At 44.1% G+C, this 454,504-nt stretch overlaps 3 protein-coding genes and 2 non-coding genes across 7 annotated transcripts; 1 reads left to right on the top strand and 4 right to left on the bottom strand.

Moving 5' to 3' along the window:
* Positions 1-14,974: 14,974 nt before the first annotated feature.
* SNX9 (sorting nexin 9) lies at positions 14,975-109,086 on the bottom strand. 2 transcript variants are annotated; one of them, XM_072966103.1, is made up of 19 exons: positions 108,716-109,086; positions 98,854-99,005; positions 69,962-70,048; positions 67,415-67,489; positions 66,096-66,221; positions 49,111-49,276; positions 47,392-47,542; positions 44,940-45,024; positions 42,734-42,859; positions 42,497-42,614; positions 34,686-34,816; positions 31,536-31,639; positions 30,200-30,303; positions 27,332-27,409; positions 22,869-22,945; positions 21,725-21,814; positions 19,786-19,900; positions 17,701-17,792; positions 14,975-16,481 (listed from the first exon to the last, which is right to left on the bottom strand). In XM_072966103.1, the coding sequence occupies exons 2-19, from the start codon at positions 98,890-98,892 to the stop codon at positions 16,434-16,436; spliced, it is 1,812 nt and encodes a 603-aa protein (XP_072822204.1). In that variant the 5' UTR covers positions 98,893-99,005; positions 108,716-109,086; the 3' UTR covers positions 14,975-16,433. The 2 variants fall into 2 exon arrangements, with proteins under 2 accessions (XP_072822204.1, XP_072822205.1); XM_072966104.1 differs by lacking the exon at positions 98,854-99,005 and having other exon boundaries at positions 108,716-109,084.
* Positions 109,087-124,995: 15,909 nt separating this feature from the next.
* TRNAA-GGC (transfer RNA alanine (anticodon GGC)) lies at positions 124,996-125,069 on the bottom strand. The gene has a single exon. It is a non-coding gene; the product is annotated as a tRNA-Ala (tRNA).
* Positions 125,070-203,810: 78,741 nt separating this feature from the next.
* Positions 203,811-449,202, bottom strand: ZDHHC14 (zDHHC palmitoyltransferase 14). Of its 2 annotated transcripts, none has more exons than XM_006197701.3 (9): positions 448,034-449,202; positions 307,144-307,304; positions 267,116-267,274; positions 235,311-235,448; positions 232,031-232,079; positions 223,065-223,167; positions 221,873-221,982; positions 216,994-217,096; positions 203,811-205,080 (listed from the first exon to the last, which is right to left on the bottom strand). In XM_006197701.3, exons 1-9 carry the CDS (start codon positions 448,279-448,281, stop codon positions 204,682-204,684), a joined length of 1,470 nt encoding a protein of 489 aa, XP_006197763.2. In that variant the 5' UTR covers positions 448,282-449,202; the 3' UTR covers positions 203,811-204,681. The 2 variants fall into 2 exon arrangements, with proteins under 2 accessions (XP_006197763.2, XP_006197764.2); XM_006197702.4 differs by having other exon boundaries at positions 203,811-205,035; positions 448,034-449,201.
* Positions 254,856-254,929, bottom strand: TRNAT-AGU (transfer RNA threonine (anticodon AGU)). Its single transcript has one exon. It is a non-coding gene; the product is annotated as a tRNA-Thr (tRNA).
* A 527-nt stretch (positions 449,203-449,729) lies between the features above and the next one.
* Positions 449,730-450,547, top strand: LOC102528046 (uncharacterized). The gene is given in 4 exon segments (XM_072965940.1): positions 449,730-449,893; positions 449,983-450,236; positions 450,239-450,363; positions 450,365-450,547. Coding segments are annotated over 4 exon segments (726 nt in total).
* Positions 450,548-454,504: the final 3,957 nt, after the last annotated feature.

Here is a 454,504-nt window from a genome sequence, read left to right as displayed (position 1 = left end):
GTGAGTCACATCACCCCTCGTCACAGCTTCTGATAGCACTTGCGTGGGGTCCCCCCCGAGTGAGGTCCCCCCCTTGCCCCTGCTGTCCTCCCATCCTCTCCTCCCCTCCCCCCTGAGTTCCAGGCACGCTGCCTTCGCTTGGTCCCCGGACTCCAGACGCCGGTGTGAACCACTATACTCTTGCTGCATCCTTCTCAGCCTCCTTTCTTCAGCCTCCACATGGCCCCTCTGAGGGCTCCCACCACACTATTTCCCTACCACACGTCCCTGTTCTTTCCCCCGCTGGCAGTTCACTCTGAAACCTTCACACAGCTGTGCTCTGTGTGGTCACCCTCATTCAGACAGAATCGTGTAGGAGTTGAACGCAGCGTGTTGACCTGGGCTTCAATCCTGGATCCACACTTTCCACACTGCACCATCTTGAGCAATTTACCTAACTTGTTGGTGCCTCAGACTCCTCACCTTGTATGTGTGAGAATTAAGAACACTGTGAGCATTAAGATACAGTAAAGGGCGTGGAACCGTGCCTGGCAAGTAGGGGCACCCGCTGGGGTTAGTCATCACTGCGCGTGTCCCAACTGTCCTGCAGGCTTCAGGGCCACGTCTGGATAGTTGCTGTTGGACACCCAGCACCTGGCGTCAATGAGTCCCTGTTGAGTGAAGGAATGAAGGATGCATGAGCACCTGCATGGAGCTGGCTAGGAAACTGAGCCTCTTACATAGACACTGGGCCAAGGGCAGCTCAGATGATGCGGGCCTCCATCTTTTGTGCCCAGAGTCTAGAATTGAAATGCCTATGCACAGGGCATGGATAACGCAAGAGGAGGATTGAGTAGCCACGGTCATCGGAGAAGTGGGAGGCTGGTCTGTGTTCTCCATCGCAGGCAGCCCACAGCCCAGGAGAACAGGGCTGCCCTGGAGACCAAGCTGACTTCACCAGCTGTGAGGAAGGTGAGTTCCTTTTTAGTTCTCTGGTGTCGCCATTCCAGAAACAACTGTTTGTCTTGGCCTCCGTCCGCCCTGCCGGGGTTGGGAAGCTGCGCAGAGCAGGTGAGGCCTGAGGGCACCTGGCTCAGCTCCCTGGGAAAGCCTGCCCGGCTCTGCGGGCCTGGACTGTGGGGCGGGCGTTGGGCACTGTTGATAGGAGCGGTTGCTTGCTTGCAAGTTCATTTTATTAAGTTACTTTTGTAAACAAGGAGCATGAGGCATTTATCTCTCTATATCCACACACACGCATGCACACACACACACAAAACTGGACTTAGGACCTCAGGTGGAGATAACTGGGTGTAGGCTGTCATTGGTTTTCCTCATGCACCTCAACCCAAGACCACGACTTCTCAGAGGGCTGCACCTGAGCCTCCCAGATGCCAACTGAACCCCGACCAGAGTGTGCCAGGCAGCTCGGCTATCCGCAGACATGGGGTGCTCTGCAGCTCCAGAAGCCGGGGTGATACAGGACCCCTCGAGGGCTTCTGTGGCCGCCGGCCCCTCCTCCCGGTCTCCTGCTGAAAACTGGTGATCCCCAAGGTCAGATGGGCCACGCAGAGATGGGTTTGTGGGGATGCCTGTCAGCCCTGGGGACCGGGAGAGCTCTACTCTTTTCTGTGGCCAAGACCCAGCTCCACACACAGGTGTACCAGCTGCCAGTTGGGCCTTGGGCCCCACCCAGCATCACAACTGGAAAAACAACCCAAGACACACCTGTCACAGGTGGGGGGCGAGGCCTCTCCCAGGCCAAGAACAGCTAGGGCCTGCCTGTCCATTGTTCAGTCCAATTCCACACTCGGGGGGCACTTCCAGGGGTGGGCGTTGTTCAGACTGTAACCTGGCTCTATAGTCAGCTGAAGGAGCTCTGACAAGTTCTGTGCCCCGCAGCCCCCGTGGCCCTGCACAAGAGCTGGGCAGACAGACAGGCGGTGGGGGGAGGATGGCATAAGGACAAAATTAAAGTAATTTATAACTGTTTCTAGGCAGCATTAAGCCTTATGCTAAAATAAGAAGGCTCTCAGGTGCCAAGCCCCTCCTCCCCAGCGTTGCCTGCACGCGAGGGAGAGCGGGCCTCCCAAATGTGCTCTCCTTTCAGGATGGGGAGGCCTGTTTCCTTTCTATCCCTTAAAACTTCACCAGGAATGTCCCCTTTCTGAGTGGGATACAAGACCCACAGATGAAGAAAAATGCCATGAAGTGTTTAATATAAATGTATGTACATTGTCACTCCAGAGAGCAAGAAGAAAGTTACAGAGGAGTGAGTTTTGATTCAACATTTCAACATTCACAAGTCCTTTTTAGCAATTAGATGTGTGTTACTGTTACATAAATTAAAAAAAGCTGCCTGTAGACACTCCCCATCCCTGCAGGGATGCAGACAGATGCTGGATACTAACCCCATCCTGTGGGTATGTGAGAAAGGAGAAACTTTCTTTATGTTTCTATTTTTCTGTACATTTGAAAGCTTTCAAAATATAAACTTTTAATAGAATTAAAAATAAAATATAATAAAATAAATTTTAAGTAAAATATAAATTTTACAAATAAAATATGCATCTAAAATAAACTATGCTGTTCTACTTTTCTGTAAACTTAAAAATTATCAAAATATAAAATTTTAAAAATTTTCTCTTAAATTTTGCTTCATCATATAGTTTTCCCAAAAGTAAAGTGAAATTGCAGATTGCTACATGATGATTCCTTTTTGAATAAAATTAACTTAGTTCAATCTTCCAGTAATAACATATTATAGCAGTGCATCAGAGGTACTTAGGAATGCTTTGGGTAGAAGTAACAGGAAACTCAACTGCAGAAGTCTTAAATAAACAAGAAGTCTCAAGGTAGGTCATCTAGGGCTGGGGCAGCAGCTCAACAATGTCATCAAGGATCAAGGCAAGGTCCTTCTTTCTCTGCCATCAGTCTTAACACATTGGCCTGTTGTTTCATGATCACAAAAAGGCTGCTTCAGCTCCAGGCATCACACAGATATTCAAAGTAGAAAGGAGAGGAATCTAGGTCAGCTATATCTGGCCCTTTTATAAGAAAAAGGCAAAAGCTTCTCCAGAAGCCCCTAACAAATTTCCACGTAAGACTCATTCATCAGAACTGTGTCATGTGACTCCCATTAGCTACAATAGATAATTTTCCAGTCTTTTCAGTTGAAGTGAACAAGAGACAAAGGGGTTGGGAATGAGTGGGCTTTGGGTTGGATGACCAACAATGCCTGCCATGTCTAGCACAGCCAGCATCTGGTCACCTTGTTATTTTGGTGTAAGTCTTAATGCTGCCAAGAACAGTTATAAATTATTTTAACTTTTTCCTTATGTCATTTACTTCCTCCCAAGGCAATAATGATGAAGTAGAAAGGGCAGGAAGGATTTCTGTTTTGCTCACGAGAACACTGAAGCCCTGATAGGATTTGCTACTAGACACTAGGTCTCCAAACTTCCCACCTGGTGTTTTCTTCTGTTGGCCTCTGACTCTCTGATTTCATATTTTACCTTTTGAGAGAACTTGTTTTTCCACTGGCTGGCTGACAAATTGAGCAGGCTTAGGTGGTTTTCCCCATCTGCTGACTAACGCCTAGATCACTGGTATGTTCATCGTAGCTCTGAAAACAGGAGGCCAACTTGTCACTGTCCTGTGGACGTATATCCAAGGGAGCGAGGAGGAAACGGTGGATCAGATAACAAAAAGCTGACAGCAACCGAGAAAACATTACAGTGTTTTTGCTGACCAAGCTCTGTGACTATTTTAACCACAAAAATGAACAGAAGCCCGTGGAAGACATAGCAAAGATGATAACCAAGAAAGGATCTGCCGCAGTTTCATGAGCACAATAAAAAGCGCCCGGGAGCGGCTACCTCCGGTCACTTGGCTCACTACCGTCTTATCTTCTGAGTCCTCCCTTCTGTGGCTTCCTGTTCAATTGAAATTCTTCTGTGAGGAGCCAACCAGCCTTGGTCCTCTCCTTTTGCATGAGGTTAACTTTGCATTTTTTTTTTTTTTTTTTTTTTTAGTGCTGGAGGAAATGCCTCGGTGGTTAAGATTTATTTCCCAACTGTCTCCCCAGTTTGATTGAGGTATAATTGACGTATAATGTTGGATGAGTTTAAAGTCAGAAGACATATTCTGGTGGGTTTTTGTTTGTTTTTTAATGGAGGTACTGGGGATTGAACCCAGGACGTCGTGCGTGCTAAGCACGCGCTCTACCACTGAGCTACACCCTCCCCCTGTCCTGTTTGATTCTCCATGAGGACATGGCTTTTATTACTACGACAATGTCCCATAGTTTGTGTTTTAAGCGCACTTGTGATGTGTGAGCGGAAAGCTGCACACCAGGCCCGGTTCCCCCTAAGCTACCTCCAGGGGGCAGGGGGGCTTCAGCCACAGCGGCTGCTTTCAAGCTTACTTGCTTCCTGCCTCCCAGGGCCCAGGGAACCCCCGGGGGCCTGCACAGATTTCTGGAGATAATAATATTGACTAAATAGCCAGACTTTTTTTTCACTCTCTTCATATCTAGAAGGTTTGCTCACAATTAGTTAAATAAACTTTCTCTGCCTCTCAGTGCCAGGAAACAGTGAGGATACACTTTTAACTTTCTCTGCCCTTCCTTTTCATTCCCTCTGCCACAACGCTTCCCACTCCACCCTGGATCCAAAAATCTAAAGCTGCACACGGAGCCGAACAGGGCCGTCAGCCGTGAGAGGCAGGGCTCCTTCTCGGAGGAAGGACCTTCTCTGCTTTCCCCTCCAGCCTGGCTGCTTTCCGTTTCTCCCCTCCTTTGGCCGAAGGGTGAGAGTAGGCATGGGCTCTGCCCAGTCACTCACCGCAGTGGTTCTGAGCACGAAATGCCAAGCACCACTGGATACTTTGCACAAGGATGGCCTGGATTAAATCCCTGTGTCCTGCTGACCTGGGGAACCAGCCAGAACCTCGAGGGCCATGTGGAAACTGCCTCTTGTTCACTTGTGAGATGACTCAGCCTCCCTCTTCAGGACGGTCCTTCAGTTTCTGTATTAGAAGAAAAAGGAGAGAGAAGGAGGAACAATTACAAGAAAAAGAACAGGACTCGGCTGATGAAATGTGAGACTAAAAGTTAGGTGAGGAAACTGACTTTGTCTTTAAAGTGAGTCACCCACACCTCTAAGAATCTGATGGTTTTTCGCCAGGAAAAATGTACAACAGGCACATAATTTGCTTACAATCACGTGTGACTCATTGATGCACACACCCCAGTAATATATGGACTGAAGGTTAAGAATTCCTCTTTGGGAAGCAAGTTAGAGGAAGCTGCTCTGAAAAGTACGTCTTAAAAGTTCTCATCACGAGAAAAATTTGTAATATGTGAGGTGATGGATGTTAACTAAACTTACTGTGGTCATCATTTCACAGTATGTGCATACAGCAAGGCATTCTGCTGTACACTCTAAACTCACACGGTGTTATATGTCAGTTATAGCTCAGTAAAGCTGGGGGGAGAATGCCTGTACAGGTGGTTGGGAAATAAACGTTAACCACAGAGGCATTTCCTCCGGCACCGAATAATGCACAGCTGACCTCAGGTAAGGGAAGAGGACCATGGCCAGGTGGTGCCTCAGAAAAATTCCCATTCACCGGGGTCAGGTCTCCTGTCGTGGACACATACCTACCGTTCCTGCTAGTCCATTTTCCATTCTGTGTAGGTTTGCGGCAAGGGAAGTATAAACCCTTCTGGAGTACAACAGATTGATCCAGCCGGACGTGACTTAAATACATCAACCAAAGAAATGAGTCTCAAAAAAATGGTTTGTTTCTGTCAATGTTTGTTTGGTGTCACTTCTTCCTGCTCTTCGTTTTATGGCGATTACACATTTTCAAAAATTCCTGCTTCGTTCAGCCAACACATTTGTGGACACCTGTCTGGGGTCGGGATGAACTCGTACTGTGGGTCAGTAAAGAGGGAAGATGCTGGCAGGATAGGCGGCTGTAGCTCCTGCTGCATAAGAAGTCACTCCAAACCCCAGCGGCTCAGCGAGGCAGGAGTTTGCTTCCTGCTCATGCAAATCCCGCTGTGGGTCCCAGCAACCCTCCTGGTGGTCTCTCCTCTGAGAGTTTCAGCTGTTCAGCCCCACCACGTCCACAATGACCCTCACGGTCACCACGTGACAGAAGAGAGAGGCTGGAGAGATGTGCGGCCACGTGCGTCCCCTGGAAGTGTACGTAGTGCTCCGGACTACATTTCTTCAGTCAAAGCAGGTCACATGGTGATACCTAATTCCACAGAGGTGGGGACGCGTGATCCACGGGTGGGCACAGAGAAAGCTGAGGACCAGATGATGAAGTTCTAACGTCTGCTGCAGAACATGTGCCAAGATGTTCCCTGCAGATGGGGAACAATCCTCACATCAGATTTTACAAATAAATGAGAGGCTTTCCACTTCCATCCCTGATGGAGTAAGAGAGGACAGGTGACCCCTCCCTAAATAAAGAGAAAAACAGAATCTATGAAAAATGGGTTCAGACATTAGACAACAGGCATCCCTTTGACTTTAGACAACAGGACTTTGATCACTGAGAGATGAGAACTGGGGAGCCCCGTGATGGCCCCAGTTTCCTGGCCCAGGACAGGGAGGGGAGTTTTGTGGTCTCACTAAGTTGAAGAGACAGATCAGAGTTCAGGGAGATGCGGGTGGTGAGGATTAGAAGAGAGGAGGGCAGGACAGGAGGGGCTGCAGACAGAGATGGAGACAGAGAGAGACACAGAGAGTGAGAGACAGAGGGACAGAGATGGAGACAAGAGACAGAGACAGAGAGACAGACACAGAGACAAACAGAGACAGAGATAAATAAAGACAGAGACAAATAGAGACAGAAACAGAGAGAGACTGTGTGTTCTGGAGAGTTCCCTAGAGACAAGACTGTGACTGAATATTGCTCCAGGCCTCCCAGTGAGGACACTGTGTGAAGACAGGGATACAGCCAGCAGGAAGCAATAGGCCGAACAATTCCCAGGACTTCCCCAGGACTGGGACTACGTCATGGAGTTGCCAGCCAGAGTGGGAAGACATCCTGACACAAGCATCGGTCTGGATCCTCAGAAAGGCTTCCCCTCATAGGGGCTCAGGCATGTCCTCCATAACTGTCATTCTCCTGTCTGTCCAAGAGGGAGCGTCAAACCCGCAAGGCCGGTCAGAGCAGGTGACTCCAGGAGCAAGGCGGGGATGGTCATCCCAGAGCCCAGCCACGTGTCGGTGCTCCGGCTCATGGCCTTTCAGTTCTTGGTGACCAGCCTCATGGCCTTTCTGCTCACTGTCCCTTGGGCTGACTGAGGTCTTCTGTGGCTATGACACCGCAGTCCTTGAGGTCCAGGTGAATCAGTCATCACAAGAGCCAGCAGTATTAATGAAGGAGTGAACTGGATTAGCCCGACGCTGCTTCCTTACCTGCGCGGGAAGAACCGGGCGCAGGATAACCTGGACAGAGGGAAGCCCACTGTGACCCAGCTTCACCCCCAAATCTAATCTTTCCATTATTACCACTGCTCCTCCCTTCACCTGGGAACTAGTCACCTCTGATGGCTAAGAAACAAAATAGGAAACCACTATTAATATCCGACTGCCAAAAATACACGGGTGCCACTCAGAGAACAGAATCAGTTTAAAGAAGGATGTAAATTAGGCAGCAGGAGCTCAGCCCAGAGTGGGGGCCCTGCCCCCGGAACCCAGGCTCAATTTATTCTGGGCCCCTGGCCTCACTCTGAGCCTGTTACGTGAGTCAGGTTAGCTTTCCAGCCAAAGTGCATCACAGGGTATTGGATTTAATGTTCAAATTCTAAGCACACAGGGTCTCGGCAATTTCTGACTTCTCTGAAACGGTGCTGTGCTGAGGAGGAGGCTGCCTGCCAGGGTGCTGGCCATATCTTGAAGAGCCTCGGCGGGGACCATTCTCCACTCCTGTAGCCCCACTAACATCCAAGAGGGGAGGCAGAGAGATGACAGGACTCCCTCGTTATTTTAGAGGCCCATCATTTGGGGAAGGGTCAGAGCTGATCAAGGCAAAGGACGCACAAGTGTGTGCCAACTGGTGATCCGAGCCCGGAAGGTGCTTGGTAGGTGTGGGGCAGAGGAGCTCCTCCTGCATGCCAATGTCCCCGTTGTGACAACAGTGACTATGACCATTGCAGAAGAGAAAGTAGGCATCTGCATCTCACCTCCCCAATGGCCTTGGAGTTGATTTACGCTTGCTAAACACGGTGAAATTGAGAAGGTCTGTAAGGAAAAGTTGTCCCGACGTTCACCCTGGATCAGGGCTGCTTATAAGCTCACCTTTACCGCCTGCCCAGTGAGATGTGCCCTGAGGAGCAGGTGTAACTTGGGGGCCTCTGATGAGTGATGAAAGCAGAAAGCTGGGACACACCCTGCCCTGCCCTTAAACTCACTGGGACCATGTCCCCTAGGGGCACTTGGGAGGCAGCCCAGGGGTGGCTATATCAAAGGGGAGCTGCCCCCAGCTGCAGCCACCCTGCTCTTATGTGAGCAACTCAGGGAGGACCCAGGCTGGGACGGGCTCTGGGACACATCTGTTCTCATCCTGGCTGCTCTATGGTTGAGGGGACTGAGGTCCCGACAGCTCACACGACTTCTTCAAGGTGACAGATGTTGGTGTCAGACTTGGGACCAGAGCCCAGGGCTCCAATTCGCAGTTCAGTTCTCTTTACGTTACCAAGGGCTTCTTCACCAGAAGGAAGATTTTCAAACTTTTGATGAGTCCCGCGTCACAGGGTTGAACTAGTGATGAACTAACCTCTGCACGTGTGGAGGGAATCAGCCCGGTGCATGGTCGGCGTTGAGGACGCCCAGGAAACAGATGATTTGGGAAACTAGATTGTTCCAGTAGCTAAAAAAAAATATTTTTTAGTAAATGTCAAGTACATTTTTATTGATTTTTCCAGTTTTATTGAAAAATAAGTGCCATACATCACTGTGTAAGTTCAAAGTGTACAGCATAACGGCTTTACACTTATTATGAAATGATTGTCAAAGGTTCAGCTAACATCCACCACCTCATGTGGATACGATAAAAAGAACAGAAGAAAAAAAGGGAAAAGGAAGTTCTCCTTGTGACGAGAGCTCTCAGGATTTTACTCTTAATTTTCCTGTATGTCGTACAGCAATGGTAGCTACAGTTGTCAGGTTGTACATTACAGACAATTTCTTGAATTATAATACAAGTTCATTGTTAAAAATTCAGAAAAATATAAGTTTATATAAAGACCACTCATCATCATCCTCCTCCTAAAGAACCACTGGAGAGACTCAGCCCACATCCTGCTGCCTGGCCCCAAGGGCTGCTTCTCAGCCTTGGAACTTCTCGGGGCTCCTTCTGTTCCAGCACTTCCCTGGGCACTTCTAGATTTATTGATAATAGCTTTTTATCCTCATCCACATACATTTACTGAGTGTCTTCTGTCTGATCCTGAAAACACCTGCTGATCCCCATGCAAATCGCAATGTGTTTGCTTGAAAGCCGGGCTTCTCAGTTCGGGAGCTATTGACACTTTGGGCAGATAACTTTTCGTGGGGGCGGTTCTTTCGTGGGGACATCGGAAGATGTTCAATAGCTTCTCTGGCTTCTACTGACCGGATGACAGTAAACTGTCAGTGAACATCTCCAGATATTGCCAGTGTCTCCAGAGGGCATGGTGACCTCGGGCAGAGAACTGATGGTCTCAGGACAAGTGATGGGGCTGTACATTCCCTTTGGGCCCTGGCATCTGACGGTGGGCAGCCACCTCGCCCATGCTCACCGTGTCATACCCAGAGGAGAAGAGCTTGACCCTGGCTTCTGGTAAACCAACATCATTTTCAGTTATGTTGGTGGCTTTTCGTTGGAATTGATGACTCACCACCAACCTCACCCCCTGGGACTCCCCTGCTGTGCACCAGACACCCCCTCTGCAGGGCAGTTCCCTGAGATGAATTAGTTGAGAAGCCCTCAGCATTAAAAAAAAAAACAAACCCACCAGTGCTTCAAAACTTAAAAGCAGTTGGCCTTGCATAGTTCAGGTTCCTGGCTCATGATACACACCTCTCTCTCTCTCTCCCCCTAGAGTTCTGCAGATTCTACAAACTGATTGCTTTTCTTTCTTTCTTTCTTTTTTTCTTTTGGTGGGAGAGAGGTAATTCAGTTTACATATTTATGTATGTTTTTTTGATGGAGGTACTGGGGATTGATCCCAGGACCTTGTGCATGCTAAGCATGTGCTCTACCACTGAGCTACACCCTCCCTCCTGACTGCTTAATTGAACTTAACAATTTTTTTTTGGCTTAAGATAAGTACATGTTTTCCCACCTAAAGACTTGTTGAACTTACTCTTGACTCAGAAGCTAAACAATCTTCTCCACAGAGGTTTAATGGCCTTCAGACAGCTCCGCCCATTGTTGGCCTTTGAATTGTCAACAGCATTCAAACAGCCTCCTGTACAGCATGGGGACCAGCGCTAACAACACTGTGTTATAAATCTGAAAGCTGCTAAGAGAATAGATCTTAAAACTTCTCACCACGTACGCACAAAATTATAACTCTGTGAGGTAATGGAGGTGTTCACTAACTTTACTGTGGTAATCATTTACAGATATACACACATCAAATCATCACATTGTACATTTTAATCTCACAATAGTTATATTGTCAATTATAGCTCAGTAAAGCTGGGGGGAAAAAATCTCCTTTCTGATTTCCTAAAACTTCCATTTGTTCCGCTGGTTCTTTTATATTGCTTGCTGGTCTATGCTAATTATCATTTTGGGTGGCTTTACTCATTTTCTTATTGTTTTTAAAAGTGTTTTCTTTCAGAAGTAACTGCTGGGTCTGGGATTTGATTGTGCTCTTTTTACAGGCAAGTAAGTGAGTCTGTTACTGTTTCATGGATGCCAGCAGGAGAGGGAGGTTCCTGAGTCAGAGACAGCAGGTAACTCACCCGGGGCACAGCTGGCCACGGGAGCTTCTCACAGGCTCTGCTCCCCCACCACACCCCCGCCCCCGCCTTGCAAGTCCCTCGGGGGCAACTAGTGGACCCAGAGGGACACCTGCTCAGGCAGTCGGTTGTATTACAGGTAAGAAACCTGGAGCTGGGAAACTCGCATTTTATAGAAAGCAGTAAGCACGCCTGCTCTTCCTCCCAGAACTTACCTCCTCCATCAAGGATGTTGGCTGCCAATAGTCCTGAGAAGTGGCCTGGGTAAAAAGCGGTGAGGACTCTGCAATCTTGGCACAGCCGGGAAAGCCAGGTGGCGTGCAAGAGACCCTTGGGAAAGGAATTCAAATTCTTCTTACTTTCTTGGAGAAAAGGAGTTTACATCAAACAGGTTGAAGAAGTTAAGAAACACACATAGAAAAAAAGTGATTTCCTCCCTCATTATTGCTATTAGTTCCACTCAGCAATTACTCAACCATAAAACAGTTACTTGAGTGCTTTTACTACTTTAAACAGTAGACATTGTTAGTTTGGATTCCCAGCCTTTTGACAGGATCTGGTGGGTCCCCCCACTGAGGATGTGGCCCAGGAGTGTGGGGAAAGGCAGTCTCGTGGGCACTGTCTTTCCACCCCTGCACGACCACGAAGAGTGGTCTCAAGCCAGGGACATCTCTACATGGAGATATAGAGCCCTCACGGCCTGGGGAGGCCTCTCCCTTTATCTGGGAATATCTTCCCTGCTCCGGGCTTGATGTGTACGTCTTTGCTGGCCAGTCCCACTGCCATACCTGCCCCCAGTGAGGAGGGGTCGGGGTCTGTCACCGGCTGCATGAGAGGGGCGGGGGTGGACCATCTCCCACTGGCCGTGGGGGACCGACACTCACCGTTGAAGCTGATTGCGCTCTGTCTCTTCTTCACGTCCCATCCAGTGCCCATGTGAGTTGTGTCTTTCTTGGTGACCCCAACCCCTGCAAACCCTGTAGGGGGTTGACATCATGGACCTGCTCTTTCTGGTGACAAGCAACTGGTGTCACATGCTTGACAAGTAGACTGACCTTTTCCTCCACCAGGCCTTTACCTCTCCTCTCCAGGTACTTATCTACTGTTTTTACGTTGTCAAGATTTAAAAAAATTATGTTCTATAATTAAAGCTCTTCTGTAATACCTAAAGGTTGATACAATAAAAATCAAAATATCAACATATTTAAGAACCACCTGATGTGTCTGAACTCATAGAGAATGAAATATACACGAGGTCACTAAAATTTTGCCACTTGATGAGAATCTTTCAAATATCAACATCCAACAGATAAATCTTCACTTTCTGTCAAACTCCCCTTACTTTTCCAGGCTCACTGTCAGCTGACATTGTTTTGAGTATCCCAAGTCATCTCCTTTTCTTAGAATCCTTTTCCATTTTCCTGGCCCCATCCTCAGACCAGACCAATTAAATCAGGATATATGGGAGGTGGATACCATATGTGGTGGATTTTATGTGTCAACTTGCCTAGGCTGGGGGCCCAGATATTTTGAGTGAGGCCCAAACAAGAGAAGGCAACTCACAGGTCAGGCTGCCGCAGGAGCTGCTCCGCCGCTCAGGTCACATGGTCCAGCAGATCCAGTGGTGCCTGAAGCATCAATGGCAGAAAGGGGTGCTGCCTGACCCCACAGGTGGATCTCAGGGCAGGCCCTTAGGGTTTGGAGCAAAGCCTGCCGCCCTCCACAGACAACTACTCTCCTTTCGAGAAACAGCTCTTGGCCTGCTACCAGGCCTCGGGAGAGGCTGAACGCGTACCCATGACCAACAAGTCACCCCGTGATCTGAGCTGCCGTCATGAACTGGGTGACCCATCAGCCACCAAGTGAGGCATGCAGAGCAGCGCTCTGTCATCACGTGGAAGCGGTACATATGTGATCCGGCTGGAGCAGGCCCTGAAGGCTCACGTTACACGAGGAAGTGGCCCAAATGTCAGGTCCCCACTCCTGCTCCACTGCCTTCTCGTCCCAGCCTGCACCCGTGGCCTCACGGGGAGCTCCCCACGGTAAGCTGGCAGAGGAAGAGCAGACTGGGCCTGGGTTACAGATGGCTCTGCACGATATGCAGACACCGCCCCCAAGTGGACAGCTGCAGCACTACAGCCCTTCCCGGGACACCCCTCCAGGACATGGCGGAGGGACATCCTCCCAGTGGGCAGAACTTTGAGCAGTGCACCTACCGTTCGCTTTGATTAAAGGGAGAAATGGCCGGAAGTGCGATTATTTACCAGTTCTTGGGCTGTGGTCAGTGGTTAGCTTGATGGTCAGTTACTTAGAAGGAACATGATTGGAAAATTGGTGACAAAGAAATCTGGGGAAGAGGTACATGGACCGACCTCTATGAATGGGCAAAACAGTGAAGCTGTTTGTGTCCCATGTGAACACTCACCACAGAGCGACGTCAGCAGCAGAGGATCTTAATCATCAAGTGGAGAGAATGACCTATTCTGTGGGCACCAGTCAACCTCTTTCCCCAGCCACCCATCACCGCCCAATGGTTCATGAACGAAGGGGAAATGGTGGCGGGGTGGAGGTGATACGTGGAGTGGACAACATGGACCTCACTAAGCAGGGCCGACCTGGCTACGACCACCGCTGAGCTGCCCAACCTGCCAGCAGCAGAGACCAACACTGAGCCCCACGTTGCACCATACCCTAGGGCCATCAGCCAGCTACCTGGTGGCAGGCTGATGACACGGGACCACTTCCATCGTGAAGGGGGCAGCATTTTGTCCTGACTGCAATAGACACTTACTCTGGGTATGGATTTGCTTTCCCTGCACCCAATGCTCTTGTCAAAACTACCATCCATGGATTTACCGAACACCGTATCTACAGTCAAGCTATTCCACACATTGCTCCTGATCAAGGAACTCACTTCACAGCAGAAGAGCTGTGGCAATGGGCCCACAGTCATGAAATTCACTGCTCTTACCACGTTCCCCACCATCCTGAGCAGCTGGTTTGATGGAATGGTGGAATGGCCTTTAGAAGACTCAGTGACAGCGCCAGCTAAGTGGTGATACCTTGCAGGCTGGGGCGGGGCTCCCTGGATGCTGCATATGCTCCAAGTTAGCGTCTAATATGTGGTGTTGATTCTCCCAGAGCCGGACCCTCAGGTCCAGGAGTCAAGAGGGGGAAGTGGGCATGGTGCCCCTCACTATTACCCACAGTGACTAGCAAAATACCGACTCCTGTCCCTGTGATCTTGTGCTCTGCTGGCCTAGAGGTCTTAGTTCCACAGGGAGGAAGGCTTCCACCCCGAGACACAGCAATGATCTCACGGAACTGGAAGTTAACACTGCCACTCTGCCACCCCGCCACTTTGGGCTCCTTGTGCCTCAGAATCAACAGGCAAAGAAGGGGGTTCCTGTGCTGGCTGGGGTGGCTGACCCTGACCACCACGGGGAACTGGACTCTACTCCACGCTGGGGTAGGGAGGAGTACACCTAAGGAGGTCCCTTAGGGCATCTCTCAGTATTACCAGGCCCTGGGATTAAGGTCAGTGGAAAACAACAACCCAGGTCTGGGCAGGAACACCAACAGCCCAGGCTCCTCAGGGGTGCAGGTTCGAGTCATCCCACTAGGTGAAGAACCACGACCACCTGAGGTGCCTGCTGAAGTGTAAGATTTTGACACCACAGAAGTAAGTTATGGGAAAGCAGGAGGTATAAACGTCACTTAAGGAATGAACACCCGCCCCCATCCCTGACCTCCGCAGGTTGATTCTCTAGAGAGCCCTACCGCACTGGCATCAGCATTACTGTTTGTTTCTTACAGCCGTCCAGGTGATCATAACACGCTTCCAGGATGGATTACTCTAATTTAAGGGATCAGAATCATTATCTCATGTCACGAGAAATAAGTTTTGGGGAAAAACTCATTACCTGAACTCTTTCAGCAGCTGGCAATAAGAAACAATTACCCATTAAAAAAAAACACACAAAAACACTAAAAAATGTTTTGAAAAAGTGCTTGAGAATTTACTGTACATTTTTAAAAACAATTTATTTATATGTTGGCTTCTACATGCTCTTACATTTGTGTAAAACATTTATACATATTCTTTACAATTTGTACATATATTAAATGGCTGTATCATAAACACTGTTCTATGAGATTTTATAAAAGAAAAATCAAGTAGGGAAAATTACTTATAAAACATTAACAAAAACCCGTGATATTGAAGAACAAGAAGTTCTCATATTCATTTGATTTCCTCTTCTACTTATTTTTTGGTTTCACTTTATTTGTGCTGGCCCAAAATTTCCATTTTCTAAAACTACTAGGTCAGGAAAATGAAAGCAGTGGGAGGTGATGGATGCAGTAAGGCAGCTGTGGAGGCCGGCGTGTTGTCTGCGGAATAAGACCGTGTCTGAGTCTCAGATTTAAAGCTGACGGTTTTGCAAAGATCCTGTTCACCTTATGCTGTTAAGTGAAGTACCAGTGATGAAAAAAATTCTGGCTGAAGTTTAGGATGCAGTCGGGAGGAACAGCACCCTACACTTTTCCTCAAACATACGGCTCGGGGATTACCCCACATTCTGCAGCTGCCACCCTTACTGTCCCTAAACTTCTCCATTTGGTGGGGACGGGAGAGGTTTGCTAACCTGTGCTTTGTCTTTCCAGACAATACCCACTGGCCCGCGACTCTGCAATCCCAATCAAGTGGCAAATCACACTTTCCCCGGCGTTTCTCATTATGTCTGAACCGCTCAAGACTTAAAAGCGAGTGGAGAGCTTGGGAGGAGTGTGTGTCCTCAGAGCGCTCAGGCCTTCTCCCGGGAAGGGGGAGAGGCGCGGGGCAAGGGGGTCCGACCATGGGCTTCTGCAAGCCTGTCCTCTGAAGGCACACGTGCCGCCCATGCACAGGCACATGAGGTGACGCAGCCCGGGGGCCCCGCTCTGCTCCTGCTCTCCTGAAAACGTAAGTACTTGTGTCATAAATACATCAGTGAAAGGCATTGAGATTTTCTCCTAAATAGGCAGGAACCCCAAAGGGCTGAAAAAAGTTATAAAAATATACAAACATATATATTTTTTATTCTGGCCTATTTCTTATTTTTAAGAAAGCAATTAGCAATTATCTGACGTTGGGCAGGAACTGGAAGACTGTGCGTGACTCATAAATGACAATTTTATGTAAAGTATCAGTGGGGAAAATCCAGAATTTTCCATTCAAAATTCTGTTATCTTTAAGTACTTTCCAAAAATAGACAACTTCCACTGGTTTAAATAATGGATGTGGAAATGAACAAAAGACTAGCTCTAAATAATCAATGCGTTTAGGCTGGTTAATTAAGGAAATGCAGTTTTTTCCCATTCTACTTCTTTTTGGTTTTCTTTCTTTCACTCTTTCTTTTTTTAGTTGATGGGGGAGAAAAATAAAGTTGCGCTGCCGCAAGTCAGAGAGAAGCACTTCGGAGTTTTCTTCACGTTCCATTCTTTCTACATCACCGGGAAGCGGCCGAGGGCCTGCCTCAGCTTTTCGGCAATCTGGTGAAAGAACGAAACAACTGTGAGACGTCACTCCCACCACGACTTCATAGCACTCTGTTATTTCCGTCTCCTGTGAGTTAAGCATTACAAAACATCAAATACTTTAACCGGTCTATGCCTCTAGTCTCTCCCAGCACAACCCCAGCTTCCATGCAGCTGGAGAGACCTACCTCCCCAAGCCCCGGGAGGGGCTGCAGGAAGCCCTGCTTCTTCCCATGCCCGGCGGCTGCCTCTCCGTGTAGCAGCACCTCAAGGCCATGCACCTGTCCTCCAGTCTGCCGGGGGGGCCGGGTCTCTGTGCTTGCCTGGAATCTCCTGCTTTCCCAGACAATTGTGAACTCCAGAACCCGCTACTGCCACACAGTGAGGAAACAGGATGCACCTTCAACCCGGCCCCGAAACCAGCTGTTTCTGACACACGACTGACAATATGCACCGAGCCCATCAGTCACAGCTCTTCCAAGAACTGACTGCTGGACAGGCACCTGCTGCAGGTCCACCCAAAGGGACACGGGCGTGGATGTCAGTCTGGGGCTCGCCTATCCTCATCCCTGAATGTACATGAGGTGACACCGTGGAAACAGTGGGAAACTAGTAAGAAACATGGCAGCCAACACATGGTCAATTATAAAGTGACAGAACTTGTCTTCAGATGTCTCAGTTTCCATTTACATGCTAGATCTTTATTTTCCATACACTCTGGTAAACAACAAAATTGCTCAGCAGAGGTACCAAACTGAACTGACTGAAAATAGTAAGGTTTTTCTCTCCCTCTCCTTTCCGTTTCCTCCTTTGCTACACTGCAAAAACCTCATCACGAACAAAGCCGGCCTGTGCTGTCCGGGCAGTGCCAGGCTCCCTCCCCGGCCGAGAGCCTGCAGGGACGGGGTGACCTCATCTCATTCACAGTGTTCCCGGTGCACGGAGGGGCTGGAGGGAGGGGAAGGGACCACACAATGAGGGCTTCTTGGGGCCTCACAACTGGCATCCAACACTCCTTAAAAAAACACCAACCCCTTTTTAACCCACAGTTATTCAAAAGGAAAAGGCAGATATGATTAAAAGAGGTTAAAACAACAAAAAAAAAAAACCCCAAAACCTTACTCAACATTTAGCTTCCTTTGGTTTATTAGCTAAGATTAAAAACTACAAGCAGATCAACTTCACACGGACTCCTGCTCTCCCGGAGGCGGGGAGGCCTGGCAGCGGGACTCACCGTCTCGTAGAACCGCGCCTGCTGCTCCAGGTACAGGCGGATGACGCTGTTGTAGTCATAGATCCGGTTACTATGAAAGTGATTCATCTCAGCTACAACCAAACCAAGACATCCGTCAGTTCCCCCAAGACTTCACACGGCAGCACCTGGTCTCTGCTCGGTTATGATTAATCACCAACCAGATTTGATCTGGTTGGCCTGTGCCAGTTTCTGACAAAATGTTATCAAGAGGCTAGAAAAACCACGTGAACAGTTAAAGGCTGACAGCATTTCCGGTGGATGGATGAGCACTGCTGATTTGCACGCTATACACTACAAAGCCCAACGCCGTCACCCGAACGGGCCCGCTGAAAGGGCCCGCTGTTTGAGCAGGAAACCGACTTGGCCCGTTCCCTACCGGGGACTGCAGTTCAGAATGTCAAGCCTGTTTACGGTGGACCTAGCCAGGTGCCCACTGGGCCCTGCCCGTCCCCTCCTGCACAGGGACTGCCCAGGCAGGTTTCTTGAGGCCCCTTTGAAAGGCTGGGTGGAGGACGGAAGCCCTTCTTTTCTTAGGAGGGGGACAACTAGGTTTTTGTTTATTTGCTTATTTAATGGAGGTACTGGGGCTCGAACCCAAGACCTCAGGACCTCACGCATGTAAAGCGCGTGCTCTACCTCTGAGCTATATCCTCCCCGCCGGAAGGCCTTCTTCTGAGTGAAGCTTCGTGCCGCTGAGAACCAGGGCTGCCAGAACTCAGCCTCTTGGCAGGCAGAGGGTCAGACGCCCATCCTTCATGTTTGCTGAATATACTGACTCAGCAAATAAACCTCCTCAAAATTCTCTCAGTACCCCCTCCACCTGTGACCAACTCTGGAGAGGCCATCCTCACCGGGGTTCCTTATCACCTCGCCACCTGTCTGTCCCCCATACTCCGCACTACAAAGCCAACTGCGGGCATAAATTCCTACAAAAAGCTCGTTGTTCTGAGTTTTATGTTGTTATCAGAAGTCATACAAAGCTTCTATCTACCTGAATAACCTCAAACACAAGTTTAAAACCAGCTTCCCCTTGTGAAACCCTTCAAAGCCCAAAGCTTCAATCAAGGCTTCCCTGTTTCTGCTCCGAGTTGCCCTAGTTCTGGAAATGGTTCACACATTTTCTCTTTCCCCCACTACTTCCCGGGTCCTGATGGCTGGTCCATGGAAAAGCCCGCAAACATGTTTTGTTCTCTCCCTGGCACTCCATCTTCTCTGAGGCCTTAGAATCTCAGACGACAGGAGCCACGTGTCCGGCTGGGCTGTCTGACTAACACTGGCCCGTAACGTGCCCCCTGCCCCCCGCCCTCCCCCTGTCACTAGCAAACCCTCTCCCTCAAGCAATGTTTTTTTGTTTGTTTTGTTTTTTCCCTCAAAACTTTTTAATGGCTTCTTAATGCCCACGGCAAGTTTAGACTCTTCTGCTGGCTTCTGAGGGCCTCCACAATCACCAAACTTTTCCCCCAATAACCTGCAAGTGTGTTTTATTCCCAGAGGCCAGTGACATCATCTGGTATCACGCTCTGTGCACTTCTGTTCACACTAGAACAGCCTTCTGCTCCCCACTCTGCCCATGTCTGTCTTTTCCATCCACCAAAACAGGAAAAATCCATTCACTGCTTCTATCTGCTGGAAAACACTCAAAAAAATACTATCTTCTCTTTACTAACAGGCTAACTATGCCAAAAATGCTATGTACAAGCTCCCTTCACATTCTGTGGTCTCAGGGCCCGGAGGTTACATACCGTTAAAAGCTGAACTCTGGAATGTAACAGAGGGTTGCGTTAGGGGCTGATATTAAAGATTATAAAAGGAACCCTCAAGGTCTCTAAGAAATAATAAAACGTACAGCTTTAATCAAGGTGCTATGTCAGGTAAATGTGTGGAAAAGTAAGTACAGCTTCTCATTAACACTGGGATCTTGTAAACAAGAGGCTTATGAAAATATTTTAAATCGGGTCTAAGTAATTTAACTGCTGTTCACATTTGAATTTCTCTTCAGCAAGGAAAACGGAAAATTTGCTGAGGGAAATACCTCCACTAGGTACACACGAACCTTTGTCTTACCTTGTAACGCGTAAGACATGGTGCCAACGCGTTTCACCATGTTCTGTTTGTCCTGGGGGGTGATCTTACTAGTTGCGACCAGTTTATCACTCTCTTTCACTTTTTCTATTGCTCCCTGTGAAATATAAAATGCAGGGGTATTAACGAAACAAATCTAAAAGGATTAGCCATTAGTTTAAAATATAACGAAGCTAACATATCGCATCATTGACTTGCTACTGAATAGGAAAATGTCCCCTCAAAAAAAGGACATAAGGGCAGCATCTAAATGTAACTTCCTGTAAGTCACTGGGAAACAAAAAGGTTGCTATTCTTGCAAAACATAACTAAGCTAAAATCTACAGGCCGCAACAAAGCAGAAGACTAAACGGCGCTCTATTTCTGTGCTATTTATAAGCCACTGGCAGGATAAGAGCAGGACATGACAGGAACACAGGCACTAGGGTTAGGAAGTCATCCGATCAGGGACAGCCGAGCACGTGGCACAGGTGCTGTGTCCCCTGCTGTAGAGGGTTCCATCAGCTGGTGCCTAAGTGTGCTGATCATAAGCTTCACTATAATTTCTGTAAGAAGCACTGAGTTAATCTTGAATTAATACTTAGATGGAAACAGCTGTAAAAGTTGTAACCATGTCCCACACCAGTATCATCACACCGCTCACTGGAGCTGTCTGGAAAGAAAAATCCTATATTCATGTATAAATCATGCTCCACACCTAGAACTCTAACTGCAGGCATAAACTCCTACAACAAGTTAACTGTTCTGAGGTTTCTTCCGAAATTTTAATTTTAATTTTATTTATTTTCTCCCCCAGTTTTCCTGAGATATAACTGACAAAAACATTATATTAGTTCAAGGTATACAACAGAATGAATTTGACATGTGCACATATTACAAAATGATTACTATGGTTAAGTTTTTTAACATCCATCACCTCATAGAGTAACAAACTTTTTTTTTTCTTGTGATGAGAATTTGTAAGATCTACTCTCCCAGCAATTCCACTGCTGGGTACACACCCAAAGAAGACAAAATCACTGTCTCAAAGCGCCACCTGCACTCCCACGGTCACTGCGGCACTATTCACAACAGCCAAGACCTAGAAACAACCCAAGTGTCCATGAACAAATGAGTGGGTAAAGATGATGTGCTGAGTTCCACACTAAGTTATCTGAAGCTGCACAAAGCTTGGTTACCTGTGCTACCCGTTTGTGATACTCCAGTTATAAAGCCAAATGCTAAAATGCCCACCCGCCGGGACTGTTAGGAGCACAGATCAGCTCTCTGTAGAGATTCTCTTAATAAATCCAAGTACATCACCATATCCCACAGTACTGCAGTTGATAAAAATACCCACGGTTCTGAGGTAACACACAGATTTTGAAAGAGAGAGAAAAATTAACCTGAATCAAAATGTGAGGACACCCCAAACTAATCTTTTATTTAGTTTAAAAAAACCCTTTATGATGGGAATTATATGGTTTTCTTTTTATTAACATAAACACATAAAACCGATATTGACCATTTTAACTTTAATTCGGAACACCCCCCCCCCCCCGTCAGGCTCAGGGACAGAACATCTTATTTCTCTGAGGACCCGCCCAAGCAGGGCGCAGGGTCTCGCTGACGCTGTCTCGATACCAAACGCCGTTATTACCACGTCTGATGCCTGACCTGAGGATACCCATGAAGGAATAATTTTCATACTTTCAGTTCTCTCAAAATAATCTTTCTATAGAATAAAAGAAACTAAAAAACTACCCATATATCTCAACATGGCGCGATGGGACCTCACTACTGAAACACCCCAAGCAGTTCCAGCTGATCCCAGAAAGCAGCTCCTGATGGGGGCGGGGAGGGGTGCACTGAAACGTGAGGCTCGTGCACCTGGGTCCCGATTCACCCTGATGTCTTCTGTGAACTTCCACGATCAAGTTACCTTGTGAGCGCCAATAATGTCAGGGAAGCAGCCAAGGAAACCTTTATATTCATGATTACATTCCATCAGGAAGTGGAGATCTTTCTTTGGCTGTAATAAGACACAGACTGGTTACCACTGGCAGAGGAATTCAGACAACCAAGGAGGAGAAGACTTCTATCTGAGGATCGTATCAGCCAACTCCACCGGGCGCTACATTAAGTCACTGAGAGTCAAGCCTAGTCTTCCTGGAAGAGAACAATCTCCAGGACTATTCTCATCGTAGGTTTTGAAGAAAATGATAAAACAGGTAATTTTTAGGTTGGTTGGTAAAATCACCTATTTTGAGGTGGCCCAAAATATAACACTTAGAAAAAAAGCTAGTTAATACTGCATGTTTACATACAAGCAAGATAAATTTAATGTCTAAATTTTAGCAGAGAATAAAAAACATTAAAAATCTACTAATCATTGTAAGTGGCAACTTAAAATTTTTCCATTTGTCTGGACTGTAATTTTTAATGGTTATGGTGTGCACAATTCTAAAAATTAATTTTTCACAAGTGTCAGGAGAGTAATAACCACATGAAAGTACATGCACACACATATTTCAAGAATCACATGAAACAAGATTATTTAATTTTAGGGATTTGAAATAACTTAGATGGTTAGTCCCCTTAAGGAAATTTATCTGTTATCTGTGAAAATAATCGAAATCGGGCCATTAAAGACGCCAGTAAAAGCCACGTAGCTGTAACGAGGACTGCTCCATGCTGGGAACTGACCAGCTGCTTTCTCTTCTTTAGCTGTGGGAATCTGAGATCCTTACAAAGGTGCTGCCATCACCATTTACCAGACCAGGAAACCAAGGGTCGGACAGGCTAAGAGTCCAAAGGAGGACTTGAGCAAAGCTCTTTCCTCTAAGTTCTCATCCCCCGATGGCTAAGAATGGGCCATCGACACTGGAAGGTATTTAAATGTCTTGATGAGGAATTTATCCATCACTTTAGCTTAACCTAAGAAACACTATTACCAAGTATAACTAACAAAGATAGGTAAGAAGAGAATATCCACTTGGAAAGTGTGTCTTAAAACAGGTTTTAAATTGAGTATGTGGATTAGGTAGCATAAACTCTTAACTGGAACTGTGTGGTTCTGTTAATACCTGTTCTGCCACAAGACTGGCAATTTCTTCGTAAGTCTTTCCTGCTTCGGTTATTGCATCATTGAGATCTGTTTCACCTGAAAATCATTACAGTTACAAAAGTGGTTGTAAGTTCCTTTTCATTTATTTTAAAGTTTAATTATAGAAAATTTCCAACTTTAAAAACTACAGAACAGTGCAGAGTCCCCATCTACCGTCCATCACCTGACTGCCCAATGACAGCTCGTGACCAGCCCCTTTTCACCTATGCCGCCGGCTCCCTACTGCTCCCTTCACCACTCACTTAACATTTCACCCATACATTTTACCTAAAAGATATGGACTCTTTAAAAACTAAAAATACCAATCTCACACCTAAGAAAAGAGTCATTCCTGATACAAATGAGCCAGCCAGTGTGCAGCTGTCTGTTGTCTCCAATCACGCTGGCTGCTTGAATCAGAATGTGAAGACCGTCCACATGGCGTGGAGCCGGTTTGTTTCCTGCATCCGTAAGTTCTCTCTTCTCTATTCTGTTTTTCTTGCGAATTTCTTTTTGTGGGTGTGGAAGAAACCAGGTCGTTTGCCTTGGTACCAGTCTGGGTTTTGCTGACGAAGCCTCTGCGGGGGTCACACAGCCCCATTCCCTGCACTGCCTGGATCTTTTACTTTTAGTACAGGTTTGCCAAATGGTGCTACTCGCCTGCTCTCACTTCTTTACTAGCCGAAGTGCTTCTATAAAGAGAAACTTTCCTTTATCAACTTTTTGGTTACCTTGAGGTACAGGAACAGGAAAAGCAGGTTAACTGCATCTTTCGCTTTAATTTTCAGAATAATGAGTTGATCCTCTACCATCCTCCAAAGGCAACAGAGAGTAACTTTTTAAAAAAGTATCACCGCAACTCTGGATTTAAATGTATCTGATATACTTCATAGCACGGCAACTGCTACTTTCACTAATGCTCAAATTTTCTCTTCACTGGCCAGCAGAAGGCTCTTCACGTCGGCACCTGAGTTCTCTGGCTGGGCGCTCTGGTTCATCTCAGTGGAACATAATGTCTAAAAACTGCCAGGTGGGCAGTGTGAGGGGTGCTTCTTGCTACTGGCTTGGATAATTGTTTCTAGCCTTTTCAGTGAACAGAGCAAGGCAAACTGTATTTTTTTAGAAAGAGAAAAAAGCATAATGAACTCAACTTGATATTTTCAATTCAAATTTAGGATTTTAGTGCTTTTCTTAATATATTTTAAGACTTCTGATTTTTATGCTTATCCCTCTTATTTAAAAAAAACCTTGGTTCCTAATAACAGTAGCATAATTACTTATTTGCTTTACTCTACAATATGTGAAACAGTTTTAGAATTACATTCTAAACATTGCACGTTGCTAACTATATGGTTACTGAAGACAACTTTAAAAATTTTTAAGTTCTTCTGACCTTAAGGCATCTGCTCCTAGCGACAGTCAAAATACTGTTGATTTGAAGTAATTCCTCTCTGTATGGTTATGCCTTCATCTTGATCTCAGTCATTTGTTTTATTTTGCTTTTACTTTCTAGAGATACTTGTTTTACACTGTGATTTAACTGGTTTTCAAATAATTACATGAAACATTCACATGGTTCTAAAGTCAAATCTATAAATCAAGATATTATCAGAAGTCTAGTTTCTATATCTGCTCCTATCCTTCCCTACAGGTAAATACTTGAATATTTTTATCAATTATATTTCCACGGTAATCTGTAAGAATAAGGAAAGCGTCTTGGATTTGTGCAGGGGCCATGCTAATCATAATCATCTCAGTAGTGTTGGAGCGTTGGTGTATGTGCTATCAGAGGGAGCATGGCAAGTCATATTTAATAAAGCTGAATGTCCTTAGGAATTGAAATCATCTGCAGTATTGCAAGACTGAAGAGTACAGCGCTGCCCAAGATACCAGCATGTCTGAGCAAGGGAAGACGTGGAGACACAGCGCTCAGTGCAGCTGACCTTCATTTCCTTGAAATGGGGGAAGCTAGTTGATGGGGGTCTTGAATGGTTCTTTTTTTTAAAAAAAATCTTATTTATTTTTGGGGGGGTTACTTAGGTTTATTTATTTTAATGGAGGCGCTGGGGATTGAACCCAGGACCTCATGCATGCTAAGCGTGTGCTCTACCACTGAGCTATAGCCTCCCCTTGAATGTTTCTTAAAAACAAGATCTTTAGTAAGATGAATGATATTCAACACAAAACATGTGTTAGACTGAGTCCTTTTAATCCCTGAAAAGGTGCTATTTGCAATATGAATATTTGATAATGTATTGACTAATCATTATATGCACAGAAAATACTGAGGAAGCAATAGGTGGCAATTTGCTTCTCTGAGGCGTGGTTCTGAGGGGGTTAAATGGACGGGCAGTTTGCAGATGACACAGCATCTTAAGGGCCATCTCCTACTGCCACCTTCCATCCAGGATGCCTGTTACACTGCAGGGCTTCATGCCCACTGCTGCCTGCATCACTTTCTGTTCCTCCTTTCTCCACATCATTACCTTTCCTTTCTTCTATGTTGCTTTAGGCTAAACGTTTATAGACGATGAAACTCTGGGGAGGACCTGACCATTTTGAAGGTAAGTGGATTCTACTAAAATTTAAAGAATGAGTAATATATGAGAAGATTTATTTACAGTATAAAGTCACCAAAGAACTTCTTTAGGATTCATTTCCCAGATTACCAAGTGTCTTCTCTTCCCCCCTTTCCAAGATGTGTGGTTCAACTACCTGTAGCCTCCATTAAGAATGCTGTATTTAGGGACTAGTGTGTAATACCTTTGTCTCATTGACCAGAAGAACAAGTGGATTGCTATTTAAAAATTCTATGATCTAGCTCTGAATACTTCCTAGGTTTTATATATGACTTCAGGTGACAAGAGACCTCAAATCTGGGTACATGTATTATAATCTAGGGACAAACTCTGAATTGCTGGAAGGATCATTGTTAGGCTTAAACACCTAATCTTGGAGAGGTTCCATGTCTGGTTAGGATGTGGATGACTGCAAGAGACTGTCACTCTCACCAAAATAAGAAAACACCAAATCAACTAAAAAGTCATACTTGTCCTTAAAGTCATGAGGCACTGCAGGGAAGAAGACATCCAAGTGAACTACATCCAGAGAGGGGTGAGCCCTGCACCCAAGATAAGCTGCTGAGTTTCGGGACGCTGGGTGGGTGGACGAGGGAGCCTCCCACAGACAGAGGAACTTTGCTGGGACAAGGGGGACCCCACTAAGCACCTCCTGGACACGCTGGTGTGAGGAACCGGAACCTGGGGGAGCCGAATGCAGAGCTGGTTCCCCACCTGCGGACTAAGGGGTGATGGTGGGAAGTGAGGGCAGGGCTGGAGAACAGGGGCCTCAGGTGAGGTTTAGGGGAAGGCGTGGATTCAGGGGAGTTCTGACTTGTAAGGACACAACTGGAACCAACTAGGTGTTTTTCCAGCGTCTCCAGAACACAAGCTCATCCTGTCAAGTGCCACAGAACCACACAGATGAAAGGGCTCCTAGACACCAGTACCGAAGCGATGGCTGTGGTTCCCATCTTGGTTGGCTCCTCCGGCAACCACTTATCTTTCCAGGCCTTGGTCCCTCACCTCGAAAATGAGGGGGCCAAACTAATGAATCCTTAAAGCTCCTGCCCAGACCAAACGTTCTGATTCTAGGACACAATTCAGCCTGGCCAACAAGAAATACTCATAGATGGGAGCCCCAAATCTTCTATTTTGGTAAGAGACTAATTTCTTGTTCCTGAAAACACTCATTGACACATTGACATCCAAAGACCTACCTTCCTGGGTACCAGGATAAACACCACGGGGAAAGTGCCAACTCTGTCATTTCTGTAAGTGACAGGACACCCTCAAATTTAATAGATGCCACTCACCTGAAAAAATACTTTTACTTCCTACTGTTCCATAGGCCACATTAAGAAAACAGAACCCAAAATATGAAAGAAAACAGCTAACTTGTTCCTACAAGTGTTGTCAATGTATATGCACATGAACTCAAAATACCACAAGAAAGATACACAATGTGGGATAAACTGAGAACAATTATCAGTCATGCAGAGACGTAAGGCAGCAGGAGCTTGCTACTCATGACCTTGGTAAGATCTGGCTTTGGCAGTCGGACTTGACTTCAGAGTTTGGCAGAGAGATGAAAGCGAGGTCAGAGTGTCACATACCACAGCCGCTTGTTTTACTAAATCACAAGAGCCATATCTGAGCACAACAAAGGCAAAGAAGTTGGCAAGAAAATACAAATTATAATAACCCTCCACTTTTCTCAGAAGTAGTAACGTGAGGCTGCAGAAGTCCTGAGTGGAGCAGTGGAACCAGTTTAAGCATCACTGATAAGGGCACTTAACCACAGTGACTGTTTGTAAGAGCCTGGGGAGGCCAGTTGGTGTGGATTAGACACTTGAGGCCCAGGAATAAATAAATAAAGATGTACCTTGATAACCACTAGAACTGAAGACTGTTGCTAAACTCTGCAAGGCCTTTCCTATCTTCTGATATTCCTTGGGTAATGCTGGAAGAGAAAAAGGAATAAATTATTAACTAGTCGGGTAAGCAAAATGAAACGATTCAACTGTTTTCTAAAACTGATTACTTTTATAATAAAAAAATTTAAAGTGATTCAAAATAGTCTATATTATTTAATAAAATAATGATGCAAAATTATTGTTTTTAAAAACTGTTTCAATTATTTAAAAAAATTTTAACTAATCAGTTGTTTAGTTAATGGTGATGCTGTTACCATGAAGACCACCATAACCACCTCCCACATTCTCATTCACTGAATGGAATTAGAGGGTCACATAGCTAATAAATGGTATATTTGGCACTTGTGATTCCTAATACTTTGCTTTTCCCAGTCTGCTATGTATGAATGAATGATTATTTGCAAAACAAAATCAAAAGCAATGAGGTGTGGAGAAAAACATGACAGTGGGACCTCACAGGACCAGGGATGAGGGATTTTAGCTTTCTCATCTATAAAAATAAGATTAATTAAATCACCTCTAAGGCTCCTTCTAGTGCTAAAATTCTAGGCTTCCAGGATCGCTCTGGAGAACTTCCTATAGAAGTCTCTGGATCTTAGGCTACTATCTTTGCACCTGTATATAATCCCCTTAAAAACATCTGTTGTCTTTCCAAAGAAACCATTACTTATTAGCATCTGATGATAGTGCAGTATTAAAAAAGAAAAATGATTCAAATGTTTCTTAAAAAAAATTGAGGCCAGAGAAATTTGACATGTAGTCTGTAAGCTGCAGTAATCAGGAAACACGAATTCAAACTATATTAGCTTACTTAATTTTAATGAATTGTTTACCCTTTTGTAAGTCAGTTTTTGCCTCTATACCGGGGGTTAAAAACACTTGCCGTGTGCTTCACCATGCGGACTGTGTACTAGATGTATCACTTCACAGATTAGGAATTTAAAAAAACTCTTTTATGGGAGAAAAGAAATTATGCCTGAATCAAATTCTAAAGAAAGCACTTCAACCTCCTTTCCTGGCAAAAGACAGCAGCCTAAAGCTATTACTATTTCATAAATTTGGCTTATGAATTATACAGGTCATGGAGTTAACCAGATGTTTAGACATAAGGGATTTAATGTTTTAAAAGAAACCAAAATCTGAGATTTTTATGATATCCTTAGATTTTACTGTAAGATTTGCATTCATTTAAAATTTTCTTAAAAAAAAGGAAACAGATGAGTTTACAGTTAAAATTAATTTTAAAAATTAAATTACTTCATTTATTTCTTAGAGAGGTGTCACCCCCTTTTTTGCCTATGTGTTATTCTCTGTGTCCAAAGACTTGAAACAGATTTTGCCTTCTGATGCTGTATGTATGTATGTTATTTTTTCAGACTCAGTTCTATTTTTGGTATTTCTTTGCCATGGAAAAGGAGCAACTATCACTACTCCTGGTGTCTGCCCCTCAAGCATGAACAGCTGGTACACTACAAATAGTTCTGTTGATATAAAAACATCATGTGAATGGTGGAGGGCCATTCAGTGTAAGGCCTGCCTTTTTCCCACAAATGGCCAGATAGTAATTATTTTAGGCTTTGTCAGGTGGCAGGTGTGGGCTGAAAGTACTCAACTCAGCCACTGTTAACTAACATGACAGTAGCCAAGACAATACATAAGTAAGTGGGCATGGCTGTGTTCCGATAAAACTGTATTTACAAAAACAAGCAGCAGGCCAGAGCTGGCTCTAGACTGTAGTCTGCCACTCCTGACATAAGGCCGAGATCTTAGGTCTGGATTCAGCAGATCTGAGTGTTACTGTTAACTTCACTGTGCTATTTCTATAGTTCATCCATAAGTCACTTCACTTATGTGTCTTGTTCACTAAAATTATTTTTTGATGTCAAATTCTGATTTCTTCCATTTATTTAGAAGAAAAAAATCAACTTTAAAAAATTCTTTACAGAAATAGATAATAAAGCTCTTTCCTATGCTGAGTACCAAAGTATTGATATAATTTAAAAGTGGATATGTGTTATTTTTATAATTCAAAGTAGAAGCCATTTTTTTTTAATAGCTGAATGCAACCAGTGTGCTCTTAGGGCTTATGAGTGGAAGGCCAGACAGTTCTTAGTGACAGACTAGACCTCTTTTCCCAGAGATTAACACAGGTGACCCAGGGCTGGAGCTCAGTTTTCTCTTTGGGACTCGGAAGGCTGTGCTGGCAGGAAGGGCGGGGTAAGCGCAGGTGACAAAGGCTGGGTCCCCTCGGGCAGAGTGACCGACTGCAGGTGGGCCAGCCTCCGCTGTGTCCTGAGCCTTAGCGAGTGACAGGGCAGCTGGACATCTGACTGAACTTCTCTCCTGGGTCATGTGACAACCGAGCAGCGTGGGTTTGAGGACACAGGGAATTAGTTCAGCAGAATGACAGCCTGCACCACAAGGAAGGGAGGGGGACAGGGAAGAGCAGGCAGAAGGCAAGGGTGACAGCGCCACCTCCTCCTCAGCAGTGCGCCAGGTCCGGCCCCTGTTCCGTGCTTTCCACCACCGCCTACGCTGGTTTTTCCTCCTAATGAGAGCTCCAGCCAAGTATACAACATCCTACCAAATGATGACTATTAAAATGTAAAACTAAAGATAAAAAATATTTAGTGCACATGGTGTTTTTTATGAGCGTTCCTGAATTGGCTCTGTTAGAGCCAATTTTCTACTGTTTGGCGGGGGTTGAGAAGGCAGGTTCATCAAAGGCCGTGGGGAAGACATCCCCTGGGTTCCACGAGCACTTCTGTTTGAGGTGGCGGGGTCCCCCCGGGCGGGCGGCCGAGGCCGGCACTCACGTCCGGTGCACCGCTTCCAGTGCTCCTGCCCCACCGTCAGCAGCTCCTTCACGCCGTCATCCATGGCTTTGGTGAATTTACTAACAGCATCGCACTTCTGTTCTCTGTGGGGCAAAAACACAAGAAGGCGTGTCCTTGACTCCATTAGCACATGTCCAAACAGTGTGAGGCGCGAGAGGAGAGAAACCACGTGGGCAGGGGAGCGCACACCCGACATAACCACAGGCACCTGATTCTTCCACTGTAACGGCTGCCCTTTAGCTGAATCAGTCCTAAAACAGACTTGATTCAGGTTTTTAAAGAACTACTTCGAAACCTGCGGCTTGTGTTTTAACTCTGCTTCCTTTCCCCTCAACTCTTTGTGAATTTTAAGTAAGATTATTGTAAAGTAAATAAAATCTTCATTTCTTGAATATCTTACTTATTGACATCTGATCACTGGAGGTACCACTGAATCTATAAAAATGTAGTATGGGTTGCTAGTGGTCGTTGTTCATTCATTCCAGCAAGTACTTTAATGAATCAGAGAAAATAACCCAGATACACAGCACGTGATACTGAACGTTATCAGCTCCTTAAGGACTGTAAAGTTCTCACCAACCTGAAAAGATCGTCACAATATATTTTTAAATAAAAAAAAGAGAATGCACTGTGTGAGGTCGTTTTTGTTTAAATGATCAATTTTTCCTTCAGATACATATGTATACGAGGGTTGGAAGACCACAGACCTAGATCGGTATATTAGCATTGATTTTTCTCTCTGGGTCGTTGGAAGACTGTCTATATTTCTGGTAGTACACAAGCAATGAAGATTTTATGCTAAGAAAAAAAGCTTCTTAAAATTAACCACCCCTCTTTCTTATTGGTCTTTATGTAGAAAAGGAACTCCTCCAGATTTTCAAGCAAGCCTACATTGAAAAGAAGATCGCATGATTAATAACAACAGATTAAAAAAACACAGATAAGGCAGGTTTGGGATTGCTTCCTTCAAGGCAACATTCAAAGAGATTTCTGCCCTGTAGAGTATTCTGTGGGTGTTAGCTGGCCCTGTGCCACCATTTCATCATACTTCACTAGAAATAACCACTAACCACTATGTCAACTTTGAAATCACTGACTTCAAGGTAGAAAGGAAGCAGACTTCAACTGCAGTTATGGTGAGAAAGACAGTGCGTCATGTACATAAGATGCTTTCCCTGTCATCGACTACAAACCCCGCTCATTTTACACACTCTGGTCTGACAACGTGAATTCCAGCTGCGGTCGTACTGGGTAGGATTTGTAAGCAAAGGAGGCGAACACAGTGTGAGAAGGATAGTCTGGCCGTGTCTCTTACACTTCTAGCAGGTCCAGGTCTGGTGCCTCTGGTTCCATGGTGGAAAATATCATAACTCCCACTAGCTCATCTTTCTCGGCCTTCCTCTTCCCAGTCTTCCATTCCTGTAAACAGGAACATTACGTCAAAGTGGAGCAGAGTCAAACCGGTCTTTCACAATCCCCTGACAGAGTTGGCTCACTGATCATCTTTATCTTCCTAATTTTGGGGAAGCAGCTCCTATACTACCTCCACACACAGAGAAGTGCCCCAAACAAAAACACACAGTGCGATGAATTCTCACAGAGTGAATTCCTGTGTAACTACCACCAAGGCCAAGAGAGAGAAAAGAGCCAGCATTCCGAAGCCCCCTCCCCAATCACTACCCCTTCCCTCCCCGACAAAGGTGACCATTATCTTCTCTTTCATGGTTACCATTTCTTCAAGTTGGAGTTTTACCACCTGAGTCCCTACACCATGGTTTTGCTGGTTTTTTGAAACAGCTAAGAACCCTACACTACATATCCTTTTGTGCCTGGCTTCTTTTGTTCAACCTAGGCTGAAGAGCTACATTCCCACTGTTGTGATTGCTGTAGTCCACTCGTTTCACTGCTGTACTATACATTGCATCATATGACTATTCCCCAATTTAATTACCCCTTCAACTACTGACAGCAAACCCAGACTTGGCCACCTGACAAATAAAGCTGCCATGCACACGTCTCCTGGTGCACATGTGCATGCGTTTCTGTAAGTGTATATTCAGGCAGGGAAGGTTGTTCAAATAGATAATGTCAAACTGTTCCAAACTGGTCTCACCAATTTTCACACCCACCAGCAGTGTATGAGCATCCCAGAAACTCATCTCACCAAGACAACACTAGTAGTCAGTCTTTCTAATTTTAGCCATTCTGGTAAGTGGTACTGGTATTCACTGTGGTTTTAATTTGCATTTCTTATTATTAATGAGATTAAGTACTTGTCTATACATCTACTGATGACTCAGCTATTTTCTTTTGTGAAGTACATTACCACATCTCCTGTTTTGCTACTGGTTTACCTTTCTTATCTGTTTGTACGAGTTTTCCCATATTCTAAACTGCAGCTCTTGGTTTGGTTATATATGTTCGTATCTTTGACTTGTTTTTCCTTTTTTAACGGCTTCTTCTGATAAACAGAATTTCTTCATTTTAATGTCATCTAATTTGTCAGTCTCTTCCCGTCTGGTTAGTTGGTTTTGTGTCTTATTTCAGAAATCCTGCCCGACTCTAGGGGTACGAAGACTTTCTCCTCCATGACCTAGAGGCTTTATCGTGTTGTCTTTCAGATTCAGACTTGTGAACCATCAGAATTTTTTTTTTAACTTAATACAGTGGAAATTTTCACACATACAAAAGTAGAAAGAAAAGTGCTTTAATAAAGCCCTCTAGACCAGCTTCAACAATGGTCAGCTTTTTACCAGTCTTTTTTTATCTCCTCTCCTCCATCCTACTTTCTTTCTTGCATAATTACTTCATGGAAATCTCAGATATAGTATCACTTCACCTGTGAATAGTTCATCATGTATCTTTAACAGATAAGGCCATGTCTTAAAAACATAACCACAGTATCAATATCAAACCTAACAAAATCAGCAGACCGTTGTGAGGGAATGGCCAAATTTCATTTTTCCAAGCGATGTATCCCACTGACGGAGCATCATTTGCTGAAAAGCCTGTCCTTCCCCCACTTACTCAGGAACGTCTTTGGCATAAATCAAGTGTTCATTCTACTCTGTTCCGCTGATCTGCTTTCAAAATTGTTCTAGCTTTATGATGAGTCTTAATATCCAACAAAGTCCTCTTCCCACTTCATTCCTTTTTGCGAGGAACTTGGCAACTCTGCGAGCTCTGGTTTTCTACTTACGACATCTTTCCAGTTCTTCGATCCATGAAACACAGTATCAGAACACTCATTTAGGTCTTCTTTTGTTTCTCTCAACGTTTCCTAGTGTTTTTATATAGATCTTTTTCATACATTTTCCTGTAGATTCTTTGGGACTTTCTACATCTGTTCATCTCTGAGTTACGACTGCCCAGAGAATCACAATTTTTAGTGACTTTCTAGCTTTATACTGTCATTTAGCAGGTGAGGAAATTGTGGCCCAAAGAAATTAAATGTTTTGGGTTCATGGTCACAGGTAGTTAGAAGCAGAGCCAGCATTAAAACCAAGCACCCCAACCCCAAGTTCGTTCTTTCTTACCTCAAAAACATTAAAAAAGAAAAAAGATACAGATTTATTATTTTTAATAATAATATTCTGCATAAAATACAATGCTTAGAAGTGCTTTCTAAATTGAATCCTTGACAAATCAATCAAATAAACCCTTGTTAAAGTCCTGTGGTGGTGACCGGTAAGGCACAAACTTGGAGGGGGTTCCAGGTAATTTTTATAGCTACAAAACATTGTCACATGTGTCATCCACCAGGAAATGCAAAAAGGCTACCAATGTTTGAGCGGAATGATTTCTAACCTATAAATTACACCAGGTGCAGACAAATGACTGCACACAATGGAAGGTCAAAGTGACACACTATCTCCAAAGCAGACAGTAACAGTGAGATGACAACAGTCAACTTCTTTTCGATTTAAAAAAACAGCAGACGACCACTGGCAGAAGACTGCCGGGGCGGGCAGAGGCAGACCAGTATTTACTTTGGACGCACAACAACAGTTCTGGAAAAGCAACCTGGCTGTGAGAAAGCTGGTTCAACTGTGAATCTACTTTTCCCTTCATGATGCTCCACACTGTAAGGTCAAAATGTCATCATAAGAAATCATTCACGCTATTTCCCTACTTTCACGCGGATAATGTCCTGCGTAGTTTGGGGCTATTCTGTTTTTAAACGCATCTAGGGGAAATTGCACATGCTATCACCCTCTTCACCCCTGCCCACACTGGGCCAGTCCACCGGGCCCTGGCTCATGGGAAACCATTCTGGCAGCATCTCTCTCACATGCTAAGACTAATTTCCCGTGGTTGGGATTTAGGTTTCTGTCCCCTCATTGCCTATGGAGGAAGTGAGAAATAACCGACTAACCAACATGATTTAACTCCTTTCAGACATAAAATTGGTGTGAATGTGACAGTTCTCACTATCCTCTAAGATTATCACAATAAAACGTCCTACCTTTTCATCCCGGAAATTCAGAAACTGCTGGAAAACCTCACTTTCTGAGATGACTGGATGGCGACACATCCTGGTCATCCAGGCCTGAAGTCTCTCCATGCGCATTTTGATAAATTCTTCTTCAAAGCGACCTGCAAGGGACATGCCGAGAGCGATGTGCAACTTTGTCGAAGATGAATTACTGTTACCATAACTGAAAAGCCACTGGCTACTTGGTGGAGAGCTACTTAGTAAAAGGCAGACCATGGTCACTTTTCACCTAAAACAAGCAGCACAGTGAATGCTCAAAGACCCACGGGAAAGGTACTCAACAAATTTGAAAGCAGATTTTATCTCAATATGAAAAACTTTTTCTTTTTTATAAACTAACATGCCAGTCCCTGTGTGGCCATATGAAGTCCGACAGGCAAGAAAAGAGTGATAAAATGGAAATCAATAAGTAATTCCTACAAAGTACATGATATTTCTATATTTATAAAAATGTGTCTAAATGCAATATAATCTCAAATATACAAATTTAAATTCAGTATTTACGAAAAATAACTGAGGATGTAGTTTTTTTCTGTTTTGATTTTTAAACTCCGTAAATGGAAAAGAGAAAAAGCAATTTTTCCATGAATGCAGTAATGAAAGCTGCCATCCCAGAACTTACAACCACCCTAAAACAGAGCTTAATGAGTGGTATTTCTATTTTAAAAGTAGAAAATGAGCTTAACAAACCTGATGATACCAAACATCAAGTGAACATTGAGAAGTTTTATAAGCCTAACGAACAAAATCACTATCAGTTAAAAGGCTTCTGAAGATGGAAATTTCGGCTACAGCCAAGTGCGACAAACACTCAGCTCATCCTAGCCCCCAAAAGCAACTATAAAGCTGGACAAACCCCACCAAAATATAAGTGCTCTGGAAATCAACCAAAGGCAGACAGCCACGTGAGAAGTGTTCATGCTCGCAAAACTGCTGAACTTCTGGCAAGAAGTGGAAACCTGTGGTGCTCCGGCCTGGGTCCGCTCCCATCTCCCTCTGCTGCCTCTGCACCTCTCCACCCACACTTGGTGGAAGTGGTTCTGCCAGGGCGGAGCAGGCTGTGAAGACTGGCGGCTTCAGCTTCCCTGGTGAGGTGCACTCGATCTGGAGCAATGGGAGATGCCATGACTCGGTGCTGGTGGCAGTGACAACCCAGAGGCTGGTGAACAGGGAGGGCCAACAGCTAACTAGGTAAGGCTGCACGGCTGAGCCAAGCATGATCCTGGTGGAGGCCGTGTGCAGAAACAGCGGAGATTAGCTCAGGTCCAAGACAGCCACACCCTCCCCTGGCCAACTCTGAGTCTGCACACATATGCAAGAGAGACACAAAAGGACCTACAAGAAAGTAAAAGGGTGGCTGACCTGAAATAATCTGAGCTTTGAATGTGCTCCCTACCCACACACAGATCCGTCAGCAAAGGACAGAAGGCTTACTGGCTTAAGGTAGGCTTACCATCAATCTATAGACACGAAGTGAACCCTAGGAAGCCAAACTTAAAAGAAATAACAAAAATAACTGACTTAGGGAAAACAGATTTCAGAGACTTAGCCTAGGCAAGTTATTTACCAAGCAACCAACCAAACGCAAAGCAGAAACAACAATGACCTTCAGAGAAGAGAAAAACAGAATTCAGAGCTGTTAGAATATATTCTCTAGAATGTCCAATTTTCAACAAAAAATTAAGAAATACGCTTGGAAACAGCAAAGTATGGCTTATACTGAGAAAACAAGAAGCAGTCAATAGAAACTGTCTCTGTGTCCCCAGATGCTGAAAAAAGACAAAACTAAGTGGCAAACAAAGTAGCTTCTATAAATATGTTTGAAGAATTAAGGGAAGCCATGTTTTAAAAATTAAAGAAAGCTAGGACAAGGAATCAACAAGCAGAGATTCTCAAGAGGGAGACAGAATTTTTTAAAAAATTATCAAATGGAAATTTTGGAATTGAAAATAACTGAAATTAAAAATTCACTATAGGGGCTCAAGAGCAGATTCAAGATGACAAAAGAATCAGTGAATCGGAAGATAGATCAATAGAAGTTATCAAATCTGAGAAACAGAAAAAACTGACGTGAAATGAACAGAGCCTCACAAAGCATCAAGCTCACCAACATACCTGTAAAGGGAGCCCCCAAAGGAGAAGCAAGAAAGAAGAAGAAAATATTTGAAGACACCATGGGGGAAAGTTTCCCAAATTTGACAGAAAACTTTCATCTACACTTTCAGGAAGCTCAGCAAACCTCAGTAGGATAAACATAAAGATACTCACAATAAGATACAGCAGAATCAAACCACTGGAAGAAAAAACAAAAAGAAAATTCAGAAAGCAGCGGAAAAAGACTCATCATGGGTAGGACTTACGGCAGGGACCAGCAGGCTTGTTCCGTCGTGTGTCAGACAGTAAATATTTTAGAGGCTTTGCAGCCACTCCGCTCTGCACTGTAGTGCAAAAGCACCTGCGGACAAGGCGGAAACCAAGGAGTAGGCCTGTGCTCCAGTAAGACATTGTTTAGGATTGAAATTTGAATTGAAATAATTTTCGTATCTCACCAAACCTGCCTTTAATTTTCCCAACTACTAAAAAAAAATTAAAAAATAAAAACATTCTTTAAAAAAAAGACTCATCATGCATGGTGGGGTGTGCATGTATGTGATCAACAGAACAGATGCACAAAAAGCATCTGAGAGAATTCAGCATCCATTCATGAAGAAAACTACCAGCAAACTAGGGATAAAAGGGAAGTCCCTTAACTTGATAAACAGGCATCTACAAAAACCTTACAGCTAACGTTATATTTAATGGTGAAAGGCAATGGTTTATTCCTAAGACTGGGGACAAGGCAGAGATGTCTGCTCTCACCGTTTCTACTCAACATTATACTGGAAGTCCTAATCAGCTCAATAAGGCAGGAATAGAAACAAAAGGCACACAGACTGGAAAGGATGAAATACACTGCCTTTGTTTCGAGACTGTCTACGTTAAAAAAAATCCCAGAGAATTCACAAAAGAACCTCTGGAGCTAGTGAGTTTGAGCAAAGCTGCAGATACACGGTCAATACACAAATGTCAACTGCATCTCCAGAGGCGACAAACACCTGGAAAACAAATTAAAAAACAAAGTGCCATTTACAATAGAACCCTCCCCATGAAATTCTTACATATTAATCTATGAAACTACGTACAGAATCTGTGTGCTGAAAACTACAAAACCCTGTACGGAAAGCAAACATGATACAGGCAAGGTCTTAGATTAGAAGACATTTCATTCTCCCAAAACTGATCTAAAGAATCAATGAAATTCCAATAAAAACCCCAGCATGATTATTTATAGCTATCTGACTATAAACAGTCATGCTGACTCTTAAATTTACGAGGAAAGGCAAAAAGACAAAGAATAGCCAAAAGCAATTTTGAAAGAGAACCAAGTTGGAGGATTTACAGTACCTGATTTAAAGACTTACTGTGCTATAAAGCTACACTGATCATGGTAGTACGATATTGGCGAAAGGGATGGACTCATAAATCAAAGGAACAGAACAGAGTCCAGAAATAAACCCACATAAATATGTTCAATTGACTTTTGGACAAAGGTGCAAAGGAAATTCAACAGAGAAAGGACACTCTCTTCAACATACAGTGAAAGAACCACTAGATGCCCAGATGTATAATATAAACCTCTACCACCTTAGCACATCTCACATCTTTTACAAACCTTTACTCAAAATGTATCACAGACCTAAACGTAAAACCTAAAACTATGAAACTTTTAGAGGAAAATATCAGTGTAAACTTGTGTTAGACAAAGAGGTCCTAGTCATGACACCTAAAGCACAGACCAGAGAAGCAACAACTGACACACTGGACTTCGTTAAAGTTAAAAGGTGTTGTTATGCAAAAGACGCTGTTAAGAGAAAGACTGGTCACACCTCGAATAAACTATTCGCAAATCACATTATTTGACAGAGGACATGTTTCCAGAATATACAAAGAATCCTGTCTCAAAATTCAGTAATAAGAAAACAATCTAATAAAAAATGGGCAAAAGATCTGAACAGACACTTCACGAAAGAAAATATATGGAAGGGAAATAAGCACATGAAAAGATGCTCAGCACCACTAGTCATTAGGGAAACACAAATTAAAACCATGAGGAGACACCACTACACAGACGATTAGACTTGTTAAAATAAAGAAAAAACGACACTATCAGAAGTGTATGTAAGGATGTGGAGACCCTGACACTCCCATCCACTGCTAGCAGGGATTCCAAAATGGTACAGCCGCCTTGGAAAACAAGCTGGCAATTTCTTAAACATAAAATATATACCTACCATATGACCCAATCATTCCAGTCCTAGGTATTTACCCAAGAGAAATGAAAACTTGCATTTGTACAAAAACTTGTATGCAGCTTTATCTATAAATGTCAAGAACCGGAAACCCAAACATCCTTCAGTGAGTGGGTGGATAAACAGACTATGGTATATGCAATACAGTGAAACACTGCTCACCAAGAAGAAACAAACCACTGACACTCACCGGACAGCATCTGAGATTGATCTCAGTAAAAGAAACCAGACTCAAAAGATTCAAAAGCCAGACTACACACACACTGTATGCTTCCATTTATAAGGATATTCCAGAAAAGGAAACTACAAAGAACAGATCAGTGTTCCTGTGGGTTAGGATAAGGGGGAGGGGCTGACTATAAAGGGCCAGCACAAGAAAATCTGGGGAGGTGATGGAACTTTCTGTATCTTGAATGTCCTGATGGTTACAAGACTGTGGTGGTAGCTGTCAAAACTCTTAGTACTTACTGTACACCAAAAGGAATGGATTTACTGTATATAAGTTAAAAGAAATTACAAGTACAAATAAGCACAAGTTTCTTTTGATGAGAAGAGCACTATGAACCCATGTATCAAAACCTCCTAAAAAGTGGCCCCCTTGAACAGCATGATGGGTCTGGACACCTCCTGTACATTAAAACACTTCAAATTTTGCACTTACCAGGAGTAGAGATTAAGTAACACATAAGCTTAAGCTCTGCAGAAGATGACCCACCTCATAAATTAAAAAGACCCCACACATCAGCATGGAGCTAAGGGTTATACTGAATTCTCTATTATGAATGAGTGAACTGTACCAAGAGTTTCTAACTTACTCATTGGCTGAAATTAATTAGTTAATTTAATGATCCTTACTCCTCCTGAAAAGGTTTCTGACATAGCAGGTTTACTCCCAGACTGTGACTTCAGATGTTATCTTGCGCTTGTTAGGATTTTCATATCAGGTTCCAGAGAATTTAAAAAAAAGGGGGGGAGGAGGGATTTCCATTTTCCCATTTTCTACGACCCTTACTTAGGTTTTCATTAAGTATGTGAATATACCAGTCTGGCACCCAGAAATAAAACCAGATTCATTCAATATTATTCCACAAAGAACAAAATCTATTAACACAAATTAAAAAAAATCTTAGCTGTAAGCTTTCCGTGGATTGATTATTAAGTCCACAGAAATGTCATGACATCATCTACTTGGCATCCTCTTTGCCCCAGGATTTAAGCGAGAGGGCAGTTTATATAATGATGATCCTGTGGGCATCAAAGGCAGGAGGCAGACAAGAGAAGGGAGAAATAAAGTGGCTTCTGTGCTTTTCAGTCTCCTCGGCACATGTCCCAGCCAGGGAATCAAAGCTCAGCTTTCTTCAGACTGAGGGGCCGCTGCTTTCTTGCTTTTCTATGACATCCCCTTAGCTTCAGGCCTGAACTTTTTTTAAAAAAAAACAACAAATCTTACTATGGGACAACTGTGACTACGATGCTTTAAGATGGCACTGAATTATTTGATTTCAAATAAACAGTGTTAAAACCTAAGAGACAGGAGAAATCCTCATGACCCTGACAGCTCATTCATCCATTTATTTAAACATCACAGAGCACATATTATGTGCTAATCAAGTTAATAAAGGAGAGGAGATTCAGGAAACAGACTGAAACTTGAAAATATGGAGAAAGGCAGAAGTTAAGTTTTCATGGAAAGAGATCTAAATTTTTAAAAAGCTGTGATTTAAAACAGTAAGGATGACTGAAAAGAGGGTTAGTGAGCATCTGAACTGGGCACAGAACTGGGGGTGCAATGACATGTCTACGCCAACCTGGCCACCCCAACAGGGCTGTCACTCAGCTGCCCCAGCTCCATGAGGAGCTGCCTGAGGTCACCCGACACGAGGGCTCGGACGTGCCTGTCAGCCTGGCAGTGCAGCCCCACTCTCCGTTCTGCTATGACACTTCGAAATTTTTGAGAAGTTTTCCCCCCAAAATCAAAATCAAAACGTGTTTAAAAACCAAGTTTCCATCTTTTCAAAAATTTCAGAGAAACATAAACATAACACAAAGTAAAGTACAAAGTCAAGTTTTAAGGAGAATAACTTTCTTATCCTAAGGTTCTAATTCTAAGATGAGCTAGGCCATATCTCATAATGTGAACAGAGCAAGCTCTGGAACCACCCTCAAGTCCCCTTTCTCGCAGCACTGAGTGGGGCCTGTGGCGTGTCCCTGAGGTGAGGGCACGTGTGTGAAGTGCCCGGGCACGTGGGACGCCTGGCACGTAGGGACAGACTTCACTGCATCGCTGACCACGTCTGAGCTGGCTCTGCCATCTGGCTAGTTAAGATTCTCAGTCCCTCTCTAAACGATCTGTCTCAATTTTTGCCAGTGAGGATTAACCTGTCTCGGTCTCCCTGACCTCTGGGGGACCCGCTCCTCCTCTCTCTACTGGCTTAGGCGAGCATCTCCATGACCTCACCTCTCTGAGAGCCTTTCTAGCTATGACCTGTTAAGTCTCACTCTCATCTCTGATCCTCTCCTTTCTACACTTACAGTTTCATTCATCTAAACATTTTCGAGCTACATATGGAAACCCTTTCTAATCTCTATGTAAAGCTCAGTTTCTTTACAAACTTTTGTTCTAAAAGAAATAAACTGACTCCTGAGTAACTACATTCCAGTTTCTGTTATTAGGTTGGAGATTAAAAAAAGTCAATGACAGTTCTCAAAACAGACAGGAACAAATACTCTCCAACTGCATATTTACAAGGGGCTCTGGTAGCACGGTGAGTTATTTACTAGATTATTTGGGGTGGGGGGAGTGGGGGAAACATGACACTAAACAAATAAGAAAAGGGAGAGGGTAATAATCAACAACAAACAGAAATATTTAAATATACAAATAACTGAGGAGAAAACTTACTAACCTCTTTCACTAATACCTTGACAGTCTATGGCTTCTACAGCTGAGGTTTACTGACTTCTAATGAAACGACACAGCTGGACTGTGTAATGTGTTTACGTCATTTGGGACATACATTTTTATTTCCATTTTAGGCTATTTGGATCCTTTCTATTTTCTCAGGTGTCATTTTCACATTTAAAAAATGCATATACCTCTTTTATAGGAGAGGGTTAGCAATAAAGACACAATGACTTGGAAAAGATGAAGCAGTAAAGACACAGTGACTTTGCCAGAATTCAAGCTACATATGTATACAGGAGCTCTGATAGAAAATTTTATGAAACCTTCTTGTTAGGTGTTCAGGTAACTTCTATGTATGTGTGTGTGTGTGTGTGTATGTATATATATGGTTTTATTTAGTCACTGTTTCCAAACTCCTACATCTTGCTCCACTTGAGGATGGAAAACGCCATTGCTGGTTTACATTAGGATACTCTAACTGGAGTCTTTTTATTTGTCACGCCGAGTTCAGTGTCACACACACTCACCTGTGACTTGCTTATCTGGAAGAGAGGGGATTGGAATGGCTGACCCAAACTTAACCAGGAGGCGCTCATATAACCAGTCAAAGTGCTTATACCTGTGATTTACAGATCGATTAGTGTTCTACAAAATAAGGGAAAGAAAGAAAGAAGTTACTAATGCCACCTACAGAAAATGAAGAAAAAAGCAAACTGTTACTAGCGATGCAAGCACGATTCTGTTTTGGTAACTCAGATACTTACAGTCGGTGTTAACTGATATTCGATGTAGCTCTTCAGACCATACATCTTGGAGCCCTTCCTGGGATCTGCTACCACACAGTCAAATGTAGAGGTAGGGTAAACCCACATTGGGCCATAATCTCCAACCTACACAACATTGCAGGGAGAGTTAATTCTGTTACATGGAGAAATGATAAATACAATTGATGTAAGTCATCAAATGATTCTTCTTAGGACTAGAAGTCCTTAGAGGGTGATTCTCGCTCTTCTTTGAGAAGTTACATAAATGCTCTCTGTTCCTGTTAAGGTTACATTTAAAGAACACACTTAACGGGACAAGCCCTTCTGCTCCCATGTGGGCATCTCAGGCCATGGAGACAGCCTTGCCTCTAGAAGAGTGCTAGATGGAACACAGTTTTTCTCTCTCTTGTCCAGCTGTCTTAGTTGTATGTAATTAAGGGCTGTTTTTAAAAATTTCAAGTCTATTGCAGACCAATAGCTCTGTGAAATGTAAAATGACACACTAGGATGTCTCAACAATGTCAAATCCCAGCAAACTTTCTCAACACTTACTCTCACTTGCTGTAAACTCAGTCCCAATTATTTTTAAACGTGAAAGAAGGAAAAAGTGAGGCCGGGCAGGAAAGCTCAGAGGCTATTAGGTCAGGATAGTGGGTGGGACCCAGAGAATTTTAATAAAGGACTGAAGGTCTCTGACAACAAGTTACAATGACTCTCCAAGAGGAAGCCCAGGTCCAGAAAACACTCTTAAATGCAGAGCAGGAATCTTTAAGAGGAACCTTTTGGGAACTTCTCTCAGTAACTGGGACCAAGAGAGGCAATTCTTATCAACCGGGGCCCAGTACCCACAGGGTCACACTTTACTAGTGGGTGCGGTTACTGGGCCTTAAAAGCAAAGAACCAGGTCTCTGCTTTCTCTTGGTTTTCTGAAGACTCTATGGCTTTCTTCAGCTTCCTTTTCCACACAAGAAGCCCACAAAGGCAGGCAGGCCGGCCTACAGGGTACGCGGGCCAGATTCAACCTAAAATGTGTGGGACAACGCAGATGCCGGGGTCCTTTAGCTCTGATCCGACACTATCATACTTGTGACAAAGTCCCCTCTGAGCATCTGAGGGGCAGGGCCACAGCCTCCTAATTCTGTGGAGCTTTAAATTTAATGAAAAGAACAAGGATACATATTCAGTATTATAAGAAAGTCTAAAGAAATATGAAAACAAATCTAAAATAATCTTTCACTTAACCACTCAGAAGATAATTACTCAAGTTTGTTTTGAGGGAAGAAGGAGAAAAGGGCTCCTGGCCACAGCCCTTCTCTCTGGAGGTTTCTAGGATTTCAAGCTTTTCTAAGAAGTAGGAATAAGGAATATAAAAAATCCAGTATCATTCTTGCAATTTTATCAAGTTTCCCAGGACCCCAAGATTACAGAATAGGATCAGATGTTTCCTCCTTGTTTGAGTCCATGGTGATTACATTTTAGGGCCCCTGCCCTCCCGCCCTGCCCCTAACTTACAGTTACAGGATTAAATCAACAGGGTCAGAAGGCAGCTATGGTCCTCTCTTCCAGAATTTCATCTGGAAATATGCAGCTAGCTAGCTAGAAAATCTACCAGCAATTAACACTGGATGAAACCACAGCGCCTGTGTCATGTCATGTAATGAGCTACTCGGAGGCAGATATTCTTAATGGTGTACACACTCCTGGCATTGTATTTGGTAGCTCCATATCATGACGTGCTAGCTGGTTTATTGAAAGAAAGATTATTAACAACACTGTGGAAAAGGCAACTTATTCTGATAACATGCAAGTACTTTGCCAGGGTAGAAACCTAAATATCTGAATTGGGTTTATTAGCTAAATATATAGGGCTGGTAGAAAAACAGCCTATCCAAGCAAGATACTTCAGGATACTCTAGAGAAAGAAAAATTATTAAAAAAATACATTCTATGGGTGTTGTTGGTTCAATTACTAATAGTCTGAAAGGTAAAAAATAAGAATACCTAAACAATATAATGATGGGCATTAATTTATGCTAATGATCTTTCCTGCTCTTTAAACAGTAACACACATTGTCAGTTACTTACTTGGAGCATTAAATGTGTTTAAAAATACTTTCCAAATGACTAATAACCCTCTCAGCTTTAAGGTATTACAAAAGAGATTACTTACAAACAAAGCAAAAAAAAAAAAAAAAGACAAACTTACAATGATGGGAATTTTCTCTTTGGGTTTTGCTAGCTGCTTGGCCAGCAGATACTGTTCCATTCCAGGCTTTGCAAATCCAGGAAATCTAATCATGAAGACAAGTGCTCGTGAGTCTTATGCTCTTCCTTGTAAGCATTCTACAACTCTAGTCCACATTTACTTAATACAACAGTTTGAACTTGTCCTGTCTTTCAGATGTACTGGACCTAGGAAACTGGTAAATGAAACCTAATGTAATCAGATTGTTCGACGGCAAAATAGTCATTTAATTAAGCTTTATCTGGTAAGAGAACAGTCTGACTCCAGAAAGTGTGATATTTATGGGTACTCTGTTTGCTTAACTGGATCCGAGACACTATCGCCACACGAAGAGTGAAGGGCAGACTAGAAAATGTCCCCTGGGCCACAGGGGCAGAAAATAATGAGCGTATCAATTTGAGTGGATGACTCGGGGTGAAGGCCACATGGCAGCATTTTTACATCTACGTTAAAGCTGCCTTTCAACAGTCTTCCTCCGGAGGCCATGATCACCCCAAAGAAGCTGCCCCTGTTCATAAATTTTTGTGCCATTTTCTTTTGAAACTGCTTTCAGGACCAGTTTATGAGACACACAGAAAAGAACTAGTCTCCTTAGTAAAGAGACCCAAAACAAAATAAAGTTGGCTATTTCAGAAATGAGATCTATATCCAAAGCAAAGTTCTAAAATTGAAGAAAAGTTGGAATAAATGCACAGCTATCCAATATGCTAGTTCTAAAGAAGACAAGATTAATTTGGGTTTTAGAATTTAGGAAGGGAAAAAAAAAACCTAGAAAGCAAAATACGTAAAATAGGAAACAAAAATCTTATTTCTACAAAAACCCAGCTACGTTACTTCTAGTTTCATTCATACATCAAGTTAACAGCCAATGTGATGCTCTCAGAGGCCCGTATCTTTTCCTCATTCTCTGTTGACCGCCCTCCATTCTCTCTTCCCCGGACATTCTTTAAAACACAGCTATTCAAGCGAGTGAAGAGTTGTCTAGGAGCTGGATGGGGTTTGTGCCTTTACAGCTTCAGTCTCCTTATGTGATGAATGGGACCAATATGACCCACACCCTTTAAGGTGATAAAGGAATTAAATGAAAAGATTTATATAAAGGCCCTAGTATATTCTCGTACACTAAAATCATTTCTAATTATTCCATCATCTCTTTGGAAGAATCTCCTACAGCCCCAGGTTGTGCTTTCTCTGCGCCTCTTTCACATCCTGAGCTTTCTTTTTCTATACCATCACGGCGTGTAACTGCCATTACCTATCTGCACATCACAGCAAACTACAAGTACCTGGAGAAAGTGTATTTCATGGACCTAGAGGAATTATGGAAATATACTAAATGCTTCACGAGTTAATGGGCTAACCTGGAACACTTTTATTAAAGAAACTACAATTTTGCTAGAAAACGCTAATGGAAAAATTTGGGATTACACCTGGCGACAATGCCTTGATGAGACTATAAGCTTCTGAGTGCAGGGATCACATTTCACGCTCCTTTTGGCATTCTTATGGACCACAAACAAACTCTAGGGCTGACTATGCACTCATTTATCACTTACTGAACAGCAATGCAATCTATTAATTCTCTGAGTACCATCAAGATGTATTCTTGTAATGTCCAAATATACTTAAATTTCTGATCTCCTTTTCTAGTATAAGGTTTATGTTCCATAACTGGAATCATAGCTGTCATATAAAATGGACTAACTGCTGAAAAGTGTTAATATCAAAAAAAAAGTTTATAACTGTTATAAATGAGTCATTTATACATTAGTCTAGTTAAATAAAAACACATAAGATTTTAAATGGCTCCGAGCACCACAGACAGAGGGGGATGCCTCAGAGGTGGGGCAGATCAGGACTCCTTCCATTGGTTTCAACCTGGACTGAAACTAAAGGCAATCCCTTCACTTTAGAGATGCAGAAACTGAGTTTGGAACAGGGCACCCAACTTCCCCACGATCGTACAGCAAATCAGAGGGCAAGCGTGCAGCGGTGGAGAGCACGGGAGGGGTGGTCAGAGGCCTGGCACGAGGCAGAACCTCACGTACCAGCTACGAGAACTCAAACTCGGCCAGTCATTTATCTCAGTCTCTGCGTCTTCGTTTTCAACAGGAGGCTGAGAGATACATTATACTGAAATGGGTTTTAAATATACTTTGTACTTAGGTTTAGAGCAAAGAAACCTTAATATTTCAGGAGTTGATAAAGGTAGAAACAGTATTTGGCAGATGATTAAATGGAACAAATATTTCACTTTGAAATGAAAAAAAAAATTTTTAAATAAGCTTCCAAGCTAAGAGTCAAATAAATATGATCAAATCACTCCCCAAACTCTGCAGTCACTCAAAAGAGAAAAAGCCTTTCTGATCTTCTGTTTCTACAGAGTCAAGCTCCCCAAGTTCCTGAAGCCTACTTGTTAAGTGGCAGCTTCATGGAAGAGGAGGCTGCACGGCTGTTTCCTCGCTGAGCGCCCCCTGCTTCGGCCGACTCTGGGTCCTTGAAGTAGGCGGCAGACGATTTGGGCTCATCCCAGTCCTCATCCCAGTCGTCATCATCACCTGTTGCTGGAGGTGGGCGCGCAAGATCGTCAGTAAAGAAAAAACAAAATAGAAGTGAGAGGACTTAATTTTCTGATGACAACTATCAACTGGGTTAATCAATTTTTTAAAAAAGGAGAGAAGGGTGAGGGGTAGAGGATTATAATAAACATGTGAAGAGTACACACTCTGCGGCCAGATGGTTTCGAGGCTTGAACTGTAGATTCTGCCTTTCAGTGTGAAAGACAAGTCAGAAACAACCTGAAGAGGGCTGTCGGTCCGAGTCACCTCAGATAAACGCCGACTATTAGAACGCCCCGTGGTACATAGGGCAGGCCTTTGTACATCAATAAATTTAGCTTTATAAACTTGCAAACAAGCAGACCAGAGACCCTTTAAGCCAAGACGACTGGGGAGGACAAAAGGGATGATCGAGTTTTGGAAAGAAATTGTTTAACCTTAATAATAACACAGGTGAGAGAAGGATGAGGGGGTGGAAGAGAAATGAGAGACAAGTAGTAATTAACCAGCATCGGGAGTCTGAGATTCTGACAATAATCTCTGTGTCAGACAAGGTGCTGACAGCTTCCCGCCCCCTTCCCTCCTCTTCCACTGTTCTGGGCCTCTGTCTCCCACTGCTGACGGCCCTTTACCACCAGACAGGAAACTGCCCTGGGACCTCTGCCTTCTAAGAGTGCTACCGCGAGAGGCCGAGAGACAAATGCCAAAACAAAAAAGAGAACAGACAGTATTAGAAGGATCCAGGCCAAGATTCCCGGAGCCATGCCAAGTTACTGCAGAAGCAGATGTCAGCAGTCTCGTCTGGATGTTTCTGCCCAGCCCACGCCTCCTGGTCCTGCCAGCAGCCAGCTCCTGTCTCGGAACCAGCACCTGTGCTCTTTACAGCTCCTGCAGATGAGTCTCTTGCCATTTAGCACATTCAATTCTTGGCACAATGTGCTCACACAGGGATCATTCAAAAACAGTGGGAGGCTCTCTTATTGTTTTGTTTAATTTCAGAGCAGACATAAATAGCCCTTTTAAATTCCTGAATTGTTTCTCCTTTTAGAAATTCCTCTTTTGCCTCGGTATTTTCATTAATAACCTAGGAGTCAAACAGGTAGTTAAGGAAAGTCAGCGGTCAAACCGGAAGATACTCAACCTCTGTGCACATTTTTTTGGCCCAGGATTTAAAAAAAATATATGTTGGTTGCTAAGATCTTAAAGTGGGAAGATACAATCAAGATTTCCAGTCTCTCTGGAACTGTGGTGGTCCAGGACCACTAGCTTAGCTCTCCCGAGATGGCATCAACCTGCTGGCTGGAGCAGGACTGCCTATCTCCGCCTTCTGCAGCCCCACAGCATTGCGCTGTGGTTTTGCTTTAGGAACCTGGCCCCTGCAAGCGTTTGCACGTGTGACTCCTTGCAGGTAACTGAGATTGGACTACAGATCATAATTAAGGACTATCTACATTTGCATCGAAAAACAGGTTTGCTATGAATCAGAGCGCCTGAGAACAGTTCCTTTGATTAAATCTAAGTAACTCGGATGTCCTGTAAGGTGGGCTCCCTCACCAGCGGAGCCCCTTCCTCACCTGGTCCTTGGTAGGCCTGGGGATGACCAAAGGCAGTGTCCCAGTTGTTGGAAGTGTTTCTTTGGGCTGCAGCCCCCTCTGGTTTGGCGCCCCAGCCATCCGAGTTTTCCCAGTTTCCAGATTTGGAAGCATTCCAGGCTGACCAGGGGTCACTGCCACCGCTAACCTGTTGTTAGGGGGAAAAGGGAAAGGATTTGTGACTTCCAGGAGGCATTACTCAATTCAGCAGGAATCACACAACAATTGAATAGGGTTGCTGAAAAAAAGGACCTGACAGAATTTTAAAATAACTTAAAATTTAAATAAAAAATTTAAAACATGTAGGAAAGCACAAAAAGCAGCTGGATTTTACTGATGTTAAGAATTTGCTACATTTGCTCGGAACTTTACAACCAGTAACAAAGAAACTCCCTTTCTCTTCCTTCCCCCCAGGTAACTACTTTTCCTACTTTTTCATTCCTGTGCATGTTCTCATACTCCTGTTGTATGTAATGGAATGTGTAACACATTTACGAATAACAATCATTTTCTATTTTTAAAACTGATCTGAACAACGCTGTACTCTATGTATCTCTTTGTAAACTTTTTTTCACTTAACAGTATGTTTTTGAGATTATACATGCTGATAAGAATCTGTTTTATTCACTTTAACTGATTTATAGTAGTCAGTTGTATTTTTAATTTCTAATTTTTATTTGAGAAGGTAGTATGTTCTCAGTAAAATAAATTCAAATAGTATAAAAGAATATGAAATTAAAAAAATATTCCTATCACCTTAAGATGCCAGTCATCCTTTCAGAGATAATAGCTCCTAATACCTCACATATACTTACTCAAACATGCCATGCAGAGATCCTTTCTGTTTTTAAACATACTGTAAGTGAGCCCAAATTATACTTTCTGCTCTGCTCTTTTCTTTTTCCATGTAATAGCCTGAAATATTCTCCTAGGTGCATTAGCATGTCTCCTAGGATGACATACATCATTCTTTCACACTGCTCCACTAAGTTCCACTGTATTTATTTCCCATAATTTAAACAGCATATGCTGATGCTCATGTATCTTGTTTTCAGTATTTTGCTACTGTGAATGATGCTGCAAGGCCCATCTTTGTACATCTTTTCCCAAGGTTCCAAGAGATCTATGTGAAACTCCCAGAAGAAAAACTGTTCGGCTAAGGAAAGTGTGCACCTAGAATTGATAGGTTTTTTTCAAATTGATTTCCTAAGAGATTATGAAGTTATAGCTCTACACTCCTACTGATATGCCAAGGGTCTTGTCTTGCATAAACCGGTTACCATTCTCCAAAATAATTTAAGAAATATTTTCTCCCAAAATTCCTAGCGTAATTTTATAGTTTAATTATTAATATTATAAACAAAATGTAGAAACAGGTAATAATTGGCACCCAATTTCAAAAATTTCAGTAAGAGGACCTATAACCCACCTCTCACCCCTGACGCAACCACAGTTTTTGTTTTTGTTTCCTTAATTTTTTAATTTAAGATTTCCAACCTATATGGCATTTACTTCAGTAAATAATAAAGGAATCCAACTTAACGTTTTCCTGTAGTCAGTCTGTTGCCCTAATACCATCTAATGAATAATCCATCTTTCCCTCACTGATGTGAAGTATCACACACTGGACTTGGGCCTACTTCTGGACTCGCTACTGTATCCTACTCATGCATTCATACTAGTATCAAGCTACTGCAGAGCCCACTAGATAGAATGCCATTAGAACAAGTTTTTAAAAAGGCATTTATTTTCATTTGAATCACCTTAAATTTACAGATAAATTCAGGGGAAACAAATAATGCCTTTAAAAAAAATCCAATATTGAATCTGTTCACTCAAGAACATGGAATAGCAAATTTTCCCCTTTACCTGAGTCCTCTTTCTCACATGAAAAAAATCTGGTGTTGGTAAAAAAAAAAAAAAAAGAAGGAAAAAAAAAGAAAGAAAGATGGAAAGATAGATAAGAGAGAGAGATTTACAAGAAAATTACCCAAACTGCCTCATGTGTTTTAGAATGCTATGGTGGTGGGTCTTTTTTTCACTCTTTACCAGCTGACACATGGGGTGGGTAAGTGCCTGCCACCTACTGAAAGCATCAAAAACAGTATACATTTTACATGAGAAAGTATGACTTCATTCTAACATCTTTTATATCTTTAAGAAACAAAAGTGACTAGTGATTTTGCTCAAAGTCAGCTATTAATAGCAGAAAGACAGTTTCATCCTTATGACTGAATTTCTTGAATATATGATTCACAAGGAGCTATTCTCAAGCCACTCCAGTGGATACTGGAAAGGAAGGCGGTCATGTTGGGGGCCTGACAATCACACTTCATTTATGAGCATCCCTTCCTTTCACAGTTTTCTTTAAGGAAGAGAGTTTTATTGAGCAGTATTCTACTCTGTGCTCCAAACTATGAGGTTTTGTTTTTAGAATAAAAACTTCAAAAGGTACAGAAATTTTGGATAGTTTGATGACAATAAGGGCAGACATTCATCTGTCTAGCATTTCTATAAACTGCTGAGGAAAAGGAATGGAAGGGTTATAAACTAGAACGTTAGGAAGAGGGAAAGTTCAGCGCCTGCGTGCCGGCGACCTCAGATAAAGGCTTTCACCAATACTGAGGAAGAAATGGGATGTGAACCACTCATAGCAAGTATCCCAGAAGAAGGTACAACTTACCAGGACAGAAACACATGGCATGATAGTTCTTTCAGAAGTTTCTTTTTTTTTTATAAACCGCTTGTAATAATTGCTATACTATTTGGTGATGGGTATGATCTTAGCTCTCTACCTCATTTATGAAATCCTTGTTGGTAAATCTAGTAATTGCTTCTCTGTTTTTTTTTTCTCTCTTGAACATTCTACCTTGTTTCAACTTGACTCCTACTCATAAATCTTTCAAAATCTAGCCAACTAGAAAAGAATCTCTCCAGTTTCCATCATTGACTTTTTCACTCGCGCTCTCTCTCAGGTGACCGTTACTGGCTTCTAGGCCCCCCTCTAATATCAATAACTAACAATCAGCCACGCGGCCCAACACGGTCTGTCTCTCTGAACCCACCCTTCCCGCACTTTGGCCTCTGGCTCCTTTGCTTTCCGCTCCCAATAACCCTCTGTCCCTTAACTGCAGGCATCCAGTCATCCACACCTCTTCTCTCTTGTCTTCTAGCTTTCCTTCCATGTCTTCATCCTCTTCTCTTCCCTCCCTTCCTGGTAACAAACCCCTTCTGACTGTATCAATCACATTAATTAAAAACCATTCATTTAGACCTAATGGACGACAGAAGAGATTCCAAGCTCCTTAATCCACTGACCAAGACCCTAACTCTTCCTCGTACCCTCATTACTCACCAGTAGCCCTCACTCTGTGCTTCAACCTGCAGTTTCCCAGACTTCCCTACATCCCTGCCTTTGCTCAGGCTATACTCTATCTGCATGCAAAATCTTCTTCCTCATTTTCCTAAATTCTGTCACAGTCCTACCCACTGAGGGCGCTGGCCTCAGTCTGCTGGCGGACACGCAGTCACATCCTTCCACTTTCTCCCAAAGTTTGTCTTCTGTTAGAGTTATCTGCATATCAGCTGGTCATTCCACTAGGAAGTCCTGGGCAAACACTTCTCCCAAAAGATTCTCAAAATGCCTTAAATAAAGTGGCAAGGACTCAAATATTTTTACTTAAAGTAGACAAATATGATGTTCTTGATCATGTGTGTGAAATACATATTATTCTTTGTCCAACATCTGACCTTTGTAACATTACCATTATTTCACAAAGATGGAAATCAGATTTTCCTCATGTATACAGACTTGAGCCTTTTCTAGGAAAATACCTTACTGTGGTCAACCACAGAATAAGTGATTTTCAGCACTACCATCCTCTTAAGAGAACAAAGCCTTCCAAGTTATCAGCAGCGCATCAGCGCACTACAGACAAGTTGGAGGATACTGACAGGTATCGATGGTCAGACAGACGGACATGTGTGTGATAAAGCAAGAACAGTAAAATGCTAATGGTAAAATCTAAGAGGCAAGTATACAATCATTCATTATGAAGTTCATTTAACTTTTCTACGCTCGAAGTTTCGGCAAATGTTGGAAAATTCAACCAACAAAACTTACGCTACAAACATTCTGTCTTCTGAATTGCAGGAGGATACATGCAAGGGACAAGAGAAGATCTGTGCCCATCAGGGTCACCAGTGGTGATGTCCTACCGTCTATGAACGTGGGGCCTGCACCTAGTGTTCCGTAAATTAAGTATCTGTTAAATTAAAACAGTCCCAAAGCATGTTTGTCTGGATCTCTAGTATAAATGTATTTTAATCTGTCTGGCACTAGAACTGGCCAATTATCTGACTCTCCCCCTAACTCCCAGTCCAACTAAAGTAAATGCTCCTTAAGGCCCAAAGCAATGTATTCAACACATTTGCTGATTTGGCACTCTAAATTTTAAAGTTATCCTATCCTCATAAGGCAAAGAAATGCATTTACATTGGCTTTACATCATGTGACTTATTTTAATGTATCCACCGAAAGGAGACTGGCTTGTCTCTGACTGTAGAGCAGAAAGACAGAGAACAGAGTCAGAATGGCCACGATGGCATGGGCGGGGATAGGTATTCCCGAGATGATAACCACAGGGAAGGTGCATCTTACAAATGCGTAACATGGGTTAAAAGGGGGCAAGGATAAGAACACTGGTCCGCTGGTTGAATTTTAAATCCACTTGTGAGACTGTGGGAATTTGACTCAAGTAAATTTCACATGGGTGCAGCAGTTAAGAACTTAAGCTCTAGAGCTGTCCGCCTGGGTTTGAATCCCAGCTTCACCTTACTGGCCGTACGAACTTGGGCAATTCACTCTACCTCTCTTAGTTTCCACACTTACAGAATGGGTATCATAACATTAACTTGCTCCTAGAAGTTTTGTAAGGATTAAATGACATAATGCATATAAAGCACGTAACATAATATCTGGCACATGGTACATGTTCAGTAGAGGTTATTCTACTACACGAGGGCTCATCTAGAATGTAAAGAAAAGAACGAGGACTGGTAAGTCCCCATTAGTTTATGCTTTAGAGGAAATGATCAGTTACATTTCCAAATGGTTCAATGCCAGGTCACATTAATAGAGAAACTTTTGATTAAACAGGTGATTATAAACACTTAAGATATTTTCTATTTTAGCCAAAGATCCGTTTAGTTCAGATACATAAAAGAAAGAGGAAGACAGAAACGTTTTGCCATAAAATTCAAAAGCAACTCTAAGTTCTTGGGGTTCTTGGCACATCCTCTGTGTGCTAAATGCTGAGATCCTTTCTTCAAAGCCTAACCCCTACTGCAACAAACTGGGCTACAACGATCTGGTTTAATGACTCTTTGGCCCCTGACTTCTTTGCTCTCAATTTCAATAACCCCTTTTGTCCCTCATCTGCAGACATTTGGTTGCACAATAATGCATTCTGCTCCTGTACTAAGGTTTCAAACTCTGAGGTACCTCTCCAATCCTATTCTGCCAGCTCTCCCTCCTCTCTCCTTTCTACTGAGCAACGTCACCATTCTCTCCTTTCCCCACCCTGTACGGTACCAATCCCATCTGGGCTCTGTCACCTATGTGATTAAAAACTCCATTGGACCTTGTGCATGGAATAAATTTATCAATCAAGTCTCACTGAAAGTGTGAGCTAAAAGGCCTTCAAGGTATAAATCTCCATTACCCTTCCAATTCGTGTATGTTCCACATTCTGTGCTGCCATGTCCCCAAGAAGAGCTTTAGTAAAACAGCTTACCTGAAACAATCACCTCACTTGGAGAAAAAAGGATTACTTCTAGGGAGTTTAAGTGTTTATTTCCTCCTGCATCCAAGTTTGAATTTTACCTTATTTATGGAAGAAGAAGGAGAAGGAGAAGATGAAGAAGGTGGTGATTGGCTGAGACTCTCAATACAACCAATCTGAGCCAAAATATCCACCTTGAAATAAAAAAAGGTGCTCAGTAAATGAAGAAGTAAATGGGGAAAAAGAGAACACCAAAGCTAAAAACAGCAAATGCACAGCCAGGCTAAGTTCGCCAGAAAGTTCCAGCATGCCACTCATGCACAGACATTCCATGCAAAAAGCAAAGTCCCTATTGCGTATCGTGGCTTCTCTTCAATGCGTTAGTATGTATTCTAAAGACTGTTGTTGTCACAACACAGTATCACTGAAGCACTAAAAACAATCATAAACAGCACAAAAGGAATGGAGCAAATATCATGCAAGTCATACAATTGATGAAAAACACTTCAGAGGAAAAACACAGCCAACCTTTAAAAACTATTAGGATGTTGAACCAGTGCTTTCAAAGCCATCAAACACGTGAGATGAGCAAAGTGCCTGGACGATCCAAAGGAACCACAGAGCCAAGGAGGACCTACCAAGCCCCGCTGAGAGCACAGGAGAGCCCGCCAGCCCCGTGGGTGCTCCCGAGCCGCTGACTGGCTCGGTGTGCGGCACCGATGTGAGAACAGGTAACTGACACCCCCATGGAGCGAGTCAATGGCCAAACCAGCACCGCTGTTGAGAGGACAACCCTGGAGCCAGATTTCCAGGCTTCGAATCCCAGCTCCACAGCTATCTAGTAGAGAAGGCATTACTATCCACATTTACACAGCGTTAGGAGGATGCACTTTTCGAGTATAACCCTCTTGCGAAGTAAGTGGTGGTATTACTTCCATTTTGTAGACATAAATAAATTTGACTTTGGAAATCAACTGATACACAAAGTAGACAAACAAGATGGAGTATCAGGGAGCCAATTTACACTTCCATTTAAAACTAAAAAAAAAAAAAAAAAAAAAAAACAAAAAAGGTATGAAATTGCTTTCGAATCACTGGAGATCAGGCAACAAAGGACCTGACCCCAGCCCGGAAAGACTTTCCAAGCCACAGGTCAGGGACGGGGAACCACACAGACCACAGTGAATTGAGAAGACAGAGCTGGGGGCCCGAGGCAGGGAGTACTGAGGAGAGAGCTGCACAGAGAGCTCCGGGGGACCCAGGACTTAGGCTGAGCACCGATCAGCGTCTGCACTGAGGAAGCTACCATATGAAAGGACGAAGGATCAGTCCCTCAGGTGGGGCGGTTCCTACCCGCCAGAATGGAAGACCTCATTCACAGGGGTGGTGTCAGGTACAGCACTAAACAGATCAGCGAAAAACAGCCCTAGGTTGAACGTTGCTCTGGCCCCACTTTAAAAAGCTTAAACTGATAAAGAATTAAACTGTTTCTAAGTAACTTAACTACATGCCAGAACAGGACTCAAAAATATTTATGGGAATACAAAAATATCCAGCACATAACAGGGGAAAATCACAGTACCTGGCATCCAACAAAAAATCATCAGGCATGAAAAGCAGCAGGAAAACACGACCCACAACAAGACAAAAATACATCGGTTGAAGCTGACCCAGTAATGACACAGACGACAGAATCAGCAATACTTAAGAGCAGGAAAACTTTCAAATACTGATGAGACAGAAGAAACACTTGAATGGGCTTCCATGAAGTGTCAAATTTAAGCATAAAGGAAAAAAAAACCACGCTAGTGGACTGAAACACATTGCATCAATGTCAGTCCATGGGTCTATGATAATGCTTAAAAGAGAGAGAGAGGAAAATTCATTTGTCACTGTTTGCGGTGGCTATTAAAATAACTTTCTACTCTGAAAACTGGCAATTAAAGGGAAAGAACTAGGCATCTATACTGAATTCCAATAGAAACCGTTTTTCAAGGCAGCTAAGTAGCTCCAGGTAATGAAGGAAAGTGCTACTTTACACAGAAGAAAGCCAACTCAGTCAGCGTGGAAGGAACAACATTACTGATTCAGGCAAGGATTATCATCTGGTAGCAAACCATTAGGTGTATGGTTAATAGCACTAAATTAAGACAGATAATCTTCTGGTCATAAGGAGAAAACATAACTTGACAATGGAGGCACAAGACTGTCATTAACTTAACGAAAGGTCATTCTGATCATTAATGGTGGGGTGACCAGATATTATGCCTTCTGAGGTGATGTAGCATGAATACACATATCACCTATTCTTGCCCAAAATGTTCAATTTGAATCCTTTGAGCCTTTAGGTACAACTTCCAATTTACAAGGAATACAGAGGATAGAGGAACAACTTAAACTTATCAAAAGGAACAACCAGACAAGTCTAGAAGATAGGAGTTCTATAGGACAACTGGTGAGTCAGAATTTAATAAGTAGGAACTGTGCTAAAAAAAAAAAAAAGAAAAAAAGAAAGACTGACAAGGACTAAGGGACACCAGCAGATATAAAGCTTGGTCCTAGATTGGACACCATTTCATAAACAAGCTGTAAAGGACATTCTGGGGTCAGCTGGGAAAATTAAAACTGGTCTGGTGATTATGTGAGATGAAAACTTACTGAGAAGGAAAAGAAAGGATCATCCATTTTTAAAAGGTTACAAAGAGTAAATACTCTCACGCATGTCTCACAGGCATGCATGCGTTTACCCACGTTCACACAGAGAAAATGAGACACGCACCAAGGTGTAAACAGCAGTGGATGGTGGGAAGCTGATGCTCGTCTCTTTGCCAGTCTGACTTTCTAATTCTCTACAGTGTGTATGTACTGCTTCTGTAACAACAGAAGTTTATTTTAAAACATTCTAAAGAAAAAAACCCCACTGGTCTGTAACTGCTGACCACAAAAGCGACAGGTTCTGGTTTTGTTATATTTTGCTACTTTACTGTTCTCTGCTTCGGATATGACATCGTTGGGAGACAAGGAAGAGTAAGAATCAAATTCTTACTTCTGACACTGGCAACAATGCAAATGCAGTAAGACCTGGGCAAGGGCCTCTCTGGATAACAATGGTGAAGTCAACTCAGTTCACTGGTTTCCCAGTTGTTCTTCAAGGCATGGTCTAAGAAGAACAACTTTCCCTGCACGGATCATGAGGCTGGGAGAAGACGGGCCACAGGTGTGCACTTGAACTAGGTCAGACTTCAAGTGTGATCGGGGTCTGAGAATTAATGAAAAAGATAACTTACATTTCGTTACGGTTGCTTTCTGTTTGGCTTACTACCAAACCAGCCAACTGGAGTACAAAGAATATTTGGAGGTTCAAAAGATACTGATCAGTGGGCACAGCTCCCGCTGGCCACCTGGCTCCTTACAGAGGATGCCCAAAGCTCAATATAGGTTAATACAGATCATTCAGTTTGATATGTCTACCAGGTAAGAAGGGTCGCTAATCATGGGTGCACTGCCTTGTATATTGTCATCTTGGGGGAAAGGATCTGGAAGCATTTGAGGGCCCACCTTATTGCCATATAGGGACATTCCTGCTGTGCCTCAGTCACACACATACATGTTCTGTTTGTTATGCTGCCTGTCACACTACCACACCCTAATATATGCTCTCCCGCTCGAAGGAAAGAAGGAAGAAAGGACTTCAGGGCAAGACTTTGACCAGTGGGGCGGAGGCACAGCTCAGTGGTAGAGCACGTGCATGCGTGAGGTCCTGGGCCCAATCCCCAGTGTCCCCATTAAGGGGAGAAAGATCCTAAAACAAATAAATCAAAGAAAAAAAAAGACTTTGTCCAGTGGTATAGAACAAAAATGAATGGAAAGCTACTTGTTTTGTGAAGACTGAGGTAATTATGTTTTTGTTTGTTTGTTGCAACTCACCTGCATGACCGACATATCCGAAGTCTTAGATATATCTGACATTTCTCACTCATCAAACATCTAATAACCACATGCCAACTATGTTAGGATGTGGGAACAGAAAGCAAATAATGTGATTTCTATAGCCCATGAACATTTTAATCAGCTTTTGACAAACGTTAAAGTCTTTTTTTCAAAAAGGCCTATGGAAGGTATAAAATTCTCTCATATAAAAAGCCTAGCCATTTCAGCCCAAAACACAGAAGAATTTGCAAAATTTCCTATTTTGTTCTTATATATCTTCTGTCCAAAGGACATCACCTAATTCTATAGATGAACTTCTACTTACTTCAGAAAAACCACTAACAGAAATATAAAACTCGTACACTCTTTTTAAAGTCCATTTGTAGCCAATCACATCACTACTACTGACTGGAAGTTACCCCCAAAAAAGTTTAAATGGCTTAGCAGGTCCTTTATTAACTCACATTCTGAAGCTACAGATGTCAATTCCAGGTATTTATTTTTTAAATAGTGAAAGTTAAAGGGATAAAATTTGCCTTAAAAAATAGAAAATATTTGCTAAGAGGATTAACTTATTTTTTTCGCACAAAGTCTTAAGACAGGTAGCTTTATGTGCCAGACGGGATAGTGCTACAAGGAGCAAGGCCACCTGCCTCCAGATGGACTGCGTAATAAATGTCCACGTGAAACGGGCTTTTATGGGCAGTCCTCTGTGACGGCTGTGGTGCAACATGCTGACCAGCCCCTCACCACAGCAGTTTTAAGGTTAAAAACAAAACCAAACCACCTTTTGCCTTTGTCATTTCTCTCTTGTTAGATGAAACCAAACAGCAAAACAGCCTAAACAATAAAATTCAGCAGTGTGTATTTCTGAATGGGTCTCAGATGCAAAGAGCTGTCTGACATAAGGAAGGCATCTGTGATCAACAAGGCACAGAAGGCTGGCACTGCCTAATGCGGCTCTGGGGAAAAAGTCAACAAATCCTCTGAACAGATGTGTACAACCCTCCCTTAAAAAAGCCCTGCAACACAGTAAAAGGGATTCCTATGGGGCTGGGGAGGGGTGGGGAAACAGAACCACTGCGGTAAGGATTGTGTAAAGAGAAAAGTCCACCGTGCGACAGACCTTACCTTGAGATAATGAAGTAATAAGTCTTTGTGAAGTTTTCTCCTGCTGATTTGTTTTTAAATGGGCTATAAAATGGTCTTAAAATGGCCTACAAATGGACTTTTTTTGAGAAATGAGAAAGCAAAATGTAGTTTCAACATAAAATTACTAGTACCTTTCTCATTCCTTAATGAATTAAAATTCCGTCATAACAAACACCATTACATTGAAAATTTCTACATAATAAAAAGATGTTATATCCTTAAGTACCCACTTAACTTTGGGCGTTTAATATCCAAACTGTTAGAAATAATTAACAATCCCAGAGGATTTTCTGTAAGAGAATTTGCCTATTTTTAACTGGGTGACCCAGCAGATGGTAGAATGGCGGGCTTGCAACAATTCCTAGTCAGTCCTACAGCCAAAGTTGAGAACACAAACCTCCTTTAGACAGAGACTCAGGATGAAATCTGTAAATAACATTTTCCATTCAAATTACTTTTTCATGTATTTATGATTGAACAACAAAAAAATTATTCCAACATATGCAGAATACTCTACTATGGCGCAAAATCTCCTACTGGTTATGGGAATAGAAAAAGTAAGACAAAACCTCTGCTTCTCACCAAGCTTACAAGTTTACAAATAATATAACTTGTGACTAGAGTCATAAATGGTACTAACAGAATTGAGACCAAGAAAAGGAAAAAACAAAAAACGCTTCATGAAGGACATGATATTTGAGCTGAACCTGGAGGGATGGGCAGAGGCCGTCATTTTATCATTCTTGGAAAAGACGGCACAAGACACAAAGAAAGACATATTTGGAGAAGAGCCAGTTTGGCTGGGATTTAATACAAAAGTACAAGGATAAGGTAAGGATGGGGCCATGTTAAGGAATCACAGAAATATAACTGAGATTGGAAAGGTATCTGTTCCCATCTCAAGTTCAGAGGAATTTCTTACACAGTTTTCCTACCACGCGTTGTTCAGTGTCTGCTTGATATTCAGACTGAGAGGACAGTGACCGTCTCCCCAGCAGCTCTTTCTCCTGACGTGCAGAAACGGTTACCTGTTTCAGGAAGCAATGCGGGAGTCCCTAAAGTTTACAATGTCTTATTTTAGAGGCAGTGGTGTATAAGGTAACTACAATGAACAATTACTAAACCCCTACTAAGTACCAACTGTTCTAAACACTAGAACCATTTTTCCATTCACTCTTTCCAACAATTCTGTGAGGTCTTACAGATGAGGAAGCTGGGTACCTCACCCTGAGTCAAAAAGAAAGTATGAGATTTGGGGATAAAACCCAGGCAAGGTCTGGGATTGAAATCAAATGTTTTTCTGCTTTGCACATCTCCAGGGTGCAGACCACTCCGGTCCATAACAGTGGCTCACAATGAAGCTTAGTTAGGGTTTTAATGTGCAATGAAAAAGAGAGCACAGAAATAAGCAACATTTCAGAGAAACAGAAATGGGAAAGTCAGGAAGAGAAACTAGTTTTGTGGGGAATTAATAAGTGATTCTGTTCATGTGGAGTCCGAGATACAGAGAGGTAGGCAGAGATGTTCAACAAAAAGCTGGACGTTGAGCAAACCGAAGAGAAAATTCAAGGCTGGAGAGATGTTTATAAGGGAATCGTCTGCGTGGTTAGAGAGGGCAGAAGAAGGAGAGAGGTTGGAACAAAAAAGGTCAGAGGAACAAAATCGGGATCGTTCCTCGGAGGGAAGAGGTGAGAAAAGAAGGAAATACTTATTAAATGTCTTCCGTGTGTCCGATGCCACTTTATACAAGTGGCCTAGTCCTCCAGCAATTCAGGAAGCAGGTATTATCCCAAAGCCATGACTTCTGCCTAGGGAAGCCAGACTCAAACTGAGCTCTGACGCCAAACCCTGCACCATGCTTCCCACCACGCCAACCCGCCCTGGCCAGGAGGAAGGATGGATGAGAAATGTGAAACAGAAAAACAGACACATTCGGGGAACTGGGATACAGTATGATAAAAAAGCATCAAGAATTTTAACAAAAGGAGAAGCAGTTTATTCCAAGTATGTATATCTTTCTAGTGTTTAAAAAAGAAAAATAAATCCCTCAAGTCAAAAACCTCAGATAAAACATCTAGGTTTGTATGACTTTCAATTAATGTTTAGTCCCCATTGTTCTTTAAAAAGTACAAACAAAAACTTCTCACTAATTTCTCAAAAGTACGTTCTGCAGAGTCAGTGATCTAAGAGTTTTTTTTAAAGACATATACTGAGAACATTTTTAGAATCAAGGCAATGATATAATTTTAACACTGGGTGAAAAATAAGACAAGGACAACTGTGAACATATATCTTGTAATGACATCTGAGGTTCACTCCCATCAGCGGGTTAATTCATTCTAGTGGCACAGCCACTAATAGGAAATACTCTTGAACTGTAAAATACCAGAAAAATGACTTGACTAATAATGAAACCAATATTAACCACTAAAAACTATTCTTCATATCTAAAGGTACTGCAATAGCAGTCCTAATCCAACTTAAAATCTGTAATAAAAGAAGAAAACAATAAGAATCTGATTCATTTCTTGGTTATCCTTCAATAAGTCTTCTACCCAATTTTCCTCTGTGATGTGTATATATTTAAATACAAGAACGATAACATTACACATACTGATATGACTTTTAAAAAGCCCATTCACCCTTATCTGTACATCTAAAGCTACCCTCACTCTTTTTGGGAGGGAGGAGTATTTAGGTTTGTTTATTTAATGGAGGCATTGGGGATTGAACCCAGGACCTCATGCATGCTAAGCACACACTCTCCCACTAAGCTACACCCTCCCCACTACAGCTACCCTCATTCTGTCCTGTCATCTGTCTGGCCAGCCCCCCACTGATGACATGCACATTCCAGGCTTTGCCGTCACAGCAGAGCTGCAGGAAACCTCTTCTCCTGCCCAGATGGCCGTGTTCTGAGAGTAGAGCTGTCAGATAAACTCAGAAGGGCTGGGTTAGAGTATATGCACTTTAAATGTTAATATGTATTATCAAACTATCCTCCAAAAAGCTTCATCAATTTATCCTTTACCAAATTCATACCAGAATGCCTATTTGAACACGCCTTTCCTCACACTAGGTATTAAAACATTTTAATTCTCTAATTTGATAGAAGAATTTTAAAATGAGCACTTTCATATGTTTACTGGCTGTTTGTATTTCTTTCCCAATGAAAATCTGTTCACATCCTTTGTCCATTTCTTCTCCTGAGTTGTTTATCTTTTCCTATAGATTTATAAAAGTTCTTTGCATTTTAACAGAATTAGCTGATATCTCTGGCATGTTAGAACTTACTTTCCTAGTCTAATATTACTTTTTGACTTAAATGTATCAATTCTTTTCTTAATGGCTGCTAGAAATTCTGTTGTGCTTAGGAAGGCCTTCTATATTCCAAGGTTATTTTTAAATGTCTATGTTTTCTCCAAGCACTTAAAAAGAAGCTTTATCGTTTTCCAAATTAAATTGTTCCAACACATTTAAAGAATAATGCATTATATTTCTCTAACATTACAATTCCAGTCTATACCATAGCCAAGTGCCTGCACTATATTTTACAGATACAGGGTTCCCTCACATACTAGTTAAGGAAGAAAAAGACCGAACGGGTTGAGTGCATCAGCATCATCTGCCACTAACGGTTCCTGCACTCACCTCTGTGCCTGCTCAGTAAGAAGCTAGAACCAGAAGGTACCCAAGCAACCTGAAATTAGGAGTTTTAAGAAAAATAAAAGGAAGTGCTATTTTACACATTAAGTTGTAAATGTATGAACTCTGAAATGCAGTACAGCTTAAAAATACAAAGTCAAGGAAGGCTCAGATAAATTAAAAAATAGCAGGCTCAAAGTAAGTTATTCAGGAAAATCTGCAGATGGACATATAACCTTTTAGAGAGATCTTTCTAAAAAGATATGATTTAAAAGAAAGATACAACAGTCAGAAAGTTGGATAATGAGCAGCTGAATGTGGGGCTTTACCCTGCCTGTGTGGGAAGAAAGCCAAACTTCACACAAGAGGTGTTGAGAAGACGAAACCAGTGCTAGGGGGGGAGTCTGCGGGTACCAAGCTGGGGGTGGTGCGCCCTGTGAGAGGCCCGGCTCCTCCAACACACTCGTCCCCCAAATAAAACAGTCCTCTGGGAGAGAACTCAACGCCAGAATAACTAGAAAATCCCAAGAGACACATCCTGGTTGTCCACAAAGACAGCACTTTCTTACTGGCACTCAGAGAATCAAAGAGTGGGCAAACCTGTTAGCAATATTTTTAAAAGCTACTGATTAATAATGGTTGTCTGGTTTCCTGTTCATGACATCTTTCATAGTATCTAAGAAACATGCCAATTTTGGCCCATTTAAATTGTTCTCGTATCTTGGATAACTGATAGCATAGATGGCTACTGAAAATATTTTTACTTGATTTAAATTAAATTCAAATGCTCAAAATTAATTCACTATGGTCATGTTTCTGCCTTTTGTTACTCCTAGTTTCACTTCATTCTTTCTTTGTTTTCAAAGGATCTGACTAGATTTAATGTCCGACTGGAATAGTTAAATCCAACTTTAAAAAGCCAGTTATATTTTCTTCTAAATAACCTGGAAGAAAACTATTTAGACTCATGCTGACCAGTTTATATTACTACCTTTAAATACCGAGGAATCTTCTTCATGACCGAAAAAGATTTAAGCCTGACTTTCAATCTGCGTATGAACTAAAGTGCTTCATTCAGTCTATGCTGAGATAATGGTTGAAACGGGTTGCTGAGTTAAAATAAGATGAGTATTTCCATCTTTTGTTTCCTTCACTTATTCTATGATCATCTCAGTTTAGTTCCCCTTTATTGAAATGTTGTCTTTTACTTAATGCAAACCCTCTTACTGATGTTCTGTGTAACTCAGTGAATCTCAGCTGGGTTGACTTTGCCCGCTTGGCAATGTCTGGAGACAATTTTGATGACTGCCCCCCAGAGGGGTGTTACTGGCCAGAGATGCTGATAATCATCACAGGGAGGAGGAATCAGGCCCCAAATGTTAACAGTGCTCAGGCTGAGAGTCACCTGGCAAAAACGCCAAGTAAGGTTTAACTACTATTTCTTCACATTTTATCTCGAGTGAACTTTAACCAACCAGTGTTCTCAGGCGTTATACATTAACAAAATATAGGACAATGCTCAACTGTGGTGATAACTTTGCCTCTGAATTTTAAATATCTGGGCCAGACTAATTTGTAATTCAGGATGTTCACAAAAGCTATTTTAAAATGTATACAATCTGCAGTTAACACATGGTAATAATACTTTGCCAAGTCTCGTAAAAGGTTAAGATATAAATATCCTGTAAGCAAATAATTATAAGTGATATGATTATTAGGCTCCACATAATTTAAAACCTTTTATGTAGTTAAAAATATTGAGAAATAACATCCCCTAAAACCTATTCATTTCTAAAGATGCAGGAAGCAATAACATTTTCATATCCATCTTCTGAATTTTCTTGTTGACACTTGCTCTAGATAATCGTTTAGCAATAACTAAACTAGGCAGAGTCAACTAAACTGGTCAAATTCATCAAAGTTAATGTAAAATTTCAATATATTTTTCTCAAATTGTCCCACTAGAAGTAGCACAGTAACAGTACTGACTGCTGGATCTGCAGCCACTTCTCCAGGCACTGCAGCTGCAGGAGAGGGGGCTCGAGCTGAGAGCACGAGTAACACGTAAGGCCACAGAGACTTTGCCCTGGTCCAGCCAGAGCTCTGACACTGACCGCCGCCCCTCAGCAGAGGACCCTCTTCTTTCCACACCCTCACTTGAGAGGGTATTTCCAACTTATGGGGTCTGTGTTCATATCATGCCAGACTTTTAAAAGCAACTCTCAATGAACACCTGGCCTTGTCTTTTACAATCAACTCTAAAAACAGTCTTCAGCAGGTTTAATAGGCAAGTTCTTTGTTAAAACCCAGCAAGGAATGCCACACCAACATCTATCAGCTATTTTGTTCACGCTTTCAGGGAATGGCAACGGCGATGATGCATCTCAAGCTTTCACAAATGCGCTTTGCTCTCAGTGAAGCCAGCCGTACCCAGCAGGGTGAGGTGCGAAGACTTACCTGGTTACTACTGTTGGCAGCTGATGAATTGGCTTGAGCTGTACTTGCTGAGAGGGAGTCGAGGAAGGCTTGGTCAGCCACTGAATTTCCACAAGAAAACTGATCTTTCCCATCACTGGGCAAAATCTGAACATTAGAAAGAACCACAGTGATTTTTCACAGATTAGAGTCATTTCGGAGTTAGAGTCCCTGAGAGCAAGCAAGAATTGTCGTCTATTATGGAAAAGGGGTTTCAGCTCTTAAAAGGCAAGCAAGCCCAAGCACATTCGTCATAACGATTCCTCTCCACAAGTATGCAGAATTCTGGAAAATGCAACGAATGCCTGAATCAACTTAAATTCCCATTTTTTTTTATTGTTGTCAGTTTTTAGGACCCTGAATGCACAGTGCACAGAAGTAAGCTGTCTGGCAAGGCTGGGGTGCCTGCATATACACGTCCTTCTGAGATTTCATCAGATTCTCGAGAGGGTTCAAAGCTCCCCCCTAACTCTGTCAGGCACAAGACTGACGGCCTCCCATTCTGCAGGCAGCACCCGTACACATCCGCCCAGGCTCTATTCCTCGCCATGGAAGGGGGGGCTGAAGGCACCTTTATTCTTGATCTCGCTCCACTTTCACTCACAGGGAACCAGGCAACCCTAGTTTCTTTCTGTCACCTGGGATGAGAGGGACGCTCACCAAGTACCCAGGATTCAGTTTTGAGTGATCTACAGACACCCAGCAGGGGGCGCCAGGAGGTTGGCTCAGGAGAGAGTCTGACAGCTGCGTGGGTGTGTCCCTGGCAGGGACAGCTCCTTCAGGGAGTGTGACACTACCCTTGGCATCTATCACAACAGAGCTTAAACCAGACAACAGCTCACAGCAGCTCATTCGAGACCCCTCTGACTTTGGGGACCAGAGAAGAAACTGAGAGATATGTCCTAAATTAGTACAGGGAGAAGAAAGCTACTTTAAAAAACTTAAACTTTGTGAACCAATTCTACAATAAACAATACTGTAGGCAGCAGTTATTATACGATATTAGCAAAGGAAATATAAGGAGTTTTATTTAAAATAATTAAAAGTCGCTAACCTTGGAAGAAATTTAATCTAAATACTTGGAGTCACTCTTTGGAACTTAAGTCTGTAGGTAATACTTCCTCTTACTTGTACTTTAATGTATTTTCCACATTTTATATAATCAGCATGTATTACTTTCACAATGGAACTTTTTCAGTAAAGATAAAGTTATTTTCCAGTCTTGTCCTTTAAGCTGATAATTCATCAAAAGATGTTTGACCAAGACCAGGTTTAATTAACAAATGACAGTAAGTTCTTACCTCTACATAGTCTGTGGGAACAAGCCCTCGTTCTCCTTTGCTGTTTCTTCCTTCCAGCCACCCTCCACCAACATCCTTAAAAAGGTAAAGAACGAAAAAGATTATAGTTGGAATTTCCTGCAGAAATTTTGCTCTGGGCATTGTTATGCATAAGAAAGTAACGAACATTAACCTTTTCATTCCTACAGAACTAACACTGTTCAAAAATTTAAATTCTTAAGCCCTCTCTTTACGTCAGAAACTGATATAATCTAAAAATAAGAAAAATCAACTAATAATTGATCAAAGATTGAAAAAGTCTATTAATAGAATGCCATCATTTTGCAATTCCTTTCTATTTACTGGTCTGCGGCAGATTACAAAAATGGTGTGCGGCTCTGACTGTCAGAGGCAGAGTGCACACGCCCGCTTCAAGACTCTGTGCTGCGCTCGTGACCTCTTTGGCCAACAGGCTGCGGTGCGGATGACGTGGCTGAGCTGACAGCCTGGCCTCAAGAGGCTTCAAGTGAGGCTTCCGCTCACTCTTTTTTCTAAAAGAGCTGCTGTGAGAATAACTGTGGGTTACCAGCTGATGACAGAGACAAGGCCTAGTCTCCCCCTGCTGCCCCATCCAAAGCCAGGTAGCCCCCAGCAGAACCCAGACAGAGAGGCCCTGCCGGACAGCTCTGCCCCGGCGCCACGCTGGGTGACTGCAGACCCTCGGATGAGCCCAGGGCAGCAGAACCGGCCAGCGGACAGGAGGGGTCCCGATCCATGGTTGTTTAGGAAAAACGGATCCGTGGTTCCTCAGCTCTTCCGGGCAAGTTGTATTAATAAACTAAATAAGTACGCTATCCCAAGATTTCCATTTTTCAATGCTACCTCAGGAAAGTCCTACTTTTCCCCCTTAAAATAGTAAAGGTTGTCTTAAATTCATAAATCATACCCTCATTAGTTAATAATTTCCTGAATCTAGATAACACATTCTTTTTAAGTCATTTTAAGCCACAACTTTGTTCATTTTTGACCACAACAACAACTTAAAGACAATACTATTTTACCAAGAAATGAAGATACATTTTCATTAAAAAAAGAATATTCAATGGTAGATAAAAGAATCTTTAATCTCTTAATGGATTAAAAATAGAACCTATTTACTTATACACACTTTGAATAGTATCTAAAACTACATATACTTTTTCTAACCAGTAACTTTTTTTTTTAATCTAAGGCATAAAATAGGTCTAAAAATACTATCAATATTAAGAAACAGCCATCTTCTTGGTCATCCCTTGCTCTCCTTCCTTGATCTCTCTGTTGCCATGGTTCCCCCTCCCTCCCACCTGGTGGAACGGGTGCATCTCTCCTTCCTCCTCAAGTCTCCTTGGCCTTCCTGGCACCTCTCTTCACATGCTTACTCTCACAGATGTCCAGAGAGCTGGCCGGTCTCCAGGCATCATTTCTAGCTCTGCACCTCTACTTCTAAACTGATGCAAAGCTCATAGGGCAGGGCTGATTATTTATTAGTCTTTAAATTCAACATCAAAAAAAATAAACTCATTTAATCTTCCAGAGAAGTTCTTCTTCCTGACTTTCATGCTTTAATAAATCCATTTGCACCTTTCTTTCAGGTGCAAAGGCCAAAAATCCCAAGGACCCTTGACTATTACTCACCAATAGTATCTAATCAGCCACCAAGTCCTCCCGGCCTGACTCTCAGGAGCCTCCTGCACCCTTCTTCTCTCTGCTCCTATTGCTATGACCCGAAGCCAGGCTCCTACACTCCAGCCGCACCAGTTCACCCGGTACACCTCTGCAAGATTATTTCCTTGACGTGCAGGTCTCATCATGTCACCTCCTTACAACAGGATCAACAATGAAACCAGGCTAAACTCTTAAATGAATCCACTGCTTCCCAAATGAAATCCCAGTCTGTAGCCTGGCCCACAGGTCCTGTCTGATCTGGCTCTACGAGCCAGTTTTCTTAGCCTGTCTCCTACTGGCGTACGTACATCTGTGCTCCGGGGACACTTGTTTACATGCAGTGTCCCCAGCAGAGAAGAAGAACAGGGCTTAGATGCTGACAGATATGGTTCTGAATCCCTGTTTTGCCACTGACAAGCAGAAGGGTCTTGGGCACGTTACTTGACCTAAGGCTCACTACCCTCAACTGTAAAAAGAGATTAAAAACACCTACCTCAGACCCACAGGGACAATACCTCAAAGAACCTATGCACAGTCCTCAGCCGGGCGCCTGCCTTGTCAGCCGTCAACAAATGGCAGCTGCGGCTGCCGAATAACCCTGATTACTTTCTAATCTTGACACCTTTGTGTCCAGCTGGGATCTGTCTGGGATGTCGCTCCGTTTCTGCCTGCTACAACCCTATCCAGCTACTGCCAGGGGGTCCTAACTGTCCTTAATGTTTATATAACAGATTATTACTTCACTGTCAATACTTCATAAGTAACAGGAAAAAATTCATGTGGGTCTGAATGATCAACCTGCTAAAAAAATAAAAATTTAAAAATAAGTCCTTAAGGGGCAGATTTAAACGTGACAGTTCTTACCGGATTTGTAATTGTGATGATTTCTCCTTCACTAACTGTCAGTTCATTATTTCCAGGTTCAGCAGCAAAATCGTACATAACCCGAGCCTACAGGGAGCGGAGAGAAAAAGAGGAAGTCACAGATGTAAACTTGACAGTAAAAGAAAGAACCAGCTACATTGCTCACTTTGCAAACGTGCTGGTGTGAACAACACTTCATGACGGTGGCTACGGTTGTTTTGGAAGAAAGGAAGACACAGTACCAAAATGATTCACCAGCCCTCTTGGGAGGAAGAATGACACCAACAGTGAGAGACCCGCTCTGCTTTGGAAACAGGGAAGGTTTCTGGTAGCCGCCCACGCTGCATTTAGAGATCAGCCCCCCCCCAAGTACTCAAAATGCACCCAATTCACCAGGGGGAAAAGGCACGGCCTTCCTTTCAGGGGGTAAGAAGTGGGAATACGGATATTGTTCATTCTGGGAACACTCACTCTCAGGGCCTGAAACGACATCTATACAGACGTGTAAATATGTACCACATGTCAGATTCATCACCTTTAGCTTAATCCCTTACAAGAAAACTCTCACAATTCTTTACCTAGGATAAATTCTGAGGGTGCGGCATCCCTAGCCAGCTAAACTCAGAAATTTAAGAGGCGGGCGGCAAGGTGCATTCCTACTCCTCTGCTGTAATACTCCTGCTGCACGACTTACACGGGGCTGGGGTGTACGGGCAGGTAACAGGAGCAGCTGTGATTCTCAAACCTTTTCTTGCAGTAGAATCTTAATTTCATAGAAAACAGACTAAAGGGAAGCTGTTCTGGTTGATATGAGGTGGGGCTGCCCTTTCGGCCTCTTCCTCAAGAGGATCCTTGAGGCACCAACCCAGAAATGTGGACTCCTTGGAATAACTGCCATGCACATATTTCAAGAGAGAGAACCACTGCTGTAAAATATATATATATATATATATATATATATATATATATATATATATACACTTTTATAATATATATACTTTTTTATAATATAAAAAATTTTTAATCCATTTCAAATTCTAAATCATTGTCTTTCAGGGACTATCTTACAAAAGGAAGTCTATCTTATAAACTGCAGATCACACATACTGAGGAAAAATTTTTTTGTAATTTAATTTTGGTGGGGGCAGGTGATTAGGTTTACTTATTTATTTATTTTTTGGAGGAGGTACTGGGGTTTGAACCTGGGACCTCGTGCATGCTAAGCATATGCTCTACCACTTGAGCTATACCCTCCCACCCATATGGTTTGTTTTAAACATCACTTTGTCCTAACAGGCAAAGTGAAGCTGGCCTCAAACAGGACAAATGGAATTGCATTCATTTAACAAACAGTTGCTGTACACCTACCATACGGGAAGAACTGTGCTAGACCCTTCCGCTCACCAAGGCTCATTCTTCACACGTGCTTAGTGATGCGTGAAATCCTTCTAACCAAGATCAAGGATTCACATCCAGTGATAAAAGAGTGGGGGGGGCCCCAAAACCTAATTTATTTTGAAATACATCAAAAATAATAAGATGAACTGATGGAGGATTATGTGATAAAGCAGATACAGTAAGTAAAATGCTATCTATAGAATCTAGATAGTGAGTTTAGGGTGTTCAATGGAAAATGATTTCAACTTTTCTACATGTTTGATTCATAACAAAATGTTAGAAAGAAACAAACAGTAACACGCAGTCTGTCAGTCAAGAAATAGCATCAGATCCTTTACTCCTGTACACGGGCGGCAGGGAGGGACTGAAAGCCGGACTGCAGGCGGAGCGAGAATTCTGTAAGCATCACAGCTTTCCTTCGCTCACTATAAAGGACAAGGACACGAGGCCGAGGTGTTTTTCTCCAACAGCTGCAATAGCAGGTAGAATTCTGCTTGTTATGTTGGGGACTATTAAGAAACAAGTCAACCGACCTCAACTCCTTGTGCAATGAGGGCAGATAGTAGACACAGGCATGAGGAAGGAGAGGAGGAGGGTCCTGGCCGTGAGGAAGGAAGGTCCCCAAGCCAGGAACAGCCCCCACCCCCAGGACAGGGCAGAGGCCTGGTGGGCTGACAAAAGCTAGATGAGGAACTTGCTGTTTTGTTCCTGTTTCTTAAGAATCCTGATTAACACATTTTTTGATTCAATTAAATCCAAGTAACCCGCAGATATAGAATAGAAAAACCTCTTGTTTACTAAACTTACAACTTGGTGAAACAGAATGTGAAACAAGTCAAAAATAAAAAATGGAAACTCCCTTACACAGCTAAATATTACTTACTGTACATTTACCCACGGAAAAATGTCTGCAAACGCTGTAGGTTTATTTAAAACATTGATTTAGGACTTTTTTAAAAAAACCTTTTTAGAAATGTTTCTTAAAAATTAGAACTGAGACTAATTTTGGAGACCCAAAAGATTTTAAATGCATATCTTCAAATAAGCATAACATGTCAACAGAAAAAACAAAACCACTCAGCCTAGAGGAGCAACTCTTCTGACAAAGTTCAGGCAAGACTGGAAACCTCGAGGCACCATCTCCCACCACCTGCTCCCTCTCTCCTGACCCTCCCGCCCTTCCAGTGTCTTCTCCCTTCCCCCTTCCCCACCACTAGTCTCCATACAGATAAAGCTGCTGACCTCGACCTCAATCGTCAATCAGTCCAACTATTTCTGATGTGGTTTTTGAAAGAAAAGGTCTGTTTTTGTACACCGCCTTTTCCAATGTTAGCTGTGCTTTAAGAAATGACTCCTCAAGTATTTTCAAGAGCTAAATTTCCACAATTCCTGGTCGATATATAACTTCACCCTGTATACTGAATACATACTGTGAACCATGACTAATTTCTTCAATAGCAATTTCAAAAAGTATTACAGAAGAAGTGAATGGCCGGAAGACAGAAATCTTATACGTAAGTTTCATTACCTAGATACAGTAAAATAAACAGTGGATTCAAAGCTTCAAACTAAATGCTCCAGGCACCAGAATACTAAGTGTGCCCCACATACCTGCCTGATGTGCGCATAACCCGTCATCCTGAACACACATCTTCTTTTGGGAGGAGAGAGTATAAAAATATTCCTCCTTTTTGACAGATGTTGTAAACATCTGTTATTCTGTCTGCTTCACATCCCTTCCTTCTGGAAACTTCCTGCCTGACTCCAAGTGATTGGTGAGCATGTAACCCAGAAAGGGAAAGTCAGAATTCGATAGGGAGGCTGGAGGGAGTGGGACCTTTTCTCTGAAAGCGTGGCCAGCGGCTAACTAGCTGAGGTATGGGGAAGTCTGAAGAAGGAGGTGGGGGAATGTGGAGTGGAACGAGGGAGAGAAACAGCACCCAGAGGAGAGCGCCTGAAGGACAAGCCACTTCTCGCCTGGCACAGGAGCCAGTGCATCTCCTGCGCCGGAGCTACTGTGAGTTCAGGTGGTCACTTGCAACCAAGAGAGTCCAAGCTGATACAAACCGATAATCCCAAACCAGAACCTTTATTACGAAAACATTCTAAATAAAGAAAAACATTGCATATATGAAGTTCACTGCTAAATTTCCTATTTTGCAAAACGACCCCCCAAAACAACCTAAAATGTACAATGATAGAGAATTAAACAGTTCAAAATAGCAACAACAACAACAACAAAACAAAAACCAAACCAACAAACAAAAAAACTGGCAGCAAGAAAGTCACATGGGGGTTAGAATGCAGAAGACAAGCCCCCATTTCACACATCTGCTTCTTTAGTTTCACATACTTCACTATTAAATTTTGGAAACAAGCAGTAAATATTCAGCTGTGTAGCTCTCCAATCTTTAAAAGAGACACCCAATCAAAAAAACAAGCAAAATATATAAACCTTCAGAAATGTGGGGACTGAAGAATTCCTTACTAACTTGATGCTCTTGAGAACTAAGTTTTGCTTCTAGGTGGTATTTCTATATAACTAGTTATTCTTTTTAAATGGTTTAAATCTTTTTAAATGTTAGCTTGTTAAGCACACTCGTTTGACTTTTCATAAAGTCTTACATATTTAATGCCTTCCTGTATCTTGTCTCTAACCTACAGCATCTTCAAAGAAACAGAACTTACTCCAGTAGACTCTGAGAGCATTATTATACCACTGATACACATAGATGTATTTGTCCTTTCTCTAGGTGGTTAAGGCTTAAATGCTTTCTGGTTTACATTAATCTGTAATTTCCACAGCCTCTGTTAAATCCTGGCCTGTGCTTGTTCAGTTGTGCTTTTTAAATCAAATACAGAATCTTAAATTATCCCTGGAAAATTTCATCTTCTTAGATTCAGCCCATTGCTCCACCCTAGGAAGACTTCTCTGAATTCCAAAGCAATGATCCTTTTATCCCTTATCCTCTTTTGCTGAATGTCACCAGAAAGCCTGATGGGCGTGTGTGCCATAGTTTTAACCTGTGCCATCAGTAAAATTATTAAAATATGGCAGGGTCATGGTCCAAGATAGCTGCACATGATAAACTCTTTCCAAGAAGACATGGATCAATCAATTATGTTTTGGTCATGTTGCTCTTAAAATTTCCAAGTAAGGAAATAAAGTTAGTTTCTTTCCTTAAATGTTCACAAGCAAAGTGTCTGATAATCTATTCAAGACTATAGTCAAGATGATAGAGTTCTGTTCAGGTTTTTACTTTAACACTTACTCAAGTAAAAGATCTTTTTTCCAGTAAAGGAAATTTCTACAAAGAACTGGTAGCAGCCATTGAGAATGGCTGCAAATTTATTTTCTTACGCAAAATTTTCAAGAATAAACTACCAGTAAAATTGATATGTTCTTTTAAAAATGTTTTTTCCTAAAATGGGTTTATATCTGTTATCCTGAAATATGATGAACAAGAGGAATTTTTTAACTGGTCAACTAGACAGTATGGGAATTTCCAAGACACATTTAGAATAATCTTAAATCTGAGTGTGACAAAGGGCAATTACACAATCACAAAGGGGAAGAAACCCTTCTGAATACTTACAATAAATCAATCAGATTGTACCACCCCCTTCCATGTTCCTCCTCCCTCCTTCCATCCCACTCATGCACAACAGTTCTGAAGGGCACTTGGACCAAGGGAATCCTCTGAATTGAAGCCATGTTATAACCAAACTGGAGGTTGAGATGACCTCAAGAGACTTTCTACCCTAACTCACCCAGATCAAAGCTTCTTTATGTAGAGTATACAACAACAATCAGACCAAAGCATTTTAATCGTTATTTGATGTGGTGGCATCACATCAAAAACTGGCCGTATCACACAAAACTCACTACTACCGGAAATCACTAATACATAAAATAAGAGCTATAAAGGAAAGAATCTTTGCAATCCATATCACAAAGGGTTACTCTTAAAAAGCAAGAACTCAAGAAAAAGATCAGTAACCCAATAGAAAAATGGGCAGAAGAACACACAGTTCAAAACAGTGAAATATAAATGGTCCTTAAACGTAGGGGGAAAATGCTAAATTTCACACATAAAGGAAGACTAATTAATTAAAAGGTGTTACCAAATTTCCCTCCACTGGGGACTGTACCATTTAAAGCTCTGCCAGCAATATATATGAAAGTAATGATTCTCCACAGCTTCACAAACAGAATGACTTATTCAAATTTTGCATTTTTGCCCATCTGATAAGTGAAAAATTCTACTTCAGAATAGTTTTCAAGATATACTTACCTTTATATTCAAAAATTTTACTCTGAGAATCCATTCTCTACATGTACCTGTGCATGCGTGTACAAGGTTGTTTACTGCAGCACTACGGGCAATATGAAAAGACTATAGACTACTCCAGTGTCCACTAAAAGGTAATTAGCTAGATAAACCATGGTATATCATAGCAATGAAATATGCAGCAATGAAAGAATGAAGACAATCTCTGCGTACGGACACAGAATGAATGTATCATTAAGTAAGGAAAGCAAACTGCAGAATAGGGCATATAGTTACTTTTCTTATAGGCAGAAGAATATTTATATTTAAATTTGCCAGTACTTTCATAAAGAAGCACAAGATAAATAAAATAAATTATTTTAAAACTGGTTACCTATAGAGATGAGAGAGAAAAATAAGTGGATAAGAACAGGAGTCGGAGTGAGATTTCTCAGTATGTTTCTTTTTGTATCATTTTAATTTTAACTGTATACATATATTACCTGCCCAAGAGTTCTAAATTATAATTGTGGGGGAGAGACACCATTTATAGTAGCAGCAAAAGACAAAAGGTAAAATATCTAGGTGTAAAATAAGGAGATGTTTCAGGAACTTTAAATGCTCCTGAAAGACACAGAAAACTGGAAAAACTAAGGACTGTGGTAGATCGTTTGTAAAAATGGCCACAATAAATCTTTCCATCCCTATATGAACACCCCTTTGCAAGGTGACTTTGCCACTTCTCCCATTAAGAAGTGAAGGCTATTTTTCCACCTCTTGACTCTGGACTTGTTCATACGCTTGCTTTGGCCAACAGAGTAACAGCAAATGAGATACAGGCAAAGGCACGAAAAGCACCTGCCCACTGGAGTCTGCCCTCTCCTGGACCAGGATCTCCTCTGTGACCAGTGAACCAGCCTGGGTTAGCCTCTGCAGAAGAGACCACCGTCCTACCCTAGCCACCCTGGCTGCACAAGGTGAGACTCCAACATGTGGGTGAGGCCACCCACCCAAAGCCATCAACTTCAGCCAGACTTTCCAGACCAACAGAACTACCCACAGGCAACCTGAAGAAATGTAAGAAATAATATGTTGTTCTAAGTCACTAAGGTTGGGGGTAGTGTGTTACACAACAGAAGCTAATTCATACAAAGAACCTCCTCATGTTTTCAGATGGGAAGCCCTAATTATCACCAAAACAGCAACTCTCTCTTCAATAATTCTAATAAACATACAAACAGATTTTTTTTTGAAATAGGAAAAACTGACCCTAAAATTAATTTGGATATATAAATAAAAAATAGCCAAAATTTTTTTCACCAAAAACCCCCAAAGTAGAAAATCTGTAACTAGTCCCAAAGACACAGAAATCTAATAGTATGATAAAGGCAGCATTATATTATTTAGAATAAACGAGTGGCTATCTGGAAAAAAACTAAAATGAATCCCTACCTCACGACTTAGATACCAAAATAAATTCCAAAATAGATAAAAGATTTACACCTTAAAAAAAAAAAACCCACTTACCTAGTGCCTATACTGACCCTCCTATTAGCATTTTTGATTAAAAGAAAACAGACTTAGAGAAATGGCTGATTCCAAGTTTCTGGGAAGAAAACAAGAACAAAACCCATACACAACGTGATAAGACGGCCCAGAACATCCTTTCCTACCAGATATCAAAGACGCTAGCAACAACTACTACGGTTGTATCAAAAGGACACAGGTTCCAACTTGCAGAGGAGTTTGCTGTCCAAATAAGAGACAATCAGGATAAAAACTGCAACAGACTGAAATATCAAACTTCTTTAAATCCATGAGTTCATACTGATAAAATTAACTGGTCACCATTATAGGATATTAGGTAACCAATTCATTTTGAAAACTGGTAAATAAAGGTGAAAAACAGAGCAGGCATTTATCCTGCCTCTCCTTTACAAACTGTACCACTAACTAATCAAGTAGTAGGTAAGAAGTTTCTCTTTATAAAAACATTACAGCTAATGCAAAATGGTGCAGATCTCAAAGAAATACTGCCACTTCTATGTTCACTGCAGCACTATTCCTAATAGCCAGGATGTGGAAATAACCTAACTGTCCTTTGACAGATGGATGGATCTGTCAGATGGATAAAGAAAATGTGGTATATACACACAATGGCATATTATTCAGCTTTAAAAAAGGAAATCCTGCAATATGTAAAAATATGGATGAATCTTGAGGATAGTAAATGACATAAGGAACAACAGAATTAGAGTATCACTTTTCAATCCTTAATAATTTAATGCATCTAAGTCCAGTGCATCCAAAAGACGACCAGACATTACTTGCCTTCTGATGGAATACAATGCCAGCTATATGCGTAAAAAAAGAACTTGCATCTTACTGACCCTCTAGATCCTAGAACCAATTTACAGGAAATACAAAGGAATGAGGGTCCAATAAGAAAATCCAAACGTAGGAAATTACACAAGTCATTTTCTCTAACAAACAAATCCCAAAGACAAAAATAAGCCCAAGTATGGGAAGAAGGAGGCAGGGAAGTGGGGAACCTATAAATTAAGAGGCTCAGAAGATTGATCATGACTGCAATATACAGACTTTATTTGGATGCTAAATCCAACAAAATGCAAAAAAGTTTACAATATTTGAGACAATTAGAAATCTGAATACTTAAGGGCTGTGTGATATTTAAAAGAATTCAATTTTCAAGTATCAAAATGGTATTGTGGTTTAATACATATATTGGCATTTTTAAATTGAAGTATAGTCAGTTTACAATGTTGTGTCAATTTCTGATGTACAGCATCATGTTTCAGTCATACATATACATACATATTTGTTTTCATATTCTTTTTCATTATAGGTTCATTATGGTTATATTTTTAAAGGACTTCCCATCTTTAGAGATATACACTAAAATATTTACAGATGAAATCATAAAATATCTGGTATTTCTTCAAAAATAATGCAAGCTGTTGGCGTCCAGACAAAACAAGATGACTGGACAGTTGCTGAAGCTGGGTGATGGGTACAGAGGCTTCACTGTACTATCCTATTTTAGAGCATGTTTGACTTTTCCCACAATAGAAAGGTCTATTAAGAAAACTATGAAAAGTACCAAAGGAAATCTTAGGAGAACTGTTAAAATATTCTTGCAGTGGAGGAAGATTTCAAACAAAATCCTGAAATTATGAAACAAAATCCTTACGTTCTTAAAAAGGTGAGAGGGAGAAATTTCTCTTCTCCCAAAATAACACATACCTACCTTGCCTGGCAAAAGCCAATATGAACAAGATAAAAAATAAATGACAAACTGGGAAGAATATCTGCAATTCTTATCACAGACAGAGGTTGGTTCTTCTACCCTACAAAGGGTAACTACAAATCAATAAGAAATAAAAGTCTCTTTAAAAATGTAAAACCTCAGTTATAAAACTAAACAAGTATTATTTTTCATCTATCAATTGGCAAAAAAAAAAAAACCAACCAAACAACTCTGATCACAAGTCATGTCAGTATGGGTGTAGGTTCCAGTGTGGGTGTAGGTTTGTTTGGTTATTTTCAGTTGAAGTATAGTCTGCTTACAAAGTCGTGTCAATTTCAGGAACTCTTACATAGCGCCGATGGCCATGAGAGGCAACCTGGTGACCTATCTAAGTTACAAACACGCATACTTTCTCACTAAGAGATTCCACTTCTAGGAGCTCTTCCTCTAGAAACACTCACATTTGAAGGTTAGCAGTCACTGCAGCACTGTTTACAAGAGCAAAGGAGCAGACACAGCCCGAAAGGCAGGGACTGATTCCTCAAGCAGGCACCTCCATGAAGTGGTATACCGTGTACTCCAGCAAAAAAGAACAAGGTTTCTTTCACCCTGTTCTTCACATGTGGAATTCTCTCTTACTGTATACGTATTAAATGAGAAAATAAAGCAAGGTACAAAAAAAAAAAAAAAGGAAAATACATCTGCTTGTGTATGTATAGAATGTCTGAAAGGATACAGAAGAAATTAAAAGCACTGCCTCTGAGGAGAGAAGTCGGCTGGCTGAGAGAAGGGAGAACAGGAGAGAAATTTCCAGTATTATCCCTTTTATAACTTTTTAGTGGTTTTTTTTTTAAACATGAACCTTATTGCCATTTCAAAAAAAAATTAAAAATTAAAAGCACTCTACCCAGGAAGTTCAGAATCTTGTTGAAAAAACCACAGTCTATTTGAGAATGCTTCCCCTGTGACAACAAAACACAAAATCCTCCAGAGTTTAATTCAAAAAATGATTGGAAGGCAATCAGAATCTGTATTAAAGTCTACACATTCCTGGAGTTCTCACTCAGTGCTGTTATTCTCACTGTATATATACCTACACATAAAGGCACTTTTACAACAACAATAAAAATAATACAATGAAATTAAAAAAGGAAAAATTAGAAAATACTATTCTCGCCAAAAGGCACAAGTGGTAACAGATTTGCAAGTGCCTTTCAAAATGTGATGCATTTGACACATGCATTTGCACACACACACACAAACACACCCCCGACTAGAACCATATTAGACATATTCCTTTACATTTCATGTTTTATTCAATCGTAGGGCTCTTCCTATCAGCCCATCTACCGTGTTCTCTATCACAGCTGCAAGGTACTCAATCAATTACTCAACCTCTAGGGCAAAGCACAGGAAAACTTAACTTAGCTGTGGTTGAGAAAGCGGCCTGACCCCACTCCAAGTTAAAATAGCTTTACTGTCCTTCCTGATTATAAAATTGCATATGCATTGCAGAAAAAAAGATAAAAGTTTAAAAGCAAACAGTACCCCAAGTCCCAAACCTCAGAGACAACAGGTAGAAAATGTGTGTGCTCCCAGCAACAGTGTCTGTCCACACCACGCTCACCACACTGTGTTCAATACTCAATGTGTTTTTCATTCCCCCATCCCCCCAAAAGGGGAATGAAATGTAATCATTGGCAACACAGCGATCACCAGTTGGCTCTGAAGCCAGACCATGTGGGTTCAACTCCCCATCCTACCATTTCACCAGCCTTGTAAACTTAGCTGGATTCCTTAAAGTCTGTCTCAAATTCCTCAAGAATATGATAAGGCTAAAAGCATGTGCCTCGTGACACAAATGATAAATGAAGTAAAAAATATAAAGTGCTTAGAACAGTGACTAGCACAAAGGGCCCAATAAATGTTAGCTACCATGACCTTTGGTCTTTCTGAACATTACATCTACATCCTGCATGTGCTCAAAATTGTTGCCTAACTATGTCTTCTTTCCAGCCCACCAAGAGCTCTAGAACAGCCTGAGGGTTCAAGGAAAGAGCTGAGCACTGGGTTGCTTATTCCCACAAAAGGTGTTTCTGGAGCCTGCTACCTCACTAGGCTGTACCAGAACCAGACTCCCTGGCGGTCGGGGTAGGGGGTCAACCAGAAACACCCCCACCCCACAATGTGTAGCATGTGTTATGTGGGTAGGGCTGATCCAGCAATGCTGACGGTGGTCCACAGGGGTCCCTCAACCCCAAACATCTGAAAAAATATTAGAATAATAAAATTTAACCAGGAGACCAATTTTGAAATAAACTGGCAAAAATCAATAGTTTCTCTGTAAAGAAAAAAGTCACACACATACATAAAATTGGGAGTTATTCCAAACAGCAACAACAACAACAAAAAATTACAATGCAGAAGCGATGATCAAAAGCATGAAGAAACTTATTGAAGGCCATCTTATTAATACATCACACCATGTTCCTCAGAACAAAGGTAAAACACCATAAAGATTTCTATTTATAAATATAGTGCAGTTTCATCCAAAATCCCAAAGGGATTTTTGGGGGAGAAATTGTGAATGAACTTGTCCCAAATATACTCTGCTCACTTAAAGAAAGGCACCTGAAACACATCATGATTTGAAAAACAAAGAATGACAAAACTTTATTTTTAGCACTTTAAGGCCACAAACAAAAATTGACAGCCAGAGACCATATGTTAAGGATTTTTACCATTTTCATCCAGCTCTTTAAGACAAACTTAGCATAGTTTCCAAAGTGGCACAAAGTACCTTAAAATATTTATTTCCCTTATTAGGTTGAAAGATTAAACTGTTCCATAAAACAAATTCCTGCTTTAGCTATTAGTCCCTTTTACTGGAAAGTACAATTTAGCTCTTTACCACACTGCGACTTTGTAGGGAGTACTCCAACAATTCCATTTAGGAAAAAACACATTAGCTCATGAAAGTTAAGAGAATCCTCACAAAGGAATCTATCAAAATATTCTATTATACTCAGTGCTTTAAGTTCCTTACTCGGACTGAACTCTCCCCGAAATCCATATTTCTCAAACAATTCAAAGAATCTCAGAAAGTTCACTTGTGTGCTGGGGAAAGGTACAGAAAAGGGGATCCAACCTATAGTTCAGTCTTTATTGCTTTTTGGAGAACTTGTGGATAAACTGAAACACTGAATATATGTGAAATGGCAAAAAATAAACTTGTGCCCTCAAACTTCACCATTTTCCTGGTGTAGCCTGAATCAACTGAGGGCCTCGTAAAATAAAACCATTAAAAGGTGGAACCAAAAAAGACTATATAAGCGGCACTATTTACAATAGCCAAGACATGGAAACAGCCTAAATGTCCATCAACAGATGACCGGACAGAGAAGCTGTGGTACATTTATACAATGGAATACTACTCAGCCATAAAAACCGACAACATAAAGCCATTTGCAACCACTTGGATGTTCCTGGAGAATGTCATTCTAAGTGAAGTAAGCCAGAAAGAGAAAGAAAAATACCATATGAGATCGCTCATACGTGGAATCTAAAAAAAGAACATAAATACAAAACAGAAACAGACTCATAGACATAGAATACAAACTTGTGGTTGCCAAGGGGGAGGAGGGTAGGAAGGGACAGACTGGGAGTTCAAAATTTGTAGATACTGACAGGCATATGTAGAATAGATAAAAAAGATTATACTGTATAGCACAGGGAAATATATACAAGATCTTGTGGTAGCTCACAACAAAAAAAAAATGTGATAATGAATATATGTATGTTCATATATAACTGAAAAATTGTGCTCTACACTGGAATTTGACACAACATTGCAAAATGACTATAACTCAATTAAAAAAAGTTAAAAATAAATAAATAAAATTAAGTAAAAATAAATAAATAAATAAAAAGGCTATATATAGTACAGATCAAATAAAATGAGAAGAGAAAGACTAGAACATTAAATGAATAAGCGATACATCAAAATCTAGTAGTTAAAATAGCTAAATTAATCAACAACAAACAGCAGAAAGCCACAATGGAGTAACTGGTATTGACATGCTGTTACCACAGAGTTAGAAAATTGGGCAAAATACATAAAACAACAGTTTACAGGTACTGGGCAGAAGGACAGCACAGGAGAGTGAAATCAAAGAAAGGGAACAGAAGATGAGCCCTGGGATGGCCCCAGCTTTCTGCCTGGTGGTACTTTCTGACCCAAATGCCAGGAGAAGCAGCCAAGCAGAGCCCCAAGCATAAAGCGCAGATCCTGCTGAGCTGAAGAGACAGAGACCAGAATTCTAGGAGCTGAAGGCGGCTGAAATCTGAGGACAAACAACCAATGGAGCTACTCAGAGAAAAAGCTCGAGAAACCTGTGCAGAGGTCTCCTTTGAGTCTGTTGATAAATACTAAACTGCACATAATCAGGTAAACCGCTTTAAGGCCAAGCAAAGAATTCCAGGAGAGCTACAGGCTGAAAAAAATTCTCAGAGGTCAGGCAGAGCTGGAAGACATTAGAGTTCTGACTAGCCAGAGTGGGGAAACTCCACTAAATACACCCAAAGCATTCATATGTACAGACCCCATGAGGGTTGGGCTAGGGCTGAATGCACCTCAGGATAAGGCTACTGGACCCACCTTAACAAAACTTACAAATTAGCCTTGAAAGAATTAAACTGATTCCTAAGTAGCTTAACTGCCTACCAAAACACATTAAACACCTTTTAAAGGGAGACAACAAAATCCAGACACTCAACAACATGCCAACACAATGTCTAGTATCAATAGAAAATTAATAGACAAGCCAAGAAACAAAAAAAAAATATAACCCAGGACAAAAATATAAGTCAATAGAAACAAACCAAGAAAAGACAGACACAATAAAATTGGCAGACACTTAAGAATAACTATTATAAATATGTTCAGGGACTTAAAGGAACACATGATCATAACAAAGAGAAAAATGGATGTTAAAAAAAGAACCGAGTAGAATGACTAGAGCTGTAAAATATAATTTCTCAAATGAAAAGAATTTACTGCATGGGCTTAACAGATGATTAAGACAGTCCAGAAGAAATGATCAGTGACTTGAAGATATAGCAACAGAAACTATTAGCAAAAAGAAAATGGTCTGAAAACACGGGTAGAGCCTTAGTGACCTGGGAGACAGTGACAAGCAGCCTAACATACATGCAGCTGCAATCCCAGAAGCACAGGGAGACAGAACAGAAAAAAGAACGGCAGAATGTTTCCAGTTTCATGAAAATCATAACCCACAGATCCAAGAAGCAGAATAAATTTCACAAAAGAAAAACACGAAACAACTACAGAGGTAACTGTAATGAAACTGCAGAACATGGGTGATAACAAGAAGTATCTTAAAAGCAGCCAGAACAGAGTGGGGAGGGACTAGATACATGTAATTTGGGATAAAGAATGACTTTAGACTTCTCATCAGAAACAATACAAGTCAAAATCCATCTTTAAAGCTCTGAAAAATAACAAACACTGTCAACCTAGAATTCTATGTCCAGCAAAAACAGCCTTCAAAAATAATGGTGATATAAAGACATTTTCAGATAAACAAAAGCTGAATTTGTCACCAGCAAACTGACACTATAAGAAATGTTAAAGAAGCTCTTTAACCAGAAGGAAATACTAGGCAAAAACCTGAATCTACACAAAAGAAAGAAGAGCATCAGAAATGATATGTGGGCCATATAAAAAAAAATCCTCATTGTTTAATTTCCCTAAGCAATAACTGACTTTAAAAAGATAATTAGGGGGAAAAGTGTAGCTCAATGGTAGAGTGTGTGCCTAGCATGCACGAAGTCCTGAGTTCAGTTCCCAGTATCTCCGTTAAAAAATAAAATCTATTTACCTCCCCCACAAACAGAAGAGACAAGTAAAGAAATAATAAATAAAAATTTTAAAAATGACTATGTGAATTGTATCTCAATAAAGCTGTTTTTTAAAAAAGATAACTGTCTCTTGAAACAAGAAAAACAGTGTATTGTGGGTTTTATAATACTGAGAAATAAAATGTACAACAAAAAACAGCACAAAGGACAGGAGGGAAATATAGAAGTATACCATTACAGAGTTCTTATATGTGAAGTGCTGTCATATTATTTGAGGTTAGAATGTGTTAAGATACCAATGCATGCTGTAAACCTGAGGGCAATCACAGAAAGAAGAAGAAAAAAAAGAAACACCTATGCATGTATATAGAATAAGCCAGTGGTAATGATAAAAAGGAACACTATTAAATAATCTAAAAGAAGGCAGGAAAAGGAAAAAATGGCACATAGGATAGATGCAGCAAATAAAAAACAAACAGCAGGAAGGTACACTTGAACCAAATCAAATCAATTACTATATTAAATGTAAACAGTCTAAACATGCCAATTAAAAGACAGATTGTTGACTTGATAAAAAACAAGACCGTGACTATATGCTATCGATAAAAAATGCACTTTAAGTATAAAGAGAAAGAAGACTTGAAAGTAAGAAGGTATGGCAGTACTGCTGCTGGGGCTCCAGCTCACGTCGATTCAGGAGAGGCAGTCAGGAAAGAGGTTGATGCAGACTCCTCACCAGGACTGAATCGCTCTGCCAGCCGGCTGGGTGATTGCATCAAATATCCACCTAACAGAACCAAGATTCAGGATCTCTGAACGTCTGCACGAGTTGACTGGATGTGTGTGGAAGAAGCAGGCAGGGAGATGTCACTATAAAACTACCTTCCAAGAGACAGGAAAGGGTGAGCAGTGAAGAGGGCAGGAGGATACCGGGGCCCTTTTTTCTGACGATAACTGGTACCGGAAAGAGGCCAACTTAACAAAATATACTTTAGAAAGTAGACAAAAAGTTCATAATAAATAGTGGGCAAACTTCAACTTGAGAAAAACAGTACACCAGGTACTGGATTTACTCTCCAACTTTCAGCAACTCAAACACTGACCAAAACCTATGAAATAACAGTTTTCAGGCAGCAGGACACTAATTCTTGAGAGAGGGGGAAAACGAGGGGAGCCCAGGAACTGCCCTACAGGGAGGGGAGCCCCGGGCAAAGGCTGTCAGTCTCGCACTGTGGAGCCCCGATGGGAACTGGGAGGGGCCTGAGAGGTGAGTGCTCACAGGGCAGAGTGTGGGAGACAGAAGAGCTACAGAGACTATTCTGAACCCTCCCTCTGAGTCTCCCACTGAGAACTGATCAGGACAAAAACACAATAAAGCTGCCCAAGGGCGCAGGAAGGACCAGCAGAACGAGCAGGAGGGACGATCTGAAAGCTCACCTGGAGCTGCTGTTCCCACCAGCCTCGGTGGAACACACGGGCCAGAGGGGATCATTCACACAGGCACCCCCCTGGGCAGTGTGGAGAAAACAGCCCTACCTAAAGGCTGATCTGACCTCACCTTACAAAACTCAAAAGCAAGCCTCAAAAGGATCACACTGTTTCTGAGAAGTCTTAACTGCATCCCAGAAACAGCTCAAGTAAACAGTGATACAGCAATTAAGAACAAAGTAGGCCTACGGGGAGGCACTAAGAACTCTAAGATACACACCCTGGGACGCTCACGGCCAGCTCCGCTTTCTAACTGGTCTGTGATTTTTAACTTCTCTGCTCTCTCCTTCTCATCAGCCTTTAAACTACTCACGTCCGTCACATCTTTAAAAATAAAAAAAATCCTCCCTCAACGCCAAACACTCCTTTGACCAATGCCTTCTCTTAGTATCTCTAAGAAATTTAAATTTTAAGAAAAGCTGTCCACAGTGTCACTGTATTCACATGGTGTTATTTTTGCTTGTTTACCTGTGGTGTGTTCTCTACTCGGTCTTGTTCAGCACAGTCTCTGACACAGTAAACATCACATGCGTATTTGTTAAATGAATGAATGATTAATCCATTTACCACAAAGCATTCCTCTTATCGACAGACGTGTAACAGGCAGTTACTCCTGCCAGGCCCCGTTCCAGGTGGACCCAGTGCTGAAACGCATCAGGGGGCCTACCTTCCCTCCCAAGTGTTTGTTTCAGGAGGAGGAGGCAGCTACTCAACACACAAGGTAACTGCAGGCGGCGGCCGGCGCCGTTCAAGAGCCTGGTTAGGGGCTGTGACAGTGGCGGAGGGCTACTGTTGGGTAGTCGGGGAAGGTCACTTTGAGGAGGTGTCCTCTGAGCTGAGACCTGTGAATGAGGGACCTAGCTTGTGGGGGAGGACGCAAGGCCAGGTATGCAGGAGAGAGCAGCCAGTGCAAAGGCCCGCGTAAAGTGCGGTGTAAAGCTGAGTGTGAAAACACAAGTCAGGGGTCAAACAAACACAAAGGCAAATTTAAACAGCAGATTTAATGAATATGTGTATGTATATGCATGACTGGGACATTGCGCTGTACGCTAGAAATGGACACATTATAACCAACTGTACTTCAATTTAAAAAAAATAATGAAAAGAGAAAGATTTAAAAATTAACACCTTGTTTTTAGCAGGGCTTCTCTCTTATATCTATGCAAATAAACTAGCATTCAGTAGAAATCAGGGGATATTATTTATATAGCCTATGAATAAAATATACTGAAAGTAAGCTAGAGGAATTAAGCACTGCTAAAACCAGAACAGAAGCTGTGGAATGTATTATCCCGGGCCCACGGCAGGAAGGACTAATCTATCAGTGCAGTTTGCACATGGCCTCAGTCCTTCCAGACCCCTCCTGCTCGCCATCTCTGTTCTAAAAGTACAATAACCAACATGGATAAAATTTAAAACATTCTATTAAGTTAGAAAACTCCTGAAGAATATATACTTCACAGTTCTTCTTTTATAAGCATGACACATTTTCCTGGTTTTAAGAAGACTACCCTGAAAGTATAATTCATGACGAAAAGTCTTTTCTTACTGACTCAGGGTCTCCATCATACCATGTATTTACTGGACAAGGTAAAAGACATTGGACACTTGAATAGGTCTCACTTTTCACACATGAAAAGTGACAAGATGACCTCCAAGTCCCTTGGGCCTATTTAAAGAATTTAAGTTAAAATAAACTACTCAAAATGATGTTTCTCCTCAATGTCACCTACATAAATACCCATACAACTGGGTTACATGAGGAATATGGGTGTCTGCTTCAAACTGACACCTGGATGGAAGCCAGCACTCTTAACTATGTTTTATTTTTATCAGTGGTTCCTCTTTAGAGCAATTTCTCTAAAACTCACCACAGAACTACAGCTGGTTTTTATCTTATCACATGTGTAAAGTTAAAAAGATATAGTAAATAAAGTAAGACTGCCAGAGAGAGTTAAGTTAATGAAATACAATATAATTTGAAGAGCTAACAATGTTTATTACACCAAAAATGGAAGAATGAATCATGCTTAATTAAATGAAGAGATTCAGACTAAACAGTGACAGAGACGGGAAAAATTCAGAAGCGGGAGTCACCACGTGCAAAGATGGAGAAGCTAGAAAAGCCCCTTAGTGGGTCCAAACCAGACACCTTCTATGACGCAGGAAATATGCCTCTGACCAGGTTTGGTTGTGCAGCATCCTCTTCTCTCTTTCTAGTTGGTCCTTCCTGCAAACGAAAAACCACTACAAAAAGAGAAAAAACCAAGCGGATGAGAAAAAGTGAAGTGGGACTAGCTATGAGTTTCTAGGCAGGAGGCACTTCACGGATGTCCTTTCTTAATTTTCAAAACAACACTCAATGATGGTATTACTCAGTTTTCCAGGAGGAACAGCAGCTCGTATCAGTTACATACATCAAGTAACCTGTCTTGAGGCAGGATGCCCATCAAATGGAAGAACTTGAGTTTAAACCCAGTTCTCTGCTTTACATCTTCTGGGAAGTCAGTTATCCTGTTGCTCTCTTGATAAAAGAGGCATCAAGTCCTGTATCAAAACATCCTAATGACTCCCTGTTCCCTAGGATCAAGTTCAGATTCATTTCCCTGGACTTCGAGATGCTCCATAATCTGACTCCATCCTAAAAATCTAACCCCGCCTCCGACTCCACAATACTAACCCCCGTACCAGATCAACTCCCTGCTCTCACGCCGTCAGACACCACTGGCAACAACGCTGTGGCATACTCACAGCTTTCATGCTCTTTACTGGGTACAACTCCCCCCAGCTCTTCCTTCAGGTTTTCATCTCTCCCTCTTGTGAGTCAGGTAAGGTACCCCATGCCCAGCTCTCAGGACTATCCAGGCCTGATTAGGCCAGTGTTTCTCAGCAGTGGTGTAATTAGTGTTTGGGCAGAGGAGGACAAGCCTTTCCACTGGGACTAGCCTGGACACGCTCCGGCATATGAGCGGCCACAGCCCAGGGTGTTAATGCGCCCACGGTCACGGAGCGCAGGGTAGTGAGCTGGGGCTGCAACCCAGGACTGTCCTTTCCAGTCCACCCAGACGGCTCCGCTCTTACTCAAAAACTCACCTACTGAACACCCCACAAGGATATGACCACAAGGAAGAGCCACTGCCCTCCAAGGTCCGTGGGAGAGAACGCTAGTTACCCCAGAACTTGGTGCAGTAAAGGGGGCGCACAAGTATTAGAGCAGCACCTGCTCTGTGGGCTGGGAGGGGGCAGATCAGAGAGAGGCACGGGGAGGGTGCTCTGAACCTTAATGATTTGACCAGTATCTTTTATTTTCCCATTGAATGTGGTCTTTATAGTTTTTTTTTTAAGTACTAAAACCATGAGAGACCCAAGAACAGAAGCTATGATTACTTCTTTTATATCCTCTCTAGTAAACCTAGCTACTTAAGCTGCAAATTATAAATAGCACTGAACATAGGCTAAATTGAAATAGCAAGAAAGATGAGATGATGTCCCATCACCACCAGCAGAATGTATTCTTTCCAAAGTCTTCCCTTACTTCTAGGGTAAAAGTAAAGATTAATGCAGACACTATAACTATTAAGTTCCCCATACTTGTAAGATCCTCTAAATTTAAAAAGCTAAGATACCATTTTCTTCTGTAAAATAGAAAATGATAAGTTACTTCTGTAAACTACATTTTGTTATTTTTTTAGGTAATTGTCCAACATTCATTTTCACTGAAACTGTTACAAAAGCACTTCTGATAATTGTTTAAATCATGATACAGCACTAGGATACTGATAACGGCAGCTGATCAAGTTAAAATAGTAAGGCACAAATGGAAATTCATCACACACCATCAGTTCTCCTCAAAGCCTGATGGGGCCACAAGAACCATACCCTAACCTAAGCAGTCCCAGGTAATCAGCTACAGATCTCAACAATATGACTCACTAACAAGAGTGAATCATGCAGCCTATATTCCATGATCAGTTTACCAGATTTACTGACATGCTCTGTGTTCTATATAAAACATACGGCACACTGAACAAACCCTTGCATTTAGCAGGCTATTCCCTAACATACAGGGGAAGTTCTGACCCCAGGAGATGAGGCTATAGTTACTGTTGTAGCTAAGCAATTGAATTATTACATAAACTAATGAAACAGGAGTGTGAAAAAAACAAGACATAGAAAACAAACATATGGTTACCAGTGGGGGAAGGGGGTGGGAAGGGATAAATTGGGAGTTCTAGATTCGCAGATACTAACTAATATACATAAAATAGATAAACAACAAGTTTATACTGTACAGCACAGGGAACTATATTCACTATCTTGTAGTAACCTATGGTGAAAAAGAATATGAAAACGAATACATGTATGTTCCTATGTGACTGAAGTATTATGCTGTACACCAGAAATTGACACAACATTGTAAACTGACTATACTTCAATAAAAATATTAAAAGAGTATGAAAAAAGAGTAATTATTTCTAAGAAAATTAAGTTGAATATTTTGAGAAGCCTTGATAAAAAATAAGTTGCTAAAAAGCTTACTTTCAAAGTAAGCATAGTCAACAGTTAAGACAAATGGGAAATAATTTTTTTAAATCTAAGATTTTGTATTCACAATACTTTGAAATTATTTTTAAATTATTTAAGCTCTTTAAAAGACATTAACAGTGGAAACCATATGCAATGCATTATATTATACAAGATGGATCACTTAGCACCACAGAGGTACATTCTCAAAGAACAGACCTTGGCTTTCTATCAAAGGATTGGTAAATACACATATATTTGTGTATTTTAAGTTAAAATAAGATGGTTAGCATTTCTTTTTCAATCTTCATTTTCATCAGCTTTTAAACCAACTGCAGGTACAACCTGGAGGCTAGCGGCCAGGCCAGGCCTCTCCCACCTCTGATAAATACACACTGAATCCTGCTCTCAGCTCCGGTTGTCAGCATCCTCCTATTGCCGGCACCACCTAAACTGCACAGAAAGGCCTTGTCTCTGAGGATTTTGTTAAGTGTGGAGTTGACAAGAGGAAAGTAACAAACACACATTCTAAAACCTTTGTGTATGTTAACTGTAGTCACACTACCTACGGCAAAATTCGTTTTAAATTAACACTGGCAGATTTATACAAATGCCAAGTAATAATCGTTTTAAACAGCGTCACCTAAGCATCTAGCTCAACTAGATGGCACTGTCCTTACCTTAAGGCACATCAAGCCACAGAAATATATCGAACTACTAATTTACGAATATGTTTACACTGCATATGATCAGACTGAATATTTCAAGATATTAAGGATTTATTTTTAAAGTATGGTAACAGGGATTGTTAAGTGTTTTTAAAAAGTCTTATTTCGTGAGGTATATACTGAAATATTTCGTGAAATAAAATGTCTGGAATTTGCTCCAAAATAGTGAAGAAACACGAAAATGCAAGAGGAAGGCTAGAGGAAACAAAAGTGGCCAGCAGCTAGTAACTGTTGAGGCTGGGGACATGCTGGGTACACAGTGGGTTTATTGTCCTATTCTTTTGCCTATGTTTGGAATTTTTATAAATAAAAGTTAAAATAAAAAATATTGACTTATGCCAAATGCTTTAGATAATATCTTAAAACTCAGACATAGAGTTTTTAAGCACAAATAATATGAAATTTCAATGTATTTCATACCCAAATAAACCCCACCCCACTTAATGGAACCAGGAAAAGAATAAAGATTCACTGAATCTCAAAATCCTAAGCCAGGATGAACCATTTCTTCTAAGCCCATGAGAACATTCTGACCCAATTCTCAGTGTCCCAGCTGCTTTCTTACACTGCTGTTCTCAAAACCGCTGAGACTTCAGAAAGTTTACATAAGAAACTGCTTTAGCAAGCAGTGATTCCAATTAGGAAAGGAATGCAGTCGGTTGTAATTGGTTATAAATATTTTTATATCTGCTTAAAACCTGCCAGTCTGGAACTATTTTACTTCCTGTCCAAGGGAACACCAGTCAAGTCAATAGGACGATGACACCCAAACCAAACACGGTCTGGCTGGTGTATGTATTTACCTTCAGTATATCCAGGAGACATGATGTGAAATTTTCTATCAGATAGAATCTGAAGTTCAGTATGCTGGAGATGCTTTAAATTTCATTTAAAAATTATTTTCAAATGACTGGATTGGGATATTCCACATACATATATAAAAGGATAATCTACTGATCCTTTTGTGCACTGATTGGCTTAAGTACTTGGATTTTCCTAGGATGACTTTAATTAGATAAAATCAATTTAGTTTCAAGAAGGGATAAAATAAGACCTAAATCCAATATAAAAGTGAATGGAGCATTAACTCCCTGCAGTTAGCTTTGGCCAAAAAGAAGGAAAGAAAGAAAGGAAAAAAGGAAGAAACTAAAGAAAAAAGAAGTCAATTGTTCTAGGTCTGTGGAAAACTCTCCAGTGGCTCCATACCTCCCTAGAAAAAATGCCATTGCCCTTACCATCACCACACCCTCTGTGACCTGAGGGACTCAGGGCTCCCTCCAGAGCCTTTCCTCTGGTCTGGACTTGAGGGTCACCTTCCCAGCGGCTTCCCTGGCCACCTCACCTAACACTGTGTGTGCTCGCACACACCCCTTAACAAGTTCTCCTTTCCCTGCTGTGTTTTTCTCCTTACTGACCATATTTATTGCCATCTCTTCCACTAGAATGCAAGGTCCATGAGCAGGGACTTGTGTCTGAGAGCAAAGATTTAAAATGATTTTCTTTAATGCTGTATTCCTTGTGGAGCCCACTGGCACCGTCTGGAGTCATAAAACCCCCACTCCTGGGTTCTCTGTGTGCCTGGAGCCACTGACACCTTAATCCCCACTCCCCACTGTAGGACCCTCCGCATACCTGCATTTCTGCAAGACATAAAACGTCTTCCCTAGATGTATATTTACCCTAACACAGCTAAACCGCCCCAAGATACAGCCTCAAAATACCCTAGGCGGACAGGCCTCACATCCTGCACTTATCAAAGTTGTAAAATCTATTGTTCAGAGAGGTCCCTAACAGATCTTACAACCAATCAGGTACCTGTGCACAAATTGATCACGCAGCCCCCATTCCCTGTGTGCACAGCCTCCTCCCCCAAGGAAAAGACCCTGCATGCAGAGCCATCGGGACTTATGTAGGCACCTCTGGCTGGTGTGGCCCGCTGGTGCCTCTAGCAGCGTCCCTATTAAAACTTTTCTCGTCTCTGGTAATTCTTTTACCAACCCATGTCACCAGTCTCCCCACCCCCACTGACCCCACCCCCGTGTGTGTCCCACAACATTCCTGATGCTCCAACAGGTTCCAGTCCATAGGAGGTGCTCAACAATTTACTGAAGGAACAAAATAATAATGATTTACCACATGAAGACCCAATGAGACTTGCTATGGGTGACCGCAGTAAACAGATCTGCTAAACGCGTAGTGGTATCATATCACAGACTTTCTGGAAACGCCAATGTGCTTTTAATCTCATTCATACTTGTGGCCTCTATGCTGCTAACATTCTGCCTTGTTTTTATCTTGTTTTGATGAATGAAAGGTAATTTACCAGAATAAGCAAGGCACACTGAGGCAATGGCAAAGAGAATCAAACTCAAATTGCCAGATACCGAGATTTGGGAAACTAGATTAACAAAGTTTGGGAACAAATAAGAAGCAGATAGAAAGTTCATCACCTCCACAAGAGTAACTTGAAATCAGAAAAATTTGTTGCACCTCCCTGAATACAGTTAAGGTAGACCCTAGATCTTGAGGTCTAACAGATTCCAGTTCATAGTTTATTTTTATGATTAGTATGAATAACACTACCCAACTGCAACTACTAGCCCTTGCTGCAAGTCAGACACTTTGGTAAGCCCTTTAAATAAGTTTTTACTTAATCCTTGAGATAATTTGGTAGAGATAACATTTTTGAAATGCTGTTTTTTCATTTTTAGGGGTTTTTTCCCCCTTATCTTTTCTCCCATCTCCTCAACCCAAACCAGCAGTGCCCACTGTGTCCACCGTCCAGGGAGAAGACATCACAAGGTAGAGAACACAGTGACAGTCTCCATGGCCGTGAGTTCCAAAGGAGAACTGGAGAATGGAGAGAACGCTAGCCCTGCAACAGAGAGACAAGGCGAGGCCCCTGTTTCTCCCACCTCACCTCCGCTCTCAAAGCCTAGACAAGAGGATCTAGGCTGGGGAAAGACAGTGGGGAAGTACAGAGCCCAGAGGCACTGGTGAGACCTGGACAGAGACCTACCACAGGTGCCAGAACCCGAGAAAACAACAAATCGATGGGAGGGGGAAAGAGCGATTTACTGCATGAGGTCAGAAAGGGCCTGGGTCCAGCAGGGCTGTGTGTCCACTAGAGAGAGGCAACAGCAGAATGGCTCCGTTCCCTCAGGCACGGCACGGGAGGGGTGACACAATGACCACACCTAAGCGCAGCCTACTGGAGGGCAAGACAGGAGCCCCCCTCCCCAGGCATTATGTAAATATCCCCACCTTCAAATTTTACCTAGCCCTGGGCAAGCAGAGGAGGTCGGGTTACAGCTGACTTCACCAAGGAGGATGTGGACATAATTTGTTGTAAATTACTACAGAAAAATGAAGTTGCTTTTCCCCCCTGTCTGGACTGTGCAATGGCATTCACAACCAAGTTCATGTTATTACTTGAATTTTACAGATGAGGAAGCTGAAGCAGTAATTTCCAAATTAACGTAGCTGGATCTGATTGGGATTTGAACCCAGACTCCTAATCTCTATGCTACATCACCACTCCTGCACTGAAATACATAAATTTCATAATCACAGAGAACTGGTATTATTCACTCTTTGCATCTCTAACAGAACACGCGACAATATTTCTCTTCTAGACATAAAATTCAAAGCAAATAAACAGAAACAAGGGAGATGGGCTTTCATCTAAGAGCTGACCTGAATCTTAAAGGAATGCCAACCACCCCAAAGTCAGCTCATTGCAGACAGACATCACTGTACAAACAACAGTGAATACAGAAAAGTACAATTCACTGAGAAATGATGCCAAAGAGGTATTGTAAAGGCATCAGCATTTTCAAATGGATCCATATTTCATTACTAACATAATCTACATATTTTTTTAAAAGTACTGCAAATTTGAAGACACACAGTCTATAACAGTGTTTGCTCATTTAGACTGAAAGATCCCTTGAAAACTCATCAGCTGGGCATCCCCAATCTAGAATAAACTCTGGGTGTTGCAAACCAGGCAACGAAACACTCCAAATATTTTAACTGAACTGCTAACATGGAAATCAAAGGAGCAGGCCTGTTTTAACCATTCCAAGACACTGCGTCCAAGGCCACAGGGATTTAGAACCAGCCGTGCCACAGAATCAGAATACCTGCATGACACGTGTTGTTCACTGGTTCCCAAAAGTGCCTCGGTGTGACTAGTCCTAGACAAAATTTTAGATCACAACTAGGGAGACAGGAAATGTATGCCTTCTCTGAAGTGTACTTTCTGTCCTGCAAGGGCAGTCACTGTGAACTGTTTGTAAGACCTGAGACTAAATGCGTCCTCACTTACGTCACACTATTCCCTCACCACCTCACCCAGAGAGCTGAGCTTCTACACTGACTGATGTGTGTCAGAGTGAGGCAGGAGAGCAGGGGGCAGGGCACAGCCACTCAAGGAATGACAGCAATTTAACACCAAAATGGTGGAAGATTCACCTCCTAGTTGGCCTTGAAGATTAAGAGGTTTGACTTCTAATAGACCTTGAGCTTCATTATATGCTCATTGTAACAGCATGATCAAATAAGATGCCTGCAGGCGCCATGACAGCCCCAAGGCTAACTGCAAAAGGCCAAAGAATGGGCCGTGGCCCAATCCCTGGGAACCCCAGCCCCTTCCCCATGGCAGTTGATTGAACCCACCTGTAGGTGTGTGAAGCTAGTTGATTGAACCCACCTGTAGGTGTGTGAAGCTACTGAGACCATAAAAAGTGACAACACCAAGCCTAGTGGCCCTTTTCGCTCCCTCCCCTTTGGAGATGGCCCGCACTCTGTCCATGGAATGTGTACCTGCTTTTACTTTAACGTGAGCACCCGGTTCCCACACCTCTTTCCTTGCCTTTCTCTTGCCTTACACTCTATGCAGTGTGTATCTCTCTAAATAAATCTACCTTTACTCAATGGTGGCTCGCACTTGAATCCTTTTCTGCGCGAAGCCAAGGACCCACACTTGGTGGGGCACGTCCCAGGGGCTCAACCGAGACCTGGTACACGGCCCTCCTGACACCCCACATCCGTTTTCCTGCTTCAAGAATAGTTAACCAGTTTTTATTTTTACATAAAAATTTTGAACTGTGACCTCTTTATTGACATAAACTCATTTTTATTCTTAAGTTTCCAATCACAGTGAATACAGGAAGACAGACCAAAGGGTCTCCTGACTCTAGATTCCGTGCCATTGCTGGACACTGCAGAACTTCCACCACAGCAAAGAGAACTCCTAACTAAGAGATTAAAGTACCTGTTTCCCCCATTGGACTGTACATTCTTTGGGAGTACGGAAATGTGCACACATTGTTCACTTACAGTATTTATAAGTTCTGGAGAGAGGCTGTTGAATGAAAAAAACATGTTTTTGATTTGGGGAAGCACACTTCACATTTCCTGTAAATATCCCTTGATATTCACAGACTGTGAAAATTAAATGTATTCCTTCCATAACTAACAGTGTATACTGCTTATGGACCAGCAAAAAGACTTTGAATGGTGTAAATGCCAACAAGGATTTCACAATATTTTTCTGCACTATTCTGAAATAGACACAAGTTAATTCTTTTTAAAAATTTTTTATTAATATTTTTACCTCTTTTTGTGATTTTTAAAAATTGAATTATAGTCAGTTTACAATGTTGTGTCAATTTCTGGTGTACAGCACAATTTTTCAGTCGTACATGAATATACATATATTCATTTTCATATTCTTTTTCAACATGAGCTACTACAAGATCTTGAATTTATTTCCCTAAGCTATACAGTATAAACTTGTTTATCCACTATATATACCTGTCGGTGTCTACCACACGTCAATTCTTACTGACAGCACCTAGGCAGGTTACATGAACACGGACAGCCTCTCAATCACAGGCCATTTTCTAAAGCACAGCCTTGCCTGCACACATATGAGTCCTAGACCAACTTAGTCATTCAAAGGTAGGTTTTTCTTGTTAACGGACTACACTCATTCTTTTCTCTGGCTTTAAAAAAATTTGTTATTTTATTTCTTTGAGGCGTCTAAGTAGGCAAACAGGAAGGTTGAATCTGGTGAAATTTAAATTCATCAAAATTAAGTACAGGTGCGTACCACACAGGTAAGATAAAAAACTGGATTTATACAAATATCACAGATGACCATAATAATCAAAAGACAGGATTCTTTTACATGGTAATCCCTCCTAGTGAATTAAAAATTGTTCTCATTATACAATCACTTTAGGAATATGTAATACAAAGCAAATAAAGTGACTGAGTGCTGTAAAACATAGTGATATTCAAAATTGTACGACATGTTTTCTGGCTAACCAAAAGGCAACAGGAAAAGTAACAACCAGCTATGGTCACCTCACTACCATAAAAATCAGAGACCCTAACAGATTGTGTCATTTTGCATATAATACAATCAAATAACCAATCAATAAAATACTGAAAAGTTATTGAAAACCACAATCTGATGAGAAACTAAACAGTTTTTGAGAATACTAAATTTTTAGTTTTTAGCATCACTTGAACTCAGAAGAATACTTAAGCAAGAAACAAGTATTCACTGCACAGTCTGCTAGAGCCCACACATTTTATAGTCCACAGATTCTAGAGATGAATCAAGGACAGAACCCAGGTCCTTTCTTCCTCTCTCCATCTTTTACAACATTGGTTCTCAAACTGTGGTCCCCAGACCAGCAGCATCAGCATCACCTTGGAATGGGTAGAAATGCATGTTCTGGCCCCACCTCCTGAATTAGACGCTCAGAAATCACACAAGCAGCTTGTGATTTAACAAGCTCTCCAGGTGGGGGACTGTGATGCAGCCAGGGAGGGTACCACAGCTCGACCTTTAGTGCCCAAAACTCGGGGAACATGATCACCACTATAAAATATTTCTGCACTTCACTAAGAGTTCGATTTCTCTCTTAGATGGAAGCTTATTACCACTGCCATAATCTTCTTTATAGCAGGCATTCCTAACGGGTCAGAGAAGAGGGGAGTTTTGGGGAAAATATTTAATACTTGCATTTTAGAAAACCACATTTCACTTTTGTAATACAAAGCACAGGAAGAGCATGGGATATTTTTACTTACCAAAAAGGAGAGTGGGTTTTTAACTACTGTAGATATAATAGTAAAGGCTAGAGCCAGAAGTAGCTTTAAATATTACAATTTAAAAAAACAATCCCCAGATTTTTTGGTATCATTTTGACTTTAAATGATTAAGACAGATCAATCTGATGTAACTACAGATCTCAGGAGTCTAGAGTCTACTGATTTTCTAGGTTTTTTGGTTACAAGAAATAGAATATACTTTACTTTTCGGTAGAAGCAATCACGAGACAAAGTCTGACACATCAACAAAGAGGCTGTGAAATCTGAAAATTCAGTTCTTGACTCTGAAATCTGATGAAGGTGGGGAGAGTAGAGGTGATGGTCTGCTGCTGACTCTCACAGGAGTCCTCAAGCTCCTGAGGGAAGAGCACAGTCCGGTCAAATACACAAAGAGCAACTTGTACGTCAGGTTCAGTGCTAGTTGTTCAGAAAGTTTTCAGTTATTTTTAAAAGTAAAAAAAATTAAAAAAACATACTTTTTCTTCTTTGGAAGAAGTAAATACGGTGCTTAAGGAAGTAAAATAAATTTTAAGTTTCTATTTGTAGTACTGAATGCATCAGCATTTTTCTATTGAAGTGCCATTTACTATGTATAAGCATTAATTTAAACTTTTTTTTTTATCTTAGCATAATTCAAAACAAATTAACAGAAGGTGGATAAATCTGGGAATCTGCTTTAGAGGCCTGGTTAATGACAATAAGCTTTCAAGTTTTAAAAAAAATTAACTTGTTTTCTTCCTTATTACAAAAGCAATATTCACTACTCAAAAGCTTGAGAACACAAAACAGGCTGAAAGATGAAAACAAAGTTCCTATGTGTGAGATAAATAACTACTATTAGCACACATATCTATATTTTTAAGCCCTCTTCTATGAATTTGCATTAGAAATACATTGAAACTGGCATTTTAACTGGTACATTTTAAATAGTTCATCAATTTTTGAATGTCTACTCTCCTAGGCAAGGATCCAAAGCTTATCCTTGCTTCCAGCATAAGAGGGCACATAGTAGACACTGAAATGTCTGTTTAACTGATTATCGGGGATCCTATGCAACAAAGTCTGGACTTGCAGACTGTCAAGACGTACTACGTAAGTACTTGTTAAATGACTGATGTGACAGAATAAGAGTTAAAGTTCACTCAATAAATTAAAGAAAAAAATAGACATTTCAGGACTCAGCTCCTTGGAAAGCCTTGCTGGCTTGCGAAACTGGGGCAGGAGCAACCCTGTGCCCTGCAGGAAGCCCGCCCTCCTCTAGGACATTTCAGCTTTGGGCCAAGGACAAGGCCTTTCAGACTGACACCGCAACAGGAGCAGAGGATCCGGCACTGAGCTCAACTGAAGTCCAAATGAAGGAGTCAGTGACTCATGATGGAGGACAGTTCCCAGAACAAAGTGCATTTTTCACCTCTTTAACTTATATCTAAAGTTATCTGTCTCTGACTTAATGAGCAAACACAAACAGGTGACTTCTGAATCCTGCCTCTGCAGGTAATATTACTTACTATATGACTCCGTTTGCAGAGACTAAAAATAGCTTAGAAGAACTGAGTCATACTGAATAACATCCGCAAGCACTGTACTTACGACACCTAAAAATGAATAAGATGGGCTAAATCTATCATGTGTCTTTGATAATCGAGGGGAGGAAAAAGAAAAGAACTGGAAAGTGAACTGCCCACAGTCTGTTACTTTTATGGCTTAGGGTTTAGTTTCAACAAAAATGCTTAACAACTGTGCTTTTTCACCTTTTTCCCTCCAAAGAACAGATCACACTTTGTGTAGATAGCCCATCCCTTCACTTTACTAACTATTATAAAGATGCTCTGGGGAGGGGTAGGGTATAGCTCAGTGGTAGAGCGCATGCTTAGCACGCATGAAGTCCTAGGTTCAATTCTCAGTACCTCCATTAAAAAAAAAAAGAAACTTAAATAAGTAAACTTAATTACCTCCCCCTAAAAGAAGGAAAGAAGAAAAAAACATGCTCTGACTTGGATCTTGTTTTGGCACGCATGACTGGCTGATATCACGAGTTACCAGCAGACTGAAACTCTAGTGCTGAATAAAACACTAAATGCAAAAGACATGTGTGCACACACAATTAAACACCTTTTAAAACACACTGCTGAGTCAGCACAAAAGGAAAGGACCTAGAGAAACTAAGAAACCCTGGGAGAAAAATGTTCTGAGATAGGATTCCTCCCTAGGAGTCTCCTCCAAGCCTGGAGAGCTTGAGTCTGGGTCTGTACTCTGCAGCCTGTGCTGGGGAGGCAGGAGGTGAGAGATGAAGACTTTAGTACTAAGCTCAAAGCTGGGATCCCCAAAAGGAGCTCAACAAAGGAAAAAGAACCTGCTGTGCAAAAGGGAATAGCAAAGAAACTTGTCCTATTATTGACCCAGAATAGAGGAATAAGGGAGATTTCACCTGAGATCCGAGGTCCTACTAATGCCACAGAGATTGGCTGGAAAAACGTTAAGCCAGGAATTAAAGTGACCCCAAGAGTACAGTGTACCCAAGAGACTGGCATAAGCAAACACAAATTCTCTCTGGAAGAATATAACTTTGATTTAGGTATCAAAACCCTCAGTTGAAGTCCCCAGGAAAATGAGCAACTCAGAGAAGGAAAGAAAATAAAATCACAAAACACACAAGAAAACAAGGAACCATGAGTGAGAATGAGCAAAAACAGAGAGCTGAATTGAACTGCAGATACTAGAATTAACAGACACAAACAATAAATGTTTAATATACTTAAGAAAAGCTTAAAAATATAAGCAATGAGAGACTATAAACAATGATCAAGCAGATTTGAAACAACCAAATAATATAATTTCTAAAAATAGAATATAATGGAAAATTAAATTGGTAAGAGAGCAGATTACGTCCAACTAAAGAATAGTAAACTGCAGGTAAGAGACAAAGAAATTATCTAGAATGCAGCACAAAGAAAACATGATAGATTGAGAGTTAGGAAATTAGATGTGTGTTGGATCTTTTCATGCTAATTAGGGTTCCAGAAAGAGAGAATGGGGAAAAAGCAATATTTATGAAATACAAACACTGGGAATTTTCTACAACTGCACTTCTTACTATGACAGCCATTAACAACATGTGACTATTTAAAACTTAAAACACAGTTCCTCAGTCACATTAACCACACTTCAAGTTCTCGTTAGCCACGTGTGGCAGCTGGCTACCACATGGGACTGCACAAACGTAGAACATTTCTATCATCACAGAAAGTTGTAATGAACTGCATAGTTCTAGCACTACTGAAACACCCATTCTCAGATCCAAGCTTCCCTATAAATCCCAGACTATATAAATAAAATCCACACATGAACTTAACTAAGGTGAAACTGCAAAATACTAAAGACACAGAGAAGGTCTTAAAAACAGGCACAGGGAAGAGTCAGATCATTGTCAGACAACTGACTTCTTAGCAATAACTTTGAAAGCTGGTAGGAAACAGAACAAATAACAGAACTCTGTACCTAGAAAACCATCTTTCAAGCATAGGGCAAAACACATTTTCACATATAAAAGATTTACCGTCAACAAACCCTCCCTAATGGAAATTCCAAAGGATTCATTACAGGCAAAAGGAAAATTATTTCAGAAAGAACTGAAAAGTAAAGAAGAACAGTAACAAAGAAATGGTAAAAGTTAATTAAATCTAAATACCATATGATCCTTCAATCTCACTCTGCATGTATCTGAAGAAAACTCCAATTCAAAAAGATACATGCACCCCAATACTCACAGCAACACTGTTTACAATAGCCAAGACGTGGAAGCAACCTAAATGTCCACCAACAGATGAATAAAGACGTGGTATATTTATACAATGGAATATTACTCAGCCATTAAAAAGTGAAACAATGCCATTTGCAGCAACATAGATGGACCTAGAGATTATCATAGCTAAGTCAGACAGAGAAAGACAAATATATGATATCACTTATATGTGGAATCTAAAAAAATGGTACAAATTAATTTATTTACAAAACAGAAATAGACTCACCTCACAGACATAAAAAACAAACTTACGGTTACCAAAGTGGGAAATGGGGGGGGGATACCTTAGGAGTTTGGGATTAATATATGTATATACTACTATACAAAATAGATGAACGACAGGGGCCTATTGTATGACACTGAGAATTTTATTTAATCTTGTAATAACCTATAATGGAAAAGAATCTGAAAAAGAATAGATATATAGATGTATAACTGAATGACTTTGTTGTGATTGTACACCTGAAACTAACATATTATTGTAAATTAACTATACCTTAATTTAAAAAGTGGTTAAAAAATCTAAATAAATATTAACTGTATAAAAAACCAAAAATAATGTTAAATTTGTGGTAGAAAAGACAATTAAAATACTGGTCAGTAACTATGTTGGGAGAAATGACTGCAGTTAAGTATCTTAAGGTCTCAGGAGGAGGGTAATGATATTGAGTAATTTTAGAAACAGTAACATTTACGCTTCTGATGACCACCGAAAAAAGTGACAAACAGGCATACCTCCTTTTATTTGCTTTGCATTATTGTACTTCACGGACACTGATTTTTACGAATTGAAGGTGTATGCAATCTTGAGTGGAGCGAGTCAACCACAGACACCATTTTTCCAATAGCATTTGCTCACTTCATGTCTCTGTTACATTTTGGTAATTCTACCAATATTTCAAACTGTTTCATTATATGTATTACGGTGATCTGTGATCAGCAATCTTTGATGTTACTACAACACTTTTTAGCAATAAAGTATTTTTTAATTAAGGTATATACCTTTTTTTTTACACATGCTATTATTGCACATTTATAGACCACAGTATAGTATGGACATAACTTTCAAATGCACTGGGAAACCAAGAAATTCATGCAACTTGCTTTATTGCAATATTCACTTTATTTACAGTGGGCTGAAATCAAAGCCACAACATCTCTGAAGTCTGCCCGAATAAGAACTAACCTTCTGAAAAGCTGAGGGGGAAAAAGTGGAATAAGAGGTAAAAATCCTTAGTCAGACTGTAAGATGGTGGCCAGAAATCCAAACACATCAATAAACACAAATAAAAGCAGACAAAACCCTCTAGCCACAAAGACTACCAGGTGAGATGAAAAGGTAATATACAGCCACAGACTTTTATAGACCAGGCAAATATTTACCAAAAGAAAGCTAATGAAACCACATTAACGTTTACACAAAATCATCTTTAAGAAAAAATGCACTATAAAAGGGGTCGCTTCATTATGATAAAATGTTCATTTCACCTAGAAGATAATACTAATCCTAAACTTTGAGAAATTTTTTAAATCCACCATTTTAACATCTCTGTCAAGTGGACAAAAGATGTTAGATACAACAGATCAAGTAGAATTAGTAAGGATACAGATGGGAACAGCATAGTTAATAGGTTTGTATGGACCTATACAAAATACACATACATACACTGATTAGGGACTACACACATTCTGTTCATGCACAGGTGGAACATTTATAAAAACTGATTATATGCTATGTATAAAGTTAGCCTCAACAAATTTTCAGGTATGGTATTAGTATCAATCAGATTCCCTGACCATGATGAAATTAAGTCTGGAATCACTAACAAAAAGATACAAAGAAAAACCTACACTTCTGGAAATTAAACACATCTCTAACAATTCATGGGTTAGAGAGAACTCTTTTAAAGTTTCAGAAGTATGAGGTTTCTTCCAATTACCTTAAAACATAAGAACAAATTTCTCATGTAATCATTAGTTAAATCAAAATTTTTTTAAAAAAACATTGCTAATACCTAAGCTGTAGATACGTATTTTCCATTTTACATGTGTACTTAAAAATAAATGTTTACTAAAATGCACACTTGAAAGAAAACTTACAGTTGGAGATAAATAGTTTTAGCAGTCACTTATCTCACTAGAACATCTTTTTGCTCTTTCAAACTGGAAAGGGAGGAACCAAGGCAAGAAAATTCAACATTCATTCGCAGCATGACAGTTTATCAAGATCCTCATCTGTACCTGCCACAGAAGATACAAAGATGAGCAAACGCATTCAATTCCAGCCTCTTAGGGCGGACAACATCCTAAAGGAGACCGCACTGGTCCTAGACACCCAGGTAAAACGGCAGTCTGGGGCAGTCTGGACATTTGATGTGACCCTGTAACAGGGGAAGGGAAGAAAGAAAGCTTTCTGTAGGAATTAACGCTCTAGGGGAAGAAGCTAGAGAACAGCTTTCCAAAAAAGAAAGGAACAGCATATGCAAAGTTTAAAGTTTCTGGTGAGCAATCAGAGTAAAACTGTAATTAAATTTTTAGATGGTCAATATAAAAGCAGGGCACAGTAGAAACGTTTGCAAAATTGTTATGCTTTCTCATCTATCCCTTCTTTAATAAGAAATTGGCTGGCCTTCCTATTGTCATAGAATTTTTCTGTGACTGTACAAATACTGTCTAGATATTCTATTTATGAAAACACTTTAAATTGAACAGTTAGCATTTTCCATACTGTGGGGAAAAAACCTATCAAAAACAACTAAACTACTGAATCTTTCTTTCTTTTTTTTTTTTAACTATTTTTTAATTGAAGTATAGTCAGTTTACAACGCTGTGTTAATTTCTGGTGTACAGCACAATACTTCAGTCGTAAGTGAACATACATATATTCGTTTTCATATTCTTTTTCACCATAAGCTACTACAAGATATCAAATATAGTTCTCTGAGCTATACAGTATAAACTTGTTTATCTGTTTTATACATACCAGTCAGTATCTGCAAACCTCGAACTCCCAGTTTATCCCTTCTCACCTCTTTCCCCCCTGGTAACCGTAAGTTTGTTTTCTATGTCTGTAAGTCTAAAAAACAACTTAATCTTTAAAGCCCTCCAGAAAGATATTTCTATTCTTTTCTTCAATAAGCCTTTTCAATAAAGAGGTTTGTGCTCAGGAGAGACTACAAAGTATGCTTCTAAACCCTTCTCAGTAATGTATATCATGGAACAGACCTGAGTAACTCACTCGTTTCCTACCAGTAATTTCATTCCACATTCACTTAATTCAACCAATGACTATAACACAAGTGTATAACTTTAGATACTGGGGTTGGAAAGAAAAGTTTAAAAGAAAAAAAAGCATCCTAGAATCTTGTTCTAATGATTACTCCTTAAAGTGACCGTGTGAACACAAAAGGATACACATTAGCTACCAAAGGTTAACAGTGACATGGAAATTACAGGGAAATTACATAGCTATGGATTAACTTCCAGTGACTATTCTCTTCATGTTCCTTTTGATATATCTGGGGGGGGGGGAGAATTCCTTTCCCAAGACTTAATAAGTGAAACTTGATTTACTCCTAAATTCACCATATGACTGTGTCAAAACATAACTTTATGAGGTTTCTAGTGGAAGTCAGTACTCTACACACTAGCCTTTTGTTGTATTTAGTAAGTGAGATAAGATTGGGACTGAGTGATGCATGCACTCACAAGTGAATTCAGCATTCTCCTGAGTAATGACTGGAAGAAAAGAACAGATAATTTCTTTAAACTGTGTAGTTAGATTAATTTTCTTTGACAGTAAAGAACTGCTGAATCCAAGTTTTTCTTCTAGAATTTCCTTCTATTGTGAATATACCAGTGTAGTTTTTTTTTTAAAGACAGTTCAAAGATAACTCCATCTTCAAGAAATTATGTAAGAACAATACATAAGAAAATTATATCTGAAGAGAACTGAAGCCATCCTCCGGTAAATTCAAAGGGAAACCCAACATGACCTAAAACATCCAGATACTGTATTTATTTCTCATTGCTTAATGCTTGTCGCAAGCAGGAGCCTGAGTGTTATATGAACCTTCAATTTTATAAAAAGTTAGATGTTATCACGTACTAAAAGTATATTCCCTCTTGCTGGAAGTACCTACTCAAATAATGAAGCAGGAGAAAAAACCCCAAACTACTCAGACGTTGGTAAGGGCAGGCAGGGTGAGAGGAACAGAGACAAATATACCCTCTGGGAACAATTAAAACAGAAGACCTTGGCTTGATACAAGAATCAACAGGAAGTAGGAAAACCAAAGAACCGAGGAAGGGTCCTTTTTTAATAAGTGCCTCTCTGCTCTTCCTTTTTTAAAAACTGGAAGTGGTCTGTCACAATGTAAACATGGAAAGGAGAACCATGTGAAATAGTGATTAGAGAGGTGAAAGAAACCAAGACTCAGAATTACTGCAATCTGCCTTCAGAGGAATGCAGATGATAAAGCAGGAAGTGCTTACATACGCTTTAAGGGCTTGTGCTTAGTGAGAACATATGCAATTCCTGTTTAGTACGAGAACCACATTCTTCTTTTTAATTTTATGGAAAAACTAAGTTCACGTTTAAGTACTAAATAGAATTTTTATTATGTATACTAGCACTACTTGCTAAGTTGGCCCCACTTAAAAGACAGTATATGTGAAATGTGTCAAGAGATCAGGGTACAAAACAACACTGATCTCACTGCATAGGTATCTACCACAACAGCTTTTAAGGCTGAAAGGTGAGTGTAAAATAGGACGTATAATAGGTAATTTCTGGAACGTTTGGCAACAAACCTCAAAATCAAATTTCCTTAGAAATCCTTTCGCTCAAGTTTTGTTTTCACAAATTTCAATACAAAATGATATATGTTTAAAAAGGTAGCAAAGTTCTAGCCCATCTAATAAAACCAAGGAACAGTGGAGCCAATAATACATTAACAAGAAGGTAATTATTTAAGTAACAGCGGACAACAGGTTCCCTGGACAAGAATCTCCATCGGTTTTTTTAAATAAACACTGCACCTAGAACAGATACAGAGCACAAAATTCAACAGACTGAAATGATTGCGACGTGACCTTTCAAAGGTATTTGAAATTTCTTATCAGTTTTCTAAGTTCTTTCTCTACCCAAAACCCAACAACAGAAACATTTTAAGGTTTTCACCAACCCAAGAGAAGCTTTGAGCTTTCAAATACATATATTATGGAATAATGGGCTGATATTTATAAAAAGGATATTATAAAAACTATTCGCAAAAGTCAATCAAATTAAAAAGTCAACTCAAACCGTATCACTGGCTCCTGGGGGGTGGGGGCTTGTGTCGGGTGGTTTCCCCTATCTCTAGTCCCCATTCTGCGGGCCTGGCTTTCTCATTACTAGTTTACATCAAGAACTAAAGAAAACTCCCCAGCAAAGGGAGCGGGGGAGGGTGGCTCCCGCAGACTCAGGTAGCAGAGGGTGACCGCTAATTCCACCAGCAATACTGCGAAATAAGCAAACCACCACTGCTGGCCAATTACCAAGCGCGAGTCAAAGTTCCACCACGTAATTCGGGCCTGGACCTTTTTTCAAGAAAACACGTAACTGAAAGCCTAGTCATTTCCCTCTCTGTATTTTATTTATGCTGGAAATAACATTCAAACTGAAAAGGCAGCAAAACAAAAGGAAAAAACCCAGAAAACTGAAAGAAGTGGAAGCGCGGGGCGTCCAACTGGCGTCTTCCATCCCTCGCTCACCGGCCTGGATTTCAAATTCCCAACCCTCTCCAGCGGGGGTCGGGCCCCCGACAGCGGCCCGCGGCGCTGGGGTCCCACCCTCTGGCGGAGGGAGGGGACGCTGCTCCCCGCGGCGGCCGCACGCGCGGGGCTGCGGGGAGTGGACGCCACTCGGGACAGTCGGGGCTCCCGGCGGTCCGGCGGCTCCTCGGAGCGGGCGCCGGGGCTGCGGGAACTTTCCCTCCCTCCGGCCCGGCCGCGGCCCACGCTCAGGCGCAAACTTTGCAGACGGCGCCGCTGGCGGCCGGGGTCCCGCCCCAAGACCCTCCCGCACCTCCAGCCGAGCCCCGAGCGCCCGAGCCCCCGGCCGCCCACCCTCTTCGCGTGACCCAGCCGGGCGGGGGCTGGATGGGCCCCGGCGCGACCCCTCGGCCTCCCCAGCGGCGCAGCCGCCCGCACCCCCGGCCCAGACCCTCCCCGCGCCGCCGCAGGGCCGAGCGGCCGGCCGGGCCTGCGCCGCGCACCCCTCACCTTGGTGGCCATGGCTGCCGGTCCCCCGGCCCGGGACGGCGGGCTCCTCTCCCGCGCCGCGGCTGTCGGCCCGAGGCGTCCGGGTGAGGGCGAGGGCGGTGGTGGCTACGGCTGGGCCCCGGCGCGGCGGCGGCGGCGGCGGCGGCGACTGCGGCTCCGCCTCGGCCCGAATCTCGGCTCTGGCCGACTCCAGCCGCCGCCCGCTCCTCCAGTTCCTGAAACTCCCCGGCTGCGCGGCCCCCGCCCCTGCCGGCCGAGCCTCCCATTTACCGCGGCGTGCGCGGCGCGGCCGGCGGAAGCGCGCCCGGTGCCCTCGGCCGGCCCGGCCTCCTCTCCCACTTTCCGCCCCCGCCCGGAGCCTCCGCCCCGGGCCCCGCCGCCGCCGCCGCAGCCGCTGGGCGCCCTTTGTTCCACCGCTCGGGGCTGCGTCCCCGAGTGGCGGCCGGGGCCCGGGTCGCCGCCGGGTCAGGGACCTCGCCCACGGGCGACGGTGGAGGGGAGAGGGGACACTCTTTGGGGGGCGCGCCTGCCCGGAGAGCCGAGTCCTGTCCGCCCCCCGGCCGTCCACCGCGGCTAAAGTTTCGGTGCGAGATGCCGCGGGGTGCGACCAGAAGTCTGCGTCTCCCGGCGGGGCACGGGGCACCGACGGGATCTGTGTCCCGCCTCGGGACTGCTGTGGGGCCCGCGGTGCTCGGGGCTGAGTGGAATGAGTGTTCAGTAAACAGCCAGCACGGAGCGGAGCAATGGCTTCCAGGTCCGACTGGCCCTTCAAGGAAGTTGTGCTTCCAGCCTGGAGTGTCACCACAGGCGGTGATCCTGGCTGGAGCTTCTGGGCCCAGACGCTTGGGGATTTCGTTCTGAGGCGTCCCATTAACCTCCTTCTGGACTCTTGATCAATTTAAAAACGTCTCAAGACCCCAGGGGTTTGAGGGAGACACAGTAGGTTTCCTGAAGAGGATATGTGAAGTCTAAAATTTTACATTTTCTTGTCAAAAGATGTTTCTTCAGAGTTGGATGCATGGGCTTTATTGATTAATGAATGACTTAAATTGAGCAGCAAGATTTTCACTCAAGTACAAAAGACATGACTGGTAGACATATATTGATGGATATATTTAATATAATACATTTTGTTTTTATCATCAGGTATATATATGTATGTTAAAAGAGGCAGCTATCAAAAATCAACATTGGCCCAAGAAAGCGGTTATTTAATGTCAAATTGTGTCCCCTCGAAAATGTTCTATTTGACCTCCAGAGATTTCACTGGTTCCATCAACAATGGGGTTTAGAATGCATATGGTACTACAGAGTTCTCTGTGAATTTTTATCTTTGCTGAGCTCATGGCTAAAGCTATAGTCATCATAATATTCTTAACTAGTTGTCTAAGTAAAAGTAAAGTTGGAGGCTAACATTCATTGACAGCCTGCTTGCTATGTAGTAGGCTTTTACATGCCTTAATCTCATTTAATCCTTATAAGAAATCTTTGAGAAAGTCATTGTTGTCCACTATTTATAGACGTGAAGAAATCAAGGCTCATTTACATAACTTGGCTGATTTGGTAATAGTTACCAAAATTAGAAATGACCATAACCTTGAACCTAGCAGCTCTACTTCTAAGAATATATTCTGCTATCAGACCTGTAGAAGTGAGCAAAAAAAAAAAAGTAAAGCATTGTTCTGTAATAACCCTGAACAGAAAGTAATCTATTTCCTTGCGAATATGACTGTTTCAATAAATATGGTATATCCATACAAATGAAATACTAGGAAGCCCATAAAAATCATAGTTTTTAAAGAAATATTAATAAAGGTAAAAAGAACATTATGTATAATATAGTCCATTTTTGTTAAAAATAGGAAAATAAGTTGTATATCCTAGGAAATCGCTGAAGAGATTTACCAGAGGCTATTGTCAGAATTTTTGAATATGCATATGTATTTATTTATTTACATAAACTCAACTTCTCTTAATTTTGTGATTTTCATTGTTTGCATGCTCTTTGTTCATCCTATCAATTTTATTTATTTTTATTTTGGTTTGGTTTTATATTACTTTATTTTAAAAACAAGTTTACATTTTAACAAACAACTAAACAAATATCTTGACTAAGAGTGCACACTGGTATATGGGAAAGCCAGGATTTGAACTTGGGTGATACTATAAATAATAAATTTTCCTTATTCTTTTAAATTTAAAAGCTGGATACAGCTCCCCGCAGCAGTTCAACCATGCATGTTTCCATAGGAGGGTACAAGTTCAGGGTCGCTCCTATGACCTCCATGGGAACATGCTTATTTGGCAAAGTTCTAGGGAACCAATCATCCTGGGCACTTGGCACCAAGAAAGCAGGAAGACCAGAGTCCAAGCTTTTCCAACGTGAACAATTTCCGTAGCCCTGGTTTCATTTTTAGATTAATCTAGGTGACACCAAACTCAGGATGACCAATGCAAATTAATATAAGTGTGTAAATAAAAGTGAAATCACTACCTATGTTACTGAGGTGGTAACAACATCGTGGGCATTGTTTTTTAGAGCCTGGAGGCGTAGTCACTGACACAGTCCTCACAGGAACCTGACCTCCAGCTTCACCTCACACCACTGACCCGGGGCTCTGCTCCAACCACACTGACCTCTCACTTCCTCCTGACTCCTGAGCATCACACTCTCTTCCATGGGGAGGACCAGGACTGGCTTTGGGGCATGTGACCTGTGCAGTCTTGCAGGGTCCCAGCCTCATTTTAATGCTCTGCTCTCACTGTCTTGAAATTCTTAATAGTTTTGAAGAAGGGGCCTCACATTTTCATTTTGCTCTGGGACTCTCAAATGTTCCTGAGATTGTTTGTCTGAAATACTTGCCACCCACCAACCATCCACTCCCCTCCAGCACTCCCACACGCCAGCTAACCTCCTACTCTTCCTTCACAGCTCCTCAGAACTGTCACAGCAGTTAAAATTCTTCAGGAACATCTTCCCTGTCCCCAGTCTAAAAGTTTTCACAGTACTGGTTTCCTTGCCATTGGAAACATGTCAGTCTGTAATTCATTAGAGTGACCATTTACCTGCCTCTCCTATCAGACTAAGTTAAGGAGAGGAGGCCCTATGCCTGCGTCTTGCACCTGCGTTTCACACCACACCAAGCTCAGAGTAAGCACCGCTAATACTTTGTGAAATGAATGAATAATAAATGGATGAGAGGAGTTGCAAATCAAAAATCTGCAGTCCAGCTTTTGCCTGAGTTTACTTTCAAGCAAGTCAGAGAATTCTGTGGAACACATTTGAAAACCATGGTCTATCATTACCTAAGTTTATGTGAAACATTGTACAATACAAGTTTTCTGCAAGTCTTATTATTCAATAATGTGTTTTTTTAAAAATACTCTGCAGAAGTGTTATTCCTCTAATGACATTTTATGAGGTAATGTTGATTTTGATTGGTACATTTGAAAATGAAACTGCTAAATTTAGCAATAGTTACTGGAGATATAGTGCCCAATTCATTATTAAAAATGCAATAAATAAAGATTTAATTATGTTCAAGGTAATACTCTTCAGTGTTACTTATCATTGAAGTGCACATCTCCTATATACTTTCTAGTTATTGGCTGGCATTTGCTTGTCTTGGAAGTAATTACGAAGTACATGGAATGATAAAATGGCAATCGTCTCATTTATAGGTGTAGAAACAAGACCAGGGTAGTTAAATGACTTACCCATGGCCACAAATTAAGCCAGAGCAGGGACGAGAGCCCATTCCCTTATCACCAGGTCTTCAAAACATATCATTTTCAAATTTAAAATATTTTAGATAAGAGGTTTGAAGGGAGTTTTGTGACAATCAGGACAAATGGGACCTAATTAAACTTAAAAGCTTTGCACTGCAAAGGAAACCAACAACAAAACAAAAAGACAACCTACAGAATGGAGAAAATATTTGCAAATGACATGGCCAATAAGGGATTAAAACGCAACATATATAAACAGCTCATACAACTCAACATTAAAAAAAACAAACAACTCAATTTAAAAATGGATAGAAGAACTGAATAGACCTTTCCAAAGAGGAAACACAGACGATCAACAGGCACAGGTAAAGATGCTCAACATTGCTAATCATCAGGGAAATGAAATCAAAACCACAACGAGATATCACCTCACACCTGTCAGAATGGCTGTCATCAAAAAGACTACAATTAACAAATGTTGGGAAAGATACGGAGAAAAGGGAACCCTCTTATACTGTTTGTGGGAATGTAAACTGGTGCAACTGCTGTGGAAAATGGTATGGAAATTTCTCAAAAAACTAGAAATAGAGCTACCATATGATCCAGCAATTCCACTCCTGGGTATATAGTGGAAAAAAACAAAAACAGTAATTGAAAAAGATACATGCACCCCAATGTTAACAGTAGCATTATTTCCAACTGCCGAGATATGGAAACAACCTAAATGTCCATCAACAGGTGAATGGATAAAGAAGATGTAGTATGTATACACAATGGAATACTACTCAGCCATAAAAAGAATGAAATTTTGCCATTTGCAGCAACACAGATGGACTTGGAGGGCATTATACTAAGTGAAGTAAGTCAGACAAAGACAAATACTGTATAATATCACTTATATGTGGAGTCTAAAAAATACAACAAACTAGTGAATGTAACAAAAAAGAAGCAGACTCATAGATACAGAGAACAAACTGGTGGTTACCAGTGGTGGGGGGGGCAATATAGGGGTGCGGGAGTGGGAGGTACAAACTGTTAGGTGTAAGACAGGCTCACGGATGTGTTGTACAGCATGAGGAATGCAGCCAACATTTTGTAATAACTGTAAATGGAAAGTAACCTTTCAAAATTGAATATGAAAAAAAAAATCACTGCTAAGAACTCCTGTCCTGAACTGTACTAGGAGCCACCCACCCACACCAGAAGGACAGAGAAAGCATGACATTCTTTCCTCTCATCTCACAAAGTCCAGCCACCCCGTGGAACAGGGGCTTCTCCCAAACTAGAAAGTGACTTCACTCAGGATCATCACGAATAGCCCCGGGCAAAGTTGGGAAGCAGGTCGTTTATCTTTTGCTTCCATTGATCACCCATTCATACCTCTTTCTTCCCTCCCATCCCCCTCCTTCCTTGACAGGCTTCCACAGAGGTGGCAACTTACATCTCCGCCCTCAGATGCCAGAGCCCTCATGTTGAGCCTGGCACATGCCAAGTTCAATTATTTCCTCTACTCCCATTGATGAGAACACAATTGATTGGTAAAGAAATTTGATTTGCATCTGCAGACCTCTGTTGGTTATTAGCAGATTGCAGTTTAAAAAGAAAAAAGAGCTGTAGCCAGAGCAACAGAGCCTCTCCGTTTGGGCTTTGCACTCTTTTTATTAAGCGGAGGGAAACGGGGAGATAAGGATTCCTAGGAAGCCTGTGCTAGTGACACAGCTGGCAGCGGGGGGGGGGGGGGGGGGGGGGGAATGGCCGTTAGCTCTTGCCCTGGGTTTGTTCAGCAACGCTTAAACCTCATGACTATACACTTCTGAACTGAAAGCCTTTTTAACTGCAGAAATTAACATTAACTTCCTTATTGCAACTGAGAAAGTCTCCGGCCCCAAACTCATTTTTTCACACTGAAATGATAGTTTTTAAAAATCCGTCTTTTACAAACTTGAAAATTCTTAGATACAACTATGATGGTTCAGCAAAACACAGGTACGGTCCTCATCCCGTTTCCTTTCTCTCTGTTTTCCTCCTTTCTTCCTTAGGAGCAGACTTCCCCTTTTGACAGATCCAGCTTCTGTTAATTACAAACTGTGTGACCTTAGGTTCATTACTTCTCTCATCCTCAGTTTCCTGAACTGCAAAATGGGGATAATAGTAGTACTTACTACATGGGTTTGTTGTGTGAGTTAAACTAAATAATAAGCTCATAGACTTAGCAGAATAAGCACTCAATAAATATTAGTTATAAGTCTTCTTGTTTCTTTCTTTGGTCAAAATTAGATTGTCCTTATGTTCCAATAGTTGAGAGCCCAACTGAGTGCTAGGTCACGTGGAAAGGGAATGTTGCCTGTCATTCCAGGAAACAAAGAATGTTACCGCTATCAAGCCATCAGCCACTGCAGCTGCCCCAGCCCCCTTGAAGGTGCGCCCTGGGAGGAATTAAGGATGGAGAAAAGTGGGAAACATTCTATGGAGTAATTTCAATGAGTCCAGACTCTTGCATCTTCCCATACACAGAAAAGCACTAAAATCATTAACTTGAGATGTCTGGTTTTTGTGATTAGCAGTAATCTTTTGATGTTTAACTACATTTTTTTTTTTTCCCAGCAAAAACTCCTATACATCCTGGGTCTTCCCTTACCTCTTTGGAGCAGTTCCTCAGAGCTATCAGAGGGGCTCTCTCCCAGGCTGTGGTTCTCAGTAAGGTCCTCAAATCAAACTTAACTTGCAACTTCCAGGTTGTGTGTTTTTCTTCAGTTGACAGTCAACTAATGTGAAACTAATGTGGGACTATGAAACTATGAAAAGTAATGTGAACAGGATGAAAATGTGATGGTCACCCATTGTACGTGGTGGGGGATGGGAAGAGGGGGAATAGTACGTACCCCTGAGGCAGCCTGGGTTCAGCACAAAGGTATTTTTTCATACACTTTATGAGTTAAGTGAACCTCAGGGGTGGCCTTGAACATAAACAGCAGAAACGGGTGCAGCAGGTGCCTTTCCAACCACAATGAATCTATTAAGTCCTCACCGTGTCCCTGGCACTGTTACAGGTGTCCGAGATAAAAGTCCCTGCTCCCTTAGAACTTGCAATCTGCAGAGGGTGGGGGAAGACAATAAACTACAAATAAGCATCCAACATGTCCGGTGCTTTAGCAAGTTCTTTGAAGAAAAACAAGCCAAACAAGCGTATAAAGAGAAGTGGGAGAGGTTCTTTTATAGAAGAAGGCTTCCCTTTGGTGTTATGATAGCCAATGATATGTCTTTAAATGTTTGGTTTTTTTAACTTATTTTTGCTGGTTGGCTAATTTGTTGGTTTAATCTTTGTTTCGTTTTGACTCAGTCACTTCTCTCTCTCCAATGCCTGGGAGACACAATCTATGTATAATAATGGGACATAGAGTTCATAACTGACGATTTAGTGGGAGTTGGATTGCTAGGATCTGAGCAGGCAGGAAGGGGCGGGAGGCAATGGTGGAGAGAGGCTGGGGGTTGGTGAGGCTGCACAGATGGCCGGGATGGCACAGGCAGCCAGGGTTGGGCTGCAGCAGGGACTGTTTGCTCCGGGTTCCATAAAAGACTGTTTGCTCAGTTTGGGTGGTCCTGATTCCCAGAAGGAAGGCTGGGATAGGAGATTGAAATCAGGGTAGGAAAGGCAAGATTGGCTAACCAATTGGCTTCCAAAATGAGCTCCCAGCCTCCAGGATCACTGACGTCCCCTAAAACTTTACCCTAGGATTTTGCTTTGATTCTCTGACCTGTTATGGACAGACTCTGGTGTGAGTTCTCAGAAACAGATTTACACTCAGTGTCTGGGCACAAAGTGAACAGTGGTGGGAGTAGGAATAGTGGCAAAGGACTTCTTGCTAGCTTATGTGTCACTGCTCAAGTCACAGGCTGTGGAGAGTTACTTTTAAAGCTGAAGTCCCACTGACCATGCCAGCTACACAAACACAGGTTCCTATATTCCTTCTTTGGGAAAGGCAATTCTGGAGACAGTGGTTGTGAAACACAAGTGCAGGACATTCGCCACTACCGCCCTGACTTACAGTTGGAAACTGTGATTTATAACCTCTGTCCCTTGGGGTCCTATTCTCCCTGAAGCCTTTGGTCAGAAAAGCCACCCACTGCTGAGTGCTGAATGTGAGCAGGTGGCCCTGGACTTGAAGTCCTCGGCTTGACACTCATTTCTGCTGCTTACTCTCTGTGTGAATTCGAGCAGGTTATTTAATCTTTTTTTTTTCTGTTCTCTTTTTTTTAGCATTTTTTTATTGATTTATAATCATTTTACAATGTTGTGTCAAATTCCAGTGTTCAGCACAATTTTTCAGTCATTCATGGACATAAACACACACTCATTGTCACGCAGGTTATTTAATCTTGATCCTCAATTTTCTTTTATACTGATGCTGCCCTGAGGCTTACTTAGAAGATTCAGGGAAACAGTTATCAATAACTATATGCTTGGTGGGCTTCACTCCTCGGTGCCAATTTCTTATTGTGGTTCTCAGATCTGTAACAAATTTCCTAGGAAGCTGACCCATGTGATGTGAGTGATTGTTTTATCACTCACATCCAGTATCTGTCTCTGTTCACTCCTATGGCATTTCTGTCTTCTTTTCCTTCCCAGTCATTCTTCTCTGTCTTCAGTGTTCTTTCTTCATCCTCATTGTATTTCATTTCAGTCACTTGGTATATTTAATCTCTCAGTGTGTCTCACATCTGTACTCTGGTTTCTCATAATTTTTACAGCACCTCAGCCATTCTTCTGCTTCTTAAGATCATTAAACCTTTGCTTAAGTCAGGAAATGTCAAAATGCAAAATATTCTTTTAAGCAAATAAATGCATAGAAACTCACAATTCTTACAAACGCAAGCTCTGCATTAGTTTCAAAATATGTAACCAGTTTAATGTTATGCTTTGTAGAAATGGAGATATTCCAAGCTTGATTTTTTTTAAGTATTAAATAAGTAACTGTTCACATGTGATCCTTATAAACAGTCACTATCTCCCAGTTATCTGTCCATGACAACGTTTGTAGAATAACAGTGTGGTTTTCAGTTGGCAATTGTTAGGTTGTTGACTGGATTTATGTACACAAAAGGCCCAGCCCAGTGCTTGGCACACACTAGGTGTTCAAAAACAAGTGGCTCTTTTTCGAGCTAGTTCGGTCTATTGGCTGCATTTATTTCACTCACAAAACATTTATTGAGAGCTGTGTGCAAAGAGCTATGGTAGATAAGCTCAAAGTCATGAAAAATGCATTTTGTGCTCCCTTAGAATTTGAAATATCACAAGTGGTGTCACACTCAGAGGCCCTGTGACAGTCCTGGCTGTCTGTTCACTCTCACTAAATACATGTCCTCTGCTCCTTCCTAGAAACCAAAGTCTCATGCTATCGCCATGAGAACCACTGGGAAAAATGCTTGTGTTTTAGAGAACTTGTGGTTTCAGAAGTAAGAAGAGGGGAAAAGCTGTGAAAAGCAGAACAGTTTAGGGGAGTCAGTCAAACCACACCGCTCTGATATCAAACTCCAACACGCTCCCCCTGGGGCTGCTGTGCTTTCCAATCCATCCCCTGCCTCAGGTGTCTCCCACTGAAATGGGACAATGAGGGACTAATTTAGCATGTTCTCTTAAAAATGTAATTTTTTTTTTTAGAGGATTAAGGAAATATTGGTACCTTATACAAAGCCAAGGTTAACAAATTCCAGTAGACGGAATTCATTTAAATGAAGAAGTGAATGATTTTGTAACATGGTTACTTAACTCTGTTAGAAATCAGATACCTGCGCTCTGAGCAGGGCAGGGTCAGCTAAAACAGAGATCCAAGTTCTTTCTCAGTGGGCTTGTCTACGTAAGTTTCAGTTCCCAGATCAAAATGAAAATGTTAAAAAATGATTAAGAATTTCGAAAGAAAGAAATTAGATCCTTATTTTACAGCATAAACAAAAATTAACTCAAAATGGAGTAAAGACTTATATGTGAGACCTGAAACCGTAAAACTTCTAGAAGAAAACAAAGGGAGAAATCTCCTTGACAATGGTCTTGGCAGTGGTTTTTTGGATACGACACCGAAAGCATAGGCAACAAAAGCAAAAATAAAGAACAGGGACTATATCAAACTGAAAAGCTCCGGACAGCAAAGGAAAGCATCAACAAAATAAAAAGGCAACCTGTGGAACTAGAGAAAATATTTGCAAACCATATATATTTGATAAGGGGCTAGTATCCAAAATATATAAGGAACCCATATGACTCAATAGCAAAAACCCAAATAATCTGATTTAAAAATGGGCAATGTATCTAAATATACATTTTTCTAAAGAAGACATACAAGTGGCCAACAGGGTCATGAAAGTCTGTTCAACATTGCTAATCATCAAGGAAATTCAAATCAAAATCACAATGAGACATCATCCCACAACTGTTTAGGATGGCTGCTATCAAAAAGATATCAATTCACAGATTAAGGTAATCCAGCATTCTCTAAGCAAAGTAAATACACAGGAAACAGTAATGAGCTACACTATGGTCCAAAAAACCAAAGATAATGAGAAAGACTTCAGAGACTTCAGAGGCCAAATAAGCAAGAAAAAGGATGACAGCTAAGGTCTCAACATAAATAAGACATATCAGTGAAGCACCAATTTTAAAGTGGTAAAGAAATCTCCTGTTAAAACAGAATTCTGTATCCAGCAGCAATACTGCTCCAGAATAAAGATTTCTTAAGAAAAGCTTAAGCTAAAACATTTTGTTAGAGATTTAAGTTAGAAAAAATAACAGAGTGACTTCTTAAGTCCAAAGGAAAATAATCCCAGATTGAAAACTGAAAATGCAGGAAGGAATGAACAAAATGGATAAATAGATAAATATAAATGAATATCTTTTTATCAAACAATACTAGAACTGTCTCATGGAGATTAAAACATATGTAGAATTAAAATACATGACAAGACACAGGGAACTATTTTCAATATCTTGTACTAATGAAAAAGAACATGAAAATAAATATATGTATGTATATGTATGACTGGGACATGCGCTGTATACTAGAAATTGACACAACATTGTAAACTGACTATACTTCAATTAAAACAAATTAAATTAAATAAAAAAATACACAAGAGTAATACGAAAGTCAGTACAGGTAACAATAGAATTAATAGTGTCCTAAGATGTTAGTATTTGGGGGGATGTGGTAAAAGTAATTTTCAAAATTAGACTATATTAAGTATTCATGATTTAATCATCATGTAACTATGCAAAGATTTGTGTATAACTAACAAGCTTATGAAGGATCCATGAAATAATAAAATATGTAATTCAAAGTAATTCAAGTAAAGAGATTAACCAGTTAGGTTAAAGCCTGGGGGAGAAGATGGTTGACATAACCTCAAACTTACCAGCAATTACATGAAATGTAAATGAACAAAATATTTATTTTAAAAAAATGGCTGTGTGATACATTCCACAGAATTGTTAACAGATGTTTTGGGCATTCTTTTATCAAAAAAAAAAAAAGAATTTCAAGACAGCAACAGGAGAGCATTAAACCAAGTGTAGGGCCCTTTTAAGCGTGAATTCTGTGCCTTTCACCCAGAATGACCTCCTGGACAATTATTATGTTTCTTCACAATTGGGAATTGTCACCTATGATTAGTATAATCAAGAAGCTTCAAAAGAAGGTGGAATTTGAGCTGTATCTTGAAAGACAGTTAAAATTTCAATTTTTCAAGGTAGAAGGAATGGTGTGAACAAGGACACAGCAATGAGACAGTTCAGGCTACATTCCCCTGATGTTGGCTAATTCAAGTTTACTGGGGCAGAAGTTGTCATGTGGGAAATAGAGCTTGGAAGACAGGTAGCGGGCAGATTATGACTGTGGGAGGCCATGGGAAATGGTTAAGAAGTATCTTGATGTTTCTGGAAAATGAATCTGGCAACGGTGTGTAGGAGGTACTGGAATAGCCACCCGAGACGGCAGGAGCGAGATGAGAAGGTCCCTCTGCAGTGCAGATGTTCCTACAGTAGTGACAGCCGCACTGTTTTGAAACGTCCCACTCCCTTCTTTGCCCTGGGAACTTGGGCTATGACAAGCCATGCGTCCATTAGATTCTTAAAGATCTAGACAAAATTAATAAGAAGGGAAATACCCAAAGGCACATTAAGGAGATAAAATGTCTCCTTGGCATGTGGAAATTCAACAACAATTAGATTAGAGGTATTAACATATTTGAAGCAAGGAAGTGCCTTTCAGTAGGAGGGGTCTGAAAGACTTGGAAACAAAGAAAAGGAGCACCCAACAGCCAAGGCACCTCGTGGGCACCTACCCTTCCCTGGGGCTTCCTGGGCTGGCCTTGTGCAGAAGGAGCAGCTACCTGGCCTCCTGCAGGTAAACATGTGCAGAGCGCGATTAACACCTGTGCTCTGATTCCAAGCTTAGCTGCCTAGAAGGAGAGAAGCTGCTGGCAAAAGGATTCAAGTGTCCCACACCTACGGTAGTTACAGCCTCCATTATAGGAGAGTAAATTGGCATCCCCAAAGTAGACGTCACTCTCCCGAGCCTGGTTCACGCGAGGCTGCCCTGCTGATGCGAAGCTACCATGAAGGTGGTGACAATTCAGCTTCTGAGCCTAGAAGGTGGGCAGCCTTTCTAGGACCCAGGCAGATGCACTGAGGGAACTTGGTCCACTGTGGTCCTCGTGGGACAGGCCAGCCTTCCCCAGGGAACATGCCCCTCAGCATTGCTGGCCATCAGGCACCTTCTTACTTCTTTAAGTGTCTATACAGTTGACACTTGAACATCAGCAGGGGTTGGAGTGCTAACCATCTGGCAGTTGAAAATTCATGTAGAACTTATCAACAGTCCTCAGTATACATGGTTCCTCTGAATTAGCAGATTCAATCCCTCGCAGATGGTGTAATGTTGTTCAAGGGTCAGCTGTATAATGGGATAGAATGGAAAGAAACACCAAGAGAGATATATTTGTTGTTGTTATTTCAATTTCTATTACAGAGAATTTCAAACATTCAAAAGGAGATAGAACGGTAAAATGAACATCAATGTAACCCTTAACCAGTTTCAGTAACCATCAACCCATGGCCAGTCTTCTCTAACACTCATCCAGTATTAGCCTTCCATATTACATTGAATAAAATCCTAGATATTGTATCATTTCCCTGGTAGGTATTTCAGTAAATAGATATAAGAGACATTGCAAATGAAGAGTATGCAGGACTTAGTGATCAATTATATGCATGCGGAAGGGGAAAAATTAAGTAACTATGGTTCTAATGCTGCGTGATGGTAATTGCTAGCATTTTCCCAGCACACAGGTACAGTTCTTGGCGCATTAACTATGACCTCTTCTAGAGAAGGACGAAGACATTAATAGCAACGAGGTGCGAGGGAGGAGCCGGCTCAGACTTCCTTCCTCTGCAGCTGGACTCCTGCAACTCTGGGACTAACAGGATCTTTGAAAAGAGAAATTTTAGTGACTATGGCCCAACACCCCTTAAGGCAGAGTCTCAGAAGTGGGGGCGGCAAGGGGGTGAGGGGCAGTGTCAGCAAAAGTGTAAACTTTTTATTATCAGAGGGTATATGGACTAGACTTCCAGACCCTTTCCTCAAGCCCTTCCTGCCTTGATGCCACATGTTTGCTTGGACTGCTGTTGTCTAAGTGTTATCCTTCCCACCATATGTTAGCAGGGTTTCTCCGGGTGGGTAGCCCCATCCATCTTATCTCAGGCATCCTCCACCCTGAAGAGGAGTCTGATTCTAAGCTCCAGGTCCCCCCTCCAGCCCACATTGGCCAGGCTGAGCCTGGCTGAGACTCAGAGGTTGCTATCTGGATGGAAATACTCAAGCAATATTTGGCAAGGGGAACAGGGCTCAGGAGAGAGGTTAGACCTGAAGATGAAGATTTAGAGATAACAGAACAGTGAAAAGATATGAGCTATCAGAGGAATAAACCGTGGAGGACCAAAGCCCTAGCTCTGTGTAGTATAGACACTAACACAGGAATTCCTAGTAGGTCAGGAATGATGGGGAGAAAGAACCAACTCTTCCTTCTGTTGTATGATACGGGAACAAGAACAGTGAATTAAAAACTCAGAATTTTTCCCTTTTTGATGCCATGGGGAAACCCTTTTTTTAATTATAAATTTTTAATTGAAATAAATAACTACGTAAGAGTCTTTTATAGACCTAAAGTCACTTAGATTAGTGACAGAATAAGCATTTAATTTAAATATAAATGACTGTATTTAACATAATAAAACCAAAGAAAATTTAATAACCCAATAAAAAGGTTTAAAAACTTAAACATTATTTTAGGTTTTTTTCCCCAAGCCATAACTCCTTAAAATCAGATAAAAACTTGAGAAAAGTTGTTAACGTAAACATATGTTAAGGAATTGGCTCATACAAATGTGGAAGCTTGGCGATTCCAAAATCTGATAGGCTGTCAGGATGGAGACTTAGGGAAGAGTGGCAGTTTGGGTTCAAAGGCTGTCTGCAGGCAGGATTTCTTCTTGCTGGAGGATGTCAATCTTTGTTCTAGTCAGGCCTCAACTAATTGGATGGGGCCCAACCACATTACAGAGAGTAATCTGCTTTACTCAAAGTTCAACAATTTAAATGTTAATCTCATCCAAAAAACACCTTCACAAAAATATACAAAAATAATGTTTGACTTAATATCTAGGCACTGTGTCCCAATGAAGTTGATTCATAAAATTAACCATCACACCTAACTTCTGGTGGTTTAGCGGAAATCACTGTTGTTCTTGGTTTATAGATACACCGCCGTGATCTCTGTCTTTATGTTCACATGATGTTCTCCCTGTCTGCCTCTTTGCTTCCAAAATTTCCCCTTACTAATAATGATACTGGTCACATGAGAAGCCAACCCTACTCCTAGGTGATATATGACCTCATCTTCGCTAATTACATCTACAAAGACACTATTTTCACATAAAGTCATATTCTGAGTTACCAGGATTAGGACTTCAATTTATGACTTTTGCAGAGGGCATAATTCAACTCATCACAGAGGGTGACCTCCTTGAAGGCCTTCTTCTACCTGCCCCCTCTCCCTGCGTGGGGTACATGGACCAGCTGCTCCTTTCTTGGCCCAGGTCACCTGGTTCTCTTTTCAACATTCTCCACCTATCTCTTGGACTATTTCTCTTTTAAAAATATCCTATCATTTTTAAGCTACAAAAATAATATGTAAGATACAAAAGTACATTGTAAAAGGTTTGAATAAATGGTGAGAAAAAATTAATAACTGTTAGTACTTTGGCATATGTCCTTCAGATTTCTTAATTTTTCTTTTTCCTCTGCACCATCTATATAATTCCTTAAAATATTGATACTTGATTTTGTACACCTGACAGGTATAATACAGTGTATCGCTGTGCTTTTAATTTTTTCCTAATTACAAGTCAGGGTAAGCATGCTTTTCTTTGTTTATAGGCCATTCATGTTTTCTGTTCTGTGAAACTCTTGTTTTTATTTTGGTCCATTTTTCTGTGAAGATATTTGCTTTTTTCTTACTGATTCATAGGAGAGCTTTTCATTCTGGGAATCATCTCTTTGCCAGTCACATGGGTTACAGATATCTTCCCAAGGCGGGCTTGTTTCTCACTGTATAATATCTATGGATGAATTAAGTTTAATTTTAATATGCTCCAATTATGTGTTTTTTTTCACTTATAATTTATGATTTTTATACCTTGTTTGAAAAATTCTTCCTTACTCTGAGGTCATAATTTATATTTCCTCCTAAGTCTTAAAATTTTGCCTCTCACATTTATATTTGTCAGGGTAGCCTATGTTCCATTTAATAACAAATGTAAGCCCCAATATTTTAGACATGTTCTGCAATAAAAGTTCATTTATTGCTCACCCAGAGCAGCTCTCCCAGGCATGTCTGCTCAAAGTGTGACTCAGGGATCCAGGCTGCTTTCATATTGGAGTTTCTCCATCCTGTCACTTCGAGCTCACTCAGCTGTCATCCATCTAACCGATGGGGAGAGCAAATGTTGAGGATGCCCACCAAATACTCAATCATCTCAAGTTGGGAGTGACGTATTATTTCTGTTTATGTTCCTTCGGCCAGAAATAATCATATGACCAATCTAACTGCAAGGAAGACTTGAAAAAGTAGGTGAGCATACAGATCACTGTGATCCCTAACAAACAGTAGCTGGCTTAACACTTAAGTCATTGCAGGTTTGCTTTTGTGCATGGTGGCAGGAATCCATTTTCAGTTTCTTAAATATAGTTAATCACCATTCATTGACCAGGCCGTCATTTCCCCTCTGATCTGCAGTGCCAGCTCCATCATACTGCATGTATGGGTGTGTTTCTGGCTTCTCCATTCTGTTCTATTGGGGTACTTTCTATCTCTATTTCAATGCCACATTGTCTTAACTACTCTATTTTCACAATATTTTCTTCTTCTTCTTCTTCTTCTTCTTCTTCTTCTTCTTTTTTTTGCAGGGGGGAAGGTAATTAGGTTTATTTATTTATTTACTTTTTCAGTGGAGGTACTGGGGATTGAACCCAGGACCTCATGCATGCCAGGCATGCACTCTACCATTTGAGCTATATCTTCCCCCAATATCTTCTTATCTATTGTAGCAAATAACTCCCAAATTTCAGTGGCTTAACACAGTTTACTTTCCCTACTCACCAAGATATGGGTTAGTTGGGAGGCTGGGGCACATTTTGCTCTGCATAGTCCTTCAGGGACTCAGGCTCTTCCATTTAGTGGCTTTGCCATCCCCACTGGGGCCTCTGCATCTGCCTGCCATGTAGGGGAAGAGGGAAAACATTTAGACCCACAGTAAGCTGGCCAGATTCAAGCATGTGGCCTCATTTAATTTCAAGCAAGGCTGGAAATGCAGTCTAGCTGTGTGCCCTGGAGAAAAAGGAAATGACTTGCTTAAACTTATAGTCTCTGTCATAAGAGACTAAAATAGAACATACCAAAATTGAAATGTAATACATCTTACAAAATTTTCTCTCAATCTTACTCCCCTTTCTCTATTTCCTAACTTGTTCATTCATTGAATACGTATTCATGGAAAATCCACTAGATTTTTATAATAGGCAGCCTCTAACATAGCCTCCAATGATCCCCTTCTCCTTGTATTCATTACCCATATAATCCCCTCCCATTTAATGTGGGCTGGATTTATTGAGTTGCTTTTACTGAATAGAATAGGGCCAAAGGGATGGATGACACCACCAAGTTTGTGTTATAAAAAGTCTATGGTTTCCATTTTGGATACTCTATGGCTCTCTCTTTTGGATCCCAGATGCTATGTCATAAGAATATTCATTTCTGTTGTTCCCTCTTGTGGTTTATAATTTTTGTTTGTGAGCTCATTTCTTTTAAGATTTTTTCTCAGGATATCACTTGCACTTTCAACTAAGAAAGTATCCTTGGAGAGTAATTTGTATTTCTTTTTCTAGGCAACTAGAGATTTAACCCAGTCTGAGACTAATTTTCACACTAAAAATTTAGTCTGGAAATTCCTACACCAGTGGAGGTACTGTAAATTTCAACTCCATGACCCTGTACAGTGCAGCTTTGGAACTTCAATAGTTCATGGGAGATGTTTTTACTCCCAGGACCCTGGGCAGAGTACACTTGATTGTTGCCTACTTGAGAAAGTAGGGAGAGACTTTTAGGGCTTTTATTAATGTACAGTCAGCTTATGTGGGGTCTTAGTTTGTTTAAAAGTTTTAATTCCAGCTCCTTGCCTCTTGTGGGCTCAAGACTGTATCTCCTGCCCCTGTTTGAGGGTTAAAATCTCACCCTAGTCTTCCAGGCTTGTATCCAGATCAATTCCTGCCTTCACTGTGTAGTAAGATCTCAAGTTAAAAGTTTCCTACTCACTTTGACACCTGGAGCTTGTGTGCTCAGCTATGTATTTTAAATGCTTTGTATTATATTTGCCTTAATGTTTCTATGTGTTTGTGGAAATGTGGTAAAGTGGGAGTGGGGTCTGCATCAGCTCATTTTGCCATGTTTCTGGAAACTGAGTTTTAGATCTTTTATCCTTTTAGAATTTACAAGTAAACATTTAAAGCAGGAGAGGGCCATGATCAAATTTATTTTACAATGATAACTCTGGTAGAGCTAAGAATGAATTTTAGAAGAAAGTGATTTATAATACAGGATCAGTTAGAATGCTACTGCAAGAGTCAAGATTTAATGATGATGAGGTAGTAAAGGGTCTCCCTTCCTCCTACCACACTCAAGGAGAGTCCTTGTCTTTTAATTGAGAAGGGAAGACTGTTGACTTGCACAGTCAAGGAAGGCTTCAAGGAGGAGGTGACAACTGCTCCCATCTTTGAAGTATGGAGAGGAGTTATTTAGATGGTGAGAAAAGGAAAGAGTCTTCCTCTAGAACAGACAGAGGATGAGGCCAAGAAAGGAAAGCAGGGTAAATACACAAGGCTTAGGGAGGTGCTCCAGAGGAGGACCACGTGGTCAGGGTGAAGAGGGCAGCAGGGAGCAGGGGCACGTAGTTGGAGCCACCATAAGGGATACTGATTGGGGAGGCTGCTTTAATTCCCTATTGATACTCACTGTTGGTGATGATTAACAGCATTTTAGCAAACACTGTACCGGGCTTTGCCAGTGCAGAAGCCAAAAAGGATGTTTTGTTCATATTGACATATGAAGGCAATTGGGTCCAAAAATGTAGTCGTCCCAATTTTCAGATCATCCAAAATGTCCAGTTGCCATGACAATCTGAGTTTAAATTTCAGAAAGAAAATAAATGTTTGGCAACTGATTCAAATTATCCATTTCTGACTACTTCAAAACAAACAAAGTCTTGGTTTGGTTGCTACCAGCTGCCATTTTTCACTTGATTTTAAGATGATGTAGTAGACATGGATGTTTGGTTTGCTCTGTACTTTAAAAAATGAGATTGGTGGGTGTTTAGCCAGAAACTGTAGGATATTTTCTTATTTTTCCCACTAAAAGTCGCAGAGCCAAAATTATACCCATGGAATAATGTTTCACAAATGTGCTTCTCTGTACAATTATCAAATATTTTGGAGAGTTTGAGTAACTGCTACATCTGTTGAAGACAAGTGACTCAGTAACCTAGGGCATATGCAGAGATGGAGAAATGGAAATAAGGAGAAAGAAAAGGCCTAGATGATAGATTTACCACACGGAGCCGAAAATGAAGCCAACAGAAAGAGATGTGTTTTGTTTTTTCTTTTCAAAATGATGAATAGAGTTATGCAGTAGCTCAATTTTAGGCCAACACTATTTTGACTGTTTATCTGTCCTAATAGGCTAATGAAAGAGATAAACATGCTTTTATTCATTTGTGTTTGGAGTTCTGATAAAATGTTCAAACCACAGATTTCAGCTCACAGCCTAGCAGTGGGATGGGCGTCTGAAACCGTGGCAGACACTTAATTGTCTCACCCCAACCCCAGGCCCAGGGCCAGGAAGAACTTATGCACGTGCTAAGCTATCACAGAGCTCTCCTTACACATCTGGGGACAGCAGTGCCCGCTGCGGTGCCTGATGGCGGGCAGACCCTCTGTGAAGCTTTGCTGAATGACTGAATGTATAAAAAGTTAGGCTGGGGTCCCAGGCACGTATATTTAGATAATAGGGTGTACATCAGGGGCTGTAAATTGAGTCAGCAAATTTTTATCCAGAAAAACACTTTGAGGCAAGTGGAGTGAATCTAAGCTTTAGTTTACCTCCTCAAATAGAAAACCAGATTTATTTAAAATTTTGTAGTTGCCAACTTTTATTGGTGTCATGTGTTCGTCGTCATTTGCGGTGGGATAAAGCACACCTGAATCCATCATAAAACGTGAGAAAATTGTACTAAGAGTCCTGCACGCCCGGCAGGTTGGAGGAGGTGCTATCGGTCTCCACGCTGTGGGAACCCACATGAAGACAGGTGAGAGGCGCAAGGCTCAGAACAGCAGGCTATGCGTTGTGTTTCAGAAAGTCAACTCTGAAGGTGCAGTGAAGATGGTTAGAGATGGTAGAGAAGGAAACAGGGGAGACAAGAGCAACCGGAAGGTCAGGTGATAATGCAGGTAAGAGAAACCTGGTCTAGACGGCAGCCACAGGGACAGAGAGGAGGAATATTTGAGACGACAGAACTTAGTGACTGACTGGATATGGGGGGAGGGATGGAAGGAGGGTCACGGATGAAGTCGGATGCCTGGTGGGAGTGATTGGGGGGGTTACCCAATACAGAAGAGGCAGGAAGTGAAAAGCATCGCAGCGCACAGAGCTCCTGGCTTACTGAGTACAGTCACAAGGCTATGCTAATATGATTCATGGTCTCTAAATCTCACTGAGGACTTGCTGCTGAACTTGCAGTCTGTTCATAGGGGAAAAATGTGGGGTTTTTTGTTATGTGTTGAATATAACTGTGCCAGATATTTGTCTTTTTTTTTTTTTAAGGCTGTGCAGCACATAGTTCCCCTGTTTCTGTCCTGTTTCTGGGGCACCACCTCCCATGGGTAGTTTTGATGAGGCATAGAGCACTGCTTCTCACTGTAAAAGTGAACCCGAGTGCCCCCCTCCCACTACGTTCTGGATGCCAGGACTCGGGCACAGATGCTGGGTTCAACCAATTGGCTGCCATGATGGTTAACTGTACATGTCAACTTAGCAAGACCACAGTGCCCAGGTATTTGGTCAAACACTAGTCTAGATGTTGCTGTGAAAGTATGTTTAGATGAGATTAACATTTAAATCAGTAGATTTTGAGTAAAGCAGATCATCCTCCATAATGTTGGTGGGCCTCATACAATCAGTTGACAGCCTTAATAGAAGAGAGGCTTATGTCCCCCTGAAGCAGAGGGAATTCTGTCAGCTGCAAGGTCAGTTCTTCTCTGGGTCTCCAGCCTGCCCTCCTGCCCTGCAAACTGAAGATAGCGAGTCAGTTTCTGTTGCTTGCAATTATGAGCCTTGCCTTATACAATAATGCATGTTCATTGCTGACAAACTACAAACACTAGAAAAGGAAAAAAGAAATGGAAGAAATTCACATATACCCTGATACAAGCAATTTAAACATTTTCTCACTTTCCTTCCAGATTCTTCTACACATCTTAACACAACTGCATTCTATGTGCATGGCGTTTTACCGTTTGTTCGTTCAGCATTCTGTTATAGAACATTCTGATGTGTCATTTACTATTATTAATCTTACTGATACTCTTGGTGCACAGTCCTCTTGGTGCACAGTCCTCTTGGTGTATGCTTTCTGTTCCTTATGTGCCCTTCTTATTTTCTTTGTTTCCATCCCTTGTCACCTGGGACCTAGGCTGTATTTTACTTGCTTTCATCTGCTAAAGTGATCAGGAAATAGACATCCTGTTCAAGTATATTTGAGGTTATAGGTTTAAGAGTCACATACTTAAAGTCAATTTCTCTATTTATTAAACTTAAGAACATCTTCCCTATGTGCAGATCTTTCCCCAAACTCTCCCCCTAGTTTTTGTAACATACGCTACGTATTTGCTCCTAAAAATATTTTTTAAAGAATTTTTTTTTGCTTAGTCAATTTTGCAACCATATCCCCCAAATTATGTATATATTCAATTGGTTTCAAAATTTATTGCATGGCATTCCTATTCTTTGAATGATGTTCTCAGGAAGGTATAAAATGGTATGTTTTTTGAGCCCTCGCCTCTTTGAGACCACCTTTGTTACTTTCACACATGAATGACAAGCTGGCTTGCTCGGAGATGTGTTCTCAAGCTATTAATAGGAGCTCCTAATGGAGGTGAGTCAGAGCCTCCCTCCCTTTTTTCCAGCCATCTGTTACTGTGCTGGTTCAGAGGACAGGGAGGTACGATTCAAAGGGGTAATTTTCAACCCAACCTCATCCACTTCGAAGTTAGTGGAAATTCCCCTACATTCTGGCCCATGATTTTCTCCCTTCTCTTATGCCCAAAGGTGTTGCCAGTTTACATATTTTTGGGGTACATTTACGAATATTCTCGTGGGACATTCATAGAGGGTCTCACAAGGAAGCATTGGGATCTGCCACCATATTGCCCCCAAATGCTGGCACTGTGTTAATCAGCCCTTCTTAATTTCTTAGATTTTCTTCATCTGTATCAGTCAAGCTTCTTTGGTTGCAGCTAACTGAAACTAACCTGACTTAGCATAAACAAAACAAGGAACTATCATAGAATACAGGAAAGTTTCATGGAACCCCAGAGTAAAAAGGTAACTGGGTTTAACAGGGCCGTGGACAGTTCTTAGGGCTCTCCATTTCTTATTTCCATTTCTCTATGTAGTGATTCATAAAGATAAGCAGAAGTCGCTGACGTCTACTGATTACTTAGTCTGTGCCACAAGAGCCCGTGGAGAAAGGTTTTTTTTTTTTATCATCCATTACACCTGTGAGGAAACCAAGGCACAGAAATTAAGTTGTCTTATTGTCACCCTGTTTGGAGGTTGCAGGCACAAAACTTGGACCTCAGTGGCCTGAATCCAGAGCTGATGCCCCTAACCTGTACCATACTCAGTGGGTCCAGATTAGGACGATGTCTTAGAGGTCACCTCCTCTACAGCATCGGGCGTCCATCTGAACATCTTCAGTGGTGGCTGCAGTGGAAAAGATGAGCCCATTTGGGGCAAAACTAACTAAGCAAATCATTCCCTATATTGGGTTCAAATCTGCCTCTGGCTGTTTTCCCACTAGTTGGGTTTCTGTTCCCCGTGGCCACCCTGAGCCTTTCTAAACCCTAGTCAGCATGACTGCCTTTGAGGTATTTAAGGACCGAGTGTTGTGGCTGCTTTGGACTAGGCATCCTCAGTTCTCTCAACCGTCCTCCCAGTTTTTAAGTATCCCCATCATCCTGCTTCCTATCTTTACAATGTGCTTCAGATTGTGTCTTTGATGTGACAGTCATTTCTTTATGGTAGCGCACAAAATCTCAGCTTTATCAGACTCAATACCCACCTCCTCACCACAAATATTTTGTAATATCTCCCCTACTATCAAGAAATAAAGTTCATATATATATAAAATATACATAATATACACACATACACACATAGACGAATATATATGCAACTACCTACACACGTAATTAAAACAAATGTAATGTCCTAATTATAAAATTAAGGAGGAATATAAGGAAAGTAATTCATGAAAAAGTGATATGTAAATTCTCAGCCACAGCTACTTTACAAGACACAATGAAATGTGTATTTACACCTGCTTATAATAAATGCTTGCATTCATAAGAAGTGAAAAATTAGAAGACCGTCTGCAGAAGCAGAGAAAATGAAAAAGGAAAGGTACAAGAATGAACTAGACAAATAAGGGCCAAAATTATTTATATCTGATGAAAGAAAGAGGAAACAACCTTGCTTAAAGTCACATGTGCCATAACAAATTATACACAGTGAAAACAAGAAAGTATATTAGAACTGTGGATTCACCTCTAAATGTACTATCAAAATAATCTCCTGCCTTTTGACATGGGACAGTGAATAGCCAAAAATATATCTCCTATTCTGAACTCCTTAAATTCACTCTGTAGTAACTGAGCCTTGGAGAACTCGGGCTTCAACAGAGGACAGTGGAGAGGGCTGGAAACACAGGCGTAGAACCGGGCTCGGGGTGGGAGATGGTAGGGGTGGAGGGGGATTGGGGAGGAGGCTCCAAGCTAGACCTCCGGGGACAGTGGGAGAGGAAGACTGAAAATAATGAGCAGCTAAGGACTAGATAATCTCCATATGTGATTTCACAGTGTATTTCTTGTCATTGAGTGACAAAATCAATATACATATGTTAATAATTATGTGAAATATTTTAAAATAATCCTTTTGAAGAAATTAAACAAGATCTGATATTCATGTCTCTCCACGAATTTAATAATTTTGGGGGTTATAAGGCAGTTAAAAGGAGAGTCAAACAGCTCAGTGACATAGTTGCCCCGGGAAATCGCAAGAGCAGAGGGAGGAAGATGTGTGTCTTGGCTCCTCCAATACCGCTGGCAGGCAGCTTGCTACAGGTGACCTCATTTTTCCCAAATAGCAGTTTCTTGGTAAAGTTTCAAACAAAACAAAGAACAGTCTTCTCTCAACTTACATGGTAGTTACATTCCTGGAAAATTCAGAGAGTGTGGAAACTGCGGGAAAAGAATGCTTTGCATATACGTGTGAAATGGAATTCCAGGCTCAGATATTTATAGAGCTTTTTTCACCTCATGAACATATGGTAGGACACTTGAGATTCATGTAGACATGGTGAAATTCTTTATCTCCGGGTGCTGCCCACATACGGCACAAAGTCTAGCATCTGCAGCCCTTGCCTATTAAATTCTAGGGGTGCACCCCTCCCTTCCCCAATGAGAGTGACAATAGAAAAATGTTCCCACAAAATTTCAAACAGCCCTCAAGGGTGATGCTGCCTCAAGGACACTCATTGTGTAGGGTAGTCAGTTTAATTCCCTTCTGTAGGACACAGGTAAGCACCAGTGTGAACAAATCCTTCCACACACACACATGCAGTTTTGGGGTGGAGGACAAACTAGTTCCCAATGTGTGTCCTGAGCAACCATTTCATTCTTTATTTTTCATACACCATTTTCCTAGCTTTAATTTATTCTTTATTTTTAAAATTTTGCTGAGGTGTGGGAGGTAATTAGGTTTACTTATTTTTTTAACTGACCTACTGGAGATTGAACCCAGGATCTCGTGCATGCTAGGCATGTGCTCTACCGCTGAGCTATACCCTACTCCCACCTTTTAAATTTATTTTTTATTTTTAAAAATTTTGTTGCAGCAGGAACCATTTTCCTAGCTTTAAAAAAAGTGTGGCAAAATGCATACACCATAGTTCAGTGGTATTAAGGACACTCACATTGTTGTGCAACCATCCCCACTGTTCATCTCTAGCTTCTTTATATTTGAAATTTATTTAAATTTAGAAGAAAACTGTAAAAAAAAAATAGGACAAAGAACTTTTTCTCCTGCGCCATTTAAGAGTAAGTTGCTGCTATAATATCCTACCACCCCTGAATACTTTGGTGTGAAATTCCTAAGAACAAGGACAATCTCCTAAATAATCGCAGGACAGCCATCAAAATCAGGAAATTGACATTGATAATGTACCATCGTCTGGTCCTTGGATCCCATACAAGTTTCACCAATGGTTCCAATAATGTCCTTTATAGAAAAGGATCCAGTCTGGGATGAGACACTGTGTTTAATCGTGGCAGGGAGAGTACGAGATGGACCTGGAACGTCTTGTGCCAGAAAGCAGGGACAGCCTACTTTCTCATCTGTCTTTAGTCTTGGTCAGTCAGTTTCTCAGTTCATCCTTAACTTTCAGGACCTTGACATTTTCACAGATTACAAGCCAGTTATTTTCTAAACGTCCCTCAATTTGTTTGTCTGGCATTTCCTCACAATTAGATTCAGGCTATGCTTTTTGGCAGGAATATCACAGAAGTCATGGTGAATTTTTCTCATTGTAGCCTCCCACATGGTGCACGATTTCAATCTGTTTCATTACAGATGGCATTAATTTTGACCATTTGACTAAAATGTTGTCTTCCAGGTTTCTCCACAGTAGGGCTATTCTTTTGTCTTTTGTAATCAATAAGACTTTTGTGAGGAGATATTCTGAGACTACAACAATATTCCATTCCTTGTCAAATTTTTACCCACTGGTTTTAGTATCCATTATAGTTTACTGGCTGCATTAATAATCACTCTGTTGTCAAATAATCATTTTCTAATTCCTTCATTCCTTGCACATTTATTAGTTTGCAGTTTACTGTAAGGAAATGCTTTTCTTCCTCCCATTTATTAGGTCGTTTTGTTTTGTCAGTATAGACTCATGGATTCCTATTTGTTCAAGGGGCTATCATCTCTTACCATAATTACTTATTCTGATGCCAGATTGTTTATTTCATCCTGGCTTTGTCCAGTGCGAGGCCCACTGAGCTGGTTCCTCTGTCCTTTTAAAATATCCCTGTCATTCACTGAGCCCTTCCTGACTCTGCAGCACAAGATGGTCTAGGACTAGCCTGTACTTTCCCCCCCTAATCCTGGAATCAGCCATTTCTCCAAGAAGGCCTGATTCCTTTTAATAGAGACTGGTGTTTAGAAACCAGGATATAGATTCTAGGGGTGCACATTGTTACTGGGGTGTCACTGTGTTCAGACAGAGCTAGGGCTCTATTTCTAGCCTATATTTCTTTATCTATAATCTATTAGACTTTGCTAAATTAAGGGTTTTGATTTTAATATAGCAGGTTTTGGAAAGCACTGTTGTGTTAGAGACCAGTGGTTCCCCCTACCTGTTGCTCCTCCTTAGTAACAGAACTCCCGAGGGAAACCCAGAGTAAGGACCAAGTCTCCCAGCACCCCTGGCAGCTCCCTGGGGGCATGTGACTCAGTCCTGGCCAATGCGGAATAATCCACCCAGGGCATGCACAACTTCAGGAACTATCTCCAAAGGGAGAGCGCATCCCTTTCTCCCTGCCTTCCTCCTTCCCACTGCCGGCAATGTGGAATATGGGCGAACTTGAGCACCAGCTGGGACCTGGATGCTGAGGATGGTGAAGCAACAAGAGGAAGGAGCCTGGGTCCCTGCCGACTGTGGAGCTTCCCCGGGGACCTCTGACTTAATTGACCTGAGGGCCAAATAAAGTCTCTCTCATTCAAGCCTTTGTTATTTGGGGTTTTCTGTTACTGAGACCTAATCCTAACTGATAAAAGCAGTGTAACTGGCTTTAAGTTAAAATAACAACTAACATTATTTGAGTACTTAGTCTGTTCTAGGCAGGGTTTTAAGAGTTTTAGGTGTATTAACTCATTGAATACAAGCCTTTGAAGAAGTATTATTATTATCCTCACTATTTTTTTTAATTATTTTATTTAAAATTTTTTTTGGTGGGGGGAGATTTATTTAATTAGGTTTATTTAATTTTGAAGGAGGTAATGGGGGTTGAACCCAGGACCTTGTGTATGCTAAGCTCTACCATTTGAGCTATACCCTCCCCCCAATCCTCACTTTATGGATGAGGGAACACAGTGATGCTAAGTCACTTGTTCAAGGTCACACAGCTGGTAAAGGGCAGTCAGAACTTGAACCTAGGCAGACTCGCAAGCATGTGCAGTCTTATCTTCTACAACAGAGGTGGGCTGAACTGCAGCCAGTGGTCAAATCCAGCCTTATGCCTCTCATTGTAAATATATGTATTGGGACACAGACACACAGACAGACAGATAGACAGACAGACAGGCAGACAGACAGACACACACACACACACTCTTTGTGCTTCTCTTGATAAATGTATCTATACCTCAAACCAGTAAGGCTGATGTTTTCTACCTGTAAGAGGTAGTTCAGGAAGTCCCTGAGCTGGGGGTTCAGGAAGTTTCCTCAAAGAAAAAAAAATCTGTAAACTTCCAAATCTCACCCAGTGCAGTTTCCCTCTTTCAAGGGTAAACTCCACTCCAGTCTCTACATGCTTTTAGTCACTCTCCACTGATTTCAAATATGAGTCTCACCAAGCTACTTTATCATTAAAAGGACCTAATCTCCACAGTCAACATTTTCCAGAGAATTTTGTAGGAAATGAAAGCCCTCTATTAAAACCAATTAGCAGACACTCCCTACTTGGGGGAGATGCATAAGCTTAGGCTGAGACCTCGTCTTCTGGGCCTGAATGCGACAAGCAGATACCCTCGCAGGGAAGAGACCACGTGGTCGTACAGAAGCGAATCTCAACTGGGCAGCTGAGGAGTCTCTGGCTCCTGACAGCAGACCCCCTCTAAACCCTGGATGGTTTCTTGATTGGTAGTCTGTATGGTTCACTGAACCATGTGAAATGGCCACTGTTGGCTGTTTTTATGACCTTGAAAAACATGCGTGTTGAAGTTCAACCAAATGGTCTCTTACAGAATGTGGGTTTCAACCCTTCTTGAATCCCGTTCAGCGTTGCCAAAGAGGACAGAATTCTAGCCCTGGAAGGCCACACTCAGAGAGAAATGGGCCTCCAGTTGGGTGTTCATGATCCTATTCCTGAGAGGACGAAGCCCACCCAGCTGGGAGGCCAAGTTCACCAGCCACCCGCAGAGTCACCAGCTGGACGCTTGTAAAGAAAATCCTCCTTTGGAGAGCTCCTACAAAAATACTATTTAGCTTTATCAGGAGCTTTATATGTGAGTGCACTCTATAATCACTCATTTGTTAATTGCCACAACATCCTGTTGAGGTTGGTAAATATTTCTGCTATCCATGTTTTGCAATGAAGTAAACAGGGACAGAGGAGGAGGCTGACTCACGGGCAGCCCAGCCGGTCGGGAGAGGCCGGTAGGAGAGCCCAGGTGGGGCCTCGCGTCCGGTGCTGCAGGTCAGCAGCCAGGCTTGCCCAGAGCCGGCCCTAGCAGCGTGAAAGCCCAAATTAAAATCAGGGAAGAAGAAGAAAGAAGATGCTCTAAAACCTGTGAAAACTCCACATTCCAAACAGCCCCAGTGTTGTTAAATAAAATAGATCAGAACAAAAAGAGGTAGAAAGAGAATTGTTGAAGGCAGATTTTGTTTCTCCCTAGAGGAGGGAGGAACTAGCCCCACCCTTTGTTTCTCTCCAAGCAGCAGGGAATTTTCTTGTCAGTAGCTGGAAAAGGAAAATAATAAGAGAAGCAAAATTGTCCCACCGGTAATAACCATGGGCATTGGTCGGGTATGTCCTGTAACAGGCAGTTTACATATTTGAAGTTTAACCTGAGCTGTTAAGCGGAGGAGGTGAGATTCAAGTCCAGGCCTTGCCCGACTTGAGCGTATGGACCATTTTCTGCAGAGACCTTTCCATCCACATACAAAGAAAAAAATCAGCACACCCAAGTCTAATTAAATTATCTGTCTTTTCTAATACTATTTAATTTAACCTTTTGTCTGTTTTGTCTCATTCATGAATTCTAAAGTAATCTCAGGGCAAGGGCCGTGCACAGCCACCCAGAGAGTCCTGCCAGGGCTCCTAGCTCTGCAATAATGTTCCCCCAAAACATCATCCTGGAGGTCTCCCAATGAAACCATCAAGCAGGTGTCATTATCTTCCTTTGGGAGACAAGAAGCTGATTTGCAGAAAAATTAAGAGATTTGCCTAAGGTCACAAGAGCCAGAGATGGGGCCAGAACGCATCTTTCCACTCTTGTTATGTGCTTGTCAAAAAGTTGAGGAAAGTACAGTAATCTTCCCCAATCCGCAGTGTGAGTAGTCCACATTGTTTCTTCACGTGTTTTCTACCGATGACCGGCAGCTGGAGATGAGACTCCCTGCTAATTCACTTTCAGGGGCTCCCTTGTTCTAGCAACTCCTGGTATGACATGGGAGCCCTCCAGCGCTCTCCTCTGACCCACCCAGCCAGCCTCATTCCCTCCCTTCCCCACCCCTCTGATTCAGGCCAGACGGGTGGTTTGCATACTCTAAGACCTGCCCACACAGCGCACCTCCATGCTTTCATTCCCTGGTTCTTCCTAGGTGCCTGTACAGTGCACTGGACCAGGTTTGAAGTCAAATTGCTTTTGCAACAGTTAGACTTGGGTTCTAACTCTCTTTACTACCGCCCAACTGCGTGACTTTGGAAAAGACATATCTGGAGAATACATTTTCTAATAGAGTATAGACAATGGAGGATTGGAGGCCATGAATTCAAACCACCCAGCATAGCATCTGGTGCAGAGCAGGTGATCAATAACAGGTTTTATTATTATGTCCCCATCCTTATTTCTATTTCATTTCTAACCATTATTTAAGATCCCCTACTCCTTCAGCCAGCTCAAGGTAATTTCCCCTTTATCCAGATTTAGAATGAATTTTACTCCTAGGGCACCCAGTTCTTGCTTCCTTGTATTCTTTTCATAAATACAGGAAATATTCACTAGCGAGTACTGTGGGTCAAATTGTGTTCCCACCAAAGGATATGTTCAAGTCTAACCCTTGGTACTCGTAAACAAGAACTTATTTGGAAATAGGGTCTTTGAAAGATGTAATCGAGTTAAGATGAGGTCATTCTGGAATAGATCCTAAGTGGGTCCAGTGACTGGAGTCCTTATAAGAAGAGGAAATTTGGACACAAACCCACAGATAGGTAGGTAGAACACCACGTGATGACAGAGGAAGAGATGGGAGGGCCATATTTTCAAGCCAAGGAATGCCGAGGACTGCTGACAACCGCCAGAAGCTGGGGTGAGAGAACATGGCCCTAATGACATGCTGACTCTGGACTTCTGACCCCCAGAACTGTGCGGGAGTAAATGTCTGTTGTTTTAAGCCACCGGAGTTTGTGGTGGTGTGTTACGACAGTGCAAGGAAACTAACACAGGGAGACATTTCCTTTACCTCTGCAGCCGGACAGAGGGCTCCTTGGCCTGGGCAGGCACCGGCCTCCTCCCTGTGGGCGGGGCTCAGCACGCTCTGAACTCAGGTGAAATGGGACAGTGACCCCGACTGCTGGGTCCCGAGGACCTCTTCAGCTCTTCTCACCACCCTCGAGGCTGTCCTGGGAGCCCGTCTCACTTCAGGGGGAGACAGGGTGTTGGCTGCTGGTGTACAGACTTGGAGGGAGAGGGGCTGAAGCCTCACGAGACCGGCTGGCCTGGACAAGAAAGATCGGAGCCAGGGAAAGCCTGCTTGGGTCCTGCTTTTCAAAAAATTTCAAGTGTTGTGTGAAGTCATGGAGAGAGACTTGCACACGGGGAGAAGGCCGTGTGACGGCAGAGGCAGACCAGGGAGGGATGCAGCTGCGAGCCGAGGAACCATGGAGCCCGGGAGAGCCACGTGGGACCGACTCGCCTTCAGAGCCTCGGGGAGCCAGCTCTGCCGACTCCTTGTTTCAGATTCTGGACCCCAGAACTGTGGAGGGATTAATTTCTGTTGTTTTGCGCCCCCTAGCCCCCTAGTTTGTGGTGCTTTGTTGCGGAAGCCCCAGCCGTACAAGTAGGATCACTTTATCTGTAGGATACAGTTAGGGAAACACTGGCTCATATTAAAGAAATGCAAACCATCTTGGTCCTGAGAAGCCCAATGCAGCCTGCTTCCCTGGATGTGTCCCTGGCTGCCTCCCTCCACGTGAGCTCACTGACCCCTCTCTCCCTTACCATCCCCACCTCTGCTCTTCTGAGGGGCAAACACCAATTCCTTCACCTCTTTGTCTTAAGCTAAGCAATGTGGCCAGTTCTTAGCTTCGCCCCCTGCCGTCAGAGTCACTTGAGTGACCTATCAAAGGAATAAAGGCTATTTTAAAGGAAATACACAGAGGTTCATGCAGATAACTGCACTGAATCATCTTTTGGCAGCTATTTGAAAAAAAAATACAAGTTATTGAATGATTGCAACATGCACATTGCAAACAGAATGTAAGGATAACCTTCATTACACATGGGGAAACTGAGGCTCAGGCGGGTTAAGCAACTTGCCCGAGATGGATCCGAGGTCTGAACCTAAGGGATCTCACTTCAGAGCCCTTTCTTTTAAGCAAATTACCAAATCAACTTCAAAAGATGTAGCCTTGTACGTATTTGGAAGGGCTTGCCAAATTTCCCATATTCTTCCTATAATTTTAACATTTTATAGACATTTGCTGCTGTAAGTAGATATGACACCTAAAGAAATACAGAATGGTGATTCAGAGCTCAGTGATTCTGTACAGTTTATTTTCTTATTTAATAGTGAAATTAATAATGAATATTTTGGCCGCAGCCTGCAAGCCTGCATAGCAATTCCACTTGTAGGTAGTTTCTTGAATAATAAGTTCATTGTGTTATGCCTCAAGCTTTGGTAAAGGACGGTCTCTCTCTCTCTTATTTTTTTCCCTGAAGTTCAAGCACAGGAATATTCATACATTTTGTTTTAAACTCTTACAATAATCATTCTCTTTCAAGTGCAAATGTTGTGGAGCATGAGATTCTTAGCCAAATAAAATAATAAATCACTCACTTAAAAAAGTCTTTTCTGCCAAACGGCATACCCAGTTAGCTTTGGCTTGAACAGACAGAACTTTATAGCTTGAGTTACTAAACTAAATGAAACTTGGGTGAGGGAAATTCCTGTTTTACCCAAGCAGCCAACTTGGAGTTCACATTATTAAAATGCCCTGAGTCTCCTGACTGTCTCCAGGGCTCGGACACAGTGAGCTTCTGTCTTCCTCTTGCTCCCGTGAACTTTAAACACAGACATTCCTTGATGTGCTCTTGCAGACACAAACTGCACTGAACGGGGTCCACCGAGCCGTCTTTAGACTCGTGTCTTGTCTGACAGGATAAATCAACAGTTGCAAGGCCTTGGATGGAGTCCAAGGCCCACTAGCTAAGTGAAGATTCTGCATAAACATGTAGGAGACAGTCAGCCCTCTGCAGGACTGGTGATGTAATTTGCAGGCCTAGTGCAAAATGAAAATGCAGGGCCCCTTGCTCAAAAATGGTTAAGTATTTCAAGACAGTGACAGCAGAGCCTTTAACCAAGTGCTGGTGAGGCCGGAAGCCCCATAAAAAGACCCGCGGGACCCCCAGGCAGGGCCACTACTCTCCTGCCAGCACCATCTGGTTCCCTGACCCAGAGGCTCTATCGCACTTTTTGCCTCTGAAACAGCTTGCTTACCCCTAAAATTCTATTGGTTCCCTGAGCTCACTCCTGATTGGTTATTTCTCTCCCTCCTGATTGGTCTGTTTCTACAAAGCTTGTTCCTAGTTAGTCAACTTTTGTTATACTTTATTTGCATATGATGTTGCAAAGTGTAAACTGGCAGCCTATAAAGGCCTGTGTAAACCTACAGACGGGGTCCAGAGCTTGGAGTATTAACTCTTTTGGGCCTGCTGGCGTAATAAACCTGAGTTCTCCAACTCTCCAAGTGCTGCTTGGTCTCTCGCCCGGATCCAGGTTGCTGTCACAACTGAGCTGTAACACTGAGCTGTAACATATTTTTCTGCAACACTGGGGCCTTCCGAGCACAGGCTTGGGCCACTGTGCAGGCCACATGCCCATGAAGCCCTCCTTCCAGCTGCCAGACCCCTTCTGCTCCCTACCATCCTGGCCCCTTTGGCACCATATTGCATCAATCACCGCGTTCTGCTGATTCTGTCACCTGGATACTTTGCACACACACCCATCTCCCCTTCTCCCTCTCCAGCCGTCTCTCCCCTCCACACCAGACCCTACTTTCTGCAGCCTTCTCTGCTCACGGCAAAGGTCCACCCCGCACCCATGGACAAGGCTTGGGTGGCTTCTTGCTGCTCTTGGTGGAAGCCCCCAGACCAGAACATGGACTTCCAGACCCTCGCCCTTGCTGTCCCCCTTCCATCCCCAGCATCTTTGGCTCATGCCCCACTCTCCCTGGCCCTGGGTGTTTTAGTCACCTGGACTTCTCCCATACTGCCCCTCAAAGAGAATGCTCCCACCTCTGAGCCTGCTCACAGGCTGCTCTGTTGGCCCATGTCATTCCTTCTGTCTTCACCTGGCTCACTCGTAGCCAGCCACCAGGTCCTGGCTTGTGTAAAATGTCCTTAGGAAGCTTTCCCCGTATCTCAGACAAGGGTAGCTCCCCTGGCTACCCACTTGCCCAGCTCTCTCTCTGCCAGTTGGCATAACTCGTTACACTTGCCCAGTGTATTTTCTGTCCACGAAGGCAGGGTTCTACCTTGCCTTGTTCCCAGGGTACCGGCACTGTTGTAGAAATTTGTAAGTATTTGTTGGTGGATGGGTTGCTTGGTTCAAGGGTCTCACAGACTCAGGATCCTGGAGGAAGAGAGCCATGCACTGTCATGTAGTAACGAGGGACATGCACTTGCTGTCACTGCTCCTGTGTAAAGGGGGCAGTAGAGTGATGAAAAGTCTGGGCAGCTAGTGACTCTGCCGAATGACCGTGTGCCCCATCTGAACAAGCCCTGCTCACTGAGGAAGCCCACTGCTCCTGTTCCTCTTCAGTGCTCTAAAAAGTAACATTCTGGGATTATGTGTAATTGTTCAGTATTCCTTCTCTATTTTTCTAGTTTGTGACAAAACACATGTATTACTTTGATAATCATGACGAACCACCCCTCCCCAGCAAATTTTGCTTAAAAAAAAAAAAGTACCAGTCAAGAGGAATTTCCTACTGGGGTTCATTTTCTTTGCAAATATATTTCCTCTGGCTGGAAAGGGGAAACATCTTTCCTCCTCTGCTCCACACATCACAGAGAAAGGGTACAAAGAGGAACTTAAGTCTAGTGTCAGTGCTGCCAATTAACATTCTTTCCACAAATTTATATAAAAGTTAGAAAGCAAACACAGCCATAAAGCTAGGCCCTGAGTGCTTCTGATCACCAGGGACAGTGTTTACTGCCTCTGAGGTCCTGAGCCATGAGAAAATTGAGGGCAATTCCTTTTTACTCCAAGGTCACGGCTGGACAAGCAAAGGTTAATAGCCTCACTGATGATCTGTCTTCAAACACTTTTGCCCTCCTGTTACATCTGTCTTCTGCTAAATAGGTTAAAAAAAAAGGGGGGGCCAAATTTAAGAAAAGTCTGTGGAATAGACTAGACAGAGATCAGAATGTCTAGTAAGGCTAAAGCGTTAGGTGGACATGATGCAATTCACACCAGCACCTGATGGGTTGACCAAATGTCCTGGTTGACTCAGGACTGAGGTGCTCCCTGGTTTCTTGACTTAAAACTGAGATGGTCCCAGACAAAGCAGGATGAGTTGATCACCTTACTATGTGATGGCCTATGAGACAGAAAGCAGATGTGGTTCCAGCAGTGCATCTCCCAGGCCCGGCCCCTAAGAGCCCCCAGTGTAATGCCGTGTGGCTTTTAGCATCTCTCCCAAAACTCCACCCAAGGACCTCATAGCACTGCCATTTTCCAGGGCGGTTTTGAGAATCAACTCTGGCCTGAAACTAGGAGCTCAGACCATAATTTTATCTTTAGCATGTAACATTTGTTTTTTATTTTATAGAATGAACTCCTTTAACTCTAATGATTTAAAATGATTTGTGATTAGAGAGAAAACAGGATCCTGGTCTGACCTGAGACTTTGACACAACTTGAACTGTTAAAATTTTTCACTTTAAGTTGCACTGAATGCAAATTTCAGTTCCTAAAAAATCCAAATAATGCAACACATGTTAAGGGAAGGAGGTTTGATTTATCTCTTTTTCCTAAAATGATGACCTAGTAGGAAAATTGCTGAAAAACACATTGTAGGTTCATGCTAACACAGAGCCACACTGCAAAGCTGTAGGAAGGATTTTTTTCTCTTTCTGCTGCAGTAGGTGGAAGACAGGAACATTAGGGTAAGTTCTATGTCAGGGCTGTCATAAAAACAATTTGTGTTGAACACCGCTTTATACACACTGCCTCCAAGTTTCCGGATCCCATGGAGTGGATGACACCGTCATCCTGGTTCCACACAGAAAAAACTCAGAGTTAAGTGTCCTGAGCCCAGGCATCCAGGTCTGGTTGTGCCCAGAGTCAGCAGTATTCCCACTACTTCCAGGTGCTTCTCATCTTCAAAGAGGGGAAGTCTATTTTTTCCCCTGTCTTCTAGCTCTTGTGCTAGATCAACCAATGGAAGGTATATTGACAGAGAGCTACACACCTCCAGCTGAGTAAGAGAGATGCCAGAAGCTGCTTTTAATTTTTTAAGAAAGATTCTCTAAGTACCCCCTTTCTTTAGGGAATTGTTCTTTATACATTAGGGAGAACTTTCACGTCCATTAGGAAAAGAAAGAGGAGCAGTAGCCGTAATAACAAAAGTGCCTGTTAGGTAGGACTTGCCACATGGAAGAAGCATTTACCTATATTTTTTCTAATTTTTAAACAATCCAGTGAGGACCCCGAGGCTCTGAGAGGTAACAGAGCTGGGACTTTGACCCGGGGCTAACCTCAAAGTTCAAGTGCTTTTTACATTATCAATTTGTACTTAGTTTTGCTCATTTTACAATTGAGGAAACTAAGATGCATTGAGGCTAAGAGACTTGCTGAGTTCACATCCTTAGCATTAACAGGATTACAGCTCACACCTAAGTAGACAACCCAGAGCCAGAGCCTGTGAGACACTGCAAGGCTTTAAATGCAAACCAGCCTGAAGCATAAAGCCCCACGGAATGATGTGATTCCGAGGCAGGAATTTCTACCAGTTAGGAATCCCTTGGTTGTAAGTGACAGAAATCAGCCAGAGCTAAACAAGCAGAGAAAATGTAAGTTTTTCAGGAGTGTCAAACAGAACCAGGAATAAGCCTGTAGCTGGGTCTCGGGAAGAAATCAGGGCTTTCTTTCTGGTTTCTGTAGATCAGCTGCCCCTGCTCAGTGCAAGGGGTGGGACTCAGGTCACTGGCTGCACCCAAGTTTATACATTTTAAGTACAGCTAATGGGAAAGATTTCTTTGTTCCATTTCATTTTCCAGGAGAAGGGCCAATGATTGGTTAAAGCCATTTAGGGTGGGCACCTCTAGTCCACAAGTCCAGCTCAACTCCTTGGAAGACAGGAATGGGGGTTACCAGAGAACTGGGCATCATTGTGACTTGGACGGATGATCCAGTACGTATCCAGGTGTCAGAATTCAAAACGAGTTAGGGTGAAGCATTATAATAATGTCTAGACAAATACAATGGCGTAGTCAAACAGAGCCTGAACTAGTGAGAGGATACCTAGCCAACTATTATCTCTTTCAAATCTCCTGGAAAATTGTATGTACTATAAACATTGCCTTTACTGTTGCAATGAACTGTATTTAAAGTTCAAAATTTGGGGGGAAGGGTAATAATTTAGTGGAGAAATGTTCTAAAGGAACTCCCAGTCAACTACAATGTTGGGCCCAAGACCTTTTGTAAGTTCCCTGGTACAAAGGAGTCTGCTGCGATAGCTTTCTGGGTAACATCCGACCTGATTCCAGAGCTCCCTTGTGAATAAATATTATGGTCTTTTTGCAAGAGAGTCAGGATGGAAGATTAGCAGGTGTGCAATTTTTAGCTTTTGATGGTGGACGATGCCCAGTCTACCCCAGATCCTTTCTCTCCAGGAAATTACCAAAATACATTCAAATGATAAATGTATTTTAAAAAATGAACACCTCAAATCCCCCGTGGTTGTAGCTGTGCCCCTCAGTTCATCTTGGCAGTTGGTGGACTGGGAATATGGGCATAAATACTTCCCTGAAGGATTTCAGATCTAATCTTTCGTGGAGAGTGGGGTCAGAGTTGGAGGATCAGCTGTCTCTGAGGGTAAGGTCTGTCACTGAATGGAGCAATCTCCTTCTGATCCTAAAGGCTTATTATCTCTTGGCCTGACTCCTGGTCCCTTTTCAGAGAATCTGTGTCACAGGCTTACACTCAGCCTTTGTTACTATTTTAAATTGATTTGGATTATGTCCATGCAAATGCTCAAAGCATTGGTATCTGTAATTATGTTTTGCAAGAGGTATTAGCTGCTGCCAGCACTTTTTACAGTTTAGTGTTGCAAGGAGGAGCTGTAACTTTTGGACACATGGTTATTTAATTCCATACAGTACAGAGAAAGAGGCCGAATCACGATTGGCCTCCACAAGGAGGTGCCAGGGCCACTCCACTCCAGCAATGTTACTGCCCCACCAGGCACATCTATTCACACTTTGGATCTGTCATGTGATGGCCCCACTGATGTCAACAAATGATTCATTGTCAGCTTGAAGGGAAAAACAGACTGTGTAGGAAGGTGCCATATATATGGCAATAGATCGGGGGTTTTTTCTGCCATCTGCTGGGGAACCCTGACCTTATTCTCACACATTCGAGGTGGAAATGTGACGCGATTAAACTGATTTACAAAAGCCACGAACAGAAACCAGTGTATTTTTTTTAGCCTTAGTGTGGCTAAGGTTTACTTCCTCTGCACATGTATAGCAAAGGTTTGCAGACATGGCTGGGGGAGAGAGCCAGCTTCTGATAGAAGGTCTGTTTTCTGGTTACTGCTTCTATAATTTATACTTGTCCCTCGGTATTGCCAAAGAAAAGGACTTCTTAGATTCAATTAAACGTGAAGGTGGTGTTTCTCTGCCTCCACTGGCCATTCCAGTGTTGAAGGCCAATGAGCATGAGCAGAATAGTGGTTCGGAAATAGATTCAGAGAGGGCACAAGGATGGGAAACGCCACAGAAGATTATTTTAGATCCAGAATGTCAGGGTTAACACTATCTTGATTCAGGGCAGTGACTGGCTCAAAAATAGAGCTGAAAATGCCTATACAAAGCAAGCACCAATTTGCATTATATGTACTTGGAGCTTTAAAAGGCAGCCTGCACATCTCTGTGTGTCAATTTTCAGAAAGGGACCAAGGTAAGATTAATGACCCTTGACACCTGCTTTGCTTTCTTCCTCTGCTGTAAAAATCCCACCTGGGGAGACTCTGGCACGCCGCAGAGATACTCTACTTGGAGAACAAGAAGCAGCGTGGTTTGTGTAACACACTAGAGATGTGTGACTCTAGCTTTGTTAGTAATTAATTGGGATACTTGGTCATGTTTCTTAACCTGCAGAGTTTTCCAGGATAAAATTTCACACGACCTCACCTCGGTGTTTTGAGGAATTGCCAGTAAGAAAGATTATCCGGCCCATGGGAAATGGAAGCTATTAATTGGCATGGCGGGTGGGGCCCGGAATCAGGCAGGTGTGTAGAGGGGGTGACTCACGGAGAAGGCGGGGCTCCACACTGGAGGGAAGCTGACCCGGTGTCTCTCCAGGTAAGAAAAATGAGTCACTAGTGTTGGGGAGGGGGCAGTTTCCCCCCCTACCCATCTTGAGTCCTTGTGGCTGGACTAATAATAAAATTGACACCACATATATTAGCAGGAGAAAAAGAAAAACACTTAAAATCCTGCTCAAGAAGGTCACATAGAAATGGGACCTAAGAAGCAGCCAGACCAGGCAGCTTTTATATTTTTTAGACACAGAAATGATAAATTTACGGGGACTTAACAGGACAAAGAAACTTAGGTTCGGGTGCTCAATTATTAGTCAAGAATCTGAACAGAGTCTGGGCTTAGGATATGAGTTAAAGAAGTAACAGGTTGTTTACATGGAATTCCTGGCCTGATTCCCTCTCTTTGGTGATGAGTGCTCTACCTCCATGCGCAGGGAGCACACCTGCCACACAAGAGATTTATTTCCTGCTTTCAGGGAGGCAAAAAGGAAGGTCAGAGTGTCCCTCTTGCAGTGGCTGTTTCTTAAGAAACTTTAATTCAAAATAATCGATATGCCATTGAGGCATATTTCAGGGAGGCCTGCCCTGGGCCCCAACACTGGATTCATGGCGCCCTGCCTGACCCACTCCTTGGCCAACCATCAAACCCCAGGACCATCTCAAAGGCTTGTTTCTTCAAATCTGATTTGTCCTGTTCCCTTCTCAGCCTCACCCTTTTATAAAGCACTAGTTAGAAAGGGGAGAAGGCCCTTTTCCATGGTACCTGTCTCTGCCTTCAGTTCTTTAAGTTCCATGGAGAAGGCTTAGAGCTCTAAGTGGAAAAGGTCTTTCATGGTGGGAGGGTCTGAGCTGGAAGCTCAGGGCAGCTTCCCTGGCCCTCCTCCCTCCCTACCCTATGGCAGAAGAGCCCCTGGCCCTACTCAGAGTCAAAGAAGGCGGATGGGCCATGCCTGGAGGGATGACAGTACATGACCCATTATCACCATGCCAACACCAAAACCTACTGGAAGAAACTTTCCATCCATTCTCAGGTAGTCAAGGAAATGCCCATATTTTACATTGCAGCGTATAATCTGTGTAGAGTGAGCTGAAAAGAGGCTGGAGGGCGTTTTTGTTTGATTCTCCATTTGATTTGGGAGATTTGATGGGATTCATAGGATTTCTACCATCCTCCTTTTCAGAAGAAACATCCACACTTCAAAAATGCAGCAAAGCCAGTGAAAAGAGAAGAGGCTTCTGGTTCAGATCGAATCTGCTGGTTGGTAAGAGATGCTGGGGATTCCAGACCTGACTTTTCCTTCCCGACCAGACGTCGTGGCTCTGAGCTGGTGGGAAGAGCTGACCTACCACGTGATCCCGGCTCCCTCCGATCATCTTTTTCACTCTGCTTCCTGGGGTGTGTCCCTGAGCCAGGTCCTTTTCCCACTGAGCTGTTTTCCCAGTTTCCAGGTTCCAGTTTTCACTTTGCTCTCCCTAGACATTTCTGAGCACACTGTATCTGCAGTGGACATTGAAGTTCCAGATTAAATCTCACCGAACCTCCTCAGACAGGCTGTCTCTGGGCTCCACGCTCCACCTTCCTGGATCCTGAGGACAGAGCAGCACCAGGTTTTATCATGTGCATCACCACTTCCTATACCTGTTTCACTGGACCCAGGAAGTAGCTAGTCAGATACTGTTAGCCCCATTCTACAAATGGGGAAACCGAGGCTCAGGGCAATTCAGTAGAATACTTCTAAGGTCACATAGTTGAAATGCAACAGAACTTGCTTCTAGGTCAGTCCTTCCAAAACCTGTGCACTTAGGTCTTTTTAAAAAGCCCTTTTTGGATAAATTAGGAGTTTGGGATGAACAGATACATATGACTATATATAAAATAGATAAACAACAAGGACTTACTGTATAGCACAGGGAACTATATTCAATTTCTTGTAATAAGCTGTAATGGAAAAGAATTTGAAAAAAAAATGTATGCTTATGTATAATTGAATTGCTTTGCTGTACACCTGAAACTCACATTGTAAATTGACTATACTTGAATAAAAAATAAAATTAAAATAAATAAATAAAAAGCCCCCTTTATGCTGAAAACCTCTTTCTGCTCTGCAGGGCACAATGCTAGAATAATAGGAGAGTGGTGACTCATAACCAGCTTCTGACTTTTTATTGCACACACAAAACAAGGCTCTACTGATTCTTCCCAAGAACGTATTACATCTTCAAGAATGAGCTTAAACTCCAAGCGTAACTGACAGCACCTCAGGGACCCTTGATATGTGTTGGTGTCTGAATGGAAAAAGGAGACATGCCTCGAACACTCTAAAAATAAGTGATTCTATGAAACTAATACCACAAAAAGGAACTAAAGAAGTATGTGTCAGCTGTTCTGATACAATCAACCGATTACCTAGAGCATCGTCAGAAACACGTGTGTGGAGGGGGGCAGTGGTGTAGTCTGCCCCAGAGGAGACGTGTTCTATCACTGCCATTGCTTAGAATGGCCACATCTGGCGATAATAAAAAGCAGGCCAATTAGTTGCTTTTCCTCTTATTAATTTTCTACAGACAGTACACCCCAGCTCCCCTGGCTCCCACCTCCACAGTTTCCACCTCCCACTCAGTACACCACCAAGTGTAACCAGTGATTCATGTTACCCATCAGATCAGATTTTTTTTCAGAAATATTTTAATTGGCCTTTTTTTCCTTAAATAAATAAACCTCACTTCCCTCTGCTTGGTTACCAGATCCCGCCTCCCCAAGTCTGATTCCCCCCAGCTGCCTACAGGCTCCCACCAGCCAGGCCTGAGGCAATGAAAACGGAAAAGCCCCTCCCCATTAGGGAGCCGGGGCTGGGGTCTGCCTGCTGCTGCCCCACCCCTACCTGAGCACAGGGCCGGTGACCAGTTTACCAGACTGGCCTCAGCCCCAATCCTGGTTTCTTCTGACCCTGAAGTCCAGCCCTGAGTGTCAGGTCAGGCAATCCCTGCCACCTGTTTCCTCCCTGTCCCCAAATCCTCTGAATCTGCACTGGCTGGCCCCTACATCAACCTGAACAGAACCCTCTAGAACTGTGACCGTGGCATCCCCTGAAGCTAAGAAGTACCCTTGTCTAAACCCTCTGCTGGCAGCCTCTTTCCTGCATCAGCCTCACAGAGGATTGGATGAACATCACTCCCTGAGGGCAAAGCACGGAGGGAGGTGGGGGTGGAGAGGCACCCGCTGCCCTGGTTCCAGCGGTGTGCTGGCAAACATTAACAACCAGCTCTCTGGAAGAAAAGCGCTGGGAACAGCAGCATTTGCTACCTGGCAGGAATCCTCCCACCACGGCCCATCTCAAGCTATCCCCATGGCGTCACAGACTGCGGGGTTGGGAACAGATGTACGTCGTTATACAGTATTTCTGCCTTAAGGACGTAATAGATGTAAAATAACCCTGACCGCAGAGGAAGCGGTAAAATGTAAGTAATTAGGAAGTGATGAGTGTTAGGTGTTTATAACTTTTGTTTTTGGTATATTTTATTCAGTTTTCAGGTTCTACATAATTTAATTTTTAATAATGGCTATGTTTAACACCAGCTTAAGAATTGGTTCACTTGAGCCTGTCCGGGCCCTCCCGCACATCACTGCCCAGGGTGTCTCTCAGGCCCCACCTCCCATGGCTTCAGCCCTACTTCATCTTACCCGGCCAGCGGGCTCCAGGGTCTCAGTGTTCCTATCAGCCAGGGCCGTGTGACTTCTGTTCTTCTGGTTGCTAAATTCAGTGCTTAAATTCCAGCCTTTATTCTACTTGGCCTTCCAGAGGCCCATGACATCCCCTCCATCTTGAAACTCTACAACACCTTTCTGTCTCGCCATCACTTTTAAACCTCTTCTGAGGGCTCCTGTTCCTCTGCTCGCCCCTTAACTGTTGATGTTTCCCAGGATGTGACTGTGATTTCTTTTGGTCTTTCATTCCCTTTATTCTGAATGTGAACGTGGATGTTTCCCAAATCCATACCTTTGGCCCAGATCTCTCTTTTGAACTCCAGTCTCATAGATGCAGCCATGTGCAGCACCTCTGTGTCTGACCATCTTACAAGCATCTCATAAGCAACATGGACCATCATTCCAGCCTCCCTCCCTACTTGTCCTTTCTTTATATTCCTCACTCAGGCATTCATGCCGTCACTCATTCCAAAAATATTTATAAGGCACCTAATACATGTTAGTCACTCTGCCAAGTGCTGAATAAGCCACAGTCCTCGTGGAACTTAGTCACAGGAAGTGGTGTCACCATCCACCCAGTGACCGAGGCCAGAACCCTGGAGTCGTCTTTGAGTCCTGCCTCCCCCAAGTTACTTATTTACAATTATTTGGTCAGTAAATCTGATCTCTTCTCCTTCCTAAGAAAGTTGGAATCCTCCTTCTTCTTCTACCCCCTCCATGAATGTCTTTCCTCAGATCCTTATAATTTCTCTCCCGGGTTATGTAGGAAGCCCCACGCTGATCTTTCCATCCAAAGACATGCTGCCCTTGAATTCTTTCTCCATATTGCCGGTGTAATGATACTTCTGAAACCACACTTACAGTATTGTCATTTCCCTGCATAAAACTCTCCCAAACATCTTCTTAGCCTTCAGAACAAAACCTATGCTCCTTCGCATGACTGTGACCTGGTCCCTGTCTACCTCTTGGTCTGTGTGTCCCCACTCCTCTTGGGACTTGTGCTCCAGCCACAGGGACCTTTCTCTGCCTGGAATCCCTCCACCTTCCCAGGCCACTCCATCCCCATTCCCTTCTTTGACTGCCTGCTCCTGCTCCTCATCCTTCAGAACTTGTCCTGATGCAAATTTGCCACCATGGAGGCCACCATTTGAGTCTATGGTGGTTGTAGATTTTCTGGCTCCTGGAGGTAGAGTGAACAGTGCCATTAGGGCCATCCACAGGCCTGCTCCTGTCACCTCCTCCTGGAGGTGTTCTCAGGCCCTCCCAGGCTGTGTTTGGTGACTCTTCTCTCTGTCAAGGCCATAGCAGACCACGCACTAATCATCTGTTACTCAGTCCCCACGCTTCTTTGGAAAAGGAGCTCAGCTCTCACAGGAAGAGACTGTGTCTTCTGTCTCTGAATCCCTGACCACAAGGGGTGTGCAGGGCCCCAGTGAGCAGTCAGTAAACTCTCGTTGCAGGAATGAATGTGTCAGTGGTAACCTTGTGAGGTGGCCCAGGTCATGGACCCCAAGTGAACCCTGGTGCTGCCTCTCATACGTAGAGGGACTGGGGCACGTCACTCCACAAAGCAGCCTCGTTAGATGATGGGTATGAGGTGAGCGTGAGGCTTAGGAGAGACGAGGCTGTCAAGCACGTGGCACATGGGGGACAGACAGCAACTACTGTGATCACTGAAGAGTTTTCGGCACAGAAGTCGCTTCGATGTGTCAGAGTTCACTTTCCTGGACTCCCTTCTTCAGTGTGTTATTATCATCTTACTCTTCCTGATTTTTACTAAAGAAATGGACTAGTCCTGATGTTGCAGGTATTTTTTTGACTGCTGGCTCTCAGGGCGGGGATGGGGTTGGGGTCTGGGTGTGTGTTGGAGGGGGTCAGGTGTAAAAGATCCATTGCTGTTCCAAGATTTAGTGGTGATGGATGTGGGAGGTAAAGTAGCGCGCGCGCGCGCACACACACACACACACACACACACACACACACACACACACACACGACAGCTAAGGTCCCAGGGAAAAGCTGTCTAAACCACCTGAACTATCCAGTACATCCCAAGCTTTAGGGCTTGCAGCCTGGCCTCATTTGCATATTGGCACCACTTCCTTCCTTGCTGGACCGCTGGGCTTCACTGCCAGCGCCCTCTGCTGGCTGCAGCCAGATCTTCCCGATGTGTTTGACTATGTTGCCCCCTATGGATCAGGCCCAAGTTTCAGTAAGTATTTCCTTGCTAGCTGGAGCATCTCCTACTCGTGGCTGTTAGAACCTTCAGGGGTACCAAAGCGATTCCTAGCCTCAAGGTAGGCTGTCCATGTCCGCAGCGCTAGACATTTTGACCATCTTGGAAAAGCATAAATCAGGACCGAAAACCAGAGGAACTCAAGGCATATACAATGACGTCGGAGTTACTGTGTTTAGACAGGTTGCCATGGATCACACACAGAACTGTATTTACCTACACTATTGCAATTTACAGAGAACTGCAGCAGCTATGGATGGTGTTGATAAAATAAAAGATACCAATGTGCCAGCATCAGATGTGACTTGTCAGTCACCTGATTTTATGTCTCATCGCAAAGGTCACACAAGAAACAAAGTCTAGTTTCAGAGGAAAAAAGCCACACGACTCACCACATTATCTTTCCGTAGCACCTGAGTGTTCTGCTTCTGCTTCACTGATAACATCTCAGAAAATCAAAGCGTGAGGTAGACAGATGCGATTACCAGAGAGGCTTCTTGTGGGTAATTCTCAAATTCTGTCTTGCAGCCAAGATCCTAGAAATTATGAAAGGGCATTTTCAGGATTAAAAGCATTTAGCTTTGTTTCTTCCTAAGAATGGTAAATCAAAATCATTCTGAACTGTTTTTTTTAAGATACAAAACAACTTCTTTCAAGCAAGTGCTTTTAAATTCCTCACATTCAAGCTTAAATTACAGTGTCATTTGTCACATTATGATCTATTTGAGTGAGTTAAGTAGAATATTGAGAAAGAGTCCTTTTCTTCCTTCAATCTTGGAGAAAAAACAGGCAAACTCCAAAATTACGCCAAGCAGTCTATCAGCAGTCTCTATTGCTCCACACAGTCAAAGAGAAATGTCCACAGACTCTGAGCTGGTGTTTTTCTACCCCAGATGCATTCTCTTCCCTACCAGGAATGACTAACACTCAGGACTACGGTGCCAAGAGAAGCCACTAGGAAAGAGAGACAACTGAGGGAGAGAATTGCTCCCTGGAGATGGTGAAATACTCTTTTTCAGGAGGGAAGCACCTTTCCCACAAGCCCTCAGTGTCCCTGTCCCTCTTGGTGGCCAGGGCTGGGGCTTATGTCTATCTCATGTCTATTGCTAACCACCCAGTGCTAAACCGTGAGTGATTTGGATGATTCCTTTGGGGCAGAATGGACATTGGGGAGTTCAGCACCATTTTGGATACTGTGTCTGGAAACGCTGGTGATCAAACAAAAGCAAAAAAAAAAAAAGAGACATGATTACATTTGTATTCTAAATTTAAAGAGTAGGACAAACCTATTATGTACATGTGGACAATTTATAGTCTCCTGGGGAAAATCTTCAATTCCAGGAGCCTTTTTTGACAACACGCAGGAGAGGGAACACTTGCTGGGTCTCTCTCCATGACAGTGGAAAGATTCTCTCAGGGTATCTGGGCAGCCCCTGGGGGTAATAATGATATTGCCTGAATAACTTCAACCCAGATTTCAATCTACTTTTAGCCAAAATGAAAGTCCGTTGTCATGGGGTCAGAAGAACATTATAAGTAAAATGAATTTTTTGACATTACTTTCCAAGAGGCAGCCCCTGAATGCAGGACAATTAGAGTTTGTTTTCTCCAGGATCCATCTGCCTTTAGAGACCAGCAGGATCCCTGCAGTTCAGAAGAATCAGGCAAAAGGCAGCATTTCCTTTCCCTGAGATTGTTGCTGTTTCTGGAAATGCCTTCGCCTCCTGAAATAGCTTCCCGGAAGTTGTAACTGGAGAACAGTCAGACCAGCGGAGATGGTTAACGTTGGGTAAAAGTGAGGCTCGTGGGGAGCCCAGTTGGGAGATGGGGAAGAAATCCCCTGGGTCTTGTCCCTGGGTCCTTTTAGTGCTGGTGGTCTTGGGTTTCAATCTGTCAAGGGACAGGCCTTTAAAGCAGGTCCCTAGCAGGATGTCCACCTTCTTGGAAGGCTGCATAGCCCCTTTCTCCTTGTATACTTGTTCTGACTCCAGCATCTGAAGCGTTGACATTCCGATAGCTGCATGGTTATGAGGGAGTTTCTTACTCAGAGATTTTGCTACAGAAATTCAAAGACATAGGGCAGAGTTATGATGTGTTAATGTCTACGTCCGTGCATGCCCATTTCATACAATGCTACGTATGTACAGCTCTGGTTTCAAGAAAGCACTTTTATGTTTCAAATCATAGTAGCCATCTGCTAGGTGCAAATATTGTTAGTAAAGTAGTGCACCGAACTGCCAATCTGACCTCTTCCTTGTTAACAGAACCTGATCTGTGTCTTGTGTTTCCCATTTGCAGCCCTAGAAACAGAACCTTGATGACTCTGGGACAACTATAGCGACCCCAGTGACTGGTTTAGAATGACTACATGACCAGCTCTGGCCCTCGAGACACGGGGAGTAAACTGGAGGCTTCTGGGAAAGGTTTTTCTTTTCTTTTCTTTTTTTGAAATTTTTTGTATAGTTTGTATTTTCTGGTTTTTTTAAAAAACATTTTTTAAAATTGAGTTATAGTCATTTTACAATGTTGTGTCAAATTCCAGAGTAGAGCACAATTTTTGGGAAAGGTTTTTTTGTTTCTGAAAAAGTAGACATAGAATGAGGTAGCCTCTCATCCTCGTCTGGACGGTATCACCCAGACTTTGTGATCCTAGGATGCGGCAGTCATCTAATCACCTTATGAGGGCAAAAGGCAGCAGCCCAAGGACAAGACTGACCTACTGAATACGGTAGGCTGAAGAAATGCAAATTACTTGGATCCTTGAGAATTTTGAGTTGCTGAATTAATCAACCAGATCTGAACGTCTTCTTCTATGAGATTAAATCTTGAGACCATACTGAGTTACGTGTGGAAGCATCATAAATAATGATCCATAACTAGCTATCGTCTCTATTCACAGGCTGCTTTATCCTTCTGCCCCCGTATCAGTTCTCCTACCTTCCATCTCAGCGGGGGTTTTCCTAAGATGTAGGGGGTCTCGATGCCACTTAGAAGAACAGAAATAGACGCCAGCACAGTTGTCACTACTGACGGTGACTACTCCCGGTTCTTCAGCATCTCCTTGGTGTGAGGCCAGTGCTAAACCCTTTGCATACTCTATACTATCTTAATTATCAAAAGGACTCCATGAGGTAGGGGCTGCAACTATTCCCATTTGACAGATGGGGAAATTGAGGGCCACAAAAGTTAAATAATTTTCCCAAGGTCTCAAAGCTATTAAGTAATAGAGCCAAGGGTCAAACCAGACTGGCCACGCCCTTGTCCATCACCTTGAACCCTCCCCCACTCACTAATTGTGGGAACAGCAGACATGCGTGGGGCAGAGACCTCTTTACCCGATGGTTTCTCAGAACCAGTACACAAGTTCCCTGGGAGATGTGAAACCTAATTAGACCTAAAGGTAATTGAGTATGTAAGTGTCACTGTTTGATATGAACCCTCTTTTGCATCTTGTTTAAACTCTCTGTACCTTAGAGCCTCTATTTGTGAGGTTGTGACAAAGAGACTTTCCACTGCCTACTTCCTCAGGACATGAGAAGATAACTGTGACAAAATTTATCTAAAAGCATTTTGTAACACTGAGAGGAAAAGTATTACAGAAAGCCAGGACATTGTTAATGTGATTTTTAATAGCTCCTCCCAGCTCTTAGGATGTTGAGACTGTAATGGAACATCTTAATTTGTTGAAAATTCTCCATACTCCTCTTTAAACTCTCAGGAGAAAAGGCTCTGTGAAAATGAGAATAAGAAAGCAGATGAATTTTCAGCTACTGGTTAAATATTCTTTAAGGTGCAGGATTTTGCACTGGACAGAAGACACGGTTGTGAGAAGTAAGGGGCCACTGTTCTTACTGTACAGTGGCATTTGTAAAACATACAAAGGATGGACCCTTTTTTAAAGGAAACATTTCTAACAGATATCCTATGTCAACCTAAATTATTCTTTATTATATTCCTTCAGTATGAACAAACGAAATCTAGGTATAGAGTCCTTATACTGGTAGATCTAATATAATTATAAAACCAAGATAAATTTATAAGTTTGATAAAAACAAAATGACAAAACCAATAAAATTCAGACCAACAACACTAATTGAATATGATGGATGACGTTGTTTTGTTGGAATAAGTTGGATTTGACAGAGCAAAACTCTTGTTCGGTTCTAGACATTTCAGGGTTCCGGTTCTGGACGCAGACTGGGTTAAAATCACATCTCTGCTTCTTACCAGCTATGTGACTGTTGGCAAGTGACTTAATCTCTCTGAGACTCCATTTTTTAACAGGAAATTGGAGATACTAACAGCACTCAAATGAGAAAGTTCTAGCGAAGATTAAAGACAGTAATGTTGGGGAAGGGGTATTTCCCTCTCTGCCCCTCTTGAGTTCTGCGGCTAGACTAAAAATAAAATAGACGTTAAGACAGATTAAAAGGAGAAAAAGAAATTTTAATTCATGCGCAGAGAGGACTCTTAGAAATGGGACCTAGGAAGTGGCTAAAGCAGGCAGCTTTAATACTTTTAGACAAAGAAAGAATAAATTTGAGAAAAATCAACAGGACAAAGAGATTAAGGTTTGAGTGCTTAATTGGTCGAGAATGTAAACAGAGTTTGGGCTTGGGTGGTATATTAGTAAAGAAGCAACAAGGTTTGTTCGTGCAGCCTTCTCAGCCCTGAATTCCCTGTCTCTGGTGATAAGGATGTCTTTCTACCTCCCAGTACAGGGAGCGCACGTTTCCCAAGGGGGCTGCCTGTCCTGGGCCCTAAAAATAAAATATGTCCGTTACTTAGAACAGTGCCTAGTATATAACAGGGGCTCAGTAAAGGTTAGCTCTTATCACTAATGTTTTCTCTTTTACTTACATTGACACAGAGGAGTTCTATTTTCCGTAAGTGTGCTTTGCAGAGGATTAACACTTTCGAAACTTTGTTTTCAAATTCAAGATGATCAACCCTGATACTTAAGCAAACTGTGTTTGCAAGCAGTCCTCGACTGCAAATGTTGAGGAGGCGTCACTTAACAAAGTATAAAACAGCCTTGTCATTTGAAGAGAAGCTAAATTTGCAGCAGTATTAAATTTGCCCTACTTGAGAGCTAATAGAATTATTGCTGGAGTTAATGAAAGAATAACTTTTCATTACATGTTAATTCTTGCTCTTAGTGCGAACTGTTATAAAGGAGATGGAACAAACCCTCCCCTCTTCCCCCCACTTCTTTCAAGGTCAGGGGCACTGTCCACTGCATCCTACCCTAGGCTTGTGAAGGCTCAATTTGTTGATCACTTTTTTAAAGGTGTGAACTATTGCTATAAGGCATTATTTTGTCAGGTATGGCCAAGAAATAGACTCTGTTTTTGTTCAGTAAAAATGTCATATGTGTGTGTGTGTGTGTGTGAGCTTGTGTAAGCATATGCGTGCACACGTGCACACACACACACACACATGTTTTGTTCAGCTCCCTCTGGACCCTCATCTGTTCTGTGCTGGGACATTACTTTCTTGTAGGTCAAGTTTATAGTGTGTTTTGGAGAATATATTTTCTCGGAGTTCAGATTTCAAATAACAGTCTTTATTAGCCTAATCACCAAGGAGTCTTTGGTTTCCTCCAAAAAGCCGTGTCGAATTGTCTGCCTCTGTTCCGGATCCACCTGGAAAGGCTCCCTCCTCTCTCCCTTGCCAGCCTCTGTCTTGCTGGGTCTCGCCTGGGCTGAGGAAGGGAGGGTGCTCAGCTGCTCTTCCTTTGGCAGGAAGAGTAACATCCTGGAAACAGATTACCCCAATGGGCAGAAAGTCAGTCCCTTGATACTCAATATTTGAGGATAATATGGAGCGTTCTGCCTGGCACCAGAAGCCCAGGAGGATGATTGCTAACTGCCCTACACCAGCATCCTATACTGCAAATCATCTGTTTTTATATTTGTATTTTTAATGGTTTTTTTTTTTTTTGAAGAAAGAGAAACAGCTTGTGCTATAAACATGTACCTACTCAGTCTTTGACCACTTGAACTTTCAGGTGGAATGCTCCTCACAGGTTTCAGAGGATTACCTTACAAAAAGATAATTCACTGCAAATTAAAAAGTAGCTTCCAGTACATTGGATTCCCGGCTTCCATTTGTCAATTCCAACATTAGGTGCATTTCTGTTGACTCCTGTTTTGGATTCTGTATGTCTTTTTGCGCTCATACATACAGGAGAACCAAAATTCCAGGGTTAGTGGGTTTCAATGAAGAATAACAAAGTAGTTACGTAACCTTATATTTAAGCAACAAGACTTAGGAGTCTTTAAATTGATTTCTGTTTCTGTGCTTTTAAATGCATAGCTGGAGAAGGAAAAGGGGTTAGCAGTCATCCCCCTTGGCTTCTGGTGCTCTTTCAATGACTCGTCCTTCCTCAGCGCAGGCAAGTAAAACTTCAGGCTCAAATCACTGCAGGCAGAATGGAAGTGCCAAGCCTGCAGGTTTACTTTTCCAGAGTTGAAATCAAGGGGCTGTGCAGGGTCTAGTCCTCTTTACTTGGATCCACAGATCATAGCGGGAGCAGCATCAGTGGCACTTAATGGGAAAGGGTTCTGTGCCTGCGGAGTTAATTAGGTTTGGATAAGAGAGAAGGAAGAAAAGTTCCTGAAGTCAAAAACAAAAATCCAGGACTTTCAGGCTGGCCAAAAATGGCCTCTTTATCTGAGTGCTGCAGCCTTCACTGACACCTGGCTGCTGCTATAATAATTGATGCTATTAATGGAGCACCTGCTGTACGCCAGGCTCTGGACATACATAATTTCTGCTCCTCAAAGTAACCTAGCAAAAAAGGTAATTTTATGCCCACTTTGTAGATGAGGGAGACAGTGGCTTAGAGAGTTTTGAAACTTGTTCAAATCACATACCCAGAAAATAATGAAACTGGGTTTTGACCTTAGCTCTACTTGACTCAAAGCTTATTCTCTTCCTATTTACCACTTGGCTTATTTGCTTTGCTTACTGTAGAGGCCCTCATCCTCCTTGGAGTTACAGAGAGAGACAGAGTCTAGCCGGAGCCAGGAAAGTGCCGTTGTTAGCTCCTTGGAACCCATCAAGGGATGAGGTGCTGGCGCGGGCAGTTCTGGGCCGTTCTTGGCCCCAAGTAGTGGGGAGATGCCCCTCTGTAGTGCCGTGCATCTTCTGTGGGGTGGGAGGACTCAGGGAGGGGTCCGGGTGTCCTGAGTGGTTCCAGGGGCAGTCGAATGCATTTGAGTGAATACCGGAAGCAGGAGAAAACAAATGTGCTTTCTGGGGATTGTCATCTCTACTTATTTACATGTGATCACTAGAGTTAAATTTTTGTACACATTTACTACTAAGTGGGGATAAAATTATCTTTTTTGTTACGTTATTGTGAGGAGTAGAAATTATATATGTCATGAGCTATGTCTTAAAACTGTACTGAATATTACACCTGGAGATTGTGCTGATAGACTTAAGATGCTACCAGAGCCTCTCAGACATATAGACCTGTTGCAGTGAGGTGGGAGAGGCAGGGTGGTGTGTGCCCAGAGGCACTGGGTTGGTGGGGGTGGTCTGGTCCCCGCTCTGCCGCCCAACTGCTCAGGACCAGCCAGTAGTAACCATGACAATGTAAAAAGAATAGCTGCTGTTTTCAATATCGAGCATTTACCATATTGAAGCCATTGGATTCATCGTTTTATGTACAACACATCATTTAATTTTCATGATTCCTCCTCCAATTCACTCTTAAAAGAAAAAGATTTATTTATGATTAAAGTAGGTAATTTCAAGAAACACTAGGAATGGCAGGGTAATGACCTCTGAAAATCCAATCTCCATAAAAGCAGCAAGAACACTGTCAAACATAGTCAAAATCACTTTCTCAGAACTCCGGGAATTAAGGTTTGTAACAGCATCAGCAGCGTTTGCTCCAGGAAAATGGCTGCGTCTTGGTAAGAACAGTGAGATTCGTGGAGTTTTAACTGGCCCTATTCCAAGCCTCCTAAACCCCTTCCAGCTCCTCAGTAGCCTTGAAAAGCAGTAGACCTACAACTACAGTAGCCGTGAAAAGTCAGTATATCCACACAACGGCATAGGATGCTACCATGAAATGGAATGAAGTAGGGACCCATGCAACAACGTGGGTGAACCTTGAACACATTATGCCAAGTGAAGGAAGCCAGACACAAAAGGCCACATAACGTGTGATTCCATTCATGAGAAATGTTCAGAACAGGCAAGTCTATTGAGACAGAAAGTAGATGACTGGTTTTGGGCGGGTGAAGGGTGAGGTGTAACGGGAGTGATTGCCAGTGGGTAAAGGGTTACTTCTGGGGATGATGAAAATGTTCTGAAATTAGATAGTGGTGATGGTTGCAAACTCTGTGAATATACTGTGAATAAAGACCACTGAATTGTGTGTATTTTTTAAAAAACGTAATTAACTGTATGTCAATTATATTTTCATAAAGTTGCTATAAAATAAGGTGAATAAAATAAAACAGTTTCTGTTTACAGTAAAAAAGAAATCAAACAGCACAAAAGCACAGAGAATAAATATTGTTTCCTTCCCACAGTCCCAGGCATCTCTCCCAGGTTTTATCGTGAGTCCTTTCGGAGACTTAATGCACAACCAGACATGGCGGAACATGTCTACGCACATTTGTGTGTAAATGTAAAAATACTGTACCTCCTTTCAGGACCTTGCTTTTTCATTTAAACATTAATGCTTAGCAATCATTACACATTAGTACACATGGATCTTCATTAAAAAAAATTTTCTCTAAAGTTTTTGTGTAGGTATACCATAATCTGTTTATCCAGCCTCATAATGACAGATACTTAAGTTGTTCCCAATCTTTTATTATTAAAAATATACAGGATCAATGGATATATGTGTTTTCAATTTTGATAGATATTGCCAATTGCTAAGCTACTGCAATCACTTCTATCCTGTTGGCTAGATCTCAATCCTAAAGCAACATTTAGCTGTAACAGAAGCTTGGAAAATGCAGTCTTTATTCCAGGTGGCAACGTACCATGTTAGAAATTTAATTGCAATGGAAGAAAAGAGAATAGATATTAAAGATAAGAAAAAAATCCTCCTTGAAATGTTAACTTCTTTGGCATTAAAAAACACCCTGTCCTTGTCCGCTTCTTATTCTCTGAGCAAGGCTTTTGAGCCTCCTTTGAGGAGGGGTCCTCTGCCTCCATCCTCTCCTGCTGAGATGCTGGTGTTCACAGGGCTTGGTCTTCTCATGGTACATGCTCTCTCTGGGCAGTCCCTGCCTCCCTACTGAGTTAACTGCCATCTGTGTGCTGATGACGCTTTAATCTGTACCTCTTCCCTGAGCCTGGGCAATGCTGTCCCAGTTCTCTACTATCTGGCATCTCCTTAGCCATGAACAGAACCATCCTGGGCCCTTTCAGTCTCCTTCTGAAATCAAGGTTTTGTTAGAAGTCAGAGCTGGGATTCACAGGATTTAGGTGAAACCCTTATTCCTCAAATCTCAGGTGACCCAGATCCCTCTTAAGACTTTTCAAAGGTTCATGAGTTGGTGCTTATCAGGGTCCTTGATGGATACAGCTCTTAGGGAAACACCTCCAAACTGGTGATGAAATTCTCATTTGCAGGTTTGCCCTGAGAGAGGCTCCTCCCACTTATTACGGGGTGGGTTGTGGGTGGGTGATGGTGAATGTGCCTGGAGAGAATTGTGAAAGATGTTTCCAAGAGGGGGGTGATGAACATGTGTCAATATCAGTCAGATTTCTCCTTGAAGCTTAGCCTGGGACTTTACATCTCCTGCTCCCATGGTGCTAACAGGTTCCAGGTGGTAAATAAATTCTCTAAGAGGATAAGCTAGAATGCCATGTTCTCAGTGACACCACTCAGAAGAGCACAGAGTCCGTGACCCTGGAGGTAAGACCTCAGCACTAATAACCTGCTATCTTCTGGACATCTCTACAAGGCTGTCTCTTGGGACCTGGGAAGGTGACCTATCCAGAGTTCATGCTGCCCCTGCCTCGCTGCCTGGGGGCGCCCCCTTCCCCGCGAGGGCTCAGCTCAGGTAGAGTCTGAAGCCTCTCCGGACAACCTCATGGAGAATTTGACCCATTCTCCTTCATGCTCTCACCATCCAGGGTCCTCCCATCCGCATCCCATCCTCATCCAAGAAAGAAAACATGTAACTCTCAAGTTATGTTTTCTTCTTTCTTGCTTTTCATTTTACTTTATTTCATTTTGGTTTTACATAGTAACATTTCCATTTCTAACAAACTATCAGTTGTGTATACCAATAATTGTGGACCAAGTGAAATCAACTCCTATTGTGAACAACGTATGTTGTGCTGTGAAAATATAATGAATCAATTGATACTGGCCAAAAGCACTTGATCAGTGAGATCTGAGTTCATCTGTCATTGTCTTCCCTGAGTCTTGACTTCTCTCAATTTTTAAGCCTACCTTTTTGCCCTGGCCTTAGACCTCTGGCACCAGCTCCCACGAGCCTTGTACAATGTCTGAAAATAACAGCTGTCTAAGGGGGTGAGTATGCTCAGAAGCCATCCAGTATATCCTCTGTTGCCAGTGGGAAGAGTGTGGCATTTGGAACTAGAAGACCTAGCTTTCTGTCCTGCCTCTACCTCTTAGTAGCTGTGAGATTACAGAGAAATCACTTTATGTGGTTTATCTCATCTCTAAAGTAGTATTATCTCACAGAGCTTTCGTTGGCTAAATGTTTGTTCCATTAGACACAACCAGCACAATGCCCAGGATGTGTCTAGAGGCCCACCAAAGTGATGGAGACCTGAAATAGATATTTAAATCCTAATTACACAAATAAAGCTTCAAAGTCAAAATTAATAAGAATATTATGCCTGAAAAATATGTGAATGAAAAATATTGCCAGGCATATCAGTAAATAAAGGATGCTGTGGCCATCAAGTCATCAGTCGCTACTGCCACCCCTGACAGTGAGCAGAGGGAACTCAGGATGCCGACAAGCAGGCAGCCACCCCCAACGGTGCCCCCTGAGGGAACTTAGGTTGGGAAAGAACAGGAGACCAGCCCTAGACAGCTAGGTGCAGATCAAAGGAATGATTTTAGTCAGCCCAGACCACTGCACCTTCCCATATGTAAAAAAGTGCTAAACTCCTTAACTTGAGATATCTGTTTTTTTTAAAATTAACAGTAATCTTTTGATGTTCTGACTACCTGGTCTTTGTTGCAAAAACTCCTATATATCCTGGCTTCTCCCTTGCCTGGGTGGAAGGGAGTGATCCAAGAGGCTGTGTCCTGGGCTCGAGTCCTCAGGAAGTCCACCGAATAAAACATAGCTCTCAACTTTTAGGTTGTGCATCTTATATTTGTTCTGACAAATATAACATTAGATCCACTCCTTTAGTAGTTAGGTTAAAGTTTTTGAAACTCTTAGTACATTAGAAAATTAATTGTGGTTAAATTTTTTTTTTTACTTTGCAAAAATTCTTGAGTATCTAGATGATCTTGAAAAAATGATTGCCAACCCTAAATTAATAAGTAACTTGAGCAAAACAAAAAATTTCCAAGTAATAATGATAAAATTCTATTTAAAGTGGGATGTGGGTACACTTCAGTATGTTTGTTGTGATGTGGGAAGCTCCAAAAGTCAGTCTGAGGACCCAGGGTGATTTTAAAATGGCCCAGGGCTGTGAGGATTAAGGGTTTTACACATGATGATTAGTGAATTATAGAAAAATGCATTAACTACTTGGAAAAATCTACAGAAGAAATGCCAGTGACCCAAAAGGCCACCAGCCAGAAATCTCTGGAATCCACTAAAGCAGTGGTTCCCAAATCTACCCGATCATTCAGATAGCTGGGTAAGGGTGTAGGTAGGGGTGGTACCTGGGAGTGGGTATTTTAAGCAGCACTCCAAATGAGTCTAGCAGACCAGATTTGAGAACCACTGGCTCCTCCCTTCTCATTTCATTTCATTTTGTCCTTGGTTTGTTTTGCCCTTTTGGAAAAAGACAGCTGATCACTCTCATCTAGACCACATTTCTTCATGAACTTGACTGCTGCCAAGTCTTTCTCTGCCAGGCGGGAAGAGCCCAATGCTGTTCATAACAGGGTCAGACATGGCTTTGTCTCCAGCCCTTCCCTTTTTAAACTCGCCCAGCTCCTAAGAACTTACTTCCCAGTACACCCTTCCGCCACCAAATATCCTTTGCACTGTCCTTAAATTTCCTCCTCAACTCTCGGAGGCGGGCTGGAACATCTCTTCTCTTCCCTGCTCTTTCGTTCCAAGTCACAGCTTCTGCAATATGCTTTCTATTCTAGTTTTGCAATAACAGGCAGTGACAGGGATTTCAGGGTAAGAGTGCTATCCTTGCTGGAGGTCAAGAGACCAGAAACAGGGAATAAGCAGTGTTACATCCTGAGACCAGCAGCAGAGCCAAAGTTGGGGGCGGGGGGAAGGGAAGAGGGGGAGGGGGAAGTTCACCTTTGCTCTTCCAGACACTTCACCTTTCCTGGGGAAAGGAGTCAACTGGACGGATAGAATTATAGAGCCCGGTGGGGCCTCACTCTTTACTAATCCAGACCGGAGGTTGGAAGGAGGTTGTCTACTGGAAATGTGATGCTTGGTAATTAAATAAGAGTCTTATTTTGGCTGCAAAGGTAGAGGTGGCTGCCTTCCTTCCCTGGGGGAGGCCTTCCGCCCTAGAGGTCCTTGTGCTTGGTTGATTTGTGCAAGGAGAATGCTTCCAGAATTATTCAGCTTTTACCGACAGGCCCATGGCATACCTCAAAACAGCAGATTTAATTACTTTTAATAGAATGCAGCTAATTATAGACAGATAATTAAAATTAAGATGAATTTTCTCATTGCATGAGATACTGTGCATGCTCAGATTTTTGCCTTATAACTGCACAATAACACCACATCAGTAACGTGTTGTGTGCCAGTGATTCATTTATATCAGAACCCCCTGGGGGTGTCTGCTGAAAATGCAGATTACTGGGTTTGCGTGCATGTAGCCGGAATGTCTGGGGTGTGAAGCTCAGGAATCTGCATGCTTAGCTAGACCTTCAGGTGACTCAAGAATTCCAAAGTTTAAGAGTCATTGCTTGGGGGGAAGGGTATAGCCCAGTGGCAGAGTGTATGTCTAGCATGCATGAGGCCCTAGGTTCAATCCCCAGTATCTCTATTAAAAAAAAAACTATATCTATAAAGAAATAAACCTAATTACCTCCCCTTCCAAAAAATAAAAAAAACAAAAAAATTTTTAAAAAGAAGTCATTGATTGAATGAGTACCGATTAAGTGCTACAGATATTACCTTATTAGAAAAAAAATTTTACCACAACCTTATGAAGTAGATATTATCATCTGCACTCTTAAACTAAAGCTTAGAGAAGTTCGATAACATTTCTAAGAACAGGATTAAAATTCAGGTCCAATAATCTAAAGCTTGTGCCCTTTTCAAATCGCCCCCACATTGCTGCAGAGGCCCCACCTCGGCCAGGTCATTGAAGCGGCCTGTGACATTTGTGGACAGTGTGGAATGGGTGTGGGAGACCCCCTTCTAACTTCGTGGGAAACCGATGGCAGTTGTAACCTCTCTTCTCTGACAATCGCTCTGTTTATTCTCCTTTTAACTGTGACAGGCTCCACCTCCCAGGAGTCTGTGCTGCCTACCGGACAGGGTGTCAGCCCACCCAGGACTCTTTTAGGAAACTTTTAGGGAACTCTGGTGAATAGAAGCCAAGTGTGGTCGATGCTATTGGGAACCCCTCCACCCCTCATTTGCTTGTCTCCCTGTGTTGGGTGACTGTGCTTCAGGGCGGGACTGAGTCCTACCATCGCCCTGGCGTGGGATTCCTGATTAGCTTAATTATACTGGGAATCCCATTCTGCTTGCCTGTGATTCAGCAATGGGCAAGTGACCCGAGTCTTGTCCATGAGATTTGAGAGGAAGTCTGCTGGGAGTTTTCTGGGAGGGATTCCTCCCTTGTCAAGAATCATCCAAGCTGCTCCATAGGGGGAGGCTGGGCTACATGTTGCACAACACTAGGGGGCTCCAGCACACGGGATTCTCTGTGGACAGAGCCCCTTGGAATTGCACAAGGGATACTGCCCTGGCAGAAAGCAACGAGAGGGGCGCTTCCTGGAGTTGGGCAACTTGGCTGTGCAGAGAGAGGGGGTTTCACCTTCACCCACTGAAACTTGAGCCCCCAGGCATTTCTAATCCCATCTTTACACGTTAACATCAACTGAATAAGGATTTTCAAACACAGAACTGCGTAGGCCCAGTGGGCTTGCTGGTTAAACGGTGTTGCTCTGTATTTAACAAAAGCCAGATTCTAGAGTCTGCTGAAGTTAGTTTACCCTGAAGCTCTCATGAGAGGATAAACATCTTTGGTTTGGAATCTGTGGGATGATCAGGCGGGATCTTGGCTGCCCCGGACCGAGCAGTTCCAGGCCACAGAGGCCCCAAAGGGAGCGGCTGGGCCCTGGCTGACCAAGCCTCTGTGGGCAGTGAGCTCGGTGTTCGCCTCGGACATGCAAAGCCTCAGCCCTCAGCTTTCCTCACTTCCCCTCGGCCTTTGTCAGCTTCCTCAGGATGCTCATCTTGAGAAGCCAGCTTCCTTGTCAGGACGGAAGATCTGCGAATCTCCATTCCTCCTGATTTCCCTGCAAGAAACTTCCCTGACCGCGCTGACCCTCAGCTTCCTGGCAGGCCCCCGTCAAACTGCGGTGGTTTCTCGGCCTGAATCCAGGTTGGAAATTCTTCTCAAAGATGCTGATTGTTTTCCTTGGACATAGTACAATGCAGGGAAGAATTTTTAAAAATGGTTTTTTAAAGTACAAATTTCCTCCCCAATGAGTGCCATTATACACGCTCAGAACAGAGCAAGCAGACTAAGAGCTCACATGAGAAAGCAAATCCCAAACCAAAGTCATCCTGACACCCAGAGGGAACTACTGCTGAGAAGTTATTTATTTTCCGTCTCCTTGGTTTGATATTTTCTCACCATTAACATTCTTACTGCTGATGTCATGACAATCTCATGACTCTTTTTGTTGCTACTCACCATTATTTTTATTATTGTGCTAAAACTCATGATACCAAACTTAGATTTAATACCTCACCTGAATGCAGTTTTGACCTTCACCAGAAATGCAATCTTAATCAAAGGGTCTGGAATTTTCCGTTGGGCACCAATGAGGTCATCTGCCAGGTGGGCCCTATTTCCCCCCGCCCCTCAGAGGAAGAAGAGGAATCTGCGTGATGAAACTTGCTGTCCCCCCCCCTCACGTCCCCCCCCCTCCCCCGCAAAAGACAGTGCCTTGGCCTAAAAAAAAAAAAATCCTTTCTTTTCTTTTGCTAATAGCTCCCTTGCTCCCGCACCTCCCCACTTCTTCCTATAAAAACCTTCCAGTTTTTACAGCACCTCAGAGCATCCTTCTGTTTGCTAGCTGGGATGCTGCCTGCTTCAGGAATCGTCTAATAAAGCCAATTAGATCTTCAAATTTTCTCGGTTGAATTTTGTTTGTTTGTTTAAACAGAATATGCAGGCCTACAAGCCAAAGTGAGGTCCTCCTGGGACAAATCTTTCCAACACAAAATTTCTAAGTCAACTCGGGGCCTAGGAACTACTCCTGCAGGCTTGGACGGGTTGTGAATGGTGCTCTTGGCCCTCCTGAGAGTCTATATTTTTTCCAAATAAGCTTGGGGGCAAAAGAACAGCTCCTTGTTACCTGGAATAAGGAATATGGCCCTCCACTAGGGCCTCCAAAATTTCTTCTAAGTCAGTTTAGGAGCTTGGGAGCCGCCATTGCCCACAACCATGCACAGAGGGAGTTCTGGCACTGCCTGAGCCTTGGGAAACTTTCTAAGTCCCCTCAGGTGGCCACAGAGGGCTGGGACTTTACTGCAAGGCACAGAGAGGGCCATTGCCCACCTAACCAACCTCAGAATTTTAAAAGTCCTACAAGGAGAAGCTGGAATAGCCGATGGTCAGGAAACACTAAGAATGACGCCCTCCAGCAGCCCTGGGTGGACACAGGGGAACCAAGACACCCCCACCACGAGAGGCCCAGGAAGACTAGATGGCAGCAAGATTTTATTTTAAAAAAGATTTGTTTTAGAACAGAAGAGCAGTTTCTTATGCCCTCTGTAGTGATAAAAGAAATGTTCACATATTGAGGTATAGGGAGTCCACTTGAATTTTACGCTAACTAGAACAGCCCATGTGTGGCCTAGCAAACATACCTTGTACATCTGCTTTACTTATTAAAGAAAAGGGCACATTGACCAGAAATAAAGAATGTCCATGTTAAAAATAAAGATTAAATGCCCGCCTTTCCAGGGAAACCAATGCTGATCCTTCTTCGATGATAAGACTCCTTCCCCAGCTGCCAAGGCCATACTAACCCGCTGTGTACATGCTGGGCTGGTTTTTTTGTTGTTGTTGTTGTTTTTTCTTGAAACCTTGAAGAAGGTATCCCTGACTTGTTTGATGTTCTTTGTTCTGACAAGACAAAAAACTGCTGAGAACTATGTTTCCCCGGAGCAGCCCCTCAGAGTTATCTGAGAGGCTGCCTTCCGGGCTATAGTCCTCAGTTTGGCTCAAATAAAACTCTTTTTTATTCCTATTATAGATTGTTTATTGATAATTTTTGTTGACAATAGTGAACACTTTTTTTGGTTTAACCATCAATGATTGCCCCTTCTTATGGAAAGGACCCCTGAGTTCCTTTTGGGCAGAAAGGCCCTGACCCGCTCGGAACTAGGAGCCTCAGACAGGCTTTACTCCATCTGCTGGGCTGAGCAGGTGGCCCAGGCCTCGGCTACTGAGGGTACTGTAAACACAGTACAGCATAGACCCTCGGAAGGTGCTGAGCGCTGTAAGAACTGCTTTATGAAGTCCGATACTGCTGGTGAAAGGAACTGGTGACTTCCAGCTGTTGAATATACAATGTTTTCCTAGCAATGTGCAATCTGACCTCAGTGCTGGAACTTTGGGTGGCCTCCCTCCATCCCTGCTCTCGGCTCACCTGACACCAATCCATCTCTCTACCCGGTAGTCAAGGTGATCTTTTCAAAAATAAACAGATGTCTCTGCTTGAAACCCTTCAGCGGGGCCCTTCTAGCCAGGTTGACGATGAAGTCCAAATGTTCACCTTGGCACTGGTGGTGTTTGGTGATTGGGTTCCTGCCTCCCTAACCTGCACTGCCTTCACCTTCCCTACACTGTGAGCTCCTCAAGGACAGGGATCACAACTGATTAGATTTCCATCCATAGGACTGAGATTTCCTTTGAAACATAGCTGGACTCCTAGCTGGAAGGACCCAGTTAAACACAGGACACAGGAAGCACATCTCTATGAGTGAAAGGATATCTTTTCTAGAACTTAATAATCTAACACGTAGAAGAGGCTTAAATATAATCCAAGGGATCTGAATGGAACAGGGATCATCCCAAAGTCTCTTCACTTAATCTGACCATCAGGCTCCCCCTCCTCTAGCACCCCACCCCACTCCCACCAAGGTCTCACTTGTATTTCTCATGAGTAGTAACTTATTCTGAGCAAAGTTAATCCTACAACATCTTGTAAGTATAACACAGAGATCAATCTAGTCTCACATAAGAACCATCTCCTTCACATGGTTAAAGAAACATGTTCTTCCACATAATGAGCAGGTTGTCCTCAGAACCAATGAGCAGACTCAGATCATGGATTCCATTTCTTGCTTCTTAGGAAAGAAACCACCTTCCCTCCTTCCGTCCCTCCCTCCCTTCCTTTTTCTTTCCTTCCTTCCAAGTAATACCTTTTTATTACAGAAAAAAGTTGAAAATACTAATAAGTAAAAGGAAAATGAGAATCATCCATTAGTCCTTCAACCAGAGGTAACCATGATTGGTAATCTGGTTTACATCCTTCTATTTAAAAAAAGGTTTATTGAGATATAATTCACATACTATGCAGTTGACATTTAAAATGTACAATTCAAATTCTTTTAGTATATTCACAGAGTTACGCACCCAGCACCACAATCAAATTCAGAATATTTTCATTACTGCAAAAAGAAACCCTGTAACTCTTAGCCATCATCTCCCAACTCCCGACCCCTACACCAGTTCTAGGCAACCACTAATCTACTTTCTGCCTCTACAGACTTGCCTGTTCTGGATATTTCACGTAAATGGAGTCACGTGTGACGTGCTCCTCGTGACTGCCTTCTTTCACTTAGCCTAACGTGTCTGCAGTTCATCCATACAGTGGCATGGTGGGGTGGTACTTAGGTTATGCCTAGAAACACCTTCCTCATTCTCAGTTTATTAAGGATCTATTACATTTTCCTCTTATCCTTTCAAGGCTTAATTTTCAGTATTTAAACCTTAGTTTTGGATTTTATTTTGACGTAAGTATGAAGTGACTTACAAATGCAACTTTGTTTTGTTCCAAGTCACCACCAATTTTCCAAGCACCTTTGAATCTTGACTGATGGGAATTCTATCCTCATCATAGGCTAAATTCCAGAACATATATCAACACTCTACACTATCTTTTTAAGACAGTTTCCAATTTAAAATTAGAAAAGCAAAGCAGGGAAGGATTTTGCAACGTGTATTCGATGCTGGGATTTGAATGTATATCCTGCTTAAGCCCGATGGTGGTGGGAGCACAGCTGCCCTTGACTTTGAATGTATATTGCTCAAGGCTCAGTGAACATTGGAGTAACTGAATATTTTAACCTCAGGCTTCTAATAGAGCATTTTAGAGAAATCACCTTTGGAAAAGGTGTGAAGATTAGTAGGCGAGAGGAAATAGCTTCAGCACGCTTCATCTTCACCAGGAAAAATAACCAAGGGCACAGTTGAAAATTTGTTCCTAGGATCACTGGTTAACAGGCAGGAAGATCTTTAAAACCTTCCTGAAGCTCAGTATCAGCTGTGCCTTCCTTAGAACATTGAGGGGCCATGGGGAAGACAATGGGGGTCCCTTTTAGAAGAAATCATTCTGCTTTCTGTAGATAGCAATGCAACATTCTAAACAAATCTCAGCAAACCAAAAGACTTGAACTAGAGTAAGGAATCACAGGTACAATTTAACCTTGAGGGGGAAAAGATAATATTGCTTCCAGGCTATGCCATGATGTTATATTTGCTGTGCAGAACAGGTTAACGTTATGGATGTATACACTGCAAATGCTAAAAAACCAATTATTTTCAGGGTAGATGCAAAGGCAGAACTGTAGTTCAGATGCAGACCAAGGCAGCTAAACCATGTCATACGGATAGACTCTCTCCTCTGACCACTCGTTGATGCCACTAATTTGAGAATTAATTGTGTTTAACCCACAGGTCAACTGGAGATGAGCTGGTGCTTTAGGTTTTGAATGAGATTGACTTGTCCCTCCATCCTGTGTGTCCTTGGAGATCTAGTGTGCCTTTCAGGCTCTTTGGGCAATTTATAGGGTGAGAGGACTGTTAGTATGACATTTCCCCTGGTCACCTCCCCTCTGAAATCCCAATTCCATCAAATCAATTCAGTTTATGAAACATCTCTTTATCCCAACTTGAGCCTCTCTGTCCGAACTGGCCATGATTTTGGTAATTTTGTTTTCCAAAATGCCATCGACCAAGGCTGTGTACGTAGCTGACTTTTGCTGACAGTTTGAGGCCAAGGAGAGATTGACATCACAGCATCTAAATCTAAAGCTGAAGTTAAATCTGAATTAAATCTGAAACTGAATATCGAACATCCCAGTGTTGGTATTTTGTCCGTTTCATCAAGGCTTGCTGTCTCACTGCCCATATCTCTCCCTCCTTCTGAGCCATCTCGTCTGCTCTTGCCCTTGCCCTGACCTGCTCCCCTGCTCAATTCCTTCTCTCCACTAGGCCCAAATTTCTCCCAACCTCTTACGCAGAGCATGCTGGCTCTCTTTTTCCTACTGTCTCTTCCAGGCAAACAATTGAAGCCTCACTTCCCAACTAGAGTAACCTATCAAGGTATTTTTGGAAATGAAGGCAATTCTTTTCCTGAGTGGAACTCTAGTGTTGGCTGATAAATGATATTTCATTGGATTCAGGTACAGTTCCTGGTGAAAGCAACCTTAGGATAGTTCTGAATTTTATTTAACTCCTGTGTTATGAAAAAAAAAATTTTCTTTTTTCAGTTAAACAGTGAGGTAGGGCCAGGCATAGGTCCTGTTCCTCTAACGCGGCCTGGAAAACTTCATGAGTCACTGGACATGGGGTGGAGTACCCTGCAGGGTCTTGTCTCAATAGTGGGGAGTAACGAGCCCTGGATTAAACATGACCCTAGTCCACCGAACAAACTTTAAAAGCAAGACTGAAAGAGTCAAGAGGTTTCCAAGTACCTTAACTTGTCTAAGAACAAATTCAAAAATATTTATAGGAACACAAAAATATCCAGTATTCAACAAGGGAAAATTCCTAATGCCTGTCATCCAATAAAAAATTACCAGGCATGCAAAGAAGCATAAGTTTACTATTTATAATGAGGAGAAAAATGAATCAATCACAACCGACCCAGCACTGACACAGATGTTAGGATTAGCGGGTCGGGAGAGCAGAACGATTACACCACACATACTCCATATGTGCAAAAACTGGAGAGACTGGGAAGAGGTAAAAAGGACCCATTTGGATATGAAAGTGACACTGTCTGAGATGGAAAATACACTGGATAGGATGCACAACCAGAGGAGAGGTTACAGGAGAAAAATCAGTAAACTTCAAGACAGTAATAGAAACTATATAAAAGAGAACACACAGAGAAAGAATTAAAAAATTAACAGCCCACCAGGGAGCTGTGAGACAACTTCAGTCAGCTTGATCTAAAGTAGCTGGAGTCCATGATGGGGAGGAGAGAAAGGATGAAAAAAATATTTTAAGAAACAATGGTTGAAAATTTTCCAACTTTGTTGTAAATATCGATCCATAGAACTAAGAATTTCAACAAACCTCAGGCACAAATAAAATGAAGAAAACAGCAAGACACCTCTTGATCAAATTGCTCAAACCTGTGATCAGTTTAATACGATGATTATCCTTCTTTTACAGCAAAGAGTCACAGGTTAAATAACTTGCCCAAGACCACACAGCTAGTAAATGAAGGAGAGGATTTAACCCGGGCAACCGGCTCCAGAGTCTGTGTTTATAATGATTATGCTGAACAAGGGGGTGAGTGCATGTGAAGCCTGGGGAATGTCAACCCAGGCCACTTAGAAGAGGAGACCTGGGATGACCTGGAACCCTGAATATGGGGAAGTTGTATCAAAGATGCTTATCTCTTACTGAGTCAGTGTGTGTCAGCCTGTATTTGCACCAGGAAATCTATCAACAGTGGTATCATTTATAGATATAAAAAATTTAAAAAGAGATACACACTAAAAATTTGATTTTACCATGGAAAAGCAATACCAATCATAGTGATACATGAGAACCAACGACTATTTCCATTCATCACCATGATCACTTTTCTAGCAAATGCATATTAAGCACGTACTGTTTGCAAGATGCCACGCGTGTTGCTGTGAGTGGTAAAGAGATGGATCTCGACTTCACGAAGCTTACAGTCCAGTAGGACCAGACGCATAATAATGACTACACGTCTCCAGACTGGGTCGTTAATGTAAAGTTTCGACTATAACGAACTCTGGTTGCGTGTGCTTCAACTTCTTTTGCTCCTGTCGCTCGATTTTCCAGTTACTACTAAAGAAAATTCGAGGCAACACCATTGAGAATTGATGGGAAGTAATGAGTATGACATCTATGACCAACTGGAGACTGTCAGCACCCTGGAAGGCCTCCTCCACTGGGCTCTGATTGGTGGGGGAGGGGACCTGGACCTTGTCGAACGGGCACGTGTCTGTGATGCGGTTTGAGCCTCCTGGAGGCTACAGCTGTCCTTGCTGTTGGGTGGTATCGGAAGTTAAATCTCCTTCCTCCTTTGGCTCTGAGTTCTTGGGCTCAGCACCTGGAGGGTACTCAGTTTTGTATAAGATATTCATTCAGACCAAAACAGGAAAAGCCTGCTAGGCTCTCAGCAGCCTCTGGGAGGCTGGTTTGCGTGGAGCCTGGAGGAAACCTCCAGGGCTGTGCCTGAATGTTCGGTCTGGCAGAGGAGGTGCAAATCCAGAGTCTGTGGAAATGAAATGACAAGAAATCGAGTTTGCTGCATAGCAGACCTGAAGTTATTAGTTCGCAGTGAGAGTTTAGCTTTCCTAGGGATTTTTTAAAAATGTGATTCTGAATGACTTTCTTGAGAAAATGTGGTTTCGTAAGATTAAGGAAACTTTTAATATTAGGGAAAAGAATTTTTATCATTTACGCCCCATCTACTTTAAAAAGAGTTTTTGAGGTGGCTTAAAATATTAGAGCACGTGTAAAGTAGGACAGTGAAACAGAGATAAGCAGCAGCTCAGAAGCCAGGGGCTGAGGGCGAGGCAGATCCATTCACTGCTCATTCTAGAAGTTACTAATTCAGGACATAAAGGTGGTCGTGACAGATTGTGCAGTTCACGTAGCCTATTAGAGAAGAACATCTAGAGAGATGAATATTTTCCAGGTACTGAATCTTACGAGGGTTTTTTTTTTTTTTTTTTGGTGTGTGAATCCTCATATGAGGAGCACTGGAGAGTAGCTTGAATAATGTCTTTTGCAGTGATTTGGTGAAAAGTATAGAAACTTAACAAAGGAATAGACTAAGAAAAATTGAGCATGCCTTTGTGATCACTTGCAGGACGACAGAGTCTTGCCTTCTCTGAGATTTTATTCATTCACCCCCGTCAATCTTGCGAGGTAACTAAAAGCAAAGCGAAAGCCTTTGCTAAAATTGCTGTTTGAGAGCCAAAAACAGCTGCAGGACAAGATGCTGGTAATCACTGGAGTTAAGAGAACATGGAGAGAAAAGTGAATTTGCAACAAAAGTAATTATACGGTGTAAAGCCCTATACGGGTTTAAGAAGGCGTGAGACCACAGACTAAGACTTCAAAGTCTGTTGTCTAGAGCACTTACATTGATTTCTCTAAGGGGATCCTGGTTAGGAGCTCATTAGCCAACAGAGATACCAAAGGAAATACTTCTACCTTCACGTACACCAGCCACAGAAAGAAGGTAATTATTGGAGAAACAGATTCGACCTTTGGCTAATTGAAAGTATAAGAAAAAATTGCCCCTTTGCAGCTTAGGTTACAGGAAGAAAACATCACAACACTTACCTTTTGAGCTCCAGCCATAAGTATCAGATTCGATGGTTATAGAGGAATTCCGCCAGGGCCCTGTTCCCTGCAGGTGAGCTTTTGAAACTGTGCTTGCAGGTCTGCCTCTTGGGAGACAGGCTGCAAACCTCAGCGCCCAGAGTCACAGATGTAGCTGGGGAGAGCTGGTCTGTCCTTCTGGAGAACTTGGAAAGGCGCCACTGAACAGGGCAGGGACCACTTTGAGCTCTGAAGACGGGTCTTCCAGGACTTCTGGCGCTGCCTCAGCCTGCATTCCCAGGACTGGTTAATTCAATCAACACATGTGTTTCGAGTATGTCTACGTGGCCAGGCTTCGTGCAAGGGGCTCACACCTTAAACAACAAGAGCACATTCCCTGCTCATTGTAAACACAAGAGCCAAGAGAAGCACTAGGAAAGGCAAGAATGGGGTCTTCCAGGTTCTACAACAAAGGACCCTGAACTGGCCTGGGTCGGGGTGGGGGCTGGAGGGTGGATGGGTGCATTGCCCTCGGCGTGAGGCGCTGGAGCAGGAGGGTAGCTGTAAGTCAAGGGGAGGGGAGGGAGGGAGCGAGGGATGGCGGTCCCTGCAGAATGTTCGCAAAGCCCACAGGGAGGATGGAGAGGGCAGAGGCCCCGCAAAGGCTCTAAGGCTTCGTCCGGAGAGTAATGGGCACCATTGTGGTGGTGTGAGCGGGGGAGGGTATGATCAGATCTGGAGGTTGAGAAGATGACTTTGGACAACATTTAGAGAATGAATTAGAGGAGGACCTGAATCAGGTTACTCCATTCCTTTGAGTACTTCTGACTGGAGCTCTTCACGCTGAGGTGATTTACGTGGATGATGCTGCGGTCTCATCATTTACAATGAGTGAGCCTGCCTCCTGGTTTGCCTGGAGCCGTCCCCGTGTGTATCTGTGGTCCTGGTCGGATTATGGATACTGCCCCCTTTCACTCTCAGAAGTGGCTGAGTTTGGGCCAAGAATTACATGCTCACTCTTGTTAAACTGTTTTTAATCACTGTTACACCAAACAGACGGGTAAGAGTGCTTTCTGGCTCTCCTTCCGAGAGAGGCCAGAGCTGGGCAGCCTCAGGGTTGGCTGGTTACCTGGCTCCGTGGTGTCTTCACGACCCTTGTCCCTCTACTCTGACGTCGAGAGGGTCAGCATCCTCCCTGGCCCGGCCTCCCTCCTGTGACCTCACTGTGTCAGCTGTCCCAGAGCTTGCATCCACACAGCACGCCGTCTGGAGACGGGGAGAAAGAGAGACTCTTCCAGCAGATCCGTGCCCGCACCTCGGTAGCCCATACTGGGTCACAGGCCATTGCTGACCTAATGCCATAATTGTTTGAATGCTACGCTGTACCTGAGCCCATGACTCTAGGGTGTGAAATAAAATTACCCCCATTCTCTGTCTTAGACTAATCAGGGCCCTCCCGATTTGGGGGTCCACCTCTCCCAAAGTCCACAGGCTGCATGAGATAGGGGATACAACTCGAATGAAAATCTGACTTCCCTTAGGAGAGCAAAAGTGGGGGACAGATCCCTGATGCAATCGACAAAGGCAGACAACACAGGACACTAGGACAGGAGGGTCCCCTGATGTTGAGGAGTTTGGGGGAGCTTGTGTAGAGATTCTAGCATCTTCCCTGGACAGAAGACTGGTCCCCTTCTTTCGGGGAAGACTGACTTTTTTGACGGAGCGCTTGGCTTCAGGAGGCAAGCACGTGGAGCAGTGGGGGAGGGTGGGGACACCTGCAAGCCAGCCGGATCAGCCGGGTGAACTGAATCCACCCTGGTGACCAATGGGGTGACAAATATCTCAGCCAGCACGCACCTATATCCACTGCAGTAATTTGGAAGGAGAGAGCTCTTTCTTGTTAAAGGACAACAAAATTCCTCATGATATATCTCAATTCCAAAATAAAGTGTAGGTGCTTTAGGATTGACCATTATTTTGTATTTTCTGCCTTTTGGCTCTTGTCCATTAACACAATAGCAAATCTCATAATTTTTAGGAAAGAATTAGACCATTTTACCCTGTGCTTGGAAAAGGTGAAGGCAAGGCTTTTTCTTGATCCTGGAGCCACTTCTGGGAAACCTTGTCTTACCATGGTTTCGGCCATGCCCACCCAGAATGAGTGGCCGTAGGAGAGGTCAGCAGCCGAGTCGCTGCTGTCCTGATCATAGGTGAGCATTTCCGTTGGGTCAAGGGACACCCGGGAGGCAGTCAGTCCTGAGCCTTTTCTGTTGCCCCAGAAGCAGGAGGCTGCGGGATATGCCCAGGGGGCCAGGCCTGGGGGTGGGGTCCGAGTGGGCCAAGCCAAGGGAGCTGTGGGTGAGGAAGCACCTGCCACCCAGGGCACTGACAACAAAGGTGGGGAGCTATGATGGCCCGGCCGAGTAGACCTGACCCCCTCTGCCTCCTTCTCTTCACAGCACGCTGGAAGAAGATGGGCAGGGCGGGGGGTGGGTGGTATGAGGGAGCCAGCACTGCCGTCCTCAGTCCGACTCTCTGAAGCAAGGGCCTCCTCACTGCTGGCAAGAAGGAGGTGCAGATGTGAAGCGGAAGTGGGTTAACATGGGTTAGACGAGAGCTGTGTTATTTATTTTGTTTTTGTTTTTGGGGGTAATTAAGTTTATTTATTTCCTAATTTATTTTAATGGTGGTGCTGGGGATTGAACCCAGGACCTGGTGCACGCTAAGTACGTGCTCTACCACTGAGCTAGACCCTCCTCCCACCAAGAGCTGTGTTTTTTAAAATAACCCTGTTTTAAAATAACTCTGTGTCATTAGAGAAATAAGGAATCAGAACAGGGTAATTAAAGGACTGGAAATGTACGAGACGAAGAAAGCAATTTCATGTTGGGTGCATGTTCAATACTGAGTTAAGCTTGGTCAGTGAAACAGTTAGCTGCACACACATGGTTTGAGTGATGCCAAACCAATCTAGCTTTTAGAAGAGACAGACGATTTGAGTTCAAAGAGGCCCGTGACAAACTCAAGAGGCGTCTCTTTAGCTAAGGTTTATGGCTTCTTCCTTAAATGGGCCCGCCCAGCTTCGTTACTTGCTGACCTGTTGTTTCAACAAACATTTATGGAGCACCTACTGTATGCAGGGGTTTGCATCATGGGCTGGAGAGGCAGGGGGTTCACTGCAAACTTGCTGCCTTCTGGATGTTCCCCATCTAGGGAGTGCCTGGCAGTAAATAGAATGACAATGCAAGGATGAGTGACCACTGAGATCTGCCAGTGGGGGGAGACCTGGATGGGGAGAGAAGAGTGTTTGTCCCTCCCCAGGCTGGTGAGGGAGAGAAAGCAGAGCTGGCATGTGGACCCAAGGAAGGCCTGTCCTGCAGAGTACAAGCTGCTTTCGCCAAATGAGCAGGAATGATAGAGTAACTCCAGCTCACCCCTGTTTAACCCCAGCAGCTCTCCTCTCGTGAACTCAAAAAAGTGTGCGTTAGTGGATGGACCCTGGCTAGAGCCCTGACTGTACACCAGACACTCTTACTGTTCCATCAATAAAATGCAGAGATGGACCACAGGAGTGTTGAGCAAGATTCACAGAGATATTGGACATTGAATTCACTTTGTGTTGATTTTTTTTCCCTCCTTCCAAAAAGAGGCACTCATGGAAGCCTGGCATAAATCACTTACTGGCAAAATGAGACAAATTTTGAAAACGGGCCGCAGCATGCAACCAATTTCACATGGAAAGCCTGCTCCTTCTGAATGCTGAAAAGCTAGAAATCAACAAGCCTGATGGATTCTGTCCCGTCTACTCAGTATCTTCCAGGGCGTTGAATTTAGAATGTAATGCACCAGCGGGGGTGGGGGGATCCCTCCAGCAGAGTGCACAAGCTTGAACGGTTTGGAAGTAAAATCCTCCAGGCTGAAAGCTCTCCTTCCTCCTTGTTATGAGGCCTGGGCCTCTTGTCTGCTGGCTGGTCTCCGTCACAGACTCAGAGCTCACCTCTGGGTACAGCAGAGAGGCCGCTGCTGCCTGGCTCTGTCACTCGGGCTGTGGGGTATTGGGCCAATAACAGCAGTCTTTGAGCTGCAGTTTTCTCACCTATCTGATGGACCTACAGAGGGCGATTGTGGTTATAAATGAGAAAAGGTTACAAAGGACTTAGAACAGCTCTTGCCTGAAAACATGGCAGTCCTCATGATGGCTGTTTGGAATTTGGGTCCCCGACTCCCTTACCCACTGCTTCCTCTTACCTGGCTGAGAGGACGGGGCAGCATCATTGCCTCATTCTCACCTTGCCTCTCCTCCTTTCTATGAGTGGGACAGAATCCCAAAGCAATGCCTCTGTTTCATTAAATAACAAAACACATGATGACTTCTGTCATTCAAGGAGAGATTCCCAGTGGGTGGGGTCCACCCAGCTCTGGTTTCACTTAAGCTTTGGACAGGGAAGGGGTTCCCAGCATCCCTGTCTCCTTTTTGGGAATGGCTGCCCATTCCCCCGGCTGGGTGGGGCTATTTTCCAGGCTGAAACAACAGAGGTCCACCCTGGCTGCTCGGAGCCCAAGATTCTCCCCGCAGCGCCTGGACCAGTTCAGCCAGGATTCTGGGGCCTGCCAGTTTGGTCATGAGGGTTGTTCTAAGTCACTGTTTGGGAAATTCAACTCTGGAAAACAAAACTGTGTTGCAAGATTTCTTCATTCCTTGGTCGCACACCATCCAGTTAGTCATAAATTTAATGTAATTGGAGTTTTTCTCACAGATGAGCCACATGGCAAGAACACAAAAGAGTGAAACAAAACCAGCCAAGATGCTTATTTTTCAGACTTTATCTTGATTTTTTTTCATGTTTATAGGTCATTTATCCCGTAATCTTGACAAGAGAGAATAATAAAAACAGATACAGACAGGTTTTGTTTTTTAATGGCAGTAGTACCCTAGGGCTTAGAAAGAGGCTTAATTGAGAAAAGCATTCTTTTTTTAAAAATTGAAGTGTAGTTGATTTGCAATGTTGTGTTAATTTCTGGTGAACAGCAAAGTGAGTCAGTTGTACACATATTTCTTTTTCCTATTCTTTTTTTATTATAGGCTCTTACAAGGTATTGAATATAGTTCCCTGTGCTCTACGGGAGGACCTTGTTTATCTAATATATATATAGTAGGTAGTGTCTGCAAATCCTGAACTCCCAATTTATCTCTCCCCTACCTTTCCCCATAAGTCTGTCAGAAAAGCATTCTTGATTCAGACATTGGGCACGAGAAAATCCTAAGGTGGAGGGAACATATCTTCACTGTCATAGTTCCTTCAGCCTGGGCAAAGGTTGATTCAGTGGAAGCCTCCATCCAGCTGGGATGCAGGCACCTGTTTCCTTTACACTGGAATGTACAGCAGCAGGTTAGATGAGGCGCATCGGTTCATGGTATATGCTTTGCTCATGGAAGACATCACGAAGGGCACCCAGCACTTCTGGTGCAGCCTCAGAATCCTTCTCAACCCAATACTCCGGAGAGTCCCAGCAATCCTTCAGTGCAGACATCAGGGATGAATTTTAGTTGCCATCCTGAAGGTCTGATTATCATGAGAGCCTAGATTTATGAGATGTTATCAGCTACTTTGGGGTAGAGAATAACCTGTTCTCTCCTAAAACATAAACCATCAGCTGCTTCTCGCATAGTAGTTGACCCAGAAAACTGTTCTAGAGAAACGAGTGGACAAAACTGTTTTCTGAAGTCATGCATTCCCAGTTAGGCCACTGTAATTCCAGAGATAATGCAGGTCAATCACAGCGAAGCTCATTCAGGCAGGAAGCAGGCGTCCGCGCTCATTTGGGGTGATTGCTGTTTAGGCCCCACCAGGGGGCTCCTCTGTCCCCTGGCACCTTTTTTAGATTGAGGATGAGCTGATGGAGAACCTAGCAGGCAGAACTTCTCTTCCAGGGCTGAGCTTTCATACACAATCGGAGGTGAAGGGAAGGGCGAGAGGGTGGACTAGAGGATGAGCAGCAGGGACGGGTGAGCAGGGCCAGGGCACGGCTGACTCCCCGCCCCTCCTGGCACAGCAGGCCTTTTTTACACAGCCCAGCAGCCATGGGTGATGACCATGGGCTTAGTCCCCCGAGCCGGCCAGATCCCTCCCCAGCCTTGATGTTGCACTCCCCTCCATGTGCATATAACCTGGACCTGTCTGCATGTCTCCTGGGTACAGACCATCCCTGCACTATGGGTCTGTTCTGGCCATCACAAGCTCCTGCCCAATAGCAGGTGACTCCCTTCAGCTTTGAGGCAGCTTCCATGATTGGATGGCGGACACTGTAGGTATAGCCATGCTCCCTCCCACCTCCCTAACAGAATCCAGTTTCAGAGCAGGATTCCAATCAGTTTAAGCAATCATAGTAACCCCACGTTACTTGCGATTGGTTCATCAATCCAGGCTAAGCCAATCAGGGTATACCATCCAGTCAGATACTCCTCTAGTGGGGGAATGCTTGGGGTAAGCCATTCTGAGCAAGGTTTCCCCACCATGCTTCCTACTTGGGCTCTATTACTCTGGGTCTTTTCAGCTGTAGTCCAGTGGTTCCTAAGCACATATTCCTCAACTCGAGGGAATCACTGAGATAGGTCCACGGGAGTTCGTGGCTTATTTTCAGCATGTCACAAAGCTGGAGGGAAGTCACCCATTTGCCCGCAGCGATGCCACACATGCTAACACATCATGCTCTTTTGCTTTGGGCTAGAATTGAACAAACTCACCAGGGAAATACTGCTTAACTCTGGATGACCAGAAGCCAAGATCAAGAGATATTCATGTCCTTGATTTGTAAGAAAATGGGAACATAAAATAATTACTATCTCATCAGGGACCCCACAGGATCCATGGAGAAAAAAATAAAGCAAAGGAATCTTAGTAGGTGAAAAGGTGAGGAAGCCTTGCTGAAATTACGGCAGTAGTTTTGGGTATTTGTCCCCCGGAAATTTTATAGCAATGTTGTGCGGTTGGATTGAGGGCATGATTGCTCTTTAATCATTACATATGGCTTAAATATATAATACTACGCTGCTCAGATTCCCCTAAACCCAGGGCATGTCAAGACCTGTGGAGCCTCGAACGCAGCCCTCGCCCCACCGTCATGCCTTCACACCCGGGCACAAGGCCTGGTGTGGACGTCACCCCGCACATTCCAGGTGCTGACTCTGCCCTCACTCGGGGCGGGAGCGCCTGCAGTGACGTGTTGCTGCATTGCTGGAGAGCAGGATGGAGTCCTCCAATGGGGTGTCCTGATTAACTAGCTTTGACACATTTAATGGCCTCAGGAAAGGATCTGTTCCAGGTGCCCGAATTGCTTCATGTCACCAATACAAAAGCAGCTGCTTCTGATGTAAATGTAGCCCAGAGCAAGTAGTCCAGGGACTCCTGCCCGCAGGGCCACAGAATACAGGAGCTGTGTGGTCCTATGACCAGGTCTTTCTGATGCTTTCATACCTGGGGGCTGGCTGACCCTGAGACACTGCCCTCCCCAGGGCTGGGTGATTCCTAGAGATAGTGGACAACTTGCCCAGAGGGAGCCTTCATATGCAAATGTGTCAATCCAGAGGCCACACCCCCAATCTCCTCCTCTCTGGGGCTGCCACCCTCTGGGCTACTATCCACCTGCCCTAATCAGTCCATGCCCAGGTACCAGACATCAGGGACAGACCCTACACCCCAGAGCCCACTGAAATTATCCAAACTCTCCAGTCCTAAGCCCCCCAACCCCGCCTTACCCATTCCTTCCCTCAGAAACTACAGTACAGCCTCTTTCCTGAGTTTTCCTCCCCAGCCCGGGCTCCGGACAGACCCTGGTGCTTCCCCGGTTGGCCCTGCATGGTGGGCTCCTCCTGCTTCAAGGACATGTCCCTTCATGACAGTCATTCCACTCTGGGTCTTACCATATCTGAGTAAAACAAATCCTGGGGTGCCCTTAAGACGGGCCCCCAGGAGACCAAGATCAGCTCAGACATGCCAGCCCTTGGCCAGCTCCGAAAGGTTCCACACAACCTCTGCTTGCAAGTTCAAGGCCGGAGCAGGAGCTCCACAGGGAGCAGTAGTGTCTGGGAAGAGTGTGAGGTTCCCAGCCCACCCGAGGGGTGCCCACCTGAGGGGGGCTCACCTGGGGGATGTGCAGGAGCTGCGCTCATGTGGCTTGCATGTCCAGGCTTGCAGACAAGCATGCATTCAAGAGCCCTCAATGGAAGCTGTGGATGAGGATAGAAGCATACTTTAAGACTTGCCCCTTTGGTTTGCACCTAGACTCAGCTAAGGCCTCGTAAGAACAAGAATGTGTTTTGTATCCTTGCACTTTCCCTCATACATGCATTCAGCCACCCATTTATGTCCTTTTTGAGCATCTATTAGGTGCCAGGCACTTCACTAGGCACTAGAGCTCCAAAAACCAATGAGAGAATCATAGGCTAGTTAGCGCAGGAGGCCACTACAAAAACAAAGTAAAAAGAAACTAAGGATAGAAACTCTACTAGAGGGATGTGCCAGAGGGAGGGTAGAAGAAGGGGCTGGGGGAATGCAAGGGAGTGGGTAGGCAGGGCTGCAAATGGTGTGAAGGTTTCAGCTGGGTCTTGAGGGATGAATAGACATTTGTCAGGCACATCAGGAGGAGATGTCCAGGGGAAGTGAATGGAGAGCTGAGAAAGCTAGGATGTGTGGATGGAGCAGAGTGTTTGGAAGGCAAGAGAGTAGATGAGGCTGGAGAAGCAGGACTTAAATGTTGCCTCAGTTTCCTGCATAATGAACTGTCCCAAAACTTAGTGGCATAAAATAACTCTGATTCACTGTCTCTCATAATTCTGTGGGTTGGCTGGGCTCATAGGGCAGGTTCTTCTGCTCCATGGGGTGTTGACTGCCTTTAGCGAAAACCTCAGTTGGAACTAAAACACTTGAGATGGTCTGACTCATGCATCTGGCACCTTGGCTGGGGCTGCTGGGGGCCCTGAGCCTCCTTGTCAGCCTCCTATGTGGTGGTTCAGGCTCCAAAAGAACAAAGGCCGAGCTGCCAAGCCTCCAAAGGTTGAGGTCTGGAATGGGCCCACATCCCTTCTGCTGCTTTGTGCTTGTTAAAGCCGCAGGGTTAGCTTAGACTCACGGGGAGGCGAAGGAGACCATGCCTCTTGTTGGGGGAGCTGCTCATGTCAGCAGAGGTGAGAGGAAGTTCGTAGATGATCCTCCATGAATGTCATCCTAAGGGATTTGGAATTTGCGCTGTTGATGACATGGGGAGGCAGTGAAGCATTTTAGAAGGGGAGGAACACAGTCAGATTTGTATTTTAGGAGACCCGTTCTGCCTGTAGTTTGAAGACTAGATTGCAGAGAATAAGATTATGATTAAAAAGGGCTATCAGGATGGTTTAAGCTGGAGATGATGTTGTGCGTTGAAATGTGTCCCGAAAGATATTTTGAAGTTCTAACCTTGGGTATATTTTGAAGTCCTAACCCTGGATACCTGTTCATATGACCTTATTTGGAAGTAGAGTCTTTGCAGACAGTTAGAATGAGGTCTTTGGGATGGGCCCGAATCCATCCTGACTGATGCCCTTATAAAAAGAGGAAGACGCCATGTGAAGACACAGGCACACAGGGGAACATCATGTGACAACAGAGGCAGAGACTGGAGTGAAGCAGCTGCAAGCCAAGGAGAACCAAGGACTCCCAGCCACCAGCAGCAGCTGGGAAAAGCCAAGGAAGCATCCTGCCCAGCGTCTCAGGGAGACATGGCCCTGCTGACACCTTGTCTCCAGAACTGAGGGCAACAAATCGCTGTTGTCTTAAGCCTCTCGGTTTGGGGTCCTCAGTGACAGCAGCCCTAGGAAACGGGCACGGGTGATGATGGGCTGATCTGAAAGTGGTGGGAGGAACGGAGAAGGGAGGACAGACAGCAGGGTTGTTCCCGGGGCCGGAAGAGCTCAGTGGCTGACCAGATGTGAGAGTCAGGGAGGTGATGACGCCAGATGTGGGACTTGGCAGCTGCTCTGTGGCTTCTGTTCTTTGCTCAGCTGCAGAGCCGGTCCTTGCTTGACTGACTTGATAGGGTGGCTAAGCTGTGGCCACTGAAGTTTTCTACTCACTGGTGTCACGGCTGCACACAGGGAACACAGGGGACCATTGTTCCTTTGTCCATCCCACGCAGTGTGCCTTGATTTTCCTTTGCTGAACCCCCTGAGAGATGGAAAGAGAGTGAGAGGTGGAGAAATCAAGTCTTTATGACCCATACTGGGCCCTGGTATCAAGCTTGGTCTGATGCTAGATTATCTCTGTGAAGCAGTAAATCCTCTTATTTTGCTTAAGCTACTTTGACTTGGGTATCTGTCACTTGCAACCGAATGAGTCTTTCTTACGTCCTAATGTGCTTACCTTGCTGGGGAACAGTGCTGCTAACCGGAGGCAGGAATTGTAAATCCCGGGGACCGCAGGGCTCCGTGCTGCTCTTTTGGGTCCTTTTCCATCCCTCTGGTTGTCTTCTGCAGAGCCTTGGGGAGGGAAGGGTTCACCCAGAGGAACCTGCTAGACTCACAGTTCACCTTCTGAGGGCCTCGTTTCTTCATCACAATTTTTCTGCTACTCTTTACAACCATTTTATGTTCTTTTGAAGTCAGAGATGCTGAATTGAAAATTGAGGCATACAGAATGAACGTCCCTTGACACTCACCGGGCGGTGGTGATTGTTGGGTCAGAACCCTGGTGCTTGAGCCCGGCTTGGAGCGCAGTCTTTCACTCTGTCGTGGCCTCTGCGGATCGGGGACTTTTCAGGACATGATGGGGAAAACAGGGCACCATGGGAAGTCTTACTCCCTTGCTAGGGATTTAGGAAAATCCAGTTTGTAGCAGAGAATGTAATTCGGTAACTACAGAGGTTCTAGATAAACTGTTCTAAGGAGGCATATGTAGCAAAGAGGCAGGAAGGTCCACATTTCCTCGCAGCCCTCGGAGGTAACTGCACACGGAGGCCTGAAGCCTCGGCTACTTACTTCTTCCTCTTGCAGGAGTAGAATCATTATGTTTTCAGACACGTCTCCTCTTAAGGTGTCCTGAAGTCCTTTTGGATCAGGCAGCTGGGTGTATTCAAGCCTAAATAGGGCTTTTACTCTGCAGAGGAAACCAAGCGACTGATATGAACCTGAAATAGTCTCAACCCAGGAAATCCTGAGCCGATTTTCCAGCCGACCAGCTTACACTGTGAGCATTCCCGCTCCCCAGAGAGACAAAAGGGCTTTGACATCCCATCTCAACATCCGGCCTTCAGACAGGAACCTGGCACCAGCCAGAGGGGTTTAGTCCATGGGAAACAGAGCCTGTTGGTGCTGCCTAGGACCAGACGCAGGGCTGAGGCCATCTGATGGGACATTTGTGCCTGCTGTGACTTCGCATGGGAGAAACCCTTGAGAAATGTCCTCTGTTGGCTTCATGATTTATCCACTATGTATATATTTGCTTTGGTCATTCATATCCTATCATTACTTTCTTGAAGATGCGGCCAGTGTTTGTCTTTTTGTTTGTTTGTTTTTGAATTGCTAGACTTTGATTTTTACAGCAGTTTTCAATTCATGGCAAAATTGAGCAGGAAGTACAGAGAGTTCCCATACCCCTCTGCCCCCACCTCCCCCCGCCTCCTCCACTGTCAACATCGGGCAACACGTGGAACATTTGTTACAACAGATGAACCTACACTGACACATCATTATCATCCAAAGCCCACAGTCTACCTTAGGGTTCACTCTTCCTCTGGTATATTCTATGGGTTTGGGCAGATGTATAATGTCATGTGTCCATTGTTATAATATCATACAGAGTAGCTTCACTGCCCTAAAAATTCTCTGTGCTCTACCTATTTGTGCCTCCCTCCCCCCAACCCCTTGGCAACCACTGATCCTTTTACTGTTGCCATGGTTTTGCCTTTTCCAGAATGGCATATAGTTGAAACCATACTGTACGTAGCCTTTTCAGGTTGGCTTCCTTCACTTAGTAATGTGCACTTAAGTTTCCTCTATGTCTTTTCATGGCTTGAGAGCTCATTTCTTTTTAGTGCCAAATATTTTGGCAATTGTGGATGAAGTGTACAGATTTTTCAGTGGACATAAGTTTTAAATTCATTTGGGTAAATACCAAGGAGCATGATTGCTGGATCCTATGGTAAGAGTAATTTTAGTCTGGTTTTTTTTTTGGTTTTGTTTTGTTTGTGGGGGGTAATTAGATTTATTTTTTAATGGAGGTACTGGGGATTGAACCCAGGATCTTGTGCATGCTTAGCACGCACTCTTCCACCGAGCTAAACCCCCAACACCCAAGGAATTTTAGTTTGGTAAGAAATCACCAAAGTGGCTGTCCCATTTTGCCTTCCTACCAGCAGTGAATGAGAGCTCTTGATCCAGATCCTCTCCAGTCTAACAGCTGTGTAGCGGCTAGTGTTTCTTCTTAATTACATTTTGGGCAATATTTGGATGCTGTAGTTGGATTATCTTGAGTGAAAGTGTAATTCATCATTCATTTACAACTCAAAATTTTTGAGTGGCCTGGCACTGGGGATTCTCAGATAAAAGATGCTCTCTATATCCTCAAGGAGCTTACAGCCCAGCGGGGGAGAATGACCAGAATGGAGTGACAGTTAGCACCTAAGGGGTATGTGGCAGGAGAGAGCTCTGCTCCTGGAGGGAAGCCTCATAAGAGGGCTGTCATCCAGAGAAGGCGGGGGACAGGGCAGGCCTGGGAAGACTCAGCCCAGGAGCCTCTGACAGAGATTAGAGGCTGGAAGCTAGAGATTTCAGTTTCAGGGCTGTTGAAGTTTCTGGTTTGAGGATGAGGAAGTGGAGATTCCAAACAGGGAAGGGACATGGCTGGGTGTGCTTTTCCAGAGCAAGCAGGCAGGGAATTGCAGGTGTGGAGGGTGGAATCTGCAGATCCACTGGCCCAGTGTTCCTTGTCCAAGTGCTGACGAAGCACTGTCTGGGAGGGCCTCTGGTCTAATAGCAGATTATCCAAAATCTGGCTTTAGGGACAACTTTGACCTCTTCTCTTTACTCCTTAGAGCTGGGCCCTGAACTGCCAACAAGCTAATTCTAAGAGGCTGGGTGCAGATTACTCCCTCTCCTTGACTCAAGCTCTGGAGGAGGGTCAATGAGTCATGAAATGGCCATAAGCAGACGTCAGGAGGGGCCCACACGTGTTGTCACTGCCCTTGAGTTCCTGACAGATGGCCGTTGTCACTCCCCTCCCGGTACCCACAGAGTCCGCTCAGCACCCCTGTGCCCGTCTGTGCACAGGTCACTGGTTGGGAGGTGGTGATGATGGGTGAGCTTCATCCTGCTTTAAAAAGGGACATGCCTATTTCTTTCTATTCCCCTCCCCCTGCCTCCTTGTTTTTGTTTTTTAAACTCCAGCTGGCAGCATTTACACACCATTAAGGCCAGCAATGATGACGACTGTGCTAAAAAAAAAAAATCCATAAATGAGAGAAATGGAAAATCTCTTCTGCAAACATAGGATATTGGTATTTCTTGAATTCGCCTGAAGTCAGTAGGGAAATTACATTGATGGGCTTCTAAGCTGGAGCCAGGACAGCAGGATGAATACAACAAGTGCAGCTTCTGAAGGGCAGCCCCGGAGCAGGGGGTAGGGCTGGGGGAGCTCCTGTGGCTGTGACACATTGGTCCCTCTGTGTGAAGACCTTCCATCCATTCAAGAAACACTGAGCGCCTACCATGTGCTAGGTATTGCTCTGGGCACCGAATACAGCAGCGGGCAAGACAGAGGCCCTGTTTTTATGGAACTTATGTCCTACTGGGGGAAACAGGCTGAGAACAACTTCAATATCATATATAGCATAATGGAGGGAAGCACAAAACTGCTGTGAAGAATTTAAATAGCAAGGTAAGGGGCCGGAGATCTACAGAGAGGGCTTTGTTTCAGAGACCCTGGTTTGAGCTGAGGGTGAGGGTCTTGAGGCTGAGGAACAAGCGGAGGAGGCTGTGGGAGGAGGAGAGGCTGGTGTCACCTGAACAAGGCAGGATGTGGGGGTGGGGGCAGGGAGCCTGCACGGAGGCAGACTTCACGTGGCAGGTACCAGTGCCTCAGTCACAAACCGCCATGCCAAAAAGCTAATTTCCAACTTTGAGCCCCCACAGCTATAAAACTAAAAGCGCTGGGGGCTTCTCTAGAATCTGCCTGGTGTTAAGTGTGGTGTCCTTTGAGAACAAGCCCCGGGTTCTGGATCTCGTCTCTGCAGAGATGTGATGCCCCCTTCCCACCCGCAAGGCATCATCGGCGTCTCCATCAGCAGCAGTGAGGCTGTGGCTCCTGACGTCTGGCTGCACCTGCTCGCAGCCACCCCTTCTGACCACAGGGAGGGCCACTGCCACCCTAGGGTGCTGTTCACACTGTAAACATCACAGATCTGTGTGTTTGCTCAGAAAATTCTGCAGCATATGGGGTAAAGTGCTGTCTGCTTACAAAACCCAGTCTATGACTAATTTTCCTGACAGATGGAAGTAATGGGTATTGAGGGCCCTTTTCCTCACTTGTGCGCAGGTGCCCCACTTGGCTGGGGACACAGGACACACCCAGCTGCTCCTCTCTGCAGGGTTGGGCCTTGGAGTGAGGGGGTGGGGCTCTCTGTCTCTGCTTTTACGGACCTACTGCGACTTCCACGAGCTGCTCTTACGGCGCTGAGAGAGACCAGCTGTCTCCTGGGATTTGATCTAAGAAGTGAGGTCCCAGGCCCCTCTGCCCTCAGATTCCCCCAAGAGCCATGGTGCCAGGGGCAGCTTCCCTCGCTGAGACCCCCCCACCAAGAGTTGCCCTCCACGGCTCCAAAATCTTCCCTCAGTCTGGACAGAATTCTCTTTTCCTTGCGGTGGGAAAAACTGGCCGGTTGGTATCCTCCCAAATCTCTGTTTATACTTGGACTCAATAGGTTTTTTTCTCTTCAAGTTATCGTCTCCATCTGACCTTACAAAATCTGTGTAGAAGCTCCAGGGTAAGAATGGACTCCTTCCTTCCGGGTTGCACCCGAAGCCCCTGGAGGGGCCGCAGAGTCCACGAGCGGAGGGCAGAGGCACAGCAAAGAACTGAGAGGGAAGCGCCTTGTTTCCCACCCTGCAGGGCATCTTTGATCCTGCTGTGAACTCTTCCAGGAATGAATGGGGCCCAGACAGGACTTGGAAGTCCCGCTCACCCAGCGCTTGCTGAGGGCCTGGTTCACCATGACGCAATCTCAGCGAAGTGGCCGGTGCCCGGGTGGAAGCCACATTGGGGGTGGCTGTGAGGGGCCTGGGAGTCCATCCCCTCTCTCATGGACTCTTCATCACTAACTCTTGGCATTTCTCTCCCCTTTCTCAGAAACAGACCAACCAGCCAGACTCTAGAGCAGCGGTTCTCAGCGTGGTCCTGAGCCAGGCATCAACATCACCTGGAAATGCACTAGAAATGCCATTCCTCAGGCACCACACCAGACCCACGGAGTCAGAAGCTCTGCAGGTGGGCCCAGCCCTCGGTGTGTCCCTGGTTCCTATTGTTGGCATGGGACCCTCACAACAGAAGTTTTCAGTTCCCAAAGGAGACCCACAGAATTAGAAGCAGTTCCTTACATAGGCAGGTCCATAGGTGTGACATACAGGTCTGCCCGGCAAGTTTCGGAGGCGTCCCCCGCTGAGTGTGGACAAGCCATCAGTTCGCAGCCAAGCAAGCTGCTGTGTTTCAGAGCAACGGGAAGAAGATGGGTATGGCTCTCAGAAGGCAGCATCAATGGAAAGGACGTGCGGCCCTTGGGCTCGGCGCCGCGGGGCTGCCTCCCTCTGCCCAGGCTCCGGGTCTGCCCACACTTCTTCCTCTCAGGTGACATCTTAAAACGCCATGGCCTACAACACCTCTTGACATTTTTCAGCAACAATTTATTTCTTTAAAGGTTTTATCATTTTCCCTAGAAAACTGGGAGGAAAAAACCCCAACAACCGCCTTTACTCTCCCTGACCTTTTATATTTCTAGATATGTTAAACTTGATAAAGCAAGGGGTGTGCAGCGTTTTCACGCATTTTTTTAAGCAAATTAGTCCGAGTCTGTTAGGTAGTTTAGATAGAAATGAGCACTGGGCAGGGGGAGAGGAAGGGGAAAGGAACCACCCAGAACACAACGAACCTGAGCTGTCAGTTAACCAGAGCACAAGGAAACTGAGCTGTCAATCAACCAGAGCGCAGAGAACCTGAGCTGTCAATCAATCAATCAATCATGAAACCAGGATATAAAAACAGGAAAAACAAAGGAACAGCGCCATTTCTCCTCTCTTGGATTGGCCTGCTCCCAGTCCTCCAGAGTGTACTCTTTCACTATTTTTTTTCACTTCACTAATAAAAGTCTTGCTTATATTATGCTTTTTGTCTCTTGTCAAAAATTCTTTTCTTCCAGGTGACTAAGAACTGAGGTAATTCTTATTTCCCTTTCCCCGGTAACAGGTGTATGAAGGCTTTTGGGATCAGCATTTATGTTTGTTCACATTTTCTGCAGATTTATTTTTTAAACGCTTTTCTTCTCAAAGCTCCCACATTCCTAAAATCTTATACCTCCAAACAGTTTGTCCTGCCAGGTCCTCCTCATTTTCCCACTGAAGCCTACTTGCCCTCAGTGTCTTCCTCTTTGCTGGTTAATTAAAAAAAATTGTTTGCCAAAATACTTGCAACTCCTATCAGGTAACATATTTGCTCCGCGAAAGACGCCGTCAGTGTCTGCAACACAGAATTTTGGGTGCTACAGCCTGTGGGTGGGAAATACAGCATGTCTGTGGAGTCATTATGGGGCCCAGAGTAAGAAAATACTTACATCAACATACAGGTCCAGTACATTGCTTATTCTTGTTACAGGCAAAGCAGTTTGACACTTCCTAGTCTAAAATTTCTAGTTTCTTCCATCCCATCTAAAGAGAACGTGAGTCTGGATCCGTTACTGAACCAGGTTCGTTTTGCCTGATGCACAAGCCCGACCGCCGAGATGCCGAAGTTTGCAGCAAACAGAGGATTTATTCTCAAGGCAGCCAAGTGCAGAGACAAGGAACAGGCCTCAGATGCACCTCCCTGAAGGCAAAGGGCTCGGGGTATTTATGGGAAGAAGGATAAAGAAGCAGGGCAGAGGTGGGGGAGCGTGGGGAAAGGTGACTGGAAAAAGGTGTGTCATCCTCGTTCTGAGCAGGTGTAGCAAAGCCACAGGCCGCTGCACGTGCAAGAGGTCACAAGCAGACAGCCGCGCATGCCCAGTTGGAGGGTTGGCGGTCCTGTCCGGTCTTAACCAGCTCAGCTTCAACTACGCACAGCTGACTCCAAGTTCCTGGAAAACAACTCAGGCAAATGTTTGGGTCACATGCCGCTTGGAGGACATGCAAGTCTTCTACAGCAGCGATTACAGTGACCTCGATTAGTGAAGGCAGGTTACAGGTGAAACGGATTCAGCTAATGATTACCCACGGTTTCAGATCCACTAAACTGACTCTGTCACCTGTTCGTGGTACCCAGCCTGAAGTGGGAAACACTGCATTAGTAGGTGGCCTTTAAAGTGACTTCCTGCCACACAGGGCCCTTGCACGAGACTACACCATGTCTAAGCCTGGGGCCAGGTGAGCCCGGAAACGGGAAGCGACTTCCGCGGGCTGCTGGGCGAACTCTGTGGACCCCTAAGGTGCTCAGGGCCAATTACAAGCTCTCTGTGACCACGTTACATGGGAGTCATTGCCCTTTATGTTTCAGAACAAGAATTTAAAAGCTCAAGATATTCATGTGAGACCTTCACTACTTACCAGCATTGCACGCGTCCCCGAGACGTCCCAGGTTTGTGAATTGAGAGGAACTATCAGCATTTGATTCTTTCCAGGTGTGTTTCTGAGGCTCAGAAAAGTATCTTCAACTTGGGGTGACTTGAGGGCACAGGCCTTGCTTTGTGGATAACCTAGTCCTCTCAAGTGCTTTTTCTTCCTCTCTCACCACTGCAAACCATCTCAGAACCAAGCCTACAGCCAAATAAGTTTCTGATGTCTTCTTGTGGATTATCTGTATGCTCAATGGCTTTTCTATAAAACACTGAGAATTAAATGCAGTTCATCTGATTATTGTGGGTTGCAAAAACAGAAGTACATAGATTCTGTTTGAAAAAAAAAAGTTTGTAAAAGAGAAAAAGATCTGTTCTCCTCTTAGAAAAAGCACTGGTCTCCTACCCAGCTCAAAGCGGCTGAGTCTCCCCGGCAGGTGAAGGGTGCTGAGAAAAGGGTTTAAGGATTTTTTCTCAGCAACAGATACCGATGTTGAACTGACAAGGGGTTGTTTGGCAGACACATATGCCAGCCCCTTCCTCTGATAAAATAGAATTTAAAAACAGATCAGCCACAGCATCTAGAAGCCCACACATGAATTCCAGAAAATACATAGAAGTCCATTGGTCACAAGGAGGTGCCAAGCCCAGGGAAGCCAACGTGTCCAGAGGTGACCAGGTTTGTTTTACGAGGTCCCTGGTTTATATCCTGTACATGACAGAAGCGAGGGGCTGTCCTTGTGAAGAGAAGAGGCACGCAGAGAGCTTTAAACCAGTGTAACAAATGAAGCTGAGGTGGCCACAGGTTTCATAAAAGAGCCCCTCGGAATCACATTGCCAGTTACTTTCCACCGTGTTCTAGATTAGGTTTTATTGCAGGAAGTTAATTTTCACCTAGATCTTAGGAAGAGGACTGCAAGACACCCCAGGATTCCAGTGAGATAACAGCATCAGGTGATAGGACTTTGCTATGGCCTCAACACAGCTGATCTGAGACTATTACTTAGGGACATAGAGAACCCCTTCAGTATTTCCATAAGGACAAACACTTGGAAAATTCCTTGGCCTCTGAATCCATCTGTTCTCATTATCCCCAGAAATTGTTTTCTAGTACAACTTCCAGACTGACCTAACAAATTAATTACATTTCATCCTCAGACTAGATTTCAATCAGAAACTACAGATGCTGCCAACAGATACTTTTTCTGGCCAGACTTTTCCAAAAAAGACATTAAGAAGAACTTTTGCATCTCCTTTGTACCTTTCCAAAGTATGCTGATTCGGTCCAGGAAACCCGTTTAAAAGGCTTTACAAAATAATCAGTATTTTTTCAACATGATGTTCAACGTCAGCTAGACATGCCTCGAAGCACATGGCATGTTTTGATTCAGCATATTAGCAGCAAAATAAATTCTCAATCCCCGGTGAGTTGTCCATGTTTGGTCAAGCTGGATCTAGCTGAGGGGTCATCTAGAATTTCTGCCAGAAAATCATCTCAGGTGAAATTCCTGCAGGCACTAACGAAAAAGAAAAAGCTCATTTAAAAGAGATAACTTACTATATAGCACAGGGAAATGTATACAAGATCTTGTGGTAGCTCACGGTGAAAAAGTATGTGACAATGAATATATGTATGTTTATGTACAAATGAAAAACTGTGTTTTACACTGGAAATTGACACAACATTGTAAACTGACTATAACTCAATAAAATAAAATAAAAAAGAGATATCTTAATGCATTGCAAAAGAGAATTTAATTCTTTTGAATCTTTGTAAACAGAAAACTTAAGGATTTCGTCCACTTTTTTTGTTTGTTTCTAGTAGTGATTTTAAAGAAACCTGATGTGTTCCATGTGTTTCTTAAGATGGATTTGAACCTGTGTGGTAATGAGGTAGATGGAGCAGCAGCTGGGAATCCATTCTCCAGAGGGGTCAGGGATCTCTGGGTTGTAGAATCAGGTTCAGGGGGCAGAACTTAGAGAAGTTTGAGGTTCATGAATATGTAGGGGTGATTAGATCTTAGGACAGTCGTTTGTGCTATTTTAGGTAAATTATGAAATATTTTGTGGACTGACCTAGGATCAAAATATGCTTTATAAATTTTGCTTCCATGAAAAAATATATTCCAAGTTCCAAGCCAATATATGGAATATAATCTATTGGCTAAAGTGTATACATAATATATATTATTATATGAAAATGAGTATATACTCATATATAGTGATATATTATGGTATAGAAAGTGGTGAACATTATTCAGTGACTTACACTGTGTCATGTGTCCAACAAGTGTTTGTTCATGAAACTGGTTAATAGATTTTTTATAAAATTTTTTTAAGTATGCAACTCCCAAATAATCCAAATTATCTTACTATTGATCACAGATTTTATATTTTTTAAGTTTTATAACTTTCTCCCTATTGGAATTATGTGAGGTAACTGACTTAAGACCCCAACTTTATCCCAGATTAGAACAAATGCCTTGCCACAAGAAGCGAAGGGGCGGCTCAGGTGGGCCTGTGGAGGTGAGCCAGCCATCTCGTGACTCCAGGTGGGACTTGCTCCTAGTTCAAGTTGATCTCTGCACAAGGACTTGCATCCTGGCAACTTTGTTTCCTTACAATTAGATCACATGAGGGGGTAAAAGGGAAGGTGGCTTTTCTCTGAGGCTCTTATATCTTAGGATGTGGGGTCCCTGGAGAGTGTTTGGGTCTTTGTTTCTTGAACTGTTGTCATGTATCTTCATCACCTCCACCTCCGCCCTCCTGAGCCTTCAGCGTCACCTGTGGGTGAGCTATTCTGCCGGGCTTGCTCCCGTGTTTTACTGGGAGAGGGGATATTCACATGAAAATACGTACCGGGGGTCTGGAAAGCACATCAAATGTGGGATGGAAATGTGGAATTAGACAATGGTGATGGTGGCAGATATACTTGCAGATGTATATACTAAAACCCACTGAATTGTACATTTTAAATGGATGCATTTATGGTATGTGAACTGGATCTTAATTTGAGAAAATACGTGACAGACCAAGTAGTTGAGGAACACAGAGGAATTTAGGAATACAGGGAGTCCCTCCAGCTGTCAGGGATCTCATGGAGGTATTGGTCCTTGAGCACGGCCTTGGAAGCTAGGAAGGAGTGAGGGAAGAGGGGAGAATCAGGGAGCGCAGAGGGAGGGTGGGGGCGATGGAGGCACATGGGTCCTGTTAGAAGAGGAGGAGGCCAGGTGGTTGGAGAGGGGTGCACAGGAAGAAGGGGAGGCAGGATGGGACACCAGCTGGGGGTCAGATTACAGTCTTTGATGTAGGTCCCAGCAGCATCTGGACAAGAAAAAGCCTTTGATAGTTTTACACCTGGGATCTGACATGTGCCTCACAATGGCTTGGGAAGATTAATTTGCCTGGGTCATATGGGATGGACAAGCATAGGAAAAGGTTTGAGATGAGAAGACCTCTTGGCAGCCACCATAACATTCTAGGGTGAATAGTGAAGGTAGCAAAATGGGGCGGGGGGGAGGTAGATTTGATGGCTATTGTAAAGGAAGAGCTAACAGGACTTGCTGTCTGATTGGATACAGAGAAGAAGGAAGAGTCACAGGCCACTCCAGTTTTTAGCCTGGGACCCTGCTAGGGAAGCAGAAACTAAATTAAGGGCTGGTTTGGGGCAAAGATACTGAATTCAGTTTTAGGTAGTCTGGGTTTGGGGTGATGATGGGACATCTAACTGGACATCGAGCCAGTAATAGCATGGCGATCCCAGAAGCAGCGTATTTACAGGACTGAAAACTAGACTCAGAGGCTCCACCCCTTGCCCAAGCTTACAGACCTAGCTGTAGGCAAGCTGGAGCCAGTCACGTCTGAAACCCTTTCTCCTACCAGGCAGCTGGCTCAGGTGTGGGGCTAGTGCTCGGTGGGAGGGGAGAGGGAGAGGGAGAGGGAGAGTTTGGGATCCACAGCAGAGGTGAGAGTGGAAAGCATGGGAGTGGTGAAGCCTCTCCAGGGGATGGAGCTAGGAGGGCAAAGGCAGAAGGCAAGGACCAAGCGTGGCCGTGTGTCCTCATTTAGAGGCCGTGAGAAGAAAGCAGACAGCAAGGAGATGCCTGCTGGGATAAAGACAGTCCTGTCCCCAAGCCAAAGGCCAGGAACACCGTGGAGAAGCACAGGGAGCTTGTGTGAGAAGGAACCCAGAGACCCCTCACCACTGCCTGCCTGCCTTCCTCCTCCAGCACACCCCACTGCTGCAGCCCCTCAAGCCACAGACCTTGGAGGTGTTAGAGAACATAGCCCACGGCCACTGGATTTGGCCACTGGGGACCTTGGACAGCCCATCTCAGACGTGCTGTGAAGGGAAGCTGGGGATGGGGGACAAAGAAGAGGTTCTTTTTTTTTTTAATAGATGATTTCGTGGGGGTAGAAAAAGCAACTAATGGAAAGAGAGAAATTGAAGAGGCAAGAGAGAAGGGCCTGGATCCTAGAGGTCATGGAAGAGAAGGGATCAAGTCTACTTGAGCAAGGAGAACTCTCTCTGAAGGGAGAAAAAAGCAGATGAAGACAGATTTTTGGTGCAGAAGAGAAGGGTTGAGAGAGCTCAAGCTGGAGGGCCTCATTTGTTCAATAAGGGGGAGGAGAGGCTATCTATTAAATACTCATTTCCCTCTATTCTTCCTTATTAACAGAAGCCCAATATTATTTGGGGTAGCTGTGTGCCCAGCTAAAACATCACGTTTCCCAGCCTCTTTTGCAGCCAGGGGTGGTCATGTGACTCAATTTGGCCATGGAGAAATCAGAGTGGGGTTTCTACTAAGGTTCTTTAAAGGGAGCCATCTAAAGTCTCACGTGCCCATTTTGTTCCTTCCCCTTTCTCCTTCTTTCCTGCCTGGAATATGGCTTTGATGGCTGGAGCTACAGCAGAAATTCTGTGACCATGAGGTCACACTGCTGAGAGTTGCAGGATGAAAGCCAGCACTGAGAATGTCAGGGCAGAAAGAGAAAAACCATTGATGACCTTGTGGAGCCATCACACTGACCCTGCATTGCCTACCCCTGGACTTATTTTGCATGACAGAAAGATATCTTTTTGTCTAAGCCACTGTTATTTGGGGGATTTTGTTACTAGTAGCCAAATATAATTCCTACCTGGTGATGTTGGAGGTTGGTGTGTGTCTCTGTGTTAGAAGGTGGAACATGGAACAAGTGGATTTGGGGGTTGAAGTTCTGCATCATTATAAAGTCATTTGTGAATATAAAAAGTTGAGAATCACAGCAGGAGGAAACCAATTTGGAGACCTGTGATCAGAAAATCCCATTATTATCCAGATGGGTGTCTACACAGTGCAAATTCATTAGTGAAAGTAGATCCTATTCTCCAGTACATCTGGTTGAATTAGACAACGTCTATCTTATAAACACTGAGGTTTACATTTGATGCCATTAACAGTTTTTTATTGAAGGAGGAAAATACTTTCTTAATTCATTTCAGGTTTAAGATCAATCCTGCAAACATTGATTAAAACATGAAAGGCATTTAAATAAGCATAATTATCTCTGAAAACACAAAATGTTATGTGTTCATTGTTGTTCAGAGTTAAGGTTTTGAATACTCTAGAGTTTAAAATGCTTTTTTTTTTCTTTCACGCCAAAATGTTTGACTATTGTGAAATACTAACCCAGGATGTTCTGAGCAAACAGTTAGCAAGGTTTCAAACTTTTCTTTTTTTTTTTTAAATGCAGGCTAAAACCCTCTCCATTCTTACAGAATCCAGGAAACAGGTCTCTTTGGATATGCCATACAGTCTCTTGGTTTAACTATCCATCTTAAAATATCAAGGGCAATTAAGAGAGTTTTTCATATATATCTTCATAAGCAACACCAAGTTTCTTTTAAAAAGTCAGCAACTGATGGAAGAAAAGTCTTTGCAGTAGCACAAGGTGCTCACTTTGCAACCCATTCTGTATGTAATTCCTGGGATTTGTGAGACTGAAAAAATAAAATAATTCCAGTAGAGGCCATTTACCTAGTTTTGTGGCAACTTCAAATTCATTTGATCCAGAAACAATTTTATCTCCAACCTCCCAATTATTGTTAATGGCTAGATTAACGTACTAACCACTGGTATTTGAAAACCCATCTTGGCTGAATTATCAGGACCATGCACAACAGGCAAACAGACAGGATTTACTGATTTATCAAACCGTTAGCATCTTCGACATTTATTTGAAAGAAAATGACGCTTCAGCTTATTTAATATTTCAATGATAACTTATTCTTAAAAGACAGAGAGAGAGAGAGACACACACACACATTTCAAGGGAACAAATGAGAGGCAGTTTTTCTGTGCGATAACATGGAAAACAGCATACAAGCCATACACACATCTCCAGGGCAGGTCATAGGGGGAAGGGGGAAACAAGAGGATTGAGAATTCATTTGAAAGGCTCTCTCCTTTGGACAAGAATATGCTAGACTCCCGCAACTCATAGGTACCTAATAAAAAATGTAAACATCGATTTGATTTAGGCTCAGCTTCAAAACAGGTGTAAGGCATTAATCAGACAAGCATATTTAACATTTGTTCCCTTTCTTCTCTTTGCTTACCCGATCAGGAACTGAATGGGCTGAACAGTGTGAATAAATGAAAGGCAACTAACTTTGGAAATATTCCTTATACTATTAGCTCAAACCCCTGATCCTTTTAGCTAGGTCCAAACCCATAAGCCAAGATGGAGAAGCACTGGGTTCCTGAAGAAGAGGATGGCTTGTGGGCTGAGCTCTGGAGGGAGCAGTTAAGTTACAGAGAAGCGTTTGTTGGGGTGGGGGAGCTGGGACGCTCTGAGACCCACAGAGGAGCCCGTCACCCACCTCTGCACCCACCAAAGGGCTGCGCCAGGGACTCCAAACAGCTCAGGTTCCAGCATTTCCCTGGAGATGCCATCACAAGCCCTGGCACCAGGGACACCACTGTCAAATTTGGCAAACCCATTTTTCTTCCTGTTGAATCAGAAGGCCCAGGCCCAGGCCCAGGCCCTGAAGTGCTAAGGGGCTTTCAAAGCCAAAGAAGGGGCCTGACCCACTCAGGTCTCAGTAGGAATGCGGCTCATGGGGTTTGCTTCTCGTTTTCAACCCCAGTCCGCATGCTAAACACAACAGGTGAAGATCACAGTGCACTTAGCGGTGTCAGGAAGAGCTCCAAAAAGACCCTTCCTTTGTGTTATTCTGGACCAGAACAAGTATTTGGCATTTTGCTGGCGCAGGGTGGGAATGTTCCATCATTCTCACAGGCTGAAATAATTAAATTCGAAAGCTGGAATGAACATTTTTCTTTTTTGGGGGGTGGGGTTGGGGAACTTAGAGTTTAAAAAATTTACTTATGTTTTTAAAAATGGAGGTACTGGGGATTGAACCCAGGACCTCATGCATGCTAAGCATGCGCTCTACCACTGAGCTCTATCTCCCCCCGGAATGAGCATTTTTCAGGTAGGCACAGCACAAATGCTGGGCTGACTCTCCCCGGACCCAGGCCCAGAGTGACCTGTCATCACGCCCTTTCAGATGCAGGCTCTCAGCTGCGCTGATGCCCCATTCAACATCCTTCCTAGAGACCAGGGCATTCAGACTCGAGTGAGCCTTCAAGTGCCTGGGAAGCCTGCAGTCCCTGAGCATTCCTTGGAGAGTGAAAACAGATGAATTTTTAAACAACAAAATAAGTGTATATGTGTATGTTTGATAATGGTCCAAGTTTTAATAGCATGGTAAAATATTTATCTTATTTTTTATAGCTAGCATGCAATCAATCTGTAATACACTCACAGAATTTATAAAGATCAAGGTCTATTCAGTCACAACTAGATGGAACCAGTCAATATTTAAATATAAATATGTATAATATATATTTATAAAATCAGTTAATGGGAAATGCAGATCCATCACCAAGCAAGTCACTCCAACACCAGGCAAGTCACTCTCCTAAGATCAACCCTACACCCAACAGGAAGAGGGGAGCTCCTCGGAGCACAACTGTTCAGCCCACAAATTCTCCATTTTTTTTTCAAGCCACAGAGTAAAGGGCTGTGGGTATCTTTCTGGTTTGGGGGTTTAAGAGGTTAATTGGCTTAGCAAATTGGTCCATTCAAGTTAATTTTCCTCTTGGACCCTGAATAACCTCAACAGGTTTCACCAAAATCCCCAGTCCCCTCTTTGATAAATGATGTCAAGTGTGTACAGGGGACAGAGTTGAAGGTGGAAGACTGGCAATAAATAGTAAGTAAGTAAGTATTCATTACGTAAAGACAAATGAATAATAATCCTTGCTTCTTGGATTTTGTTCGCACTGAGGTGGGAAGAGGGCTGGTCATGGGAAGTCGCAAACATTGAATTAGAGGATGCTGGAAAAGGAAAGACTATTGTCTTTGTCCTCCAGGTGAAGAAGCCAGGAATACACCTGGCCACAAAGGTAACTGTGAGAACTGAGCCATCTTTCTCTTCTCACCAGGCCCGACACTTGCCCTGGGTCTCCGGGGAGCAGAAGGAAGGAGGCAAAGAGCAGAGAGATTTGGGGAGGTCAGGGAAGGCACATGGTGGGGCCATCACTTTTTGCTCACAGGCAGTAGGTGCATGAAAAATCCCTGTGTGTTGGTGAGTGAGTGTGGTTGTGTGAGGAGGGGTTCTGTCCCTTTTATTATAAATTCCAAGCAGATACAAGTACTTAGGTTCAGAAAATAAAAAACGGCTGCGCATAATTTACCTTTCCATTTTCTATTGATATATACAATATGAAGCACAAAGATGGTTCAAAGATACCACGATGCAAGACTCCTGCAATTATTTTCAGCACAAACTATTTCTTTTACCTATGAAGACCTGGCCTTTTTCCAAGTAAGACTTGAAATTATGCTTTTCCATTTCTTTTCTTTCTGTTTCTTTTATATAAAATGGCAACTCTTTCTCGGGAGAAACAGCCTTTTTCCGTACATATAAATGGCCCAGGGCTTCCGGTATCACTGATCCATGCATCCTGCCTCTCAGATGGTTGTGAGGACCAAGAGCATGATTTTAAACTTGAGTAGTTTGGGTTTTTGGGTTTATCATCTGGAAGGAAAGACGGAAGCCGGCTGGGTCCCGGCAGCTGCCTCCAAAGAGACTTACTCCGTAGGGACAGAACCAGTGAGTTCCCTTCTGGATGATACATGAACAGGAATGAAGTGGTAATTTTCTTAATTCCATTCTGGTCAGTGTCTGGGTAAGAATGACAATCTATGTGATCTCTGCTTAAAATAAGCCAGTTTCTCCTCTTTTATGGATTGCTTCTACCAGGACCTCAAATTGCCCTCCTGAGCTTCCTCAATCCATGAGCACGACCCAGAGCAGAGCAGACAGCCCCACAGCCCACTTCCTCCTGAGCTCTCTTCCCAACCTGCCAGGTACCAATCTGTAAACAGGGAGCAAATGCCACTAAGACCGTGTCGAAAGAGATAAAGAAAAGGAAAAAAAAAAAACCAAACAACAACAACAAATGATGGAAAGCTGCTCTCTTATCTAAGATATCATCCCATAAATACCTGACAATTCAAAAGTGTGATGTTTTTTGGCTGTTTTGGGACCATTCCTTGCCAGGGATGCTTCAATAAAACTGAATTCTCTGCAGGCCATCTGGATGATTGTGGTATCACTTCAGCTGTTAAGGAGAACTGCACACAGATCCAGAATAACAGAGGACGTCATTTTATTGGCTGTCCACGGGAATGCGGTCACACAAGGAGGTGAAGACTGCGGCGGGTGTGGTACAACACAGCACCTCGTCTACCTACTAAACAGAAGGATAACTGGTACTTGATATGGTAACACCCCAGCAGCCTCCGCAGGCCGGGAGCCACCTACCCATGTCGGATTAAGCTTAAGAAGCTGGTGAGGGGGTGGCACTGTCCATGGGTCTCGGTTTGTTGCACTGTCTTCCCTTCAAGCAGCACTGGAGAATTCACAAAATTAAAAAAGAAAGGAAAAGAAAGCCGCAGTTCCTTTTCAATACCAACACCACTGTGAACAGACTGCAGCGTGGCATGCAAATCCACATCTGGTCGTTTTTTTTTTTTTCCCTTTAGGTTTTTTTTTTTAATTAACAAATGGAATGGCATGTCTATTTCAAATATTAGTAGCATAACACGTAAGTGCAATTTCAGTCCGGCCACAAGTGTCATAAACCTTCTGTGTGTCTGTCCCAGAGAGGCAAGCGGAACCTCCAGGCATCCTCCTCTTCTGCCAGACTCTGATTGAGCCCCTCAAGGCTCCTCTCTCCCCACGCCCACCCTTCATATTCCAAACACCTGAAAATAGCTCTTTCTCTATTTTCACTGTTATCAAAGCGGTCAGGGTGGAGAAGAAAAGTCAATAAAACCAAGGTGTAAGTCTTTGGGTCCTGCCCGCCTCCGCCCTCAGCAGAGATCCATTTCCTCTCCCAGTGGTCTTTGTGCTCCAGGACCCGAAGGTGTCCCGGCCACCACCGCACAGGGTCACAGGAAGTCTTTCCCGTCTGCCGTCTGCCTGTCCCCCTGTCTGCAGCCCCTGGCTGAGGCCACGCGGTCACACGGAGCTGAGCTTCACCAGGCCTCGCACGGAGTCTTCGTGCAGAGAGTCCTGGCTGGCCAGGCCCAGGACGTGCATGGTGCGGCTGTGGGCCAGGGGGCTGCCCGCCAGCATCCTGGGCGGCGAGGGCGCTTCCTCCGGGGTCAGGAACTGGTGGCCCACGTGCTCCTCTTTCAGGGGCAGTATGTCTGTGAGCGCGGCCTCGGCGGCGAGGTTGGGCATGGAGGAGGGCGGCGTGGGCTGCCCCAGCGTCAGGCTGGCACAGGGCGTGCCCAGGCCCGGCTTCCCGGGCAGGTGCAGCTCGTCGCTGGTGAGGCTGGGCTCGCTCTGCAGCAGGGGCGTGGCTGCGGCCTGCAAAACGAATTTGGTGCTCTGAATGCACTGGTCTTGGTCGCACTGGAGAGCAGGAGGGAGCCAGCAAATAGGAGGAGAGAGGAGATGGCAGGAGGTGGGGAGGGAAGGGGGCATGGGGGGCAAGAGAGGGCGGGATGCGAGAGAGAGAGAGAGACCCGTTAGTGACACCTCGGTCAGACAGGGCAGAGAGCATGCGCAGTAGCCCAGTTCTGTTTGGCGCCACCCAGCACGTGGTAAATACCAACACCTGGTACCTAAATAGCTACTCAAACTAATAGTCACCCACAGGCACCCCGGGAGTACCACACAGCCACAGGCTTGATGTTCTGGGTCCCTGTTCACAGACAGGACCTAATTTAAAAACAATCCGTGGACAGAGGCACAGGGTTTGCCACCTGCATTGGTCCAAGACTGGTGTTGCTTCTATGCTGAAAACCATTTACCATGTTGTTTTAAAAATATAGGGGCCTGTACACCCATGTTCCCGGCAGCACTATTCACAATGCCTAAAGGTGGAAGCAAGCGTTTATTGACAGATGAACAGGTAAATAGGATGTAGTCTATACAGACAGTGGAGCATTGAGTTGTCAGAAGGAAGGACATTTTGACATGTGATGCAACATGGAAGAACCTTAAAGACATCATGCTCAGTGAAATAAGCCAGGCATAAAAAGGCAAAAACTACATGATTCCTAGAGGTACCTAGAGGAGGTATATGAGATACCTGGAAAAGGTGTTTTTTTTTCATTTTTGTCATTTTAACATTCAGACCATGACACCTGGTAACAACAGTAAAGCAAAACAAACAAACAGAAGATCAATATTTAACTTTCCCATTCACCCAAGTCTCACACTAGAATTCTCTCCTCATCTCTCCCATAAAGGAGGTATATATATATATATATATATATACACACACACACACATATAAAAGGACTCATATATTATATGAGGTACCTAGAGAAGTCAAGCTCCTAGAGACAGAAAGCAGAATGGTGGTTGCCAGGGAAGGGAGATGGGGAGTTACGATTTAATTTAATGTATGGAGTTTCACTTTGTAGGAAGAGTTCTGGAGATGTCAATGGTAGTGAGGGTTGGATTAGAATGTGAATGTACTTAATGCCACTGAACTCTATGCTTAAAAATAGTTAAAACAGTAAATTTTATGTTATGTATACTGTGCCACAAAAAAGAAAGGAAGAAAAGGAAGGAAGGAAGGAAGAAAGGAAGGAAGAAAAATACAGGGGCAACCGAAGCCCAAGGGTCTGATGAGACTGTAAAATCTCTAGAATTCCTCACTGCTAAATTTTTGTCAGCCTCAAGAACCATTAATTGAGCTTCTGTGGTTTTTTAATCTGTAAAAGAGAATGCCAACATTTTATAAAAGATTTCCTTTTCTTCTAAGTATTCTTAAATCTTAACTCTTGTGTCCTTTGTTTCACTTTTTTCCACAAAGGAAATAGTGGGAACACTTTTCTAGCCGGGGGAGTTTGAAACCCTTCCCTTGAGCTGTGGGCAAGGTTCAGAACAGCCAGAAGAGACTTCTTGTATGCAGAGATCTTGAACTTGAGTCTGTGGTGACTTAGTTTTGGGAGCAAGTGTGGATATTAGGCAAGCTATCCTGTCTATATTCAAGCAATAAGCTAGTGCTCCACTCTGTTTCTGCAGAAGTTCTTAGAACAAACACGTGTTCCCTCTACAAATGCAGACCTGAGGATCAGATGGGTTGGCTTAAGACCTGATGGAAAAAAGACCTTATGGAAAAAAATCCAGGAGAAAAAATCCGGGATTTGGGACTGGGAGTGTCTGACTGCAAATCCCTTTTTCCCCCTCACATTTGTCACCTAGTAGGTGCTTAGTAAATGCTCGTGTTATCTCCACTCTGATTTTTTTGAACTCCAGAGTTACTGTTGAACCATGTTCTCATAGTTTTAGGATGGAGGGGCTTTGCTGTCTTTCCGTCCAGAGGCATGCCTAGAACTGCTGTCACTCACCCACCGCCCGGCACAGAAACAACCTAAACCATGCAACATGCAGGCTTCAGGGGAAAAAAGAGAGTTTACCCGAAGTCACAGTTCCTTAGGCTTTTACTTCTTTGGCGCCAGTGTGTGTCCTTCCTAACCAAATGGGTTTCTTTCTAAAATCACAAATGGTGGACTAGCCTGCCCCCAAGCCTGCATGAAGAGGTAGAAGAGGCACAGTCTCCAAGGAATTCACAGGTTTTAGACATTCAAAGGCATTGGTTCCAGGCAAGAGTAAGGGGCATAATGGAGTTTAAAGAGGGAAAGAAAGTCTCAAGGAAGATCTTGGCTTTTCTATCATGGCTTCATCTCAGCCAAGGATGGAACTTCAAAACGCTGAGAAGGGGAAGGGTGGGAAAGGGCCGAGGAGTGGGTGGAGGGCTACTTGGATGAGACAAAAATGCCATTAAAAAGTGCTTGAAAGGGGCTGTCAGGCACTGACGGTCATTTAATACCCACATTTTCCCAATCATCTCCTGAACAGCAGTACTTATCCAAAGGGCAACTGCGTAGGTTTCGCTGCTCTTGCAGGGAATCTCAGCTCAGGGCAGGACCCTTTCTGGTGGGGGATGCTGAGCAGCGCGGCTGTCAGGGCTACAGACAGCTCTGGTCGGCTCACGCTCTCCAGCCCCATCAGTTCCGTTCAGCACATCGGCTGAGTCTTGACAGGGCAGAGGCGGAGAAGAGCAACCTTCCTGATTAAACATTCATCTTTTGGAAACTATCCCAGGGCTCTGGATATATTGTACTTTGCAAAGAACATTTTATGAAAATCACCCTTTAGTGTCCTGGCTGATGGCGACAGCACAGCCTCTGAGCCGGCCGCCCCCCCTGCCCGTGGCCCCCGGGCTGAGAAGCCGCCCCAGAGAGCTCCAGCTCTCAAATTAGGGCCCTTCCTGGATGATGGGATCTTGTTCTTCACTTTCCCTTCTGGAACCCTCACTTGTCTTAGTACCTTCTGTCCAGACAATACCCCCAGCTCCGGGGAAAGATGAAACTGCAAATTAGATTTGCTTGTCTCTGTTGACCTGAAGAAGGCGGGTTTTTTTATTGAAAACTGATTGGCAAATTCTATTTGCCAAGCACTTCTGACCGGCTCTTACAGACTCTCAGAAAAATACATTAGAGGTCAGGGCTGGAGGAGATTTCCAACGTCAGGTAGCACAAACATGAGGAGAGAGGCGAGCTTCCCCTCGCTTTGTCTTTCTCTCTCCATCTCCAGGCAAGCGCCCTTTCCCCGTCCCTGATCACGCCTCTCCAGCTGTGCCCTGCAGCAGAGCTCATGGGCACCCACCAGAACCTTCTGGGATATAAGGGCTGCCAACAGTGGTCTGTTAAGTTCCTTAGAGCTCATGTTCACTGGGAGGTTGATGTGGAATTTGGGGGCCTTTTGAGATTCTATGCTAAAGCATCCTTGTGCTGACTTGAACGGACCTGTGAAAACTGGTTTTGCCTTTTTACATAGGATGTTGATTAATCAAACCTTGAGTTACCTTACCGAGACAGCACTACGCATGTGCAAGACAGGAACTTCTGTCTCCAGGATGACTCCAGACCAAGAATCTTCAGTTCACAGAACTCAAAGAATAGAAATGTTGCCACTGGAGCCCTTTAGGAAGCAAGGAGTCCTTCAATAAGGAAAACCTGGCTTCCAGCAGCACAAGTAGCTTTTACGGACTAACTGAAGACTAACTAGGTTGCAAGTTTGAAATTCCTCTAACCTCTTAAATTTTGCCCTAAAACCTGGATGGAGGAGGCAGATTTGAGCCCCACCTCCCGTCTCCTTGCTACTCAACTTTCCAATAAAGCTCTTTCTTTCCTTAAAAGCTGGGGCCATCGTATTGGCTTCTATGCACACTGGGCGGTGAGCTGTTGCTAGGCAACACCTGGAGGTGGGTTTACTCTGAAGCTACAAGCTTAAGTTCAAGGCCTCTTGCTTGCTTGCTTTCCAAGGCCTTGCTTGTTGTTTTGTTTTGCATATTGTTTCCTTTTCTTAAAGAGGACTCCAAGTTACATGACTCAGGCTCCTCCAAACCTGGGTCCACTCCTGCGCACACCTGTTGGCACTTTCTTGTTGCCAAATTGACAACATTAAAACTGTAGCAAATCCGTGCTCGGCCTCACAGCCAGGACCCTGTTAGAAATGCTCTCCGGTTTCCCAGAGGGAAAGCTGAAGGATCTAAATATGTGAAAGAAAACATTTAGCCTAAACCATTTAATTAAAAAAATTGAAATGTCACTCAAAATGAATATTTTGATGTTAAAATAACGCCATTTGCAGCAACATGGATGGTCCTGGAGAATGTCATTCTAAGTGAAGTAAGCCAGAAAGGGAAAGAAAAATAGCATATGATATCACTCATATGTGGAATGTGAAAAAAAAAAGGACAAATGAACTTATATACAAAACAGAAACAGACTCACAGACATAGAATACAGACTTGTGGTTGCCAGGAGGAGGGATGGGAAGGGATAAACTGGGAGTTTGAGATTTGCAGATACTGAATGTTATATACAAAGCAGATAAACAAGTTTATACTGTATGGCACAGGGAAATATATTCAATATCTTGTAGTAGCTTATGGTGAAAAAGAATATGAAAATGAATATATGTATATTCATGTATGACTGAAGCATTGTGCTGTACACCAGAAATTGACACAATGTTGTAAACTGACTATACCTCAATAAAAAAAAAGAATAAGAATTATACAGTGAAAAAAATGACTGTTTTGAAACTTGACTTGCATTACCTGACTTTAAACACTTCTTCTACAGGTATTTGTTTAAATATCTTAAAAGATGACTGTTTCTGTGAGTATAGTTATGGATATTTTTCTCGGTTGTTTATAGGAATTGCTTTCCTATTAACAATGAATGTACTGTCTGCCCCGTGTCCCCTCCCCTAGTTCACCTTGTGGTGTGATGTGTATCAGTGAGCGCATCTCTGTGACCACAAACCTAAGTGTCTAAACCCTGCTGTAACCCATACCTTTGAAAACCGTGTGCCACATTTCAACTGATTTCTGTTTAGAAGACCAATCTCATTTGAGGGGGCCTAGGGAGCAGGGTTTCTTCCACAGGATGTTGTTTGTAAAAATTTCCTATTAGCTCATAACAGGACACTGGAATGGGTTCCAACCAAGGCGAGGGCAATGACACTACCCAGTGGAAGGTATAATTCTCATACGATTAACTTTGCTTGCTTTGAAAATCTTCTTAAAAGAAACTCAATGACTAGGGAAGATCTGGTTTAAAAAAGTCAGGTCTTCTCCTCATTTTGCCAAATTCCAAGCAGGATGGGCTGATGAACCTTCATGGTTGCAATTCCCATCTGAGAACTTCAAGGGAGAAACTGGCCAGTATTTTCAGGGTTACTGTCAAGATGACCCATGAAAAAAAGGTCCTCGCACCTCTGCCCTTTACCTCTGCTTCTAATTCTTATTTGCCAGTTCGTGTTGACTTTTCTACTTGATTTTCTTTCTCACTGGCCTCACCGATTCTCTCTTCCCTGCCCCATCTTTCCCTCAGTTGACTTCCCTCCCACTTCTTCATTTCTCCTCTTTTCTCTTTCTCCTTCCTCTTCTCCTTTGCTTCCCCACTGTGACCTTTACGCCACCAGCCCGCCTTCCTGGCTGCTCATGTGAGGACTCTTGTCTTCAACCAGTAGAGGGAGACATCACTGCTCACTTTTTTCTCTCTCAATTTGGTAGCAGGGCTTCTATTCCAGCACCAGGTCCAGAAGCCATGAGGTATATTTCAGTGTATCTAACCAGTTACATAATCCTAAGGAAAAACAACCAAGCATCCAGATATTGGACAGTGACAGTCCATCACTATGAAGAGGAAATTGAGAAACTCCCGTCTTGACTCCAAAAAAACACTTTAAAGTTTCATATTTATCGAATATTAGGTTGACTTCTATGACACTGCCATTTTTTTAGGCCCAAAATAATCCAAATGCTGTTTACTAATAGAAAAGAAACCTGACTGCTTGTAAGAATGTCTACGGACAGACCCTTCTGTTGGCAGCATCAAACTAACACTACTGTCTGGAGTGCTGGAGCATTTGCTGTGGTTGCAGTAAGTCACTGACAGCTGGTTGATTCACTGCCCAGATGAAGCACTGGCATTCAACTTGCAAAGAAGTTTATGGTTTCAGATGTTTGGATGTCACACGCATTGTCACTTAATGTTACAATTTAAAAATACTGTAGGGATAAGTTATTTTTGTTTCTGCAGATTTTCAGATAAACTTGCTCATGTTGGAATACATTTTATTTTATTCTAGCTGATTTCTTGTCTGAGATAAACCTAGTGTACAGATTAAACTCTGCTAAAACCAAAGCTAGGAGTTTTCTAGATGGTCTTGTATACAAATTAAGAATGAATGAAATGAGTTACTTCTTTTGCTCCAATTCTGTCAAAAGTATTAGCATTGGGCATCGTTTATTTCTGCTTGGCTGTGAAGCTGTGTTCTGAGGTCTTATGAATGCTCACTTACTGTAATAAATATACCACACATTTCTAAAATCCACCTAAAATGTAGGTTAGGAGGAGTGTTTGCTTTTTATTCTTTTATTCAACATTATTATTTAGTTTTGCTCAACTTTTTTTCTATTATACTTGATTTTTCAGACTATGCATGGAGAATGTTGCAATACTAGTTACAACTAGTTACAACTACTAGGTGTAATCTTGTTTTGATATTGGATTAAGGGGATTTAAAAACGAGGTTAAGTAAATATAGCAAGTGATTTTCAAAAAAAAATCCAACAATTATGTACTATGTTACTATCTTTGTGTTTAGCATGTGATCCCAAAGGATCTGGCAGTGCCAGATTTAAACCTAAGCCATGACCCTGATCCTATACAGAACTTCAATTATTTGACCATCAAATGAGATATGCATAGTAAAACTGAACCATAACTGGATGTCATGACTGTGCATACACGTATTGTCATGGAAAGAACTTCAATATAAGGTCATAATAAAAGCCAATGAAGAGGAAAACAGGGCTAACAAAAAGATGGTCTTCAGTTGGCACTGGGGTTATGGGCATGTAATTCCGGTGTGGCTCCTCAGAATTTCTTAGGTGTTCAGGTTATGCAGGGGTTACAAGCACCATTTTAATATTTTAATATCACTCTATTACTTCTCTAACATTTTCTTCCTTGGGAACTCATAGCAGAGGGAAAATCACTTAGGTGCTAAATAACCATCCCCATCTTCAAATTAGGTGAGATGGTAAGATAATAGTGAATTTTCCCATTTTTTGAGATAGTAAGACCTCAGTGGGTATTTTGATGCCAACTATTTATCAATATTTACCTAATTTTTCTGTCCTACAACATCAGTATGTTTATCTAAGACTTTAAAATCTATATCTCTAATTTCTAAAATAATGCAATTTCCTTAGGAGCACTTTTCCTACCATTTAGGAAATGCCCTTCTGATCTAGACTTTAAAATAAAATAATAGGTGAAAATCTGGCCCAAGATACCTAGGATCTCTTTCCCTCCAACCTTTCCTTCCCCTGCAAATGAACATGCCAAGTCTGGTGCTAAATATAAAGTCTCCAAATGCTCCTCCTTCGAGGTGAGTACTAGAAACACTTTTAGGTCAGAGGAATCATGTTCCATGGCTAATTCAGTATTCACTGCTGGTAGAGTGGATAACAAAAATGTGTGTCTGGGAATACGGCAATGTTGGCTGCAAAGTGTCTTCTAATCACAGAGACAGGGCTTCTATTCCCAGGAATTGTGGATAACTTATACTGGACTAATATTACCTCTCTGTACAAGGAAGTAGACAAAACTGGCCAGAATATGTGAGGCAAACAGTTTCTAATAGTACACAACAGACAATGCAAGTTTGCAATCCCTGAGAGAAGGGAAACTCACAGGGTGAGCCCTGTAGTCAACCAGCCCTTTCCCTGGGAAGAATTTCCCAACCATGGTATAGGCTGTAAGCTGAGCAGAGCAAAGAAGTTCTGCTGAGTGGAGAAAGCAGAGATCAGAGGGTGAGGAAGCTTAAGTAGCTGGATCTGTAGGGCAGGGCATTGCAGAAAAGGATGCTGTGAAGACAGAGGAGCCAGAAATGCTAGTGGAGGTCTCCCACAAGTCTGTAGCCAACAGCTGTGCTGTGCTTGTGCAGGAAAAGTACCCCCACACCCTCTCCCCCCGAAAAGCTAATGAGACAGCAGCCATAATGGGGCTGAGAGAGGCACAGAGATACTAGAAGTTAAGCAAAGGGTGCTGGGTGACATTAATCTCATTAACACCCTCAATATCTTGTTAACATGCCTGGAATTCAGCTAAGGCATTAGGGAGGATGTGTCTTAGGAGTAAGAGTCATGCCCTAAAGTGAGATCCTGGACTACTCCTAACACAGCCTAAATCAAACCCTAATGAGATCTTCAGGGGAGACAGAATTTGGAGTTTGAACTCCTTCAGACTAGAGGGGCCTGAGAAAATCTTGAACTTTCCATAGAACTGTACTAATAAAGTCTAATACAAGCCTATACAAGTTCAAGATGATGAGTCACTAACTGAATATTACCCAAAATGTTCAATATTCAATAAAACACCCATAGACATACAAATGAAAAGAAAAATGTAACCTAGAGTCAAGAAGAAAAGTGAACAGCCACCAAACTCAAGACAGCCCAGATATACTTAGTAGATAAAGATTTTAAGCAATATAATAATTATGTTCAAATAATTATAGAAAAATATGGCTTCAATGAGTAAACAGATAGGGAATCTCAGTAAAGAAATACAACTCAGCAGAGAAATTAAGAGTCAAATGAAAATTCTGGAACTAAAAATTCTTACAATCGAAGTGAAGAGTTCTCTGGATGAGCTTAACAGACTGGAGAGGGCAGAAGAAAGAATCAGTGAACATGAAGACAGATCAAAATAAAGTATTCCATTTGAAGAACTGAGAGAGGAAGTTTGAAGAAAAATGCAGGGAGCCTCAGGACCTATCCTCTGGGGTAGTATCAAATGGTTAACATATGAGTAATTGGAGTCACAGGAGGAGAGAAAATGAGATAAGGCAAAATTTTTAAAAAATAAAATAAAAAATAAAGACACTGGAGCACAATCTGCCTCCTGGATCCACCTTCTGTTCCTGGTTCTGGCCTGTGGGGCCACAAAGAATGTATCTCATCTTAGTCCTTCAAAGAGCTTTCAGATACTGCCTCTCCTGAAGACATTATGATGTACTAGGGGCATGCCCAGCAGTGGGTAGGAGCCTTGGGGCCAAAAAAATTTCTCCCAGCTTTAAGCTCAGTGGAAACCTGGGTTTCTCACAACAAAGGCAGCATGGTGAGATAGGAAGTGCAGGGGTCTCCAAGGCAGTTAACTTTTAAATTTATCTGTCTACGAGAAATCACTTTATAATTGGTAATGATTTCTCTGTAATCACACGTGTGCTTGGGAATTCTTATGAAGTGAGAAAAACCCTACCTACAAACCATTTCTAAAATGTAATAATAAAATTTTAATGAAAGCTAAATTTAGCCACTAATGAAGTTGACATATTCATGTGTCTCATAGACGTTAAATGTTCATTTTGATTTTGCTGTTTTCTTTCCATGTATCACAGCTTATAATTTTTTTTCAGGTCTTAAAATTTTTCTATTGGCAAGCCACCCTCCATGTGCCACATTGCCTCCTGAGCCTCCTCCAGTACTTCTGGCCTCATTCACCCCAAAGGAAATCTGATGGTATTACTCGAACTGAGCCTTTGCAATGGCTCCCTGCCATGTACAGAGCACAATCCATGCTGTTTATAAGGCACCCAAAGCCCTTCATGAACTTCCTCTCCCTCCCTAGCTTCCTCCAATGCCTGCTTTGCAATCGACACCCCAGTGAGCCAGTCTTCCCTGTTCCTGCACACACAGCAGATTTTGCCCCCACCGCCGTGGTTGGAATGTCTATTACAGGCAGCCTAAGGAGGTCAAGGGAAAGAAATACTACAAAGAATTAGTTTTGTTGTCAGATTTGAAATATTTTAGCCTATTTCCCCATATTTTGACAATTCTTGGAAACTGCCTGGTATGTGTATTTCTCTTGGCCTTAACTTTCTCAGAAGGGGAGAGAACAAAGCAAATAATACAGGACCTGCAACCCAGGCCCTCACCCGCCTCCGTACTGGCAAGCCTCATGCCCGGCTCCTGCATTTGCTTTGCTTGGAACATCCCTCCCACTAATGGCTAATTCACTGTAACTCATCTTTTGATGTTTAGCTCAGATGTCATTTCCTCCAGAAAGCTTTGCCTGAAACCTGAGCACACTTTTTTGGAGTTCCTGCCGCCACCAGCCTTGCAGGTCCTGGCGCATTCGGTTGATATTCCTTCTTACACCTGTCTCTCTGAATAGACCATGTCTTAGTTGAGCCAAACTGACCTAAGATTTGTCTCAAGATAAAAGATTTCTTTGTGTTAAAGCAAAATACGGCTCAAAAGTCATTCCTTTTAATCCATAATTTTGGAGAGGGCACAAGAAATTGGAGACTATGGTAATAGTTGTCAAAGCTGGATTCCGATTAGAATCAAGTCAAAGCCCCACCCAGGGACTCAGACTTTACTGAGCTCAGTGCATTGCTGTCATGGTTCTCACAGGCATCCAAGGCTGAGGCCCGCTGGGCGGTAGTCAACTCAGCTCCCAGATGTCAGGGCAGGCTCTGAAGAGGTTCGGCTGACACGAACTGGAGGGTTTTTACACTTGAAATATGGCATGTGGTGGAAAGTACCCAGGCTTTAAATCCCTAATTGTGTGACTTTGAGCAAGTCACTCATTATTTTAAAGCCTCAACTGACCCCAGAACGAAATAGAAAATCTGAACAGACAAAGCAAAGCAAAACACAAATGAGACACCACGGCCAACAAATAAACAGCAGCCAGCTTCCCCTGCGGCTGGAGCCCAGGTTCCATGCTCTGAACACGGCCCAGGGTCACTGGGATTAATCTGTCTCCCTCTGTCCCGAGCGAACGACGAGGCAGCTTTGGGACTGCCGGCTCTCACTCTGTGGTTCTTTACTCTCAGGCTGACAGTCCACCCGGTTACCCTAAAGGGCAGGTCTGACCTGTTTATCATGGAAACTCTGCGGTGGGAGATTCAGGCCCACAGAGAGCAAACGGTGCTGGGGGCCACGGGACTGGGTCTCTATCAGAAACGCTTTCTGAGGGAAGTTTGTTCCAGATAAAAAGAGGCTGTTGCCTTATAGACACCAGAGGACTTTTAAGGCCCTGATGGTCAGGACCAGGCCAGGCTGTGATTTCGGGTGCCCATGGAAAGACTCCCGCCCTGCCCCAAGTCTCCCATCAGCAGAGTGAAAACAAAACGTCTCTTCCACACCGCCACAGAAGCGTGACCTGGGAAACTCTCTGGAGAGGCACGCAGTCAGGTTTTGCTGTCAATCAACGAACTTTGATCATTTGCACTAGGGTGTGCATGGCTGCCTAGGATTCTAGGGGAATGCGGGGGGAACTGGCAGCACTGTCCACTGCACTCTCAAAGAGGGGCTGGGGCAGCAGGTACAGACTGAGGCAAAGGGACAGCATGGGACATGGGGACTCTCCGGACAGCCAGCCCCACTTGGGGCAGCAGTACTTGCCCCCACAGAGCACCCTGGTTCTGTGTAAGGGGGCTTCCCAGCATAGGGTGCCACAAGCTCTTTCTGGAAGAGATGTTGCACATGTGCTTCCCCTACACATTCCCGAGCAGAACGACCACCAGGGGGCCATAACCCTTCCTTAGGGATACTGCCTTAATTTAACGCTTCCTTTCCCTCCCGAAGCCTTCTGGTCAATGGGTGTCCCGGGAAGCTTTCTCGGCTTGCTTGATTGTTACTAGGTTAGTGAACACAGAAGCGGGAGAGAAGCCTTTGCGGGGAGCTGCGGCCCCGCTGCAGGCGGCCCCTACCATGTCGCTCTGTGACTGAGTGGCCCCGTACGCGGCCATTCCGTTGGAGGGTGCGGCTGGCTGTGGGGTGTCAGGCTGGATGTACCCTCTTCTGTCAATTAGGCTACAAGAGAAAACAGAACAACGCAGGAGACAGTGAATAAAAAGCTAAAGACATCATCAACACTTTTAATTTCCACCTCGGTGGGGGGTCTTCCTTTCTGTGATGGACCCTCCAGGCACCTTGGAATACACCTCCGCTCACCTTCACGTGTGGTCAGGCTCCAAAGTGCATCACTTTTGCCCTTCAAGACGCTTATAGCATCTGTTCCCTCCCTGCCACCTGTTGCAGGCCCCCATGTTGTCCTCAGGCCTCACCTCCACCAGTCCCTGCCCTCCGGTCCCGTCCTCGGCTGTAGGGCCGGTGTTCTTCCTGACGCCATCCTGATCACATTACCCCTCCTGCCAGCATAGCCTCCATCAACTACCAGCGGAGGCCAGACCTCTGTGCTTGGCCTTCAGGCCTCACACAACCCATCCCCAACCTTCCTCTCCAGCCTCAGATCCACATTGTATCACACACATGGCATTCGCAGCATAGTTTCTTCAAATAGCATGTCTGAGCACCTGCTGTGTGCTCTTGGGGAACAGAGGTAACTGCCCGCTGCGCACTCTCGACTTTGCATCTCTGTTACTTTTGCTCAGGCTCTGGCTTTTCATTGCCAAAACCCCTCCACTGTCTGTTCTTTGTGCTCTTGGCCGTATGTCTGCTTTCCTCCCTCATCTGGCTTCTCTAAGCCCTGCCTATGATCCCCGATTGCACAGACCACCGCTCACCTGGTGTCATGGTGACCAGATGAGTGTCTCTGCTGAGCAGCCAGCAAGCTCCTGAGGGCCGCCTTTATCTTATCTCCCCGATGGCACCTGCCTCAGGGGGATTCGGTCCCTATGTCGAGCCCTCGGGGCGCCTTGGGCACCCGTATCACATCGTGCTGGCACGTCCATGTCCACGTGCATCTGTCACGGGGTGTAAGCTCCACCAGGGCAGGAGGGGTCTTGTGATCATCATACAGCTACAGATGACTCCCAGCAGGTGCTGAGCAAATGCTTGCTGATTGGATGAATGAAAATGGGTCCCCAGTCTCCCACAGACAAGTTTTCTGAATAACGCTTCTTGTCTTTACTCCATGGCCTTGCTGCCCAGGTAGAAAGTGGGGGCAAAGCTTTACTTTGCCACCAGAAGAGCTGCCTTTTTTCCTCCCTGGGTGAAGACTCCGTGTTGATGGGTTTAAGGGCAGAACTGTGGAGGGGAACAGGAGGTTCCCCCCATATGCCGGCCTCCCACAGTGGCCTCCCATGGTTTGGGGCTGGGCCACACTCCCAGCAGCCTCTGTGGGATGCCCTGAGCACATCCACATGCCCACGTGCTCCCCCTCCTGCTCCACGCATCAGCTCTGCTTTTAGAAGATCAGGGTTATCATCCCAGCTACCACCTTCAGGTCTTCAAGTGACAGGCTAACAAGCCATTAAAAAAGACTTGTGACAGGATCTGGAAGTGGGACTCTCTCTGCTTCTGCTTTGAAAAAACAAGAGGCCACAAGAACCTCCATCTTCCAAAGGGGAGGTGCTGGACCCCCCACGCGGGACCGTCAGAGAGGTTCTCAGACCAAGTCTGCAGCCGCCTTCAAGGGTACAAAAGATTGAAGGTAAAAGAGCAAAGGATGCCTTGGGGAGAGGGGTCACCTGCTCCTGCCGGGTGATGAGAGCGAGGCGGGGGGCTGGTGAGGTGAGGGCGGGGGCTGGGCGCAGTCCTGGGGAGAGAGCCGGTGTGGAGCTGGCTGGAAGGGGCATGTCGGGGGTCAAATCGTATCCCCCCAAAACGTACGTTGAAATCCCAGCAGGGGTGTTACCTTTCAGTGAACTTTGAAGTTATGATTCACTGAAATGACACTATTTTACAGGAAATGAAAGTGCCCTGAGTCCTTTTTTTCCCCCGCAACTGACAGGAGAAATTAAGGGACTTGCAGAGGATTTTATCCAGGAGCAGAAAAAGAACCAGGTCACGAAGAGTCTGAAGGGACAGCAGGGATTATACAGAAATTTCTCGGCCTGCTTCCTATGCGTTCAGCCTGTTGAGAAGTACCAGCCATGCACCAAGACTGTGACACTCTGTCTCAAGTCCCCTCCTGGCTCTCATGATGGCCCCCCTGAGCTCATCTCAGTTTCTTGCTTCGCCCCTCAAGATCCCCCTCACTCCCGCCCACAAACTCCCCCAGTTCCTCCTCTGACAAGCCAGGCTCCCCCCTCACCTCTGGGTCTTCGCACATGCTGGTCCCTGTTCTCCCACAATTCCTTTCCTCCAACTCCTCCTGATCCTTTGGAAGAGATCACACCTTACACCCCTCCTCTGGGAAGCCCTCCCAGGTGTCCCAGAGAACCTGCACCCCGACCCCATCACAGCCCCTCCGGCCGAGCAGGCTTGCTATTGATGGGTTGATGGGCCTGTGTTGTTGACGTTTTCTCTCGTGCGTCCTCAGCCCCCCAGCACACAGCATGTGCTCATTAACAGCGGCCAAGAGGATTCTTTCAACTGGTCAACCCACAGCTCCAGTCCATAGGCCCTTACCCTGACCACATCTTAGGACTTTTTGTCTTTCCAATCTTCCATTCCTCCTACCTGCCCTGTTAGGAGGGCCCCCTTCCCCAAACCTGGCTGTCCCCACTCTGCTGCCCCACACCTCTGGGGACATTGTGCAGGGAAACGACTGTGGGTCTTCACCCTCATGGTCTGGACCTCTCCTGGGAGAACACAAAGACACACTCATCCTTCCTCACGAGCACATGGTTACATGGCTTAAGAGTATTTTAGAGACAACTCAGGCACACGATGCTGGACACATGGGTGGTCCTCAGCCCCTGTCTGAAGTGAGGGATGCTGGTCACTTGACAGGTTCGTCTGGGACGCACAAAGACAGCCCTGGCCCTCTCAAGGGCACGGAGGGTGGGTGAAGCAGGGCAGAGAGAGGAGAGGGCAAAGCAGGGAGCAGCAAAGACAAGCACTGTCCCCTCCTCACCTCTGCCGGGAACAGCTCTGGGGAGCGGAGCCTGAAGGCAAGCAGGAGGACAGCGTCCCATCTTCCCTGCACAAAGCTCTGAGTGGTTGAGCTGTTCCAAGGGCAGGGCCATCCCTGAGAAATGCCCCATCCAGAGGGACTTGGATTTGGGGAAGAATACAGCCCCGGCTCAGCCAACACAGCAAATTCAATCCAGTTGTGGAAAAAATCATTTCGGCTATGACAAGATTTGATCTATAAACAATACAGAGCAGTGCCAAGTGCAAATCAAAGACTTGGGAACAAGAAGAGAGATTTGGACAGAATGTGAGAATTTAAATTCCTTTCCTAGGTTCAGATGTCTATTTCAGAGACGGGGAAAGACACTTTTGCCTCTTTGACCCTGTGTTTCATGGCCTGCTCCCACCATCCACAAAGCAACACACACCAGTAGGAAACACAAGCTAAATTTGAAAAACCAAGCATTTCCAGAGGTTTTTTCTGGTCTAAAGAGCCCCCAGAGGGACTCCTGGGTGAGTCTGACCAGAGTCCTTGGCTGCCCCTCTGGCCAGGCCCTCCTCAGAGGCCTCGGAGGGACAGGCGGGGCCCCCAAATTCAGGACGAGAGCAGCCCACGGGGCTCCCAACTTTCTAGACCCAAACTGGAAAACAATTTCCAATTACCCAATAGCACCAGTGACTATACCCCAGTACCAATTAACAAATGGCCTTGGAATATATGCTTGATTATTTTTGTGGGGTGGTGGGCATCACTCTTCCTTCCCTAATGAAGTTTCACTGAGGCTGGTGATCAGATTCAGTTTGCATTCCATGAGCACAAACCAGTGATGTCTGGCCATGTAGCTCTCAGGAAGCAGTGGGACTGCTGTGGAGAAAGCCCAGTGGCTTTTGTGGTTTCTCTTCATTTACACAGTTAGAAGCCAAGAGGGAGGAAGGCTTGGAAACACATTCTAGCGACCTGGAATACTTACTCACTACAAAATTTTGATGATTGTTTGGCTAATCCGTTGGAAATATTCTACATGGGTGTAACTCACAAATAATCAAGAATTGACTGTATTTGGCATAATTCTGACTCGGAGGCAGCATTGTACCATCAACACACACACTGGTTCTGATGTCCAAAGCCTGGGTTTGAGTCCTGACTTGGCAACATTTACTAGCTGTGTGATCTTGGGCATGTTATTTAACCTCTCTGTGCCTCAGTTTCCACATCCATACAATGGGATTAATAGTACCGATCTCATAGGTACAGAGTGAGGTTTTAAAAGTTAATCCATGTAAAGCACTTACAGCACAGCCTAATGCTATTCAGTAAATTTCAGCCACTGCGACTGTTAACGTTACTGCTGCCTTACCACCACCATCTCAACTGCTCCCACCCACAAGGATGGCTCCCTCTGAACTATTACAGCATTTATATTCTGTACAGCTCAGCTCTTAGCACTTCTTCCTACAGTTTCCTAATTGCCTCCTACGTCGTGTCCTGGGTTCCTTAACAGAACTCCCTGCTTATCACGGACGTTCAACATCATCCAGTCATTCCTGGGTCACGTGCCTCAGTCTCCCTATTTTGATCCTGAGGAGACTTTCCCCAAACTTGATTCCAATTCAGTGGAATGTTAGCCCAAGCATCACACAACAAGCAGAGCACAAGCCGGATCTCTACTGTGTTAAGGCCGTGTCTCCACAGCAGGAAGCAGAGCGCTGGCCTGGCTGGCGGTCACGCGGTGGCCGGGTCCCTGCCGCCTGAGGCCGGTGCCAGCACAACCAGGCTGTGTGCTTTCCCCAGATCCGTTAAAGAAGGTCGCACTGTCTGAATCTTACCTTGGAGAGATGGGCCCACAGAGGGCAACACAGCAATTTGTAAAGATATTTCCGTAGCTGTAGGGGTTGTAATTTTCTTTACCTCTTTTATTTGACCAAGATCCTTTAATCTGAAAGAAAAAGACAGTCAGTGACACACTATCCCTCACACCAATGCCGCAGTTCAGGTGAGTCGGACCGTGAGAAGCCCACAGAGAGTGCAATGGTCTTTCCTCGTTTCTTCAGCAGGAGAAACTGAGGTACTTTTCTCAAGGAAAACTGGCATTTACCTCAAATTTGGAAATACCCCAAAACAAAAGGTCAGACTGGGGAGAAAGGAACATTCTGTGAGGACAGTAATCTCTTATTTCTATTACATAGTATTTAAAGGCCAGCTCACAGAAGTCAGTGGAGAGTTTTTCATATCACATTTAGTTGTTAAATAGTAATGAAATGAATGGTGACAGAAAGGGGTAACATGCCCCCTCATTGGCCATTTGTAGCCTAAATTCAGCCTTGTTCTATTGCCAAGATAACTTTGCAGAATATTTCTAATGTTCACAGTTACCAAGTACTAGTAACTGTCTTAATATTCTCTTAATTCATATACCTCATCGGCACTGATTTTCCAAGCCTTTAAGGCAACCTGACTAATTCTGAGACATTTAATTCCTGTACTGACAGAGACTTCTGCCAGAATTTAAATATTCAGGGCAGAGAGGACCAGGGTCATGAAGACACATTTCTAACATTGGGTTTTCCGGTTTTATGCCTGTTCTCTGTCTGCAGTAAATACAGGTAGATAATCCTGGACAAAAAGTTAAACTCTGGGCAGGGACAATCTCCTTCCAGAATGAAATGGAGCCGCTCACTGTGAAAGGTAGATTCCAGCCTACATGGTTGGTCTCTCTCCAGCAGGGCAGGGGTGACTCCCAGAACTGTACTGTAAAGGAGTAGAACAGATCCCTCCCCCCGCCTTGGAACTGGTGTCACTTGGCCAATCTTAGTATCTACATGATGTGGTCAGAGAGCAAGACAATTTAGGGATTTGCAATAATCAGGAGACTGATGTTGGAAAATGTTTCCACTGTGCGCTCTTTGCTCCCAGGGGCTCATGTCTGGATGGGGAATAAGGAAGACCTGGGCCTCCACCTTTTCTTTCTATTTTCCCCACAAAAGCACACGCCCGCGCCCCACCCCACCAGGAACTTACGTCTTCGTTCGTAGTCTGGTTAGAGCTGATCAGATAGGTGTGGAAACCCGAGAGCCCCACGATGGACCAGACAGAGAAGAAGCACACCACAGCCTCCAGCACGGTGACCTGGAGTCAAGGAGGCGAACTGGCAGGGCGGTGACGTGCGCAGGGCCCCCGGGAGCCGGAGGACTGGGATTTGGACAGGAAACACCCACAGGCCCTCACTCGGTCCCCTTGTGTCCTCCCAGCCAGGGGAGACCCTCCGGGGCAGCCCAAGGCCACGTTCTCCTTCCCGTCACAGCCCTTGCTCTCAGTAAGGGATTGGGGAGGGGTCCTCTGAACTTCTCGCAGCTGACAGCGCCTCTGACTGTCCTCCCCACCTGACCTTCGCCCTTTCCCTGTGACTCACCATTGTAGCCAACGGTGGTGGCATCAAAACCAGGGAGCACGCTGGCTGGTGCTGGCAGCAGCCCAGGCCGTCGCCATAAGGACACATTATTGAAGATCACTTCAGTCACAGACTCTAATTTTGGCTTCTGAAAGCTGAGGACTGTAGCACTAACAGGTTTCTCCCCAACCTGAACTGAGGCTATGACAGTCACCAGCAGGGCGGCTGCGGGCGGCTGTGCCCCGGGCAGGGCTGATCCCCTGCGCTGCCTCTCTCCGGATGGCCCTCCTACCCACGGGCTGCCCGCCCCCACCGTGGATGGACTTCTGACCTGACGGGGCATTTCTCAGTGTGGTATCAGGTACTCTTCCTTGGGGGACCTTTTCCCAGCCCCTCAGCCAACCCCGACACATAAGGCTGTCCTCAGCTGTTCAACAGGCAACTGGGAACTGGAAGCACCCCAGACATGGAGTGATGGGGAGTCTTGAGTTCCACAAGATGTGCTATAACTGAAGGAGAAAAAGCCTGGCTCTCTTCAACAGATGAGATAAATCAACCAAGTGTGGCCATTTGAAAAGATCAGAGAATTTCTCTGTCCCACATATGTTTGTAAAATTCTATTTTCAAGATACGATGTTTCTCAGGACAGAAAAAAAATCACCTTAGGTCTGGGAGTTTAAATATACATCATGCATCCCCCATCGATAAATTTCAGACCAGAGAAGGTAAATACTCATTGCAAGGAGGGAAGCCACGGATCATGCTGTAATGCCTCACGATTGACAATTTTTTCAGGATTGGATATAAGTCATCTTCAGACCAGAGAAATGAATACATTATCAAGTGAAGGGCCATCATCTGCCACGTCATGATTAACAAACGCCACTGTCCGGGCATGGGAGGCTGCCCAGAAAACAGGACGAATGACTCGGCTCCTCCTGTGACGGCCTTTCAACATCAGGATTAACTACTAGGTCTGATCTTGGAAAAGCAGAAAAACGCTCTACTTTCCTAAGGCTTAAATTTCTAGAAACTGCAAGGTCTCAGAAAAGCCCCAGCCTGAAATTAAAAGGACATCTCAAAGGAAGGATGCCCCGGGGTCAGCTGGCCAAGGTGAAACCGGCCCAGAGCAGCTGGGCCCCTTAGAGTTCTCTGACACACGGAGTTCCTGGGGGCCCCCCACCGCCCAGTCCTCATGGAGGAAGGGGGTGAGCAGGAGGGAGGAGGCACTGTACCTTCCAGGAAGAGGAAAACTAAGGTGGAGTCTGGAAAAGTGGATAAGTACAGAGGAGTGAGGAAGACCAGTGGGAGAAAAGAGTGATGCAGAGACCCCTCCCCAGGGCTGTCACCAGCCCGGGCAACCCCTTCATTTCTCCCAGGGTCTCCCAGGTGGGTGAAAGGTGAACATGAGGACACAGGGATGGTGGCCCAGGTAGCAAAGATGGTCTCGTTCTTAACCGCCTCCCAAAGGGTCAGGGCTCCCCACTCCTACCCCCTCCTCCCGCCCTCATCCTCCCACCCAAGAGGGTGCAGACTGGGAGGCAGCCACGTGGGCGTCATGCCCCACGCTGGCTCGGAAGCAGAGGCGACATGGAGCCCGGGAAAAGCGGTGAGGAAGCAGTGGGAAGACTGAGTCAGGAGAACCAGGCTGCATAAAGGGAGGTGACACTGGCAGTGACTCCGCACAGGCTGGAAAAGACAGGAGGTGGCGGGATCAAGGAGGAGGTGACAGAGGAAACGGAAACTGGGGTAGAAAAGGGAGAACGAAGAACAAGCCAGAAGATGTCTTTACTGAATGATTCACGGAAGGCCGACTTTGGTCTCAGACGTGCTTAGGTGTCACCAGCAGTTTACAACCCAGGTAGAATGATGGTCCTGTCAGACATACAAGACATCCACACGTGTGAACCAGACAGAAGCTGGCGTGTGACAGCGGAGGACTGTAGCACTGAAAGTGGCTACTGCTCCTTCTCCGGCTGCTGTTTCTTGCACTGTTACCAGTGGGTGTGGGGTATTAAAGGTTTATGGCACCCCCACCCCCCACCCCCCACCAAAATGCAGTTTTCTATATTAATATCTCATGTGCTTTGGGAACAGTTTATAAACAGCAGAATGAAGTTTCACAGTTAGCTCACAGCTGTGTCGAAATGACACGAACTCACAGTAGGACGCAAGATGTCGCCATTCTGCCTCTCTCGCTCACAGCTGATACTTGGCCCACCGGACGGGCGCTGAGGGAATCATCATCATCACTTGTAACAATGGCCGGCATCACTGGTGATGTGTCTGTTCCAAAGGCTTCACGTGGATTAACTCACTTAATCCTGAGGGCAACCCAGTGAGAAGTGTGATTCCCTTAACCAACTGGGAAACTGAGGCACAAAGCAGTTAAGTAAGTTCTCTAAGAAACAGTAGAGCAAGGATTTGAAACTTGGGAAGTGTGGTGCTGCCAGTATGGCAGAAAAGCTGTTTCCTTTCCTAATTCTTGCTGAGGGACACGTGGCTCTAGGCTGATCCCAACCTCTGCTGGAGCAGATCGGGACCCGCCTTGTCAGGGATTCCTGAACCCGTGGCATCTTAAGGCATCCATTCCCGTCAGATCCACTCTCAGATGAAGGCATGGATATCTGAACAACACATCTTCTCCCTGACCTGATAGCTCGATGTTGAAAATATCTATGCCATAATAAGATTAAGAAACATACATTTCTCTTTAATGTATCAAAACCCATTTACTGATTTCTTTTAAAAAAGAGAGACATGAGAGGAAACAGGCCAACTCCAGTAGGAGCCAATTTAATAAGCAGCTGGACATTTATTGCATAAGAGATGGGTTCCAAATTACAGCAGTTACTACTGCCAGCCTCCATCTGTCTCTCTCCAGCCCCCAATAAGACAGTGAGCCCACTTTGTGGCCAGGAATATGGCTTTAAATTCCCCGCAGTCCCTACTTCAAAATGCTGCACACTGAGGTACTCACTAGATGAATGAAGAACTGAAGACTGGAAAATGCTGATGGGCAGACCCCTCCCTCGGGTTTCTGCACAAGCCCGAAGTGCTGCTCTGTGCCTCTCTGTGCACCTGGCTCTGCACTCAGGACAGGAGAGGGTGGGGCAGGGTAAGCTCCCCGCCCTAGGGGACAGGGGTCTGTGTGCCCGTGGGAAGGTAAGCAAGGGGACACGGCCTTGCAGAGACATGGAAACTGTGTTGGGTAGAATGGCGAAGGCACCTCAGGATTTGGAGAATCATAAAACAGTTTTTTCTTATAACTTCAGGAGGCTTAAAAACTCCTCTGATGCCTCTCCATGGACACACAAGGACCCCAAGTTAAGATGTCCTGATTTATTCCATTCCCTTCATTTTACAAATAGGTTTAAATCTTTGCTCTGCTGTTTCTTAAGCAAATTACTTAACTACTTTCTGCCTCAGTTTCCCGACTGGTTAAGTGGGGATCACACTTCTCACTGGGTTGCTCTGAGGATTAACTGAGTTAATTAATCCATTTTACCTACAAATAGGTAAAATGAAGGGCTACGGCCCAGAGCAGTCAAGCCACTTACAAAAACTTACACAGCAGTTCCTGGCAGAACAGAACCAGTACATGGTCTCTAGGCTTCTAGGAGAGACAGAACCCTTCCCAAGGCCCCCAGCTATGCAGTGTCACACGACAGGCCCTAACTTTGGAGCCCCAGGGCTCACAACAGCAGGGCTAAAACTGCCTGTGACGCTGAACCTCGTTTATCAGTCCCACGGCCTCAGAGCCACCCCTGGGTGAAGAACTTGTCTCTGTTAATATGTCATCGCCCATCTCTTCACATTCCAGCAATCAGGCTGGCGACAGGATTTTTTGCCGTGTGCCAAATCCATACAACAGTTTATTTTAAAAAGTCTGTATTTCACATGGGTTTCCTCATTGACCAAAATCCCCAAATTCCAGAATGGCCAGGGAATGCTGAAGTCCAAGGCTCTGCCCCGGGCCCTTTCCTCTCTGGGCACTGGGCATCTGCACCCTGGGGGGCTGCGCTGGGCTCGGGGGTCCCTCTCTGTGGGCACCAGTCACACACCCCTGGGTCCTCATGCATCTTATTCTGCTTCCGGTCTCTGTCTTGGGTTATGAGGTTTAAAATATAAGAAACAGACATTGGTAATCATTTCCTTTTTTCTTCCTTTTTCCTAAAAATTATAGTGAAATAGGCAACACTCACTTACAGGAAGAGCTTTGATGGAAAAGCAGATATCAGCGATACACCCCTGTTTATCTAGACTGAGTGTCTACAGCAGCATTGAATGCTTTTAGATATTAGGTTCAGGAATTTTCCTCATCAATTAGGTGCCCCTATAAGCCTTAGACAGAGATAATAAACTGCAGCTTGTGCCCCTGTCCCCTGAATGCCCACCCCTGTGTCTGGAGTGGGGGCTCCTGACTTCCTGACGATTTACACAACAGACACTTTGAAAATCGAAGTCACTGAGACCCTTCAGACTGGGTCATGGGACCATTATCTTTCAGCCTCTCAACTCCTTTTTTCCTACGTGCTTATATGCCAGGCAATGGAGGTATATGATTGTCCCAAATTAATCCATGAAGTCTATAACTCCGATCAAAATTCCCACTGGAAGTTTTAAAGTGGTATTCAACAAACCAAGTCTAAAATTCATCAGGAAGAGAAAATGGACAAGAACAGGTAAGAAATTTTGCAAAATAGCATCACAGGGGTGGGAGCCAGAGAAGACTTTTCTAGTAAAGCAGACAGACGAGGTGAGAACAGTCTAAACAGGCTCACGGGCACACGGGGTGAAGGGGCTTTTCCAACTAGAGGGGCAAGAACAGACCGCTGTTTCTCAAAGTGTGGCTTGCAGACCCTTAGGGCCCCCAAGATCCTTTTAGGGGATCCTCCAGGTCAAAACTATTTTCCCATCAACATCAACATCAAAACATTATTCCCCAGCTTCACTCTCATTCATGCGATGGCTGCTTCTGGAGGTTGCGTGATGCAAGACGATGCCCTTACTCACTCCTGTGCTAACAGAATGAGTGTGTGTGCATTCCTGTGGTTTAAAATATTCTCAGTTTTTCCATTTTGAAAAGATACAGGCACCCCAATGTTCATAGCAGCACTATTTACAAGAGCCAAGGCATGGAAACACCTGAATGTACAGCAACAGATGACTGGATAAAGTTGTGGTATATTTATATACAATGGGATACTACTCAGCCATTGAAAAGAATAAAATAATGCCATTTGCAGCAACATGGATGGACCTAGAGATTATCATACTAAGTGAAATAAATCAGAAAAAGAAAAATATCATATGATACCACATATGTGGAATCTTTAAAAAAAAGACACAAATGAACTCATTTACAAAACTGAAACTGACTCACAGATGTAGAAAATAAATTTATGGTTACTAGTGGGGAACGGGAGGAAGGATAAATTAGGAGTTTAGGATTAGCAGATACAAACACAGTTTCGGATTAGCAGACACTATCTACAGAATAGATAAACAACAAGGTCTTACTGTATAGCACAGAGAACCATATTAAATAACTTATAATAACCTATAATGAAAAAGAATATGAAAAAGTATATATGTATAACTGAATCACTATGCTGTACACCAGAAACTAACACAACATTGTAAATCAACTGTACTTCAATTAAAAATTTTCTCAGTTTTCATTTCAAACACAATATATAGAAATAGATATAATCTACATGAACAGAAGCTCTCTGGGGTCTTTAATGATTTTTAAGAGTGTAAAAGAGTCCTGAGACCAAGAAGTTTGAGAGCTGCCAGAATAGAATAGTAAGTGATATTGGGACATTTCACTAAACATTCGGGAAAAAATGAAGATAGAACTTTAGCTCATAGCACATACACAAAATTATATTACAGACAAATTACTGTCCAAACTTAAGAAACAAAATATAAAAGTATTAGAAGAAAATTAAGGAAATATTGGTATCATTTTGGGGTGAGGATATAAGGCACAAAACCTAGGAGCCATGGAGTATGAGATTCATAGGCTGAATTTGTTAATAAATCATCCTTTTTTTGTATGAAAAAGTAAAGTTAAAAGGTAAGTGACAGATTGGGAGAAAAGTACTGGAAAAATAATTTATAAGATTATTACTGAGACTATATAAAGAACATGTTACTAGGAAAAGAACAAACTACCCAATTAAAAAATGGACAAAGAGTTAGAACTAGAACATTGAGAAGGGGAAAAAAATGGTTAACAATCATGAACATATGTGCAAGTTGATTATTATCCAGAAAATGAAACTAAAACCTCTACCTGAGAATGAAATTTCAAGGGAAAATAAGCTAAAATTTGCTCCAAACCAAATAAGAGCATCTCTCTCCTACCTCCCCTTTCCACGCGAACCACTCCTCTAGCAAAGTTAGCACGTCACTCAAATACACCGTCACTAGTGGCAGCAGCAGCATCTGTCTACTCCCCTTTCTGGGGAACACAATGCTTGTGATTATGCAGACCGCGAGCACAGCCAGACCAGGAGAATGAGCAGGTGTGCGTGGTCTCAAAGAACGTTCTGGCGGAGCCTGCCCAGTGCAAATGTTGCCTCCAAAAGAATCCTCTTTGAAACCACTCCTGCCATGCATGTAAGCAATGCTTTGGCATCGAGGCTTCTCACTTACATTCCATGTAATTGATTTTGTCAGCACAGCATTGTCAAGTACTGAATAGTTGACTGTAACAGGTCAAAACATTGAGACACAAAAGAGCTAAAAGAAATGGCCCCTAACCTTATAGGTTAATTGTGGTAGAGCAGGGATTAAAAGCCTTTTATCCCAGGGTAGGTGGTCCTTGTGATTGTCATAGGATAAGACCATGAGTTGGGAGGTCTGGGGCAGACACCAGGAAGACTCAAACCCAACCACACCCACCCGGCTCCTCTCTGCTCCAGGGGGAGTGCGGGGCCAGAAGGTGGAGGGAGGAGTCCAGGTCCTCGATGGCTCCATTGTCTGAAAGGCCCCGCGGGCATCCCACACAGGCACAGGTCTCAGGAAAGGCACAGGGGCTGGGGACAGAGGAGGGGAAGTGACTGAGGCTGCCACACTCTTGAGGCTTCAGAAAGCATTCCAATTGGCAGCCCAGACCTCAATTTCAGTTCTGCGTTGCATTTATAAAGCTTCACAAGATCAGCGTGTTTTCATGATGTAACTGATTTCCTGAAAGACCTAGACAAGCCTCTTCTTCAGGGAAGAAAAGACAGGCATGGCGGTAAGAAATGACAAAGGAACATGCCTTGAAAATCGAAGAATAAGGAGAGGAGACGATGGTGGAGGGTGGTCACCCTTGGCAAGGTGGGAAGGGAAACCAAGGATGGCATTTCCCACGGGACCTGTTCTCAGCAGCCACCGATGTCAAGAATTTCATCCCCAGGACAACCTTTCCTTCTGGCCAACTTCTAGCTAAATCTAGCTTCTCAGATCATTACGAGAAGACAAGAAATACCTGTCAAATGTATTGTCCAAGACCCTGTGTATATCCTCATATGGCCTTGTCCCCTTTTCAGGAGATTAGCGCAACCAACATTCTGTGCTGCCCATTAACACAGAGGCCCAAAAAGGAGACACTTTATATTATGAAAAAAAAAATATGTGACCACATTTGCTTTTAGATCTACCTAAATTACACACACACACACACACACACACCCCAGCTTCCAGGGACACAGACTGGTTTACTTTAACAGCTAAATGATGTACACGATATGTATGTCTTAGCAAAGTTCTTCACTCTTTAAGAACTCTCTACCACAAGACGAAGCTTACTCCTGGGAGTAACAAGGAGTTCAAGTTCAGTCCGGTCGGTCACGGGAAGAAGAAAGACAGCTGGATCCTGGACACAGCCGGGTCAGCGGGTCCAGCTGTCCGACTTTACACCACCTAGTGTCAAACCCAGGGGACCGGGAGGGAGAGGGGGCTCATTCAAGCTCTTAATGGGTGAGCGTTTTAAGAAGTTCACAGTACTGTGCTACATGTCCACATGTACTGTTTGGGAGGGTGGGATTGAGACTTGAGATTTACCTTCTTTAGTCCATTCAGGGCTATGAAAAGGTGTTCTGTTCCTAAAAATAAGTACAGGGTTATCCTTACTGCCCAGAGGAACGCCAAGCTGTGTCTCCAGACAGAACCCACAGAGGGTCAGAGGCTCCCCATGTGGTGACCACACCAAGAAGGGACCCACACGGGGGCAGCCGCAAACATTCTGTAGGGACCACCCGCTGATGAAAATGAAGTCAGCTGGAACTCGCAGCCTGACTCCTCCCCACACCAACCTGATTTAATGCAAATCAGTGTGGGTTCCTGGGGGTGGGCAAGAACTCACACTTAGTTCTCTAGCTAAAGAGCACGTCAACCCAAACAAGACTAAATGAGTCACTTCAAAGCCATTACTCACGCAAGTGAAGATTAAGGAGTTCTTTGGATGCTTTGCAGAAGGAAAAGGAACGTGATTTATGAGAAGGAAAGACAACGCACAAGATGAAGAGGTAACTGGGCAGAAGGCCAGTCCAATCCTTAACACGTCGGCATCGTTAAAAACCACCACCAGAAAGGATATCTTGCAGGGCTGTCTTTAAGAGCGTTTAGGAATCCTGCTTGCTGTGAACCTGTGGGAGCGAAACCAAAATTTAGTATTCAAACATTCACCTCCAGAAAACAACCTTCATGCCAAAAGCTCTCTCATCTACATAAAAATAATAGGTGTCCACAGATCAATTAAATAATTCCTTTTTGTAGCGCTACAGCACCCAGTATATGGATCAGAGACTGAAAATCCACTGAAGTTATTCAGCAAGAAAATGGCAGATTTATACGTAGACCTAACATCTGCAGGGTGGATGTCTGCATACCTCCCCCATAAATTATAGTTCTGATTACTCCTTTGTCTTCCTCATTTTAACGGGAAAACAGAATACTGTAGGCAATTTTTTTCCCTCTTCTTTTATGAAAGATTGTTTTCCCAAAGTTTGTTAACTTTTGACCCTGGGCGTCCTGTAGACTAGTCTACGTATAAAAGACGTCTTTCTCTGCACCCAGAGTAAACAAACTCATAAAGCTGAAGTTTATTACTGACTCCTTTTGGGTTTGAGACATTTTAACGTGAACTGTCTACGCAAGAAAACATTTCTTTAGGGGCTTGAGTAAAGATGCATCTGACAAGGAGCGATTTTTTATTTTCTGAGTTTGCATTATGCTTTTTAAAAAGACAAGCCCATCTGGAGGAACTCTTGCTGCTCCCACGTGGGCGTGGCAACACTGGGTCCCTGCTGTGCTGCAGAAGCCGTGTGTTTTGGGGATGTAATCTGGCCCTGGGGCAGCAGTGAGACGACCAGGGAGAATGGAGGCCAGAGGACTGGTTCTAGTGCATCTCTGTGGTGTTGTCAGCTGGCGTGGCTGCAACGTGGGAGTTAGAGGCAGGGTCCTGGGCCCCTCTGTGTAACTGGGAACCGTGCCTGGCTACTGGGATGCTAAGAGTGGGATGGTTCCAATTCTTCCTCAAGTTCCCATCACCTCTGTGCCATCTCCCCCTCCACTCTGTGCCCACTGGTCACCATGGAGACACAAGGATGTGCCGTGTGCTAGGATGCCAACTGGTGGGAGAACTAATAAGGAAAACTTAAGGTCTCCCTTTCTACCCCTGTTAGATCAGGAGGACCAAACCAGTAAGTGGACCTGCTGCTGATCTCAGAGCAAACGCAATCTTGATGCAAAATGAGGGACTAAAAGAAATGATTTTTCTTTCCCCACTGAACCCAAATTCTACTGCTTTCCCCAACTCTCCCTCTTTTTTAAGGAAATTCAGATGTCACCTTCCCAGGAATCTCTAAGATAACAGGATTCTCTCCTGGTCGCCCCTCCCTGTCATGTGTCCCATCTCAGAGCCCACTTTCTTGCAAAGAGGACTCAGCGGACAGTCCTCCAGCTGCTCTCAAACAGCTCTCTGCCTTTGCCAAGGCTTCCAGAATCTTAGGGGGATCACGGAACCATGTAAAACCTCTGCCCTTCCTGAAAACAAACGGTGGGTCGAGGTGGGGTTTTTCAGTGCGGTTATTATGGGGGTGCAGAACCGGGGAGGGGAAAAATCTTTATTTGCCAAAATATTTGGGTATCTTGCAGGCAGATAAATTCTGAATGCTTTTGGTGGGGGGAGATTGGATTAACAATGTGTCAGCATAAACTACAGCAAACTCCATTTTGCCGAAACCAGAGTGAGTAAACGTTTAGAGGAGATGGAAGTGAAATGTACATCACACTCTAACTGTGGTGGCAGGTGGCCAGCTTCCCTGTGTGTGTGTGTGTGTGTGTGTGTGTGTGTGTGTCTGTGTTCTCAGAGTTTATGGGCAAAGCCATAATTACAATGTTATTATATATGTATATACATAAATACAAAAGCATTTTGAAGTTGCTAAAGATAATGTAAGAGATAATGTTTAAAGACTGTTTTTTAGTGTCATAAATGTGCTGGACTACTGGCACTTCTTTCTTCTCTAGTTGTGTTACAATTGCTTCTACTGTCTACTAACACACAGCCAGGACCCAAGCTACACTTTTGCCATTTTGAGTCCCTGAAAATGGACCAGGTGCCTCTGCAAAGCCAGGGGCGCATCCTTCCCAGGGGTGTGGAAGAAGTCTCTAACCAGTGTTCCTCTTCTTGCCACCCCACCAAGTTATGGCTCTCAGGCATAGATTACAAATTTGTGTCACATTCATATTTCAGTCTGAAAGAATGGGAACTAGGATTTAAAATGCTTATGAAAATTTGGGATAGTCCATTCATGTCCAAAATTGACAAATATTTAAAAAGAACGAACATGAAACTTTCCACACCACCTGCTTCCCCAGCCCCCGGACCGTACACCCCACAGAGAGAGCAGGGGAGGCGCACACGGTGGATTTCGCACTGCTGCAGGGGAAGGAAGTGAGGCCTGTGTCCAGATGCTTCTGCAAACATCCCAGAAAGAGGCTCTGTACTTGCTAATGGGCGGTGGTGCTTCAGGAATGTGGACAAAGGCAATGCTGGTCGTTAATGTTGCTAATGGCACCAGACCGGAAATTTAAAGTCTCACATTCATAGGTCAAAGCCAAGTAGCGTCTTCTCATCCCTCCTTATTGTGGGAAAGTGAATAGCCCAGAGACAGAAGAAATTCAAAGTTATGCCCTTCAGAAAGGGAACGAAAAATGCCATTTGCTTAGACAAATAAAGTCACTGACATCCAAATTTCATTTTTAATGAAGTTGCTTCCTTCATATGCCAGGGGCAATTTGCCAGTGTTCTAGCGGATAATTAAACATCTTATCAAATGTATATCTTTAACATTCGTAGGTTTGTGTGTAAGAAAGCTCAGGCTTTATCCCCAGACTTTCTTTTCTTTAAGGAGGGTGACTATCCCTGCTTAAGTAGATATCATGTTAAGGAAAAAAAAAAAGCTCTGTTGTTTAATGGTTATCATTACAGCATATTATCCTTTGTGCAAATGTGGGGTGATTCTTTCCAGGGATCCCTTAACAGAAGAGAAAGTGAAGTCACAAGTTTGAGTTGAGGACCAATGTATCAAGGAGAAAGTCCCGTAAGTAGAAGGGCCTGGTCCAGGGGTGCCCCTGGCAACTGCTGTGGGAAGGATGTGGATGGGGGTGGGAGGGAGGAGGAGGGGTGCCAAGGGATGGAGGGCGGGGAGAAATGAAAAGGAGGCAGGCAGGAAGGGAGGAGGGGGCAGGGAGAAGGGGAAAGAGAAGAAAGAGAGAGCCCAGAATGACCAAAATATTAAATTAAAATTAAATCAGAAACCCAAATCAGGCAAATGGTTACATATGTAATCTGATTTTGCCAGCATACTTACGAAGAATGACGTGGGTGATAACGAATGCAAATATAAAGACTGTCAGAAAAGACAGAGATAAAATAAACATATAAAAAAATCTGTAGTTTCTTTTCCCCACACAGTTGCCTACCCAGGGACAGTGGTGATCAAACCGTTCTGAAATGAGAAGCAGAAAAAAAAGAAAGGAAATCAATTAATAAAACGTCTTTTTACTTGAGGGAGTCCCCCCCAGTACTGCAATAATATAACAAAATGATATCACTCGATGGACGTATTTTCCAGTTCACCACTCAGAGAAATGCGTTAACATTAAGACATCTCAAGAACATAATTATTCTTTCAACAGAGCTTGGCTGTTTTGAAAAAAATGAAGAGTGTGCATTCTGTTCTCATTACAGTAGAAAAGTAAAGATTTCCCTCTTTTGCACAAGGAAGCTTTTTGGTTCACAGAACAATCTTCCCTAAAGACGGTACCAACACTTTTTTTTTTTCTTGAAAATGGAAATCTTCCCAAAAGTACCAAGACAGGTGTCTGGCTAGACTAGGCAGGTGTCTGGCTAGACTAGGCAAGTCCTGGTTTGGCCTCCGCTGGCCACTGTTACCTGTCCTCTCTTCCTGGGCTGGGCTGGGAAGGTCTGGGGCTCTCATATCTCACCGCACATCAGAATCTCTTCTGCCCACAGTGAGAAGCCAGACTTCAGGGTCCAGATTCTCCTTGGACTTCACAATCCAGTCACATTGGACTAGCCTGAGCTAGCCCCACCCCCTCATCTATCCCAGTCCATCCCTTGCTGTGTGCTTTTTCTTTATTGAGTTATAGTCAGTTTACAATGTTGTGTCAATTTCCAGTGTAGAGCACAATTTTTCAGTTATACGTCCAACATACATATATTCATTGTCACATTCTTTTTCGCTGTGAGCTACCACAAGATCTTGTATATATTTCCCTGTGCTATACCGTATAATCTTGTGTATCTATTCCACATATGCCTGTCAGTATATATAAATTTTGAACTCCCAGTCTGTCCCTTCCTACCCCTCTCCCCCTTGGCAACCACAAGTTTGTATTCTATGTCTATGAGTCTGTTTCTGTTCTGTATTTATGTTCTGTTTTTTTTTAGATTCCGCATATGTGCGATCTCATATGGCAGTTTTTGTTCTCTTTTTGGCTTACTTAGAACGACATTCTCCAGGAACATCCATGTTGCTGCAAATGGCATTATGTTGTCGGTTTTTATGGCTGAATAGTATTCCATTGTATAAATGTACCACAGCTTCTTTATCCAGTCATCTGTTGATGGACATTTAGGCTGTTTCCATGTCTTGGGTATTGTAAACAGTGCTGCTATGAGCATTGGGGTGCAGGTTTCTTTTTGAAGTAGGCTTCCTTCTGGATATATGCCCAGGAGTGGGATTCCTGGGTCATTTGATAAGTCTATTCCTAGTCTTTTGAGGAATCTCTATACTGTTTTCCACAGTGGCTGCACCAAATTGCATTCCCACCAGCAGTGTAGAAGGGTTCCCTTTTCTCCACAGCCTCTCCAGCATTTGTCATTTGTGGACTTTTGAATGGTGGCCATTCTGACTGGTGTGAGGTGATATCTCATTGTAGTTTTGATTTGCATTTCTCTGATAATTAGAGATATTGAGCATTTTTGCATGTGCTTATTGATCATTTGTATGTCTTCCTTGGAGAATTGCTTGTTTATGTCTTCTGCCCATTTTTGGATTGGGTTGTTTGTTTATTTCTTATTAAGTCATATGAGCTGCTTATATATTCTGGAGATTAAGCCTTTGTCAGTTTCATCTTTTGCAAAAATTTTCTCCTATTCTGTAGGTTGTTGTTTTGTTTTGTTTATGTTTTCTTTGCTGTGCAGAAGCTTGTAAGTTTAGGTCCCATTTGTTTATTCTTGCTTTTATTTCTATTGCTTGGGTAGACTGTCCTAGGAGAATATTTCTGAAATACATGTGAGACAATGTTTTGCCTATGTTTTCTTCTAGGAGGTTTATTGTATCTTGTCTTATGTTAAATCTTTGATCCATTTTCCAACAATTCTGATGGTAAGTGCTGGGCCAGGCTGAGGCTCAGCCTTTCACGGGTGTGTGGCATTGAGCGACCATCTCTCATGGTAAGTGGCCAAAGACAGAGGTCATTAGGGGCCTGGGACAGGATAGAGGGACAACCTCTTGTTCTCCCGACCCAGTTACAGCTGTTTTCTAGCAAGTGTCTCTGCTATTTCAATAGTCATAGGAGAATTGGTATCATTTTTTAAAAGTGATCTATGATCTTCAAATAATGTAATACATCTGATCCACAATTCTCAGCTTCCTTACCTGTTAAACAAGAATACTGTGTAGAGTCTAATGGGGTTAAATACTGTCTGGGAAAGCATTAAAAAAATAGTATGCAATGCTTTCTAGTTTGTCAGGAGATGTCACATAGATCAATGTGTTTGGCACTGCAACATTCCTATGAGCAAAATGATGCTGCTGCCCTATTTTACAGAAGAGCAAACTGAGGCTCAGAAGGGAGACTGCTTGCCCAGGGCCGTACAGCTCAGAAGCAGTGGAACTAGAACCGAGACCAGGTCTTTCTCGAGGCAGATCTTGCCTTCCCCATGCACATGCAGCCTCGAGCACTTCAGAAATGTCAGGGTGCTGTTATTTCAAACCCAAGACTTCTCACCTTGGGAATTTTACACAAAGTCTGTAAGGAATTTGTGATTTGTTCTCCCCCTTGTAAGTAATGGCAAAGTGCTTCTCTACTCTTCAGCTGGTCTTCTATTCAGAAGGCCTGTGCAGAGGGCCGCTCTGACACACCCACTCACATCAGACCGCCGGCCGCCGGCCGCAGGACGTGGAGGGAGGAAAATGCTAGGCACTGACTAAGCTGTTCACTTGTGCTCTTATCCAAGTTTAGCTTCTACCCAGTTTTCACATCTTGTCTGTCTGTATGTGCTTTGAAAACATACAGAGAGGGCTGTGTGAGTTGTGACGATATAAATAAAACATCATAAAGTTACGCAAGGCAGTGTTTCATTTGTTTCTGGTCACCCATCATAAATCACCCATCTCATGTTTTATATCTAGTGCGAGCTCATCTCTTGTAAAGGGCACGAGAACGCCTGGAGACAGTGGTGGCAGAGGAACCGTAAGATTCACCATTGTCTGCAAGTGACACCAACAAGCAGCAGCCAGTCTGAGCAGAGGGCACCCAAAAAGAAATTTCAAAGCTCACTAGCCTGGTGACAACCAGATGGGCTCTAAGATGCTGACATTCAAAGGAAACCAATTCCTATTGGTGTGTCCATGCGAGTTACACGTTAAAACATTGCCAACCCCACATAGCTGGAAAAGTTAATCCCTGCGTAAAAAAAAAACCCTCATTTCCCCCAGTCACTGATTCACACTGGCTGTGCAGTGGAGAGGTCTATATGAAGACATGCAAAAAGAGAAAAGAAATTGGAAGCAGCCACATTTTCCTAAGACTCCAAGGCTGTCATTTGGGGATACTCTTGTCTTCTCAATACGGATGAGGATGAGAAGTGGAGGCTGGGGGCACGGAAGCACAGGTTAGGTTGGCACCTCTGGTTCCAGCTGTGAAATCTGATCTCCAAACGCCAGATACATAGTGGACTGAGCCTCCTCAGTGAAGTGAAAGTTGCCTACCAGCAGGGGAGATCAGGCTTGGGAGGCAGAATTAACCCTGTGGGCCGCCCCCCCACCAGCTAATGCCAAGTACCAAAGTCTTTTTGGCTCACGGTAATCATTTCTATGGGGGCAGGTGGCAGTTTACTATCAGCTAAGCTGGGACACTGTGCTTTCCTGAGGGAGGCAGAGCTACTACGGGATGAAAGCAACAGATAATGTACAGGAGACTCTTGGGCATGGGGTCTGGGAGGCTCCCTGGGAAGCCAGTGATGCCTCAGGAATGGGTGTGAATGCCTGGCTCTCTGGCAGCCCTGAGCTGAAAGCAGTTTCTGGTTGGAAAATTGATTTATTTAAATTTTTTCTTGGCTGATGAAAATCCCACTAACAATGTAGACTCGCTGAGAAATGCTTCCATTTAATGTTTTTCACGTCCTCCTTTGTGTTGGTGAATACGTGGTGGTAAATGAACCTGTGAGATGGGTGGGCATCTCTGGAATAAGGAAGCTCAGAGCCCAGGGCTGTCTGGCTCATGGCTGCCTCCCATTCTCTCTGGCTCCCCAACCCTGGTACCCTCCACCCTCCTCCCTGACTTCCAGGGCAGTGTGCACCCCTGGGCCGTGTCCGTACCTCTTCCCTTCTCTGTGGGCCCTCTCTCATCGGGTAAACTCTCTTTTTACCCAAGGGTTCACATGCCAACTCTATGCTATGATGTCCAAATGGCCACTGTCACCTTCAACCACCTTATCTAAAATTCATTTATTTATTCTTACTTGCTTTTATCTGCCAATTCTACTCTAAGCCTTTAATAAATATTTGTCAAAGGACTGAATAGAGCCTCGTACTACCACGAGGACACCCCAGGGAGCAAGCCCGTTGTCCCAGGTCACAGTTAGCAGCATCCCAGGGGCAGGGCTGGCCGCCTCTCCCTCCAGAACTCTCACCCACGAATCGCCAGGCTGCCCGCGATGAGCACTTCCCGTGAGCCCGGCACCTTATCGGAGCACTGGGACCAAGAAGAGAAACAACAGCGTAACACTCCATGGCTTCCAGGAGTTCCTTGTCTCATTCGGTGAGGCCACTATGTTCACAATCCAGAACTATCCTCAGACCCAAAGAATGAAGCTCTAATGGAAGAAAACTTAATTTAGCAAGTAATCCAGTCTGCTCTCACGATGCTGGCAGCACACAGCACCCTCCCTGACGGGTCAAGGCTGAAAACCGGGCAAGGGGTCACCCTACCCTCACTGGCTCTGCTTGGGAGCTGCCTGGGGCTATTTTGAACAGGGAGGCCCATGTTCCTGTTTCCAGGGCAGAAGAGCAGACAAGAGATGGAACAAGCTGACACACGGACAGGGTGGCTCCCAGGGACTGAGTGAGGCTGCAACTGCCCGGAGGGAGAACATCTGGAGGAGGGGGGCCCACAGCCGGTGACGACGTTGCGTGCATCTGAGCAGTTTCAAACAACTATTATTAGAGGGCAATCTGTGTATTTTCCGTGTGGAAAAACTGAATGTGTGTCCGATGTGCTGGGGTGAGGCGAGGGTGCTTGTGATGGGAGGTTCTTTAGAAAGCTGCTTTGGATTTGCTGCTAAATCCCTTGACTCTGAAGTCTGGATCCTGCCAGAAGGGAGGGGTCTCTACACTGGAACATCTCCAGAGGGTTCCTTTAAAAAGAATGAGGCGCCATTCCCTAACCGAGGCTGCTGGGCTCTGCGCTCAGCTGTGCAGCATGGAGGGACAGAGCCTGGGGGGACGGGAGTGGAACATGGGGCGTGGGGCGGGAGGGAGGGCAATCAACCTAGAAGTTTCTTTAAATAATGTGAGGTCCAAGTTAGCCAACTGAGTGCCCTGGCCGCACCTCAGTTAGCATCGTGCTGGGCTGCCATGATTTGTGGACCTGCTTCCCTCTTCTTCCCCAGTGCTGCCTTGAGGTGAGGCTAGCATCCTAAGAGCCCAGGCACCTCTCTAAGTGCCTGGTGTGCAGCACACACTCGACAAACCTCCACTAAGCCACAGAAGAAATGCCTTTAATTGCCTTTGGTAATTTTCTGTAATCTCTGCTCCTGATCACCGAGGGAGAAACTAGAAAATGCTGATGAAAGATGAGATTTGGGGCATGCCAACCACAGAAAGGGCAGGGGTCTGTGAAATTTAAATATGCCCAGAGAAGGCTGAGGGTTGGGAGACGCTGACAGAGGCTGAAAGAGCTGATGGGAGAGTTGTTAGTGTGAATCAGCTCACGGAGAGAAGCGACCTCTGGCCTGTCTTGCTGGGGTGGGAAGTAGAGATGGTTTTATTAAAAGCTCCATCGGGAGACCTGGAGGCTTCAGGGGGAATTCAAGGCAACTTTGAAGTCACCAGATCCTAAGTGGGGAAAGAAGTTTCTATTAAAATGTCAGTGGAAACCTAGTTTAGACAAAGGACTTATGGTCCTATTTTGTTCACCCCAAACTCTAAATACTGATAAAAAGAGTATTACCAATGACGATTAAAGCTGCCATCCTCTGAGTGCCTGTTCCGTTATTTCATTTATCCTTGACGATGGCCCCACGAGGTAGGTGCCATCCCCACCTTTCAGAGGACGGAGCCACTGAGCAAGGTGAGGAAATGGGGGTGCGGGTGTTGAGCTGAGGGACAAGGCCACTCCTCTGATCAAAGGAAGACTGATTTCTGGGAGAGATGGAGTATGAAAAAGAGGCCTTAAAATAAGGAGAAATGGAAACATATTAAAATTAGACAGGGACAGGAAAATCCACTGAAATATTATGGGAAACATATTTGCAAAAGTTGTGTTTGAAGGTTGCCAGAAAAAGGAATCAAAATGTTTGAAAATGTTGAGAACTTGAAATCTCCCAGAAATCAAGCCCTCAAAAGATAAATAAAATCAGGCCTCAGGCCAAGCAATTCTGAGTTTTCCGCACAGTGGTCCTGGGCTCAGGGGGACTGCATCTCAGTTTGGAGAAGGAGAGTAATAGTCTCAAATTCTTTCTCCAGGAGTGTCGAGAATCACGTGAAAACTGAAGTGTAAAACTTCTCATTTAAATGTAATTGTATTTAACTGAAGTTAAATGTTCTTAGAGGTATGAAGTGGAAAATTACTTTTTCTTTAAACCCAGGACTTTTAAATCTCCAAAACTGGAAAAAAATTTGCCTCATGAGGTATCTTTTGCTTCTTTGGAATGATGAATTTTGAGAGACAATGGTATGTATTGTTACCTGGTCTTTATGGTTCTCCTGTAATTCAAAAAATCATGGAATAGGAACATTTAAATATGAAATTAGCTAAAGTATTAGAGGACCATATTCTTAGACACTAAATAATTCATGCTGTTCTAAACCTTTTGGTAAAATCTAACTAATAATAGCTTTGCTACTGCGTCCAGTGACTGGGGAGATTTCTGGAAAGCAACCTCACCTGCTTACTCTACCTCCTCCTCTCACTTTTATCCAAACTCTACTGAGTCCTTGCCATGTGCCAGGCACTGTGCTGAGTATTTCATGTGAATTGTGCCATATAATTCTCACAAAATCTGGTGAGGTCGATGCCATTATGCCCATTTTACAGATGAGGAATGTGCAGATGGAGGAGTTGGCACTGGAACCCAATGCCACTCTTCACCACCACCTGTTCCTGCCTCCTGTACCAGTTCTCTGCTGGTCGCTGGGCCAGCTGGGCCCTGAGGACCCAGACCCTCCCTCCTGGAGACACACGCTTGGGACCTTGCAGCTCCAGGCACAGCGCATCAGCAGGAACGGGGATGAGAATGGACCACGGCCATGCCAGGACCAGCAGTTGTGTCGGTGGCCCCTTGGGCTTCTGCTTCAGGGCATCTACCTTCTGTGGGGTGCAGAAAAGACCTCGCTCATGTTTGGGGTGCCTCCCCTCAGTCAGGAAGTACTCTAACATGGGAAAAGATAGCCTCATTCTCAGCAAAGTGAACGTCAGAAGAAGTGAAAACTTCTTAAGGAGACATACAGATTTGAGGAACCTGCTTGACAAACACTGTTTATTGAAACGTGGGGCTTAGGAGCTATCTGGGGCAAAGGGAAAGTTTTTAATCTCTCCCCCTACCTCCCGGCTGCTTCTCAGCTCCTTTTCTGAAAATGAGTTCTATCTGTTTAATTTTATGGAGAAACAAAATCAAGAAATCACATTAACTACCTCTGTGGCCTGAAAGTAGTAATACAACTCTTCTATGTGGGGACTTCGTTTCTTTACATATAAGAAGTTGGATTAAGTAAGCTCCGAGACCCCTTTGAACTATAAACTTAAATGTACAGTGACTCTGAGTTTTACTAGTACTTGTATGGATTTTTTCTGGTCTTGAGTCCTTGCCCATGTCCTATAAACTAAGATTCTGCAGATTTTAGCTCCATTTGTTTAAAAAACAAACAAATAAACAAATAATGTAAAACTTTTCAGTGTAAAACCAATTAGTAAATGTAGAATTTTTGTAACCTTTACCCTACAATTCAACATAACCTTGGGCAAGGCCCCCCACCCCTACGGTCTCATTTGCCTCCCGCCCTGGCTTTGCCACTACCTGGCACAGACTGTCTCTTTGAGCACCAAGTGTGGGAACTTGACTAATGGAGAGCTAAGGTCCCCTCAGCTCCTCAGTAGGGCAACTTCATATATTTCTATTTCTTCAAACTTCCTAGGTTTGTTTAATGCTTGTTTTTAACTCCTGTTTCTAATGTTGGGGACATTCTGTGCTTCCAGGAGGAGAGATGAGCATGCACGGGAGATGCAAACACACTGAAGCAACTCATACCATGAGGTAGATCCGCTGATTGGAAACAAAGATGAAACTGTTGAGACAAGCAAAAAAGATCTTTACAGAGAAGCAAAGAGAAATAGTTGCTATTTCTAAGAGAGAGGTAGAAGGTGGAAAAGATTTAGTGTGCAACAAATAGTTTTTGAAACAAGATATCAAAACGTGAATACAAATGAGATGACTTTAAAAAGTGAATCAGCCTGTTCTCATGCAGAAGGAAATCCTACAATCCCCAAATTGTGGATCCAGGCGGGTCATCATATGAAGAGTAAACTCTAACGAGGCCGAAGAATTACGTTCCCTTCTCTCCCCGAGTCCTCCAGTGTTCTCTGCCTTTATGGGACTCAGAACAGGAGCCCCGCTGTTGAGGTCTTTGAGCTCCCTGCAATTTAGCTGCTGGATTAGGGCTCTGTGTCATTATAATAAAATCAATAACATAAGTTCTAATTTGTATGTCCTCAAGAAAACAGGTCCTCAGTAGTTCTCCAGATGTCACCTGCTAAATTGTGAAACTCTGAAATAGACTCCACTCTAAGCAAAGTGCTTGAATGCTCAGTGAGTCTACTTCCGGGGCTGCCGCTCCTTGACCCCACCAGGCGCCTCTCCCCGGGTACCAGCCCATGTCAGCCTCATCCTGTCTCCGGACCTGCAAGGCCAGAAACTGTGCCTGGGAGTTCTCCTTAATTCTCCATAGAATAAAACAATTCTCTTCCGTATATGAAAAAATAAGCTTATGCTATCAACCCCTTGGGAATGTCTCCAGTTCTCTCCAGAATTTCCAGGGCTTGAAATCAGTATCAACACCATCTTACATCAGGATGGCTTAAACATCTGTAGGGCTTTCTGGTTTTCAGTATCAGCCCACATTCTTTAATTCGCTTGCCCCATATGGAACCTGTGATGTGGGCAGCAGAGATTCCCATGTACAGGTGGAGAAAGTGAGTCTCAGAGCCAGACAGAACTGCCACAGTCCCAGGGCTGCATGTGGGGTGTCTGGGCTGAGAACTGTGTCTGACGTCTAGTCCCTGCTGTTCTCACCTCCCCCATACTCTTGAGACACGTTCTTTCACAGCCAGTTACTATGTTTTTTGGAGCCTGTCAATTTAACCTCAAAATGAAGATTTCAGAGCTGAGTTATCTCACAGGTACATTACACCCGCAAAAAGCAAGCAATTCTAAGACCCTTCAAAACCTTTTAATTTGACCACAATACACAACTGAAAAATTATATTCCTGACAGGTGTGCTTTTCCAAAGTAAGCATGCCTCTGTGATCTTGTAGCAAAGAATCGACATCATCCAAGGGGCAGGGGGCTGTGTCCATGAGCAGGACACACCGGCTCAGTGAAATAGATGACCATTCCCTTAAAAAGCAAACTGTGGCCTGTCAAAGTAGTACTCTTTAAAAAAATTTATCCAGAATGAGACTTTTCTGCAAAACTTCTGAGGCATTTCATTTTTCTTAAGTTGAAACTGTAGACTCAACTTCATTATGAGTAGTTTTAAAATATAAGGTTTGGCGATCTGTTGCAAACACCCAGGCTTGGGAGAGTGCTGTGGGAGTGGAGAACCCCAGTCATTCCTCTCGGGCACAAGGGCACTGTCTGCAGTGAGTCTGGGTGCCACTGACCTCCAAGCACCACACTTGGGCCTTTACTCTCCTCGCGGATGTATTTCCCTCGGGTGAGTTCATGCCATCTTTCCAACTGCCTGCTAGACGTTTCCACCTCACTGTCCCATAGACACCTCCCATGCAGCGGGTCCTACGCTGTATTTCTTATGCTCCCTGGGACTCGCTCCTCACTAAGCCACGTTTTCTTAGCACGTGGCGCCCCCACGCATCGCGCTGCCCAAGGTAGAGAAGGCACTCGTCTGTGCCCTTGGCCCTCACCCCTCCCACCCAGCTGATCGACAGGACTGCTCACTGTATCATCTCTGCGCTCTCTTCTGTGCTTCTGCTCCCTGTCTCTGAAGGCCACTGCAGTCGTGGGCCCTGTCACCTCTTTCACGAACCACTGGGAAACCTTCCTGGGTCGCCCCGTCAGGCTGTCCTCCACACGGCCAGAGGGACCACCAAAGTGAACAAGACCAACGCAGCCCTCTGCTTATATCCCCTGGGCCAAAGCACAGCCATGGTGTCTGCAGAACTAATGTATTTCCAGATGGAGCTCCCTGGGAGCTGGGAGGCCCCTCCCCAACATCGCTCACCTTTTCTTCCCCTTCAACTAGAGCACACAGAACTGTATCTGCTTTATATATTGGTTTCCTCATTATATTCCATTTTCTAAAAACGGCCCCCTGCTTACAACCACCAAAACAAACAAACAAAACTTACAATCACTAGCAAATGTTTGTTGTAATTGTTCTCATTGGTCCCAAGTTAAGTTCCTAGCATGTGTAATATTGCACTGTGGGCAGTGTGCTGTTGAAGGGACGTTGGGTTCTTAAGTTAGAGGACCTGAAATTCTAATCCTAAATGCCTATTTAGTGATGTGACCTAGGCAGGTTTCTGGGCCTCAGCAGTTGGCTAGGCTATTAAAGGTTCTTTCCTACTCAAACATTAGGACTGTGTGGCTAAATAAATCTTTTCAAGAATTGAAGTCAATTGTGTCCGCCCTACACAAAGTCAGGAGGTGCTGGCAGGCCTCAGGAGTAGAAACTCTATAAATAATTTATCAGAATTAGTTCTCTTGTAGACCCAGGTTAGGCCCAGAACTAACTGGTGGCTCTCAAGCCCTCGGAGACTACCAAGTACTACATAAATACTTCCCCAGCCAGGATCGAGTCGGCAGATTTCTAAGACACTAAATACAGTGTTTTGTTTTCTTGTTTGTTGCTGTTGTTTATACAAAGCATGCCAGCACTTCACTGAGTCACTATGGTCTAATCAGTGGATCGTTCATTACTTTTCTAAACACAGGCACTTAAAAGGTCAAAGGTGGGGAGGTTATAGCTCAGTGGTAGAGTGTGTGCTTAACATGCACAAGGTCCTGTTGAATCCTCACTACCTCCACTGAAATAAATAAATAAACCTAATTACCCCCACCCCCAAAAGAAACACACACACACACACACACACACACACAAACACACACACACACAAACAAAACAAAAGAACAGGTTGAAGTTTCTATATAATTCCATGCTCTTGGATTGGAAGAATATTGTTAAAATGGTCATACTACCCAAAGCAATCTAATGCAATCACTATCAAACTACCCAGGACATTTTCCACAGAACTAGAACAAATAATCCTAAAATTTATTTGGAATCACAAAAGCCCCAGAATTGCCAAAGCAATCCTGAAGAAAAAGAACAAAGTTGGAGAACTAACCCTCCTAGACTTCAGACAATACTACAGAGCTACAGTAATCAAAACAGTGTGGTACTGGCACAAAAGCAGTCATACGAATCAATGGATCAGAATAGAGAGCCCAGAAATAAACCCACATACCTATGGTCAATCTTCAACAAAGGAGGCAAGAATATACAGCAGAGAAAAGACAGCCTCTTCAGCAAGTGACATTGGGAAAGTTGGATAGCTGCATGTAAATCAATGAAGTTAGAACACTCCCTCACTCCATACACAAAAATAAGATCAAAATGGCTTAAAGACTTAAACATAAGACAAGACACTATAAAGCTCCTAGTAGAAAACATAGGCAAAACATTCTCTGACATAAATCTTAGCAATGTTCTCTTAGGGCACTCTACCAAGGTAATAGAAATAAAAACAAAAAATAAACAAAAAGGACCTAATTAAGCTTATAAACTTATGCACAGCAAAGGAAACTATAAACAAAAGGAAAAGACAACCTATAGAATGGGAAAAAATATTGCAAATGATACAACTGACAAGGGTTTAATTTCCAGAATTTACAAACAACTTATACCAACTCAGTAATAAAAATAAACAACCCCATCAAAAAAAATGGGCAGAAGACCTAAACAAACATTTCTCCAATGAAGACTTACAAATGGCCAATAGGCACATGAAAAAATGCTCAATATTGCTAATTGTCCAAGAAATGCAAATCAAAACTACAATGAGGTATCATCTCACACTAGTCAGAATGGCCATCATTAAAGTCCACAAACGATAAATGTTGGAGAGGATGTGGAGAAAAGGGAACCCTCTTACACTGTTGGTGGGAATGCAGTTTGGTGCAGCCACTGTGGAAAACAGTATGGAGATTCCTCAAAAAAAAACCCAAAAATAGACTTACCATATGATCCAGCAATCCCACTCCTGGGTATATATCTGGAGGAAACTCTAACTCAAAAAGATAGATGCACCCAAGTGTTCATAGCTGCACTATTTATAATAGCCAAGACATGGAAGCAGCCTAAATGTCCATCAACAGATGACTGGATAAAGAAGCTGTGGTATATTTATAAAATGGCATATTACTCAGCTATAAAAATAACCAAAAAAGAATAAAAGAATGCCACTTGCAGCAACCTGGATGGACCTGGAGATCATCACTCTAAGTAAAGTAAGCCAGAAAGATAAAGAAAAATACCATATGATATCACTCATATGTGGAATCTTAAAAAATGAGACAAATGAACTTATTTACAAAATAGAAACAGACTCACAGACATAGGAAACAAACTTGTGGTTACGGAGGAGGAAGAAGTAGGGGGTGGAGGGATAAATTGGAAGTTCCGGATTTGCAGATACAAACTACTATATATAAAATAGATAAACAGCAAGGTCCTACTGTATAGTACAGGGAACTATATTCAATACTTTGTAATATTGTATTATGAAAAAGAATACAAAGAGGAATATATATATATATATTATTTATATATATATATCTGAATCACTATGCCGTACACCAGAAATTTACACAACATTGTAAACCAACTATACTTAAATTAAAAAAAAAAAAAAAGCTCTAGCTAATGGTCAGTACTGGCCGTGCAATATGTGAAGCCCACTACAAAATAAAACTATAGGGCATCCTATTAAAATTATTCAGAATTTCAAGACAGCAAGAGCAGAACATTAAATCAGCCTTGGGTCCTCCGTACCCGCGAAGCCACCCTGTTAGCTGTTAATGGCCTGGGAATGTGGTTTTCTAACTTCGTGGCAGATTAATTTCTAGAGATTCCATTGCGTTGTCTGAAAGGGCTGACAGAGGGCATCTAAGAGCAAAGTGCAGTGAGGAAGTTGTGATTCACCAGGAGTTCACATTAATAGGAGGCTAACATCCCATTCAGTACAGAGAGCCTTGGAGCAGGTAGCAAAACCCTCCTGGCCGTACTTGCTAGAGCTCCGGAGCTCAGATCCCGCTGCGGGGTGGGGCGGGGCGGGGGCTGAGCACCGCGGGCCTGCGTGCGTGCGGCCGGGAAGAGGTTAGTGAAGGCAGACTGGGACGGAGGGCACCCAGGCAGAGGCAGCAAATGCTAAACTCTCCACCCTCTCATCTACTGTCTCCCACGAATATCAGAGGCTCTGTTTTTTAACCTCTAGAGCGCTGATCCGTAACCCTTTTTTATTCCCTAATGCTTTGAAAATCTGATGAAAACGACGGTCCCCCCCACCCTCATACACTCACACACAGCAGTTTACATGCAACTTCCCTCGGAAGTTCTTCGTTAAGTAGGATTGACCTATTGGTTTAAGTTTGCTGAACCTGAAGTAACTGATTTTCAAGTTGAGTTGTTCTAAGAAGGCAGGCAGGCAGGCAGGAAGGTGCCCACCTACTGACCGGCCTGCTAAATATGCCATCCTCGGGTTGGAAGGGACACACCCCAAACCCCAGCCCAGCCTGAGGCTGGTGCTCTGTGCTCACCTGGCGTAACTGCCAGGCATCGGCCCCCCAGGATGGGAGCTGCTTTACACACGGGAAGGGCCTAGGTTTTATTCAGAGTTTTCCAAACTAAAGGGCTGTGATCAAGTAAGGGGTCATAAAGTTAATTCAGTTGATCATGACCTGCATTAAAAAATAAAAAAGCATAAACTAGAAAACATCAAGGCATCTCATCCAATCAAGCACTGCTTCCTAAAACTGAGTATTTGTGTACACTGAATCCCAGTGTAAAACGCATCTTGTATTGTGAGTTGCAGAGGCAAGAACACTTGAAAGCGACTATTTTATTCAGATTTGTAGCTGGCACAAGATAGGCCTCACATATTTGTCAAGGGAATAAATCTATGTGTAAATTATGGCTGTAATGGGCCTAAATACATTACAAGTCATTTTTAATTGCTATTTCAATCCTCCTAGAACTGTATCACAGTTACTAGTTCCTGATCAAACTGAATTAAAAAATTGTATCACTTCTCTTGGAGTCTGAAAATTTTCATTTGTGCTGCTAGGAGGTTTGAGGGTGTGAGCTGTGAGTTTTGTTTAGTTTTTTTAAAAAATTCTTGTTTTTTATTGAAGTGTAGTCAATCTACAATGTTAGTTTCGGGTGTACAGCAAAGCACTTCAGTTTGTTTTGTTTAGTTTAGATTCGGGGAAGGAAACTTTTTTGTTCCAGTTAAGAACACTAACCTAGTCACTGAGCTAAAAAAGTAATACACTTTTTTTTTTTAAAGAGAGAAAAGTAAAAGAGAGATGAGGGCAGATACAGGCAAAAGAATGTCCAATTCTTCTTTCTTCTCCATCTCTCCCCTTTCATCTTTCCCTCCCTCCTTCAGCAAATGTTCACTGAGCACTTAGGGCAGGCAAGGTGCGGGTTGCTGGGAATGCGAGGTGAGGAACAGAGAAGGCTGCCCTCTGGGAGCTGACGAGTCCCCGGGGGCAGAGACCTTCACCAGCTAAGCCAGCAGGGTGGCGAATCTGTCAGAGCTTGAAGGCTGAGTACAGAAAGCCACATGGGAGGAGTGTGCTTCCCTAGGAACCACCCCAGATCCCCCCGCCAGCCCCTCTGCTCAGAGGTGAGTGGGAGTTAACAGAGAGGACCATGGCTTTTTCCAGGAAGGGAGAGGGGGCCCTTGGAGCTGGAGAGATAGGTGGGGCACGATCTGTAGGCCAGGTTAAGGATTCTGGCCCCCTTCCAATTAGCCACCAGCAGGAAATCACTTTTAAGGAGAGAGGCGGTGTGAGCAGATTCTGTTTGGGATGGTAGAGGGTGGACTGGGTAGGGAGAGGAGTGGAGAGTGGGAGTCCACTAGGTGACCCCTGCCAAGGCAAGGTGAGAGACGACGGTAGCTTGCAGCTGGCCGGGCCAAAGCAAAGGGAGGGAAATGCACCCACCAAGTAAGAAAACAGAGCCCGGGGATGGGTTCAGGGAGGAATGGGAGAGGAGGGAGCCAAATGTAACCATCAGGTATTTGCCTTGTGCAACCATGGAAGGTGCTGGCACTCTGCGTGGTGGGGGTCCTATGCATCTGCAAGCCTGGAGCGCTGACCAGATGCCTAAGCTGGAGACATAAACTCTAGAGAGAGAGAGACAGTCTTCAGGAAGGCAAAAGGCAGCAAGACTGGAAATGAGCTCACGCTCTCCAGAGACAAAGCCAGGAGCCACACACAAATCAAGGGAGACAGAGCAAGCCACAGAGGTACAGGTGTGAGGAGAGGGAGGCAAACAGAAACAGACTTTCATGAAGTAACTGCTTGAGGCTTTTCTGGGTTTTGAAGAAAACTGTTTTCAAAGCAGAGTTGCAGTTTGACAATTATGGGCAGAAATGAGGTGAGCACTTCTTGGTCAGATAAAAATAAAACCATGGCCAAAGATCACTCTCCTCCGGAGTACGTCCAATTTACTTTTACAGTAGGAGGACGCCTGTGTGCAGCGCACTGACCCTGGGGTTGAATTTCATGGCAGTAATCCAGGACAGGCTGGAAATATGCCCTGGACACCCCACAAATTCTGTTGTCGAGACTTTCCTGTTGGTGAAGGATGCATTTTTCCAAAATATCGCATGAGACATAGTCTCTTTCTTTTGTTGACAACAATTTTTAAATACATAAATAAAGGACATGTTTTTAAATTGACTTTAGGTGCATTATTTTAAATTGTCAGTCTTCTAACAAAGTATTTTTGTAAAGTGCACATTCAAATGGCTCCCAGTCTTACGTGAGAGTATCTGACCCAAGTGTCCAGAAAGGCCCCCCAGGGCTGGCCACGCGGGTTCTCTTCTCTTGATGGTTATATTTCTCATTCTACATTTATAAATCGTCCTTCTGATTATGAATTGGCTGCCCAAGTGGTTTGACCACAGGCAGAGGAAGGGCTGGCTGTGCACAGTGGGAGGATTCTGCCCCCGGAGAGTGAGTCATAGAGTCATTTACTGAAGATGAACAGTTCAGCATCCTGGCTTCGCACGTTCAGTGTGAGAGCTCTGTCCCAAAGGGTGGCTCTGTACAGCCTAGCAAAACCAGGACCCCAATCCTGTGAAGAGTCGGGCTGCTCTGAGAGGGCTCTGGGGTAGCCCCCTGCTTCCCAGGGTGTGAGCCAACCCTGCCTACTGTTTCTCATTTGTGTGGATGAACAGCCCTCCACCCCTGCCTCCTGGGGCTGTGTGAGGCTCCCATGGCGATGGACGTGAACAAAACAAGGCTCACTGAACCTTCACGGGGGCGGACGGTTTTCTTGATTGTTCCCACGCTAGGTCGAGCTTCTTGACTCGGGCAGGATCTCCCCCATTAGCTGCCTGCAGATAATGATATATGAGGGGGTGGGGCCACTCCTCTATGATGCCAGCGAAGGACTCTATTGGGATGTCCCCTCTGGGATGAGCATTAGAAGGACTCGCCCTACAAAGTTATGGGTAAAAGTTTCACAAATGCACGTTATGATGTTACCTCCCAGTTTTTCTCTCCAAGGAACCGCTGATGACTTTTAGTCAGCAAGACGAGGAGACTGGACCTATTCCAGCCTGGTTGCATCTATGGGGTCCCCTTGCTTGTTCCCTGACATCCTGAGGCTAGGCTCTCCTTCCTCTACTTTCGCTAAAGCACTCGCTCAGAGTCCAGTGTTTGTCCATGGACAGTCCCTTGCTATCTGTGGATTCTTGAAGGATTTGCTTCCTCCTCTCAGCACTGTCTTCACCGCCTCTGTTGTCTATCCCGAAGCCCCAGGAGAGGGGGAAACTTTCTGCTTCTAGCAGGGTTGAAAACGGATTCATTAAAACGATTTCTGTCAAAAGACTATTAAAGAGTCCACCTCTCTCTCCACAAAGCTCTCAGTGCTCTTCAGGACCTCCCCTTGTAAACTGTAAAGAGCTGGACAGAAGGGAGGAGAGGTCATGCTGGCCGTGGGGAACGTTCTGGCCGAGGGAGCTGAGTCACTGGGGTTCTGCCCCGGTGGCAGGGCTGGCACCCTGAGCAGCTGGGGGGCGGCCCACATTAGGTGAGCGGCTCTCTCAGGTCACAGCTCCGCCCTGCAGGGCTCGGATCCCGCACCTGTGTTACCGCATCCATTTCACTACCTCTCACTTCCTCTCCGCGTCTGCCTTTCTTGCTCCCTCCCTTCTGCATTTCTTTTCCTACTATTTTCTAACACTCCTTTTCTCCTCTCCCGTTTTCTTCCTTCTGTGTGTTTGACTGCAGACTCCAGCCAACCATTCAGAGCTGGACATATGCGAGGCTCAGGTTCGGTGCCCGGAAGCTGACTTCACTGTCTCTGGATCCTCGCGTTTAAGCTGCTGCAGATTAAGCTCTGGACCAAGAGCCAGAGGGCTCCAGGTGGTTAAACTGAGTCATGTTCTTTACAGACTCAGGTCATTGTGTCACGATTCACCTAAAATATGTGAACTCTACTTTTCTTTAAAGCATTAGTTCTCTAACATGGGAAAATAATCACGTGCTCAGAAGACAGAAGGATCAAACTGTGTTCTTTGCCCCAACTCCATGAATTTAATGAAGCACTGAGTGCTGTGGCTTCTTCCTCCAGAGTATTCCTGGGATCTGCCCACGGCATCTTTCCATCTCCGTGGCTACGACCTGAGCCTGGGTTGCTGTAACCTGCCCATGCCCTGGGGCAGCAGCCCTCTCGCCCATCTCCTTGGACCCATCTTATCACCATACAGTTCACTCTCTGCAATGCTGACAGAGGGCTCTTTCTGAAGTACACAGTTGATAAGGCCACTCCATCGCTCTTGCCCTTAGGATAAGGTTGAAATTCCATAGCATGGTTTGGAAGGTGTCTGCTCACGCCCTGCCTCTTGCTTCGGTCCTCTCTGCCTGCAGTCTCCACATCTCCTGGAGGGCAGCCACTTCCTCCAGGCCCTCGATCTGCCGGCCTCCTGCTGCCCTGGGCCTCTGCACACGTCTTCCTCCTAGTCGCCTGCCTCCCTTTGCCTGACGACTGGCATTCATCCTTTAGTTTCAGATGGGATGCTCCTTCCTCTGGGTTAGGAGTCTCTCCTGTACACGCCCACGTGACCCTGTCCCACAGGTGTTCGTTAATCTACCTGTGCTCCTCCGTAGCAAAGCTCTACAGACAGGGCTGTGCTGTTCAAGTTCACCATCGTCTCCCCAGTGCCCACCGAGCAATGAGCCAGGCACACAATCGACAGTAGATTAATTCAGTCATTCTTACACTGGTATGTATACATGGCCATGTGTGTAGCCCTAAAGGATTCTTAGCCTAGAAGCACCACATCTCTGAGCACAGCATTATAAGAATCCCAGGCATACATGCTGATGATTTTCTGTCCTGCAGCAAATATTCAGTATGATCAAAGATGGAAAAAATTCATTTTTGGTTCAATTCATTGAAGTGAAAAACAAACCCATAAATCAGTTAGTACTAAGCAAATGGTTTTTCAGGCACAAACAGCTTGGTAGACAACTGGCTACTTCTGTCACACGATAAATAGCACACCATTCGACTGTGATACGGCTGTGAGTTTAATGTGTAAGATCCAAGCGTCTTCTCTGTAACACCATCTTATTTTTGCTAACTTTCAATGAAAAGGTATGCGACACATACCATTATAAAACCTGATTGGGGCTTGGAAATAATCCTAGCTTCAACTTTAACACAATTATTGTATTATCTTTTGTGGGAAAATTTAGATTTCTTTAACTGCACCAAAGGTTCTTTCCTTCCCAAGATTTCTAAGCAGCATAAAGGAACTGATACATGAACAGTGGGAAACAGTGAATTCTTAATTTTTTTTTAAGTTTTTTTGGGGGTGAGGGTAATTAGGTTTATTTATTTATTTTTAGAGGAGGTACTGGGGATTGAACCCAGGACCTCATGCATACTAAGCATGCACTCTACCATTTGAGCTATACCCTCCCCACTTCTTAACAATTTTTAAGAAGGTTCTGTTTACCCAGGAACACAGAAGTGGGGAGGGAGAGTCTGGGAAGGGCCAGGGACACAGACCCCAACCTGCCAGTGAGCTCTCTGTTTTCTGCTTTGCAATGAAAAGGTGACACAGATGCTCCCAGAAAACCACCAGGAGTCTGGAGCAGGCTGGACACAAGGTTTGACAGGCACCCAGGTGGGCGGCCCAGGCCCGCCCGCCCCCCGCAGGAAGCTCTGTGTGTGCGTGTGCGTGCCGCGCACTGCACACCTGTGTTTGGGTTGAGAAAGAGGAAGGAAGAATGAGCCCAGTATAGTTTTTCTTTTCTTAAAAAAGAAACGTTTAAAAATGGAATTCTTGAAATAACTGTTACTATTACTTGAAAAAAATCAACAGAAGGGGGGTGGGAGCAATGCTACCTGTCATCTTAAGCAGCCTGTTCTCAAATAACTGCAGGCTCTAAACGAGACTTCACTGGGGTTCTTAACCTAGTTTGTGTGCCAGGACCCTGTTCGCAGTCTCGTGAAGCCATGGACCCCTTCCCAGAATGTTGTTAAATACATAGCCTCCGTGGGGTGAAGAAAGAAACCAGAAATAAATCTCATTTTCAGAACAGTTTAAAAGTTGTGACATAGTAAAATACATGCTTATTTATTCATATGCCAAATAGCAAGAGCTAAGTTTTATCAAGCACTGCAGTTTCTAAGTGGTAGCAAGTGTCAGTGAGCTTCTGATTTACCTGCGATGTCTGTAACGTCATATGAAAATGTCTGTGGTTTCTAGTGACTAACACAACTAGTGGGGTGCCTCTGTTATCACTGAAGGACATATTACATTTCATTTGGAGGCGAGTGAGAATAGAGATGTCATGGTTTTTCCCATCCAAGCTCGTGGATCCCTTGAGTCCCATTCACGGTGCCCAGGTGAGGTATCCCTGCTCTAAGCAAACCCTAGAGGCAAGGGTCTCGGCCCCTAGTCAGGCATGTCCTTGGAGGGGTTGGGCCCAGGGAGTGAGCTGCATGTCTGCAGTAGGGCCCCTGTCCTGGTCTGTCTGTCTTGGGCGATTATCAAGAGATCGTTGAACTCTTTCTAATGTTTAGGGTTCACTACTTTCGCTCAGGTGGCTGAAACCTATCAGCTTACTGGTTCCTGCAGACCCATTAAACTCTTGCCTAGGATCTTAAAGACTAACAGGAACCCTGAGGAGGAAGAGGTCCAATCCAAGGTACAGAGAGCCTTTGTGACACTGAAAACAAGAATGTTCAGGCAGTATAATTTCCAGAGGGTAAAATCATCTTCATATGCCATCTATGAAAGATTTTTAAAAATTAAATTACTTATACTATATCTTGTCTTGTTAACGTGTTAATCTTGGGAATAACTTAACATGTTGAGCATCCTTATAACTCTGCATGAGCCCCACTAGGTCGTGCCAGACGCTAACCTCCCCAGCTCCTCCTCAGCTTTTACAAGCTCTTAAAGGCTGGTGACATGTGTGATTCGTCTTGTTACTCTCCCCCTGCACACTGCACCCCAGCCTCGTACCAGGCACAGGGCCCCACTCACGGTGGACACGAACTGTTGGATGATCTGTGTTTCTCCCAGACTGGCATAGAAATGGTTACCTTTCCTCACCTGTAACGGTTTTACTTGTCCACCTGCTGCTGACTTGCAGGCCCGGCTGAGTTTTTCTCTGCTCTAAGTCTGTGGTTTACACACCTTCACACAGAGGCTGGGAGGTTTCCCTCTAGTTCTAGCTGCCAGTGTCTTGCTGTGTGGGCCTGGACAGCCCCTGCCCTCTCTGAATTTGAGTTCTGTAGCAAATGTGGATGGTTCTCTCTGCCCTGCTAATGCTCAGGCTGGTTGTGAGCAGCAAATGAGGTAACGTATATAGAACTATCTCCAAAGGGAAAAAAACATACATAAATACGTGATGGCATCATAAAAATGAAAGTTATTTTAGTACAAACTACTTCTATGTATTCATTTCACTTTAATCAAGAAAATATAATAATTATATTTTCATAGGTACATTACTAGATTCTTAAATAAATTATCCTTCTTCCTTTTTCCAATATGGTCTATGGTCTTTCCAGTTCAATTAATCCTTTATTTAAAATACTTCTCAACCTTCTAAAAATAAGATGAAATCTTAATCTGTTCCAAGAAACCAAATAATTTTCATAGCTTTCAAAAAACAAAGTACATACGTTTATTAAGCTTTCAAAGCTAAAGCACACAGGTTATTTTTTTACTATCCAAGTTTCCAACCTTTAACAGCTCAGTCCTGCCCAACTCCTACAAACAGTGGGTGGAATTCAGTGAAAGATTTATTGTTTAATACCCAACAGAGAGCAGCTGGATGGGCTGATACAGCCACAAATATCTTGGGAGAAGAAATTTGGAGGCTGGTGAGGTATGTTTCATCCTTAGCCTCCCTAATTCCCAAATCCATTGCTAGAGGCCAATTTCAATTCCAGGCAAGTCAAGTAAACAACAGGGCATCTACTGTAAGGCACCATCTGCTTTAAAAAGGTGAATAAGACATACAGCTGCTTCTCAGAAAGTAACTGATCTTTGGCTTTTCAGTCTCTCTGCATGTGACAGACTGGATTATTTCAGCAAGTATGCACTGCTCCCCTCCTCAAAGTGGAGTATCCTTCCCTGCCCCACTGACAGGACACGGTCAAGGTCATGGTCATGGCTAATGGAGTCTTAGCAGATGTGCCGTAAGCGACACTGCATATTTTAGCCCCATCAACATGTGGTCCATGACCCCACCATGAAGAGAACATGCCTGGCAGCTGCTATCCTTTCCGTGTGGGTCCCAGAATCAAATCTGAGAAGACTGAACCTGAGCAATGCCCGGAGCCACACCCAGAGCTGTCCCAGGTGACCCACAGGCACATAAGAAAAAGGAATGCTTTTTTCAAAAGGCACTGAGACTCTGGAGGGTGTTTGTTATACGGCATCACTGGTCAAGAGCTAACTAATACATCTCATCAATTCACTTTACACTTGTGTCTGAGATAGACCATCTCAATTTCCTGCATAAGCACCATGCACTAGGGGCCGAGTCTAGTCTTTCTTTCTCAACAGGCATCCAAGGGCCAGTGTGGCTGCCACTGAATTTTTCCAGCCTTTCCTCCCATTTCTCCCCTTTATGGGAATTGGTCTGAGATAAACCTCCTAAGGTCAGAGTAGATATTCTGAGTGCTACAACCCTGTCAAATATTTCTTTAGGATGATAGTTCACTTGCTTTACAAAGCTCTCTACAGATTTGGCCTCTTCTTGACTCTCAACATCCACCCCGGGCCCTGGTCTGGCCATGCAGCTTGCTGGACTTCTACGCAGGTGGTCAAACCATGTCAATGTCCACCTCAAACACCCAGGACTGTGGCCTGAAGGTGAATTAGAGAAGAAATACAACTTACTGATAAATTTTCATCTATAAAATTATAATGCATGGTTTCCAACAAGCCTCAAAAGATGGTAGTGATTTACTAATATTAATTTTTCAATGTTGCAACTCACCATAGCAGTGCTTTTCTGGAAGTAGCTACCTTCTATAGGAGGCCTCACTGCTGGCTGCTGCTCTCCAGAGAGAGATATGAGCAATTTCCAACACATCCAGCTGGCCTGACCTCAATGGTAGAACTTAGAGAGGGTCTGAGAAAGTCTGTTCCCATGACTCTCAATGTTGATTGTGCATAAGATCCTCTCTACTTTTAATTTTCTAAAATGCAGGCTTCCCAGCCCAGGTACTCCATTTTGAAGAACTTACATCTACTTATACCTACTCACGTCTGTAACAAACATGTTACGAAGGAAATTCTTCTGAAATATGAAGATTTTGTAGAATTTTATTTTATTTTGGTCACTGCCTCAAAAGCACCTCTAGACTGACTCAGTTTTAATTTTAAGGGGAAGAAACTCTTGGTGGCAGAACACAAGAGCTCTTACTGTGGGGCAGGCATGTTGAGAAAGATGTTGCCAGAGAAGGGACCAGGAGCTTATCTGGCTGAAACAAAAGGGTGTCTCCAGCCACAGCAGAAAGAATCTGTGGAGGATGAAAGGAAGCCAGGAGTGGAGCTGGGGGAGAGCCAGGAAGAGGCTACAGAAGGACCAATGGAAGAACAATTGGCTCCCAGGAGCTGGGAACCAATAGTGAAGTATAAAAAATGAGAGCTGGCAGGAAAGAGAAAAAACAGCGTCTGACAACCAGGAACCGTTTTAACTTGGCATAAAAGGAGGTGAAAAGTCTTCCAGGAAAGAATGTCATCTGATGGTCAAATGAGTCAGGAAGGTTACTTGGAATTCTGCATCTGTCACTCGAACTAATAACAATGAGTCATTGATGATGAGTGACAATGAAAATTCCCATCCATTTCTGAAAAGGACCTGAGTTGCTTATCAGAAAACCAGGAATAAGTTAGTGTCAAATATACACACCCAAAGTCTTATTTACATTGTTTAGAGGTGAGCACATTTGACTCTGAGTTTTTTCTCTCAATGAATAAAACCCTTTATGAACAAATGGCAGTCTCCGGCACAGCCGTGAAATGAATTCTGGCTCTCCCCATGATCTTGTAAAGTATGAGTTACATCACAATGATGGTCATGTTCCCTGAAGCTATCTGTCATTTTGCAAGTCTCCTTAAACCCTCAGTGCACTACAGTAGATTATCTGCAAAAAGAAAAACCTCCAAGTTTGTTTCAGCTAAAAGATCTCATGTCTGTATTTATTCACCTCAAGTTAGAGGAGGGGGACACAGTTACTGGTGGATCTGAGGTGCGCAGAAACTCCCCAGAGAGGTCAAAGAATGGGAGAGGATGAAGATGTGATCAATGGCTTGAATCCAAAAGCATTAATTAGATTGTTTGGTATATTTAAAAATTTAGTTATAAGATCTATTGCTTAAACCAGAAAGAAAGGATGAAATTCCATACATTAAGAAAAAAAAAAAACTAAAAGGTTAACACAAAGGGGCTGGAAGCCTTCAGGAGCAGAAAAACACAGCCACACAGAAAGCTGACGGCAGCCCCCACATGAACAGTAAAGATTAAAGAGCTTCCAATAATCTCAGCAGTTTGACCTTTTTGACTTTTCAAAAATCCCTGCTGGGCTAAATGCCTCGCTCTTCCCTGCAAGTCTCTGAGCCTCTGTTCTATGTTCTCTCTGCTGAGATGTCTAAATTCTGGGCCTCCTGCTCTTCTGCAATCCAGTAACTCCTACTTACACTGTCAGACTTGGTACAGGGACAAACCGTGCACTGAAACCTGGGCTCTCAAAGACCCTTACCCACAGCTGCACTTAGTGTGTTGTTGTGTTTACTTACACTGCTTTGCCTTCCCCTGCAGACTACAAGACCCAGACCCAGACACCTTAGCAGAACTGTGCATCTAATGATCGCTTTGGGGATTTGGAAAGTATAGAAATGGACACTGAAGAAATCCCTCACACCTGTACATGTATACCCATGTGCCTGTGCCTCGGCCCTTGGGCCGCTTTCTGTCACTGGTCTGTGGGTTGGTAATATGCTTCGGACTTCATAATATCTAATGATGCATGTCTACCTGTACTGTTTCGTGTTCCAAAACGGTTTTGGTAACTGAACTGCACATTTTTCATCTGGTCCTCTGCCTCCAACTGCATTACATTATAAGCAAGTTTGTGGGGGAGAATGTCTCATTTGAATCTGTTATTTCCACTTCGTTATTTTCTCTCTTTCAGTCTTACCAGAAGATTATCTTTTTGTTATTTATTTGCCAAAGAACTAGATCTGGTATCATATTTATTTTTCTGTTTTCTAGGTTATTAATTGTTTTCTTCCTGTTTTTCTTGAGTTTATTTTGCTATTCTTTTTCTGTCTTCTTGAGATGGCTGCTATGTTCGTTTATTTGCTTCTAAATTTGAGGTGGGGGGTTTGTACTAGACTTTTTAAAACTGTTAATTTCATTGGCCATCCACCATCTACGTAAACTTCCTGTTTGTGGAGGATCTCAAAATAGGTGGGAAGTAGGCCCCACCCTGCCACCCCCATTATAGAAGCTAAGAGTGGGGCAGCTACCTCTCCTGCCTCGCTGGCTGCCTGGGTGTGGAGACCAGACCAGACCTCTGAGCCCAGAGCCCATGGTCCTTGCAGACAGACAGAGTCACAGTTCTAAGCTGATGGCAGCTGCAGAATTAGAACTCAGTTGTGGTACCATAAACATCTTTCTTGTGGTGCCTGCGCCTCTTGCCATATCCTACTGCAGGAGTGACTGACTGTGCTCAGCCACCCACCTGCCCCAGCTTCTCCTGGTCTGTGAGTCTGGGTCTCCAGCTTTCTCCTTCATTTCTATCAGCTACCTGAGAGCTTCCAAATAACTCCTTTTCTGCTGAGGTTAACTATTTTTTGTGCTTAAAATTTAGAATTCTGACTGGTAGTTAAAAAATTTTTTTTTAATTGAAGTATAGTCAGTTACAATGTGTCAGTTTCTGGTATACAGCACAATGACCCCTGACTAGCAGCATTTTATTTTGCATTGTTCTTATTGTCATTTTCTGACTATTCTACAGTGACAATTTTGAAGTCTCTGTCACCCAAGAATTGATGAAAAGATTTTGTTAAAATATTACAGTTAGATTAGACTTGTGTATTTATATTTTTGTGATGGATTTCTAATTTTATTGTTGTGTCATTAGATGACACAGTCTGTGCAATATCTGCTTTTAGGAAGTTTAGCTAGTATGGTTAATTTTGCTAGTGTTCCACAATCAGTTAAAAAAACTAAGTAAACTTTGTAGGAACAAAGTTCAGCAGATGTTTGTTAATTATATATTAATATATGTTAGAATTATAAAATTAAAATTTTATTTTCTTACCTGAGCCGACAAAACCAGAGGTATGTTATTATTTCTCACTAGCATTATGCTTATACCAAATTGTCCTTGTGTTTTCTGACAATTTTTGCTTTCTGTATTTTGATGCAATGTTATTTGATGCATAAGTGTTGTGACTGAATTTTTAATTGATTTCTTTACCAATGTAAAATTACTCTTTTTGACCACATAATATGATATATATAATGCTTTCTGCCTTGAATTCTCTTTGGTCTGTTCTTAATAATGATTCTTGGGGACTGTACTTTATTTTGATGCATCTAGATACCAGTACAGTGCCTGACACATAGGTGCTCATTAAACATCAATGAAAAGCAAGGATATTGGAAACCGGGGTGGCAGGGGTGGCACACAGTAAATTCCTGGGTTTTTTGGTTCCTGGGAGGATACAAATGCCAGCTTGTTCCATTCCCTTCAAACGACTCGCTTTCCTATGGAAAACTAATACCTTTCTCACCATACCCAAATAGTTAAAAGGAAATCCTAGAGTGCAGGAGGTAGCTGCAATTTTAAATCTCAGATATTCCAGACCTCTTAATATTTGATACAACTATGAAGCAGTAACTGGGCTCTAATGGGCAGCAGCAGCAGCACACAGCAGACTGCACACAGCAGACAAGACATCCGTAGTCTGAGCTCAGAAACCCACATCACAGAGGAAGCAGCTAGATCGATGGGAAGGAGACACTGTGGGGCAGAAGGAAGAGTGTGTAGTAAAGTGCCCAGGAGAGACAGTGCAGGCATTTAAAGATGACGGTTAAGCTCTTCCCAGAACAAGGGTAACTGGACACTGAGTCCCTGCAGAGTTCTTGGTGCCATCTACACCACAACTGACAGAAGGGGACAGAAGAAAATGGGACCAGGCCTGTGTGAGGGAAAAGGCTGGTCCTGCCAAGAGCTCCGCAGGGGCTGACACTACTTGAGGGCTTCGTGCACCACCTCCTTTGTGCTCACAGCAGGTCCAGATGTGGCATCGTAGACACAGAGAGGCTTCCCTTTGCCCAGACAGGTCAGCAGGTCTGGGATCCAGGTGCTGGCGCCTCCAGCTGCCTCCTGACTGCTCAACGTTACACACATTCTCGTGCAGCAGGCTTGCAAATGCTTACAGTGCCCTATCTCAGTGCTGAGCAAACTGAATTTCATTCACAATGTGTGAATACATCACTTTCCAGTAAATCCCTTTTTATGATAGGTTTAGGTTGTATGAAAAATACCCAATTCTAGAGTAAGCTGCTGGCTCTTCTGACACTGGACCAGAGGCCCCCAAAGGCAAGACTTCTCTAAAAGTGTCCGCCCTGGTCGGGGAAATGTGGAGGGGACTCCTTTGGGGCTGGAGAGTACGTAGTGGGTTGGAGAAGACCTCACAAGTGCGTGTTTGCTTTCCAGCTCCTTTCGTTCACTCTTTCACTTTCATGATCTGAGGGACCCCCAAGGGTCTGAGTGAGCAGAGGTTGCTCCCCGGCCCCATCTGACAGCTGTTTAAAAATATTTTACAATGTCAAAAATGGCCTGGATGAACAAACAACCCCAAATAGTCTGTTTCAAAAGTGCAGAAGCAATTTGATGGCAACACCGAGAGAGAACAAGAGAGAGAGACCGAAACAGATGAACAGAAGCAGAGAGGGAGAATATATTCATCCCTGCGGCAGCAGATCATCAAAACCCTCCCAGATTACGGAAAACAATTGACTCCGGCTGCTCTGTGAAGGGAATCTCCTTCTCTGTGGTTCCCTGAGAGCACCGAGACAGCACTCCTCCCGCTACACAAAATAACAACACTACCGGCCAGCCCTTTCTAAGCCCTGCACCTCCCTGGGTCTGTACTGGGTGCTTGCCGGTCACTATCTTGCTTCATCCTTAAAGAAACCTGTGGGGCAGTACTAGGATCACCTCACTTTGCAGGTGTGGAAACAACTGGGGGTGGTCAGATAATCTGCCCAGGTTCCAATACTATCCAAGGACAAGACCAGGATTCAGCCCTGGGTCTCTGAATGTCCCAACCACCTGGCTGGGCTAACTGGTCCTATATCAGCAGCAGAGTTTGCTCCCTAAGAAAGCTTTTCCCTCAGTCCTCAACTCAAAGTACAGAGCCCCTGTGACTTTGCTCTCATTTCAGACTTATTTAAAAAAGAAAAATCCTCTTCTGAACTGCCCGGGAAGCTGCATTTTACCCTCTCCTCTCCCAGTGCAAAGCGACATTTGTGTGCGTACCTAGGAGCTGCCAATCCAAGCCAAACCCCTTCATTACAAGGGAAGGGAAGCCACGTGTGCTAACCCTGGCTTGCAGCACATCGTCGTATTTTCCTCCCCTGGCTGCAAAAAGTAGAATTCTTTCAATACAAATTTCTATCTAAAAATAAAATAGTGGCAAATTCTGCAAATACGCTTCTCAGTTGGAGACATCTGATTTCCACTCTCCTTTCCTGAATGCATAAGGTCCAATTCGTTGGTCAGATAATGGGTCACACCAAAGGCCCAAATGTAGTGTAATGAACTGGGAAGCCAAAGCGACGTAGGTTTGAATCACTGTGTGGTTGTTCTGTGACTGCTGTGAGCAGCTTTATTTTAAATCAACTGTACAATATTTGTCTCACCTGTCCTCCCCAATGGGGGTTTGCCAACCTCCAGCCCTGGGACCATCAAGTGACGTTTAGAGGCAGCAATGTGTTCTCTGTCCAGTTTCCTCCTCTTGAGCCCACCCCAATCTTTCCCCCTTCCTCTCCTTTCTCTTTGCTGTTCTGCATCTTCTCATGATAGGGCAACATCATGTTTGCTTGTGGGAGTTTAGATTAGCATGGTGACTTGGATTTATCAGAAAGGTTGCTCAGAAACTATCAGAAGGGCTCCTAACTATTATAGACTGATGGCTCTTATTTTCTCAGCTGGTAGTTTCTATAAAAAAGGGTACTTAAATAGTTATACTATGTGAGAAGTACACCATTAACTTGATATATGATTTTGGTAAGAGGATTTTATATCTAATTCATCAGAGTTCTTTAAGGAACATGTAAACCTATGGGTGATGGGGGGAACAAATGAAGGAATTATATGAACTTTTCGGTAGTGTTTCACAATATAATCTGAAGAGAATTTTAAACCGCTACAAGATAGGGAGAAAGTTTTATCATGATTAGGAATCTAGGCTACAGACAGAAAACAGAAGATTGAGACCAACTGACACAAATGAATGAATAGAAACAGTCAAGGGTCCAGTAATGGGTGAACATTTTTATAAATGATACGAAAAGGAGGTGCCCAGTAACCTCTTTAGGTCTGTAGGTAATAACCCCCTTCCTATAAATACTGTCTGGAGCAAGTCATTAGCCCTCCAGGAGAAGAAATGCAAAATAACATAAAATTTTATGTGAAGAAGTATAAATTACATACTATTCCATCACGCAATAATATCAAAGTCACAACCCAAGAAAGGGTCCTGTGAATCCCTACAGATCATTTCCCTAAAGATATTTAAGCCGCTATGCGGCTTTGGCTCAAAAGTGTCCTCAAGGTGGGCTGGCCACTGGGGCTGGAGTCACCAGGGAGAGTATTAGAACACAAAAGCTGTCATGTGTCCTTGTAGAAACCCTGCTTGTGTCCTCAGATAGAGGACCAGGTAGAGTCTTGGTCATCACACCTGTGGAGGGCCACAGTGGATCAAGAAATTGGCCAGAGAAAGGCAACTGAAATGTCAAGGGAACAGTAGTAATAACAGAACAGGAGCTAACAATTACAGAGCATCTGCCAAAAGCCAGGCACCGTTCTAAGTGCTTTGGATGCATTAACTCGTTTACACTGTCAACCATCCCATGAGGTGCTTCTATTGACATCACTGTAGAGGTGAGAAAACCAAGGCAGAGGGGGATGAGGTAGCCTGTCTGAGTCACGAAGCTAGTATTTGTACCCAGGCCATTGGGCGCCAGATTCCAGGCTCTTAACTGATTCTTACTACACAGGAAAGACTGAACAAAATTCCATGCTCTTTCACTGGGGAACCAAAGGCTAAAAGTAATCTACCCAAGTTAATAAAACCAAGACAAGGCCTGATAGGGAAAACATGGACTTTCTACCAAACTGTAGATTATTAAAGTTAGGATAAAGTACATTTCAGACAAATAAAAGGAAAACTGCTTTGCACAGCAGGAAATACATTCTATAACATTATATTTTTCTCAAGAAGAATTGAGACTGCAAATTCTAATCAGCTCAAAAAGTGCTGCCAATTGATAATGTGTTACTAAGGGAAACCAGGTTTATTCTGAAGTGTTCTATTTTTTTTAGGTATGAGGTTAACAGGATTTTCATGCCCATTTGCCCAGGAAAATCCTTGGTTATTTCTACTAGAGGCAGGCTGTGTGGCTGAAGACATGTGGGTTGTCCCCAGTGGAGCAAAGCTTTGGTCCGTTTCTCACTACCCTTCTTGTAACTTGGGGCTTCAGCTGTCTCCTTGCCAACCGCATCTCGGAGAAGCTCCATCCCGGAAGAGAAGATGGTCTGTGGATGCGGGTAGCAGCTCTTAGTCTCAAGTGACAGGAAGTTTTTGCTAAATAATTCCAAGGGGATAACACCCATATCAGTTGTAGAAATCCTGTGCAGGGGTGCTGGTGGCCTAACAACAGGGCCGAGTCTGACAACTAAGGACCTCTTGCCCCACTGTGTTCCCTCTGCCTGTTTCCTAGTCTGTCCTGGAGAAAACAAGTTGACAGAGAAGGTAGGTCTTGGTGGTCTCTGGGAAGAGTGATGATGCTAACTGCGGGCCTGGAAGTCTCTTGGCCTCTCTGTCTCTTTTCCTCTCCCTGGCCTTCAAATGCCTCCACCTCCCCAGGCAAAATGCCACTCTGAGGAGTTGGGAGACTTGCACAAATCACATCTGGGTATATACAGAGGCAGCTCCTTGGGCAATGAAGGGATCTCGGGGTGAAATGGTTTTATTTCAAGTGCCTGCCCATCTGGCAGCTCCCAGGAACAAAGAACTCCCACTCTGTTGTGCATACCCCGAGGAGGAGAAGGTCTAGGGCACTGTGCTGTCCTAGAGGTGTTGCGGGATGTAAAAAGAAAAACTCAAAAAGGTTTGGTAACGCTAGGCTTGGTGAACGAGATCAGTGGCAGGAGGCAATAGGGTTGAAACGTTAACTATTATTTAGTTGTTTGGTTTTGAAAGATTAAAGAGACACACATGTTGACTTTCTTTAGCACAAGGTCTAAATCAGAGGGAATCAGCTACTCCATCAGCTACAGACATTTGAGCACAAGCGTTAGAAGCGGAACAGAGGCAATTTCTGCTTCTACTCACCTACGCAGTTATCGCAAAGGCTACAATGAGAGGCACGAGGGGGCCGGAAAATCTTGCAGGTGAAACAATATTTAAGTTTCACAGTCTGGCCATTGATGATGACTTCTTTGGTTCTGGGAGGTGGGCGGTACCCCCCTGAACTGGTGCCGTTTGCGATATCTGTGGAGAAAAGAACAAAAGAGCACAGGCGCTTAACACGGCACTTCAGCTCTGCAGGCTCTCGCGCCCGCACCCAGGCGGCCTGGAGTTTGCATTTCCAAGTGCAGGGCCCACACCCGGCCTCGGCGCACCTGTGCCTTTCTGGGAGGCATCTGATCCCAGACACAAATGCTGTAGGTCAGAGAGACATCTTCACGGCTTGGGGCTGGGCGTTTACCACTCCACACAGGCGGGAGTGGCCACGTGACTGAGCTCTGGCCAATGGGGTGTGAGCACGCATGGCCCCGCCCAGCCGGTGGGGGCCTCCCCTAAGCCTCCCTGAGCCCCACCCACTCTTCCACGCCCCCCTCCCAAGGCCACCTTGGAGACACAAACTGGGGGCCCTGAATGACTACGCACAGGAGGGCCGCCCCTGTGACCTCCTCCCTGGGTGTGCGCCAAAATCCCACAGTGCTACACCAGTTAGCATTGCCCTAATTACTACAATGAGTGATAATCACATCAGGAACAATTTCCTTCTCCAGTGGTGTACTCCAAATCCGGCTCAAGAACCTCCCCACTTTGCCCACTGGCCTCCTCAAAAATACCAGATACTGGATGGGGGGAAATACAGATTTAAATATATATTTAAAGAAATCATTAAATGTATATTTAGAAAACAATTTCCATATTTTATGGTCTGAACAGCATCTTTTATTTTCTAGAACCAGTTTTTAGGATGTTGAAGAAAATACAAATACGTATTTTTTTTAAAGTTTCTTATAACCTGGCTCTCATCCCTGAGTTCACATTAGAATCACCCAGGAAGATTTTAAAGCTCTCCTGGTGCAGGGACCCTGTACCAGACCCATTAACTCAGAATCAGTCGCCCAGGGTGATTCAAATATGCGTCAGGGCTGAGAACCCCCTGCTCTACAGGAAGATAAAACATCCCATTTTATTCTCATCTAGACCCCCTCACAGCCAGAAAGAGCTGAGAGCAGCTGGCTGTGCAGCAGGAACAGAAGCCCTCGGGTAAATGGAGAGGAGCAAGAGTATCTGACGGGCTCCGGCTGAGGCTCCGCCGTGGATAAACAGGGTGGAGAAGCCTTGGCGGCTGGAGGAAATCTTGGGAAGCTTCTTGGTGTTCTCTTAAAACACAGCTGGCAACACCAAAGGTAGCTGTTTCGTTTTAATTCGTATACACTTAAAGGGCACACTATCTGACGGCAACAGCGGCAACAAACCTTTGATAAATTTCCAAAATGATAGGAATCCGCTCAGCACTTCCCACCCAGCCCCACCACGAATGCAGCCTGAGTGGGAATTGCAGGGAGAGCTTCCAAAACTTCTGATACTACTGTCCTGCCCTCGGAGATTCTGATTTCAACTGTGGGGTACAACCTGGCATCAGAGGTTTTAAAAGCTCCCCACGTATGGGGATCTGCAGCCCCAAAGTTGAGAAGCACTGTTGCAGGGCCATGTCACAGTGGTCCACGCAGGATCCGCGTCATCTGCAAGCTTGCCAGAGAAGCACATTCTCTCTGGGTCCTGCCCTGGAACTAGTGAATCAAAATCTGCATTTACAGAGATCCCTCTCCAGGGTTCATGCACTTTAAAGTTTGAGAACCCGGCTGTCGGGTGCAGGTAGACATCGCGCATCCACACATCATATGTGCCTCTTAACTCTCACGTTCCTCTTTGCCATGTACCCAGATACACTCCCGTGTATGACAGAGAGCTACACTTGGAGAACACAGAAACCTAAAGAAACTTCGCTCACCGGCAGGGGCTGGTTCCCAAATCACACACCACGTGGAGAACCTGGTGATTTGGAATAGCCAATAGCACCTGCAGAGCTGCACCCTCAGTCCCCTCAGCCCCTAACCAGGGCTGCTCTCACTCACAAAAGTCACAGCTCACAAGTCATGATTCTGGGGGGTGCCTCCTTTTCCCTCTTCTTCTTTAAAAGCCTCTTGGAGGCCTGAAACCTGCCCTGAGCCCTTTAGCCCAAGGCTTTGGTATTTGTGAAAATACCAAGCCCAATGGCAGGACAAGCACCCTGAGGCGCTGCCGGCGATCTGCTATTCCCAGAGAATAAAGTTCCACAAGCAGGTTGCGGAAGGAGAAGGAAGGAGAGGGATGTTCAGAACATCCAAGAGGGAGAAGGCGGCATGGTGCAGGGAGACGGAAGAATGAGGAGAGCCCTCCTGCTTCACCTCTTCGCTGCGGACGGTCATTCCACTTAGAATAACTGAACAGCCGTGGCACCCTCCCAAGGACTCTGGGTGGCCTTGTCAAGCAGGACACCCTTTCCTGGCATGTCCCCCACTTCCTGGCACCCCAGGTGGCTGCCCTATGAAGCGGTGCTGAGTTCAGTAGGCATCTGGAGAGGCAGCGAGCTTCCAAAGCCTGCACACCGGGAAGCGAGAGCAGCCCAACTGGCTCTGTGATAAGGGAACAAAGAGCCCTTCCTGAACTCCCAGCAAGGCTGCGTCCTTCTTGAAGCATCAGGGCAAAAATAACTGGCTTTAAACACATCAAAGACAAGGTCAGAGCTCTACCGGTGCCCACCGGATGCCAGTGAGGCCTAAATAAATTATGACTTGGTGCCTCACTAGCCTGATGTCAGCTGTGAAATCTACTGTGTCTCCTCCGTTCTTGAAAACATGGGAAGGAAAACTAGAAAGTCAAATATAGATTTAAAAATAACAGTAGTCCCATTTTGTGTTACTCTAACCAGAAAAGTTTAAAAACTGATTTGTCAAGAAACGTGTTTTGAGAAGCAGGGATGACAAACTTATCTATACCAGCATGATTCCCAAAAAACCCTGGTTGTAAGTAGCAATGACTTTAAATATGTGAATATTTACCAAGCCCCCTTAAGACAAACTCAAGTGATCTTAGATTTCTAAAGTCCATTTTTGAAAGATTAAATCTCTGATAAAAAGTGAGCCGAAGGCTGGAATTGAACAGACACAGTAAACTGAAGCTTAGGAATTAATCTAAAACCAAAACTTTTTGACCAAATATTTAGAGAGCTCTTTATGTGAAAGAAACGGAAGAATTAGAGCACCCAGCTATGCCATGAAGGGACTGAAGGACCACAGAACTTAAAAAAAAAAAATCAGCCAATATTTATGAATTGTTTCTTATACGCAAAGTGCTGCCCCAGAGGCCTGGAGGACCCAAATGAGCCAACAGAGATGTCTCATGGGGAGTGGTTCGCGAGGGGTCCCACTGGGCTGTTTGGTGAGCCCTGAGTCCCCCAGCCACCCCTGATCTGCTCTCTTCATGGCCTTCAGAGCCCCCTCTCCCAAGTGCGAGTTTGAAAAAGATGCTCCCAACCTCTCACGGGGTGCCCAAGATCTTTCAAGCACCCGGCCTTTCTCTTTCTGCTATGCAATCTTATCCAGCCGGCCTCACTATCCAGCAGAGGGACTCGCACACAGTAGGTCCTCAGGAATGGCCTGCCAAATAGAAGGCCAGCTGTCCTGGCAGGTAGGGAGGAATGATGCTGGGAAGCACAGGATGTGTCCCCACTCCTCCATGCCCACCAGTCAGTCACACTGCCCAGTGACCAGTCCCTCCCGGTGAACTCCTCTCACAAGGTCTCTCTGAGGCTGTTGCTCCTCTTTCTGTGTCCACAGCCTTGGCTGGTCCAGAGATCCATCTCACATAGCTATTCAGTGCCCCCTGGGAGGGGCTGGGCAATACAGGTAGTTGTCTATTTCAGGGTACCCCTAAACTGTTGTTTCTTTCACATAATAAATTCAATAGTTGCCCCAGACCAACAGCTTTTGGCATGCCTGCATCCATGGCGGATGTGAATAATGGAGCCCCTAAACCTACGGCTTCCAACAGCCACATGAGGACAAAAGAAGTGTCTCCTTAACGTTCAGACTGACACCAATGGCAGATCAGGAAATGCTTCTCATCCCTGAGGATGACAAGTGCCCGTGGTCTGCATCCCAGGGCACAGAAGGTGGTTCCCTGTCTAACCTTCAGTTGCTCTGTGGTTTTGGTTTTGGTTTTGGTTTTGGTCGTTGGCAACAGTTGTGCCTCTGCTTCTTAGGACTGCTCTCTGAGGTCTAAAATACAGTTGTGGAAAAAGAAGAATTGAAGTCTGCCATAGCGAATGGGTAAAGAACACTAGAGTTTGGGGGGAGGGAAGCCTCTAACAGTTCTGCAAGTTTATACGAGTCACTATTTTTCAAGGATATTTTTATACACAGGTGTTTCAAAAGAAAACGTAAAGCTTGAAGCGGTCTTCTCCTTGATAAACTCCCCGCCTGCCCACCCCTCCAAATTGCTGGGAGCTGTTGGCACAGAGGCAGAAACAGTCAGAGTCTCTGTCTGGTATTAACCTCACAGTCAGCCTACAGGTGAAGAATTAGGAGGGCGGGGGACAGAGGAAGGGGGGCTGTTCAGTGCAATTTCAGGGACACAAAACTGCCTGCTTACTAAGTTTTTCACTCAAAGAGAAGTCCTGGGCTTGCCAGAGGTCTTAAGTAAGTTGTTAATACATGCCAATTTCAAAGCCACTCTCCAAAAAATAAGTCATCTTTTCTCTGGAGGAATAACAGAGTGCTAACATTCTGAGAGACCCCATGTGTCTGCCATCTTATTCAATCCTGCCCCAAATTCAGGGACAAAACTGACGAACTTTTAAAATTGCTGAAATTCACCATATAAAGGAACACAGCTCTGATTTTTTAAAATGCAAAGGGGAAAAAAAATCCCAACTTACAAAAGACGTAGATTAAGATTCTTTTCCTTCACCAAAAAGATGCAGAAGGGTGTCATTCCCTGGTGCACTGACGTTTCATGGACCATTCGCCGGCTGAACGCGCAGCCGCCAGAGCAGGAGAAACCTCTGCTAGTAGGCGCCGAGCCAGAATGAGGATAAAGCGTCTCTGCTTTAGGAGATCAGTCACAGGGAAAGCGTGGTTTGCTCTGTCCTCAAGCCTTCATGACTGCATCGACTGCATGTGCTGGAGGACAGCTGTAGCCTCTACTGAATCTGAAATTTTCACAAGGCTCATTTCAGGGATGCTCTGAGGCATCTAGGACACAAACAACCCAACCTTGTGCTGGTCGGTTTACCCTGAAGGAAGATTTAACACAAGATCTTAACTTACAGTTTGTAAACTTCCAAGTTTACAGGAAAATATTAACAATGACTAGTTGTTAGACAAGTCAACTTCTGTTATTTTAAGTGTTAGGGAAAAGGTAGCACAAATTCTGCTCTGTCTAGATTTTGGTTAGGTTTCCACTCAAGAGAGTAAAAATGTGAAGATTTTCTCACGAAGACATTGGGCAGCAGCTGCTTTGCCTCCACAAATGCTTGTCTACAAAGATGCACGTGAGGGCTCATGGAGGGGTGACAGTTCCCAGTCCTCTTTTCTCCAGTTAAAAGCTTCACTAAGTCACTTTGTCTGGAATATTTGTCTTCAAGGACTGAAACCGATGCTTCAGATGAGGCTCCAGTAGGTGGACTGAACCACATGGTGGGCAGACGGGTTGGGGGCTCCTCTGCTTAGGGGAGCTCATCTTAAGGAGAAGCAGAGGGTGTCCACAAAGCAGAGCAGGAGAACTAGGGAAGCTGATGTGGGGGAGCCAGATGCAAGGGCAGGCCCTACGTCAGCTGGAATGGGTCCTACAAGGAACAGAGGACACATGACATTCAAGGACCAGTTATTCTTTCCAAATTGTTCACTCACTCAGCACCTATGAGTGCTGGAGGCACCCTGGTGGGCAACATAGACCTTCAAGGAGACCTGGTCCCTGCCTTTAAGGAGTTTACAGCCTAGTGGAGGTGACAGATAATAAATGATCACACAACAAAACACATCATTATGCACAGAGTTATTTTGAGTCACAGAAGCAGGGAAGGTTGGCTGGTGTGGGCACTCTTCACAGAAGAGGCAGCATTTGGACCAGGATCTGAAGGACGATTGGGTAGGGCTTCCCTGGTCAACACGTATGGGGGTGCACCTGCTTATGTGTGTGCAAGAGGGTGTGTGCACACATGCTGGGGGTTGGGAGGAGGACATTTCAGGCAGAGTGAGCAACTTGTGTACTGGTCCTCGGACGAGAGGAAGATGGTATATACAAGAATGGAAGGGAGGCCAGTATGATCAGGAGTGAACAGGAGACAGTCAGAGAGGCAGAGGGAAAGGGGCTGGATTGCACAGAGCCTTGTAGTCATGCTTGGGATGGTGGCCTTCATCCTAAGTGCAAAAGGAACCTTAATTGTTAGTTTCATCTCAGCTTGGCTAAGCCATGACCAAATGTTAGGCAAACACCAGTCTAGATGTTGCTTCAAAGGTATTTCTAGATGAGAGCAACATTGAAATCAGTTGACTTTCAGTAAAGCCGATTACCCTCCCTCATGTGGGTAGGCCTCATCCAATCAGTTGCAGGCCTTAAGAGCAAAGACTGAAGTTCCCCAAAGTAGAAGACATTCTCCTCAAGACTGCAGTGTAAGAAACCCTTTCTGGGCTTCCAGCCTGCTGCCCTGTGTAATGTGGACTCAAGACAGCCACATCAACTCTTGCCTGACTGTCCAGCCTACCCAACAAATTTCAAACTCTCCAGTCTCCACAATTGCATGAGCCAATTCCTTAAAAATAAGTCAATATAGCTCCTGTTGGCTTTTTCTCCAGAGAACCCTAGTACAGAAGCCAAGAGTTCTATGCTGTGTAGTAATGCGATCAGTTAGGAATGAAAAATTATTGCATTGACTGCAGTCTCAAAGATGGACAGGGGGAGGGGAGGCAAGGTGGATTCAGGGCCAGTTAGGAGGGGTTGGAAGTACAGTCCAGAGATGATGTTAGCCTGAAACAGACTGGTGGCTGTGACAACGGAGAGAAGTAGATATATTCCAGAAACATGCAAATGGTGACTCCCATTATTAATGGATAAATGAGAGGCAAGTGGGTGAGCAGGATGGGCCTCAGGCTCTGGCTGGTGGCCAGGGAGCACAGTGGCAGATGGTGGCATCATCCCTTGAGGCAGGGAGCATTGCCTGTCTTGGGGAAGGTGCCGCGGGGCAGGAGGAGATCACCTTCTGGTGTTGAGTGTGAGGAAGCATCGCACGGGCAGGTGCAGAGAGAGAACAGGGTCGCAGAGGGAGGGAGGGGCTGGAGTGACACGAGGAGAGAGGGTAATTTCAGAAGGTGCCGGAAGGAGGGCCCAGATTTGCTGAGTCACTTCGTGTGTGTCAAGCACATCGGGGAAACCCCAATACTGGATTCCCTCTCGGGGACTGATGGAGCATCAGCACGACAAACGGGGCTTCCCCATCATACGTGACTCCTGCCATCCAATGACCCTCCCATCCTGTGAGACAAGGAGCATTGTGTGGCATGCCCGTGTGGGAAGTGCTGATGTCAGAGGTGAGAGCTGGTGGGGACAGCAGGGTTTCCTCAGGACAAATGGGGTGATGCTGTGACGGACGGGTGGATGCTGAGGTAGAGCAGGAAGGAACTGCACTCCCTGTGGGCTGGACTGAGAACGCTGGAAACAAAGCCAGCATTGGCAGCAGGCGAGAGGGATTAACCCATCATGCCCAGAATGCCTGGACCACGGGCACAGAGATGGCAAGAGCATGGGGCCAGCCACCATGAGACACGACAGGCTTGCCCTCCAGTAGGCAGAGTAATCTAAGGATGCACAGACGAGAGGGATCCTCATTCAGGGATGAGGGGGTGGGGGTGGGGGAACTACTACAGATTTCTGGGGGTGGGGATGAGCAAGGGGCCTGGCTTATTCCATATGAAGGGCCTGGCCTGTCTGCCCCTGCTGGCGGCCTGGGTGGTGGTGGTGCTGGGTACCAAATTCTTCCACTGAGGCTCACACCTGCTATGGTGGTGCCGCTTTCATGAGCAAAGCAGGGTGAGCAAGGCCTGCTACGGGGTCTGTGGCTGCCTCCGAAGTCCTCAGTGAGAGGAACCAAATGGAGTAGGCGCAATGGGAGTGACGCCAAGAGGTGAACGGTGCTGAGGGCATCCTGACTCGTACGTGTGCCCCCAAGCCCCTCACCAGCATATTAAGAACTCAGAGTTGGTGGAAATGTGTAAAGGGCAGTGGGCGCTCAGGCTTGACCTTGCCTCCTGTGACTGTGAAGCCAGTTTGAGTTGTAGGAGATAATTTCACTTAGAAACCACAGGGGGTTGGAGCTTATTGTAGACTTGGTCATCAAAGGGCTTGTGCGATGGACCTCCTTTCAGAGAGAACTTTGTCAAGAAAAGAGCATTTGTCAGATGAGGACTTTAATCAGCACTGGCTCACCTCACGAGAACCTGGCTGACTACTCAGGGCTTTAAGAAGGAATTGAGAAAAACACAATGAAAATATTTGTAGAGAATTGGGCAAAACACCCTTTTTCTCTCTACTAATAGAAAACAGAAAAGGTAGCCACAAAGAACGAGCTTCAGGTGTTACTCAGTGCTGGTTTAATTCATTCATTCATTTGAATATTTATGAGGAACCTACTATGTGCGAAACAGTCTTCCAGGTGCTGCCGATACAGTGATGAGCAAGATCAGTCTTCTGTCCTGTCATGGCTTATACTCTAGGGAGGGCGGATAAACCCAGAGTATGGGTTTTTAATCATTATGTGTGCAAACAAATCACTTTTAAGAACAGCTCTTAAACTTGGCTGATGATCAAGATCAACCGAAGGCAGTGATTCTCAACCAGAGGGGATGTCGCCCCAGGAAAAATCTGACCACAGACAAAAATGTCTGGAGGCGTCTTTGGTGTCACCAGTGGGAGGGAATGCTACTGGCATTTAGCGGGTAAAGCCCAGGGGTGCTGCTTAAACACCCTACAATGCACAAGACAGAACCCACAGCAGAATTATCTAGCCCCAAATGGCAACAGTTCTGAGTTCTGAGAAACCTTGATCTAGAACCTTGTGACTCAAACTCTGGTCCATGGATAAGCAGTGTCAGCATCACAGGAAGTTTGGAAGAAATGAACAATCCCAGGTGATAAGGGTGCACATGAAATTCGAGAAGCATTACCGTAGATGTAAACACTTTGTGAGGCCAGCAGAACAAAAGCCTGGTGAGGTCCACTCTCATCCTCGGAGATGCTCTCACAAGATAGTATGTGAAGACTGCTTACCCAGGAGCATTTAAAAATACGTAGAGTCCTCACTCCTGAGGATTCTTCTCTGCGGTAGGGACTAAGATTCCGCATTTTTAGAAAAGCTCCCCGTGTACATCAGATGAAGACAGGTTTGGGATCCAGGGCAAACACTGTGCATGTAAGAGGTAAACCCTTAGGCAGAGTTTCAGTATCGCTAGCTGGAGAAACGAAGTGGCTGGCTAAGAATGGAAGCACCAGAAAAAAAGATGTGTGCCATTTACAAAGATGCTAACATTACTGAGAGAGTTGATATTGTCTAGTTAATTATGGAAAGTCTGCCTAATGAAACAGCCAGGCCAGGTTTTCTAACTCTTCGTTCTTGTTTTATTTATAGTAGTGTAACATTTTGTTCAAAGGAAATCTTACAAAGAACTTTCATATCCAAAACAGGCAAGAGTAAAGCAGCATTGGTTTACACCCACAGTCCAACTCATCATGTGCTGTGGTTCTAGGGGGAAACAGACAGAAAAATACCATGACAGACCACAGCTACAGTGTGGAGTGAAGCCAAGTTTAGGTAAGAGAGGCCTATTACATTAAACTTCGTTAAAGGAGAGAGCTTGTCCTCATTTGTGTGCCCTCACAGAGTTAAGGAGATGGCTATGAGCATGAATTTTAACTGTGACTGTGGAGTGGGAAGCATCTATCTTCATTCTGCTGCAAAAATAATTCCATGAATAAACAAGTTGATATTGTACAACACAGGGAACTATAGTCAATATCTTGTAGTAACCTATAATGAAAAAGAATATGAAAAGGAATATATGTATGTATATGTATGACTGAAACATGCTGAACACCAGAAATTGATGCGACATTGTAAACTGACTACACTTTCACTAAAAAAATGAAAATAATTAAATAAAAAAAATAATTCCACGAGTTTAAACTCAAATATTCTTAAAAATAGTTCTGAAAATATACATTTCAGAAAATAGGGACATAGATGGCATTGATGAAGGGAGTGATTTTTTTTTTTTGATCCAGTGGAGAAAATAGGTCTCAGTTTCTCCACATTTAAACTATGACGATTTCGGTGCCTGTAATTCAGAGGCACTGTAATTCATAGACATTCATGAACTATCAGATGCTATGATGTTGACAACTATCAAAATTTCTTTTTTGGGGGGCCTGTCCAGATCCTGTAGGGCAAAATATCTATCTATCTATCTATCTATCTATCTATCTATCTATCTATCTAGCACTAATTAATGCAATTAAAGATAGAAGAAAAAGAAAGTGCTTAGTAGCTATGGCCTTTTAAATTTAATTATGTTAATCCCAAACATGCTCATAGCAAAATGAAAATTAATGACAATCTGATTTTTTGCCATACTATTTTTTTTGCACATGGATGCCAAAGTCTTGCCCTCAAACATAAACAAAATGAAAGTGGCTTTGTCCTTGCAAAGTTTTAATTTCCCCCAAATTTTGTCCAAGTTCTCTGAGCACACACACAGCACTGCTGTGCTGCATAAGTGAAAAGCAATTATTCTATTGAAGGTCAAAGTGAGAAATACTTGCGTGTGTTTCTTCTCCATGGGGCACAATTCCTGCATTGTCAGAGGCTACTAAATACTGTACAATGATAGAGATCAATTTGCGTTGTCAGTGTTTGCAATGTTATAAGACAAGCAGATGAGAACAAAGGTGAAAACTGGGCACTAGAAATCACACGAAGGCAGGGCTGTGCTTCTCCGTTATCACCACGAAAATCTGATTGGCTTTTTTTGAAATTTGAATAGCATTTATATGAGAGCGTTAGCAAGGACCTGAATGCAAGAACCAGCTTACATCTCAATCGGCACAGTAATGTTATAAGATTTTACCTTTAGCACTGAGGAAAAGAAAATTCAGAATACCAGGACGGAACTAGTAGATTCTATTTATAAATACATTGTACTTTAATGAAAAAAAGGCCCATTCATTGTGGTCATATACTCTTTGCTCTTTAGTCAACACAGTTTGGTTAAAATGAATAAGGATCTTCAGTAAGTTGGCTATTATAAACCTATCTATAGATCCATCTACCTATCAATTATCTATCTACCTACAAACTACCTACAAACTTCAGTTTTTAAATATATCATATTAGCAATAACCATTTGGAAACTATAAAGGGGTAAAATCCCATTTACAACAGAAAAAACAAGCACAAAACTCTAGGAATAAACCTAACCAAAAAAATGGTAAGTAGGTCTCATATAAAGATAACTATAAAAAACGATATAGAGACTTTTGAAAAACATGGAGAGACATTCTCTATCCTGGAGTGGAAGCTTCTGTATTTTTAAATATGTCAGTTCTAACCTGGATGACTTTATGTGTCTATTACAATGTTAATGAAAGTCCCAATGTGATTTGGGGAAATTTTGACAAACTGGAAAAAAATGATTCCAAGCCTCATCTGGAAGAAAAAACAGGTGACAATATTTGCAAAAGTAAAATAATGAGGGGAAATAATTGTCCTGGGGAAAAAATGAAACATTGGAAAAATAGAACATTCCCAAATAGATGCAAGTTCTATAAGATTCTGTATTTGATAAATACAGAGTTTCAAATCACTGGGGGAAGGATGGATTATCAAATAAATAGAATTGGGATAAATATCTAATCTTTTAGGGAGAAAAAAATCTAAAGTTGGAGCCATACCTCAAATCTTATACCAAAGATTTAAATGTAAAAAATAAAAAGAATTATTTGACATAAATTGTAGCAATTTTGGGGGTGTCTATCTCCTAAAACAAGGGGAATAAAGGCAAAAATAAACAAATGGGGCCTAATTAAGCTTAAAAGCTTTTGCACAGCAAAAGAAACCATCGACAAAATGAAGATAACCCACTGAATGGGAGAAAATATTTGCAAATGACTTGATTGTTAAGGGTTAATATCCAACATATATAAACAGCTCATACAGCTCAACATCAAAAAAACAAACAACCCAATCAAAAAATGGACAGAAGACCTAAATAAGAAGAAATGTAGATGGCCGGTAGGCACATGAAAAGATGCTCAGCATCGCTAATCATGAGGCAAATGCAAACCAAAACCGCAGTGAGGTATCAACTTACACCTGTCAGAACGGCTATCCTCAAAAAGAACACAAATAACAAATGTTGGCAAGGATGCGGAGAAGAGGGAACCCTTGTACACTGTTGGTGGGAATATAAATTGGTGCAGCCACTGGAAAACAGTATAGAGGTTTCTCAAAGAAACTAGAAATAGAACTACCATATGACCCAGCAGTTCAACTCCTGAGAATATACCTGAAAAAAACAAAAACACTAATTCGAAAAGATACGTGCACAATAATAGGGTTCATAACAGAATTATTTACAATTGCCAAGATATGGAAGCAACCTAAGTGTCCATCAACAGATGAATGGATAAAGAAGATGTGGTATATACATACAATAGAATACTACTCAGCCATAAAAAAGAATGAAATTTTGTCATTTTTTTGGCAACATGGAGGGACTTGGAGGGCATTATGCTAAGTGAAATAAGTCAGAGAAAGACAAATACTGTATTATACCACTTATATGTGGAATCAAAAAATATATAACAAACGTGAATACATAAAAAAGAAGCAGACTCACAGATACAGAGAACTGGTGGTTACCAGTGGGGAGAGGGAAGGGGGGAGGGGCTACATTAAGGGTAGGGGATTAAGAGGTACAAACTATTATGTATAAAATAAGCTACAGGGATATATGTACAACATGAAGGATATAGCCTATATTTTATAATAACTATAAATGGACTATAATCTTTAAAAATTGTGAACCACTGTATTGTACACCTATAACATAATACTGTCAGCATCAACTATTCTTCCAAAAACAATTTTTAAAAATTTTAAATAAAAAGATACAAGAATAGAACACAAACTTATCAAATTTGGGGGTTGGAGAAGCCCTTTTAAATATATGACAAGGCAGCAGACATAAAAAGATAGACAGTTCTGACTAGACAAAAAAATTTTAAAACTGTATGTCAAAAAACTCCGTAACATGCAAATGATAAAATAGAAATGTATTTATTTTATATATAACAAAAGGTAATATCTTCAAAGAGCTCTTACAAATGATCAGGAAAAAGACAAATATTCCATAAGAAAATAGGCAAAACAGATGAACAGGCAACACACACAAAGAAGGAAATATGTCAGTAATTATATTTAAGGAGTTTGTAATTTGCTCCCCTCAGTTTCAAACAAATGAAGTCAAAGGTTAGTGTTAAATGATATTTCGTATTGGTGAGAGCAGGGAGAATAAGCATGTTCCTGTACTTTGGGCAAGAATATAAATTAATGCAACCTTTTGAGGAAGACGTTGGCTATGTATCTCAAAACCTTAATAACATATATATCCTTTGACCTAGAACTCTTAGGCATTTGACTTAAAGAAATTTTCATTAATATGGATTGCAACACTGTTTTTTATTATTAAAAACTGAGAACAACTTAAATATCAATAAGAGGGCATTGGTTAAAGAATTATGACATATGATCATACAATGAACCACCCATTCACCTATTATAGACAGAGTAGAATGGTTCGTAATACATTAAGAGGGACAAAAAATAACCTGTTTCAAAATAGTAATGCACAATGTGAACACACGTTTGTGTGAAAATATATTATGCAGAGAAAAAATGCTAGAAGAATGCATCAAATGTTAACCATGGATCTACCTGATTGGTAGGATTAAAGAAATAAAATTAATAAATTAACATTTATTTTAATTTTTTTTTTTGCGGGAGGAGGTAATTCAGTTCATTTATTTATTATTATTACTGTGTTTATATGGAGGTACTGGGGATTGAACCCAGGACCTCCTGCATGCTAAACATTGCACTCTACCACTGAGCTATACGCCCCCCCATTTTAATTTTCTTTTTATGCTTTTCAAGGTTTCCACAGTCAACTTATACTACTTTGTAATGAACAAAAATGTTACTTTTAAAACAGAGTTTGGTAAGAGGATTTGGAAAGGGATTGAGATGGCTTTGGCTCCCTACCTTTCATAAACTGAGATGTCAAGGGACATACCTCTGCTGTTTTGAAAAACAACTATGAATTCATAGGTTTCATCAATAATTTTAAAAAGAGGTCCTGTCCACCTCTCCTGAAGATGGCTTGTAAGATTATTTTAAGATTCTTTTTTCATTCCTGAAATTCTATGAGAAAGAGGTTGTTTGACTCATCAAGGACCACTTACAGCTCCTGGACTTTTAATTCTCCTCCTGGCCCCTGGTAGCCATAGAGTGCTATGTGGGGCCAAGTCACAAAATTAGCTCACTTACTTAACACAGATCATCTCAGCACAGCATTTATCTCTAGGGAAAATGCCTTTTGTGCTACTGGGCATTGCACTCTTTCATCTGCCATCTCACCGAACCATCCTGTGCAGTGAGGAAGCAAGGGTGTTTCTTCCTGGGGGTCAGGAGACGCAGTTACGTTGCCCTTGCTCTGCCATCACCGAGGGACTTAGCTTCCCGAGGTTACTGAGATCTGTGTAATACGGGGCTGGAGAGATAACCAGTGAGGTTCCTAACTGTTTTGGAGTATAGGGCTCATGTTCCCCAACATCCTGACTCCACTTTGCTTTGTGCTTTTCAACATATGTGTGACTAAGTTTGAATACCACTGAATAACTTGCCTGTGTTCTCCATGAACTCATTTCTTGCATTTCTGCATTAGTCCCACAAGCAGATGGTAAATGGGTGGAAGGCACACTTGCACGTAAGCACTTAATAAATGCTTGTTAACCTGAATCCAGCCCACCATTAAACCAATAAACTCAACTCAACACCTTTCCACTTACAGCTATTAAAATTAAAGTATTCAAATACTCTTACTTTGCATTGAATCCCTGAGGATGTGATGCGATTCCTTTACCCACAAAAGCAGCACAAAGAGCCCACCCATAGACCTCTAGCATCTCATCTCTAGGGCTCCACACTTGCCTTGGTGGGTCCACAGCAGCCCTCAAAGGCCCAAACCTGAGTTCCCCAGCGCCAGGTCTGACACAAGGCCATGGGAAATCAGGCAAGAAGCGCTGTATCTAAACTTGCTCGTACGATCAGCAGCGGTGACTTTGCATGTCCTTACTGGCGCTCAAAGGTACTTTAATAAAGGACTGTAAGTGCTGTGAAATGAAAGTGTGAAAGAATGGAACAGAATTCAGGTAAGTTATTTATCAGTAAGCACCTTGTGATGAATAGCAGCATTGGCTAGATTTTGACAAAAAGAAAACAATTTCACTTTTCTTTGTGTTCTTTCCAATGCTCACAAAGTGACTTGCAGTAGAGTCAAAAGCTCACTAGATGTCTGTTGGACTGGATTGGCTGAGAAGGAAACTGAGGGCCCAGTTCAAAAGATTAGCATGTAACAGTCACCAATTTATACATATTAAAAAAAATACATATGTGTAAATATAAAAGAATTCCTAAAGGCCTATAATTCTCTCTCCAGCCACACATACATATTGATATCTCTGAACGTAATTAAGTTCTTTTTTTCCCTTCTGGCAAATAAAGATGACTTGCTCAGATCCCAAGCTTGGTTGGCATGAAGAGTGAATTAGAATCAGATTCTATGTCTCTTGCCTCTGATAAAGCAAGTGGCACCCTACCCTCATTATGCGACAGTCAGCAGGTGCCAGCTGAGACCCCCACGAAAGAATGTTTTAACTGTCAAGAATGTGATGTTTGATTTTTTTTTTAATTGTCTGGTAAGCAGGGTAGAGATTTCTCAATTCTTTCTCTTTCGTCAATTAGAAAAAATATGACGGAGAAATTCTTTGAGGTTCCAGCCCAGTTTCATCTCCGCAAGGGTTCTGATATTCTCCGAGCGAAGAACAGCAGGCTTTTCCATCTCTGCCCTCGAGCTGGCCTGCAGACCACAGAGTCCAGCAGACAGAGCTGCTGGGCAGGGCCCCGCGGGGATGACCAGATGCCCGAAGCCCCTTAGCCCACCAGAGTAATCTTGTGTTCCACTTTCATTCAGACTCCTAGAAAAGTCCCAGAACTGCAGTGCTGCCCCAACAACTGGACTAACCCAGAAGCTGGGCTTTCAGAGGCCCTCAGCTGCTTGTTTTTGAAACAGAGCGGGTGATGGGTGGTGGACATTCCCCTCATCTGCTGCCCACGCCCCTCCCCACACGCCTGGACCACAGAAGTCTTGGCGTCTCATCAGCACTCAGTCCTGGCCAGGCTGGCCAGGCTGCCCCAACTAGGGGGCAGGTCCAACCCCCACCCCCATCATTTTTGCATCCTCTAGAAAGAAATGGCCAGATTTGTTCTGGACACAGTGTTGATAAATGGAGCTGCCCAGCCTAGACCACTCTTCACTGGGTGTCTGTCTCTCTAATAAGCATTTCTCAAGAACCAGGAACTGAAAACAAGGCAAGAGTACATGCTCCCCCTTTAGACAGAAGAAGTTTTACTGGGAGGCAGGTGTGGAAGGGATTCTCCGCACCCCCTATACACAGTCAGAGCAGGACAGTGCAGGAACCAACCGCTCCTGTGTTCTCTCTTGTCACCCAGACCTGCCCTGGCTCCCCATCCAGCTTAGGGCCAGGGAAGAGGCAGGTTCCTTCCCAGCCCAGGTTGGGCTAGGACAGGGTCTTCCCAGGAAACACTCCCAGATGCTGCCGTATTGTTCCCTGGGGGGCAGGGCTTCCTTCATCCAGCCCTGGGTCAGCTCTCTGCTTCCCCCTCCAGACTACAGGCTCGGAGCCAAGGTGAGGACCCTGCCCTGTTCTCCTAGAAGTCCCTGGTCCGGCCCAGCACTGTGTACCTGGGAGACACTCAGTGGGTCCCTATGGAGCCAGCGGGTCCTGAGACCACAGATCCTCACGTCTGAGAGGTCCAGGTGTCTGACTGCCTGCCTCACTCTCTTTCACCTCCTGGGTGGCCACCTGCCAGGAAAGGAGTTGCTCCTGACGGGTTCTAGTCTCTTCCCTGACTTGGGAGGAGTGGGTGCCTGGGGAGGCAGGAGGTGGGCAGGAGACAATGGATTGGGGGTCTTGCTCAATGGCTTCCCAGCTGACATGACCTCCATCCTCTAGGGGGGCTGTCAAATCCCCCGGGTGCCATCTGTGCCTCACAGACACAGATGCTCCATCTGCATATGCATTTGGTGACATCTGAAGGCAGCAGATCTCAAGCATTACTGTGTGAAAGGCTCACTTGGAGAATGTGCTAGAAGCAAATTCCCAGGCCCTCTCTCTTAGAGGCTCTGATCTGTGGGTTCAGGAGGGAGCCTGAGACTCTGCATCTTAATGAGCAGCTTAGGTGACTCACCCTGAGGGGTCTGCAGACCTCAGGGCGACTGACAGAGTCTTAGACTCCTCCTCCCCCACGGGTATGTGCGGACAGCTTCCACAGCCCCTCTGGTGGGGACACCCCAGCCCATGTCTCTCTAGAGACACTCCATGTAGAGCCTGAGCAGCAGCTCCTGCAGGGCCCCCGACCTCAGGCTCCTAACAGAAAAGCGAGGGCCCACACAGAGAGCAGACGAAGGCGCACCCTTCCTGGAAGAGTTTCCAGCCTGGCAGCTGGGCATGGGAGCTGCGCTGGCCCTTCTCCTGGTTCTCAGGTTAGGGGAGCCTGGACCCTGCTTCCTTCCCTTGCTGCCCAGACCAGTGGTGGATTCACACGCTCTTCGGTGATGCTCCGCCGCTGGCTTCAGGCCTCACGGCCCCAGTCCGCAGCTGCACCACCTGAGATCCCCCACGCCATTTGTGGACCCCTTCAGACTGAACCTTCTGACCTTTCCCAGCAAAAAGCTTTCTGAGTTGAGGAAAGCAAATTTTTCTTTTTTCTTTTTTGGTAAATTATAAGCATCCAGGTTTCTCATTTAACCCACAAAACCCTCAGGTATTAAAAGAAAAAAGTAAGACTCCAGGAAACTCCATACGTTATTCATCTACATTATGCATTTACATTTACGCTTTTACATCCATCTCTGCATAAGAGCACCTTGCGTGCTGTGCCAGGTGCGTGTACATGGTTTATGTCCGTCAGATTATAAACCGAGGATAGCTGCGCTGTCATCTGTGTCCCCTATAGTTATCCCAGTGGAGGACAGAGGGTCTCACATTTGAGACTTTAAGACACGCATATGCCCTGTGGGGAACCCAAATCTCCTGTAAGAACGTCCTGGGGAAGGTGCTCATGTGTGAGTAAATACATTTCATTACCCAAAAGGAAGACATATGGTAAAGAAACAGCATGTAAAACTGTAAAACCCACAGGGAGCCCTAATCTAAGCCCTTGGCCCAGCCAAGCCCTGGCTCAGCAGGTGTCGGTGAAAACTCAGGCAGTACAGCCGTCCGAAATCTCGCTCCCTGCTCATCCTCATCCACCCAAAAGGGCAGGCTTTTCACACTTGCAGGATATTGTTTTGAGAATTAGAGTAAACATCAGACTCAGGAGCAGCTGTATCAGCCACTCTCAGTACCGACTCTGAAGGGGTTTCCTTTGAGGGACGGTGCTTGCTCAGGGTGGCAAACACACCCGGGGTCAGAGGACCGGCTATCCAGTGTCTCCCTACTGTGTTCATTTCAGTGCCGGCCACTTTCCGGTTTTAGTTTCTCATGGGCTTTGATTCTAAACATGTCATTGTAGCCTTGTTCAGTTTCCCATTTCTTATGTTCTGACAGATTTGCGATTAGACACAATATCCATCACAAAGCTGCATGTCGTGCTGGTATGAGCAGTTGGCTGTTCAGTCTCTTCTGGTTAATGCATCCGTTCCTCATAATGCTCCTGTGAGTCAGGCAGGGCCACTGTATCCCGTTCCCGGACGAGGAGATGCAGCCCCAACAGAAGATTCGTGATTTGCCAAGGTCAGGCGACTAGTAAGTGGTATTTCTTAGTAAACGTTTGTTGCAAGGACATCTGCTAGAGTTTGTATAATGACAGTAACCTTTCTCTTCTGATTATAAAAGTACTACCTGCTCATCCTAGAGAATCTGGAATATCAGAAATCCACAAAGAAAAAAATTAAAACTAAAAATTAAAATTTTGTGGTCAATCCAACCACAAAAATCCCTGTGCATATTTCTTTCCAGGCATTTTGCTAAGCTTATGTATATGTTAATGTTGCAGCAGACATAGTGTTTTATGTTTTGCATATTTTCATTTGACAGTGCATCAAGATCATTTTCATAAGTCATTATATATTTTTGAGATCAACATTTTATTAACTTCCTTCATAACAGTCATCATAGAAGCATGCAATAATACATTTATCCATTTTGCTACTGCTGTACATTTAAGTTGCTCTGAATTCTCTACACTGTTATAAATCTCTACAATGAACATCTTCTTATTTACTTTTCAAGTCAGGTTTAAATTTTGCTCCCTGAAGTTCTGTGAAGTGAGTCCTATTTCAATTTCCTTTCAGATTGGATTTCTTATAATGTCTTGTTACTTTGGTTCTCACATTAATTTCTAAAACAATGTGGAAAGACTGCTGCTAATGGTCCTTCTACAAATTCTATGTCTTGAAAAACTTTTCTTCCAGACTCTCTTCTGGGTAAAACATTTATAACTGGTATACTACAAAGTAATATTCAAGACAGCCTGGAGCTTGAAATGAGGGAACACAAAACAGTGAAATCAATTATTTTAATATTACTTTAACTGAGAAATGAGAAGTGTCCGTGAAACATGAACAGCACTTTTCTTCCAAGAAGGCGTCCTCTAAGGTGGCAGAGGAGTTAACTCTCCCCAGTGGACCAGGGACAGGCAAGTCTCTACTTTGACGGATTCTTCCCAACAGCCCAGGCACAGAACAGCAACCAAAGCAGCTCAGAATTCAATGGCCAATCTCACCTACAGAAAGAGGAGGCAAGTGGCTGCTTCTGGAGCGGGGTATTTCAGTGCTCTTGCTGGAGAGCTAAGCTGTCTTGGAGAAGAAAGCGTCAGAGGGGAAGGCAACCAACTGCCCTGCTTCAGCCGCTCGGCACCGACAGCATCGGCACACCTGCTTCAGAAGGCGGCCAGCAAGCCAGGTGCCTGGGCTGAAACCCGCTTGTCACAGAGAGACGGTGTTGCTTCTGACGGCCAGCTGCGTCCGGTGAATCACCTCTGCAACCTGCTTCTGTAATCACCATCAGACTCTCTGGGCCCGTAATTGCCAAAATGTGCAAATAGTTATTAAAATATTGATGAAAGGAAACCAACAACCATTTATCATCCAGGAAGAGCAGTTGTTAACTGCTTTTATCTCAGGAGAGCTTCATGGGAAGCCTGAAAACCTCTCAATCATCACACTGTTTGTGTGTTTTGAGCTGCAATATTTCTGAAGTATGATTAGAATCAGAAGTGCTCACTTTCCTTTCTCTCTAAGAGCAGGAGTGGAAATCCAGTCTCCAGCGGCCAGGAGCTGGGCAGCTCTCCCCGTAGGCCACATTTCCGGATGTTTTCCCCTCTAGCAAGCTCCTCCCTCTATGTGCATTTGGCCAGGAAAGAGAAGGGGTCTCCAGTAGGGAAGAAAAATCCCCATTCCACACTATTTGAATTCTGCTACATTGTTTTATACTTCCAAAGCTCACTGGGTGATTCTTGCAAAATGCCGCACCAATAATTACTATTTTAGTATTGACTTACCAGAACCACCCGGTGCACGATCGAGTGGAAAAATGGAATCATAAGGACCTGAAATGAGGATCTCAGGTTGCAGAAATAAAACTGAAAACACAGTTCCAAATCTTTCATTGCGTTAGCCTGAAAACAATCTTTCTTTACTGATGTGCTGTTGCCTTCCTTATATTAGAAATTCCTTCTTCCCACAAACTTGCAGTCCATTTTGGCATCGAAGTCATTAAGTTTTGTTTTCCTCTGCAGTTGGTAACGACTGGATGTCAGCCCTCTGGATGGGCTGCTGTTGTCAGTAAATGGCCCACCTGGGGCTGTCTGGGTGATGGATGGTTCTTAGACAGTTTTCCTCTGGCAATGCGAACTAGACGAGGTGGGAAATGAACCACAACCCTGCATTCTTATACACCAGGCATCAGTCAAATGGGGACCCAGGTGATGTGGATGTCACCAAGCTCAGAGTAATTACCAGCCCTCTTCTGGAATGGCAGCCTTGCAGTCAGGGAGAGTTCAGACCTCTGTTGTCCAATATGGTGCCCACCACCACTGTGGCTCTTAAGCACTAAAAATCTGGCTTGTGTCACAGGGATGTGTAAATTACACATTGGATTTGAAAGATTTAGGACAAAAGTGAGAATGTAAAATCTCAATGCTAGATATTGATTATATGTTCAAATGATAATATTGTGAAGAAATGAAATATGATCTAGTATTAAAATTAATCTCACCTGTTTCTTTTCACTACTCATAAAGTGACAACTAGAAAATTTTCAATGATGTGCGTGGATTGCATTTGTAACTTACAGTATATTTCTAATGGACAGAGCTGGTTTAGGCAGTTAAAAACATTCACTGGAGATCAGCGAAAAATCTGTTTATATTTATTTATGAGGGTGGCAATGGGAGAGCAGTTCCTGATACTCTGATACTGATACCTGATACTCTGTCCAGGTCTGCACAGCACTAGGCCTCATGCTGGTTCACTGCCTGCATCTCTTCTCCAGTCTGTCTTCCCTCAGAGCCATCTCTTGTTCACGCCTCTCTCAGCAGAGAGGGAATGAAATTGGGAAGTCTGCGGATGGGAGGTGCCTGCTCACAGGAGAATGACCACAAACCCCTTAAGTGTCTGGATGCTGAAGTTATTTTTAGAGCTCAAGTCACAAATAAGAACACCTGAAGTCCTGCCCCTGGAATAAAAATGTGCTTTTATCTCCTTCTTCACCCCAACCTGATACTGGACACACATCCATCTGTTCAGCTCCACCCAATGTAAAAGCTCTTCAGCCTGACGCTCAGCTTCTGTCCATTTAAATAAAGACCATTATGCACTGGATGACTCTTTGAAAAAAAATCCCAACATGGCAAAAACCAAGTTTCTTTTCTCCCTTCTAAGAATGGCACTTAAGAGCTCTAACAGCCCAGGGTTCTTTCTCCAGCTGACCTCATCGCCATGAGGGCATCTCCCTCTGCAGCTGCGGCAGGCATGAAGCTGTACCAGGCCTCCATTGTATGTGTGGCCTCTCATTTAACTGTTTCGATAACCTGCAGGGCAGGTTCCGAGAAGAGGACCCCAGGCTGGTGGGCGGAGCACTGGGCCTGGATCACAGCCGTGAGTTGGAGGAGTTGGGGTCCAGGCTGCCTCCTCCAGCCCATGGCCTTTCTGCACCACGTGGCCTGCCTTGTGGCACAACACCTCGGCACCCCCCCACCCAGGCCCTGCCTCATCTCCAGTTCTAGCCTCCTTCTCCCCCAACCTTCCCTTTGCGTTACCCCCCCCCCACACACACACCTCTTGCTGGCTTCACCGTCAGAGTCCAAATGCTTCTGCAGCTCACCTGGGCCCACTAATTTTTTTTTAAATTGAAGTATAGTCAGTTTACAATGTTGTGTCAAGTTCTGGTGTACAACATAATGTTCAGTCATACATATACATATATATTCCTTTCATATTCTTTTTCATTATAGTTCACTATAAGACATTGAATATAGTTCCCCGTGCTGTACAGAAGAAACTTTGTATATCTATTGTATATATAATAGTATCTGCAAAGCCCAAACTCTCAGTTTATCCCTCCCCACTCCCTTTCCCCACTAGTAACCATAAGTTTGTTTTCTATGTCTCTTTGTGACTCTATGTGAGTCTCTTTCTGTTTTGTAAATAAGTTCATTTGTGTCTTTTTTTTTTTTTAGATTCCATGTATTAGTGATATCATATGGTGTTTTTCTTTCTCTTTCTGGATACTTCACTTAGAATGATGATCTCCAGGTCCATCCATGTTGCTGCAAATGGCATTCTATTATTCTTTTTTTTTATGGCTGAGTAGTATTACATTGTATAAATATACCACAGTTTCTTTATCCAGTCATCTGTTGATGGACATTTAGGTTGTTTCCATGTCTTGGCTATTGTAAGTAGTGCTGCTATGAACATTGGGGTGCATGTTTCTTTTTGAGTTAGAGCTTCCTCCAGATATATGCCCAGAAGTGGGATTGCTATTTTTAGTTTTTTGAGGAATCTCCATACTGTTTTCCATAATGGCTGCACCAAACTGCACTCCCACCAGCAGTGTAGGAGGGTTCCCTTTTCTCCACACCCTCTCCAGCATTTATCATTTGTGGACTTTTTAATGATGGCCATTCTGACTGGTGTGAGGTGACACCTCATTATAGTTTTGATTTGCATTTCTCGGACAATTAGCAATATCGAGCATTTTTTTCCTATGCCGATTGGCCATTTGTATGTCTTCATTGGAGAACTGCTTGTTTAGGTCTCCTGCCCTCTTTTGGATTGTTTTTGTTGTTTTTGTTGTTGTTGTTATTAAGTTGTATGAGCTGTTTATATATTCTGAAATTAAGCCCTTGTCAGTTGCATCTTTTGCAAATATTTTCTCCCATTCCATAGGTTGTCTTTTTGTTTTGCTCATGGTTTCCTTTGCTGTGCAAAAGCTTATAAGTTTAATTAGATCCCATTTGTATATTTTTGCTTTTATTTCTATTGCTTAGGTAGACTGCCCTAGGAGAACATTGCTAAGATTTATGTGATAAAATGTTTTGCTTGTTTCCTTCTAGGAGGTTTATAGTGTTTTGTCTTATGTTAAGTCTTTAAGACCTGGGCCCACTCTTGGACTGTCTTCACTCAACGGTGGCAGCCTTACCTGCCCACCACCCTCCCCCAAGCCCAGGCCTGCACAAAGTCCCCACCTGCCACCTCCTGCTCAAAGCGCCTGCTCCAATGTTCACCCTACATTCCCTGTCTGATTCCTGGACTGAGGGATCTAAGTTATCTGCTGGGACTCTTCGCCCCTTGCTTTCCTCTGCAAGCTGAGAATCTATTTGACTCTTCTGACAAACTCCTGATATTTCTGTAAATTAGAGTAGAGTTTTTTATTCCTTTCCAACCTTGCTTGACCACCTGGATTCCAGACCCACTCCTGCCTTGTGCTGAGAACTCCATCACCCGGGCACCACCTGAACTAACCCCAGCCCAGAGCAGGGGGTTACAGCGTGGGCTTAGTGGCCAGACAGGGGGTTAAACTGCGGCCCTGCTATTGACTAGTTGAGAGACTTTTGGAAGTTACTCATCCTTTTCATGCCTCAGTTTTTTCAGCTATAATATACATAATAAATGTAATAATGTATGTAATAAATGTAATAAAAATATATAACAAAACTGATATATAATACAAATAATAGTAGCATCTGCCTCCTACGTTGTTGAGAGGATTAAGTTAACATCTGTTGACATAATAAAGCAGCAAATGTGGCACACAGCATGTGCTACAAGTATTAATCCTCATCCTTTCCTGTTTCTGTTTCCTTGCCTGTTGGCATCTGGGTTGGACGGCTGTTATCAGCCACACCACCAACCAAAGTCATTAATGACCACCCCTTCCTCTTATATGACACCCACGCTGGCCAAAGAAATGGAGTTTGGCTTCCTGTATCTCCCTTTTCAGTCACTACTTTCTGAAGCAACGTCGCCCTTCTCCTGTTCTCTGCCCACCCCCATCCCCAAGCCCCACTCCCGGGTCATCTTCCCTGGCAATTCTTATCCTCCTGTCTTTGGAGTTTCAGCTCAGATTTGCTTTCTCCAGACAACTCCCTGTGATTAATCTCCCTTGATTCTCTTCCAGGCTCAGAGTTTCCTGGATCCTCACAAATTCAGTTTACATTAAAGCAGTGGTTTTCAACCCGGGGTGATTCTGCCTCCCAGGGAACATCTGGCTCCGTCAGGGGACAATTTTATTGTCACAACTGGGACAGGGGTTGCTAGTGGCATCTAGTGGGGAGGGGAGGGATGGTGCTGCACATCCTGCAAATCCAGGACAGCCTCCAGCACAGAGAACTCTCTGGCCCCAACCGTCAACAGTGCAAAGATTGTAAACCTTGCATCACAACCGTCTGCCTTTGTTGATGTTCCTCTGCTACAAGCAAACTAACTACAAAAGCCTTCTTGGCCATCTGCAAGCCAAGGAGAGAGGCCTCAGGTTCTACCAAACCTGCCGACACCTTGATCTTGGACTTCTAGCCTTCAGAACTGGGAGAAAATAGATCACTGTTATTTAAAAAAAAAAAAAAGCCGCAGTGTTTTCCTTTGTGTATGCTAGCCTCAAGCTCGATTTCTTTTCATTCTTCCACAGTACTGAAGACAGTGCCCAGTGCTTAAAATAGATTGATTAACTGATAATGATTAATTTTCTAACTAAACAGCTAGTCTGGAATATTTTTCATTAAATGTCTGAAATACGTCATCACAAAATAAAAAATAGCCACATAAATGTTTGTGGTATTCTGCTCTGGTCGTTGAAAGAAGAATGCAGGCATCTCTCTGTAGTCACCCAGCAAAAGTCTGTCCAACCACAGGAGAGGCTGGGGGAGGGGGTCGGACAGCTCCCTGTCAACACCAGCCACAATTACACACATGACCTGTTCGAGATCGGTTTCATTTCTGTGTTCTTTTTTTAGACCTTGACTTTTTTGTTGATATTCATGGGGTTAACATCATATATGACAACAAAACCTTCTCATCTGCATCTAAGAGAAAATGTGTCTTTCTTTTTTCTAGAATGGGAGTGGCAATGAGGAAGGTGCATCAATGCTAAAATGGATGTCGAAGAGTTTAAGGCACAGGTGAACAGCACACTGGGGGACTGCACACCTGGCAACTGTCTCCTGGTCTCTCACGGGTCCTTCTTGAAAAGATGATAACAGGGAAGAAAAGCATCACTTGCATTTCTGGGGGCAGCGTCCAGAACTGGATGGGGGTTTACACAGAGCACAAGGGACTGAGCTCTTAGCTCACTCCTGCCCAAGGTGAGGCGGCTGAGGGAAGGTGGAGGCAGCCATAGACATTCTTGTGTCACTTGTAATAAATCTCTCTGCAGAGTGGTGACCAGCATCACAGTGGAAGACAGAGGGGCAACCCCATCCCAAATGCCCGTGATTCACTTGCTGGGTTGAAAAGCCAAGAATTCCAATCTATTAAAGAGTCCTGCACACACTGTAGGTATAATTTATAATAATAATTAGATAAAAGGTCTGTGACTTGGTAAGAGTGTGTGTTGTCCTTTTAGACGAGGCTCAGCTGACACTCCAAGTTCAGGATGATGGGCCTGAACCCTGGTGAAATTAGACAAACCAAAAACAAACTCATTAAGGATCAGAAGCCACCATTCAAGTGGGCCCCTTCTCTGGGTGCTTTCAAAATTCGAATCAACCGTATGACATAAGCAGTGTTACCAGGATCCAGTCAGGAAGTTCTGGCCTCACTGACACCTGGGATGGTCCAACTTTCACCCTCCCAAACGGACCCATTATCCTGAGTGGGTGCTGAAGATCTACATCTCGTAAAATAATATATGTGCCTGTGTCCTCCTGCTGGAATTTCTGGCTTTGGAGCAGTCCTTGACAACACACACACACACCCACACACACATGAGGAGGATGGCCCCAACAGCCAGACAGCAGCTCCACTGGCTGTAGGGATCAGCAATCCTTTGATAGGAAGTGAAAGGCAAACTTCTCCTTTGGGGAACCAGAAGTAAGATTTTCGACAATCTTCTGCTAGTCTGCAGTACTTTGATGACCCTGGGACACTCTTCCTCGGTCCCTCTCCCCATATCCCACGGGTGAGGTGTGGAAATCTGAGGCAGCTACCCAGTCCTGAGTATCCAGGCAGAGAGGGGTTAGCTCAGCCACAATCTGTGATGCTGGTCCCCAAAGCATAAGCAAGGGATGCTTCCCTTAGGGGAGTCCACACCAGATCTCTCAGTCCCTGGGTATTGTTCTTAAATTTCCCATTTGGATCACTATATTTGTGTCTTAGAAAACAGACCACAGGAAATCGAGCCCCCCACTCCCCAACTAATCCCTTTGAGACCAATGAATCTTGTGGTTGTCCAACTCTCCAGGGATGCTTGATTCTGTCTTCAGATATGCAGAATACATAAAAGGTGAAAGATCTCAAAGGAGAAGTTGCATCTCTAATTCAGTGGGTCTCAAAGTGTGGCCTCCAGACCAGCGTCACCAGCACCTCGTGGGAACTTGTCAGAAATGCAAATCACCGGGCTCCACCTCAGACCTACTGACTGAACCAGTGGCCTAATCAAATAGCTTGGAACTTGACCACATTAATTAACAATAAAATTGAGTCTGTTTAGGCATTTCAGATGATTCCATTGCTTACAACTTCACAATTACATTGATAGAAACAAACAAACAAATGAAATGTATTAAGGGTATAACTGGCCATTATCACAGTGCCTGGGACTCAGTAAGCACTCAATAAACATATGTTGAATGAATGAATGAGTGAATGAAAATGCTCACTCCTTCAAAAACAAAAAGTGAAGTTAAAAATGTTCTCCCCAGCTTTTCTTTCAAATGATCCCAAACAAGATAAACAATCCCAAGAACTCTGAGATTCCAATAACTATTTAGGTCCAATTCTTAGTCCTGTGAATCCATGTTGTCCAGTATAAATGGTAGCCACTAGTCATATGTGTCTACTGAGCACGTGGAATGTGGCCAGTCCAAATTGAGATGGGCTGTAAGTGCAAAATACACGCCAAAAAGACTTCGTACCAAAAAACTCCCCAAATGTAAAATATTTTGTTGATACTTTTTAATATTGAATACATGTCAAATGACAATATTTTGGATATACTGGATTAAAAAATGCACTATTAAAATTATGTTCAATATCTTGAAATAATCTTTAATGAAAAAGAATATGAAAACGAATATACGTATGTATATGTATGACTGGGACATTGTGGGCTGTATGCCAGAAATTGATACAATGTAACTGACTGTACTTCAATAAATTTTAAAAAACAGAAAAAAAATTAATTTCACCTGCTCATTTTCACTTCACTTTCAGGACACTGGAAAATCTGCAATCACACATGTGGTTTGCATTATATTTCTATTGTGTTCAGTATCCCTCCGAGTGTGTTACTTTTAGTTTTTTGAGGGCCATTGGAGATTTTAACCTATTTCTATTCTACTGATTTCTATTGAGTACAAGGAGCAGCCACCCATTCACTCGCTCAAGGACCCTTGGCTTCAAGTTTCCATCCTTGAAGGAAAATGAAGAGATTTTGTAAAGCCCACACTCCAGATTCTGATGGTATGTAACATGGCATTCATCCACTTGGACTTCTGTTTTCTCTTAGAAAGTGTTAATCTACAGTTTCCAAATAAATGGTCTTCACTTCTGTCCACTGACATAAGCCAAATTTTTCCTACAGGAGTCTTGGAAGATACATTTGGATAAATGAAAAATGTGAGGGATTTTGTTTTTCCTTACCAAACATGGTGGCAGGAAGAGCCCTCACTGGAGGACCCCCACCATTCTTCTGGATAGAACCACCTCTTGTCACTCTGTCCTCTTTCATGTACCTTCTAGCCTCTGAGTGCCAATGCCTACCGTAGACTTCGGACAACACCAAAGATACTAGTCTACTCGTGTTCTTAGACAATGAGTCTTAGCTTCAGAACTTATCTACAAGAAACACAAAATAACAGTTGATCTATCTCCTACAACTTAGATTTGAGTTTTCTAGGACACAGGAGGGAAGGGAGATATATCCCTTCCAACAAAACTGGCTGTAAATCCCTACATGGCAGCATTACGTTCCAAAGAAGAAGGGAGAAAGTTCACTTGGAAAGCAATAATGAGTTGGTTGGATTATAACAGAGTTTCAGAGGGTGATTATTGCAGCACAAGTTTCTTTGATATCACAGACCCCAAAGATGACATGGCAACAAGGTTCGATGTTTACAGAGTGTGTGAGCACTTAAACGACCCAGGGGCATCTGTGATGGGTAAGGCGTATGCAGAGACACTAGAGAATGAGTTGTTTGGCAAGTGGCTCTCAGTTGGATGCCTAGCTGAAACTCCAGCCGCAAAGCAGGCAAATGTTTGTTATGAAGCATGTGGATGACTCCCTGGGCTGTTAAAAAAAAAACAAAAACCAAAACTCTTCCCAAGAAAACGTCAAGGAAGACCTATTGCTTCTTTGACCACAGCACTTGTTTCCTAAATCATCTCTCCTGCTCAGCGTGGCGGGTAATCCTTTCCTGGACCTGCACCTGCTCAGCCTCTCCTGTCTCCTCCCAGCTGAGCCCCGTCACGCCTCCTCGCCCTGGTGCATTTCCTCTCTCCTCTCGGAGTCCTTTGTTTCCTTTTGACTCCTGAGCTGCCTTTCATGCTACTCTACCCTTGTAATGAGAAAATGCCTCCCACTTTCCAGCACAAAGAGCCTGCCCACTCTTCTGATTAACCTCCTCCAGGGGATTTCAATTCTGAAAAGCCTCCCTCCTTCTCCGCCCAGCGCCCACACCGGTGTGGCCGGAGCCCTGCTCCAGGGCCTATTTTGCCCAACACGCCCTGCCGATTCTTGGACGAAGTGCCTGCTCTTTGACTCCCCTCTAAAACCTCCTGACTGGCTGACTCATTCCCTCACCCGAAAGAGCCATTGTTTTACCATCTGCTTTATCTCCCAAGCACACCAGTTACAGTAATGATGACAGGAATATTCCAGTGAGTCATTTCAATATCTCACATATTTTGTAGCAACTACAGTTCACCTGTTGAACTTACAGGGGGTGCATGTAGCTTTGCACTCTAAAATTATTAACAGAAGACGCCATTCCTTTGGTTTAAGTGGTTGAATAGGCTTAATGACCTTCTAAGGTATTTAGGTTCCCAGATTTTCGCCATCAAGCAAAGGAGGAAGAAGGGTTTACTTCTAGAACCACAGAATGGTAACATTGGGGTGGATCCTTGCACTTACTGGGCCTATTTTACATGCATTAAAATCAAGGTCCGGAGAAGTTAAAACACCTCTCAAGGTTATACTGTGAGTGGAAGAGTTGAGATACAGGCTCAGTCAACACAGCGACAGAGCTGGTGCTCAGAGCCAAATACTTTACTCATAAAAACGTAGATGGACTTAGAAATCTGCAAAGTACTCTCTGAAGAGAAAGTATTATTAATAACTCATTGTTATTAATGAGTAATAATAATAGATGAGATGCCACTTACTCAGAGACACTGCAGGGAGGTTACCGCACTGAATGCTCAAAGTAACTGAAGTTGTAGTTAGCCCAACTCCCGAAAATATGACAGTCCTGAGAGCTTAAGAGGAGAGGAAGGTCACAGGTTCGGGTGCCGGTCACAGGGTGGGACGTGGAAAGGGGTCAGGGCTGTGATTCTCAGCTTGCACGCGAATCACCTGCAGTCTTGTTTAAAAGACAGACTCTGATTCAGTGGGTGTGCTGGGGGCTGAGGTCCTGCAGGTTTACTAAGCGCACAGGAGAAGCTGGTGTTGATCTTCCGTGGACCTCACTTTTGCATTGCAGGGATTTAAGGATTCAGCTTCACAAGTCAAAGGAGAGGTATAGTTCCTGGACGTGATGTCAGGACCCCAGGGCTGGAGTCCTGGGTCTGTATCGGCCTGGCTCTGTGTGAGCATGGGCGGATTTGTACCTGTCTCTCTCTCAGCCTCAGTTTACTCATCTGTAAACTAAGGGAGTTGTCCAGGATGAGCTCCAGGATTGCTGAGGTCCCTTTAAGCTGGAATGTCCGATGACTCAGAGTGTTGCAGTGAACCAGCCTATCTGCAGTCAGGGAGGTGCCTTCAGAAAGTTCTTTGATTAGATGCATGAGATCTGTGCATCAGCAGTTTTCTTAGTGCCCCTGGCCGGGTGAGGGCGGGCCTCTAATTCCCATTAACATGCTTCAGACCCTCGCTCTTTCCTTCCGCCATATCCTTGCACCACGTGGTCCCAATTTTTCCATCCCTTTTATGCCACTTGATCCTTTACTTCCCCTCCTTATAGCATCTGGCTTCCTCTGTTCCCTTGAAGTTGACCTTTCCCTCACCCTGGCTCTTTCATCATCCTTCCTCCTTTCGTGGCCTTGAGTATGAGAAATCATTACAATTACAGTACTTTTTTTTTTTTAAACAAAGCATGTCAACATTGCTCTATGTCATCACTTTGCTGATTTAATACAAACTCTTCAGAGACTGTGACATTGTGCAGTGAGAGAGAGGAAGAGACAGGGCTATTTCCCCTAATCTGAGATGAAGTGATACCATTGCTTTTAGGGAGGAGTTCAGAAGTTCTATAGAAGAGATTCCAATCTGTACTTACATACATACAGATCAGTCAAATCTTCAACTGGATTAAGAGACACCCAGTAGATTCAGGACCGGCAATACAGAAGTCACTAGAACACCTGTGTGGATTTAGGAATTTAGATTCCTAGGCTCCGTGCAGTGGGAACACGAGAGAGTAACCTCAGCAAGTTAAACAGCCCCCGGTGTCTCAATTTCTCTTCCTATAGAAGAAGAAAATACTGCTTGCCAGCTGCAAAGGTATCTGGAAGACTGAGAAGATAATTCTGTAAAGGGCGTCCACCAGAAGAGAGGATGATAATTCTCCTCTCCAACCATCACACAGGAAAATATCCTAACTTCATAAGCGAGTAAATACGTTTGCATCAGAAACTGGCCTCAGTCCCAACACACAGTACCCTCCCGCAAGTTCGGATTTCTACAGGAAGAAGAAATATCACAGGCTTCAGTGGACACCCTGGATGAAACACACCCAACCTTCCAGGTCCTTCAGGAAAACAGCCTCCAGCCCCTTCCTTCCCTCAAAACCAGGCCTTCAGAACCTTGTGGTATTTCCTCAAATACCATAATTCTGAATTGTTACATCTGGTTTCCAGCTCTCCAGCTGGGATTTTTTTTAAAAAAAGAGACAATTAGGAATTCTGACATTCTAAGCAGCCACCCTGCTTTTCTGTGGGGGCCTCACTGCCTACCCTCCCCTGGCATCAGTACACACTGGATGATTCTGGCATTTTCCCCTAAACAAGGAATCTACTTTCTTTTTTATTCCTAGGGTGTCATTTTCTTCAAAAGCCTCTTTCTCTTCTAGAAGGTATTTCACAAATCGTGGGACACCCTGCCCCTACTTCCCTTAACTCTTTCACAAGCATCATGGAACATCTAGACATCAGCAAGGCAGCACCAGGACGGGTGCCAGGTTGTCTGGAGTTTCCCTCCAGTTCTTCTGCTGCACCACCCACTTGGGCCCAGGATTTGAGAATCAGGCCTGTGAGCCACAGAGTGCTGGCACGCTTCTCTATTTCTGAGCCCTGGACACGAAGGAAAGACACAGCCAATGGGGCAGGGGCGTTGCGAGGCTGGATGATGCTGACAATCTGGGGGGAGAGAGAATATAACTTATGGGCAAAGGGAAGTGCCACCTGCTCCAGGGGTCCAGGGCAACAAGATGGCGAGCGGTACCAGGCGGTGGTTAAGAGCACGGGGTGTCATGGCAGAATACCTGCATTTGACTCCCAGCTCTGGCCAGATGACCTTTGGCAAATCAGTTTCCTTTCTGAGCTCTGGCTATCTCATAGATAAATAAGAACTTTCATAGTGTCTAAACATCACGGAGTGGCTGTTGTGAGTATTAAACGAGATGACACATGGAAAGAGGTTGGTGCCTGGCACAAGAGAAGTACTCAATGGAAATAGCTATTAATACTTTTCTACCTTTTCGTCATGGACTAATAAAACAATTACCTTACAGGAAAAGCACAGAGAGTATTTTATTTCAGCGGACACAGGCACATGCTTAAGCTGGTGCATGAAAGAGAAAGTCCAAAAGCTGATGAAGTGGCATCATCATAACTCTGGAAAGAACAGGGCAGAGAGCAGGCAGCAGGGGAGAGAGATGCCAAAGACGGGAAGGAATCCCACAGAGGCGGCTGCAGTTCAATTCTGGACAGAGTTCTTGACCTAGAAGGATGTTTGTGAGATGCTGAAATGACCCCACTGCAAATAAAAATTACACAAAGGATAAATTGTGGTAATTTTGGAGGTGAGTAGGGAGATGCAAATAAGAAACAGAGAAACGATCAGAAAATGTCACCTTCTGAAAAGAAAAGCAGCAAAAACCAATCAAATTAACCATCTCTGATGCCTGCCTGTTTTTTTCTCTTGCATATTCAAGTGTGGCTCTCTAGTAGACAGCACGGAAAGTGACGGCAAAGTGTATGGAAGAGGTAATCACAGATCAGTCACAGCCAATAGACTAATCATAAGACAAAATATAAATGAAATCATCAATTTTAAAGCAAATTTATAGTTACTATTACCAGTATAAATAACTAACACAAAAAAGAAGCCAATAATGACGTAGAAAAATTCACACAGTGAAAAATTGAATCACCAGGAAAATTTATCTTAGTGGAAATGATTGTACTGTAAGAAAATTCATAATGGCAACTTTCATAATATAAAAAAATCAATTAAAAAATCTTAGTTACTAACTTTTATGCAGAAAAGAAATCACTTGAATCAAAATAATTTTAGTAAAATAAAAACGGAAATGGGAAAAATTGGAAATAGTATAGCTTTACAATAGGGAGAATTGATTAAGGTTTTAAATTGGCTTAAGAGTGTTCTCAGAACAAAAATCCATCAGTGTTATTAAAATTCCAATTGAAATGTTTCTAATCAAACACAGAATTAATATGTCTTTGGGGGAAAAAACTAGCAAGTCAAGTTGGTGGTGAAAACATCCTGTCTGCACAGAACTCTCCCTGGTGTAGAGCTGAGCTGCTGACAAGGCCAGTGCCTCCCCAGGGGCAAGAAGTACCATGCCAACATGCTGGATGGCTTCTCTAGAAGACACATTGTCCAAGGACTACTTTAGGAAGTCATGAAAGATAAACTCTAGTCTTAGAAATGGTGATTGGTTCTGTGTACTACAAGAAAAATTCTTGGATGATAAGAATTTGACCAAAAGAGTGTGGAAGAGAGAGAGAAAGAAGAGGAAAGGAGGAGGGAGAAAAGGAGGGGAAGGAGGGGGAGGGACTGAAGGAAGGGAAAAGGGGGAGGGAAAGAGACAGAGGGAGACTGTGCAGAGAGAGAAGGGAGGCACCCAGGCGAGTACTGTCTGGCAAAGCGATATTCCAGCTGGCCAGTGAAAGTTCAGAGTGGAGGCAATAATTCTTCAGATTCTGCCACAGCACAGGTGAATTTTTTAAAGGTCACTCAGCTTCCTTTGAAATGATTCCACCCTCACCAAGCAGCCATTGGATCACTAGTTTGGTGTCAGGGTTACCCTGACACCAGGAAAGAGTTTCCTAAACAACTAGTCTTGCTTTCGGAGCCCAACAAGCTAAGTTCACATTTCAGTTCAGGGTTGACTTTCCTGTCTTGGCATCCTCAGGACTGTCGAGGAGATGCGGAGAGAGAACGCATCTGGAACAGAAGGTGGGAGGGGGACCTGCCACTTTCCCCTGTTTTATTCCCCAGAAAGCTCTACCCCTAACTGAAGTGAAATGTTTGGAGCCCGTGAATGCAGTATCATAGTTTTTTTTCTCAGCCCAAATCAGTTGCTTCGTATCTGATCGTTCCTGAGTGAACTGAAAAAATTGAGTTTTCAAAACCATAAAGTTTCCAAGCAGGGCCCCAGGGACCCCAGTGAGACATCCCTGGACCCCTGCTGCCATTCTTCTTGTGTTTTTAGCTGCAATATGAGTTACTGGGAAAGTTCTTTCAGAAAAAAAGGAGTGTAAGGCGTTTTCAGAGACTTGTAACAGACTCTGAGACACACATTCTCCTCCTTACTGCCCACTCCTCTCCAGATATCTGAAGATGGAGAAGCTGTTCAGATCTTTGGCAAATCTTCAATCAATTACTCAGAAGTCTGGTTTCAAGTGTCTATTGTGGGCATCTATCCGTAGAGAAATACAATGGATAATTGGAATTAATAACTCTAATAATAGAAAGTTTCCAAATCTAATTTTTCACTTGTTTCCTTTTTTAGAGAGCACAAAATAAATGTGCTAAGATTTCATTGAAACATAATCTTATTTTCCACAGCCAAGTAATATACGAGAGGACTCATAAAACATTATACCAGCTCTGCCATTTATTTCTATCACAAAATAGGTCGCTTTTTATGAGACTCTATGTTTATAGAAGGTAAAGAGAAACTGAGTAAGAAAAGAGGAGAACTGTTCTAAAAAAAATTCTACCATTTACTGAGCTAACCCTGACAAGAACCTCACGGGCTACGGGGTCATTATTCCCATTTTAAAGTCAAGAACGTGGCAGGATGAGTTTTAGAAAGTGTACGACTGGCCGAGAGTCACACAACTAGAGCGTGGGTGAGCTTTCTTCCTTCTCTCCCATCTTCCTCCTCTCTCCTCTGTTCCTTTTTATTTTTGACAGCTTTATTGTGGTATAAATGACATACCATAACAGTCACCCAATGTAACTGCACAATGCAATGATTTTTAGTAAATTTATGAGATGATGAAACCATCACCAGAATCCAGTTTTAGATCATTCTCATCACCCCCACAAGATCTCTCATGTCCATATGCAGTCAGTCCTCAGTGCTACCCCCAGCCCAGGCAACTCCTGATCTGCACTCTGGCTCTAAAAATTTTCCCTTGCTGGACATTTTATATAAATGGAACCACACAATATATATAGTCTTCTGATCTGGCTCCTTTCACTCAGCATAGTGTTTGTAAGGTTTACCCATGTTGTAGCCTGTGTCAACACTTTACTCTTTCTTACCACTTAATTGTATTCCACTGTGCAGATTTACACATCCTGTTCATCAGTTCACCCACCCATGGACATTGAGGTAGTTTCCAGTTTTTGGCTACTAGATATAATGCACATACAAAGACATCTGTTTTCATTTCTCTTGAATATATACCTAGGAGTAGAATTAGTGGGTCATGTGGTAACTTTAACCTCTTGGGGAATTTTGAGAAAGTGTTTTCCAAAGTGGCTGCACCATTTTACAATCCCACCTGCAATGCATGAGGGTTCCAGTTTCTCCATATCCTTACCAACATTGTCAGTCCTTTTGGCTGGAGCCATTTTAGTGGGTGTCAAGTGGTAGTTCATTATGGCTTTGATTTGCATTTCCCTAGCAACTAATGATGAGTATCTTTTCATGTGCTTATTGGCCATTCATGTATCTTCTTTGGGAAAACATTCACTTTTTTACCCATTTTTAGTTGGGTTCTTTGTCTTATTATTGCATTGTAAGAGATCTTAATATGTTCTAGAGACAAGTACGAGATATTTTTATCAGATGTAAGTTTGCAAATATTTTATCCCAGTCTGTGGCTTATCTTTTCATTTTCTTAATGATGTCTTTTGAAGCACATAAGTGTTTAATTTGATGACATTCACTTTATCATCTTTTTCTTTTATAGATCGTACTTTTGGTATCATATCTAAAAATTATTTTCCTGACACAAGGTCATGAAAATTTTCTCTATGTTCCCTCCAAAAATTTTATCATTTTAGCTCTTATATTTAGGTCCATGATCCATTTGGAATCACATTTCGTGTATGGTGTGAGGTAAGGATTCAAATTCATCTTTCTAATATGGACAATCAGTTTCTTTACTTGCTGTGTGTTTTTTCAGATTTTTAGTTTCTTCTTGAGCCTTTTTTTTTTTTTTTGGTAATTGTGGCTTTCTAAGAATTTGTCCCTTCATCTAAGTTGTCTAATTTGTAGCATAAAGTTAAAATCCTTTTAATTTCTTCAGGGTTGATGGTGATGGCCCTGCTTTCATTAATGATCTTGGTAATTTGTATCTTCTCTCTTTTTCTCTTCCTTTTTTGGGAGTGGGGTGGTCAGGGGAGTATAGTTAAAGGTTTGTCAATGTTGTTGATCTTCTCAAAAAACTAACTTTTGAGCTCACTGATTTTCTTTGTTGTTTTCTGTGTTCTATTCCATTGATTTCCCACTCTCATCTTTAATACTTCCTTACTACTATTTGCCTTGAGTTTAATTTGCTCTTCTTTTTCTAGTTTCTTAAGGTGAAAGTTTCAGTTTCTGGTTTTTTCATGCTCCACTCCAAATCAAGTCAGCCCCTCAGATAGGGAAGCTGCTGGTTTTCAGGGCTTATCCTGTCCACGTAGAACTTCCTGACCTTTGGACTGCAGGTAGGAGGTTAGAGTAGCCCCAGGAGAGAATGCCCCAGACTCCAGCTGTTCTTACCCAGAGTTCACCAGTTTTTCATGAATAACCACTCCTCAATCCAGTCAAATTCCAGAGCCAAGAAATGATTGTTTCTGACTATTTTGTCTAGTTTTATCGTTGCCTTTTGGGAGAAGGGTGTGCTGGGCTACTCATTCCTGTCATCTGAAAGCCCTGTCTCTAAAGCCCCCTTTCTCTCTTCACAGGAAACAAAATTTGGCTTCATCCTGAGACAGGCTAGGACCTGGGACCCCTGCTGCAATGCTTGCCGTGGGACAAACATGCCCTGGAGCAACAGAATACAAAGGAACTATAAGGGACTAAAATCACTGTATGCGAGCACAGTCGGGACCAGCCATAAACAACAAGATAGAAAAAGACCAAAAACCCAACTGCCATTTCTGAAGTGTCAGGAGCAAAAGCAGGGCTCCTGCACACAGCACCACCAAGGGAGCGAGCAGACTACCTGAGCCACCCCTCGGCCTGACTCCTGGACCCACCCCTATCCTCACCCCTACCCAGGGAGTGAGCAAGGGAACCTGTTACTTGTTTTCTCTCCCTCCCGCTGCAGCACGAGTCCCAATAAAGCCTTGCCCAAATTTCACGTCTGGCCTCTTATTCATTTTCACTGCTTAAGGAGACCAGGAGCCCTGGCCAGTAACAATCCTTTGCCACATCTAGTTCTCTCACAGAATCTGTGTCCCTGGGTTGGGGGAGGGGCATGGAGGTAGAGCTGTTTTTTAAAAAATGCTTATGTTGAAAAATACTGCTCTGAGGTTATCAGCTAAAGCAAACAAAAACCCAAAACAAAACAAAAAAAATTGCACTTTAGTGAACCATTCAACTTTCTCAATATTAATAATGGAAACACTATGCCTCTTAGAATCTGCATTTATAATAGGGAATCCCAGTGGCACTCTTTATTATCCACTTTGTAAGAAAGGCAAAAGCAAACAAACAAACAAAAACCTATCCTGATCTTGCTGATTCTGCAGATGCTTCTTGCACTAACGGGGAGGTGGGGCTAGAATATAGGATCCCAGCGGGAAAGTGCTTAATGGCCAGCGTGGGGAGCTGGGCTCTCTGCACACTGCTTTAGTAGAGGCGTTTCCAGCTGTGTGCTCATGTGATGTGGGCAGAGACTCTGCAGTTCCTACAGGTCCAGATCTGTCCCTGGAAGGAAACTGGGCCTGATTGCTCTCTCTCCCTGACAACATGGCAACCCATAAAGTACATAGGCTGAGACCCAGGAGACCCCTTTTCTTCCATTTAACCTCTTTGCGGCTTTGTTTTCTTACTTGTAAAGTGGGTGTAATAATAAAGTCTTCCTGACAACCTTGCTGGGATGTGTTCAAATTCAGTGATAGTCATAGATCACCTTGACAGATTATTAATGAGCTATAAATGCAAGGCTTTAAATTATGAAATAATGTCCAATTTTCAAATCTTAATATGTGATGGCTAAGAAAGAAATTGTCTCCCCACTGCTGATTCTTCCTTCCCTTTCTGCCTGACCTCAGGACACAAGAAGGCTGCGGCCCAGCAGACAATCCACATACCCTCCCATTATCGTCTCCTTTATGGCTTCCCTCCCAGGTAACAGGGTTGGAGAATGGAGGAAGATGCTCAGAGAAGGACCCAGCTGGACTTCAGTGCTTGGGGAGGTAGACAGAGCAGAGGCTGCCATCAAGACCTGCACTTACAGCTCTTTATACTGTGGAAAGTGAGGGTCTTTCAGCTGAGCGGGCTGGGAAGAGAAGCCCATGGGAGTAGGAGGAACACAGGGAGAGAACTACCTCTGTCCAGAGATTCTTCATGCCTAAACTTTATGTTCACACTGAGTCATCATAGCCCCCTGCCATGCTTCTCAAATTATCACTGTTTCACAGCAAAGCTACCCACTCACAAAGGCAAACTTTCAAGAGCAAGAGAAAGCTCTCTTTTTAATGAAAAAAAGCACTTTAAGGGTTTGTTGTGTGAGGGATTAGGATTTAATATTTTTAAAATGGATTGCTGTAAACTTTTTATCCAAGGATTTCTAATAGCTATGGAAAAATAAAACCATTCATCTCAATATATGTAAGAAACCTACATATTTTGGTTATTTCTTAATAAAGGAAGTGCTGGATCCCAGGCTGGAGAAATAAGACAGCAGTCTAAGATGTAAACTTTCCAGGTTATATTAGGCAAAGTAGAGCTAAGCCACAAGGGTAGTAAGAGGGGATGAAGAGCAGCTGCCCAGAACTACAGTTGTCACAACAGAGGCTCAGAGCAGACTCGGACACTTGGGTTCCCAAGAGTCCAGTGGTGGTGGCCTGCTGGATGGCACTGCTAGCCCACCTCCAGCACACCAGCCCCTCGGCCTTACCTCCGACCACTTTCCATCCCACCTCCTACTCAGGTCATCCTGCCGGCCAAGTAAGCGCAGATTTCCGGGACTCCTCCCCGGGGGCTCGTCACTGTCCAGCGCCCTGCCCCTCCTGCACCAGCACCTCAGCCTGTCCTCCCGCCCTGTGGCTGAGCATGGGTGCGAAGTGACCAAGGGCTAAGGGCAGACCTTCAGGGTTACCTATTTGCCTTTCCAGGTCAGCGGCTTCGTCGGGCGTGGCTCTTGGAAGGACTCCCGGGTCACTGAAGCTGGTGCGAAGCAGGGTCCCCATCACGAAGAAGAACAGAATGCCACCGACCACGGGGATGGCAGGGGTGATTTTCACTGCTAGATACGGGCAGCTGCCAACAGGTTGGGAAGGCAGGAGGGGAGGGGAGAAAGAAAGGAAACACAATGTCAGTCATCAACAGTAAGCAGTCTGTATTTTCCAAGAAACTAAAGGCTTTTTTGGAGAAGCAAAATTGATTTCCATTAAAAATTCATCTCTACTAAGCATTTACATTTGAGGAGGTCTGCAATTCTCTCCTGTGGACAATTTAACCCTCCCTTCTCGGCTACAATAATCCAGGCCCTCTGCTTCCACCGTGCAACTCAGGAAAGACACTGGCAGAAAAATGAAAGTAATCCTGCTTGTACAATCAATGTAAGATGCACAGAGTTTGCACCCCTTGTGCTATAAACACAGTTCATGAATTAAGTGATTCTCCACCCATCCCTGGAATTGCATAACATAGGAAGACACTGGCTTTAAACTGTCTTCATTAGACCTGGCCTTTCCTCCCTGGGTCAGACAACTCAGGGCACAAAACACAGAGAACCACAAGTCATCCACAAAAGGCAAGAAACCAGGGGGAGGTTATAGCTCATTGGCAGAGTGCATGCTTAGCATGCACAAGGTCCTGGGTTCAATCCCCAGCACCTCCAGTTAAAAAAAGAAAAAAAGAAAGAAAGAAAGAAAGAAAAGAATAGAAATTTAAATTTTTTTTCTAAGGCAAGAAAAAATGTTTTCAATATTTTGGCTAGCCCAAAGAGGATAATGAGCTACTAAATAAACTTGCAGGCCAGTTTCCCAAGACGATGAAAAGGGTTTTGGCAGCTGGAATATAATAATCTCATGCTCTTCCAGAAGGCATTTGAGCTCCCAACAGATGAACATGGCCGAACTCAGTTCTGTGAATCCCCTCCCTTCACTGTTGTGAACCGACATGCAGCAGGGGCTGCACTGAGTCACGGAAAGTAGCGCTTGGAACAGACTAAAGTCTATGCCGGCTGGACCTGGGGATCCAGGAACCAGAGCAGCTTTAAGCACCACACCCTGACCCACCATCACTGCCCCTTGACTCCGCAGAGGTGGTGAGAGGCAGAGTGAAAACTAGCTCGGTGCCTGGATCTGAGTGAAGGATGGGACCTGCAATGACCACGATCTATTGTCTATTGTGGTCTATTGTCACCACATTCAGTAACACCATGGGCATCGAGGACTACAACACAGAATCACGGAATGTAACATCCAGAGTGAAAGTGCCTGCTAGATGGCCTGCCTCATCAGGCAGCGCTCTTCCAGATACTTGAGGCAGAACAACGAGAGGGAGCTGAAGAAGAAAGGGTTGGAAAGCTCTGTGCAAGAGGGGAGCAGGGGGCTGAGTCCTGGGCATGTTGGGGACCAGCACCCCATTCCTCTTGGGTGCTTGCAGGGAGGTGGTAAAGTCTCTGATGGGATAGCAAGGGAAGGCTGGCAAGCATCCAGGTCTCAAGGACCACAGGCCATGATCCCCTTTCCTGAGGCCAGCATCAGGTGTGTGAGAGCATCTTGTCTTCAAGAGGCTGGTGACTCAGATCTATGGGACATGGTTACCATGAACTAAAGAACAAGGGCCTGTCCTGAATTCCCTGCTTTAAAGAAATCCAGAGACTTTCCAGTAACTTTAGGAAGGTGGAGGAAAAACCCTAAACATGACGAAGTAAGATTTCCTGCCGGGCAGGTAGACTGTGGTCTTCAAGACAATCACTGGATTTAGACAGACAAAAATATATGACATTTCTAACTTCTGTTTCATATTTCTCACACCAACTTCCCTGCAGAAACAGAGCAGAACAAACAACTAAAAACAACCCCACGTCCCACTTGGGCTGGATTGCCAGTTGTGACTTTTATTCACAGGATTCTTGGGAAACCATAAAAAACTGTTCATGGTCATTCCTGCATCAGTGTGACCCCGCCCAGACTCCCAGACACTTCAAAGCCTTTTTCAATATCCTCACAGATTCTCACAGGAAAGTGATTTCGGCGAAGAGAACAAGAAAACATTAGATAACTTGCTGTGGAAAAAAGGAATACAAGCGTGTCTAAGTTGAAGAAATCCCCGTTGTGAAAGCATTCACTTTAATTATGGAAAGGGCTCTTTTAGTCCAACGGATTTTGTTGTGTAAAAAAGAAATCATTGCTTTTCCTGGAGTGTTTTCAGACAAATGCTAACATAGTTAGCATCTCTTCTGTGTGCTTCCAGTTTTTGTAAAAAATTTGATTTTATGATTTGAGGTACTGGAAAGCTTCAAAATAGTTTCCTGCAATAGAGATCTACTAGTCATGACAATTAGAAAGAAAAATTTTAAAGATGGTGCCGCTCGGGGCGCCTCCCTCTTACGTGGGCCTTATAGCCTAACACAGAACTTGCATTTCAACTTGACACACAGGGAAAAGAATAGTCTTGTCAGGAAATGACCATCTTCCCTTTAGAGATTCAATATAAAGTGACAATCAAAATCCCATTTAATACCTCATTGAAATGTTCATACGGGGATGTGTCCCAGCTCTAGGACAGGGTGCAGTGCCCTGGGTCACAGAAACAGATACCTTTCAAGACATGTTTGGACCATGACTTGGAGCCTCTATGAATAGCTGATGTTAAGTATCAATTGCCACAAGTCTACTGATTAAAGCTCCAGCTGTGATTTCAATCTGAAGTTAATATCAAGGAACTCAAACTCCAGAAGAGCATTAAAAAGCATTTGTGTCATAAAATATGACATTATCTTTGTTATTCTTGTTGTCATATAAAAAGCAACCTTAAATTGTATGAAGCCTTGCAAACGTGCTGGGGTACCACAACCAGAAATAAACACAGTCCATCCTGAAGGCATAAAATTGATCCTGATACTAATAAATTTCAATTTTTTGTATATTAGCCTTAACATATTTTTTTAAGTCTAAAATCGACCTCTTTTTTCTTTTTAACAAAATGTTTAGGGAAATGATCAATTGTGCAGAAGAGAATTTTCCCAGAATTTAAATTCAGAATTCAACAGAAGAATGCCTGCTTGAATAAAGGCAGAGGATAAAACAGGCCAACTTTCTCCCACTTTCTCATTATTAATCAGTTTGAGTAAGAAACAATTGGTACAGCTATCAAGCAGCAGCACGAGTCACAGCTGGACGATGCGCCCTGGACTGACCAGTCGGTAGGATGTCATCCACCTCGGGGCATTAAGGATGGAATTTATTTAGCTCCATTTGGTTTCTCCAAGGATGGCTATTTCAGTGCTGTCGGAACCCTCCCGTGCAGGTAATTTTGTAGATCTGAGGATAAGGTGTATTTGTTTTTCCCTTTTGGGTCTGAAATGTACCTTGGCTGACCTCAAAGCTCAAAGCTGTAAAGGTTTGCCTTCCCACAGCAAACTGTCGTTAATGAGTAAGCCATATCCTCAATGGTTTCTTGTCCCAGGTGCGCTGTATGTGGGGCTGTGATCTTTAAGAGCTGCTCACTTCTCCAGGCTGATGGCTCTGAAGACCTCCCATTGCCTCCACCCGCCTCTCCCCACCTCCCACCGATATCCGCTGCCCTTGCTAATACTGGATATTCAAAATTAGAGACCAATGTCTTTAACCTAAGTTTTCTGTCCCCCAGCACATTCTCACTGCAGAGAAAATACACTGTGGTTTAAGTTGTTTGCACTTGAGTGTCGATTAATTTATTCAGACCTCAGCCAGGAAAGGAGGAAGAGGAAGAATCTAGTCAGCAGGTAAACGCCTACCACCTGCCTGCGTTCCTCTAACTGTAAAACTGGTTGTTGGCTGTGGAGGGATTTCACATGGATCTGAAACATTTTCGTTTTCCTTTTGAACCTGCTTCTGCCTCTCAGGCGGATCCTGACTTTTCTGTTCATGAGATGAAGGTAGCAGGAAGTCCTGCAGTCACTTTTGGTAGCAAAGAGTCTCATTAAGTAATTAAAAATGTGACAATCCCATTATTAGTGGAAATTTCTACCTTCGTTTTGTGCTAAACCTCATCCACCTCCTCCAAGTGCAGTTTCTGGCTCCTCTTTTTGGACGAGGTGGGTAGGGAGAGGGGATGCGAGGCACTGATTTGAAGAGCCCTGTGACAAGGCGGCTTTGGGCGCTCTGGGTCAACCAGATGTCTAAACCCATCCCTCCGGTGTCTGAGACCTTCAGAAGCCTCTGTGGGATTCCAAGTGCACTGCCACATGGGTACCCATTGTCCTCCTTCCCTCTTCTTGAGTAGAAAGAAGGCAACCTTCCACTTGCCCTAAGGCCCATCCTTCCATGTTGCTGTGCCCCCCATACCCTTCCTCGCAGGAACCTCAGGAGAACTGCACTGAATTCCTCCGCTCTCTGCTTCTTCCCTGGGGGACAGCAAAACAGCCGTCTCCACTCTCTGCCTGCCACAGGCCCCTCTCAGCCTGCCCTAACCAGGCTGCCAGCTCTCCAACACACGTCTCTGCTCAGAAGCCTGCAGTGACTCCCTTTCTCCTGCCAAATTAATTTCAAGCTCCTTTTCTGGCAACCATAGCCCCTCAAACCCAGTCTCCAGTCCTTTCTTCTCATCCCCGGTCACACTCCTCCTTTTACACATACAGGGACAGCTACCCTGACCTCCAGCCTTCCCAGACGGGTGCCTGTGACCCAGCTGTGGTGTCTGGAATGCCCGCATGCCCCATCTCAGCTTGTTACAGTCACCCAGCTTTCAAGTTCCCATAAAGACCTGGTGAAAAGATTTTCTTGGCTCCCCACCAAGCAGAAGTGCTGGCTTCTTTTCCTGAACCTCCTTAATATTGTTGTTTGCCCCTCTCGATGGTCCTTGTGGCTGTTAGGGGACCTGCCTCGTGAACCTCCCTGGACTGGAGGTCTCGGAGGGTGAGACCGGGCTCTGGTCAGCATGCGTCCTTCGCAGCCCCTGGCACGAGGCCTCGCACATGGCAGGTATTTGATAACATTTGTTGGATAACTGAATGAAGAGGATCAATTCACTGAATTTTACAGTAACACAGAAAAGAGGAGGAAAGTCAAATCAGCCATACTGTCAACATCAACAGTGTACCTTGTGTCTAGAAATTGCTTCTCTATCTTCTAAGCTTGCTAAGTCCTGTAACTTCCTTCGAACAGGTGCTAAGGATCTGCCTTGTCCAGGAGGCCTCTCCCACTGCGAAGAGGAAGGATTGCACACACTGAGCTGAGTGTCTGCAACACACTCTAAAGTCCTAGCAGATGAACCACTGTAAGTTGGCACAACTTTGTGCAATACCAGGTGCTCTGTGACAGTCCCCCTTCCTACCAGCCCCTGTATGACAGAGGACAGTGAGTTTCTCTTTGAAGTTTTGGACATTGCTCTTTATAAATGCACCAGAATTCAGGCCCCCAAGCAAACAATGAGATCAGTGCTGCAAAGACACCCTCAAACTGCTGCTCAGAAAAAGCCGAGAGTATCTAGGGTCCTGCTGGTAAAGACAAGACCTGCCCAGGATGGCGATCACCAGACTTGGCACATGGCAGCAGGCGAGACTGATGGGAAATCTCAGCTCACCCACAGCAGCTGGCAAGACCTAATAGCTGGAGGACTGGGAGCGGCAAAGAAAATCCTTAGTTTGTGCTCAGACAACTTGAAAATGGCTCCTTCACATTTCTGAGCAACTGCGGATGGGCTCTCCCGTTCTGAGTGCCATCTGTGATGAGGAAGACTCCTTCCCCTGAGGGCCTGGATTTGATACAAGATGACGATGCAGCTGCCAAAGATATAAACACCAAATGGAGTCCTCTTTCTGTCTGGAAAAAATTGTGACCTACATACAACCCAGGGCCACATGGGTAAAGGCTATGAGCATCTCAGTCTTCATAAAGCTCAATGGGAAAGTGACAGGAGGGGGAAGAAAAGAATCTAAAAGTACGCATTTTCATAACATAAAAGAAATGCGCTAACTTAGCACCAGATGAAACAAATGCTATTTTGATGAAAAGCCTTTACCATGTTCCTCCTCCGATCATATACATCAGTGAGTTGTTTGCCTGTGGATATGATTAAATATCTACTACAAACTGTCAACTCATTGTATATTAGAGTTAAAGAAAGGTCCTTTCAGGTAATCACTAGAAAATGTAGCATTGCCAAAAGATTAGAGGGAATTTTTTTCAGTTCTAACAGCAATCTTCTCAAATCTTTAGGAAAAAATAATTATTTGTATTTTGATGTTTATACATGAAAGGTGGAACCGTTTTCCTGGGTGCTATATAATCTGAGATTATGCAATTAGTGTTATTATGTCATTAATTATGACAAAATTAATTTACCATCAAACAGATAACTGACATTCCAGAATCAACACTCTCCTTAATTCTGTATTTCTATTTGGAGACTGGCTCGCAGGTTAGAATTTCCTTGCAGCAAAACTGATTCTTTGGCTGCAAATCTTTGGACTAAATTAATTTCTTAAGCATTTCAGTTAGGAAATCCGGATTTTATTATTGGGTAGCTAGGTTTCTCTGTTTCTCCACAGGATATTCTTTGCAGGGAAGATTAGCTTTACTTAAAAACAAAAACGAAACAAAACAGTATTAACAAGATGTAGCAGAGACGTTAAAACCAAGTGGCCTTTGGAACAAAAAGTAGAGAATCTTTGCCGGTATCAAAACAATTCCAGTCATCTTTTAATATTTTGCCTGCAAATGGATATGCATACAAAAAAGTATTCTGTTAATTGTAGCTCATGACCCCTACCTGCAACATGCCTACGTTTGCTGTTTTTGTTCTGTACACACGAGAGCACAAACGCGAGACTGACTATTCTTTATACAGAGAAATGAGGCGCACAATTAAAGCTGATACTGGAGGGGAGAGCGGCCTTGCTTTCTTGATGCCGCGCTCTAACGAAGGAGGATTCTATGCTTCAGAAATCCCAGAGTTCAGCTATTATTTTAAACGTCAGAATCTTGATTGCAATGCATTTCAATGACAAATAGTTAAGGCAAATGATGGTAAAATGAAATAATCTGAGCCAATGACTCACATCTGAAGTCATAACAGAGTAGCACTGTAAGGAATGGAGGTTGTAAGGGTTGTAATAAAAACTATCTTTTCCCTTTTCATATGAGTCACTGTAAAATAAGTGTATTTTTCACTTATAGGCAGGGACATAAACACCATTAATTTTATGATTTGTCCTTTAATCACATATTTAGAAATAAATGTACCACCACAGGGCAAAGATAAGCACATTACTTGGAGACCGATAGAGGAAAAAGTGGACTTAGAAAAAACATCCACTCACATCTCTAAAATGGGGAGAAAACAGATGATTTCATAGAGTGCCATTCCCTGCAAGACACCCCCCATGGCGGCACCCAGTGTTTGAAAAGCCCCTTCTAAAAGGACCTACTGTAGAGCACAGGGAACTATATGCAGTATCATGTAAAAACCTGTAATGGAAAAGAATCTGAAAAAGAATATATATGTACATGTATAATTGAATCACTTTGCTGTACACCCGAAACTAACACAACATGGTAAATCAATTTACTTCAATGAAAAAAAAAGCCTCTTCTTAACCAGCTGCAGGTAGTGGTGAATCTGCCAAAATTACACGGAAGGAGGGAGTTCAAATAAATGGACATGGGAACCAAAGAGGGCAAAAATAACAAAAGGAGACTGAAAGGAAAAGCTCAAACCCCGAGAGAAAGGACACGGAGGGGAGAACTCCACGGAGAGACACGCAGGCTGTGAAGTCCCCAGTGTCACCAGAGGCCCCGCGAGCGCGTCTACGTCTCCTTTCTCGTCCAGAACTGCAGCTCTCGGGCTCACCCAGGGAAGGAGGCCGGCGAAGCTCAGCCTGCCGAGGAGAAGACAGGAATCTGCCTTCTCGCTGCAGGCCTCACCAGCCACATGTGGTCACAGCAGGGACATCTCCAAACAGCGCTGTCTTGCCTGAAGCCTGTGGCACTCCTGTGTGACAAAGTCAGTGTCCTTGTTCTTAATTCGGGGCCTCCCAGGCCACCCAGAGAGGTCCAGTTATAGACACAGAACCTGGGAGTCTGTAGTTTAAAAATACAGGCTTCAAACCACAGTGTGTAAACAGCCCCGTTTACCCACCTACTACTGAGGACGTGCAAGGGCTGACTAGGGAAAATGGCGGTGCTTCAGAGTTTTGGGCCATGTGGTTATGAGTTTGATTTAAAATTCCAGGAAGCCAAGGGCTTCTGGCCAGTGTGCGGATCACAGGGAGGAAAGGCGCACTTCTCAGCTCCCAAGCCGGCTCTTCAGTGGCCTAACATGATTAGCTAGGCACGGCCACCACACATCCTGCACACTCGTAACTCCGATGACTGTTTGTGTCATTTTCAGTGGGAGGATGGCTGCTGAGCAAACTGGCCAGAGTAACTCCACCATCTTACTTGCAGTGCATCCTGGACCCAAAGAAATTAGCAGGGCAAGACAGGTCCCTGCGGAAAGCTTCCCGCCTCAGGGCGTGCTGGGAGCGTGTGCTAGGGGAGGCCTCTGTCAAGAGCGGCCAGAGGAGAGAGCCAGAATTTGCTCTGGCCGTGAACAGAATGGGATGGTGGCTGCTGACCCTGTCTTACGCTTCAAAGGGTGTCCACTCTCCTTCCATGTTGGCCACTCTGTACAGGAAAGTCTCAGCAGGACTTCAGTTCTATTCGTAAGTCTTGATTTTATCAAATCTGGCGTACCAAATTTTAAGATGTATCATTAAAGAGAAGTGTGCCAAATAAGACAATATTCTCTAATCACTTGGAATCTTTAGTTTATACTTATTAAAAGAGCTATTTTAGGTTTATTTAGATACCAATGTTAATGTCCTGTGTTAATGTTGCACACATACATTTTTAAATGTGAGTGAAATAAATTGGTCAAAGGATTCCTAAAACATCTCCAGTTTTCTGAAGTGCCTTTTGACTCTGGTGTCATGGTCTGAGGTTTTAGACACAGTACCATCCCGATGTAGCCAAAGCCATAGCTTCCTGACTCCTCTCCTTGCCTCCAATCCTGCCCCACAATCCATCACACCCACAAGAGTGATGACCTCATCTTCACTCCACCCTCTTGCCCATTCTGCCCCTCCTCACGCCGCTTTGTGGCTCTTGGAAGGTTCCAGGCAGGCCTCTGCTCGGGGCTTTTGTCTGTGCTGTGCCCTCTGCCTAGAACGCTGTTCCTGCAGTGAGCCACAGAGCTCCCCCACTGCCTCCGAGTCTGTGCCCCAACATCACTTTCCCAGTCAAGCCGTCTTTAACTACAGGCGCTTCATCAAATCACAGTCCTCCTGCCACCAGCACCCCCTGCCCTCCTGGTCACCATCTAGGGTCCCTTTTCCTCCTGTCATTTACCCTGCTTGACAGACTGTACACATTCAGTTCTTTACTATCTGACTCTCCCACTAGAAAAGAGCTCCATGCAACGAGGAATTTTTATCTGCTGGGTTTGCAGCCATAACAGTGGTCTTCAATCAATACCTATTGAATGAACTGAAAACAGGATACCAAGCAGACTCGAGATGATTCCATTTTTGTTTCAAACTCACATTTATATTCATAACTTGAAGAATATGCCCTAAAATATTACCTCGTTTTCCATGGTGAAAGGTCTGAATGTGATTTTGTGAGTATGTGCTTTTTCATAGTTTCCAAAATTCAAGCATGGCTTATTTTTGCAGTGGAATACTATTTACAATTGCCAAGACATGGAAGCAACCTAAATGTCCATCAACAGATGATTGGATAAAAAAGTTGTGGTATACATATACAATGGAATACTACTCGACCAGAAAAAAGAATGAAATGATACCATTTGCAGCAACTTGGATGGACCTAGAGAGTATCATACTAAGTAAAGTCAGAGAAAGACAAATATGATATCACTTATATGTGGAATCTTTAAAAAATGGCACAAATGAACTTATTTACAAAACATAAACAGACTCACAGACATAGAAAACAAACTTATGGAAACAGACTCGCGGACAGAAAACAAACTTATGGTTACAGGGGGAAGAAGGGACAAATTAGGAGTTTGGGATTTGCAGATACTAACTACTATATGTAAAATAAATAAACAGCAAGGTCCTACTGTATAGCACAGAGAACTATATTCAATGCCTTGTAATAACCTATAATGATAAAGAATATGAAAAAGAATATATATATGTATCGATCATAAATATATATATGTATCAATATGAATCACTTTGCTATACACCAGAAACTAACACATTGTAAATCAACTATACTTCAATAAAAAAAATAGGTGCATAAATACTCATTGAACTGAAAAAAAATGAGGGGACAGGGTGTTGCCAAAACATTAAAATCTGTCTGTGCTTCTTAAGAATTAACTATCAATAAAAAAAGATGCTTGACAAGAATGCATGTTCCAGGTTAGATCAAACTTCAAAAGACTAAAGTGCTGATTTCTGCATGTTACCTCTCATTGGACTGGTATGTTTCGAGGTATGGGTATCATATATTCAGGAATACAAAACTCAAGTTACCACCCATCTCATTTCTAGTCTGTGTGCAGTTTCTTACAGGAGTGTGACCGGAGGAAGTTCTTCTGCCACCCTTGTGGATTTCTACCTTACACTGGACATTTATTTATTAAAGGCAGAGACAACTACAACCCTGGGGTTTCTTTGTCACAGAGAAAAACGAAAAACAACCCCAAAGAGACAGTGGAGAAAGAGGCCTGAGGTGCAGGGCCACAGGCGCCAGACACAGGCCCCCCACCAACCCTCTGGAGACCCAGAGTCTCAGACTCACTAAAGGTTCCCTTTTCTTTTCCTTGGGTCAGGGGTGGGTCCAAGAGCAGCAGGAAGGGGAAAGGGGCCTTCAGGAATGAGAAGGGGTGAAAAGCTACACAAATTCAACCCCCAAACATTGGCAAGTTTTGTGGAGTTGAACCTGAAGGCTGGATATCTCACTTACAAGCATCGCTGGGGAATGGAGCATTCAACACAGAGACATTTTCAACTAAATATGAATTAGTTCAATCATTACGTGCTCAAGGAAACCTTTTTGGGATGATGATGCCCTGTCCTGTTTTACCCTGCATGGTGAACAACAGTGAGCCCTCTCCTGTCCCGAGACCCTCTGGGCATCAGGCTGGGACGTGGCCCAGGGGCGCCACAGTGCGGTGCTGCTGGTACCACTCAGCGTACAGTTGTGTGTGCAGCCTGTTTTCTCCTCTCCCTGGCCAGATGTTCCAGTTGTTCAGCTCCCAGCAGCTCTACCCCCAGGGCTTTAGTCTCCTTCCTAGGTTCAGTAGAGCAATGAACAAGATTTTACACACCACCGAGACCTCTGCCGTGGAGCGTTTCCCAGCCCCAACCCTCACACTGGGCCACGGCCTTTCCTGCCAGAGTCCAGAAGTTACTGTTCTGGAAAAGTGGTCTTGGGTGCTATGAAGCAGCACTAACTCGGGACATTTTGGCCTTTGTGTGAGTTTTGGAAAGTTTGTACAAAAATAAGGAGCAAGTCCTATGGATCCTGTGAACATCCCATGTCTCTGGGCACCACTCACTCCTTCACTCAATCGCTCCACATGCTTTTACTGAGGACCTACAACATGCCAACACACTAGACCAAATGCTGGGGATCCAAGAAGATCAAGACAAGATACTTGCTCTCAAGCTGCTCACAGTCTAGTAGGAGACACAGACCCCAAACCCTGTTAACTACAAACAAAATAGCAAGTGAGGCGACAGAGATAAGAGAGTGTACTGAAGGGACATCAGAGAGATCCAGCTCAGCGGGCCTGGATGGAATCAGAAGGTTTTCTGGGTGGGGTGTTGAGGGCTAAGTAGGAGTTAGACCAGCAAAGAGGAAAGGCTTTGGCAAGGACCTGAAACTGTAGGCACAGTTTCCAGACCTTCCACGGTTGACTGACAAGGGATAAGGTAAAGCCTTCTCAAACCTACTTGGACTGGACCCCACTGCAAGGGCCATCCAGCAGGAGGGGTCTTTGCAGGTTGTTTAGTCACTGCTTATCTCCAGCACCCCAGACTTTTTTTCTGCTGCAGAATAGTCACTCTGCAAACATCTGCTGAGTTGAATTTAATAGAATCATCAGAGCAGATCTGAGAGACTTGGGTCCATGCTATGGGTGGTGAAATGCAAGGCGATCTGTAGCAAAGATTGTTGGGCAGTTGAAAAAATTAAAGAAACCACCTACAGAGATGAGCAGGCACTCATTTCAGTGTGCTCCCCATGTCTGCCGACAGCTCTTTCCTACTCTGTTAAAGCTCTCCTCACCCAGACGTCATGGCTAATATCCCCCTATTCCTGGAAGAGAAAGAGGGCACCTTTTTCCTTTTGCAAAGGAAGATGAATTACCAAGTAAATTTCCCTTTATAATATTTCCCTAAGATTGCAGAGGAGTTGAAGATTGGTTTTTAAAATACCCATCATCACAAACTCTTAGAAGCAGATAATAGAGGATAAATACAGGTTAGAAACAGCTAATCAGTTAGAGATGCATGTGAGTTTGGATGGTTGAGTTATTTCACCTATAAACTCAAAAAACAATGCCATTTTCAATAGTAGAGAAGCCATAACTTGAAAAATAGTACATGATACTTATACAAAATGGAAATACGGTGCTTTTGACTGGAGAAGAAAAATGGTACATCTGTATCTTTTTTTAAAACAAGGACTGTTTTTCCCAAAGGGAGAGAAATAAAAATAAGATGAACAGACTTACAAGACCATGAACCTTTTGACACCAAGCTGAAAGCAATCAGGTAGAGACAGCTTTAGGAGCACAGATTTGGTAGAAAAGTGAGCAAAATGCAATTCACCAAGGTTTTGGATACTGGGCTGCCATCAGACGGTGCAGATTTGTTGTTCCCCTTGTCTAAAGGGGCAGCACTCAGCGTTCATTAACAGATGATTCCTGTTTCTCTACCAAAACACTACCTCTGGTATTGACTATTCTCCTTTGTGAAGTACCTTTGCACTAAAAAAAAATGGTGAAGCCATTTTTCTTCTCCAGCGTTGGGGAGGACTCCTACCATGTAATTATCCAGCCCATTAGAAGGCAAGGTCAGAACAGACAGATAAAAAGGGAAGGTGTGCCCTTGCTAGACACACAAATGTGGTCACACAGTTTTTAAAGTAACAGAAAGCTAGACAGGGAGATTGCAGGGAGAGGATGAAAATTTCCTTTCTCGATCAAGTACCTATATTTCAAGAAGTTTCACGTATCCTATTTCAGGTACTCTGTACAAAAAGTCTATGACCTTGGTATTATTGAGATCATTTAACAGATGAGGAATCTAAGCCCTAAGAGGTTCACTTATTTGACTGAGGCCAGCCAGCTAGTAAATTTCAGAATGGTGTCCAACTCCGAGGTGGCTGTCTTCAAATCCCACGTACCATGGTGTGTTCTCTCAGTTGTACCATGAGGTCTGCAGTTCTGATTTGAACCCTCTACATTTTCTTGCTAGAATACAGGTTTTAAAAGATTTCACCTTCTTATAATGACCTCTTATAATGACCAATTACCCTCACTATATGGAATTAAGAATACCTGGAAAACCTGAAACTTGATTTCACTAGAAGGTGTCTTGCCCGATTTGGGGTGAACACAGGCTCAGGAGTCACGGGTGATGGCACTTTCAGTGATGGAGTGCCAGCAGGTGGGCAGGAAAGGAAACGATCGCCATCCTGCCAAACAGACAACTAAGCACAGGGTCCTGCCTGCTGTGAGTAGGGGCTGGAGCCCCGACCTGCGGGGCGGGGGCAGGGGGAGGGGCTGCTCCATCCCAGGAAAAGTGTGGGACACAGGGAAGGGGCACAGGCCACCTTTTGGTTTCTGCACCTCCAGGGATACGTAGGATCTTAAACCTCTCAGGACGCTTCCTGAGCTTAAGTGAAACTAATGAGGAAGTAACACCTTAGCGCTCCGAGGTCAAGAACATTTCTCCTGGGCTCTGCTTCCCAATTCCAGTTGCCAAATAACCAGCTCCATAGTTTCTAAATAGAACAGAGCCTGTATTCCCAGAGTCCCTGTGAACCAAGCTTTGACAGTGAACGGTGAAGACCATGTCTATTACTTCAAAATACCCTTATGCCACACACGTATAGTACTGATTAGTTTTGCCTCGTATTGGGCGTTGGGGCGGGGGAATTCTGATGGATATAATGCTAAAGCTAAATTTTCACTTATGAAAAAAAGAGCAGCTTTCTAAAATCCCCAGTCTCTACTCAAGAAGTAGCTTGCCTCCTGTGAGAAGCAGGTGGGGTGCAGAAAGCCTGAAGCCCTCCCAACTTCCAAGAAGCCAGCATGGAACTGAACACCCTGCCAAGCAGACAAGACAAAAAGCTTCAGAAGAATACAGGTGGCAGGCAACACCTGGAAGTCTGAGTACTTTTACTGGATACCACTAAGTACAAGAATATACTTTTTATGAAACTCTTTTAATTCATTGGGAAAAAAACCCCGAAAAATACTATGTGTTGTTGGCCAGTTACTGCCTTAACCACCCTGTTCACCTAATTGTCCTTTTCCAGCTATATCCTTCGGTGGTTAAACTTTCATGTTGTCTCTTATTTTCTTTTAAGCGAAGTACTTCTGAGATAAAAATCTTTTCAGTTCTTTCTAAAATAGAACAGGTTCCCAAGGACTGCCCAGTGGCAAACATGACTATTAGTTAATTTTTAAAAAGACAAGGTCAAAAGGCAGAATAATGTTCACTAGTTCAGGGGAAAATCGTGGAAACAACCTTAAGGGATATGGTGGAGCAAAATCTGGGAAAAGCATATTTAATGAGTGATCCCCAACAGGGATTCAGGCAAAGGAAGTCATGCCTGGCCCCAGTGATGGAATTTCTGGAAGATGTTACTGCCATGAAAGGTACAATAAATTAAGCAATGGCTGCTGCATTCCTTGAATTTTGCCAAGCAGATGGCAAAGCTGGAGAATCCACTGGTAGACAACCACCTGAGAGGGTGGGCCCAGGGCTGGCAAAAAAAAAAAAAAATCACCGTAGGCCTTAAGTGCTTGGGAGACTTAATGATGTCAAATAGCAGAGCGCACCCAGCAGGGCCCCAGGAAAACATGTACTAAAATGTACTAGCTGTGCCTATGGGCTCAGTGGCAAAATCTCCGGGCTGGAGTGCTTATTCTGGACAGTTTCTTGAAGACTTTTTCAACCAGAAATTCCCATCAGTTTGGGTTTTGCCTCCTCTCCTTCCCTCCATGGAAAGTGTGCCTTCTGCACGTGCAAGAGGGAAGGATTTTAATGTTGTCTAAATACACTGGCGAGCTTTGCAAAGACACTTTTTTTGAAGAGTTCTTGAGTGGGCAGTCTGGGTTGGAACCCAGGAGAACAGGTTAACTGAGCAGAGGAATATCAGCTGCTCCTATTCCACAAATGAGCTGAGAGCTCAGCCTCCCCACACACCCCCACCGAGGAGGTGGGAGGGGCCTCAAGTCTGGGAGGAGGTGGGCCCCGGGCCAGCAGCCCCCTGACGGTGACCTGCTTTCAGGTCACCCAGCTGTTAGGAGGCTCAGCTGAGGCTGCAGCAGACTCCCAGCAACACAAGAAGAGGCCGAGCCTCACTCAGCCCAGGTCTTAATCTGGAGGTGATGTGCGGCCCAGTCTGCAGGGAGAAGAGCCGTGGATTCTCCAAGTGAGTTGTGACCCCAAAGTATTATGAACTACCACCCTTAGGGAGGGAGGTACATGTGCACCCATGTACCTACACAAGAGAAGACTCTCCAGCTGGGTGATAAAGGTGCAGCCCAGGTGCCTCAGTGGCCCCCAGCCCCCACCACTGGGGCCTTTCCATGTCCAGCAAATGAAGCTAATGTCTGCCAGGCTGGGGCCTCCAGCCCCTGCTCCAGCAGTGGTTAAACAGCTTGGCCAATAGGCCTGCCTGTAGGTCTTAGGAGGGGAATCAGCCTTCTAGCTGGGTCTTGGGGTACATCTGTTGGTCCAACCAAAGATGGGTTCACACAGTCCTGAAGCAGGGCTACCCTGAGGCTGGTGCCCAGGTGGGGGCAGGTGTGAAGCCCCTTCCTCATCCATGAGCCTGAGGATGGGCAAGACACCTAAATGCTGAAAGGACTCCTGTGTGAGGAAGAAAAAGAGCCCAAGGCAAACTTGAGAGTGTGAAGGTTCTAGAAAAGACTGAGGAGGGCACCATCCTATCCCCATCTTTGCCTGGAGTCTGAGAACTTCACCTTGGCAAGACGGAGCCGACTGACAGTTAAGACACGACCCTGACTCACTTCTACACCAGAACCCAGGAGGTGGGTCCAGAGGGCTGCCATGAAAAGTCCCACAGTGTTGTGGGAAGGCCTGGGGCCTGGAATCAGACTGACTGACTTCTAATAGTAAATCTGGCACTAACTCTCTAAATTTGACAACGTTACTTTTTCCCCTGAGTCTTAGTTTTCTCATGGGTTAAACTGGAATAATGTAAATTACAGGTGGTGACAGCCCCACCGTAGTGTTGGTTTGAGAACTGATGAGTGAGTGTGTGGAAGACCTTTAGCAAAGCCTCCGGGTTTATATTAAGTACTCCCTAAATATTATTCCCTTCCTCCTAGGAGAGCTAGCCTTGCACTTGTGTGGATTTCTGGTAATTTTCCACACTGCCCTGCTGCTCCTTGTTTTGGTTTGGTCCAGTCGGTTTCTCTGTAATTGACATTAAAAGCCTGTGAGAATTGTACATTTGCTTCAGCGGCCAGTGCGACAGGGAAGAAGTCTGGCTTCTTCCAGAGAGGAACTCAAGCAGAAAAGTGACTAGTAGCCACTGGAAGAGAGGGTGAGTGAGAAGTCTCTGAAAGACAGAAGTGTGGTGGGAAAGGGGGCAGCAGTTTGAAACTAGTCACCGGCCTTGTGGCTTTAACTGGCAGGAAACTCCATCCCCCACAGACACTCAGCAATGGTGGGACTAGAGGGGACAATATTTTCCTGCCTTCTGATGACCAGAATTGTTGTAATTGAAACAACACGGAAAAAAGTCCTTACACGGCATGGTAGGTAGACTTTTGGATGGCTCCAGAGACCCCTGCCTCCTAGAATCCCACTCCCCTTGACTGGGAGTGGCCCTAGTGACTTCAAGAAAGTACCAAAAGTGATGGGGTATCATTTCCAAGGTGAGGCTACAAAACACATTGGGACTTCCCCCTTGTTCACTTTCTCCTGCTGGCTCTCTCTGAGGGAGGCCTGAGGTCATGGAGAGGCTCACAGGGCAAGGCTCATGAGGGTGGCCGTCGGCCAATAGTACACCAGTGAGCCTAGAAGCAGACGTTCCCCCAGCCAAGCATCGTGACAACCCCCAGCCCCATCAGGATTTAGCCCCATGGGACACCCTGAGTCAGAAGACACAGCTTAGCTGCACTGGATCTCTGACCCAGAAACTATAAGACAACAAATATTCGTCATTTCAAGCTACTAAGTTCTGGGGTACTTTGTTACCCAGCAATAGCTCACAAACACACATGGCTCTATCAGGCATAAATTAGATTTAGAAACTGCATATGCCAAATAAAATGGAATATTCTTCTTTCTACAGCAAATAGAACAGAAATAGTGAATGGAATAAATCCTGAACATGTTTTTCACCTGCGATTTCCTCTGACCAGCCAGGTGGAATACAGAGATTCTTCTGGCTGTAAGGAAACATGAATTATTTGTTTGGGTTCTGTCATTGATTAACTGACGCTTCAGTTACCTCTCCATGGTCTAAGGACTATGTTCAAGGAGATGTGAGAATTTTACAGAAACTATGACCAAGAAAATCTGACTTCTTAATATGTAAAAAAAAAAAGATACATAATGGAAAGGGAAAACATATGTTTATGCACAACCATATGCCACAGAAGCAAATTTAAAATTAAACTAGGGAGCTAGAAAACTGCTACCTATTAAAAGACTGCAAATAGAAGTGAAGTTAGTAATAAGTGGACACCAATAAACCATTCTGGCATTTCCTACAGACACTCTCAAATCTCTTATCTACCCACAGTATTTCTTTAACCGGTGTTAGAAACCACCAAACAACTAACTTCCCCCTTCCCTTTCTTATTTCCCAAGAAAGTATTTTCATGTTTTATGCAAGAAACATTTACCAGTGAATCTTTGTTTTTTTAATGAGTATAAAAAATAGTCTTTTTGGAATCAGGCAATGCCAACTTTTATTATTGTGGTTTGATATTATTGTGAGTGGCATTAAAAAAAAAAGTCAAGAATCTTTGTGGTGGGGTGTGCAGCCAACTAGACAAGTCTGCTGTCCCTCCGCCCAGCCTCCCATTAGAACCCTCATCATGACATAGAAAGAAAAAAAATGTCAACAGCAATGACGGCTGAAGATAAGAGCACAGGCCAAAGTCCAGGGGGTTTCCGTTAATACACTCTTGATAGGGAAGAGCTGAGAAAGGCACTTTTGGACCACACATCTCAAAGTTCATAAACCATAAAACAGAACAAATCAAATGGCACCCCTACTTCCCCTGCCAAAGGGCAGGAAAGGACCTTAACTCAGAAGAAGAAATTAAAATGGCCATGAACCTCCCTAGTAATCAAAGAAAGGCAAATTTAAAATACCATTTGTAGATGTGCATTGACAAATGCCCCTAAGCCTTGAGAGAGAGAAAGAGATAGAGAGAGAGAGAGAGAGAGAGAGGGCGCACACTGTCTTCCCTCCAGCTGGTCAGGGTATAGAGATCAATGCAGGCTTCTTAGAAAGCTGTCTGCAAGTAAGTGCCCAGAGCCTGACAGTTTAAGGCCTCTTCTATTTTAAACCTTTTCTGTGTGGAATGAAGGAAGGGGTGGGGGATGGTGGAGGGAAAAAAAGAGAGAGAGAAGAAAAATTACAGTGAGGAGACTTCTAAAAATCATTTTAAAATTACTTTTACTTTTAAATTACTTTTTAGATAATGAAAAATTATATAAAAAATGGTTTTGGTAGCTTTTTGAGTCCAGAAAAGAAATAACTGCCTTACATTCCATACAACCCAAAATTAGACTGAATTTCCTTTTCTAAGCCTGTTATTTCCTACGCTGGTTATTTCTCCAAGATCACAGAAGTAGAAAATGGGGGAAAGCAACACAACAGGGCCCCAGACAAGGTCACACCCACCACACACACTTGATGAAAGAGCTGGTGTGAAAACCAGTGACACGATGTCAAAGCCATTCCTGTTTTGAACACAGATTTACCAGTTTCTCACTAACATCTGAATTCAATTTGAGATTAGGCATCAAGTCTAAACTCTGATTATCTGATGGTAGAACTTCTCATTTTTAGTTGTCAAAGCCATTTTATCTGCTGGGCTTTTGACATAATATTGGTATTAATACAGGCAGGGATTAACATATTGAATGAACAGGTCCAGGGACCTGAAACAAAGGCTGCATTTAATTTCCACAACAATCCTGTGAGTAGGTGTTATGATCCCCGACGAAACAGTCACTAAGCAAACTGTGAAAGGCCATCTAGGTAATAAGTGAAAAGGGCAGATCCAGGACTATACCTCACACCAAAGTTCGGTAGCTTTGTGCAGCCCAGCTTTGTGACTTCTTAAAAAATGCGATTTGTTTGATACTCTAGCAATGTTCAGGTTAATGCAACCCTCTCAAGTGCTTCCTCTTTACGACGCAGCCTTGGAGTTTCTAAAGGTGTGGATTGGGAGCCTTGATGGGTCAGTCGTCAGAGGAGGAATCCCAGCGGCTCCCTGTGCTCCGAGGAGCCGAGACAGGCGGTGAGAAGCCAATGACCCAACAGAGATGCCAAAGTCAGCACCTTCCGTCCCCTGTTCCTCCAGGAAACCGAGTAGCCTCCCCTCACACCCAAGATGCCTCCTGCTCTAAAGCTAAGGTTCAGGGTGGGAGTCCCTTACTCACACCTGCTCTCCCGAATTTTCTGAGCTCTTACTGCGTGATGGGCACCAGGCCAGGTTACTGTAACTTCAAACTTTGCTAAAATGCCTGACTCCAAACCACGAAACAAAACGAAAAAGATCTAACTATGTGGGATCTGGACTCTACCTCCCTGGGTCCCCACTTCATCTGTAAGTGATGCTGGACTGACTGCCCCTTGAGTTCAAACATTCTGTGGCTTCAAATATACATCTGCATGTACGTTTTGTCTTTCCCTTCTCCCCCACTTCACTTACATCCTGGTAAACAGAGCGCAGGCCCATTTTATGAGGATTTAAATTTATACGAATCTGAAATCATATGATTATAAAAGTGTTAATAAAGTTTCATTTTATGTGCAAAAATCCCAATCCCTCTAAAGTGAAATAAATTACCAAGAAACACATGATTTCAAGGCTGGCGGGAAGTGAACTGTCCACTGTGCTACAGTGCTGCTCCATCCTCTTTCAGGTGCTAGAATTCAGTGCTGTTTTCCCAGGTAGACAGAAACAATCAGCCATCCTTTCTGCCTGTGTCCTATGGCCAACACTTTTGTTTCATTCTCAGAATGCACGTAAGTGAATTTGGTGACAATAGCATTCAGTGTTTACTGCTATTATACTTTAAAATCTTTTAAAAACATTCTACAGAAATGTCATTTATACCTTCACTAAGAGGTAGGTGCTAGGGCTCGTACTGGGAAACACTAGAAATTTAATAAGTTTGGAAAGAAAGTTAGCGATTATGAAGCACTATTATTATATGTATATAATTATGTCTATTTAACATTTTGCTCAAAACAAGCAAAATATCTTTTACTGGTTGTAGAATTATGCCTCTGAAGACCACATCTCCCTTTCTATAAACTTACTTCTATGGAAAAAACCAGTCTCAAATTATGTGAGTTTTAAATCGTATGAGAGCTTCAGGAACTCGTCTCTTGCGAAAACTGTAAGTACAGGTAATCCCTAATTCCACGTTCCAGCAGGACTTATATGTCATGACAGCAGAAGACCTAGGAGCAGGGGTCACCAAAGTGATGTGCAGTATAGGCAGGAATCCAGGGGGAACAACAGCCGAGCCTTCCTGCAGGCAGTTTCCTCTGTTCTGTCAGAGAGAGGAAAGGACTATTTCCAGGGCCACTGCCCCAGACGAGGACAGGGCTGAGATGGAACCCTGGAAACCCAACACCTCAATTGACTCAATATGTCAGATTGGAAATGACCTTAGAAATCATCCCTTGGCCTGCAAATGCCCTTCCCTTCAACTTAGTTGAAATGTCGCCACTCCAAGAAGTCTTTCCTGAGTGACATTCCAGCTCCTTGGTGCTCACCTTGTGCCATCAACGCACCCAGGCATCCACGCACGTGCCCCACTGCACTCGAGTTGCTGATTTTCTTATTTCCTTTTCTCATCGGGACTCTATGAGTTCCCTGGGGGCAGGGACCAGTTGGTTAGTCTTTTATCCTCTGGACCTAGCAAAGCGGTGGGTTCGGGTAGGTGCTTTATAGGTGTCTGTCTGATCAAACCAACAGCTGAATCCTTTTTACAGAGGGAGCGCGGAGAGGGGAAAGGACTTGCTCAGGACCACAGCTCCCGAAGCCCAGAGCTGAGACCAGAACTCAGGTCTCCTGCGCCTTCACCTGCTGGTAACCTGGGGCACGGATGGTTCTAAACCTTCACTCGATCAGCTTAAGTTGTCTCCAGAATCCATGTAAAGGCAACTAATGTCTCTAGAACAATCAAGACAGTGCCTTTTAGGAAATTATCTCTTCCCCATGAGCACATCTCTCTGGACAAGCAGATAGAAGCTGCTCATCTTAAGATAAGGACTCAAATAGGGAAAGTATCTCTTTTTCCCTGTGCAATGCCCTACTGGCCTTGGTGTTTATTAAAATCAGATATTGTTCCCTCCAATTGTTTCAAAGCAAAATTTATCTCTGCTTCTAGTCTGAAGTAAAGACATTCATTATCAGTTTTAATATCAGGACTGGAAAAAGACAATACGGAGAACAGGACTGATACTCAGTCGCTCTTTTACGCACATTTGAGGGAAAACGTCACCTCCACCCATGTTTCTGAGAGCCTTCCTCCTGCCATGTGGCACGCATGTGAAGGAGAGGGCCCCAAATCACCAATCACGTGGTGCAAAGACTCTGCTCATCAGGGAGCATGTGTCTGAGTTCACTGGGGAAACCATCATCGAGACCAGGACGGGGTTGGGGGAGGGGGTGTGCACAAGCGCAGGAGCTCTCTGCTTAATGTTTTTTTTAGTGGGGATACTGGAGATTGGACCCCGGACCTCGTGCATGCTAAGCATGCACTTTACCACTGAGCTATACCCTCCCCAAGGGCTCTCTGCTTAAATCCGAGGTTCCAGGAGATACATTCTGATGTGGCTTCCAAAAACTAAAGCAGACATGAGTGAAAAGCCTGAGAACGGACAAAGGTTTCAGGACTGGGACAGGGTTGGGAACAGGGCTGTGGGCCAGGGGATCTGATGTCACTTACACACTGAAGCGGACTCTCGAGCAAATACTGGATGGAATTTAGTTCCTCTTATGTCTCTTGTGAATTATAACTCATTCCTCATCCCGTCCCAGTTGTTAGGCCTCTATTCTATAAACACTGAGCCAGGCAACAACTTGTTCAGGTTGTTTGCAACATGCCCCACAACTCCCTGATGCCTGGAGGAGCTGGACGGCCACACACGGGGCAATTCTAGTTTCTATAAGTGACCACTGTTAGGTACCATTGGCTTGAATCCCAAATGGAACTACTAGTGGCAAACCCATGGACTTGGCTCGAGGATTCTTTAACACTGAAGCAGGACTAGACTCAGGGCTTCGGTGGAGATAAAAAAGGAAAGAAAAGCAACGCAGGTGGGTGGTCTTTGTTCTAGCAGGCCTCCCACGCAGGGAAGGGAACCTCAAACTCCAGGAAAATAAACAAAGCTGCAAGCAGTCCGCTGTGTGTGCAGAAGTCAACAGAGTCACTCCCCACCATCCTCCTGCAAACTGTGTCTGCTTCCACAAGTGCCCAGGTGTGCGCGCACACACACACACATGCTCGCACACATAAGCATACACCGCCACACACACACTTTTCTAAGTTGTCCACAGGTGATGACTTTCTCGGCTGATCCTCTCTGTTACGAGCTCAAGCTGTGGCCAGCTTGAGGGCTTTGATGACGAACATGGGCATTGCCTACAGCAACTCTTTAATTCCTATAACAAATGTTATTCAGTAATGATATCAATGTTCTATTTGCAACAACACAGACATATTTTATGAATATAATGTTAAGCAAAAAAGCACACTGTGAGTTTCATTTCTATGAAGCTCAAAACAAGCAAAATTATGTCAGGGGGCACACGGGGGAGTTGCAGGGGTGCCGACGGTGCTCTCTTTCCTGCTCTGAGCGCTGACTCTAAGATGCCAACCCCTTTTGTCGAGCCGTACTCACCATTTGTACACTTTTCTGTACATTATACATCAATAAAATGTTTACTTAAAACATAGATACACATATTTGTGCGTGCAGCTGGTGCTGGTACGCAGCTCTGGAAGTAATACGAGACTGTCAGGAAACATGCAGTAAATGAACGTGGGTTGCTCTCCGTTCGCTGTGTGTGATTTGGTGCAAGCTCCGAAAAGAAGGCCTAAATGTGACTACAGTCACAGAAGCCAGAGTGCAATCAGCCACGCTGTGCTCTGCTCAAATGGCAGTGAAAAAGGCTTAGAGAGGAAGTTCGTGGTGTTTGTCCCTCTCTGTCCGTCTGGAGAGCAGGAACATCCTCATCAGTGGGGATCCGCTCGATAGGAGGGATCACGAGGCCTCCCCATTCTCAGATGACCAGTCATTTAAGGTCATCTCTCCCTTCATCCTTGTTGCCCACTGGCCGACCACTTTCCAACCACACATTCAATTTCCCCAGCCCCGGATGCCCCGGGGAGGTGAGAGGAATACTCTGTCACTATACAACGGCCGCACGAAATCGACTGGCATCCTTGCAGTACTGCAGACACCTGCAAGGCCCCTGATGCAAACCCTTCTGAAAACAGTGACAAAATAGAACTGCCATGTCAAGAGCCCTGGGATGGTGGGGACACCACCCAAGTGCAGCTCCCCTGAGCCCTGCCCCAGACACTCCCATCCTCTTGGAGCTGGTTACTCAAGGTGTGTTTCTGTGCCTGTATCACAGGTGGCTGCTCCCCAATCCCTGCAGAAACAGAGGCTGTCAACCTTCTCAAGGTCAAGGCCAGTGAGACTTTTTAGTGATCAAGAGGCTTTAGGACTCAAATATCCAGAGTCAAGGGTCTGTCCCTTGCTTCAAGGGTTCCTTCCAGTTGTGTGACATTTGTCATAAATCGCTCCTCTCTGGCCCACTGCCCACTAACAGAGAAACTAAGTACTACATTGGATCCTTTCCAATCCGACTTCTCAGTGAGATGCAAATATGAAACAACCACAATCTCCCAAGGAGGCTGGCTGTATGTCCCCTAGAACAGAGCCCTCCATCCCTGCTCCTCTATGGAAGCCCAAAGCTGTGGCAGCCCTGTGGGGGCATCTGGGGTCTGCTCTTTGCACAGCTGACTGTGAGCACAGGTGAAAGTGACCAGGAGCGTGAAAGGACAGGAAAGGTACGTCACACCAGAGTTCTGACCACAGGATGGAAAACCTACAGAAGAGATGGCAGGCGGGACCCCCTTGCACGGAGGCGGCGACTCCACCCTGGACCCTGAGAGGGGAGGCAGTCAGTGCTGGCCAAACAGCCCTGGGCCTGCTGGTTTGCCTGTTCTGAAAGGAATCTGAGAGCCCAGAATCCATTTATATTGGACTGACGTCAATACATCACATCCCAGCTGTTTTTCACTTTTAATCTCTGAATCTACATTTTTCACATTTGCTAATGAAAACTCATTTTGTTTCTACAGACAGAGCCAGTGCTGGTAAAGCCAACTCATTCAGGAAGACTGATGTGAGTTTCAGCCACTATTAGAGAAAGCCGAGGACAGCGAGGTCATGTCACAGTGGGAAGAGTGTGGGGGTCTGAGACCACAGACATGGGTGAGATTGTGGGCAGGTCACTCTTCTGAGCCATGACTGCTCATCCATAAGATGAGGAGCTGGAGGATGATGCTTCCAAGTTCTCTTCCAGACGCATGACAGATGAGTAAGGGGCCTTATTCTCCAGGTCAGAAAAGGCCTAGATTCTGATCTCTGGTTCTATCACTAGGCGTGCGACTCAGGCAAGTTAACTTATCCCTCTGAACCTCAGCTTCTCAACTTGAGAAACAAAAGCAACACTAATCATACATAAGGGTAACATAGTATAAAATATACAAATACTATAATGCTACAATAATAATAATGAAGGTTGGATAAAGTAAATATATATGGCATTTAGTGAGGTGCCCGGCACAGTGTAAATAAAAAATAGCAAAAGGCAAAAAGAGCTGTGAGTCTGTATTTCCAGTGCCAGAATCCCAAATGGGACACTGTAATTGGGAGTAGTAACAGCGAAGGTAATGGTGTGAACGTGCAGAAACGGCTGAATTACCAGCGGATCGGACCCCGACTCTTTAAATGACTGGCGCTGGCTTTACCGGCAGGTGTCGGAAGACAACACCACACTCACAGCTGTGAAGCATCTTTTCTATGGGCCCGTCAGTGACAACTCCTGAGATTTTAGTGCATGTTTATGGAAGCTAATGACACTAAGAGAAAGGAGATGGTGCTGAACAGTCGATTTTGTTTTCTTCTTACAGCAGAGAATGGTAAGCTATTAAGAGCAATCTGTGCTTAACAGCAAGATGTCACGCCACAAGCTAGGCCATCTCTCCTGGTGTCCTCGGCTAAAATATCTCCTTAAGGACCAGAGCATCAGCTACACCTAATTCAGAAGCAGGCACATTATTTAATGAAGTGCTGTATAAGCTTTACTTTGGGACACTGATATGACAGTTAACCCACATGCCTTTGCAATGTGCTGAATATTAAGATTTTGTTTCTTTTCTAGATTCTTTTGAATTTTTTGTCATTGACAAGGAAATACTAATTGTAGACAAGGCAGAAACACAGGCACTTCCTGTGGTTAGGAGGAATATAACTGTAGTATGTAAAATATGTAACAATGATGGTAAGATCTCTTTACGAATATTTAGTGTAGTTGAGTCCTATACTCTGACGAGGACAGAAATTAGAAAATACAGATACTGAAAGATGGGTACATTTTGACCTGCTCCACTCACTTGAAAATAAGCGATGTTATCTGTCATGGCTCTCTTTCCCAAAAGAAGCCCCTGGTGTGTCTGAGTGTGTTCTGAACCACAGGCTGTTCCACATAATGCAGAAATGTCGCGCCAAGATGAATTGTAAAAGGGAGGAAATGGCCAAATTCAAAGCCGGGCTGCTGCTGTTTCAGAGGGAAACGCAGCCACAAGCTAAGGAGGAGGCTCTCGGGTGGGCAGGTCAGGCCGGCAGGGAGGGGAGCCACCAGCAGCTGGGCGGCCAGGGGCGTGGACCTTGCATCAGGGTGACTACGTTAAAATCCTGGCTCCACAATTATTTGCCATGTGACTTCGAGTGTACCAAACCTCCCTCTGCTTGAGTTTCCTCCACTCTAAAATGAGGATAATCATCAGACCTATACAGGAAGGAACAAGTAATGCACTTAAGAAAGTGTCGATCACTGTCTTCCTCAATGTAGGTTATCACCTTTTGAAACATTCCAGTTCATCGCTTCGCTACCTAGAGCAGGTCGTCCATGCATCTGTGTCTGATAAGTCAAGACTAATGGGTACAACGGACACCTTCTCCTCCAGCTATCGTGAGTACGATCAAAAGCGTAAGAATTATTAAAATAGCATTTGTTTATGACATTGTTTGGGTGCTAAGCACACATCCACGGGTCCTCTAGAAAATGACAGCACATAAAGAAATGATAAGGACACTCAGCACGTGCGCTCAGCAAACACGGAAATTAAATCTGCTGAACATTTACCATATTTGCAAGCAGATGTACTATGACCGAAAAATGTTCTTGTCCTGTGCTCTCTGACCTCCGCTTTTCCCACTGCACCCCGCCACTCTACTCTGAGCAAAATGATTAGCTATGTTTTATTTAAAAATGACACCGGAAGCAAATATATTAGGAGATAAATATCTGGCAGGGAGAGGGTATACTCAGTGGTAGAGCACATGCTTAGCATGCACGAGGTCCTGGGTTCAATCTACAGGACCTCCATTCAAATAAATAAATAAATAAACAAACAAACAGATAAATAAATAAACCTAATCTCCCTCCAATTGTCAAAAGGGAATAAAGTGATAATAAAAAATTTTTTTTAAAGAGAGATAAATATCTGGCCCAGGGTGACTCCTCTCCTTGCTTTACACCTTAAAATTCCACCTGACCCCAGCAATAAACGGAACCACCATCCGTGAAGAAATGTGAGGTGAGTAATCCAGGCTTTCTGCCCCCACAGTGGGGCTCTGGGACTCACACAAGAAAAGATCGGAAGCTTAGAAGCAGATTTAGATGACACTGCGTTGGAAGTGGGAAGAGGCCTTGGCTCTGAGGTGGAGACTTGGGTTGGCAAGGGCGGAGTTGAGGATAGTTACTTTCCATGATTTTATTTCTAGACCACAAAGTAAATTTTGATTAAAAATTTTTATCATTTATATCATTGATTTTTTTAATACTAAAAAGAGAAAGAAATTTAAAAGGAAATGGCAAACACATGGGCAGTGCGCACAGAGGTGAAGCCACCGAGGTGCGGGCGGTTTCTGAGGAGGACAGACACCACCGGAAACATGAGGCCGGTGGCTGCATCTGGCCCCCAGACGGGGAGGGTGTCGCACAGTGGAGGTGGCCGGTGCTGGCCTGCCCACAGCAGTCGGCACAGGCCCTGCATCCCAGTGGACCCTCCAAGTCTACACACGCTTCTCTGCTCTGCTTTTGTAGACTGCAGGGCAGGCCAGGGGCAGAACCCTGGAAGCAGCGAACATGGGAAGACAGGCCAAGAAAGAAAAGTGACTATGAAAGACAAACCAGAAAGTTGGAAGAGAGTCCAAGAGAGCAGCAGCAGCAGCAGCGGAAAGACGAGAGGAGAGAATTCTGGAGGAGGGCAGAGTGCTGGGGGAGTTAGATAACATGTGGTGCAGTGAGTCTTCTGGGTGAGTGAGGAGAGCGCGCCAGAAAATGACACGTGCCCGTGTGTGTCCACAAGGCGAGCCCGCGGGACTCTGAAGGGTTGAGAACCTTTTAGGAGCAGGCAGCTCGGGGCAAACCAGACTCTACTGTCCTGAGTCCCTTCTCAACGACCTTCTTCACTCTGGGTCCACGGACACAGCTGTTTAGGGAGCTTTATGGAAGCTCAGTGGTGCCTGTCACGCGGTATCCAGGGCACTGTCTTCAACAGACAAGAGCCCACACTGCCATTTCCCCCGGACCCAGAGAAAGCTTAGCTACTGGTAAGTTCTGCATTCGCGAGGACGTGAGGCTCACTGAAGGTGATGGGCTTTTTCACACCCCATCTAAGTTCTGTATCTAATATGCTCTGGAAGGACCCTGGAAAGGGCTAGCTTGTCGTTGCTAAGTTTACTATCATTTGCACGGTTTGGGGGGAGGTACCGGGGATATAACTAATACAAATGATAAGCAGTGTCGGCAGGGAATTACAGAGGTCCGTCTGCAATATCTGAAGCACGAACAGCAGTGGCAGAGCAAGTAACGTGAGCCTCGCACCGACTCTGGGAGACGTGGGGAGGACTGTGACCTCTTACCAAGGGATTCCCACAGTCACAGAAGGTTGAATTTGGAGGAGGCCTCAGAACTCTTCTAGTTACTTGGTTCTTCCGGGTCTCTCCATGTATACATGCTATTAAACTTTGATTTTTCTCCCATTTTTTAAAAAAAGGGACATCGTCTAGTTGAACCCTTTCATTTTACTCATGGGGACACTGAGAGAGAGGCTGACAAAATCACACTTGTCCAGTGTAGTCGCTGGTGGTGAGACAGGGACTCAAACACAGGCTCGGTCTACATCCTGAGTGAGACGTGGGAAGCTTCTAGAGCAGACTGAAAGACTGGGCTGAATCGAGTGAAAGACACCAGAAGCCTCGCCTTCACGAGGAACAGACCTTATCATTTAAGCATTAAGAGAGTCTGTGACAGAATATCCTAGGAGAGGCTACGTTGGCAAGAGCCTTCACCCCAGGAGTGACAGTGTTTTCCCACCAGCATCAATGCCCGGGGCGGGAATTTAATGAGAAGTGGGAATCACCACACAGGTGTGCCATCCGCACTGCAGCTCACACGCCCCATTTCTGAGCCGAACAGGCCCTGGACTTGAGCTTAAACCGCATTTGCTCAGGGTCTTGCCAGGCTGCACTCCGCACTCCCTCTGACCACGGGATTCGCCTCCCTGTGCGTTCCTCTCCCAAATCACCCATTAAATATATGCTACAAGGCAAACGTTGGCCACCACAGAAGCAAAAAGCTTACATTTCTGCACACAGAGGAAGGCTCATTTAATTCCTCTTTTTAAAAAACGTATTAATCTGTTTTTTACTTCTGATCCCTGCCTCCCAATCCACGAAAGAAAACCCCACAATGATGTCAGGGTTTTAATAACTTAAGACAGAGCCTTTAATCAAAGACTTCTCCAAGGTCTAAAGAGATTACAGCCACTGGTTCTCTCAACTGCATGAAGACTTGTTCCTTTTGGGAATATTAACTGATTCATGAGACATGGCTTCCTTCTGCAAGAATCTCATTACTTTGTCACTCTATTGCAACCAATCACATTTGCTTAAGAGCTCAGAAGCCTATACTTTAGAAATTAATATGTAACATTTGACATATTGAAACATAACATGATGGATAGAAGTTATAAAGCCCCAAATAAAACAAACACCCCAGACTCTATAACCTGACTAAAGATTAGACCTCATTATCAACGCCACTGGGGATAACTTGCTCTTCCTGGATCCCACCTTCCCAGCTACCCCTCCTAGATAACCACCCTTGCCTTTAAATGCAGTTTTATTGCACATGGATGTATCCTAATAGTACACTGCTTTTGAGTTTTATAAACATCATATTTCACTATATGTAGTCTTTGACAACTTGCTTTTTTAACTGAATAATAGGTTTTTAAGATACATCATGTTGCTGCATGAAGCTGTAGTTTCTTCATTTTCACTGCTGTATAATAGTCCTTTGCATGACTATACCATAATGTATTCATTTGTTCTCCTGTTCCGGGACATTTAGATTGTTCCCAACTTTTTTTGCTATTATAAGTAGTACTATAATGAACATTCTCAAACATGTCTCTTGATGAAATTACAAAAGTTTTTCTAGTATATATACCTATAAATGTATACATACCTTTGTTAAGTCAACGGGTATATGCATGTTTTGCTTTACAAGATAATACAAACTTTGTTCCAAAGTGGTTGTACCAGATGACACTCCCACCAGCAGTACATGAGAGGTCCTGTTTTCCCACACACATCATTGTCAGCACTTTGTCTTTGTCAGATATCTTAATTTTTGCCAATTTAGTGGGAGTAAAATAGTATGTCGTGATCCTAATTTACATTTCCCTGATTGCTAATGAGGCTGCGCATGTTTTGATGTTTTTAGATTACCTGTCACCTGGCTCCTAATAATTTTAAGCAATTCATTTTGTAGCACTGCATATCAAACTATTCATCAGCCCCAAATCCTGCCTGTGAGGATGGGAAATAGGACACATCAGAAAACACCGATGGCTCTGAGTCTCTGTAATGGACCTTGTTGATGCTACCCTTGGTCAACTCTGTCCCCTCCAAGCAGCAGTCTGTGGCCGGAGGATCTGAGCTCAGCTCAAAAGGTAGGCACACACGGTCTAAGGGCATCCTACCCCTCTTGCCATTAACTGGTTCAGCCATGGAGATGTGAATTCAGTCTGTCTAAAGAGATACAAAGCGAGAACTACTGGAGGTTTCTGGGAAAATCCTTCCTAACCCTTATAAGCCACAATGTGAAGCCAGGATCTATCTGACACTAGACGTGGAAGAGGAGGCATGGGAGTCCACCTGCTTCCAGCAGCCATCCTGCGCCCACAAGGAGAACCAATCACAGAATAAAGCTGTCCGTGTGGAAGCAGAACAAACAGAAACAGCCTGGGTCCTTAATCACACTGCTGAACTGCCAGATGAATCCACATTGACCCACTCTGTCTCTGGCTGCCAATTTATGTAAACCAGTAAGTGACCCTGTTGCTTAAGCCAGTCTGAACCTGGCTTTCTATTACTTCAACCAAAAGCATCCTGATACAAGTTATGCGGTTTAAAAACAAACAAACAAAACCAACAGAAAACCATGAGCCGTGAATGGCATTTCTGACAGCTGTAGAGAGCTGGCCAACAGCGAAAGGTGGAAGCATGTAGATGGACTGATTTCCTAGTGTCAGCATGTTAGGGGAGGGGTGACTGACGGGAGGAGGGGTCAGGGGCAGGGATGATACTCAGAAATCTGGGATGCTGAGCACAAGCTTTCTTGTGAAGGCAGGCTCTAAAACCTCCTGAAAAGAATCATTCAGAACAGTGGTTATTAATTAAATTCCACTCAAGTTATCTCCCCAAAGAGCTAGCTAACGCCACCGAAGTCTGACAGCTATTCTTATCCACTCTCTGTCAGCATTTATGTGAAGCAGGAGCCCATATTCAGTCATGGTCTTCTTGAAGTTTCATATAATTACCTCTTGGTCTTCCCTTCTAGGGTGTATATATCCCAAAGGAAAGCATTACTCTGTCTTTTACTTTGCAGCCTCCTACCCACCCGTTTCAGACGCTGGTCCTGCTGGTCACTGCTGGGGGCCCTGAGAGAGCCATTTACTCTCTCTGAGTCTCAGTTCTGTTTCAAGAACAACATTGCCAGATGGTTGGGTGGATTACAGCATATACCAAGTGGTTATAACTGGGAGCCACTGTTGTTAACGACTGACGTGCAGCAGTGACCTGTGTCCACGGTGGTCAGGTGTGGTCAAAAGCTGAGTCTTAGCCTCAGAATTCCTTCCAGCCCAGAGCAGAGTCCTGTGTCCAAAGGGGTCTAGAAATTTGTTCCTCTTTGGGAGAAGTAAAACATTATTGAATTGTATTCTTATGAATAAAGGAGAATCTGCACAACATGTACATCAGCCAAAGAATGACAATCTTGTTACCAAATCAGGTTCATCATTAAAGTCAACCACTGATACTCTGCTGGAGGCAAAGCGATGAGTGCCACGAACCATAAAGGGCTGAATCCCGATGTGCGACCAGGGGGCTGGTCTTGTCCATGCTTCCCAAAATAAAACAATATTGGCTTTGGCCATGCAGGACCACTCTGAACCTGAACTCTGCATGTTCACAGATACAGACCAAGAGTTGACACCATTTTAATATCAGCATTTAAGTTTCAGTGCAATGAAATATACCTAACCACAGGCTGTTAATGCAATCTTAAAGAACAGGAAAATACTCAATGGTCAGCTAATTTAGAGTAGAACAGATACCTGGGATGATTATTTATTCAGAAAAAGATCAAGAAATGGTTAACACCCCCAACATCATTAATCTTGCACATTTTTAAACAAAAGTATCCTAAAGCAATAGCATAGTTGTCTTAGAAAAATTTAGAAACCATGTAACAAATGTTGAATTATTTTTTCCAGGGGAAAAATCTGATAATCAGCCTTGGAGGAAGGAAGAAATAATAACAGAACAAAAGGAAAGGAAACAGGAAATTCAAAATGAATCCACCCAACCCTGAGTTGAGATTTAAAACCTCAAACGCCAGAACTGAGGAGAGAAAAATCTGCATTTTCATTACTTGCTTTCTTTTCACCATTAACTGTCCTGATTCTGTCTAAGATTCTTATCCAGCAGAAGAAACTGTAAATTAAACTCCATCTTTCCAATACACTAAATAATGAACTTCTTAATGAGCCCACCATAATGGGTCTCTTCTTTCTGGAAATTGCAATGTACTTTATTTTTCTAAGGAACATCTGCTGTGGTTTTGAAAGGTTGCTAAGGAAAGGTTTTTAAAAGGTGATAACAAAGCAAGCAAAATCGTTACTCTATTCTTCACTGAAAACATACCACATTTAAGTTAAACTTTTATTTACAATTTTGAAAGTCATCTAAGGCTTTCGATCATTCCTTACCTATGTGGAGGGGCCATGAACTCAGCTGCCAGAGGTCATATTCACTCTGGGGAGATGGGGTGGGGGTTTAGGACGGTCACCCATGGGCATCACGAACCGGAGAATAAGACTAAAGCTGTTCCCCTGATAACCACACCCCACATTCATCTAGCAACAAATCATGTCAACCATCAAAGCACTCCTCATCTCAGTTACTCCCTGTGTCCTCCACCACCAGCCCAGGTCAAGTCCACCCTCTTCTCACCTCTGGAATCTTGCAATAGTGTCTGCCCTTCCCTGTTTTCCTCTCCTGCTCCCCTATGCTCCACTCTCCATGTAGCTGCTAGAGTGATTTTTTAAAAAATGATCTTTCCATTATAATTAGAACAAAATCTAATATCCTCACCATGGTCTATAAGGCCCTCCCTGATCAGGCTCCTGGCTATTTCTCTGGCCCCATTTTTTATCACTTTCTTCTTCATTCAATGCACTCTGGTCACAGTGACCTTCTTAACTGTTCCTCAGATAGGCCAACTTCATCCCACTCAGGGCCTCCGCACCAGCTGTCCCCTCCCTAGAATGCCCTCCCCCCGATAAGCAAATGTTGGGATCTCTCACTTCTTTCATATTTCTGCTCAGTGTCACCTCTTCGAAGATGCCTTCCCTGACTATTCCATTTGAAAGCCCAACCTCCCCAAGTCATGGTCTACTGTCTTCCCCTTTGTAATTTTCTCCTAACAGTCATAATTATCGTGTGATATTACATTACACATTCGTTCATGGATTTGCTTACTCTCACCCCTACGAGAATGGAAGCCCATTGAAAGCAGAGACTTTGTCTTCTCCATTGCTAGCACATTGTCCTAGAACAACGCCCAGTCCTCACTAAATATGTGTTGAATGAATGAATCTATTGCTTTCCTAAAAGCTGAAGACCTAAGAGTTGCAAATTCAAGTAAATCTGTGTTTCTTAAATATTATATTATACCATAATTATAAGCAGGTGCTCATTTGTATGCTTATGATACTCCAAGTGGCAAAAACTAGTCCATCATGCGACATGGTATGCAGGCTTCCTGCCACCCTCATTCCGTGAGCCATCCTTACAGACATCCTTAAGGAAGGTCAGTAACTGAAGGCTCTGGTGAGCTCAGGCTGGACTGATGGGTTCAAACCAAATGCTGCTCTTTGGCAAAGGACACCATAGCAGTGCCCGCACACCAAAAGTGTTCTCTGACCCCCAGGGGAAGTTTAGCTGTGAAAGATTTATGAGCTGCAGAAGGTGAATGGGATTAAAGTCGGGCAGGTTGTCAGCATTTTCTGTTTGGTTTTTTTCCTCCCCAAGTTTTCAGAACTGAATACATCATCTAACCACAAACAAAAACAGTGTCAAACACAGTTCCACTTTACCAAAGCTATTAAGAACCCATATGAATCGAATTAACATTGAGCATATGGGGTCAAAATCTGCTCGGCTATCCCTGCAGAACAGCCATTGAAGTCAATGCAAAGTAAAGACAGATAGAAGCCATGGGTACCTTTAATCTATTAATAACGTCCCAAGTTTAAATTGACAGACTCTTTGCATATACTACCACCTTGATTTGAATTTTCTACTTTTTTATTTTAACTTTTATACACGCAAAAGAAATAAACAAAGGAGGACAAGAGGGAGGATGAATAAAGTGCTAACATCTGTTTCAGTAAAATGCTTTTTCTCCCTGCTCAGCGGGGCAGACATTTGCTAAGAGATTCCAGAGATAATGTGCCTTAGACCTGTCACAAATGAAAAATAATAATCTGTGCAAAGATGACTATCTACAATGGTGCTTTTCTGTACCAAATCCCTTGAGTCACTCTGATTTGGACTTGACCTCAGATATTGGCTGGAAAAGGCACAGTAATTCCCCATCCCAGCCAAACTGATCAGCTGATCAAAAAACTCCCCAATTCACACTTTCCGACCTCTGCGCATGTCCCTTCATCCTGGACACCCTCCTCAGCCACAAATGCCTTTGGTCAAAATTATACCCACTACAGAGGCTGCACTCAATCCACACCAGTCCTCTACTTCTCTGAATTCTTTATTGCTAACACTTCTCCAATAATAGTGCATTGCACAGCACTTTATAGCTTTCAAAGCTTTTTCATGTCACTAGTCCAGGAGACAAGACAAATGTCATTATTCCAGGATACAGATGAAGAAAAGGCTAGTTTTCTGAGTTTTCTGGCATAAGGGATCTACGGAAGGCCCTCCTGCCTTTTCTTGCTCTTACTGTCTTCATCAAACAAAGGCGGGGAGATTGGCTTTGCCTCTTTGATTAGGTTACAGGCTGTGAGAAGAAAGTTATGTCTCACAGTGCTGGCCATATGGTTATTACTTTAAAATGTTTGTTAATTGGGATGATAGAAAGAGCCATGTAAAAATGGATTCTGGTTCTGATTCAGTGTCTTCAGTACAACTGTTGGAGGGTTACTGGGATTCAGATTCCTCATCTGCTGAATGAGGGGGGAAGTTGCAAGCTGGCACTAATTCTCTGATCCCCAGATTCATGAACAGTATTGCCCACAGACACTGTTTCTCCTTGGCTATTGCCTTCTGAAAGTACCATCATGAGATCGTCACAAATCCCAAATGGTCAAATCCCCAAATTCAAGAACTCCTATAAATGTGATAGAGTCTAGGGCTGCTGGAGGCCCTTTGGAACCTAACTCCTTTCTCTTGGGATTCACGTTGTGAATTACACCCATAATCCTGACCACACCACACATGAAGTAGTGTCATTAGACCCACTGCCACTTGGGGAATAGTCACACAATGGTAAAAACTCTTAATCCTAACCCACAAATGCCGAAGTCCTACCATGTTTTCAAATTTATACCTTTCATGCTCCCACCTTTTCCAATTCCTGAAGTTAATCATGTTGGCAATGGAACCCACAATTGTTTCTAAAACGGAAATTCATTCCCACCCTCAGCATTACAGTTGTCACATTCTCCAAAGCATGGGATAACTTTCAAAACCAGAGAGTCTTGAAGTTCAAAGTCATGAATTTATTCTGTATTTCACCCTCAACTCTCCTTCCTTATCCAACTGTACTCTGAACACGCTCTTGGCTTTTTTCCATGCATCCTCCACCTGGCCTCCACCCTTCAAGGCCCCTGGTGCCTGGTCTCCGTCATGGCAGAGCTTCCAGCAGTTCTTCTCCCCTTTCCCTAGTCCGCCCTACCCACCGTGGAGAAGACAGCCTCTGGGTTTCTGCTTTGTTACACTACCCTACCTCTACACCCACAAAACGTTTTATGTCACTGTGTTCACAAGAAGGGCAGATAAGAAGAGATAAAGAGGAAGTGGGGAAGGAAACAATGAGTCTGGTTTCTGTGATCTATGTCAAAGGAAGCCCTTTGAATGCTTATGCAAGTTGGCATGTGCGTTAGTTTCCTAGAACTGCCATGATGAAGTACAACCAACCGGGTGACTTAAAACAACAGAAATTTATTATATGACAGGTCTGGAGGCTAGAATTCCAAACTAGGGTGTCGGCAGGGCCACGCTCTCTCTGAAGGCTCCAGGGGAGGAAGCTTCTTTGTCTCATCTTCGTGTTTGCCCACGATCCTTGGGGTTGCCTGGCTTATAGATGCATCATTTTTAGCCACATGGCCATTTCTCCCTGCATGTTAGTCTGCTCCTGCTTCTATAACAAGATTCCACTAACTGCATAGCTTGTGAACAACAGAAATTTACTACTCACAGTTCTGGAGGCTGGGAAGTCCAAGATCAAGGCATTGGCATGGTCACATTCTGGTGAGAGCCCCCTTCCTGGTTCACAGCTGGCATCTTCTCACTGTGAACTCATGTGGTGGAAGGAACTAGGGACTCTCTGGACCCTCTTTAACAAGGAAACTAATCCTGTTCCTGAGAGCTCCACCTTCATGACCTACACATCTCCCAAAGGCCCCACCTTCTAATACCATCACATTGGGCAAGAGAATTTCAACATATGCATTTGGGGGTGGGGGTCACATTCAGACTACAGCACCGTGTATGCCTTCACATGGTCTTCCCTCTGTGGATGTCTGTGTCTCTGTCCAAATTTCCCCTTTTTATAAGGACACCAGTCATTATGGATTGGAGCTAAACCTAATGACTTCATTTACCACTGTTAAAAATCTTATTTCCAAATAAGATCATGTTCAGAAGATTAGGAATTCAATATATCTTTTTGGGGGTCACAATTCAACCCTGACAGCATAGGAGGGACGACTTACTCTCCAGTGTAGGAGTGGACCAGCCTTTGATGAAACTCCTCCACCCACATACCGTAAGAGCCACACAAGATCTACCTACACAGGCCCTCAGATAGTCCTGGGTGAACTGATGGGGCCACTGTGCTCGGGGTGACCTTCCTCCCCTCAGAATTAGGGAGCTAGAGCTGGAATGAATCCCAGAAGTTGTGGGGTACTGGTCTGTGATTTTTGGCTCCAGGAAAGAAGAAGGCAGGAGAAGAAGTTGGTTTCATCAGGAGAACAGGCATTCCTGGCCATGAAGGTGTAGACTTGGTACAAGGGATACCCAGAGATGTGCTTTGTAGGCAAGAAGACCACAGATGCTTTTGATACGCCTCACCTTTGGTCTGGGAGAAGTGCTTGCTGGTGCTTTCTTACTGAAGCGGGCCCCTCCTGACTGCACCAGCTCCAGTTCTGCGGGCACCACAGGGATCTGGGCAGCTTCCTCCTTTTCATAGGCACTCTTCTGTCATGAGTGGGAATGTTTAAAACACCCTCCACCCACACACTGCCTGAATGGTGGGGAACCAAAATGGCATTTCATTCTTTTATCTTTTACAGAGAAAGAGAGAGAAAAAAGACGCAAGATGAAAGCCCCAAGCTTGTTTTGTCTTCTCAAATGCAGCCTTTACTGGCATAGGGCCATTATAGACGTTAAATAATAAGAACATTAGTTACTTTATTTGCTGAGTTCATGCAAGTTTGCTGAATAATGCTAATAAATGCAATTTTTCCTAAAACAAGCTCACATTAAGACATCCAGTAAACATTTATTGGACACCCACCTGCCACACTTAAGTAAAAATGAGGCCACTTAACCACTGGTGGGTTCACTATGGAGAGCTGATAACAAACAATAATGCAAACTTAGAGCTCGCTCTGAGAAAAACATTTTTAAAGGTTCTCTGATCCTTCCTTAAAAAAAGAAAAAAAAACAGTGGAAAGAAACATAAGCTTATACTTGTCTCAGCCGGTTCCAGAGTTCCACATGCAGCAGCGCTCCACAGAATGTTGACTCACTGCAAGTATGTCTACAAAAACGACTACGGAGAACTTGAGCTTTTTAAATTTAAGTCAAGATATATTTTGAGATTTATAAGAAGAAAATATAAAAGTCTAGCTCACCATCATCAGATACATTTTTGAATACATGGTTCAGAATGAATAACAAGAATTCAGGATTCTCTTTTATCAGTGTTTTATGTTGACACCTCTTTTGGGTTTTTTTCCCCTAGTGAAAACACTGCTTTAAAATTATAGAATGCTGTTTTTCAGAAAAGTTAATCTAGTTTAGCAATCCATAGGCCTGTCTACCACCTAACCTGCTGTAGATGGCATGTCTATCTGCCCTCAAAGTTCATGTGTTGAAACCTATCTCCCAGTGTGATGGTATTTGGAGGCAGTGCCTTTGGGAGGTGATTAGGTCATGAGGATGGAGCCCTCATGAATGGGATTAGTGCCCTAATAAAAGAGACCCCAGCGATCTCTTGCCATGCGAGGACACAACAAAAAAAAGAACCAGGAAGTGGACAGTGACAAGACACCAAATCTGCCGGAGACTTGACTTTGTACTTGCCAGCCTCCAGAACTGGGCGAAATAGGTTTCTATTGTTTGTAAGCTCCCCTAGTCTACGGTATTTTTGTTACAGCAGCCCAGACAGACTCAAGCACAACACAAGGAGGACATGCTGGAGGACAGCCCTCTGGGAGGGGCTCCCCATCCAGCCTGTGGCCCCAGGAGCCTCCATGCTGCCTACACCACCACCGCAGATACTCCAAGCATCAGTTAGAGGAGAGCCCAGCCAGCACCGTGAGCTGAGCGCCACCAGGGCCAGCAAGGAAGCAGGGGCCAGCGGCCCAAAGGCAGCACCGAGGTGGTCTCTGTCCTAGGAGGCCCCGGGGTTAGTGAGCACACTGCGGGTGTCTGCAGTCTGAGGTCTGCACGCTCAAACAGACTTGTGCCTTACAGTGGCTTCACCTTGCCTCCGCACCCGGTTAGAGCCTTGCTGCTCACCATCCGTCCCGTCCTCTCCTAGTCAACCTTCCCCTCCGTTATCTCCTCTCTTCTCCACCATAATCCTGGTTACTTAACCGCAGCAGCCCCTTATGGCTGGTTCAGTCCCACAGACCCCTCTCTCTCTCCCTCTCCCTCAAGGCTGGTCCTGGCAGTAGAAAACTCAGGTCCCGGGCAAAGTTCAGGCTTCAGGACCGTATTTCTCTCACTAATGCACATGTTGGATATTACTCTCTTGTTCTTCCAAAACCTCCACCTGTTCCCGCTGCCAGGGAAGGTGCAGACTCCTTGGCTTTCTTTACACCCCAGTCTGCTTTCCGGAATTACCCTCATAATTAAGCTGCAATCATGAACCCAGACTTCTCAGCATTTCCCCAGATGTTTGCACTGTCCTCCTTCCCCACCTTTTATTAACTCTATTCATTTCTGCCTTCTCCTCTTGAGAAAACCCTGCATCCCCCCAGAGGACCCCTCCCCTGCACCTCCTCCTCTGAACACCTCGGTGCTCACACATCACAAACATTTGTTAAACAAATGAAACAGGAGGAAGTGTCTACTCTGTTCCAATTTTAGCCTGCTTTTTAAAAACTCTCATAGTTACCTAGGACAACAAAATTAGAGCTTATTTAAATGCTCCAAAATATAGAAGTTTGCATCTCTGTGGTGCTTGGAAAGAAATCTACAAATGGAAGTTTTGAACAGGGTGGTGGGGTGTTAGCAAAAACTCTCAGTCCCTTTGGGGTACACTTCTCCTACATCCATTTTAAAAGGAAAGGAAAACAAACCCAAAGAGGCACCCCTGGGGGCCTTAGCCCCACTTAGCAGTGAACACAGCTGCAGAGCAGAGTTAAGATGCCAATTCCAAGTTAGGTTATTTCTAGGGAAACATGAAATAGGAAAATTCGGGGGTTTTGTGGCCAGGAAGACAAGGAGAAACTTTCAGGTTGTCAGTGAGCATGTTATCACTTGCCTATTGGTCTGGCTGTCCCTGGTATTATTTAAAAGCAAGATACGTTATTCAGGATACAAAATGCATTTGAGATTATGCATTCAGGAAATGAAATAGATTTGAAAGCTTAGAGCCTACAAAATGCAATTTAACATTTTCTCTCTTCAAATTTATTAGATTTTTCCAAAAAGTTATTACCTTCTGAACTTCCTTAATGAAACAAAGCAAACTGCATTGCAATGAAAGATCTTACGAGAATGGGTGTTTTCAAAGGAGCCACAATTTCCAAAGAAAGTTAAGTTATGCTCCTCTTTATAAAAATCTGCCTACAGTTGTGGGCCTCTTGTGTGGATTTGGAAAGGATTTCAGGAGCCCTGGATTCCAGTCCACATGTTGTTTGCTGGCTGCCCAGTCTACACCTCAGATCATCATCTTTCTAATGAAAATAATAACAAATGCCCTGCATGCTCCTCCAGATTGAAAGATTCGGATGAGAGGATGGGTTTGTATTACTGTTGTAACTGCCATCAGGATGTCTACACAGAGACCCACAGCACCTCCAAGGAGGGTAGGGGCAGAGGAGGGGGTCAGAGGGCGAAGGAGAGGAGAGGGAGGGGACAAGCATCCAGTGATCTGGCGTCTCCCACCTTCTGTGGAACAGGTGGTGGCCAGGACCCAGCACCTCACAAAGGGCGTGCGAGTGACCTCCTGCAAACCCTGGCCTTTCAAAGATTTAGGGACTTGAAGGTACCTTAGAAATGATCAGGCCCAACTGGCTTGTTTTAGAGCTGAAGCAACTGAGGAAGTGTCTGCAGCCGCTGGAGAGCCAGTGGCCAGGCCAGCACCCTGCTGAGCTCCCGTGGGCACACACGTCTTTACAAACAAGGGTGCTCAGAACCAGGTCCCTGAGTCCGCTCTTTTCCGGCCTTAGAGCTGACACCTAAGGGCGCTGCTGTGGTGGGCGGATGGTGGGAACTGCAGGCTGCACTCCAGTAAGAGGAGCTGCTGCAGCCGCTTGGGGACGGGACAGCTTCTAAAGGCTCGCCAGCTCCAGGACAAGGCGTCTCACCGAGTGCAGCCTACTGGCCAGACCAGATGGCCGGACCTGGGGGCTGTGGACGCCCAGTGGCTGTCTCCCAGGAGAGGCTTCTGCACCCCAAATGCCCAGGACCACCAGGACAGCATCACTGAATTAGAAGGGAAGCTCCCTGGCAGAACTCCACAAATTTCCAGAGCTGAGCCCACTCGGAACTCCAGACAGTGCCCCTGGTCCCAGGGTCACGTCCGCAGCTCTAGCTTTTCTGCTGTCTCTCACAGTGGCAGGTCTATGCTGGGGGGGCAGAGGCTTCTATATGGTTGACTATTCTCCCCAGAAAATCGGTTTGATTGATGCCCTTCAGGGAGCTCTGAATCCATCAGCTGCGGGAGAGGGTGGTATCAACAAGGCACCCGGAACAGAGCTCCCTCTTCCGTGTGTTCTGATGGCCCCGCAGGGCCCCACGCGGGGTCACAGGCCTGACTTTCATTCTCTCTTGACCTGAGCAGGCCCCTGCAGGGCAGGGTGCCAGCCCCCACACTGTCCGTTTCCCCCAGGGGGCTGTTGGGCCTCCGAGGAGAGGTCAGTGCCCCAAGGCTTCAGGGACCCGCCTTCTGTCCCCTACGTGGCCGCTGCTCACAGAGGAGGGAGCAAAGGGAATAGAAGTTTCCATGCATATGCTTGAAATCCAAACACAGCTGGAAGGTCTAATTTAGACTACAAGCCTGATGGGACGCAGAGTGCATTTGGCAAATTTCCTCATGGAAGGGATCACACGTCACAGGGCAACACATGGAAACAAATACTTCCATCAGGAGGTTTTGGGTGTTCCAGAGGGTGACCTGTTGGCAGGGGGGAGGAGAGGGAGGGAGTGGGAGGCAGGGGAGGGGGAGGAGCAGGGAGAGGCAGGAAGCGAGCACGCACCTTTGTGAGAGGACTGAAGTGACGGGCAAAGATCAATGCCCACCAGCCCACCGCGTTTGGAGATCCCACTGCAGATACTGCCCCTGACACCGTCCTGGGGGGGGGGAGGGTTCAGGGAGAGGGAAGAGAGCTCCCTCAGGGGAAGAGTGGTGTCAGAAGACCCTCACCACCTCCACAAAGTGGGCAAGTTTCATCTCTCTAAGCCTCATTCATCTATTCATTCATTCAGGCATTTGTTGCTCAGGGCCAGGCTCCAGAGATAGAAAGCCAGACACTGAAGGAGGAGGAGGAAGAGGAAGAGTAGGAGGATGAGAGGGAAGAGGGGGAGGAGGGGGAAGCGGGGGAAGAGGGGGAGGCAGAGCTCAGCTCTGACGCAGCGGCTTGGTTTGGTAAGAGAGACAGTGGAGCACTCACACTAATTAAGGGAGACGTAAACACTGACAGAAGTGCCCTGAGGAAAGGGATGTTTCTTTCTGTTCTTTCTGGTCACTCCCAAACCAAGGGAGTGACCAGACGGGAGGCACATGGCACTGGGGGCTGAGCGCTGTGTCTAAGAAGGCCCGAGTCACAGGCGGAAGGCATGGAATAGAATTCCCCAACAAACCATCAGCGACCTGCAGTTCCTCTCCTCCTTGAGTCCTCTCATGCCTACATCCAATTCCCCGGCAAAGCCTGGGGGCCCCACCTCCAAACCACATCTCACATGGACCACCCCCCACATTGGTCGACATGGCCTGGTCCAAGCACCGCCATCTTTGCCTGGACTACTGCAACAGACCTCAAGCCTCCCCGTCTCCACCCTTTCAAGTGCCAGGGGAAACTTGAAAACCTACAAGGTAACTCCTCTGCTTAAAATCCTCCAATGGCTTCCTATCCCACTCAGAATAAAATCCCAGACTTAACTCTGACCCACAGGACTCTATCCAGCCGTCACGTCCTTACGTCTTCCCACTGCCCACCCGGCCTTCCACTGCCTTCTTGCTGCTCCGAGAACATTCCAGGCCTTGACTTTTAACCACGTTCCCTGCCCAGAGCCCTCCCTCATTCCACGTAGGTCCCTACTCAAGGCCTCCCTCCTATAGGCCTTTTCTTGCTCATCTGAGGGGAGATGCCCCACTCCGGACTCCCTACCCGAAAGCACCTCACCTGAATTACTTTCCTTCACTCCTGGCACCTGTCCTGTCCTGAATTTATTTCCCTGTTGTCCTAGGCTGCACGAGAGCGAGGCCTTTGCTGGGTTCACCACGACATTCCCAGCAGCTGGCGCAGGGCCTGTCATATCCCAGACACTCGGCAAATGCATTAAACGGTAAAGACCGGCTCCTTCTTTCCTGTGTCAGCTGCCCCCTCCACCCAAGAGCAGAATCCGCCCCCTAAGCTCACTCCCCCAATTCTAGAACTGGCTGTGCCTCCCCCAGGAAGTGAGAGCAGGGGACAGGCGTCAAAGCCCACAGGTGGAAAGCGGCACCAAGGTTTCTGGAGTGAAAGAAGGGCCGGGCGGCTGGACTCAGAGCGAGGGCAGGGGCAGGCAGGAGCGGGGAGAGGAGATGGTCCAGATGCAACCCAGTACCTCTCATGCAGGAGCCGCTGCTGGTCTGAGCAGGGAGGCGACAGATGGGACTAGAATATGGAAAGGCTCCACCTGGCCCCAGAGCCGGGGCGGGGAGACCTGCACTTAGGAAGGAGGTGCTGGTGGTTTTAGACCGAGGTGGGTGGAGAGGGGATAAGGGAGGGGCTGGGTTTCTTCCCCTATGAAGTGGGGATAATCCTTGTGCCTGCCTGGAGGGAATAAGTGAGGTGACACTTGGCCTAGTGCTCAGACTACAGTGGCTGGTACTGTGGTCAAGGGGAAGGTGATTCTGGCAGTGGGGTGTGCTCTGGCTCCTGCGAGCCAGCCCCTGTGCTAGAAACTGGGGAGCCCCAGCAGTTGCTGAAGTGGGGAGCTCTGAGCGCTTCCAAAAGTGGCAAATCAGCACAAGAGATAATTCAATAATCAAAATGTTGAGTCCTCAGGATTACAATTCATATGCTTGCCACTTGCAGACGCTATCATTACAGTCACTCTCAACCCATCCCACGTCCGTTCCAATTCCGTTTGATTGGCTGGTTTCTAGAGCCAGAGCTGTTAGTGGGGTGACAGCCAAGGCCACTTGTCAATAAAGCACCCCTGATGCTAGACTTGAGTGGGGACTCCCCTCCCAAATGGCTGATCTGCCCCTTTGATTTCTGAGTTGAGCAAATTACATTTTAATATGGAAATTCACATTCAGCTCATTCACAGAAGTTGATTTTAAAAAGTAAAGGAGGAAACCTTTATGCTCTCATTACAAGTGTATTCAAGTCCCACAGTTTTTCCATTTACAAAGCCTCACCGTCTTCTCCTTTCTTTCCATTTCCAGGGACACTGACCTAGTCCAATCACTCACCCCATAAATATGCATTGAGCACCCATCGTATGCAAAGCCAGGCACCAGTGCTGGTGGAAAGGGGGGTGGGGGTGGACAGTCCGAGCGGAGAATGAATGCATTTCCTGCACTAGACTGAGAAGAATACGGAAAAAGCTCCTAATGTGGGCTCTACCTTCACCAAAAGATAAACTCTCACCAAGAGGAGACCCTGATGGGCCCTTCTGTGCTCCTTTTATTTGCATGCCCCCCTACCCTTGCAGATTGGCACATCCCCCTAAGGGTGGCAGTGTGGCCCAGGTGACAAACAGGGGTATTGTCTGAGGGGGCAATAAGAATTTGAAGTGCAGAGTGGGAGGCAGCACCCTCACCAGGACCACAGCCACAGCTGCTGCGGGATCCTCAGGGCACCCCCTCAGGGGATGCCTGGCCCTGCCGCTCTGCTCCTCCTCCCTCACCACCTCCCCCAACCCTAACCTCTCCTGGATCTACTGGCCTCACACCTGCCTGATTTCTGCCCACCCCATCCATCTTCGGGTTCAGACAGAAAGTGGGAAAAGACTAGGGGAGTGGGCCAGGACTGCAGGGTGATAGATGGAGCAGCTTCTAGGAGGCAGGTGTGGAGAAATTTGGGTGGAAGACGGGAGGGCAGGCACCGCAGGCGTGCCAGCCCCATGCACTCGGCGGAGACAGCAGGCAGTGACCGGCACTGAAGGGCCCGCCAAAGCAGGGTTACAGAGACCTGTGGCGGGCAGGCTCGGGGCTGGGCCCCGGGAAGGAGGGCGGGCACAACTGTGCGGACACCAGGGTGGAAAGGTGGGTGAAACTAAGGAGGAGGTCACACTGTGTTGCTCTGCAGTGGGCACTTTAAACACTGGACGGGCACGAGGAATGTCTGGAAATGTTTACTATGATAAAGAAAACTTCAGTGAAAAGCCTCGTCTATACCTCACTTTTCACTTGTTGAATTACGGTATTTTCTTAGGATAAACTCCTAGAATGGAACATTTGGATCAAGGAGAGGTTTTCGGTTTTTTGTTTTTTCTTAGGACTTTTGATCGACATTGCTGAAGCCTCACCAAAGCAGTCGTACCTACCCAGGAGCAGTGTGCACAGTGCCCACCTCCTCAGACCCTCGACAGGGGTTATGGTTGCATGGTTACCCGTCGATCTAACAGGTGAAAAATGGGCTCTCTTTCTCCTTTCTTTGATTATTAATGAGGTTAACCAGTTTCTCTCATGTTTAGTAATCATTTGTCTTTTTTTTCGCATGTGTGGACTGGCCCCTACATATTCATACATACTTGTTTTTTAAGGGAATGTTTTTGGCTTATTGTTCTCAGGATGTTAATCTTTGTCTAACAAGTATCTTGTAAGAACCTTTCCATCTTTGCTGTCTTTAACCTTGAGTGTTTGTTTTTACACAAATTTTAAACTTCATGTAGTAAAATGTACCAGATTTTCTGGTTTTCATGTAATGTTTGCAAGTGCCTTCTTCACCCAATATTATATAAATAGTTACTGCTACTTTTCTACTGCTTTTATGTTTTCCCTTATTTAAATCAAAATTTTAATTGATCAAGATTTGATATAAGTTTATCATTAAACCTATCTGAGTTTATAATAAATTAAATTCTTATATATTCTTAGGTCTTATTCTGTCATTAACTTTTTTGTCTCTCCTGGAAGCAGAACCACACAGCTTTCATTATAATTAAATTAATAACTTAATCCTTTTAAAACAAAAACGCCCCCCTCCTCCCATCCCTCATTACCTACTTCTCAGAGTTGTTCCAAATATGCTCATAGTTTTTTTGTTCTTTGAGATGAACTCAAGAATTATTTTGAGCATTTTTTCATGTGCTTTTTGATCATTTGTATGTCTTCCTTGGAGAATTGCTTGTTTAGGTCTTCTGCCCATTTTTGGATTGGGTTGTTTATTTTTTTCTTATTGAGTTGTATGAGCTGCTTATATATTCTGGAGATCAAGCCTTTGTCGGTTTCACTTGCAAAAATTTTCTCCCATTCCGTAGGTTTTCTTCTTGTTTTACTTCTGGTTTCCTTTGCTGTGCAGAAACTTGTAAGTTTCATTAGGTCCCATTTGTTTATTCTTGCTGGAGAAAGGGGAACCCTCCTACACTGGTGGTGGGAATGCAGTTTGGTGCAGCCATTGTGGAAAACAGTGTGGAGATTCCTCAAAAGACTAGGAATAGACTTACCATATGGCCCAGGAATCCCACTCCTGGGCTTGTATCCAGAAGGAAATCTACTTCAGGATGACACCTGCACCCCAATGTTCATAGCAGCACTATTTACAATAGCCAAAACATGGAAACAGCCTAAATGTCCATCAACAGGTGACTGGATAAAGAAGATGTGGTATATTTATACAATGGAATTCTACTCAGCCATAAAAACCGACAACATAATGCCATTTGCAGCAACATGGATGCTCCTGGAGAATGTCATTCTAAGTGAATTAAGCCAGAAAGAGAAAGAAAAATACCATATGAGATCGCTCATATGTGGAATCTAAAAAACAAAAACAAAAACAAACAAACAAAAACAAAGCATAAATACAGGACAGAAATAGACTCACAGACAGAGAATACAGACTTGTGGTTACCAGGGGGGTGGAGGGTGGGAAGGGATAGACTGGGATTTTAAAATTGCAGAATAGATAAACAAGATTACACTGTATAGCACAGGGAAATATACACAAAATGTTATGATAACTCACAGAGAAAAAAATGTGTGACAATGAGTGTATATATGTCCATGAATGACTGAAAAATTGTGCTAAACACTGGAATTTGACACAACATTGTAAAATGATTATAAATCAATAAAAAATGTTAAAAAAAAGAATTATTTTGAAAATTCCTCCCCCCAAAAATCATGCTGTAATTCACCTGGAATTTTGTTAAAATTATGGATTAATTTTGGAGAGAATTGACATCTTTGCTATATTAGATTTTCTATCTAGATACTTGGTATAATTCTCCATTTATTCAAACTTGCTTTTATAGCCCTTAGTAGGCTTTATACTTGTTTTCCCGTGAAGTATTGAACACATCTTCGAAGTTTTCCCTGGGCATAAATTACTTAGGTATTGGGCTAAGTTTTTGGATAATTTTTATTATATTTTTCATTGGTCATATATTAAGGAAACTTTTTAAAAACATTTTTAAACCATTTTAAACATTAGCCATCTGAGATATCTCGTCTATCATCTCAAACAGTTTCAGTTCTCATGAGTTTTCATTCTCTTCCTGGAAAAAGATAGACAATCACATCTTTGGCAAATAATGATAATTTTGCCTCTTTCTTTCCACTACATTATACCTCTTATTTCCTTATCTAATCGAATTGGCTATCTCTTCCAGAAGAAATTCAAGTGACAATGCTCAAGGAAACATCCTTGTCTCATGCTCAACTTTACTGCAGACGTATCAACATTAATGAGGCTGTCCTGCAATCACCTGGGTGATCCTCTAGCCTGTATTTTTACCACTCTGTCTATATGGTCACATGGTCGTTGTTTCATTGTGCTGCTTTAGAAACTGGAAGTTTTCAAATTACTCACTGAATCAGCTCCAAAATCAAAATCTCCTCAAACTAGCTCTAGGGAGCCCCAGCGATGGGGCGGCTGGCCCTTCCTCCTGCAAGGGTACCCATCTTCATCTCTTCCCGCAGTTCCCTCCACGGCCCCTCTTCTCATCAGGAAGGGATGAAGCCACAAAGGAGCAAGGCTGGAATCCTTGTTGTACAAACCATGAGCTACATGATCCTGGATAATTTATTTCTCTAATCCTTGTTTTTCCTATGTGTCAAAGCGGGACACATCTTGCAGGATGACTTTAAGATTTACAAGATAATGGTGGTACAGCTCCCACCAAAGTGCTGGGTATTTACATGCATTCACTAACTGACAGTTGTTTCTACTGTTTTCGTCACTGCTTCCCTCACGTCTGCTTGTCCCCCTCCTCTAGCTTTATTCATGCACTTCCTCCACCAATTCCCCACCCCTCACTCAAGTGTCTTAACCGTCTGGTCCTCCATATGAGCTGACATTTCCTTCAGTCTAGTTTATGACTCAGCTGCTCCAAGAGACCCTTCTGACATAATGAATGTGCCCCAAACTCTCCTGTGTGTGTGTTCTCTCGACATCACATACAGTCCATCCTACTTCATGTACTTTAGAATTTTCTAGATGATTACAAGCGGTAATTACTTGTTGGTTTCATGTAGCTGCACTTTGCCTTTCCAATTAGATGAAAAGTTTTCTGAGGCCAGTGATCACATCTGCCCACAGACCCCAGTGCCTTGAATAGTGTCCTGCATCCAGGTGTAGACTACATGCTTGCTTAATTACTCTAACATTTATTAAGTGGATAAAATGACCCAAGTAAGTTTCCTAATTCAAATTCAAGCATCTAAACAGAACTAGGAAACTGTGACTGCACAGTGACTCTCTCTGTGTAGAGACAACGAATGTAACTTTTGAGGCCCTCATAAATCTTCATCTCCCCCTACCCAAGCCCTTCCCATCCGTACAAGATGTTTCCTCTCCTCCACCAACTTCCCCATTTCAGTAAACCATCCATTCGGTTTCTCCATCTAGGAACCTAGTCACCCTTGATTCCTCCCTTTCTTCCATGTCCCCACCCAGCCCACAGATATCAGTGGACAGATTCTACCTCCCAGACCTCCCACTTCTGTTCACCCACCTCCCCGGCCAGCACCTGCTCAGGTCGATGTCATCCTTCCCTCCCTCCCTGGACCATGGCGGCAGCTTTGTAACACCCGCCCCCGGCCACTCTTCCCAGGCAACCCTCTCCTCCCTATTGGCCAGAGTGAGCTTTCAAAACCACGCATCTGATCCCATCACTCCTCTTAAAAATCCTTCAGGGGCTTCCATCCTACTGGGAGGAAAATCCACGTTCCCCAGCTCTGCGCTCTGACTCCAGCCCTGGCACCTGTGCTCTCAGCCCCACCACACCGGCTCCTACCTCCGTCCCCCCAGCCACCGCCTTGCAGCACCCAGCTCCTCCGTCCAGATTACTGAGTCACTCCCCATGCGTATCTCAACCCCACGTGGAGCTCCTTCCTCACCACCTCTCATCCTGTGGCTTACCCCAGTGCCTTGAATAGTGTCCTGCATCCAGGACATCCTGCCCTTGGTCTCTGTTCTCACTAGACCCTCAGCTCCCTGAGGGAGACTTGTTCCTGTTCCACACCTAGGAGGCAAGTCAGTAAATATCTGCAGAGTGTAGGAAGAGGCCCAAACTATGAAAGCTCATTTTAGAAAGTGCCCTGGTGGATGGGGGAGCCTCACAGGGCATTTAGACAGCCATGCTCCACAGGCCAGGACAGGCCCACTTTCTTCACAGGCATAGTTCCTGGCCCATGAAACGCTCAATGAATGTTTGTTGAATGGAAGACCACGAGCGCAGCCATGCTCTGGGACTTATCAGTCTTGGAGGTTCAAGAAAGCCAGCTGGCCCCGTCAAGCCAGAGATTTGGTGCACAGAGAAACAGAGTATCTGCTCTGGCGACCTCACTAGCATGCATAAGGACCAAGCCAAAACCATCCGGGACGATGATTTGAAAGACACATGACCTTAAAAAAAGCAACGTGTTCTGTCCTGATCCTGAGCATTTGAAGACTTGTCACAGTGTGCCCAGCTGGGTCTGGTACAGTCTGGTGGTGCTTGGGTTCTAGTCTTACCAAAGCCAGCCCCTTCCCCAGAATAACCACCAGCACCCATTTCAAACTCCAGACACCACCAACATGGGAATGCCTCAGCAAGATTTCTGTTCTACCCTGGACACATTTTTAAACTTTAAAACGTCTAAGAAATGAGAATAAAGTTACAACACCTTTACACCACTCAATGAAAACAACTGAAAAACAAAATAAGGTGTCTAAAACACTTATCCATTTTTTTCTTACAAATTTCAAAAACTAACACTTCTTATCAGGGGTTTTCTTTGGTGCCACCTTATGGTATTATAAATCTTACGAAGAAAGCAGCTCCACGTGAGTTTGTTTTGTATCTCAGGTCAACATTATAATTTAAATCTCCAGCAGTGTTTTCATTTTCTAAAAATTTCAACTCTAAGTATTCCTCCTTGAGAAGAACAGGAAGAAAGCTCAAATGAGCAATCTGAGATTGCCTCTAAATTTTCAGAATTATTCGTGAACGGGATGCAGCAGGCTGCTTACAGCCTCAGTCTGGAAACATCTTTACTATTCGGGACAGAGTTCTGCTGACAGCCGCCCCACTGACTTGCATAAAACACCATTAAGCAACTACAGTAAACAAACAGAGCATAGTGTCAGGTTAGCCTGTAAATCTATTCAAAGGAGTAACATCTCTTTCTCACACTCACAAAACACACATGCTCAGTTAATTTATGGAAATTAAATAGGTGGCGTGACCACAGCTGACGCACCAGCCACACTAAGGCACCTGCACATCAAGGCACAGAATGCAAACTCCTGGGAGGGGGGAGGCTGCCCTGGGGCGGGTACGCCTGTCCAGGCAAATGCATGTGCTATTTTTAAAGCACAACCCACACAATGAAAGAAATTCCAAGATGTTTTACCAGGTCCAATCAGCCTTGTGGACAGCCATGCTCTACCTACCTGGACACAGGTAACTACTGCATGGTCGTATATATTGAAATGACATGTCATAACCCAGAGGCCCTCGACAGAAAGAGGGTCAAGGAAGATGTGCTTCTCCCCTGCAAAGCCAGGCTACACACTGCAACAAAAGAAGTGACCCCTTGGGATTTGAAAATTAAACTCTTAAGTACCCCTAAAAAGTGTGTACTCTTCAAAAATCTTGAATTTCAATTAAACTTTCTGGTTTTCTCTACAGGCTGACAGCACCTGTTAAATAAACACATGAGTTTCACATTCTCTCCTTGAACCTGCCCCAAATCAGGGTTCTTGGGGCCACAGGGAAGTGGATTTCAGATGCAAAGACCCCCCAGAGAGTATGCCCTGAAATCCCTGAGCTCAGGTCATGGAGGAACCTGGCTCCGCGGGCTTCAGGGTGGAAGATTCCCAGGCCTGCAACCCCATCACAATGAAGGAGAGAAGGTCAGCAGACACTTTCTCCAAACCAAACCCTCTTTCACATTCTTTCCTCCAGAAATTAAGAAGTAAGTCAGCTGCCAAAGGCTAGGCATGGGCTGGCTGGAAAGAGAACTGGGGGCTGAGGAAACCCAGGAGGTGGAGAGGGTGCCTGGCAGGGGCTGGCAGCCGTCCCCCGGAAAGGGGTGGTGTGGATCTCAGACCCCATGAGGGCTATAAGTGAGGAGAGTCCACTTCTGGGAAGTCTACTTCCATCAGGAAGCAGAGGGAATGTACCCTAGCACGCGGCCCCCAACCCAGGGCATCTTGTAGCTGGATGTGCAGAGGAAAAGCCTGAGGGAGCCTCTGAGGCCAGGAACATGGGGGAGAAAGGAGTTCTGGTGCACCCGCCTGGGGTGGGAGAGGGCCCAGGGGAAGAGAAAACCTTTGGCTGGTGGTCACGAGGCTGTGGGCCTAAGTTCCGCCATCTTTCTTCAGCTCCTGTCTGGCTCTCAGCCTCTGTCTAAAAATAATGGATAATAATAAACAACTCTAATCATATTGATAGAAGCTCGAACTCCCAACCATGCACCAGGCCCCATTCTTCTAGAAGGCAGTAGGCACAGAGGGTAAAAACTCCCACCGGGGTTTCACCCCAGCTTCACCATTTACAAACTGTGTGGTTTTAGGCAAGTCAGTATCTGTATGTTGGGGACACTAATCACTTCTATCTCATAGGATTGTTAGGAGAATTAATTGGCATAATGCTCAGCAAAGGCATGTAGGAAAGGCTCGATGACAAGTTGATATTACTTTTTTCTTTCCTTTGGATTTTTCTTTAATCCTCACAAGTTTGGAAAGAGGCCCCAGGTCACAAGAAAGGCCAACGGTGGACAGGAGACAGATGACCAGGTCTGTGGGACTCTGAATACCACTCGCGCTCTCTCCAGGGCTAGGCTAGGACTGAGTCCACCCAGCGGAGCAGGACAGCTGATTCAGATCAGTTGAATTTCCCCCCAACCTCTCTACCTAATCGTGTCACCACCCTCCTTCCCAAAGTCCTTCTAAGATCCACCCCATCATCTCCAGGATGACATCCACATTCCCAGCAAGGCAGCCAGGCCCAGGGGCAAAGGGGTGTTTCTGCAGAGACAGAGACAGAGAGAGTCAGAGCCAGGGAGGGAGGGAGGGATCGAGGGATGAAGAGAAGTTGGCAAGGAGAAAAAGGCTTGAGGTTTGGTCTCACAAAGACCCAAGTCAAATTCTGCTCTTTTAACTATTACTTACGCATCCTTCTGGAGTTTACTTAGCCTTTCTAAGTCTCAACATCTTCATTTGCACAATGATGCTCACACCAATTATTTCACTGGGCAGAGGCAGGCGGGAAACAGCAGCCACTGTTATCCTCATGTCCGGCCCCACTCCTGCCATCCTCCCACAGTCAGCTCGTCCTGCCATGCCTGACAGTGGCCCAGTGCACCACGATTCCGCTTGTTCTGTCCCCCAACCTTTCCATCCCTGCCCTGCTTCTCTAGCCCGATCTACCACTTTCTCTTTCAAGATTCCCCTCCACGCTGTCCGCTGGGAAGGGCTTCCCTCCAACTCCCAGTGAGTGCCCGGGGCGGCCGCCGCACGCTGCTATCTGGACTGACCACGCTGCCTTATTCCAGAGGTTGGTTTTGTTCTGATCTCATGCATGGGCTGTGTCCCTTGAGAGCACATCTGGCATCTCCTATCTCTGGACCCCAGTTTCCAACATTTTGTAGGTACTTTCTCTGTGCCAGTTGAAGTGAGAATAAAAACGTATATAAATGGCTCAAGATCTCACTTGGAGAATTAAAGCCCACCGAGAGGAGCAAGAGTCAGAACGGTAGAATTCCAGAGCTGGGAGGAAGAGGAAGAGGCATGATCATCTTGTCCATTGCCTTCATTTCACATGACGGTTTCTCAATGAGGGTTTGTGAGCTACGCAAGATACTACAGACAGGAGACATTCGGCCTGGCAAGTTTAACCAGGACACAGAGTACTCCAGTAACAGCCGAGTATCATCATGTGGCCAGGCTTAGGACGATCTGCTAGGTGATGTCATTGGCTGTGACAACCTGGTGGCTCTCTCACACAAGAGAAGAGTCACCAGGAACACACTAGGAGTCAGTCGCGCAGAGACCCAGGCCACTCACATCACTGACATCATCAAACAATAAATACCAGTGGCTGGAAAACAAATATAGTCACTTCATTTCCTACGTGCCAAAATTTAAAAACAAATCAGAAACAGGGGAGATCCAGGTATGGATTTTAAATTGTATTTTTAAAAAAAGTTTAGCTTTATAAGGTTTAGTCACTGGAACTCTGCACACCACAGCCAGACACACAAAATTAGTGTGGGAAAAGCATGTTCTTCAGCCCTGGACAGGCCAGGGAGAGTCAGACAAGCAGAACAAAAACAAAAACCAAAACCTAACCACATAAACAAATGGGAATATTCTTAAAAAATGACATTTTGGCTAAGGCTCAGGAAGGAAAACTTTAAATACAAGGAAAGACACCAGCAGGACAAGGGAAATTATATTCTAAAATCTCTTGCTCCTATACTTCTTCATGGAAACCTTTCTACCAACAAAGCTCCCTCCCTGGGGTGGGTCTGGGGAGTTCTACGGTAGGTGAAGCCCCCCCCCTCCAGAAAGCGGATCACAGGGCCTGCTGCAGTACTCCAGTACCGCCCTCCGCCCCAGGCCCAAACCTCCCGACCTATCCAAGGAGTTCCAAACCAAGGGGGCGTTAGGGCCTCGAGTTCATTTCTAGGTCTGAGAGTCTAAGATTCCAACATCTATATTATTTTAAAAGGACCAACTCCTCCCACTTCTATTAGCTTCACGCTCCCTACTTATAACATGGTGGGGAATTTCCAAGGGAAGGGTTTCTGGCCACAGTTTTGTTCAGCTGTGTCTGTGCCCCTCAAGATCCTTGGACGTTTTTGCATTTTTCATCCCACAGACAGATTTTAGCAGATGAGAGAAATAAATGAAGAGAACATGAAGGCAGGCATCTCAAAAGCCTCTGAATAAAGCAGCCTGGCTCCTCACGGAGTGAGTGTGTCCAGGCATATACAGCAGGGAAGTGAAGCAGGGTGCACAGAGTGCCCCCCACAGTCTCCCTTCCTGACCAGCTTCTCTTAGACGTACGGGCAGGAACCATAATCATCGCCCTTCCAGCAGGCGGGATTCTCAGAACTGGCTGGTAATGAGGACGAGATGGTTAAACAGCAGGACTACATCTCAGTCAAGGACCATCATCATTATTATTCCCGTGAGCCCATGACCACTTGGACATTTCCCCACTGTGATATTGTATAAAAGAAAGCAACACACCAATTCAGAAAAGAAAAACTTTGAAGAGTGTATTTCATCCCATTTTAAGGGTTGTTTTCCCACGAAGATGAACTGCATGGACAAATCATGCACCTCCCGAGGCTCCGGGTCGGCCGCCGGGGAGTAGAACTGCTGGATTGTTAGGCAGAACCTCCTGCAAAGAACAAGGCTCGCACTGAAATGCGTACAGAACGTCAGCAGGTAGGAAACCAGTATTTCTGAAAAGGAGCTGATTAAGGAAGGGCGGAGATGGCGGGCTTGGCTTTGCTCCTGTGCGACAACACACTGTTTCAGGACAGTCTGGATGCCCTGCAGGAGGACGGGGCTGGCAGTGCTGCCCGAGGGAAGGGCGTGATTATGAGTGCAACCGGCGCGCTTGCAGCAGCCCAGCCGCCGGCTTTCACTCACACTCTGTCTCATACCGCCTGGATGCACTTTGAGGATCATTAGATGTCATCAAACCCAGACTTGAGAATGGAGCAAACTGTTCACACTGAGAGCAACGATCCAGGCCAATTAAGCTGGGGCGCTGACGGGCTGTGAAGAGAGTGCTGATTAGCTTGAATGTAGGTAGATTATTTTAGGGGAGAAACGGCACGTGAAACACAGACATGAGAATGTTCCATATGCTTGCTAGGTGTCCTCACTCTACTTCAGGCATTCCAGCCAAACATCTCCAATTGGCTGCTATCAGAAGCCAAGTTTACATTTTGTCATAATTTCCCAGAAAACCCCAATTCCCAGAATTGTAAGATCATGAAACCACTTTTTTTGTGTGAGTGTTCTCTATGTGAAGCAGTATCAGTGGGACTGTCACATGCCAAGAACTGATCAAGTTATCAAAAAAAAAAAGTTGCCTCATTTAATTAATTCATTGAGTCTCATCCTCTGAACTCTCAGATCTTCTACGCCTGCACACATACTGATGCCTGATTCGGGAACATTGGTGATAATGTGGAAAGGTAGCAGTCATTATTAAATGTAATTTCCATGACACCTCTCCACAATGCCCTCACTGGCCGGCACCCTCAATGGGATGAAAGCGTCATCATATTCTGTGGAACAGACATGAGCATTAGAGAAAATATAAGGTCAACCCATTAGGAGGATGCTTCATGGCCAATTCATGTATACATTTAGTCCATCAGTGTCTTCAGTGCCAGCCACAGTTCTAAGGGCTGGCACTGAAGACACAAATAAGACAGATAAGGTCCTTGCCCTCAATGGCTCCAAGAAATAAGCAATGAACCTAGATTCATTGGACTAGTTCAGTCATAATGATGGAGACAATTGGGAATTACCAGTGTCTGCAAGGTGATATTTAAAAGGCAGGAGGAAGCACCATGACATGGCCAGTCTCACATGTCCAAGCCGAACAAACCTTAGGCAGAACTTAGACACATGATTCTTTTCACTACTCTTAATTCTAAACAATGACATAAATGAAAAGCAACTTGAATAGCACCATCAAAATAATAGTGTGCTGAAAGACACATCAACATAACAAAGAGCTTCAAGGACACGCAGAGGTGTATGGTACTTTAGGGGGCTGTGGCACCAAGCTCAAGGGCAGAGAACCCCCAAAACAGAGGAACACATGCCATGATTCAGCATAAGAAGGGAAAGTGTCCTGGAGAGACAGTCACCTGTGCTGGTAGCAACCGTCATTATCCAACAAAAGCTACAATCAACCTTCAAAATGCATCCTGAACTCAACTGCTCTCGCTGCATCTCAAACTGTCGCTACCCCAGCCCAAACTGCCAACATCTCTCACCCTGGATATGGCAACAGCCTCCTACTTGATTTCCTTTCTGCCACTCCTGTCTGCTCTAAGGTCAGGGTCACAGCGGGAAGAATCTGACACTCAAAAAGAGGTTCTGGAGACAGTTTAATGAAGGGGCTCTTAGCTAACAGGTAGGCAGAATTAAAGGAAGCACTGGGGAAGGTGAGGTGCCCCAGGGCTGGTGGTAATAAGTCATTACAGCCCCCGGGCCAGACAGAGCGGAGGAGAGCTCAGAGGGGCGGAGGATAGGGGAGGCCCCCTGACAGGGCTGTGGCCTGGGGAAGACGTTCGGCTACTGCCCAGCTGCTGCTGCCCACAGGGCGGAGACGCAGGAATAACTCCCCCACCTGCTCTTTCTTCCTGCCTCCAGTACACTAGTGGTGATTCGCATCCGTCCAACCCCCCAGAGGCCACAGGACAAGGAGGCCTGGTGAGGCTGGCACAGAGGTCAGCACAGAAGACGGGGTTGGCGTGAATCTGGAGAGGCCGACAGAAACCAGCCCGCACACCCACCTGATGCACCAGGGGCAGCATCTCCGAACACGTGGGCACACCCTGCCCTTGGGCTTGCAGAGCCTGCCTGCCAAGCCCTGCTGCTCTCTGAGCTCGGGTTCATGGCAGGGCCGGGAGACAGGAGGACTATCAGTGAGGGTCTCCCGACAGGGGGTGGGCGTCCAAGTAGGGAGCCGGAGACACCATCCATGGAGGGCAGAGCCTGCTGGACTGTACCAAGGAATGGCCAGGGACCACATCTTACTCCTATTTACATCCCCACCCAGCCTAAGCCATACTGTGAATGAAAACAGGTGAATAAGCAAACGGGAGAGAGGCCAAAGGAATGAAAATTGTTTCTTCCTTGACAAGGTGGCCCAGAGCTGTATCTGCAACCTGAGGACTAGTCAGGTGTTGGGATGACCAGCGGTCACAGTCAACAGAAACTAAGACACATCTCAGAAACAATGCAATCACCCAACTGAACAAAAGTAATAACGGAAGTACTGCCGGCTACAAGGAACTGTGCTGGGGCCGTGGAGGTGGGGAAGAAATAGGGCGCTTGACAAAGGTCCAGCTGCCTGGGAGGAAAAGATCTGGATGGTGAGACCTCGGCTAGGACCAGAGCCCTCAGGTCAGGGAGGAAGGAGACCTCGTTAGCTGCAGCGTAGAGGCCAGCCCGTGGGCAGAGGGGTGCACTGGTCGGGTGTGAAGGGGAACCACCAGCACCTGTAGCTGCCCCAAGAGAAAAGCCACTGAGGCTGGCACCAGCTGGGGATGCCTCAGTCACCCCGGCTCCTTCCTCTGCACCTGTCTGAGTGTGGCTCCCAACACAGCCCACTGTTCCCATGCCCTGTAGACTGTGATTTCTGCCTGCCTGTCCCCCTGGGATTATAAACTAGGGCAACTAGCTCAGCCTGGACACCTGCCTCTGGGCAAACCCCAGTCCTGGCCTCATCCTCTGAAATCGGCCATACTCTGCGATCAAGGACATCTCTCTTCAGGACCAAGCCACATACTTCTAGTCACTTATGATCTAATGACTGAGAGAGAGAGAGATGATTGCTAGACAGATCAATAGTTGACAGATGATTGATGGATAGCTAATTGATAGATGAGATAGATGTAGATACATGATGGATTGATAATAACAATTCCAAGGACTGAGTACAATCCACACTTTAGAAATGGTGCAAAAAATAGGTAATAAAAGAGTATCAAGAATTAATACTCACTCCCAATTAAAGTGAGCAGGGAGGGCTTCCTGGAGGAAGTGATATTTGTGTTAGGTATAATTACTTAAGGGAAATTTCTACAGGTGCAGGTGACAGGAAGGGAAAAGAAAAGTAATGGGGGGAAATGATTTCAGGTGTAGGAACAATGTGAACCATGTCGCAAGGCACCGGTGTTCACAGCACAGTGGCAAGAACAGCTCATTAGAGCTGAGGGTCTGTGGGAAGCAGATGAGGCCAGGAAGATGAGCAGGGCCTGCTGTTGACCCGTACTTCACTGTACAAGTGGTTACCCCACGTATGGAGACAGTTCACTCACAACCCTTCAACCTCTCTCTCATTAACTGTCCTTTTTCTGTGTAGACTTTCAGAGAAAAGGAAGAACAAAAATAAGATAAAAATACTACCTTAAGAGACATAAGTTGCTCATCTACAGAAATTAATACCTTGCATTTCCAGAGACTATTTAAACACAATAAAAATATCAATTCTATGTCCATGTTTTTACATGGGAAAAATTGGGGGGAGTGTTGAAATGTGTAAGTATAACAGAAAGCCAGAGCTGGAGAGGACTCTGCAGCTGACAGAGGTTAGCTCCAGGCTGGAATAGAAAATCACGCTTCATGTGGGGTCCAGTCACGGTTTCTCACCAGCTTATTTCAACGTGCATAGACAGTTTGATGATTCTCTATCTCTCGTAGCAAAATAACATAAAAATATACTGCAAAACAAACTTTGTTTTAAACTCCTATAAAATTTCTATTTTCAAGATTGGAGAATAAGGAATATATAATATTTATACCTTTCTCCTTGTAATATGGAAATTGTCCATTTTACCATATAAAAATGATGAGGAAGCCCATTCAAACGTAATGTCTGCATCTGAGCATCAGCACAGACTCAGGAACACCAAGTAAGTGCTATTTACACTCTGAAGGCTAGTGTGCACAAAGACAGCACATCTATCCTCGGAGAGGGCTTCCCTCAGAACCATTTTCCTCAGAGGGCCCTTCAACAGCATCATCCAGAGAGCAGTGAACCTTGAGTACCAGCGTAGGAGTGGTCAGCCAGGTGTAGCCATAAGCAGGTTCACCTTCTGAGAGGAATCTAGATCCATCCTGAACCCACTGGAAGTCTGCTGTCTGGCGCCTCCACAGGCAGGCGATTTGAAAGAGCATCTGTGATGAGCATCTCCCCTTCCTCAGGACCTCTCCAAAGGCCACCCATGCTCCACCATGGAACCTGACAGCCCATCCCTCTTGAAAATGTTCATCTGCTCCTAGAGCAACCTGTGCCAGAGGCAGAGGACTCATCAGATGAACCCCGTGTTACTGAAGCATGAGCTACAAATGCTTCCTCCAGATCCCCAAGCAAGAGTGCAGGAAGCTCCCGCCCTGACTTCAGGCCTCTCGAGGTCAAGTGGAGCCACGCTCCAGGGAGGGAGTGAACACAGCTCGCACCCCTGGCGGCCCTGCTGCCGCCGCCTCTCCCTGCGCCCCGGCCTGCGGGCCAGGCTGCTCCTGTCCGGACGGTCCTCTGCAGTGATCAGCAAACCAAGCCCCCTCGCCCCCTGGGGAGGACTGGCCACCTCTCCTTTTTTCTCCCCCTTTAGAGAGTACAGTCTAACCTGCTAAGGGCCTGTCGGCTTTGACTCACGGAGGCAGAAAGCCCTGCTGTATCAGATTGGTGTTGAAATCACAGAAATGAGCCCGTCCTCACACCACCTGAGATTCCAGGGCTCCCCCAGGGCGGGGACAGCAGCGCCTGATTGGAGCACCGCGTGCCCCCGCAACCTGCTGAGTGCACACTTGGGACCGAGTGAACCCTCTCTCGGACAGACTTGCTCTCACAACAACATGCTCAGGTTCAAAGGTAAACATCTCCAGCCACTTCTGTTTACACCGTCAAGAAAGAAAACCAGCCTCCTGCGAGCTCAGAAGCCTCAGGAGAAAGCAGTGGCTAAAAATCTATTTAAACTCTGAAGGATTCTGTTCTGTGAAGGGGCCTGCGGGGAACGTGGAAAGGGCAGGGAAAGTGGGGAGCAAATGCCACCCCTGAAGTCCCGGCAGGAGGGCAGTCCCAGGGCCCTGAGAGAGGCAACCTGGGGTACCTGCCAGGAAGAGCCCCTGTGCCTTCCCGCCGGGGTGTGAGTGGGAGGAACCAAAGATGGGTGACAGTCAACTGAAAATATGAACACTGTAAAAAAAAAAAATCCGCAGGCACATAAAGCAACAGCAAACCCTTACACTGCACTGTGATGTGTCAATCCCAGTTCCAAGAGCTCTACATGTTTGTGCTTATTTAATCCCCCAAACACCCCAGTGAGGTAGGTACTGTAGCTCCAGTTCCCAGGAGAGGAAACTGGATCACAGAGAGGTAAAGTAATGTGCCCAAGATCACACAGCTGGTTAGCGGCTGAGCCAGGACCTGAAACCAGGACGCTGGGCTCCAGAATCCATGCTCTTAATCCCAACCCCAATGCTGCCTTTCTGATGAATGGATTATAGACAGATTATGGAAGAAGAGGTCTCCAACTCAATGTAGTCTCACCACAGACCACCCCTTGGTGCCACTGGGTTGAAGGGGCCATAGATTCAATTCACTTGCCAGATCCCTCATAATTCGCAGTTTAAAAAAATACATATATACAGTATATATAGATACTTGACTTCAGATGCTAAAACTGATCTTAAACGAGATGGTATTGGGATGGTCTTCTACCTAATTTTTTCTATGAGCATTTATTAAGTTATTAAATATAATGAACATTTGCTGAGCATTTATTAAGCCCCAGCACTATTCTAGGTGTTAGGGATACGAAGAGAAACTTCCTAGTGCTTCTGATACTCAAAGAGTTACTAACAGCAAACTTGGGAAATAGGAACTTTGCTGCAATATGGACAAATAGTGTGCTTCCTGGAAACTCTCCAGAAATAGTTAAGGTATTTGTCCATCTTGTGTGTGTACCAGGCTAGTAAAAACCAGTCTGATCAAGGTGTGTATCATCCACTTCCTGGAAAGTTACCTCCAGTAAAATGATTCAGAAGTAAGCAGAAGTGAAAACAAGCCTCAAATCTGAATCTATAATTACCTTCTTTTAAAAAATAGAGTAAAATTAGTATCACAGCATCACGGAGCACGTCATCCACAGCACCTCGTCTGGTCCGTGAGTGGGGGCCACCATATGGCCCACATTACAGATGAGGAAACAGACACAGAGGGTCTCTGAGCATCTTCCAGATCAGCTCTCCTGTGTCTGGCCACAAAATGTGGGGTTGTTTTCAAAGACTGAAATGATTCAGCTTTTGTTTCGTTCCCTCTTCTGGGTTCCAAACCATCTTCTCTCCGTGGGTGCTTTCTAACCACTGTGCTCAGCAAAACAGGTTCAGTTTTCTGCACAAAAGCAGCCATTTTCCCAGCTATTTCAAGCCCTCAAACTCTTAATTTTAAATAGCTCCCTCCTGTGATAATCTCTGCCTTCTCATAGGAGATGGCATTAACCAGTGCAATCCCACTTCGGAGCATATGCTGGATCCCTCCGTGGAGGCCAGTTGTGCAGTATTAACCCCGCATCCCTGGGGAGCCCCAGGGGAGAAGCAGGTGTGTCTGGGGGTGGGGTACACTGGAGGGGGAGGCTTGGTGGCCAAAGATCCAGCAGACACAGAAATCACCAGGAAAATGTCAGAACTGTAGACCGGCAGCCCATATTTAAAGCTAAATTCCTTACAAATCTTATCAGTTTGTGCATCTTACAAACACATCCTGGAAGCCTTCCTGCTGCGCACAAACAAACAAACACAAATCCCTGGGCCCCACGCCAGACCTTCCGGGTCAGAATCCTGGACGTGGGAACACATGCATCTGAGTTTTGAATTAGGTCCTGGGAGATTCTGAGGACCTTGGAGCTCCCCTGTGTCAGGTGCTGGAACAGACCTGAAAATCACAGAAATGAAAAAGACACATTTCTCACACATAAGACACTCACGTCCCCAGGAGGAGACCCACGTGGCAACCCCCCATAATTACCAAAGGTGACTGATGCCTGCCAACCTAGCTCTCCAGGCAAGGTCTAAAGAGCTTTCCTCCTAAAGAATGTTTCAGGTTTTAAACTTCACTAGCCCTACTCACATTCGGAGGTCATCACCGTCTGTGTGGGCACACCCTTTACTGCCCCAAGATGATGCTCTGTTATTTTTGCTCTCTAAAAACATTGGACTTTATCTCTGACCCAATTTCTTCCACCGGGTTCCTCCAGAGGAGTTAAACTACGTGGCCTGAGTCTATCATGATATCAATGTATTTAACTTTAAATTTTCATAATAATCTCTCAGCAGATCAATAAATACATTTCAAATATTTTTCTGAAGTTTTTCTATCTATAACATTCATAGCACAGTTCCCGTCTGTCATTGACCCTCAGTTCCAGTGTTGCCAGGTTTTCATGTTTTCAGGAAAAGCCAAAACACTTGAGTTTTAGTTGAAATTTTCCTATTTTGTTTTTGGTTCTTTTAGAGATTCGGGGGCGGGGGTGGTTAGGTTTGTTTGTTTGTTTATTTTTATAGGAGGTACTGGCCATTGAACACAGGACCTTGTGCATGTTAAGCATGCACTCTACCACTTAAGCTATACCCTCCTCCGACCATTTTGGTTTTTGTAACTAATTCAACATTTTTAAAAAACACATTTGTGACTTCTGCCTTTTACTTCTTAGCAAATACCGCCTGAATGGCTACCGTGTCCCGGGCACAGCCCCAGCCTGGCTATGATGGGACCACGATGAGGAACAGGCTCTCTGTCTATGGGGATGGAGCTGATCTCGCCCGGACAGAGTGCGTTGAGCTGTCCCAAGAGGTGGCCTGGCGAACTGAGGCCCTGAGCTGCCACGGGAACCAGGCTGGCAGGCAGATGATAGCCGGCAGCCCAGAGGCTGCAGAGGCCCCTGCCCAGTTCTCCCTCACAGAGGCGTGGGTGGGCTCAGAGGTGGCTGTGGACCAGGCCAGGGCAGAACAAGCGCACACGCGTAACTGGGACTTTTGAAGAAAGACTGAGGCCCAGAGGCCAACCTCCCCTCAGAGATGGAATATCTTAGTACATTTCATTTTAACGACAGCCTCATAACACCTTATGAAGGACAACCTTGGGAGTTTTCCACATTCCTTCCCCTCTCTTGCAAGATAGAACAATGATAAATATCTGAATATAATGGTCCACAGCAGTGCTTCCCAGGAAGAAGGGCTCCAACTAGACTTTTATTTCATTTCACAATGTTCATGGTTGCTGGAGAAAGCGTGTGGCTACAGGGGTGGTTACTGTCTTACTTGGCTTGGACATGTTTACTGCCTTCTGCCCCCTAGAAGTTCTGTTCTCAGGGAGATAATCTCAGAAAGGCTCTCACGAATTCTGAGGTGAGTCAGGACCTCAGAACTGATGTGACTGATGTGCTGATAGCCATTTCAAAGTAGGCACCAAAATGTACTCTGTTTGGCTCGTGACAGGTTAGGTATAATCTAAAAGTACCACTAACTAAAATTTAATGGCACAATAAGAGAACTGAACATGTTTGTGCTTTCCTAAAATAAACAGAAAGTCTCTCTTTGTTCATTGGTCCAACCCAATAAGTAATCATTAAAATGTTTTAAAAAGGAAAAACAGAGAATTTTTACTAGGTCACGTGGTAGCTTAAAGATGGCTGCAAATTCTCTGCTGCCCCTGCCACTGAGAGAGAAAACCCAACTGCCCTCCCCTTGAATCTGGGCCCATCTCACTGACTTGCTTGACCAAGCAAATGTGACGGAGACGCTGGGCTGAGGTTTCCAAGACTAGTGCATAAAATGTCTTGCTGCAGCAGCAGTCTCAGCTTCTTAGAATGCTCCCTCTGGAATCTGACAGCCCAAGACCACCAAGCTGTGAGAGCTGAAGCTAGCCACGTGGAGAGGCCATGTGGAGAGGCAGCCTCCCGCAGTTGCAGGCACACCCACATAGGAGACACACACACACACACACACACACACACACACACACACACACATGTTAAGAAGCCATGGGCTTCCAGCACAGTCAGTCTCGGACTGAAACAGCCTAACCCGAAACTACCCAGCCAACCCGGGTCAACCAGAAGAGTCGTGACATAGTATGACAAAATTAGTTTTGGGCTACTAAGTTTTGGGGTGGTTTACGAAACAATAATAGATAATTTGAATAGGCAGGAGAAGAGAATGTGATGATTTTTCATAAATCATAAAAGAGGAAAAAGATTGTGAATTTGGACAAATGATAGTTTCACATACGTTCACCCTAAAATCTGCTTCTAAGTTACAAGTGTCATTTGCAAAGTAGAAGTAATCATTAAATCAGTCAGTAATATTTATTGAACACCACTGTGTACAAAACTGAGAAGCGGAATATTTAGCAGAAAAACAATCTAACAGTTCCTGGTCTGAATGAACTATATGGAGCCATAGGAGTAGAAGAGAATAAAGAAATGAATTATCTGAAAGGAGAAAGGAATTACCCAGCACGTATATTTTAAGAACAAAGTTACAAAAGTACATGTTAAAACATACAAACAAACTGAATATTCCAGGTTGCAGTCATCCCAAGAGCTGGGAACAATTCTAATCAACCTCTAGAAACTTCAGAACTTCCAGACTAAGGAAGAATTGTCAACATACATTTGTGGCTATAATGATGAAATATTTCAAGCATGGACTGAATTTCTATTACTGCTTTAAAAAGACATTGTTTACTATGATTTTTCACGTTTTATCATTAGTGTTATTTTTTGATCTGATCAATAAAAGCAGTGGGGTCGGGGGGACGCTGACAAAGTTCCAGTAACATCTGCTGGGCTTGAAAATTATTTTACCCCTAAGAGCATACGAATCCAAATGGCCATGCTCACCTGGAAGAACACAGAGCAGGGAGTCCGGATGAACCCATTGGATTATTTCCTTTTCGGATGATTCTTCCTCTAGGATCAATAACTATTTTCTTCTGGTGAGGTGTTGGGCAGGGTTGGGAAGACAGTTTAATAAAACGTCATTATCAGTACTCAGCAGTATACGCACAAGGTTGTGGGCTCAGGAAGCAATTTTCAATAGTCACCATCCGTACTTACACCATATTCCAAACACCAAAGAGACAACAGAAACAGTGGGCTGTGACATTTTCTGTTTTCTTAGCTTCTCAGGTATCCCCAGTCCAGGCTAAGCATTTCCCACCGAAGGCTCTGGTTTCCAGCCATTTCATATGCTCCTGTGCGTGTCTGCGTGTCTAATGACTAACATACTAATGAATGTTCTCTCATATAATGTGCATAATTCCTACTTGAACTCAGCTGCCACAAGACTCCCTCTGGAAAAGACACTGCCACCCAAAATCAACTGCCTTCATGGGATTTCAGGAAATCTCATTAGTAAAGAAACTGAACCATTTTCTCCTTAGTAACTGTGTGAGGGTTACAGTTAAACAACTAAAACAGCAGCAACCAAATCTGTACCACACAGAACACATCTGGTACCTCACAGTGGGCGACTCCAGCTCAAATCTGGGAGCTGATTCCTCCAAAGCAGAGCAGGGCTAGCGGACACCAAGCCAGGCATTCAAACTCAGCGTCCCATCTCCTCTTCCTACTTTATAAGGGGAAGATTTAAACAACAAACAGCTAGCCAGATTTATAAACACAATCATTGCTGTTTATGAGAATTACAATGTGTAGCATAGCAAGAATATGCTTAATCCTCCAAAGAGATCCTCAAAGACAGCTTTAGAAGCCAGAGAATATACAAAACTACAATGACATACCACCTCACACCAGTCAGAATGGCCATCTTTAAAAAGTCTACAAATAATATATGCTGGCGAGGATGCGGAGAAAAGGGAATCCTCCCACACTGTTGGTGGGAAAGTAAATTGGTGTAGCCACTGTAGAAAACAGTATGGAGTTTTCTTAAAAACTCAAAATAGAGTTACCATATGATCCAGCAATCCCACTCCTGGCCATATACCTGGAAAAGATGAAAACTCTAACTCAAAAAGGTAAATGCACACCAATGTTCACAGCAGCACTATTGACAACAGCCAAGATACGGAAGCAACCTAAATGTCCATCAAAAGAGGAATGGATAACGAAGATGTGGGGTGTGTGTGTGTGTATATACACACAAACACACATACATATGCACACACCACACAATGGAATATTACTCAGCCATAAAAATGAAATATTGCCATAGCAATAACATGGATGGACCTAGAGAATATCACACTAAATGAAGTAAGACAAGGAAAGACAACTATTATATGATATCACTTATATGTGGAATTTAAAAAATAATACAAATGAATTTATTTACAAAACAGAAACAGACTCACAGACATAGTAAACAAACTTATGGTTACCAAAGGGAAAAGTTGGGAGAAGGAGGGTTAAATTAGGAGTTAGGGATTAGCAAATAGAAAGTACTATATACAAAATGGATAAACAACAAGGATGTACTGTATGGCACAGGGAATTATATTCAATACCTTGTAATAACCTATAATGGGAAAGAATCTGAAAATATATATATATAACTGAATCACTTTGCTGTACACTTGAAACTAAAAAAATATTGTAAATCAAATAAAAAGGAAAAAAGAGAATATAAAACATCCTTCCCTAGCCAAAAAGAGCCAGACATTTATAAAAAGCCCTGGAAGTCTACACCTTGTCAGTAAAAACTTGGAGAACAAGAAAATGCGCTGCTTCTTTTCCCTGATGTGGTAGAAGACAGAGTAACAGCAACAAAGAGAAAGAAAAATGAAATCTTTCTTATAAGTCAGAACATGACACAGTCTTACAACTTTGAGGTAATTTTGCTGTTGAAACTCTCAAAGGACCCACACCATACACATCACACTGGAGCTCATCCTGTGGAAAGCCACAGTGAACACCAGCAGAAAACACAGTGGGAAAAATACAGAAAGGATGAACAGGACACGCCCACCACCTCTGAAATCATGGAGCTAAGGAGACCCCTTTGAAGTGAAGGATGGAAATTTAAATAAATAGGACAAAGAGCTGACTTCACATGGTCGTAGAAAAACCAAGAAAAGCATCACATAGGAGACTGAAGAGGCAGAAACTGTAAGTAAACTCAGAGATTGAAGTCATGAATCTATAGTGAATTGTATCTTTCTCTCATTTTTCTTTTTTTTTTTTGAGTTTTGCTCTTTTTTTGTTGTTGTTAATTGTGGTAAGAACACTCACATGAGACCTAGTCTCTTAACACATTTTTAAGTGTACAATACGGCATTAACTCCAGGCCCCATGTTGTACAGCAGATCTCGAGAATACTCAGTCTTCTTGCAGAACTGAAACTTTATACACACTGAATGTCAACCATGCCCATTTCCCCTTCCTCCCAGCCCCTGGCAACCACCATCCCACTCTCTGTTCTATGAGTGACTACTTTAGCTTCCTCATATAAGCCGTACCATGCAGTGTTTGTCTTTCTGTGTCTGACTTTTTTCACTTGGCATAACGTCCTCCAGGTTCATCCATGTGTTGCATGTGGTACAAGTTCCTTCTTTTTAAGGCTGAATAATATTCCATTGGGTGGCATATGCCACATTTTAAGAACTCGTGCATCTACTGACAGACATTTAGGTTGTTTCCATATCTTGGCTACTGTGAGCAGGGCTGTGATGAAGTTGGGGGTTGTATCAAGGGAAGTGAGGCTGCTGATGCCCCCATCCCCAAAGCTGCCCTGGTGCCCTGTCACATGCTGGACCAGGACGCAACACAAAAGTGCTTTTAATTTTTTTTCTAAAGTATGAAAATTATCCCAAATTAGTGGCAGATTCTTAACGTCTGAGGACCTCAAGACCCAGACAACTCTCTCTCTGACAGAAGCTGGGTGCTCCAATGGGTGGCTTCCAAGAGGGATGCATCACTCACTCTGGAAGCCCCAACAACGCCACGCACACAGCAGGAGACTGGATAGCGCTGGAACCGCACCTCCTGGCAACTTCTTCACAGGGTGGGAGAGTGTCACTTGGTGGCTGGCTGAGTATCTGCTAGACCCCCCCACCCTGTTCCTCTCTGTTCCTCTGCCTCGGCCCTCCTTATCCGTCTTTCACAGCCGGGAGGGGTCCAGATGCGATCAGCATCTCCCTGCCCTGCCCTCAGATCCTGGATTAGCACTGCCATCCACAGGCATGCTCCCAAACTACGACAGATAACCTCGTATTCCTGCTTCATATCCAAAAGAAAAATGTGTCTGTAAGGGCTGGGGTAGGGGTCTCTAATTTAAAGACCCTAACCCCAAATATAGATGCTTTTATAGAAATAACTAGAAACTGGCAGGTGTGGCTAGGGAGCATGCTTCTTACCAACCAAATGCCTTCGCCTTGGGGTACGACATGGGCAACCGGACTGGGGCCAGTAGTAAACTGCACAAACAGTGCGTTCAGGGAAGCGAAGTTTCAAAACCCACAGTGATCTGCCTGATTCCTTTCTTGCTACAAGTGTACCCTGATGTCCCCTTTAAGGCTATTTTTAGTAACAGTCATTATTCAACAAGGAGGAAAAGAAATGTGTATCAAGTATATTCATAGAGGACCAGGAGACTCTGCCTACAAGTGGCCTCTTTCCCTGTAGAGACCCCCATATAGGTGAGAAGCGCGGAACCCCTCCCACAGCTTAATGTGATTCAGTGAGGTAGTGGTTATGGCGCAGCCACCTGGGAATTTCCCAGGCCCTTGGAATGTGTGTGTTATTTCAGACTCCAAAAACAAAAGTGCACGGCAGTGACATCAGATTCTCCACTACCAACTGCATGTGCATTTTAGCCAGCCCTCACTTGGCTTCTTGCTAAGCCAGCCAATCCCCATGGCTAGTAGTCAGGAAAAGGAGCCTTTTCTGAGTACATGCACATTTTATTCATTGTCCAAACAGGAAAAAATAGATACAGGAATTGTGTGCCTACCTCCTGTTGTTATCACCTCTGCTGACAGAGAGAAACAGAACTGACCAGAAGCCCGTGGTCGGAAGGCACACGGCCAGGACTCCGGGCTGCACTCCACACACCTGCCACTGTCCTTTGAATCCCTTCCTCACTTATTTTTCTGATGCCTCCCCCGTCATAAGCAAACGGAATATGTTAACACACAGGCCCAGTGTCAGTCGCGTCATTTTCTGCCACATTAGTTAACCCCGCGTAACTCAAATGTGCAAGTGAAAACTGGCGCTCTTAGTTCCACGTGACCCAGAAATGTTGATTCCAGACTTCTGGAAGACCTTCTATAGAAGAATGTCTGCATAGAGTGGGAAATTGGATCAGACGATGTCTAAATGGTTCCTTTCTAATTCAGTTTGTTTACTCCTCAAGCAGCAAGCTTCTTCAGGACTCCCTGTCATAGAGACCGAAGAACGGCTAGGTGGTGGCAATAGCAATCTTTGGAGAAGCAGACACAGGAAGATGTCTTTCTAAAAGACATCACGGTTCCTTGTTGACAAGTCAACCCAGAGGAACAACTGGAGGCCTTGCCCAGAGACTGGGCCCCTCCGCCAGCCACCTCTGCACCCCATTTAGGGACGCCCAGGCCACCCTCCCCTGCAGGCTCTCTAGGCTTACTCACTCTGCTGACTCCAACCCCAGTCACCCCTGCTCCAGGCTCCCCAGAAATCCCAGCCCTTCCCACGTTAGCCGGCGGGCAGCTCAGCGAGCGCCTCCCAGTCGCGGCAGAAGCTGGGGCAGGCTTCCCCGTCACAGCAGGCAGGTGGCGTATTCTTCTCGACCTCACAGGCTCCCTTCAACAAAGTTCCCGAACTTCCAGTTACCACCACAGAAACAAGGGGCCTGCCTCCCTCCTGACACCTGGGAACAATCTCAGCCTACTAGGGATGAGGGTGGGGGGAGATGCCAAGGGGAGACTCGCTGCTTCTGCTCATAAGGCTTGGCGCCACCATCAAGGAGTAGTTTGGAGCGCGGTCATTTAGATACGGCAGGGGCTGTGGGGCACATTTTCTACATTATACAAACGTCGACAATTTGTTTTCCAGAAACTTCTTTCTATAGACACCTTTGGAGAAATATCTTTATCCTCTGTATCTCTAGATTTACATATAGATCAACATGACTGTGGTAAATAATTCAGAATAGTCGTTCCTGATCATTTCAAGGAAAGGAACTGTCTTTTAATGTCAAAAAATTATGCATCTCCAGGGGAAGGTATAGCTCAGTGGTAGAGTGCCTGCTTAGCATGCACAAGGTCCTGAGTTCAACCCCCAGCACCTTCATTAAAAACAAATAAAGAATTACCTCCCCCCAAAATATGTTAAATAAATTAATTAATTATGCATCTCCATATGGTAGTACTTGTGTTTTATATCTTTTGATTCTTGAGAAAATACATAAGTATAGAAGGCTGCCATGCATTCAGTAATGCTTTTAAACTAAATTTGTTTTATCAGTCACAACAGGATCTACATGCATTTGAAAACTGCAGTAGCTCCCCCCACACGTACACATGTACAAACGTACACAATAGCACACACGTACACAATAGCACACACACATACACACGTACACAAGGTGTCTACTTATTGTTTGGAGACATGGCCCTGGATTCTTGTCCCCCTGCAGTAACACTGCCACCCCCAGCCTCCCCTAGCCTGAGACCCATGGACTGGGAACCACTGTGGTCTAACGACTCTTGTGATTCTAAAAACCATCATTTTACTAGGTAATCTCAAAGGAATTCGGGATTGATATTTTCAAGAGGAACAAAAGCAACATCATTTACTATCAACTTTATTCTCCTTTCATGGCACCCTTACATTTCTGTTATGATAGTAAGCAACATAAAAAGATATTAACAGAATAGATTTTCTACCATTTTATATAACTGTCAACAAACATTACATTAAAAAAGATACTAACGAATCACAACACTCTTTGCTCCCAGGGACTATTAGAGTCTAATTAAAACCCACAAGATCAATGCTACGCTGAACGAAAAAAATCACCATGGGAACTATGAAGAGGAAAAAAGACTTTTTTGTTAGCAATCACATAGAATTACCCCGAATAACACTCCTTCCATCTACCCCCCAACAAAAACACTCCTCTAGACTTAAACATAAATAACTCTCAATAACCAGACTCCATATACACTGACTGCAGAAAGAGGAGAGACAGCTCCAAGTGTATGGGGTCAGGGGTGGGGAGACGGACACCAGCTGTTTATTCATCCTTCCTGCAAAGCTAGTCTAAGCAGATGTATTTACAGGTGTTTTATGAGTTGGTTTCTTCAGTCTCATGTTTTAACTTGTCCATATTTGCTCTTCTTTGTCACCATGACAGAGACAACCCCAGGCCCCCAACTGTAAAAGCTCAGCAGGGAGGTAGAGGCTGCATCACTGGGGGGCCCTCTCTCAGTGGTGCATTTGGCTGGGAAGGAGCGGGAGGGGCCAGGCAGTGACCACTGGATGAGACTCCCTCAGGACAACTACAACCAAGAACACAGAATCTACGCAGAGATCAGATCGCAAAGAGATCTCAGGGCCAAGGGCAATTCACTTCCAGGCATAAACTCTAACATTAACATCACCTACTAGCAGTTGAAAGGAAAATCATCACATCTCTATAATTTCAGATTTATTTTAAAAAGCAAAGATACAGCATTTAAATGACTGGTAAAGATTCCAGTGAATATCGTGATATCCTTACTTAATTCTCATGTATTCTTGCTCTCTGACAAGGGTGAAGGCTAAAGGGAGAATAGTGCAAGCTTTATTGTCCATTTTAAAATGTGATAGGATAGTTCTCCTCTAGAATTCTTTGAAATTGGTGATTTATATCCCAGTTACAGCTAAGATCATTCCCAAATGACCTTGGCCAACCTAACCTACAAAATAGGTTTTACACCAACTAACATTCCTGCTGTGAGCTCCAGGAATGGCCTTGGAGTCCCTTTATGTTCCTTATGGCCAAAGAAGCCCCATCACTGGATCGTGGTGGACACCTCGACCACCAAGTCCCCCCAAGCCCCTTGAGGCCAAGTCAGCCTCCAATCAAGCATTGACGACCCTGCAGTCCTTTTACCCACGCATGTGACAGGATTACCCATACAATGTCATTTCACAATCATTTAAAGTAGAGAGGAACAGAACCTAAATAGTTAAGTGAACTCTCTAAATGAATGTAAAATTCTTCTTAAACCTCCTCTCTTGGAAAATTTCCAAACTTAAAAAAAAAAAAGCAATTAAAGAGCAGGCTGTCATGGATCGATTCCTTCCTCTACCCACACCTGTGCAGCAAAGAAAATGGCCAAAGCAGGGGAAAATGATGCTTTGCCTTTCTTTAATTTTTGACAGTTTTAAAAGTGCTCTCAAATAAATTACCTCAGGGCATGTCCCTAGCAACTCTGCTGCACTGGGAAGCCACTTTGCAAAAACCAGGTTTTCCCGGGGTAGGGGACTTACCCACCGTTACATGACAGCAACTCTGGAGATCTCGGCCTACTGGCCAGGCCCCTAACCCCCCTCCCCCACCTCCTAACACACACAGAGCTCTTTCAACTACAGGATGAGCAAGGGGCGGGCTGCCTGGACCACAAACTACAAAATGGCACCTACATCAAAGCAAGTCAACCAAAAACATCAAGAACGTATTTTGAGCCCCTTGAGATGGATTCCAAAATCAAAAGGCTAATAGAATCGAAACACGGCTGGACCAGTCTTTGCTCAAGCACTAATCCAGCCCCTCCTTCAAAATCTGGGGCCACCAGCCTGCGCGGTGGCCTCGGGAATCAGACATCAGGAAAAGCTGCCCGCCAGCAGCGGGCCTCCTCCCGAACCAAGCAGGAGAGGCTGTGTTTTCACAACAGCAATCTGCAAACGACAATGAACTCCTAATGAAACCAAGCCATCGCCAACACAGCAAAACTCCCTTTCCTCTGTTCCTTCTCTGATGCCTGCAGTCACCTCCTCTTCCCCCACAAGTCAGACGAAGGGGGTGGGGACTGGTACGCGGTAGCTATCAGAGGATGTCATCTGACCCTGAGATGAGTGCTGGGAGAGCTCCGCTCAGGCACACAATGGGCCAACACGTCTCTCTGCTTCCCCGTCTAAAACTAACTGCTTTATCTGAGGGAAAAGGCTGTGTTCCACAGTCATTTTCTTTCTAACAAGAGCCGCTTGTATCCCCAGCTGACTGGAAGAAAGATTACATTCTGTTCCTCATGAAGCAAATCACAATGGTTCCTACATGACCCAAGTCCCACAGAAAAGAGCAGCGGGTGAGCGGGGAAGCTCTGACACCCCTGTAGCAGGACCCCGGCAACCTCACTGCCCCTCCGGGAGCTAGAAAACAAAACAAAAACCATCAAAAAGCCAGCATCCTCGAGGCGAGTGATGCGACGAGTCCTCCTCCCCTAAGACACGCAGATGCGTCGCTCGGCCGTCTTGACTACGGCGCCTCTGGCACACGTCTGCGGCCTGCGGAGATGGTGCATCTCCACGAAGATCAAGGTTGGCTACAAGTGGCCACCAAAAACCTGCGGTCCTGCAGCCTGCCGGTGCCGACAGGGAAATGCTTTTTAGAACTTTGGAAGAAAGTGATACTGCAGTAAATACCCAGCTCAATTCACTTCTAAAAGCTTTCTGCTGCCTTTCAAAGTGGCCTGGCAGCCCCTCCCAGGAAACATTAGGCCATAGACATGCAGCTTGAAAGAAAGCATGGGCAAAGCTCTCCAAGTTGCGATAAATAAGATTGTTACAATGGGTGACACCTAAACGGAGGCCTGCTTTCAGCCCAGAGTAACCAACGGCATCGTTCCCAGGGCTGTCAAAGACACAAAAGGATGCTTTCTAGTCCAACTGAAATCAATACGGTGCTTATGCTGTGGCTTAGAGAGCATTTAAACACGATGTCAGCATCAAATATAGCATTAACAAAAGAAAACACCGGCTTGGTCTGTAGGTGCTATCAAGTAACTCCCTCATTAACACAGAGAAAACAATCAAAATTTTCAGAGGCTTTTAAATGTGTTGAAAGACAAATGGGAGCTTTTATTTCTAGTATTTGCTTTTAATTTTGTCAGTGCATGTTTAAAGATGTATAAGAAGAATTTTAAAAAATTAGTAATATCATGTTGCATTTTTCTCCTTTCTTTTGTGAATAAATACATCTCATAGCCAGGGATCTTCTGGAATTAAAGAGTGCGATCTGTTACCATACAGTACTTAGAAGATAGAGAATTACTCTTTGATATTAGAAGAAAAATGTATCCACAAGTAGCAAAGATTGAGAATGTGGCAGGAAAACTAAGTAGACAGAGCTTTAAAAATAGCTGATGCATATATTTTAAACTTTCTTTGACCTTTCTTTTGTGTGGCTGAAATGCAGATGTGACGGCTGGAGCTGGAGCAGCCATCTTGGACTATGAGGTAATCTTGGGAATGTAGGTCATCTACAGTTGGCAAAAACTAGGGGTCTGTGGCCTTGATAACTTTGCAGAGCAGCACCACTACACCACCCCTAGGCTGTGAGAGAGAAATAAACATTTGTTTTCCCTAAGCAAATGACATTTTTCCTATTGCTTATAAACCTCAACCTAAGTTATACATCCCATACTTAAAGCCCTTGAGACAAGCATAATGTTTGGAACAATAGCTACCAACTAATGAGTGGGGCTATTTTTCAGAGACAGAATTGCACTGGCCACCAGAAGTAAGCAATAAATATGTGGGTCAAACAGGGTCTAAAACAAAGCAAAAAACAGTGGCCTTAGACTGAATGAAATCTAATAGAAGTACAGGAGGGCCAGCCAGTCACCCACCTGGTCTTTGAAGGAAAGATGCTGCAACTTTACTACCTAACCCTCTGGGACACAATAGGTGCTCAATAAGTACCTACTATGGAATGAAGCTGAATTCAGGGATAGCTAGTCAATTTAAGCCCAGGGGACCAATTATTAGAGGATTCCTTTTAGTATAAAACAAAACAATGAAACGTAAAACTCTTAAGTTTGTGTGAAAATGTGCCTTAGAATCAAAGCCCTTCAATGGCTCCAGCGTCACCATCCTGTGGCAGGAGAGAACAGTAGTTAACAGTTCACAAGAGTTTAAAGTTTATTGCAAGAGATCTGAGAAGAGTGAATTTAGGATTGTCAAGGTTTCTGCCTGTGGATACCCTGTCATTCTGGTTTCATAAAGCTTGAAAATAAAAGATGAACACACAGTGTCTATCTGAATCTGAAGAACACAGATGAAAAGCAGAGATCCCTTTGGAACTCTTGCCTAAAAAAAAAATGCCACTCAGAATCTGGAGATACGAAGATCAATAACACCTGCTGTTATCCTAAATAAATCCAGCTCACAACCAAAGCTCCGTAGGCCAGGATATTTCATCATGTAAAAAACTAAATATAGCAGGTCGGGGGGAGGGGCAGGGAGAACAAGGATATTGAGTTTATTACCCTCCTCTAGGGACCAACTGCATTTCATTATTAAAAAGAACACCTCCTATGTTTCATCAATCTCTGATGAGATTTGTCAAACATCTTTCTTTCTAATTCAGGTTATAAAGCTAAGCCCAAATTTCCTTGACAGTACAGAAAATTAAGAAATCATAAGCTCTATCAAAAGCAAAGGCTGAAATTATAGCATCAAGCAGAACATGGGGGCTACTGTATTTTAAATTTAGTGTAAGACCTTGAATCTTAAAAAAATCTAATCAAATCCATAACCGTTTTCGGCAACTTCCATACAAGAACATACACATGCACGCTTCAAAAAAAAAAAAAACCCTACCTTAGAGATATTATTGCTTAGAGACAGAGGAGTTTCAGCAAAGGTGGTAAATTTCAGGTTGTAGATGAGTAAGCCAGTGTTTCCCGAAGGGTGACTCATAAAGCAGATGGTTTAAGCTGTTCATGGACAAATTTAAGTCCTTTCAAGCAAATCCATTTGTAGGAAAATGCTAAGTGCATCAGGAAATTAGCAGTACAGGTAGAAGGCAGTTTAGAAATACCCATAAAACATAAGTCAGAGGCTGGAAATCTGGCCAGCCCAAGGTCAGGTCTGGGTGGAGGGAGGGGCCTGTGGGGCATCGTGACCTCAGCCTCAGAACACACTGACCAGGTGTCAATACTGCGCTAAGGCAGCCAGCAGCACCAGGGCCATCCGACTTTCTGGGCCACTCACAAGAGCGCACGGGACCCCAAGACTGTTTGTATTCTCTGCATCCTTCACAGTTCTGGGGCCCCAATTCACCCCTCGGGGCGTCAGTGGGCACCCTCTGTTGCTTTACTCTGCTTTCTCACTTCCCCTTAAAAGCATATGCCATCATCAATAATTAATACCCAGGAAAACAGGCTTCCAGAAAATTATGTTAGAGTGAGGGTTTTTGTTGAATTTCTGTGAAATGCTTCTTCCATTACCCTAAAGAAATGAGTTTAATTTACCTGAACCAAGTGCTGTCTTATGTAATTTTTTTAACTGTCATTCAGCAATAGATGAGTCTATTAGTTCATCAGTCCACGTATTCATTTATTAGTAGATGCTTACTGAATGAAGACATACGTGTTAAAACAATGTGTATTGAGTAGGGAGACTACTATGTGCCAGCCTTGGTGTGGAAACTGGGGATACACGGCCCTTGTGGAGCTCACAGTCTAACTCATAGAATGAATGCTCTCAGGTTCAGGAGCAGGTCTGGACCTCCACTTTCTTCATCCCAGATAACAACACGTGACATGGAAAACGGACAAGGTCATTATTCTTCCATTGGCCACTTCTCCAAATACCTCAAAAATTGTTATTATTTCTGATATTGATTTGCGCTAAATTTATCAAAGGTGCACCAAGGATTAGTATTTGTAAGCTCTGAGGAAGGTCAAGATCACAGCAAAGGTTAATTAGTTTCTTTGGAAATCATCAGCGTAGGCATTCTAGTTCCTCGTCTTAACACTCCACCCTGATGAGAGGTCGGAGCTCACCAGTGAAGAAGGACACAATCAAACTCTACACACACACACAAGTGGAAAACCAGATTCTTGACATCAAAATCTCCCACAGTTGACAATAATTATGAAGTAAAAACACTAGGATGTTTTTGCATGTAGAGATTCATAACACCGTAAGACATTCAAATCCGGGTAAAGCTAAATGTTGATGATCATGGATACGTGCCTTGAGGAATCTGACGTGAGAATCCCCATGGATGATATTTATGGGGAGCCCAGCTGCCTTCGGCTTTATTGTTATTTGCACACTGGCATTGGCTGACATGAGTCAGATGTGAGGAGGGGTGTTGAAATCCAATTGTCAAGAGGCACCAATAGACTTGCAGTAAATATTTGACTTTTTTTAGAAACAGATTTGGTTTTTCATTTGTCTCTTAAAGTAATAAGGTTGATCCTCTCACAGGATGGTTAGTTCCAGGCCCTTTCGTTTGCAAAGAAAATATTCTATAAAGAAGTGAAAGGAGGAGATTATTGAGGGCTCAGGAGTTCCTGGAGCTCATGAAACAAGTTGATTTACTTCTTTCTTTAGCTCTTAACTCAGTGTATTTCATGGACTCGGAATGATTCCTCTTCAAATACATTTATTTGCAAATATTTGTAAATATTTACCAAAGTTGTTACCATGTGTCTTGAAAGCATCATCAGATAAGGCTCATGATCTGTTATGGAAAAACCTGCAAATTCATTTGGTTTGAGAAATACCATAAATGGGTAACTTCCTTAATCTTACCTCATCAATCCCTAGCAGAGGCCTCTGATTAGACAGAAAGCAGACGTAGTGGCTGTGTCTAAATTATCATTGTGTGCATTAATTCTTATGATGTGCCACACACTGCTAAGTGTTTTACAGGTAAAATCTCATTTAGTTCTCAAAACAACCCTATGTGGGATATACTAATATTATCCCCACATTAGAGGTCAGAACACCGGCGCCTGGAGAAATTAGACCTGCTCAAGCTCACATGGTATAACAAAGTGGAGAAGCTGCAGTTCAAACCATAGATTCATGATGATATATGATGACCAAGCCCATCAATATACAGGGGGGAATTCAGAGTCATGGTCGGCCTGGAGTGCCTGATGCTACTAATCTCTGCAAGAAATTGACAGTCCTCTATAGCACCAATAGTTGAAGCCATGAAATCTAAAGTTTTATTAAATTTCTTGTTTGTCCTTCATGGTTCCAAGCACATGACCAGAATCCGAGCAGGGACCTCATGCATTGTTCACGGGGCCTGGTCACGTGCTCAGCATGCTGAATTACAATTCCTGGGCAATTAACAGTAAAAGACGAGACTAGGAAGAGAGTGGGGGAGACCAGTGTAGGTAAGAAGAGGCAAATGTAACACAGAATGTAAAAAAAAAGTATTTGTTGAAATGAAGTGCATATTGAGCAAAATGACTTTTTATGATTATCTGTGAGGATGCTGGAGTCAACTTAGTCATTTAACAGATACAGTGATTTTATTCCTCCCCCCTCATTACACACTCTAGACAGGAAAACACACTCATTTGGTAGAAAAATAAGCTTTAAGGTAAAACAAAGTTTCTCTCTGCAATTATCCCAAATACTGCCTTTCAGTTACTCAAATTCAGAACTAAGCATGGCAGTTAAAAGAAATCAAATACAAATATTTTAAACACTGCTGGCAAAAGCCGCAACATCTGTGGCATCTAGGGAGAGTACAGAAGAGGCCCACTTACCCTATGCCTAAAATGTAAACATTACAAATCAAGGTAAAAACTCTAGTTAAATGGGTTCATCCTCCTTCCGTGACAAAGTTCTCCACAGGGACTTGGAAGGCCAAGTTTAGGATTCTTGGATTCCTAGGCACTCTTCACCCAGCTCCAACCCTGACCTTCCTCCCCTTCCTCCCCTTCCTCCCCTTCCTCCCCACTGGGGCTCTGTTCCCTGTTCCCTGCGTGGGGACAGCCCAGCCTGCACATCCAAGCGCTGTTCACCCCATTATCCTCCCCACCATCCCCTGCTCCCAGTCCTGCAGTAACACCCTAGCACACAAGGAAGAGCCTGCGAGGCCTCTGAAAGTGTTCAAGGTCATTTTGACGAGGAATTCTCGGTCCTGAGCACCCAGAGCACGGTCTATAAGAAAGGGGAGGTGTGTCCATTTGGCCCTTTGGGGAGACACACAGCACCAGAAGGGCCTGAGCAGAGGCCCCTAAACTCAGAACAGAGGCCTCTTCTGCCCACATTGGAGGCTAAAAACATAAATAAAACCTTCAGCAGATAAAACAGTATTAATATCCAGACAATATATGTTTATAAACATATATATCTATGCATGTGGATATTATATATGTGTGTATTATATACACACACACAATTATATCATTATATAATTCTGATAAAGCAAGTCATGTGAAGCAGACAGTACATCAAGGAGTTAGGAAAGGAAGAGATGGCTGCCAGCTGAAGGCTGAAGAAAGACATTCGGGGTGAGGCAGGAACTGAGTGGGGTTTTTAGAAATGGACAGGATATGGCCGTGGACAAAGCTCCAGGGGAACAAGTGGTACCTGCAGAGCCGAGTGTGAACACAGTGTGCGCACTAGGTAATAAAAGATGAGCTTCTGGAGATGGTACCTAGATCCAGGTAAGGCCTGAAACAGATACCAAGTATTCCTAACATAATAAATATCACCAGATTCAGACTTGGTTACAGGAAGTAAAAGGGAAGTATGGCCACTCCAAATTCTTTTGGGAATAAGGTTATAAACAGAGAACTATGATCAAATTGAAATAAGGAGTAATTGCTAAAATCTGCAATCGTCCTCGTGCCCTCCATGCCACCCACAGACTCACTTGTTCGGGTCAGCACTGTGTCTGGAGCCTGAGCTGGTGAAGAGGCACTGGCCCCAGAGATGGCTTTGTGCTGGAGCAATCGCTGGGAGGAGATTAGGTTTGATGTCTTGGTTTCATAACTACTAAACTCTAGGCATTTGGAAGCTTTTAGTCTTACACCCTCACCCCCACCCTCCTTTCAATCAGGCTTTTTCCAAACTAAAACCATCTTGCCTCAGTTATTTTTTTTCCTGCATCTAAATATAGTTTTTAAAAAACAATAACATTAAAGGCCTGGGATAAAAAAGTAGAAGACGGATGTTTCACTTTCAGACCAGACTCTAATTAACTTCCCAAATAATTTCTCCAGGGCATTAGGCCTAAAAGAACTCATCTCCATCCCACGCCTGGTGGCCTGCATGTGTGTGGCCCGCTCTCCCCCCAAGATGGCAGAAGGCTCTATGGAGACGCTGGGGCAAAGCAGGCGCTGCACCCCAGGCCCACCAGTACCGGCCTCTCTCACCCAAGCCCGAAAGCATCCTCTGTTTGCTTTAAAAATAGAAACTGTTTTGGCCAGACAACCACATGAAATGGAGGTGTAACAGGAAGAAGACAGGGACAAGACAGATGAACCAAGGTTTCATCTATTTCTAGCCCAACTTGCTTTTGTTTATTTTTAATAAACTGTGATGGCCTTGTCTCATCAAAAACGCTGCAAGAAGCTGGCAGAAGCAAACTTAACTCTTAGAATCCCTCATGCCTCTGGGTAATTTATCTCCAGTTTTCATGGTTTTAGATATACATAAACTATACGCATAAACTTGCATGTCTGGGTGCCTGTGTGCATCTGCGTGTACGTGCGCACACAGGAGCAACGCTAGGACCCTTTGCTAGCAGTCACCGGCAGTGTCCCCTGGTCCCTGCCCCAGGCCCCACCTCTGTCTACCTGCTCAGAATCGCTGCCCTCAACTCCGGTTTCCACAGGGACTCTTCCCTCTGTGCTGAACCTAACTTCTGGACGCGGGTTCCCTTTGGAACTTTGCCTTGGTCATTGCACTGATCCTCCTGCCTGGCCCTCCTCTGACCACCAGCCCCTCCTCCACCCACTTTGGTCTCATCCGTAGGACCGACCAGACACTGGAGGAACCCTCAGTGGGGAAATGATGGCCTGTGGATGCCTTTTTACCAAAGACTACCCATAAAAAGTCTTCTGCAATGGAGGTGGAACATTTTCACTGCCTCTCCTGGATGCAGCAAGAAAATGTATGTCCACTTACTGGAATGTCATCTCAGAGGCTTCCTCACTCTCAGAACTCACTCCTCGACTCAACAGTCGCTTCTGGGTGTCCACAACCGAATACCCCATCCCGTCACAGAAGTGGAGACTGAAGCTCCCGCCCTGAGAGTCCGCTGGCAGCCAGCCTGTCCTCACTCATGGTGGTTCACTGTGGATGTATAGGCTGCCCATAATAATATTTTGGAAGCATGGAATTTGGAGTTAGAGAGACAAATTAAATTTTCACTCTGCCACTTACTCACTGTTTGATTTTGGACAAGTTCCTTGACCTCCTGGTCCTCATTTTCTTCACTTACGACAAATAAAGCTCATGAGATCATTGTGAGGCATAAATGGAATCTTATGTAAAGACAGCACACAGCTTGGCACACAGAAGACATTTATAAATGTTAGCTGACTCTGAAAAATAATATTAATTCATTCGTTCATGTATGCATTCATTCAGTGCTTACAATACGCCACACTGTTCTAAAAGCTTTGCCTCTATTAAGACATTTAATTTCGAACGTAACCCTAAAAGGCAGATATCTCCATTTTACACAGGAGGAAAACTGAGGCCCAGAGACGTCAGGGTGCGACCCAAAGTCACACAGCAAGAACAGAACTGGGTTTCTGACACTAGCAATCTGAGTGGGGTGTTACTAGGTCCATAAGAGCCACAAATATCCATGAGCTGCTAATTCACCGTAGTCTATTGGTTTGGAAAAGTCTCTCAGTCATTCACAGTAAAGCTGTGTGTGTGTGTGGATCCATCCTCTCCACGTGATGGGTTTCGGCATCACTGAGAGCAGCCACAGTGGGTCCCAGTGGGTCCCTGGCTGCTGTTTGGTCTCGTTAAAAGTCCACAATCTGGTTTCTTTTAAGCTCATGTTCCTCTCCCTCAAATGAATGCTGAGGTTGGGGCAGGAGGGGCCGGAGCAGAGCAGAGTGGGTGGGATTAGGGAGGACCCGCTGGGCACCCCCACAGGGCACCCCCTCACTCTGGCAGAGGGACCCTAACCCGAGTGACCTGTGGGCCAACAGTGACCTAGGTTGGCTTCAAAACAGTAACAGAGGAAATGACTGCCTCGCTTTTGCCCAGTGATGTTCTTTGACCAACTTCCAGATAGATTTTCCTTGAAAAAGTCTTAAAATTGTTGCTTTAAACACAACACACAGAGACACACACAGACACACACACAGACACACATACAGACACAGACACACACACACACACACACCCCAGGAGCCTTGCACCTGCGGAGTACGCGCTGTGAGAGAGGAGCCAGTCCACCTCGGGAGGCGCCTGGCTGAAGGGCTGCAGGCTGGGGCGACTGCAGGCTTTTTCTGCAGGGGCAACACAAGCCTATTATTTGGTGTCCTCCAGGGAATGCTTCCTACGCGGGGATAAAAGAGCCCTAGGCAAAACGCCAGGAAAATGATGTATTGCACACATTTTTTTTTTCCTCTTCGGTTAATGGAAATAATATTTACTTTGCCATCGACAAACAGGGACACTAGGAGAAAGGGGCTTAGGAACCTATGAGGATTTCTGAAGGCAGGGGAAAGAGGGCTCTTGTGTTCTGTTATTAACCCACTCATCTTTTTTCCACCAAACGAATTCTTTGATAACAGCCATAGTTTCGACCTGAGAAATGAATGAAGCATGTGGAAGTTTTCAAGTAACTTCGTGAATAATTATGTGTGCCTGAGACAGAGCGCTGCTTCTCCCTTCTAAGGCTGGCTGAGCATCACTACGCATCACTGCACCAGGTTTACAGCTGAGGCACCAAGAGGCCAATGGAGTCGTACCTGAGTACAATGCTAATGCTAAACCAGCAAACTCAGTACGTGGGTGTGTACCGCCCCTTTCTATAAATTTTGTTTTATTATTTAACTTGAGAGCAAAGGCTTATTTATATTGATACAAAATACTTTTCCTCCAGTATAATGAGTAATAATCTTTGTACCGAGAAACAAAACAGGTTCAACTGTAACACCTGTTGGAAGTTCCAAAATAAAGTTTGTAGCACAATTCATTTCTGATGTAATTTTTGTTCTGTAGGAAGTTTTCCCAGCAACAAAGACTATGTCTCATGTATATGCAGGAAGGGTCTCTGGAAGGACAGATACATAAGAAACTACTAATGGCCTCAGGAGTGGAACTGGAGGAAGTTGGGAGACAAGGAGAGAAGAGATTTTTCACTGAAAATTTTTTTGTCCCTTTTGAATTCTGAACATTGTGAATGTACCACCTATTGAATAAATGAATAAATAATGCTATTTAGTTTTTTTTAACAAGAAGTTGACTCTAGGTATCTCTGAAAAATTTATTTGAGGTTAAACAGCAATATGCCTTATGGCTTTATTCCCAAAGAAGTTTACAACCAAGATCCATACACCAGAGCTGCACTTTACAAGATGAGTTTATCCCCACCCTCTCCACTTAATCCTGTGGCTACCACTTGACCTTATTAACTCCAGTACCCTGATGACACAGAGGTCCTAAGTCACACCCACCTGCCTCCCTCCAGACAAGCGCCCATCAAGTCCCGTCGACCCATCACCACCTCCCTTCCCGGGATCTGGATCTCTTAGACCAGGGCCACGTGGTGCCTCAGCATGGTGTGAGGACACACTTGTCCAAAAACATGGACCCCAAGTATTCTGAAAGTCATGGTCACATGACTCAAGTCAAGACAGTTCTCAGAGCTTTTTACACCAGAGATTGGAGAATCAGTCATTTTGCTGTTTCCTGAAGTTCCCAAAGCAGTTCCCAGAGAGAGTTCAGATACTGGAAGTGAGAGGAAGGAAGTGTGGACTTAGCTGCCCTGAGCATATTTACAAACCAAGATAAAATATCTAAACCACGGTGGTGACATCATACGGACCTCCCTCTGACACGGGCAAAGATAAGGTGCAGACTGCCAGCTTCTTCAAGGGTGGATCACACTTCCCACCCTCCCCACCCTCAAGAATACTGCACATCACGGCCTGCGTCACTCAACATGCAATGCATCCTGGTCGCCAGAATATACCTCTGGCATGAGTGTCCAGACCAGCCACGGGACTTGTTTTGGCCAACAGAATGCAAACTGATGTGAAATTGGCTACCTCAGAAGAGAAGCTTTAAATCCCATGTTGTGGTTCACTGTGGCATCCTGCTTCTGCCCCCTGCATAAAAACAGTCTATCCAGACAAATGCTGCTCTTGGGTGAGAAAACCTACGCAGAGACCTGCAGCATGAGGGGCAGCCCTGTGTTACACTGAACTTTGGGAGCTGTGTGTTACAGTAGCACAGCTGATTAATACACTGGCCTAAGTCATTAGAGTCACATGACTGGTGGGTTTGATCTTCATCTTCCTTGCACACGTCCTGCTGTGGCTCACTGGAAGGGCCCAGGGGACCAACAATGACACTCAACATGCTTGACACTTTCAGTCACATGGAAAACTGGATGGTCGCTGGGACTTGATAGCACTTATTATGAAGCAGTTGGATTTTAAACATTCTTTAATCAGGTGCACTGCTGGATTGTTGGGACCAATCATGCTGAGTAGAACTGCATTATCTAAGCTTCCTTTCTAGTTTAAGCTGGGCATCCTGATATTCACCATTATCAAAGTTTGTTCATGCAAAAATTCATTCCATAAGCACTTACTAGGCACCACTGTAAGCCAGGAACTGTATGAGGCTAATCTGTTGTTGTAAGCTATGTAAATTTCACCGTCATCAAAGGTCATTTTCATTTTGTGCAAAGTAAATGGTACTATTGCTGTGTGCATTTAGGCGCGCAGAGTGGTGGAGCAGGCCAGGGAGGAGAGGCGTCAAATGCAGAAGACCTTTTCACATCACTAAGTGTCTTTCCCTCTCTGTACTGGGGAAGCAGCTTAATGCGGTAAGAAATCACTCGGCCAGCTTTGAACGTGTGGTGCTACCGCTCAGTGGTTGTATAACCTTGAACAAAGACCTCTCTGAGCCTCCGTTTCTGCACCTGTAAGAGCATCTCCCTCACTGGCTTTTCATGAGGCATGAATGAGAAAAGCACATAAAGCCCCAGGCACAGGTCCTGGCACTGAGTAAGAATTCAATATATATTATTGACTGTTGTCAGTTCTGCACCCATGGTCCTCAAGTACAGCTTCTTCATCTTATTTTTCATTTAACAATTTTACTTCTCCCAGTGTTCTCCAGTAATAAACTTTTGTAGTTGAGGTATTGAGGGAACTTCTCTCTTAATTAAAGCGTACATAGGAGGAAGGAGATGAAGTCCATTCATGTTTTGAATATAGGTTTCCATGAAACATGGGATTTTTTTTTCTATATGGAAATAACACACACACACACACAAATGGAAACTCTTCTCTTTTTTCTTCTTTTATCCTTTACTTTTTCATACAAGAGGCTGTGTCTAGATTTGCATATGTGCTTGTCAGAGAGAAATTAACATAGGAAATTTTCCTTCCTTCCTCCCACACAGCACATCTGCCAATCTAGCACTTGCAGAAGCAGTGAGCGATGGGGCGGCTACAGCCTCAGCGAACAAATAACCAAATTAACAGAAATTTGAAAATAAGAACAAGTATCTGGCGTCTACCTGGAAACAACTTCCAGCTGAAGAACTCTCTTCTCAAATATCAGAAACCTGCTGGGACAGAATGTGAGATTTGCAAAGCCCAGAAAGATCTGAGCCACAAGCGATCCTTCCAGACAAAATGCTACATTTATTTTCCACCTTTACCGTGACGTCCACCTCCTAAAAGGGTGGCTAGGCCCCTCTTTCCAACTTCCACTAGCAACTTGCTTGCAGACACAAAACTATTAGAGATACACACAAAAAGAGGCAGAAACAGAAGTCTAGGGACTGTTAGGGTCAATCTGCATTGGCTCTGAAACAGCCAAAGACCCTAGAACCAGAAAAGACTGCACTAAATCAACAGCCCAATTCTCTCCCTGCAAACAGGTCAACTTCTAAAACAGGAGTCTCTGCCCTGTTTGCAGGTTGAAGGTACCAAATATTTACTGAGTACACACTGTGTGCCAGGCATTATGCCAGATTCTGCAGGAGATACAAAAATGGGCTTATATCATTAATCGTCCGTGAAGCTGCTTTCTGGAGACTTGTACTGATGATGAACAATATCACTAATCATTCATTTATTCAACAAATATTTACTGAGCACCTACTGTACCAACGCCCCATTCTTGATACTGAAGATTCAGTAGAGAATAGAAAAGATTTTTAAACTCTGCCCTGAAGAAGTGTTCATTTTAATGGAAAGAAAGAGGTAATACACAAGATAAAAAGAAGTAAGGCATATGTTACATTAGACAGTGATCAGAAGAAAGGATTCAACGTAAGAAGGGAAGGAGGCTATGAAGTGTAGGGGGACCTCCACGCAGGCAGGGCGACTGTGGGGTGAAGGTTGGGGGTGCGCAACGGGGGTGACATTGACCAAATACCTGACGGAAGACAGTGAATAAGCCATGTGTGTATCTGGGGGAAAAGACTTCCCAACAAAGGGAACAGCAAGTGCCCAGACCCCACAGGAAAGGGGCCGGGTGCTGAGGAGCAGCTGGGAAGGCAGGGTGGCTGAAGCAAATGGGCAGGTGCAGGGCGCAGGTGAGGCGACAGGGGTGACTCAGACAGGTAAGCTCACGCAGACTTCCCGACCACTGCAAGGGCTCCGATGATTCTGAGCAGAGGAGCAACATGGAGCAACATGATCGGACTGCTGTTTTAAAAGGCCACTCTTGTCGCTGTGCTGAGGACAGGATTGGAGCTGGAGTCAGGGGAGCCAGGAGATGATAACGATGGAGGCCTGGACACAGGCAGCAGTGGAGGCTGTGTTAACATCCACTCACATTCATGTGCCCGCTCCCTAACGGAGGAGGAAGGAGAATGAACGCAACGGGGGCTTGCCAAGGCCATCAGTCTCTGGAGCTGGGAAAGGACGGTGTTTCAGTGTTATCACTGGGAAGGCAGTGTGGAGAAGTGGGGCCCGTCTGGAGTGTGCCTGAGAACCCATTTCCTCATTTCTAAAGTGGGGACAATAAGAGTGATAGTGGTCAGACTGACGATGATCGTGGGCAGCTGTGAACACCACAGGGTATTTGAGATGACGTCCTTAAGACAAAACAGCCTGGTAAACAGCTGAGAAATGAGGAGGCTCTTTCTGAACACAAAATTCAAGAAGACTGTAACTCAACAGTAGGTTGCTCTTTAAAGAAAAACTCGAGCCACTAATTGAAAAAGAAGGTCCTTGCGCACCTAGAGTAAGAGCAGGTCGAGGTCACTTAGTTTCCCCGCTGCCGTGGCTGGAACAGCCGCGATCACTTTTACTGCTCTTCTCCTGACAAGTTTTCATTACCTTTGAAACTGAGCAACAAAACTGAACAGAGTACTCTGATAAGAGTCAGACAGTGGCCAGAGGGGAGATACTCCCTGATCTGGCCTCATCATGCTGCTATTAATACACTGCAGTACATTTGTTTCAAAGAAACACCACGGTACTTGATCGGCATCCGGCAAGATGCCCAGATCTTCCAGAACATGTTTGTCTGTGGCCATGCCAGTCTCTCTGCAGCCCATGTAGCAGCTGTATTTGAACTAGTCTCGGTCAAGGCTCTGCTGTTTTGATGGATAGTTTCTAATACCTAGTTTTCAAGGTCACTTTGAACTCTACACCCATTTCCATGATATTAACAAATCCACCATGATGTTAATACATAAATGTTATAAACATGCTCACCTTTACTTCATCCAGGTTACCAAAAATACATTAAGTAACGCTAGCCATTAGTGCACATTCAAATTCTAGGACATGTAAAAGGGCTCTCTTCCCCTGTGTGAATTACAAATGAAAGAGATGCCTGTAGCTTCTGAGAAAGAGGGCTTCGCCACCATCGGGAGACCACAGAGGCACACAGCACAGCGGCCAGTGCCTGGGCCCCGCAGCCAACCGCCAGCTCTGCCTCTCATTTCAGGGTGACCTTGGGTAAGTGGTCTACTCTTCCCTTGACTCAGATTCCCTATGTGTAAAATGACGGGAACCCTGGGACCTACCACACAGGCGTGTTCTGAGGATGAAATGAGTTAATACGTATAAAATATTTAGTACAGTACATCCATACTCAATACATTTGTACACTTCCTCAATACGTTTCTTAGCCTTTGTGGGCCAAGAACAATGCTAAGCTCTTTGCATGCTTTTAACTTTTTTAACTTTTTATTTTGAAAGAATTATAAATTCACAGGAAGCTGCAAAAATAGTACAGAGGGGGAATCTAAAAAAGATGATAAAAGTGAACTTATTTACAAAACAGAAATAGACTCACAGACATAGAAAACAGACTTATGATTACCAAAGAGTGAGGAGGGGAGGGATAAATTAGGAGTTTGGGATTAACACATACAACACAGATAACCAACAAAGGCCTACTGTATAGCAGTATACAGTAGGTATGCTGTAGAGCTCAGGGAACTATAGTCAATATCCTGTAATAACCTATAATGGAAAAGAACCTGAAAAATAATAGATTTATATATATATATATATAACTGAACCACTTTTCTGTACACGTAAAACTAACACAACATGGTAAGTCAACTATATTTCAGTAATTAAGAAAAAATAGTACAGAAGGGTCCCGTGTAGTCTTCAACCAGTTTTTCCCCAAAAGTAACATCTTACATAAGCTTCATCATTTTTTGTCATCACATTCTATGAGGTAAATATCATTATCAGCCCATTGCACAGATAAGGAAACTAAGGCTCAGAAAAGTCAGCTAACTTGCCGTGGGTCACACAGCTATTAATCAGGATAATGCTAGAAATTAGACTCTCACTTACCCAGCACATCACAGTGCATGTGGAGAGGGAGGGAGGGAGAGAAGAGGGTACTGTCTCCCTTACTCTGATTCAGACTGCCCACTTGGATAGCTCTTCCTTTGTGAAAATCTTAAGTATAAGGAAATATCCCCCAAGAAATAAAATAACCAATATTTGGCAAATGCCACGTTTAGGGGAGTGAATATTTATAGAGTATTCACTCTATAAATACTCATGCTGAAATTCTAGAACCCTCGGAGGGACAGGTGGTGTCTTAGGCCCCCTCAATCCAACATGGCACGAGCTTTGCAGAGGCTTCCTGGGAGAAGCCCCTAAACCCTGAAGATCAATAAGCTAAACATACTCCAAGCAATAGGGGCCCTTAGGTGGGTAGTCAGGATTTCTTGATAAACATGGGAGGTTACAAAATAACTATAATCGTAGCAAACATTTATATGCTTCATACTGTGAACCAGGCACTTTACACTTATTACCTAATTTAATCCCTCAGTATCCCTCTTTGGGTAGGTCCTATCACTATCTCCATTTGAAAGATAGAGAAATTGAGGCACAGAGAGGTTACGTAGTTCACCTGAGGTCACACAGCTCGTATGTGGTAGAGCTGGGATTTGAACCCAGGCAGCGTGGCTCATCTCGCCTCTCTAAAGACTAAAAAGACCTAGTGAACCCAAAGTAGATGGCTGCTTCTCCCCTCCCAACATGACTCTGATGGATCCTGAAGAGTTTTGCTTTCACTATTTTACTGCTCATGCATGATTACTTTGTCTCCTAAAAATGGCTCTGTGGGTGCACTAGGAAAGAATCCTGCTTTCACTCTCCTGTCCTTCCACCAGCCTTAGTCCAGTGAGGAGCATTTTCTGAGTAGGGAACCCCTGCACGTCTCTCCTACAGAGATGCTGGGCTAGGCCAACACCTTCACCTCTCCCTGGAGTCCCGGGGGTTAGTCTCAGGACCCTGGGCACTTCTTAGCACCTGTGTGCAAATGACTCACTTATCTAGTTTGATGCCTTCCCCAATAAAGTTAAACCATAAATCAATACCCACAGGGAGTTCTTTTCTTTTTAAAAAGAGATGCCTTAGAACCAGTCCTCCTTCAGTCTTTATAAAGCTTCTCATATCTTCTACAAATTCCTAAAAGTAATTTCTAGTGCTCTGCAATCGTAGTTTTCTTAAGGGCCCTAAGATGTTCTGCAAATGAAGAAAGGAAGAATTTAGCAGGAAATAAGAGATGTAAATGGTTACACTTAAATGGGGAAAATAAAGTTCCTTTGGATGGGGAACTCTACCAATCCTAAGTGACAGGGTGTTAAAGAAAAGTCACTTCACGACCCTCATAATTCACTGCTATAAAGACTCTCTGTTGGCAAAATGATTCCTTAAGCGGTAAAGCAGCTAACTCAGCATGAAGGCCCAGTTCTAAATGAATCCAGCTCCGGGAACTCACTACAGTCTGGACAACATCTTGAATTTATCGCTTATAAAATGTATTTGTCCAGTGCTTTCCCTACTATCACCCATAGCCAAATACACCCATAAATTCCTAGCTTTGGTTCAAATTGATATTGGAAATAGTATTCTACCTTCCTAACACCAACACCAATATTTTGGCTGCTTCTCATAAGACATCCAGACTTTTGGATTTTAAAAACAATGCCTGGGATAAGGGAGGACTATCCTGTGGTCCAGTAGAAGGAAAAATATCATTTTATTCACCAAATAAGTCCTTTTATAGAAAAAGAAGCACAAGCATCTTTCATTAATGACGTTAAAATGTAAAGTTTAGTGTAGATGTTACTATGGTGATTCTATTGCAGATGCATGTGGGATTCTCACATTGTGTTGTACCTTGGATGACTGTGAGGATAATTTGTTAACTTCGGCTGATGAAAAATACAGAGATTTCTCTACAGCTGACAATTGTTTTCAAGAGTCTCACTGACTTTCCATACTTCTAAATGCAACTCAAAGTCCAGGTTTTAATCTTACATTCTCCAAAATTCTCTTAATTTGGCTGTCTTAGAGATTTCCTTACTTCTCTGGCAAAATAAAAATAATCATGCCATATTTTTCTAAATCCTATAATTTAAAAATAATTTTTATGTATTTCTTTTATAATTTTTTTCTAGAATCTATGAGAACTTTCCATAGACATTCTTAATTGCTTGCTTTCTTCTTGCTCAGGGAACCCAAAATTTGTGACACCTTATCATTCATTTCAAGAAGTAAAGTTTTCTGGGTAAATACTTTCTAACACTCTTTTCCACTTTCTCCTAATTTTTAGAAGATTTAAAAAGTTTTCACAACAGGATTAATTAAAACTCTTTAAGATCCAGACCAGAAACTAACACAGCATTATAAATCAACTATATTTCAGTTTAAAAATACTCTATGAGATCCTTAATGGCACTGAACTGTACACTTTAAAATGGCTAAAATTGTAAATTTTATGTTATGTTTATTTTACTTCAATAAAAAATTCCACAACAGTTCAGTACACATAACTTTTAATTAGATTAATCCCTATTTAGAAAATCAAATAATTTACAAAATAGAGAGAAAGTAGACCTGGATATAGTTTTTTACTCCATCATCCTATAGAAACACTAAGGTCTATTAATTTAACCAACTTGTGCTTTCCTTTCTTCTGCAAAAATCCAGCCTACATGACCCCATAATTTCATATGGAGAAGAATCAATCATAGCACTGAAAGGACTGTTTTTCCCAGTTTTTAAATAGAGAAATTTATTATATCATTGCAATCAACAATATAGTTGTCTTAGGCAGAGGGTATAGCTCAGTGGTAGAGTGCACGAGGCCCTGGGTTCAATCCCCAGTATCCCATTAAAATAATAATAATAATAATAATATAGTTTTCTAGAAGAGGTAGTATCCTTCAATAACACATATTTGAGTGTATCCTACCCTGACACAGAAGGTCATTTTACTAGTAACAAGGAAATGGTGAGTCTTTAAGATTTAAGATTCTAAAACTGGGGTCTTCAGGGGAACAATGAGCCCACCAAATTGACCCAAGTGCTGGAGAAAGACACAAGCAGGAACTTTTCTGGGACGAGGGCTCATCACTTCCTTTTTAAAATATTAGGAACCTAAATCTCACTGCAAAGACAAACCCACACAAGATTGGAGTGAGAACGGAACGAAGGCCTGTCCAGGACACCCATGTGCATCCCTCAGCACACCCGGCATCTCTATAAAGAGAATCCAGGTATCCTCTGGAGGCGACATGGCCTCCTTAAGGAAGGACGCAGCCATTAACCTAATTTGGTGTCCTGCATTGTCTCTGTGGGTGCCATCTGAAAGTGAAAATGTGCTGTCCAATGGAAAGCTTCGTGTGACCAGAAAACAATGACCCTTCAGCAAAAGGCACTTGGTGGGGTTCCCAGTGCAGCACCCAGGGCTCACCAGCTCTTTGAGGCCACACTCATGATGGGAAAGGCCTGGGTTGCACTGGGAAGACCCGTGGTCATAGGTCAGGGCCATGTAAGCAGGGCCAGTTGCCGTCACCATGCCACATGCACGACCACACCCCCTGCCCTTTCTCAGTGGCTGCTGAGTCTCACTACCCACCTCCCCTGCTCCCCCTTCCACCCGACCTGCCACTCCAGCCCCTTCTCGGAGCTCAGGCCTGTCCTCAGCCCCCTCTCCTCAGGTCTGTGTGGATGACTTCCCTGTGGACTCACTCACCTGCCCCCCTCCCTCCAGAGTTCTAGAACAGCATCTCCTAACTTGCTAGAATGTCTATATCTGGAAATTCCACAGGCCCCGTGAAACCCACACAACCCAAACTGAGCACAGCATCTTTCCAAAGCAAACCTGCCTAGCTCCCCTCTTCCCATGAATAGGACTCAGATCCCAAGCCTCACCCTCACCTTTAGTGAGCCGCCAAGTTGTGCAGACTCAGCCCCATGAGGTCTCTGGCACCCGTGCCCACCACTACATTCTTCCGCATTCAAGTCCTCGTGACTTCTCACCTAGGCTGCTCCGGCACCCACTAACTCATCTCTGCACCCCTGTGGGGTCTCTGCCTCCACTCCAAACCATCCTACTGCTGCCAGATTAACTTACCTAAAAGCTCAGCCCCAATCACATCACTTACCCAAGGAAAGCGATGCTTTCCCAATGGCTAGTGAGTTAAGAGCAGCAGCAACAGCGAAACGCCGTCAGCGCTAACTTCACTGTGTCAACACGGCACTAAACGCTTGACAGGTCTTATGTCACTTAATCTTCCAAACGATCTCGACAGGCTGTACCTTCATCATCTCCATTTCACAAGTAAGGAGGAAACAGAGGATTTCTTCCATAGCTAACCCCTGGCGGGACTTCGAGAACTGGCATCAACAGACCCTTTAGCCCAGCATCCAAAGATCTCCCCCACACCCCGCCCCCGCCCATGTAACGTCAGCCTATGGTCCTGCCTCGTCTGCTGCGCCCCCGTGCCCTCTCCTTGCCTGAGACACCAGCAGAAACAAAGCAAACTCCGCCCCAGTTCTTCACATCTGTGCTACCCCCCCATGTGCTGCTCCATGTCCACATCCATCCCAACTGTCCCTTCAAGAGTACACACGCCCACGCACCCACGCATGTGGGCCAGGTCCTTGGGATGCAGCACAGAAAGGCAAGGAGGAGTGGTGGGAGGGGGTCGGGGGAAGCGGGGCGCCCTGCCTACTGAGCTCCTAGTCTAATGCCAGAGACAGGCTTTGGTCAGGAAAGCACACACCTGTCTACACCCTAGCCCCTCCTCAAGGTTCATCCCAGTGCCACCTACTCCATGAGAGCTTTCTGGAACACCCCCTTCTCTCGCTCTCTCACTCACATCTCCACACGTGCTAGCCTTGATTGCCCAATTTCATACTCCCTAACCTCTGTGGACGGGGAGGCAAGCTCCCCACAAGCAAGGAATACGGAGTCCCACCCTCGACCTACCTGATGACTTCCCAGAGCCTCAGTTTCCCCATCTGTGAAGCCCTTAAACCGGTATAAGCATGAAGTAGGATAAACGTATGTAACCCCTCCCCCAGAACTGGACAGGACAGTTCCTGCCCACGTGAGCACAGACTTCCGCAAGCAGCACGGCAGAGACCCTCTGTGCTCAGCGATGGCAGAACAGCTTGCCTCATGTCTTTGTGTGAAGGTCAGAACAAACAAGCCGCTGGAGAAACCCCGGACGCTCGTTCTCTAAAGGCTGTGCTGGCAGCCAGGAATGGAAACCCTGAGCAGGCCCCCTCCCCCGAGACGGCAGCCAACCCTGGGAGGCCCCCCGTGAGACCTGTCACACGGATTCTCTCGGTCCTGAAGCAGGTCCAGTTTCATTAAGCAAATGGCTCCACAGGACTATAAATGAAGGGAGGAGGCCAGAGCTGCCTTTCTTTCTTCTTCTTTTTTTTTTTCTTTTTTGTAACCTGGCTCTTCCCTGTACTGTAAAGCTTGTTGAGTGTGCGTCTTCACAGGGCCCGATCCACACTGACAAAAATGTGATAAACCGAATAAAACTGGGTGAAAGATCCATTTTGAAAGCACCCGGAGGACAGTAAAAGAAAGCCCTAGTGCAGCTATCACTATGGCCTAAATGATGCACAGAATTGTGCTTTCGGTGACCCACATACAACGTTGAAGGATGCCAGCGTGCAGCACAGGAGGAACTAATGGGAAGTGACCACCGAGTGGAAATCATTTTATCAGATGAAGTTCTCACAGAGACTTACGGAGCAGAGGAGAGGAGAACCCCAAGGCCATTCTGGCCGCAGTTTGAGCTGAAATGAAACAGCAGCCAGCCCAGTGTAGACAGGCCTCAGCTCCCGGGGAACCTCACCTGGGGGAACCTCAGCTGGGGAACAGGAGGGCTCAGCCACGCCCTGACTCCGCACTACCCCCACCTCGGGCTACTCGAAGCCTCAGAATAGATCCGTGACCCCGAATTCAAAATATAATAGAACTTTCTATACAAACATACATTTTATAAGCTAGCTTCTCTTATTTTCAAATGATCAGCAATTAATTATATATTAGCTGTAACACTGTTTTCCTTTCCTGTTTTCTTTTTGTTGTTGGAGGTTGTGTAATCTCGGAGATGGGTTTTTCTAAAATCCCTTAGCACGTGTCTGGACAGTGTCAAAAACCACATCCCGAGGCGCCTTCTCTGGCATCACGTGGGCCTGAAGGCGCTGCTGCTGTGTCCCCTTGGCTAAGTCACATACTGACGTGACACGATTACCAGGAACGCAGTGTATGTGCGGAGGGAAGTGGGTCTTTTTTTTCCCCCAGTTGCTGCTATTTCTTTCACCCAAAAGTCCACTGCTCCCTCAGGAAAGACGTCAGCCAGCCAACTGGAAGACATCAAAGCATCCTCCATTTTCACAGCACATGTCATGTCACAGTTTGTTAACGTTTCAATCGGAAAGGACTCTTGTCAAGGTCACTGAGGGCCACCAGCTGTGCTCTGAATCATGAGCAGGGGCATCTGTGCACGTGTTTGCACACGCCACCCTGTCCTGCTGCTGTCCCCAAACCTGCCCTTCCAAACAGCACAGTCACGCAATCCAAGAATCTTTAGAGCCAGAAGAGACCTGGGTCCACCCCCGACTGTAGCCAGGACAAAACAGCCCCAGGGAGGTTAAGTGGTTTGCCCAGGAGCTAGCTGTAGTCAGACAACTGTTCCTGAGTATCTCACCCCAGGCCTACCTCTCGGAGCCCTAAGTCTCTGATTTTGTCTTAGCCGCCACTTCTGATACCTTTTTCTTCCATTGTTTAGAGAACATCTATAAGTTTCTGCATTCAGGCAAATAAAAAGCATTATCCAGGAGGGGGCCATCATAATTCAAAGAAAACTACCCTCTTCTCATTATCAGGAAAGACACACCATGGTATTTGGCATTTAGCTTGCAAACGTGGGCCCACATGAAATTAAAATAATTAGGTATAAGGGCCAAGTTAATTCAATCATAAATTCTTATTATCCAAATAAGTCTCAAGAAGTAGAGTGAGCATGCCAGCAGTGTGCCAGATTTCATGCCCAAATGCAAACTTGCCATCTGCTGAAGCACGTGACAAGGTTTTCAAAGAAAAGTGACCACAGACCATTTAAAATCTTCATTAGAAACAGACACTGCAAGTTGGGAGGTGAGATGTGCTGGCCCCATGACAACAACAGTAGGATGGCCTCCAAAGTCGATTTTACTGCAGAAGGAAACCTTTTTCTCTACTTCCCACTTGATCAGCAGGGACAGTGCTCCTTTTGGAACAACCATCTGGATTCAAAAACATAAAAATGGTCCCCCCAAATGGCACATGTTTAAATGTCAAGAGTACATGGCAACTTTAAGACGCCTGGAAAAGATGCTTTTCCTACTACATTTTTCTACATTACTTTCGCAGTCACCATGGGTTGAAACAGTTGGCTTGTGTCAGTGGCTTAAGTGGCATGAAAGCCATTTTACCATTCATAAAATCACGTAGAAATAGCTCTGATTAGATTTCTAGTACAAAAGAGGTCTGCCTCCATGCAGTCTTAACACCCTTTATTCTATCTCGCAGGAAGTCAAATTTAAAATTAAATTATAATGGAAAACATCCAAGAAACCAACTCCTATTGGAAGGCTACCAGACAAAGAAAATAAACTGTTCAGGAAAGTAGCAATGTAGGCAAATCTTAGTTGACTTAAGAGCTCTTCCATAAGCTTTACACCTTCTATGCAACTATTAACATCCCTAGAAAAAACACTGGGCAAATACATCTGCTAGACAGGGAGCCCTTGAAGTAAGGGCTCTACCATGTTTTTTGTCCCCTGCAGCCTCTTACTCAAATGATATTTGATTAATAAAGGAACGAATAAGGTGATTATTCATTCAACACAGCTGTGGAGCATCCACACTGTCAAGCACTGGAGACACAAAGGTAAGACAAGGTTCTTCTGTTTGCCTGAAATGTTTTCCATTTATTTTAAAAATCAGAACATGGCACAAGAAGCCTCTAACTGCACCTGACACACACTTCACCACAAACATAAAGAAACTGCAAGTGAACTCTGCTTCTCCCCATGGCTTCCTATGAGGCCAGCTTGTGAGCCCGGTCAATAGACTGTTACTGGCTAAGCATTTCCAAGAACCCAAGGGGAAAAATTAAAGCACCATTTCTTTAAAAAGCCAAAAGGAAACTGTCGAGTAACTTATTTGGTTTATCATGACCACCAGTTTCACCAAATTTCCTACGGAGTTGAAGTAACCCCGGATGACCTCAACAGTTAAGAGATTTCAACATAACTCACACTAGTAATAATGTAGAAACTTGCTCCTTAATCCCCAACAAATATATGAAGGTCACTGATCCTCAGTCATCAAAACAATTCTCCACCACAGAGAAGCTCCTTCACTCTTTCCCATCACTGACACATTCCTTGCATTGGATATAGATTCTGGCACCAGCATCCCCTCTATGGAGATGGGAAGCCTGAGTACACAGTTGACCCAACAAATAAATGTTCCATCCAGGGCTAGAGCCTGGCACTGACACCCCACCCCCCGCCACCGTGGTTCCCGAGAGGAGAACTTTAGGGCTGAAGTCCCAGCCCTGCCAGTGAGACCTCTTGGATACATTACTAGCCCCCCAGCTCCCCAGCCCCTGAGCTTGCTTGCTTCTTCTCTAAACAGGGATTGTAATGGCACCAACCTCAGACAGCTGTTCTGAAGACTGAATTCAAATAATACCGCACAGAGCCTGATGCAGGCGCTCAGTTACTGCTACCATACTCACACTCCTTTCACCCTGTGATCCACACACGACCTGGGGAGTGGAAGTAGGTGAGCCAGATGAAGACAGCTGCTATTTACAATCAGCTTCACCGAGTAGATCAGCAATACTCCAACAGCTCCGCGGAAGTACCACTGCAGAGCATCTCACAACCTGGCTGTACAGTTAACCCTGCCAAGCCAGCTGTCAGAACAGTCTTTCCCTGGGACAACTACCCTGCTCTCTATGAATGGAACTACTGATCACATCCATGAGAAACTCACGGCACAGACGCTCAGCCTGACTGTGCTCCATACAAATACAAAAGCTTTGGCAGGGGCCAGATGATTGGCAGCCTTAGAATGAACCATATGTGGCAGGCAGAATGATGCCCCTACAAGATGTCCACGCCCTAGTCTCCAGAACCTGTGAATATGTTAGATGACACAGCAAAGGGGAACTAAGGCTGCAGATGGAATGAAGGTTGCTAATCAGCTGACCTTAAGATAGGGAAATTGTCCTATCTAGTTACATCCTGGATCTAACTTTGGGGTCCTTGGAAGTGAAAGAGAAAATTGGAAGAGATAACCAGAGAGAAGGCGGCATAAGAAGGATTAGTCCAACATCGCTGGCTTTGAAAATAAAGGAAGGGGTCACAAGCCAAAGGAAGGTGGCAGCCTCTAGAGGCTGGAAAAAGCGAGGAAACAGATTCTCCCTCCAGGGTTCCAGGAGGGATTCAGCCTGCTGACATCTTGATTTTAGCCCAGTAAGACCCATTTTGGACTTCGGCCCTCTAGAAACGTTAAGATCACAAATTTGTGCTGTTTTAAGCCACTAAATTTGTGGAAATTTGTCACAGCAGCAACAGGACCTTAATGCACCATATTACCCAGTCAAGGTCTCTTGAGCAGAGATTATATAAACCCTCAGCAAGAGCGGTCTCTCAGACATTTGCTTGGCCCCTGATGACTCTCTACTGTTCTGATCTTCAGCCGTTTGGTTTGGAGCTGGTTACCCCTACCCACCATTATGGGAGTCTTCACTAAGTCACTTTCCAGATCACTCAGGAAATTGTTTTGAAAAAAGAGAAGAGAGATGGTTGCTGAGATCCTAGCATGAGGTTGATCCCCAGATCTGCCTTTTCCAGCCTTCAGATCTATGAAATCAGAGCTTTCTCTCTTTCTTCCCTTTTCCTCCCCCTTCCTTCCTTCCTTTTCTTCTCCGTCTTCCTTTCCTTCTTTTCTTTCGTCCACAAACAGCTATCTACATACGTATCTAACATATGCTACATACAGTTAGAGACAAGGAATAAAAAATGAATAAATAATCCTCAATCCTTATCCAAAGAGCTCATTAAAGACTTAACCATTCATCTAGAGCAGTGCTTTCCAAACTTTTTGGACCACTAACCATAGCAATGAATGCATTTTTACATTACAGTCTAAAACACACACAGAGACACAACTGAAACAAAATTTTACAGAATAGCACTTACCTTTACCAAAGGAGATATACTCTGTTTTCTATTCTATTCTATTCTATTTCATTCTTAATTCTGACCAGCAACCTATCAAATTGATTTCATGACCCAGTTTTGGATTACACCTCTCAGAGGGGAAAATGGGACCTAGAAGTCTCGATACCAGTGCCTATGTGCTCATTATAGAAACCCAAGGAGGGCGGTCCTCAGAAACCTCCTCAAGGCATCAGTCCATCCCAGACCCTTCCTTTCTCTGCCCACCACCATCCACACAGGGTGCAATGACTCAGACTCATTTAGAGTCCAGTCATTTTGATTAGATCAGTCACCCACCTCTCCCCACCCAACCCCCAGGCACACACAATCTCATCACCCCTTGAAGGGAAGGAATGAAAGGTACTGAATGTGGGAAACCGTGACTCACTGTTCCTGTCAACCAGGGACACGACTATAAACGTCACTCAAGCACGATCTTAGCGTGGGGCCAGAAACCATGAAGAACAGCGCCTGGGAAGCAAGTGCCGTGGGTGGAGACTTCTGACTGCTGAGATCCAACCAAGGTCAAGACCCAGCCAAGGTCAGAAGATGAGACTTGACATCAGGAGAAACACAGAATATGTGCCAGAACACCCAATGACCAGAAGTGTGTATGACTGACTTCAGTAACCACCCAGCACAGACGGGTAGGCTACTAGTGAGCACACAAAGACCTGCTCCTGGAGCTCATCCCCGCAAACCCGAGCAGAAGGCGCCTCTCCCCGCCCTCGCCCACTGGGTGCCACAGGCCCACAGGTTCAGGGGCCAGCTGTAAAGGGCAGCTGACAAAGTCCCCACGCCCTTTTCTTTTATATAAGAGGGCTGGATTTGCACAGAGATTTGTTTTAAAATAGGAAATTTCACTCTCAATTACTCGTCATTCCACCTAATGACACATATTAAAGCTTATCTTTTCGCAGGCTAATTTTAGACTGATACCCGTTCACAGATCACTAGTTTAGAAAAACACCACCCTGCCTTGCAAATTCAGTCCACTCTCCCTGGCAGATTCCTATGACAGAAGGGCTGGCCAGGCCAGAGGCGCCAGAGTGGAAGGAAGAGGAGAGGAAGCCCTCACCGCCACAGCTAGATCCATGTCTGGTCACGCTGGGACGTGGCCCTTGCAGAGGCCAGCAGTGTTTGTGGCAGGTGCTGTAAACAGCGCACACTGATGACCGAGAAACCCCTAGGAAGGAAGTTAGCGTGCCTCTAATCACATTGACCTCCACTCCCGGGAGTGTCTTATGAGATGCACCCTTTATGCTATTACCGAGAAAAGATGAAGCATTGTCCTCAGGGGCCATAACATCATAAACAGGATCTTGATTAAAAGCTGCTTCCCCATTCTAACGGAAGGTGGGTCAGTGTCACATCCTAGTTCTGATTCTCACTCCTGCAAGATTAATAACCCCAGCACGCCCACTCTCTCTCAAGTGCAATCCAGTTCGGCTCTCAGATATCTCACACGCCGACCCCCATGCCTGTGGACCGCATTGTTCTCCTCACTCCCCCTGCCTGCCTGGACCCCACGCTTCCTCACTTTGGTTTCTCTCTTGTCATGCTCTTTGGCTTTCCAGCCTCCTGGTCCTGCATTTTCCCTGCTATACTGTCCATCCCTGAGTGAATCAAGCCAACCACTCCCGTCTACACATCAACCCCACACTCCTAGGCTCTGCTGAGGAAGACCACAGCATGGAGAGCAGATTCCCCAAAGTTTGAACAGCCTCCAATCCTACAGGCCCAGGAATCCTGCCACGCCTCTGGAAAGTTCCCTTCCTATTTCACTGCGTGACATTTCCAAACGTGGAACCCTCACCCCTTACATCTCTTCTCAGTTGGTCTCTGACAACATCGAGAAAGTCAGGGCCATTAGGTGAGCGTGCCCTCAGCTGCCCCTCCACCCATCCTTCCTCCTTTGTCCCTTTCCTCTGGTCTCAGGAGGGGTGGCCCTCCCATCTAAGGTAATATTCCCCACATTCTATCGCGAATGCCTTCCTCCCCTCCCTCTGTAGCTACTCCCTCCCTCACCCATTTGTTCTGCCTTTTCCTCCAGACTGACTCTTCCCTCTTCTCCTACAGGACCATCTTAACTGCTCCCTTCCCTCATATGAACAGGAGTCTGCAGTGGATGCTCCCACATTCTACCCTCAGTCCCTAGCTTTTACTCTTCACCTCCTACAAAGACATCCCCATTTCCACTGAAAATGACCTTGCTGAGGGTACCAGTGACTTCCAAACTGCCAGAATGGTAACCCTGTCACCCCTTTTCTCATTCGCCTCTCTGTAGGATTTAAGTTCCACCTCCTGCTCCTTGGAGCACCCTCCACCCTGGTTTCCAGGACGGATCATCCTCTTTGTTTTCTTCTTCCCTCGTCACCATTCCTTCCAGACTCCTTCGCAGGCTCTGCTCCTCCCTCACCTTCACAGGGGTTTTCCTCCAGAATGTCCTTTTGATTGGCTCTTCCACATGCTCTCTGGATTCTCCCCATCCAAACCCACAGCAGATGGTTCCCCAGCCATGCCCCAGACCCACCTCAGCCCCTGACCCACACACCAAGCGACCCAGCATCCTCCTTCCCTGGGTGTCCCACAGGCCCCTCAAAGGTCGACAGCTCCGGTTGGTCGTGTGTGTCACACTGAAAACAGAGGCTGACAGAACCCCTGGCTCACTGCAGCCGTCCCAGAAATGACTGCTGGATGAACGTCCAAACCAAATTAATCGCTTTTTCTCTCAAACCTGTTCCTCTTTTTGAAATCCCCATCTTAGCACATAGCACCATCAGATCACCCAAGAAGTGACCTCAGGGCACCCTAGATGCCCCTTTCCCATCCCCCACCTCTGCCTCCATCTGGTGGTTGAGCTGTGTAGTGTTTACCTACACATCTGTTTCCTCCTCCCCACTCCTAGGGCCATCACCTGATGCCTGGTTCTCATCATCTGAACCTGAACCAGCATGATGAACCAGCCTCCTTTGGACCTCCTACCCCTGGTCCGGCCACCTGGGACTCGCCACCTCAGGCACCTCATGACCTGACTCTGGCTCTCTAGGAAGAGAGGTGGGATCCAGTCTGGCTGGGGGATGGAGGAGCCTTCCATGGGAGAGTGACTACTGAGATGAGCTCAGAGAGATCAAAGGAGTTGTTCAGGCAAAGAAATCTAGGGCGGGGAGGCAGAGCAGCAACGCTTACAGCAGAAGAAACAGGTGCATAAGGATCCTAAGTTTGGAGGCATGTGTATTCTCTAGAAGCCTCTGGCCGGGTGAGGCTGAAGAGGACCAGGAGAGGACCAGGGCCTTGGGACACAGGTGAGAACAGCTTCCTCTTCGGAGCAGTGAGTAGTAGAGGAGTGACATAATCAGGTGGGAATTTTTTAAATCCCCTTGTAAAAATGCTTAATTAATGACAGAATGAGAGACACTTCCCTAACATGATAAAATACATCTATCTCAACCTGAAACTCAGCATTTAGAATGTGAACACTAGTAGCATATCACTACTCAGGAATGAAAAAGTGTCCACTATCATCATCTTTGAGGGGCAGGCCAACACACTTGAGTGAGAGAAAGAAATCAGAGATTTAAAAAAATCAGGGAAAAAAAGAGGTAAAATTATCACTATTTGCATATGATATTCTCATAGAGCTGAAAACTCCAAAAGAATCCACTAAGAAACTGTTCAAAACCGTAAGAGTTCAGTAAGATGGCAGGAGCAAATTCACAGGTGGAAACCAGTAACTTGCTTGTATACAATGACCAGTTAGAAGAGGTATTGGAAGCAAAGACCTCCACATACAATAGTTACAACAGAGTGAAATTCTTAAGAATAACTGTAACAGGAACTGGACAAAATCCTTATGAAGAGAATTTAAATGAACCTGGAAGGCACAAAAAAAAAGACTTGAAAAGTCTATTCCTGGACAGGAAGATTCAGCGGTATAACAATGTTGATTCTTCCTAAATTAATCTATAAAACATAATGCAATCCCAATAAAAAATATATATATTTATTTAATCAAGAACAATGTGACTGCAGAATTTATATGAAAGGATCCCTCTGGCTTTAGTGTGGCTACACCTTAAAGAGTGAACTGGCTGGGGGTGGGGGGTGGGATGTGCTGGAGTTTAGTGGTCCCAGTGAGAGCTGAAGAAAGCTGGGCCCAGGGCCCGGGGGTACAGAATAGATGTGTTGGAGAGATATTTACTTGGTGAGATTCACAGGACATTGTATGGATTGGATGTGGTAGGTGAGAGAGAGATGTCCAATGTTGACCCCTGGTTTCAAGTTTGCATATTTAATACTTAATCAAATCTACAGATGTAGCCCCTTTTTACTAAAATCACTGCTGATGGCAGTGTTTCTGGGCGTTGCGCCTAGAACAGATTTACAAGGCCCAGCAGAAAGGCTTTGTAACTAGTTGTTTGTCCACAGCAAAGTGAAGCACCAATTTTGCTTTCTGACTCCGTTAATTAGGTGTTCGGCATAGACCTTGGGTGGACAGAATGGTTTCAGCCTCAGAAAGCCTCCTGACCCTGTTTTTTCCCTCTCTGCCTTTTTTGTTCCCCTTGTAATTCAAAATTGTGCTAGAAAAAAACAGGGCAGTGATTATGCCTGAGTTTGACCTCATCAGACTCAATGTTTACTTTCACTGGGGCTGGACAACCTCTCCACTAGATCTTTACTCTTCCTATTCAATAAACAAATAAATCCTTAATATTCAACACAAATCCTCACCTCCACTGTCTGTCTGTCATTCTGTCAGTGGCAGTCTCCCTTGAAGGTTTGCTTTTTTCCCCTGTTCAGAATTCTTCCCAACACATTTTCAAACAGAACAAAACGAGTTTAAATATATCACACAGTGCTTGCCTCTCAAATGTCTACAGAAATTATTTCAGTGAATGTGTTGTTTGATATGAAAAAGAAGTGTATTTGTTTTCAACACAAGGCACGTGACTGTTAAAACTCAGGTGAAGGAAGCCAGTGTCTGGGATGAGACAAGATCAGGCCCAGCTTACCAGGTTGGGCTTTCTGGAGCCCACACAGAGCACCAATGAGGGGCCTGGGCCGGTGCTCTGCAACTTGACCCACACATACATTGCTGGGGGTCTTAGTAAGTTTCAGAGTCTACAAGGCAGGGTGGGGCCTGAGACTGTGCATTTCTAATGAGCTCCTAGGTGGTGCCCTCATCTAGGTCCACAGATTGTACTTGGGGTCTGTAGAGTTCAGATGGGTTCAGCAACTGAGAAGCTGTATTTTTCAAAAGTTAACCTGCAGATTGGGGCTCATTCTCCCGATTTACAAAATGGAAACTATGCCACTCTTCTATGTCAGAGAACCTCAGGTATAACAAGTGTATGCTTTCAAGTCTCTTTAGATTTCGACCAACATCTGCAAGTCAGAATTCCCCATCCCAATCTAACTTATATTTTATATTTGCTAAAAAAGAATCATACCTAGAAAATCCTGCAATACTCAGTAAAGCCTTGCCAATTTGAATTAAATAAAAGAGAAGCTTTAACTATGGAATTAAAAAAAAAACACAATCAGACTTACTACTTTCAATTTCAGGGGGTATGCAAACTTCAGGAGTTTGAAAAACAGTTTGCTCTTTTAAATATTTCATATACTTCCCTACAAATCATGTTTACCCATTTCATTTACAATCTGAAAAAATGAAATGTCTTGGTCTTCCCAGGCCCTATATGAATTATCATAAATTCTAAATAAAAGGAAATAGAATTTCACAAGTCCTCCTGCAGATGAAATAAAAAGCCTCTAACACTTAAATATCAGTGTCAGATCCTTCATTAGAAACCATTCATCAGTGGGCATCATTTAACCCATTTTCGAGGTGGAAAAATTAAGTCCTAACATCACAGAAGAGGTCAGTAGAATTCAAAGTCAATGTCATTTTCAGGACCTTATTAAGCTAAGGAATGTCAATGGCAATAAATTCTACCCCCTCAAGTACCAGCTGCCTTGAGGGAAGGTATGTGTGTCTCCTGACAAACATATAATCTCACAGTCTAGTTGTTTGGCCTTGAAAAACATTTCTTTATCAACTGAAAAGTCAAACGCATAGGAAAGAGTAAATTAACTGCTTTTTAAAAGAGAGAAGTTAACATGAACACATTGAAGCTGTGTTTTTCCTAAAACTACACAGATCTGTGCTCCTGCATACAAAAGGCCACCAGGGTAGTCATATTATGGGAAGAGCAAGGAAGTGTGTAAAATATAGAATAAAAAGGTACAAAATTTTAAAATACAAAATAAAAATACAAAAGTACAAAAAAACACAGGATAGGTCTACATAAACGCCTTACACATATTTTTTCCTCTTCCTGGTTATCATGAATAGGGTTTACCCTGCCCATTCTGATAATGAGGGAGGGGACCTTTAAAACAGGAGACATCTTTAAAAATCATTAAATGAAAAAAGACTGCATAATATGCTCAAATAATAATGGCCCACAAGAAGTTTCTAATTAACTTGAGTTTTATGAAGACTAGTAACCTTCCATTGAACATCTTCCCAACACATAATCAGAGCTAATTGCTTCCCTGAGTCACGCTACACCAGAGACTGAGGGAGTTTGACCCCACAAGACTGAACTGGTCCCTAATGTTCATTTAAATCTGGGATGGGTGGGATGGAGATGCAATATCCAGGGATGGAGATGCAATATCCAGAAATGGAGATGCAGTTAAAAAAAAATCCTGGAACATTCATTAGACAGGTATGGGAAACGTCTGGCAAATACATATATATATAGTTTATATATAGTTTACATTGCTTCTCCGACCATAATGCATGGACTGATGTCCACATTCATCTTAACAACGTGGAGTTTCCTGACATTCCACTCTCAAGCCACCCCCTCTATGCTATTGTTGTCCCTTTAATTAAGAACACTAAACTTACAAGACCCTGAGAAGGGTCTCCAGCTGCCTGAAAAACAGCTCTCCCACCCAGCTGCAGTGTGGCCAGTTGGAAAGGGCTCTGACCAGAACCAGATGCAGGGGTTCCAGATACTCCTTGTCCTCAATTTGCTTGTATCTTGGTTTATAGAAAACTTTTAGACTCCAAGTTCTTTGCATCAAGACTTCCTAACGTCTGTTCTAGGCTCTGCAATAACAATAGTGCTAGCAATAGTTTGATACTATAATTGAAGGTGCTTGAACATTATGCATTTGTCTAAACCCATACAACACTTTAACACAGAGTGAACCCTAATATAAACTACGGACTTCAGTAAACAATCATGTATCCACACAGGCTGATGATGGACTGGTGATTTGTAACAAATGTACCACACTATCATCACTGGCTGAAGACTGGAGGGACAACCCCAGGAGGAAGAAGCCAGAAAATTAAAGCTCCTTATTTTCGCCCTCCTGGGGAGCCCACTGACCCTACAGCAAAGAAACCTTTGAATTTCCAGCCTTATTCCAAGCCTGCAGCTCTGCAAAATGGCCTCCAAGCCCTTGAGAACATTTTAAATTTAGACAAGGACTCCCAGCATTTTACAGTGCAACCACTCAAATTCTTCAACAGTGTGATGTGGGGATCTAATCACCGGAGCTTCCCAGCGCTCCCTACTCACGCAGTACTCTTACCTCGGACCATGCATTCAGGGCTCCAACTGACCCGGAAACACACCTGGTGAATTATTCAAAATAGACATCTTTGAAGAACTCACTAAAAGGTTTCTGGAATACTGAATGGAGATGGGGAGACGGGAGGAGAGCAGGTTGGATGTAGTCATCTGTCTTTCATTGTGCAGTAGAAAGGCACTCAGAGCCATGAACTATTTCATCTATCGATAATTTAAAGGCCTCTTTCTGCCCTCGACGTATAAACAAGTCTTGTCCACCCATGTGTCTAGTCCTCCAGTTTTTAACCTATCATTTTCCCCCCAACTACTTTGGTCATCCTTTCTAGATAAAGGGCACATACACCTGATAATGAACAGTTAAATAAAAACATGTCACGTTTCACAGACATGCTGCAAATTGCAAAGTGCAATGCTCTCAGCGCCACGAATCACTTCTGGAACAACTGCCTAACCCTGATTTATGCCCAAAGAAGTATAAAATGGTGCCACATCTTTATAAGGCCATTTGGGAATATACTGCAAAATTTTAAATTTACCATTAAAATTGCTGACCCAGTAATTCCTCTTATGGGACTTTATCCTCTTAGGGAGCATAAAAGTTGACCTCTCAACCTACATTCCACCCGCGGCGGGCGAGCAGTGTAAGAACGGGTAATGGGACAGGCTAGGTATCCTCTGGGAAAGGCTTCCTCACCTTGGCAAGAACATGCTGGAAGCGATGGTCTCACTGCTTCCCTGGAGGTGCCCCTGGAATCAGTGCAGCCATCCTGGGACCCCAAAGAGAGTGACTGCAGGGGAGGAAGGGGCCTGTACCCTGGAGACATCACTGAGCTGATGAACCAACACATCCTGGAGTCTGCCTGACCTTGACTTCTTGTGGAGGCAATAAATGTCTTTATCATATAAGCCAATGCAAGTCTTCATTTTCTGTAATTTGCAGCTAGAGTCATCTGATATAGTCTTATAAACGAAGTCACACCTATGTCACATCTATGTGCCAATGTATATGTACAAAAATGTTTACTGCAGCCTGGTTAATGATAGCTTAAAAACCTTAGAAACCTAAAAGTCCTTTCTGGCTAAGTAAATTATGGTCCATCCATGCTATCGAATGCTATGTGGCTCCTAAAAAGAGAGAGGGGCTCTGTATGTGGTGACAGGGAAAGATACCCAAGATATGTGACTCGTTGACAAAAAAACAAGAGACAGAACAGCATAAATGGCATGATCTCATTTGCATAATGTATACACACACACACATATACACATACACTTGCATGTACATTTCTGGAGGGACGCTATGAAACTGCTAATGGTTACACCTGGGGCAGGAGCAGCAAGTGGAAGGCGAACTAGTTCTCCTTTGACAGCCCCTGGACTGGTTGAATTTTTTACCATAGCAGGTGCCACCCTTATAATTTCTTAAATCAAGATGAAAAGGACTTTCAAAAAGACCAAAGGACTCACTCAGACAACCTACATAAATTCACATGGAAAATATACAGATTAAAAAATTAGTGCCTAGAAGTTCATCCAAATTAGACTTTACGTATGCATCCTAAGGTTAACCACAGAAAATTTTTCATTTTGTAGCCTTTTACTCCCTGTCCTCAAAAACCTTATAATCTTTCTAGCTACCTGCTGTCGGCATGAATCAGGGAACTACGAATTAATTTTCACATATGCAAAATAAAACTTAAAAGATAGAGTCCAAAGGCACACAAAGTCCAAAGCCAAATATAACTCTTATCAGTGATCCCCCATGCCACTGTTACCTCCTGAGAAACAAGAGTTGCCTAGAATACTTTAAGAATAACTTTAAGACAATCCAGGTTTTACTTGTTTTCCAGATTCACTTTTAGAGCCCAGCTTATATATGGGGCACTTATAAATACATTCACTCGGCACAGATACCAATTTTGAACTATGCTCCAGTGAAGTTACTAAAAAGAAACGCAGTGGCTCAACTCACCACCAAAAAATGTAGCCCTGACCCAACACATGGTAACATCTGGGGGGCTGTGGTCCCCACTCTGTAGGGAGCTTTCCTGATGGAGGCTGTCTTATCAGCCTCTTACAGCATGAGAATTTCCCTCACCTCCTCCCAGGAGCCTCTCCCCATCCCTACTTTAACTCTCTCTAGTACTGCACTATTCATTTGTCTACACCTCCATCCCGCTCCTCAACCCCCAGACTGCTCCACTGGAGGGCCAGGGCTTGTTCCATACCCTGCGGTGTCCCCAGAATCTGGCACAGGGTCTGGCATTTTGCAGAGAGACAAATCTGCGACGGGATTCTGAGCCCACCCCTCATAAGCCCAAGTAATTTTGGATTAGTTCCTTGGTGACTCTGAGCCAGGGTGTCCTCATTTGCCAAACGGAAGTAATCACATATTACTTACAGTTGGTCTCAGGGTGGGTGGGGTGGTGGTAACAATGCAATAGTAATAAAGGTAAAAATGAAGAGAGTAAGAGATGCTCAGCAAATAAACTGGTCTGCAGAGTCTTGTTATCCAACCAAGATGGGCTCAACTACCCCACTTCAGCCAATGGTCCTATCATAGGAACATGAAGCTCAGTCTGAAGACTCCCTACACAGAAGGTCCTGGCCACCTGAAAGTAAATGACTTATTGCCCCTCGGTGCGGAAGGGTGTAAAACACGTGGAGCTGCCTGCAGAGTTCTAGTCTCAGCCCTCCAAAGCAGCGTGACCTCTTAACAGCTTTTCGTTTCTCTTTCATTGGTTTTATAGTTAAAATCTTGCTGGCAAGAACTGTTTCTCTAGCATTAGTCAAAGAATTGTGCCCCGGCCTGAAAGAAGCTCATTTAAAAGCCAAAAGGCATCTTTCCCCCAAGCTCCTCCCCTTCCCTATCACACCATCTCCAGTCTAAGTGAAATGAATTAACGTGCAAGATCTTTAGGAATAGACAGAACAATCCTTAAGAACTCCACTTGGGTCTTTCTGGATCAATCATTTCCATTGCTGAGAAGAGGCAGGCGGAGTTGTACCTGATACACACAAGTGACCTACTTCAGCTTTACAGAGGTTCACCATACAAAGAGCTCACCTGCCTCCCCGTAGAACCTTTGAGTGATCCAAGAAAAATAAACAGTTTTGAAAAATTGAAAATGTGTGCTCGATTATACATGCAAAGTAAAAAAATTTCCCAAGGAAACCAGACTGGTTTGAATGTTAAAGAGGGGAAGAGGAATTGGAAAGAGTGAAAACAAATAGCAAAATGCACTTTTTTTAAACCACAATGTCATCTGCTTTGGCGAGGCCTAAAATTTCAGACCCCGCTCCCACAGAAGCAAACTCCCTGGGGCCCGGGACTGCCTCCCGTCCTCCCACGTCATCCAAATCGCCGAGTGAATGAATATGTTGTCTTTGGTATTTTTTCAGGTAAGAAAATTATATCTCCTTTGAAGTTCTTTTGACCACCAACTTTTAACCCATCCTTCTAAAGCTTTTCAGGAATTTTAAAAATGGACATCATATTTCTGACAAGTTCTTCTCTGATAAGTCTTTCTCTTATGAAGCACATCTCACTTACTCTATAAAAGCCCTAATAATAACCAATTACCATTCCTTATTCAACAAGCATGTTGGATGGTTCTGTTCATTCTTTACGTAACACTTCCCTTCTCTTCTTGCCTCCATCAATTCATCTGAAAGTGGTGATTTTTTAATTTTCCTATCCCTTACAAAGTCCTTTGATAAACTGGCAGGAAAGATAATGTCCAATGAATTGTTTTGGCAATATTAGAGAATATTTTTACAGATCAAGAAAGTGGAGCCCAGAGAGGGAAAGGGAGCTGGCCGCGGACACACAGACGGACAGCGGCAGAGCCAGGACTAGGACCCAGCGCTCTCTCCATGAACCTCATGGTTTAATACCGCCAAATGTCTGAAGCCACTTTAGATTTTATTCTTAGAGAAACAGGCCGACCACTCAATGTTCCCTGCAGAGTGTCTGACATCCCAACTTATCAAACAATCTCTAGACCTTCTCCCTTAACTTTTGAGAAAAAGCAAGAAGTACAGCTCGAAGTTCTGTCATGTTAACAAGCCCAGGTCTTCAATTCTTGGAAACCAACCGTGGGCTGGTCGAGGTGGCTGAAGTTTCTATTCCAGGTGATAATTTTTCCTCACACAATCAAGTCAGCCTAGGCAAACAAGAGTCCTGGCTTAGCTTCCACCAAGAAGGTCTCACCAAAGGCAGGTGATGGTGCCTGGCTGCCACTATGCAGAACCTGTGGGGAATTCATTCACCACAGAAGCTTCCAGCAGGTGTGAGGGAAATTCAGCCACTGCCCAGGTTCATCTAAAGTTCAACAGTGACCCCCCACCCCATCCACCCTCCTGACCTGAAACACGGCTGGTGAGCAGCAGGGCAATTGGGTGAAATGGATGTCTGTCAGCGTGTTTCTGCCCTCTGCTCTGGTCAGTACAAAATGGCTAACCACATTTCTTTTTTTCTCCTTCTTTTTCTTTCCTCCCCTTCCTTAGTAAACACTATTAGCATTTAGTATTTAAAGGGTTAGCTGTAGAGTTTAATTTTGTCTAACACATTATCACCGATGTTAAAAAGCTTCAGGAAGTACTGCCCCAAAGAGCACAGGGTACTTTCCTCACAGGCCGTTGGGTCTACGGTACTAAATATGAAACACTGTTATCACCGTTCAGGCTGAAGTCCAAGGTAAATGTACTGCGTCAGAGAGGACAAGGAGAACGTCACAGGAATTGTAAAGTCAACCTTTTGACCACTGTCAGCTGCATGTTTAGAATCTGTCTTTCCTCAAGTCCTCGCTCTCTGCTACGCAGAGGTGTCCCCCTTCCCAAGGCCAAGCCCTCCACCTGGGCTTTGGATCCCGCCCCTCCTGTCTTCTTTCTCTTAGAGTCAACTGGATCTTTGTAAATGCACTTCAGTCTGTACTATTTAAGAAAGAAAGGAAAAAAAAGCTTCTTGGCCTCATCCCCCCTTCCAGCTGCTGACCTACTGCTATTCTCCCCTTCACAGCCACACTGGGAAAGAGCCCGCTGCTCCCTGCCCCCCACTGATTCCTCAGCCCACTCCAATCTGGTGTCTCCTCCATCGTTCCATCAACACAGCCCTTGTTAAGGTCACCTCCGTGCTACCAAAGCCAGCAGTCCTTTTTCGCATGGCATTCAATTCTGTTGACCACTCCCTCCTGGAAACAGTCCCTTCCCGTCTGCCCTGAAGGCAGCCCCTCCTTCTCCTCCACCCTTCTCTCTGCCACATCTCAGGATCTGTGATGCCCTCCTCTGCCCAACCTCTCACGTCCCAGGAGGCTTCGCCCTCATTTTAAACGTTCTCTTACAGGCATCACTACCGGCAACACACAGATGACTCATAGGTTAGACAAAGCACCTCAAGCCCAGCAAGTCCAAATGCTCGCTCTCTCACTCCTTCTCACTCTCTCTCTCCCAACCCCTCCACCCCTACCATCCACTCGATGCTGCAAAGCTGGAACCTGGGAGTCACCCATGACCCCCCTTCACCCCTAACCTCGTATCCGGTCTAAGCACAGTCTACTCTCCCTCCTCCCAGAGGTCACCACCTCTCTCCATCTCCTCTGCCTCACCTGGCCCATGCCCCACCTGGGGTTCCTCCACAGCTTCCTAATTGTCTCCCCTGCCCACTCCTGCTCCTCTAATCAGCTCCCACACTTAGACCAGAGTCATCCTTCCAAAATGCCACAAGGAGCGTGCTCCTTCCTCCCCAACTTCCCTAGTTAACTCCTCCTCAGTCTTCAGACCTCAGCTCCAGGGGGGAAGCCAGCCCTGGCCTGTAATCGTCCCCCCATGCCCCCGGCGGTTTAATAGCTCCCCTGCACTCTCCTAACACTGTATGCTTCACTTTTGCTGGAGTTCATCTCAGCTCTAATTTTACATTTTTTCAGTTTTCTTTTTGGGTTAATATCTTTGTCCATCCCATGGCAGCCCTGAGAATGCACTTCCCATACAAGGAGCTTATGGACCAAGGAGAGCCCCAGCTGCTGCCCCGGGAAATCCATCTGGGTGTGTGCATGCTGGTGGCCACGCCTCCTAGGGGGCTGCCCCAGTCGGTGACAGAGGGCAGTGAAAATACTAACACGCACCTTTTCCTGGGAGACCCGGGACCTCTTGTCCTCTGACTGTGACTCAAAGACTCCCCAACAGCTTTGCCAAACCTCCTGAGACCACACAGGATGCTTCTACACAAGCTTCTCTCCCTCTTGCCTTCACTGGGGTCAAACTCACAGGTCCAAAGACTCTCCCCATGTTTCTGGCTCCCTCCCTATTTTCTCTCCTATTAGGGCATCTCCCCTAACAAAACCTTTGCACATTTGACCCCTTTGCATCTCCTTCTCCAAGGATGCAGATTTACACAACCCTCTAACATAAGCCCCATGAGTGCAAGGACTTTGCCTATTTCTGTTGCTTGTTAATGTCCAATGCCTTGTGCAATAATACTACATGTGTATTTATGGGGATTCCTAAAATACAAACATTCAAAACCTCTTGTTGACTTTATGCCCTTTACTTAATGCCACATGTATGTACATTAAACACTGAGTAAACTCTCAAGGCAGTCTTTGAATTAGATCAAGTTCCCAAGTCACTAGCTAGGAGTCACAGTGGAAACCAATCCAGCCATCACTTTTCAATGTGAGGGATACATTAACTCTACGAACAGCAGACAAGCACAGAAAGAAATGTGTTGGGTACCCCTTATGGTCCTTCCACACTGCTAGCACTCCCTTGCCTTTCCTGAAGGTAAGGAATACGGGGGCATTTAATAGACAGAAAACCTGTAAGTGAGTAATGTGTTCATGGGAAGCCACCACTGATGGAGCCCTGAGTACAGGCACAACATTTCTGGAGAAAGAAAAGAATAATTTGTGGTTAGAGAAGAGTTTTGAGGTTCCATGGAGACATGCTTTAGGCAGAAAAAGACCTTTGAGAAAATGCAGTGTAGAAAGCTCTCCATCACCCACACATCCTTCCCACTAAGTATCTGAATGTGAGAAGTTTTTGGCTGCCTTCTGACTTAAAAAATGCTCGAAAGAGAGAGCACTAAAAGGAGAATTTTAAAAAACATTGTTCTGAAAGAACATTGCCTGTTATTTCAGGTAGTCTTAAAGCTATGAAATAAGAATTCCCCCTCCTGAGGCAGACTGTCTAAGGCAGTGACATCACACCATTGAGTACCGTAGAAACAGAACCAGAGAAACTGTAGGCACGCACAAGGTACAAATGAGAGGATGAAAAGAGGGGCTGCCCGTCAACTCTCTCTCTACACAGAAATCTCTGGTAGCACCTCATGAGCAAAACCTCTGTTCCCCAGGAGTTGGATGCCATGAAGACAAAGTCTTGACCTGATAGGCGGGGGAACTATCTGGCTGCCCCTCCCCTCCCCACAGGACCACATAACCATTGCATCTACAAAGATGTAATGAGTCTCTAGACTGTACCAGGTACTGTTCTTGGAATTTTAAACAATTCTACAGAAGGGGATTCTCTCTCTCCCTCATTCACTCTCACCCTCACTTCCAAGACTTTATTCCTGATGCCTCACTTCAATCTGTCACTCAGGAGTGTTAGCTTACCTCCTCTTAAACTTTGGTGACAATCCCAAACAGCTAACCCCACTGGCTCTCTAAAACACATAGATTTGGGAGCTGTTACATCCATGACCTCCGAGGCAAAAAATACTCATTTTCACCTTTCACCCTTCCTAGAGATCTTACTTTCCAAGTCTTCATGCTCACTGGCGCTCTCCTCCAAACTTACTGCCAGAACTTCCTGTCCAAAATCTGACATGTGACTTTGCTCTGATTCCAACCTGTGTGTATCTAGTTGGACTCTGTCCCCTCCTAGGTGCTCTTGTTCTTATGACTTCATTCTCCAGTCGACCAAAGTCACTTTGGTTGCATCATCATTTTTACATGAATTTTGAAGGCAATGATCACTCCAAGCTGACAACTGCCACCGCAAAGGGTATTCCATTACTCAATCATGTATTCAACAAACTTCAGATCCAGGGCTAATCTTCCTTCCCCTTCCCCTTCCCCACTTTCACACTAGTCCACTGATAGGCACCCAGTGCGCCCCCATGCAGTGACTGTGTGGTCTACACCAGTGGTAGCCCAGAAAATTCCTTTTAACCTTTTATTTTGAAATAATTATAGACTCATAAGAAGTTGTAAACATAGCGTAGAGAGTATCCAACCTTTTCATTTCTCCTTTCCTCTTCTTGTTCAATGTAAGAAAGTACCCATCACCCAGCCTGCCCCAATAGTGACATCTTATATAATGAAGGGAGCCAGCTGGCCCAGTCCTAGGAACTTGGACTACACTTTACTCAGATTACACAATTTTCACATGCATTCTTTTATTTGATGTGTCTTTGCATATAGTTTTATGACACTGTATCACATGTATAGATTAATCATGATACAGAACTGTCCTGGCAACACAAACAGACTCCTCACACTGCCCTTTACAGTTACCCTCTCCCTCCCCGTCCCTAACCACCTATCTGTTCTTCATCTCTACAATGTCCTTCTGAGAATGTTATATAAATGGCATCATACAGTATATAACCTTTTGAGATTTTGGAAATAACTTTTTCTACTCATTGATAGTTTTTAATAGATAGCATCTCCTGAGTTTTATCACTACTCCCACCACCCCAACCCAAGCCCCAGGGTTCTGACTCAGTAGGTGTAAGCTGGGACCCAAAAGCTGGCATTTTAAAAAGCTTCCCAGGAATCTTTTTACCAGATGTTGTGTATGGACCACTGGCTTGGGCCATTTCTCCCACTAATGGACGACTGTGGTATTAAAGATGGAGTCAAGTATTTTGTTAAAGGCAGAGAACATCACATCCATTGCTTCCTTCACCTGCCACATCCTACAGGGCTTCTAAGAATTGGATTCGTCTGACGTTCTACTTGCTTACTAGCTATTACCGCAGAGCCTGCTCTTTCTAAGATGACTCATAATTGAGTTTGTGATGAGGGTTTTTTCCCAATTATTTCTAGCTCAAAGGTCTGCAAGCTTTTATATATAAATTCTTACTTTTTCACTCCGGAGTCATTTTTTTCAAATAATACACTGTAACAAATCCAGCCAATTTTGCTAGACAAGTGTCCCTTATGCCCAAACAGCACAAAAATGATGTGGCCCGTTCTACCCGTAGTTTCTCCATCTTCCGGGCAAGGTGATTACACAGTCAGTACAACATGTTTCTCGACTGCAGTTTGGCTGACCTTTGGGATCCAGTGGATCCCAAGTCAGAAATGAAATACAGATGCTGTAAGGACGGGCAGGCTCCCGGCCAGAGGTTGCACTGAACGCCTCTTAGAACAGCGGCGCGAGGAGGGAGACAAAACCCTCTCCCAGGGGCGCCCTTAGAGGACACGGAAAACCACAGAGGATGACTTTCACAGGACGATGGTGGAGGTGAGGAGAAGGAAGGAAGAAATGAGAAGGCTGAACTCAATTCTTCAGTGCATTCAGTTCCCTGGATTCCGGAGCCTCCGCATTGGGACGTGGGCTCCACCGGGCACAGGTGTGGTGTGTTTTGTCGCCCACGATGCTCCAGTGCTTGACTTCCATGACTCTTTCATAAGATCCGTGGAGAAAGGCATTGACCCAGCACCTCCCAGAGGGGTGCCCCCCCACCCCCCGACTCCTCTCCAGAAAAGGTCAGCTCAGAAAACATCACCGGAACTGCTTCCCCCGAGAAGAGCGGAGGGAGCCGAGCTTGCCGCAGGAGCCACGTGTAGGGTAACCTGCGGCCGCCCCGCCTCCGCAGGGCAGGAGCCAATCAGAGCTTCCACAACCAAACGCCTGAGGAGCTGTTACCTTAATGCCCCTGGGGGCCCAAAGCATGTCCCACCCAGCTCAGCTCAGGCTCCCGCTGACCCCCATGTATCTGACGCAGCCACTTCCAGGGACACAGAGGCAGGAAGACTGGTTGTTCCCCAGTACCCGTTTGCCTCTTCTTCCCCAGTAACAGGTCTGGCAGGGTCCGCAGAAGCTCAGAACAGGCTCCTTTCCTAGCCGCCTTCAAAGTTTGGTAAGACCCGGTGACCAAGACCTGGCAAATGGGATGTGAGCGGGGAGGCCACGCAGCTCAAAGAGGGGCAGCTGGGGGTTCCTCTTTGCCCTTCTTCTCTTTTCCATCCTGATGCCTGGAACTCAGGTGCAATAGCCAGAGCTCTGGCTGCCATCCTGACCACAGGAACAAGGGTCACATCCCAGGAAATAAAGAAAGGATGAAAGGGGGGAGCCTTGTTCTTTGCAGACCTTGGACAAAGCCACCCTGCCAGTCTGCGCCGCGGACCTCTCACGTTTTACGTGGGAGAAAAACAAACTTTCATCTTGATTAAGCCAGTTATCTGGGGAGTGTTCTCTTATCTACAGCAAACCTAACCCTAGCTAAGGCTGATGTATAAAACAGACATACTCCCTACATATCAGATTCTGCCAACAAAATGACTTCTTCAAGATTTATCATCATTAATATATCTGACTCCTTCTTGGACCCATTTCTACATTTGGCCTTTATCATTTCTTTAGCAAAGACTCTCATATTTCCTAGCAATGTTACAACACTTACAGGAGCATAGAGGACTCAACATAAAAACAACCTGCTTCTTGAATATTTGTTTTCTGAGAAGTAAATGGTGAGTTTACTCAGCCAGGCGACCCACCCAATCAAAGTTTACTTAGTTCTAAATTCACATGCTGTCCTAATCAGCCTGAAGTAAATATGGAACACGGAAACAGACAAACAAGAAGTGTTTGTCCCACAAGACTAATTAAATGAACACACAAGCACCCAGGTCTGCCCTTCTTGAAGGTGAAAGTACACCAGTTTTTTTCATAATCATATGGCCAAAGCACTTGAGTCCACCTTTTTTTTTTTTTTTTTTTTTTTTTTACTTTTACTTTAGGGCTGAGACAGTTACTGTGTTCTCTTAGATGAAAAGTGGCTTGGTCTGGGCTGTCTGAAACAATTATTTGGAAAATCTAACTTCATAATGGGAGGAACACTAAGAGTTAGTTTTCCTTCTAAGGGACTGCTAGGAAGTTTTCTTGCATCCATAAATTTTAGCTTAACAAAGGGAGATCTGGCCAGCAAAGCCTGGAAAGAATATGAAATGTCTGGGACCTTTATCCAAGTGTTGGCTATAAGGCAGAGGGCGCCCTACCCAGAGACCACCTCTGGGATGCTGCCTGTACTCACCAGCAATGCACAAAAAGAGGAGGCAGGGCACCACCCCATCCCCCGAGGTGGGGCTTCAGGGAAGCCCAGCCTTGCAGAGTTGGCATGGAGAGAAAGGGATGAGGTCCACAAGGGATGAGAGCAGGTTCACAGCCCCATGGTCTAAATCCACACCCTATTTCTGCCACTTACTAGCCGGATGGCTCTGAGCTAGTAGCCCACCCTCTCTGAGCCACAGAAACTGCCTGCATTATAGGGCCACTTGTTATAAGGATTAGTGATAGGCATCCAAATTCCTAGCCCATAATGAGTGCCTGTTACACTTATGGAAATATTATTATATATCCAGGGCATTTCTAACCCAAAGTTTGAGAACGGTGCTGCTAAAATGAAAAGCCAGTACGTATATTAATGCCTGACACCTGGGTGTTCAACAAGCCGGACTCTATCTCCCTTCTCCCTGCCTCCCTTTCTGACCTGCTAACAGGCACAGGCTTTTCTGCACCTCGCAATGGTATGTCAGTGGGGACTCAGCATTGCCCAAAAAATGGAGAGAGGAGGACTAGAGAAAAATGAAGCAAGGCTGCATGTCCAGTTGCACAGTTTGCACACCGAACAAAAGCATTACAATTAAGGGGCACTGCTTACATTGCAGACATCATAGAATTATATCTTTATTTTGACAATTTTCCAGCAGAGAAATCTCTTTGTTTTAATAAAAATATTTACCTAATGATAATTTTCTGACAGCTGGAAATAAACCATCTTGAAGGAATGACTTTCTCAAATGTACACAAAGGTGCCCTACAAGTTAGTGATGGCGCCATCATAATGCTATGGGGAACCTCTGGCTTAAACAGATATTCCTTCTGAGTCTGGGAATATGCCCTCCACTAACTCAGCAAGCCAAATTCCATCCAACTCCTGGAGTTAAATTTTTCTGAAATCATATTCAACCAAAGGTACATGGATTCAACGTCCTAGTCTATCAATATCATAAACTCAACAGGATAACTTTGATTCCACTTATAGCAAAACCTGTGGCCCCATCACAGGGTCAGGAATGGCCAAACAGACACATAGGTCTCCTTGACCCTGGAATCCTTTCCATTTTCTGTCTCCTTCCTGTACACCTCTTAGTGCCCTTCCCTCCCAGTCAACCTAAGCACCATCCCTCACTGTCCCCAAAGCAGCTTCCTATTGAGAGCCTCAGGCCTGGTGAAAAAGTGATAAGCTAACACACACTCTGCAGCTGATATGATACAAACTTAATGTATTACCTCTCCCACTGGGAATTAATATTTAAAAGAGCATGCCCACAGAAGGTCAAGGCTTAACTCAACAAACGATGCCAAGGGTGGCATATTCCAAACAGAAAAGAGAACAAAGAGGGAAAGACCAGGGTCTGAGCGGGGGTGGGGCTTGGGAATAAACATCCAGAATTCTCAATTGATACCCTGTCTAAGACTTAATATTCATGTAGCAGTGCACACCCCCCTCCATAACACTGAAGTATTACAAAATCATGACAAAATTCCTTTGCTGTACAGTGCTTTATTTTTCAGGTCAAGCATTATGCCTAGGCACTGAACTACAGCCTCACTTGTAAAGTGAAAGCATTGCTAGGCTGTTGTAATAAAAAATCATGTCTATTTGAATAAATCATTGCTTAAAATTAAGCTCCTTATGCAAATATGGATTGTAGTTATTAACTACATAACATACTTTCCCCATCATCATCATCAACCATATAGACTCTTGGAGAGGTTGACTGGCCAAATTTCCACACTCCAAATGAGGAAAGAACATTAAAAAACAACCACCTTTTTGAGCCTGCTTAGGGAAGGTTTTGCATGGGATCTTGGTGATGCAAAAATGTTCCCAAATGGGTTTCTCTCCTTGTTTCACATCTCTGGATTCAGATCCTGAGATAATATATTCCTGAACTACTTTGAATATATATTTTTTAATTAGCTGGGAAAATAAATAAACAGAAGAGATTCAGCTTCATTGTTCTTCGCATACCATCTCTGAAGGTACGTGGGTAAGGACACACAGCATCGACTGACTTGGGAGAATTGCTTTTTTCACCCACTGCTTCTAATTTACTTGTATATATATTTTTTCCTGAAATGCCAGTAGTGCATAAGGAATTCATTCATGAACTCTTAAATCCTGTTGAGAAAAATCTATCAATGGCTAAAGAACATATGAGGAAGAGGTGACGTACAAACAAGCAAAGTAAAAAGTTTTTACCATTTTTCTGTAAATCTAAAATATGCTAAAATTAAGAGTTGTTTTTTAAAAACAAGTTATCTGGTGGTTGTGAGCCAAACACAGTGCTAAAGTCTCCAGAAACACTCTCTCCTCAAATCCATGCCAGGAAACTCCCAGAAGCTACTACTGTCCCATTTTTAGAGGAGAAAACTGAGGATCAGACAGCTGCACTTTTGAGAGAAATGGGGAGACTCTCAATAAGCAACTCACAAAATCCACTAAGGCTCCTGTCAGCACCAGGCAACCTAATGAAACAAAGAATACTGAATAATGCTACTAATTAGTAGAGAAAGACACAAACCTTTTTTTCCCAGAAAACATTCATTTGCCCCTTTCAGCAAGTACTATTTTTATGGACAATAGACTCTAATGATCTATGACTTAATCTGTTTTCTCATCTGTAAAATGGGGCTGATAACAGTACTACTGTTAAGGTTGTGTGAGGATTAAGTAAAATAATGCACAAAAGCAGGCACCTGGCGGTTACCGGTGGGCCAACCAGAACCTCATGCTCTGCGCGGGACACCTGTCTGGGCGCACGTTGGCGCTGCTCTAGCAGGAGCCCAGGACCGTGACCTGCAGCCTGGCAGAGGGTGAGCCGCCTTCCTTGGCTGCCTCTCTTTCTCCCCAATTGACACTGGTGGTTGAGAGTGCATGTTACGGTGTCACATTAGCTAATGAGATCATACTTGCTAAACTAAGCTAAGCTAATGAGCTCTGCTTAGCTAATCAGCTCCTAAGAAATGAGCTTTCTTTTTTGGTGAATAGGCAGCCCCCAAAGTTAGTTCCTGTGTTGGCTGTTTGAAACTGGGAACGCGTTTTCCCAGTTATCACCGAAATAATGTGATAAATGAAGGCAAGGCTCTCACACCCTTTTGAATCCTTAAGGCAGGGAACAACAGTGCAGGAGTTCTGGGTCCGTGGGGCATGGAAGAAAGAAATGGACTCTTTCAAGGGTTGGGTGACAGTCAAAAATGGAAGGAAAAAGTGAAAAAACATCATCAACTATTTGACTCTAACCCAACTAAAGGACCACAAATTTCACAAAATGTATTCTTTGGTTCGTCACCTAGAAGGTTATTTACTTTCATTACAGATTATGACACATCACAATGGTATTTGCTGGAAGGGACAAGACAAAGAAATTTTGGTAAAACCCCTTTCCCATCCAAGAGTGCTTACTAGGAACTGTATGTGCATTTCCTTGTATGTGCTAAGACTTCAATGAACGCAGGTGCTCTAAAATAAAGCCAAATCTATGAACTCGGGTAAAGATTAGCATAATTTTGTATTATGCAATGCAACAAATGCAGTTCAGAAAGCAACAGTATATACACATCACGAGTCTGAGAATATCATCTTCAAATGAAGGGTGAAATAGCTGCTAACTCATCACTTTTCCCGAGAGAAATAAAAGCTTTTTTTTTAATTGAAGCAGTTGGTTTACAACATTGCAGAAGAAATATAGGCTTAAAATGAGAAGTTATCAAAAGAATTTCACATTGAAGACAAGTTCTACTGACAGTTATGAGGATGGAGAACGTCACACTCCCTTGGGCTACCTTCCTTAGGTTAAGAAGGGATGTTTGCGGGTGTCAGCATGGGGTAGGAGGCCCAGACTGGCAATCAGAAGACACACGTTCGCACCCTGTCTTTGCTGTTAGACCTCTTGCGTGAGTCATCTAGCCTCTCCAGCCTCAATTTTCTCATCAGCAAAATGGGGGGATTTTTACCAGTTCTACCATTACATGATCAGAAGTAAAAGGATTCCCATATACAGCTAGTAAAATCCTAGAAGACAGTTTGCCAAGAGATTGACTGGGGTCAACATTAATCATGAAAAAAGGATTATTTTGAAAAGCACCTATGTTTACATATTTCTGTGCTTCTAAGAAAAAGTTTTTAGAAGTCCATTCTTAGAAACACCAATGTTTCTCTTTGTCTTTGACCTCTATGTCTAAACATCGGGTTACTGGTAACAGCCACAGCAATGCCTCCTGTGGAAAGGCTTTAGCGTCTGGTGGGTAAATATTGAAGGAGGTTAATGCAAACACTCCACGCATGGATGGGCACCTGAAAATGGATGCAGAAAGTTTGGAAGGCAAGTTTTGGTTGACCCCTCCACACAAAGGCATTATTGTTTTAATGCAGTTCCAGAAGCACTGATTTCATGCCTACTATGTGCCATCCACTAGTACAAGATGCGCCAAAGCCATGGAGACAGGCATGGGTTCAGGGAGCTCAAGCCGGCAAGAGCAAGGTGTGCACCATGCACCCTGCCAGACACACCAGATGCACAGAAGTCACCACCTGGGGGCATCAGGAAGGCTTCGGGGAACACATGTGCTTGAATAAGACCAAGAAAGGTGGGTTGTGTGCGGTCTCCCCAGGCATGGTTGGAAGTGGGAGAAGGATCTTGGGGGAAGGGCACAGAGAGGGTGCAGACAGGAGGCGTGGGGACCTGGCACCCAAGGTGGCAGCCGTGTGGAGGGTGCTAGGCTGTGGCGCAGTGTTTCTCAGCATGTGGGCGGTGGGTCATGAAATCAATTTAGTGAGTCAAGAAGTATTTTTTAAGCGAGGTATTCGAGAATAGAACAATACAGCAGAATAGAATAGAGCTCACTGCTCCAGGCTAGAGAAGTGCTGCTTTGTGAAATTTCCATCTGTGTGTGTGTGTGTGTGTCCCCTGGATCTCAACAATGTACTGCTGGGTGTACGTGACTCTTTAAAAGTTTGAAAAAGCTGCTGTTTGGGATGCTGGGTGCAGAGGGAACACCCAGTCATCACCCCATCACTGCCTTGGGCGTGTGGAGCACAGCAGTGGCAGCAAGACTAAAGGCGTCAGCAGCGTTTCCCGAGGTGGGGAAACACAGGAAGGACCTGCAGGGCTGTGCTGGCCCTCTGGCTCCAACCCAACAGTGCTCTAGAGTGAGACCTCAAGGGCAGACCACACAATGGTTTAGGACATCCGTGGAGCAAGGGCTTGAAAAATGAGAAAAGTTCAGCTTCAATGAATTCACTGAGAATTTTGGAATTGGAAAAATTTGTTTTGTGTCTGACAATTTATTTTAGTATATAAATTACATTTGGTGGTGGGGAAGAGGGTTAGCCCCGTACACTTCTTAGTGTTTCTGGCTTTTGAAAGGCTTTAACCCAGCCCTGATGGGTGACACAACACAATTGTGGATGGAGGATGGTGACAACACAATTAATTCTGAGCAAAACTCTCCTTGAATCAAATGTCACCATCACTGTCCCTTTTCAAAGTAATCTGGCCAGTATTTGTTGGGGCCCCAGCCTGGACCTGAGCCTGCAGTAGGCACAGTGTGTGACATCAGTTTCAGGGCCATCCAGACAGCCTGCCCTCTGGGAAGGGGTCATGGAGAATGTGCAGATCAGGCGTGGCCTCAAAAGAGTGGTGACATGCAAAGGAATGAGCGTGTGGGAGAGCCCTTGTCTGGGTTCGCTCCAGCTCTGCTAGGAAGCCCACTCCAGTGTGGAAAGTACAGGGCAGACAAGAGGTCCTACTTCCAGATTTTTCTTCATCACAAACCACTGGGGGGGTCTACTTTCTTCTTATGAATGATAGTAACAACCACTGCTTTTATACCTTTGAAACAAGAATCTCTTAAGAGGGAAAAGGCACAAATTATGAAAAGACATCTAACCCTATCTGAAGAAACAGCATATACAATCGTCCCTGGGTATCTGCAAGGGATTGGTTCCAGGACCCACGGAGATACCAAAACCCTGGGATGCTCAAGGTCCTCATATAAAATGGTGTCGTATTTGCATATAGCCTATACACATCCTCCCATATACTTTAGATCATCTCTAGATTACTTATAATACCCAATACAATGTAAAATGCTATGTGAATATTTGCTGGCACATGGCAAGTTCAAGTTTTGGTTTTTGGAACTTCCTGGAATTTTTTCCCTAATATTTTCAATCCGTGTTGTTGAATTCATGGATGTGGAATCCACAGATACAGACAGAGGACTCACTGTACGTAAACCTGCACATGGCAGATGATGCAAATACCTTTATTTCTCATCTCACAGCATGGTGCTTATTCAAAATACTAGAATATAATATTTCTGTATTCTAAATATAGAAAAAGCTAACGTTGGCCCTGACAACAGGTAACAGCACCCTAATTTACCTATGATGTCGTATATATAAAATGTCTCCAACATACGGCACCTTGTGCTTGGCATGCAATACATACTCAAATATTTCTTAAGTAAAGAGACCAAGAAATACTAGCAACAGTAAAAGAAGAGTGAAATATTCATGAAGAAAGATATAGAAAAGTTTCCGGGAAAAAATAGGTGGTCTGAAGGAATGGAAATGAGGTTCCTACTCAAGAGGGAAGATTTTATCTATTTGTCTAAGTGCTGTAATCAGGAATGCAAGGTCTGATCAACCAGTCTAGTTGTTATAGGTTCCCTCCATAAAATCACATAGCTTCATAATTATTCAAAATCATTATTTTTATCAATGTATTAGACCAGACACTTCAAGTAAAACCATTTTTCTTTGGAGGCCAAATTAACCTGTGGATATCGAGGAAGTAAGCAAGCCATCTGCCAAACCTGCACTTCATGTTTATCACAGATACGTGGTCAGAGCTCTTCCTCTTCCCTCGTGCTGGTCAGAGTGGATGCAAAGAGCAGCCTTATTGGTAGTGGAATCATTATGACTACAAAATGCCTTTCTCTAACCAAAAAATGGAAAATAAGTAAGAAAGGCAATATTTATTCTAAAGTAAAGAAAAAATAGTTTCATTTGATACAATCTACTGTGTTCCTATAAAACATCTCCACAGTCTTCCTGGCTCAGAAAGAAAGTGCTTCATCGAGCCTTTTTCTAGATCATCAGTAATTACTCCCATTATCCTGTCTTAGGTAGAGGGAGCGGCGGGGGGAGGGCGGAATGAAATATTTAAAAATCTTCTTTGGGGGAGACAATGCTATCATACACTGAGAAGGAAATTTAGTTTTATATCAAATTCAGCCTTGTTTCTAGCCTCATCCTCCCATTTTCTACCCCCAGATGCAGGCTGGCTCAGCAGGCCTTGGACGCAGCCCTAGAAGGGACCGAGCAGCAACAAGACAACAGTCAGGAGTGCTCTCCTCTGCCAGCAGGCTGCTGCTCTACCCTGACACTGCACCCAGTCCTAGGACCACATCCTCACCCTGGTCTCGCCAGGTTCCCTGCTTGAGGCCTTGCTCTGCAATCTTCCCTCGCCCAGCACACAGGGCCCCCCCAACCCTTACCCCCACCACCCACACAAAACCTTCTTGCTGAACTTCAGTCTTAGGCCTGAGATCCTGCCCTCCACTGACACAACTCTCTGTCTCCAGACTCCACCAGATTAAATCACTGAGCCACCCTGGTCCCATCTGTCTGCTTGCTAGCCTGGATTCTCTTTCCCCCTATAGTTGGTTTGTCGCCAAAGTAGTTCTCCCACTAGGCAGCTGACCCAGCTGCGACATTCAGTTGTGGCTAACTGTAGTGGATGCTGTCGTCAGATGGATAACCCCTCCCGCCCCTGCCTGCACCCCACCATGTATTCTTTGAGGTCAAAAGCACCCATTCCCCCAGCTGCCGGACGTTGGCATCTGCCGGCTTCCAGCCAAGCCTCTTTTAGGAAACCGCCTGCAGTTGGAGACTGTTGCCTCACCGGAGGTCTGGCCCCCCCGCCTGGGGCAGCCCACATCCAACGGCTGGTTAATGCAAGGGCATGAAGGCCTGTTCCCTTGGCCAGCACGATTGGGAGGAGTCTTATAGTGACTTCGTCTGCCCAGTGCACCTCCCTTTGCTCTCACACCAGTGTTGATCCAAGAATGCTCCCTGCTAAATGCTCTGCAGGCAAACCTCTGCCTCACAGCCAGCTTCCCTGGGGACCCTACCTATGCCATTAACCAGGCGAGTCAAGTCCAGCCCATCCCTGAGACAGTCTGCCTCATCTCATTCTGAATTCCTTAGAATCCCACAGATAATCAAGGGGTCTATTTCGTACATCCATTTTATGATGTCTGATTAACAAGGCCTTCTCTGAGGGTGTATAAAAACCTTCAGCACTTTCAATCCAGTTTAACATGAACAACTACAAGGACTTGGGGTGTAGTAGACAGAATAATGGCTACCCAAAGATGTCCGTGCCGTCATCTCTGGTCTCTGTGAACATGTTACCTTGCATTGCAAAAGGGACTTTGCAGCTGTCATTAAATTAGAGGCCTTGAGATTGCGCAGGGAGAGGGTTGCTCTGGGTGATCTGGGTGAGTCCAGTCTAATCACATGGACTCTTTAAAAGTGGAAGGCCTCTCCTGGCTGTGGTCAGAAGGAGATGTGATTATGGAAGAAAGGCACTGAGAGTGGGAACATTGCTGGCTTTGAAGGCAGAGAGAGGGGGCCACACATCAGCTCTAGAAGCTGGAAAAGCGAAGGGAAAGAACCCCTACCCCCAGAGCTGCCAGAGGAGAACACCCGCCTTAAACCTGGATTTTAGTCCAGGGAGACCCATGTTGGACTTCTAACCCACACAACTGTTGGATAATAAATGAGCCACTTTAAGCCACTAAGTATGTGGTAATTTGCTATAACAGCAACAGAAAACTAATACAGGGAAACAAGTCTTCATGGCTTTCCACACTTCACTTCTCCCCTTTGTGCTTATTTGGGGCTGCCACTCAGGAAAGTGTGAGATCTGTCTCGAAAACGACTAGGGTTAGCACTTGGTGATAGGAACAAACCCATACAACATTGTAAAATCAACAATTTCACATCCTCTTTAGAATGAAGAAGAAGGGGGAGGGTATATAGCTCAGTGGCTGCACAAAGCCCTGGATTCAATTCCCAATGCCTCCATTAAAAATAAATAAACAAATATACCTAATTACCGTCCCCCAACAAAACAAATAAACAAATAAAAAGAAAATGGAGAAAGAGGAATTTTTTAAAAATGAAGAAGAATATTAATCTCACATCCTAAGAGATGCTTTTCCCAATCAGCCGTGACCACCCATAGCCAAGAAGCAGAAAAGCTTAATCACAAATGAGGGGACTCTTTGTTTTAATATCACTTCCATTTCTAAATGAAAAAGAAAATGGAAGGAGTTTCAAACTGAAATAAGGGCATAGAGCTTAAATATAATAACTTCTTACCTTTATTTTTTAAATTTTGCACCAGACAAGAAATAGTTCCTGTTTACACAATGTTACTCGATGTTAAGCCTGACTAAATAATAATTTTATGAAGAGTTCTCTGACTTTCAGTACCTGTTTACTTTTTAAAAGACAAGAGCATAACTTTCGAAGTATCTGTGCAAAATATGCTTGTAGCTAGTGGGATAGGAACATAAACACAAATTCAGGAGGTCTTCTAAACTGAGTCGAAATCATCATTTGAATGTGCATGTTGGGACCATTCCGGAATTTAGTTTGCATGGGCTGCTATCTTAAAAAGCAGCAGGAAAATTTATATCAAGTTAGTAAGTGTGAGATAATCTGAGTAAAGAATTCTTCTCCCTGGCTAGAAAGACAAATAGGCTATATATAGCTGTAGAATTTAACTTGACTTTGGCTTATATGTTCAAATATGCCCTTATCTGCCATCGAGAATGTGTGTATGGGAAATTCATGGCATTAAAAAACCCAAAATAGTACCACTCAAGATGATAAATTGCATTGATTATATAAATCTGAAAGACCAGATCACTGGGAGTCACTGGTAGTCTAGTGCCCACTTCTGGGGCAGCACAGCTCTGCGGATACAAGGTCCTCATAGGCTCCTATTGAAAAGGTCTCAGTCAGTCAAAAGCATGGCAGGCCGATGAGCTGGGCCCTAGGCCTTCTCAATAACAGGGAAGACTGAACATCCTAGCTCAAAACAGTGTCAGAGAGGCCCCCCTACCATGGCCGTCTTTCCACATTCAGCCTTCCCCAAAATCAACAGATGGGACTGCTCTACACAGGGGCCTTAGAGAACAGAGGTTCTCATCTCTAACTCAATAAATTGTGAGAAAACTAGAAAGTCCTTGAAGACCAGATTTTAAGTTTTGTGCATGCTTCACTTTTCTACATAATGGGCATGTGAGTCTATCATTATAAATGTAACAAACACAACATGGCAGGGAACTTGAAAGAAAGCTGGGAGTGGCCCAGAGGTGATGGAGGCCTGGACAACTGAGACTCAAACTACTTCTCCACCAGGACACATGTGGCAAAGGACACGTCTCCCATGGGAGGTCTGGGCTTGGCACAACTGTGGATGCATTATCTAGCTGCAAGTCCTTTCTCTCCTGCTCAAGGGCATGTTAGAATGGAGGTGGCTAGTGAGAAGAGCAAACCTTGACTCAATCGTAATCAAAAACAAATTCTCTAACTCCAGCACTGTAACTCGAGCATAGTTAGTTGCACACGGACTGCTGTATACTCCAACCTAGTCTTGAGAAATTCTGGTGGTGAAGTTTTCCAGTTACTCTGGCTGTCTAACAAACCTCACCAGAACATACTGGCTTGAAACAACATTGTTTTGTTCACGAATCTGCAGTGTGGGCAGAGCTTAGCAGGGATAGCTCATGTCTGCTCCATTCAGCAGGGTGGCTCAAAGACCAGGGAGGTGGGGAATGGAACCAGGTGAAGGCTCACTCACTCACATGTCTGCCTCTGAGCTGTAAAGACTCAAATAGTCAGAGGCTGGAGTAGCTGGGGCATCTGTGGGTACCTCCATCTCTATGTGGCCTACAGTCTCTCTGCATGTCCTCTAATTACATTGCTATACTTCTTACATGGCAGCTCAGGGTTCCAAGGGACGTGTCCCAAGTAAGAGAGAGAATGAGAGAGAACATATGCACGAGGCAGAAACTTTATCACATTTTCTAACCTAGCCTCAGAAATCACATAGCATCACTTCTGCCATGTTCTGTTCTTTAGAACTGAGTCACTCAGGCTGGACCATGCTCAAGGGGAAAAGAATTACACTCCATCTTTTTTTTTTTTTAATGGGAAGAGGGTTAAAGATTTTGTAAATGTGTTTGAAAACCACCACATTAAGTATGGAAACAGAGAGGAAGAATACAGCCTAAGAGACATTAAAGGAAAAGGTCAGTCTAATGTGATGACTGAAAGTATGTGAGAAGGGTGAAAAGGGAGAACACTTCCAGGATGAATTCTGGGAAATATGAGCGTTTTCTTTAACGAGAGTGGTGGAGCCATGAACAACGCATTTGGTTTTCAATGACTTGCTGTCTGGGCACCAGAGGACATTTGGGTAAAGACCTCCCCAGGCAAGAGGAAAGACAAGACGAGAGGACAGGTGCTCTAAGCAGGGAAAGAGAGAGAGAAATGAAGTCACATTGGAAAAGGTAAGAGTATCACCATGATGACTCAAACTTGCTTGAGAAAGTAAGAAAGGCAGGCAGGGAATGGACAAAGTTAATTAAGGGCAAGGAGGACAGAACAGATATAATATTGAAGAAAAAGAAATAACTAAAGGTAAGTTAAAGATGAACATCCTAGAAGTTAAAGGAAGAAATTTTCAATGGGGGGTGGGGGAGGAGTCACAGGCTCTTATACCACTAAGAGAAAAGGAAAGAAAAAAAAAACTTTAAAAAAAAAGAACACTGCATTTTGTCAAGGAAGTAGCCGGGAACATACATTGTAGGGACTCCTTTTATTTCTACTATCTGTAAAAGGAGAGGCAGTAATTTCTCATCTCAGCAAGTAAGACTAACGCCTTGAAAAGACTCCAGTGTTTTGTGTTAAAATAAGCTGTTTCTCTGTTTTTGTGACAAGTGCCTGAAAACTACTAAAAGATGGCAGATTATAAAGCTGAAATTCTTTCCCAAGTGAGTTAGACAGACAGCCACTCTTCCACTGATAAGACTATCTCAAGGCAAACCACATCTAGCCCCAGAGGACAGTTGGCTACACCCTCCTCTATCAGGCACCTTGTCCAGCCCTGTCACATTCTGACCTGACACTCTCAACAGCAAGACCAGACCCCATGGTCTCTGAAGTCAAAAGTTTCTAAACCAGTTTTTAACCCAGTTTGAAGATGTATGGAAATTATTTTATTACTGTATCTTAATGGTCTGATCTGTCCAAATGCCCTTAAAATGTTCTAAAATAAAACAGTCTCCTTATAGTGGAAAGCAAGTCTACTTCAGAAATCTCTAGGGGTGACAGGGAAGTCTACTGCAATGGTATGATAGCGCTCAACTGAAGGCCCAAGGAGGTAGGGGGAAAATAGGCCTAAATTAAGGATAGTACAGCCTCTACAAATAGGGGGAAAGGGACACACACACACACACACACAAAGCTGTCACATTTCTCTTCATTCTGGCCCTGATCACAGCAGAGGAAGAGATTTTTCTTCCTCAAATAGAGCATTAGGGAGACTTAAGAGTCTCCAGGTGCTGAGGGCTGATGGTTCAATCAGAAATCCCTTCTATCAGGACTGTCAACAAAAACCAGCTATGGAAAAGAGGTTGGAAACAGTATCTTAATTACAGGTACTCTGAGGGGCCGTAGCTAAGCTAGGCGTGAGATGCAAGAGCTTCCAAACCCAGAGTATTGTAAGTGAGGGGGGAAATGTTAAAGCTTTCTCTCAAAAACCAATGAAAAACTAGCAACCATTCATACTATGAAGATGAAGATGAAATTTGTGATAAAGTACTTCACTCATCATGGTATACATTTCTTTAAGCCTTGCTCTTAATTGTATGCAACTTCAATGATTAGTTGATAGTCTTGCTTTACACTTTGATAAATATTTTATCATCATGTAAAAGCTTAACAGACTGTATCCCATGCTAAACTCTCTCAGTTACCTGGGGCTAAGCATTTCGGTCTACACATATAGTCATTGCCAGGACACCCTTAAGAAGAAATCAAAACCTATGAGGAGGCAGCCTTGTATATTCTACCCTATAAAATTACAGTAATGCCAAGAATCAGTAAGAAGTCAAAGAAAGAAATATTAGAAAGAGTATTAGGGATAAATTGAGCATATTTACACAAACCAAATATTATAGCAGTTAACTAAATACACATACATGCAACTACATAAATGAATCTGAGAAACACAGTATTAAGTTTTAAAAAATCACAAGTTGAAAGCTGTAAGAGCAATCACTTCTCACTCTAATAATGAGAACAAGCCAGATTAGCTACAAAAGCACAGTTTTTAAAATAGAGAAGGGAGCTGAGGATGCAAAGAAGCCTAAATGTGTCGAGTCCATCTCAAGAGAAAAAGGACCAACAGCTGTTTTCATTCCTAGCAAAGTGATAGGAAGAACAGGAATCCACCACAAAGAGGAGTAAGGAGAAACTCACAAATTTTTAATCCGTTTTAACGGCCACATGTGGACTGCCATGAAGACAGGAATTTCAAGGAGTCCCAGCCATAGAGTAGGTCTGCACCACCAGCCAACTCTTCCCCATGGATCTTTGCCAAACACATAGCAAGAATATACCAAAGGCTTGAGATAGGGCAGGGGAGTTGAGAGACATCTGCCCTGACACCTATGGCATCTTCCCCAAGGGTAAGGCAGGAATCAGAGCATAAAAATGAGAAAAATCTCTCTCAGGCACTCAAGCCTTCACCCAGGGCACTGCAGCAGCTGTCCAAAAGCTGAGACCAGATAGTGGGGGAGAAAGAGATGTCCTAGGTATAGAAATCTGGGGCAAGATTGCAAAGAAAACTCTCCAGTAACCCAAAAAGCTGGCAGTCTGGCTGAAAGACAAATCTTCCACAGTTCAGTAAGCTGGTGTTGGGCTGTGAAGCACAAAGAGTTTTGCCAATCCCTGCTAAAGGGAAAATCTTGATTCTTCCCTCAAAACATCTGAAGTTAGTGATGAAATGAATCTAAGTAAAAGTTTCATCAAAGCCCACACCCATTTCAATTACAAATGGCACTGACTCAGCCCACATGCTACTGACCTGAAAGAAGGGTATGGCCTTCTAAATTACTGAAGCCTCTTCAATTCTTTTACACACAATATCTAGCATGCAATCAAAAATTATGAGGGACACAAAGAAGGGAGAAATTCTAAGCCACAGTCAAGGGACGAAATAGCCAAAAGAAGCAGACCCAGAGATGATAGATGTTGGCATCACTAGGCAAGGACACCAAAATAATTAGTTTAAAATATGTTAAAGGATCCAGTAGAAATATGGACATAAACAGAGAATTTCAGCAGAAGAATGCAAATTATTTTTTAAAACTATTATTAAAAACTTTTTTTTAAATACAGAAATGCTCAAAATGAAAAATAAGATATCAAAGAGGGCTCACTGTAGAGAGGATGCAGCAGAGGAAAAGATCAGTAAACCTGAAGACAGACCAACAGGAATTATTCAAACTGAAACACAAAGAGAAAAAAAATAGTAAAAATGTTTTTAAATCCAAGATGTATGGGACTATATAAACTGGTAACATATATAAATAAATGGAGTTCCAGGAGAAAAGACTGAACAAGGACAAAAAATTTTTGAAGAAATAATGGATGAAAAATTTCCAAAACTGATGAAAGATACCAATCCACAGATTCCAGAAGCTTTAAGTAAACCCGAAGCAGGACCTATATAAGGAAAACCACACCTCAGTGTGTTCTCATTTAGCTGTTGAAAACAAAAAATGAAAGAGAAAATCAGCAGGAAAAAAAAATTCACCCATACATACAGGGGGAAATGCAAATAATAAGAGCTAACTTCTCATTAGAAATAAAAGAGGCCAGAAGACAATGGGCTAACATCTTCAAAGCTCTCACAGAAAAAAATAAAAATAAAGACTGTCAAACTAGAATTCTACATCCAGTGAAAATATTCTTTAAAAATGAAGGCAAATAAACATTTTCTGGAGCAAAAACTAAGAGAACTTGTCACCAGCAGGCCTGCATACAAGAAATACTCAAAGAAGCACTTTAGGCCAAAGGGAAATATCCAGATTAAAGAAATAAAGAGTATCAGAAATGGTAAATATGTAAGGATAAATACAAAATTCTATTTAAAAGTATCTCTATTTTATGTATGTACAAGTGAATATGTGTTTTTATATACATATTTTTTAAAGTATATTTATTTTATGTATGTATATATATTTATGTTTCTTTTAAATACTGTTGACTGCTTTTAAATAATAACTAATAGATTTGTATCATACACAGATATAAAATTTATGACAATAGCAGTTCAAAGGGTGGGGTAGGAGAAGTGGAATTATAACATTATAGGTTTCTTATATTATTTCTGAAGTACAATATTACTATTCAGAGGTAGACTACAAGTAAATATGTATACTCTAATCTCTTAAGCAACTCCTAAAAAAGTATAAAGAAACATAGCCTGATTTTTTTTAAAGGAAATAAAAATGGAATATTAAAAATATGCACTCCACCTAAAAGAAAGCAAGAAGAAAAAAAGAAACAAAATACATACTGGATAATAGAAAGCTAATACCAAGATGATAAACTTTAACCCACCAGTATTGGGACAAAGGCAAAATTAAAAGTGGACTGTTGTATCCATGTTAAATTTCCTGAAATTGATACTAATACTGTGTTTGTATAGGAGAACATCCTTTTTCTTAATTGAAAAATTTGGATATAAAAAGGCATGACATTTGCAACTTACTCATCAACAGGTCAGATGGGGGAGGGGAAGGAAGGGAGAAATTTTTCTTTATATTTTTAATATAGAAAAATAAGCCAAACTAAACCTATTGCTTGGGAATGCATACATTCAAAAATCTTGAGGAAAAGAAGGTAAGGCATCAATCATGACTAAGCTCAGGTAGTGACGACCTCAAGGAGGAGCAGGAAGATGGGACATGGCTGAAACCCAGAGGATACACGAGTAGATTCAAAAGTCCTGGTATTAATGTGGTTCTTGAGTGAGTAGTAGTTCCACACATGCTCTTCATAGTATTTCATTTGAACACTTGCATGTGTGTTACATACAATCTACTGTGTCAATCTAACATTGCATTTTTTAAACAGCAATGGTGAGTGGAGGGGGATTGAAGAGATAGAAGATCATCCAGTTTATAAAAACTAGTTTGAATTGGGAGTAACTTTTATATTTCATAGAGAACTAAACAAAAGCAGTAAGATGGTCCCCAACTCTTACCTGAACCAACTGACATTTCATCAGATCCGTATTACTAGATGTAACTAATTATAAGCATTTATTGACCACCACTGTTTTCCCTTTCCTAACAGCCTCAGCTACAAAAGAATGAATACACTTCATTGAAATCCTTACTTTAAATTCTCTTGCTAAGACATAATAACTCTGCCTTGAAAAAATTATGTGCCAACATTTTACTGCAGAAAAAAATTTCCAGGTTATGTAGAAATAGCCCATTAAACAACGACCATCGTTACCCTGTTAGGAACCTTCAGGAGTCCTTTCTGCATAATTTGATGTCAGTTCTCACTAGATGAGAGAAAATGTAAGTAGTCAACAGAATCCTTAAGAGTTCTAGTTTAGAAATTCAAGTATCCAAAGTCAAGAACCTATAATATGCAAAATATTTCTAGGTGCTGGTGGGTGGTGGTTGGGTAACCTTTATTTATTTATTTGTTTGTTTGTTTGTTTGTTTGTTTATACATATCTCCCTCTTTCCCAGAGTGCTTTATTTGTTTAAAATGTTTAGTTAAAAAAATAAAGAAAAAAATGGAAAGAAGTCTTGGTTAGTGGAAAGAACATCTCAGTTCTATCACTAGTTTTCCAAGTAACAAAGAAAATCTTTTATTTCCTCTGCTTCAACTAAAGCATTTGAAAAGGGCTGATACTAGGTCTGAATTCAGGAGAATTACATTGATAATGTTTCTAAGGCAAATATGTTCTATAAGATATTGTTAATCATGCATTTTATTAACATTCACAACTTTACAAAATGAACAACTGAAGCGCAAGGAAGTTATTTTTCAGTGTGTTTCAATATTACCATATTTCATTAAATGATAAATATTTACTGAGAGCCTGCTGTGTACAGGTACTACTCAGGGTACTGGGAGAACATCAGTGAACAAAAAAATGGAGTCCCTACCCCCATGGAGTTTACGTATTGTTAATCATGCATACAAATGAATACGTTAGTGAACTCATGTCAAAAGACCATAAAGGTTTTAAAACCACCTAAAATTCTTGTGGAGCCACAGTAGGTTATAAAGGGTCCTTGACTCCATCTATTAAGTTAATAGGGAATGTTCGCTGTAAGACCCTGATGGTCACCTACCATCATCTACCATCAATCCCATGGTGTTCTAACAATCACAGCATGGCCAGCATGTGGCAAAAAGAAAATGGGACACTTTCCAGATGTTTTCTGAGATGATGGAGAGCTTGATGCAGTTAGGAACAGGACAGTTGAGAAAAGATAGGATCCTTATGTATTATAAGGGCAGTGCCCTCTACTAGATAATAAAGGATTTCTGATCTAAAAGGGAGGAATTATTATTGGAAATGGCACTTTTGCTTATGGGGGACAGTCCCTTGTTCCATCTTCAAGGCAAACATGACCCCAGTTCCACTGACTATCAATTATTCACTAATTATTTCAGAGGGGATGAGCCAGTGAAAGGAGGAGGAGAAGGAGGATGAAGAAATGAGGGGAAGTGGGAAGGGGAGGGATAGGGAAGAAAAGAAAAAGGAAAATATGGCTTTTTAAAAAAAAAACACCAATGGACTTCTAGGTGAGGAGAAATTTAAGAATTCTCTCACATTCTCAAGTATTTCAGCCCTGTTAACATCTCCAAACTGTCTGTGGCTTCAGCACAGAACTGAGAGACTGTCAAGTCCAGGATCTGAGCAGGCCTCCCTGGCCTCAGGGGGTGTTCCTGAAAACAGGACTTCATCTGTACCCCAGTTCATCCCCTTCCTTCCACTCCTGTGATCAAGAGACTATGAAATGTCTATACTTCCAGGCCAAAGACTTTTTTTTTCTTCAAATTTTCAACTCTAAACAAAAGCAGGCTGCATGTATATGTATGTCAGAGAGAAAGACATTGATAATGTTCACTGATCTTTTTAAACTGCAATTCTAGGGGTGTGAGAGTGAGGACACTACAGTGAGTCTTTGATGCGCCAGCCCCTCAACGAGGGCAAGGAGCAGTGAGATGTCTGGACAGCACCGCAACCAGCTTCCGCCCTTCTCTCTTACATACAGCCCTGAAGTGCTGTCACCCCACATCAGCACTCCCTGTGTTGAATGAAAGATGCCCGAAGATAAACAGTCCCGCTCTATTTGACAAAGGCTGGAGAGTTGCTTCAGGTTGCTTCTAGTTGCTTTCAGTACTGTGTCCCTGGTTCTCAGACAATAGCTCCAAAAATGGACATGAAATCCAGTCCCTGCCTCTCGAAGGTATCCTTAGTGCTCATGCTTAGGGTCTGGATAAAAGCGGTCCCCAGACTTCCCTGCAGGACTCCCACGCTGAAGGGGCAAGAGCAAGCCATTCCTCAGACTCACGCAATCTTTATTTTAACCACAGACTAGACAGCTCTGCATTTTTTTCAGCCCTAATATGCTATCACTGTCACACTTGCTTATTAACCCATAAACTCTCCTTCATAGGTTCTTAGGAAAGGGTGACCAGAGTTCTTGGGAGGCGACTTCTAAGTTCTACTCTAATAATATGTACCATTTAGTGAGTACTGTGTATCAGACACTGTACTAAGTACACTTCATTTCATCTTCAACATTTAAAGGTAGATATTATTAATCCCATTTAACAGATTGGGAAACTAAGGCTTAGAAAAGTCAAATAATGTGTCTAGGATCATACTTCTGGGGAGAATCTTGGGATCTGTCTTTCCAAAATGCATACATAACCACTATTTTATACTTGGAGGAAGATCAGCAAAGAGCAGCAGAAAGGGCACTGTCTTCAGGTGGGAATAATCATTCTACCCTGCCTTTCTTCCAGGGTGGAAGACAGCGTCAACACCTGTTGCTGCATTCCAAGAAGTCCACTTCTCTTGGACAAAATTCCTTGTCCATCTGTTCGAGGTCAGGAAGGGGAGGTGGGATGAGAGGAGTTGCAGGAATAGGAGCTCTAAGAACTAAGTCTAGAAGTTATGTCTTCTCCTCAAATTTCATACTTGCCTTTGTATAACAGTATGGAGAAACATGGGCCCTACAGTTTAAAAATGAACTCTGCTAATATTAAAGTTATTTACACACGAAATTAATCAAAATAGGCAACAACAGGGTATGTGCTCAATAAATAACTGAAGGAATGACAGAAGGAAGGCAGGCCGTGAGCAGGCAAAATTGGCATTCTCTCTTGATCTCTCCTAGCTGGCTGGTGTTTCATTTCCTCTGCTTGTGACTAATTGGTTCTCTAAGTCTCTATCAAATTAATTTGGTCAAAGTTATTTAATTTCACTCTGTCATTAGCAATGCTAAGAAACTTAAAAGCAATACAGTAACAAATATTCTTGCCAAAGCATAAGAGTCTACAGTTTGAGCAGCCCTATGATTTTTTGCAACTAAGGCATCATGCTAGGGTAGGCCTATTTTTCTGAAACTTCAAGCTCCTTAACTGAAGCAACACTCATGGAGACCAGAGACACACATACATATAGAGCCAATCTAAAAATGAAGCTGCCAACAGTAGCTAATAAAATCCCAGGGCGTATGTTTATTCCTCCATCAGGTAACACAACCCTGACGCAGAAAAGGATCCCTAACAACCTGCTAGTGAGGACTTTAGAGAACTCTTGGAAGAAACACACACAGAGATGAAGAAGTAAAAATGAATTTATGACGGTTTCGTTAAAAGCAACGTTTGAAAGAAGAAAACAAAAGATGCTGAATAATAACTGGAGGGGACCCCTAACCACACAGTGGGGATTTGGGTGTACAGAGAAAATGAAATAGTCGTGAGCCTACATGAAACACACTTGCGGCGAAAGCTCTGCAACACAAAATTAACCCATTTTCTCCACTCAAAATTGCTAAAAAGAGCAAAGACTCCAATGTAGATCCATTCAAAACTTTTTTAACAGTAGGAACATAGTTGATACTTTCTATCTAGTGGACCACCTGTAATGAAAGCCACCGTGAAAAGGGTGGCATTTCTGTTCAACCAGATGGCATCATCATTTCAGTGCTGGAATTTATTCTGACTCAGACTGCAAACTCACCAGAACCTCTGGCCCCTTCCTCCAGTTCCCCAAGTCTGCAAGGACAAGAGGCTGGCTCTGAATGGGGAGAGGGGAACATTTCTCCTGTCCTTCTGAAAGCCTCTTCACACCCTTACCCTCCCATCCCCAGGTCCCTCAACAGACCCCACCAACTAGTCTCAAATGTGTACAAAAGTCAAATGTCTAGGAGAGACCTGGAAAATTTAAACAATCAGAAATGGAGGAGCTGTGCGTAAGAAAGACTGGGGGAGGTGAGGAGCTTATACCTGCGATCTTTCTCCTAACCTGTTCTGACTCAATCTTGTTGAAGTTGTTCATCATAGCACAATGTTCAGATTCAAAATGTTTCCCCTCAGGGTCAGGAGGGCCTTATGTGAAAAGTATTACATTGTCAAGAGATCATTCATTTCTGTTTGAGACAGCATTTGGAATATCAAACACGAGGCACAAAATCGGAGCTTATTAATACTTACCAGAGACAAAAGTAAATATACACAAAAGGTTTTAATTAACCCTACCCAACAGAAGCAGAAAGAGTATCATGTCCCATAATAACTAGGATATGGAAAAGCAAAGAAGAATTCCCAATAAATGTATTGCTTTTTTTCTTAATTGGAGGTGGGTAATAGCTACAACTTTCATTGAGCATAAGAGACCAAGAATTACATAAGAAGCTGCATTGCAAATGTTGGACCCAATAAGAGCAACTGAAACTGATTCTGGAATGTGGTTAAACTACTTTATCTAATACTATTAATAAATAAGAAGATCTTTCATTAGTTGGCAGGAGGGTAGTTGCTACTGGCCAATTTGATCTTCCTGAAAACAGCGAAGACATGCATGCACTTTTTTCCAGATAAAAGCCGTAAAGTTCCAAAGTACTGTTTCTGGAATCGGAAGTTACCGTGCAGTGTCATACTTTTCCTGAATAGGCCTGAAGTCTCCTTTCACCTGTTCCCAATTAGTGGGATGGAAGGGGAAACTGTTTGTTCAGAACATTTTTTATTGAAACTTTTTTACAAGTGATGAGTTTAGAAACCTTAGTAAATCAGAAATTGTTGATCAAAAGAGAGCATCTAAGAAGAATGAAAAATGAAATTATCCTTCCAGGCCACATGGGGTGGCCCACACTTTGAGACCTAAAATAACCAAGATTTCTCATTACTCAGCGAAGGTGTGTAGATTTAGTAAACTGAGCTTAACAAGATGCCCTACAGCTTGTGGGCAGGAAAGGAAGTCGATTCTATTTATCCTTGCTTTAAGAATCTGCCTCATCCCCTCTTCCCACAGAGGGCTACATCTAGGCTGGTTTGTTAGTCTCCAAACTCGGTAGAGACAGAGCCAAGAATCAGCCACCTGCAAGGTGCCACTCAACCCTTGGGAGCAACGAGGCCGGCACACCTTACAAGTGTCCCCTCTCCCCTCTCCTCCACTCCCAGAGCCCGACCCAGAACTGCATTTATCTCTGGGGACCGAAAAGCAAACAGACCTTTAAAAGAAAAAGAGGGAAAGCGGGTTTGTATTATATAACAATATACAATATAATAGATAAGGCTTCTAGAAAACGAAAGTAGCGAGAGGAGGGGCAGGGGTCGGGGGAGGCGAGGGGTGCCGGGCGTCGGGGAGCTTTCGCCGCCACTTACTCGAAGGCGAAGAAGAGTCCGCTCGTGACCAGGATGAGGATGAGAGTCAGGTAGAAGACGCCTGTCTGCCGGGCCATCATAATCCTCCCATTGCAGAAGAACTTGTTTCTTCCCGGGAAAACCTCCCATTTTCTCCGGGCCGCGATTTTCTTCTTCTTGTGGGGCGACTCCATGGGGGAGGAGCTGTGGGTGCTGATCTGACTGTACTCGCAGTCTTTCATGGGCCCGCCGCCGCCGCCGGGAGGCATCCACGAGGGCAGCCGGCTGGGGGCGCACACCCCCAGCAGCCCCCCGGCCGCGCGGGCCCCGCCGAGCCACGACCGCCGCCGGCCGCCCGGCCGCCCCCCGAGCCTCGGGGCCGCGGCCCCTACGCGGGCTCCCGGCTCGGCGACAACTTTGCCGAGGACACCCAGGTTAACCCTTTGGGAAGCCCAGCTGTCATAGCCGTTTCCCCTTCCTAGAGGGACAGTGCTCGCCCGCAGCCCGCGGCGGCGGTCCTCAGTCGCTTCCAGCCCGCGTGCCGGGGCTCCAGGACCCCGCGGGGCGCGGGGGGCTGCCCGGCCGACCCCCGGCTCTCGGCGAGCCCGCCCCCTCGCACAGACGCTCGCTCGGCCCCGCCGCCCCCGGTCCGCTGGCCGCGCCTCGGCTTCGGCCCGCCGACCCCCGAGCGCTGCGCCCCGAGGGGACACGAGGCGGCGGCCCCGGCGCCGGCTTCCTCGGGAGCCACTTCAGCGCCTCGGCCAGGTTTATTCTAATCCTTCCTCCCGGCGGCGGATCCTTCCCAGGAGAGAGCGATGGAAACTGGGAGGCAGCTCGCGGCCCCAGCAACCCCTCCCAGGGGTGGGGAAATCAAGCACGTTATTCTGTCAGGAGCGGGCTCGGCGACAGCCCGGGCGCTGCTTGCGCGGCGACCCCTCACCGGCGCGCCTGGCAGCAGAACCGAGTCCCCGGCCCCAGCGCGGGGCTGCCGGGGCCGCCCGGGCCGAGGGTCGCGGCTGCGGCTCGCGGGCTGCGCGGCCAGGGGCTCCCTCGCTCCCTGTTGCCCCATAGGAGCCAGGCCCGGCGCAAGGAGGGCCGCCGGGGGCGGCGGAGCGCGTCTCAGGGCCGCGGGGCGAGCGCCACAGACACTTGTTTGCAAGGCTGATCCTCGGCGCGCGCGCCGCGCTCGGAGCGGGTCCGCCTCCTCCCGGCCGGGTGGGCGGTGGCCCGCGCCTCGCCCGCCGGGCTCCTCCTCCGGCTCCTCCTTTCGCAGGCGAAGCCCGCACGGGCTCGGCGGGGCCCCCCGCCCCTGTCCCCGCTGGCGGGCCCGGCGCGGCCCCTGGGCAGGCGCTGGGCTCCCTCGAGCATCGCCTGGGGGCCGCTCTGGCCGAGCACCCGCTGCCCCGCCGCGTGGCGCGCTCTCCCTCACACTTATGGCCGCTTCCCGGCTTCTCCTCCGGGTTTATTCCTGGCTGCAGCTGCCACCTCGAGACACCCATTCACACAGCAATACGCAAACCCATTCTTGCGACTCCAGCGGACCTGAGGAACCCGCACGGAGGTGACTCTTCTCGGCCCGCCCCGACTCTTCCTCTCCCTCCCCCAGCGAGGCGCGTGGTCAAGTTGCAGGGGGCTCTACTTCAGCCCGGGAATGGGGTGGGCAGTGCCCCGGCCACAGGATAGGGACGGGGCTGCAGGAAGCGGGCCAGACTCCGGGATGGGGGCTGCGGGAGGGGGTCTCGGGGCCCAGCCGACTTCCAGGCCGGGTTTCCAGGTTTCCTGCGGGAAGGAGGGGACAACGGAGCGGTCTGAGTCTCGTCTGGCCCCGACCCATGCCTCCCTCTGTGATGACAAGCCCCGTGGTGGCCAGGTTCTACGTGGGTTGCTGCCTCCTCGGCCCTTTCTTTCTCGCTTCTCCGACACTGGCGCTCACATTTCGCTCGCTTTATTTCTCTTCTTTCCCCTGGGAGCTCTCACGGCGGCAAAGGGACCGCCCGCTCCGGTCTCCGGTCCGCGCCTCCCTGCTCTATCCCACCCGACAATCCCTGCCGATCCGCTCCTGCGCTCGGCCCTGGCTTTGCCGCGGGGTCTGAGCCCTTCCGCGGTGGGCACAGCCGAAGGGCTGCGGAGAGCGAAGCCTGCCGGGCGGGGACGCTCGGTTTTTCGAGCCCCACTTTCCTTTCATGAGCCATTGGGATGTGTAGTTCTTCCTCTCGCCGGTCCGGCTCCGAGAGGAAACAATTTAGGGACCAAAGAACTACAAATCCCTGCATTCTCTGCGACGAGAGCGGGAGAGGTGAGGTGCTGAGCGTTCTGGTGCTCTTCGGATAGAGATGGAAACTAACAAAAGAGAATGGTGGGGGACCACTGCGCCTTGTCCGTGTTGGGCACTTCACACATTACACACGTTATTTGTCTAATCTTCACGACAATCCTGCGAGGCACTGTTGCATCCAGCTTAGAAAACAGTCAACTGCTTGCCAGAGGTCACAAAGCGCCCGAGTGGTAGAAATTAGATTGAACCCAGCGCCCTGAGAATTTCCCTTACTAAGCGCTGCCTCGGTGAGCTGTGTCAAAGGGAGATGAGATTGGTTTATCCAGGAGAGAAAAAGAACTAGAGCCAATTCGGAAGAGATTCCTGTAGTAAAGAGAAAGTGTTGGGGATGGCAATTAAAGTGTGACATGAAATTACAAGGAATTATGATCTAAAGTGATATTTACAAGGGTCCATTCCAAAGCAGTTTAGAGGAATGGGTACGATCTTAGTCAGTTGTATTAGAGTGGTTTTAGGTATTGTATGACAGACAAGTGTGTTATTGGGACAATTAAGTATTTTGTGACTGTACTATTTAAAGAAAAACAACAACTGGCAAGCCTCAGATATTTCAAATGGAAACTTGTATGCTTTCCTCTCCTTTAGTTCATGGAATTAGCAGGATGTTACTCAATTTACTGCCAACACCTTTTCTCCCTGGTCCAGTTAATAGACTAAACCCATTGACTTGGTGGCTTTAAAAAAAGACTCCCATTCTTGTTCTCAAGACCAAATTTTCCTGGCAGCATGGTTATGCTTTTTAAAAGTCCTTCTCCGTTAGAGATACATACTAAAGTATTTGCATGTGCTTTAAAATACTCCAGCCCATCCAACCGTCTAAAAACATGAGGCTATAAGATGAAATAATATTGGCAGACTGTTGAAAATTGTTAGTGTTGGGTGTTAGATATATCTGTATTAGTTATCTGGTGCAGCAAATTATCACAAACTTTAGCAGCTTAAAACAACACAGATTTATTATTTCACAATTTCTATGGATCAAGTGTCCAGGCACTTGGGGTCCTCTGCTTAGGGTCTCATATCCGCCATCAAGATGTTGGCTAGGCTGCATTCTCACCTGGAGGTGCAACTGGAAAAGAATCAGCCTCCACTTTGGTCACTGGCAGAATTCATTTCCTTGTAGCCACATGACTGAAGACCTTGGCTTTTTGCTGGCTGTCAACTGGAGACTGCCCTCAGCTCCTAGAGGGCACCTGGAGTTCATTGTTACATGGGCTTTCCCAACACAGCCACTTATTTCATCAAACCATCAAGGAGAGTCTCCAGAACAAGCCTGCTAACAAGATGGAAGCTTATATAACACAAAGTAATCACACAAGAGTGGCATCAAATGTGCCACTCTCTGTTGGTTAGAAAGCAAGTCACAGGTTTCGCACACACTCAGGGGAGGGGCTATTACAAGAATATGAACACTAGGATGAGGGGGCAACCTAGAATCTGTCCACCACAGTGTACAAGAAGGACTGTGTTTATGTTTGAAATTTTCTGTAATAGTAAGAAATGGATTATATCTTTTAAAATTATCTCTAAATTTCCCATTGCAAGTAAGTTTCTAGATAAGCTGATATGATTGTTCACAGCTGTCTTCCTAGGAATTCCTCATTTCTTCCCACTCCATGTTTAATCAGACCTGTGGCAATTAATACGCTTAGGACACATACTTAGAGAAGTTCACTAGAACCTGGCCTGACAGCCACGGATTTTAGCTCACCACCTAAAACCTACTCTGTAAGGTCTGGCAGTGTTGATTCATTCATTTCTTGATTATTTAGAGGCCTAGTTTGTGCTAAGTATTGTTTTTGCAGCAGGGATATAAGAGAATCCAGGACAGAAGTTTATATTTGGGGGCTAGAGGGAGAAGTGGAGAGAAAAAAAATAATAAATGCAGATAAAATGCAAACCAAGAAGGGGAAATAAATGACTAAATGATAAGAAAATATCAGACAGTCACTACAAGAACAAAAGAACAAAGTAGAGTTGTGGGATAGAGAGTGGGGTCAGGTGAGAGACCTCCGTGGAAGAATCACTTGAGCAGAGAACCGAATGGTAAGAAACAGCAAGTGCAAAGATCTCAAGGCATATCAAGCCTGGAAAAGTCTACGGGTACTAATTAAACTATGGGAATGGAGTGAGGGACAGGTTGAAGATAAGAGGTAAGGCTGTGAGGTGACAGGACTGCTAAGGCACCTGGAATTGATGCTCCATGCACTGAAAAGTCACTCAATCTGTGACCACCACTTACTAAGTGTGGAAGGGTCAGAAAGAAAAGTGATGTACGGTAGTTGTCCTCGAGAATGTACAGATTCCAAACTTTAATGCTAGAAGGACCTCAGTGTATCTAAAATTATAGACCAAGACATTTGTTTTGTGAATAAGGAAATTGAGGCCCAGAAAAGGAGTAACCTGCTAAAAATTCCTTGAGAAGGCCTAAAAGTAACAAATAATTCATAAATGAATCTTTAATTGAAAGAGTATTCTCTGATTTAAAGGTTTATAAAAATGGTAACTAATAATTATTGAGTGCCTGTCATGTGCAAGGCAGCATGATAAAGAAGTTGAATGAGGCAGAGAAGCTACAGTCTAATTCCAAAAACAAGATGGAGACATGAGAAAATAAATAATGGAAGAAAAATTATATAATAAAAATCACCATCATTTCTGGAGTATCTTCTTGTATTAGGCAATATTCTGGTTCTTTATATATTTAGCTCATTAAGTCCAGGGGACAACCAAACAAAACAAGGATAATTATTCTTTCACAGAGGAGGAAACTGAAGATCAGAGAGGTTAGGTGATTTGCCCAAGGTTTCACAGCTGCTAAGTAATGGAGTCAGGATTGGCAGCCAGGTATGCATGTCTGATTCCAAGTTTTTCTACTCTGGCCCACTACACAATGGAAATAGTATACTGTGTCTGACTAACTGCCAACAGAGTAGGGAAGCGTGTCTTGATTTCAGAGGAAAGCGAGATCTCTGAGGCTTAAACTGTAGCAAAGTGGGACTCCAGGACTCTGACAATTTGATTGGATTGCTCAAATCTTTACATGTGCTCAGCACATCTGGGAACATCTTGTGTCAAAACACATAAGATATTTAAAGTAATAAAGTCAGCACTACAAGAAAAAATTGGATGAGGCAGAGAAAAACTTAATCCAAAATGGTCTTGCAATTTTCCCCAGTGACTTTCTTGGCTCTTTTAACACTAAAAAATTACTTTTTAGGATTTTTAGAAAAATAGTACATGTGCATTGAAAAAATTGAGTTACAAAAAATTACCTTACACATAAATGTTCAAATTGCCATCATCTTAAGATAACAATCATTAACATTTGTTGACCATCCTTATGTAATTCATTTTGTGCACACATACACATATATCTGTACCATCTAATAAAAATGGAATCATCATGAGTGCTGTTGATCCTGTATGCTTTTTTAAATTGTATTTTTCCCCTTCGTCTCCAACCGCCCCACTCTTTCCCAAGTAACCAATGTTAACAACATAGTATAATCCTTCTTCAGGCTTATATAATTATAAGCAAATGTAGACACACATATATGCAGTCCATTTTCCAATACCATCCGAATAACGTCCTTTATAGTTAATTATTCTTCATTCGGCATCCAGCCCAAGATCATACTTGGCACTTAGTCATTTGGTCTCTGGAGTCTCTTTCAATATGGTACACTCTCACCTCCTTTTTTTTAGTTTCTTGATCTTGACATTTTAGGAGAGTTTAGGCCACTTACTGTGTACAGTGTCACTCAGTTTGGGTTTGTCTGGCATTTCTTCACAATAAAACCCAGGATAGGGTGCTCATCAGCTTTCAGCCATGTGCACGAAGGCAGCATTGCTGAAACTGCAGATACCTGCCTGGGTCATGCCGGCTGCTGCTTCTTGGCCCGAGTTCCTCACGTAATTTTGAAGAAGTGAGACCATACTGCTTCCAGCGGCAGGTGCTAGATAAAGCTGAAACGTGCCTCCAGCCCAAGCCAAAACTGATACCCCAAAATACAGACACTTGTTAATTGAGAAGCAAAAGAAGTATGTGCTCAGTTTTAAAGAAGCAAAAATGATGAAGAAGTACAAAGACTCCAAAACTATTTTGTTGACTAGTTGTAAAATGTGCAACAAAACAGTAACCAGTTAAATAATGG

This window comes from Vicugna pacos, chromosome 8, assembly GCF_048564905.1.
Source record: "Vicugna pacos chromosome 8, VicPac4, whole genome shotgun sequence".
Taxonomy (NCBI): domain Eukaryota; kingdom Metazoa; phylum Chordata; class Mammalia; order Artiodactyla; family Camelidae; genus Vicugna; species Vicugna pacos.
The sequence above is the reverse complement of the archived record's forward strand: the minus strand, read 5'-3'. Positions and strand labels throughout refer to the sequence as shown.

Coding starts and splice junctions, on each gene's coding strand:
- ZDHHC14 (XM_006197701.3), bottom strand. CDS start 448,281: ATGCCTCCCGGCGGCGGCGGCGGGCCCATGAAAGACTGCGAGTACAGT. Junction 217,097..221,872: donor TGTGGGCCCATCTCTCCAAG/GTAAGATTCAGA, acceptor TTTCTCTTGTAG/CCTAATTGACAGAAGAGGGT. Junction 205,081..216,993: donor CTCAGTCACAGAGCGACATG/GTAGGGGCCGCC, acceptor CCTGCTCTCCAG/TGCGACCAAGACCAGTGCAT.
- SNX9 (XM_072966103.1), bottom strand. CDS start 98,892: ATGTGTCAGACTTTGTCTCGTGATTGCTTCTACCGAAAA. Junction 49,277..66,095: donor CTGCCAACAGTAGTAACCAG/GTAAGTCTTCGC, acceptor CCCTAACAACAG/GTTAGCGGTGGCAGTGACCC. Junction 27,410..30,199: donor CTGGAAGCGGTGCACCGGAC/GTGAGTGCCGGC, acceptor TTTCTCTTCCAG/CATTACCCAAGGAATATCAG.